Source organism: Diceros bicornis, chromosome 22 (assembly GCF_020826845.1).
Source record: "Diceros bicornis minor isolate mBicDic1 chromosome 22, mDicBic1.mat.cur, whole genome shotgun sequence".
NCBI classification, from domain to species: Eukaryota; Metazoa; Chordata; class Mammalia; order Perissodactyla; family Rhinocerotidae; genus Diceros; species Diceros bicornis.
This window is the reverse complement of record NC_080761.1, coordinates 49,086,985-49,663,700: the sequence shown is the minus strand read 5'-3', so window position 1 is coordinate 49,663,700 and position 576,716 is coordinate 49,086,985. Positions and strand designations below refer to the sequence as shown.

At 37.3% G+C, this 576,716-nt stretch overlaps 1 protein-coding gene and 1 long non-coding RNA gene across 3 annotated transcripts; one reads left to right on the top strand and one right to left on the bottom strand.

Annotated features, from left to right (window-relative positions):
- The first annotated feature begins 196,959 nt into the window (after positions 1 to 196,959).
- LINGO2 (leucine rich repeat and Ig domain containing 2) lies at positions 196,960 to 565,660 on the top strand. Of its 2 annotated transcripts, none has more exons than XR_009223485.1 (3): positions 196,960 to 196,989; positions 273,943 to 274,101; positions 279,261 to 280,588. XR_009223485.1 is itself a non-coding variant. In XM_058565933.1 (3 exons), the coding sequence occupies exon 3, from the start codon at positions 562,897 to 562,899 to the stop codon at positions 564,715 to 564,717; it is 1,821 nt and encodes a 606-aa protein (XP_058421916.1). In that variant the 5' UTR covers positions 196,960 to 196,989; positions 273,943 to 274,101; positions 562,862 to 562,896; the 3' UTR covers positions 564,718 to 565,660. The 2 variants fall into 2 exon arrangements, 1 of the variants encoding a protein (XP_058421916.1); XM_058565933.1 differs by lacking the exon at positions 279,261 to 280,588 and adding an exon at positions 562,862 to 565,660.
- LOC131420150 (uncharacterized) lies at positions 565,236 to 572,928 on the bottom strand. The gene is made up of 4 exons (XR_009223486.1): positions 572,855 to 572,928; positions 570,420 to 570,545; positions 568,790 to 568,891; positions 565,236 to 565,580 (listed from the first exon to the last, which is right to left on the bottom strand). It is a non-coding gene; the product is annotated as an uncharacterized LOC131420150 (long non-coding RNA).
- Between the last annotated feature and the right edge of the window lie 3,788 nt (positions 572,929 to 576,716).

Genomic DNA, 576,716 nt, shown 5'->3' with positions numbered 1-576,716 from the left:
CAGATCTGTACAATGGGACTTAGAGGCAGGTAAACAGTAGTGCTATGCATAGAACTCTCCGCATTGTTGGACAGTCGGCCCTGCCCAATACAGTAGCCACTGGTCACAAGTGGCTATTGAGGACTTGACATGTGGCTACTGCAGCAGAGGAACTGAATTTTTAATTTTGTCTAATTTAAATTTAATTTTAAATAGCCACACATGGCTAGTGGCAACTGTATTAGACAGTACTGGTTTATTAGTGGGAGCATAGGGCTTATGTTAGGAAAGGAGGGAAGAAAATTCTAGCAAAGCACATTGAAGCAATATTCTTTGGATTAAAGAATCTAAACATACATTTTCTGTGATAGCAGTGGTGGGAACAGAAGGGGCATAAATATTTTAAAGCAGAGTAGAGATGCAAACAAAATAGTGCTTTTCATAGATTCTTCTGGTTGTGGTATGAATGGCAAACTGGAGGAAGGTGAGGAGATAGGAAATCAGTTAGGAATTGGTAGCTATAATCTAGGATAGAAGTAGGAATGGTGCCGGTAAGCCTAGAGAGGTATCACATGTAAAATGGATTATCTATTTTCAGAAAGCTGACTGATTTTATCAAGAATTATCTCCTCCTCGATTCATCTTTTTTGCAGATCTAGATTTTCCTGTAATTTTCTGTATATAGCTCTAATCTTGGGGGACTGCCTATAGCAATTAATTTTTCAAAATGCAGAATATTTCAATAATGTAATTGTTGTCTTTTTTCTACATGCACACAACTATTGCTCTATGTGATATTAGAGAATTATTCTGTTATTTTACTTGTTATTTTACTCCTCCCCCCCAGTTCTTCTTCAGAGTTTCTGTGACAGTTACCCTGTGTTAAGTGCCTAAAATGAAGTTCTGAGTAGTCACAGCCTGTCCTAAAACAGCTGTCTGTCATTGCAATTGATTTAAACATCTCCGTGCAGGCACTGGTTCTGCTCATCAGTGCCTCTATTTATCTGTAGTGCGTGTCGTTGCATTCATAAACACTCGGGCCCCTGAGCATATTTTTCTTGGGTCACTGTCTGCTTAGGGTGGGGGGGTTCTAGCTATCTAGAAAACTTGTTGGCAGGGACACCACAAATTGGACAGGAAACAACTCAGGAGGTGGCTTGCTTGGCTCAACCACAGCGATTCTGGGCACTGAATTCATATCAGCAGCATGGTATGTTAGCCAGAATGTCTGATTGAGCATCATGGTCTCCACAAAGATATCGTTTCAGATGAGATTTCATGAGGACTCATGCCTGGCAATCTGAGCAGTCTTAAGAGTTCCAACAGGGAGACCACTCGTCAATTAAGAGAACATGAGGACAATCAGTTGCCAACATGTACATTTTTTCTCTTTCAAGGATTTGCTCTTTTGCATATTTGCATTTGCATAGAACTGCAGAAAACAAAGACAGTTAATTTGAGATTACATGTGTTTCTATTTTTGTGGTGCAAGCAAATTGGACTGCAGTTTTCCTTGCCAAAATTTGTCTTTAGAGGGGATTATTCTTTTATGGTCCTGAATAGCTTTTGGATTTAGGCATAAATAGAAAGGTTTATAATTCCTGGTGACTAAGTATAGAAACCCTCCCATTCTAGATTTGTTTTTCCAATTGAGAATGCTTTAAGCATCCTGTATTAAATTTCTGATATTCCCAGAGAGGAGATAGTATAGAAAATAAACAGTGATAAATCTGATTTTAATTCCTGACTCTCTCCCTTACTACTTATGGGATCTAGGTCAAAATATTTAACCTCACTGAGCCTTAGTTCCCTCATCTATAAAATGTGGATAAAAAGTTTTACATATAATGCCACTGTATTGTAATGACTAAATGTGGTAACTATTTGTAAAAATACAGCACAAGCTGATTTGCATCTGTCGTGCGCTAGGAATCTACAAGCCACTCTTAAAATATCTGATCTCTCAGCATAGTGGGAGGGGGAGGAATGAAAAATCTCCTTTATGACATCAAAAAGAGGCTCACCTCATTAGAAAGACACATTCTTTTGCAACTCTAACATTGTAAACCTTATAACCTCATGGGTAACCCTCTTAGCATGACACAGAAAAGCTTTGTGGAAATTTATCTTTCCATATCTCTGTGAAAGAAAGATACATTTTCTTGGTGAAATTTGATTAACGGGAACCAATTTCCTTCTTTTTTGAAAGTAAACGCATATTGCTTGTTTCCTCTTGAAGAATATTGAATTCTTGGAGAGCATTCCTTTTGACTTCATATTATGGGGGTTTAGAGATGGTTAGGCGGGAGTATTGTGAAATTTTGGGGGTCAGGAAAGCTTTAGCTGACTGAGAATAATTCACCGGAAGAGGAAATAAGAACAATGTCTTCTGATCTTTAATTATTACTGTTCACTACTTACATTTCCTCTGAAAAGAAAATTTTCTACCGTTTGAAAACCTTTATCACTAAGAAGACCAATCAGTTTGGCTTGGTTCTTTATCAGAGCATTTTGGCTCCCTGTTTAACACCCCATTTGATGTGTATCCTTTTTGCAGTCTGTGTAGACTGCCCATTGTATGGGATTATTTGCTAAGGTACCAGAAAAGTTCAAAGTAGCTATTGCAGATACCTCAAGGAAAAGGGATGAGGGTGACTTAATTAGTTTGCAGTAAAAAAAAAAAAAGGTGCCCTAAATAAATTCAGTGAGTGCAAATTGAAAGGTAGACAGCTAGAAGTCTCATTAAGTGCATATTAGCTTGTATTAGCAACTGCAAATCTGTCTGCAGTGTTTCGTTCTCACTGTGTGAAGGTATGTCTGCAGGATTATAAAGCCTAAATCCTTCACCCTCGTTGTCTATTAGAGATATATATGTATATGTTCTCAATTTATAAAACTGGTTACTGACGTATACCGTGCAAGTATTTTTCTGTAAACCAATTATAGGAACGTGGACAGAGTGCCTTAGTCAATTAAGAAAGCGATTAGCAGAGACTCCTCACCGCTTTATTATGTTTTCTACTATAAATGTTTATTCCATGGACTCCCTGTGTTACTCAGGTCCATATCTTGTAGTACCCAGAGCTATTTCTTTTAAAATGACTTAATAGTATTGAGTGATTTTTTTTTTTAATGATAATGATGCCCAACTTTTAGACCAGGCTGATGTCTTCAGAATTTGTGCTTATTTTCTATAGGCTGGTTGGGAGCTCTCAAGTGTGGATGAAAAATAGGGAGAGCAGCAGAGTCCACATGGTAAGAGAAAATTGTGTAGTGGGAGTTAGGAAAATATGAGTGTATCTATAGCTATAGTATCATGTATTCCTCTTTCTTTTTTTCCTCATTCTTCATTTTTATTTTAACCCAAGAGTTTGCTATTTCTTCTGGAAAGACACAGTACTATGGACTCTTTGAGGAAGGGTCAGGACTTCTTATTGTTCTCGTCCATTGTGGAATTCTCCACAGAACCGATGTGTCTAGGAAGAAGACTACCACACACAGTGTTTACAGTGACTCAACTTTTAGTTCTTTATTATCACATTCAAAAAAATACCTGTTAGACTCTGTATTAGTCAGGGTTCTCCAGAGAAACAGAAACAACAGAAGATATATCTGTATATTTATATATCTATGTCTAAATCTATCTATCGCTATCTATCCATCTATCTATCTTTCTATCTGTCTTTCTATCTATCCATCTATCTAACTATCTATCTATCTGTCTATCTATCTATCCATCCATATCTATCTATTGAGATAGAGAGATTTATTTTAAGGAATTAGCTCACATGATTATGGAGTCTGGCAACTCCAAAATCTTCAGGGTGGGCCAGCAGGATGAAGACCCAAGAAAGAGTTCATGCTGTAGTTCAAGTCCAAAGGCAGTCAGGCTAGAGAATTTCCTCTTGCTCAGGGAAGGTCAGTCTTTCTTTCTGTATAGGCTTTCAAGTGATTGGATGAGGCCCACCCTGGAGGGCAATCTGCTTTACCCAAAGTGCACTAGTTTAAATGTAAATCTCGTCCAAAAACATTCTCATAGAAACATTCAGAATAATGTTTGACTGAATATCTGAGCACCATGGCCCAGCCAAGTTGACACACAGAATTAACCATGACAGACCCTCAAAGATGAGGAAAAGGGAGAAAAGGCAAGGATAACTTCATCAGTAGTGGTGAGCATTTTTTTATTCCAACTACACCCAGATCATTGTATTTTTTTTCTAAATATGACTAGTCAACATAGTCTATGGAGACACAGGCAGAAAGATCCAAGGCAGTTTTGAGTAGAATGGTGCACATTGCTGGACAGGCCTTTCCCAGTCCTCCTCATTAGTCCTCTACTCTATGTACAGGTGTTGGAGAATAGAAGGAATGATATTATACTTTTTTTAAAACTGCTAAAAATAAGCCCTTGGATTATTCACAGTCTCTCCCCTATTCCAGCCTTGGAGTCAATTGAGATGCCTTAACCTTTTCTTGAAATGAAAAACACCCTGGAGATGCAAATATTTCCCCCAAACAACTTAGAAATACTTGCAAACAGAAAAGGACAATGTTGTACAGAGAAAAAAAATTAACAGAAAAATGGAAGAAAAGGGCACAGGACTGACATAAAAATTTTGTAACTAACAAAAGAAAGAGAATTTTGATTTCATTTCTTCTGTAAATTGTGTGCATTGGAAGGAGGCAGTTAAAGCTATTACACAGTGTTTAGTCAAGAAAATAGGTTCCGTTATTACACAGTCACATAGCAAAATAGTGGTCATGTCTTATAGGATCCTGGAACCTGACTTTGAAATAAGGTATGAGAAGTTATAAGACTTACAGACAAAAATAAAGCATGGATAATGACCCATTATGCATGTGGTACCACTGGAGGATACACAAAAAAAATGCCTGGCTCCTACTTGGAAGGGACATTCTACTGGACAAAATGGAACATATATCCACAGGCTGCAATTAGACAACACTCTGGGGTAAAGACCTGAGTCTTCAGGTTGGGACTTTGAGCCACAATTGAGAATTAAAAACTGAAAAACATAAAGTCCCTTGCTAAAGAATGTTGGTAAAACACGAGACCAAATACGGGCATCTTCTCCAATAAAGTGCTGACAGTGTCTAAGTGTTTACTTAATGACAGTTGTTAGAATTATTCTTATTGCAAAGTGAATATGTGTGCATCCTAAGGAAGTAAACAACTAGTGAATATTACCAACTCATATTTAACAGCAGTCAACTTGAACTATTCTTTCAAAAAATTAGAAATCGGTGCATAATTTTCTTAAGAGAGTTGGCAAATATATTCTTTACCTATTTCTTTAAATCTCTTTACTTTTGTAGCATTGTTTTCAATGCAAATCATCATTAAATGGGTTTTATTTCATTTCTGTGGGTGCCTTGATGAGGAATATCGCTTTCAGTGATGCAACAGGGGGCAGTACAGGGTGAAGACATATGGACCCACAAGGAAAAAGAGAAGAAGGAGGTCACAGCTGCAACATGTTCAAAGCTAGAAAATAGATTACTAAGATTTAGCTTTTTTTTTTTGTTTGCTTTTTGCTAAAGTGACAGACAGAGTAGAAAGGCAAGAAGCATCACAATTTTTTTTTTTTTTTTTGTGAGGAGATCAGCCCTGAGCTAACATCCGCCAATCCTCCTCTTTTTTTGCTGAGGAAGACGGCCCTGGGCTAACATCTGTGCCTATCTTCCTCCACTTTATATGGGACGCCACCACAGCATGGCTTACCAAGCAGTGCATCGGTGCGCGCCCGGGATCCGAACCAGCGAACCCCGGGCCGCCGCAGCGGAGCGCGCGCACTTAACTGCTTGCGCCACCGGGCCGGCCCCAGCATCACAATTTTTATCACAGTACTCCTCCTTCCTCCCGCAGAATTAAGGATCGGTCCCACCGACTACTTCTGGCAGTAGAGATAAAACAATGGCTAAAGACACAAAGTCTCTGGTTTAAAGTCTCTTTTGAAGAGCTAGGCTTCCTCGTGCTTTCCCTGTACTTCAAAGTTACGGCCACCGCTCCTCAGTCTCCCAGGTAGAAGAGAAGAGGTTTATTCCCTAGAGAGGATAAAATAGGTTCTCTGGCTGGAGGAGACCAGGACACAGAGGGAGAACACCAACCTGAAAGCAGAGATAAGCACACCAAGTGTTGAAACACCTCACCCTGCCTAACTCTCCCCCCACTAAGATCCCTGGCAGAACCCTATCAGCCAGATACCATCCAGACAGGAGAATGGAAGAATTCCCATCCAAGAGAAGAGACTAGAACCAAATCTACTTAATTACAGGGAAGACTGGGTCAACCAGACCCACTCTTAAATATTACCACAAACCCAATGTTATAAGATATTTGAAGAAGTCCTCTTATATCAGAGACCAAAACAAATAGAAAAAAATAACTTAGAGAAAGAGAAAAGATTATGCACAATAAGAAATCTTCAAGATAACTGTGATTAATATCCTCAAAGATACGAGAAAGGGTTTTACGTCCCTGAAACAAGAACAAAGAATTCTTTTAAATGTCGAAATTAAAATATGATAGTATAAGTGAAAAAGTCCAATAAAAAGTTTAGGGAATAAAGTTGATAAAGTATTTCAGAATGAAAAACAAAAAGTCAAAAATGGAAATTAGGAGAAGAAAAATAAAAGAGAATTAGAAAAACAGTAGAGAAGTTTCAACATTTTAAGAAATAGGTATGCCAGAAGTAGAAAACAGGAAATATAGGATAGTGAATCATCAAAGAAAAACATTTTGTGAAAAGTTCCCAGAATGGAAGGACACATTTTTCCATATTGAATAGACCCACCATGTTCCGAGTACCGTGGATGGAGATAGAAATGGAAATGGACTCCCATTAAGGAATATCAAGAAAAGGCAGTAATCTGGGAACAAAGGAGGTCTTCAAGCTTTCAGAGGGATCATTAATATGAAATAAAATAGAGAGAATAGCAATACTGGAATCTAGAAAACAATAGGACCAACTCGTGATGCTTCTGATGAGGAGATACAACCTGAAAGTCTATGCCCAATCATGTGTGAGAGCACCTGAAAGACTTTTGTCGCCCTTGCACTCATTTTCAGAAAGCTGCTGGAAGAAGTTCTCTCCTAAAATTAGGGAGTAAACCAAGAAAGAAGACAGACCCAGGAAACAGGGTATCTAATACAGAAGAAAGGAGGAGAGAATTACCACTCACAAGGTGATAGCTGAGGAGCTGGCTTAGACAGCACCCAGAGCCATTTGGAGCAGGATGACTTTTATGAGGAGGGATTTCTTTAACAAGACAATTTACAATTATTACATATTTAAATGTATTAATAAGAGTTATATACCGGTGGAGGTCAGGGGGCACTTGGTGGTTATTACTAGAAAACTAGGAAAAAAATGGCAGCACTAACAACACATTAAAAAAACTTTATGATAATAAGCTGAAAAAAGAAAAAGCACCAATATTTGCATAAAAAGAAGTGTAGCCATGATATCTGACATTTTCTCTGCTGTATATAGTGTTTACATCAATGTGGCAATGTAAACACAGAATATTGACCCAACTCATAATATGACATGATAAGAATGAGAAGATAAGAAGATAAGAAACCTCCATGTGTGTCAATACACAGTATTTAAATGCACCCCCCCCAAAAAAAAAATAAATCAAGAAGTAGCAATATGATCATATTATGGAGAGATTTACATACAAATACCAACAGAATCATGTAAAATATTCAAAAGTGGTTGCCTCTGGGAAGGAGGAAAAAATGTGTGGTGAGAGTGAACTCTGACTTTTGCATACAACTATATAACTTTTTAAACCATATACATATAATTTGGTAAAACTTAAAAATAATTTTAAACCATATTTTTATTTTAGAAAATTACGAATTAAAAATCACCAAAAATTGCATCTCTGTTAAACTACTTCTGATAATAGTTTGATTTGTTTCTTTCTAACTTAACATAGTTATACATATAGATAGATATGTAGATAATCATAAATATATATTTTATGTAAGTATAAAATATTATATAGAGTGACTTACAGATACAAGATCATTTATAGTTCTTATCAGGTCAGGGATCTTGCCCACTTTCCTATGGTATTCACCAGTTTTCATATATAAAATTCCAATGGAAATTTGGACCTATTTCAGGTATTCTAGTTTTATTTTATTAATCTGTTTAATGTTTAAAATATTAATATGGAACTTACTTTAATGATTATCTCTTTATATTGGGTTATATTTGGAAGAGAGGCTACTCAATCAATGGCTTTATTGCCTTTCTGTTAGTATGAAATATTTCTAACATACAGAAATGTATGGAGAGCACTATGTTGAACATTAATATACTCTGTACATTTAGAATAATTGCAAACCATTTTTAGATTCCTATGTATTCATCCTGGATCACGTTCCACTTCCTCTCTCTCAGGGGTAACTACCGATTTGGGTATTTATCACTTTCACGTATGTCTTTCAAGTTTTACTATATGAATATGTATTCTTAAACAATAGCATTAATTCATATTTTAAATTTGTATAATTTATGTCATACTGTATATATTTCTTAACCAGGAATCTTCTAAAACATTATTTTATATAGATCTCTCTTTATGTTTATACATGTAGCTTTAGTTCACTTATTTTTCACTGGTGTTTACTATTGCATTTTATGAAAACAAAAAAAAATTTCCATTTTTCTATTGATGGACATTTTTGTTTCTGATTTTAGCAGTGCTGCAATGATCATTTTTATAAATGTTTATTTTACATACTTACAAGAGTTTGTCTAGGTGTGGAAAGCTTTAATAGATATTGCCAGTTTTATGTGTAGAGAGGTTTTTCCAGTTTAAATTCCAACCAACATTGCATGACCCATTACTACATGTATTGGCCATTTGTTAACATCATACTTTGATATTTTCCTCTGATGTGGAATAGAATGTCACTTGTTTTAATTTTACTTTTCTGATTTCTAGTGATGTTTTACATTCTTTTAATATGTTTACTGACCATTCAGGTTACCTCTTCAGATGATTTTCTGTTATTAACTTTTGCACATTTCTCTTTTGAATTATGGGCCTTTTTCTTATTTTTAGGAGTTCTTCACATATTTTGAATACTAATTCTTTGTGTAGTTCATTTTCTGTAAATGCCTTCTCTCATTCTTTTTTTTTTTGCCAATTGTTTTTCTATCATGCCTTTTAAAGAATAGAAGTATTAATTTTTAATAAAGTCCAATTTATCAATCTTTTCCTTTATTACTCATCTTTTTTGTATGTTTTTAAAGAAATTTCGCTCTACCCCAAATCCATAAACATAATCTAAAATTATATAGTTTTGTGTGTCATTGTAAACTTGATGCTGATTTTTGTGTATGAGGCAGGTGTGAATCAAGTTTTGTTTTTTTCCCACATGGTCTCAGAATCATTGACTAGTCCCCAAAGAGCTTCTGTAATTTGTTCCCATATATACACAGGTCTATTTCTGGGATCTCTTTTCATTTTCTTGTATTCTATTTGAACAATCCGTACATGAATATCTTCTATATTGATTAGTATAGTTCTATAATAAGTCTCATTGCATCATTCCTTTAGGTAGGCAGACAAGCAGGGAGTAAGGAAGTAAACAGTCTCAGTATCTGTCACTATAGATGTGATGAGTCATACAACAGAATTCTGTTTAGCATTTAAAATGAATGAACTAAAACCACATATACTAACATGACTCAACCTCAGAAGTGTACTGTTGCGTGATAAAAACCAGTTGGTGCTGGATACTGTATGATAACATTTATGTAAATTTTAAACACACAACAATGAGATATAGTATTTATGGATACCTAGGTATGTGTGAAATATTCAAAAAATGGATGGGAATAGTAAACATCAATTTCAGGAATAGAGTTACCTCTGGAGAGGAAGGGTAATGGAATGGCTTATTATATCTGAAACTTGTTTTTTTTTTTGATGAGGAAGATTAGCCCTGAGCTAACATCCATTGCCAATCCTCCTCTTTTTGCTGAGGAAGATTAGCCCTGGGCTAACATCCATGCCCGTCTTCCTCTACTTTATACGTGGTACACCTGCCACAGCATGGCTTGATGAGCGGTGCGTTGGTCTGCGCCTGGGATCCAAACCTGCGAACCCCGGGCCGCCAAAGCGGAGCACATGAACTTAACCACTACCCCACCAGGCTGGCCCCCTATCTAAAACTTTTTAAGTTTTTTAAAAATGACATCTAAAAGAACTATGGCAAAAGGTTAACATTTTGTATTATAAAATATGGGTTATACCTGGATAGTAAAAACAGATGTTTATTATCTTCTGAACTTTTCTACATTTTTGGAATATTATCTCATTTATACAAAATAAATATGCAAACTGAATAAATGTATTTTAAAATGTAGTCAATATCCCTTGGGCGAAGATGTTGAAAGAAATGGCAACAACTCTACGTCTACACCTTGACAGTAATTTCCTTGGGTAGTTAGTTTGCTATAATATATGATCATGTTTTTTCTCTTAGCAGTGCAGATAATTAGATTATTCTTGAATCAGAATCCAATGTAATGTTCAGATGTCTTTTTAAATTATTATTCATAGTAACTGCATTCACTGTAGGAATTACCAGCTCAAAATCTTGTCTTAGGAATTTCCCTTCACACAGGAGTAGGTACCAATTGCCTTGTCTGTAGTGCATGACAATCCCCTGCCCAAAGCTGCTGATCAAAAGATGGACATCACATCAAATGTAAAATTCAGATTTGAGGGATAAAGAGACTTGGAATTTTTTTTTTTTTTTTGGTGAGGAAGATTGGGCCAGCGAAGTGGAGCATGAACTTAACCACTACGCAACCAGGCCAGCCCCGGGAATTTTTGAAACTCTGACAAGCTGACCACGGTTCTCTAAAGGAAAGTTTCATTGACATCTCTAGTGAGAACCTGGGGGGTGTCCACTTGCCTGCTTTTCCTATGGCTTACTTGGGTGGCTTTTCACTGTGTTCTGAAGTATACTCGACCCTCTTATAATAAATTTCCTGTTTGGCTGAAGGTGGCCAGAGTCTGATTTTGTTACTCTGGTAAGCAAAAGAACTGTAACATATGGATATAGAGTATTTTACTCAAATTTAGGTGACTACTTAGAAATTTACCAGCTCTCTTCCCCCAATTTTCTTCAAAGGCAATGTAGATAAATCCATTGATTTTGGCTCCATTTACTCACCATTCACTCTAGATATATTCAGCATTTAGTCTTTATCAGTTTTTTTTACTGCCTTTTCTGTGCCCTAAGCTCGGTTTCCACCCCCTTCTCTGTTTGTTTTAAGTAATATTCTATATTCTAGTCTTGAAACTGGATCTGTATAAATTCTTGTTGGTATTATATTTCATATCTTGCAGTCGTTTCTCTGTTTAATGGTAGGCTCTTAATTTCCATGTTTCATTTAAGGCAAATGAAAATAACATATGTTCCTTTTAAAAATAAAAGGCTTCTTATCCTTTCTTAAAGAAACCTAAGTTGTTTATATGGTTTGGTTTTGAAAGCAGTAATTTAGTGTTTCCATTAAGAGGGAAGTTGCTGTCTCTAGCTAATGGCAGTTTTGTTTCCTCCTGTTGATGGAATCTGATTTTGAAATTTATACCAGAGTTAGAGATGGAACATTCTAAAGGGTCTCTTCCCAAATTAAGTGTTTTTATTAAATGAAACTACTAAACTCCTCCGCATATAAATGTTTTGTAACTTTATCTACCAAAACTTGTGAAAGGGGAAGAAAGATAAGGAAGGTTGTAGAAGAGATATATGCCTGCTTTGTACCTTATTCAAACAGTGATTAATGAGGGAAAACACTTGATTTCATACATAAGCTAATTGTAAACTGGTTTATCGCTTACCTCCAGATTTTGGCAACAAAGAACGGAAAATGTAGAGAAAATGGAGGTGTGTTGAGTATCTGAGGATCACACTATTCATCTTTCCTTTTCTAGCAGGGCATCAGTTGGAGTTATTCAATGAATTGAATTTGCTCCATCAAATTTTCCCAATCATTTTTCCCTGAAGTTTTGAAATGCTTGATGGAGATTAGTGGGTAAGATTCTAAATGTGATTTAGGGTGAAGATAAAAGTCCTTGAGAGTTTGAACGCAGAGATTTGACCTCATTATCATCCTGGTTACCTAAATGAAGTGATCTACCAAAGCCATATTTATGCTCAATGAAAATGAATGGTCTGCAGGTCTTTTCCCTTTTCCCATTTCCCTTAGTTGATCAACATATTTTACTTTTGGTAAAGGGCAAATTGGTTCAGTTTGATGGATTAAAATTTCATTTTCATCATTCTATCTGCTTAACCTTAACAAATTATACAGACTTTAGTGCTTCAGTTTTCTTATCTGTAAAATGGGAACAATATTCGTTATAGTACTTATATAGATTTCTTATGAGGATAAAATTAGCTAATGTGAAAAATACTGAAAGTAATGGTGATTTATAATAAATACATAGCAGTAACTATGTTGGTTATGGTAATTAATATTATTTTTTTAATCAAATATATCTTCTTTTTTGGGCCCATAATTACCCATTAAGCAAGGAGTTCTCCACTTAACCCTTGACCAATTGCAGAAGTCCCCTATACTGAAGTCTGGATCTAGTATTTCCAATAGAAAACTATGTGGTATAATGTTGTATGGATTCTTTTTGAAATCAGACAGACACAATCTGAATTTTGGCTCCTCTGCTTTCTACCTAGTGGCACTGGGGAAGTTATTTATCTTCAATAAATCTCACTTGACCCGTCTGTAGAGTGTGAAGATTCTTGTAAGTATGCCTAGCACGGAGTAGGGAGGGCTTTGGCACATCTCTAAGTGTGTCCCTTTCTCATTCTGATAAAATTCAAATACTAGGGCTGGCATTTCAGAACCACCAAAACTTTTCTTTCCTTTTCCACGCTCTCCTTACTTTACTGCCCACTCCTCCCTACATATAATAAGGAAATGGTTTTTTGATATGGTGAAACCAGCCAACCTCTTCATTTTTACTCTAATTGGTTCTCTTCCCTTTGTGCCTGCCCACATTTTATACTGCCTCCATCCCAAGCCTACGATATTTCCTAGACTTATTTTTGCCTATCTATTGCTTTTGCATCCTTTCAGAAGTTGCAAATTGGGAACCCTCTGGCATATACGGTTTATTGGGCCAGTCCAATTTTTTTTAATTGAATGAGAATGCCTTTAGGTAAGGTGAGAAATCCACACTGCGCTGTAATAACCATTACTCCTTCACATATTTAGGTCTCCTGCCTGGCCCCTGAAGTCATTGGGTTTATCACTGGAACTCCTTCTCTTAATTAAAGCTAACAGAAATGAATCACTACCTTGTCTTCCTCCCCTCAATTCAATTAAAATCTTTATTGGCTCCTTTATACAATCTGACATATGGCAGAATAAGTGAGTTTACGGGTAAGATGGAATTGATTTTAATCTCTGCAGCTAATAATTGAATAACTTTTAACAAGACTCCCTTGCTCATCTATAAAATGTGGGAAGTAAATCTCATATGCAAATAACAATTCTTCCAGGATTGTTTTGAGAATGACATAAAAGAATATATGTAAAATAATCAACACAGTGCCTGATCCAAAGTAAGGAATCTGTGGATATTAATAACTCCTCTGAACCTGTTTTTTGTAATTTGACAGATGTGGGCATTGAGATTAGATAATTATCTACTTCCTTCCAGCTCAAAAATAGTAGGAAACTCATGGAATTCCCAATGTAATAGGTTTTTGTGTGTGTGTGTGTGAGGAAGATCAACGCTGGGCTAACATCCATGCTAATCCTCCTCTTTTTGCTGAAGAAGACCAGCTCTGAGCTAACATCTATTGCCAATCCTCCTCCTTTTTTTTCCCCAAAGCCCCAGTAGATAGTTGTATGTCATAGTTGCACATCCTTCTAGTTGCTGTATGTGGGACGCGGCCTCAGCATGGCCGGAGAAGCGGTGCGTCGGTGCGCACCCGGGATCCGAACCCGGGCCGCCAGTAGCAGAGCATGCGCACTTAATTGCTAAGCTACGGGGCCGGACCCCCAATGTTATAGTTTAAGTATTCTCTGTTTTCTTCTTGTAATATAATATAGCATAATATAATATAATATGACTTTTTGTTCCTGTGTAGTATATTTTTATAGGTACTCCGTGTATACTAGCTTATGACATTTCTAATGCCATACTGATACTGAAGTTTGCTACTCTTCTTGCTCTAACAGTTCCTGTCTTTTTTAAGGAGAGAAGAGGGAAAGAGAAAGGTACTAACATAGTGGGAGTGCCTGCTGTAGGCTCCCTGCTGGGTCCTTTGCAAACACAATCGACTCTTGTTGATGGAAGTACTCACTGATGGAGCACAGTGCCCTAGTAAAGGAGTGGGTGGTGATTGACTGCAGAGAGGGTACAGTGTCCCTGGAACATCAGTAGTGCGGTTTACAGAGAACAGTGCAGAGATAGTGTTAACTCAGTGCCAATTAAGTGGAAGTCACCAAAGAGAGCTGTCACTGCGTTAGATCTCAGATTTCCAGATACAGTCGTTTTTAATTTGTGAAGTTCCTGGATAACAGAGCAGGCAACTACACTTGATAAAAATAATCTTGTCAAAATCATGCCGTTATCATCAATTATTAAAATGTCTTTTGTTAGGATCATAATTGTCTGTTTTTATGATTAAACAAAAAAATCAAGATCATATCAAACGTAAGTGTGTCACCCTTCTCCCACATACTGATATATGAATGACCAGTTTGAAATTAGTGAAACAGTATCTATTTTTACATTATTGATTAAAAACAAGAAAATACATTTTATTAAAAATGAATGTTCTGTATTCTTTCAAGTATTTTTAATGGTTTATGTGCAAACTCATATAAAAAACACATAGACATACTAAATATGGAAAAATTAAGTAGGAGATTTTATATACTCATACATCTATATTTCTTGTCAGTACATTTTTGTCACTGTTTCTGGGTTAAAACTAAAAAAAATCCATAAAAATTCTGAGGCATTCCAAATATGAGTGTTGCTCAGTCCCGAGTGGCCTCAGCTCAGTAAATTATTCAGTGCTCCACATAAATGTGTCAAATTTATTCACAGGGCATAAATGAAGAGATCTAGTGCTTGATAATCCAGAATTGTCTTTTTAATAATGAATAAAATCTTTTAAAGACACTGCAAGAAGGATAACATGTAGCCCTTAAAACTTTCTCTTGTTTCCAGAGTTGTATTATTGTACATTAGATATAAAGAGATTTACAAGAATTTGGTTATAAGCTAAGTAAAACATAGGTTTAAATAGACTTTTATTGGACTGATCAAGCTGTAAGTGGGAAATTCAGAGGCTTATTAAGGCTGCCGAAGACACTTGGGGAACTTGGATACTTTTAAGTCTCATTTTCCCCTTCTGTCTTTATATGCAATTGTCATTTCTTAATATGATAAGTATATCATTTGGCCCATTATTTGTGTTTTAGAAGTTTCTGCTCTCTTCTCTCAATGATCATCTACTCTGGAACATTTGGCAAAGGACTTATTTTCTCATATTTGTCTCTGAAGCCCACTTCTCCCCTGGTACCTGCCTCCCGACTGCTGTGTTTTGTGCTCTGCTCTTGGTGTTTTCCCTCTGCTCCTTTCTGCCCTTTCCTAAACAGCACCCTCTTCTCTCAGACTCTGAAGCACAGGACTGTGGTGTGTAGGAGAGTTTAATGAAGCTTTAGGGATGTTCTCTAAGTGTGTGGTACCAGCACCATATCACCTACATCAGCATTGATGAGATGGAAACATGTTCATCCCAGAACCCATCCCTGCTCCCATGAACCAGCATCCATAAGGATCAGAGCTATAATCTGTATTTTCAATAAGAGCCTTAAATGATTCTTAATCACCCTAAAGGAAACTCTTCTGGGTTCATCAGTTGTGATGGGGGAAAGGATCAGCTATTAAAGTAGCAGACAATGTAAAAAACTTAAATTAGGCATCATTGTCCTGATGTTTTCTGTGTATCCATGGCCCAAGACTCCCTCAGGGGACCACTTTCTCTTTAGGCGTCTCTGGTAGACGTGGGGATGTGCTGCCCAGATTCTACTTCCAGGAAGGGCTTGCTGTCCAGCTGCAAGGAGAGCTATCAGCAGACAGCTTGCAGCTGCCAGGTCCTTCAGGCTCTACCTCAGCTGCAGAGGGCACTTGTTTCCCTTCCAGCACCTGGTCACTGAGTGAAGCGGGAATAGCCACTTCGGCCCATTGCAAGACAACCTTCACAGGCGATATCCACTCCAGAGTTCCCTGCCAGAGGCTTTGTTGCCAGAATTACAGTTTGTCTTCATCCCCTGCCTAATCCTGCTTCTTACTCTTCTTCTCACAGGTGTTGATTCCTAACAAACATCTTGCACCCCAAACTCTGTCTTAGCATCTTCTCCTAAAGAACCCAACCTGTTACAGCCTCTCCCCACAGTAATATTGTAGAAGCTTCCTCTCTCCTCTGGAAATAGCCTATCTCAGGTCTCTGGGCCTCTCTCAAACCACGAAGATATGTTTCAAATATTTCTCTTATTTTAGAATACACAAAGTTTCTCATTTTAACTGGAATCAAGATTCAGTTCTGGGGCTGACTTTCCATATTCCAGAAACCAATAGGTGTTCCTATTTTTCTAATACGGGCTTGACCGTCTTATTCCCTGCAATGATTTATGCTGTACCCCAAGGAGAGCAGTCAGTTTTGGTTTTAATGAACACATTTGGGCATTTTGTTTCAAAAAGGTGAGACCATTTTTGTTGCTTCACCAACTCTGATACTTTGTTTTTTGCATAATTAACGGACACGGCTTCCCAGACCTCTTAATAGTTCTGAAAACTAGATAACCGAATGTCTGAAATGTTCTTCTCTATCTGGAAAGTTGACTCAGTTATTTAAAAAATGCTCTTGTTTTTCTATCCATGATGTTATCTTGAGAATCTATTCTTCTGCCAGTGGATATTGTTCTGAAAATGGAGTTTCTGATTGATTCAGCCATCCTCATAAGGACGTCTTAATTTCACCAAAGCATGGAAACATGTGATAGAAAATGTGTCCTTTCTCCTCTGCAGAAGTGCTTGTTTTTAATCTCGCTGCTGAGCCAATGGTATTGTCTGTCTTGAAAGACGACACAGTTCATTTCAGTATTCTACGGTAAATTATCCTCCGCAGACATTCTGGACATTATCTTGGATAATGGAATGAAGTGGTTTTCTGTTGGGAAATTCACATAGTTTGAGTTATTTTTATCTTCCTACCACATTACATCAATATTAGCAACTACATTTTTATTATTCATTCTTTCTCATGTTGCCATTGTCTAGCAGACCTTTCTATTTAACCTTTATGAATGCTATCAGAAATATGTTCAAGTAATTTACTCTAACAGGTATATTGGTACGGACTTGGCTCTTAGGTAGGAAAATAAGGCCATTAAAGAAATAAAAGACTGCTTTTAACTGAAACATGAAAGAAACTAACGTTAATGAGGATTTGGAGCTCAGTCCAATAGGTTAAGTAGGTGTCCACTGGAGCAAGGCGCCAGCCTGTGACGCTGCAGTGATAAGATGCAAACACAGTGGAACACTTTACTATGACAAGCCAGATCTCATCTTGCCCGGATATGGATTGAACCCAGTTTTTAAAGTGGAAGCTCAGTGGCGTAATGAAAGCACCTACACGTTTTCATTACCTAAGTCCTAATGGCTGAGATCATTTCTTCATTAAAAAGATCTAAAACACTTACTGAGAGTGACAATGGCATGGGTATTGTTTCTCTACACTATGTGGAAGAAAAAGGCAAAGAGGACTGGAAAAGTGTACAAAAGGTGAGTTTATCATGGGTGTAGTCATATGTGATAGTTATAAGGAATAAGTTAAGAGTTGTGTGTTTTCAGTCTTAGCAAACTGTTTTTCCAGAGTTGTGCTATTTCTTTTGGATTTGGACTCTCCCCCACCACACACACACCATAACGCTAGCTTTCTGTCTAGAAACCCTTGCCAAATTTGGCAGCATCACTAGGTAAGAGAAAAAGATGAGGGGAAAAAAAAGAGCCAGGCCTGCTGTTGAAGTAGATTCAGCTAGTGGAGCCCGTGGGATCTCGGCTTGTTTACCAGCTGCTCCTACACTCTCTGCTGAACCTGGACGAATTTTACAGCTAGAGCTGAATTAACAATTCACGTGGCATGCTCGCCAGATGCTATTGAAGAACGTGGAGGAGAGAACGACATAATCACACTCAAAACAGAATGTGAAGATCACCTTGTCCTTTTAGCATCAGGGACTCAGCCAAACAAGATGACTGATTTCTCTATGCACCTCATGCCATTATTAAATAAGCACGAGAACACTAGCATGATATTACACAACAGTGTATTGGTATGAGTCACAGAACCTGTAATTTAGCAGTCACATTGTCTAGCTCAAACAGGTGGCACAGTCTGGCAGATGGCAGTGAGGATTTCTTTACAAGGTTCACAGTTTCTTGCAAATTGCTTGCTTTCTCTTTTCTCTTTCTAAAATTTATATGTGTGTGTGTGTGCACATATCTCATCATTTTCATACACGATTCATATTCGAAAGGTATGCTGTTTTATATTTTGAGGCTAAGTTGTTAATTATATATAGATTCAGAATTGTACTAACTCCCTGATAATTTTTTTCTATTAGCGTTTGTTCAACATTCACTTAACAAACATTTCTGAGTGCTTATGTGCCAGGTACTATTCTAGACCTTTAGGATATATTGATAAATATAACAGAAAAAAAAATCTACCACTGTGTAGCTTTCATACTAATAATAACCCACTTTATAAATATATTTTATTTAAAATCAATTTTATCTCAATTTAATATTGCTACATAACCTATTTTAGGTTGGTATTATCTGATATGTCTTTGTTTTAGATCTTTAATTTCAACTTTACTGAAGGAAATTTTATGTTAGTCATGTTTCTTATAAGCATATTAGAGCTTTTTAAAAAAAAATACAATTGGAAAATCTTTGACTTTAAACAGGGAAGTTTCATCCATTTACATTTTTTGAGACTAGTGATATATTTGTGTATATCCCCTTTAGTGTGTTCTTTCTTTATACTAAGCTTTCTTTGCTTCCTTTTAATTATTTTCTCATTCATTTTTATTAGTCGAGTTTTCTTTATAGTCCTTTATTCCCTCTATTAATTTGAAGTTATGTATTCTGTTTTTATTCTTTTAGTGATAATCTTACATTTAATGGCTTAATACTATCTTAACAAATACTGGTCTTAACCTTGTCTAATGTCAATGAATCTCGCTATTGTCCTCCTCCAAATACAAAGACCTTAGAATCTTTTAAATCTAGTCACCCCTCCCATCTTTCATGTCTCTATTTTGAATTTAAGCCCTCACACTTAGTCATTATTTTCAATGCTTTTTATGGTCAATACATTCACTTATTTATTTGTTTGTTATTATATTTTATACTCCACCATTTTCTTCTGAGTTAAATTCCATTTTCTTAAAGTACTTCTATCAGTACTTCTCTCAGTGAGATCAGTGAGTGGTCAATTCTCTCTGCCTTTGACTGAAAATGTTTATTTTTACCTCACTCTTGATTGAAAGTCCAATGGGATATTACAATTCTAGAATGACCGATATTTTCTCTCAACACATTAGCTGTGTACTTCCACTGTCCTCTTTATTGTGGTTAATTTTAAGATTGTTGTCAATATAGTAGTGTTATTTTTAGGAATTTTAGGGGTTTTGTCTTTTATGTTTAGTAAGTTGTTTTTTTTTTAAATGAAATGTTGAAGTATGGATTTCTTCTTTATTTAACACTTTTGATACTCATTGTACTGCTTCAAGATTCATGTCTTTCTTCAATTATGATTAATTTTCATTCACTTGCATTTTGAATATTGCCTCTCCCTCCTCTAGCTCCTCTAGTCTCTCTGTTCTGTTCTTATAGAATTACTACCATGCATATAGTATAACTTGTCATCACACCCTTCATATATTAGCTTCTGTTATTTTAAGTCTTTCTCTGAGCTGAATTCTGTTTAATTCTCTCAGTTGCATTTTTGGCTTACTAGATTTCTCTTCAGGTATGTCTAATTTGTCTTTCTTTTAAATTTAGCTTTAAAATTTTCTTTTAAATTTTACTTTAACACGTGTTGGTTTACTTTATCCAGCACTCCTCTATGTTTGTAGAAGGAAGTTGGTCTGAGAAACCTAGTTTACCACAGTGCTGGAGATTCACGACCATTTTTCTAATAAGTTAAATTAGTTTTTGGAAGGCTTCCAAAATAATCAAAATGATTTGGTATTCTAAAGATTAACAAATCAATATGTGGACAATTCTAATAAACGGGAAAAAGAAGAGAGGAGATCTGTGTATTTTGAAGGAAACTACTAGTTTACTAGGGTTAACGTAACAAAGTAGCACAAACTGGGTGGCTTAAATATTAGAAATATATTGTCTCACAGTTCTGGAGGCTAGAAATTCAAAATCAAGTTATCAGTAGAGTTGGTTCTTCTGAGGGCTTTGAGGGAGCGTCTGTTCCGTGTCTCTCTCCTAGCTTCTGGTAGCTTGCTGGCAATCTGTGGCATTCCTTGGCTTCTGTTCCTTCACCCCAATTTCTGCCTTCAACTTTACATGGCATTCTCCCTGTGTGCATGTCTGTGTCTAAATTTTCCCTTTTTATAAGGATATCATTCATGTTGGATTAGGGGCCCATCCTACTCCAGTGTGAACTCATCTTAACTAATTACATCTGCAGTGCCCCATTTCCAAATAACCTCACATTCATTGGTAACTGGGGTTAGGACTTCAAAATATAAATTTTGGGGGATACAAGTCAACTCATAGCACAGACACTATCAGAAAGAGGCAGCCTGATTTAGAGTCCGAGAGATCTCACTTTGAAGTCTGGCTCTGCCAATTACTGTCTTCCATGAATTCCTCTTTTTCATCATCTATAAAAAGGTGAAAATGATTATATTATGAGAATTAATTAATCTAATGTATATGAAGCACAATATTGTCTGCATGAATTACTTCCTCAGTGAATGGTACATATCACTGTCCTTTCTAACTGAGACGTGTGTCATAGTAGCCTGGTATCTCTTGAAGTTCTGCCTGCTCACATCAGACATCCTGGAAATTTATGGACTTACATGTGAAGAGAATAAGGAACATTTTAGCTGACTGGAGCAAAACGATGTGGTATATACCAGGGAAATTCAGAGATGGCTCACATTACTGAGTGATTATTGTATCCAATACAACACTCAGCTCTTTATGTGCATTACCTTTTCAGTCATCAACACTCCACTAAGGCAAAGAGGATGGTTACTTCCATTTTACAGATGAGGAAACTGAGACTCAAGTTAAGTAACTTTTCCCAATTTACACTGCCACTGAGAGTTGAAGAATGGATTTAAACTTCAGTCGGTTTGGCTCCAGAACCCATAATGTTATAATGGCTATAAAATGAGAAGACTGATTCTAAACCACATATAAGAATCAGCCTTGTTACCTCTGATGGTATTTCTATTACTTCTCACATTTCTATAGCTTCCTAAGATTTCTATATCACAATGGTTAGCACATCTGTACCAATCATTCAGCATTTTGTCCTAAAAGTTACATAGTAGTAGCAAGTGCCTTGTCTTGCTACTGTGGTACATGGTCTATTCAAATTCTGTCAGGTTGATTGCTTGTTGGTGGAATCTTGACTAGATTTTGACTTGGAGTTTACATTTATCACAGTTTTTCACTGAATTAGAACACACTGAATACATTCAGCAGTTAAGGCGATCTCAGTGAGCTCTGCAGTGACCCGTACAACTACCCTCTGTCTACCCATATTGCTTGGACATGATTTGCTTATTCAGGGTTCTCTCCAGCAACTGGCTTTGGGCAAGGAGAGATATTCACACATGCATTGGTGCTCAGCTGTACTAGATGTACAGTGGCAGCTGTATTTTTGAAATGACTTTACTTTCGCTTTGACTTAACTGGAAGATGCTGAAAATTACTTGGAGAAAATTGTGACTACACTTAAAATATTTTCTTGAAGAAACACAGTGTTTGTTTTTTGTAAGGAGTAAGAATCCCTATCGAGTGAATATCTGTGGGCTTTTGAGTTATTTGGGGGAAGGAAGGAATGAAAAGAATTCTAGTAAAAAGTAGGAATCATGTAAAATTGAATATCTTATCTCTAAAGTCTCGCCACCATACTTAGGCACAGACAGTTAACAGATCTGTTATTGGTAGTGTCTACCTTCAGCCTCTGGTGTCTGTTTTTTCAGAACAGAGTTCACTCCCTTACCTGAATTTTGTCTCTGGTCAAGAACACCCCAAACCTCGAATCTTGAGTGACCAGACAAAAAAAAATTGTCAAAATTGTCTTATTGTTAAAAACAAAAATAATAAAATTCTATCATATTCCTTGGCCAAGGAAGACCTCCTTTGTGCATGAGTCTCAGTCCAGCTCTCTTGCTTAGCTGAGGCTGGCAGTCATGTCTTCTATCCCCAAGAGCTTTAAAAACCCAGGACTAGATCCTTCCCTGATGGCTTAGTGATTAAAGGTTGGCACACTCTGCTTCAGCGGCCTGCGTTCGGTTCCCGGGCGTGGAACAACACCTCTCGTCTGTCAGTAGCCATGCTGTGGTGGTGGCTCACATAGAAGAACTAGAAGGACCTACAACTAGAATATACAACTATGTACTGGGGCTTTGGGGAGGAAAAGAAAAGAGAGAGAGAAAGATAAGCAACAGATGTTAGCTCAGGGCAAATCTTTCCCAGCAAAAAACAAAACAACAAAAACAGACCAAACCCCGCCCCCAGAACTAGTGTTCAGATCCTTCTCTGAAAGTTCAACAGATTATCATGATATCAGATCTTTCCTCTTCTGGATTTGACTTCTCTCTTTGTTGAGACACCTGAAGATGTTCCTTTGCTTCTGTTAAGTGCAGCTCTCTGGTTTAGCTCAGCGTGTGCATGTGTGCATGTGGACTCAGCATTACTCAGGATTTCTCTGTGTTTGTAGCAGAAAGCAAGTCTATTTGCAAAACATTTGCCCACCTTGCTGCTGAAGTCCTTGAACATTTTCTATGTTATGTACAACTTTTTATAAATAAAGAAACAGATATGGATTATTTTAAGGAGAATCAGGACGATATATATCAGACATCCTTTACTCAGCATCCCAAGAATGGCTTCTGGAATTTTACCCTCTCCCCGCAAATTGCATGCCATTTTGTTGTTTGTGTACATGAGTGCATTTTTCTAGGTAGGAAGTTCATGGTTTTTATCAGAATATTGATATAATCCATGACCCTGCAAAAATCTAAGAAATACTGAATATCATTTTGAAAATATGTTATTCTCCTTCAAATTACATCATGCCCATTGCCCATTTAAGTCAACATTCTCATAAGGCATGCTTTTCAAAGAGACTTAGTATTCCATTGTATGAATATGTTGAAATGCACATTAAAATTCCAAAATTGTTGGATTTTAGATTTTTTCTATGTTGACTATAATGAAAAATGCAATGAATATTTTTGAAAATAAATTCATGAGCCCATATCTAACCATTTCCCTATGGTAATTTCTTTGGAGTGTAATTTTTGGGTCAAATAGTGAAGTCATTGTTAAAGTTTTAGATATATTCTGCTGTTTTCTGTTACATTTATGCTTTTAAAAACTGTGTGTGTATACTAAGTTTTAATTTTACTTAATCCGTATAAAATAATGGAACTGCTTCTTAAAAATATTTTGACAAAACACCAGAATAATGTGCCATGAATAATAAGTAAAGCTTTAAATTCAGCTGCGTTGATGGTGCTACACAGCTGAGATTTAAGTGTATACAGATATTTTTCTGTAATAGTACGATGTTAATTCCTCTTCCTTTGCTCTAAGTTTCTATATTAAATTCAGTAGAATAATTTAATGGCTTTTTGTAATTTGCTAATTTTTCACTATGTAAGGGCTTTTAAGGGAAGCAAACATTATAATAAGAAAGCAGTATTGCATTGTATAAAAAATAAGACAAGAACTTAAGCCAGTTTTCTTAGAAAGAATATAAAATAAGAATGACAAGATTATGGAGTGTTAGTGAGAAATGGGAAAATTAAGGGAGAATTGCTGTAATACAAGGCATTGGTCAGCTGCCAAATAAGAGAAAGAAAAATCCCAGAGGGTACAGAAAATACTCCCAGGCATGACCCTAACATGTTTTTGGTAAAATCAGTGAACTGCTTCTAGTATCAAAGCAAGGAACTGTATAGTAGATTGAAAGCTTGGATCCAAGCCGTCTTCCCTCTCTGCATCCACACTCTTGTTGTGGCCTGTCACGGGAAGAGTGAGTTTTCCACCTCTTGACTTTGGCTTAGCCATGTGATTTGTTTGGCCAATGGTATGTAGATAAAAACCAGTCTCAAATCCAGCCTTTAAGAAACCTTGCATGTTTCCACTTTTCCTCTTGCGCCTCTGCCATCTCATGAAACAAACATAGCCCAGCCAGCCTACTAATTCTTGGGGCATGATGATAGACACACGGATGGGGAACATCTGGCCAACAGGCATCAGGAAGCAGAGCTGTCTCAATTATGCAGCCTGAAGCATAGATGCCCCAGCTGATTCGTATCACGGAAAGCAAAGTAGTACAGGAAAAACCTGGAATGCTGTGAACTGGATAGGGGCCTTCAACTGTGTTTGCCTCCACTAGTCAATGTTATTGATGTTCAATAGAATTAGTTGACAACATTAGAAAACTTGGAAGACGTCATGTAAAAATCCAATTTCTGGCTTCTCTTGAAAGGTTGAAAGCGACAGCAAAACTAGGAATGCTGTCCCTCAGTGCAACAGTTGGTTGGAGTTGAGTAGAAGCTACCTTCTCAAGACAGGGCCTGAACTCTCCAATTTACCCCAGCCTTCCCCTAGCACATCTCCCTCATTTAGTTTCTTTTTTAGAGGAACAGATATAATAATGTCTACTTTATATGGTTTTGTGGGAATGAAAATAGAATACCTATCCAAAATCCCTAGAGCAAAGTAGGTACTCATAACAGTATCCTTCATTTTTAGGTATTCAATTAATGGCAAGTTACTTAATAGTAGCAGTTTACATATATTTCTTGTGATATAAAATTTCCATCAATTAATATGCATCCTTTAAACTCTCTCTGAATTTCTGAATTGTGTTTGGGTACTCAGCCACCCAAGGGTCAAAAAGAGCAGAATGAGATTTCATGAAAATGGGGCAAGTTTTAATTGTGTACCCACCTAAGGTGTCTTCTTAACTAATTTAATAAGAAAGAAATAAATTGCTAATCATATTTTCACTTATATCAAGTGGTTCAGACCCCTCCACTAAGTTGAAAGAGCCTAAAGACAATAGGTCAGGTTTGTTTAGCATTTTATAGGTCACAGAGGAACTTCATGTTTATTATGTAATTTTATCTTAATATGGCATTCCAACATAGATATATAAACCTGAAAGAAATGATACAATTCTCAAACATAAAAAAATCACCACCATATTTAAGCTAATTTACTTGCACCCATTTATCAAATATTTCATGAACGTCTCCTAATTCAGCTACTGTTCTAGGTACTGGAAATATTAAAGTAAATATTATCTACCATTTACTAAACTCCCATTATATTACAGCTTTCTTTTATTTAAAAAAAAAGTCTCTCCTTCTCAACACAGCTTTCTTCAAAGTCATAATCTAGTGACAAAAGTGATATATACAGTCTGCAGTCACTTTCAAACCTAAGCACTGCCAGATACTACAGATAACACTTGTTGTAATTCATCAACCCAGATTTGAGAATCTTGACTCCATTAGGACTTCAATGCTGTATTTATGTCTGTATTTATCTCCCTTGTAAGACCACGGGTGTCATGAACAAGGTCCACGGTATTGCCTTGCCAAGGCTGACAAAGGGCAGGCCGGATGTCAGTCTATGGGAGGCACTAAACATCGTTAGAAATGTATGATGGAGGAGAAAATTATATTTACAAGAACTCTCAGGAAGAGAGTATATATGGTTAAAAGGAGTTCTTTGATGCCCAGTCCCCATCCTCCACAATGAGGGGCATACTAAATAGCCTTCCGATGTGGGCTGGTCTGGTCACCTTTCCTTTCTCTAGCTGAGTTCAGAGCTGAACTGTTGGGAGTTCTAGAGGAGGGTCGACTGTTGTCATTGGAGGTCCTCCTGCCTCTTCTTTCCCCTTGGAGAGCTTCACCCCTCCACCAAATGTTGAATAAATATGCAGTAATTACTTAAGGAATGTCAACTTGATGAAGTGTCCTCAATCCCAGTTGAGGTTCAAAGCCTTTGTTTTGTTTCCCGATGTAACAAATGAAAGTGGCTAAGTCCTCCTTTTTCCTGGAAAAAAGAAAAGTGGATTTAGGAAGAAAACTCTGAGGAGAAATCTTGTGAATCAGAAAACATCAACAACAAGAAGATTGTTTTGGGCCTTTCGACTCTCATGACTTCCTTTAGCTGAATGGGAAAAGGACTGAAGCAGACAGGCTCTTACTCCGATTTGCTGAAATCGAACCTCTTTCTCTTCCCTGATTTCCCTCCCCTCTCCAGTAGCCTGCAGTCATTTCTTCAAGACTTCGTTTCTAAAGGATTGGTAGGGTTAAACCCTGCGCCATGGGTGGAATTTGGACAGAGAGAAAGAGAGAGATTAAGTAGGGAAAATCTGTTCCACTTTCTTTCTTTTCCTCAGCTCAAGCTCTCTGAAAAGATATTCTCCTTACTTCTCAGATGAGAAAACACAGGTAGAAAACCTCTGTTAAAGATCATATGGCTTCTCCTTGTGTGAGAAATTAGAATGAGTCTCTGCCCTCCATTCAGTATCTTGCCACTTCTACTTGCCTCCTTTTTATAAATCTGAATGACTCTTGTTGGAACATTATTGGTTTGTAAAATAAGGTAAAAAGCTCTCATAAGAGTTTAAAAACCATTTTAATGATTTTAGATACGAATAACATGCTATTTTATTTGTTCAGCTGTAAGCCCATAATATTTTCCAAATAAAAATGAATAATTCAGTGCTTCTTAAAGTTTTGTATTGGAAATGGTCCAGGATTTTCACACACAAAGCTCTTTTTTCAATCTTGAGGACTAGAACTAAGTTTCCCTTATACCACCTTGCGAATTTCTAGAGCTGGCCCCCAGTGAATGGCAAAATCAGATTGTTTCTTTAGAAATGCTAATTTAAATATGGAGAATATATATTTAATTATGTCCTAATAGTAATTTGCTGATAATAATTTTTATATAAATATTTCTGACCTTATTTGTTATCTTTGTATTATGACTGAATCAAAGAAAACTATAGCTAAGATAATTCTTCCAACATGCAACTTCTCTTTATGCAAAAATCTAGAAGAGTATATGCAGATTTTCTTCTGCCTACATTTCAACAAGAATATGAAATCAGACAATGCAAATTGTTAGACACAATTAGAAAAAGAGGATACTGGTGTTTGGAAAACGGGAAAAAAATAGATAAAGTATAATGGAGGGTTAGAGTCTTAAAACTCAGAGGGCAAAAAGGGACAATGCAGGAAAGATAACCAGTGCTTTAGAACTAGAATTGCATGGGATGGAAGGGGTCAAGTTTGCTGTAAAAGATGCTGTGGGTATGCGCTTTGATAAGGCATTACTGTGAGGGGGGCTGATAATATATCATTTTGGATTTTGTGGAGAAGCCTTAAGAAGTATTTTCTCAGAAATGATCTTTTTCTTAATCATTTCAGTCATTATTAGAGTTGCCAGATAAAATAAAAGAAGTTCAGTTATATCCATTTCAGATAAACAATACATGTCTTATATATTACATGGGCCATACTTATCTAAAAACACTCATGTGAAATTTAACTTGGCATTCTGTATTTTTATTTGCTAAATCTGGCTACTCTAGTCACTGTGCATCTCTGAGAATATGGCAGGACTTAGCATATGGGGTTTATGAAGAATGGTATTAGAAAAAGGACAGGTACAGAAAACTGTACTTTTCAATATGTACTTGATATACAATAAAGTCTATATGTATATAAAAATTGAAATTTTGGAGAAGGGAAATCTTGAAAACTTTATCATGATCAGAAGATGGCAAAGGGAAATCAATAGTGAAGGTTTCAATACTACTAATTTAAGATGTATATGTCACTGATGTTGTCTTTATGTACTGTTATTGATTTTTATTTTAGTGATTGAAAACAATGTTAAGCCTTTTCACAGATCTATTCCTTTAATCCTATTTCCCCATGAAATCTTAAATCTCTCCAGGTTTCATTCTTTTCACACAGTAGTTTTGAGAAGGTGCTCTTTAAAGTTTGAAAGAAACAACAGTATAGTGTTAATTGGGTCAAATTGTACATGAGGCCTTTATGTTTACTCTAATAGGAAATGGGCAAATTAGCATATTAATGAAGACATCTCACTTTTTTTTGCAGGGGCAAAGGCATTCCAATTTTAGATGGTTTCTATTTGAGCAAAACTGTATTGGGCATTTTGTGTAAAATCTGGCAAGTGTAGTTACTGCCTGAGGGGTGATTTGCTCAAAATGGAATGGCAGATGTTTCATCGTGATATATTGCTATAATCTAAAATATTTTGCATTGTCCTCATCATCATCCTCATCACCATCATGTTGCTTTTAAACTTGTCTGGAGTTGTCTGCTCAAGAGCCATTGCTCACAATATTTCTCATCTGGGATGCCATCTTTACCAGCTTTCCCAGCCTGAATTCATCTTTCAATGGTCATTTCAAATGCTCCGTGGACCATTTTTCACTCCCCAAATCTCTAGGATCATTTCCTATTGATTCCTCCAGCACTAATTGTGAAGTGTTAGAAATGGAAAACACTGTGTCAAGTTTAATCCTCTTATTTTAAAGAGGCAGAAATTGGTGCCCAGAGAGATTAACGAACGGAGTCAAGATCAAACAAGTTAGTAGAAGAAGGGAAGAAGTAGGGTTTTGTTTTTTTTAAATGTCCTTTAAATTTAGAGCCCTTGTCTCTCTTCCATGCTGTTTCACTTCATCATATAAACTACTCATTTGAATTTATATTTATAGACTTGTAAACCTGGAAAGGACCTGGTATTCAGCCTTACAGTATTCATTAAATTTGTTTTTACGTTATTTGTCTAACCAACTAGGTTCAAGTTTTTTACAACAGACATTGTTTTTCAAACTCTTTTATATCTCCCAGAGCAGTAAACTGAGTAGCTAGAACAGGGGTGGTAAATAAATTTATTTGTAGTTGATTTTAATGGTTGCCTGAAGGGATAGTTAGGTAGGACTTTGAAGCCTCATTTTGAATTAAAGATGTCTAGCTCTACATCATTGGCCACTAAGAATGAATTAAGGGCTAAGGGACATAATCCGTTCAGTCATTAATGTGTGAAAAATAGTGTCTTAGACTCTTGACGTATTTCACATTTAAAATGCAAAGCCATTTAATTATGTGTAAACTGAGGCTTAAGTTGATAATACAACTAATATGTGGAAGAATATGATTTTAATCCTAGTCTCTCTAATGCTAAATTCCATTCTAGATAAATAAATGTTAATTAATAATCAAAATAGGCTTGCATTAATTACATCTTGTATTTACACTCTTTCCTGTAACTCCATGTGTGGTATTGGAGGGAGAATGGGTCATTACAACGTTTAATGTCTCCTTAGTTGCTGATGGACTCTACCTGGAGTTCCTGGAGGACAGAGGAAGCATGAGGAACTTTCAAAAACTATTCCTCTGGGGCCGGCCCCATGGCTTAGCGGTTGAGTGTGCACACTCCACTACTGGTGGCCCAGGTTCGGATCCCGGGCGTGCACTGACCCATTGCTTGTCAGGCCATGCTGAGGCAGCGTCCCACATACAGCAACTAGCAGGATGTGCAACTATGGCATACAACTATCTACTGGGGCTTTGGGGAGAAAAAGGGAAAAAAAAAAAAAAAGGAGGAGGATTGGCAATAGATGTTAGCTCAGGGCCGGTCTTGCTCAGCAAAAAGAGGAGGATTGGCATGGATGTTAGCTTAGGGCTGATCTTCCTCACAAAAAAAATAATAAAACTAAATTAAAAAAAAAAACAAAACTATTCCTTTGATTTAGAATTACTTTGAATGGTACTCAGGCTTTACCCAGAAAGAACGCCAGTGTACTGTTCCCGCTAATAATTGGAACAACACCTATCCTTAGTGATTGAGAGAAATTTAGTTGTATTTTAAAGCAAGCATTGATTTGTCTGAGAAAATAATGATTTCTTTTTCATGGTGAGACCAAAAAATATCAAATGACATAATAGATACATGATAGATAGATATACACTTTTGCCTTAAATAATAGATCGAGTGTTTGACATTATTTTTCTTAGCATTTAGCAGATAGTAGGACCAAATTTCAGTGTCTCTTGTGGAGTCATTTGTAATACAATTCAAAGACAATTTTGTAGTACAACCCCTGTAGCTACCTTGAATGCACAGACATCCTGGAGTGTTTTCACATTTCTAATACAAAGTGTAAGCGGTGTTCAATTAGAGAGCACGCCCCAGTAAAAAGATAAAAGTTTAGATCTGAATGAGTCTATTGACTCTACCATATCAAATTCCAGCTGAGAAAGAATTATACATTAGCCTGTGTAATAACTAAACTTGAATGTGTGGATTTTTATGTTGCTGCTGAGGATGTTATTATCATATTTTGTTTCTGAAAGTAGACCGTAGATCGTCTTCAGTAGATCACAGACAAGAAGTCAACTCCGAAAGATAGCTTCTGACCAACACTCCAGTTATAAATCACGGATTTCTTTACACTGCAAATCATCATGTGGCAATTTTTAAGTCAATCTGGCATTTAACAGAAAACCAAAGTAATTTTCTCAGAAGTCCAATGGAGCCTGTCTCTGTTGTGTTAAAATCCTAGCATCAGCATCTTACCCTAGGCTGAGCAGAGGAGAAGTTGTGTTTTCCCATAGAAATGAACTATCCCTTGCTGAAAGATTACCTGGAGAATCCATGACATCAGTCTGGAGAAGAAAGTAGTCCCAGAAATGAATTGGATGTTTTTCACTGATTTACTGATTAGTTTGGAGCTAATAAGCTGCAAATAACTATAGGAGGAAGGACTCATTTACTTAAACTCATTTACACTGAGATGTAAATGGCCCATATAAGACCTTATGTTTAAGCAGACATTCCCAATTTAGTCAACAACAAATAGTGGGCACTCATTCTGTTCTAGGTATTGTGCAGATACTAGAGATACTGTAACAAACACGACATAGGTCCTTGCCCTCTAGGAGGTCACAGATCAAGAGGAAGGAATGACAAGTAAGCAGATAAATACTTTTCCAAGTGATGGTGCTCTGATAGAGATAAGCATACAGTGTTAAGGGAGTCCAGAGCAAAGGCATGTAGCCCAGACGGGCAGTGAGGGGAACAGAGAAGGCTTCCTGGAGGATCTGCTCATGTTTATAGCCCAGTGACACTCAGAGAGACTAGGAATGCCCTTGGGCCTGAAGAAAGTGGAGCATGGGAAGAAAATGGTAAACGGAAGAGGAATGGGAGACAGAGTATTTCAATGAAACTTTGCAGAAGGCATGCGTGGTCAGGAAATAGTGGCTTCCTGAGGCCATGGCCCATATCTGCCTTCTTTGCCTCTGCCTCTCCTGAATTTCAGAGGATAGCTGGCACATAGTGGACAATGAATAAATATTTGTGGAATGAATAGTATAATGAAATGTTGATGAGTACAGATCTAAACAGAGGAAGAGAGGAGGTTATGGGCAGTGTAAGGAGCATTAGATGAGCAATCAAAGTCCTAGAATTTGGTCCCAGTCCTACAATTATTTAACATCATCAATGCTCCAAAGACCAAGTTTGCTCACCTGTACAATGAGAAGGTTGGACTGCATAATCTCTAAGATCCTTGATATCTGGAATGTATAGAATTATTCCACTTCTGTGAAAAAGGCAGGCTATTATTATTCTTCTAGAAAATTATTTGTGATTTGGAGTTAATTTGTTAACAATGTATCATTTTAATATAATATAATATTTAATATAATAAAAAAAGAAGGTGGTTTGTTCTTCAAACTACATTGTAGTGGGCACATATTTTGATTGCTCTCAGGAGACAAACATTCATTTTAAGTTTTAGGAAAGCTGCTATAACCTTTTAGAGTAATACGTAATTCATATCTAAGATACAATAACAAGCTCAGAGGTATTTATTACATTGTAAAACAAAAATGAGCCTAGTTGGAGAGGATAGGCAGGACACCTCAGATCCTGTCAGATGTGACTTTCAGCAGATGAAGCTGCCTGAGAATCTAGGAGTGTCTATACATAGTGGTAGGATACCATTTGGCCAAAGGGTCTGCTCTTAGAAACACAGAAATCCTCTGCCTATATTACCTTAGTATTATAGGAAGGCCCTAGAATTAATTGATATTTATCTAGAATGTCAATTTTGACAGAAGTGGACCCAGAAGGGCTAATAAGTAGTCTAAGGTTTGGCAACGGGAAGGTGGAAACTGCTCTGAGGACCTCGGCTATGCTGCTTTGCTCTTGTATGGCACTGGATGTTGCTATTGAGAAACTCAATGCCAGCCTGAATATTTCATCTACTGTAAAGTAGTTGATTTTTCTGGCTGGGTGCTCAAAGGATTCTTTCTTTATCTTTAAGGTCTAATAATTTTATTCAGATATGACTTCATGTTCCAAGTAACTTTTCTCCATAATATGATGTGCCTTTCCCATATCAATATTTTGAATTTCATCATTATAGTATTGATTTTGTTATTTTAACAGCTTTATTGGGATGTAATTGACATACCATAAAGTTCACCAGTATACAGTGGACAATTCAATGGCTTTTTAAAAAAATATATTTACAGAGTTCTGTAACTATTACCAAAATCTGAGTTTAGAAAATTTGATTATCCCAGAAAGAAACCTTGTACCCATTAGTAATCACTCGCATTTCTCCCTCACAAGTACCATTAATCTATTCTCTGTTTCTATACATTTGCTATTCTGGACATTTCACATAAATAGGATTACACAATATGTAGTCTTTTTGACTGGCTCCTTTCACTTAGCACAGTGTTTTCAAGGTTCATCCATGTTGAAGCATGTTATCAGTACCTTGATCCTGTTTATTACTGAATAATAATCCATTAAGTAGATATACTATATTTTGTTTATCCATTACTCAATTAATGAGATTTGGAGTTGTTTCTAGTTTTTGGCTATTAAGAACATTTATGTACAAGTTTTCTCATGGACGTATGCTTTCATTTGTCTGTCTGGATCATATGGCAAATCTTTGTTTAACATTTTGGGAAACTTCCAAGCTATTTTCCAAGGTGGCAGCACCATTGTACATTCCCACCAGCAATGATGGTTCTAATTTCTCCATATTCTTGCCAACACTTGTTTATGCCATCCAAGTGAATGTGAAGTGGCTTCTCGTCGCAGTTTTGATTTGCATTTATTCAATGACTAGTGATGTTGAGTGTCTTTCATGTGCTTATTAGGGAGTCATATATCTTTTTTGGAGAAATGTCAATTTATATCCTTTGACTATCTTTAAAAGTTACTTTGCCTATTTTTTACTTGGGTTATTTGTTGTCTTAGTATTGAATTGTAAGAGTTCTTTATTTATTCCAGATACAAGTCCATTATTAGATGTATGATTTGCAGATATAGTCTCCAAGTCTTTAGATTTTCTTTTGACTTTCTTGAAGGTGTCCTTTGAAGTAGAAAAATGTTTAGTTTTGATGAAATCTAGCTTATCAATATTTTCCTTTATCATGTCTGTTTTTGGTATTGTATTTAAGAAATCTTTGTCTAATCAAAGATCACAAACATATATTCATGTACATTTCTGGTAGTTTTATGTTTTATCTCTTGCATTTAGTTCTACAAACCATTTTGAATTCATTTTTCGTGTATGGTGTGAGGTAGGAGTCCAACTTCATTCTTTTGTGTATATCGAGTTGTCTCCTCACTGTGTGTTGAAAAGTCTATTCCTTCTTCCTTGAATTATCTTGGCCCCTTTGTTGAAAATCAATTGACCATAAACGTTAGGGCTGATATACGGAAGTCTCAATTTTATTCCATTGATCTCTATGTCTATCCTTATGATAGAACCATACTGTCCTGATTATTGTAGATTTATACTAAGTTTTGAAATCCAGAAACCTGTCAATTTTGTTCCCTTTTTTTTCAAGATTATTTTGATGTTCCAGGTCCCTTGTATTTCCATATGAAGTTTAGAATCTCTTATCAATTTTTCAAAAGAAAGAAAGGAAAGGAAGTGACAAGTTGGATTCTGATAGGGATTGTGTTGAATCTATAGACCAACAGAGAATCTGGGGAGAATTTGGGGAAAATTGCCATCTTAACAATATTCAGTTTCCAGTCCATAGAAATGTATTTTCATTTATTTAAACCTTCTTTAGTTTCTTCCAACAAAGTTTTGTAGTTTTCAGTGTATAAGTCTTGTACTTGTTTTGTTAAATTTATATATGTGTATTTATTTTCTTGATAATATTTTAAATGTGACTGTTTTCTTAACTTCATTTTTGGATTGTTCATTGCTAATTTATATAAATACAACTGATGTTTTTATATGGATCATGTGACTTCCAACTTTGTTGAACTCATATATTAATTTTAACAGAATTTTCTGTATACAAGATTATGTCATCTATAAATAGAGCTAGTTTTACTTCCTTCTTTTCAAACTAGATGTCTTTTATTTCTTGTTTTTGTCTAATTGTCCTGTAGAGAACAGAGAACCTCCAATACAATATAGAATAGATGTGGTGAAGTGAACATCCTTGTTTTGTTCCTGATTTTAGGAGAAAGCATTCAGTCTTTGGCTATTAAGTATGATGTGAGAAGTGGGCTTTTATTTTTTTTTAATTTTTATTTATTGCAGTAACATTGGTTTATAACATTGTATAAATTTCAGGTGTACATCATTATACTTCTATTTCTGCATAGATTACATCATGTTCACCACCCAAATACCAATCACAACCCATCACCACACACATGTGCCTAATTATCCCTTTTGCCCTCCCCCCTCCCCCCTTCCCCTCTGGTAACCACCAATCCAATCTCTGTCTCTATGTGTTTGTTTATTGTTGTTATTATCTACAATTTAATGAAGGAAATCATATGGTATTTGACTTTCTCCCTCTGACTTATTTCGCTTTGCATAATAGCCGAAATGTCCATCCATGTTGTCACAAATGGCTGGATTTCGTTGTTTCTTATGGCTGAGTAGTATTCCATTGTGTATATATACCGCATCTTCTTTATCCATTCGTCCCTTGATGGGCACTTAGGTTGCTTCCAAGTCTTGGCTATTGTGAATAACGCTGCAATGAACACAGGGGTGCATGTATCTTGATGCAATGGTGTTTTCAAGTTCTTTGGATAAATACCCAACAGTGGAATAGCTGGATCATATGGTAGTACTATCCTTGATTTTTTGAGGAATCTCCATACTGTTTTCCATAGTGGCTGCACCAGTTTGCACTCCCACCAGCAGTGTATGAGAGTTCCCTTCTCTCCACATCCTCTCCAACACATGTTGTTTCCTGTCTTGTTAATTATAGCCATTCTGACGGGCGTGAGGTGATATCTCATTGTAGTTTTGATTTGCATTTCCCTGATAGTTAATGATTTTGAACATCTTTTCATGTGTCTGTTGGCCATCTGTATATCTTCTTTGGAGAAATGTCTGTTCGGGTCTTTTGCCCGTTTTTTAATTGGATGTTAGTTTTTTTGTTGTTGAGATGCATGAGTTCTTTATATATTTTGGAGATTAAGCCCTTATCAGATGTATGGTTTGCAAATATCTTCTCCCAATTGTTAGGTTGTCTTCTCGTTTTGTTGATGGTTTCCTTTGCTGTGCAGAGGCTTTTCAGTTTGATGTAGTCCCATTTGTTTATTTTTTCTATTGTTTCTCTTGCCCGGTCAGACATGGTGCTTGAAAATATGTTGGTGAGACCGATGTCGAAGAGCGTACAGCCTATGTTTTCTTCTAGAAGTTTCATAGTTTCAGGTCTTACATTCAAGTCTTTAATGCATTTGGAGTTAATTTTTGTGTACGGTGTAAGGTAAGGGTCTACTTTCATTTTTTTGCATGTGGCTATCCAGTTTCCCCAACACCATTTGTTGAAGAGACTTTCTTTTCTCCATTGTATGTTCTTGGCTCCTTTGTCAAAGATTAGCTGTCCATAGATGTGTGGGTTTATTTCTGGGCTTTCAATTCTATTCCATTGATCTGTGTGTCTGTTTTTGTGCCAGTACCATGCTGTTTTGGTTACTATAGCTTTGTAGTATATTTTGAAATCAGGGAGTGTGATACCTCCAGCTTTCTTCTTTTTTCTCAGGATTCCTTTAGCTATTCGGGGTCTTTTGTTGTTCTATGTAAATTCTAGGATTCTTTGTTCTATTTCTGTGAAAAATGTTGTTGGAACTTTGATAGGGATTGCATTGAATCTATAGATTGCTTTAGGAAGTATGGACATCTTAACTATGTTAATTCTTCCGATCCAAGAGCACGGAATATCTTTCCATTTCTTTGTGTCTTCTTCAATTTCTTTCAGCAATGTTTTATAGTTTTCGGTGTACAGCTCTTTCACCTCTTTGGTTAAGTTTATTCCCAGGTATTTTATTCTTTTTGTTGCAATTGTAAATGGGATGGTATTCTTAATTTCTCTTTCTGCTACTTCATTGTTAGTGTACAGAAATGCAATTGATTTTTGTATGTTGATTTTGTATCCTGCGACTTTACCATATTCGTTTATTACTTCTAAAAGTTTTCTGGTGGATTCTTTAGGGTTTTCCATATATAAAATCATGTCATCTGCACATAGTGACAGCTTCACTTCTTCCTTTCCAATTTGGATCCTTTTTATTTCTTTCTCTTGCCTGATTGCTCTGGCTAGGACTTCTAGTACTATGTTAAATAGGAGTGGTGACAGTGGGCATCCTTGTCTGGTTCCTGTTCTTAGAGGGATAGCTTTCAGTTTTTCACCATTGACGATGATATTAGCTGTGGGTTTGTCAGATAGGGTCTTTTTTATGTTGAGGTACTTTCCTTCTATACCCCTTTTATTCAGAGTTTTTATAATAAATGGATGCTGTATCTTGTCAAATGCTTTCTCTGCATCTATTGAGATGATCATGTGATTTTTATTCTTCATTTTATTAATGTGGTGTATCACGTTGATTGATTTGCGAATGTTAAACCATCCCTGTATACCTCGAATAAATCCCACTTGATCATGGTGTATAATCTTTTTAACGTATTGTTGTATGCGATTTGCTAGTATTTTGTTGAGGATTTTTGCATCGATGTTCATCAGTGATATTGGCCTATAATTTTCTTTTTTTGTGTTGTCCTTGTCTGGTTTTGGTATCAGGGTAATTCTGGCTTCGTAGAATGAGTTAGGGAGCTTGCCCCCCTCCTCAATTTTTTGGAAGAGTTTGAGAAGGATAGGTATTAAGTCTTCTTTGAATGTTTGGTAGAATTCACCAGGGAAGCCGTCTGGTCCTGGACTTTTATTTTTGGGGAGGTTTTTGATGACTGTTTCTATCTCCTTACTGGTGATTGGTCTATTCAAATTCTCTACTTGTTCTTGATCCAGTTTTGGAAGGTTGTATGATTCTAGAAATTTATCCATTTCTTCCAGATTGTCGAATTGTTTGGCATATAGCTTTTCATAGTATTCTCTTATAATCTTTTGTATTTCTGAGGTGTCTGTTGTAACCTCTCCTCTTTCATTTCTGAGTTTACTTATTTGTGCCTTCTCTGTTTTTTTCTTGGTGAGTCTAGCTAAAGATTTGTCAATTTTTTTATCTTTTCAAAGAACCAGCTCTTGGTTTTATTAATTTTTTCTATTTTTTTTTTTGGTCTCTATTTCATTTATTTCTGCCCTGATTTTTATGATTTCCCTTCTTCTACTGATTTTGGGCTTTGTTTGTTCTTCTATTTCCAGTTCCTTTAGGTGCATTGTTAGATTGTTTATTTGAGATTTTTCTTGTTTATTGAGATACGCCTGTATTGCTATAAACTTCCCTCTTAGAACACTTTTGCTGTATCACATAAATTCTGGCATGTCGTATCTTCATTTTCATTTGTCCCCAGGTATTTTTTGATTTCTTCTTTGATTTCTTCATTGACCCAGTCATTGTTCAGTAGCATTTTGTTTAATCTCCACGTATTTGTGGCTTTTCTGATTTTCTTCCTATAGTTGATTTCTAGTTTCATACCGTTGTGGTCAGAAAAGATATTTGACATTATTTCAATCTTCTTAAATTTATGGAGACTTGTTTTGTGGCCTAATATGTGATCAATCCTGGAGAATGTTCCATGTGCATTTGAAAAGAATGTGTATTCTTCGGTTTTTGGATGGAATGCTCTGTATATATCTACTAGGTCCATCTGTTCTAGTGTGTCATTTAAGGCCCATGTTTCCTTATTGATCTTCTGTTTGGATGATCTATCCGTTGGTGTAAGTGGAGTGTTAAAGTCCCCTAGTATTACTGTGTTTCTGTCTATTTCTGTTTTTATGTCTGTTAATAATTGATTTATATATTTAGGTGCACCTACCTTGGGTGCGTATATGTTTACAAGGATATAACAAGTGTTATATCCTCTGTTCAATTGTTCCCTTGATCATTATGTAATGCCCTTCTTTGTCTCTTTTTACGGTTTTTGTTTTAAAGTCTATTTTGTCTGATATGAGTACTGCTACCCCAGCTTTCTTTTCATTGCAATTTGCGTGGAGTATCTTTGTCCATCCCTTCACTTTCAGTTTGTGAGTGTCTTTAGGTCTGAAGTTTGTCTCTTGTATGCAGCATATATGGGTCTTGTTTTTTTATCCATTCAGCCATTCTATGCCTTTTAATTGGAGCATTTAGCCCATTGACGTTTAAAGTAGCTATTGATAAGTATGTACTTACTGCCATTTTTTAACTTTTTTTTTCTCAGTGTTTTAGTAGTCCTTCTCTGTTCCTTTCTTCTTCTATACAGAATTGATGGTCTCTTTAGTTTGACCTCTGTCTGAAAGCTCTACTCTTTAACTCCCCTCCTCCCTCCTTTTATGTTTTTGATATCATATGTAACCTCAGTTTTATGCATTTGTATCCATTACGTTCTTATCATGGAAATAGATAATTTTTCCTATTTGTGGTCTTCTCTTTTTCCCTTAAATCAGTCCCTTTAACATTTCTTGCAGCACTGGTTTCTTGTTGACGAACTCCTTTAATTTTTGCTTGTCTGGGAAATTTTTGATCTCTCCTTCCATTTTGAATGATAACCTTGCTGGGTAGAGTATTCTTGGCTGTAAGTTTTTTCCATTTAGCACTTTAAATATATTGTGCCACTCTCTTCTAGCCTGTAAGGTTTCTGCTGAGAAGTCAGCTGATAGCCTTATGGAGCTTCCTTTGTATGTAACTTGACTTTCTCTTGTGGCTTTTAGGATTCTCTCTTTATCTTTAATTCTGGACATTTTGATTATGATGTGTCTTGGTGTGGGCCTCTTTGGGTTTATCTTGTTTGGGGCTCTCTGTGCTTCCTGTACCTGGATGTCTGTTTCCTTCCTTAGGTTAGTGAAGTTTTCATCTATTATTTCTTGAAATAGATTCTCTGCCCCCTTGTCTCGCTCTTCTCCTTCCAGGACACCTATAACACAGATGTTAGTGCACTTGATGTTGTCCCAGAGGTCCCTTAGACTGTTCTCACTCTTTTTAATTCTTTTCTCTTTTACCTGTTCAGCTTGGGTAATTTCTTCTAGTCTTTCGTCCAGCTCGCAGATCCGTTCTTCTGTATCCTCTACTCTGCTTTTGAGTCCCTCTAGTGAATTTTTCATTTCCAATATTGTATTCTTCATTTCTGATTGGTTCTTTTTTATGTCTTCCATTTCTTTGTTGACATTCTCACTGAGTTCATCTGTTCTTCTCCCCAGATCAGTGAGCATCCTTAACACTCTTAGTTTGAACTCTCTGTCAGGTAGGTTGCTCATTTCTGTTTCACTTAGTTCCTTTTCTGGGGTTTTTCCTGTTCCCTTACTTGGAATGTATTCCTTTGCCTCCTCATTTTGCCTCTTTCCCTGTGCTTGTGTCTACGTATTAGGTAGGTCAGCTACGTCCTGCTCTTGGATAGGTGACCTTATGTAAGTGATGGCTTAGGAGGCCTACAGTGTGCTTCCCTCAGTTCTCAATGTTCCAGGGGTGACCCCTATGTGGGCTACGTGTGCCCTTCTGTTGTGGCCTGTTTGCTTTCCCTGTAGGTGCCCAGGGAGGCCGAGTTATGCTCCTGGCCAGCTGTTGTAATGCTCAGCTGCTTGTAGTTGTTGTGGGCCCTTCAGTCTGTTTATCAGGTGTGGGGAGCCCCAGCACCGTTGGCTGCAAGTTCTAATGCCACATTTGTATTGCAGTATTTCTTTTAAGTGAGTAGGCCCCCAGTGTGGCAGGTTGTCAGGCTCAGGGCCTTACAATTGCTATAAGCCTCCAGCCTTTAGGTCTCTTGTCAGCTCTCTGAGGATTGCAGCTGGGTGGGGCTGGCCTCAGGCACAGGAGCACCCAATTGTTTCAGGCTTTGGAAGGTGGGGCAAACCCACTATGTGGGTCTTTGAGAAGCACAAGTCTTCTGCAGCTGACAAGCCCTGCAGCCCACAGGTCCACACACACAGTCAACGCAGTCCTGCCCCGTGTGAGCGCCCCGACCTCCCCAAGCGGACCCAGTCTCTCCACGGTGGGAGCCCCACACACTCCGCCACCACCCCACACTCTCCACCCGCTCCTTGTTCACACCCTGCCCCGCTCAAGTCGGCTCAGTTGCCAGGCTGCAGAGAATCCAGTCACCAATCTATGCAGGCCCACAAGTTGCCTGAGGGCTTGTTGTTGGGTGGGGCCAGACTCTAGGGTGGGCTGCCTGCCCTGGCTGAGCTGGATTACATTGGTGCTCTAGCGGGTGGGGCAGACCCTGGGCTAGCAGGCCCCAGGGAGCACTCCAATGGCGTCTGTGTCAGCCCGCCCACAGCAGGCCACAACAATGGCTGCCGCCAATGTCCCAGTCCCTGGAGAGGTCTCACCCCTCACTGAGATGCACTCAGGGCGTATTAGGTGAGTCTCTTTTCACCACAGCACTGTGCACCTTTCTTTCTGGTGATTTTAGGTTGCTTTCTGAAACCGGTGAGTTTGTGCGTGGGCCCTTTAGGAGCCAGTTTTAATTTCTTTGCGAACCAGCTTTTCTGGGGTTACTCCCCAATGTTTTAGTAGCAGGTAAAGTCAGATATTATGCCACTCGTCTGGATTGTGCTGGGTCCACAAAATGCCTGCAGCCGGGGCACTCCCCGGCTCAGGGCCCCACTTCTCCAGGGAGGCTGCGTACCTGTGGGCTGCTCTCGGGCAGCCATGAAGCTGCCGGCTTGTGAAGGCGGCGTTTTTCTCTCCAGAAGGGAGTTTCTGCCTCTTCCACCTCAATTAGGATTGTCCGTTGTTGCAGGAGTTCCTCTTATCCAGTTTTCAGTTCTGTCTCAGGGGTAATTTTTCCACGAGTAGTTGTAAATTGGCTGTGTCCGCGGGAGGAGGTGAGTTCAGAGTCTGCCTATGCTGCCATCTTGACTTCCTCCTCAATGATTCTAGATATGGGCTTTTTGTATATGCTCTGTGTCAAGTTGAAGAAGTTGCTTTCTGTATTAATCTGGGTTCTCCAGATAAACAGAACCAATAGCTGGATTCCCAGGACAGACGACAGTTTAGTTCCAATCCAAGTCAAAAGACTTGAAACTAGGAGAGTCAATGTTATAAGTTCCAGCCTGAGCCCAAGTCCAAAGCCAGGAGAAAATTGATGTTCCAGCTTGCAGATAGGCAGAGAGAAAGAATTCTTTCTTACTCAGCCTTTTATTCTATTCAGGCCTTCAGCAACAGATTAGATGAGGCCACATTGGAGAAGGCAACATGCTTTACTCAGTCAGCTGATCGAAATGTTCGCCTCATACAGAAACATTCATAAATAATGTTTAATCAAATATCTGAGTATCTTGTGGCTCAGCCAACTTGACATAAAATTAACCATCACAACTTTTATTCTTAATTTGTTGGATATTTTATATCATGAAACCATCACAATTTCTATTCCTAATTTGTTGGATATTTCTATCATTTGTTAGGTTTTTTTCAAGTGATTCCCCTGAATCTATTGAGAAGATCATATGGATTTTGTTCTTTATTCTATTAATATGGATTATTACAGTAATTGATTTTAAGCATCCTTTATTCCTGGATCTTTTATTCCTGGATTAATCCCTTGAATTTATCTTTAAGTATTTTTTTTCTATTTTTCTTATGTTCTTTTCAGATATTTAAATTATGGTTATGTTGGATTATTTTTGGTCTGTCTTGTTATATTTTTATTGCTTTTTATGCATTTCTTTCTGCTTCATTTGTTTAGTTTTTACATTTATATCCTCTATGTTTCTTACTCTGTTTCTTCTTGTGTCTTGTCTTTCAGTGGCTCCTTAGAATTTCTTCTCTTATTTTTTTCTGATTTTTCCCAGTTTCTTCTCCTCTCCTTTTGTCTGGCAGTCAGTACAGTTGTCTCTCTTGCTTATCCTTCTTCTTTCATAGCTGTATGTACTTCATATGGATGGAATGTTTGGTACAATTTTTGTGTGCTCTGTAGAAACATTTTTCCAATAAGAGGGTTTGTTTTTTGTTTTTTGTTTTTTTTTTCTTTGCTGATGAAGGTTCACCACGAGCTAATATCTATGCCAATCTTCTTCTATTTTGTCTGTGGGTCGCCACCATAGCATGGCTGACAAGTGACAAACTTGCGAACCCGGGCCACCGAAGCAGAGCACACCAAGCTTAACCACTAAGCCATGGGGCCAGGCCCCAAGGATCTTTTTAACCAGCAAAGAATTTGTGCTACTTTTTCCCACATTTTTTACTCTTATGGTAGTTTTGTATATTTGATTTGTGATCTTGAATATTCCTTTTGATTGTATATATTCTTTTTGTATAAATTAGATTTTCCCCTACCAGCTATTAGAAGAATGTTCCTTAGAAGAGTTGAATATTTCCATGTTTCTCTGCTTAATGACTCCCTCTTCAGTGCTAACCTGATGGACCATTTCTTTAAAACACTGTCTTTCTGTGTAATCCTAATTTATTTGCCTCTCAGAACCTACGAGTTCAAGAACGTTTTTACCAGTAGCTCTGCACACCACTGGTGGATTTGCTGTCCTTGCTACCAGGGAATAGAACACTTGCCTTTTATAAAGAGAAAATTTCTGAGATCTATCTCCCTTCATTTTCTCTAGCCATTTCCTATGCTTTCTTTCTTTGCTGCCTTGCAGTGATAGCTTTCCGTTTGATCTCAGTCCTTCACAAGGGGTTGCCACTTATGTAAGATCATCTCTTTCTGAAGTTGAATATTTGCTGTTTGTTTCTGAGATTTGCCACTACTTGATCCCTCCCACACTCCCCATTTTTCCTCACCTATTGTCATAGAGGTTTGGTTTATCTTAGTTGCTATAACAAATTGCTACAAACAGGATAACTTAAAAAACAGAAATTTATTTTCTGACAGCTTTGGAGGCTACAAGTCCAAAATGAAGGTGTTGACATGGCTATGCTCCCTTCAATGGATCTGGGAAGGATCCTACCTAACTGCTTTTAGCTTTTGGTGGTTGCCAGCAATCCTTGGCATTCCTTGGCTTGTGGCTGCATAATTTCCATCTCTGCCGTCATCTCCACGTGGCTGTCTTCCCTCTCTGTGTCCATGTCCAAATTTCCCTCTTCTTATTGGGACGTCAGTCATTAGACTAGGGCCCACTCTAACCCATTACGCTCTCAACTTGATTACATTTGCAAAGACCTTGTTTCCAAATAAGGTCACATTTATGGGTTCCAGGTTGAAGTGAATTTTTCGAGGATGCTATTCAACCCAGAACAATTGCATATGTCCCTGCTGACATGAAATTTGAGGATTCTAGTCTCTCTCTACAAGGTCAATGTTTATAATTTATGGGGATATTTTTTCCCACTTTATTAGTTATGCTGCAGTTTTCAGAAGGATAAATGGTAAAATGCATAACTAACTCTCTGCCACAGGCTTAACATATTCTTTCCTCAGATTGTGGCATATAATGCTCAATAGTGTTGAGTGGCTGTCAGATCACATCTATGGGGCCTCATGGATCTATTTATAGGCTTGGCATTCCAAATAGGAACCCTCTCTACACACAGTGAAGTTGGCCTCCTGGAACGTTCAACTAAAAGAGAATCCTTCATACCCTCACTACAATTTTGAGCAGTATGGAAGGAAGGCTAGCTTTCTAGATTGTCTACAGAATTTCAGAGCTGATGTTTCTAATGCCTTCTTAGTTATCAAGAATTACAGCATTTATTAGTCTCTTGTTTCGAATATCACAAGTAATTTTAAATTTAGATTATATTAAGACATGTCAAAAGAGCCTACAATGGAATGATATTACTATTGCAACAAATAATTCAGAAGATTAGTATTTTAGGCTCTACTAGGCATAATTCTCAAAAGAGGACAAGATCATTTATTTAGAAGGAATTTAAATGTAAGAATTTAAACACCACACACATCTAGCCATTGAGAATAGTGGAGCTGAAAATCCAAAATGCACAGGTAAACAGGGATCAGAGGGCGATATTGGTGCTATTGTATAGCATGTCTTCAGTGCCAACATTTTCTATATCATTGGTTGTTGTGTTCTTATTCTAGAGCAGGTAAAGGAGGTTTAATGGAAAAGTTGAAAAATGTTTTTCTCTCCATGATTCTGGTTACTAGATGTAAAAATATTCTATATACTACTTCTTTAGTATAGAAGCTGTTAGCTGATTGGTCTAATAAGGTTCCTGATCATTGGCGAAATGCAATAATTTATTAATTCCAAAAATATCTGTAGAGTGCCTCTTGGGTACTAGGCACTCTTCTAGATACTTGGGAAACAATGGTAAATAAGAGAAATCAAATGCCTACCCTCAGGAAACTTGCATTCTAGTAGGTGAGATAGACAAGTACAAGTCAACAATAAACATTAAAATATCGGGTAATTATTGATGCTTTAAAAAGGAAAGCAAAATTATTATGGTCTGAAGATCTAACACATAACATGGTGACTATAGTTGATAACACTGTATTATATAATTGAAATTTGCTAAGAGAGTAAAACTTGAATGTTCTCACTATATATATATATATATATATAGTGATGGGTATGTTAATTAACTAGATGTGAAGAATCCTTTCCCAATGTGTATGTATATCAGATTATCACGATGCACACTTTAAATATCTTACAATTTTATTTGTCAGTTATACCTCAATCAAGCTGAGAAAAAGAATTTCAAAGAAGTTGGGAAAAAAAAACAAAAGAAAACAAAGTAAGGACACTAAGAGTGACAGGAGATTATTTTAGTTAGGGTGGTTATAGAAGGCCTCTCTGAAAGGGTAATACTTAAATAGAGAATGAATGATGTGATAAAGTGAGCTGTGCAAAGATTTGGGAAAAGACCATTCCAAGTCCAGAGTACATTTCAAGGGATAATAAGAAGGCAAACGCTGCCAGAAAGAATTGAGTAATGGAGAGAATAGTGTCGATGATAGTTGTGAGGTATGTTAGGACTCCTAAGGCCATGATAAGTAGTTTGGGTTCATTTCAAGTGTGATGGAAAGCTCTTGGTTGGTTTTGAACAAGAATATGGTACATATGTGTGTTTATATACACACAATATGTTATATAATTTATATCGTGAATATTTATATGTTATATATTATAATGTACGTTGTGTGTGTTTGTATGTATCCATATCCATGGTACTAAATGAGATCACATAGGAGGTAATTATATAGATAGAGAAGGAAAAATGTCTGAGGAACACTGTGATGCTCCGACAATTAAAGTTCAAGAGAAAGTTGAAGACCCAGCCAAGGAAATTGAGAGCTCAGGTCATTAAGTTAGAGGGATAAGGAGAGTAGATTGTCCTAAAAAACAAGAGAAGAAAATGCATCAACAAGGAGAAAATGATCACTTGTGTCAAGCACCGCCAAGCTGAAAACTGAGAATTGACCATTAGATTTGGCAGGATGGATATTTTACTGGTGACTGCTGAGAAGTTTCCTGGGAGGATGAAAGCCTGATCAGAGTGGGCTAAAGGCAGAATGGGAGTATTCTGGGCAAGTTGACAAAGTCCATTTTGATACACTCTCTTGGTTCTTGTATATAGGAAAGTTAGATAAAATCTGAAAAGAGAAAGCAAACACATAGCTGGACTATAAAAAAACCAAAACCGTCCATGGACTAGAAAGGAAACAGAAAAAACAAAGTGGTGATTGAGGAACCACAGACATCTGACCAGAATTATGTGGAACAATCTGATGAAGACTTAAAAATGTGTATGCCTAGAATGCTTAAATGAAAATGAATTTTTCATTTAAAATATAAGAATCAGAAAATATTTAAAAGAATATTAAACAAACAACTAGAAAAATAAAATCAACAAGTAAGTATATAAAAAGACCTATCACGTATTTTGGAAATAGAATCTTAATAGCTACCAGCAAGAAAGGACAAATACCCTCAGAGTAATGGCAGCAGACTTATTGTGACCTCAGGTCTTTCACTAGTAGCATTAAACAAGAGAAAATAAAGGAACTATTTCTTTAATGGGCTTAGGGAAAGAAAATAACAGTTAGATAAAATAATTTACCCAGTTAAACAGTGTTATGAGATTAAGCCAAGAAAGTTATTTTCAAACAGATGATATTGAAGAGTTTAACGCTCAGACCTTTATTAAATGTTTTAACAGTATCCTAAAAATTATATATAATTGAGCAATGAACTAGATAATATAAAATAACAAGTGAGATTTGTCCTTGAGTGCCAAAAATGAATCAACATGGAAAATCTCTTAGCTGAACAAAGGGATAGAACCATATATCTTTTCAATATGTACAGAAAAAACATTCAATAAAATCCAACAACTATTCAGAACAAGTTCTTAACAAACTAGTAAATGAGAATTTCTTTACCTTATCTATAAAAGCCCTACATTATTATCATTAATAATAAAGCTTCAGAAACTCTCTTCAAGTGAGAACCAAAACAGACACCTGCCATTTCTGCTTCTATTCAATATTCTGCTGAAGATTCTAGCAAACGCAATAGGAAAACAGAGAGGAAGAGGTATAAGAATTATGAGGTTGAGGTAAAGCTACCTTTTTTCTTTTTATCTTTTTTGAGGAAGATTGGCCCTGAGCTAACATCTGTTGCCAATCTTCCTCTTTTTCTTGTTTCTCCCCAAAGCCCCAGCACATAGTTTATGTCCTAGTTGTAGGTCCTTCTAGTTCTTCTATGTGGGATGCCGCCTCAGCATGGCTTGATGAGCGGTGAGTAAGTCCGTGCCCAGGATCCGAACCGGCAAACCCCAAGCCACCGAAGCAGAACGCGTGAACTTAATCGCTGTGCTACTGGGCCGGCCCTCCTTTTTTTCCATATAATGTGATGTGTATCTTGAAAATCTAAAAGACTTTACAGACAAACTCTTAGGACTAATAGTAATAAAGAAAAATAAATAAAAATATTGTGGGATACAAAATCAAAATGTAAAAATCAATAGCATTTTTATACGTAACTTAAAAAACAACTGGAAAATGAACTGTGACCTAACCCTCACACCTTATACAAAAATAAATTCATAAAACATTATAAGACATAAAAAAAATAGGAGAAAATCTTTGGGATCTAAGGCTAGGCGAAAGTTCCTCAACCTGACACCAAAAGCATGTTGCATAAAAGGAAAACTTGACAAATTTGACCCCATCAAGATTAAAAACTATTGCTCTGCAAAAAGCCCACCCAAGGAGGATGAAAAGACAAGCTACAGACTTGGGTTATACATAGTTTTTCCTTCATGAAGATCTTAGGTGCTGTGAAGGATGTGTAATGCCAGTAACGTTTCTTATCTGTCAGTTCTCTCAGTCTACAACTTTGTTTATGGGGCTGTAACTTTTTGTAGCATCCTGAGTTTCCATAAACATGATTCAAAAGTTTGATGGTAGCAACCACAGCACCTGAGAAAGGAGTAATTTGTTAAGTAGAGCACAGAATGTTCTGCAAATGCTTTAACACCTTAGAAGCTATACATAGCTTGGCATTTCCAAAGAGGGGAGTCCCAGCTGAATAACCAGATATCAATGGCACTAATTCTTTATTTACCTTAACAACTTATTGAAGAGATGAAGAAAAAAGAAGAGAAAACTAAATGATCTTCTGACAATATTCTTTAAAAAGGCAAAATGTTTATAGGATTCGATAGTACAAGAAAAGTAGAAAGTGCAACATGAATTAAGCAAATGCAGGCAAACACTTCATTAATTAGAGGTGAAAAATAAGTGTGCACGTGCAAAATGATCTTCATATATTTTTTATTGAATGACAGAGAGGAACAGAAATTGGGCTGGGAATCAGGAAATCTGAGTTTTCTTCTTGAATTAACTGTTGGAAAGCCAGAATTAGTTCACTTGATCTCTCAAATTCATTTCCCCCTTTTTAAAATGGGGTGGCAGTCCTGGGATCACCTCTGAGATCCCTTCGGAGTCTGAACCGCTCTGAGGCCTTCCTGCTGGCTGTAGAGGTGAAATGACTCTGCCTCATGCATCATATTTTGGGACCCTATTGGTTATGCCAGTGACTCACTGCCCGGGGTAATACAGAGTGACACACAAATAAGATCCCGGAATCCAATTGGCTTTGCTTTTCTCATTTCCAGAGTGCTATGTTCTAACAAATTTAAAAGTTCTTCAATTTATAAATTCCACCCCTGAAGCCAAGTGAATCAAAGCACTTTTGGCATTTGAATCTCTGTACCTTGGGAGTGATTTATTGTGTTTGAATTTTCATTGTTTCTATTGGGGGAAATAGGCTGCTGGGTAGACTAAACATTTCCACAGTGTGAAAATATGCTCCAAGCAGCCTGAGCATGTGCCAAGAAGTTCTAATGTTGCTTGAAAATTATTATTGCTCCATTAAGGATCCCTGAATTTCTGAATAGTCAATGTAACCACGTGATTAATTTATACTTCCTCAACTTTAGATGACTGCTTTCCAAATGCTCTTTAATTTCAGTACATTTGCAAAATAATTAAAATGCAATTTACCAGGTTTCAAGAGTGTTTGCAATAGATGTTCATAAATGTTTCAGGTACCACTACTTTCTGGGTTTTTCCTAATAGCGTCTTCCTCCCCTCCAATCCTTTTAATTCAACACTTACCAGGTACAGCAATTCGCATAAATAAACATGTAAATTGATTGAAAGAAGTGATTAAATGGCATTCAGAGGTTAGTGCTCTAGCATTTATTTCCTAGAAAGGCTGTTAAACGTTTTCAATTAAAAAGAAAGAATGGGAACCTCGCAACTCTGAAATGAGGGTCTTTGAATTAGTGTTATATTAAAGATCTGACTCTCCTAGAAGGGGTAGTGGCTGTGGTGAGGGTGGAGGGTAAAGAGAAAGAATAGAGGGATTAGGTCACACCACTTAGATTCCTTTGTCTGTAGAAACGACCTTTCTATCTGATTAAGTGAAGGTGGATAAATGAAGAATCACAGTGTTTTTACTTACTTAGCTTAATCACCTTGAAAAATTGAGGTAGTTATTCTGCTTACCAGGCATGAAGGGCCTAAGTGATATTGGCCAGGTTGGTTCAACACCTTGAGAATCACACTGTACATATTGTCACAGATCCAGGCTGACAATGTATGCCCCTAACCTACTTACATTACTTTGAAATTACTCTGAATTGGCATTGTTACTAAAACTTGAGAAAGGAAAAAAATCACCTAGGAACAGGGCTTACTGTTTTTAATGTTTCCAAATATCTTCTAGAATCTGACAGAGAAAGATGATATCTATGTGTCATCTGATCCAGGCTCTAGACCTAACTGAGGACACATTTAAACCTGAGATCTTACTGCTGGGGATAGAATGCTTTTAATAACAGTGACAACCACAGCAGCAGTGTCAGTGACTACAACAAGTTAATGATGAGGGTGTCAAATATTCCTCAGTGGTTTTTATGCATTGTTTTCCTTTAATTCTTATTCATTTCTATGAAGTAGATACTATTATTATGCCACATGAGACTTGAGGAAGCAGCTTGCAAAACTGAGGTATCTTCCCCAGGGTCCCCTGGCTAAGAAGAAGTGGAGCCACGAGGAAGACACATCCAGGACTTGTGCCTTTGGAACCACTTTGACTCTGTCACTACCCAAGACTGGCTCAGTCAACAGGACGTTGTATCCCTTCTCTCTTATTTCCAAAACCATCAGTTGAAACTTAAATCTAGTTTCTGTTCTTTTCTCTGTGAAGATAGTAAAGTATCCCTGAAACATTTTGAAATGACCCTACTTATACAGAAGGGTACCCCTACTTAGGGGGAGAGAAAGTAAACATGAATTTTACTATACCTGCATTTGTAGAATTATATCCTTTTATAAACATTTGCATATTTTATCAATCTCTAATTTTTCTCAAAAATACTTTATTGGGGGCCAGCCCTATGGCCTAGTGGTTGAGCTAGGCACGTTCCACTTTGGCGGCCCAGGTTCAGTTCCTGGGTGCAGACCTACACCACTAGTCGGCAGCCATGCTGTGACAGCGACTCACATACAAAATAGAGGAAGATTGGCACAGATGTTAGCTCAGGGCGAATCTTACTCAGCAAAAACAACAACAACAAAACTTTATTGGTTATACCTTCCAAAATGTTTATAACGTGAATAACACACACATAAAGAAGAAAAATAGAGGGGCCGGCAGAGTGGCGCAACGGTTAAATGTGTGCACTCCACTGCTGGTGGCCCGGGTTTGGATCCCAGGCGCGCACTGATGCACCGCTTGTCAGGCCATGCTGTGGCGGCGTCCCATATAAAGTGGAGGAAGATGGACACGGATGTTAGCCCAAGGCTAGTCTTCTTCAGCAAAAAAACAGGAGGATTAGCATGGACGTTAGCTCAGGGCTGATCTTCCTCACAAAAAAGAAAAAGAAGAAGAAAAATAGACTATTTTCATGTAAATTTTATAGGAAAATTTTCTGAATTGTTTACAAAACAATGTTGGCAAAAGTGGAATCATCCAGCATTTTCATTTAGTGGTATCCAAATATTATAAGAAAAAAATTTTAGCAAGATGTCTCATTGCAGAACTCGAGTGACAGGGAAACAGAAACGGAAATATTTACTCAAATGTTTCTTTATATTTAATAAAAAACACAAATTATCTATAGTGAAAATGCATTTTCTGTAATTGTATCTTTTGCATGCATTTAAATATAAACAAGGAGATCATAGACATACCAGAAACTGAGACTACATGGGTGCACTCTGAAAAATCATGTGCTGTGCCATTCTTATAGGAAACACTGTGGAATTTAAGTATGTACTAAGTACATTTTAATTAAAAAAATATTTATCTTGAGACATTGTAACAATTGAAGTTGGAGTTGACCCACAGTAGTTATTGCATAAACACAAATTGATTGGTTCATTGATTGATTGGCAGACAAGATGGGAATACCTACACCTGCCCACTTTCATTTGACTATATGCAAGAAATAAAGTTTGCATACGGAAATGAAAACTAGAATATTTCACAAGTTACATATATTAATAACGATGTTTAGGAAATTCTTGCAGGGCCGGCCCCGTGGCTTAGCGGTTAAGTGCGTGCGCTTGCTACTGGCAGCCTGGGTTGGGATCCCGGGCGCGCACCGACGCACCGCTTGTCCGGCCATGCTGAGGCCACGTCCCACATACAGCAACTAGAAGGATGTGCAACTATGACATACAACTATCTCCTGGGGCTTTGGGGGGGAAAAAAAAAACGAGGAGGATTAGCAGTGGATGTTAGCTCAGAGCCAGTCTTCCTCAGCAAAAAGAGGAGGATTAGCGTGGATGTTAGCTCAGGGCTGATCTCCCTCACAAAAAAAAAGAAGAAATTCTTGCAGTGAATCCTGTCAATAACATGTCTCAATTTCCACAAATATATTTAACTATTTCACATTTCCAAGCCATAGTAAATAGTGGGGCACTTTAAAGTGTAGAGCTGTAAGATGCCTGAGGACAAGCATCTTCTCTCCATCACAGCGCAGGCTGAGCAAATGTCACTACATTAATATCAGTTATAATTGTGAAATGTTGCAATTATTGTGAACTGAGTTTAGAGCTATTTGTTTTATTTCTCTGCAAAAATACTTATGTTTTGTTAAAATATTAGAGTAACCAAAAACCTAGACTATGCATGTATTAGTCTGTTATGACTGTCGTAACAAAATACCACCGACTGGCTGGCTTAAACAACAGACATTTATTTTCTCTTAGTTCTTGATGATAGAAGTCCAAGATCAAGGTGCTGTCAGAGTTGGTTTCTGGTGAGGTCTCTCTTCCCGGCTTGTAGATGGCCACCTTCTCACTGTGTCCTCACAAGGCCTCTCCTCTGTACTCATGAGGGCAGAGAGAGATCTCTAGTGTCTCTTCCTTTTCTTACAAAGACACAAGTCCTATCAGATTAAGGCCCACCCTGATGACCTCATTTAACCTTTATGACCTGCTTATAGGCCCTGTCTACAAATATAGTCACATCAGAGGTTAAACTTTCAACATATGAATTTTGGGGGGAACACAATTCAGTCCATAACAACAGACAGGAAGCCATGTTTTCTCTTAAGCATCTTCAGTGGAGAAAATGGTAGTAAACCACTGACTTGGAGAATGTCCAGCCAGGAAAATATTTCAGGCAGCAATTCAAACGGTGGTCAACAGATCTTCAATCAAATAGCAGCAAACTTACAGAAGATACAGTAGTAGGAAGTAGTTGAAGCCATAAAGATTGTAGTAGAATTGCTGAATTTCATTATCTAAAATGCTTTTAGAAGGAGAGGGAACGTAAGACCTCGACTCCAGAGGTGGTAGCCTAATGGAAGTGCAGCCAGGGGAAATTAAGCTAGACTCAGCTTTTAGGATTGGTGTGCAAAGTGGAGTCTCACTCAGAGGAGCAAGCAAGAGCCTAAGGTAAAGATAGGGCCAGAGTGAGGCTGATTCAGACCCGAGCAGAGAGGTTCTAGGTGGGGGAAGTACAAGTCCAATGTCACAGACTCTGCCTGGTTCTTGGCACATGATTTCCTGTAGTTTACACAAAAACTCCCTAAAGTTATCATTTACATGCCACAGATGATGACATCTATGGGTAAGAAACCAACCGAAGGGCATATGTGTAGTAAATCAGCAAAGGTAGGGAGCAAACCTTGTTTTCCATCTAAGTTTCATGATTTTCTACTCTACAAATAGGGTTTCTATATTAAAGGCAAGCAGAAAGACATAGAATGTCTTACAAATACTCCCCCCTGCCCAAAGAAAAGTATTGAAATAATCATCAACCTTCTGCATACTAGTCAAATACAGGAGTATATATTCTGGAATCCAAGACAAAATTTAGGGGTGAATAAAAGCCTAGCTTTAGTAGTTACATAAATATAAGCGCAAAAAGGCAGGAAAATCACTCCACGTAAGAGCTAGACTTAAAAAAAATCCATTAGCAAAGAAATAGAGTAAAAAGGAAGAGAAAGAGAGAGGGCGAGCAAAATAAATAAAGAAGATAGGAAGGTAGGAAGAGCTTCAGATCTGTGGTTTCCTTAACTACTCAGTACTGTCTGAAGGTGACATCTTAATGTGCTGCCACAAGTCATCTGAGTAAAAGGTGGCTCAACAACGGAGCCCTACAGAATAGCACATGTAAATGAGCACTTAACAAATATTCTTTTCTGATGTTGATAATGATACAGTAAAGCGGCAATCTGCTGTCATACAAACAGATGTAATGAAATTCTTGGAATTTCAACAAATGCATGAAGCAGGAGACTAAAGTAACAGGAGGGGGAGTATATGTGTTGATAGCTTCATGTCAATACTATTTAGATTTGTCAATCAGTGCTTTAGCAAAGCCAAGGGTACTTTTGTAGATTCTAAATCATTTACAGGAATTGGAACGAGTCCAGACTATGCCGCATACATTTAACCTGTCTGCTAAGAAAAAACTGATCTTGAATACCTGTTATTTTTCTTTTCAAATATGACAAAATATATTATTGGAAAGGCTGGCTTTACAATGAACCCTTCACTGCCGTCCTAGCTTTAACCTAAGTCACAAAATAAAATACTTGAATAAAATTCTTTGGAAAAAATCAAAACCTACTTGTGTTACAGTTTTTCAACTCATTTTTTTCCTGATTATAACAGTATTAGAGGCTTTTTATACCCATTTTTAATTCAATTTATATAGTAAGTGAAAGCCTTTTGGATTCCCTCATTCTGGAAAAGTCACTGTCATCACTTGAATGTATACTTTCAGATGTTTTCCAAACAAATATTGACATATATAGGTGTGTATGAGTACCTGTATGTATTGTTGAAACAGAGCTTGAATCATGCCTTATACGTGGTCCTGAAACTTGACCTTTTCTTTATTAAGATATCTTGGCCATCTTTTACTGTCAGTACATGTTGTTAAACCTCATTTTTGGAGTGGGGGAAGATCAGGAATTCAATTTTGCACATGAAAGTCTGAGATGTCTATTTTCTTCCAAGTGGGATGTTGAGTAGGACATATAATCCTGGAGCTCTGGAGAGAGAACCACTGAGTCTGAATGCTTTGGGAATGGAAAGGGTTGAGTTCTTCATCACTCCAGTTCCCATTGCTATGGGAGTTTCTTACAACAGACTGGAGAATATGCCCAACCCTCCTGAAAGATTCGGCATAGATCAAGACTCTTGGATAGGAAAGGATAATTCCTTATTACAAAGAGTCAAGCTTTTTTTTTAAATAACTGCTCACTGTCCTCCAAAATGCAATAAGATTTATTCCTGATTCCTACTGAGCTATCTAGGACAAAGGGCCTCAGTCAGCCAGAGGTGCCATCCGTGGGGCATATCCTTTGAAATATCTCTTAAGGTCTTTGCTGCCTGCCTAGACTTTGATGCTCAAGATTCTTCAATTAGTAAGTGTGGAAACAAGATTAAAATCAAATTTAAGTTCTAAATCATATGAACTCCCCATTACACAGTGCTTTCTCTTTTCTTTGTAGCTCTTTTGAATTTTACAATGGTATAGGAAAATAAATAAAATAAATTGCCTAATGGCTCTAGAGAAGATAGTTTAATGAATCTGCTAGAGTTGGTTATCTCTGGGAGAAATAGTCTTGTAGCAATCAAAATATAATAAGAAATTCTTCTTATACTCTGAACTATCTATGTAACATAAACACTCAGACTACAATTACATTGCCTGGGAATGAGCCTTTTTACAGCTAGTAGTGTAAGCAAAGACTTTTTTTGTGTGCTATAAATGAGTGAATAGTTGTTTATAATGAGAGAAGAAAGACACTCAGAGTATGTATTATTTTGGTGTAAAAGTCCTCGATTAAAACTAGAAGAAAGTCACCGTTTCAATTTTAGGGCGTTGCTCTATTAATAATTCATTAGAACTCATTCTTACAATTGAACATGTTGAGTATAAGATAATATTCACATCTAACAAATGAAGAAACTTAGCCTCCAAGTTATGACTTGCCTAAAGTAGCTCTGTTAGTAAAGTGTGGAGCAGTTCAAACTGATCTTTAGTTTTCTTAGGTGTAAAATGGAAAATGATAATTACTCAGGATGGAGTATTGCTGTGATGATCACATATAACTGTACCATATAGATAAAACACCTTGAAATCTGTGTATTGTTACTCATATTTTATTGTTATTATTAATGAAGGGAGAAATTTATTCACTGGTCAGCACAAGTACTGAAGTTGAGTCGCTACCCCTAGAGACATAACAGGAAAAAAAAACAAAAAAAAACAGAAATATCCTTGCATAAAAATAATTCATTTTCAGTTAGAAGATAGAAGGAATACTATTTAGTTGATGTCACCAGTGATTTTGGATGGTGGTTAGTTGCAACAAATGACTATTTTCCCCTCTCCCAAAATCTGCCTCTTCCCTACTATTAACCTGAAGAAATAAGATTGGAAAATATATAGATCATTAACAAAAGGTGATACTTAATGCAAGAGTAAGTGAAATAGAAATCACAATGGGTCTATATATAAAGAATCTGAAAATTAGGTTAGGCCGATTTTCCCTAATATTAGGCTCAGAATTAGGGTTTACTATTGCAGATTGTATTTTGGTTGCTAAATGTAGCAATTGTTAGCCTAAGGTCAAAAAAGCAAACATTTTGTTCCCTGAGGGACAAAAAGCCCTCCATTTCTACCGAATATTCATTTAGAATTTAGAATTCTAATTTGACCTATTTCTAAAAAAATATATGAATTGGCTTATAACAAAAGTAAGACCTTCCAATTCAATGTGTCATTGGTCATGAATTAAGACCTTAACTAAGCAGATATTCATCTTACCAAAACCTAGACAAATGTTATAATTTTATAAACAATATCTAGCAAATTTGCTCATAGCTTTCTTAACTCCTGCTTGTCTAAACCCTTAAATATTGTCGATGAGATAAAACCAAAGCTGCTGAGGAACATTTTGCTGACTGTTTGCCTTTAGCGCTACCTGGAAGTCACTTCTCTGTTTTGAGAATCTCCTTTGTTCCACGAAAAATGTCTTATATTTTCCCCTTCAACTTATGCTCTCTAGATTGTTTACAGTAATCTTCTTTTTTAAACATCAGATAATTTGCTCCATATATATGGCCAAGTTATTACAGCTGTTTAATTTTTTAGCCAATACAGTGACTTCCTTTTGCTTCTTCTATCACTAAGCTGTTTTGTTTTTATTGAAGTCACATTGGCTTTTAATATTGTGTAAATTTCAGGTGTACATTATTATATTTCAGTTTCTGTATAGATTGCATTGTGCTCACCACCAATAGTCTAGTTTTTATCCATCACCATATACATGTGCCCGTTTACCCCTTTCACCCTTCCCTCACCCCCTTTTCCTCTGGTAACCACTAATCTGTTCTCCTTATCTATGAATTTGTTTGTTTATCTTCCAAATATGACTGAAATCATATGGTATTTTTCTTTCTCTGTCTGACTTATTTTGCTTAGCATAATACCCTCAAGGTCCATCCATGTTGTTGCAAATGGCATGAGTTTGTCTTTTTAAGACTGAATAGTATTCCATTGTATATATATACTCCACATCTTCTTTATCCATTCATCTGTTGATGGGTGCTTGTGTTGGTTTCACGTCTTGGCTATTGTGAATAATGCTGCAATGGACATAGGAGTGTATAAATCTTTCCTTGAAATGTTGACTTCATATTCTTTGGGTAAATGCTCAGTAGTGGAATAGCTGGATCATATGGTATTTCTATTTTTAGTTTTTTGAGAAATTTCCATACTGTTTTCCATAGTGGCTGTACCAGTTTGCATTCCCATCAGCAGTGTATGAGGGTTCCCTTCTCTCCACATCCTTTCTAACACTTATTTCTTGTCTTGTTAATTATGGCCATTCTGACAAGTGTGAGGTTATATCTCATTGTAGTTTTGATTTGCATTTCCCTAATAGTTAATGATGATGAACATCTTTTCATGTGCCTGTTGGCCATCTGTATATCTTCTGTGGAAAATGTCTCTTCATATCCTCTCCACATTTTTTGATTGGGTTGTTTTTTTTTTTTTGGTGGTGGTGAGTTGTGTGAGTTCTTTATATACGTTGGACACTAATCCCTTGTTGGATATATGGTTTGCAAATATTTTCTCCCAGTTGGTGGGTTGTCTTTTAATTTTGTTGATGGTTTCCTTTGCTTCACAGAAGTTATCTGATGTAGTCCCATTTGTTCATTTTTTCTTTTGTTTCCGTTGCCTGAGTAGACATGGTATTTGAAAAGATGCTGCTAAGACTGATGTCAAAGAGTGTACTGCCTGTATTTTCTTCTAAGAGTTTATTTTTTCATTATGATATTCTAAGTCCCTCTAAAATTGGCTCACACCTAGTTAGATAATTTGGTTTCTCATCTTTCCCTATCTTGCATCATTCACTCCAGTCATTGTGGTCTTCTGGGTGTCCTTTTATGCTCATGACATTGTCTCTACTTATAGTGGCTCCCTACATCCACCCATGACTCCCATCCCTGCCTTGACTCCTCTATGAAGCCCTTCCAATCTCACTTGAGCTTATACCACATCATTTTTCCATTGAGTACACCTACCTCTTTACTTCTTTCTCATTTCTCAATCTTATTTCCCAGCTAAGTTATAAGCTGATTTAGGATACTGATGACATATTTTTTTTCCTACAGTGACTATTTTTAGCATCTGGCACGTATTAGGTACATAACAAATATGTGAAAAATTATTTATATTTTATCCATTTTCATGATAGAACTAAATGCGTTTTCTTTTTCTTTTATTTTTTTCGGAAAAATGTAGTGGCAAAAAAATCTAGCAGCAAAAGAACAGTGAGCCTAGAAACAGATGAAAGAACGCTTTTCAAACAACCACATTAGGACTGTGCCAGTGTAAACATGGTACAGAGGGGCTTATTTTTTATCTTCCCAGTTTAGAAGCCTCATGTGTGCACTGGTTCCTTCTACACTTTTTTTGAAGTAGGCCTCTTGGCATTATGAAGTAGGCCTCTTGAAGCATTATGCCACACGATGTCTTATATACCATGACAAGTTGCATTTTCCTACTTATGTTACTATATTTTTAGACATAGCAATATAAGTCTATCTAAATTAAAAAATCTAGTGGAAATGGGAAAGCTAAATAGAAATTCAACACAATATTTTAAATGTTTAAAAGTACTACAGGCTAAATATGTAAGTATATGGGAAAGTATAGATAAGTGATGGAGGAAAGATTTCTTTTTACATTATTCTATTCTGAACCTTTTCTTAGCTTTTTGAAGTTGAGTCATTAAGAACATAAACTTTTTCTTAAAAATATATTTTGAAGTATAATTGTTAAAATCAGAATAAATTACTGGACTGGATGCACTATTATCCAGCCTTTGATGATAGTTTTTCTGTTGTATGGAACCTTAATCTCTTCTTCACTTTTGGAGTTTGGAATCTAGAGAGGCAGTAAGAGAATTCTGCAATAAATTTCAGAAAAATTCCCCAAATTATGTTCACACCCAACCCACCTTCTCTTGTTCTGCTTTTCCTAATGTCTTATTAGTGGTCAGTCTTTCTAATTTTCATCTCTATTTTTTTTTTTCCCTTTCTTTTTTCTTTCTGCTTCTACTGCCATCACAGTGTTCCCAGTAATTTCTCTCGCTTATGATTACATTCTGGTCTACACCTAGGGAAGGTGTGGCAGATGGGAGTTTTCTTATGGAACAATTTTATTGACTGTTTCTTAATCTATTCTTTACTAATACCAAATGATCACTGAATTCAAATCATAATGTCTAACGTTCAATTATCTTATATAAAAACAAATATTAATCCATTTTTCTATGACACTTAAGTTTCATTTTCTATGTAAAACAGACTTTTTAAAAATCCCAAATTTATTTACCGAACATTTTCTCCCATAAGCTCTGTTCTTATAAATGTGACAGCAATAAGGAATGAAGCCTTTTGACTTTAAGCAGACGTATAATATTCCATCACACCATCACCCTAGAAGCGATGCTAGATGGACCATTATACATGATTCCCTAAAGGTGTGTTTCACATGGAAACACCATCAATAGACTTTTTAAAAGCTATACCTCCTGCAATATGTTGATTTCAGGATTGTCCTCATCAATTATAGTGACATCTTTTAAATTAGCATTTTATGGAACTCTTAACTCTTTATGTACATTGAATTTATTTTTATAATGTATTTATGAACTTCTATGTTGATTGGCTCATTTTGAGACTTACTAAATTTGTAATTAGAGCTGCTTAGAAGTGACTCTAATGGACCCAAAGTAACACAGAAGGTGTTTCTTTCCATATTGGTTAACAATAATAGCCTGTTGTTTGAGTCAAATTTGTAAAAATTACACCTTAATATGCAAATCTATTTTTTCATTACTGATGCAGAGCAAAGAAAGCCAACAGAATAGCAAACACTAACATTTTGCCTCTAAGTGCTGGCGGACATAAAATAAATGAGGCATGGCTATTGATTGTCTATGGCCTGCATTATCTGCACAGGAACTATTAAGGAGGCTTTTCCATCTTCCTTTCATGCTTCATTTTCTCATACTGTCTAATGAAGAGCTTCACTTAAACTATAATGTGCTACTCTCCCAAAAGTACATTTTTATGGCACTAAAAAATAATAGTTGTGTATCAAGGACTGTTTTTACAGCTACATTTATTGGCTTGTTATACTGTATAAAATTATAAAATATTCTGGAGCTGAGTGGCATTATAAGTTTTTTTTAATTAATTTATGATTTTAAAGTTTATTTTGTCAGTCCAAACATGCTGAATAACAGATATCACTATATAGTCAGATAATTGTGATACTCTTCTAAGCCCTCTAAAAATATATGTTTTAGAATTTATGATTGTATATACCTTTAAGAAGGGTTTGTTGTGAGGTTCAAGAGATAAATAGGTGTAAAATGTATTTTCATTTTTGGACATATTGAGTTTAGCTAGGGTCCCTCTCAGAGGTTAATGAGTGAGCATTTGCATGGAAAACCTGGAATTTCATGAGGAAGATCTGGGCTGGAAATAATAGTGAGTCTTCAGTTGTTGAAAACAGAGGGATGAATGAGATCACCTGGGAAGATGGTGTGCCAGGAGAGAAGAAGTCAAAGGTAGCATGTTGAAAATATTGATATATAAGGAATGGAGAATAAAGGAGTATCTGTGAGACTGGGCTGTGAGAGAAGGATACAGAGCAGTGGAGGGTGATGTCACAGAAATCTAGGATGAAAATCCATGGAAAGGGAGTGTAAAATGCCACAGGAATGATTTTTTTTTTTTGATGCTTCTTTCATCTTGTACCTGGAAACCAAAGATAAGAATGTGTGTTATCGATGATCAACCTTTTCCTTCCCTCCTTCTTCTCTCTTCTCCTCTTTCTTCCCTTCCTCCCTTCTTCCTTTCTCTTTCTCTCTCTCTTTCTTCTTTCCTTCCTTCCTCCCTTCCTTCCTTTCTTTTTCTGTTTTTGCCAATTGACCAGAAAAATTGTATCTCACTTTAATTTGCATTTCCATGCTTACTCATAAGGTTGTATATTTATTGGCAATTTGCTTTTTTTCCTGTGGATTTCTATGCATTCTAAATCCATTACATTCTAAGCCTGTAGGGAAATGGACAAAAGATATGGATCATAAAACAGGATATTACCTATAAATTTCTGGTAAATAAGTGTATCAAGTATCTGTTAGTAAGATATCAACTGTATCTAGGTTTGGGTATGTGTGTTTCTTGGATATGCCTCTTACAAACACAACATAAGTAGACGGTGGATTTTCTTTTCTCTGTCTTTCCTCCCCCAAACTCTCTCTAGCTTATCATAGGGAAATTTATAGTCACATTCACATTTTGGTAATCAATGATATTTTTAGACTTACTTTTGGCACCTTAGCTTAGATTTTTCCTATTTGCTATGCTTCCTTTTAATTTCTCTTTTTCACCATTAGCTTTGTTGGATTAATGGTGTGTTTTTTGCTCTGTGCATTTATTGTTATTTGTTCACAATTTCTTCATACTATTTCCACTCTGTAGTGGTGGTGATTCTTAAGATTTTACTAAACTTTGAAAAGTTTTATTTTTCTACCAACATCTGGAATTAATTGGTATCTATATCCACCTTCAAACAAATCAAGAAACTCAGCATGCTTTCATTTACCTGCCCCTGCCTTATCCTCAGTTGAAATAAATAGTCCCTGATTGCTAACAATGTTGTATGATGCTTCAAATGTATTTTCATACAAATAGTGATGACAAATTTGCTCACCAATGTTGCTTGGATCTTACATATTTGTATATTTTGGAGTATTTTTTCATTTTGCTAGGATATATCCTTTACAAATTTTTTCAGTTGGTTAATAGAATATTATAAAATATCTTTATTTTGGTCTACTACTTACAGGGTGTTTCGCTGGCTATGAGATCAAGGTTTTTTAAGACATTGCACTATTACCTTCTATCTTCCACTGTAACTTTCGAAATATCATAAACTAACCTGATTCTCATTCCTTTCACTATAACCTGTGTTTTTTTTTTTCTTGTAGCTTTTTATAATTTGGTTTCTGAAATATGCCACATTTCTACTTTTCTTGTTCTTTCTACACAGTACTCAGTGATCCTCTTTCTGTTTGCAGTCATCATATTTTTTCCAATTTGGGGATCTTTTATTTCTTCTATTTTATTACAAAAAAAATTGCTCCTCATGATCTCTATAATACGCCTCTGGAAATTCTGTTAAATGAATGTTGGAACACTCTGCCTCTTAACTCTTCTGTTTTACTTTCATTTCTTTATTTTTTTGTAGTGCACTCTGAGAAAATGTCTTGTCTCAATCTTTCAACCAATTTGACTTCAGTTTATATCTAATCTTCTATTTAGCTCATTTAAAGAATTAACAGTCAATTATTTTTGTTTTCTTCAAAATTTATGTTTTAAAATTTGTTTTTATAAGTCTGATAGTATCTTTAACCTTTGAGAATCCTAATAAAAACTAATGGTATTGGTTTTCCTCAAATGTCTGAGGATTCATCTTTTTCTGACTATAGAGGAATGTAGGTTGTGATTACAGGGGCATGTGTTCAGTAGGAAGAAGGACAGGGTGTGTAATAAGAGGAGATCTGTTGGTAGTGGATTTTCCTGATGTGCAGGCCCCCATCTTCACCTGAATCCACAAGTTCCCTGAGGCACAACTCCACATCTCCAATCTTAGCTCCACCTCTGGTAGTCTTCCAAGTCAAAACATCCACATGATGGCTGCACTCAGGGTTTCATCCTGGGACTAAAAGAGTAAGGATGGTGTAAGAACAAAACCGGAAGAGGAGCAGAAGCTCCTGAGTGGTTAGAATTAGAGGGAGAGGATGCCACTTAAGGAGAAAAGCAATACCAAGAAAAGTCTCTGGTATTACAATTTACCTTCAAGTTTGGATCATTTTCATGTACTGTCGACACAGTCGACAGTGTGTCTAGAAAGAAGTTTCTAGAAGGTGACATACTTTATTTTACCTCTGTGGCTATGCAGCTATAGCATCCAGTGGGGACATACAGAAAGTTATACACTATTCGCTGATCAATCTAGAAAGGCTTCATGAAAGAGATAGGATTGTAGTAGAGAGACCTCTTACAAGCATTTGGGGAGATGTCCTGTCTGTACAGTGATGGCTCTTCAGTGAGAATGAGAGGAAAGAATGCCATTAGTTTAACATCTAATATGGCCATGTGCTGTGCTAGGTGCCTTTACATACAACATTTAATTTTTAGAAATGTATCCTCATCACTTTACATTTGAAGAAAACCAGGATTAGTAAAGTTAAGTAACTTATCCAAAGTCATTTAGCTGGTAAATGGTAAGTCTGGGTTTGAATCCATTAATGTCAAAATAAAACATAGATAGTTGTTACCAGGCATTTGAATTGAACTCTTGGTGATAGAACAAGATATTTGCTTCTCATTTACTTATGAGAAAAAGCTAAAGGAAACGTATTGATCATTGATTGGCAGGCTTCCCCAAGAACTGTGATCACCCAGGACTTTACCAGGTACATCCTTATATACGTATTGAATAATAAGATGAAAATTATACTCAAAATCCCCAGGTAGGACTGACTGAGATCTTCTTTCTTCTTCCTAATTTTCTATGTTCTACCTTGAGTGCCTTAGGAAATGGATAAGCCATCTGTCTTTCAACCCAAGGCTAGAAAATGGCATTCTCATTTCACCCTCTGCATTTCTTACGTGTGACTTAGAAAAGAAGGTGAAAATTATAGCAGTTGTAAAGTGTTGGAGGTGAACAAGCTTCTCTTCAAGATCTGGATAAGTGAGCCAAAGGTTACTTTCTTGTGAAATGTACATGCAAATATTATGGATACAGGTTAAGTGCACATAGTTTAGTTTTCTTTCTGAGATTTAAAGACAAAAAAAATGTCAAAAGTCGTTGAGTAAAAAACATGAGTCCTGGGACCCTTGGGTATTCCTCAATGTTTACCTTAATCTCTACCCCACAGGATAGTAGTCTTTGTATCCTATTGTTGTCATATACTTGTATGTTCTTATATCTCCCACATACTAGACATCTACTGATCAGGTTAGCCTAAATATCTATTAATATTCATTCTAAATTGAATACCCCATGAATCCATAATTCTAGGATTCAATAGATTTTTGTTATATATTTGTTGGTTGAGTGACTTTTCAAATAAGTCACATATAAACTATATTACTAACTTTACTTACTCTGAAACAGCAAGGGAAGTCTTCAAGAGGGGACAGAGAGTAGATACTACATTTATCAGTGTATCTCCAAAAATTTATGATCATATCTTCATTAGATGGCTGTAGTATGCTCCGCTGGATGCCTACCCAGTATGCATCCTCACTTGTCATCTTTACTAACAGAACCCCAGTATTGATTTTGGAAGCAATGTGTCAGCTATAAATACTTCCTTTCCTGGATCCCCTGACAATGAAAGGTGGCCATGTGTTGCATTCTGGTGAAAGAAATGTACGTGGAAATACTAACAAAAGGATTCTCTTCAAGAATAAAAAGGCAAAGTCTCCTAAATGGAAGCCCTTTGCCCTTCTCCCTTTGGTAATTCCCTTTCTGGCTGTCTGGAAATACAAATCATTGCCTGAAAATATAATAGGACCACAAACTAAGGACTATGGATCGGGAGGACAGGGGATTCTTGTGTCCTTAAAGGCATACATCTTTGAGTGTCTCAACCAACTCAGGAATTTGAGAAAAATAAGCCCCTCTCTGTTACAGTTGTTTGGGTTTTCTATTATTCACAGCTAAACCAATACAATGAGTTAATACTTATGTAAATTTATTGAACCAAACAAGCTACAATTATTTTTAGGATAATTATTCAATGTTGAAGTAGTTCACCACTTGTTTCTTTTAGGAGTCCTTTGCAGTTTAGCATTTATTTTCTTCTTCTCTCCAGGACAAGGGAGGGACTTTCCAAGCGTTTTGTAAGTAGCAATGTTTAACTGTCTCTCTAAGTGCTGGTTGGAATTCAGAGACAACTGACAATTAGGGATCTCTTTAGTTGAAGCCATACCATGCATCTTGTCCAATGGAGTGAATAATTAATAGCTGTCAGTATTTCAAGAATTAGTGGAACTTTGGAAGATACCCAAAATGATTTTTAAAGCTCTACTTTTAAAGCAAACAACAAAATTAGGCTTGACAGGACTATATGGTGTTTTATTGTAACCTGAAGCTATGTTATGTGGCTCCAGCTTGCCAATAGCATATCGTTCATTACAACTGTGACATTTATATTATACCCCTCCTTTGCAGTCATTTTCGCTTCTTTCTAAAAAAGTGCTCCAGGCTAGCACAAAGCTTTCGAGTTCTCAGCATATGAGTCAATGCTGTATGTTGTTGTTAATACTTTGTTTGACATAGTGAGTTTTCCCCTCAAGACAATAAAACTGGGAGCTGGATAGTTCAGACAGACTGATCAGACATTGTTCCCCTATCTCACTTATTCTCACTGGCACATGCAAGATACATTCAGCTCCATGTAGAAAATTCCTGTCCAAGCCTGTTTCCAGTAAGATTCATAGCAGAGAGAGCTGAAACTGAAATTTTGAAATCTGATGTAAAGTTGTTTTCAAAGACACCATTTGCAAACACTAAGTGCCCTCATACCATGATGCACGTGAGAAACTTCTCATAGAGCTTAGTACCAAAAAAACTCTCTCCTCCTGGTGATTGATATATTTGCTCATTTGCCAACAACAAACATAATGTGGCATTTTTCCTCCAGTTTCTCTTTTTGCTTTAGCTGTCAGGAGCCCCAAAGCCAAGATTTATGCCTAACCAAAAAAGTAATTTTACTCATAATATGGCTCTATTCTCTTTCTCTTATTATTGTAGTTCTAATCCCTCTTTAGATTTTGATTTTATTTATTTTATACAGAAGCCTGTTTTATAAACTGCCTAAATCCCCTTCAGAACAAAGTGGAGTATAAATCAATCATAATTAAAAGTGAATTATTGTTCTTCTAGCTGGTTTAGATAGATCGAAGTTGTCCAGGAATGGCATGGGCTTCTATTTGATTTTAAATGTTTGATCCAAATCTTTGATTTGATTTTAAAGTTAATACAAAAACATGGTTAAAATAACCAATTAAGTCCAATTAATTAATTAAGTCAAATAATTTAAAAGAGTGCATAATAAAAACTACTCTCCCATCCTGTGGCAGACAGAATATTGACACCCCCAAAATGCTCATCTCCTGATCTCCAGAACCTGTAAATGTTACCTCGTTTGCTAAAAGAGACTTTGTAGACATGACTCTGGATTTTGTGATAGGGACATTACCCTGTATTATATAGGTGGGCCCAATGTAATGACAAGGATCCTTTTTTTTTTTTTTCCAGTTTGTTTATTTTTTATTTTATTTATTTTTTGTGAGGAAGATCAGCCCTGAGCTAACATCCATGTCAATTCTCCTCTTTTTGCTGAGGAAGACAGGCCTTGAGCTAACATCTATTGCCAATCCTCCTCCTTTTTTACCCTTTTTCTCCCCAAAGCCCCAGTAGATAGTTGTATGTCTAGTTGCTGTATGTGGAACGCCGCCTCAGCATGGCCGGATAAGCAGTGCATCGGTGTGCTCCCGGGATCCAAACTTGGGTCGCCAGTAGCATAGCTTGTGCACTTAACCGCTAAGCCACGGGGCCCGCCGCCACAAGGATCCTTATAAGAGGAATGAGGGAAGATCAGACAAATGAGAAGAGAGTGTGACCATGGAAGCAGAGATTGGAGTAGTGTGGCTACAAGCTAAAGAATGCCAGCAATGTCTAGGAGCTCAAGGAGAAAAGGAATGGATTCTCCCCTGGAGCCTCTAGGAGGAAATAGCTCTGCCTGCACCTTAATTTTAGCTCTTTAAGACTAATTTCAGACTTCTTACCTCTAGAACTGTAGAGAATAAAGTTGTATTGTTTTAAGCCACCAAGTCTGTGGTAATTTGTTACACTGGCAAGAGGAAACCAATACACACCTCAATACCCCATCTTACTCCCCCCAAAATAACCACTGTTAAGAATTTCTCATGTATTCTTCAAGGAATTTTCTACACACTTACAACCATATCCATATCGTAAACAAATAGATCATACTCTGTGCATTGTTTTCTGTTTCCCTTAGATGGATTTGTATGTTTTATTTTCTTAGATTTGTAGTTACAAAAAATTTTACAATAAACTTTTCTTTTTATGTACATCTTTGAATATACATGAGAGGCAAATCTGTATCATGATTTTCTTGAAGTAGAATTATTAGATTATAGGTTATGAGCAATAACCTGGTAGCTTTGGTAGATCCTGAAAACTTATCCTTCAGAAAGTTTGAGCTAATGTATACAACCCCAGGATAGTCTGAGAATGTCATTTCTCCCCACCCTTGCAACACTATCAAGGTGTTAGTCTTTAAGATACAAGTTTTATATTAGCCGTAGATTGTGATTCTTCGCTTAGTCTAAGAGTATTTCTCTGTGTCTATTGCCTTATATATAAATAGACTGAATTAATTCCAGGTTACCTTTAGGGAATCTGTTTTGCTGGAAGGAGCACTGGGAAAGTGGTTTCTAATTCTGGCCTTCTCATTCATTGGATGTATGACTCTAGGCAAATTGCTTAACCCAGTTGCTCATAAACCTAACTTCCTATCAGATTTACCTGGGGAGCTTATAAAATGAACACTCCTAGTTCACCCACCTTTACTTCTTCAGAATTTCTTGGAGTGGAGACTGGAAAATTTGCTTTTTAACAAGTACTTGAGCTGCTTCTTATACAGCAGGTAAAAAGCAGCCTATGCACTGCGTTTGGGAACCACCTACTTACTTTTTCTAAGTCTGACTATTGTTTTCTTAAATTCCTGCAATATGAGCTTGTCTTCCTCTCAAGTTATAACAGGACTTGAGTGTTACTTATTCCCTTGGGTCTGCTCTCTATGTGGAATCTTTAACCATTTTACTGGGATGGGATTTGAAGGAAGCACACTCCATACACCTGTGGACCAACATCGATTTTTGCTGACTACTTTGATGTCAACACTGAATTCAGTACTTTTTTGCTCATTGAGTTTATTTTCATTCATTATCTTATTTGTGAATATTAGGGGTGCTGGAGGGATTTGCTCAATCCAGAAATGACCAAACATAGTGGGCCAATTACCCTTTTTCTCCTTGGGATTCTTGAGGGAGCTGAACATACAAAGGAACAATGTTAAATAGAAAAGTATATTTCACCTTATTATCAATTTTGGGTCCAGACACAAGATGACTTGGTAACCCTCTAACATACTCACCAAAATAGTGAAATTGTCCATTTCCTACGTATACCACACTTACTGATGCCCAAAGCACACAGTATTCTCAACTGGAAATCACTCTCTAAGACACACAAGCATTTCCGCTCCCACCGAGAGTCCGTTATGTTTGTACAAAAACTTTTTGATGTTAGTTGTTCTCAATACTGATGTTACATAATTTACTTAAACTTTCTATAAATTAATGAAATGTGTGTAGGAAAATAAAGAAACTCCAATTATTAAAACTAAGTTGAATGCTTTGGAAAACTATATAAATGCAAATTATTTTTTATTTGTTGATGATTTTTATTTATTGAAATGCGTATTCATTTCTCAACCATTGGGGAAAGAACTAAATCCATTTGTATAAATAAGTATTATCTGCTTATTGGAATACCAAGCTTTCTTTCTTACATAACCCACACCTATACACCTTTCCTAACCTCCCTAAACCTCAGTGTTATCAGCTGACTAATGTATTTAAAGGAAGAAATGCACAGCACAACGCAAGAAGCGATAGGAGAACAAAAGTCAGGACTATCTTCAAAAAGCGGGCCTTTCACCAGCTTAACCACAATGTTAAAAAAAGGATGAAGGAGTTATAGAAGAAAGCTACCCCGATAAAATATGACATCTTAAAGCACGATGGTCACAGTCATTTAAAAACATTGTCCAATCAGTATCCTAGAAACTGGCTCCAATTTCTGGTGGAAGATGGAGAAGTAGGGTGAGAATTCCTCTTCTCTACCATATACGCCTCATTAGAATGTAAGCTCTTTTGAGGATGGGGTGATTCCTTCTACGTCTTTGCACTCCCAACTTCCTTGAAGCCTGAGTCTCAATAAGCATTGGCGAAGCAAATACAAATGGAAATGAGGAAAAATAATTTTCCCTTTACCCGTCTGGGTTCTTGGCTGAGAGCCCTCTGTAACAAAAGACAGATTAAAAGAAGAAAAACAAACATGTATACCTCCTGTATACATGTGAAAGACCCAGGAAAACTGAGTAACTCCTTAAAATGGCCCAAGCCATCACCTTAAATACCATCTCCAGCCAAAGACAAAAGAAGATGTTAGGGGCAGTTACTCAGGTTATCAGGCAAAGCACAGTAAACAAGGGCGAGTTTGTTAGGCAGGTTTAAGTGGGTGCCTTCTCCACTGATAAGAGTTTCTAGAGATTTGGTCATCCTCTTCTTCCTGATACACAGAGGGAGACATGTCTCTTACAAAGGGTAACTGGGTTTTCAGAGCTTCTCCTGTGTCTGCTGTCTCCCAAAAATAATCAGCCCAAAATAATCAATATTTCAGAGAGGCATATTTTGGGGTTGTGTATTTTGCTCCCCTTCAAAAACAAAATAATTTATTTTAAAATATTTTGTAACTCATTCCTGTGTAACACCTCATTTGATTCTCACAACTATATGACGTAGATACTGTTTTTTTCTTATTTTGCAAGTTTGGTGATCTTGGCTTAGATAAGTCAAATAACTTGCTCCATATATAACCAATTAATGGTGGCGTTAAGATCCCAACTCAACATTTCACCCTGGAGCTGGTGTTTTAACCACTAAACCATATTGTGCTGCCTTAACTATCTTAGGGTATATCACTTTGGATGATCCCACTAAGGAGTTGAATCTGTTTACAATATCATTTAATTAGTAAGTAATAATTTTAATTCCTCAGAGGAGTGTCTCTTTACTAGAGTATTTAGGAAGTTTTCCCATTTATGTGCATTGACTCAGAATACTGAAAACCAAGTTTCTTGGAAACCAAATAGTATGGTTAGGCTCATAAAGAAACAGGAGCTGCCATCATGGGTCACACTACCCACCTACTTCAATACTCTTTTCAAGGAGTGCCATCAAAGAGTGACTTAAGACAGAATAAGGCATAAAATATGTAGCACAAAATAGCTCTAAATTTTTTAGTAATCCATTCCCAAGACTGAGATTTTAAAATATTCTTTAATTTATATATACTTTTAGTCGATGAAAATGGGTAGTTACATGACCGCACAAAATTGAGGTTCTCCTACCCAATGCACATAAACAAGCCAATTAATTTTGGCATCAGCTTTTGGGAGAGTAATCAGTTTTATTCTGTGAGATCAATCTGCAAGGAGACAGGGGATGTGCACCCTCAGATCTGTCTCCCTGATTCAGGATCTGGGTCAAAATTTAAGAGGTTAGGGAGAACAGACTGGATCATGGAAAGGCTGGTGGGACAGGTTTTGATTGGTGGGCTTCAAGCATTTATGGTCAGGTCTTAAACATTTCTGGTAAGGTGGAGAAGGAATTTTAACACCCGATCTTCCTGAATGATGGACCCCTTACTTCTGATAAGAGTCCGACTTGTAAGTTATGGTCACATTCTGGTCCTTTGGTTCCATGGGGAGGAGAATCTTTGGTTCTGTGGTCATTTCAGGTCAAGATTTCTTCTTCTGCACATGCTCTGGCTACGTGACTTTGCAAATTTCTGAAAAACAATTTCTTAATGACACTGTTGATAAGACAGTGTCAGTTGAACTCGTCCTGAAGGGCCTGCGGTTATAGTTATAGCAAATTTAACTCAGGCATTCCCTGTCTTCACGTTGACCTTGACCCCCGAGGATGAGAGACGGAGAGTTGTCTTACCAAAGCCCTTGCCCAGAAATCTTGGATAACATTGCATATCTTTAAACTCTCTTCTTGATGTCTTTTCAAGGTTCTAGAGACACTCCCAAATATTTATCAAATTTTAAAAAGCACAAAATCCTTAAGAATCCATACTCATGTTTCCGCACCTGTAATTCTCATCCTCGTGTCTCATGAAGCTTTTCACTACTCAAAATTATCCCTTTGGGAAAGGTAAAAGAAAGTTTTATCCTGGTGAAATGACTATCATTTGGCTTGCTAGGAAAAAATATGTACATATGCAAAATAGATGTCTGCAGAGCCATACTTGAGAGCATAAATTTCAGAGCATGCTTTTTAAGAAGTAGCTTTTTAAGAAGGCATAATAATTTTTTTCTTCTCTGCTTGGTTTTGTTCTTTTAATCTATACACTCTGAGTCGTGTTAACAGCTGAGAAGGCTCATCAAATAGTAAACCTGTGTTGATTGAGAACATCTTGGTAAATTAGGCTGAAAAAATATTCCATAATATCTCCCCCTAATTAATGAGTTTGGGTGAATGGCTGCACCAGCCATATTTAACGTTTATGCCACATCAGCAATAAATTAGGATGATGTCTGAATGCAGCTAACTGCATTCCCAGACCTGAGTTGTCATAGTACAGAAAAGATTAAGTTTTATGCTACTCTTTATATTAGTCTTTCTTGTGGGTGTATTATGGGTATTTGTTTACACTTTACTCAGTCTTCCACTGGGCAGTTTGATATTTCCCACACATTTTATGTGAGTTGAGAAGGAGCAGAGAGTGTTTCATGGGAGGATTGATTATATTGAATTAGCTCTCATAAATTTGGCTTTCAAATATTTTTAGACAAATTCTCTTAAAATTTTCAATATAAGAATTATCAATGCATATTACTCATACCCTATTTAGTGACTTCTAAAATAGTAATGTCAGGCTTGTTCAAATAGAATTGACTTATGCTAAACCACCCTATCTGCATTCCACATGGATAATACCTGATGGATAGAAATTGACAGTTGCTCTTTAATACACTCCCTAAATTGCAGTGATGGGAGAAGCATACCAAAAGAATATTTATCAAAAGATTTTAATGTTCTATGGACTCTTAGAAGATAGTCTGCTATAGGAAAGGCACAGAGGATAAAACCAAGCTAGTTTCCTGCACCAAAGGGACCAATGTCTGTCTCCACAATATTATCTGTTGAATTAGCAAGCAACTTTAACTTTGTTCGAGCTTTCTTCCATCCAAAGCAGAAATCTTCTTTTTCTTTCTATAGTTTACTATATGTACTGTTGACATTTCTGACGCTATTCCTCCCTCTTACAGTGATTTGATGCCACCTTCCTTTAGAACTGCTCCCACCTTCTCTGCTTGCCTCTGAGTATGTTGAATGGTTTCTCCCTTTGTCTCAACTAATTCAGTGCCCTTAATCCAGAGAGTACTAGCACCGTACAAAAGACAGTCTGCCTCTATGTTCTAACCCCTCAGGGAATGACCATAAACTCTATCTCCTTCCTATAGATTATGATTTTATTTTATTTTTATTCTTTTAGAAATTCCAGTTGGTGTTCTGTTCCTTGAAAGTTGGGGTTGTGTTTCATAAGTAAAAGGAGAGTCGGCCCAAGATGTTTTTGGGGCATCAAAGAACTAGTTGCTTGGAGGCCTAATATCGCCAGTGCACTGTTCAATATAAAAGGAGGAAATCTTTCCTGTGCATGAGGGAACACCCTTTGAAGAAAGGAAATCTAAGCAACAGGAAGCAATATACACACACACACACGCACACGTGCAGGTACATACATACTTATGAATGTATATGTATTTTCTTTTGGGAAAAGAAGAGTTTGGAAGAAATTTCCAGGTATAATTTCCTGATTGTAATAAATGTATCTTTTCTATAAATGACACAAAACAGTTCTAGTTTTTATCAAACTCAATTACTCAGTAAATATTTACTGAGCACCTATTACTTTGCATCAGCCTTTTGTGACACATAAATTGTTGGACACTCTCATGCTGGTAATGGGTCTACATTTACTTCGCTTGAGTGTAAGAGATTGGTACATAGAATCTTCCACTTTTCACCACTGTGCCTGTTTTCTTCAAGAAAATGATTGGGCTGAACAACCACTAGTTCTATCCTCAAGCAGCTTGTCAGCAACAAGACTCAACAGTTCAATTCTGCTGGATTCCTAAACAGGCATCAGAAGAATATCCTCAGCTCTCCTCACCCATATTAAATTGATGTCTTTTCAGACAAACTGGAATAGATTCTGAAAGCTTATGCCTTGCTCCTACCACAAAAGTTAGTCATTAAGAGCTGTGCCACTTGGCCCCATAATTAAAGTCGTGAAACCTCTGCTGTACCAGTTGATGGGGTTGCTGAGAATAATGATTTGACAGTAGCAGAACTTTTAGAATCATCCCCTCCAAAGCCAGTTGACAACAAGTTTATTTGGTTATTTACTTTTTGATATATATCTCTTGAATATATATTTCAGATCCTAAAAGTAGATGTCAGGTTCCCTCCTGTTCTCAGGTCTCCTCATATTTATACTTACAATGCTGCACAGCACCATAGGAGTTGTAAAACCTTGCGGCTGATTATTGTATTGTGTTAACTAAGCAGGTAGGATGTGGTGTGTACAGGGGGCTACCGACATCCTGTGTTTATCCACTGGTTACATGTTTCAGGGAGTTGCATGCAGTTGCTGCATAGTTTCTAGAGCAATAGAGGGCTCTTTAATCTAAAAGGTTGATCACTCTGACAAGTATGTAAATACTCCTTTCTTCCAGCTGTCAGAGTCCTATCTCATCAACTGCTCTGTCTCCTTCCATCTCCTTCATGAAGTGTTTTCCATCTTATTAGGTGAGGGTGATCTGTCCCTCCTCTGAATTTCATTATAATTTATTGTCATCTACATTTGACACTTATATTTTACTGCTTTGAAATGTACTATCTTGTCTGCCTAACTAGACTGTAAGTTCTTTAAGAGGAAGAGCTGCAATTATATTCCTTTGTATCATCCATATTGCCAAGCACCATGCTATGCTCATAGTATGCACAAAAATAAGTTGCTGGGTGAACTAACAAATGATCAGTAAATAGGAAAACTGTGGGAACTGGAGAAGCACTTTTCTTAGATTTATTGAAGATAAAACTATTTAAATCTGGGCTAAATTATAATCAAAGACAGGACTCCTGACAACCAAGAAATTTTGAAACATTGAAATCCCTTCCCAGGGAAAATTATAGTTTACATGGGCTCTTGGAGATCATCTAGTGAAAACTTTCCTTTGATGATTCTGTTAGTCAAGGCTCACTAGAGAAACAGAACCAGTACGATATATATATATAGAAAGAGATTTATTATAAGGAATTGGCTCACACAATTATGGAAGCTATAAGTCCCAAGATTTGCTTTCTGCAAGCTGGAGACCAAGGAAAGCCAGTGGTGTAGTTTGGTCTTGATCTGAAGGCCTGAGAACCAGGAGGGCCAAGGGCAGGAAGAGATCTATGTCACATCTCAAGCAATTAGGTAAGAAGGATTGAATACTTTCTTCCTCTGCCTTTTTGTTTTATTCAGGCTCTTAAGGGATTGGATGATGTCCACTCACATTGGGGAGGGCAAACCACTTTACTGAGTCCACTGACTCAAATGCTGATTTCATCAGAAATACCCTTACAGAAGACCCAGAAATAATGTTTAGCCAAATGTCTGGGCATCCTGTGATCTAGTCAAGTTGACACATGAGATCAACCATCACAATAATGAAGAAACTAAAACCCACAGATGTTAGTGACTTGTCCAAGGTTATTCAACTGCTCGAGGGGAGAATCATGACTTTCCCAGGTCTTTTCTCTGACAGATGTTTTTTCCATACCTCACAGAGAGTCCAATATTTTGGAGATTTAACAGATAATGCAGACAACCAATTACAGTGTTGCCTATGGGTTACAGACAACACACTACAGACAATGCTCCCTCTCAGACCCCACTCTGTAACACCAGTAGGCTTAGAGTTGAATTTTTGGTCTGTAAATATTCTAATGGCTGGTTCTTTCTCTGTCCACTTTGAGAAGTGGAAATTTTATTTAAGTCTAGGCCTCAGCACTCTTCACAAACCAGAGAAATTTACTATTTTTCTCAGGGTGTTCCATTTCTGCTAGAAGATTCAGAAATGTCATAGGATGTTCAATATATTTTAAAAAGAGACGCTGACAAATTGAAGTTCATCCAGAAGAAGGTGACCAGAATAGTGAAATGTCTAGAAACATGTCATATGAGGAACGTGTCTGTCATTTCGTGTTCAAGAAAATGGTGATGTTAAGTCTGAAAGATGCTCCATCTCCCTCCAGGGCGATGATAACTTCCTTCAATTATTTGAAGACCTGCCATGTGAAACTAGGATTCTATATTTTCTGAATAATTCTAAAGGGCAAAACTTGGACCAGCGTGTGACAGGTTCAAGAAAGCTGACTTCCACTGTATATAAACATACCTATCCAATAACTCAATACTTATCCAATAGTTCAACTCTCTTGTCGATGCCAATGGAGCTGTATTGTGGGCCCTTTGCCAACAAAAGCCAGTATCCCCATATTGAGTAGGAGATCACCTGGATGATTTGAATCACTTATGACTTGAAGATAGTGTGATTATCTGTCACCAAGCTACACCCAAATGGATGACAGCCAAACCTTGCTCAGCAATTCCCGCTCACCTCACTCAGGTGAATGAAGAACATTTTAGGAAAGATCATGCTATTAGAAGCCACTGCTGACACTGGAACCCCTGATTAATTGCCCAGGCTTTAGATAGAGTTAGATAGCCTGTTACCTAGAGGTGGTTCTTTCTTCTTCCCTAACTTACCAAAATCCAAAGCTTTTCCTATAGCAACAAAACAATTTATTTCTTTAGGAGGCTGTCTGCATTGATCTACATGAGGAAAAACAGGATATATCTAAAATAAATCCTTGCCCCCCCAATCATTTTAGATTAACAGTAGGTGTTAGGGGTGGCTTATATGAAACGGGTGTAATTTAATGAACTACAGCTTTGATAGTGTTAGAAAATGAATCAAACTCCAAAATGCGCCAGAGGTTTTAAAATAAATAACGTCATGTTTCAGTGTATTTGAAATAATGTTCGCAGCGAGGCAACTTGTGTAGTATGAATATTCTTTCACTTCTCACCTTGATTAGAATAGAAAGTACATATTTAACAGTTATTTTGAGGTCTGAATGTGACTCAAACTACCATTCCAGTTATAGTTTGTCTTTTATCTCTTTTTTTTATTTCACTAAAGCAGCAGTCAAAGCTCATATTTAGGTTTAATACAGATTTCATTGAGACACAGTTTCCATGATGGAACTCATTTGATTAGACCCTGCACTCAATACAAAACAGCAATTGCAGAGGGTCACACTGTGTCTTTCTAGCTGTCACACCAATATCTTGTTGAGTGCCGTCTGCAATGTCTCAGTTTCTTTATTTATCCTGGAACTCATTTAGTTTGATCCAAAAGCTATTTCCAAAATTCCTGAAGTACACAAAAAGCAATTTATCAACAGATAGTCCATTTTTTTGGAGATAGGAATATCACCAAGGTTCTCTCTGGTGTTGGAGATCTGGACTAATGGTGATAATATGTTTAAGGAGAAACAATCTTAATCTAAGAAAACTTGTTTTATATTAAATGAATCTACTTGTCCTAAACTTGTATAGCTAAAATGAGATTTGGATACTTTGCAACTTTTAGGTTTTGAAATGTAGAGCCAGAATTTGAAGCTGGTTAAATCTTCTTACGTAGTGTATCTGGAATGTAGGTGGCTACCACCAGATGACGGACTTATCGTGGAACAAAGTAGCATGGGCTAGGCAGGAAATCTTCCTTAAACTGTGACTGACTGATCTTCATAACCTCTGGTGGACCTGCAATCTCAATCCAACAACACTTCTCTACCTTCTCCAAAAAAAAAAAAAAAAAAGGAGGAATCCCTTTCTTTCTTTATTTCACACCTACTATACACAAGGCATTGAGCTGAATACAGTGACTGCAAAGATGAACTAAAATATGGCTCTGGCCCAGAAAGAGCTTATAAATGAACAAGAGAAATAGATGGAACATGAGTGACTTAAAAATGGCAGTAAATAGAAAATACTGTAAGAAAAGTACATTAATAACTTATACAGAGAAGGGAGAAGGCATTGAACTGAAGTTAACAGAGGGACTTAGCATTTGATCTGGGCTGTGGAAGATGATAAATATATGGAAATAAAGAGGCTAAGAAGAATACTCTTCTGAACAGAAATAAAGACACAAATCTGTATTCAGAAGAAGGAAAATAAAGTATTCAAAAAGTCGTCAATCGTGCAATTTGAGGGACAAATAAGTTTTGGGGGGTGTATGGGCTCTGGAGGTAGAAAATTCAGATCTGGTTTCTACTATTTATTGGCTTAACTAAATGCTTAGGGTAGTTACAACATCTCTGTGTTTCAATGGTCTCAATTCAAAATATGGATACAAATAATAATTATTGCACTGATTTATTCTGAGAATGAAATTACTCACGTTTGTGAAGATCTTTAGAGTTTGCAATGCACTTCTGCATTTGCACGTAGGAAGTGAGTCTGAAAAGGTAGATTAAAAACAGTTGGAGACTTTAAGCCCAAGCTAAGGAATTAGAAATAGGGCTCTATTCTCCTCCTTCTCCCCCCCGTATTCTATAGGGAATGGGCCACCTTTGAAACGTTTTGAAAGATGATTGACGGGACTCTAGCTTTGATTTAGAGCATTTAATCTGGTGAGATTGGTGAAGGACTTGGTGTAGGGAGAGGAGGCAAGGCTGTCGTTGTGGACGCAGATGACTCAGTTTAGAATCGGTGGCAGTAACAGAGGCAAGAGGAGGTGGGAGCCACAGCTACGGAGAGGCAGCAAAATCCTTTGTTTCTGCAGGAAAGACCACCTATCTACCCTCTTTCAAATTGTAGATTATAGAAGAACGTCAAGGCCTGAAATAAGAGTTTGGATACTAAAAAAATTAAAATAAAGTAAGGAAATTGGTTAGAAAGTGTGGAAACATTTTCAGAGTAGACTGAATAGAAAAGAGGCTGAAATCTAAGAAACCAGGTGGGAGGCGGTCAGATATTCCAGAAAGGCATTACCCTTGAGTATTAAATTCTTGGATTCTTCCTCCTGGCAATACTTTCCCTCTTAATATTGAACCATCTTCATCCCCTCCACACACACTTCTATATACAATTTATTTTTCTCTTTGCTCCTATCTGACATTTATCTAAACCATTGTTGTTTTTACCCTTAGACTTGAGTCCTGCACCAGAAATTTCCTAAATGTTTCCCCATCTGCTTTTGAAAAGAAATGTTTCTGAATAGGTGATGTGGAAAATTAACGAGAGTTAAGATGCCTTATATTGTGGAGCCATTTAATTCTTTCTTTTTAAAGAAGTGTTTGAAGAGAGTATTTGGAGATGCAGGCAAAGAAAATGACAGGTTAGCTCTCAGAAGTAATGAAGAAAATGAAAACTGGCCAGTTCTTGCTAAACGCCTTTCAGAAAGAAGCGATATTAACCTATTGGGCGGAGACTGTACTTTTCCTATGTTGTTAAAAGTTCTTGATTTGGTATTGAATCTAAATGAAACCATTACTAAACTACAATAATTATAATATCAACTCTGGACATTTAAGTGAACTTAATATGAAATCATGACAGCACATAATCTATCAAGCTAGATAAGAGAAATTTATTATTATAGAGGTTGAAATTTTGTTTCAGAAGCGCCCCTATTAAGTTTTTTCCTGAAATATAATACAGTTATGATTCCAAAAAATTCTCTTATATGCATATATATGTTTGTGTGTGTGTGTGTGTGTGTGTGTGTGTGTGTGTGTATGTTTCCAATAGTTAAGTAAGACATGCCTCAGTAATGGTACTCATAATGGACAAATGGTGATTGTAGGTATGACCAACGATGACTATTTCTTTAATAGAATTTGGAGAAATGCTTATGGAATATTTGCTATTTAGAAATTTGGCTGAAAATATCAGAAATAAGCATATTCTTGTTACATAGGTCCATCTTTCTTAAAAATTTATTTCTTTCAAGATCCATTTATTTTCCTTCTGTCATTTCAACAGTGGTGAAACATGTGCTTTTGGAAAGATCTTCATCAGTAATAATTCCAAGTAACATTTAGCAATGAAATGATCTTTTCTTAAATTTTGGAAACAAAGACTAGAATCGGTACTCTGTAGAATTTGCAGACTTTTCCTGTGCTTTTGCAAATAATTCTTATTTTGACAAATGCTTTTTTGTTTTGCTGAGGAAGAGTCACCTTGAGCTGACATCTGTTGCCAATCTTCCTCTTTTTTTTTTTGCTTGGGAAAATTAGCCCTGAGATAACATCTGTGCCAGTCTTCCTCTATTTTGTATGTGGGTCACCGCCACAGCATGGCTGACAAGTGGCATAGGTCCGCACCTGGGATCCAAACCCATGAACCCGAGCTGCTGAAGCAGAGCACCCTGAACTTAACCACTACACCACAGGGCCAGCCACCATAAATATTTTTTTAATAAACTACATAATATAGAGGTTGAGTCCTATGTTTTCTCTTGTAATACTATTGGCTGCCTAAAATATCTTCCATTAGGGGAAGATATTGACTTGATTCTTCAAAAAAAATATTAATCTTTTGGGCCAGTCCCCTGGCATAGTGTTTAAAGTTCCGTGTGCTCTACTTTAGCAGCCCAGGTTTGCGGGTTCAGATCCCAGGTGTGGACCTACACCATTCGTCAGCCATGCTGAGGCAGCGACCAATATACAAAACAGAGGAAGACTGGCAGAGATGTTAGCTCAGGGCTAATCTTCCTCAAGCAAAAAAAAAAAAAAAAGAGGAAGATTGGCAACAGATGTTAGTTAAGGGCAGATCTTCCTCATCAAAAAAAGTATTTAATTTTCCCTGATTATAAAAATAAGGTCTAGCATACCTGAATTTGAATCTCAGTTTTGCCACTTTTAAACCATATAATCTTGAACTAATTTCTTCACCTAGAAACTCAGCATATTAATAGCTTATTTTTTATTTTTTATGTATTTATTTATTTTTTTTGTGAGGAGATCAGCCCTGTGCTAACATCCGCCAATCCTCCTCTTTTTTTGCCGAGGAAGACGGCCCTGGGCTAACATCCGTGCCCATCCTCCTCCACTTTATATGGGACGCCGCCACAGCATGGCTTGCCAAAGCAGTGCGTCGGTGCGTGCCCGGGGTCCGAACCAGCGAACCCCGGGCCGCCGCAGCGGAGCGCGCGCACCCAACCACTTGCGCCACCGGGCCGGCCCCAATAGCTTATTTTTTAAAATGAGAATTAAAGGAATTAACACATGCAAAACATTAACACAGTGCCTGGTCATTAGTAAGTGCCTAAAAATTATAACAGTTATTATTAATATTAATTTTATAAATTTATGAATTAAATGAAACAATATCACATATATATGCTGATGAAATTATATCAACACACATACTTAGCATGGTGTATTGTGAGACTTAATAAATGGTAGCTAAAATTTTTAAGGTAAAAGATATTGAAAATACAGAAAAAGTACAGAAGAAAACAAAAGTTACCTAAAATCTTATTAGCCAGTGACAAAAAGCCAATATTTCATTTATTTTGTTATGTATTATTAAATTCAAGGCAGCCTGCACACGGTGACATCAAGATACACACTTATTTTCCAAGCAAGGAAAATCTTTATTCAAAATTATTGACAAATTACAAAATAAATAAGAGCAGAAGTATGTAAGATTTGCTGCTTATTTAGTATTGTTGATCTCACAGTAATGACACTTTTTTGAAAAAGGAAAATGTAAGTTTAAAACAATGTCATTTGTTATAGTTATAATAACATTTTTGCAAATGGAAAACACACACGCACACACACACTCCATGAATTATTCAAGTACCGTTTTGAAATCATCTGGAACTGCTGCCTATTGTCTGAATTCTTGTTACCCAACGTGTGGTCAACGGAACATCGTACCCTAAGCTTGTGATAAATACAGACTCTTGAGCCTTGCCCTAGACCCACTGAATCAAAAATCTGCAGTTTGGTTAATGTGCATATAAATACCATGTAACTCATAGAGACTTTAAATTTGAGAAGCAGCGTTTTAAACCAAACCATACACACACACACACAATCAATACAGAAACAAAGCTGAGTGAGGTTACACATATTGTAGCAGAAAAATTCATCTAGGGAAAAAAAATTGCTGCTACTTAAACTAATAGAATCTTTATAGGTTATTGTTTTGTGTGAATAAAACCAAAGTATATGCCCTGTAATAGAAACGCTGGGGCCTCCGTGGGCAAGCTTACTTTCATGCTGTTTGACAGTTACTAGTTTCCGTTTTGGCTTGTTATTGGTCAGAGCTATGGATAGGAGACAAAAGACGTAAGAGCCTCTAAATATTTGACCCTGACCTACGCATATTCACAAAAATTCATATGCAAATCCAAAATTAATAGTATATGTAAATCAGATATTGCTCACTAATGCCATGAGAGTGTTACAGTTGGGACACTTTGAGAAAATAATGTAAAATAATGCATACAGTTGTGGTCTTGACTGTACTTCTTGTTAAGAAAGAAAATCTATTCATTCATCCTTATATTCATTAATCAGAAATTTTTAAGTGCTACTTATTAGTAATTGGATTTCTGTCCACATAGATCCCACATTCCAGTGGGAAAGGGAGATAATAGACAATTAAACAAGTAAATTAAAAATATGATTGTAGGTTGTGATGAGAGGGTGAACACTTTGGGGTGTCAGGAAAAAGCTTGGAGAAAGTGACTTTTGAACTGAGACCTGAGGCATGAAAAGGATCCAATTGCAGAGCATTCCAGGCTTGATTTCCTGAAAAGCAAAGTCTTTAGGTGCTGAAGACCATGGCATATCAGGAGAAGAATGTGCGGGAGCCCAGTAGAAGTGAGGGAGCGCTGTATAACATAATATTTGAGAGGTAGACTATAGCCAGGTCATGTCAGAGCTTGTAGGTCAGAAAAAGATAACTAAATTTTATTCCAGTGCAATAGAAAGCCATCGAAGAATTTTAAGTAGGGTGGTAAAGTGATGATTTATGCTATAAAAAGTTCACCCTGGCCAGGGTGTGAGCAATGGATTGTAGAAGGGGTCATGAGTGGGATCAGTGGGTAGAAGGCTTTTCTGTATCTAGATGACAGATAATGGAGGCTTCAACTGGTGAAAGGAGAGCGATATGTGTTCAAACTACGTTTAGGGTACATAATCATCATGGCAAAGGACGTTACTAAGGAAGATCAACCTGTTTTTGGCTTGAATACAAAGCAGGGGTATCAATTTCCTAGGAAGTGGGGGAAGACCTAAGAAAGTACATGGGGAAAATCAAGAGTTCCAATCTGGATCAAGTTTGAAAGATATTATAAACCTTAGAGGAGAAGAGAATGGGCTCTGGCAAAGGTTCAAATCCTCCTCTATTGATTACTAGCAGTGGATCTTGAATAATTTACTTGAACTATGTGTCAGTTTTCTCATCTTTAAAAATAAGGAAGATAAATAGACCAACCTTACAGGGTTGTTGTAAATATTAAATTAGATAATTCCTATAGAATGATAAGAACAGTTCCTGACACATTGTAAGCAGCAAAATAACAATTATCACTACTATTATTGGTCACACAAGTAGCAATGTCAAGCAGAAATTCTGGCATACAAGTGTGAAGTTTTCTGGAAAGTGATTACCATTCTAATTATTTTAAGAAAGCATTTCACGTCATTACACTTATTTTGAGTTAATGAAAACTATGCTAGAATACCTTTTACTGTTTTTGTCAACTTATCTTTCTCTCTCTCCTTTATCCATCCCTCTTTTTGTGGATTGCAGAGGAGAGTTAAGGTGGAGTTGTGAAGTAGCTTAAGAAGGAAGAGTCATCAGGACAATGGAAAAGTTTTATTTTAATTCTAAAAAGAACATTCCATTTCCCCTTTTCAACTTTACAATTACTCCAAAAGTAGATTCAAGCTTTTAATTGATTGTATTTAAATTTTCCTGCCTAAGTAGATCACAACCATTTTCAATAATAGATTTTCAGATTTATCTAATAATTATTAAATACTGAAGCCACAAGGAGTAATCTGTGACTGCATGTTGACACATCGTCAAATTTTTAACCTTTGAAATGGCAGGTTTATTGACATAGCAAAAATACTTTCTCCTTCAGGTCTGTTTTCTCCTTCTCAGCAAACAATTATATTGTACAAAACACCACTTTGCCTTCTAGAGTTGAAGGTTGAAATCTTCAACTATGTGAATGTGTTTGAACATAGTTTCATTCATTCATCTATTTAATGAAAACGAAAGTAATGTAATGAATGCCTGGGTGGTAGATACTTTGTCATATTCTGAGAATTCCTAGATAAACATGACAAATATACTTGATTTCAAGATCCAAAACCCCAAACATGTGAAGTGGGTTAATCTCAATTGTGTTCCTTTAAAAGCTTTTATGGAACATGCTACGTAAATTTGAATTATTGTTGTTGTGGTCATTAATACGTGAAATCCTTGTATAGTCTTTTTATATATTTTTGTTGTTGTTGTTGGCAGCCTTTGATGCAGGGTTATGAGAAGGGGCTCAGAGAAGAACACTGACAGTGGCCACCACCAGCATGAGGAGCCCAACAAGTCAAACTGCCAAGTGGAAAAAGGTGACCCATGGGTATGTTTTCTATGTGTCATTAAATCTGTTGACATTGTTTTTATGCAAAGACCCTCACAGTTTACAAACAAAAATGAGAGCACTTCTAAAATGTAGCCTATGAAATTTATTCTCATTACTTAGAAGACATTAGGGAGGTGGTATTCGGCGGGAAAAGTCACCAATTCTGTTATAGACAGACATGGATTTAAAGTGGCTATATGACTTGAAGAAGTTGCCTTTCATTCAGTCTTACTTTCCTTATTTTCAAATGGAGATTATACTAGTTATCTTTCTGTTTTCCTAAGAATTATGTAAGAAATTGCATAGAAACAATCTAGTAGTTTCCTTAGCATAGAAAAAGAGCTTAAAGATGTGACTAATATTTATTGCATACCCTCCACGTGCCAAGTAATAAATACTAAATAATTTACTGCATTATTTTATTGAATTCTCACAAAAGCCCTTAAAAAGTTAGAAGCTATTATTACTCTCATTTTATAGATGAAGAAACTGTGCTGTTGAAAGATTATGTGACTTGCCTTTAAATCTCACCCTGCTCCCTGAGACAGTTGTTTGAGGGTAGCTCTGTCTGATGCCAGAGTTTCTATTCTGGTATTTATTCATAAAGTCAACAAACATTCATTGAGTGTCTAATAAATACCGAACTTCTTTTAGCTGAGATGCCACACTATTTCCCAAATGATTATTACTTAAAATATAATAGCTGTGTGTTTATATAAGGCCTTATAGTTTATAAATAATAAATGAATAAGTAGTTTTGCTTAGTATTCGCATATTCTCTGTGGAAGACAAGGTAGGGATCATTACTTATATTTTGAGTAATATATTGTTGAAAGATTTTCTCTAGACATGTTTTTTTTTCTCCTCTCTTTTCATTTTGTTTATTCTTTGAAAAGAGAAGTTAAGTTGTATTTAGAAGACTGGGCCTTGTCAGTTCCCAAGCAGTATGTGGACCTTGTATAATTCTAAGAAACAAAAGTGGATTTTGGCCAGCTGTGAAATGAAAATGAACTCATCTCCCCACTACATTGAAGGGGCCTGAAAATAAATGTTGCTTGTTCATTTCAAAAACTACCAAAGAAAATTGCAGCACTTTTGGTGCAAAGTAAAATGCACACTAAGTCAGCAATGAAAATTTACTTTGTAAGATGGTTTTGTGGCATTCTCAGTTCTATGAAATGGATCCAAATATTTACATATGCTATTTTATTAATAACTATTTTACCATCTGTGTCAAAGTAATATTGCACAGATGTTCAGGAATAACGTCGTTGTGAGTAAATATTAGAGAGAGATTGAATTTTTCTCTAAATGATGCTGATGGAGTGGTTTTTTATCACAGTTTAAGATGTCAGAAATAGTTGTCGTTGTTGTTGATTTAAAGTTCTACCAGCTTAACAGTGCTTGATGCAGCTTAAAATGGCTATAAGGGCACAGAGAAAGATGAAAATTTATGGCAACATTCAAAACTGAGATGTGCAGCCTATCTATTATAAGCTTTTGAGAAGACTCCGCATTGCTAAATTGAAATTCACAGTCTGCAGTAAAGCAAACCCACGGCCTTAACTAATATAGAGAGACTCTGTGCTCCTCACTGACTTTCTGCCCCCTGACTCAGATATCCAAGATTTGTATCACTCAGAAAGTTAAGCAGTCATACCTGGGCACCTCTCTTCAATCAATGCCTTTATATTTATATTAATTTGAAGATTTTCTCTCCTGCTTCCTCTGAAAAGGGCAGGGAGGAGTGAAGGACTTAGAGAAATGCATTGCATCCACGGAGAGAGAGAGACAGTCCCAACAGGCAGTGTAGATGTGGCGAGGATGGAGATAGAGTTAGTAGTACTGTGTGTGTGTGTGTGTGTGTGTGTGTGTGTGTGTGTGCGTGTGCAGTAGTCCATCAGATCAAGATCAGAGGACCGCAGAGTGGGGAGAAAAGATGATTCACCAACATTCGAGTGGAGTTGCTTTATTTGAATGCCTAATACTCATTGGAATTTGATCCCAAGGTTGTTCACAATCTACTTGTCAACTGTGAAGCCTAGATGCTTTCTGCTAAAAACCAAGTTATCAGTAGGACCAAGGGCTAAGGGTCAATCTTATGATTTGTTTGTTGAAAGTCACTACCCTTTAATAGATTTTATCACATTCTCAGATTAGTAAACAAACAATAGCAACAATGCCATGAAAGTCACACAGGATCTGGATAAGGATTACTTTAACATGGGAAATGAAAGCCTCAGTGGTAAAGCATATGTAGAACAATGAGTTAATACAGAAACCAAAAGAATATTTTAGAAACTTGTTTGTCATCAATATGCATTGATTGACTTAGCTGAAAGAGATTGAAAAAGTTGAAATGCAAAGGATTGAAAGGAAACAGAAAATTTAACAGAAGAAGTAAATCTGCCTTTGGAGGCAACAAATACTGTAATCAAATTTGTGGAAAGCAAACTGAACAACTCCTAGAATGCAGAGAACAAGGACAAACAATGTAAATGATGAGAGAAAAAAATGATCAATATGGAAAATAGAAATCAAACATGTAGGTAATTGTTAATGAAAAAAGAGAAAAAGAATAAATAAAAAGAAGCACTAATCAAAGAATCACAAGAGGAAAAAAATCTTGTTCAAGAAAGAAATGGAAAGGGTTTTTACCACTCCAGAATTTGTTTGCTAAGATCTGAAGTTTTTTTTTTTATATTGGATGGGAATTTCCTGTTATTTAAAAGTCAGGAAAATCTGGTGATAAACCAAGACAAAAGATTATTTTGGATCTGATAGCTTTTTGGTTTTCTTTTTAATGCTTCATGCTTCTAGACTATAGAATCTTGGTCTATTCAGATTTTCTTGTGTTCCTTAAACAATTTTGATAAATTGTGTTAACCCAGAAAAATTATCAATGCTGAGTAATGGTCTGTGTGTGAATGTATATATAGAAAAAAAAGACTTGAAGTCAATGCACCAGTGGAATAACAAAGTGACTTTTATTTTCCTATTTAAATCTCTTCTATTTTTTTGCACATAAAATAATCACTTATTATTGGTTAACTAAAGATTTTTATTGAAATATACTTAAGAATAGTGCACAAATCACAAATAGTAAGTGAACAGCTCAATAAATTGTCACAAAGTCCACCAACCTCTGTAATAACTATTCAGATTAGGAAATAGAATACAACCAACATAATTGAGAGTGCTTTTTTTTTCTCTCTAAGTCATAAATCCCAATCCCCATAAGGTGACCACTTTCCTGGATTCAAATACTAAGCATTATTTCATCTTAATGTTTTATACAAATGGAATAATAGAGTTTCTATTTATTTTGTTGTGTGGCCTCTTGGTCTCAATGTTATTTATGTGAGATTTCCATGTGTAGCAGTGATTTAATTTTCAGTGCTGTATACTATTCCATCCCCAGTTTGTGGCTCTTACATTCTTATATGTGTCTTTTGGGGCGTGTATGTGCACATTTCTGTTGGATGTACAATTGCTAATATGTGGCTTATATGTTCATTTTTAGCAGATACTGCTACTTTCCCTAAATGGTTGTCCTAATTTACATCCCTACTAGCAGAGTAGAAGAGTTCTAGTTGGTTCACATTTTTACCAACTCTTGGTAATTATTAGGGATTTTTATTTAACAGACTGGTGGATGTGTTGTAGTATCCCATTGTGGTTTTAATTAATATTTCCATGATGACTGATAAAGGTGGTATTGCTATCCCAGATCAACAATTCCCTAGGTACCCCCAAATTAAAAGGCAAATGGAGGGCCGACCCCATGGCTTAGCAGTTAAGTGCGCATGCTCCGCTGCTGGCAGCCGGGTTGGGATCCCGGGCGCGCACCGATGCACTGCTTCTCCAGCATGGCTGGAGGCCATGGAGGCCGCGTCCCACATACAGCAACTAGAAGGATGTGTAGCTATGACATACAACTATCTACTGGGGCTTTGGGGAAAAAAAAAGGAGGAGGATCGGCAATAGATGTTAGCTCAGAGCCGATCTTCCTCAGCAAAAAGAAGAGGATTAGCACGGATGTTAGCTCAGGGCTGATCTTCCTCACAAAAAAAAAAAAAAAGGCAAATGGAAATTTAGAGGAGATATTAAAAAAGGTGGTGACTTTATTAATCTCCACTGAATGAACATTCAGTCTAAAGGGACCTAAAATTCCCCTTTATGTAGGAAAATTAAAAATTATATAAGAACTTATATTATTAAACTTGTGCAAGCCTGGCAATCTCATTCAACTTAAAATTCAACTTATCAATTTTACTCAACTCTTACTTTCCCATTAGCTATTTAATGCATTGCAATCTATCCATTTTATCTTGTTTCATTGGGTACAAACCAATCTTGTGACAGTAGAATTACAGCTGAATGGTCATGATTAAAGTTTGTTGCATGAGAGTGATTACACACTCCATTTCTGTGTTGGGAAAACTAATTATTTGTCCAGCGATTTGAAACTAGGGCTGGCACATGGGCAATAGGCATGAAAATGATCCGGGAGGGCAGCATGATTTTGACAGAGGGTGTCGGGCTCTCACCCGTGCAGCAAGTGTGACAGGTCCATCACTTTCCCAGGCATTTTCTCTAGTGGGCTGTGTAATGGTTCATTTGCTTCCAGTACTATTAGTTTCCAAACAATGTGAGAGCTTGGCTGATATGCTATTGAGAAAATTTAGATGTATATAATTTGATATTATGTTTTCAAGTGGCATTTTTTAAAATGAAACCATATTATCAGAAATTAGCTAGATCAGATGGGTGGTTACCAGAGAAGAGAAGTAGGGGAATAGAATAAAGGGGGTCAAAGGGTACAAACTTCCAGTTTTAAGATAAATCAGTACTCGGGTTGTAATGTGCAACATGATGACTATAGTTAACACTACTGGATGGTATATTTGAAAGTTGTCAAGAGACTAGATCCTAAGAATTCTCATCACAAGGAAAAAATATATATATAAATATAGATCTGTATCTGTATGAGATGATGGATGTTAAGTAAACTTATTGTGGTAATCATTTCACAATGTATGTGAGTCAAGTCATTATGCTGTACACCTTAAACCTATACAGTGCTCTATGTCAATTATATCTCAGTAAAACTGGAGAAAAAAAAATTAGCTAGATCTGAATGCATTTTTTATTGTAATAAAACATACGCAATATAAAGTTTACCATTTTTACCATTTTAAATTTAAAGATTTTTAAGTGTACAGTTCTGTGGTAGTAAATACGTTCACATTGTTGTGCAACTGTCATCACCATTCATCTTCATAATTTTTCCATATGCCAACTTCAATCACATACAAACACTCTACTCCTTTATAGATTTACTCTCCCTTTATATATATAGACTGTACCCATTAACATAGATTTATAATTATTTTTTATGAATTTGTCTTTTAAATCCTATAGAAAATAGTGAAATTACAAACCAAAATTACAATAATACTGTTATTTATATTTGTCTGTATATTTACTTTTACCAGAGAACTTTATATTTTCACATGACTTTGTGTTACTGTAAAACATCTTTTCATTTCAATGTAAAGAACTCCCTTTAATATTTCTTGTAGGGAAAATCTAGCAGCAATGACCTCTCATAGCTTTTGTCTGTCTGGGAATATCTTAATTGTTTTCTCATTTTTAAGGATAGTGTTGCCAAATACAGAATTTAGGTTGACAGTTCTTTTTTTTTCTTTCAGCACTTTAAGTACATCATCCTACTGCTTTCTGGCCTGCAAAGTTCCTGCTGAGAAATGTGCTAATAATCTAATGGAATCCCTTGTATGTGATGCATTGTTTTTCTCTTGCTGCTTTCAAGAGTCTTTGTTTTGCACTTTTAACAATTTCATTATAATGTTTCTTAGTGTGGATCTCTTTAGGTTACCTCTTTGGAGTTCATTGAGCCTCTTGGATTTGTAGATCTATGTATTTCCTCAAATTTGGGAAGCATTCAGCCATTATTTTTTAACATAATCTCTTTGCCCCCTTCTCTCTCTCTTCTCCTTTTGAGACTTCCATGATGCGTATACTGGTCTTAGCACACTTATGTGTGTCCCATAAGTCCCATAGGCTCTGTACTTTTCTCCCCCAGCTCAATAATTTAAAATAACATCTTCCTGTTCACAGATTCTTTTTTCCATGTGTTTGAGCCTGCTGTTGAACCCAACTAGTGAATATTTAAATCCAGTTGTACTTTTCAGCTCCAGAATTTCTTTTTGGTTCTTTTTTATAATTTCTATCTCTTTTTTTATATTTTCATTCTGTTCATATGTCATTTTTCTAACTTCCTTGAGTTCTTTCTCCAAATTTTCCTTTAGCTCCTATAGCATATTTAAGACAGTTGTTTCAAAGTCTTGTCCAGTAAGTCTGATGCATGTATTTCTTCAGGGACAGTTTCTGTAGATTTATTTTGTCCCTTTTAATGGGCCATATTTCCATTTCTTTAAGTGCTTTCTGATCTTTTGTTGAAAATTGGGCATTTGGAAAAGCAGCCAATTCTCCCAGTCTTTACAGACTGGCTCCGTGCAGGGGAACACCATCACTAATAAGCCCAGTATAAAGGCTTAGGCCTTCTCAGGCCTTTTCTGGGCGTGTGTCCTGTCTGGACATTTGTGTATACTTTCTCCCCTTCACTAGCCCATCCACAATGTAGATCTTTGATTTGTTTCCAGAGCTCCCTCAAAGCTATCTTAGTTTACGTAATATTTCTGTGGGTGAATGAGAGCCTGAAGCTTCCTAGTTTACCATCTTACTGATGTCACTCACAGCTACTCTTAAAGTCTTAATTTTCCAAAGAGTCTTACTCGAGCTTCTTCTCAGTGCGTTAGATGTTCTGTTGTATTCTTCTGCCTGTTATCTCTTACCACCATGTTTCTATGGATTTGCAGTGCCCCTCCAGCTTTCACGTGCCTGCCACTGCTTTACATGGCTTCCAGCCTGAGATCAAAACTATGCTGCTCTTTCTCTGTCTGAGCTCCAAGTCATGTAAAACAGAAATCAGTTCCTTGTCAGTGCACAGAAAGGTTAGAACATTGCAAATATGTTCTACCCTGCTCTTTCTGGCCCAAGGAGAGAACTAGACATGGGCCACTTCCTCCTGATTGTGCAGCACTGCTCAGGAGAGAGAATGGGACAAGGGTAAGTAGAAACACCACAAAATTTCCTACTATTTTGAATATGTCTTTTCCTGATTGGACATTTGCTTGGTTGTTGTAGATCATTGACTAGTTTCCAGATCTCCTATAAAGTTATTTTAATCAATATATAGTTATTATTGTTGTTTTTTTCACTGCAGGGGAATAAGGGCTTGTAGCTTCCTAGTCCACCATCCTCCTGATGATATGTTTTTAATGATTTGCTCCAAATGCTCTTTGAATGTAATACAATATTGCCATTTCAAAGGAAAAGACTAATTTGCTACATGACTCGTCTTTGTATTATATGAGGCCAGTAAGAACTCTGTTGAATTAGCCTTTTTAAAAAAGGTTCCAGTAGATCAGCGAATTTCTACTCATTAAAAGAAATGTGTATATATATATATATATATATATATATATATAAAGTAAAGATATTATTTACTTAAATTTCATTCCAGTTTTCTAGTTTTAATCAGTACTTTGTTCAAACATGAAACAGTGTTATAACCTCACTTTTGGAGGAAAGAGTGCATGTTATGATGTTGAAGGAATTATGGTTTGTTTTGGATATGATTTCAGCATTGACATAGAAGAATTCCAATGACTGAAAAATATATTATAGACCTGTCATCATAGGGAAGGCAGAATCAGTAAGGTCTTCATGTCAACATTATCCCTACTACATTGTTTGCTACTGTAATGTATGATTGAAGGGGGAAAGAGCAGAGGTTAAAAGTCAACTAAGTTGAAGTTATTTTTGTTGATAGATCAAATCTACAAGATTATCCCCTAGATGTCATTTAGAGACTTCTTCCACAAACATGGCTTTCGAAACAAGAACACTTATAATTAGTTTTACGTAGAATGAACTGTATCTTTAACACATGCTTCAGAAACAAAAATCACTGGACATAATAGTCATGTAAAGCAAATGAAAATCATGTGTTAGCGGGAGTTATTAAAAAGAGAAAATTCAAATGGCCATTCATCCAAATAGCTAAAACATAAAACTTAGATTTATTTTATGTTAATCTGTGTATATTCTTCAAGAAAACTGAACATGGAAAAGCCCTTCTGATTTTATTATTATCATTTTCATGGTAGAAAAAAGAAAAAGAACTGTTATATTGTAAAATTGGAATAGAATTTATTCCAGTCACTCTAAAGCTTAGATTCTATGGTATATAGAATTTTTTTGCTTATTTAATTACAAGGAAAAAAAAAGATCTAAACACTGTGTTATGAAATCAGGGTTCATGACATAAACTGCTAGGATTGTGAGGTAAAATAAGTTTCCCTGGACAGAATGACACTTTCTTCCCAATCTTAAGTGTTAAGCAAATGTTTTATCTTGATGAATTCTGTGGAAAACCATAGCAAGGTATTGATCTGGAAAATTCATAGCAACATTCTTGATAATATATCACTGATGGATTCTCTCTTTATAGACGCATAATGTGAAGTACATTAAGATGAAAACAAGCTCGTTTCCTGTAACTTCAAATAAACAAAAAAATAATAATCTTTATTATGACAGGAAGGAGTGAATACAAGTTACTTTAAATTTATAAATTCCACTGAGATTTTTTTCCTGCCAAGTGCACTCAATTAAAATAGCTAACATACCAAATCATTAAACCACTATATATTTCCTTCATTTCATTTTTAATATTGAATTCTAAAACTCTCTGTTAGCTCATTTTGGCTTCCTCCCCTTCACTGAAGCTGTATCAAGTGTGTTTTTTGACACATCTACACACATGTAAGTACACACATGCACATATGTTTGTGCAAGTTAAAGTCCATGGTTTTTAATTTATGGAGATGACTTTTCTACAGACCGTTCTCTCCTAACTTCCAAGGCTAAATCCCTTCTATTTAATTCATGTAACTTGGTCCTTTGCTCTGTGGTAAAGAGAACTACTAATTTACTTATAATCCAGACTATCCGTAGGCAAAATTGGAAGATACGTGAGTGTTTTCCTCATTTTCACTTTTTATCCCTTTTTTCAATGTTCTTTTTGCCCTATAATCCAGTCTTTTGCTCTGCCCTCTCACACTCTTAATACATCAATTATATTTTAGGTGGCAGATAAAAAGAATTTGATAAATTACTTCACATTAAGTTGAAAGTAACTGTTAAGCTATACTTCATAATGACATTTTTCTTTAATAAGGAATATTGCATAGCTAGGCAAGGAATTATAGGCTCTCATGACAAAGACTAAAGGTAATATTTACTTGTCCTAAAATTTCTGTGATCATAAAATTTGTTATCTAAACCAGGAAATCCTTGATAGTGAAAAGGGCACTATTAATAATTGCAGGGGGATAACAGTGTAAACTAGAACTGTCCTTGGCAAACTAGAACATGTGGTCCCCAACCTAAAATGTCATCTTCTTACCCTAGGCTTCTTCCACAGTATCCAGCCCTTCATGTGGTTCCCACAATTTGCAGACATATGCTGTCTTGCAAAACTTAAGATCAAAGCAAACAGATGGTATCACTCATTGAGGTGTCCCTGAGATGGCTTAGAAATCCTAGGATAGGCAATTTTCCAATTTTTAGTACAGAATATACAGCCCTTTGGAAAAATGCATTGAACTTAATTTCTGCTCTTTTTTGCTCCTCACAACCAAATTACTCTGTGAATCCACATAAGTTCATTAAGCCTCCAATTCTTTGTCCATAGAGTGGTGGGGGGAGGTAATTAGAATAGAAGATAGCTAAAGAAATTTCCAGCTCTAATATTCTATCAATCTGAGCAAGAGTTATGATAAACTTTAATGCTTCCAATAAATAACAACACAAAATGCAAAAGTCATTTATATACAATTGATGGGAATTTTTAGACCAGTCTAATAATGGTTAAAGAGAAAGGTGACAGAAAGCTGCAATTGCATTTTTTGCCTATTTATTGTCTTTGTTCATGCACCATGTGTGCTTGATTTCTGTTAAAAGTGAGATGCTGTGGAAAACTCGGGTATACGATTTTTTGCTTAGAGCATGATGAATGTCAGTGCAACATGTGACCTCTTTTACTGATCATGAAATGAAAATAAGGGCATTAGTTTTTGTTTTGCTCATTCAAAAAACATTATTGAAACCATGTTATCTGTAATAATTCTGTTTTATTTATGCAGAAAGAATAATATCACTCTGGGGACCCTGGAATGATTTCTGACAATAATAATGGCAGCTATGTAGTTGTTCTCTCTTGGCGCATGCAGTAATGGTAGCGTTAGGTTCTCTGGGAGGTCCACTCAGTTTCTCTGATTCTATGATAAGAAGGTGGCATGGGTTAGGACTAAGGTTAAGCAAAGATAAATATAAACATAAGTATTAAGATTAAGGATAACTTTGGAAAAGAATGAACACAGGTTTCAGAAGCAGACTGATCAAACTTCATATCCCGGCTCCACCAGTATTGGCTCTGTAACCTTAGACCAAGTTACTTCTTCTCTTGAGCCTTAGTTTCTTCATATATGAAATGGACTGTTGACATCTCACTTGCAGAATGGTTGAGAAAATTAAATAAGTTGAATAAGTAGAGCTGTCGCAGTCACTGTAATGTCACGGACCTCATACCGTTTACTTTTTCTTGCCTGAGAATCTTGAACAAATACAATCAGGAATTGCTACTTCAACCACTTGGCTTTGGATCATGATGTTTTTGCTAATCCTTGTCTCTATCAGACTCTCATAAACTATCCCCACGCCCTCTCTCCCCTCCACCCCAAATGGAAACACTAGCAACACTGATTCAGAAGCTGTGCTGATGTCGCACCAGCTGATGCATCAGCTCACAGGAACTGACTATTTCAGGACACCATTGCCAAACATTTAATACCCGTTAGAGCAATTGTTTTGCACGCTTTAAGATTCCAATCTTCCTTTTTAGTATTTTTTTTTAGTTTTTAGTCATTCTAAATGAAGAAAAAAGGGTATGTGCACAGCCTAAGTCAGGAGAACTTTATTTGACACGAAACGTGTTACTGTCTTTGACAGAATAAATATAAATGTAAAATACCCTACAGGGCTGAGACACACCATTTTCCAGAAATCTCCCAAATAACCAATAGTGAGGATGAGTGTTTGGGGGGAGAACATTGAAGTTGTGGAGATTGCTTGTCTAGCACTTTAGGCTCCGACTGAGGCAGATCAAGAGTTGTCTTATTATTTCGATATTGTGTAATATGTTTCCAAATGCCCATCTGGAACATTATTTTGATTTGTATTCTTTTAGAATCAACTTCAATTTTCAGTACTATCTTCTATCATTTTATGTTGTTATAAAAGCGAATCAAATACTTGGGGCAGACTGTAGATTTCTCTTGGTGTTAGGGGGAATAAAAAGAAGACAGCCACGAGGAAGGAGAAATAGGAGTGGATTTGTGCTCACGTGTTTAGGATTATGTTGTAGTTGCAATGGTATCTAAGCACTTTTACCCTTTGGATTTTTTTTTTAATTCATTATACTTTAAATTAATTTTTAATAAAATTGAAGTTAAGACGAAAAGGGACAGGAGGGAGTTTGGAAGATGGCGGCATAGGAGGATCCTGAACTCACCTCCTCCCATGGATACAATAAAACTACAACTACCTGTGGAATAATTGCCTCTAAGAGAGATCTGGAAATTGGATAAGAAGAACCTCCACAACAAGGGACAACACAGGCAAGAGGCAGAGAAACACACCCATGGAGAAAATAAACACACCCTAGCTACAGCATTTCAGGGCCAACCAGGAGTGATCTCAATGGTACAGAGCTTTTCCCGGAGGCAGGAGTTTCAAGATCCATATTAGGCACCCCAGCCATTAGATCCAGTCAAGAGAAGTGAGATCTCGTAATACTTGGCTTTGCTGGCTGTAAAAAACAATAGGGAATAAACTCAGGAAAACTATAGAACTACAGAGAAAGAAAAACTTGCTTTTAAAGGGCTCATGAACAAACGTACTCAATCTGGAAACTAGCACAAAAACACCAGACAGAAAAGTGTACAGTCCATTTGTAAAGAAGACTCACTTACTAAGGTCAGAACGCATCCCAGAGAGGCAGGAGGTGGCTGGGCCCATCCCCCAGGAATGGAGACACTGGAAGCAGCCATTATTGTGACCTGGTTTGGTCATGCTGACACAGAGGTTGGCAAGCTCCTTTGGAATCTTCCCTCTAGCCTGATAGCGCAGGGGTCTACCCCACTCACTAGAGCACCCAAGGCAATCAACTGCAACCAGGCAGCAGGCAGCCCACCCCAGGGACTGGTACCACCCACGAGCAAGCCCACAGCAGCCCTGTGGACCTGCAGCAGCTGTGTAAACCTGCAACGGCCTTGTAGGCCTGTGGCAGACTTGTGCTGCCAGCCATCACAAACAACCACACAGGGAATCTGCCCCACTTTCCAAACCTGAAACAATTGTGCACTGCCATGCATGGGGCCTGCCCTGCCCATCAGCCAGTTCTTGCCAGAGGCCTGCCCCACCCAAAAACTAGCTGACAACAGCTGTACACATTACAGCAAACTCAACCTGAAGCCTGCCCCACCACCCACCCATCAAAATAGAGACAGCCTATACCACAGGGGACTGCACCAGGGGCCTGCAGCATTTGTATACCCTAGGACCTAGCAACTGGCCACACTGGGGGCCTGACTAGCTTACTAGAAAAACTACAGTAGTTGTGTGCTGCCAAAATGTCAGCAAGCCATGCCAGGGGCTTGCCTCACTCAATTAAGTATGCGTAGCAGCCACATGTGGCTGAGCCTCACAACCAGCCAGCCGGAGGGCCAACCTAGCCTACCCATATGCCTGCATCAATAGCAACCCTGCCACAACAGAAGGACACAGGCAACCCACATAGGGGACACACCTGGAGCATTTGGCATGAGTGACAAAAGGGGAGCAAGCTGTTGGGCCCCATAAGGCATCTCTTACATAAGGCCACATTTCCAGGTTTGGGAGATGGACTAATCTATCTAATACAAAGAAATAAACACAGAGAAGTAGGAAAAATGAGGAGACTAAGGAATATGTTCCAAATGAAGGAACTGGACAAATCCTCAGAAAAAGAGCTAAATGAAACAAGAAATAAACATACAAACTAATAGTCATAATTATGGTCACTGATCTGAGGAGAAGAATAGATGAACACAGCAAGAACTTCAACAAAGAATTAGAAAATATAAAAAAGAACAAATCAGAGCTGAAGAATACAATAATGGAAATGAAAAATTCACTAAAAGGAATCAACAGCAGAGTAGATGACACAGAAGAACATATCAGTGAGCTGGATGAAAGAGTGGAAGAAATCACTCAGGCTGAACAGAAAAAAGAATTAAAAAGAATGAGGACAGTTTAAGGGACCTCTGGGACAACATCAAGCTCACTACCATCCATATTATAGGTGTCCCAGAAAGAGAAAAGAGAAACAAAGAGACAGAGAACTTATTTCAAGAAATAATAGCTGTATACTTCCCTAACCTGGGGAAGGAAACAGACATCCAGGTATAGGAAGCACAGAGAGTACCAAACAAGATGAACCCAAAGAGGCCCACATGAAGACACATTATAATTAAAATGTTAAGAATTAAAGATAAAGAGAGAATCCTAAAACCTGCAAAAGAAAGGCAACACATTACATACAAAGGAAACACCATAAGGCTATGAGCCGACTTCTCAGCAGAAACCCTATAGGCTAGAAGGGAGTGGCACAATATATACAAAGTGCTGACAGGAAAAACCTACAGCCAAGAATACTCTACCTGGCAAGGTTATCATTCAGGATGGAAGAAGAGATAAAGAGCTTTCCAAACAAGCAAAAACTAAAGGAGTTCATCACCACTAAACTGGCCTTACCAGAAATGTTAAAGGGACTTAGTTAAGTGGAAAAGAAAAGGTCACAAATAGAAATAAAAAAATTATCAAAGAAAAGATATCAGTTGTAAAGGCAAATGTACAGTAAAGGTAGTGGATCAACCACCTATAAAGCTAGAGTGAAGGTCAAAATGCAGAAGTACTAAAATTATCTGTATTTTTGATGAGAACTTAAGGTATACACAAAAATAAAAGAAGTAAAATATGATGTCAAAAACATAAAATGTGGGGTGGCAGTAAAAGTGTAGGGCTTTAATAAATCAAACTTAGGAGACCATGAACATAATATAGATTGATATTTACATAGATTTTGTATATAAACCTTATGGTAATCACAAACCAAAAACATATAATAAATGCAGAAAAAGTAAAGAGATAAGAACCCAGAGATAATACTAAAGATAATACTAAAGAAATAATACTAAAGAAAGCCATCAAATCACAAGGGAAGAGAGTAAAAGAAGAATAAAGGAACAGAGAAGGACTACAAAAACAGCCAGAAAAAAATCAAAATGGCGATAAGTACATACTTATCAGTAGTTACTTTAAATGTAAATGGATTAAATGTTCCAATCAAAAGACATAGGGTAGCTGAATGGATAAAAAAAAAACGAGACTATATATATGCTGCATACAAGAGACACATTTCAGACCTAAAAACACTCACAAACTGAAAGTAAAGGGATGGAATAAGGTACGCCATGCAAATGAAAACAAAAAGAAAGCTGAGGTAACAATACTTATATCAGACAAAATAACCCTTAAAACAAAAACTGTAACAAGAGATGAAGAAGGGCATTATATAATGATACAGGGAACAATCAAACAGGAGGACATAAAACTTGTAAATATCTATACACCCAACATAGGAACACCTAAGTCCATAAAGCAAATATTAACAGAAACAAAAGGAGAAATTGATTATAACACAATAATAGTAGAAGATTTTAATACTCCACTTACATCAATGTTAGATCATCCAAACAGAAGATCAGTAAGGAAACATTGGCCTTAAATGACACATTTGACCAGATGGACTTAGTGGATATATACAGAGCATTCCATCCAAAAACCACAGAATACACATTCTTTTCGAATGCACGTGGAACATTCTCCAGGATAGATCACATAGGAGGCCACAAAACAAATCTCAATAAATTTAAGAAGATTGAAATAATACCAGGTGTCTTTTCTGACCACAGTGGTATGAAACTAGAAATTGACTACAAGAAGAAAACTGGAAAAGCCACAAATATGTGGAGAATAAACAAAATGCTACTAAACAACTATTAAGTCAACAAAGTAAAGAAAGGAGAAATAAGAAAATACTTGAAAACAAATGAAAATGAAAATACAGCATACCAAAATGTATGGGATACAGCAAAAGCAGTACTAAGAAAGAATTTTATATTAATACAGGACTACCTTAAAAAACAAGAAAATTTTCAAGTAAATAATCTAACAACACACATAAAGGAACTAGAAAAAGAAGAACAAATGAAGCTCGAAATCAGTAGAAGGAAGGAAATAAAAATCAGAGAAGAAATAAAAGAAATAAACACTAAAAAGACAATACAAAGGATCAGTGAAACTAAGAGCTAATTCTTTGAAAAGATGAAAATTGACAAACCTTTAGCTAGACTCACTAAGAAAGAAAGAGACAAGGCTCAAATAATTAAAATCAGAAACAAAAGAAGAAAAATTACAATGGACACCACAGAAATACAAAAGATTTTACTAGAATACTATGAAAAGCTATATGCTAATGAATTGGATAATCTAGAAGAAATGGATAAATTTTTAGAATCTTCCAAAACTTAATCGAGAAGAAATAGAGACTCTGAATAGACCAATCACTAGTAAGGAGATTGAAATAGTAATCAAAAACCTTCCAAAAAACAAAAGTCCAGGACCAGGTGACTTCCCTGGTGAATTCTACCAAATATTCAAAGAAGGTTTAATACTTATCCCTCTCAAACTCTTCCAAAAATTTAAAGAGGACAGGACACTTCCTAACTCATTCTATGAGGCCAACGTTACCCTGATACCAAAACCAGACAAGGACAACACAAAAATGAAAATTCTAGGTCAATATCACTGGTGAATATAGATGGAAAAATCCTCACCAAAATATTAGCAAATCAAATGCACCAATACATTAAAAGGATCATACACCATGATCAAGTGGGATTTATTCCAGAGATGCAAGGATGTTTCAACATCTGCAAATCGATCAAAGGAATAAACCACATTAACAAAATGGAGATGAAAAATCACATGATCATTTCAATAGATGCAGTGAAAGCATTTGACAAGATACACCATCAATTTATGATAAAAAAAACTCTGAATGAAATGGGTATAGATGCAAAGTACCTCGACATAATAAAGGCCCTATATGACAAACCCCAGCTAACATCATATTCAATGTTGAAAAGCTGAAAAACATCTCTCTAAGAGCAAGAACAAGATAAGAATGCCCACTTTTGCCCCTTTTATTTAACATAATACTGGAGGTCCTAGCCAGAGCACTCAGGCAAAATAAATAAATAAATAAAAGTTATCCAAATTGGAAAGGAAGAAGTAAAACTGTTATTTGCAGATGGCATGATCTTATATATAGAAAATCCTAAAGAATCTACAAAACAAGCTATTAGAAATAATAAATGAATACAGTAAAGTTGCAGGTTACAAAATCAACATACAAAAATCAATTGTGTCTCTATACACTAACAATGAACTAGCTGAAAGAGAAATCAAGAATATAATCCCATTTATAATCACAACAAAAAGAATAAAGTACGTACGAATAAATTTAACAAAAGAAGTGAAAGACTTGTACACTGAAAACTATAAGACATTATTGAAAGAAATCAAAGAGGACACAAAGAAATGGAAAGATATTCTGTGCCCATGGATTGGAAGAATTAACATAGTTAAAATGTCCATATTACCTAAAGCAATCTACAGATTCAGTGCAATCCCTGTCAAAATCTCAATGACATTTTTACAGAAATAGGACAAAGAATCCTAAAATTTATATGGAATAACAAAAGACTCTGAATAGCCAAAGCAATCCTGACAAAAAAGGACAAAGCTGGAGGTATCATACTCCCTGATTTCAAAATATACTACAAAGCTATAGTAATCCAAACAGTATGGTAACGGCACAAAAACAGACACACAGATCAATGGAACAGAATTAAAAGCCCAGAAATAAACCCACACATCTATGGACAGCTAGTGTTCGACAAAGGAACCAAGAACATACAAAAGAGAAAGGAAAGTCTCTTCAATAAATGGTGTTGGGAAAACTGGACTTGCAAAAAAATTAAAGTAGACCATTATCTCACAGCATACACAAAAATTAACTCAAAATGCATTAAAGACTTGAATATAAGACTTGAAACCATAAAATTCCTAGAAGAAATCATAGGCAGTATGCTCCTTGACCTTGTTCTTAGCAGTATCTTTTTGAATATCATGTCTCCTCAGGCAAGGGAAACAAAAGAAATTAAAAAAATGGTACTACGTCAAACTAAAATGTTTCTGCACATCAAAGGAAACCATCAACAAAATGAAAAGACAACTTAATAATTGGGAGAAGATATTTGCAAATCATATATCTGATAAGGTGTTAGTATCTAAAATACATAAAGAACTCATAGAACTCAACAACAACAAAAAACCCAATTAAAAAATGGACGTAGAATCTGAACAGATATTTTTCCAATTAAGATATACAGATGGCCAACAGGCACACAAAAAGACATTCAGCATCACTAAGTATTAGGGAAATGCACATTGAAACTACAAGGAGATATCACCTCATGCCTATCAGAATGGCTATTACTAAAAGGACAAAAAATAACAAGTGTTGGAGAAGATGTGGAGAAAAGAGAACCCATGTGCACTGCTGGTGAGAATGCAAACTGGTGATAATGCAGCCACTATGGAAAACAGTATGGAGATTCCTCAAAAAAATTAAGAATAGAACTACCATACGATCCAGCTGCTGAGTGTTTATCCAAAGAACATGAGAACACTGATTTGAAAAGATATCCACACCGCTATGTTCATTGCAACGTTATTCACACTAGCCAACACTTGGAAACAACGTAAATGCCCATCAACGGGTGAATGGATAAAGAGGATGTCAGATGGAGAAAGACAAATACTGTATGATTTCAGTCATATGTGGAAGATAAAAGAACAATAACAACAACAAACAAACACATAGACACAGAGAACAGAATGGTGGTTACCAGAGGGGAACGGAGGAGGGGAAAGGGTGAAAGGGGTAAAAGGGCACTTGTGTATGGTGTCTGATGGCAATTAGACTTTGCGTGGTGAACACGATGTAGTCTACACAGAGGTAGAAATATAATGATGTACACCTGAAATTGATATAATGTTATAAACCAATGTTACTGCAATTAAAAAAAATAATTTTTTTATTAAAAAGGAGGAAAAGAGACATGGGGCTCTAGACATTTTTAATCTGTCTGTATTATGATGTTGAGTTCTTGCTCGCTTACCTTTTCTTAACTTCCTCCCGATTGTCCTCCAGACTGGGAGAAACATATTACTGTGAGATACTATCTATCTTACCACTCTTCCCAAATACTTAAACACTAAAGGAATTAATTCCCAAAGGGAGAAGAAAAATTTCCTCTCATAAATGCACTATATTTAACTTTGTGTCTTTTCATTGAAAGAACAATTTTCTAACTACATGGCATGAAGATTTTCAGTTTCCCCATTTCTCCCATTACTATGTATTACATGAAGCTCTTTCTTTTGCTTTCTTTCCCCCTACTACACTCTATTCTTATGTATAATCCTAGTAGCATCCTTTATTTTTAGCAAGCAGCCTCTAATCCAGACATTAAAAATTGTGTAGACTGGGGGGCTGGCCCCATGGCCTAGTGGTTAATAGTTTGGTTCACTCTACTCCGGCAGCCTGGGTTCAGTTCCCAGGCATAGACCTACACCACCCATCAGCGGCCATGCTGGGGTGGCGACCTGCATACAAAAGATAGAGGAAGATTGGCACAGATGTTGGCTCAGGGTGAATCTTCCTTAGGAAAGTAAAAAAACTGTCTACACTGCAAGGCTGTGTTTTCAGTATTGAGAAATATGTTTAAGTTAGTATAAAGCTATATTTTTCTGAAAGTTCTCAGATAGTTTTACAAACACACCAATCTTCCACTTATCCATAGGTCATTTATTTTGCAACCTCAAGCACCATGAACATGACTGAAATCCTAAAAGAATTCTGAGATTTAAGAACAGATATCACATCTTGTGTGGGTTTTTGCATATAATATATTTGCTCTTATATTAGGTATAATTTCAACTGGTTCTGTTACCCGGTTTTCCAGACTACAGAGAATTAGAAAGAGGCAGAGAGTCTGTTTAAATCAGACGTACTGGCAATGTCAAAAAGAGACAGCTGACAGAAAAACAATGGATAAAGTAAAAGACACACTCAAATATACAAATCGGAAAATTTACAAAAATGAAATTATTGTGATATTGAAGTAAATCCCTTAGACATAGAAAAATAAATATATGTCCAGTTTATTATGTTTAAGAAAGACATGAATATGTGATATTGCTTTTAAAAATGAATTTTTGCATATCAGTTGCTAGGTTCTATTGGACATGTTGCTTCATGTTTATAAGTTCTCTTGTGTGACTTCAGAAGATATTTTCCTTGGTGGTAACAATATGCAAACATATTGTCTTCAATTCAAGTTGCAAAGCACATAAAGGAGTATTATGATAATAGTATAGAAACTTTAAGTTCTCTAAATATTCCTGGGTAACTCTCTTCTAAGAACGCCAGATGATCACGCATTCATTTGGTAAATACAATACTTCCTGAGAATCTTCTATGGACCAGGAACATTGTCTGATACTAAGAGGACAACTGTGAACAAGACGTTATTCCTAACCTGGAGGAGCAAAAGTCTATATATGACCCTGGGTTCACACTAATATTCATGCTCAATGTCCCTTTACCCACTTAAAAACATTAAATGAGGTAACATAGATGGAATTTTATGGCACATAGGCTCAATCAGTGTTTGTTTATATTGATTCAACTCACTGTTCCATTTATTTTTTTCAACAACCCAATGAGGCTAAAATTACCACCACTCTTATTGACCTTCAACATGTTACTAAACCTCTTGAGCTCAGATTCGTTAATGGTAAAATAAGTACATAAATACCTAATTCATGGGTATTGTGAAGAGTCAAGGAAAAAAAATTACATGTGAAATACATAGTACATAGTCTGTATTGAGTATTTCCCACTCTTCTCTTTTATTTATTTATTTTTGGTGAGGAAGATCGGCCCTGAGCTAACATCCGTTGCCAATCCTCCTCTTTTTGCTAAGGAAGATTGGCCCTGGGCTAACATCTGTGCCCATCTTCCTCTATTTTGTATATGGGATGCCACCACAGCATGGCTTGATGAGGGGTGTGTAGGTCTGCACCCGGGATCTGAACCTGCAAACCCCGGGCCGCTGAAATGGAGCACGCGAACTTAACCACTACACCACCGGCTGGCGCCCATCCTTTTCTTTTAAATGCATATTTCCAGAGGATCAGATGAAAGAGCCAGAACATCATGGTGAAATATGTTTTATTTGCCTTTTGGAGTTTAGTTATGTCATTATTCTCATAATTGAAGCATCATTTATTTTTTTGCATATTAATGCAAAATAATTTTGTTGTGTACTGTTGGGAGTGTTGGAATAGAACATATATTTAGTGGTGCCAGGATTTTATTTTATTTTATAGATGATTATTAAATAAATCCATGTTGTTGCATTGTAATTCTGTAATGCAGAATCATAATTCACCTTTGGGCTCCGTATCTTGTTAAGAACTTGCCCCTGTATCCAAAATCCCCTAAGGAGAGGTATGTTCCACTTTAGACTCTTCATGGCTTCTTTTGACTTTTGCTCTTCTCCAGTTTTTACAGTATCCAATTTTGGGGCAGAGTTCAAGATGAACCATGTGGTTAGTATATGCAGCCAGGGCAGACATTCAAGAGTGGGCAGTTGATTCAGGAAGGTTCAGGAGTAGGATGGAAGAGGTGAAGGTTTGTCTACGAAGAGATAGGCAAGCCTGGCCGTGGTCATCAAATAAGGACCCATTTACTGGCACATGGATTTTGGAGAGAAAACTTCAGGTCCTAAGAGGATTAGTGGGAATAAGACAGAGTTTTAGTCCCAAAGCTTCTTGAATTTTTGGTAATATTTCCAGATATGAAAAAGAGACTCAGATATATCAACAGTGATTCGCTTAATATAGCTAAAATACAGGGCATTCCTCATGATGAATAAGACAAGAATCTGTCACAGGACCAATAACAAGGCTGAAATGAAAACAATGGGAAATTTAATCAGCAAGTGGTTTTGGGGTTCTGAACACGTCTCACACTATATTAGGCACAGAGAGGTATGAAAATGTAGTAGAACATTGATTGAACCTTCAAGAAATTTATAATATAATTGCAGAAATATTATTCTTCATTATAGAGAAATACAATAAATTAAAAGAAAAAAGTTCAGAGAATTATTTGCGACAAATTGTTTGCTCCTGAGACATATGTCATTGAGTACATTATGTGAACTAAGGGTAAAAGAGCAACTTGTTCTGCATCTCTTAAAAGTAATCCTGCCAATTCATAAATTCACATCAAGTCAGTTTTCCCGATAGTTTTCTCCTTACATACTACAAACCTGAACAGCACTGAGAGAAATTGATAATTATAGTCTCCTTTGTAATTTGCCTTGTAAAATATTCTCATTACAATTCACTTTGTGGTACCCTGCCTGGATTGCTAATTCTTCTCAGTGAGAATGCTTTGGCTGAGATATGTTATTAATCAAAATTCATGCCTCCTAGCAACTTTTTCCCTGAGGGCAGTGACGACGCAAGAGAAAAGGAAGCCATTAATGTGAAATCTATATGCAATGTTGCTCTTTTTTTTCCCCTTGTGGGAAAGGTAGTTTTTATATTTCTGAAACTACTATTTACATTAAAACTTTCTTTGTGACTTGGTGACAATATTGAAGAGTTAAGATTGTGGTGTATAATTTAGTCTCATTAATATGTCTTAAGACTTTGCTGTGTGCTTTGCCAGCATTTCAGTCCTCTTTGAAAAACGTTTCTTTTATTTTGCTATCTGATGAGATGTGTAACTGGTCTTGGCAAGATAAAAGGTTCTGTGCTTATGCAAGAAGACTGGCATACACAGAGACCATGAGCAATTCTTTTAACTGTTGTGAGAGGTCAAGGTTTCCCCCTCATCTACCTAGCTTTATACATTTCCATGATACACTACTTGACTGTATTGCTTCTGGAATTAGCTTTGTGATGGGTCATGTTCACTTGAGATTTAAGTGGCTACTTAACAGCACTTAAGCAATTTCCAAGTAGTGCTCTCTCCTCATAGATAGTAGAAAATGGTTCTTGTTTCCACAGTTCTGGAAGCTTCCAAACTAAGGGAGTGGTGAGGAAAAGACAACATTTAGAGTAGAAAAAGTCAAATATTGTTTTGAATAGATACCCGTGAGGAATGAATGCAAGATGATTCATAACGTGTGTATGATAAGAGCAGTGATCCTTCATAATGGAAGAAGTTGTTTCCCCCAAAAGAATCTTTGATCCAAATCATTTCTTATATTTTTACAAATATCCATATGTTTATTTGTCCCACTTCTGCCATGCATATCAGAGAAAAGAATCTTCATGGGTCTCCAAGAGTGATAGTTTGGGATGGAGAAAGACGGCCCTGGTTCCAACGTGTACATCACTGGACAGTTTCTCACAAAACTTCTAAAACAGTTATTTGTCGGTACTCTGGAAAGTGAGCAGTCAGAATTGAGCAAACCTCTGACGCGAAAGGAGACTTCAGAAAGCCCGAATTCCTCTTTTGGTGTTCTCTCCAAATTTTTTATTTACTCCTTTTCCTCCTCATAAATGTCTACATGCATTTGGAAGAAATGACTACCAGGCCCCTGCAGTAGAAGACATGGGGAGGATGGAGACTCTTAGAAAAGTCTGGTGAAGTTATAAGTGAGGCAACCCACTATAGAAGTAACTCTTGGGTTAGAGGTAGAAGTAAAGGAATAAGTGAGGAGTCGAGTCAGCCTCTGTCATCACATTTGGGTTAAATCTTGATCTTAGCACTAACCAGCATGTGACTTCAACAAGTTATTTTAGTTTGCTCATCTGTAAAATAGCAATGATAATAGTACTTATCTTACTAAAGTTGATGTGGTAATTGACTAGCATAGTACTTGTAAAGCACTTAACACAGTACCTAGCATAAAATGAACACTCAAAAATTACTAGCCATTGTCACATGAATGAAATGCACTAACAAATGCTAGTTATTGTTTAAGAAACAAAAAGTCTGAGGATATAAATGAAAGCGAAGAAAGCACACGGGGAATGTGGAGTGGGGAAGTAAAAATATGCTGAGCTGAGTCTTTAAAGATGAATGTGTCCATCTCACATGTAAGGATACAGGGCCTTCCAGACACAGGGGTCAGCATGAGCAGAGAGAACAGCACAGGGGTAAAACTCCATGGTATGGTTAGGAAACTACAAAATGGTTAGTAATGCAGGAGTGTACTATGCAAGGCAGGGGAAGGTGGAAGATATGATTTCAGACCTAGGTAAAAGCTGTCTCATGAAGGCCGTAATATGTTATGTAAGGAGTTTATACTTGTCCCTATGGACAGTAGAATGCCACTGATGGCTTATAATCGTCAATCAATCATTGATGGTCGTAACATCGCCTAGTCTCCCAGACTGTTTTGATAGCAAAGGTTTAAATAATAAATATATTACTCTTGGTGTAGTCCTTTCTTAAAACTCTTTCATTGTGCTATTATTCCCGTTATTTTTATCCACTTTCGTGTTCATACCCATCTTTTTCCCTCCTAGGCTCCTGACTTTAACTGTATTCTGCACTCATGCAATAGTTTTGTGTGTCTTGTTGCTTGTCATTTAACAACAAACCTGTTTTGGATGCTTATTATGTATATGAGTATAACCTTCCTGCAAGCGCATGAGAGGAAGGGTGGATTTGTCCTCATTGTCATCACACAAGCATTTAGATAGGAAATCGTGCTAATATTCAAATTACTTTGTAAGTCAAGTTTTTATTATGAAATATATCAGATTTATATTAAAAAAATGTGTTCACTTGTACCAATAGTGTTTATCAGTCAGGAAAAAGATAGAACTACTTTAATGCTATACAACAGCAGACACACAATCTTTGTATTCTGGAAAAATTCTGAACTCAGAACAACTTTAAATGCTAATGTCTCTTGTCCCTAAACCAGTGCCTCCCACCCTGACTTTCCTGTAATTCATATTCTCTCTCTGAGGCAAGCGTGATGATTTCCTACAGGCCAAACAAAAGGGAAATTTAATTTTAAATTTCAGGAAATGGAAAAGCAACACAGAAAGTTAGTGAAGGGGTCTAAAAATATACTAGACACACCAAGGGATAAGAACAAAATGATTTTGGGAAATCCTTAGTGCTTGTTCTTAATTCTAACGGTTGCATTCTGAAATTCAACTAAGGAAGCTGAGAGGTATTGAAAAATGTTTCATGTTGTGTTCTAGCAGACAGTTATGTAGTGTTTTTTCATTCACTCATTCATCTAAAGCTCTTTCATCTGTATTAAAATTGTCCCAAAAGAAAAAAGAAGTTCCAGAAATGTTTGTGATCCTTTCTTTTGGGGGGAAAATCCATTTTCTATGATTTCTGTCAAGTGCAAAAACCTATTTAAAGGAATTAGCTGTGATAATTCACTGCTTTGAATTGATTCCTTTTGGGGTATTGCTTCCCACACTTCCATTTTATTTCATTCAGTTCAAGTGTCTTTATCTTGAAGTTTCATGATCAAAAATCTATAGAAAGTATATATATTGTATGTGTATCCTAAATACGAAAAATCTGTTTAAAATGCAACATTTGAGCTCGTACTTTTGTTACAGGCTTCCTCATCTCTACCCCGCCCTCTAATGTCCATCTTTTGCCTGCTCATTGATCTTTTAAATGCATTATTCTGCAGGGATTATGTCAGCCTTGTCAAAGTGGTGTTTGAGTTCACTGTTCGAAGGTGGCATATGTGTGTGTGCTTTTTCTCAGGGGGATGGGTAGCAGACACTGCTTAAAATTATGTACAAGAGTTGCAAAACAATTTTAGCAACATATCACAAAAGGAAATGGCAAACATAAGGGAAGGAAAATTGGCTTGCGTTTTATATACTGAGATTTATTGTTTGTGAATCTGGGAATCTGAGAGTTAATGAAGTGAACTAATAAGACTAATTGTGCATCCCACCGTGTGTGCTGTTCTGTCTCCTCTTTCAAAGGTTGGTCTCTCCTTTCAGTGACAATCTTACTACTCAAGACTGATTTTGACATGTTTTGTTAAAAGCTTATTTCCAAGCCCTTGGTCCATCTTAGTCTTTTCCTCTAATTGCACCAATCCAACCATGAATGCAGACAGACTGCAGGACAGCTGTAGCAACAATTAAAGGCATGGGTCAATATTCAGTATCTATGTGGTTCAGAAGAACCATCTGAAGGATAAAAAAAAAAAAAACGGCACCAATCAGAAAAACAACTCTAAAGGTACTGGCACTGAGCACAGAAATAAGAAGTTATTTAAATAACGTGCCATGGGCACTGAAAGTGGTTGCCAAAGAGAAGTTCCAAAAATATCTTGATCAATAGGAGCATCAATGAAATAGAGGGCTCCACACACATTTGGATGAATATAGTCCAATGTTAGCAAGAAATCTGGTATGATTTTCTAGAAATGTGAATTGGACCATTTTACTCTTTTAAAAAAAAAATTTCCAAGATTCCTCTATAATCTATATAGTGATTTTAAACTTTTATAAAGCAAATATGTCAAAAGAAAAAAAAGAGACAAACATGAAATTTCTTTATCTTGGAATTAAAAATGCATCTGAATTTTTCATTCACTTCACAATTTAAAAGACTCTATTCAAAATCTTACTATCAAGCAGAACAGATAGACCAAAAAATTGCATCATATTTCTCCTCTATATTTTAAAAGCACACTGATATTACTTCCAACATTCATCCATTCATCCATTTCACACATCCAAAAAATATTAATTGAATACCTACTGTACAGCACAAAATATTAAATGATGAAACTGTAAGTACCTCACTATATTTTATCTCTTTATATGAATAGCTCTCCCAATAAATTTTATTTATTGAGAGCAAAGACTCTTTATTATTCATTCTCATATCCCCCATAACTAGCATAGTGCTCAGAACATAGAAGCTGAGAAAATGTCGAATAAATAAAAATTTATTTTTATAAATTTTTTCATAAAAATTTATTTTTATTTATTTTAAATATTTATTTTAAAAAAATTTATTTTTATAAATGGTTGTTTATTAACAACCATTTACAAAAGTTTATGGAACATTATGCCATCCCCGGTGTTCTAGTGGTTAAGATTCGATGCTCTTACTGCCACGGCCCAGCTTCATTTCCTGGTCAAGGAACCACACCACCCATCCGTTAGTTGTCATACTGCGGCTGCTGCATGTTGCTGTGATGCTGAAAGCTCTGTCACCAGTATTTCAAATAACAGCAGGATCACTTGTGGTAGACAGGTTTCAGCAGGGCTGTCAGACTAAGATAGACTAGGAAGAAGGACCTGGCCACCCACTTCCGAAAAAATTGGCTGTGAAAATCCTGTGAATAGCAGCAGAACATTGTCTGATACAGTTCCAGAAGGTGAGCGGATGACGCAAAAAGACCCAGCGGTGTTCCGCTGTGCTGTACACAGGGTCGTTAGGAGTCAGAATCAACTCTATGGCACTAACAACAAACTATGGAAAACAGTACAGAGGTTCTATTTTTGAGTTTTTAAAGAATTACCATATGATCCAGAAATCCCATTCTGGGTATGTATCCAAAAGAAATGAAATCATTATCTTGAAGAGATATCTACACCCCAATGTTCATTGTGGCATTATTCACAATAGCTAAGACATGTAAACAACTTCTGTCCATTGACAGATGAATGGATAAAGAAAATGTGATATATATAAACATATAATATTATTCAGCCATAAATAAGAAGGAAATCCTGTCATTTGTGACAGGATTTGGATGAATCTTGAGGGTACTATGCTAAGTGAAATAAGTCAGACAGAGAAAGACAAATACTGTATGATCTCATATGTGAAATCTAAAGGAGAAACAGAGAATAGATTGATGGTTACGAGGGGCTGGGGAGTGGGAGAAGTGGGGATGTATTGGTCAAAGGGTACAAACTTTAGTTATAAGTTGAAAAAGTTCTGGGGATTTAATGGACTACGTGATAACTGTAGTTAACAATACTGTATTGTATTCTTGAAAGCTGCCAAGAGAGTAGATAGTAAAGGTTCTCATCACACCAGGGAAAAAAAAAAAAAAGGTAATTATGTGAGGTGAAGGATGTAACTAACTTTATTATGGTAATCATTTCACAAGATATACATGTGTCAAATCTTCATGTTGTACACCTTAAGCTTACACAATATTATATGTCAATTATATCTCATAAAGCTGGGAAAAATAGCATTCTTGGGTTAAATTAATTCTATAAGTACATTAATTAGATAGAAAAACCTGCATATGACAGGTTTTTAAACACTGATCAAGCTTCAGTGTTTAAAACCTATTGTTATTTGGGCCTTGTCTGAATCTCAGAATTAAACGGGAGTGAAGGAGGCTCTAATCTAATCTCATCTAACTTCCAAGTTACTGGCACTGCTCTAGATGTTTAGGAACAAGGATTATTATGCCTTCCCCCAAAGCTGCTCTAAATATTCTTCTCTCCAACTGAATAGTCCCTACTTTCTTTGGCTTTCTTTAAATCCAATATGATTTATTAAAAAGGCAACTTCTCATAACGCACTGATTCTCAAACTTGAATGAACCTAAGATTCACCTAGAAAGCTTGCTAGAATGCAGATTTATAGGACACAAAGCCAAAGATCTGATCAATAAGTCTTAGGTTTGACTTAGCAATCTGATTTTAAGGAACGACCTAATGAATCTGTTGCAGATGGTCCACAGATCCTATTTCAGAAACACTGCAGGAGAGAACGATTGACAGTCCAAGGAACAATGTCCAAAGAGTATAACAAGTTCAGATGTGTATCAGACAATCATGCAAAGAGGGAGTGTTAATCCAGAAGATAGACATAGCAATAAGGGAGTACAAGGATGGTGTAATGCATGAGTAATGTGGAATGGTGATCAGTGTGTCTAAGAATCCAAGAACAGCCCACCCTCCCTCCTTCAACCCAAGGACCAGAGCGTAAGGAAAAGAGATTCAGCCACAGCCAACTTTCTAAGATAGGCAGAAACTGTGGGATATTTCAGCCTGCTTTTGTAACTTAAAGTCCCATTGGATCGTGTAACTAGATCGTGTAGAAAAGATTACTTTTCTACAATCTCAGAATTGAGACTTTTCTCATTCAAATATGTAGCAAGGCTTTGACTTCCTCAAGCATATATGTTTGTAGCATATATATATTTGTATATATGATTGCCATTGCCCACAAGATAAGCTCTAGTTCCTTGATGTGCCATTTACAGCCCTTTACTAGTAATGGTATTTCTTTTCTTTGTTTTCTTTTTACTTCCCTTGATCTGCCCTACATTTGAGTCAGATAATTCACCGTTCCCAGACTCACTGCAGTTATTATTGTGTCCATACTTTTCTCATAATCTTCCTTCTATCTGGTATGCAATTTTTCCCACATGTCTAATCCTCCCAATCATTCAAGGCCTGGCCTAAATGCCACCTCCACCTGGAAGTCCTCTATTCTTCATGATCAGATGACTTTTCTATTATGGTTTCTCATTTCTATTATGGTTATCTGCATTCAGATCCTCTCCTTTTTGAAATTACAATTTCCTTGGAATCAAGAACTATGTTTTATTCCCTCCCCTTAGCATATAGGTTTATACATATGGTAAATATGCAATACATTTTTTAATGGATATCCTCTTCTGCATGCATTTTAGCTTATCAAAATACATGAGACTTGAAAATTAATAAGCAAAATGCTTTCTGACTCTATACATGTCTGTATGTGTATAAATAAAATCTAAAATTGCGTTGCAGCAGTTTTTAAATGATTTTTTTGTGGCTGCTGTTGTTTAACTTTTACTCCCAGTCACATCATTGACCATTAAAAGCTGTAGAGTCTTTTGTTATATATGTGTATATCACCATCTATCTACCAGGCAAGTCTTTACTATTTTGTATTTGTACAATTTTCCAATCCATGCAACATTTTAATGCTGTTTTTTGGTTTTTTGTTTTTTTTGTGTGTGTGAGGAGATCAGCCCTGTGCTAACATCCACTAATCCTCCTCTTTTTGCTGAGGAAGACTGGCCCTGGGCTAACATCCATTCCTCATCTTCCTCCACTTTATATGGAACACCGCCACAGCGTAGCTTGCCAAGAAGTGTGTCAGTGCACGTCCGGGATCTGAACCGGCGAACCCCGGGCCACCGCAGCGGAGCGTGGGCACTTAACCGCTTGCGCCACTGGGCCGGTCCCTTAATGCTGTTTTTAATTGTCCTTTATTCTATCCTTTCAAGATGTTTTTGGATCTTAATCAATTATGCCAGTAAATAGACTAGCCGTCTCACTCCTTGCTCCCACTCCCTCATTCTCTGGTCTGAATAACATGTTCATCGGAGAAGCTTAGCTTCTCTCTCTTTAAGCAATTCATTGATGAAAATGAACAGGACAGGAACAAGAAGACAGAACGCTCTTCTGATTGGCCTCATTTGAAATCAGCACATTATGAATCCTCCAATATAACCATAATCCTCCATCTTATCCACAAAGATGTCATGAGAGACATTTCACACTTACTGTAATCAACACCTATTCTCTTTATTTTTCCCAGTATGCCTGGTCCATCATGATAAAAAGAGGTGAGTTCCTACATTAATCAAGTAATTTAAAGCTCTATGTTATAAACCAGTTTACCATTTTTGACAATTTACACAGTTCTCTAATGCTAGCTATGCATTTATATTTTAATCAGTCCTCACATAGAAGGCCCTATAAATCCTTTCAGAATAGTGAAAGCTAATAGTTTTGATCTAATATGCTAGGTTTATATCAAATAAGCAACTTTCTTCAAGTGTTCAAAGTAATCATTTTGGTCTCTTTTGTCCATACTGTTAATAAGTATTACCTAAAAAAGTAAAAATAAATAATCTACCAAATTATCACAGGAATTAACAGATATTTAAAATTGTGTTTAAAAAAAACTATGAGACAATAGGACATCATGATCATGATGGCATGAGAGGATCCCTTTTTATCTCCCCTTCAATCTGCAGTGAGTAAAACACCCATAACAAAACAAAGGTTACTTTGCCCAAAACACCAGGACACTGGAGTGAGCCACACATCAGTACATATGAAGGTGAATTGGTTGGAGCACGTAGAGGAGGAGAAATGGGGGAACAGTGGATATGGTGGCCTGGACCCTGGACCCATGGCCATGGCAGCTGACCCAGCAGCCACCAACACCAGAGAACCCAGTGGGCAGCAGTGGAGGCACACATGTGACTCCAGCCAGCCTTGGCAGCACCTGTGGTCTTGGGGAGAGAAGCAGCAGAGGATCTCTGTGATCCTGGGTCCCTGATCACAGCTCAGAGCCTGGTAGCAGCAGTGGAGGCATGTGCAGGACTCCAACATCCCAACCATACTGGTGCCTGTGACCATAATTTAATGAACAACAGCAGAGGCAGTGCCCTTCGAACCTGGCTCCTTTCCCATGCTGCCTCTACCCCCTTCCCCACCATGGTGGTGAAGCTTCCAACCCAGGTGGTCCTGGACACAGTAGAGGCATCAGACATTTCTGTAGCCCCAGCTGCAAAGCCAGTGACCCCAGCAACACCAGCAACAGCAAAGCATCAGTGACCTACAGAGGCACAGACAGAGACAATGAGAGTACTGGTGACACCCCAAATATAGGCAGTGGAGGGTGGAAGATGCAGGTCCTCAAGTATAGCCAGAGGCAGCTCAGGTAAGAGAGACCAAAAACTAACACTATAGCACCATCGACAGAAAAACAAAAGAAAGGCCTCCAATCTCCCATCGGTTGAAAAGTTTGAGTCAAAACAAACAAAGCTATACCTAAATAAGAAAAGTACTTGCTATGACAAATGCACCAGCAGAGGTGCAACAAGCACCACAAAAAACCACAGTAACATGGCATCACAAAAAGAAAATAACAATTCTCCAGAAACCAAACATAAAGTCATGGAAGAGTGTGATCTGATAAAGAATTCAAAATAACTGTCTTGAAGAAACTCAACGAGCTACAAGGAAAGTCAGAAAGGCAGTTCAATGAGCTCAAGAATAATGTCAATGAATAGCAGGAATATTTTACCAAAGAGATGGAAACTCTAAAAAAGGACCAAACAGAAATTTTGGAGCTAAAGCTCAATAAATGAGATGAAGAATGCATTAGAAAATATTGGAAATAAAGCACACCATATGAAAGAGATAATTAGCAAGTTTGAAGATAAAAAAACCTAGAAGTGATGCAGGTAGATGTGGAGAGAGAACTAAGATTTTTTAAATGTAGAAATTCTACAAGAATTATCTGACTCCATTAGAAACAGCAACATAAGGATAATGGATATCCCTGAAGAAGAAGAGAGAAAGAAGGGAGCAGAGAGTGCATTTAGAGAAATAATAGCTGAGAACTTCCCAACCCTGGGGAAGGAACTGTATATACAAATCCATGAAGCTAACAGAATACCCAATTATCTCAACACAAAAAGATCTTCTCCAAGACACATGATAATAGAACTGTCCAAAGTCAATGACAAGGAAAGAATGTTAAAGGCAGCCAGGAGGAAAAAACAATAACCTACAAGGGAACTCCCATTAGGCTATTAGCAGATTTCTTAGCAGAAACTCTGCAGGCCAAGAGAGAGTGGAATGATATATTCAAAATATTGTACGATAAAAATTTTCAGTGAAGAATACTCTATCCAGCAAAGTTATCCTTCAGATATGAAGGAGAAATGAAGGCTTTCCCAGACAAAAAAAAGCTGAAGGAATTCATTGCCACTAGACCTGCCTTACATGACATGTTAGAAGGAGCTCTCCTACCTAAAAAGAAAAGGCAAAGGTATAGAAAGCTTAGAGCAAGGTGATAAATAGACAAACAGTATCAGAAAATTGCAACTACATACAAGAATATGCTAGTAAATAATTATAACATGAAGGTTAAAAGGAAAGGAAGCATTAAAAATGACTATAACCACTTCAATTTGGTAAAGAACTTGCAAGACAAAAAGGGATAATTTGTAACAACAAAAATATTGAAGGATAAGTGGAAAAGGATGGCACCTGCATAGGAAAATGGGGATAAGATGCTATCAGCAGAAAAAGAACTATCTTGTCTATGAGACCTTCTATACAATCCACATCGTAACCATAAAACCAAAATTCAGAGCAGAGACATAAAATGTAAAAAAAGAGGAAACTGAGAAACATATCACAGAAAACCACCAAACTGAAATGGCAGACAGAAACACAAGCAAAACGAAACTGTGGAAATATAGAGCAACCAGAAAACAAAAGATAAAATGGCAGTATTAAGTCCTCATATGTAAATAATCAAGAAATGGATAGTGGCTTAGCGGTTGGGTGCGCGCGCTCTGCTGCTGGCGGCCCGGGTTTGGAACCTGGGCATGCACCGACACACTGCTTCTCTGGCCATGCTGAGGCCGCGTCCTACATACAGCAACTAGAAGGATGTGCAGCTATGACATGCAACTATCTACTGGGGCTTTGGGGGGAAAAAATAAATAAATAAAATTATTAAAAAAAAAATGGATAAATTCTTAGAATCATACTACCTTCCAAAACAAATTCAAGCAGAAATAGAGAATCAAAATGTACTGATCACTACTAAGGAGATTGAAAGAGTAATCGAAAATCTCCCAAAAACCAAAAGTCCAGGACTTCTCTGGTGAATTCTGCTTAACATTCAAAGAAGATTTAATACTTATCCTTCTCAAACTCTTCCAAAAGATTGAAGAGAACAGGACAATTCCTAACTCACTTTACTAGGCCAACATTACCCTGATACCAAAACCAGATAAGGGTAACAAAAAAAAACAAAAGAAAATTACAGGCCAATAACACTGATGAACATAGATGCAAAAATCCTCAATAAAATATTAGCAAATTGAATACAACAATACATTGAAAGGATCATACACCATAATCAAGTTGGATTTATTCCAGGGTTGCAAGGATGGTTCAACATCTACAAATCAATCAATGTGATACACCACATTAACAAAATGAAGAATAAAAATCACGTGATCATCTCAATAGGTGCAGAGAAAGCATTTGACAAGATCTAGCTTTATTTATAATAAAACACTCAACAAAATGGTCATAGAAGGAAAGTACCTCAACATAATAAAAGCCGTATATGACAAACTCACAGCTAATGTCATACTCAATGGTGAAAAACAGAAAGCTATCCCTCTAAGAACAGGAACAAGACAAGGATGCCCACTCTCATCCTTCTTCTTCAACATAGTATTAGAAGTCCTAGCCAGAGCAATTAGACAAGAAAAAGAAGTAAAATGTATCCAAATTAGAAAGGAAGAAGTAAAACTGGCACTATTTGTGAATGACATGAATTTGTATATAGAAACTCCTAAAGAATCCACCAAAAAACTGTTAGATATAATAAACAAATAAGTTACAGTTGCAAGGTACAACATCAACTTACAAAAATCAGTTGTGTTTCTACACACTAACAATGAACTAGCAAAAAGAGAAATCAAGAATATAATCCCATTTACAATTGCAACAAAAAAGAATAAAATACCTAGGAATAAATTTATAACCAAGGAGGTGAAAGACCTGTACACTGAAAACTATAAGACATTGTTGAAAGAAATTAAAAAAGACACAAAGAAATGGAAAAATATTCCATGATCCTGGATTGGAAGAATTAACATAATTAAAATATCCATATTACCTAAAGCAATCTACAGATTCAATGAAATTCCTATCAAAATCCCAATGACATTTTTCATGGAAATAGAACAAAGAACCCTAAAATTTTTATGGAAAAACAAAAGACCCCAAACAGCCAAAGTAATCCTGAGACAAAAAGAACAAAGCTGGAGGTATTATACTCCCTGATTTCAAAGTATACCACAAAACTAGAATAATCAAAACAGCATGATATTGGCTGAAAAACAGACACACAGATCAATGGAATGAAACTGAGAGCCCAGAAATTAACCCACATGTTTATGGACAGCTAATTTTCAACAAAATAACTAAGAAAATTAACAGAGAAAGGCAAGTCTCTTCAATAAATGGTGTTGGGAAAACTGGACAGCCACACGTAAAAGAATGAAAGTAGATCACACACCATACACAAGAATTAACTCAAAATGGATTAACAACTTGAATGTGACCTGACACCATAAAACTCCTAGAAGAAAACATAGGCAGTATGCTTTTTGACATCTGTCTTAGCAATGTCTTTGAATCTGTCTCCTTAGGCAAGGGAAACAAAAGAAAAAATAAACAAATGGGACTACATCAAACTAAAAAATTTCTGCATATCAAAGGAAACCATCAACAAAATGAAAAGACAACCTACTGATTGGGAGAAGACATTTGCAAATCATATATTTGATAAGGGATTAATATCCAAAATATGTAAAGAACTCATACAACTCAACAACAACAAAAACACAAACAACTCAATTAAAAAATGGGCAGAGGATATGAACAGACATTTTTCCAAAGATGATATACAGCTGGTCAACAGGCACATGAAAAGATATTCAAGGTCACTAATTATTAGGAAAAAGCAAATCAAAACCACAATGAGATATCACCTCATGCTTGTCAGCATGGCTATCATTAAAAAGACGAGAAATAGCAAGTGTTGGAGAGGATGTGGAGAAAAGGGAACCCTCCATACACTGCTAGTGGGAATGTAAATTGATGCAGCCACTATGGAAAGCAGTATGGAGATTCCTCAGAATCTATGGTAGTTTTAAAATAGAACAGACTCAGCTGTTCCACTTCTGGGTATTTATCCAAAGAATACAAAAACACTAACTTGAAAAGATATAGACACCCCTTTGTGTATTGTATATTTACACTAGCTGTGTTTACAGTAGCTAAGTGTATTTACAGTACAGTAATATACAATTATAGTGTATTTACAGTAACTAAAACTTGGAAACAACCTAAGTGCCATTGACAGATGAATGGATATAGAAGATGTGGTATATATATATATATATACAGTAGATATAAAAAAGCCATAAAAAAAGATGAAATCTTGCCATTTGTGACAACATTGATGGACTTTGAGTGTATTATGCTGAGTGAAATAAGTCAGATGGAGAAAGACAAATACAGTATGATTTCACTCCCATGTGGAAGATAAAAAAATAAAATAAAACAAATGCAGAGATGCAGAGAACAGATTGTGGTTACTAGAGGGGAAGGGGGTGGGGAGAGGCCAAAAGCAGTAAAGGGGGACATTTGTACGATGACAGATGGAAATTAGACTTTTGGTGGTGAACACAATGTAGTGTATACAGAAGCTGAAATATAATGATGTAAACCTGAAATTTATATAATGTTATAAACCAATGTTACCTCTATACAAAAAAATAAAGGACATTATCATGAAAAAAAAGCTGTGAATTTAGAATGCCTGCTATGTGGAAGGCACTGTGCTCAGTTCCTTAGGCATGATATCTCATCAATCTTCATCACAATCTTGTGATATAAACATTATTATCAATATTATCCCATTTCACAGATGGGAACCTGGGATTCAGAGTTCCACTCATTTATTCAGAAGTTATTGATCAATTATTTGTTATGCATCTTGCACAGTTTGCCCTGTTTATATAGTCCTTTAATCCCATTGAATTTAGTTTTGATGGGAAGTGGAATTTCCATTAACTCACTAGAGAAATCCTAAGCAACTAATTAGAAAACAAATCAGTTGGTTGCAATTATGAAAAGTGCTACAGAAAAATCCCAAGGGGTATGAGATTATGTAGCAGAGAAACCTGATCTGGTCTAGGGGTCAGGAAAGGTTTCTGAGTCCTGAAGAATAAATGTCAGCTGGCAAGGAAAGGCTGGCAGTGGGATGGGCAAGGTGAGGGCAAATTATTCAAGGCAGAGAGAGGAACCTCTACAAAGGTCCTGAGATGGGAAAGGCGTCTGACACTTTTTAGAGAAATAAAAGGCAGCTAATGTGATCGCAGCGCAGAGAGTGAGAGGGGCATAGAGAGGAGACTTTGGATCATGCACGGCCTTCCTGCAGGTCACTTATTAATTTTAGATTTTAGCCTAAAGGTAATGGGAAGACAGAAGGCTTATTTGCTTATTTGTATTTTGTTTGTTTTAATTACGAGTGAGCTATAATCAGATTTCAACTGTAAAAAATATCATTCTGTCTGTTCCTTAGAGAATAGACTGGAAAACAGTAGAAGAGAATGAAGGAACACCAATTAGGAAGCTTTCGTGAGGGTGAAGAAGAAAGAAAACAGTGCCTTGGAGCAGGTAATGTCAAAACGGATAAAGACAAGTGAATGGAATCAAGAGAAGTGTAGGAAATAGAACTGGCAAGACTTAGTAATAGATTGAATGATGTGATGAGAAAAAAGGAAAAAGCCAAGACTTGTCCAACTGGGTGGATGTTAATTAAATAGTTACCCAAGGACAAACAGCTAATAAATGTTAGAGATTTGGACCTTGTTCAAAATTTGTACTCTTAACATTAGGCTTCTCTGCAACCCAGCTTAAAATGGTCAAGTGTTCCAATATTTGAAATTCTATGATATAAATTCTATGATATAAATCCTACAGTGTAAATGCTTGGACATGAGTGACAACAAACTAGAGAGACATGTGCAATGCGAAAGGGACTATGGAGCAAATTCGTGTTCTGTCATTCTGAATTCGCTGCGGTGACTCTTTAGAGTAGCTTCAAAATATAGGGTTCTTTCATTTTTGTTTCATTCCATAGCCTGGTGGTAGCAATAATAATCATAATGAAGGTATTCATGGTAAAATGAAAAATAAACATTCCCTTCCTAGGGAAGGGAATGAAAGAAAACCTTGGATGAAAGAAAACCTTTTCTCCCAAATCATAAAATCATATATTTTATGTGTAATTTTCTGTCTCATTCTGTCTTATTGAATAATACTAAAATTTTGACGTGTCTTCTCAAATACTATGTAACCGTTTGCATAGACCAGGGGAATTAATCACATCTGAGATCAGGTAGAATCTCTCCTTTTTTGAATGCAGATACCCTTAGTAATGTGAAGTAACATATAATAACCCACAATCATGGTCTTTTCCCTTCTGGGTTAAAAGATAATCATGAAAAGAATTATAGCCACATAATTTTGTCTTGAAAAATGTTGCCGCCAAGAAGTAACTTTGTCACTAGGCAGAATTGGATGCAATTTTTTTTCCCCTGTACATCCTTAAATTTTTGCTTAAGATTTGTTTCCAAAAATGTGTAATTTCAGCTTTCTTCCCCAGCTTTGAATATGGTTTCCTGTGCAGTGTATTATATTTTTTAGATGTAATTGCACATGGGCACTACACATTTTATTGAGATGAAACAAAGGGAGTAATAAAATATGTGTAATTATTTTAAATGTTTATAGAGCACCACAGATGGTGACATAGTTTTGTCTCCTTCACAAACCTACTACTGTGTACATAGTTATTTCTCCAGTTTATTCCTTTTCCAACAGGGGCAAATCAAAACGATGCCAGATTATGCCGTATCTGTGGAGAATGAGTTAATTCTGTGGCTTTAATTGCAATCCTCAATGTGGTCAGGATGAGGTGAAGGGACCATGAATCTCTATCCCTGGGGGAAGTTGGGCGGAACACGCCAAACATCTAGTGAGAAGTAATAAGTTGTTTTGCAGAACAGAAACCTCATCATCCCAATAGACAAGGGGCTCAGAACTGAGTGAATTGAGAACTAATGACAGGGTCTAAAAGAAAAGGCTAAGAAGTAGCATTTTAAGAACACATGTTATTATTAATAACATTGTCATGGTGGGGTGGTTGAGAGCACAGGCTCTGGACCCTGGCTTCTGGTGCCTTCACTCACTAGCTCCGTGACCTTGGCCAAGTTATTTAACTTAAATGAAGTAATCATAGAATTGTGGGGAGGCTTAAATGACATGACCCATAGAGCTTTCAGTACAGTGTCTGGTGCATGGTTGGCGCTGGAAAAATGTAAACTGTTATTATTGTTCCTCTAATGCACTTACCCAGCCAGATACCTCAATAAGCACAGTGATGGGCGCTTGGTAGAGGAAACAGAGCAGTTGGTGCAAGAGCGTACCTGCTCTTTCCTAATTCCCCATTTTGTCCCTTCTCTCCCATATACACACCCATTGTCTATTTGACTTGCTGCAATCTATTCTTTCCTCTTCTACTTGTGCACCCTCCATGGTCCTTGTAAAATTATACCTAAGGTAGTCCTTACTTTAAAGCTTATTGGTACATGCCTGTTGGGGTCTCACCTTTAGAAATACTCAGTTTGTAAAAAACAACATTGTTCAGGATAATAATTTTAATATCAAGTATATTAAAAGTATATACTATGTACTGAAGTTCCACCAAAGGAAACAAATTCTCTACCACAAGATTCATATGTCTTCATAATCATGAGATTATGATCTCAGCTAATGAAAAACCATGAATTGTAATGAGAATATATATAACTGACACAAGAATGCACATAAGCACCGATAGTGTTTAAGACCAAAAAGAAGTATACATGGGCCTGATTATTCAGCAGAGGACCCTGGATCTCCTGCAGTAATCTCTTGGTTGCCTTTGCAAGGAGAGTCTATGTTTAAAGAAAGGAAAGAATGTGAATGCATCTAATTGAAACATTTGCTACTTTGGCTAAAAAAACAGGGAGCTGATGTGGAGAAAAGGAAACCCTGGTGCACTGTTGGTGGGAACGTAAATTGGTATAGCCGCAATGGAAAACAGTATGGAGGTTCCTCAAAAACATGAAAATAGAACTACCATATGATCCAGCAATCCCACTTCTGGGCATATATCCAAAGGAAATGAAATCACTATCTCAAAGAGATTTCTGTGCTCCCATGTTCATTGCAGCATTATTCACATTAGCCAAGACATGGAAACAAGCTATGTGTCCATCAACAGATGAGTGAAGAAAATGTGAAATACAGTCATGTGCCACGTAATGTTTCAGTCAGTGATGGACCACATATATGATGGTGATCCCATAAGATTAGTACCATATAGCCTAGGTGTGTAGTAGGCTATACCATCTAGGTTTGTGTAAGTACTCTATGATGTTCACACAACAACAAAATTGCCTAATGATGCATTTCTCAGAATGTGTCCCCATCGTTAAGTGATATGTGACTGTATATCTATAATGGAATATTATTCAGCCATAAAAAAGGAGAAAATCCTGCCATTTGCACAATATACATGGACCTTGAGGGCATTATGTAAGTGAAATAAGTCAGACAGAGAAAGGCAAATACTGTATGATCTCACTCACATGTGGCATCTAAAAACATCGAACTCATAAAAACAAAGAGTAGATAGGTAGTTACCAGGGGCTGGGGGTGTGAGAAATGGAGAGATGCTGGTGTAAGGGTATAAATGTTTAGTTATACAATGAATAAGTTTCAAGGATCTAACATACAGCATGATGACTATAGTTACAAGTACTGTATTGTATACTTGAAAGCTGCTATGAGAGTAGATCTTAAATATTCTCACCACAACAACATCAACAAAAAAAAGAGCTAATTATGTGAGATGAAGGATGTGTTAACTACCCTTGTTGTGGTAAACATTTTGCAATATATACATGTGTCAATTATCACAGTTGTATACGTTAAACTTGCACAATATTATATGTCAATTATATCTCCATAAATCTGGAAACAATGACCACCACAAAACAGGGCACATAACACAGAGGAATAGATGGTAAACACTGAAGAAGTAAACAGGTAAACAGGAAAAAAGCAGATTACAAAGCAGATATAGAGCACTGACCTGTTTATTTACTTTTTAAATTATATGTACACTTTGCATAAAAAATTCCAGAAGCATATAAACCAAAAATTTAACAGTGGTTATGTCTTAATGGTAGGATGTGGGGGTGGTCATTCATTTATTTGTTTTTTGCAAACTCTTTTCCAATTATTCTACTATTCTTTTCCAATGTTCTTAAAGAAGAAATAAACAGAAATGCAAAGTAAGCTGACCAAATGACAATGAGTAGGTTCCATTTATTTTTATAATCTAACTGAACAATGTTTTTATTATGTTCAGGAAGTTCAGGAAATGTCTCAGAGATCCCAGGGAAAAGGAGAGAGCCTGTGGAATTCAAACAAGTCAAATAGAAAGAGATACACTCACAAAGGCATTGCCAGCGGCAGAAGAGCTTTTATAAAACATAATAAAATGGCCTAATCAATGTAAATTTTGAAGAGTATTCTCAATAGAAAGCAGTGGATGAAGTCAGGGGTGTCTGACTTCAAGGAAGTCAGAGACAATTAACACAATCGTAAACACAATAAGTTATAACAGTTTAATTTTTGTAGCCACAGACAGTTCTAGAGAGTTACTTGCTTACAATAAATCTCAAATAATGTGACTTGAATAATAAACGGTTCACTCATTTAATAAAAAATGAATACTCACTATCAGGGAAAATAAGTCAATGGGATAATATGTTCTTTCCTCCTTTGTTGCTAGAGAAGAGGAAGTTTAGGAAAAGCGTAGTAACTATTAATGTAAGATGAAAATGAAGAAAATCAATGTCCAAATACTTTATAAGATGTCAAGGTCCCTGTCCTGGGCAGTGTTTCTCAAAGGGTAGTGACCACTTGCATCGGAAATAACCTGGGAAATTTGAGCTCTGACCACCAAACCCTCTGGAGTCACAGAAGAATCTGCATTTTCAATAAGTGCCTAAGGTAAATTTGATGTTCACTGAAGTTTGAGAAAGTCTAATGTGAACAGTCCGGTAAAATCCATCAAAGATTAGCAAAATGATAGATTTCACATTTCTGTTTAAGCAAAGGCTTCTTTATTTAACTGAAAACTGTGTAATATGTAAACTTCTTGATGAGAAGAATGGGCTAATCAACCACAAAAAGGCCAATGAGTTGATAATGCTGTGGTGGTATACAGACACTTTTTGAGAAGTGCCTCTAGGTCATTTTCATTCAAATTGTTTTATATATTCTGAATTAATATGTGAACTGGGAAAACCTTAAAATACCTTGTTCTCGTTTGCATAACCGATAGAAATAAATTATTCTTGTTAATCACTGAGGCATATGTAGTATGTTTCAGCTGATTAATTTTGTTTTAATGTGATCCCTGTTTTTTCCTCCACTCCATAGAACAGTCATGGCTGAAACAGAAAAGCACTCTCTGAGATATTTATGTCCCTTTAGTTATTATATCCAAAGCTAAATTACTTCTATTTTCAGAGTTTTTGTTTTCTTGTTTCTTTCCTATGGTATTTTTAAAAGGCATAACTTCAACTTAAAAAACTCTGGAAGGTTTAAGAAGCCAAAATAATAATAAGAACTCATGAGACCAACAGTTTGAGAATATCAGAGGTAACCTGGGAGCCTCACAATTTAAGGATTTGTTTTTCTAGAGTGGGAATATTTCCAAATTCCTCTGAGGAGCTATACGACATTTCTCTAGAAGCACACTTTTAGAAATGTCCTTGTGTGTTATGTTGAAAGCATGCCTGTTACTTTATATAATCACACTATTCACACCTTTTTTGTATCTTTGAGTTATGAAATACAAAATAATCACTTAAGTATGCATATTTAATATTCCAGAAATTTCTTGAGCCTTCTATATCCCAGCTACGTCAGTTCACAAAATGCACATGCTCCTGAGTATGTTTTTGCTCTTTAAAAACAAAATAAAAAAAATTAGAGTTTTGAGGAAAACAAAGTGACACGTGTAAAAACAAGACATTAGTGGTATACGTTAGTCCTCTGAGGACTGTATCAGTCAGTATGGGCTTTGTTATGCCATGGTAACAAGTAGCACCAAATTTCAGTCTGAAAACAACTGAAATTTATTGCTTGCTGATTGCATATACCCATCAAGTTATACACAGTTCAGATCCTGGCTGTCAGAGAAGACACCGTCTGGAACGTTGCTTGGCCCCATGGTAGGGAGAAGGAGATAACAATATGAATGATACATTGGATCTTAAAGTTTCCTCCAAGAAGTGTCACATATCATTCCACAAAGCAAGTTACATGGCCATACCTAACCGTAATGGGCAGGGAAGGGCAATGACACTGTACATTGAGGAGAACCACAAATATTTGATGAACAGCGTTATGACCACCCCAAGGATCCTGGCTTACTGGGTGTTTGCACAATATTTTCCTTTCTTCTTACTTTTCCAGACATCAAAATTGTCTTTCATGGCTGGATTTCTGAAATGTAAGGCAAAGGTATTTGGTAACCTTCAATGGCATTAGTGAAGATTGATAAGCTTAAATCGTCATCATATTTGCTTATAGCTGGTTTGGGAGAGAAAAAGACTAGCTAGATGATATCATTTTGCAATAGTTGTAGAGGTCAATATAATGAGAGAGGTGATCATCATAAAAGCCCTAGGCCTTTGGTGGAAGAAGGAAAAGAGAAAACTAGATTACCGGAACCAAAGCCAATGTTTCCAACTTTATAATTTTGCCCAAGTTCCTAAATCACTTATCTTGCAATTCTTGTATGAAAAGAAAACTTTTTCATTTTATTAAATATATTTGGGAGAGGGAGAGGTAGCTAGCTCAACAGTGTTAGCAACGAAAACAAACTGTTACAAATGACATGAAGAAGAATGAATGAACGTTGTCTGACAGAGTTTACTATGCTGCATTGGCAAATTATGAAAGGGTCTTCTGTGCCAAAGATGTTATGTTTGTCCTTCACAACCCCTCTTCATCCTTCCCTACCTTTCTTTAGGCCTTGGAAGGCTGACATGTGTGGCTCCCTTGCCCTTTGGCTTTCTGAGTTTAGACAGTGGAGGCACCATCAAGAGATGAGAATGTGGGAGAAGGGTGAGGTTGGGATATTTAATCCCCAATTCATTCTCTGCTAGGTCTTCACGGGGTGGCTTTGTCTCTTTACTAAAGGCTACAGCTTCTATCAGGTGGCTCTGTCCATAGGGACAGGCTTTCAAGATCCCAATAATCATTCCTTAACCTTTCCCCTTTAGGTCTTGTGGTAGTAAGGACTTCCTGCTCTTACTAGCCTTGGGGTACTACAATAAGCCTTGTTTGTTTCTCACACCTCGTCGCATCTTTATAAATATTCTTCCTTACTCATGTCTTCCAAACAGACTCTCCCATCTGTTTCCTGCCAGAGATCTGACTGAGCCAGTCACTATCTCAGGGTGTTATGACACATGTTTAGACCAACTGCCAATAATCAAACCTATTAGGTTACAAAGGTCTTGGCAAAAACTAATCTCCATTAAGATTTCATATTCTTGGGGTCCCCAAAGTATTTACTATTATATGAAGAATGAATTTAAGTCCTGACTTTATCAAGTGAAAAAAAAAATGTTTGAAGTCCTTGCAATTACGTGTTGTTGCTACGGGAAATTTGTTCAAAAGCTTCTGAAATCCTGTAGAGTGAGCTATTTATTATGTTAAGAACAGAAAGAGAGACTAAGTATTAATAAAACTCCAAGCTGAGAACCTTGATAACTGCTCTTTACTGTGGATCATTGCTGACACACACAAACAGAAGCCCTAAGAATGAAATAAGTGGCAAGAATGTTAACCAACCTGTCAATCAATCAGTAAGTATTTACTCCTCTAAAACCTCACATGCTCCCAGCCCGCTATTTCTATTGATTATTCCAAGACTTTTCCAAGTTTTGTTCATTCTATTATCTTTTATCTTGATTTTTATTACTCTCTATTGATCCTATTGCACATAAATATTGCAGTATTACTTGGTCTTTTCTTGTATCGCTTTTCTCTCTAGTCTGATGCTCCCTTCTCCAAGGAGAGAGCTGTTTCATGCACAAAAGTGGAAAGTATATTCTTATTATAGCCCTATAAATCAGGAATGAAGATCAAGGGACAGATCAGCCTGTATTCCAGCAACCAGTCTCCATTGTTTTTCTTCCATTACATTCGCAGTCTACGTTAGGTTCATTAGTCCTTTGCAGAAATCTTAAAGTGAAAGGGAACGACAATTGGGCATCAAACTTCATGGTTGAGTTTATCAGAACTTTTGTGGGCAAATCCTATTTTATCCATTATTTCATTTAACATTTCTCTAGACTTAGAGTATGAGGCATCCAAGGTTTTGCTCGTTTAGGAGTTTTCTTGGCAGCAAAGCACAATAACCCTTCTTATGCATAATCATATCCCAAACATAGATATAATAGATGTGATTCTTAGGTTACACAGTTCTAAACTTTCTAGATCATCAGTTATGAAACATGTCAAAGTGACTTATGATAAACAAGAATTCAGTTACTTTACAATAAAAAAAAAAGTTTTCCCTTTATTCTATACCCTGTAGAATTTGGCCTCTAGTGCCTAACTCTTTTCTTTAGTGATTTCGTTTTAATATTTATGTGTTGAATGCTGACTCTATGTTCTTTACTATTAAAAAAAAACTACATGTGATATGCTCCTTTTTCCCAAAACTTACATCTGCCAAAGAAAAAAGTGGACATTTATAAAGGGGAATAAATTTTTAAAAGTTAGTGAAAGTGTGAGAAAAGAAAAATATAGAGGTTATATTGGCTCAAGAGAGAGCAAGGAAGGAGTTTTCTAAGCTATCCATAGAATGGTAAAATACATTTTTTGTAGGTTAGACCAATGGTATTTTTCCCCTTCTTTTTCTTTTGTACAGATCTTTATTCCTGATAGAACATTTCCATAGAAGGAAAAGGCCAATATATGTTTCAACAAGGACAGAAAAGAATGAGAGCAGAGAATAAAATAAATACGGGTTCCAATGATGAAGTAGAGAAGGAAGAAAAGAGAAACATTCATATCTGATTGTTTTAGCCTTCTCATTTGAGGAAAACATGATGACGGTTTTAGACCAGAAAGCAGAAGAGAACAAGGCACTTATGGAGAATGTTAAAATAGAAGACCTCCAGCCTGATGGACATCAAACATAGGAAAGAAAAAAATGGCATTTCTCAAGTCTCTAATCAAGATTTCTCTATTCACCTTTAGAAATATGTTTCAAATATGTTCCTTTTTTTCCATCAGCACAATCCTAGGCTTAATGAGCTCCATCTGATCTTGCTGGATCAGAAGACCTTAAGTAGAGAGGCCATTTTTTATTCATCTACTTTTCTGGATCAGCACGATACCTGACATATAGAAGATTTGCAAATGATATCTGTGCATGAGTAAGAAAGGAAAGAGCTTTAGAGACTAGTCTCCATAGCCAGTGGCCTAGATCTTCCCATTTATATAGACATGGAGGTGGTAGCTGGGATGGAAGGAGAGGGATTACTAGCTCGGATTTTTTTAATTTTAGGATACCTGTCTGCAAGATCACATATTATGTACTTACCCAACTCTGAAGTTTACAGTGATGCCTTTCCACCAAACCATCCCTCCTCTTACCTATGCCACCTCTTTGTAATCCACTACTTTTTCAGAGAGACGATAGCCATTTTGAATGCTAAAAAAGTTATGTTTAAGAATGCTAAATTGTTATGTCTAGTCTTTCTGACACCAGATTTTTTTCAAGGGAACCTAAGATTAGGACAAAATATGCGTATTCTTATTGGGTTATATAGTGCCATTTCCTACCTGTTCCAACTCTCTCTAGAAATTAAAACAAGACTTCGTACAACATTTTGTGTGAATGGAATTGTGATTAATCTTCAGTATATTTGGCTGACGATAAATTGAAAATAGAGTTAAGCTGAAGTTAACATCTCTTTTATCTGCAATTTTCTGTTATGGAAATTAATGAGAGTTAAATACAAACATAAGAATCCTTTGTCTTAAAAGTGTAATTAATATAGTCAAAGTGTATCTTATAACAACATTTTTCAATTCTAATTTTATGATTAATGTGATCATAAATGCAAAGAAAATGGAGACAGAGTTCAGGTCTGAAAGCCCTCAGACCGTTCTTTATTATTTCTGAAGCAGCAGTCAAATTAACTCATGTGAATAAATTTATTGTTTGTACATTTAAATTGCCACAAAATCAATCACAGTTAAGCTGAACTGGAAGCTCTTAGAATTGCCTCTCTGAGCAGTAACAGGGAAGGTTTTGCTTTATGATTCTTCCATAACCAGTTCCTTCTCTTTTTCTTGAAACTGCAGTTGGAAATTCTCCTATTTTATGTGGAATAGGAGTTATTTTATGAATTAAACTGATGTTGACTAGGAAAGAATAGTTTACTGAAATCCAGTACAACTTCAGCTCAAATAATGTTTTTTAGTGTCAAAGTGGCCTTTACTAAAATTCAGTAAGTAAGTTTCCAGAACTTATTATCTAACTAAATTATCTTCCCATAACTAAATTATCTTCCTCCTATTACTTATTTCTTTTAAAGAAGATGGCAAACCATTATATACCTTCTTTCTCATCATTAAAGGTCTACATCATATCTCATCTGTGTTACCTTCTGACTCTCCCAGGCAGAGCTAATCACCCCTTTCCTAGGACCCTACAGTATTTTGTATATTACACGCACATTACATTATGGTTATTTCACATTATAGTGAATTCACATTATATTATGGTTATTTGATTATATGCCTGGATATACATATGCTGGATTCTGAAAGCAGGGACCAGATTTTAGTCACTTATGTTTTCCCATCACCTACATGTTTAAGGAGAGAGAGAGGGAGTGTGGGAGTGAGTGAGACCTATACTTCCAAGGAAAAAAAATGTCAAGTATTTTGAAGCAAGGTACTAAAAATTTTTCCATTTTGCATTTGAGGAGAAATCAGCCTAAATTACAATTCACTTTGGATAAAACATTTAAGATAGCTCATTTAAGATAATTGAATTTCTGTTTATTGCATAAAACTGTATTTATAAATGTCAGTGTTTCAGCCATAGGGTCTTTTGGAAGAGTCGCAAAAAATAATGCAAGGAGCCTCCATGAACTGGGAGAATGAAGACAATTGGTCTTATTTTTTAACTTCAGAGATTCTTTTCCAGACCAAATAACAGTTGTTAAGCTACAAATTCTTTTTCTGTTAAATGTAATCAAGGGCCACATTGCTATAAATTCCATGTAATTTCACTCTTGGCTAAGACATTAAAATTGTGTTTATTTCTTCCAAACAATAGTTTTATAGGTTGGTCATTTCTAGTTGTTTAAGGGATTTAATTTATAATTTGCCTCTCATGGCTCTCACCTTCTCTTTCTCCCTCCCTGTCTTCTTCCTGTCTTCAATATTTACTGTGCAGACACTAGGCAGGTGACAGGGAAACTCAGAGAAATTAATTTTGGTTTCAACCCGGTTTAAGGGAAGATACTATATGTGGTAGGTCGACTGTTAGATGACTTGCAATGATTTCTGACTCTTAGTATTCATGCCCCTGTGTAATCTCTTCCCCTTAAGGGTGGGCTGAACTTATTGACTTGCTTCTAATAGATAGAATGTGACAGATGTGATGGGATGTCACTTCTGAGATTACATCGTTAAAAAGACTGTGTCTTCTGCCTTGGGATTTCTCTATTTTTCTTGGATCACTTGTACTGGGGTGAGTAAGTTGCCATGCTGTGAGAGGGTCAAAGGAGAGGCCCGTTGGTATGGCGAAGAACTGAAGTCCTCCGTCCAACGGTCTACAAGAAACTGAGGCCTGACGTCACCCACATGAATGAGCTTGGGAGTTGATCCTTCAGCTCCCATCAAGACTTGAAGTGACTACAGCCGTGGTTGACACCTTGACTGCAAGCTAATGAGAGACCTTGAGCTAGAACCATCAACTGAGCTGGTGCTAGGTTCCTGACATTAAAAAACTGTGAGAAAATAAACATTTGTTGTTTTAAGCTATAAAGTTTTAGGACAATTTTTTTGCTCAGAAATAGATCACAAATATGATATTGACTGTAAAAAAAAAAAAACATTTACTAAGACAGTATGCTAAAGTTCTCTTTGGGATAATATACGGAAACCAAAGTCAGATCTCTTTAGGATCTAGTGACATCAGAAGTCTTGTGAGTTCAAACGTGAAAGAGAAGGAGATTTTTTCTAGGAGAATGATGTTGAGATGAGAGGTAAATTATTCCATAAAAAAGAGAGTTGTGTGAACAGAGGCTCAAAGACGTGAAACAGTATGACTTATCAAGTAAACTGTAAGTACTTTGTCATCCTTCTGTACTATGCCAGAGCGTAGGAGGCAATCTGGAACATACATCTTGTATGCCATACTATTTAAGCTTGAATTTATCCGGTAGGTTCTGAGATGGTAAATTGAAAACACAGTTGGTGCTTTTCACCCACCTCATTCATATAGCTGGCACTCTGACCAGGGCTCTCTTTTGTCAAGCTTGCAAGCAACCTCAGAATCTTTTTCTACACTGTGCTTCGGGCAGCTGTTATGAATCAATCAACAGCATTGGAATGAAATACACGCATATGAGAATTTGAGAATTGCATCCAATTACCTAAATTTACACACACATACACATACATACACACACACACATTGTAGAAAATCTGTCTCTCTCTTCTCTTACCTTGAAGATTACTTACTCAGGGTCCTTCCTGGTGGGTTCTGGGAATCAGACATGTATATCTAACTCAATGTGAGCAATTTGAAGATATATCTAACTTATCTTTGTAGGTGCTTCAGGGGATTGCAAAAACCGTGATTCAATATATATTTGTTGAATTGAACTGCAAATCTCTTTACACTCTATCTAGACTATCCTCCATTTCTTGCTCTTCCTCCTCTTTTCTCCACTTCTCAACTTAAATGCATGAATCAGGTCCAATTGAACACCGTGGGCAGCATCTTTGGTAAGGTTAAGAAACCATAAAAGAACAGACTGAGAAATGAAAACATGGAGGTTCTTTAGTGGTGGTGGGAATAGTAATTAACTAGTTTTGTGTGTAAGAACTTGAAGACTATTTTCTACCACCAGTTTCTACTCTAAAGCTAAAGGATTCCTTGGGTTATTGCAAATTTCTAGTATTTCAGGGTTCTCAATTGAAAAAGGTGGGGGAGATTGGCCTATCAAACATTCCCATGTATTATCACTTATGCAGAGCTCCATATTATTAGTTTACTACTACATATTAAAGAATGGTTAAGAGGAGGTGGACCTCATGCACCAAAGAGAGAATAGAATTTCTTGATGCCACTTTTTCATCTAATTTATACCCAAGTGAATATCTTTAGAACTGACACATTGCCCTTAGACCATGGTGGGAAGAAGAAAGGCTTTGTTATTACTCTGTTACATTTTCCTCTAACATTTAAATCTCCTGTGAGGCATTGGGAAGAAAAAATGTCTAGAGTATACAATGTATTCTTAATGCACAGTGCCTCTACAATGTGTTCTGCAAGCTTGCAGGGCAGGATAATAGCAGAGTACTCTTTATTTCTGTCTCATTTTTCTTTAAACAAACAGATAACAGTGCTAAGCCAACATTAAAAACTTACTGAGCTGTTAGGGTGATTTATTAGAATAGTACTGTTTCCATTTTCCACTGCTATGATACAATTGTCAAAAAAGCATGTAAGTAAATAGTGTGCTTTATTTTCAACCAAAGTTATTTAACAAGTTAGACAGATAGGGCGAGATAAAGAATCATGTTCTCTCCAGCTACCCGTTTATATTGCTAGGATTGCCTTTTGATTTTAAGGAGAACAGAACAAAACTAGGGTGTACTAATAGTTTACTACTTAATGGTACTTTACAATCTCCCTCTTTGCAGGTGACATTCATTTCATTATTATACAGATGAGGGAACATGTCCTTGAAGAATTCAAGTAGATTGTCAAAAATCATTCATAAATGACAGAAGTGGTTTCAGATTCATGTCTGATTCCGAAGCTTGTGCTCCTTCTACTGTAGTGAATGGCAACAATATTTGAGTCCACCATGATCCTGATGAAAAGCAGAGTCAAGCTTAATAACAGCCTCTCCACTCTGATTAAAGCCAAATAAATCACCCATTTTTGAGTCAATTGAGGTTGATGACTGAAAATCCCACTGCATTGCCAAGTAGTTAAGGTCCAGTTGTTTTGATCAGATGACTTTATAAGTAATTAACCATTCTAATGAACCAGAGAATTGATTAGACATGAAAATAACCTACTTCTGGAAAATGAAAACACTGTCTAAAACAACGTCATAGTTTCGTTCCTCTAAGGAGAAGCCACTGTTCTGCTCTATCAACCAGAGGGTGAAGGTAGACAAGATCCCCATTCCTCCCTTACTTATTATTCACATTGTGATTTCCTTAAACACTTTTCATTTTTCTCAAAGATTGCCCAAAGAATCCTCTCAAATATCAGAAACCCTTGTTCCTGATCCTGAGATGAAATATAAAAACCAAATAGATGGCTGTTTTGTTTATTGTTCTGTGAAATTACATTATTAGGAGAGGCATCATTTTAAATTAGGAAGTGATGCATGGCTATAACTGGTTTCAACCCGTTACCTTTTTATGATTAAGGAACATTTTGCCATGTTGAAAAATCCTGGGGAAATGGTCGTGTATGTTTTATGCTGCTCCTGTCCTTGGTGTACCTGACTATATTACACACACAGAGTCAGTGTAAAGGAAACACAGACGTGCTATTGTTTGGGGGAATGCAGAATAAGATCTGGAATATATTTTCATGATACTTCTCTTGGACTGATTTGACATTCACTTAAAAATCTGTAAAATAGGGTCATGATATGCTTGGCAAGAAGGCAATTTTAGGATAGAAATTCAAAACCCAGCCTTTAAGAATGAGACAAACCTTTGCAAAATTCATCTCTTATCACTTATTAGTTGTAGGAATTTAAACAAATAACTTAACCTTTATAAACGAACAGTGTCAGTTTCCTCGGATGTACAATGAAGGTTGCCTCACTGGCTTATGGTGAGGATTAAGAGAATACACATCAAGTGCGAACTACAGAACGGATGCTCCGTAAATAATAGCAGCCATGTGTTGGGTGGTGAAGAGATCTTATTCATATACACCGGCCTACATACCTCTTAAGAAGTAACATGTATGCTGGCAGGTGGACCAAGTAACTTGTAAGAAACCCCTCAAGCTTCCCGTTATCCACCTACAGCAGAGCCCCTCAGTGGAAGGGAGTTCTTAATGAGTTTCTTATCTCCCCTGGACTACGTCTTCTAATATTTTAACATCTTCGTATCCTTTTGAGTAGCTAGCATACAGGAAGTACCCATGCATAATTTTTAAATAAAAGAGGAATAAATAAGAAAGGAAAAGAAGATTTCTTTGAAATCCAAAGCAGCTGAGAAATAAGGAACCAGAGAGCAGATTTCCTAAACTGCCTCTCGCGTGCTAAGTGCCAGTCTTCGTTTACTTATCACCATGTGTGAGAGATAAAAAGCCTGATGATAGGCAAGGCTATTCTTGACCCCGTCCCCTCCAGACAGAACATACTTTGACATATCACTGAAAGTCTTTGTTGCTTACTGTCGTTGGGCTGAATGACGGCAAGAGGCGGACTCTAAATTCCCTTGCTGATGTCCTTTGTCCCACAGTCCTAGGGTTGGGTAAACTGATGTTCTATTTTTTAGACCTGTCAACCAGGCAGCAATGTTCTCAGAGCTTTACTCAGTCTTTATTTAGCACTCATTGAGGTCCTACAACATGGCACACTCTGTGTTAAAACAATAGGTGTTCACTGTCAACTTCAGCTGTGATGAATTTCTTTCCCATTTCCTGTCATGCTCTATCACACCGCCAACCTTTACACATATATTTTTTCCGCCTATTCATCCTTCAAACCTCACATTAAATGTCGTTTCTTCCAAGAAGCCTTTCTTAAACCCTCTAATTTCAGATTAAGGGGTCTCCCTATTGGATCTCATAGCACTGTACAGTTGATCGTACATATGAAGTAAAACGGTAATCATATATAAGCTAGTCAGTGTTCCCAGCTAGGTACAATGGCTCTTGATGGTGGGAACCATGCTTTTTTATTCTTGTATTATCAGTCACTTTTGAATCATCAGTATAGTATCAATTAATATATATTTACTTATTTTATTTTATATTTTTTGTGAGGAAGATCAGCCCCATGCTAACATCTGCCAATCCTCCTCTTTTTTTTGCCGTGGAAGACTGGCCCTGGGCTAACATCTGTGCCCATCTTCCTCCTCTTTATATGGGACGCCGCCACAGCATGGTTTGCCAAGCGGTGCGTCGGTGCGCGCCCAGGACGCAAACCGGAGAACCCCGGGCCTCCGCAGCAGAGCGCGCGCTCTTAACCGCTTGTGCCACCGGGCTGGCCCCAAATATTTACTTATTGATGCTCAATAAATATTTGTTGAATAAATGAATGGGTCAATGAGATGAAAATTTAATGTTCTTGCCCTCTGACAGGAAATTAATATTGCAAAGAGAGAGAGAGAGATCTTTAAAAAGAAGATTATAGTAAGATATAGTAAGAGTTCTAATAAAAATTTGAACCTCATACTGTTAGGTCATAGAAGAAAGAAAGGAAGAAGAGGTAACATCTGAGCTGGATCTTGATTGTTAAAGAGGAGTTTGGCAAGTAGGTGATGGTCTGTGCTCTTCTTGATACTAACAAAAACAGAAACGCTCCAGGTGTGAAAGCAAGGAAAAGATGCTTGGTGCAATTTCCCTTCTTTCAAACACCCTCAGATTCTATCTGCTGAGCTTCATTCTGTTGGATGGACCCTAAACCTCCATTTGAGCCCTGTGCGTCTCAGGAGCAGCCTCTATACTCTCATCTTACAAACATGGTGAAGGATAAAAAAACATCATCACAATATACCTGTATATTTAAAATCTTCTATTGACAGTGCGTCCTCCAAACTAACAAACAAAACATTGTTTTGAGTTGTTTTTCTAGCGATGGGGTCGAGTTATGTTATTCCTTGCAAAATATTTCCCATCCTTTCCACCTTCCAAATTAACATGGTTGTAAATGTAACTTTGATTCACTAAACTTACAGTTTTATTTTAAAAATCAAGAAATAAGTTACTTGTTTTTCAGATATATGAGCTTAGTCCTGGTATTACAAATCCAGTGTATACTTCAAATTACAGTATTTTTTAATAATCTAGGCAGTTCCTTATCCTCCAGAAATATTGAATAAATAGACTTTATTCCTAGATTTCAAAACTGTCACCTACCTGATTTTTAGAATCCTTCATATACCACTGTAATTGGCCATCTGAATTTAATGAAGAATTCTGGTCACTTTCCAAAGTACAGTTTTAAAAATTGAATCCCTGAGTTGAAGCCAACTTTTTTAGGTATATTTTCTAGCTAGATAGATAGCTACTCATCAACTATTTTATGCAAATAAATAGTCACAAGTATCACATCTTTCAGGCCACATTATATGTGCATATATAGCCATATAAATATAGGCACTATTATTTGGGGTGGGGGGGACGTTATTTAGCCTTTTAAAAAAATGCTTATTGATATAATAAATTATTATTATTGTGTTGTAGTGTGTGTGCGTGTATTAATCTTCCATTTGACTTTCATAGTGGCGAAAAGAAGAATTCCCTTTTAAGTAGTTGATTTCAGTGATGCAGTTCAAAGTACCTTAAATGTGTTCAACTTCAAAATAAATGACTGTATCTCTTCTGAAGCAAAGCAAATTATAGTTATAGATGAATTTAATCTTGAAATGAAAATATGGCTAAAGTGGATCTCAAAAAAAAGCAGGCTGAATAGACATTTCAAAAAGAAAGTAATTTATCATCATTTAACAATAACAAAAAACCATAGTCAGACTCTAAAGAAATTGCTCTTTGAAAGAGTTCCCGTTTTGACTTCTCTGGACAGCTCTCATTTTGTGAAAATATATTTGATTAGCACAGGTTGTAGGCAGCTGGTGCACTGACTATTAAGGCATTACTCCTTAAAGAAGATTTCTTAGTAGATAAGATCTCTGATTTTATTGTTCTGAATCATTGAACACAATTTTCCTTTTGATTTTATTCTGACTAGAAAAAAGACTATTCCCCCCATTCCAAAAAATAAAAAAGACTATAGTTGAAAAGGTACAAACTTTCAGTTATAAAATAAATAAGTCATGGGGATGTAATGTACAGCATGGAGACTATAGTTAATAATATTGTATTGTATATTTAAAAGTTGCTGAGAGAGTAAATCTTAAAAGTTGTCATCACAAAAAAGAAATTTGTAACTATGTTTGGTGATGGACATTAACTAGACTTATTATAGTGATCATTTTGCAGTATATACAAGTATTGAATCATTAAGTTGTATACCTGAAACTAATATAGTGCTATATGTCAATTATACCTCAATAAAAAAAATACATCTAAGACATCCTAAACAAAAGGATAGGTTCCCAGAAAATACTGTATTGGCCTTATAGCTTATTTAAATCTATTAAAACTATTAAAAATCTATGAAAAAAAAATGAACTTCCTTAACATTATTTTAAAAAGACTAAATTTGGATATTACTCTTATTAATGTGTTGACATGGTGGGAATGTGAGAATGTTCCAAATCATAATAAAAGGAAAGAGACCTACAGCATAACACAGTGTTGAGAGCATGTGCAAGAGTTTCTTTCACATATAAAGCTCCATTTTTTTTTTCATTAAGATACAGAATATAAAAGCATTTAAAGAAAAGAAGCTGCCTACTACATGTGAAACATTAAATCTGTTATTTTCTCCTCACTACAGCTTTATAACTTAGGTATTATTATCTTTATTTTATAAAGCAAAAAATGGAGAAATTCATCCATTCGTTTAAGATCAGAGAACCAGTATGTGGTAGGAAGGATACAAATGAAGGTCTGCATAGTGCTAGGACCTGAACACTTAACCACTGCACCACACTGCCTCTTGTGTAATCCCCATCCTTACTTGTGGAACTCATTGCCATGAGAATAGGTAAATGTAGTGCCCGGTTTTACAAAGTGTGTACAAGAGAAATCTAGCCTGGGTGTAATAACTGGGATACTAGGTGAAATTTTGGTACAAAAATACAGTAATTAATTTGCTGTTACATGGATGTGCTAAAATGACATGGACTTAAGCGTCGGTTATTTATTGCTCTGTAAAATACTACTGCAAAATGTTGTGGCTTAAAAGCAAGTACTGTTAATTTAGTTCAGAACTCTACTGGGCAGTTGTTTGACCTTGACTGGGCTCTGCTGATCTTAGTGGGCCTGATCATATACGTGCTGTCAGTTGATGTGTTAAATAGGGGCTGACTGGTCCCAGGGGGCATCACTCTCTTGACTAACAATTGGCTGACTGTTGGCTGAGGGGCCTTAGTTCTCTTACACTTAAGTCTCTTCTCCAGCAGCCTAGCCTGGGCTTATTCTCATGGTGGCCACAATCCAAGAAACAAAGGGCTCTTGAGGTCTAGAGTCAGGAGTTGCAGAACTTCACTTCTTTCACCTTCTTTTAGATGAAGTAAGTTACAAGGCCAGCCCAGTTTCAATGGTGGGGAAAGACCTTGTGCCTCTTGGCGAGAGGAGCTGAAAAGTATTGTCGCCCTTTTTGGAATCTGCCATGGCTTATACGAAGTGATCCTACCAAGTGGCTTAGTTTCCATGTAAGTTAGTACGGCAGACAAAGTGGAAAAGAGGAAAGCAATTGATGGAAATTAGTGGCATGAGGCCATGATGCCAGCCTCACCACTACCACCAGAGATCTGGGACAGAGCGCCCCCCTCTGGCCAAGGCACTTTGTGATATTTCCAATGAAACGTTAACCTGAGAAATAGGGCAGTCAATGCACCTGCTTTTGAAATTAATACTTGGAAGACAGGAGAAAAAAAATACACTATGCTATTTCTGTGAATTATATCCTGAAAAGGAGCAGATAATTAGATATTCTACATCTTCTTTGCCCAACTCAAGAAGAACCAGTATAAAGCACTTAAATTTTGGTTGAGTGAAATTAGCCTCTAAAATAGATATCCCATGTTTATATAACACATCAAGTAGAAGAATATGAAGTATTGCCTAATTCAGCTTTCTTCACGTGACTGTTTTATAAATATGTGTAGTTATCATAAGAGTTTTTCCTTCTCAGAATTATCTTGGGGAACTTTAAACCACGCCTATAGTCATCCTGAGACTGTTCAGACAGATCTGAACAGAGTGTCAGCTAATTTAGAGACAGGTATTATCATTGATTGATTTAATTGTCAAAGATGCTTATAGAATTCTTTAAAGAAACCAAAAAGGGCATTCACTGATAGTTCAGTTTCATGGATTCAATTCCTTTTTTAAAAAATTTAGGCTATTGAGGATTAACTTGGATATTCTATTTCTTTTTTGGTATCTCAGAATAATTTGGAAAACATGGAGTCTGCTCTGACCTGCAGAGTTAGGATATTTTCTTAATATTGCAGGGTGCACTCCATTCCAAGCTCTACTCAGAAAGGGAAACTTTTACCGAGTTTTTTTAGATTCCTATATTATCTCCAAATTTTCTCTAAATTCTGCACTTTTCTATAACCAAAATAACCTTTACTCCATAGTAATCAGGAAAATTGGGGCAGAAGAAAAGATATATGGTATTTACCATGAGAAATCTTAAATTATAATTTGATGATGTATACCACCAACAACTATACCATCTTCAACCATTCTAAAATCTTTGATATACACTTAGCGTTTTTAGTTTTTCCCTAACATTCATACATCAAAATCTTAAGTCACAAAGAGTTTATTTACCAGATGGGAAAATCTAGTCCTCCTCTATATGGCCATAAAATAATGATGAACACAAGAAAAGATATTCCAAATCGGTTATCCATATATGTCACAATATAAGGCTATTTTACTTTGTGAAAATGCATGGGTTTGACACAGAGAAAAAGAGGAAAGGGGCGAGGGTACGGTTTCCTGAACTTTAGTAGAGTTCACACTTGTTCTCTTTGAATGTGGTTCATGTTTCCTTTATAGAGAACAATGGCACTATGGTTCAGTCCTGTGAGCCCTGGCCCCACAGTAATCCCTGCCCCTGTCCCAGGCACAGCGGCAAATGTAAAGAATCCTCTTGCTCTGCCTCGTTCTGTCTCCCTTGCAAACCATGACACACGTGTGCTAGGCACGGAGCAACATGTAGGAAAATGTAGTTGTATAACAGATGAAGCCAGGATTTATAGTGAGTTAAGTTTAAATTGAAAATTTTATAACCATAAAAGAATGTTCCTACCTTAACTATAAAATAGTGTTGCTAATTATCAAGAAAAAAATGTCACCTGATGCTTCCTAAAATTGACTTTGTAATTAAGAAGAGGCTTATTAGTCATTAGGCCTAAACAAGAAGTTTGACAGTTTTTAAAAATAAAATTATTTCTAAGGTCTTTGGCCACTCTCTGATGTATGTTTCCATATCACTATGTTGGGATATTTTGGGGTTGCAATTTTATTTGGGCAGTGAGATTTTCTTTGTGAGTTAATAAATATATTAACTATAAGAAGTTACATAGAAGAGCTCAGTTATACTTATATATTCCCCCATTTGAGGCCAAGCCCTTCTTAACTTTTGACTTATCATATCATTGCCAAACCTGCAAATGTGTCATTTGGCCTTGATGATTTTAGAATTTATTCTTTATATTCTAATTTTTCCACAGTGCAATTATTTTATAATTTTTTAACGACTTGCCTACTTGTTATATATTGATAGCTAGCTTACTTATTACTTTTTATGGTCCATTTCTTTTTCATTCCATATTTCAAAAAATTTTGGAAGGACTTTTATGTTTATATATAAAATTTGTATATATATATATATAGTTTTGTTCTCTTATAATATTGCTATTATTAGCAATATTGCAAATTTAGTTGCTTTAGAATAGAAATTTTAAAACAAACTATTTTCTGAATATAATTTTTAAATTGCTAAATTTCACTTTTTTTTTCTAAATTTGATTTATTTCAGAATTGTAAAATTGACAAGTGACGTTTGTTTCTCCATCCTTCTCCACATTTGAATCTTTGTTCTTTAAGGACATTGAGATATATTAATCAGGCTCATTCTATTTTAGATTCTGTGATTAGATACAGAATGACCTAATGGAGGCAGACTGGCCTACATATGAATCTTACCTTTCCAACAGCCTAGTTTAAGCAAATAACCCCTCTGTATATGTTTTCACATCTAATAAATGGTAACAGTAATACTAACTATAGATGGGAATTGCAAAAATGAAATAAGGTATGTGAAGTGTCTGTCACTCAGTAAATATTTAATAAACGTGTATTTCTGTTTTGTTTTTTTTTTTTTTTTGTGAGGAGATCAGCCCTGAGCTAACATCCGCCAATTCTCCTCTTTTTTTTTTTTTTTTTTTTGCTGAGGAAGACGGCCCTGGGCTAACATCTGTGCCTATCTTCCTCCACTTTATATGGGACGCCGCCACAGCATGGCTTACCAAGCAGTGCGTCGGTGCGTGCCCGGGATCCGAACCAGCGAACCCCGGGCCGCCGCAGCGGAGCGCGCGCACTTAACCGCTTGCGCCACCGGGCCGGCCCCGTATTTCTGTTTTTATATAGGATTTACTCTGTAAATGTTAAAAGATTGATTAAAATTAGAAAATGACTTATGTAATTCATCACATTTATAGATTGAAGGAGAAAATATATGTGAATACTTCGATTGTTACTAAGAAAGCGTTTGTTGAAATCAACAACATTTATTTCAAATTTAAAAAGATAATTTCTTTAACATGATGAAAAAGGCTATCTCAAACCAGTATTAAAAAATATATGAATGATGAAACAGTACGGACATTTCCTGTTACAATCAAAGACTCCTTTGTTATCAAGAAATTTCCATGACAATCAAGAGGTTATAGACTCTAATTGTTTACATTTATTAAATGCTTCCTATGTGCTAAGCACTGAATCTAAATGCTCTCTTTCAATCCCCTCATGTACTTCAGGAGAATAGATAATGTCTTCTCTCTCAGTTTACAGATGAGGAAAGGAGGAAAGTATGTCTTAGAGAGGTAAAATTAATTGCCTAACATTACATAGTTAATAAATGGCAGAGTTACAACTTAAGCTAGAGCCTTCTAATTTTAGGACCCAGTCTGTTAAATACTCAGTGCTCTCATACCCAACAGGGATGCTAAACCCATGCTCAGGGCACCAGCAAATTGTTGAAAAAAATTGATATTTACTAATTTAAAATAGCAGTCATCATGGGGGTAAAAAGTGGGAACTCTCTTAGACTTCCTTATAATTATGGTTTAGTATAGTTTTCAGGCCAGCCCTGGTGGTCTCGTGGTTAAGAGCCTCTCTCTCTGCTGTGGCCCAGGTTCATTTCTCGGTCAAGGAACCACACATCTCCGGTCTGCTGGTGTCATATCGTGGCAGCTGTGTGTTGCTATGATGCTGAAAGCTATGCCAGTGGTATTGCAAATACCAGCAGGGTCAGGCATAGTGGACAGATTTCAGTGGAGTTTCCAGACTAAGACAGACTAGGAAGAAGGACCTGGCCACTGGCTTCTGAAAAAATGGGCCATGAAAATCCTGTGAATAGCAGCAGAACATTATCTGATATATCACGAGACAGTGCTAAAAAACCAGGCAGAGTCGGCTCTGCTGTACACAGAGTCACTAGGAGTTGAGTTTGATGCCACTAACAACAAATAGTTTTCAGTGCTTCAAGTCTAACAGTCATAATTCTGTCCCCTTCCTCCTGCCTGAAGAGTTAACCGGTAGAATTATCTGATAAGATGACTACAGATTCATTTATGTGCTCATTCACAAACATCTGTTCAGAACTTACCTTGTGCTATATATTTTCTCCAGGATGAGGGATATAGTGATGAATACAGTTGAGTCTTTACTCTTAAGATGCTCACAGCTTAGTGGGTGAAACAAGAATGTAAACAACATACAGTATGATATGTGCAACAATGAGAAATCATACAAGGTACACAGGTTTCACACAGAGGCAATGATAGACTATCTGGAAGTGAGGGTATGGATTGGTTCTTTTTTTTTCTTGGTGAAGAAAACTAGCCCTGAGCTAACTTCTGCTGCCAATCCTCCTCTTTTTGCTGAGGAAGATTGGCCCTAGGCTAACACCCATGCCCATCTTCCTCTACTTTATATATGGGATGCTGCCACAATGTGGCTTGATAAGCAATGCGTAGGTCCACTCCAGGGATCCGAACCTGTGAACCCCAGGCTGCCAAAGCAGAGCACGCAAACTTAACCGCTATGCCACTGGGTCAGCCCCTGGATTGGTTCTTTTTAAGGAAATCTTGAAGGAGGTGACATTTGAGTAGGGTTTTTAGAGATCAATAAGAGTTCACTATGCAGAATGAAATAGCAGCCTGACATTTTTGTTCAGGAAACTATAAACCATTTGTTACATAAGTAAGGAAATTTTTTCTTACCTCATGGAATGAATCATCATCCCCTAATAATTATGTAATATATACATTTTTATATTATCAAACTGATCAAATGATCATTTTTCAGGCCAATACCACATTTCAAATATTATAATTCAATTCAAATAATTATCACTGACATCAAGAACAAATGAAACATGTTAAACCGCTTTTCTTTTATTCATTATGACATTTAACTGTAGCACCACATTTAAAATAAAACATGTTCTACCGTAATCAAATATAAATAATTAGATAACTAACTAAACAAATATACTTATCTTTAATATGTCTTGAATTGCCATTGAATATAATTATTGAATTTAAGATTTAGAAGGGATACAGAAAGATCACATGACTGATATCCTTGATTTTGGGTAGAGAAAAGCTTCCTAAAGGTCGTTCAACCAAGAAATAGGCAGAGGAACTTGAAGTCAAATCTTTCTCTTTCCCTTTTTTTTCTTCGATTTCTTCTTCCACAATGCCTAACCCTAGCTCTTATATTTAATAAAATTTAGGATTATAATATGCATGAATATTATACAAACATAACGCCACAAGAAAATGAGAATGCTTTTAAAAAATATATAACTAAAACTACAGCAATTTATCATTTTATGTTAACGAGGGAAGATTTAGCTAGCTACAAATGAAGTCGACACAGTCTATCATTGTAGAGATGACTTTCTGCTTATAAAATGTTTGCCACTAAACCTCTATACTTAGAGAGGCTCAGTGAGTGAAGAGGTAGCTCTACAGAGCACAGTGTGCAAGTGTGGTCTGTGGACCACTACATCAGAATCACCTGAGCAGATGCCTGACCTACCTTGGGCCACTTAATAATAACTTCCAAGATCAGAGCCTGAGAATTAGAATCTCTACAGAACCATTGGCGTGGATGGACCTTTTCTTTGCAATCTTTATTTACTTCAATGTGCTTTGTGTCAGCTATATGTAAATGTGTCCAGTTTCTGAGTATGTACAGTCTCACTTGGTGATGTCCCCATAAACTCAACTGGAAGTTACTCAGAGCCATGCAGGAGGATCTTGACAAAATTATCTCTATTCTTTCCTCTTTCAAATGTATTCATTCTTTCTTCAAGTTTCTTTGTACTTTAACTCTTCTCTTTATCTCACATTCCCTATTGTACCTTTCTGTTTGAAGCTACTGCGCCACTTACTATACATAATAAATAGTCATTAAATGGATGATGGTGGGGTGATGCTTCTCTAGAACCTTCCATTTCTTTTCTTTCTTTCTTTCTTTTTCCTTTTCGTCTGGTCCAGAAATAAACTGGTCCACTACCAACTCTTAGTCCTTCAAGTGGAACTAGAAAGAAGTACTAGTTTCTTTCTCAATTTTCTTGTTGCTCATCTTCAAGTTAATCTGAATATTCACTCTCCTCCATTTACTTTGATATCTCTTTTTATCAATTTCCCCCCTCTCCTACTTGGGAAAGAAAAAAGAAGTTGGAGAACAGAAAGAAAATGCATGAAAAATGTGAATGCCAGAAAGCTCTGCGTGTTGGTCATTTATCTATTTGTTAGATCAGTTTGAGAGTTTTAGATTTGAAATCTATAATTTAGAGTCAAAGCCTTAGGATACCAGCTATATTTTATTCATTGTTTTCCGTGGCATCAAACTCTAAAGTAGCTGAGCCAGATGTTGGCTCACTGGCATTGGTAAACCAACACCAAGTCCTGAAGACGTCAGTGAAGACTATGTGTTACAACTCTGTGAGTTTCATGACCATGAGAGTTAGACAGAAGACAATATAATTTGATTTTTTGTATTTTAAAATTTTCTTACTAATGATGAAATCCAAAGAAAAGGAAAGGTGTGGGAGCATTATGTCAGAAAATTTTTTTCTCTATCATTCTTGGAATCACTGAAATGGGATAGCATCTCATTTTTTGGTGGTCCTCCCTCTCCATTTAACTTTTCTTCCTTGCTTGAGATGAATAATAAGAAAGTGGAAGCATTTCTTCACCAAGTATGTAATTGTATGGATACATCTTTGCTATCCCCTCAACTAATATTCTTCACCCACTTAAGAATCTTACACAGATAACTTTATGCAGAGCAACCCTGTGGGAACATATTAATTCTTTTCTCTGCCATTGTTGATAACTTCCTTCTTAGTTCTAAGTTTATACCTGAATCTATAATTCATCTTTCCAGACCAATTCCAGGTTCCAGCTCTGTCTCATCTTGTGGTACACTGCACTATAATTATATTTTTATATTTACATCTCTCCCTGTGAGACTGGAAACTCTTTCAGACCAAGTTGGACACTTATTCATCTATATAGCCAAAGCTGAGGACCATGTTGGCTTTAAAAGTGTTGTCTTTTAATGGAATGGGACTGAACTCCATTGAACTACAGCCACTCCTAATAGAGCTTGGTTTAACCTACACCACTGACTTGAAATTTCCCTTGCTAACCATTCTGTGCCCTAGAAAATCAGGGACAATTTGACCTTGCCAGAGTCCTTCACAGACTAACCATTTTCCCAATTGACTTCTTTTATAAATTTTACATCAGTATGTAATTGAAACAGTCTGTTTATCTGAACCCTTTACTATATTGCAAGAAAAAATTTCTATCAGCAATGATGACTTTCCTACTAGTCCAGAGGCCCAGTTGCAACCTACACATTTATGGACTTGATACTTGCAGTCAATTGTGTACTTGCAAAGGACTGTGAGAGTATACAAATACATATATGTATGTCCGTGTATTTCTTTTATTAGTACAAAGAATTACATACATACATATAATTCCTTATCTCTGAAGGTATAGTAGGAAAATGTGTGCATTATATTTAAAAATACAAAAACTTTATGCTATTCAACATGCCTTTATCTTAACTTTCATAACTTAAATATAGTCTAATAAAAGCAACTTTTTAGACTGTGCAGCTCTCTGGGCAAAACAACTCCATTGCTCATTGCTTTCCAGATAGGTTCTGACCTTTTCTAAAATACTGACAGAGAAAGGATATCATGTCAAAATTTTTTCTTGACAGATATTTTGAGAGTCTCTCGTGTGGGATTTGGGGCTGCATGTGCTGGGCTAGAAGGCATCCACTCGTATTCGTCTGGAGCACTTTGTAATCTTGAGTTTCCCTATCTCTCTCAAAAAATAATTAATGCTTGACAAAAGGTAATATCTCTGGAAGCAAATTTAATTTAAAAATCTATTTTAAGTGATATTGAGGTGATGACACACTTTAGTAAATGGTAGATGTTCAAAATGTTCTGAGAGACAGGTTTTGTGTGTGTGTGTTAGCGTGTGTGTGTGAGTGCTTTAAATTCAGGAACAACCTCAAAGGAGAGAAACCATAACAATCCTGTTCTTTTTCAGGAATGCTGTTGATTATAATGAGAACTCCTGTCCAAGCTTATTAATCTAGCATCTTTTAATTAAAATGGATAATGCTGAGGTATATTTATTTAACAGAAAATGTTTAATTTTACTAAAAGAATGTAATTTTATGACTTTACTTGTGTGAACAGGGAAGCCAGATTGTTCATATATCTGCTGTAACTCTTCCTGTCACCTGAGAGCGCTGTGATAAGCGTTTTGCCTAGGATTTTGATAAACTCGTTATATAACATGAAAATCCTCAATATAGTCATGTGCCACATAATGACATTTGGTCGATTTTGGACTGCATATACCACAGTGGTCCCATAAGATTACAAGGGAGCTGAAAAATTCCTACCATTACTCAGGTATTTGTGGTGATGCTGGTGTAAACAAACCTTCAGGTCCTTCAGGAAGTATTCCAGAGGAAGGCCTTGTCAGCATAGGAGATGGCAGCTCCATGCGTGTTGTTGCCCCTGCAGACCTTCCAGTGGGAAAGGCTGTGGAGGTGGAAGACAGGGATATTGATGATCCTGACCCTGTGTGGGCCTACGCTAAGGCGTGTGTTTGTGTCTTAGTTTTTAACAAAATTTTAAAAAGTAAAAAAATTTAAAATACGGAAAAAACTTATAAAATAAGGATATAAAGAAAGAAAACATTTTTGTACAGCTGTACAATGTGTTTATGTTTTAAGCTGAGTCAAGTCAAAAAGTTAAAAACATTAAAAAGTTTATAAAATAAAAACGTTACAGTAAGCGAAGATTAATTACTATTGAAGAAAGGAAAATACCTTTTTATAAATTTACTGTAACCTAAGTTGCATAGTGTTGAGAAAGTCTGCAGTAGTGTACAGTGATGTCCAGGCCTCCACATTCACTCCCCAACACTCACTGACTCACCAGAGCAACTTCCAGTCCTGCAAGCTCCATTCCTGGTAAGTGCCCTCTACAGGTGTGCCATTTTTTATATTTTATACTGTTTTTGTACTGTATCCTTTCTATGTTTAAATATGTTTCGGTACACAAATACTTACCATTGTGTTACAATTGCCTACGGTATGCAGTACAGTAACATGCTGTACAGGTTTGTGGCCTAGGAGCAATAGGCTATACCACATAGCCTAAGAGTGCAGTACGCTATACCATCTAGGTCTGTGTAAGCACACACTGTGATGTTCACACAATGACAAAACCACCGATGATGCATTTCTCAGAACATATCCCTGTCGTTAAACGACACATGACTGTATTTAAAATCATTTTTTTTGATAAAGTAAAATCTATACAGATAAATGGAGCTAATTTTCTTCAAGCATTTGATTTAATGGGGTATTATCATATTCTGCAAAAATTGAAACCTGAACAATGTCTTAAACTATTGCTGATCTTTCTGACTGTAACAGAGGTCGCAACTACAGTTCGTGTGATTATACCAAAAAAGACAAGATTTTCGTTCATGCATTCATGTAACAATGATTTTTGGCACCTACTGTGTGCCAGCCACTGTATAGTAATGAGTAAAACAGACATGATTACAAGTCTCATGGAGCTTATTGTGTAATACTTGTTCTGTAAAGGACCAGACAGACAAATAATTAAAAATTGATTAAGGAGTTATAAAAAATGATATGAGGCAACATGGCCTGTGTAGCTAAGATTATGAGGAGATGGCATTTAAGCTGGGATCTGAAGAATGAGCAACCAGAGAATATTTCAGGGAAAAGGACAGCACTTTCAGAGACCCCGAACAGGAGAAAAGTTTGGAAGAGTGTTGGTGTGACAGGATGGTGAAATGAGATAGCAGACAGGGGCAGGGCCATTTCATACAGAGTATTGCAGGCCACGTAAAGGAGTCTGGGATTTATTGTCAATGTAATGGGATGCCATTGAAGGTTTTGGAAAGTGTTAACATCCAAATTTCATTTTAAATACATCACCCTGGCTGTTGTCCTCAAAAAAGTTTTTAGTATGTCAAAAGTGGAAACAAACAAGCTGGAGGCTAAAAGCAGAAGGAACTAGCATGTGAATTGATTTATATTCTAAATGCATTTTGAAGAATTTGCTGTTATGAGGGATTTGGGTGCGTATCTAGGTTTTCTTGTCTACTCCATGTTTATCTCTCTCTCTCCTATTATATATAGTGTTGTGCTATTGTCACTTAGCATAATTAATGACTAACCTCCTATGCCATTAAATAATTTTCTACAGCATCGTTTTTCAGACAAAATATTTCACTGTTGAGACACTTAACGTTTACGTAAACAGCCCCCTTATTTTTGAATTCTGGAGTTATTTCCAACGCTCTACTACTAATAAAAAACTTTTCAATAATTTTCTACTCACAAAATCTTAATGCATATTCTTAATGATTTCCTGAGGATATATTATTGGTATAAAATCATCACTGTATTGGAGACAAATATCCATCATTTCTGTGGCAAAAACCACAGAACAGTAAAGATGTGTGGAGAGCAGGCTGTCCACACAGCTTGGTTCACTCATTAATATGTGATGTATTGCCACACTTCAAGGGTGCCCCCCACTTTCCTCTCCCTCCACCCCCAACAGAAGATGATTCAAATTCAGCAGTCTAACAGACTATTACATGTCAGGGACTTTCAGAGTTATAAGCAAATAGTTAGAACTGCAAATATTAAGTCCACAATTAGGTACTAAGGTGCGCTTTCTCTAATCTCCTTATTCTAAACAAGCTCACGGTTTGGGAAAATGATTACCAAACACCAGCCTCTTCATTGCTGCAGTGGACTGAATGTGTCCCCCCAAAATCATATGTTGAAACTCTTATCCCCATGTGATCATCTTTGGAGGTGTGGTCTTTGGAGAGCTAATTAGGTCATGAGGGTGGAGCCCTCCTGAATGTAATTAGTGCCTTCATAAGAAGAGGCCAGGAGAGCTAAGATAGCCCTCTATAAACTGGGAAGAGGACGCTCACTAAGAACCTGACCATGTTGGCTCCCTGATCTCGGACTTCCAGCTTCCAGAATGGTGAGAAATAAGTGTTTTTTGTTTAAGCCACCTGCCACCCAGTCTGTGGTAAATTATTATAGAAGCCTGAACTGATGAAGACAATTGCCCTCTTCAGTAGATTTTCAAGGCAAGCAAGCACCTGGCGAGGGAAACTATTTTGAAACATCTCTATCTATATGTATGTGTGTTTAAATAAACACACACACATATATATTTTATATATATGAAATGTTTCAGCTTATCAGTAGTTTTATGAGTTTCCACCGGCCTCAATGGCTAGATCAAAATAAATAAGAGTAAGCTAGACAGTCTGCGGACCTTGGAAATAAGACAAAAAACCAGAAACTCTCTCCACCCCCAAAAAATATAGTTTTCAAAGTCTTATTACTTTTAATTTTGATAGCTGGAAGTCTAGAATAGGAAACCCTGGGGTGGAAAGCTTATGGAGTCTGTTCCCCTCACTTGTCAAAAATATTTCATGAAAAAAAGACAAGCTATGCCTTGCTTATGTACCACTCCGATTCAGTGCTAACATACGTCTTGGAGGAGGCAGTTTTGCGATTCACTTTATTAAGAAACACTTTCACTATTGGAATTGAAAAATTATTATTAAATTAATACTGATTAAATTACAATATTAATACTTACATTTTTAAAGCCTTTTTTCAAAACACCAGTCGTTTTGATCATCATAATGATCAACATTAGTGGCAGAATTCTGACTTCAAATGAATCTTATAATCAAGTATCAATTTATAACACAGACATAAGCTCAGCCTCTGCATAAAATGAAATAGGAAGGGGCCATCCCAGTTCCACCTGCATATATGTATATATAGCAACTGCCATCTCAAACCTACCCCCATCCCAGCCCACAGTCCTCAATTCTTAGTTGCTGAAGCATCCTGTTGAACCATTCAGCATAGTGGAGCACAGCTGGAAAACCACTGTGGCAATCTGTGCAGGCCAGATGACACTAATAGACTCCTTTCCATTTCCCTTCTCCACATGAGGAAAATCAAGCCCAGAGAGAGCAATAATTTGTCCATTGCCACAGAGCTACTGGGAGGGAAGATAAGGGGAAGAAGGGTTTATGCCTAATAGAGTTCTCTTTTCACTGTGTTTCAATTACATTTAAAAGTAACTACGTATATGCATTTTATGGGGAGAAAAGCAAGTAGCATAGAAGATGAATAAATACATAGCTGTGAAAACTTGGGCAAGTCACTTTTCCAACCATAAAATGAAGGCTTAAATTATAGATAAACCACAGCATATCTAAAATTAGATCATTCTTTATTTATCATTTTAAGAAAAAGACAAAAATGAATTAAAAGTTTATTGTGAAAGTTATATTTTTAAGGAAAATTTGAATTTTCTAATGTATACTTTTTATGTTATTTTCTCTTTTTTGCCTTCAAATTTTTTATGTATATTCTTAAAAAGCCAAGGAGCTGATTTCTTAATTTCCTTTTCAGATTGTTCATTATTAGTAAATAGAAATGGAACTGACTTTTGTGTGTTGACTTTGTATCCTGTTACTTTGCTGAATTCACATATTAGTTCTAACCATTTTTATTTTCGTGGAATCTTCAGGATTTTCTACATATAAGACTATATAGTCTGTGAACAGAGATAATTTTACTTCTTCCTTTCCAATTTGGATCTTTTTTTTTTTTTTTTGGTTCTTTTTCTTGTCTAATTGTTCTGGCTAGGACTTCAGTACTATGTTGAATAGCAGTGGCAAAAGTGGGTATCCTTGCCTTGTTCTTGATGTGAGAGGAAAAGCTTTAAGTCTGTCACTGTTGAGTATGGTGTTTGCTGCAGGTTTTTCACATACAGCCTTTATTATGTTGAGGTAGTTCTCCTATTCCAACTGTGTTGAGTGATTTTGTCATGAAAGGGTATTGAATTTGTCAAATGTTTTTTATGCATTAATTGAGATGATCATGCATTATTTTCCTTCATTCTGTCAATAGAGTTTATTACATTGATGGAATTTCATGTGTTGAACCATCCTTGAATTCCAGGAATAAATCCCACCTGATCATCATGTATACTCCTTTTAATATGCTGCTGAATTCAGTTTTCTTCAGGAATTTACATGGATTTTTATAACAGATATTAGTCTATAGTTTTCTTTTCTTGTAGTGTCTTTGTCTGGCTCTGGTGTCAGGGCAACACTGAATTCATAGAATGTGTTAAGATGTGTTCCCTTCTAAGATTGGTGTTAGTTATTCTTTAAATGTTTGGCAAAATTCACCAGTAAAGCCATCAAGTCTATGGCCTTTCTTTCTTGGGAGATTTCTGATTACTGATTAAGTAAAGAGTTTCATCTACAATAGCATCAAAAATAATAAAATACTTAAGAATCAACTTAACCAAGGAGGAAAAAGACTTGTACAATGAAAACAACAAAGAATTCTTGAAATAAATTAAAGATGTAAATAAATGTAAAGAAATCCCATTTTCATGGATTGGAAGAATTAAAATTGTGAAAATGTCAGTACTACCCAAAGTGATCAACAGATTCAGTGCAATCCCTATGAAAATTCCAACGGCATTTTTTGCAGAAATTTTAAAAATCCATCCTAAAATTCATATAGCATCTCAAGGGACTTAAAAGAGCCAAAACAGTCTTGAAAAAGAAGAACGAAGTTGGAAGATTCATATTTCCTGATTTCATACTCACTACAAACTATGGTAATCAAAACAATACAGCACTGGCATAAAGACAGACTAATATATACGAATGGAATAGAATAGAGACTCCAGAAATAACTCCTCATATATATATATGTCAAGTGATTTTTGACAAGGATGCTAAGGCCATTCAATAGGGAAAAGACAGTCTTTTCAACAAATGGCGCTGGGAAAACTGGATATCCACACACAAAAGAATGAAGCTGGACCCTTACCTAACACCATATACAAAAATAAACTCAAAATGGATCAAGAACCTAAATGTAAGATGAAAACGATAAAACTCTTAGAAGAAAATTTATGACAAAAGCTTTACAACATTGGATTTGGCAATGATTTCTTGGATATCACACTAAAGGCACAGGTAACATGAGAAAAAATAGACAAATTGGACTTCATGAGAATTTAAAAATTTTGTGAATCAAAAGCTATTATCAATAGAATAAACGGCAGCCCACAGAATAGGAGAAAATATTTGCAAATAATATCATACATATATGATAAGGGAATTCTATCCAGAATATATAGAGTACTCCTAAAACTCAACACCAAAAACAACCCAATTCAAAAGTGAGCAAAGAACTTGATAGGCATTTCTACAAAGAAGATATACAAATGGCTAATAAGCACAAGAAAAGATGCTCAACATCACTAATCACTAGGGAAACGAGAATCAAAACCATAGTGAGACACCACCTCACACCAATTAGGATGGCTACTATCAAAGAAACAAAATAACGAGTGTTGGTGAGGGTGTGGAGACATTGGAACCCTTGTGCACTGTTGTTGGCAATGTAAAATGGTACAGCTGCTGTGGAAAATATGACAGTTTCTTAAATAGTTAAAAATAGATTTACCATATAATCCAGCAATTCCACTTCTAAATATACACCCCAAAGTATTGAAAGTAGGGTCTTGAAGAGATATTTGTACACTCATGTTCATAGCATTATTCACAACAGCTAAAACACGGAAGAAACCCAAGTATCCATGAATAGATAAGCAAAATGTTGTATATACATACAGTGGAATATTATTCAGCTTTAAAAGGGAAGAAAAATCTGACATATGCTGCAACATGGATGAACCTTGAGGACATTATGCTAAGTAAAATAAGCCAGTCACAAAAAGACAAATACTGTATGATTCCATCTCTATGAAGTACTTAGAGTAGTCAAAATCAGAGACAGAAAATAGAATGGTGGTTGCCAGGGCTGGGGGGTGGGGGCAATAAGGAGTTATGTTTAATGGGTATAGGGTTTCACTTTTGCAAAATGAAAGAAATTCTGGAGATGGATGATGGGGATGCTTGCACAACAATATGAATGTACTTAATACCACTTAACTATATACTTGAAAATGGTATTGTGTACTTCAAAAATTTGCTAAGAGGGTAGATCGTATGTTAAGTCTTCTTGCCACACTCACATAATAATAATAAAGGGAGCAGGAGGAAACTTTGGGCGGTGACAGATATGTTTATGGTCTTGGTGCTGGTGATGGTTTCACAGGAATATACTTAACCCCAAACTCATTGAGTTGTTGTACATATTTAATATGTAGAGCTTTTTACATGTCAATCACATTTCAATAAAGTGGTTTAAAAAATGGTCAAGATGGTCAATTTTATGTTATGTGTATTTTACCACAATAAAAAATTGAAAAAAAAAATACCAATGAGATAATTCTTTTGCCCCTCTGGACCCTTGATAGATTTTGATATAAAGCCTGAAGAAGCAGCATGTAGTTCATTAAACATCATTTTTCTCAGGAGTGTCTGGTCTTTAAATAACTAATCTCAGCATGATTCTATATACCCCAGTTATAAAATTCATACATTTGTTTTTCTAGAATGTTCTCCCCTAACACCTGACTTATAATGATGTGTTGTCAAATTTAAAGGAAAAAAGAAAATTCCCGGAGATGAGCAGCTTGCGTTGAGAATATGTTTTTGCAACGAGCAGCCTTCAGAGGTGTGTGTCTGTGAACCCTTAGCAACTTCTTGAATCTCAGCCAGTTTTTGTTGTCATACATGTTGACCCCGAGGGGAAAACCATTTGTAAGAGAACCAGACCTTCTCTCATCAATTAATTACCGTGAAGCTGTGCACATTTCCCTCGTTTGCAAAAGTATTCAATGAAAAATGTTGAAATTGTTGCCCAACAATTGACTTTTCAAGTTCCTATCAGAAGAAAAATGATTGGAAGTTCAAGATATCAGAGAAAATTGTCAAGAGTTGTTGTTGCAATAAAAAGCAAAGTATACACCATGCACCTTCCATATTGTGTTGGCTGTTGAAAATTTTTCAAATACAGGTGCTAATCAAGAACACACTTTCTCTTACTATATTTTGTTGGTCTTCATCTTGGAAATAATGAGCCACTGGCAGTCATGAAGCAGCAGCATCACACGCTCATTAATGCCAGGGCTTAAGTCATAGGAAACCTCATGGGACTCTTAGCTCTGGCACTCACTTTTGTTTTGTTTTGTTTTGTTTTATTGTATGCTTGTTTTTCAGTTGAGCAAAAAATCTAAATAGCCTTTCAGCTGGTTTGGGGAGCATTCTTATCTTGATGCCCGTGCAGTCCTGTTAATGACGCTGAGCATTTTTATTTTAATACGAGAAGTGTCTTGTTATTTTTTAGCAGAAAACTCCCATGAAACAAACAACAGTTCAACTCTGACTGGTTCACGGGACTCCTAGCTTGCCTGGTTCGTAATTTAATTAGATACATGTTATAAAGTGAAATAGAGAATAAATTTTTAACAAGGCTGCATCAAATTTTAACCCCTTTTCTGTTCTGTATTCTTTCTTCCTTCCTTCTTTCCTTCCTCCCTCCTTCTCTCCTTCCTGCTGCTGCTCCTCTACCTCCTCCTCCTCTTGCTCGTCTTCCTTCCCTCTCTCTTTCGTAATAGCGAAATGCATGATTTTCATCTTCCTAGGCCTCAGCTTCGTCATCAGTGGACTGAAATTAATGGGCCAGAGGAAGTCTGACCTCCCTCCCACTCTGGCATGCAGTGACTGTGATTCTAGTGGCCGGTTCAGGACAAGGGTAGCAGCTGTATCAGCAAGCCCTACTGTTCATGTGTCCTGGGCACCCTGACTGTGTGGTCTTCTGTGCTCTGTTTCCCTTTACAATGTCTTTGAAAGACAACACACACACTTTCTTGCACATTTGTTGAGTCAGCTTTGAAAAAAGAAATCTGAATTTTAAGCCCTCTTAAAATCTGAATTCTATACATCAGAATCTCAACTGGGGAATATATTTAACCATTTAACACTATTCCAGAATGTCACGTCAGATTCAATAAAAGTGACTCACAAACACCACTATCAACAGCAAAGTTCAATATGAATTGTAAAATGGTATACATGTGCATGCTATCATAAGAAATGAGTGGGATGGGTCTGATTTCTTTGTTCAGAAAGGAAAGCTGAGCTTGGTATTAAATTATGTTGGCTTGCCTTTCTGACAAATGAGATGGCTAAACTCTATGTAAAAGTGTCATTTGAGTGAGAACTTGACGAGCAAATGATTTCATAGCAGAAGCACCGGAAATAATTCCCATCAGCAGCTGGACACACAACATGAACTTTTTCCACTTGTTCTCAGAGAGTCTTAATTTGCACACATGAGCCATGTTTCTGGAAAAATGCCTACATGATAATAATTTTGTTGACAGATGCCCAGTGGGAGTTAAGGTGATAGAGGAAGGGATTATTGGAAACCTGTCCTGGGTTCCTCATGTCATTCAGTAACATGGTGAAGATGACATCAAAGAAGATGAAATTCATTTCTAGTAATGTTTACAGAATCTTTTGGAGGACATGTTAGAAATTTAGGCACCGCCCACGAGGCAAATGTTCTAAATTCTTTATCCTTTATGAACTTCAAAGCTGTTCTCCTTTGTCATGCACAAGGGCTTTGGACTGTGGAACAAAAGAACATCTTCTTATTTGAGTGACTTTGAAAAAGTGGGGAAACATCCCTCAGTCTGACTTCTCTCATCTATAAACAAAAAGATAATCCCCTGGGGCCGGCCCCGTGGCTTAGCGGTTAAGTGGATTAAGTGCACGCGCTCCGCTACTGGCGGCCCGGGTTCTGATCCCAGACACGCACCGACGAACCGAACCGCTTCTTCGGCCGTGCTGAGGTGGCATCCCACACACAGCAACTAGAAGGATGTGCAACTATGACATACAACTATCTACTGGGGCTTTGGGGAGAAAAAGGGAAAAAAAGGAGGAGGATTGGCAATAGATGTCAGCTCAGGGCCAGTCTTCCTCAGCAAAAAGAGGAGGATTGGCATGGATGTTAGCTCAGGGCTAATCTTCCTCACACACACACAAACACACACACACACACAAAATAAATAAATAAATAAATAAAAGAATAATCCCCTGAGGGCTTTTCCAAATCTACCTGTCCATGTTCCAACCAATGATAACGATAATATTCAAGATTTTTTGAGTATTTCTTATTTGCCATACGCTGTACTAAGTGCTCTATAAAGATATCTCAAGTAAGCAACCATATAGAGGTGCATATTTATAATATTTTTTATAATATTACATAGGAAGCGACTAAAGATTGAGGGGGATAAATGGTGTATCCAAGGTCATCCCATGAGTTACTGACCAGATTTGAAGCCAGACTGTCCGCTGTCCAAGACAAGGGCTGGTCTTACCCAACAGTCACTCAGCACCGCCTCACTTTATAGACCACAGGACTGTTGAAAGATTGTAAGCAAGGCAGTGAGATAATCAGATTGCTCTTCTTTTCTATCTTTCTCCCTCTCCCTCTCTCCCTCTGTGTCTTCCATGACTCTACCAGTCAAGGGCTGGGCTGCCTGTACACTATTTGAAATGCACGTTTGTGCTGTTAGGATGCCTTGGCCAATGAAGAAGGCTTTATTAGAGTGAACTTTGTGGTCTGCTTGCTTCACAGGGGTTTATGAGTGAAACTCAGACACACACTTCTTTGGAAAATTACAGTGTTTCAATAAAGAGCAATGTAAGGAAAAGGCTGACAGTCGATTATAATGAAATTGAGCATCCTCTTAAAACAGAGCCACTCTCCGCTTCCTCTCTCCCGGCTTGCATGCTTCCTCTAGCACACATCGTTTCACACTTGCGCACTCGTTTTGCTACCTGCTGCAAATTAGCAGGAACCCTTAAGAAAATTTGCAAGTGTTGGCACCAAATCCAAGTGTTATTTCTCAAGTTGTTTGCTGTGCTGTGGCCTTAGAAACCTCTCCTCTGTGATGAGCAGCATTTCAGCACAGGGAACTAGGTGAACTGTGAAACCTGCCTCCTTGCCTTTAATTCCGGGTAGTTGTTTGCCCCCAAATAGAGGCATTCATGAAGGAGTAATAATGACCTGTGACTAGCATCCTTATGCACGGGTGCTTAGCCCTTTCTGCCCCGACTTGCCGAGTTATCAAGCAGTTGGTTATTCTATATCATAAGTGATTTGTTCTAGAACCTCACTGGAGCTCTGGCTCCATCTGACTTTTCTGTCATTTTTTTCCTCTTTACCTCATTTTTTTCGCCTTGTTTCTCTCTCCTCTCTTTCCTTTTTCCTTCCCTCCTTCTGTCCTTGCTTTTTCCCTTCTTTCTTTCCTATTTGTCTTTTCTTGATAGTATATACATCAATAGAAACCATCATAAATGCCTTTTAGAATAAAAATATGTATATACATATACATACACATATACACATGTCCCTAGAAACAAAAATGAGTAAGTATCATATCCTCTTACTTATAATACTTAGCCCCTGCAACTGGAGATTAATTGAGTAACCTGCACCCAGTATAGAGATGAAGAGACTAATTGAGATTGTTGCTGGTGATTATCCTGATTGCTTGGACTGTAGAACCATCATGAATACTACAAGCCAAGTTTTAGTAAAACAGTGTAGTTGGAAATTAATTATTTAACAGAGTTCTGGCCAGTCTGGTATCTTTCACCTGGACTGATGTTGGTGGGAAGAAAGGATTAAAATAGCTCCTCTGCAATGCCTTTTTATCTGAAAAAGCATGTTTATCCTAGGTCCATTCTTTAAGTTCTATGTTTAATTTGGACCTTAAAGAAGAAATAGAAAATAACAAGACAATTTGCTTGGGAAATGCTGCAGATAGCCTCATGTTTGTTGATAAATATCAAGATAAATCTTCTAAAGTATATAATAGTAAGAATCTGGATAAAGATAGAGTAGGGAGTGTTGTTTGCTTTTTTAATTGATTTGAAAATATGGCTTTATTGGTCAAAGGTGAGAAAATAGAGAATGCATACAGAGAATAACAAACTAATCGATCTGGCTGGAAATGACTGTAGATTAAGTACATTTGGCAATCATGGGAGGCAAAGTTGGCCAGGTAGGTAGTAGTCACATACCAGAAATCTTGAATGTAAATCAAAACCAATGGGCAATGGTACACCATTGAAATTTTGAAAACAAATAAAAAAGATAAAAAGAATTTTAATGCATTGCTACTGCCGAAGGAACTAGAGCCGTGGAAAATAGTTAGAAAGCTGTTGGCCTAATTAGGAATTAAAGTACCATGATGCTTTGCCACTAGCAGTCATTTAATAAATGCTTTGTGGCTGAATGATTCAAGGAATGGGCTAAGCTTTTATTTACACGTGGTTGGTGAAACAAAAAATGAAAAGAAGGAAGAAAGAGAGATCATATAACAAAATGAGGGAAACTTAAATATTGCTAGGGATGTTGGAAATGAGGAGAAGGTGTCTAAAATATCCTGAAGCCAATTGCTGAAAACCTGGTAGAAAGAGAAGTGTCTTGTATTCTAAAAACAATTGTCTCTAAAACTGTTTTCAATGGATAATTAAAACAAGCACAACAATGCAGTAATTCTTTTATTTTCACCCTTTTGTCTCTTAAATGTGTAAGTGTGTGTGTTTGTATTTCTGCTATGTGGTGAATGCTGCAAAGCTGGTAAAGACAGAGAGAAATCTAACAGATTTTCAATTCTTAAGAGAAAAACTTGTCAGACGAAGGAGCTGGTGAGCTTGGTACTAGAAATAATGAATTAAACTGAGTCAGTGACAGTGAGACCTGCAGGTGGAAGTGATGGGCCTGAACTCCCCTGAGGAAACAAGAGTGGAGACACAGCCTTGGGGTTAACTACATGGAAGTTTCAGGACGATTGCTCGTTTTGAAGGACCTAATTCTATTTCAATTAAGAGGACACACATTAATATAATGATGTTGAATATAATGTGGTGTTTTTAAAGCCCAAGGGAAAATGAAAAATAAAATAGCTTAAATTAAGTATGCAAGTTACTTTGATACACATTCATGTTCTTAGAAGGTTTTAAGCTCGCAGAATATACAAAAAACATCAGGGAACCTAATTGAGAGCTTCTGCATGAGTTTCCTAGGCAGGGATTTGTTTTGAAGTAGTATCTTTCTATACCTCCTAAATAGAAAGGCACATTCCTCCTCGTTGACTTAGATCTCTTTTAATCTAATCGAGAATTAAATCTCCTCTGACCTGCTCCATATGAAATTCCTCAGTTCAAAGGTTCATATGCCAAGTTGAAAGGTGTAGTCCTCTGGGAATTTTGCACTGAAAGAAGGGGCAGCTCAGCTTCTTCTTTTTAGCAGTTGTGTGCTTCCATACATTTCAACAGCTATTACTTCCTACTCCAGAGGTCACTGCAAGTCACTTATGGATGAAATGACCCAGCCTTGCCATATTTACAGTGGCAAAATGTCATTACACAAAGTGAGATTACAATGAAGAGTTGATTGTCAAAATTTAGCCTGAATGCAGGCACTCACATGATGCAAATGTCCCTGGAGTATTTCAGAGGAATCGGGTCTTTTGCAATTGCACATCCCGAGATGGCCACATTTAGCCTCTCAACAGCCAAGTTTGAAAGAGCTCAACAGGGTAGTGGTAATTGGTTCTCAAACTTATAATGTGTTCTTTTAAATATAGTTACATTCATTTTACCGTGCCAGACAAATGTAAAATAATCCATTACAGGAATTTGTTCCTGACATTTAGAATATCCTTTTCAGTAACACAGTTTAGAGGAAAAAATGTCTACGAGATGTCCAGTTTTGAAATATTTGAAACAGAGTACCAGTTAGGCTTCATAATTTTTTTTTTTAAAAAGGAAAAAAAGAAAATTAAGTTAAATAGGTGAGCTGATTCGTTTCCTTTAAATTCGTACCACAAATTGTTTGGAGAATATATTTATTCCTTTGTGAGACAAAAGAACAACATGTTGTTTCCTTGATACAAGAAATATTGGTAGGGCGAATAATTAAGCAATGAAGGAAAGTCTAGTTATTATTGTGGGATGAAAGAAAAAAGAAAGATACCGTGGAAAAAAGTAAACTGAGTAATATGAGTACATTTTTTTTAGAAATATGTTTGGCAAAGATTACAGATGTTTATCAGCAAAAAAAGTTATTCCTACATGAGTGTTGCCCACTTTCATTTGTTCTTTAAGGAGGAAAGACTTTGGTTTGTTGGGTCAGCTTCTGGGCTTTCCCGTTTTATAAAAAGAAAAACAAAAAATCTTGGTAAAGAGATAATCTTAGAGGTAACTAGAGAAAGCAGAGACACTAAATGCACCTCTATTATAAAGAGCTCGAGCGAGAAAAGAGCTCGTGCTCAGAAAAATATTCAATCTAATTTGAAAAGTCTTACCTTCACACTCCATGTGTGAATCACTGTGCCACGTGCTTAGAGGGTGTAACATCGAGTGGGACCCAGTTGCTGATCTGCCACAGGCTCACAATTTTATAAGCAGGAACCAGATCACTATTATACAAACTCTGCTACTTGCCCAAATTGACTAAGTTTCATGCGTATAGCTTTGGGAGTCCAGGAGAAGTCAAGGTCACTTTTTTTTTTTAAGGGAGGGATGGTTTTGGAATAATTCTTCAAAACAATGGCATTTTAGTTATTCTTTAAAGACAGAGTATGGCCTCATTAGGTTTAGAAGAGTTTAAATAGCATTTCAGGCAAAGACAACACCATCGTCATTACTGTATCAGTCAGAATCCTGGCAGGACAGAAGGCACTCAGATGATGTGCATCGCCACTTGTAGCTAGAAGGAGCGAGAAGAGTGAGCTGTCAGATCCTGCGGAGTAGCTGTAGTCTTAAGAGGGCTGCCTTACAGGAGCTGTGGCTTCTGACAGGGTAAGGCAACCTGTCACTCTGCAGGGTAGCAGGAAGGGAGCACCGGGAATAAATACCTCCAGGTCCCTCTCCTCCCCCTATTCCATCTCCTGCAGGAATCTCCCTTTGGCCTGATCCAAGCAGAAGCCTGAGGGAAAAGAGCTCATTGATTAAGCCCATGAATATTGGCCTCCTGGGCCACAGAGCCAATGAGGAAAGGAAGGAGCAGATCTGGAGAGGCAAAGGGGGATTATCCAGCACAGCCATCACCATCTTTATCATCACTAAAGTTAACAAATGTCAAAAGTCTCTTAGTGGTTGGTTCCCATGTGTTATCTCATTTATTTCTTACAGTAATCCTAGATAGGGTGTTGCCTTTATTTTATACACTAAGAATGTGAGGCATTGAAAAGGCAAAAAATTTGCCCTTCATCCCACAACTGCTAAGTGGTGGAGACCAAATATGAATTTTTGCCAAAGCCCTGCTTTTTCTGCTACACATTCTGCCTTTTCGGTGAAGGCTGGAAGCGTACAACATTTGGGAACTATCTTGCCAATATATTGCTGAAGCTTAGGGTACACCGAGAAAGAAGGGAGAATAAATGTACAGTTGGGACAGTGTTGGCTTTCATGGTACATGTAATATACCACTTTCAAGCAAGAGTGTTACCATCAGGTCTGTGCCTTATAAGACGCCCTGTATAAAGGTAATTCTGAACTAAACAGAGGTTATGGGTTGGAAGGGAGTGCTGAGGAAAGCAATGACCTAAAGGGAACTGGAAGCAGGAAGGAAGGGAGGGAGGAACACAGAGAGAAAGGAGGAGGGAACGGGGAGGGCAGGAAGAAGGAAGTTGAGAGATCTTCTGGTAGGACTGTTCATGACAAAAATTTGTAAAATCATCAATGATGATGATTTTTGTTGCACTTATCGCTTACTGTTTTTTGACTCCTTGATGAGGGCTTCAATACTCTTGAATCTCACTTTTGTTAATGTTTTATCGTCTATACTGCGTTATATTTATATACAGTATGAAGTTTTTCCTGTGACATTTCTTTTTTTCACATACTAACTTTTTTTTAAATAAAGAGGAGGGAAAGAAAGGATCGTTATGAGAGAAAATAGAATTTGGTCTTTGTTTTATAATGCTGATATCAAGTTTTATTTTTTCTTTAGTTGTATATACTCATAAAATGAGCATAAATGCTTATAATGCTCATAAAATGAGAAAATAGACAATGTGGGGGTCCCAGACTGCGTTATGACATTGACTATATCCCCGTAGGTGGGGTTTTAGAATAACTTAATGTTGCCCTAGTGAGGTCTTTGGTCCCTTACATACCAAAAAACTTCAGCCTTCCCATTCAACCCTCATCGCGTTTTTTCAGTCTAAAGAATATTTTGAAATCTTAATTTGTCACTACACGCCCTTGACATACAGATTTATAAAATATCCCAGTACTATATTCTGTGTTTTCATGTATCCACATTGTATATATGATTGTTAATAATGCACATACATTTCTATGTACTCGTCTTATCTGCAAGAGCAATCACCTTGATTTAATATCAATGAAAGAAATAAAAAGAGAAAAAATGATTTTAAAAGATCTCATCAGACCTTTCTTGAATATTAAAAAAGTAAAAGATGTACTGAATTATCCCTTTCACCCTCCTCCCTCCCCCCTTCCCCTCTAGTAACCACCAATCCAATCTCTGTCTCTATGTGTTTGTTTATTGTTGTTATTATCTACTACTTAATGAAGGAAATCATATGGTATTTGACCTTCTCCCTGAAATTTTTACAATGTTATAAACCAATGTTACTGCAATAAACAAAAAATTAAAAAAAAAAAAACACTGGAAATGGTAAATATGAGGATAAAAAAATAGTCAAAGATGACTTTCATATTATTTGCAGTTCTGCCTAACATTCAAACCTCATTCCACTTCTCTTGTCTTTCATCTTTTGTTTTCATTTTCCTACCCCTGTATAAAGTTTTAAGTTTTAGAAAGCCTACTTCATCCCTCATTAATTACTCTTTTCTCTTCACGCTTTTTCTTCCATTAGAAATAAATGAGGCCGGGACAGCCCGGTGGCTTAGCGGTTAAGTGCACGGTCTCCGCTACTGGTGGCCTGGGTTCGGATCCCGGGCGCGCACCAACGCACCGCTTCTCCCGCCATGCTGAGGCCGCGTCCCACATACAGCAACTAGAAGGATGTGCAACTATGACGTATAACTATCTACTGGGGCTTTGGGGAAAAAAAAAGAGGAGGATTGGCAATAGATGTTAGCTCAGAGCCAGTCTTCCTCAGCAAAAAGAGGAGGATTAGCATGGATGTTAGCTCAGGGCTGATCTTCCTCACAAAAAAAAATAAATAAATAAATAAATGATACCTTTAATAACTATTTGTTCAAGGTTTGAGATATCAAATACTATGCATAGAATGATGTTATTAACAAAAACTTACGCATATGTTATGTTTTACAGGACACTTTTAGATTCCTTAATCATATTGTTTTTAATTCTTCAACAACCCATTGTTTAAACCAGTGGTGTACTAGTTCATGTTTTACAACTGGCTCTTTTGGGTGGGAGGAGCCCTGGTTCATATTGTTTGCTAGTTTCAATGATATAAATACACCATCATGAAGCTACTGATGTAACATCACTAAAAATGGGGCTGGGAAGAGATGTTCATGATTGACTCCCACAAGCTGGGATAAGCCAGTTCCTACACACCACTGGGACTGAAATTCAGGAAAATTCATGAGTAGGTGTAAGCTCCCACAGAAGACAAAAGACAGAGCTGGCACTTGGATCAGGTCTTCTAACTCCAAATGAATTCCCTGCACAAAATAGGCTGTCATTCAAAGATATAATTGTATCTTAGCTTGGTCTTTCTGGTGCCAAAGGGTCACAATAGAACCATTCTGTTTTAGCTGCCCCCGTGGCATTCTACAGTCCGGCTGTGTTGTATCCATATGGATGGACCTGCCACTACTACTTGCTTCCAACAAAATAAGCCTGCAAAATTAAAGTGACCGCTTTTGTTGGGCCATTGACCATTTCTTCCAATTTTATAAACTAAGCTTTAATCCAAGTGTGATATTGGTTAAATCATTACTTATATTAATGACTCTTCAATAGATATCTTCAATATGTTCATAATAGAGATTACTTCTAAAATGTTCCCACTTCAAATGTATCTGAAATAGAATCTTAGAATTCTGGAAATAGAATGAACCTTAAGTGCCCTTAAGTCAAACTCCATAATTTAATACGATAATTAACAGAATTCCCCACTCTGCCTTCCTGGCAACTCCTCCTAATATTCCGTGCCAACTCCCATCAGAAACCTTACCTGACCATCTCAGGAAGCATTAATCCTTTAGTATTTCATAGTCCACTTTGGGGTGGAAATGGTATCACATAAAGTTGAAACGTGCATTTCTTTCATTACTCAGAGGCTGAGCGTTTATTCATGTTTTCTGGTCATTTGTATCTTTCTTCTTTAATCAATTTTTCTAATCATGTTTTTCCCCATGTTTCTATTTGTAGTTGTTTTCAACAGTTATGTGATTTTTTTCTTTAATTGACTGCATAATATTTCATAATATGTCTATAAGCCAGCCATAATTTATTTAATCAGTCCACCACTGTCAATATTTACATACTTTCCAGTTATTCACTTTCATAATTAATGGCATGTTAAAAAATTTGTGCACACATTTATTATTATTTCTTTAGGATAAATTCCTAGAACTTCACTTGCGTCAAATGTTTTATGAACATCTAAGGCTTTTGCTTTATGTTGCCTAGGTTTCCAGCAGAAAGGTTGGCCAGTTTATGTGTCTATCTTCTTGGGCTTCTCATTTTTGCAGGAGAATGCATATTTAGTCACTGTTTTGGGTCCAGTCTTGGAAAATTTGCTTTGGCAGAGGTTCTTCTTGAGTAGGATATCTGAATGAACTAATCCTGTTAATGATGAAGAAGGTAAGAAGATGCTGCCAAGCTCTCCAAAGCTTGAGCCAATGTCTTTGAATAATATAATTCCACTTCTCTTACAAAGGCAGAACTATTTCTCTGATTGCTACTTTGAATGCTGAACCATGACTGAAAGAATTGAGGTGGAATTAGAGTCTCCCTGAATTTTGTGCCTTAGGGAATTTGAATTTAAGAGAGAAGAGGATTGTTATAAGTAATACCACCATGATCTGATCATCAGAACATTGGAAGTGACAGTCATTGAGATACTTAACTTTTTAAATCTCCTAGATACCATTTGCTTGCCATCCTTCAAAAAAGAAATTTTCTAAATGAATAAAAATATGAAGAAAACCCAGGTTGTAGAAGCAAAAAATTATGCAAAGTGCATGCCCTCTCCTTAGGCCTTCTCTCCCTATCTGATCCTCACTCACTTTCTTACCTGCTCTAACAAATGGCAAGTTTCTGTTCATCTAACATGAATTTCTATTTCTTCTCAGCATGCTTCAAGGTTATACAATAGTCTGTTGGCCCCAGTTGCATATTTAAAACACTCCATTTTCTGTCTGCCTTTATAGTTTAACTCTTCTCTGAATAGATTTAATCCCTCTTAACAAATTACCTTATTTTACAGTTTAGCCAAACTATACCTAAGCCAATTCTTACTCCAAATCAAATTATATAAGCAAGATTTCTGGAAAATACAACCAAAAAAAGGGAATGCTACAGAAAGATTTATTCATAACAAGATTAAGAAAAGGATTTCTGCTACACTTGTGCTAGAAAGTAAAAAGAATGGATCTGGATGTTAAAATACTGTTATTGCTTTGTAACTAATAAAATCAACCCATTTATTAAACACCTTCCAAATCCAGATACTGAGCTAGATAACTTAGTCGCTGTGTATATCATCTATCTTGCAATAAACTATAGATTAAATAGTCTGATCTCCACATAATGTGGGCCATGCAAATAATCCCCTTCTAGCTCCTGGTCAGCATTTGTGGGTGATCACAACACTGACTGATCTTTTCTGTCTCAGCCCCCAACTCAGCATTTAGGGCAGCAGCATTCTTTTAACATGCAAATTTAACTCCACCAATAATTTTCTATCCTTCTCAATTCATAACTTTCATCACTCAATTTAAATGGCATTTATTAAAGCCTATTGGAGTGAATACATGTGTAACAGTACTACATGCTATGCAGGGCTACAAAGGTCATAGAGTTTGATGAGATGACAGCTTTCATGGGAACCATAAGGCAAATACACTTGAAACAGACATAGATAATAATAATAATAGCAAGCAGTTATTGAGTGATCTGCTAGGTGTCAGACAAAATTTAAAATGGTTCACATTTTTTTTCTATTTTTCAGAATAGGCTAACAGAGCAAGTATTCTATTTCCATTTTGTAGTAAGAGAGTGGAGGGTCAGAGAAATTAAGTGATACCTTCAAGTTCACCCAGCTGACAAGTAGCAGAGCCATGTGGAGCTGTAAACTTACTAGATCTTCTCACTCCTCATTGTGAAGGCCCATCCACATTATAGCACGCAAATTAAAATGTATTCCCATCTCACAATAAATATATTTTTTCCTATAAAAACTTTTTTTTTTTTTGTGAGGAAGATCAGCCCTGAGCTAACATCCATGCTAATCCTCCTCTTTTTGCTGAGGAAGACGGGCTCTGAGCTAACATCTATTGCCAATCCTCCTCCTTTTTTTTTCCCCCCAAAGCCCCAGTAGATAGTTGTATGTCATAGTTGCACATCCTTCTGGTTCCTGCACGTGGGACGTGGCCTCAGCATGGCTGGAGAAGCGGTGCGTTGGTGCGCGCCGGGGATCCAAACCCGGGCCGCCAGTAGTGGAGCACGCGCACTTAACTGCTAAGCCACGGGGCCAGTCCTATAAAAACTTTTAAAGATTTTTCAAGTCTATTTTTGAAATTTTTTAGTTACAGGATTCCACTCAATTTGTGATTGGCTGTAGTTTCCCAGGCATTTGGGGGCATACTTGGGAATTATTGCCAAATTTATTTTCAAATATAATAATTTTTTATGAATATGAAGTTCAACAATTATATAAGTCAGCATAATACATTTTGGAGACTTTGCATTAAATATTTACTACTTTCAATTTTTCATATTGGAGCCGATCTCTTTTTATTTTCTTTTTGGTCTTAAAACACCTTTTGCCCTTGGCACTTTGATTTTAGTTTCTATCAGAAGACATGACCCTGGAGCTGGGACTGGGAATACAACAAGTCAAAGTCTATACTTTTTATCTGTTCTGTTTCTTTGAGAAAAAAAGATTAAGGACAGCGTGAGCTAGCACATGTAGTACACACAGAGCATGTCTACGAGTGTTGAAGCTGATCTAGGTAACGGAATGTGTTATGTTACTATGGCTTACATTAGGTAGTGTCCTCCATATTATAGTCTTTACCACACAGATCTAAAGTTTTTATTTTTATACATCTTATCCTCCCAAGAAGATCTTGAAGGATGTGGATCCTATGCTACTTTTGCTGCCTCTTCCATAGAGTTAGTGTGAGTTACGCACATTATAAGGACTCCACCATGCCAAATGATAGAACTATTCTTAGAAAATTAAGTTAGGCTTGGGAGGAAGGAGGTACTGATGAGGATACTGGAGAGACAAACATTCCCGAGAAGAACATATAAACAAAGATAATGGGTTCAGGGCATTGTTCAAAATGTAGGATCTTTTATATATTCTTATTATGATAAGGTAAAGGATATGCTAGGTTAGGAAAATACTTGCAAAATCAGCTTGGGAGGATGGTGAATCAGTTTGGTTTTCCATCAAATATAAGTAAACCAAAGCGCTTTTCCTCTCTGATCTCACTTCCTACTCCTCTAGTCTCTGTGTCGCTGTGCTGTCTCCTCCCTAGGAAGCTGGCCAACTTGCCAGTCCTCGACACCTCAGGCATATTTCCATCTCAGAGCCTCTGCACTTGCTGGTCTGTTGCCTGAAACATTGTTCTCCCAGACAGTTACGTGGATGACCCTTTAATTTAGCCAGGACTACTCAAATGTCTCTTCCTACCTAAAATAGTCAACTCCAAATATAACACATAAAATATTAAATAAAATCATAACGTATCCTTATATCCTTACCAGACTATCTAGAATACTCAACTCCCATCCATCTCTATTTCCTGACTTGGACTTATTTTGCACATTATTCATGGAACATATAACTCAGACCTTTGTCATCGGATTAAATGAGTCAATACATGCAAAGTGCTTAGAACAGCTCTTGGCACCTGGTCGTTTCTACATAAGAGTCCGTTGAATGAATAGGCACTCTACCACATTTTGCAGAGAGGAAATGGAGTCTCAGAAGTGAAGTGCGATATACCTGGTTGGATGGGATCCTCAGTTTTCTGTTATGTAACTCAAGGCTCAATGTGAATGATGCTAGTTAACTGACCCTTTTCTTCAGTCTCCTACTGTCCAATGGACATTCCAATTTTTTTTAAACATTTTTCATGCTTTTTTTCTTTTATTTTTGAAAGAGATTGGCCCTGCGCTAACATCTGTTGCCAATCTTCCTCTTTTTTTACTTTTTCTCCCCAAAGCCCCAGTACATAGTTGTGTATCATAATTGTAGAGTTGTAACTCTTTTCTGTGGGATACTGCCTCAGCATGGCTTGATGAGCTATGAGTAGGTCTGTGCCCAGGATCCAAACCAGCCAAGCCTGGGCCACCGAAACAGAACATGTGAACTTAACCATTATGCCACCGGGCCAGCCCCCTGTACATCCCAATTTTTATTTTATTTTTTAACTGAGATAGATGGATAGGAATCAAGCAAGGCATATTTCTGACTTTATCAAACAAATCTAAATATTGAAGACCAAAGGGCTAAATTTAAAGTTTAATATTAATTTTATACATGCAAAGGGGAAAAGTTTGCTGAAGTTTCTACAGCCACTAATAACCAAGCTCAATAAGTGTTTTTCAGGCTTTTCCAAAAAGGTATCCATCATGCCAAAGGAGTGAACTTGCCTTATAGAGGCTTTGGCAATAGCAAAAATGGATGAACTGCAATCATAAAACGTATCTGAGTGCTAATGTTTTATCTTAAGAAGTTGTAAAATTTTGCATTCAACTTTATGCTGTATCTATGTGGGCTTTTTTTAAATGAGAAATCAACTTTTATTGCATTGAGTTCAGTATAACTTTGAGTTGATTTTTTTATTGCAGCCTAGTTTACCATAACAATAGAGAAATTAGTATCAGAAGTGGACTGTGCCGTAACATAAATCTTAAATATGTGTCATTTGTGTGTTTTATATATATATAAATAATACTCTAAGTTACTTACCACTGAATAAACTTGACATTCCAGGGCATGTGCCAGTTTTTATCTAATGACTTACTATATCTCCTGCCATACTTATGTACACCCAGGAGTTCAGGCTCCCCACTTTAAGTAGCAAGAAACTAAATTTTGTTTCACTTCTGGTATTGTAGAGATGGCTTTAATTCCATATATTTGCTTCAATACTTGAAATACTTTTGAAATATACTTTATGCAACAATATCCACCTTCTTGGCAATGAATACATGTTCTTTCTTTTAAACTTCTAATATATTGGCATTAAAAAAGAGAGAAAATGCCAATTTGAGAAAAGTAATATCAAATTAATAAAGTGACATTTTCCAAGACACCTCACATTGAATTTAATGGATGAAGTTTGTCATTAATAAAATTATTTGTATATTTGAATTTTGTTATCTTCTTTGTTTCTTATGAGCATACAATTGACCTGTTTTATTTTGTGATGATAGAGCTTACTTCAGAGGATGAAATGAAAGGGGTTTCATCTATATATTTCAAATGTGGACAGTTATTATTTGTGATCATGGGCTGCGACTGACTTGCCACAGAACCTTTATGAAGTACATGTTAATATTGTTTCCTATGTCAATGATTCTATGTGTTTTAATTTAAAAAGTCTGTTCTGTTTCCCAAGTGCCAAGATAGGTAGTTGTTTGACCTCTGATAATCTAATGAATGAGGTAGCAATGGCCTCATGCCAAATGGGAGTTAAATACAAAAAGATGGGGGGAGTTTAGTTCTTCTTCCTTATGGTGAAATTAGTACCTTCTCCACCTGTGTTCATTGTACTAAAGAAGGAAATGACAAGGGATTTAAGCTGAGAATTCTATTGTTAATTCTGCTCTTTCTTTTAGCTACATTGTACTCATTTGGAAAATGAAATGGATTATTTCCTTCACAGAGGATTTTCTTTCTTAATAAGAATCTATGTGTACAGCATTGGGTAATAAAAAAGAGCTCTAGGTACAGCTCAATACTAATAATTTTTTTCTTACTTGGTACCTCTATCTACCTCTATAAATCTTCTGAGAGATTTAGAAAACAAAAGACATTGAAGGAGGAAAGACGATATTAATTAGCTCTCTTGTATCTGCCGACCTTCTTAACTAAAGAAATATCTTGTTTCAAGAAGGCTATGATTTAGGGAAGATTATATTTACTGTAGGAAGAAAGGAAGGAAGGAAGAAAATGAGGCAGAAGGGAAAAGAGGGAGGCAGAAGGTAGGAAAGAAGAGGCAGAAGAGGGAGAGAAAACATTGGCGCCGAGGGCAGTGGGGAAAGAAGGAGGAGGCATTCCTCACTGTGATCTGACTCTGTATCAGTGACGGAGGAAGCAGTCCCCATATGATTTGTAAGCAGACGCTACGTTTCCTATTCCTGAGAGCATTCAGAATTAGAGAATACTGATAGGGAAGTCCTCAAAGGGAAAACGCCCAGCAGACTGTGGCTCATAGACGACGCAGAGCGAAACACTCCATTGGCAGGCAATTTTGCGATATATCAGATATGACTTTGATACCGACCCAGCAATTCTAAGGCTACTGGCTGGGCACCCTTTGGTGAATCAATTGGTATCTTAGTCTTGGTTCCTCCAGAGACTCTGATGCAAGGATTCTACTGTAGGGAACTTATTTGGGAGTTAATCCCAAAAATCATTGGGAGGGGAGTGGGGAGTGAGACAAGGAAAAGAAAAGGATGTAAAGTAAAGGATGTGACATCGACTAAATTAGCCCTCTTGGTAACTGGAGCTGAGTCCTGGTGGGAGACTCTGGCAGCCAGCATGGGAACTCTTTCGTCAGAGTTATCCCAACTAAGAGGCAAAGGATGTGTGTACACCAACTCCCGTTAGTCATTATTCAACGGTTGCTTGGGAGGGGGGAATAAGTGCCAATTCTCTGGCACTCTGGCCTGCTCTGCTACGCTGGGCACAGCAATCTCTAAAGAAAGCCATCGAGCAGAGAGATGGAGTTGCTAGAAGCTGGAAGTCAGGCTGATGTGTTCCACACGGTAAGGCTCCATGTCAGCATCTGACAATTGATCTTGCCTTGCATTCCACTCTATCGCTGTTTATCTGCCTCTGTTACAAACCACCACCCCTCCCACCTTAAGGACAAATGTTTGGTCATATTTTGTATTTCATTCTATTGTTGTTAACATGATCACCACCTCCTCTACCTTAAGGTTAAAATTTGAAGTTTTCATTGATTTGATAGTCAACAAAACACCAGATCTTGAGTCAGAAGATGTAGGCTCCAATCCTGGCTATTCAGTTTCCTAGCTTAGTAACCCACTGGCAGCCTCAATTTCTTTGTCTATGAAATGGGGATAATGTACTGTAAGGACTTAATGAGAGGATAGAAAGAAAGTGCTCTACCAAATATCAGTCTTCTTATCCTATATTCTAGAATGTGAGCTCCATGAGGGCAGTGTTTGTACTTTGTCCATTCCTGTGTCCCCAGAGCCTAGAAGCGTATTTGCCATTTAGAAGGGGCAGTACAGATATAAGAAATACTCACTAATGGAAGGTAAACACTGGAGTGGATAGTCTCGAGTTAGAATATTAGCACAGCTACTTGCTGGCTTCTTGATTTCAGGCAAGGTTTTAATCTAAGAGACTTTTTCTGGAGACTCATAGTCCAATATCTTTCTCACAAGGTTGTCTTAAGAATTAAGATTCGTTCTAATATATTCTCCCTCAACAACATCACAGTCTCACCCTTTGGGTAAGTATTACTTACACCTAGAGTTGAAAAAAATAATAACTTGTTAAACTACCCATTCAAATTCTAATAGTCAAATCCACATTTTCACCTTTGAATAGAGTTGCAATCATTCTATTGTATTGATATTCTGTTCTGAATTAATAGAAAATAACTCAATATAAAATTTTGTACTTGATTCCCAAATTTACATTTTTGGATCAGAACTTTGAATAATGAAAATTTATTAGATGACACATATCTGTGGCTACTTTTGAAATATTCTCAAATTAATACGTCAGGCACCTCATCTAATACCATGCATGTGATGGGAGTTTAAGGATAATTATGACAGTAATTGTAAAAACCCTATTCATTGAGCTCCTACTAGGTGGCAATCCCTATCTGGGCATTTTACAAACATTAAGTCATTTCACATCAATCATACAAGGTAACTGTGATTATTCTTATTTCAGAGATGAGCAAATTGAGGCATGAAGATGTTAATTAACTTAGCTGGGGTCACAGTTCTTGCCCATAGTAGGACAGAGATTTAACTCTGGTTTTTCTGACATCAAGCCCTATGCTTAATCCATCACACTAGCTGTTGTTTTCTCCTCTTAAGATAACGTACACCCTCACTTACAAACATTTATCTTTACATCATCCATATGAAGCTGGAACTAGTATTATCTCCACTCTATAAATGTGGAAATCACAGCTCAGGGTGGTTGCATGACTCCTCAGTGGACAACGAGTTGGTGAATAGCACAGATAGGAGCCAGGAGCCTCTGACTCCAAGGCCAGTCTTCTTTCTCTGAAATGTCTTGAATGTAGAGCATGACTTTCTCTCAAAGAGTAGCTCTCCTTCCCTCATACATATTGTCAACTGGATCTTAATTAAATGAGAAAATATCTTAATTGCCTAAAGATGATAATAGTTGAGGTGTTGTTTTATAGACACATAATAGTAGATTCAACATAAGTAGGGTCTCCTTATTAAGCATCCTTTTCTACCCTTAGAACCCAGTACAATGCAGTCCACCTGCCTGTAGTAAGTAACTAATAAATGTTGCATAAATGAATCAGCTATTTAATGGTGTATTCAAAAAATAATTATTGAGCACCTCTGTGTCAGGAAGGTGTCAGACATCAATTAAGAACATATCAGCCATAGATAAACATATGATTCCTAATTCTGGAAGTTTTCGAGTTTAGTGAGTAAGAGAGACATCAAACAAAAACACATGCACACTCACACACACACACATACTCACACACATACAAATAAACACATAATTACAAATGGTGAAAAGAACGATAAAGAGAAAGAACAGAGTGTGACAAGAGAGAGAAATAGGGCATTTAGATGAGGAAGACCTTTTTGAGGAAATAACTGCTACATAACAGAATAACAGATGACCCCCAGCCCCTAAGCAGGAATCCAGGCACTGGATTTTTTAATCCAAGATAATACCATCTACTTAAATGTGAGATCTAATTTCCAATGAGTTAAAACTAGGTCTATGCCAAAAGCATGAGGGAACTTTCTGAGGAGATGAAAATATCCTGTATCTTGATCAGTGTGGTATTTATCATGTGGATTTATAAATTTGTCACAGTTCATTGATTTTTACAGTTGAACTGTGTGAATTGTATTATGCATAAATTATACCAATATAAAGTTGATTTAAAAATAAAACTAGATTTCAGTTAATGAGTCAATAAGCAAGCAAATGAAAGATGAATTAGAATTATTCTGACAATTACCTGCCTCTGTGTTTTAGTGATTTCAAAGGCCTGAGAGTCACATGTTGTTGGATGAGCACCTGCATATAGATTACTTTTCCATCTGGAACAATAGTTCTTTCTGACTTGTCAAGTAGATCAGACATTTTTTAAACTAATGCTGCTAAGATAGAAGAGCAAAGAAGATAAAAGCTTTCTCGATGATGGGCTTGGATTTTTTTTCGTACTTTGGCTGCATTTGGAAGGTTTTTATAGCACAAATGAAGAATAACAAGAGCATCTCGATAACACCTTTTGTTTATAAAATTCTTAGTTCTGAAGAAACCAAATTGCTTTGCATTCATGTCTTCATTAAATCGTTTCTACCTGAGAGAAGTTAAATGTGTGTTGTCTGCATTTTACAGGGAGGAAACTATAGCACAGGAAGATTTAGGGGATGGTAAACTTATATATATATCAAGGTCTACCAGGGCCTGTGATCATAACCTCCTTTGTGAAGGTTTTTTTTTTTTTCTTTTTTTTGTAGGGTATTCAAAGGAAACATTTTTCTATTCTGTGTGCATATGATAACGTTTTAATCGCAGGAGAGCAATGGAAGCTGTTCATAAATACCAAAGCTGGAAATATCGGCTATTCTGTTTCTTTATTCCATACTTGATAGAATGATACATAAAATGACTTAACTAGATAATTATTAAATTATACAAGGCTTCAGGTTAAACATTCATTATGCGTGGATGTGAATTAAGATTTCACGGTAAAACGTTCTTCCATTGTTATTTGCCAAACAATTCAAAACCTGTTTGTGCTGAAAGAAATGGTTTAATTTCGCAGTCACCTGCTGGAGTTGAACAGTGGAGAAGCTATTTGCTCACAATGTGTGGCCGCATTGTACAATGTAAGGTAGAGGCTGTAGAAGCAGTGACCTGAGGTAGAAGACAGCCCAGGTATTTACTAGCCAGGCAATCTTGGGCCGTCATGAAGAGCTGTAAGGATTAGAGAAAGTGTATGCAAAATACTAACATATTGTCTGGCAGATAGTGGACACTCAGAAAAGCTGGTAACTATTATTAGTAAAATGGCTCATCAAGCTATAAAAAATTGGGTTTGATTTTAATAAAAATAGTAAACAGATTTCTTAGTTACAAGAGACATACATTTTTACAGACCACAAAAATATTTTTGATGTGATTTATCAAATTAACTCAGGGCAATTTAACAATGGTCCAAATCCTGACACAGAGAGACAGGAGAGGGTGAAATGTGGAACATGGTGCCGGAGATAGATTAAGACTTAATTTCCTCCAAATTCAGAAACGTATGGTGCCTTCTGTATGTAATTCAAAATGATGTGGGGCCACTGAGTCGCGAGCGGAAAAAGAATTTTCAGACACGAGCCGCTCGTTCTTGCACCTTTATTTTGTGTTCAGCATGGGGACAGGACCCATGGGCAGTAAAGAGCTGCATGGAAGCATCTGTGCAGGTCCATTATATATGATTTTTAGCTATTTTTATTACTCTAAAGAAATGTCAAAAGAGAAAGTATTAGGTGGTCTGGTTAGTCTCAAAGATTAGGGCATGGAGGCAGATGAATGAGATGTGTCCTTGCATTCCAAGGTACAGTCTGCCTCGAGGAACGTGTAGACAGTAGCTTAAAGTCATTGATCACCTCCCGAGGTAAATCCCTTCGCTCCCAGCCAGAGGCAATTGAGTAAGTAGGGGCAGAGGAGACTGAGTGGATTTCTCATGGCAATTGTAAAATGAGTCATAAACAAGGTTTCAACCACATCAAAAATAAAAATATTATTCAACTGCACAATAAAATCTTAGATTTCTGTTGAAGATAAGATAGTTACTAGATTTTCCAATTACAGTGCATTCATCACAATGAAGTTTTCTCTCTTTCTTTTTTTTTTTTTTTTTGGTGAAAAAGATTGGCCCTGAGCTCACATCTGTTGCCAACCTTCCTCTTTTTGCTTGAGGAAGATTGTCCTTGAGCTGATGTCTGTGCCAATCTTTCTCTATTTTGTATGTGGGACACCTCCATGGCATGGCTTGGTGAGCAGTGTGTAGGTCCACTCCCAGGATCTGAACCCTGGGCCGCCTAAGTGGAGCACACAAATTTAACAACTATGCCATGGGGCTGACCCCTTCTTTCTTTTTATTTTTGTGGGGAGCTAAGATGCTTGGTTTCCTCTTTCTCTAGGAAGATGACTAGGGTCCCTGGGAGGTGATGCGTCACTGAGTGGGGCTGCGTATAGAATCCCCTGGGAGATGGGGCAAAAGTTGGGGATGCTAATGTCTATAAGTCCCGGGTAAGTGGGTATGATGCCTCTGTGTCATGGTTGTCACGCCCAGGAATCTGGAAACCTAAAGGGCTGCACCTTTGTTTTAAGGTAAATTACCAATAGGCCATCTATACTCCAGGAAATAGCAAGAATAATTGCCTTCCTTGAATCTTGACACTGAGTAGAGAAAAATAATCCCTAAGAATTTTAGCAAGCATAAACAGGCCCTCATGTCTGATTTGCAGCCGGAATTCATTCTACTTGGGGGATCCAGACAAACCCTCAAGCCAAATGTTTAGTTTAAAGTTGCTGCAGCTTGATGAATCTTCTAAATGAGTGGCAAGAGAAAACGCAAATTATATTTGGGTGAATCCACATTTGGCTCAGGCATCAAAGAATTCCCACAGATAAAGCTTCAAGGAATATGAGCTTAGAGTCAAAAATCACAAAATACACAAGAAAATACCTTGAATGGCATGTTACAGATGAGAATCACGTTATCATCAACCTCATTAATTACTGGAGAGATACACATTAAAGTCAAGAGTGAGATATTAAGATTGGCAAAAATTAAAAGTCTTATAATATCAAGATTTGGCAAAGATATGAAACAAACAGAACTTTTAAAAGTCCGTGGTTCAGACAGATTTGGAAACCAATTTGGCATATCGTAGAAAAGTCGAGCAGCTGCATACCCCATTGTCAGCAATTCCAGTCCTAGCTATAAACCTAAGGGAAATGATCACTCATGTGTCCTAAGACTCCTGAGTGAGAAGAACATGCATGAATGTTAACAGCAGCAATGTCTACAACAGCAAAATGCTGGGAAAATCCCAAATGCCATTGACAGTGGAATAGAGGGAGAAAATGTGGTATGTTCACATAACGTAATACTACACAGCAATAAGAGAAAGAATAAACTACAGTTGCACAAAACGGCATGAATCTATCTTAGGGACATGACACAGAGAGACAAAAACAAGTCTAGTAGGATACTGCAAAGTAGGATATTATGTTTGGGATATTAACCAAAGTGGTAAAGCTATAAAGAACAGTGAGGGCATCATAAAACACTAAATTTGGTGAATGCAATCACATTTGGTGGGGGTGGGGGGGGAGGGGAGGATAGTAGCTGGTATCAGTGACAGATCTGGGAAGGCCTTAAAATAAGGGGATGTTCTGTTGCTTAACCCGGGTAATGTGTACACAGTGCTCATTATATTGTAATTCTTTATCCCTAACACAGTGTTTATAAACATCCTTACTGTATATCCAATACTTACTTAAAAACACAATTTATAAACTCTGTAGACTCAAAACTTGCCTGATAGCCTTCTTATTTCCATGTAAAATAGAAAAGCTTCATGTTTTCTTTTATCTTTGTTGAAATCAAAATAATTTCGTTAATAATTTTTTTCACATATTCAGGCTCACGAATTATTCTAAGAAACCCCTACCTTATAAAGAGACTATCTAGAATAGTTTGTTTTTAAAATTAGAAGCTACGTATTGAAGGATGTGTGACAGAAATTCTCATATACCACACAAGGCACTGCTCTGTTAATTGAGGTGACCAGCTATGATTGTTCCAGAGACTATTAGTGTTAACTATTTTTTTAGTTGAAGACATTTTATTGGTTGAAGATATTGTCATCTCTTAATTGAAATGACATTGACCAATAAAAAGTTTTCTTCAGCTTTAGAATTATCCATTGGCTTATATATTGATCTGATCTTCCTTCATAATTATTTAAATTATATTTTTTTCAATTGCTTTGAGTGAGAAGATATGTACAGTTTTAGGGAAATATGAAGCAGAAGAAAATGAAGTAAACACACACATGTCCCTCTTTTTCAGGCAGTTAGTGTCTTTTAGTAGCAAATGAAGATGCTATCTGAACTGGCCCTGCCATATGCACAGCAATGTCAAAATGCACAGCCAGATTCAGCAGGATAGACTTAGGCAGTCCTTGATGTCTATGAGAACATTGTGCGTCTTTTCCCTTTAAAAGAGAGCTACAACGTATCTGACAAAATCTTTGCTAAGAGGTGATCCTCAGGCAGGCAGAGGGATAGAAGTCACCATGTGTTATGTGCAAGATTTCCAATATTAAAGTTGGACTTGTAAGAAAAGACACTTCGTGTTTGTTGATATTCCTCTCAAAGGCAATTATCTGCTGTTATTATGTTTGAGTTCCCAAAACGCCTAGCACTGTAGTATTATATTAATGATGTTCTGTAAGATATATATTGAATTATATTATTTCATTAAAAATAAAGTCCACACTGTTGCCAAGGATATGCAGTTTCCATAATAAATCCAATCTGTCATCCCTTTTTTCTCCCTGAGTCCATTTTCTTTTGACTTCTCTGAATCTGGGGCTAAGCCTTGTTATAGCTACCCAGAAAAGTATGTTAATGAAACACATGAATATATATTTGTCTATGATCATATCCTGCTTTTTATGGAAAGAAACGCAATTCAGAGAGGATTTAGTACATTTGAGACTTCCAGGGCAAGATTATATTTTGAATATTTATCTTTTGTTCACTTCATTTCGTTCTGCTTCATAATTTTCCCTAAGCTGCACATGGCTTTTTCCCAGCCACAACACCTAATTCTCTTTGTCTAGGAAGAGGAAAACAGCATTATGAAGTATAACAGTATTCGTGCCTTCTCTACATTTCTTAATTCAGAGTAGAGGCAGGAAGTTGAATACAGCAATCCCTCCCCAATTCCAACCCTCGATGGTGAGTTCTTCTTATAAAAAATTCACCTCTGTGTGAATTTACTTCTGTCTAACTTTTCAACAGCTATCAGAGAGCTGACTCTAGTCTAGGTCAGCCAAGTGAATTTTAAATCACTTCAAATGAGGTTAATGACAATCTAGCGGGAACTTGGAGCTGGGAGTAGCCAATCAAGCGAAGCAAATGGCATAGGCATGGAGATTCTGAGCATTGAGTCTTTAAGAGATGGAAGGAAGGTAAGTCTTCCTTTAAAACTGGCCTTAAAAACACATTCTTGGGGTGACTGGGCACATGATGGATGGTAATTAGTCTTTGGGTGGTGAACATGATGTAACCTACACAGAAATCAAAATATAATGATGAACATCTGAAATTTATATAATGTTGTAAACCAGTGTTACCTCAATAAAATATAAATTAATTAATTTGGAAAAAAGAAGAAGAATGTCAAAAAAAAAAGAAAAAAAACATGTTCTTGCATGTGTTAAGTGCATGCCACTAGAGGACAGCCTCTCAGAATTTGAGGATATGCCTCTCTTGTTCACACTGGTACCCCGGTGCCTAACTCAGTGCCTCACATAGTAGCCATTTAGTAAATATTAATTGAATGAAAGAAGAATGAATAGGAGGAAATAGATCACTTCAAAGCAACAAGAATCAGAGTTACATCAGATTTTTCAGCTGCAACATCGGATGCTGGAGAACAGTGGTGTGCTGCTTTTAAAGTATTAGAAGCACTTAAGACCTAGAATTTGACATCCAGCTAATTGTTACTGAAATGTGAGGACATAGTATTCTTTATCATCCAAAGCCTCTGAAACTTTGCCAAAGACCTATACTTGGAAGAGTTTGGATAAAGTATTTAAATAAGAAAATAGGTAAATCTTAGAAGATGTTGCAGGAAATACATGGTGTTTTAAAAGTTATTTTATTTTTGTTAAAAACTATTGTTTTAAAAATAGCTAAGAGCAAAGAAAAAGAGAAAACATATCTAAACTAATACAAAATCAAAAGTCTAGAATGATAATACCGTGATAATACCAAAATTAAAAGTCTAGAATGATAATACAGGAGATGTGTTTGAGCAGTAGAATTCAATGGAGGTGATAATGTGCCAAAGTGTTTGTTTTAAAAAATAACGGAAAAAATAAAAGGAGAGGATTATCATTTTTTAAAGTATAGAAAAGAAGATCAAAGTGAAATAAATTAAAATGTAGAAGCAGATTCAAATATATCAATGACTACAACAAAATTACTAACTGAAAAACAAGCCTAAATGATTAAATACAACACCATTACTTTTATTAAGTTAAAAACATCACACACACACACATATATACACACACACCCCATACATACACACACATATATATTACATACAATATACATACACATATATATATATAAAAGGTGTATGTATATACCTTTTTATGTGAATGCTTATAGATGCAATAAAACTATGTAAATTGGAAAGGAAAGGAAATGATAAATGTGGAATTCAGAATGCTGGTTGCCTGAGGAGATGGGTTCATATGTTTGGGGTTAAGAAGAAGCATATTGTCAATTCCCTAGTTTTTGTTTTGACAGAGGGTTTGCTTATTGCATTATAAAAAATTACTAACTGTCTAAATACAGCTTTCAATTTTCTAACTACAGCTTACAATAAAAATCAGAAGTACAGTACTCTATCACTAATTTAATGTTTGTAAATTTCCACATATGTTATATTGTGTAATGTTTTATTAGAGTAAATACGAAAATATATAAAAGGGCTTTCATAGGTTTAATTCTGCCCTCAAGTCTTATGATCTTATTTTATATCTTAGCATAAGATCATAGATTTTTCTACCCCAAATTCTTTTACCACAAGAATTCTAGGCAAACCTTAACACTGCAGGTGAGGTGGAAGAAAATGCTTATACAAAACAGATGTATTTTCCAATTCAGAGCTTCCTTATATCCAAGTCCTTGTCTAATTAATTTCACACAATATTATCTGGTTAACTTGCTCCCTCTCTCTAAGCACCTCTGGGAATATATGAAATATTGTACAGATGCTCTTACAGAGAATTACATTACTAAGTGTCATTAGCATAACTCAACATCCAACATTAATTTAGTGGTTGGGGCTTGGAGGTGACAAACCCCTGTTTTCTTCCCTCACCTCCAAATTCCTGTCTATGTTAATGGCTTCATGTATTGGAGATTCTCTGTATGAACTGCCGCCTTCCTGGGTGGGCATCAGAAGCTTGACTTCCCACTCTCTGGAGTCTGCAGGCCTCCCCATTAGTCTCTACTGCTTTGAACATATTGACCTTTTTTTTTTGAAACCTTCTTCTAACAAGTCCACAGGTTTTCTTTCTAAGCCTTTCCTTACCATATGGTCATTTGTGGGAGTTTAAGGAAGAGAGGAGAAGGCATTCCAGGTGGAGAAAGGACTATATATAAAGACAAGAGGCAGAGCAGAAATCTAGGATCTTGTGCACAAAAGATTGGAGATTTGTAATATTTCAAATTTAGAAAGGAAAGGGTGAGTGCAGCCTGCAAGGTGGGCAGAGGCCACCCCATGAAGGGCCTCAAATGCGTGCTAGAGTGAATCACCTTCATCCTATAGGTAATGGGGCACACATGAAGGATTCTAACCAGGGGACTTGGTTCTGGATTGGGCTTGAGGAAGATCAGCACCATAGCAAAGTAGAAGACTCTGTCTCCACAGCTACCACCATTTACTGTAGGATTCCTATTCTTTTTGTCCTTTTGGTTCTAATTATCATAAATCTCCACAAATCTTGTTGGGGAAAAAGGTGTGAAAAAAGTCATGATAATATTTATTTGGTGATTCCAACGTATCAAGTGCTTTAATGGCAGCTTCTCATTTAATCCTCACAATAGTTCAATATTGATTACCATTTCCATTTTACAGATCAAAAAAGTGAGGCACAGTGGTCAAGTCACTGGTCAAAGACCACACAGCAAGTTGAAGAGCCATGTTGAGGCTGTCTGAAAACAGAGCAAGTATTATTAACCATATGCTTCAGTGTTTTCATTAAAATATACTACATGGCCTGTAGAACTTAATTACAATGTTCCTATGTGAGGGTTTCAGATATTACAGAGCTGCAGATTGCATGTGAATGAGCCCCATGAGGTTCAAGGCTTTGCTCTAAATATTGCTGGCATACAACGTAGGAAATATAAAGTGTATTTACTTGTTAATCAGCTAGCTCTCCTTGTGGATATTATTTTTCTCCTTAATATAAATGAACACCTATTAATGGTCCACAACGCATTGTAGGTAGTTAGCTAAACTCATTTGATACAAAATTTATTGATGTGATTGTTTTACAAACACATATCTAATGAGTTATTTCATGTGAATCTTTCCATGTGAATCATTCCATGCAAGAACATCTTTATCTGAATTCTAGACATGTGAGATGTTCTAATACTGCTTTCATATTTCGACGTCACAGGTGATAAATGCAACTAGTTGAGATAGCTTAATAATCAGAAATAGTATTAAAGAAGAAATGGAACTGATATTTATTTTGTGTAAAGAAGAAATGGAACTGATATTTATTTTGTGTCTAATAAATGCCAGGCACTATCTGTATAGTATCTCACTAATTCTCAAAACAAAACTTGAGGTAGGTATAATTATCCCCATTTTATAGATAAGGAAACTGAGGCTCAGAGAAGTTAAGGAACTTGCCTAATATTTCCCTATTAATAAGTAGTAGTGCTGGGATCCAACCTGGGCACATATGAATCCAAAGACTCTGCTCTTTCTGCTATAATGTATTCACTATAATCTGCTATCTACACTAAAAGTAGTCAGACATCTGTGGATATATAAACAGAAAAAAGAAAAATTAAAGATACAAAATTTTAATGATGGCCTGAGCCTATTGACCCACAGGGCAACATTCTATTGATTTGGCCAAAACTCTTCCCAAAATTTGCAGCTCTGGGCTTCTTTGTACAACAGGGTGATTAGGTTAGAAGTACAAAATAAATGGCCATCTGAGTGATTTCCTCAATTGTCAATATGTGATCAACTTTCTCCAGGCTAAATACTTCCATCAGACACAATTGGGAGACTGTGGGCAGAGGGTGAAGATTTCCTTTTAAAGCCACAATTGTAGTCTAAGAATAATGGGGGACTTTATGAATAGCTGACCTTCTTTGAAAAGATTGTTGGCTTTTTTCTTCTTGATGGTACCCATTCAGTATATTTTATATATATGCATGTAAACTCCAGCTCAAATAGAAAAGGACACATTTGAATTCCCCGCAAAAACAGTTATAATTATTTCCTAGACAGTGCCTGTAGATCTGCTACCTGCATCCATAGCCACACCCAGTTCCAAATTACATAATATATTAACAGCCTCAAACTCACCAACCAATGGAGCCTGGAATTATTCTTGCTGCCCTTGGTACCCAAATATCCACAGACTCACATTTTTTACCTAGTTCTACCATGTTAATCAAAACTTCACCGTGGAATTTCTAGTTGTTTGTTTCGCTCGGCAGTTTCCTTCCAAACTCGATGCAACACACTTCTCCGTTGTTGCTCTTTAACCGGGGCCCTGAAAAAGTTGATGGCTTCCTCTCTGAGAGTCCAAACACGATGCCAGGGATCTTGTTCTGAATAACACCACATTCTACCCAACAATGCTAGACTTCCTCGGGTATTGACTCAAACTGGAATAGAGTTGACCATATTCCTTTGGGCACTGTAGAGAAAGCTCTTGGCCCCAAGAAAGAAATACACACTCAGGGGCAGGCCCCAGTCACACCCAATCCCTGCTCCCTATTCTTCCTAAAGAGCCTGAGTTGCTGTGGATCCAACATGTCTCATTCATGTGAAATACGCATTCATTCCTGCCTCTCTCTTTCCATTCCATTTTTATTATTTCATGCTCCTCTTATTTTAAGCCTCTACTACAGCTATTCTATCATTCATCTCCAATCCATCTTACATATAGTTGTCAAACTGATCTTCCCAGAATTTCACTTTGTTTATACTACCCCTTTTTAAAAAGACTTTGTAGCTTCCTATTGTCTGAAATAACCTGAAAAATATTAACTATGACGTAGAATACCCTTCACAATACAGTTCTTCTGGTCTTTGCAGACGTACCTCCTCTGTACTTCCTCACTCCTACCCTACATGCTTATCCAACTTGACTGGTCTTTATTCTCTGATCACTCACCTTGACTCTTCTCCCTACCTGAAGGAACCCCACCTCCTACTTATCCATCTGTTTCTATTTACCAGTTTTTCAAGGCCTTTTCCTCCATGAACCTTCCCCTTTTAAAGAATCCCACAGTTAAAAGAAACTTTGAAGTCATGGAGTCCAAGAATTTATTTCATGATATACACATCTCTAAAATATCATCTATTAATGGTTTCCTAGTTTATATCTAGTAACAGGGAAATTGGTACACAGGCTAAGGTACAGACTGTCTTATCTATATATTGCCAGTGTCTGGTACATTTTAGAAACATTGTATATACTTGAAATATATTTGCTAAATGAATGAGTAAATAAATGAATGCATGATTGTTTACCTCTTAGGGCAGAAGTCAGCAAACTTTTTCTGTAAATGGTCATATAGTAAATATATTTGTGGGCTGTACAATCTCTGTCACAACTATTCAACTCCGCTATTATCGCAGGAAAGCAGACATAAACAACATATAAAAAAGCGTGGCTGGATTTGGCAACCTGTGGTTTGTCAGCTCCTGTCTTAAGGCAACACAAGCCATCTTGAGACAGCTTTTAGTATTCTTCCTCATGTTACTTCAAATCTCTCTAGCTAAAATTTTATGATACTTATTCAGATGTTCTAAAACAATGTGCATGCTTCCTCTGATCATGTTCAATTCCTTCAGCCATTCCGTGTGTTATTTTGAGTTTCTTCACTAACTTAACCTTTCTTCCAGATTGTGTTCCATTTGTTTATGGATCTCATAAAATCTGGTATCCAAAACAAAAAGTAACGCTCCATATTGACATGACAACTGACAAGTAAAGCAGGTTCATTTCCTACCTTCCTCTATATACCACAGGTGTAATAATAAAGCCTAAAATAGCATTAGTGGGGGGGGGAGACATATCACATTTCCTGTTAATTCATAAGTCATACTTAAAGCTCTATACTCTCGTCTAAACCCTTCTCTATTAAGTAGTGTTTTGAGGGAGAGAGAGAAGGGACCACATACAGAATCTCATATTTGTCATTATATTGTTTTCTTATTTTCTTTTAAAAGACTGAATGATACTAAGGACTATTTTAAAATTAATAAAACATCTATAATGATGCTCATCAAGTGCATGATGTTCCCTTTAGTTCATCACTCAATGATTCGCCATCTTTGTCCTATCCAGTCTATCTGTTTTATTTCATCTATTCACACATGCCCTCATGCACTCATTCTAAGATATTTATTGAGTGCTTACTATGCACCAGTTACTGTGCCAGGCATGGAGACCCAATAGTGAGAAAAGAGACACATTCCTCTTACATAGTGCATACAGTCTGCTTTGACACCAGCCCACGCAATGCGTTGTGCAATTCCTGAACGCTCAACACAAATTCCACATTTCTTGCTGTCCCACGTGATCTCTAAGATCTTTCTCACTTGTTCAAACATAATTCCATTGTAATCCAGTTTCCCATGTGTTCCCTGACATTTGGTTCTGGCTCATATTTATGATTCCATTTGTTTTTGTCTTTCCATTGAAGTCTTGTCTTTTTGAATATTCCTTTTGGTTTCCCTTCAGGGATGCTGGCTTGGAGTCACCCGACCAGCTGTCTCTGATCTGGACTACCTCAAGTTGCACTTCCTTCCTGTCCTAGCTTGCCTCTTGAGACCTAACTTTAACTCAAGTCAAGGAAGAATGTTGCCCAGAAGCAGATAAACAGTTGAAGACGGGGTATAGACTAAACCCTGGCCTCCAGATTCCCTGTCTAGTGTTTTTTTAACCACACTGTTCTGCATCTCCAGAGTGGTAGAAAAGCATGATTTCAAATTAGTTAACCTGGTCTACTTTTGCTAGCCCTGCTAATAGGACCAAACCAAACAAACAAAACAAATCTGCCTTTGCTGTCTTACAGGTGCCCCCTCTGCACTTCTTATAAACTGCCTTCTCATCTCCAAACCATTTCCCTGGCCCCATGCTGACACCTGTTCCTTCCAAATTTACCCTACAAATTATGACATTGCCCCAGCCCCTCTCTGTTATGTAATTTAAAATTAGAGAATTTTAAACATTTTTTTAAAAAATACATCCAAATATAATTCTTACAATATAATTTTCCACTCTGATAAGCACTAGACTGGAGAGACCTTTGTGTTACAAAGTGAACCCCACGCCTTTATATGTAAGTCTTTATGTGTTTGTTGGTCTGCTTTTTGGTATGTATCTTTGTGATGTTAAATGTAGTGAACCATGTCATTATCCATACTGACAGTGACTCAGCTACATCAGTTATGTGTGTCACAGGCAAAAATTGACTCTCTTCCCTGAATCTAAGAAAATTACTCACTCGAACCTGGGGAGCCATTAGCTGATGCCAGATGTACTGGCATTATAAGTCAAGGTAAGCTCCTTGCAAGTAGGTCATGTACTTCCTTTATCTCCCACAACCCTGGTTATAATGATGAGTGAACTGCTGTAAATCTATGTTGCTGTCATTCTGAACTTTGCAGGTTTACATGTTAATGACTTTGCTTAAGAATAATGAATGACTCCAGAATATATTAGAAGGCCCAACTGTGCAGTTCTACAGTCTTATCAATCATTAGGTGAATGATGGTCTAGTAAAGGTGGTTCTGGAAGTCTGGAAGAGTCCTCAGCCTAAAGTTCACTGAGTGGAGTATACTGTACAAAACTAACTAGTTCTTGGTGGAAAGTCCCATCCATTAACTTCATGCTTCATTTGAAGTGTTTCCTAGCTCCTTGCTTTGCTTTATTGACCGACATCTCCACTTGGGCTAGATAATGCAGCTTCTGTGGCGAGGTTCTTATCCCAGTCACCAAAATTGAAACCTTTTTCATCCTTCTGATGTTTTGAGAATTTCTCTGAAGTCTCCCATTTAAAATGGTGTAAATAACCTTTTGTCCACTAACTGAAGACAAGTAAAAGAAAACTAAAGCTAGTAGGCTCTTCCCTGATGTGTAACAATTGTTATCTGCCTCACTGTGGCCAGATTAGATACATTTCTTGGAATTCTCTTGTCTTGGTTTTCTGTCAGAGGAATTTTATCTAACATTTGTGTTTATTTATCAGGTTAAGCCTTTAATGCAGTACAGTGGTGGGATAATATGACTATACCAATGATGCCACATACATTTAAATAGAAGAGTATTATGATTTGATCCAGAATTAAGAGTTAGAAAATGAAATAAAGGAATTGGTAATGCAGAATTTCTTCAGGAACAGCATGAAGAGGTACAATGATTTCCAGACTTGAGACTACAGAGAGATGGCGACCACTGAGTTGTACTGTTCATTGGTTGTAAAATCCTAACTGCATTCTCTCAAAATTGCACAGAATTAGGTAACTTCTGTTTTCTGATTGTCATAACTGCCTTTAATAATATTTTACTGGACCGTAAATTGTTCTGACTACATTTCATGCCTGATAAAATCCTTACATTTATGGTAGAAAATGTAAGCCTTTGTTCTGTAACTAATCTTTTAAGTTTTCTGAAACAGAGAAGTCTTGAATTTTATTCCTAGAAAGTCTCATGATTAAAAGTATCATATTCTTCCTTGAAAATAGGCTAGCACGATTAGGGATTTTGGTAAAACTAACCTTGAAATTAGTGTTGAGATACATTTTATAGGAGTGTATATATATATATATATATATATACACACATACATATATATGTATGTACAGTAGTCCCCCCTTATCTGTGGTTTCACTTTCTGCAGTTTAAATTTCCTGTAGTCAACTGTGGTCTGAAAATATTAAATGGAAAATTCCTATGATATTGTGATTTATAAGAAATATCTATCTGGTCATTCAGATGACCAAAGTACATTTCTCATATATGTTTGGTATTTGTCCACAGTCCTTGGCTAACAGCTCCCAAAAACCTTTGGAATTTCTTAGGTGTTGAGAGTGATAAAAAGTGTCTTTTGTTATGTTAATGAGGTGACTTTTGGCCCTTACCCAAATTTGGGGGCTGGTTGCAGGAGAACCAGCTGTGTGATCAGAGGATTGGAACTTTCAGTTCTGATTTCCAGGGAGTGGAGGGGGGCTTGAGATTGAATCAATTGCCAACACGCAATGACTTAGTCAATCATAACTACACAGTGAAGCCTCCATAAAAACCCAAAAGGACAGCTGGTTAGCCCCCTTTTTCAGAGAGCTTCCACGTTGGGAAATCCACATGCCACGGTACTGGGACCCAGGCTCCATGAGGACAGAAGTTCCTTTGATCAGGACCTCGCCCTATGTATCTCTTCATCTGGCTATTGATTCATATACTTTAATATCTTCTGTAATAAATTGGTAATCTAGTGAGTAAACGGGTTTTCCTGAGTTCTGTGAGCTCTTCTAGCACATTAATCGAACCTGAGGAGGCGTCATTGGAAGCTCCAGTTTGTAGCTGGTCAGTCAGAAGCACAGACAACAACCTGGGCTTGTGGCTGGCATCTGAAGTGGAGGGCAGTATTGTGGGACCGAGTCCTTTACCTGCAGAATGTGGTGCTATCTCTGGGTAGATACTGTTAGAAATGAGTTGAATTCTCAGACACCCTGTTGGCATCCAAGAACTGCTTGTTGGTGTGGGGAAGCCTATACACACACACACGTTGGAATTGGGTCCAGGAACCTTTTGCAATTCCAGAAATAAACGATTCATAGTTTTAAACTGCACACAGTTCTTAGCAGTGTGATGAAATCTTGCACTGTCCCATTTTCTATCCCACCCAGAACATGAATCATCCCTTGGTCCAGCGGATCCTCACTGTACACACTACCTGATGGTTAGTCACTTAGTAGCCCTCTCGATTATCAGATGACTGTCACAGTATCATGGTGTTTGTGTTCAAGTAACCCTTACTTTACTTAATAAGAGCCCCAAAGTGCAAGAGTAGTGATGCTAGCAATTCGGATATGCCAAAGAGAAGCTGTAAAGTGGTTTCTTTAAATGAAAAAGTGAAAGTTCTTGAATTAATAAGGAAAGAAAAAACATCGTGTGCTGAGGTTCCTAAGATCTATGGTAACTTTTATTACAGCATATTGTTATAATTGTTCTACCATTGTTAATCTCTTGTTGTGCCTAATTTATAAATTAAACTTTATCATAGGTATGTGTGTATAGGGAAAAATATAGTACACAGTCATGCACTGCATAATGATGTTTCCATCAATGACAGACTGCATATGTGACAGTTGTCCCATAAGATTAGTACCATATAGCCTAGGTGTGTAGCAGGCTATACCACCTAAATTTGTATAAGTACTGTAGGAAAGGAAGAAGTTTTCCTCTATCCTTCTAGGTACTTCTGGCTAGTCTAAGAATTAAATTGACATGAGACAGATTAACAGGAAAAAAACAAACAAAAGTTTAATCACATGTATACATGGGAGAAACCCAGGAAAACCAAGTAACTCACCAAAACGCCTGAAACTCTCACTTTAAATATCATCCTCAGCTAAAGATAAAAGAAGATGTTAGGGGTGGGGAGAGTCAGGGACTTCAAAAAGAGGGAAGGCAATTCACAGGTAGGTGAAAAGGAGCAAACGTTTAGAAAACAAGTGTTTGGCCTCACAGAAACAGAAGAACACCAAGGAGAGCCCAACACACAGGCTTTACTAGGTTCCTGCTTGTCTGCCACCTAATTTGTGTTATGCTAAGGTGATAGCTCGCTTCCTGAGACAGGTGTTTTTATCTGAATTATTTTAGGCAGTTAAGGGGGAGGTAAAAAGAAAAACTTTGAGTCTTTTGTTTCTTAAAAATGATCAGCCTAGAATAATCCTCATGTTGAACAGACACATTTTGAGGTGGCAAATTTTGTTCCCCTTCAGTACCCTCTATGATGTTCACATAATGACAAAATCACCTAACGATGCATTTCTCAGAACATAGCCCATCATTAAGTCACGCATGACTGTATGTAAATTCAGTACAATCTGCAGTTTCATGCATCCACTGGGGGTCTTGGAATGTATACCCCACAGATAAGGGGGGGACTACTATATATATTTTAATAAATTGTTATAAGTTAGTGTGTGTGTGTGTGTGTGTACATATCTACTACGTTATCTTAGTCTGGATTTCAAGAGGTACAAGTACATAGTTGAATGTTCCAATGGCAGTATAACTGTGGATATTGCGTAACACTGAAGAGTACTTTGTGACTTACAGGCTTAAACATATCGTTATTGACTGTATTTATTGCCTAGACAAAAATATGTTGAAAATTAGAATAAACTGTTCTTTATAGGAGACAGGAAAATACAATGGATAGGACACAGTCTTCTCTGTATTCAGTTCTCAGCTCCATGTATTCCGAATTTCATAATCTTGCTTTAGGTCATTTTTCCTGAGAAACAGACTCTGAGATGGAGGTTTTTATGCAGGAATTTTGTTGAGGAGTGTACTTGGGATCAATATCATTATAGATGTCCCAAATAGAAAAAAGGGGCCTGGCTTTGTACCCCTATATTGATCAGTCATTGGATGTGAGCTGCCTGTGGGACAAGGCATAATCTTGAGTAAGGCGGTTCCCTTTGGTGGAAGGAGGACATTTCCCAGAGATGGAGTCAGCTGTGAGCCATCAGGAGCCAACACTTCAAGGCAGCTGGAGGATGAGTGCCTTGTCCTGAAGCTGATCTGGTGATGCCCTGCAGCATCTACTATATCCACCCCTTGTGACACTCGGCTCTTCTTGCTTCATGTAATAAGTTTGTTCCTTCTGGGAACAGTTTCTTCAGGATCCTAGTAGGTTGCCTTTTTTTATGAAACCTACAAGAGAAAGATTAGTGGGAACATAGCCCCTACCAGTGCAGCTGGTGTCAAGGCCACAACTGATACCTCTTGTCTCTCTATTGTCTTCTCTCTTCCACTACTCATTCTGCAGTTCCCTTATCCTCTGCCAGCACCTCTACTGATCTATGTGGCTTACCTTGTGGGTGGCACAGACCATTACTGAGGGGTCTGAACCTCTCCTTACCATCCCTTCTTAGGCCGTGACTGCTGCACTTGCCCTTTCATCATCAAAAATAGACAGGGAAGTACTAAGACAGGCTCCGTGGATACCAGAAATTCTTCCCTGACAGCAGCCCTACCTCCTCCTGATAATCAATTACCCCCGCCAGGATGGTGACTCCTGTCCCTGCCGCCAGTCTCCTGGCACGGGAGCCCAAATGATGTTTAAGACATATCTTCAAGTTTAAGGAGACTCCTAGTGTGTCAGCTCATGAAAGTATTCTCCTTCTGAAAACCAGTCTGAAGATCCACACAGCCTAAATTGGTGGGAACAGGAAGCACAAAGTCTCCACTTAGGCTGCTGGGAGTGAGGCTAAGTTCAGCCTCTCCTACTTCCTCTCCTTGGTTCCTAGACCCGTGTATCCTGTTTCTTGGGGATGTAATACCAAAGCATGGTCATTGATTTAGAGTATGTACTGCGTCCTTTAGACGGCACCCCTTTATTGCAGGATATCATCTCCAAGTTGGTGCTCCAGCTGCACCTTTAAAAGGCTGTTCTCTTGATCTGCCAGGCCTGCAGCTTGTGGGTCATGCGCCTGTATCGGAACAAGTGGACCCCATGATTGTGCACCCGCTGCTGAAGTCCAAAGTATTTCCACTGGTCTGAGGTGATATTATGCAGTGTTGTGTACTGATGTACCAAACACTCTATAGGCCCTTGGATAATGATCCTGAACAAGGCCCTGCAGACAGGGAACCAAACCCTTATTGGGAATTTATTTCAGTTCTAGTCAAAAATGAATCACTACTCCTTCTAAGGTGGAAGAGGTCCAATGTCACCATCAGCTTTCCATTAGGTGGCTGGTCTGAGGGTTGGTCTCCTTGGGGTTTAGTGCTGAAATTGAAGTTGAGCACTGGCTCCTGTTGGCTATCAGGTTGGACAACTCATCAACCTTTTAGTGTGTGGGAAAACAGAAATCTATATTGTGTGGCCCACATGAAACAGATGGGTTCCACTGAAAGAATGAAGGGTAGGTTATTCTAAGGCTTAAAACAGAAGTGTAGGGGCCGGCCCCGTGGCTTAGCGGTTAAGTGCACGCGCTCCGCTACTGGCAGCCTGGGTTCGGATACCGGGCGCACACCGACGCACCGCTTCTCCAGCCATGCTGAGTCCGCGTCCCACATATAGCAACTAGAAGGATGTGCAACTATGACATACAACTATCTACTGGGGCTTTGGGGAAAAAAAAAAGGAAGAGAACTGGCAATAGATGTTAGCTCGGAGCCAGTCTTCCTCAGCAAAAAGAGGAGGATTAGCATGGATGTTAGCTCAGGGCTGATCTTCCTCACAAAAAAAAAAAAAAAAAAAAAACAGAAGTGTAGGGGGAGAATGGAACTTCTTGGGCAGGATATTAGAAATATAGTAAAGCTGAGAGAAGGACCAAGATTGGATCCTGGAAGTTTCCAAGCTGCATTAGATGGTAAACCAGTGGCTAAAATGTAGTCTACTAAAAACTCACTAATTTATATTCTTTGTTCTTGCCTTTTTTAATTTCCTCTTTTGTTTGCCCTTAGTTTCTGAATTTCTTTTTAATCTTAGTTTCTTTTTGATAAAGGCTGGCCAATTTGTCTGGTCGAAAGAACAGAGGCCAATGTAGAAAATTGGGCAAATAAGTTACCTCAGTGAGCCTCACTTTCCTCATTTATAAAATTGAAGTAAAAAATACCTGCCTTGCAGATTATTATAGGATTTAAAAACATGTCTATAAAGTACTTGTACATGGTGGGTGCTCAATCATTGCTTATTAATATGGGAAACAATCCTAAGCGATCACTGCTGTTCAGCAGGAGAGGATAGGGCTTCCATCCTTGCTTGGGGCCCTGGTGGTAGAGACTGGGCATCCTGGAAGTAAGGCAGGCAGATGAGAGGAGGTAGCAGAGCCCCACTTCCCTTCTTGCCTACGGGCTCATCTAAGAAGATTTTTCAGTGATAGACCTGGATCTTGTTTGTTTTCTTGTTGAAAAAGTATAACTTTTGTTTTTATATTTGGGTGGCCTTGATTCTATCTTTTTACACTTTTAAAAATTTGTTTCCTGCTTACTAAAACAAAAAAATACAGGCTTTCTACAAACATTTCAAGTGCTGAGTGTTCATTTATCATGGGGGAAAAGTTCCTTCCTCAACCTGTTACTAAAAAATAAATACTTTAAGTATTTGGTATCTATTCCTCTAGGTTTTTTCCTATGCAAAGTCAGATGTCACATATACGTAAAAAAATATACATTTTAACAAAAGCAAGATCATATTATGCATACTGTTGCACAACTTGCTGTTTTAACTTAACAGTGTTTCAGGGACATTTTTCCAGGATAGTGTGAATTCATGCTTTTTAATAATTTTAGTGTCCTACTATATTCTATTATACCATAAAGTATTTGGTGGACATTTGGACATTAGGTTTTCACTATTTAAAACAATGCCACAGTGAATGCTCTTATGCTTCTAATATAAATTCTAGAAGCAGAACTGTTGGGTCAGAGGACATGAAAAATTTTAATTTTAATGAATAATGTCAATTGCCCTCCAAAAAGATGGCATCAAATTTCACTCTGAGTAGAGGTTTTATTTCATTCTCAGTGTTAATGGTATGAATTCCGTTATTAGGAGTAAGGGTCACAGCCAAGTGTCTTTCTGCCAGGAAGCAGAACACGCTGTGTAGGGACTAAGAAACACTGGTTTTGGAAAAGAGAGATTATGGTTGAATCAGTTCATCAAATGTGCACTGGTGCCAGTGAGTAAAACAGAGCTCATGAATAGATTTTCAAGTCGCACAGACTTGAGTTTTAAACCTTGATTCAATTATTTACTAGCTGTGTGATGTTAGGTAAATTACTCAATGTATCTGAGCCTTATAAAATTGGGATAATAATATCACTTACCTCATGGGGTTGGTATGTCGGTTAAATGATAAACATACGTAATTCACATATATCTGTATGTAATATACACAACGTTACATGCATGTCAGCCTGATTGTGTCAAGCCTGCCATATAGCAAATATTGAGTATTATTCTTATGCTTTTCCAGAATATATATCTGAGATCTCAACAGGATGTTTTATTTCAGTGTTTTTCTCTTACTTCCTCATTCCTCAAAGAGAACAATGACTAGAAAACATTGGTTGGGTAAATACTACATTATCATAATTACAATTTCCCTGAGAAAAGTGGCTTGCAGTTTGAATATTCAGCATCATAATTACAATTTCCATAAGGAATGTAGAACAGTTATTATAAACAACACAATAATCACTTGGTCCATAAGGGAGAACAGATTATTGGGAGGAGGGAGAAGCAGCAAAAGCCCGTGTTCTAATCGGCATTCAAGAGTAGAAATACTCAAAGAGTAGAAATACACAACCTGAGAATAAATTGTAATAGCCTCTTGAAATACTCTTGTATGAATTTATCGAAAAAAATCTTATCATTACGGCAAATTTCCATGGGTTGATTAAGTGTTGCCTATATATTATTTTCTTATATATAATTTAGTTTTATCATTTTTATTAAGCATCCCCTCTGTATCTCTACTCATTGTCATTTATAATTGCTATGCCTCCAAGAAATTTAAAAAAGCAAACTATCACAAAATACAAAAAGCACAAACTATTTAAGAAACAATTTAGAGAGAGAAAAAGTTTTATCAGAGTATTTCTCTCTCAACGGATAAATGTGTCTCCTTTGTCAAGGGAAAATGGGTAAAAGTTTTTTAAAAAATGTTCTTTTGACTGCTGTGTTGCCTTAATTGGCTTTCACTTAAATTTCCTTTTTTTTTCCTTTTTTATTTTTTCAGGTGAGATGAGCAAAAAAGTATGCAGCTTTCAAGGTTGATACTTTTCATGGTGTTTTAAAACCTCTTGTTAATATGAGACAGAGTATAAAAGAGGCAGAGCAAAATATATCCTTAGCTTTTCACAGATAGTAATTAGAGGACATTACATTTTAATGTTCTTCACTCATGGATGGAAAAGTACAACGTAGATTGTAACAGAATGCACTATAGCAATGCAACATAGTGTCAGATTCAATCTTTGGCAAATTTGTGAAATTGGAAATATTCAATATTTTTCCACTCCATCCACCCATCTATCCATCCACCCATCCATCCATTCATCATTCCTTCCACCATTCATATATTTTTCCGTGAATACTTATTACATTCATACTGTGTACAGGGCCCTGTCATCTGATTTCCCTCTATTCATACTTTGTTTGCCTGACCTTCACCGTATTTTCAATCCCAACCTTTTCCATCCCTTCTTGCTATCTCTTGACAATGAACCTTCACCTGTTTCACGGGTCTTCAATTTAACTTGCCATATCTGATAAATGAGCAGGATTTCCACAACATTGCTCAGCTAATATGTGTGTAGCGGTGTCTACTCCCAAATAATTGGAGCAAGGAGGAAATCATTAGTGTGACAATAAGGAAATGACTTCTCTCTGTAATAATGAACTGCATGATGTCTTTCACTATTGTGTAATATATATTACTATACGTAGACTACTATCGTATATATAATATAGTTACTAAGTTATAATACCCGTTACCCTACCTCAAAATTCTAGTATACAAGTCTTCTTTCCCTGTACCTGTTAAACAATCTTAAGACTTTCTGACCAGGAACAGATGTGTTACTACTATAAACTTTAAGATGAGCAAACATTCCAGACACACATGACATGGCTCTTTGAAAGAACGGCAGTGGTGGATTGAGGCGAACCTCATGGGGGGCAGGGACTGAACATGTTCTGCTGAGCAAGGGCTAGGAAATGGAAATTAATAGTAGAGTCCTCCTTACACTAACTTAAGATGCATAAATATTGTTTTAATATGGGGGGCTGTTTTATTGTTTCATTTTAATGAATATTAGTCTACTTTCTTTAAAAAGGCTTTCTCAATTTCCTTACTATCTTTGATTTCCCCTAACACATTTTTTAAACATACAGCCTTGAGGTCCTCAACAGAAAATTCTGCTACTAGAGGTGTTTTCAGAAACTTAGCTGTCATAATTGGGAAGGGAGTCCAGTGTCTGTCTGCCAATCTAATTTAATTTAACTAATCTAATCTAAAATAGTCTAAATTATCTCAGCCATCACACTGTTTAGTCATAATACTTATAGGCAGGCAGTGAGCAGTGGTTGAGAAGTTGGGCTCTAGAATCAGACTGCCTGAGTTTGCATCCTTTTTACCCGTGTACTATCTGTGTTTCTGGCAAGCTTATCAACATCTCTAATACTTGATTCTCTCAATTATAAAATGGGAGAAATAAGAGTATTTACCTCACAAAGTTGTTGAGGAATGCATGAGTTGTATTTACGGATCACTTTGGCATGTTGTAAGAATGTAGTACATGATAGTTGTCATCGTAATTGCTTTGCTATTATTGCTGTTATTGTAAAGCGTTATTACTAGGGGCAGGCAGCATCTTCACTTGTCTGAAATAAACTCTCATGGACTTGATCTTTAATGTATTACCATAGCAGACATATTCATTGTATGGTAAGATTTTGTTCCACGTGAAAATATAGATAATGTGGAATTGTCCACCAACTTGTGACATCTTCTTGCAGCAAACTGCGTCTACTTTTTTTTTCTAAATATAGGGTTTTGATAAATATCACCAAGGTGAGGGAAATAAGCAATTTGAGTGACTGCTGAAGGGAGGAGGAGAGAATCAGTGGTAGCAAGGAGGGAGTTGATGGAAGGAGAGGTTTGGTGCCAACTTTTAAATCTTGCTCAGACAGAAACTAGCATCGTCTGGGGCTTTGTGTGCAGAGTCCCTTCATCATGGCGATGTGAAGCCTGATAGGTGGAGGGGAGACTGCAGAGTGGTGGGAGACAGGAAACTTGCAGCAAAGGTTGGAAGTCATTCTTCCCCGGCAGTAAAAGTGATAGGAAAGCTGAAGGGCAGGACAAAGGGATGGAACTAGAGCCCCTGCCTCTTGGTGGGATTTGAGTGTGTTGTGTGTATAGATTGTCCGTGTGTCTCATAGTAGATGAGGAAGGCCAGCCCTCCCTCAGTTGAGACTGGCCAGTGACCTCAGACCAGGTCCCAACACGCAAAGGCCATCCAACAGCAGCTTCATGGTGCTGGAGCTCATGGTGAGCTCAAAGGGAAGGGGTCTGAGTGAAAAGATCCCGCTGACTTGAGACAACAGACACTCTGAAGTCCACTGGATTGATGGCATAAGGATGGGAGATTTGCCAACTTCGCACACAAGCCCCTAGATTCATTTTGACACGTGTTCTGGCAAGTATGTAAACATGTCAAACTTAGACTTTCTATAAGGAAAGAACCCTCTCTGATCCACTTGAGAAAATGACACTTCTAATTCAGTGTCATAGACATTGCCAGGGGTATCATATCCAAGTAAAACAAAATAGTACTAAAAATTCTTACTCTGGTCTCTCAGATAGCAAGATTCAAAACTGAATTTATATATAAGCATGCAGGGATGAAGGGTAGTACAGCTCTACAATGACAAGGGTTCTTATCTATAAAGATCTGAAACATCACTGGGTTGAGATGGAATTATAGTCTCCACGCTGGACTCCACAGATCAATGGTAAATCTGAATTATCTCCAATCCTGTGCAAGTACGGTGGTTAAGGAGAAATTAAAGAAAAAAATATTTGTGATGGCTCCAGACCTACCTCCAGAAAATACTTAAGTATTTGATCAAAGCAGCCCCCTTTTGAAGCTGCCTATGACACCCAGTCTATCCCTACAATACCCTATGGGCACTCTGCACTTACGTACGCTCTACATAGATGATTCTGATGGCTTGCATTAGCCACTGTAGATATGCTCCTGTCTCTCTCATGAAAGGGGATCACAGTTACAGATTTTTAGGTCTAAACAATACTTCAAATATTATTCATTTTAGTCTTCTTTCTTTATTTAAAAAAAATTTTTTTTTAAATAATAAATTCAGGCTCACAGAATTTAAGCAAACTGTCCTAAATCATGGAGTTATTGGTGGCAAAATAGGGACCACGGTCACATTGCTTAACTTCCTCCTTGCCACGGGCCATCCAGACTGCTCGGGAAAGAAGATAGGAAGGTCTTTGGTGTGAGATGGAAATTATTTAGGAAACACTGCATTCTACGCCCTCCTGTTGCCTGAATTGTTCTTTATCTCTTCTATTGTTAAGCACTTCTCAAACCATCTTACTGCCCTGACTATATCATGAGTTCCATAAGGATAGAGCTGATGGCTACTATTTCTTTGTATCTTTGCCATATTTATAAGGTTCTAAATAAATATTGTGCAGTTTATTTTGATTCTAAACCTTGTCAAGAACACTGAACCCCTACCTCTCTTCTGGCTTAGTGAGTTCTATTGATATTATTTGTAAAAGACTTAGAAAAAAAATCGAAATCACTGAAGATGACCAGAGAGCAGACAAATATAGTTGGGTTTTGGTTTTGGTTTTGGTTTTTTTTTTTTTTGCCAACTCTGCTATAGGATTAGAGAAATAATAAATATATCAAAAATCAACTCATTAAGGGCTGGCCTCAATGGCCTAGTGGTTAAAAGTTTGGCATACTCCGCTTTGGGGGCCTGGGTTTGGTTCACGGGCATGGAATGACACCACTCATCTGTCAGTGTCCATGCTGTGGTGGTAGCTCACATTAAAAAAAAAAAAAAAAGGGGGAAGATTGGCAGCAGATGTTAGTTCAGGGAGAATCTTTCTCAGCCAAAAAAAAAATCAACTCATTGAAATAGTATGTGCTTATATATGTGTATATTTTAGGATGTGAGTGAGGGGGAAGTAGTCATAAAGAAACATTTAAACAATTTCATTTAGCTGGGATAACTTGGGCTTAATGACTTGCAAACTAAACTATTAGAGGGACTGGCGAGGATAGAGAATGCCAGTTGAAAATCTGAATGTATGTTTGGGCAGATAGTAAGGAGGGTCCAGAGGCTAAATATTAAAAAGAATGGACTCAATTTTTTTAAATGCAGAAGAAAGGTTGCAAATAAGAAAACTAGTTTCCTTTTTATTACAGAACCTAAATTAATTTCCTTTTGTACTTCCTGTGTATTTGAAAATTGGATGTAGCTCTTATTTCCGTGTCAGAAGCTGTTTAATATTTTCACACTGGGAGCAATGTGTTTAGATTTGAGCCCCACAAATTGAGATGACTGTAAATAATCCGTTTTGCCCTGCTTCTATATAGAGTGTCATTCAAGGAAACACAGATTAAACAATGATTATAAATCAAAGAGAAATTCCAACGTTCGCTTGGGTCTTTCAAAGATCGTTTAAGGTGATCAAGTTTATAACTCACAGCAACCCTCTTCATAATTCCCTTTCTCCATCCATTAATTTATTCACACTCTGCAATGTTTCGAATCTTCTCACACATCAGAATATTAAACTCACCTTAAGCCCTAGTTCTTGCAGTTTCTGTAATATATATCTCTCTCTCCTTTTTCCAACATTTTATTATGTAGTTCAACCTAGTCTCTCCGCCTATAGTCTGCCCTCTGTTTCTCTCACCTCTCTGATTTTATTTTGGCACACTCTCCAGGTTTTCTGATGAGAGAAATTAAAAACTAAGGCAGATTGTAGAAATGCTAAGTGTTCTAGTGTTAGTAAATCTTGTCCCACCCATATGTATTCTGCATATGAATATATATACATATAAAGTACATGTACGCATATATACATGTACAGCAATGAGGATGGTGATGTACTCAAAATTATGCTGTTAGTAGAAGAGATAGGCAGAGGCAGCATGCATAGTAGACAGAGCAATGGATTCACTTCTAGTTGAATCAGGTGATTATTATTAGTATTATTACCATATTATTATAGCATTACCTGGTTTTTTAAACTATGAAGCTGTATTTTTTGTTGTTAGTGCCATCAAGTGGATTCCGACTCCTAGCAACCCTGTGTACAGCAGAGTGGAACCCTGCCTGGTCTTTTTGCACCATCTCGTCACCCTCTGGCGCTACGTCAGATGATGCTCCACTGCTATTCACAGGTTTTCGTGGCCAATTTTTTGGGAAGTGGGTGGCCGGGCCCTTCTTCCTAGTCTGTCTTAGTCTGGAAGCTCTGTTGAAACATGTCCACCATGAGTGGCCTGGTATTTGAAATCCTGGTGGCATAGCTTTCAGCATCACAGCAACACACAGCTGCCACAGTCTGACAACTGACCGACAGCTGGTGTGGTTCCCAGACTGGAAACAAACCCAGACCAAGGTGGTGAGAGCGCCAAATCTTAACCACTAGACACCCAGGGCTGGCCATGAAGCTGTATTACCTTGATAAAAATGAAAGCTAAATTTAAATGTATTTTTTTAATATAAACAATTTTGTAATTTACTCTAGCTTTAAATCCTGACCTTGCCACTTATCTTGGGAAAATCATTTCCTCTTTTATTGTTTTTTTTTTTCCTAGTTTGTTGGCTTATTGGGTTTTATTTCGATTTTCCTCATAAAGGAGCTAATTCAGGCGAATGATCCCAGCTTAATGTCTGACACAAAGCAGTGAGTCCTCCAACATTCATTTCCGTTTCCTTCTTGAAGGAGCTGAGAAATGTGTTAGCTGTTTTCAGATATCTGAAGTAGTCTCATGTGGAAGAGAGATGATTAAGCCTATGGTTCCAAGTGATGATATAAGAAACTAGAAGGCTCAAGGAGACATATCCAGCTCAATATATGGAGGAACGTTATTGTAAAACATGGCTGTCCCAAGGCACAGGTAACTTGTGAGTTCCTCCACGGTGGTTTTCCAAACACAGCCTAAGGATCATACAATAGGGTGAAATATAAAGGAAATGGTAGTGCTGGGAGGTCAACCAGGTAATGTTCTAGGTTCTTCTTTCCTATAGACTGGATGATACTGTGGTCCTGTTTCTACTCCAGAAATACAAAGACCACCAGGGAAGCAGTTTTCAGTTATTAATGTAGTAGCTGTAGAACTTCTAAGAGAAAGCAACAGGCTTTGACTGCTTTAAGCAGTAAGAAAAATGTAAAAAGTAGAATTACAGCAATCTTAGCCAAACTTGACCCCAGATTTAACATTGTGAGAAAGTACAAAGACCCCACAAACAGTCAGGGTGTAGTTCTAACATCTCGTTTGAAAGCAGTGCAGCTCTCCTGGGAAAGGACCGACTCAGGCTGGCTCTCACTACGAACTCCATGCTTTCCTGTCACACACAAGCAGACCCCGACTTGTATGTATCCTCTGCCCAGGAACACCCATCCTTTCTCTCCTCCCTCTGCCTCTAAGGCCTCTGGACTAGTCTCAAACTAGGTACATTTCCCATAGGCAAAAGAGAAACCAAAAAGACCTGTGACAGGTGGGAACTTTGTACCTCTTAGCTCTTGTCTTTATTCTTTAAATCTGAAAGAAAAGGTTAAATCTCCAAACAGGTGAAAAAGCGTACCCAAAACCACTCTTCACTTCCATTGGCCTCGTCTTCTCCCTCCCTTCCCCAGCGTGGCTTTCTCCCAGGTCCCTTCAATTGCCCTCCTTCTCCTCACCTGCTACCTCTGAAATCGACCCTCACCTAGTCTGCTGGAGCCCCTTTAGGGCAGGAGTGGGGCTCCAGGATCTTATATCACAGGATGTTGCAGATTTGCCTTCTGATAAAGGCCCTTCTTGTTTGTGATACAGCCTGTTTGAAGACAGGGACTGCCTCTGCAACAGATCCAGCTCTTAGCTTTTAGCCATATTTCTACTGGCCATCCAATACCTAGGCAATTAATTCCAGTTAATTAATTCCAATTAATTTTTCACAATCTGATCCAAGTGACACTTCCAATTTCCTGTCCTGATCTTCCCCTGCCAAGCTCCCTTGGTTCCAGCCACACTAAGCTCTTCACATTTTCTCTACTGAGAATGTCCTTCCCCCTTATCTCCTCTTTGGCACACACTGACCTTGTGAACTCAAATATCTCCTCCTCCTCTATGAGATCTTCTCACACTCTCCCATTCAGGCTTAGATAGGAATCCCTCTGTGTTTCCAGAACATTTAGCTCATACTTCTATCATAACACTTAACGTCTTGTGTTATGATTTATGTCTTTGTGAGTTCATCTTCCCTACTTGTTTTCTCAAATAAAAGCATCCTATTCTTTTTGGTATTCACAGTACCTAGCATAGTGTGTGAATCACAGCAAGAACCCAATAAATGTTATTTGAGTGAATAAAATAAATAAGTAAATGAATGAGAGTATCTACTATAGACTGTGCCTTTTTAAACAACTGATCTAGAAGATCAGTCGTTAAACAGAGAAAGCTTCAGTAGACATCTTGCACATCTGGACAATTGTAATGCAAAATATTTACTTAGGAGGCAAAGAGAGAGCCTCTTTTCCTGTGGAAATATAAAAGAATTTTTGTTTCAAGGAAAATTACATTGAAAAAAATAACTGTCTACAGTAGAAGAGACTAAGTTTATATCTTTGGGGACATTCTCTTGTCTTTTTATATTACAAGAGTGAACAAGATTTAAACCAAGCAGCCAGTGTGATGATGTCGCCAGACACCTAATAAAGAGGAAGATCAGAGAGTTGTGTAAAATGACAGGTACCTCAGCAGATTCCAGGTCTCAGCCATTAAACACAGAACAAAGTGATGCTGTTTCTGAGGACCACCAAAAGCGCTTGATGTCAGCTCCAGCAGCATGGTGCCATTTTGACTGTGGTGTTCATCTTACCTTGTATCCCAGTTAGAAAACAATATAGAGAAAAAATAACGCAAACAGCAGTAGATGGTGCTCAGAACAGAGAGACAGCATCTGAAACAAACCAAACTCTTGCAAAAAAGAATGAAAAATTATTTGTAGGCAATCCCTTACAACACGTCCTTTTCTCTCACAGAATAGACCATAACATCTAATCCTATGAAGCATCTCAAAGAGTCATCTTCAGCGAGAGTCCACATTGTACAGCTCACTATATATTTCAGTCTCTTGGGGAGCTTATAATTACTACTATTTTAAGATAGAAGAGAAGTGAAGTGGGTAATATTTCTCCTGGTGACTTGTGTGACCACCAGGGGTCATAGCCATCTTTACCCAAAGAGCAAATACAGAAAATACTTCACATTTTTGTACCTAATGAACATAATTACAACAAATATTTCCTCTTTTCAGCTTTCTTTACCAAAAAGGAAACTTCAAAACCATCTTCTATTTGGAGATAAAGGCAATGCTGGGAACATAGTGTGAATGTGGGCTGGAAGAGGAACACAAGGCAAAAAGACAAGCACAGGTTACACACAGAGAAGGGTCTGGGTTTGGAAGGGAAGAAAGGAGAGAAATATTTCTTAGCACTTATTGAGTGCTGAGCATTGTGCTAAGTGCTTCACAAAGAATAAATCATTGGATATCTTTGTCTAATGTGAATAATACAAAGTTGACAAAAATACCAGTGTATATAGTATAAAACATTATCATAGATCAAACTCTTCTTATCTATAAGGCATTAATATCTGTAGAAGAGTTTACCAGTTTACAGCAAAGAAACTCAAACAGTACATCATATAATGTTGGACTTAGTTTCAGGTCTTAGGCTCTCGAGTCAAATCCAGGAGTCCAAATTCTTTACAGGACAAGAGGCTGAGCTTACAAAAGGATGCAAAAACTCCCTAGCCTTCGATATATGTATATATAAAACACTGCCTCATATATTTCAATCACATGCTAATTTTCATATAATAAAATAATTAAAAGTGTTCATCTGCTTAAATCTACACAAAAATCATTGTCAACTTCAAAGATGTCTAATGAGCACAGAAGTCTCAGAAATTGATCATGAAGACAACAGTAGGAATTTTTTTTTTTTTGTGAGGAAGATCAGCCCTGAGCTAACATCTGCCAATGCTCCTCTTTTTGCTGAGGAAGACTGGCCCTGAGCTAAGATCCATGCCGATCTGCCTCCACTTTATATGGGACGCTGCCACAGCATGGCCTGACAAGAGGTGCGTCGGTAAGCGCCTAAGATCTGAACCCGGGCAGCCACCAGTGGAGCACGAGCACTTAACCGCTACGCCATGGGGCCGGCCCCAGTAGAAATTTTTTTAATGCACTTAATTTTTTAAGTTTGTCTGAAATAAAGGATTTTTTTCAAGTGAACATATCCATGTAGTCTTGTCTAACCAGCTAATGCTAGTGAATCCACTGATTGATGAGGATGATTAATTTGTGAGCCTGTCAAAGAACAAATAATAATAAAGCTCCTGTGTTCCACATTTTATAGCTGGTGGTACCATCTGAGTTTCTTCATATTTCTAAAGAAACCCAAACCTCTGTTAGTTAGTGTGCCTATGACCTGAAGACTTGTCATTGGGAGCCAAAGATAGTTAGAGATAGGTCCTGGTTTGGCTCAGATCACGTCACATCTCAACAGAGGTACTGTTGCCCCTTCCTGGCAAACGATTGCTGATTCAGCTTGGTTTTCTGGATTTCTCACATGCTGCTCCTCGTCTCCATTTCCTTACCCTTGCTTTACTTCTCCTTCCCAAAGGACTGTTGCTTATATGTCATGGTTATTTCACTCCTCATTTATGTGACAGTCAGCAGAGCACAGGCTCTAGAAATGAACTATCTGGGATTGAATCCCAGTTTTTTTACATACTGTGTATGTCCTTGGACAGGTTACTTAAAATCTCTAAACCTGAGTTTCCTTGTCCATAAAATGGGGGATACATCCTAAGAGTTTCATGAATCTTAGGATAATCTGTTCAACATGCTTGGAGTGCAGTAGCTCCTCAATTGGTGTTGTTACTATAATGATATGATTATGCTGGGATAGGTGGAAAGATGTGAAAGTGGTTTCCAAGCTTGTAGACTTTCTCTACACTTTGACCATATGTATAATCAGTTCCCTTGAATTCTGACTTAGAAAATAAAGATGCAACAGACATTTCTTCTTTTGCTCAGTTGCTGGGAGAATGAGAACCAAATTCATATTGTCAGAATAAAAAACTTTTCAAAACACTTTTATTTTATCTTAGCTGCGAGAGGAGTTAGACTCCAATTCAAAGCCAAGTGACTTTTCTTACAGGTTTAGTTCTTCTTCTTCTTCTATTGCTCAGTCTTCCTTCTTGGTTTATGATACAGTGTCCATTTGTATTTGACTTCTGTGTTCCCTCAAATGCTTTTGAAACAAAGCAATGAAATCCTTACTCAAGCCTCCAGATGTCCTAGCATTAACTTCTCTCTCTCTCCCTCCAATATAGAGCATGTAGGGGAATGATCGACTTAGTTTGTTCTATCCCCATTCCCTGTGGATCTTTTTAGAATTGCATATTCCGATGCCCAGCCCTAGAGATTCTATTCTGTAGATCAGGGTGGAGCCAGAAATCTATATTTTTTAAGCAAGTACTATTCACCCAAGAAATTCAGATTTAGGCGATACTCTACCATCTTTGGAGAAGCAATGGCCTGTATAACGTAGTGAGAAAGAGCTGGAAATGAGCCTAGTTTCTAAAGTAGACTCAATCACTGTGTGACCTTAGAAATTCACTCCACCTTTCTAAGAATCAGTTTCTTAATTTTTAAAAGATGTAAAAAATCTATGGATGTCTGTTCTGCCTAACACGAAAAGTCGCTATAAAAATGAAACGAAATAATGTGTGTAACAGGAAGAAAAAATATATTAAATAGTTAAAGGACCATCTAATTTCAAATTCTAGGACAGGACAATATGAATTTTTAGAGGCAGATAGCTTTTTTCGTTGAAAATCAAGGCCCTAGAGCTGTGACCTCTGCTCCAGATGGAGGAGATATAGGGGATCCAGGATAGTGTTAAATCGGGGGTCATGATTCATGAGGGGACTGTGAAATCAGGTTGGTGGTGGCTCCAGCATTTTTAAAAAGAGTAGAATAGATTGGAATGGAATGGAATGGAATGGCATAGAATAAAATAAGATAGGGTAGAATAGGACAAGACAGGACAGGACAAAACAGAATGGGGCAGGGCAGGACAGGATAGGATAAAATAGAATAGGATAAGACAGAATAGAAAATACCAGAGAACATTGCCTGTAGGAAGAAGAAATTTAAAATAAAGCGTCTAAGATTTAAGTCTAGTTGTTTTTGTGCTAGTATTCCCTCCCAGCTTGTATTTTGATCTGTGTTTGGAGGTCATACTTAGGAGTGAAGGAGGTGAGACAGTGGCCAGCAGAGGGGGCAAAGCAGGGCAGCAAACAGACAGCATCAGTGGGCGCGATTGTGTGAGGGCATCAGGAATACAGGGGGAAGGACAGGAGGATATATGCATCCCTCATGACCTCAGAAATCTTGTGGAAGGCACGCGACTTCTCAGATCACGTAGAAACGAGTTCTGGAGAGGTTTCATTAGAAGTTTTTTTTTAAAAGAATGATCCTAGAAAGCTGGAGGAGGTGGACACTTGGTTTGCGTATGCAAAGCTTTGTGAACCACAAAGCTCACGACAGAGGGAAGATTGTACTTTGCAGGAGCTACTCATTCCTCGATGCACCAGCTACTCTTTTATTCCCTAACTACCTCTACTGAAACCAAAGTGTAGGATTATAATGAAAGATAGACCCTTTCTCTGGCTGCCAGGTTAGACATCTGAAAGTAAGCCTCAAAATTCATGTTTTCCCATTTTAACAAAAATATTGCCCTACTTAGTAAGTAGGTATAGTTAAAATAAACTGTGTGCACTATTTAGTTGTTACATTAATGAACACCATTTTGTGAGCTCATATCATGGGCTAAGTAGGTTACAACTATTGTCTCTTACCTTCTAGAACCCTAGGAGAAAAGCGTTAGTGTACACGCTTTATAGATGATCTTACTAAATGTCAGAGAGATTAAATGTTTAACCTCAATCCACATTAGTAGCAAATGATAGCAGAATTCACACCCAGGTCTCTACAATCGTATGCTTGCAACTCAGATCTGAGGGTAAACTGATGCTTGTGGACTAGTCTTGGCAGGTCTTCTCCATACAGAGCATTGGCTCTAAGAGAGAAGCATAGCTGCCAAGTCAAATAATTAAGCTAAACAAAAATATTGTGCGTTACCGGGGCCAACCCGGTGGCGCAAGCGGTTAAGTGCGCGCGCTCTGCTGCGGCAGCCTGGGGTTCACCAGTTCGGATCCCGGCCGCGCACTGACGCACCGCTTGGCAAGCCATGCTATGGTGGCATCCCATACAAAGTGGAGGAGGATGGGCACGGATGTTAGCCCAGGGCCGGTCTTCCTCAGCAAAAAAAAGAGGAGGATTGGCAGATGTTAGCACAGGGCTGATCTTCCTGACAAAAAAAAAAAAATTGTGCATTACCACGTCAGCCTCTGCTAAAAAGGCTCAGTGTCTCAACATCTTTATTTTATAACTATATGCGTTGTGTATGTTGTGCCTTTTTTTCCTCTTTGGATTCTAAATGGCGCTTGGGGAAAAAAAGCAACCGCCTATTCTTTTCTCTTTTAAATAATAATTTTGTGGCATGCTCCATAAATCTATTTGCATTCTGTCACCCAAATGGTAGTGATTGAGATGAAAAGAGCATCGTGCTAAAAATGTATTTCTGATTGTACAAGGAATATAGTTAGATAATTAATTGTTTCATATATTTTTGTAATTTCAGAGCCAGTGTTAGGGCAAGTGGGTTGAGGGGAGTGGTGTTACTCTAGGATCAATGTTTTCTTTTTGTTCGTTTTGCATTTGGCAGTCAAGAAGGTTGATATTTTGTTTGCTTGTTTGTTTTATTTTATTTTATTTTTGAGGAAGATTGGCCCTGATCTAACATCTGTTGCCAATCTTCCTCTTTTTTTTTCTTTTTTTCTCCCCAAAGCCCCAGTACATAGTTGTATATCCTAGTTGTAGGTCCTTCTAGCTCTTCTATGTGGGACATCACCTCAACATGGCTTGATGAGCAGTGAGTAGGTCCGCATCCAGGATCTGAACCGGTGAACCCTGTGCCGCCGAAGTGGAACGGGGCAACTTAACAGCTATACCACCGGGCAGGCCCCAAGAAGGTTGATATTAACTTGATGCAGAATATATGGATGAAGGTATGGCTTGGAGAGAGTATAGTATCCTCTCGACAACGTATCCCCAGGATCTATTTGCTGTGTGCATCCTGTGAGGGTTGAGATGAAAGAATGAGGCAGCTGTGACTGGCTTTCAGAACTACGAGAATTGGGGAGACGTGTCCCCAGCTCTCCCCCACATTGCATGGCAGAAAGCAGTTTACTCCCCTCCTATCCAAAACCGTCAGAGGTGTAAGAGATGCCCTCCCTGCAGTCGATGCTTTTGGAAGCAGAGTTTTGGGTTAGGTAAAGGAAATAGACAACAGAATTGCTGATTTTCAAGGGCATCTGGCGCACGAAAATTTGCATTCTGTGATTCTCCTCCCTTTCCCTAGTGTCTCAGAACAATCTGGAATTAGCAAGCCTTGACAACGGCTAATGAGAATGAACAGACTCACACAGATTCCCCTTTCACAGGGAGTAGATTCAACCTTTAAAAGACGGGCAAATCAGCCCAAATAGCCTCTTCTTTGAATGAATAAAAAGATTTCCTAGCCTCCAGCAGTCGTGTGCTAAGAAGGGAGTCAGTAAAGAAGCTGAGCTGTAATAATGACAATAGGAGCTTAGACCCATAGAGTGTTCACTGTGAGCTCGACCCTGTGGCGTGGGTACCACCACTACCACCACCATCATCATCATCTTCTCCATTTTATAAATAAGGAAACTGAAGTGCAGAGAGATTACATTTTCTGCCTGTGGCCCACATACCTGCTCCAGGGATCATGAACTCAACTACTCTCCCTGTCTCCCAAGTCAGAGTAAGAACTGCAAGGTGCATTTTTGAATTCAAGGCTGCTTAGCTGAAGTGCTCTCATGCTAAAACCCATGGAAAAGGGCTAGGCTACATTTCCTCACATCTTGGGCACAGCATCTGGTGAACTCTTCTGTCCATTCATGACTCAGTTGACAAATAATGATTTAGAGTCTGCTATGAGCTAGGCACTGTCATATATGACAGGAGATATTGCTTGGTGGTTGAAGTGAACCCTGGAGGCAGGCTTCCAGGATTAAAATCCACTTCCTAGTGGTGACCCTGGAGAAGTGACTTAACTTCATGTGCCTCAATTTTCTCCCGTAAAATTGGAGATAAGAGTAATACCCTCCTCATAGGGTTGTTTCGGTGATAAAATGAGGTGATTAATGCAAATCAACTAAAATAGTGCCTGCCTGGAATAAAGTAAGAGCTTAATAATTTTTATTGTTATAGTTATTACTATGCTGTTTTTCAAGCTAAAACAGGGAAAATGGTTTTGATGTAGTTTTAATAGTCTAGATGGAGAGAGAAATGAATTGCTCTGAATTCTATCCTTTTTATGAAATTAGTTGAGATTTTTAAACATTAATAAAAATACCTACAAATTTTAAAGGTTTAATTAAGTTACCATTTTGTGTCCAAGGAATGCATGTACACTTCCTTAATATCTTAATTCATTTAATTAATTTATTAAATTGATAGCTAATATGTATTGATTCCCTCCGAGGTGTTGAGAACAGTGAATGTAAGACTCTCGCACAAAATGTGTAGAACCCTTGCTCCATGAGAAGTTCCCCTCTCTTTTCCACTTGGTGTCTTTTTAAAAACATTCATATGAAATTATAATTAGCATTGAACCTGTCTATAACTGATGCTGTAAAATACAAGAAAAATGATACCTCATTATGGATTGAAGTATCATTTACTACATTTCTGCAGTTCATTTGCTCATGGTAAAAAATATCATTATCTAAAGTAAAAATGTTGCCATGTGATTATCTATACCCCAATTCTTGCTTGTATTAAATGGTTATAACTGTTTATAGTCAAAAAGGTGTCTAACTTATAAAACACAACGAATTTAAGAGTATATTTTGGGGTGAATATCTGTCATATGGAGAAACCAACATCTCTATGATGAATGTTATGCACAATGTTTCTAACGCTGAATATTTTCTCTACTTCCAAATTAATCACAACATGTATCATATAATGAAATTATATCCCTGAAAAGAACAAAGAGTAGCTGTCCTTCTAGTAAAATATTGATTTTTTTTTTTTTTACTTTCCTTCTGTAGCTGAAAGACTTCTAGAGGTTTAACCAGTAAAAGGCTGTATTTTCCAACTGCCCCTATTTTACAGATGATTAATTTAAAGCCGATAGAATAAGCAAACTCAACTCACTTTGCAAGCTTGAAAGAGCCATACGTTGGAAGGCTTAATGTACTTCATCTGTTTTAACGACTAGTCATCCTGAGTGCCCACTAGGATCCCTGCTTCTGGACTAGATGAGAATAAATGAGATATTCTGTTTTGGAATGCATTAGTGCCATATTCTTTTAGGGAAATTGCATTGGAGCCTACATATATATATTTAAATGATTAATATACATTTTGACTTTGAAGTTAGCATATAGCACTTTTAAAATTCTTGGAGCAATTTTTACCCCTACTTCTCTATTTTTATTCCAAGAAATAATGTCATCACTCAGTGGAAGAGGAATTAAACTTATCCAGTGTTTCTCCAGAGGTTAGAATAGGATCCAACAGTAAGAGCTGCTGGCAGAAAGATTTCAGTGCAATAGGAGGATGGGCTTTCTGATCGTTACAGCTGTCTCTAAATATATTCTATCATTAGATAAGATCAGGAGTTGGAGACTTTTCTCACATAGCCCAAAATGTTGTAGTTTAAAACCCGATCAGGGAAATGCTCCAGCAATTTTTTTTTAATCTACCAAGGTGCTAAGCTATTCTAGTTTCTTTGTATTTCTATTTCTAAATTCTATTTTCTATTTCTCTTTATATTGTGTTTCTAAGTCAATTGCAAAATTGGCTTGATAATTTCCAAAATATTTGTTTACACAGTGATTGTTATCGCAGTAAGTTCGTAGGTCAAATTTGGAAATATTGAGTGTTTTTGTTGTTGTTGGAAATATTGAGTTTTCTAATGAATGGACATGGTGTGTCCTTCCTAACAAAAACTATCTAACAGTGGAGTAGTGACCACCTGTCATGGGAATTATTCAGGCAGAGACTGGGTGATTGTCACTGAGGAATGAGGTACAAAGGATAATGCGAGTGGTAGGACATTTGATTAAATGACTTCTAAATTTCCTTACAAGTCCAGAATTTTTCTTTTGATTGTGGAAGTTCTAGCCTAAAATTGTTTTCCATGAAGAAACAACTGCATAGTGTAGTGATTAAAAGCACCAATTTTATGACAAAACAGATAGACCTGGGATCTAGTCCTTGCCACCACCAACCAGCTGACTAAACATAAGGCACTTATCCAACGTTTTCACAAACAGTTTCTAAAGTTGCAAAAGAAGTACAATATTTAATAAGTGAGTGGTACAGGTTGAGTGCATTCATGTGAAAATATCTCATGTGTGGTAGGTGTTCATAATGTGAATTGGGTATGGGTCTCAAGACCTGAGAGGCCATGTCTTTCAAATGACCTAGAGAGAAATGATTGAGAAAAGAACCCTGGCTGGAACTAGGGAAACAACTATGATATTCAATGATTTGCTTAAACCTGTAATCTATAGTGTCATTGGACCACACTGATGCATATTTAGTTTATAATACCCGGAAACAAATACCTTTGGGACAGATGTAGGACAGTTAAGACACTTTAACAACCACATGGATGAGGGCTTTACGACTGATGTCTTTCTTTCAGAGATAATTCCATAATCTATCACTAGATCAATAGCTCTTTACACACGCTAGAAGTGATTAAACATCTAACTAAATGCTACAAACACCATTGTAATTTCCTGCAAATCTGCTTTCTACCTCATAACCTCTCAGTTCGTATTTATCACTCTCTGCCAGGCCAAATTCACCTGCCCAGTACAGGTTTTCTTGCACATTTGCATCGCATAATGGTACTCATGCTTGTGCAATAAATTAAAGCTCTGGCGATAGGTGTTTTCTCCGCATGCACACATACCCATACCTTGATGCAAGCCACGTTTCCCTAAGACTACAGTGTGCATATTACATGCTGAAACTACACAAGACCAATCTTTCTTAACCTAGGGTTTTGATCCTGCTCTGAGAACCCTCCTGAAGCCTGCTGGTTAGCATGCAGAACCAAGTTCTGGAGAAGCACACAGAGATCTCCGGGGACCTCCATCCATCTGGGGGGGAGATAGGTTCCAGCTACAATTTTGCCTACCCATCCTCACTGTTCTCTTCGAGAAACCTTTGTTACTTCAGAAGTGGAAATAGATGTATGTTTCGGCTGGTGTCTAACACATTTAGGCAGGGAATGCAAAAAATGTTTGGCAGTTCACTTTAGTGCCCAAATGTTATTTTGGAAAAGATAACTTTTCTAAAACAGCACACACCCATACACATACACACACAGAGATACATTTGGGGTCTGAGGTTTGTAATGAATCCTGGAGCGATGAGAAAAAAAAAATGGATGAAATATGAAGACAGGCAAGTACAATTGTTGGTGTCTATCCTTTAGACTGATGTGTTTAAGAGATCAGTATCCTCTGGGCTCAAGTTAGAAGGAATTTCTCTCTCTATAAGAGGGAGCTTCAGGATTTCTTGGGTAGGTCTGTTGCCACCATTGATAAGTGAGCACATTTCTTTTAGGATGTGAGTTAAATCATGGTAGGAGCTGCTGCATTCAAATGGCTCTAGTTTACAGCACACATTCAACATTGCAAAATAGGAAGCTGCTCGTTTCCGTTGGCATTTCATTTTCTCCATAATATCATTAGATTCTATTTGGCTGCTTTTAGCTGCTGACAACAACGTTCCTTGTATGGAATTTATTGTGAATTAGGAGATGATGGATGTGAAGTTGTATTAAAAGAGTTTTCAATGTGAATTTATATATGGTAGGACAAATTTTTTAAAAAGCAACTATAAGAAACTCTTACTGTTTGAAATGCATAAGTTGTTTTCTATTTGCTCAAACAAGGGGATACAATTTGTATGGCGTCATTTTATTTATTTGGGGATTATGGATGTTTCAAGTGACCAAAAAATACCTCACAAAAATATTGTTTTAAAAACTCCGGGCACCCTGTTTGTCTTGAGCAGGAGTTTGGGCATTTTACTGTACACGTTGCTGTTGAAGATTTCTGCATTTATGACTTGAAAGAATTTTAGAGTAAAATTGCATTTAGATTTCTGAAGTTTTAGAACTTCTAAAACGAATACACAATCACGTGGATATGTAATTTTAGAGCCATAGGTAGAATTTGTGAAATGTTTATGGGCCTATATCGTTTTTGCTTTATATTTCTTAAAGTAATAAATTAAACTTATTTGCATATTTACCATAAAATAAATCAAAAATCATAATAATGAATGTCAACATGGGACATCCTTTTATTTCCCAAACCTATTTGTATGAGCACTATCCCTCTTGAAAGAAAAGGCCTATATATTTGAAAAACACAATGATGCATCTTAATTTTAATTATAACTCTTATGAAGTGAACAATATATAGTATTTGCCCTTTCACGAAAAAGTTTTTTTTTGTTGGATTACAATCCCTGTTTATATTCTATACCTATAATCCTATGACTTATTCACCTAGAGCTTTCTTGTAAAATACTTGTGCTTTTGAGAAGAACATATTCCAACATGTTGAGGATCAGTGTCATACTTTACATCCAAATCCTTTTGATGGGATATTTCCATAAATGATAATGTTTAGCTACTTCAAGAGAGGAACAACATATAGCAGAAACATCCTCGAGCTGGGCAGAAGACTTCACACTTCTTAGTGGTAACACTCAGCACTCAGGACATTTGTAATTACTTGGTCAGTGTCTGTCTTCCCACTCAACCTTGGATACACATTGGAATTAATGCACACCTTTAACAAGACAACACTGATACCTGGGTGGCACTCTAGAAATTCTTATTTAATTAATCCCAGAGTGGGAGTCTGAAGATTGAGATTTTCAAAACCCAATAACCTATCTTATTTTAACATGTAACCAAGAAAACCATGCACTTGACTGTAAGTTCAATGACAGGAATGACCTTGTCTTCAGTGAATAGCGCAATGTCTGGCACAGAGTAGATATTGGATTGATGGATAGGTGGTTGGATGGATGGAGGGATGGATGAGCAGATGGATGAATGGGTAGGTGGGTGGTTCTGGAGAAGTTCTCTTAAATGTATAGATCTTAGTTTTTAGTATGTATATCAAGAAGGTTGACCTACATATCTCTTCCTTTCACTCAAATGACTTACCTGAGGGCCTATAGTAATGTGCCTATCTAATCACTATCTCCTAAATTGAAAGGGCCTTAATGGTAGCAACTAGAAATTTTTTAATACCCAATAAAGCCTGTAATAAAACAGTTTTTGCTGAATTAAATTAAGTTATGCATTTTACAATGTCCCTTGTAGAGATTTTCATTTTTTATTCTTTTAAATATAACCAAGGATTAACATGTTATATCCTGAAATATCTGTTTGCCCTTGGAAAACAATATGAAGCTTATATTTTACATATACAAAAGTTACTCTTTTAGTTTATGATAAAACAGAAATCTGTGGAAGGTGCTTTCAGTTATCCACATTATTTAGTGATAATTTTCTTTGTCTAAAGAACCTATCTTCTATCAGTCTTTTCCTTTGTCAAATAAATTATCATGTTTGACTGTGATTGTTGTCATGATACATTCATTATGGGAGGATTATTTATATGAAATCTGCTATTTTTGTTTAGAAAATATTCATTTTAACTAATTCTTCCCCATTGTCAACATGGAGCAATTGAAAAGTCTCAAGTGTCACAGAAGTATTCAAATTTTATGCTAAATGAACCATGTTCAAAAATTCATGTGGATAGGCCACATTAGTGATTTTATTATGATAGTAAGAGTCAAGAGGGCTTTGATTTGATGAAAGAGTATTGGACAAAACTCAAATCTCAGTTCAATGCAGCCCAGGGTTTCATTCAAGCCTTGTTTCCTGTTGAAAATCATCCTTCAAAATGCCCCTCATGTGATGGAACTTTAGAGGAATTAAATTTGAACATCTCAACACTATATAATTAATCATGATCAGGTTCAATTATAATTACTACTTGATCTAAGCTTGATAGTTTGATACTAGGCTACTGTGGGTTTCCCTATACTTGAACAGGTCATTCTGACTTACTAGCAGGTTAATCTGTACTAGTTAATGAGATTGGCTAGAGATTTCCAAACTTTTTAAGTTTATGATGCCCTTAGTGTCTCAGTAACAGGCCAAAAGAGATCTTTAACAGTTCCATTTACCAAATAGGCCCAAATAACTTGATAAGTTTTTATGTCCTAATAACTTGGTAGCTAGTTGAAAAAAATAATATCCATAAATTAAAAGAAAAAAATTAATTTCATTCTTAAAAAACTGCAATTACTTACCAAACAGATGTGTGTGCCTGTTGGGTACTGCTCAGCTTCTCAGACCTAAGAGTCATATTGGATGCTGTCATACTCATGTCCTGTTCCACACTGATTCTCAAGAGGTACTTGCTTTTTATCACATCAACCACTAGAAACCCAGCTTCATAAAGATAACACATCATCAAAAGGAATGAAGCAAAGTCTAATGTTGAGACTGTGAACTACCACTAGCTAATAATTTGTACAGTATTCAACAGGTGTCTTTTAATGCTGTATTTCCTCTGAAATTTTAAAATAATCCTCAGCACCTTTGTCAGTTTATTACAGTGCCCTGGGATGCACAGTTTGGGAATTGTGAAGGTAAACTATTTTCAGTCAGACTATATTCTGGAGTTAACTACATCAGAGGGTGGGCAATAAGATCTAAGGCAACAGGGATTGTAAACTTAATTGTTAAATCTTTGAGTCTTTATTAGCTGAAACCATCTGAATTAAAACTAGTATCTTTCTTTTTGAGAACAGATATTGGTGCCCCTTATTCATTTATATATCTTAAAATTGAATGGCCTTTTTTTCTGAGAATAAAGCTCAGTTCAAACAAATTTCATTCAATGCAGAAAAACACACAGGAAAGAATACGAATAATCTCTAATCACACCTTTTAGGAATAAACAGCAGCAATACTTGTGTGTGTATATATATCCAGACACTTTTTTTCCTAATCATAGATAAATGGACATAAACATTTTTCATTACTTGTTTTTACAAAAATGTTTTATATCATTTTACAGTCTGTTTTATTCACTTACTCGCATAAACTATATATTTTAAGTAGGTGTCCAAGTGTGTGTGTATATATATATACACACACACAAAAACCTACACACAAATATATATAGACTTGTATGTATATATGTATATGTATGTATATACATAATGTCTATATGTTTGTGTGTATATACATGTATATTGGATGTGTATATATACACATATACATACAACTCTCTATATATCTGTATATATACATAGATATATTTAGACTTGTAAATATGTATATATACATATATACATTAAAAACCTTAGTGGCTGCGTGGTCTTACAGTTTTTAGTTGTCCTATATTTTATTTAACCAATTTCAATTGTTGGACCCTTGAATTATTTTGAATTTTCCCTACCGCAACACACTAGGTAACAAAAGTCATTATAATCAAGCAGTTGTAGGATTATTTCCCTAGGAAACATTCTTAAAAGTCAAATTACTTTAAAGGATACATATATTACAAACTCTTTATATATTGTCAATTTTCTCCCAGAGAAGTTTTATAAATTTGGTTAACAGGTGGCTCCAATAATATTTATTAATAACTCAGTCTTTCCTCACTTGTTTGGAATATCACTTTTACCATATAATAAACTGTTTACATCCATTTAGTGAAGTCTTTGGATTTTGTATTCTTTTCTGTGAATCTCTTTGTCTATGGTGGCTTCAGTGCTGTGATTATTTAATTATTTTTCCTTTACAGCTGATTTCAATGTACGATAATGTAGGTCCATCTACTCCTCCAACTGATTTTATTACTATGTTCTTGACTAATCTCATCTGTTCTCATGTATTTGGTCTGTAAAGTCACCTTCCTCACCACCTCCACCCCTCATTACAATGCCTTTAGGATTTTAGGTGCAATTGAATAGCATTTATGGATTAATTTTGGAAGAGACATCTAAACAAATTTAGTGTTTGCTCATAGAGAGTTGTTATGTCTGTCCACTTATTTCCTTTGATATTTCTTACACATTAAAAAAATTTTTATATATCCTGCATATTTCTTAAGTTAAATAAAGCATTTATATTTTTTATTATGAATAGAATTTTTCAAATATATTTTCTTAATAATCTCTTGTTATAATTAATATATGGACAATTTATCTTGCTAATATTTCAGTATTTATACCTCTTATTTATCATAATTCTTATTGAATAATAAAACTAATACCAAGATTGCTTGTCTTATTCTGGAACGCATCTGGTATTTTATCATTATAAATACATCTGCAGTTGGTTTCAGATAAATACTTTTTCCATTTAATTAAATTTTCTTCTATTCATGTAATTGAAGTTTTTATATTTTATTACTTTTATGAAAGGATACTGAGCCTTTTCAACTGCTTTGGGAATATCAATAAAGATCATATTTCTTTGCCTTCTTAATATGAAGAATTACTAATGTAATAGATCATTTAAGAGGAACTGTCTTTGCATCCCTAGGATTAATCCTTTTAATTAATGTGTTATTCTTTTAATATATTCCTGGATTAGACTTGTTAATTTTCAATTAATGTTTTTGCACATATAATTCTAAATGGGGTTAGTCTTTTATTCTCTTTGTGTTTTATCATGATCAGATTTTGGTCCCTGACTTTATGTAATCTTCATAAAATGAATTGGGAAAGTCTACCTCTCTTTACGCTAGAGCAAAAGTTGGCAAATACAATACACAGGCCAACACTTGACCGTCACCTGTCTTTGTCAACAAAGTTGTATTGAAACACAGCCATGCCCATTGGATTGCGTATTGCCTATGCCTACTTTCATCCTATGACAGCAGTCGAGCAGTTGCAACAGAGGCTTTGTGGCCCTCAATGACACTAAATTTATTATCTGAGCTTTTGCAGAAAAAGTTTGCTCCCACCACTCTAAGATAATTAAAGTTGCCTAGGACTTCTTCATCCTCTGAAAGTTTTACAGAACTCATCTGAAAAATTAACTGGGCCTTTACCTAATTTTCTTGTGAGAGGATAGTATTTTGAGTCTTGTTCCTTTTTTGTAGTGTTTATTTATTTCTTTTATGTTTTAAGTGGAACTTCCTGACATTTTATAACTTAAAGTTTTCATGGCCAACACAATTTTCTAGATTTTAATATCAATTAGTAAAGATTAAATGTATGGTATTTTATTGTAGCTTCAAAATTTTCTAGTTTTATATTTTGCCTCTTTTTGAATGATGTGTGTTTAAATATTCTCTTTTTATTGTTGACCAGCATTATGGAGTTTTTCTATTTTATTGTCTTCTTAAAGAACCAATTGTTGGTATTTATGAAGTCTACTTTAGTCTATTTTATCTATGTGTAATCTATTTATATAATACTTTATTAATTCCTACTTCAATACATTTTAAAGTGTTTCATTGTCATTTTTTACTTTCTTAAGTATAATAAATGCTTGTTGAAGTATTCAAATTTTTCTTATTTAACCATAAAAATCATTTAAAGTTATATATTTTTTTCTTTGAGTACCACTTTGGCCAAATCCATTTTCATTATGGTTAATTTTTTAAAGAGTCATGTATTTTCATTTTGATATAATCATCCACATGAGAATTAATTAATAATTTTCAAAGTATTACTAATCATTTGGCTTTTTTGTTGTTACTACTATTAAATTTTATTTTATTATAAATTATTGATTTTTTAGGCCTAAATGTAATTATTTTCTAAATACGCTATTTACGTATGGGAAAAAGTGTATAATTATTGTTTATAGGGTCCAAGTTTCAGTATATAGTACTAAATCAAGCTTGTTAGATACTCTATATTCCTATATATATATATATATATATATATATATAAATGATCTATTTGACTTAAGACTCTATGTTAAACAATTCCCCATACAATTTTTAATTTTGTGTTTTTCTAGATATCTTCTATTTATTTATTTATTTTTTTTGTGGGGAAGATCAGCCCTGAGCTAACACTCATGCCAATCCTCCTCTTTTTGCTGATGAAGTCCGACCCTAAACTAACATCTATTGCCAATCCTCCTCCTTTTTTTCCCTTTTTTTCCCCAAAGCCCCAGTAGATAGTTGTATGTTATAGTTGCACATCCTTCTAGTTGCTGTATGCAGGACACCGCCCCAGCATGGCCGGACAAACAGTGCATCGGTGTGCGCCCCGGATCCAAACCCGGGCCACCAGTAGCGGAGCCCGCGTACATAACTGCTAAGCCTCGGGGCCGGACCTCTAGATACCTTTTAAATGGCTTTTTTTATGTGTTCCTGCCATGTGTGTCAAGGTCTATGATTTGATCTGTATTATCATTTATAAGTTTTAACAGAAGAATATAAAAATCTTAGTTGTGAGTTTCGTTTTCTGATATTAATATTGCTCACTTTTTACTTTGCGTTTGCCTAATATATACTTTCTGTATTTTTATTGTTATCCTTGTCAAAATATTAATTTGTTTTAGGTGTGAGTCTTGTTAATATTAAATAGCTAAAATTTTCTTTTGATCATAAACAATTTATTTGTCTTTTATAAGGGAAATTTAAGCCAGTCACCTATATTTGTGATAAATGATATTTTGATCTCATTCCTCTTATCTAATTTTGTGTCATCTGTTGTTATGACCTAGGATTTCCTTCTTCTCATGTTCTAACCTTTTCTATGATGATCAAGTGCTTTTGGTCTTCCATGGCCTTCAAATACTATCCTGTCAGTTCCATGACTTGGAGATTTTACATCTAATTCTATTCTATATACTACCACTTTTAAAAAGTTTAAAGATATGTTGGCGTATTCCTTTATCAATTTCCAGAACGAAAATGTACCAGTGGATTCTTCTTTGAGTAAGATGAATACTTTAGAAGTCAATACCTTCCTGTCTTCCCACTTATCATTGAAATAATCTGAAAGTTTTATTCTTTTTTTTTTTTGCATTATATATGTATTTCAGAAATTATGTCTTTGTATGTACATTAGGCTCAAACACCAGATTAGTAGTTGAATGTACAGGCTTCATGGATTTAACTACTATTTATTGTGTGCTTTCCATGTACCTGGCAGGGTAAGATTCTAATTATTATTGGTTTTGTTTTCCCATCACTATACATGGTATCTTCCCTTTCTTGAGCCTTTGCTCTCATTGACTGGTTGGCTAGAATACCTTTCCAAGTGGGTTTCATTCATTAATTCATCAGAAGGACTCCCAAGTAATACATAGTCTGAATGCTGCAGATCTGAAAATAAATGAAGATCTCAAATGAATCATACTTGTACTGGGTGTATACACACACACACATACACACACACACACACACACAGACAGTCATAATCCTTTCTCCTCAAATATCCGCAAACATTGGTCTACTATGTTCTGCAGAGGAGTTGAGAAGACTGGTTTCTATCTAATTCTATTTTCTTTTCAGGTAGTAATTTATACATTTTCCTCTGTAAGTGCTTGTAGGGTTTTTCTACATCTTTTAAATTTGAAATTTCACCATATCCGGGTAGAAGTCCTTTTGCATTGATTCTACCAGTTCTTGGTGTCCCTCTTTAACACTTTCCCCAAATCGGAGACAATGTTCCCATCTTTTAATTTACTATTGCATGTATAGTGGAGTTGCTTGATATAGTTTCCATGTATTTGATTATATTTCCTCATAATTTCTATCTTTAGTCTAGCTTCCCAGTTTTGCTTTCTGTTAATCCTTGATCTTATATTCTAATTCACTGATTCTATACTTTGGAAACTCCGAGTCTGCCGTAACTGCCTCTACTATGGTCTCTTTGTAATTATATGTAACGTGCTTTCATTTCTGTCATTGCTCTTAGATCCTTCCTGGTTAGTCCCAGCCTGTTATTGACTGTATGTGTTTCTATTTTTGTTTAGGTTTTACTATTTAGAGTGTTTAGAAAGTTCTCTCCTGCTTCCTGTAGCACCTCTATTTCACTGGGGAATATTTCTTCTTAGTTCTCATATGACCCACTTCTCTTGAACTACTGAGACTTTTCGTTTTCTGCGGTGACTTTTTTTTTGTGAGGAAGATCAGCCCTGAGCTAACATCCAATGGTAATCCTCCTTTTTTTTTTTGCTGAGGAAGATCAGCCCTGGACTAACATCCGTGCTCATCCTCCTCTACTTCATATGGGATGCTGCCACAGCGTGGGTTGACAAGCAGTGCATCAGTGTGCACCCAGAATCCAAACCTGAAATCCCTGGGCCGCCGAAGCAGACTGTGCACACTTAACCGCTGTGCCACCAGGCTGGCCCGCTACGGTGATTTTTCTGTCTACTCATCCCTACAGAGAGAAATCTAGGTCTTTCTTCAGCTATAAAAAGGAATCTGTCAAGAATTATTTAGGGTCACTGTTTCTGTCATTTTTTTGTTATAAATGTAGATACAATATTTAAATTTACTGCAAACTTGCTTTGACAGCCTAGAGGGGCCCAGTAGTTTACAGAGCTGGGGATAGTGCTATGGTAGGTGCAGGAGAATGATTTTCTCCCAGGAAAAATTTCTCTTAGAAAGTTTGAAAAATTTGAAATTTTCTTCCTTGGCTGAAAATTTCTGAAAATTTAACAGTTAAGCCAGAAATGCTTACTCCTCTGGATGTCTGATGGAGACATTTTTTTGTAATGTTTCCTGGGTAGTTTACCAGACAATTCTTACAACCTGTAGCCTGAGTGTTGGCTGTGAGCATCTCTGTGATTCCCAGCCCAGAGATAATGGCATTTGGTAGAAACCCCTTGTGTGTTCTACAGAAACAGTGGGAAGCAGTGGCCCAAACTCCCTCCACTTGTTTCTCCCCTGAACCATTTCTTGTCGAAGGCCTCAAGAATTAAGGTACATGAGTAAGACCCTGAACTAGTTTTCAGCAAGAATATGGATTGTTTTTCTATTATGTTGACTGAGTTGTGATAATGAGAAATTGGACAGAGTTTAGAATGGCCTAAATCTCAAACGTGAGTTTAAATTCTCATGTCAGTCCCAAGTGCTTATATCACTTTGCCTATAAATAGTTACAGATAAAAGACAACTTATGGGTCTTCAGCTTTGTTAATTTGCCAGAACTCTCAAAATTTTTACCTCAAAACTTTTTGTCAACCCTACTTTTTACAGTATTTCCAATACATGATAAGCAGAGCCAGAGCTCTGCAAACCAAGAAATGGAAGAGATGTGCATGTTTTTTATTTGTTTGTTTGAGGGTGTGTGTGTGTGTGTGTGTGTGTGTGTGTGTGTTCTATCTATTGGCAATTTATCCATACACTATGAGTAAAATATATTTAACTGCCATTATTACCATATAATGCCATATAAAACTTCATTACATGGCCTGTTACTCTGACTACACTGAATGGTATTCTGGATTTCCAAATAGATAATACTTCACTGTTTGACCTCATGCTTTCCTATTTCCTAAGTTCCTCTGTGGGAAACATTGATGGAAAGTGATTGTCACATGGTTCATAGAATGACCATATGGAAATTCTATGTTGTGATTAGAGCAGATCTTTAAATCCATTTTGCAGTCCCTTGGAAATCACCATTCACCCAGCAGAAGCCTTTTGCTGCCGTCAAACGTCTCCTGATAAAACTACTCACCTGGAACAAATGGAAGAATTTAATCACCAGGAGCAGCAAGACCAGATCTAGCTGGTTTTAGAGGATTTCTGTTCAAATGAGGAGAAAATGTTCACTCACTGAGGGTCTTCTTGCTGGCTGTCCCTTTTTCTAAAGGAGAAAAGCAAAGTATGTTTTAATCATGCAGAGTCATTTGCAAACAATACTAAATTATACTTAAACTACATTTATGAGTCCTACTCACACAACCTCATCCAGGACATGCTTTAATTAGTAACACTTTTTTCCCCTCTTATATAGTGCTTATCTGAGATTATTTTCTGATGGAAAAATCTCTGCAATATCATAGAATTGAACTCTAACATCTTACATGAGAAGAAGTCAAGAAGAGAGAGAGGAGGGGATTTCACCAAAGACTTAAAGCTAAAAAGCAGTCAAGAGGAGACCTGACAGCAGGTTCTAGATTCCAGTGCCGCCAACTGGGGTTGGGTCACTGCTGCATTGCTGAGACGAGAATTGTCCATCTTTGGTTGGGGTGGGCATGGGAGGGTGGGACTAGCACACAGGAATGAGATTTTCTTGTTTGCTTTATACATCTATGTAGGATTTGAGGCAACTTCCAGTACAAATACCTATTTGACAATGGGAATATGAACATTCAAAGATAAAAAAAGAAGTAAAGATATGGGTTAGAAGGCAAGGTTAAGCATGAACTGTGAAAGAGAACACAGACAGAGCCACCATGTGGAGAGCCATAGTGCTTTTGCAGATTTGAACTTGCACTTCCTTGAAATCCAGAAATGGGAGACTAGTCATTTTCCATAGTCAGCATTTTTTGGAGAGAAGGGAGTTAACAGACAGTTCCCCAGAAGAACTAGAGCTTTTCCTGACTATTAGTTTTAAGAAACATTTTTCCTTCCTTTTTGGGTAGTTGGAACTATGATGTAGAGAAGGCTTGCACCTTCCAGGAAACTCATTCAGTGTTCATCCTAATGATACTCTGTGAGGAAGAAGACAGGGAGGTAAACGTGTGATTAGTCACAGAGAATCTGTGGTTGGCAAAATCTTAAACGTGTTATTCCACTGTGGGTACATGGGCAAGTTCTGCCACTTACAAGATGGGATACTAAAGTTGACCCTCTTTTGTGAACTTCATGGTAGAGTGGAAAAAGCTAAGTATTTGTGGTTAGGAAGCCAGTCTGGGATACTTGTGCGTTGTATGAGACTTAGGGGAAGCAGCGCACGCTATATGGTTTGCACAATTGTTAAATACGGTTAAATTTTGAAAAGGTTTTCGTAAGCAGTAAAGCATTATACATCTCATAATTATTATCCTTTTAGGTATTGAATATTCTTTTCAGAAAATGTCAAATACTGTACAAGTCACGCCTTTTCTGAATGTGTTTATTGCCAACATTGTTTCTTTTTGTTGTACTTTTCTCCAATTGTTTTATTAGCTACCTTCCGTGGAGAATTGAGTCCTCATCGCTATGAAGTATATCTTTTCTTGGCTAATGTTCTGTCTGCACTGTGTTTTAGACATCACCATCACAGAGTTGTATTTCACAGAACAATATTATTGCAACAATAAAGAGTTGATTTAAATGAGTCTGAATAGCAAAATATAGCAGTAACACATGACTGAAATGATTGATAATATATATAGCAGTAACATATGACTGAAATAGCAGGTAACATATGAGATAGAAATAAATCTCTATCCGCTTTTACTAGATTGCTAAAATACCTTTTCTAGTTATCTCTGTTGTCAACATATTTTTAAAAAATGAAGTTACGGATTTTAGTTTTTTGTGCGTGTCATAGAGATGGATTTTAAAATGGCCCAGGCATATATATTGTATTGCTTGAAGATCTATCCCAGCTGAAAACTTGCTTTTTCTACTTATGTGAACTTTCTTTGTTCATTACACAATCTAGACAACAGCATGTAATGAGAAATTAGTCTTTGCTCTCCTTGGTTTTTTGTTTCATGATGTATTTTTCTTTAAGGACTCATTAGCTTGTTTTATTGCTATGCATTGTATTTGCCCTTTAAAGAGAACAGAAAAAGGCTGCGTTATGCTCTTGAACTTCTTGCTAGATTTTCTAAGAAAATAATGGCATGAAGGAATGATTCTGTTACTAAAATACCCTTGTGATTACTTCATCTATTACTGTGCTGAGTGACCTAGTAACAAATTTTTCTATTAAAATATTCTCACGATTTCATAGATTTTCTATAATGAGCATCAGAAGCTCCGGATTCTTCTTCATGCTCTAAAGATGAGTTGTTATTCCCTGGAGTACTTTTTTTTCTTTGAACTGTTTTGCACTGGTTAGAAATTAGCCAAATTCTTCTCAGTTACATCCACTACTTGAGTTTAAATAAACCAACAAAGGGGAGCCATTTACTAGGTCACTCTTGTTCCGAAAGTTTGTCAAGAATATGGCAAAAAAGATGCCCCTTACTCCTAGATTTCCTTTTCCCTCTCAATAGAATTCCAAAATAACCATTGTTCTATTTCTTTCAGTGTGATGTACGTTGGAATAATACTATTCAGACTTCAAACCAATTTTTGTGTATTTATAAATACTTGATACTCCATTCAGAGAGTGTATAATGTGTTTTCAAGTATTGTACATTTCACGAAGAGGATGTCCCGCTGAGCTATTTCCTGTTTTCTAAGGATAAAAACAGCTACCAAAACTGAGGGCTTATTAGATACCAGACATTCTGCTTGAGAGAGCTTTACATAATTTATCTGATTTAATCCTCACACTAACTATATGAGTTAGGAATTATCCATCTTATATCCATAAGGAAACTGAAACTGAGATAAATTACGTAGTTTCCCTGTGATCACAGAGTGAGTGCCAGAATCAACTTGATAACAGAATTTGTGCTCCTCACTAGCATTCTAGTCTGCTTGATGGTGAATCAATAGCGTGTCTATAGTATTTTACTGAGCTGCAGAGTTGCGGACCAGAGTTGCAGACCGTTTTTTGAAGCAGAATACAGCTAGGAAAGACGCTGACCAAAGGCAAGGGGCAATGCTGCCGGGCCATTAGAGGCATGGCAGAGCCTGTAGGCACCTGTGGCTAAAGAAGGGACAGGCGCAAAGGAAGGAGTTTAGGTACAGTGGCCCCAGTCAACAGAGTTGCCTGGTACCTTTCACTGCCTAAACAGAGCTTCCCACCTCTGACAAATAGGGAGATGAGGTTCTTGTAGTAGAGTCTCACCTTGTTCCAACCACTGCCTGGAAAGAACAAATAATATTTATTACCATTTTTCAGGTATGTACAGATTTTATTATAATAATTAAAATACAAATTTATTTTAAAGTATTACTAAATTCAGAGTTTTGTCTTTAAATATTTTCTCAGTTGATAGATGCTAAAATTACTATTTAATAAGTGTAATTAAAATTAAGTTCAGAAAATATGTAGACATTAAAATGTGTTCTCACACTAAAAAATGTTCAGAGCCATAGCACTACTGGACTTCCACGGTCCTGAACCCTTGCTGAGAGCTTACTATTTTGCCAGTCATTCAAATAAGCACTTCAAATGAACAATCTCATTTAACCTTATAATAATCTATGTGGTAAGTTCTACTATTATTCCATTTTTCAGATGTAGAAACTGAGCCTCAATTTCCAATTTCTAAATACTACCTGCCATAAATAGTTTTGTGGAGATTAAAATGGATAATAAATTTACAACAGCACAGACTACATCTAAGGCAATAATGCAACCAACTATTATTAGTAGTAGTTACAATAATAGTAGTGGTTTGTTATTAATATTAGTCCCATTGAAGTCACAATCCATTAATTTTATTTGTAAAATTTATTGATAATGTATAGTTTATCTATTCGAAAAAGGGATTAAGAAAGTTAGCAAAAGGTCATACAGGAACATCTTGTTATGTCTAGAAAGTAAACGGAATCTCCTTAGATTTTAACAAAAAACAAAAGACTTGAAAGGAGTTTCAAGCTTATAGAGTGTCATTTAGGTCATCCACAAGACTTGAGAGATACCTGTTTACTCCCATCTGGCATCATTTTAATGTTTCTTAGTTTTGTTTATTTGTGTATGTGTGTGTGTGGGGAGCTGTCAAAACTAAAGTCATGGGAATTGGTACAATGTAATTGAAATGTAGTACATGGAAAAGCGTTTCTGTATTAGATTAGTCAGCAATTAAAACATTATGAATCAGTATTAATCCAATTAACATGTTTTTACTGTTTCATGGGAGGTAAAGATTACAGTTACTGGATAACGGGCATTTACACATTTCAGAGTTATTGCACATAGAGGCAGAACAGAAAATAATATGGTTGTTGGACTTCAGTATTTTTTAAATGATCCTTTAATAACCACATTCAGTCACTAATAGCTACATACAGAACTGGAGTCTGCACTTGTCTTTTCAATGCCTTTTTTCTGAGGTAGTTTTAAATACATCTTCCATCCATAAAAAATTTGAAAGAAAAAAAATTACTCTGAATTTAGGATGAAGATATCTTTTAGTTTGCAACCTCTCAGAACTACCAGGCCTTTGCATCTTTTGTTCCACAGAACCCAGGAAAATGCTTTGATTAGGGTTGGTGTTCAATAAACATTTGGGAGAGAAAAAGAGAGGATGAATCAAGCCCAGATCCTACTAATTTAGTAGAATTACAAAGTGATTTGTTTTATTGTATTTTATTTTTAACTTCAAATTTTTATTTTAACTTAGAGAGTCATTTTTCCAGCTAAATCCTAGCATTTATCTTTAAATATTGATTTCTTTCCATTTTACAAAAGTAATACACTAGCATTGCAGAAAATTTGTAAAATACAGAAAAACACGATGACAGAAAATTTAAATAAATTGAATCATATTTTATTACATCAGAACAGTTGGCTATTTAAAGAATTCCTGATAGAAGTCATTCTGTGATTTGTGTGGTGAGCCCAAAATTGTCTTTGCGATATTTTTAAGTACATGATTTTCTTACTAAAGAAAAAAGTATGCTAGTGATATACTAGTAATAAGCAAAATATTTTAAATCTATTGCTATACAAAATTAGGTTTTGTAGACACAATTTGCACTGGTAATGGTTAAATAGTTTTCTCACAATCATGCTTCTGAACTCAGAAATAGGTGCATATGAATATACCCAACTGATTTTGACAAAGGTGCAAAAGTGGTTCAGTGTAGAAGAATCTCTTTAACAAATGGTGCTGGAACAATTAGTCACCTAAAATCCAAAAAAATGAAACTCAACCTAAAACTAATACATTGTAACAAAATATTAGCTCAAAAATGGATTATAGATCTAAATGTAAAATGTGAAACTATAAAACTTTTAGAAAAGAATGTAGAGAAAATCTTTGTGACCTAGAGTTAGGTAAAGATTTCTTAGACAAAACACCAAAAAAATGTCCAAAAAAGAAAAAATAGATAAATTGGACTTCATCAAAATTAAAAGCTTTTGATCTGTGAATGGTACTGTTATGAAGATAAAAGACAAGTCATTGACTGGGAGAACATATTTCCAAATCCTATAATCCGCAAAAGTCTTGTATCCATAAGATGTAAAGAACTCTCTAAACTCAAAAATAAGAAAACAAATAATCCAATTGAAAAATAGTCAAAAAACTTCGATATTTCACTTAAGAATATATATGAATGGCAAATAAGTACATGAAAAGATGTTCAACATCATTAGCCATTAGAGAAATGCAAACTAAAACCATGATGAGATGCATTATACATCTACTGGAACAGCTAAAATAAAAGATACTACCAAAATGTTATCAAGGAAGTAAAGATACTAGATTTCTCAAATAGTCCTGGCAGGTATGTAAACTGGTACAGCCACTCTGGAAATCAGTCTGGCAGTTTCTTTAAAAAAATGTAACTGTATAATTACCACAGCCAGCAAGGTACTCCTGGGCATTTATCTTACACAGAAAAAAACTTACATTAACACAAAAACCTGTATGAATGTTCAGAGCAGTTTTATTTGTAATTGCAAAAAACAGGAAACAATTCAAATGTCCTTCAATGGATGAATAGTTAAACTGTGGTACATCCATTCCAATAATTGTCAGCAAAAAAAAGGAACAAGCTATTGATACATGGAACAACTTGGATGGATCTTAAGGGCATTATACTGAGTAAAAAGAGCCAATATCAAAAAGTTGCATACTGTATGATCCTTGAAATGACACACTTATAGACATGGAGGTTGGGTAGGGGGTTGCCAGGGCAATGGGGAAAGGGAGGAAGGGATGAGTATGAAGGGGCAATGTGAAGGGGTTCCCTTGTGGTGATGGAACAGTTCTGTATATTCATTGCAGTGATGGTTACGAATCTGGACATGTGAAAAGTATCTCATAGAATTGTACACGAACACACTTAAAAAAATGAGTGCATGGCAAAAAAAAAAACCGATGACTTTTCTCTGCATCTCAGAGATCACAGACTTTTCTTTGGATCAAACGTGAATTTTCATTTGAGTTTTTTGTTTGGTACTTTTTTATATTTTTCACCTTCTTATCTGTTAGCATGTATTGTTTTTATAATCTAAAAAAAACCACTTAATGAGTATTTTTTAAGGGAAAAAAAGAACACGTTTCTCAAACTAGGGTAAGATTACAATTAAGGAAACCCCACGGCCGTGGCAGGCAGTAAGCAAATAGACAAGATAAGTACATTTTCCTGGAATATCTTGAAAATTGGGGGTAGTAGGTACGTGGGAGGAACTTTATTTTCACATTAAATAAGCATGAATATTTTGTGTAGTAGAATGCGAAATTCATGTATATTTTTGACACATAACAGATGATTACAAAGAAATGTCTTGCTTGAAGTAAGTGCCTTAGGGCTACACCCCCATATCTCTAGGGGTTTGTGCACTTCTCTCTGTGTTCATCCTTCTCTTAGATGAGAAAATGTAGGAAAGAAGGCACTCCTTTAGCACAAATATGCTTGGAACTTAACAATGCCTTAAATGCTAGACTTTCGTGCTTTCGATCTGCCATTTGGCATGTATTAGGAATGTGACACTAGCTCTGTGTCCTAGACCCCATGGTAAGTCCTCTGCCTCAGAAGTCCTCAAGAGCACAGACCAGAGTTAGTGACTAGCTAGAGAAAGAGGAGGATGATAAAAATAATAGTAATTGTAGCAGATATGGAGCTCATTCAGCCAACATGGATAGGTAAGAAATATCATATTTTTTTTATTATCTCTAAACTAGCTTCCACTCCTGGCCTTTAACTCTCTGGCATGGCAGGGAATTCTGGCTCAGTCATGCCTGGGCTTCGCTCACCAGCCCCACACCACGCCTGCTCTGCCTTTGTGCCCGAATTCCGGTGTTTTAAGTAGTGCACAGGCCTCAGGGAAGTCCTCTTTTCATAGCTAGCAGGATATTGTCAGGATGCCCACTGTCCGGATCCACAGATCCATTCAGGTTCCTGGCTGTGTGCTCCAGTACTTTGGGCATGGGAAGGGCAAGCTCAGCTCCTTGGGGAACATTAATCCATTCCCTTTGAGGTTCAAGACGTCTTCATGCTTCCAGAAAGCCAGGCATAAGACTCCACGGACAATTCTCATTCAATCACCGTACCTCCCAATCCTACCGGAGGCCCATTCCCTAAGAAAGACACTTACTTAAAATGTACTATAGTCATGCGCCACCTAACGACGTTTGAATCAACGACAGACCGCATACATGGCGGTGGTCCCATACACACCACTGGGTGTGTTGTAGGATAAATCATGTAGGTTTGTGTAAGAATGCTCTATGATGTTCCCACAGTGACAAAATCGCCTAACGACACATTTCTCAGAACTTATCCCCGTCGTTAAGCGACACATGACTATGTATCCCAGGCATTGTTGTAAGTGCCTTATCCCTAGCAACTCATTTCTCTTCACAAGAACTCTATGTGGTCAATACCATTATTATCCAATTTACTAGATGAGAAAGCAGGCACGGAGTTCAAGTATATAATTTTAACTAAATAAACTTATACTGTTTTATTGAACTCTATCTTATGACTATTTTTCCAATTACGTGCATTAACTGCTCTCCAACTGAAAAACGTACATTATATTTGGTTGAATAGTATTTATTTTATTGTTGATTTAGTTCACTAATTCTCCATCAAAAAAAAAATAGAAATATAGGTTGTAAAAATAGAGGTTGTTCATTCCTACTACCTTTTTCTTTTGCTTATGTATCTTATTTTCCTAAGAAGATTGCAGTTCTCAGATGATCCTCTTTCTTATGCTCCATTAAATGTCTTGCTGTACTTAAGATATGTACGTGTCCGCCACATCCCGCTGCCAGAGCAGCTACTTGGTGTCCAGACAAGGCTTCAGGGCAGAAGCAGCTCCTCTTTCTGCAACGAAGCAAATCCTAGAGCACAGGAGGAAGCCTATAATCGTATCTTCAAATCTGAAATATAAATCAACATTAAATAAACTCAATAATTTTGCTAATGTTACTGTGCTCCAATATTACGGTTCCTTTTCTTTTAGGAAACAGCTAGCCGACAAAATTATATAATAAGGTCATTTGTAAGCAATATTTTCATTTCCTTTGCTCTTTTCAAATGGATATAATGTTAGGTTTAATGCACTGAGAGGATGTCTGCTCACGTACACTGTTTAAATAATTTGGAGCGAAGATGATACCCTTTTAGACTGTCTTACATAGTATTTGTGTGGGTTTTGAAGAACTATGTATGCATAAACCAAAGGATACAGCAAGGCCCTGACGTGATTACATTTTCAAAGTTCATTAATAGTATCCTTAGAGTACATCACAGTCTTCAAACGCACACTTGAGAATTGGCTGGTTTTCAATTTAGTTTAATTTCCTGAATAGTAATGTACGTTTTTCATCTGATGTGCTTTGAAAACTAAGAGTGGGTTAGCATTGGATTCCATGGAAAAAGAGTCTCTTATCAGCTCCATCAAGTTGCCATTGTGACTTGACATCGCCAGGCAGCTCTCCTAAATGTCTTAGTATTTTACATTTGAATGTACCTTAGCCTCCCACCCAGATAAATTTCCTATAAAACTGCCCTTTAAAAGTCTCCGGTGTGTCCTTGGGGAATAGCTGAGTGACCTAGATTACCCTTACCCTGATAGGTCTTTTTAAAGAAACTTTGCAGCAGCTGGAGTTTTTTTCTATGGAATCAAGGGTTCTTCCTGTTTAATCACCTGTGTTTCGAAATGTTAAGTACATGCTTTCATTTGTTAAAACACAAAGACACGGGCGTGATGTTTGCCTAATTTAATAGCTCTTTTTGTTACATGACTCATGACTTGTTAGAAAGCTCACATTGTTATTTTTCCTATAGATGGGCCTCCACTTTCCACTGAATGATTTTTGAAGAGACCAGCTGGTCTGGTCAGTAAAACTGATCAGTAAAACCGCACACATTAAGGATAAACATCTCTGAGTCATAACATTTTCATTTTCTCATTGAAACAGCTAGCCTTAAGCTCCAGGGGTGAGGACATCTACCTGATTCCCATTTTATTCTTCTGATTATATTGAATCATCAGATCACAGATCTAGAAAACAAGTCAAGAGATCACTGAGTCAGCTCCTGCTCCCAGGCCAACGTGTGTCTTCACAATTCACTTCTTGTGGACTTTTCCTGGGCTAGAGTGTTACAGGTTTCCCTTAGAAACCTATTTAGGGATTTAAATATTCCTCCAGGCATGATCCAGTTCTTTATGACTAAACAAGTCTCTTGCTGCAATCAAAATCCCTTCTTTTTCTTCTGTTTTATTCTTTGGATGGGAGAAATCAGTCAGATTTTTACAAGAACATATGTCCATCTTGAGGTTGGCTGTTGCTAAACCTTTTCCCCATCCTTTTCCTTACAGTACTTAATTTTTATCCTATTTCAACAGGGCCAACTTAGATAGTACCACAGCAGGATGATTTGACAAGTGTGCTTGTAAGAGATTTCTACCACTGAAGATGTGTTCTGTTTTCACCTCCACAGAACCCCAGATGTGAGTCACAGGCCAGGTAGTTTGAGGAACAAGCTCAGTGTAGTGGCTTCAACTAGAAACTATAACCCAGGCAGGTGACAGCCTACTGGCCAGGTAACTGTGGGCAGGTCCTAAGGTCTAAATCTGTTTCCTCATTAACAAAACAAAGATGCTCTGTCTGATTCATTAGTTTATTTTAGGCAGTATTTTATTAACATTTCCAAAAGATAGTAGTATTATTTTTAAAGACTTTAATTTTTAGAGTAGTTTTAGGCTCACAGCAAAATTGGGGAAAAGGTATAGAAATTTCAAATATACTCCCTACCCCCACACATGCATAGCTTCCCTTATTATCAACATCTCCACCTGAGGGGTGGGTTTGTTACAACTGGTGAATCTACATTGACACATCATAACCACCCCAAGTCTATGGTTTACCTTAGGATTCACTCTTGATGTTGCACATTCTAGGGGTTTGGACAAATGTATAATGACATGTATCCATCATTGTGGTATCATACAGAGTAGTTTCACGGCCCTAAAGATCCTTTGTTCTCCACCTATTCATCCCTCCTCCCGCTCTCCCAACTCCTGGCAACCACTGATCGTTTTACTGTCTCCATAGTTTTGCCTTTTCCAGAATGTCATAGAATTGGAATCATACAGTATATAGCCTTTTCAGATTGGCATCTTTCACTTAGTAATATGCTTGTAAGTTTCCTGCATTCCTTTTTATTGCTTAGTAGCTCATTTCTTTTTAGCATTGAATAATATTCCATTGTCTGGATGTACTATAGTTTATCCATTCATCTACTGCAGGAATCTAGACTGCTTCCAAGTTTTGGCAAGTGTGAATAAGGCTGCTATAGCATTCATGTGCAGGTTTTTGTGTGACTTACTACTTTTTGAAGGAGAATACAGCAACCCCCCTTTATCCCCAGTTTCGCTTTCCATGATTTCAGTTACCTGTAGTCGACCACAGTCTGAAAATATTAAATGGCAAATTCCAGAAATAATTTGTAAGTTTTAAATTGCACAGCGTTCTGAGTAGCATGATAAAATCTCGCACCATCGTGGTCCATGCAGCCCTGGATGTGAGTCATCCCTTTGTCCAGTAGATCCTTGCTGTACACACCACCCCTCCGTTAGTCACTTAGTAGCCATCTCGGTTATCAGATCCACTGTCCAAGTACTGAGGCACTGCAGTGCTTGTGTTCAAGTAACCCTTATTTTACTTAATAATGGCCCCAAAGCCTAAGAGTAATGATGCTGGCAATTCAGAAATGCCAAAGAAGGGCCAGCCCAGTGGTGTAGCGTTTAAGTTCATGTGCTCCGCTTCGGCAGCCCAGGGATTGCTGGTTCAGATCCTGGGCGCAGACTTACACACTGCTCATCAAGCCATGCTCTGGCAGCGTCCCATATACAAAATAGAGAAAGATTGGCATAGATGTTAGCTCAGGGACAATCTTCCTCAAAAAAAAAGAGAAAGATTGGCAGCAGATGTTGGCTCAGGGACAATCTTCTTCACAAAAAAAAAAAAAGAAAGAAATGCCAAAGAGAAGCTGTAAAGGGCTTCCTTTAAGCGAAAAGGTGAAAGTTCTCAACTTGATAAGGAAAAAAAAAAAATTGTACACAGAGGTTGCTAAGATCTACGGTAACTTTTAGTACAGTATATTGTTATAATTGTTCCATTTTATTATAATTATTGTTGTTAATCTCTTACTGTGCCTAATTTATAAATTAAACTTTATCATCCCTATATATATATAGGAAAAAACATAGTATATATAGGATTCCGTACTATCTGTGGTTTCAGGCATCCACTGGGGGTCCTGGAACAGTATCCCCCTCGGATAAAAGGGGGACTAATGTATTTGAATTTGAAAGTACTTTGAAAATTGTAAAACCCAATTCAAATGTAAAGAATTTTTATTGAAGGAGAGGAAGGGGGTGAGCACTGAATTGAAGAGTTTATGTAGCCCCAGGGCAAGAACTAAAATCAGTGGCTGGAAGGTAGAGAGGCATGCAAATTTCAGGTAGGCTCAGACTAGGAGGGGGCTAACCAGTCACCTAGGGACAAAATTTAAGGAAGCCCTTACCTTGATCCTAGCATTATTTCAGGACATTGTAAAGAAAAATCGCTGTTTTGTTATGTTTAATTTTACCTCTACTCTTCCTAAATTGGTGTTCTATTGAAACTTGTTTCTCAAGGTGTTAACATTTGTACTTCAAACACAGTGTTGTGGTGAAAATATGATTGGAATGTACGTTAAGACCCCTTTCAGATATTTGAGTTCACATTAGTATATTACAAGCTCTGAGAAGGCCTACAATAATAAAATCTGCTTAATCTTACTTAATATGACAGCTTCCATTTCGTTTCTCAGCATTTTCAATTTTTCCTGAAACTGTAAATACTAACACTGAAAACCTGACCTGATTTAAAGAAAGAAAAGGTAGCTTGTCAGACAGTGTGGATCTGAATCCTATATTATTCCAATGTCAAGCAAGTAGTAGATTATTTAGTCAGTTATATTACCCAAGACTTATGTTAAAGATTTATTTTATTAGCCTTTATGGAAGATTGTTAAAATTGCAATATTCCTATAAATCATATCGATATAATTCTAAAAAGCCATTACATTTGGTGGCCCCTAAAATTTTAAGAAATATTCTATCAATGGTAAAACTCATATTATTGATATAAACACAAGTGTTGGGATAATTTTATATCTTGTTTTCTTCTAAAAAAACCTCTTTTGAAGAAGAGTAGTACCATAGTACTAACTCAGATTATATTTTGGAGTGACCCTATAAATCAACAACAATTATCTAAGTATTGCTTACTTTGTTTAGGGCTCTGTGCTTTTATCATATTCTAAAGCTGAAAGTAAAATGTCATTGTAGAGTCTTGAATGTTCAAAAATGTGTTAACAGAAGGTCTTCCAGAACTTTCCAGAAATAACTGTCTGTAGCAGTCTGTAGTGCTTACCATCACTCTTACTCTTGTGTTTACAAGGCAGTCCAGGTTTGCCATCTGCAACAAAAAAAGAAGAAACCCTCTACTTATCCCTGGGCCCTTGACAGAACAATTTGGGGAGCAGTGGGAGGGCAAAGCTAACTGAAGAAAAATACCCAGTTTAAGTCTTAAGCAGGGGCTAATAAGAGGAGGAGTAACCTAAAAAGAGATTGGAGATTAGAACAGGAGCCTACCAGATCTGGACGCTCCTTAAAAGATCTGTCTCATTTTTTGAATGAGGCAGACTGAATTATTAGAGTTCAGACGTAAAGCTTACCTAAATTGTTTTCTAGTCTCAAATTTGTTCTCAATATTGTAATGATTATTTAAATCTTGAACACCACTTGTCTTTGAAGGTGAAAGTGGGAGAAGAGCGTACTACAAAGCACCAGCGTAAAAGGGGATGGTAAGAGATGCTGTGAAGTCAGGGCTCAACTGTAGATCTGTCCACCCACCATGTCCAGGGTAGTGACAGAGGCAAAGTAATCAGCAATTCACAATGATAGATCCTATTTTGGCTAAATCATGTGTTTCAGAGCCATTCTTTGTTCATTCAATTATTCTTTTATTTTCTCATTATTGTAATAAAAATTTAGTGAGCACTTACAATGTACCAGGCACATCCCTAGAGACTGGGGATATGGAGATTAAAAAAAATGACTGTCTAATAATAATCTATCAATAGTGGCTCATCACTGGTGACAAATGTACTACATTAATATATGATGTTAATAATAATGGAAACTTGTGGAGGAGTCATGACAGGGTATTTGAGAATTCTCTCTGCTTTCTGCTCAATTTTCTTGTAAACCTAAAACTGCTCTGTTTTAGTTAGCCTGGGTTGCCATGACAAAATACCATAGACTAGGTGGCTTAAACAAAAGAAAATTCTCTCTCACAGTTCTGGAGTCTGGGAAGTCCAAGATCAAAGTGCTGACAAATAGGTTTCATTCTGAGATCTCTTCTCTTGGCTTATAGGTGGCTGTCATCTCACTGTGTGCTCACATGATAACCTCTTCTTTGTGGAGAGAGAGAGCAAGCTTTCTCATGTCTCATCCTATAAGGGCACTAATCCCATCACGAGGGCTCCACCCTCATGATGTTGTCTAACCCTAATCACCTCCCAAAGACCTCATCTCCAAATGCCATCACATGAGGAGATAGGGCTTCAACATACAAATTTAGAGGGGACACAATTCTATCCATAGCATGGTAAAAAAATAATAAAGTCTATTTTAAGAAACATGTAAAAATAAAAAAATATGACTATCTAGCAGAAGAGCTGAATACAGGAATAGATAATAATAACAGTGGGTGCTTTAATGAGCATATACACAAAATGTTACAAGACCACAGAAAAGAGATGTCTAATTCCAGAAAAGGTCATGCCTCTGTGAAGTCTTGAAGGACAAGCTAGAATTAGCCAGAAAAAGAATGTAGGGCCAGTAGTGGTGGCAGTGGTAAGGGGGGAGAAGGGAGGAGGGTGGGGAAGATAGCTATTCCAGACAGAGCAAATAGCAAGTGCAATGGTATAGAGCCATTGTGTGTACACTGGGATGGCCAGCTTGAGCCCAAGCTCTGATTCAAACACGTCTGTACATATGTGTTGTACCAGAAGTTAATTAACATGAGGATTTTGGATTGGACAGGAGTCAAGCTTTTGCATAGATGCCAGAAATAATGACGTGGCTGGAGAGAGAGACGATGATGTGTGCCCATACCTCAGCCCATGCCTTCAAGTCTGAAACCAGTGGGGAGAAGAGAGTCCAGTAAGAAGCAAAAGAGACTGTTTTCTAGAGAGTCTTTGTGAGAAGTAGGAAAATAAGGAACTCTGCTTTGTACCTTGGGGAAGAATTGTCGCAAGAGGAAGAGAGGGCCATCCTCTCTACTTTTGGACAGAACGAGAAAGACCTTATAGTTTAAATAAAACTGTAAGGAAATCTGGGCTCCTTTGGAAATTGGGGAGTTGGTTGCAGATTTGGGAGCACTTTATGTGACTTAGCAAGTGGCTGGAGCAAGGGGATATGGGAAAATATTCATGAGCATGACTGAGACACCAAAGAAATATTTGGGGAATGATTTTGTAAGGCATACAGCCTAGTGTTGGACAGATGGGAATGAGAGTCTGAGAAGTCTGAGTCAAAGCCATTAATTTTATTCTGTTAGTATTCACTAACTGGTGCAAATCAGGCTACTAGGTCAAAGAAGTAAGGAATTTTTATTAGATATTCTGTTTTGTCAAATGGCACCAGAGTTAATCCCAGTGGGACATTGCTCACCATCTTTTGTAGTCCAACCTGAAATCTTTCCATCCTTTGACTATAACCTACCTATCACTTAGTCACCTGATCAATGTATGGTATTGAGATATTCTTAGCTCACTAAAAAGATAATTGACAGAATCCTACAACTTATTTGAATTCACAAGGATTATATATGGTGTTTCTTATGTATATTGCATTAGTTCCTTAACAAAGAAAATTAAGTAATCTGGCATAATATGGTTTTCCTAATGTTGTGCTTAGTGGTTTAAGGTTCTTAATGATTTGTTTTAATGCCATTCCCAAGACTGAAATTAAGGTTAGCATTCTAAATTATTGCCATCACTATACGTTTTTTTTTTTTCATTTCCAAAGATGGCTTTTTGTTCTTTTCTAATCTCTCTAGAAATGCCTCCTGCCTTCCAAAGTTCTCAAAATAATAGCCAGCTCTTCAGCAATACAAATCACATATTCCACAAGGATGCTGAAGGCCTGTGGTTGGTTGTGAAAGCATCTCACATATTTCTTTTGTTATTTATTTAGTTTTGTCCTTGTTTCACGACTACCTCTCATCTAGTTACCAGAACACATTGGACTTTTCCATAATGATTGGTGTAAATGATGTCACTGACAGCCTTTTCCTTTCTTGATACTTTGTATTAATATCCATTCTCTACCTATCAAAAGGCAAGTAACAGCTTTCTTCAAACTTCCTCATTATGCTTACCTGAGGACTATTGTCTTGTTCCTGTTACACATCCTATGAATTACAAAGCCTTTTCTCAGTGATTTCCCCTGTATCTTCTATCTGATTTTCCTCTTTCTTCACAATTTTCCATTGTGGTTCTTCTTGCTCACATTTGTTGTGGTTCTCCTGGTGAGAGCTTTTAGATGCACATGTTCACAGAATCAGAAAGTTCTAAAGGAATGTCTAGGACCATGGCTGCTGAGAGTGTGTGTTGTACATTCACGTAACTCTTTCTATTTACAAGCGACTTCTGCATTGTCATCACGGCTTTGTAAGAAAGCTGCCGGTACATTTTATCAGATGAAACTAAAGTTAACCAATTATTTTATTGCAATACAAAGCCCATAGCTACCTATTATCAGTGTAGACTTACCACAGGATGACAGAAGCAAGAATGATTACTTCTGCTATTTTTGAAAAACAAACATAAAATTCTGGGAGAAAATTTGCCAGTATAACTGTAAAAGGAATTATGGCCTGTAATTATTAAACTCTGGGGCAAAGAATCCTCCATGCACAGGGCCTTCCTCCAAGGGAGAAGTGGTGTTGGACTATGTTCAGAAGGAGAAAAATGAGAGATTTTCCACCTTAGCTCACAACATGATCTTGAAAGAGCATTTCTGCTCAGGTTAGTGCCTTCCTCAGGCCTGACAGAACCACATGGCCTGAGCTTGATTCTTTCTGCTAACTTAACACTCATTCAGCTGTGGGTGGGAACGGAGGCAGCAGGCTAATGGGTGTGAAGAGTTGAATGAGGTCCTTAGCCTTCCCCTAGTGCCTTTCCTAGTAATGGCACCTATGTGCCCAGGTCCGAATGGTGCAATCAGCCTGCCATGATTACCAAATATGTTACATATTGGGCCAGTTCTCTCACGAGTATAATCCCCAAGGAATATTGAACCTTCCTAATATTTGTGGATCACAGAGGCTGTAATTTAAGATTAGAAAAATACTGTTGATGTCTTCTGTTCAATCATTTATTTTAAAAATGTTTATTGAGTATGTGTTAGGACGCTGTGCTAGGTTCTGAGGATAAAACAACAGTGAACAATTCAAATATGGTTCCTGATCTCATAGAACTTACGGTCTAAGGCAAGAACCAGGCCATAAACAGATGAACAACAAATAAAGTAATTACTAATTGTGGTGAAAGCTATATAAAAAGTGATATAGTGTGCACATTTTTGTAGATAAGAATGTCAAAGAAAGTAAGATTTAAGTGAACACACAAAGGAAGTGAAGACAGAAGGGGAGGATAGAAGAACAAGGTTAAAGGCTCTGAGGAAAGAAAAACATTGGTATTGCACTAGAACTAAATACTTTAACTGCAGCTTTATAGAAATATGTTGTATGTGTATATTGTCTAAGAAAAATTGCGTGGGATGGAGACAAATAGACAAGAATGAGTTTATTCTAGACTATTGCAATAGGGGAGAGAAATTGAACTTAACTCATGGAAACAAAAGGTAAGAAAATTTTTAAGCCCTGAGGTGAGTTGGTGGGAAAGCACTGGAGGATGTTAGGCAGCAGGTTGGTCAATAGATTAGGCCATATATTTTTACTAATTGGTGCTTGTTAGGCTCTGACCCTCCCACAGAGACTGAGAGATAGGCGCCCCAGCTCCATCTTTCTCAGTGATCGCATTTCAAAGGGATGACTCCCAGGTCCTTGAGAAAGACTTTCCAGGGTTGTAAAACTGAGAAGAGGCTGGGAGAAGTTCTATATCTCAAAGAGGAAGAGAAAGAATTTACAATTGCAAATTTTCTAAAGTAAATGCTCTAAAAAATGGGAGGTCAGGGGCCTCTAGTCAGGAAGAATTTTACTGTCTAAAGTTTAGTCAAGCTGAGGGGAATGGTAAGTCTGTCTTGGTAAGTACGAGAGAAAAGGAGAAACGGAGAGAGAAACAGAAACAGATAGAAAGAGTAGAGGAAGATTGAGAGAGAGAAAAACAGAGGCAGAAGAGGTAAGAGAGAGATTGAGAGAATATGTGTGAGAGAGATTGAAAGAGGACTGAGATAGAAGGGAGAGAGCAAGGGAAAGAAAAAGAGAGAGAGAGGGAGAGCACAGAGGAGAGATAGAATGTAGAAAGAGAGAAGAGAGACAGATTGAGAAAGAGGATGGGAGAGAGACTGGTGAAACTCAGCTCACCACTCCGTGGTCACGCTGTTACTAATGACTATACTTGGCTCTCTCCCCATTAAAAATCCCGTACTGAGTGGCCAGCCCCGTGGCTTAGCGGTTAAGTGCTCGCACTCTGCTGCTGGCGGCCCGCGTTTGGATCCCGGGCGCGCACCAACGCACCGCTTCTCTGGCCATGCGGAGGCCGCGTCCCACATACAACAACAAGAAGGATGTGCAGCTATGACATACAACTATCTACTGGGGCTTTGGGGGAAAAAAATAAATAAATAAAATTTAAAAAAAAATCTCGTACTGAAACCAGAGGCAGATTCAGGTTTTGTGGGGCCTGAAACTTATGAAATTTAGGGAGGAGCTATTCTTAAGTAAAGGGATGAGAAATTGCTAATACAAAACTAGAAATTGGGCCTTGACAGGGCCCCAGACCAGCAAGGGGCTGTGAATCCTAAGCTTTTTAATCATGGTTAATCCCCTTCTGACTCTAATTATTAGCCTCACTCGTCCAACACTTCACTTTTAGACAAATATTTTCCCACCATATCACACCAATGTTTTTGATTCTATAAATGCTTGTGACTTTCTATAGAATCTACAAAGAAAGGAAGATACTTACAAAAGCGATTGTAGCATTCAATTTTCTGGTTTGTTTCATTCACCTGTCTGCTTTCATCACCTATTAGTATTTTCAGGGTAGCTTTTATCCATATTTTTTAATGCCATGGATTATTTCTATCAGCTTCTTTACAAATAATGTATCTGATTATTCCCCGTCACCCTCTTATTCTGCTATATGGTGCTATTAGCCTTCTGTTTTTTAAAGCAGATAATGGTGATTAATTGTAACTGGTTACTGCCCTGTGTTGGGTGTCCTGCCTTCATTCTCTGAAAGCGTATTTGCTTTGATGCTTCTCTTCAATATTTACAGCTTATTTCAAGACTAGTTCAGGTCTTTTCGGCTTGCTTTTTATGTTCTTTTATCAGAGTGAATATAGTTATATCAAAAGACATGGAATTTGCCTAGACTGTGAGAGTTATAGGTGATCCTAGATAACATTAGGCCCTCTGATTTTAAATTGCAGTTTCCTTGAGGATGTTTCAGGAATTCCACAAAGTTTTCTTTACATAGATAACATGTAAAAACTATATTTTAGAGGGTGTGGTGATAGACAGCCCACTCTCTGAGTAGTATCATACACCAAATTTTAGCATGTTGGGGACGAATAATACATGAGCACATGCTTCCAGTTTAACTCCCTCTGGGACACAATGCAGTAAAGCTTTTCCTGTCCTATCTCCATTCCATGAGTATCCTGAGATTTCAAGACGGTCGGTTTTTAAAAGTTCACCATTTGCCACTGCATATGCATAAATCAGGATTTTCTCAACATATGCAACCAAAATAAGTTATTAAAATGTGTGTTTGTCAGGACAACCTTATTACCTTCACTGGTTGATTTCATAATAAGTAAATATTACATCTTTGAAATGTGCAATTTATTGAGGTTGTACATATGATTTTATTTAGAGGGAAAAAGAGATTCTGCTGCTAGAAAATTGGAAAATCATTTTTTTGTGCAGGACTCACCTCAAGCCACACAGCTAATGGTAGAGCAGCAATATATGCCAACATTTAAGATCTTGGCCTTGGATCCAGATAAACAGATCTGACTTTGAATTATGCCATATATAAATTTCTGACATGCAAATTTCTTACCTTTTATTAAATTCAGTGTCCTCTTCTACAAAATGGAAATAGTAGTGTCTATTACATAGGGTTATTGTGAGAATTATTTATCCAATAAATATATCCTGAGTGCCTACCATGTCTGGGAACTATCCAGTGTGCAGAAAGGTCTCCTACTCTCACAGATTTAGTTGGGGGAAACAAACAGACAGCAAATATATTTTTAAAGCAGTGAATAACAACAGTGTGATAAGATAGAAAGTTACTGGCTAATTTTAGGTTGGGTGATCAGGGAAGACCTCTCTGAGGAGAGGACATTTGTGTTGATGTCCAAACGACAAGAAAAACTCATCCATGAAAAGTAAAGGAAGATAAACATTCCAGGCAAATGGAACAGTAGATAGAGAGGCCCAAGACTAGGATGAGCCTGGTATGTCTAAAGAAGAGGAAAAGTACCAGTGTGTCTCAAGTTTAGTGTGTGAAGAGGGGAATACTACCAGACAAAATTGGAGAGGAGGCTTAGTAAGTTGAGGTAAGTAATTTGGGTTATTCTAAAGTAGAGTGGAAAGCTATTGGAATGATGTTATTTCATTTTATTTACAAAATAAATCTCACTGATGGATGTGTGAAGGATCATGCATTGTATTTAAGTGGTTTTTGTTTTCATTTCCCTCATCTAACATTCCATTCCTCATCCTAACATCAACTAGAATTCCTTTTGTGAAATTATCTCGTCTTTAGGGGAGGCAGTTGGGTGGGCCCTGATCTTCCCCCACTCCAAGACATTTCCTGAGATAAACTGAGCATATGCTTCCAATGTGCAATTTGAATATGAAGCAGATTGACGATGAAATTGAAAATGTTTGGTATCTGTTCATATTGAATGGACACTTCTTGTAGTTTCTACTCCCTGGCCCTGTTCACAGCTCTCACCTATTTTGAAATCTGCTTCTCCATCCCTCTCATTCAGTTAATAAATTTCTGATATATTTCCAATACATTCTCTTTAGCCAGTGACAGTTTCAGTTGCTTGCAACCAAAACCTTAACTAATATGGCATATAAATTCCCTAGCATATAGAACAACCTCCATAACTGTTACGATTAATGGTAGAACTGAACGTGAAGTCAGGCTTCCTAACTTTCTATCTTCATCAAACCAGCTTCTGTATATCTTTTAGGTAGTTTTGGCTTGGCTATTAGTTTTTTCTCCCTATAACGTACTAGACCTTTGGGGCTAAATTACCTGTAAAGTGTACTGTGACGACATGTTTGCCAAATGTTTCACTTCCCAAGCAAATATCCGCCTTCTTGATTCTTAAATTTCAGTGGGCAATGTGTTTGGGTATTTTCTCAGGACAGATATAAACAAACACGTGGAATAGTTTGTGTTCAACTCTTTGTTAAGCATTTCTTTAATCAAAGTGAGTGTTTCAGTTTGAGTGGGAGAAAGGTGTGCATGAGTACAATGCATGAATTTTTTATTATTAAAATTGTTTTAAAGCAACCTAAACTCATTTATCCTAAGAAATGTGATTAAATGAGCTATCTTTTATGCCTTGGATTGGCAACTGAAAGACAAAGTACATTCCATTATTGATGCTGTCCATCAGATCATACTGTAGTTCTGTGCTCTAAGAATCTGTTTGTTACTGGAAGCTAGCTAAAAATGCTCCCTGAGTTTCAACGTCCTGCCATGACGACACAGGGCTTCCTAACAAGAAAAAAACAGAAGGAGAACAGATGTGCGAGGGATTTGGCAGGTAAACAAACCCTATTCTCAGTCTGGATTGAGAGTTCTCTGTTGAATTGCGTCTTTGAGAAGAGATCTTTTGAAGGGAATGAAGCTGCCATTCACAGAGAGTGACCTGGCTCTCCTCATTAAACTATGCAATGTAGCACTGCCTCTGCCTTTTCCATTTGTCTGTCCCGTGCCAAAATTTACTTTCCTATATTACTGAATAGGGATTGTGATAGGCAGAATAATGACCTCACTCCCATCCCCCTAAAATGTCTACACTCTAATCCTCGGAACCTGTGAATATTTTACCTTACAGGGCAAAGAAACTTTGCAGATATGATTAAGATTACAAACCTTGAGATGGAGAGATTATCCTGGATTATCTGAGTCAGCCCAATCTAATCATATAAATCCTTAAAAGGGGAGAACTTTTCCCAACTGTAGTAAAGAGAGGGAGGAGATGGAAGAAGGAGGAGAGATTTGAAGCATGAGATGGACTCAATCCACCATTGCTGGCTTTAGGAGTGGAAGGGAAGGGGACCACAAGTCAAGGAATGTGGTTGGCCATCCCTATTAATTTTGAAATCTACATGGAAGCCACAGTTTTCCCATTACACATTATGTTATATGAAGTTTGAATTCATCTGTATCTCTTGACTCTTGCTTTAAATATTTCTTCCCCCTCTGTCTGTTGAGCAATTAATACTTTCTAGTCATTCCTAATAAATACAATTGATAAATTGTCACTCACCGTAAGGATTTTTAAATTGTTAACTGAAGGAACAAGTTTTAAGTTTCAATTCTAAGGCTGCTTCTGCTACTCACTGACCATGCGAATGTGGCAAGTAGCTGAACTTCTCTAAGCTTCAGGTTTTTTTTTTGTTTTTTTTTTTTGTGAGGAAGACCAGCCCTGAGCTAACATCTGATGCCAATCCTCCTCTTTTTTTGCTGAGGAAGACTGGCTCTGGGCTAACATCCATGCCCATCTTCCTCTACTTTATATGGGACCCTGCCATGGCGTGGCTTAGCAAGCGGTGCGTTGGTGCATGCCCGGATCCGAACTGGTGAACCCCGGGCCACCGCCGCGGAGCGTGCACACTTAACCGCTTGCACCACTGGGCCAGCCCCTAAGCTTCAGTTTTTAATTGGTAAAAGGTGCAAAATAATAAGGATTGTTATGAGGATTAAATGAAATAATGTTTTCTTGAGTGTTTGCTTGGAATGATGCCTGGCCTAGAGAAAGCATTCAAGAAATGATGGTTTGATCGTTATTATAATTTTTAATAATGTGAACATTTCCAAATGTGACTTTTTGTGACCTCATATTTTCAAACATTGGGATCTCTTTTGGGGGACACACCTGATAATTAAACACTATGTGACCATTAATGCTGGGCAGAATCCCATCAACAGAACAGTCAATCCTTTGCCCTTTGAAGTTTGTTGTCCTAAGAGACAATTTTAACTGTAGTTGTGGAAAAGCATGAGCTTTAGCTCCAGCCAAACAAATATCATATTCTACTGCTGATAGTTGCAAGTCCCATGACTTCGGCCTGCTGTTTAACCTCTTCAAACTTGGTAAAAATAATCTTCAACTCCCAAAGTTATTGTGAGACTTCTACCAAGACGAACACAATACACGCTTTGGAAACATTAATTTTCTCCTCTAAAAAAGAAATTTGGAGATCTAAACAACAATATGATACATGCTCATGAATAAATCAATAATGTAATAGAAATATGTATATAATCTGATGTTCATGCTAGCACCTGTTTTTCAAGTGCTAATTTGCAATCTAGTGTTCTCACTCAATTTATGGTGCCCTGGGAAGTAGGGAAATTAAAGAAATTCTTTCCTTTGCATTTCTTAGGTGTTTATGAGGGTAGAACTGCTTTGAGTCTTTGGTGTTCCAATTGTGAATCAAGTCAGTCCAGTTGTAGCCTGGTATTAACTCAGCGAACCTTGAAAGGACATGGGAATCCTGGTGGGATGAAGGGCCAGGTACCTGTTTCAACTCGATTCCTTTTTGTATTGCTGCAGCATATATGTATTACCTGCTGATGGCCTTTTGATGTGACTCACTGCACAGACATCTGAGAGAATGGCCATTCAAGCTACCTCTTTATCTCTTCTTGTTTTGATATGCTGAGTTCCAACAAAGGTTGGAGCTGGATTTGACTCAACTGAATTTCTGAGGCTGTAAAAGTTGGCCTATACTCGATGTGGCAGACAAGAGTGTGACTTAAATTAGCAGATTGGGAGCCTTTGAAAGTTAGTAACCGCTAACACAGCTAGATGTTCTTGTACTGTGTATGAATTAACACAATATTTCATCTCCACCATCAACCCACTTTTCTGTGAACAAGGAGAGCAGAAGAGGGAGGAGGAGGCAAATAAAATTAGTGCCTGTTGAAAATATCTCTTTTTCAAAAATTCTGTTTTTCTAAGTAATGAAATGGCAGTTCAATCCATTAAAATTTCAACCTTACGATATTCAAATTTCAAATTATGTTCCATACAACTCTCGTGGCCTACCTCGACCTTATTTCACCTAGAACACCTCTACTTTTAGCTGTTTTATGTATTTTACTTCCAATAATGATCTAAAAAGGTTTTACTCATAAAGTTACAAAATAACATGTTTAATCTAAGATAGAAACATTTTTTAGCCACTTTTATAAGGTTTTTACTCAAATCTTTTCTGGACGCTCTTGTTGACTCTTGTAAGACCTAAAACCCCTACAAGACAAGATCTGTGTCCTATTGATTTTGAATTCCCTCAAATTCTAACATAGAGCTTGCATACAATAGATGCTCAGTTTTTACGGAAATACATCTTGCCTTATCTGTTGTGCCCATCCATATGTATTTAATTGTGTACCCTTATCAAAATTAAAAAGTTTTTGTACTATTTTCAAAGTATATACATATAAAAATTATTGCTCTTGTAACTAACATTTATCAAGTGCTAATTATATACCAAGTACTGTATTAAATGTTTCATATATATTTGCTCACTTAAAGTTTATGGCAATCCAATAAAGTGAGAAATACTATTATTTATTATCATCTGTGTAGACAGATGAGGAACTTGAGGGAAAGCAAGGTTTAGAAACTTAGCCAACACTCACATAGGTAAGTGGTAAGTGACAGAGCCATTTTAAACTTTAAACTCAGTCTGGTCCTGGAACCTTTGCCCTTAACCGGTAAGCTACTCTGCATCTTTAGGAATCATTTGTCTTTATTATACCCTATAAAGAGAATTGTGTACTTTGAAGCTGATATCCATATTGTTATTCTAACAAATATACATAAAATAGAAATTAGAAAAGGATAAAATGAAAAATATAAATAAAGTTCTGGAATTTTCTTGCTTATCTCTAGTAGGCATTCTTGCACACCCTGGGGAGTGTCACACTCTATTTGGATAATATTGATGAGATGATATAAGCCAGTAAATAATCCAATCAATACTTGCTAAGCCTCTCTTATTATATTAACCATCCTATCTTCTTTTTATTAAAACCTAGGCAATATGAATATAATTTTTTTAAGTCATAAAAATAGTTTACATTCCTTAAGAAAAAAACAGCTGGCCAGCTAGAAAGCTTCCAGAAATAGAGGAGGAACAGGGAACAAGTTTAGAATGTAAATGTTTGTCCCATGGAAAGTCACACTGCCTCAGACCAAGGGTATGTTTCTGTCGATCTTTCTCTGTGTTGCCACTGGTTGTTTAGGGATTATTAGAATATCATGAAGTGTTCTATTATCCTAACATTTTTCCACATTTTAATCTTGCTATTGTTTTCTGCTGAGGTTCATAAATTCAGATTTTTAATGATATGACAGCCACAGAGCAATCAACTGGACTTGATTTTGTGATGATCATAAGGAAAAGCCCAGCTCAGATAAATTGCTTTGGGGAAACAATTTTTTCTTTTAGGATGTCAGTTTCTTTATCTGTAAAATAAACTCAGTGCCTTGAATATAGAAGGTACTTAATCACTTCTTGAAAAAGGGACAAGAGAAAAGTGGAAGGGAGAACTTAGAATATATGGTTAGGTTTCTTTATAGTTCTGAAATTCCAGGACTCTCAGATTTCTAAAACTTTGTTTTGTTTCAAGTCGGAAGATTTGGGGATTTGGTGATCAACTTTTTGCTCACGATAACCATGGATCTGGCTGCATTCAAGAGTAGAAGTCCATGCTACAATCGTATTATAGGACTTAACAAGATTGAAAGCCAGTTCTCACTGGTCACAGTGTTTGAAGTTCTCATGGTCTTCAGCACCTGAGTCTGTCTGTCCACACTTTATGGCCCTCTTCAAGCAAGAACCATTCACATGCACACACAAAGTACCATCAAGATGACTGATGGTATGGATAGGACTTCTAATTAATACTCATGGGCACTCCTTACATTCTTCTAGTTCTCAATTTGCGTAAGGGAAAGCATTTATTACTCAACACCGATTTCATTTAAAACCTTGAACTTGAGAAGCAACTTTCTTCAAAATAGAATTTGAGATAGAAAATGTTTGAAGGTGTTTCTGAGAGCACACAGACTCTCTGTCTGAGAGTCTCAGAATGGGCTGCCTTAAAGATGAAGATGGGAATGATCGACAGATTTCAATTTCTTCTAATCTTTACATGTGCAACTTCAGGAATTTGAATCCTACTTAAAAAAATGGATATTGTCAACCATTTCCAAAATTTAATGACCCCGTTAGAACTGAAGCTTAGCAAAAGCTTCCTTCGCGAAATATTGTCAACTGTCTTTTTGACTGAATAACCCTTCCATGAAGAACAAAAACCCTTTTACTGGGCCTTTTGGATCTTTTCCAAATTGTACCTATGACTTTATGTTTTTTGTTTCTTTTTTATTGAGGTGACATTGGTTTATAACATTATATAAATTTCAGTTGTACATCATTATATTTCTATTTCTGTGTAGATCATATCATGTTCACCACCCAAATACTAATTACCATCCATCACCATACACGTGTGCCTAATCACCCCTTTTGCCTCCCTACCTCCCCCCTTCTCCTCTGGTAACCACCAATCCAATGTCTCTATGTGTTTGTTTGTTGTTGGTTTTATCTTCTATTTATGAGATCATATGGTATTTGACTTTCTCCCTCTGACTTATTTTGCTTAGCATAATACTTTCGAGGTCCATCCATGGTGTCGCAAGTGGCAAGATTTCATCTTTTTTTTATGGCTGGGTAGTATTCCGTTGTGTATATATACCACTTCTTCTTTACCCATTTGTCCCTTGATGGGCAGCTAGGTTGCTTCCAAGTCTTGGCTATCGTGAATAATGCCACAATGAACATAGAGGTGCATGTATCTTTACACATTTGTGTTTTCATATTCTGTACCTGTGATTTTAAATGTGTAAACAGGAGCCCAGAGTCCCCCTTATTAAATATATACCTGACTATTTTGTGTGTGAAAAGCATCCTCTTGAAACGATTCAATTTCCTAGTTTAGTAGTTATGCTTCCAGATATAATTATGTATTAGCCAAGGATATAAATCCTCTCACTTGTAATTATGTGGTCTCGTTAGGAAACTGGTTGTGCAATAGGAAATCAGTGATTAAACTTTCACTCAGCAGAGTTTCTTCATTAGTCCTTGGAACAGGTGTCAGGATTAGTCTCTGTTGGTATTTTGCTTGGTGCCTGGACTATTAATCAGTTTGTATGAAAAATTGGGATGATATATTGTCTCTACCTTAAATCTTTTATAATTTGTGAGTTGTCATGGCATTTAATGTAATAGATAACTTCCTTTGGGTCATTAAAAGAAAGAAGGTCAGGTTTTCCTTTTTTCCTGACACAGCAGAGCTCTGATTAAGTATAAAGGCACAAGGTGATTTCTTCCATTGTGAGATCTATGGGATGAGAGTAATGTAAGTGATTAGATTGTTTCAAATGGAAACAGCAAATGCAGTAAACCACTTGTGAACTTATTTCGCAGTAGCACATGCTAATAAAACTATTCAAGTTTTCTCAGAACTATGGTAATTGTACTCTGTCTTGTGCAAAGACAGAAATACATTTTTGGTAGAAGGGAGAGGGACTTATTTGAACCCAACCTAATGATTTTGTAAATACTACCAAGTCCTCTAATCAGAATAAAACATTATAATACCACACGATACTCTATGCATATTAATATATTTATCCCTATAGTAATCTTCTTGCTCAACTACTCTTCAAGTTTACCATTAATTTCAAAATCTAATTCATAATCATTCACTTTAATTTTTTAAATTTTATTTTTTTTGCTCCTCAAAATTTCAATCCTTCAATTTCCATTAATCATTTCCCCCTTCCCTTGAACCACCCTCTATCCCCCTCTCCCTCCACCTCCTTCACTCCTTCTCATCTTTATTTACCTCATTCACAATTTAAAAATGAAAAATGTAGGCAAATTTGTTAAGAGCCTATGTCACAGTTTTATTTCAAAATCTGCAAGGGTAGAGGGCTAAGCTGGCCAATTGAAAAGTCTTCTTTCTCAAGTAAAGATTCTTTTAAAGTAAAACAATTAGATAATCATTGCTATCTGGATATAAGAAAAAAAGAATATCTAGATAAAGAATATTAGACATCTGACTAATAGACAATGAGTGGGTACTTAATTTCAGAAGACTTACTATTGTTAAAGTTTATTAGAAATTACTTAAGCATTTTATCAAGACTCTAAATTTCTTCCTAGAAGAAGGATGAGAGTTTCTCTGCTAAAGTAAGTTCTGTCCCTGAACAGATTTGGGACAATTTTTCTTTATTAATTACTATAGATAGAAGAGATTTATTTTCAAAGAGATTGTTAGATGAAATTTTATATTTACATTCCAAATGTTTTTTAAATCAGTTTTACTGAAATATAATTTACATCTAATAAGCTCTACATATTTAAAGTATACATTTTTTGTATGTTTTAACATGTATATACACTCATGAAACTGTCACCACAGTCAAGATAATGAACATATCCATCATCCTTAAAAGTTTTCTTGTATGTCTTTTTAATTTCTCCTTCTTACTTTCTCTCCCCATCGTAAGGCAAACACTGAACTGCTTTCTTTAACTATAATTAGTTTGAATTTTTATTTTCTAGAATTTTTTTATAAATGAATTCAAAGAGTTTGTACTTTTTTGGAAGGTGGGAGAGACTGGCTTCTTTCATTCAACATAATTATTTGTGATTCATCAATGTGTTGTGTGTAACAATAGTTCATTCCTTTTTATTGCAGAGTAGAATTCCATTATATGGTTATAACACTATTTATTCATTCACTTGATGGACATTTAAGTAGTCTCCAGTTGTTGGTCAAGAGCAAAAAAGCTGCTCTGAACAGCTGTGTACAAGTCTTTGCATGGGCATATGTTTCATTTCTTGTGAATAAATACCTAAAAGTTGAATGAGTAGATCATATAGTTGGTGTATGTTTAACTTTTTAAGAAACTTCAAGCTACTTTCCACTGGTTGCCAGGGAGTAGAGGGTGGGGGAAATAAGAAGAGGTTAGCAAAGGGGTACAAACTTTCAGTTGTAAGATAGATAAGATCTGAGGATCTAATGTATAACACGGTGATTATAGTTGATAGCACTGTATTGCATAAATGGCATTTGCTAAGAGAGTAGAACTTGAAATCTTCACGAAAAAGATGTAAATATGTGAGGTTAATTAACTCGATGAGGTTATGTGATGAACTATGTGAGATTAATTAACTCAACCTTTTCACAATGTATACATATATCAAATCATCATGTTGTGCACTTTAAATATATTATAATTTTGCCAATTATACCTCAATAAAGTTGTAAAAAAAGAAAAGGAACAAAATATTTGTACCATTTTACAATTTCAGCAGCATCGTGTGAGAGTTTGAGTTCCTCCTTAATCTTGCCAACACTTGGTATGGATAGCCAGCCTTTTAATTTTAGCTAATCCGATAGGTGTATAGTGGTATCTCAAGGTGTTTTTATCTGCCTTTACCTAAGTACTAATGATGTTAAGCATCGTTTCATGAGCTGGTTTGCCATCTATATAGCTTCTTTAGTGAGTGTCAATTATGATCTTTGGTTAGTGTCGATTAAAATCTTTTGCCCATTTCTCTTTTCAGTTCAGTTGTTTGTTTTCTTATATACTAGATATAAGTTCTTTATATAATTTGCAAACATGTCCTCCAGTTTATGGCTTGTTTTTTCATTCTCTTAACAGTGTCATTCACAAAGCAAAAAGATTTAAATTTCAATTAAATCTAATTTATCTTTTTTTTATGAATCATGCTTTTGGTGTAGTATTCAAGATATCTTCACCTAACCCTATAACGTAAAGGTTTTCTCCCATGTTTTCTTCAAGAAACTTTCTAGTTTTAGGTCTATCATCCTTGAGTGGATTTTTCTACATTTTTATGGTGTGAGGTAGGGATTAAAATTATTTTCCTTCTTTTTCTTTTTTGTATACAGATATCCAATTGTTCCAGAACCAGTTGTTGAAAAGACTTCTTTCTTCACTGTATCGTCTTTGTACCCTTGTTGAAAATCAATTATCCATCTATATGTGGATCCATTTCTGGACTCTCTTTCATTCCATTGATCTAGTTGTCTGTCTTGACACCAAATCACACGTCATAACTTGATAAATAGAACTTTTTAATAAGTTTTAAAATAAGACATCTTTGATCCTCCAACTTTGTGTTTAATTTTCAAAGATTTTTGGTTGGGGCTATTCTAGGTTCTTTGCATTTCTATATTAATTTTAGAGTCAGTCTGTAATTTCTATGAAAGAAAATGCTGCTGAAGTTGTGATTTTCTTAAATGGATAGATTAATCTGGGGGAAATTGATATCTTAACAATAATAAGTTTTCCTACCCATGAATACAGTATATCTCTACATTTATTTAGGTCATCTTTGATTTCTCTCACCAATGTTTTGTAGTCATTAATGCACAGATCTTGTACAACTTTTGTGCACGATTTATCCCCAAGGATTTCATGTAATTTTCTACTATTGTAAATGACATTGAGGGATTTTTTTTGTATATTTCCGTGTCTAATGTTTTACTGCTAGAATATAGAATTAAAATTAATGTTTATATGTAGTTCTTGTATTCTGCAACCGTGTTAAACTCACACATTAATTAGTTCTAGTACTTTTTGTGTGGCTTCCAGTGGATTTTCCACATAGACAATCATATTATCTGCAAATACAGTCTTACCTCATCCTTTCCACTTTGGATGCTTTTTATTTCTTACCTTATTGAACTGGCTAGAGCTTGCACTACAGTGTTGAATAGAAGTGGTGGGAACTAACATCCGTGCTTTTACCTGATCTTAGGGGGAAAGCAGTCTTTCACCATTAAGTATGTTAGCTATATGTTTTTGCAGTGTCCTATATCAATTGATGATATTACCTTCTATTCCTAGTCTACTCAAAGTATTTTTTATATCAGGAATGGATGTTGGATTTTGTCAACTGCTTTTTCTGTGTCTACTGAGATGATCATATGCTTTTTCTTTTTTAGTTTGTTACTGTAGTTATTATGGTTACATTGCTTTCCAAATGACAAACCAATTTTTTCCAGCTATTGATATATAATTGACATATAACATTGTATATGTTTAAGTCATACAATATGTTGATTTGATGCACTTATATATTGCAAAGTGATTACCCCATGGTATTAACTAACACCTCCATCACATCACATAGTTACTATTCCTTTTTTGTGATGAAAACATTTAAGATCTACTCTCTTAGCAACTTTCAAGTATATATTACAGTATTGTTAAATATAATCACAATGCTGTGCCTTAAATCCCCAGAACTTATTCATGTTCTAAATGGAAGTTCATACCCTTTGACCAATATCTCCCCATTTCCCTCAACCTCCAGTTTCTGTTAACCACCATTCTACTCTCTGTTTCTATGAGTTCAGATTTTTTAGATTCCAAATGTAAATTATATCAGACAGTACTTATCTTTGTCTGACCTATTTAACTTAGCATAATACCCTCAAGGTCTATCCATGGTGTCAAAATAGCAGGATTTCCTTCCTTCTCATGGCTGAATAATATTCCATTTTATGTATATATCATATATCGTATCTTCTTCATCCATTCGCTCATTGATAGACACTTAGGTTGTTTCCACAACATGGCTATTATGAATAATGCTTCGATGAACACGGGAGTGCAGATCTGTCTATGAGATCCTCATTTCAATTCCTTTCAATATACCCAGAAGTGGGATTGCTGGATCATATGGTAGTTCAGTTTTTAATTTTTTGAGAAACTTCCATAGTGTTTTCCATAGTGGCTGCAACAATTTACATTCCCACAAACAGTACACAAGGGTTACCTTTTTCCACCTCGTTGCCAACATTTGTTCTCTCTTATCTTTTTGATGATAGTCATTCTAACAGGGGTGAGATGACACCTCATTTTAATTTTGATTTGCGTTTTCCTGATGATTAGTGATGTTGAATATCTTTTCATGTACCTGTTTTCCATTTGTATATCTTTTTTAGATAAATATCTGTTCAATTCCTCTGCCCATTTTTTAATCAGATTTGTTGTTGTTGTTATTGAATTCTATGAGTTCTTTATTTATTTTGCATATTAACCTCTTATCAGATATATAGTTGGCAAATATTTTCTCCCATTTCACAGGTTGCATTTTCATTTGGTTGCTTGTTTCTTTTGCCATGCAGAAGCTGTTTAGTTTAATGTTGTCCCACTTACTGACTTTTGCTTTTGTTGCTTGTGCTTTTGATGTAACCTCCAAGAAATCATTACTAAGACCGATATCAAGGAGGTTTTCCTATGTTTTCTTCTAGGAGTTTTGTGGTTTCAAGTCTTATGTTTAAGTCTTTAATCCATTTCAAATTAATTTTTGTGAGTCGCGTAAGATAGGGATCCAATTTCATTTTTCTGCATGTGGTTGTCTGGTTTTCCCAGCACAATTTATGGAAGAGACTATCCTTTCCCTATTGAGTATTCTTGGCTCCCTTGTCAAATATTAGTTTACCATATATGTGTGGGTTTATTTCTGGGCTCTCAATTGTGTTCCATTGGCATATATGTCTGTTTTGATGCCAGAACCATACTGTTTTGATTACTATAGCTTTGTAGCATAGTTTGAAATTAGGAAGTGTGACATCTCCAGCTTTGTTCTTCTTTCTCAGGATTGCTTTGGCTGTTTTGATCTTTTGTGGCTCCATACAAATTTTAGCAACGCTTTTTTCTTTCTTTCTTTCTTTCTTTTTGTGAGGAAGATCAGCCCTGAGCTAACTCCATGCCAATCCTCCTCTTTTTTTTGCTGAGGAAGACAGGCCCTGAGCTAACATCCATGCCGATCTTCCTCCACTTTATGTGGGACGCTGCCACAGCATGGCCTGACAAGCGGTGTGTCAGTGTGCTCCTGGGATCCAAACCCAGGCTGCCAGCAGTGGAGTTCACGCACTTAACCACTATGCCACAGGGCAGGCCCCTTAGCAATGTTTTTTTTCTATTTCCGTGAAAAATCCCATTGCAATTTTCATAGAGATTGCATTGAATCTATAGACAGCTTTGGATAGTATGAACATTTTAACAATATTAATTTTTGAGATCCATGAACTTGGATATCTTTCCATTTATTTGTGTCTTCTTCAATTTCTTTCATCAAAGTCTTATAATTTTCAGTGTACAGAGCTTTGATCTCCTTGGTTAAATTTACTTCTAAGTATTTTATTGCTTTTGATGCTATTGTTAATGGGATTATTTTCTTTATTTCTTTTTCGGGTATTTTGTTGTTATCATATAGAATTTCAGGAATAAACTCCACTTGGTCATGATGCATTATATTTTTTGTAATACTTTGTTTTTCAGAGTAGTTTTACGTTCGCAGCAAAATTGAGCAGAAAGTACAGAGATTCTCCATATACCCCCTACCTCCACACATATATAGCCTCCCCCATTATCAATATCCCCCACTCATGTGATTCATTTGTTACAATTTATAAACCTTCGTTGACATATAATCACCCAAAGTCCATAGTTTACATTAGGTTTCACTCTTGGTGTTGTACATTCTATGGGTTTAGACAAATATGTGACGACATGTATCCATCATTATAGTATCATACAGCATAGTTTCACTGCCCTAAAAATCCTTTGTCCTCTGCCTATTCATTCCTCCCTTTCCTCAATACCTGGCAACCACTGATCTTTTTACTGTCTTTATAATTTCACCTTTTCCAGAATGGCATAGAGTTGGAATCATTCAGTATATAGCCTTTTCGGATTGGCTTCTCTCACTTAGTAATATGCATTTAAATTTCTTCCATGTCTTTTTATGGCTTAATAGGTCATTTCTTTTTAGGGCTGAATCATATTTCTCTTTAGTGCTGAATCATGTGCCATTATCTGGATGTGCGATAGTTTATTTATCTATTCACCCAATGAAAAGCATCTCTATTGTTTCCATATTTTGGAAAGTATGAATAAAGCTGCTATACATATATATCCACATGCAGGTTTTTGTGGGGACGTAAGTTTTCACTGCATTTGAGTAAATAACAAAGAGCACAACTTTTATATGAAGAAGGTGTTTAGTTTTGTGAGAAACTCCCAAACTACCTTCCAAAGTGACTATACCATTCTGCATTCCCACCACCAATTAATGAGAGTTTCTGTTGCTTCATATCCTCATTAGCATATGTATTATCTTTTTACATATCATTGGATTTGATTTGTTAAAATTTTGGATGTGAATTATACTGCCCAAAAAAGTTCTGCCCCTGATCAGGTTTGGGACAACTTTTCTTCTATTTATATTAGTTATTTCCTGTAATAGTTATTTCCTATCTTTTTTTTTTTTTTTTTAATTATGGGAATACCTCTGCTTTTTCTCACCCACATTTCTCTCCCTCTCCTCTTCCACATGATAACTCTAACTCTTTATTCCTTCCACTCAGCAATTATTGTATATTTATTACTTCCCTGGTACTGCCAATCTCAGTGACCTTTTGTAAGATGAACATTACGCAGAATCCTTGACATCAAGGATGTCATCCTTACAGTCTAGTGGGGAGAGATAGACACTTTTACAAATCATTTAGATTCAACCTGGTAATTCAGTATGACAGAGTACTTCAGGAATCCTTACCTTTAACCAAAGATGTAACCATGGAGCTAAGACCAGTTTGCCACATAAACAAAGCAAGGAAAGTTATCACAGTCAGAAAAAACAGCATATCAAAGGCCGATGAGCAAAAACCATCATGTTGTGTTTTGGAAATTACGGGGGGATGGTAAATGAAGAGCCCACAAAAGAAGACAGATTTCACAAAATAAAGGACACTATGTCATAGTCAAGGAATTTTAATTTTATCCTATTGGTGATGGCGGTCAGACATATTTCAGAAAACATTGGTTACAGGGGCCTGGAGTAGAGGCTGGAAAACCCCTTTGGAAGTTGTTTTAACAGTCTAAAGAACAAGGAGATGAATTCATAAGATATTTAAGAGAGTAGAGTAGAGTAAACATGACCTGGTGCTGATTGGTTATGGGTGTGGGGCAGAAGGAGGAATAAAAGATCATTTCCATTGTTTTGTGTGTTTTGTTGCTGTTGTTTTGTTTTTATTCTTACCTGTTTAGTTGGTTTCTGCATCTGTTGGATAGTACGCCATTCATTGATCTCAGAGAAAGTAAAAAGGAGGAGATGTTTTGTGAAGGGAGTTTAGTTTAATTAGGAATTGCCTGAGGTTGAAGTGCCTGCTTGATAGCAGGGGGCATGAAGCATAGGTGGCTAGAAGAAAAGGTCTGAAGCCCGGAAGGGATTAGACAGTCTGGAGTTACAGATTTGCGAGTCACAATTATGTCTGAGTTTGAAGAGTCCTTGAAGTGCATCAGATCCAACCACAAATATACCTGCTTCACACAGCTCGGAGATCTGAATGCACACCAAGTAAAGTTCGTACCTGAAGCAAAGAAATGCCATGTCCATTTGGATAAGATCAGAAAGATAAAACGTTAGACACTGCTGTATGGCAGGAGTCCTCAGCTGTCGGTAACTTGGATACAGATCTTTTGTGCAGAATGACAAATGCAGATAAGACTCAGAACTTCAGAGAGAAGAAATCTTGTTTGGATTATCAGTTATATAGAAATTGCTTTCCTCCTATTATGTAGGATCCAACAGCAAATAGACAGATAGAAAAAAGTATTTAGGAATTCATAACAGGCCCGGCCCGGTGGCATAGTTGTTAAGTTTGTGCACTCGGCTTCGGCGGCCCCGGGTTCGCAAGTTCAGATCCCGGGCGCAGACAGACGCACCGCTTGTCAAGCCATGCTGTGGTGGCGTCCCATATAAAGTGGAGGAAGATGGGCATGGATGTTAGCCCAGGGCCAATCTTCCTCAGCAAAAGAGGAGGATTGGCAATGGATATTAGCTCAGGGCTAATCTTCCTCACACACACGCACACAAAAAGTCATAATGTAGTTCCTTTGTATGAACTCAAAATGTGAAAGTGGTTTGTCATAGGGAGGATTATTTTTTGAACGAAACATTTCAGACAAACATAAAAATCTAAAGAGTAGGGAAATAGATCCCATGTATCCACCACTACCTAGTTTATTAACCTCTGGCGTTTTGTCATACTTGGTTCAGACCTTTTGTTTTTCATTTTTATTGCTTAAGAAATAAATTTTTATAGATAATGCTGAATATTCCTTTGCAATCCTTGATGCCTTCTGCCCCTGATGTGACCCAAATTTGCCATGTATCTCTCATGTCTATATTTTTTATATTTTTACTCTACATGCTTTGTTAAAATTATTGACGATATGTGTGGATGCATTTTTCGATTTTCTGTTCTTTTCAACTGATCTGTTTGTCTGTCATTGTATCAGTACTCCACTGTCTTAATTACTGTAGCTTTATAGGAAGCTTGAAGCCAAATGGTGTAAATTCTCTAATTCTATCCTTCATTTATTTTGGCTTGGTTGTTCTAGATCCTTTACATTTCCGTATAAATTGTAGATCAGGTTCACAATTTCTATTTTTTACAAAAGCCTTCTGGGATTATAATTGTATTATGTTGAATTTATAAATCAACTTAAAGAGACTTGATGTCTTAAAAATACTGTTTTGCAATTAGTAGACATGGTATATCTCTCTATTTATTTAGAATCTTTTTAATTTTTCTCAGCAATATTTTGTTGTTTTCAGTATAGAGGCATTGTAAGTTGCATTAGTTTTATATTGATGTTTTAAAAATTACCACAGATTTAATGGCTTAAAACAACATCCATTTATCATCTCACAGGTTCTGTAGTTCAGAAGTCAAGGCATGGTATAGTTGGGTTCTCTGCTTAGAATCTCACAAGACTGAAATCAAGGTGTCAGACATGTCTGAGATCTCCTCTGATCCCCAGAGTCCTTTTCTGAACTCACATGGCTGTTGGCAGAATTCATTTCCTTGCACTGTAGACCTCATGGAGGCTGTGCCTTCAAGGCCAGCAGGAAGGCGCTTCTCTGAAGCTTCACCTTCCTTTAAAGGCTCACCTGATTGCGTCAGGTCCACCCAGGATAATCTTCCTTTTGCTTAACTCAGTATCAGTGACCTAATCGTGAAAGTGCTAACCCAACATATTCACAGGTCTTTCCTACACTCAAAGGAAAGGGATAATATGGGATACGTACCCCAAAGGGCATAAACCATAGGGGCTGGATTAGAATTCTGCCTACTTACACCCATCTTTTGATGAATTTTAAAAAGTATTTTATCATTTTTTGGTGCTATAATAAATGTATTTTTAAAATTTTATTTTCCATTTGTTTACTTTCAATACAGAAAAACACAATTTATTTTTGTATGTTGACCTTAAATTCTGTGACTTTCCTAAGTTCGTTTATTAGTTCTAGCATTCTTCATAAGATTTTTTTTTTTTATTTTTTTGTTTATTGCAGTAACATTGGTTTATAACATTGTAAAAATTTCAGGTGTACATCATTGTACTTCTATTTCTGCATAGATTACATCATGTTCACCACCAAAATACTAATTACAACCCATCACCACACACATGTACCGAATTATCCCTTTCACCCTCCTCCCCCCCTCTTCCCCTCTGGTAACCACCAATCCAGTCTCTGTCCCTATGTGTTTGTTTATTGTTGTTATTATCTACTACTTAATGAAGGAAATCATACGGTATTTGACCTTCTCCCTCTGACTTATTTCACTTTGCATTATACCCTCAATGTCCATCCATGTTGTCACAAATGACTGGATTTCATCGTTTCTTATGGCTGAGTAGTATTCCATTTTGTATATATACCACATCTTCTTTATCCATTCGTCCCTTGATGGGCACTTAGGTTGCTTCCAAGTCTCGACTACTGTGAATAATGCTGCAATGAACACAAGGGTGCATGTATCTTTACAAATTGGTGTTTTCAAGTTCTTTGGATAAATACCCAACAGTGGAATAGCTGGATCATATGGTAGTTCTATCTTTGATTTTTTGAGGAATCTCCATACTGTTTTCCATAGTGGCTGGACCAGTTTGCACTCCCACCAGCAGTGTATGAGAGTTCCCTTCTCTCCACATCCTCTCCAACACATGTTGTTTGCTGTCTTGTTAATTACAGCCATTCTGACGGGCGTGAGGTGATATCTCATTGTAGTTTTGATTTGCATTTCCCTGATAGTTAGTTCATAAGATTTTATACATCATAAGATCATGTCACCTGAAAATAGAGATAGGTTACCTCTTCCCTTCTGATCTGTATGCCCTTGATTTCTTTTTCCTACATCATTGAACTAAGACCTCCAATATAATACTGAAGAGAAGGGGAAGAGGCAACATGCTTGACTTACCCTGGTCCTTGGGAGGAATGTCCAACATTTTACCTTTAGGATGATGTTAACTTTAGGTAGATGTCCTTCATAAGACTGAGGAAGGCCCATTTTATTCCTAATTTGCTGAGAGTTTTTATCATAAATTGGTGTCAAATTTTGTCAAATGATTTTTTTTCTGCATTAATTGAGATGACCACATGGTGAATTACATTCAAATGTTAAACTAAATTACTTTCTGGGGATAATCCCCAGTTTGTCATACTGTATTGTTCTCTTTTACATGTGGCTGGATTTGATTTGCTGATATTTTGTTAATGATTTTTGCATCTACATTTATGAGGGATATTAGTCTGTAATTTTCTTTTCTTATATCTTTGTTAGGTCTTGATACCAGAGTAGGTTTATCTTGAATTCAAAATGCCCTGGGAATTGTTTGTTCCTCTTTGAGTTTTTACAAGAATTTGTGGAAGAATGGTATTATATCTTCCTTCACTGTTTGATAGGCTCGCTAGTAAAACTGAGTCCAACGTTTTCTTTGTAGGAAGATTTTCGTTATTATGAATTCAAATCCTTTATTAGATGTAATCAACTCGATTAGTTGTGGTATACTTTTAAAGGAATTTTAAAATGTGTTTTATAAAGAATCTGTCCATTTAATCTGAATTGTCAAGTTATGATGTTATAAAGTTATTTACAATATCCCCTTATTATCCTTTTAATGTCTGTAAGATCTGTAGTCATATCCCTTCTTTTACTGCAGATGTTTTTAATTTCCATTTTCTGTTTTTATTACATTTTACTATGTATTTATCAATTTTATTTTTATTTTTCAAATTATATGTATTGTTTGTTTCTATTTCACTGAATCTGGCTTTTATCTTTATTTCCTTCCTTTTATTTGGGCTTAATTTGCTGTTTCTTTTCCTAGTTTCTTAGGGTGGAAACTTAAATCTTTGATTTAAGACTTTTCTTCTTTCCTAATACAAATTTTTAAAATTATCAGTATAATTTTAAGCATTGATTTAGCCACATCCCACACATTTTGATGCATCATATTTTCTTTACCATTCAATTCAGAATGTTTTCTTATATCCCAAAGAGTTGTAGCGCATGTCCATTCAGACTTCAGGGTCCCTCCCTCTGTGCATTCTTGCTTCTTAGGTACCTTGCCCTGTACATTTCAGTGTTCAATATCCTGGAGCCTCAATATCTGCCTCCTCAGATCAGTGTGTCACTATGTCCCTTCTCTGTGGCAGGATGATGTCCCCAGGCAGAAAGCCAGGCAATGGTGGGATGATCAGAGGCTCACCTCGACGTATTTCCTTTCTCTCAAACGTCACTATTCCGTACTGCCCATTCAGTGCCTGAAAACTGCTACCTTATTTATTTTTACCACTTTTATAGTTGTTTTTTGTGGCAGGGTAAGGCCGATACCAGTTACCTGATTTTTGAGCATTTACTCTGCTTCTAATTTTTTATTGTGGTAAATAATACCTAGGTGAACATCTTGTCCATGAATATTCTGCCATTCAGGACCTGCCTTGTCACCCAGTCTATTGAGCGCCTCCCCAGTCCTGTGTGTTGCTAACGTTACTATGTTTTACATTTGCCATAGCACATATTACTCTCTGAAATCATTTTATAGTTTACCATCTTCCTCCACTGGAAACTAAGCTCCAAGAAAGTAGGAACCTTATTTGTCTTGGTCTCTGTTGTAATGAAACAGAACCCAGCACATAGTGGTGTTAACGAATATTTGTTGAATGTGGTAAGGAATGAATGAATTAATAAGCTTTTTTTGGATTTTGGATTATTTCTCACTTGCCACAAGTGGGTCAAAAAATATAAACATTTTATTCAATCTTGAGACAATTTGACAGCTTACTTTTCAAAATTTTTATGCCAAATTCCTGTTAGTCTCGAGGAGCACAGAAATAGGGCATGCTATTAGGTACAACCACATTCAAAATGCGTGAGGTCAATAAGGAAAAGTTAACAGACAATGTAAGCTCTATGAGGTCTAGGCCAGTGTGTGTTTTATTTCCCATTTTCTCCCAGAACCTGGCACAGTGCCTGGAATACAGTAATAAAGCAGTGAATATTTTTTTGAGTAAATGAATGGTGATTGGGAATATGACTGGTCCCATTTCATTTCAAAAAACCTAGATTTTCAAAGTTGCAATCATTGTGTATCTGCTGAATAAGTCCTGGATAAGATGGAAAATTAAAGTATTATATATTAAAAAGAAATTCTAGTATTTGTTCTCAAAAAAGCCAGGAAAAGTAAGGCCTAGGAAAGCAGCAATTGGGTTACGATGGATCACACACCAGCCTGGATGCTGTCTTGGCCTTTGTGCCAATGACTGTGGGCTTCAGAACTGGACAAGTGTCAGCGACACGCATATCAATTGAATCTGCCGTTGTGTACTAGGTGCTCCCGTTCTAAAGGATTTATATGTATGTCTGTGAAACAAATCACTTGTAATTAAATGTATTTTTATTCTAAATTTGCTCTAGCTCTGCCATCATATCTGGAAGTCATTCTCAACCTTCAACTTAAAAACACTGATAAGTAAGACAATTAAGGCATTTGCTAAAATATCTGATTTGGAACTTACTAGATAAAGACTTTCATTTTTATTGGTAACTTTACTAGATGCATTATACTTCAATCACAGTTTCTCTATTCAAATTTTATTTTTCCTGTTTTCTTTCCTTTTCGTTGTTCTCTTTGACATGCTCCATGTTACTTTGGGTCAATCTCCTATCTGTGTCCTAGTAGATTTTCTATCAATTTTAAAAAGCAAATTTCTCTATCAGTCAGGATTTTTAGTTACAAGAATTAGAAAATGACTCTGGCTCCCTTAAGTGGAAAAAGAGTTTAGCAGAATGAGATTCAGGCCTCACAAAATAGGCATATAGATAGCAACAAGGAAGCTTGGGAGGCTAAGTGCTGGAAAAATAAAGGTCACATTGCAGGAAAACCTAGTGCTTTAGACACCACTGTTTTGAGTCTAACCTTAAAATATATATATATATATATTTATATACATATAATATATAATTTATTTAATATATCATATGATATTTATTGTATTATTTAAATATTGCATTGTTTATTAATATATATTTAGTTGTATTAATACATATATTATAATTTTTATATACTTTATATATTATATATGATATATATAATACATTTCATATATAATAAATATATATATATTTTAAATCTTTGTGTCATTCTCTCAAGCTTCCAAGTTTAGTTCATATTGGCTGCGTTTCAGTGACATCCAAGCCCCTCTCCTTCCCAGGCAGTAGTAGGAAGAAGGCTTTCCCTTCTCTTAAGATTATCCTTCTGTTAACAGTACAACATGCAATAATAATGCAATAATGCAAGCTCCATCCTACTTTCCTCATAAAAAGAGACCTAATAGGAAAAGGAGTCTGTTGGTTTTTGGACAGCACCCCCCACCCCCCCAAAACAAATCTTCACAAAAAGAAACAAAACACATTACGTTGTCTCTCTTATATTTTCTCTCTCTGTACCTGGTGTTGGGATAAAGTGAAATGTAGTGGTTAGAGGAGGGGAGGCATTAGAAATAGAACAGAAAAATGGTTGAATTGGTGGAAAAAGGCAAATTGATGGGACAAACAACATACAGAGCATTTATTATACCAGAAAATCACGGTCTATGCAATCAAGAAGTCAGGGGTTTAAATCCTACTTCTCCCTTGCAGCTCTTTGACCTTAGGCAAGCTATTTATCCTCCCCCACTCTAGGTCTTCTCAGCCACCCAGTGGGAAAAATAACATCTGTCTCCCAGGTTTGTTGTGAAAATTAAATGAGAACCTGTGTGTAAAGCAGCATGACACACTAATTCACAGTGGTTACTTGCCTAGTACTGGTTATTTTCCTAGCCCTTCTCTCCAGAACGGTCTCTAACTCCTGAAACACCCTACCACCACCAACCCTCTAAAAGGGGCTGCGAATCTCAGATATGCTAACTGCATCGCATCAGGAGGGTTATTGCTGTCAAACTCATGCTGTGTGTGGCACTGTTATTGCGGTGGTCTGTACAGAGATAGGAGTTTCTTCTTCATGAAAAGCAAGTCATGATGAGACCACCACACTTGCTCCCTTCATTTCTTGTTTCCCATTCTCGGTACAGTGCTCCCTTTCACCGAAGAGAGCTTGATTCCTCCTTTCTTATTATGACTAGTCTGTATTATTTGCAATATCTCCAGCTGTCCACAATTGTTTCTCGCTAACCTGCGGGAGTCTCTTCAGTGATCAAAAAATTTAAGCTATATTAAATGAAAGAGTGATGAAGATCATGTACATATTGAATATTAAAATAAGTTCCTAAATATTTGAAGGAAAAGTATTGATCATTCAAGGGAACTTCTCAATTTATGCAATTCATGAAAGAATCATTTTTCCAAAATAGGCTAATTTATTTGAAATTAAGAGAGAAATAAATTTTAAAAATTAAAAGTTGTGGGAAAGTATTGACAATTGTCAAAAATAGACTTCGTTCGAGAAGAGTGGTTCTTAAACATTAGTGTATCTATGTGTAATCTAGGGAACCATCATCAGCAGAATTCCCAATCTCACTCTAAAATGAGGATTTGTTAATTCCAGGGTGGCACCCAAGAATCCACAGTAATAAACACTGATAATTTTGATGAACTAGACCAGAGGGCTTTTTTCCCCCCACTAGAAAGATTTCTTGAAGAGAAGTTTTTACACACCATGGATTTTGCCATAACGTGGGGGAATGGGACCAACGTCTAAGCAGTAGTGGGTAAATAGTGGTAAAGCAGGATCTGAGGCTGCTTTAGCCAAGACCAAAACCAATTCACAAATGTGTTCTGTCTGGCAAAAATAGTGTTTAAAATGTTGTTTGTAAAGCCATTCAGCTAAGCCTGCTTTCTTCAGTTCACCGTTGGCTGGCCCTTTGACTCCTGGTTGTAGTTGACCAAGCTATGCTCACATTTAAACGACACAGCTGACCCTGAGGCATTTGTTTGTGAGCTCAGAGAGTTTAAAAGATGCCTCTCTAGACCAGGAAATTGAGAGTATGTGAGGTATTTAGGAGCTTCTTGGTGATGGTTAAATTTTGTTTGTAAGTTCTAACTTGACCAGGCCAAGCCAAGCTAGAGTCAAATTATGAACCATCTTTATACTCAAGGCTGACATATTCTGAAAGACTCAGTGCAGGTTGGATGCCTACCCTTCTTCTGTAACACATTGGTTTATTTCTCTGTCCACCCTGGTAGACTAAGAGCAATACCTGGGCAAGAACTGCGTCTTTGTACTTGCCTTGTCCTCAGAGCCCCGTACATTATATAGAACTTAATAGATGTCTAAATGGTCATTGAAATGAAAAGACAAAAAGGAAAGAGAAGAAGGGAGGATGGAAGGAAGAAAGGAAGAGAAGAAGACAATGGAGGAACGAACAGAAGGAGAAAAGAGGAAGGAAGGGAAGGGAGAAGGGAGAAAATAGGAAAGAAAGGGTGGAGGCAAGTTTCATTTGTGGAAGATTTGGGAATGTGACTAATTGGATCTCTCATTTTAAGAAAATGCAAACAGGAAGATGACGTTTCTAGATCATAATCAAATTCAGAACATCTTTGAGCAAAGATGGAAACATGGAGAATTGTTTGTATTTGAGTATCAGGCACTTGTTTCTCAGATATTGACAGAATTGCCCTAGATTTTGTTTTATGTCACTTAAGGGGTTTCCTGCTGGGTTTCTGAAATGAAAATATTACTTGAATTCTTGGAAGATTATTTTAAGCTTGTAATTACTACTAAAGTAGCTAGACATACCAAATGGGCATCAGCAAAATGCCAATGTGCTGTTTATATTTTAATCTAATCATAGGCTTTGTCACAATCTGTCAACACAGTCTTCTCTCTATGTCTGTATTTTTTCCATTGGAAAAAAAATTGCTTGAGAGACAGAAAGATGTCACCTGTTACTTTCAGAAAATTAAGATCATTTATACTTCAGTACATACTCAGAAATCCTGTTATTTTGTTTGTTGGCTTTGGTACGTTCTTTCTGTAACAAAACCTACCCAAAACATGGTTCTTTAAATTCAAGTGAATTGGATATCTATAAAGTTGTTTAGACACCATGCTAAGTAAGCTGAGTAAAAGAGTGGTGTATTAGAAAGACATCTTGGGTTTAGGTACTCAACCAGACCCTACTGTGATCTTAATGACCTCTGGTATGTCACTTCATTTCCCCGAGACTCAGATTTTCATCTGTATATTGAGCAAATCTCTCAAACTCAATTTATAAGAACTTAGAATTGACAGTACAGCACTATCCATTAACTGCATATTCCAGCTCCATTTTTCAAAGACTCTATGTCCTTGGGCAAGTAACTTAAAGTCTATGATCCTTATTTTCATCACGATAAAGTGGGCATTATCATAATACTTACTTCACATGGTTTTTGAGAAAATTAAAGGAGAAAGTACATATAAAACAGCAACTGGCACATAGAAGTAACATCGATTTTTTTGATGACCCCTGCCTGCTGAGAAATAATCTGTGACTTTAACCTCTGACTAAATGAAGAAAAAAAAATTTAGGAGCAATAATTTTATGACTAAAAATGGTGGCACCCTCCCTTTTCCAATGTCACAGATAAAAGGAAACAAATTTGAAATTTCTAAGGCAGAAAGTCTCATAACTTTGATGATTGATAACCTCCCTATTCCTGCTTTCTTGATGTTTATATTCTTGATGTTTGTCCTGGAAAATGAGTGACTCAGATATAAAGCTTGCAAAATGCACCAAGCAGTCACTTAACAAATGCACTGAGCTCACAGAATGCTGAGCATTCTCCTAGTTCTGTTGACTACCCAGAGGGCTACGCAACATGCCTCCATGGGGAAGACAAAGTACATCCTGGAGATAAAGTTTAAAGAGCAACATATCAACAAGTACAAATCAATAGTCTATAAAATGAGTGCCTAAGTGCTGAGGGGATCCTTTGGAAAGCTTTCTTCGAAGCAATATGATAAACTAAAAAGGTAGTAATGGTGTGCATAAAGAAAGGCAAAGAAGACCAAAATTCAATTACAGAGCACTTAAGGCCAGACCAAGAAACAAGAAAACATTTACGAATGTTTGAACTTCTACTTTTTTCAAATTTATTTTGGTCTTGCTTTGTTTTAAATTCATGTGCAGCAGTATTTTATCAATAGGTTCTGTATAACATGCCCCTATCTAGAACCTCTGAATATTGACAAAAATTCATTAGAAAAAAAATAGTTAACATTATTGAGGTATAATTTACATACAATAAAATGCAATCATTCAGAATTCATTTTTAAAAGAGTACAAGATTTCTCAAAAATAAGAATATCATTTATTTTAAAAGTCTTGTTTTCAGACAAAGTCATCTCAGTAATAAGCAGAGATGCAAAAAATATAAGATGAGAAAATAGAAGAAAATCCAACCATTTGGAAACCGTGTTGATTTTAGTAAAAATCACTTGATTTCTAAGAGTATTTTTAAAAGCATTATCTATACCTTTTGTTTTAATGTTCCTATTCAACAACATATTTGAAGAGAGAGAAGTGAAAATTTTAAGTGGTTTTTTTTCATTCTGAAAATTGGTATTAGAATAAAGTTTCAAACCAATGTCATGGAATTAGTACTTCCTATGAGCACCTCATGGAGTTCTCTTTGAGAAGGATACGTGCATTTAATTTTATATATCCTCTTTAAGAAAACAAGTGGAATGATAATACAAAAATTGTGTGAAGCAACTTGTATAAGAAGATAATGTTCGCCCCTCACCTACAAAAAAATCTGTTAATGTGTGATGTAAATCACACACGATTGTGTTGTAGTGCCTAATACACACATTCAGGAGGCACTGGTTCTATGTTGGATGCTAGAAATATTTACGTACTATCAGAACCTAATTGGTTGGATTTTTCTGAACCATTTTGACTCAGTCAGCTAAAGGGCTTATGGAGAAAGACTTAAGAGCAACACAAAACCGTCACATCCAGTAAAATTTTCACATGTGTCAACTGTGTGAATTGGTCATTTTTGTTTGTTTGTTTGTTTTTGGTTGAGGAAGATTCATCCTGAGCTAACATCTGTGCCAATCTTCCTCTATTTTGTATATGGGTCTCCACTACAGCATGGCTGAGTAGGTCCCCGTCTTGAATGTGAATCCCTGAACCCCAGGCTGCAGAAGTGGAGTGCGCTGAACTTAAACACAGCACCACGGGGCCGGCCCCTTGAGTTGCTCATTTTATATTGTAGCTTTGCCCTTGGCCTATAGTTCTATACTCACTGACAAACTTCATAAAAGGCCACGGTCTGGTCACCTAGTGCGTGGGGTGTAAAATAAGGCCAATTATTTTGATTCAGTCTACTATTGCTATCTTTCTTGGTTACAAATATATGTCAACAAATCAGAATAGAATAGATGGTAATCTTTTTCTATGGGGAGAATGTGTGTTTTCAGTTTGTATCTGAGCACATAATCCCATACCTGGCACAACTGAAGTGCTCAATTAAAATTTGTGGAATGAATAAATGGATTAATAGATAAATCAGTGATCAATGGTCAGTGGAAAACATCACTACTGAAAAAATAAAATACACAAAACCTATCACTTCAAAGAAGGGATCAATAGCATTGTTTCTGTATAAGGAAATAAAGTCATTTTAGAAAGCAAGAGTTTATGCCGATTTCCTTATTTTCACTCTTTTATAGTAAGTTGCGGAAGTAAAGTATGAGAAGTGACACTAGGGCATAGATGGGTGCTTCCAAAGCAAGTAGCTTCCCAAAATTCCTCACTTCAAAGTCAGTTTTGAAGCTGGGAGATTATGTTTACAAACACTTCTCTGTCGTTTGGTCCACCAGTATATGACCACTTCCAAAGTCTTGCATGGCCGCCAAGGGATGGAAAAGGATTACCACTCATGAAAATAGATTTTTTTTGTAAGAGAATTGATTTGATAATTTTCAGAGTATCCTCAAAGAAGTAAAATAATTTTTGACATGAGTAGAAACATTTTGCATCCAGATATTGACTAAGGTTTTAAGCTTAATGAATAGCTTGGATCAATAGATAAGAAAATTTTAGCCATTTGTGTGTGTGTGTGTGTGTGTGTGTGTGTGTGTGTGTGTATTTATATATGTCAGTAATAGCGCCAACGTAACATTCCAGTTTTGAATCACATAATGGTCATTTTGGGTCCAGGTACACACGTCTCTTTTTTTAAGGACTTTGAAGTGCTGCATTTTAGTCTGAGATATGTGCTCGACTTCACCCCCTTGCTATCTTACTATTCTTGCTGAAATAACACAATAGGCTATCTCACTATTGTGGCTTTTAACAAAGTCTCCACACTGACTTCTGGGAATACTTGAAGCTCTAATCACAGGTGCATGAGGATACATCATTTTGTGGCTTGTTAAAATCAGTTTTTGCACCTGTGTCCATGAATCTGCAGCACATAATCACTTACATGAGTCTCCCTACAGATTTAGAATGACCTCTCAGCCATTTCTGTTGGACTACTGAGAAAATAATAATAATAAATTTGGTTTTATATATGCACAACTAAATATGGTTGTTGCAGCTAAAAAAAATCTAATAGTTATTAAGAGCTACCCTGGGAAGACCAAGAAGCAAATCTATCCATTAGTATTTTTCTAAATTTCTATTGAACAAGGTTATTTGTGTGGCAACTATCAGTGCAATTAAAAGTTGTTGATTATGCATGGGTTTTTTCTCCTTGAATGGAAGTTAAACGTGCTTATGAAGTTTAAACACCATATTTACTCATATGAACACAAAGAGTCGAACCATTAAATATGTGGTACATTGCCCCCAGATTAGTTATCTAATTACTTTCTTGGACTCTGGTCATTCTTTTGTTACGGACTGGCTACAACGTGTTCGTATTGGTCATTGTACTATAGTCTGTATCTTGATAGGGATAATGGCTAATGGCAAATGCTGCTGAGTTTGCAGCACCTCACATATGCCCCTCAAAGGTGTTTCTCACACACTGTCCTATGGAGATGATGCAATTTCTATACTGGGCATGTTGACAGTGAAGCGTCAAAACTCACAAAGGAAATTGACCTTGATCTAAACCATCATGTGGATTTTCCTCTAGCTGCTGTTGAGTTTTGCCCAGTTACCCTGAGAGTATTATGAGTAGAGTTAGGAAAATACTCTGAGTACTCCAAATGGTCACCAGCATGAAGAAGAAGGGGTACACATTATAAAATGTGTGAGTTTTAATATCAATAATGTTTATTTATACTGACAGCTTAAATAGATCAATAATAACGTGAAGAGGAGCATGCCCTCTGCAAAAACACCTTCTGTAGCACATAAACTTCAGTCTTCTGGCTTTGACATTTATCAGCATCTTGAGAGCATTTATAGCCCCTCACACACTCTTTTATGATTTCTTTATTGATTACATAGTGATGCCTCCTGGACCTAGGACATGGTTCACTATTTTTCAATTAAAATGAAGAAATACCTTGTTCGTTGCAGGTTCATTTCAAGCAATTTGCTTGTGGGACTCTGAGAGATGCTGCTGCCCATGACGTGTTGGAATTATCATGATCAACTATCCAGTTTGGATTTCACCCAGTGGCCAAGAGCTTTGCATGGTAGACAGCAAGGGTTGGATTTTTAAAAAGAGTAAACCAGGTAAGATTTGAAGGAGACATCTGATCATTTATCATTTGCTCTAAGGGCTTTAGCGTGCTGCCAAGATGTATTGAATAATGTATAGCTTTTCTGTTTGTTTTCTAAGTCCACTGAACAGCTTCTTGAAGAATGGTGCTCCCTTGGATTCAGAAGACTGTATATAGTAATAATTGAGTCCATTTTTTTCTCAAGAGGAGAGAGGAGTTATTTTAAGATACACGCAAAGCAAACACAAGAATACTGTGGATGCTAGTTTAATGCAATAGCCCAAAATTGCAAGCTAAGGAGATTTCCTCCTTAAGTAACTACTGTGAACTATAATGAAATAAACAGTTGTACTTTTGAAGGTGCAGTAGGCAAACTGTTGCCTTTAAGCATTTATATTTTACACAATATAGAACTGTATCAATTCATAGCATATGATCTTATAAATACTGTATGTTTCAAGGTTACTCCAATTGAGAAAATTATACCATTATTCTGCCTTTTATTTCTTTGAAAGTATTTATCAGTCTAAACTGTGTTCATCTAAGTATTGTTTAAAATGGTGATACGACATACTCTATTATTATTGTGTCTCCTAGAATTTAAAGTATTATACTCTTATTCAAATACTCCTTTTTTCTACTTTTGTCTGTTGCATTCTGGAAACTCTTCTCAACTATTACCCACAGTTTGGTCGGATCTTCTTATCTTTCTCTTTAACTCTCTTCCTCCTCTCTAACATAATTTAAATTTGTTATCAACATTTACCTGGGGAAATCACAATTTTCATATTCTCAGACTTGAAAACCATCAAAGCTTTCACAACTTCTCTGAATTTTATACATCCAAAGCAAGATTTTCTTTAAGTTCAATTATAAAAACAGAAAATATAAGTAAAATTTATTAATTAAGAAAACAATGAAGGGAGACTATTCTAAGTCACTTGTCACTCTTTAAGTTTCTTACAAATCCAGGTTTTTTACTTTCTGAAAATAAAGTAAAGGGAACTCATTCAATAAATCATGTCTTAAGATAGTAATGGATGTAAATGAGAGCTGCTAAAATACTTGAAAATAATTGATTCTCTAAAGTTTAATAAATATTCCTTCCCAATCTCCTAATGACTTATTTGTCTATAAGACAATATCATGAGTGTACAAAACTCAAATTGTTGCAAATTTCAAATTTGTTTGAAATAGTATAGACAAACCAAGTCATGGCAGAAATCCTTAATTGATGAACTGAGTTAGTGGAAAATTGTTTGTCCTTTTAAGTGGCAAGTTGTGTTACTCACATGTAGAAGAGTTCTGCTAGTCTGTAAATAAAAGGAACATGGAAATACAGGATGCCTTTGTGGAATAAAGCTCAACCTAGTTCCATGCTTCACAGCATTAGTATCTAGCAAATAATTATAGCAAGAACGCTTCATGGTAAACTTTCATATTCTTAAGCTTTTAAGTCTTAATCTCTGAGTCCAAAACAAACTTCATCCTGATTACGTTTATTTCAATATTTTCAACAAAATTGGGTTGCCTGTTAAAACATCAGACTTAGAAAGAAGAAGACAGACAAAAAGAAGAGGGATAAAATTAAATCTATTGTGAAGGTAAATAATCTTGTGATAATGCAATTATTAGCAATGATTTATCTTGTCACAAAGGAAGAGGTCTCCTCTATTAGTGAGATAAATGTTTTTATTCTTTAGAATACTTTATCTTTCTGAACTGTGTGAGTCATCAATATAGGAAAAGTGTACAACAGGTACTTTTGATCCAAGTATTATAAAGAAATATAACTTCTCTTCTTTTCCCATAGTCTTTGGGAGTGAATCCTGTTGATTAGGATCTACAGAGAAAATACATTCCACCGTTCTGTATAAAAACATACAATTTAGAAGGGCCCTCTAGACATAAAAGATTTGACAGTGAATTCATCCATTTTCCCAGTTAAAGGTCAACTCTTTTAAAATGAACAGAAAATTTATACATTACAGTTTTATGGTTTATATTAGTTCTAAATTCATTTTTGTTCTTTGTTGTAAGAATGGTAGTTGCATTTTTTTATGGTGGTGCATGTTAGCTTCTCCATAAAGTTAAAAGAGTGTCAAGGCTTCCCAATTCCGTTTCTCAGAAGTTTATAACAGTGTCGTAAAAATTTGCCCTGCTCCTCAGCTTAAAAGCAATTTTTCTTTCTTAAAGCATTTTTAAAATAAAGGTTTGCCTAGCTCAGGATTGCATTACTGTATGCTTATCCGTAGAAGCAATATGAAGCTATAAAGACAGCAGATAAAAGATGAGATTTTTCAAAGCACTTCTGATAATAGCTTGCCCTGTATAATGGGATATGCAGTCTCCAAGGTGAGTTGTGAAAAACATTTAAGTAGCACCTATGTGTGCAATGTGTCCCTTACTCTCTGCTGAGAGCAATTGACATTCTCATCTGTGCAACTACTCTTATCCTGAGATCTCCAGAAAATAAAATCTTGAGAACTTAGTGAGGTAGCTGATTCCATCATGAAAAGTCTCCTATGATCTTAAATATTTTTTTCTACATATTTATTTACTCTCTAAATATTTTTTGCACGTCAACTGCATGTAAAGCAGTATGTGGCCAGAAACAAATTAGCAACCCTCCCTGCCCTGTCCTCAAGTAGTTCACACTCACAAAGTAGAACAGACGTGTGAATGGCTCACTCCAGGCAAAATGAACCAAAAATCTTGAGTGATACGTTTGAAGCAAAATTCTCCAGCCACTAAGATGAAGGACTGTTAAAACTGATAGGGGTATCAGAAGGTCTTTGAGGCTTACGAGGCGTTTCAGCTGCACGGCTAAAAAGAGGGGAGAATTTTCATTGATGGGAAATAGGTCAGAAGACATTCTAGACTCAGGGCACAGTCTGGCAAAGTCATCATGGTATAAAAATAAATGTTATGTTGGAGAATGGAAGACTTGACACTGGCGCGTAGGGAGGAATGTACGAAGAGGTTGGACATAGAGGTAGGGGCTGGACTGGAGGGTTTTTCATGCACAGCTATGGTGGTTAGAAGTATGACTGTGATGTAATCTAATCAATACTTTAAGAAAATGATTCTGGCGTAAGATGGGGGTGGGGGCGGGGAAGGTATGTGCAGAGAGAAAAGATAAACTAAAAACTTCAGTTCCATGAGTGCAGAAATGTTGTATGGCTTCTAGTCTGTTGTATCACCAGTGCCCAGAACAGCTCCTGCTCATCATTGATTCTATTAGTCTCTGTTAAATGCTAATTAAATGAACGTCTCTCAGCGATAATCAATATACTTCTATATTTGCAACTTTTTCCTTTTTTAGAAATGATTTGAAAATTTTTCATACAAAGGATGAAAAGAATTTAACTTGTTTTTCGTCACCTACACGGGTACACAGGCACACACACACACACACACACACTAAACTCTCTCCCAATATGTGCTTGAAATTAAACCTCAGATCCTGTTCCTGAAATTTATGCTTCAATTAAGATGGGGGCAGCTGCTCCCCTACTTTATGTCGCTTTTGAGACTTTTATCTCTCAGGCTCTATCCTTCCCTTCATCATTTTATCATCACATCAATCACTGAGTTTCGCTCCTCAGAAACGCAACGTGCATTGCAGGCACATTTTTATGGCTAGAAAGCAAACCTACCCTACTTGGCACAGATTGCTCACTTAAACCTAATTAAGTAATTCTGCTGAAAGTATCACGTCCTTTCCGTCACCATGCACATTTGGTCAAAATAATAGGGAACACTTTAAAGCTATGGAAAATAACTGGGGAAGGGAGCCTGAAGAAGACACAAAATGAATGGAACTGAACTTCAGCTTGACCTTCTCTGACACAATCCTCTAATGAGCTAGGGTGCATTAACACCTCGGCTACAGGAAATTCCTAACTTACAGCATCACTTTCTCTCCAATTATTTTATTGAAAATTACCATTTTCATAAGGCTCCCCAGCAGTACAACAGACTCGGTACATTTTATATGATTGAATCATCTGTTTTCAGCGAAGTTCCCTTATAGTCTGGGAAAAATCCAAGAATTTCTTTCTAAATATGAATACTTAAGGAAATGTACTTATGATTCACTAAGATGTGATATTCTTGAGACCGAGGTCTTTGTCTTTCTTCTCTAAGATCTTAATTCTAGAGCTATATACATAGTCAATAAACATATCTGATGAGTGAATGAATGAAAGAATATTAAAGCCTGTGCTTAAGATCAAAATTGCAACTTCTATATTTTCAACAGTAGGAAACATCTCTTTCTTGTTAATGGGGTCAATTGGTATTTGGATAATCCTGTCCATTGTTAGATCAAGGATGTCTTATCCTTTCATTTCAATACTTTTCTTATTTAGTAACAGATATTTTTAAATCACATAGTGATATATAATAGTACCCAAAGAAAAGAAGTATGGAGGATTTAATCTAAAATGAAGGAACAAAAAAAACAAAGAAAGGAAAACATTTATTAAATATCTCATTGCCTTTATAAATAAAGTGTGGTTCTCTTTCACAAGCAGTCACAAGTATTGAATTTTTTTTTTTTATAAATCTCAAATGCTTAGGAAAAAGAAGTGAGACTCTGGCTCATTCCATACTCTTGAGTGTGGACCTCTCCCGGTGGAAGTCACTGGAATGCCGCAATCCTAGCAAGTTACTATTTTGAGGAAGCAGTTTATAGCAAATGGTGGTTATAAATCTACTATCACATTTATAGATATTGGCTTTAAGTAAGGTCTGGGTTTGAATCCCAACTCACAGTTACAAGCTATGTGATCTTGGTCCAGTTTTTTATCATCTCAGAGCTTTGCTTCCCAATTAGTAACATGAAGATATTGGTAGTAGTCCCATGGTGCAATTGTGAGGATTAAATGAGATCATAGATATAAAACACTCAGCAGAATATCTGACACATTATATAAAAGATATTGCTCTAATTATATTATTATTATTATTATTGTCTATATATGTAGCAGTTCTACCTAGGAGTCCATTCGTTTCAGCCAAATGTCAGAATATTTTACCCTTGGTCCCCAGAAGTAAATGAGATGTGAAGTGCTTAGCAGGATACCTGACACCTCATAAGCACTGAATAAGTGTTAGTTGTTATGGTAGTTATTATTATTTAGTTATATAAGCATTTCTCTTTTTCAGGCTCTTCGAGGACATCTTGGTCTAACCTATTTACAGCAACAAGTTCCTTCTTAGGAGAATGACAGGTCTATGAGTTATGGTTAGACTTTGAGATAATGCTCTGTTTAACAATCTATTATGGGTCATATTATAATCAGATTGCTGGGTGCCTTGATATTGAGATAAATAGAATTTTCTTTATAACCAAAGATCACCAGAATACCTTTTCATACCAAATTATAGTTTTTAGAAAAAATAAAACACATAGAAAACTACTAAATGAAACATTAACATATATCTCAGAACAGCAAAAATCATCCTCTGTTGACATAATTCTCTAATTTGGAAATACTACTTTAACATACACTAATAGAGAATGTCTTTAGAGGTCCCTGACATTAATCAGCAATATATATAATTATGCCTCTAACCTTTTTTTTGTTACATGTATCTTACAAGAAAGACTGTTATTAATTTTGAAATGAAAATTTAGGATTAAAACTACATTTAGCATGGTAAAATAATACTTTAAAAATTAAGTGGCATGATTAATCTTACAACATGCCATTTAAAACCATACTAGGAGAAGAATGGGATTAAGTCAAAGACAATTCCATGAAATTCTGTCCAGTGCTTTGTAGACTATTAGTTTGGATGGCCCCAGTCTTTTCAGTAAAAGACGGAATCTAGATCATTAGCTGAAAAATGAGGGAAGACAGTGGAGACAAGAAAACTGCAGTGGGAGGAAAGGAATCAACCAGAGGTGAATAAAAGGATTCCAGGCTTTGGCGAAGGGCCTTATAGGGTTGGACTGAGGGTATCCGCAACAAGCCAGGACTGGAGAGCAGCTCGTCTTCCCTGGACAGCTCGCCGTTGCCCTCAGAGGGGCAGAGGAAGCCCAGGACGGAAAGGAAAGGAATTCAGAAATGCACTGTGGTTGGGGAAGTAGCACTGAAGGGATGGACTGTGGAGTTGGAGGAAAGTCAAGCAGAGTCATGCCAGGGGTTAACGGTTTGATAAAAATGTGTACAAGAGGTTTTAGACTGAAGGGTAGGAAATCCCTGAGTGAGCAAAGGGAACACTTCATTAGAAAGGATTTATTCATTCTGACGGTAAGATTTAGCAAGAAATTAAGATACTGCTGGAGACAAACAGTTTTTATTCAAGATGAAGAAACCGAGACACAGAAAAGTTAGTAATTTTTCCAGGCTGACACAGCCATATGTATCAGTGTGAGTTTCTCTCCCAAGATCTCCTCTTTATAAAAGCTGTTAAGTTTTCCATTATATTATTACCCTATTTTTCAGTTCTTAGAACTAACAATCCAATCCTTATGCCATTATACATGTGTGCACATTTGCTTATTATGTAATAAATTTTTATAATATTGTGTAATTTCCTTCTTGTTGCATGTATGTGTGTGTTGCTTTTCCATGAATTTGAAAGTAGATGAAAAGGTAGCACCCATAGTGTTTCTTTTTATGGGGAGCCCGTTACTATTAGTGTTATGATCGGCCCTGATTCTGAACAGATGTTTGCTGATGAGAATGTCAATAACAAACTGGTTTCTCCTTTTCAACAAAGAGAGCAAAACTTACGTACAAACTTCATATATAATTCTTGGTATAAATGTTGTATGTAAATTTATATACTCGTAATTTATTGAATATCTACATAAATGGCCAAACTAAAAATCATTTGAATAATATTTTACTTTTCATCTACATAGGATTTTCTTTCCCCTAACGGAAAGCACCAGAGTAATTTAACGGATTGTTTTCCAACATGAGTTCTATGGAACACTGGTCTGGAGGTGTATGTTTTGCGTACAAATGGTTTTGTAGCCAAATACATTTTGCTGGTGTGTTAATTTATGATAAGGACTGGCTCAGAAAGAAAGAGCTTAGGTTTGCCTGACACATGGGCCCCTCATTTCCTGAATAATTAGAGGATTGTTGGTAATCAGAGAAAGTGAATGGTTTTGAGCCATCTTTTCCCACAGATGACAATTCTGGTGTAAAGAACATAGGCCTTGACCAGATGCATTCTCATTCTCTTTTCTCCTTCTCTCTCTCTTCCTCTCTTTTTCCCTCTCCTCCTTCCCTCTCCTCCTCTTCCTCCTTCTTCTTTCTTATCCCTCCTTGTTTTTTTCTTCCTCTTCCTCCTACCTCTTCCCCACCCCCATACACACGTACTCTCCCCTCTTTTCTCTCTCCTCCCTAACATATGAACATGCTAACATTTTTTTCTTTAGACTTCTCTGTTTCGATCAAAACAGACCAGTATCTCCAGTAACATGTCCCTTCTCTAGATGTGTTACTACCATCAATGAGATTATAGTTTTCTTTTTCATCCAAGCAAAGTCTGGACACCATTCTCCCTCACTCTTTGGCTTTTAACCAGAGGGACATTGTAATTTTAGTGCAGCTCCTAGAGATAGAATTCCTTTTACTGGGGAATTACTTTTCAGAGGGTAACCTCACTTTCACACTCTTGGTGGTTCAATTCTATACACTGGCTATGCTTTACACATTCAAGATGCAACCTAATTATTAAGCCAAAGCCAGTGAATGTTAGGCTACATCATTAGCACAATCGTCAGGAGATTTTAGCTGAGAGTCTCTTCTGCAGTCTCCATTTCGGTCTGCTTTCACTTTCACATAGATTAAAGACAATCTCTACTCTTAAATATTAACTTTACCCTCAGGGAGCTTATGATGCCAACGACAAGCAGAGCAGATTTATAACATTATCAGAAAAGAAGAAAGGCGGTACCATAAGTGTCAGGTGGGAACTTGAGTAGATGACAAGAACCCCAGAGATTTAGAGGAATAAAAAGTCTTGCTGGGCTGGAAGCCTCAGGGAAGCTTCATAAAGGAGGTAGAGCAAGAGCTGAGCCTCAAAAAGAGTAAGAATTCTCTTTCTTTTTGAAAATGCTTTGCTGTAGTAGTCTTTTAATGTTTCCTTGTCTTCAGTTTTATCCTCCACCCTTTTTGCTGCAGCTAAAAGCAAATCTCAACATGTCATTCCCATACCTTGAGGATAAAGCCCTTATGTCTTAATGTATCATAGGAGGTTCTCCATGATCAAACCTCTTCTTATCTCTTGAGGCTCACACTTTCTAAGCATGCGTCTTATTTGTCCCCATTGCTGTTGCACACTGTTGATCATCCTCTGCCATGCATATCTGGCTAACTCTTATTTGTCCTTCTTGACCCGTTGAACATACTTCTACCATATGTGCTTCTCTCACTAGAATGTGAGTCCTCTAAGACAGGGACCAGCTCCTATTCATCTTTGTTTTCCCAGAACATTTGTATCTCATAGAGCTGGCCTGTGTAAATGAACATATGCCTTTTCTTCTCAATTACATCAAGACTAAGTCACATAATTCTTTGTGAATTTTGATGACTGCAAATCAAATCCCGTTCTCCTCTTTGCCTTTACTTCCCTGAAATGCCGTTATGGGATGGTTGAAAAGAACAGAAAGTTCTAGAATGTCTAGTAAAAATGTTGCGGGCTGGCAAATATGATGTAAATTATCAGGATTGAAAACAAAAATTCTATATCCAGCACTGGAAATATTGCAGATGGTATTGAAATGTGACTCAAAAATGTGATTTCATAAAAATGATGATATTTATATGAGCAATTCAAAGTGGGTTGAAAACTAATTCTGATAGAAAAGTTTTAAGAGTTTAAATGCCTTTTCATGATTCTGTGTTACTGGAGTTTAGCTAGGCTCCAAAGCTCAGTAAATTTCCTCCGGTATATCCTACTTGGATTAAACCATAATCAACATCACACATATGCCATCTCTGTCTAGACCTCTAATCTAAAAAGTCTTAAAGAAAATTAAAAATTAACTCCTCACAATGTTAGATATACCTCTGAACAAGTTTGTTCCCATCTTTCCATGACTTAAGTGCTCTTAAGGTCTTTGGATTTCAACATTCTTCTTCCCTGCCACATAATTTTCCTATCTGTGCAATGCAAGTAAGCAAGTATAATAAATAGAATCGCAAGTATTACAAAAAACAATCCATATGCAATAATCGAGGTACAAATGAGTACATTCTTTTAGTTACTGAGAGTTAGACTGTAAATAGTGAAAATGATACGTATTGTTATGAGTATGCAATAAATAGAACTAAAAGCATTGTGCATAGGTTTTTGTTTTGTTTTGTTTTGTTTTGTTTTGTTTTGGAGTGAGGAAGAATGGCCCTGAGCTAACATCTGCTGCCAATGTCCCTCTTTTTGCTTGAGGAAGATCGTCCTGAGCTAACATCTATGCCAGTCTTCCTCTATTTTGTACATAGGATGTTGCCACAGTATGGCTTGATGAGCTGGACTTTGGGAAGCCAAAGTGGAACGTGTGAACTCCACGACTACTCCACCAGGCCAGCCCCACACGTAGGTTTTTACAGCCGGTTGCTAGCAAATTTGAAGCACTGTAAGAGGCATCAAAGAATTTCCTAGCCCCAAATCCCAGCTTCTAGTAATTCTCAAATCCATACCTAATAGAAAGTCTCCTACCCTGTTCCTGAACATCTCCTGGACACAGTTGGTGCAAACTCAACTATCAAATCTCATCTTATATAAGCCAAGAGAGTACAGTTATTATAGTACAATGTCTAAGTTAACTTGTAATAATTTTTATTTCAAAAATGATGTTTGTTTCCTGGCATGAGTTTGCAGCAGAATGAAACCATGCTTCATCAGCAGAAAGCGTAGTGTTTTCTCAATCCAATCTTTCATCAAATATAATTCGTAATCAAGCCAGAACCTTCTGAGATACATGATTTGGAGACCTTCCAAAAAAAAAACTGTCCTGAAAGAGATGGTAAATTATAGTTTGATCTCATTTGTCCCAAATTCTGCACATAATTCACCCCTGAGTTATAGTTGTCTCACCCTTGTAAGATATGTCCCATAACTCATTCTAGTCAATATGATGCACTTACTACTAAAAGATTCATATCTTGGAAATAACTTGACTGTTTCAAACTGTGGGATCTAATTAATCAGAAGGTAATTGCACTAAGTACCTCTCTGGTTGCCAAGTCTAATCATATTCCACCCAGGTGAGTCTGTGGCTGGCCTCTGCGTCTGACACGCTTTGTGAGATTTAATCAAGGCCGTGATTTAAATGGAACTCTATGACTGGACATTGAAGTTCCCCCAAATGTTTGGGTTATAAAGATCAACAGCAAATTCAGCTTGCCTTTTCCACAAGGCATTTTATTTCTTGTTTAGAAATAGTGACAGATTCAAGCAAGCATTTTCCACATGCAGAACCCAGTAACTGTGGTTTGAAACTACCAGGAAGGCATTTATAATTTAAGTCTAGGAACAAGTCAGTCACAAATCATCATCATTAATACCAGATCTACAGAAGTGAATGTAAATAACTGCCAGATCTGCCTTCAAGTAGGATGAGTCTATTAATAACAGCGTGAACTTGTGATGTATTGGCTGTTGTCCACATCTGTATTTTTCTTCCTCACCATACTATAAACATCTTAAGGTTGAGCACTAGTTCTTTCCTATTGTAGTAATCTTTGCTCATAAAAAATAAAAAAAAAATGCCAGGGCTGGCCTGGTGGCATAGTGGTTAAGTTTGCATGCTCCGCTTGGGAGGCTCAGGGTTCGCGGGTTTGGCTCCTGGGTGCGGATCTATGTACCGCTCATCTAGCCATACTGTGGTGGCATCCCATGTACAAAATAGAGGAGATGGGCACAGATGTTAGCCCAGGGCCAATCTTCCCCAACAAAAAGAAAAAGATTGGCAACAGATCTTAGCTCACAGCCAATCTTCCTCACCAAAAAATAAAAAAAAAAACATTAAAAAAATAAAAAATAAATAAAAAAGCCTGGCACCTAATAGTCCCTTTCTTTTTACCCCCAAAGCCCTAGTAATAGTTGTATGTCATAGTTGCACATCCTTATATTTGCTGTATGTGGGGCACTGCCTCAGCATGGCCAGAGAAGCGGTGCATCGGTGGCGCGCCCGGGATCTGAACCCCGTCCGCCAGTAGCAGAGTGCATGCACTTAACTGCTAAGCCACAGGGCTGGCCCGTAATAGTCCCTTAATATGTATTTATGAATAAGTGAATTAATGAATTGATGAAAGGATGAGAATGCATATGACATTTTATTGCAGTCGAAATGTTTTAGTAGTCAATAGAGGCTTTTAATGGTGAAAAGAAAAGGATATGCACTTTCTTATTTACTTTAGAAATCAATTAGACTGAAAATTCAAATTTCAATATTACATTTAGAACATTGGAAGTAAAATTCTTTGCCAGTACTTTCAAATTACGTACTCTATTAATTTTAAAAAATAAAACTATTTTCCTACTGGCAAAGAGTGATATTTATAGTATGCTTTGGGTGTTTGTAAATTTCACCCTGTCCTGCCCATGCATCCACATTCACCTTACCTCCTTTACTTATTTTTTTTTGGCGGGGAGGAAGACTGGCCTTGAGCTAACATCTGTTGGCAATCCTCCTCTTTTTGCTGAGGAAGATTGGCCTTGGGCTAACAACCCTGCCCATCTTTCTCTACTTTATATGTGATGCCGCCACAGCATGGCTTGACAAGCGGTGCATCTGTCCATGCCCAGGATCTGAACCTGCGAACGCCGGGCCATAGAAGCGGAGTGCAGGAACTTAACAGCTATGCCACCAGACAGGCCCCACCTTACCTTCTTTCTTTGTAACTGTCCTCATGTTTAAAAAGAAATTAAAGCAGCTATTTTTCAGAGTTTGCTGCTCAGATCAGATGTTTTTGTATTTGAATGAAATTCTTCAAAAGGATGATTGCAAACAATGATAATGAATATTATATTGTGCCTGTTACTATTGTTATGAAAAAAAAGAAATAAGAGCCAGGGTTGTATGCAAGAAAATCATCACTGGATTTCACTATTCTAATCTGAGTCAATTCAAGGTCTGACTGCCCCAGAAAAGAATCGGGCATTGGCCAAGTGGCTTTTAGGGAAACATATATTTTGCAGTTGTGTGATAGAAAAGTCACTACAGAAAGCTGGGCACCTGCCTGGCACATTGCATTTACCCACTTACCATTGGTTGCCTAGGCAAGAAGAACAACCCATTCTTCGTTCTTTGTGAAATAGACAAGAGCACCAAGTATAGCATTTACTACAGGGTACATAAGGACCAGCCCCCATTCAGATCACCCTGATAGCTAAACAACTTCCGGGTGTTTTAGCTCCACTCTACCCTCCACAATGAAGAAGAGCAAAGGGATGTTGGCTTAATTGGAACTAAACTTCAAAGTAGCTCTAGTCAAAGGAAACCACACAAAGATGATCTTCAGGTGATCTAATAATTTCATCAGTAGTTCCCAGTGTTTATTTCTAAGAACCTAATTTCACAAGCTTCTAATATTCTTGGATTTCTTTGCATGTTTGTGTTCTCATGTTACCCTAAGTTTATATCTGTTATAGTCCATTAAAGCAATGAATTGTACTTGTGAACATACTTAACTCCTTTGTTAGACTGAGAGCTCCTTGTGGGCACTGGTGTAATTTATTTACATTGTAGTCCAGAGCCTAATGATGTGTTGAACACCTAGTAGCTCCCAATAAATGTTTGCTGAATTAATGAGAGCTTTCTGCAGACTATTTTTACATCCTCTTCAGATGCCCGTTCTTTTCCTGTCATCTACATCTTCAAATAACTTTGAAATTCTGTTTATTGCTCCATTTAACACTCCTTCAAGAAATTGCTCAGAAAAGATTCATTATATCTACTATGTCCTAACATAGTCCTTTGCTTCTCAGGGCTTGTTATACTCCTTCGTTGTTCTGAAGGGACTTATAATCTAGATGCAGAGACAAGACAAAACCACATTAAAGGCCAAATTACAAAATGGAGTAAATGATTAAAAGTAAAGTGAACACCATAAATGATATGAATATTGCATGTTCTAAGATTATGCCTAAGCTAGGTCCATTCAGGAGAGTCATGTCCTGGAAAACCTGAGGTTCTTTGGGAGCAGCTGCCAGAGTTGATGAGTTTGAAGGACTGGGGGGCCTCCTAGGAGAATACAATCTAAACGAAGAGAATCAGTAGACAAGTGTGATCCCATAAGTAAGTCTTAGTCATCAGAGGGGAGAGTTGATGGGATGAACTGCTTGAATTTGTCTCTGACATAACATTTCTTTTCACTACTGATTCATCTGAGAATTTTAGGGAGAATAAAAAACTGTGACATAGAACTGAAATTACTAAGATATTCATATTCAAGATTACTCTTATATCTATAAGACACTGGGCACAAAGTTTTTAACCTTTAATAGAAGATAACAAAAAGGGATGGAGACATTGTCTCCCACTTTGCCTCAGGAATATTGCCCAATTTGGGGAACTAGAGGGGGAGGTTAATCACTGGATAATATGATACCCAGACAAGTAGTGTGTGGAAGCATCACAGGTATCATGTAGAGGCAGTAGTACCTAGTGGAGGTAGCAGTGCCTACCTGAGATATCAGTGTTACTGACAAAGAGGGAAGGAGGAGCAGAAGAGTGGAGTAGTAGTTAGACATATTTTTGAGGCAGTAATGACTCCCTTTGGTGATACTTCAAAATACTTGGGTTAAGACTCAACAGAGGGTATTAGCAAGTGACAGGGTATATACATAATAGATATTCAGAGGAAGGTGATTTAACAGTGCAATCTGAAAAAGCTTCATGAAGCAGGAAGAACTGGATCTAGATCTATAAGGAGAGATGAAGGTAGTGGGGAGAGGTGGTGCTGAAAATGAAGATGAACACAGACAAAGAAGAAGTATTTGTAGTCTGTGTAGGAGACCATGAACATGGTCTGTGACTGACTGTAGCTCTGTGTACATTAACAGAGGGTGGTGAGAAACTGGATTAGAAATGGATATCAAGGCCAACATTAAAGAAGCCTGTAGCTACCTCACCTCAAAAATCCACAATAGCAGGCTCCTGAGATGAAGATTTTAGAATTTCTCAGAAAGTAAAATCCCCTTGACCTATAGACATGCAGTAAGCACTTTGCATATTTTATCTTTAATTTTCAAAAGCTCTAAGAGGAAGTGTTATGTTTATTTTCTATAAATCAAAATCAAGGTTCAGAGAGTTTAAGTAACTTGCCCAACATGACACAGTAACAGGTGAGCCAGGATTCCAGACCAGCTCTGTGTGGTTTCACACACCACCACAACATGTTGCTACACTTTTCTAATTTTGATCTGCTCAATTTTGATTGGATCTCAATAGGGTTAGGTCTGCCTTGAACCTTTCCCACCCTGTTTTATTTCCTTGGATAAAATAATGGTGATTCCATATTACATAAAGAGAGAAAAAATATTAATGGTGGATCTCTCACTTCTTGAAATTATTTCCTTTAATGATATTCACTTTACCTGATATTTTGTGAAGTCATTGGCCTTGAATTTTCATTTTTTCTCTTATTTCTGTGCGTTGCAATGAACCTACCAACGTCACATATATTGAGTGGTTTGCCTTGGCACGTTAATGCTATAGGAGATAATGTACCTAGCACTTTAACCAAAAACACATTCTTGTGCCTTCAGTGACCTAGAGGTAGAGTTTAAGAGTTAAAGGAGATAAAAAGGGAGAAAGGAAATAGGTTTTATAAAGGAGGATGAGGTAGGCAAAAGAAGTGTTGAAGATAGATGAGACTGAAATTAAAGAAGGCCATCATCAGGGTGAAGTGATTAAGCTTGACTTGGTATACTTAGAAAATGGACTTCGAGTAGACAAGACCAGCATTCTGGGCTGGAAAATGGACATGACTGGAGGCTAGAGATGAAGATACCCACACTGATAGGAAATCAATAAAGGCTTTCTGTACTGCTGAATGAGGAGGAACCTTCTATCAAAATACCTGTGAGCACCTAACTTAATTAGTTTCGAGGACCATGTTGAAGCTGCTATAAACACATTTGAGAATCGCCAAGGGCATAAACTACTGTTGTGATGACGCATCCTGAGGAAAGATCACAGTAGTCATTGGGAAATCTTGTTCCTGGAGTTGGTTGTAAGAAGCACCCTGCTGCGTTGGGTGTTGTTGAAGGGAGGCACCTATGAGGGAGCCAGCTACTCTGCTGCCACTTCTGACTGCTTTATGTAAAACTGATTTAACCGCACTTCATTTTACTGAATCAGTTTGATTTAGCGAGAACAGCCTACAAAGAAATCACATTTTAATAAAAATGTGTGTGAATTTGTCTTGGAGGGTTGAAATAATTGGTAGATAAATCCAATTTTAAGAGGTAAATGAAAGAAAATCTTCCATTTGCACAGTTCAGATAGCATTATGCATGATATGCTTTTCTCCTAATTTAAAATGGGGGAAATTATCCAAGTTATTTTTATGAACTTGGTGAAAAAATTAGTGTGCTATCAAGTAGATCTTGCTATCGGTTTAACTGAAACATTAGACATGCATTTTCAAATTTCCAGAAGAAAAAATAAATCAGCATAAATTGACCTTAGTTACTCTTTTAAATGTACTCTCAGAAATGGACCTTGGAATAATATAATAGAGATTTGTATAGGGTACAGTGGTGGAACAGAAGAGAGAAAGGCTGAAAATAAATTAGTATCTAGGAAACAATATTTTGATACTTATGGTGAGAACTAATTTTTTATGCTTTGGTCACTGAGGTAATATGGTAAGAATTCTAAAAATATACTCATAAATATCATCATCTGCAGTAAATATTAATTGAAACTCCATTTTAGCTTTCAAATATATCCATTCTCCCGATCTTCTCTGCTCCTGGATTGATGTCACGGCCTCTTAACTGTTCTCCATAGCTCTAGTCTGGACCCTGCTCAGTCTGTTTGCCGTCAAATAGGGCTTTGTATATGGAGGAAAGTGGAATTCCTCTTTTGTCCATTGCTCTCTAGGTAGGGAGATAATAGCTGTGCCTGGTGCATTTGCTAAGGAAATTAGTTCTAGCCCTGGTGTCTGACCTATGAGTCTAAACACCAGGGTGTCAGAAGAGCACAGGGCTCCTGTTGGGCTTACTGTATAAATAGCGATGCCAGGAACCACTCATTTAGGTGCAGCTACTGCTAGGGGATTAAGTCCCCGTATTGGTGTTTGCATTTCCTCCCCTCCCTGGACCTAGTGGGACCCTTGGTCACCCAAAATCATAGTAACAGCCCTAATCTCCTCTTATAGAGAAGGAGTTAATTAGATGAAATAGTAGGGAGCTAAGCAAAGTGTGCACAATATGGCAAAATTCAATCCGTGGCCCTCCTTCCTCTGATTGGTAGCTCAGAATCTTTTGTGCAGTCCTTCACTGACTTTCCTTGTTCCAGGGTATTTGGGAGTTTGGGGAATAGTGCTCACTATTAGGGGCTTGGTTACCAAAATACTAAGTGACCATTTTCCCTGAATGAAAGCTTCTGGATAGTTTTTGTGGCTTCCTTTTTCAATTGTGGTAAATTTTAGTTCTTTTCCATTTGTCTATACAAAAGGACCACTACGCTTTTTCCACTGGCAGGATTAGGTGGTAATTAAGACCATAAAAACAGTGCCAATAGGATCATGAAGAGCCTTATTTACTGGGGCCACATTCAAGAGCAAGATAACTAGGGGGTATGAAATAAACAGTCTTGTCTAAGGAGCAACGGGACGTGTTGTCAGCTCACTTGATAGTCAAGGACCAATTATACTGCTGTTAGGAACAAGCTGGTTTCCCTTTTAAAATAAAAGTCAGCCTGCAAATATTGAGCACCTACCATGTGAGAGGCATTCTAAGTTGTAGTGATGGTGAGGAACCAGAAGGATCAATCCTAATGATAAGGACTATAAGAATTTACATTCTAAAGGGGAGAGGCATGTAATTCATGATGTTCAAGGAAACTAATTTAAGTGACTCACAAAAAGGTTAAAGGCTTTATTCAGCTGATGTGCATCAGAAGCACTTGAAGAGGGGTACCTGTCCCTATGGTCTGGGTCAGGCCGCACTTTTCATCTTCAGCTGCTGTAATTCTTGCGATAGGAATGGTTGGAGGTTGTTTTTGTCGTTGGGCCTCTTGCTCAGGGTCATTGTTGTAAAACCGTCCACAACACTGTCAGAATGGTTGTTTTGAAAGCTGCTTCGATAAAGCTTGCCGTTTGTTGGTTAGTCAAGGTTCAGGGGCAGAAGTAGGGAAAAAGGGGATAAAAAAGGAAGAGAGGCAATTGTTGAAGGCTGTTATTCTCTTACAGAAAGTATACAAATAAATAAAATATCTTCAGGGTTTGTAAATCAAATGAGGAAAGTGAATTCAGGGAAATGTGGAAGAGAGTTGTTAGGGAGACCTCTCCAAGGAGGAGACACTCAAGTGGAAACCTGACTGTTGAGAAGGAGAAGGCCATATGATAATGTGGGAGATTTAGCAACTACAAATGCTTTGAAGCAGGAAGAAGCTTGGCATCTTCACAGAGAAGGAAAAACGAGGGAGATGGGTGAGACTAAGTTACAGCTAGAGAGTTCATAGACCATGCTTTGATATTTAGTGACATGGGGACAGAAGGAGACGTACGGAAGTGGGAAAGTTCATGTTTGACTGTTTTTAGCTGGCATCAGCCCTCATTGTGCTTGGCAGCTGTTCAGAGCAGACTGTGATGGAGTGTTTTGGGGTGGTGGTTCTCAAATGTCAACATGCTGAGAAATCATCTGGGCATTGTGTTAAAATGCAGATTCTAATTCAGAAGGCCTGAGAATGAACTTCCAGGTCATGTTGATGATACTGACAAAGAGCACCCTGTGTAGGATGGCTTCAGGGGCTTCTTTGGGGACCCCTCTCTGCTCTCCAACTCCCCCATAAGGCATCAGAATGAGAATAGCCATGTTTTCCTTTCTCTCTTCTTCACCATTCATTGTCCCACGGGAAGGCTTTTCCCTAGTTTATCTATGAGCCCACTTGAAACCACTGCTATCTCCTTAGAGGGCTGGTTCTTGGTAGATTTCCTACTCAAATTAAAAAATGGTAGAAGCTATTTAAATCACTTTCCCTCCAGGTGCCTTTAATTTAATATTTTGAAGTTATTCTATCATATGCTATTTACAAATTCTGTGTTGTCTCTGAGGGAGAATAATCATTGTTAAATCAAAAACTCCTGATTTTTCACTTCTTGTTTATTTACAGAGCTATGTTTTTCTTCATTGGGAATCCTTTAGACTGCAGAGTACCGACACTGAAAGTATTTGTCCCTCTATAAATATGAAGAATTCTTTCTAAATTATGCTAAATAATTTAAAACTAATTTCTTAGTGGGAAAAAAGTCATTTGTAAGTGCGTGTATATAAAGGTAGTAATTTGACTAAAACATTGCCTAAGCAAACGAGGAACAACAGGGAAAAATAAATTTCCCGTTTGTGGTTAATCAACTTAGAAGTCCTAAGTATTTTTTACTATTTTGCACAAATAGAGAGCAAGGGGGAAATGACTCTGGGTCAAGAGGACTATGTTGTCGAATTGCAGGAACATCACGTGAATGTATGGGCTGCTTAATAACTGATGATAGAGAACAATGTCCACGCTTCTAATGATTCTACCTTAATATTTTCCTTCATTTTTAGGAAAGTATATTGTTTAAGAGCAACAGGTATGAGATATTAATGGGCATAGGGTCTGCTCAGCTACCCACTACGCATGTTAACTTTGGCAAATTGGTTAGGCCCTTCTGAGTCTCAAATTCCTCATAAAAATCTGGATGATAGTAGTACCTCCTAAGGTTTGTAACAATTAAATAGGATATGCAAGTAAATTATAAGCATGGTGTCTGGTACACAGTCAGCTTTCAATAGATTTTAGGCATTAATATTAGTAGTATGATTACTAATTATTATTTTCCCAACAAGAACAAATCCAATTCAGGAAGAACTGGTTGGCAGAGCCTTCAAAACATATTCGTGATCTAAAGCTCATACCAGCTGCTAATTTGCTTGTTTATTTCATTTGATTTTCCTTAGCAGCACATAAGGGAGGTGGGTGGCAGAAGCTTAATTTATTTGTCCCTTTTTTTGAAAATGTGGGTTTTGGCTCTCGCACTATTTTGAGGCATGGCCTGGTGGTGGCATTGGGGATCTGCACACTTAGGGCGGTGGGAGGATTGTTAGCTCTCCTGGTGGCTCTAACGTGTCTCTTTTCCCAAATGATCATCCAAGGTGTTAGGTTGCCAGAGCTGCCAGCCAAAGGCCTCTCCTCCCACAGATCTGGAAGCACATGAAAAGAGCCATGACTCATGGGCTACAACTTTTTCAGCTGCTTGATAGAAGCACTGATAGGCTCAGCTCCCATGTTTTCATCACCCAACAGGCTGGCTGAAGGGGAAAGGGCTCTTTGGTGTTCAAATAAAGTGCTTCCTGAAGATAACTGAGAACAACTGAGAGAAACCGTGGAGAGGTTAGGACGATATTCCTGTTCCTTTGCTGAAGTCAGTGGACAGAATGGTCTGGGGTGACACCAGGGTATCTTCAGACCCTTAGAGGTATGGCATTTGAGGTACTTTCAAATCTTTCTTTACAAACTATCAGAGAGTTCCTGCTTTCCTGCATTTCTCCATTGTACTTTGCACATTTCTCTAGTAGCACTTAACTCATTGTGTTATCTTTTGTTGTGGTTGTTGTTATTGGCCTGCTTGTCTTCTGTGGACTGTGTGCTCTGTGAGGGCAAGTCCTCTGCCTTTTTAATCCTTGGATATCCAGCCCTGAGCTCAGTGCCCAGTAGACAAGAAGTGCTTATATTGCTGTTGTTGGTTACAAGGATGGGTAGATTGGTGAATGGGTGGGTAAACGGATGAGTGGCTACACTGATGAAATTGGGGAGAAGAAAATACTCCAGCACAGTGGATTGTGGTGCATCTGGAATCTCTTTGATTATCTGATGGATATTTGGTGGAAGGAATTATTGATTAAAAAGACAGTTCTAAATTTCAGAAAACTTACTTTACTGTCAAACTTAAGGTCATTATATTAAGCTTGAGAACAGCTGCTTTGTCCAGAAAACACCCAAATAATATTGGAGAGAATTTAGAATGAAAGAAGAAAGTGTCCTCAAAAGTATAAATCGATGTCTGTGACAGATGTGATATTTTAAATGAAAATTAAAACAAATTTAATTTATTTGAAGGTAAGATATATTGAATCTGTAGGAGATTTACATAGACAGAAAGCTTAACATTCCGTTGAGAAAAAATGATAGAAGTCCATCCATGCACTCATTGAAATAATGTTTATTAAAGACCTACTTTGTACTGGATACAATGGACCCAGAGACAAATTGATCCATGTCTCAGTCCTCTGGGGCTTCACGGTTAAATCAAGAAGTAGACATGTAAATAATTGTAGTAGTGGGAAAACAGAGGTATGATCATGGCACTATGAAAACACAAGAGATAGACATGTTTAACTGCACTCAGAAAAATCTAGAAAGAAGAAAAAGATGACATCTGAACTGGAACTTGAAGGATGTGTAGGAGTTTACCATGACAGAAGGGAAAAAGAAGTTGTGCATGTGCAGAGATAGAGGGGCTGGAAAAAGCAGGGTGCATTCTGGGAAGTGCAAATACTTTTGTATGACCACTACATTGGGCTGTGGATGAGGGAAGTGAGTAGTTGAGATCAGAATGACAAGTAGAGAACTTGTACAGCAAACTATGGGTTCAAAATTTATTCCTCCATGTAGATGATGGGTAACTGAAGAACCTAGTAATCGGTACTAATTGCTTTTCCAAATATTGGGGGGTAATACCTAAGACTGTATTGTAGTTCCACCTTGACAGGTGGAAAAATATGTGTTCAGTGATTATGTAGTCCTGACTTCATGTACTTTTAGCTCTTTTGGAAAAGGCAATTGATTAAAAACATAATAATGTGATTTAGCTTTATACCTTTGTGTCAAGTTGATAATTTTACAAATTAGAAAAACACCCCAGAAAAAAATATCACCATGATTTTATTTTAGACAACATGGAGGCTTCTTATACTCAAAATGGACTCATTGATAAGGTCAGGAACAAAATCTAGGACCTCTGGTATCCTGCACATTGACTTTCTTATGAGAGCATCCAGTTTGATACAGGCAATAACCTGCAGACCTAGAAGCGGATGTTTTATCTTCTTAGCTGTGTCATGCAAACTCTGTTCTAGGGTGTCACCAAGTTCTCCGGCATGACTTTGAGTATGGGTCTTATAAGATTTTCCATTCCTTACCTCAGATAACTCAACAGATTTTTTTTTTTTGTAGTTTATTTTAAATTTTTATTTATCTTTAGCCAAAGAAATGTTTAACGAGACTTCTTCTTCTTGAAAATCAGTTTACCCAATTCTGTCAATGCGTTAGAGGAATCACTGTAGAAAATCAAGAACACATCTTTGAAAGCTGCCTGCATTTGTTTGTTATTTGTTTGACCTATATTTTTAGAGTCTCTGTATGCAGAGCAGGATGTGTTTGTATGTGCCTGGGGGGTGTGACACACAACACTAATATTGGCAAATACTAACATTGTGGATACGGTACACCCCCCCTTACCCACAGTTTTGCTTTTTGCATTTCGGTTACCCACAGTCAACCACAATCAGAAAATATTAAATGAAAAATTCCAGAAATAAACAATTCGCAAGTTTTAAATTGCTTGCTGTTCTGAGTAGTGTGATAAAATCTCAGATCATCCTGCTCCATCCCACCCGGGATGTGAATCATCCCTTTGTCCGGTGGATCCACCCTGTACATGCTACCCACCTGTTAGTCACTTAGTCTTGGTTATCAGATCGACTGTCACAACATCACTGTGCTTGTGATCCAATAACCCTTATTTTACTTAATAATGACCCCAAAGCGCAACAGTAGTGATGCTGGCAATTCGGATGTGCCCAAGAGAAGCTGTAAAGTACTTCCTTTAAATGAAAAGGTGAAAGTTCTCAACTTAATAAGGAAAGAAAAAAATTGTATACTGAAGTTGCAAAGATCTCCGGTAACTTTTTTACAGTATATTGTTATAATTGTTTTATTATTAGTTATGGCTGTTAATCTCTTACTGTGCCGAATCTATAAATTGAACTTTATCATAGATATGTATGCGTAGGAAAAAACATAGTCTATATAGGGTTTGGTAGTTTCAGGCATCGCTGGGGGTCTTGGAATGAATCCCTGCGGATAATGGGGGGGGGGGCTACTGTACTGCACTGTAAGGCATTAGTCTAAGTGCTTTTTATAATATTAACACACTTAGTCTTTGTCTATATAGTGGATGCCTTTTAAAATCCCCATTTTATAGATGAGAAAAACGAGGCTCAGAGAGATTAATAAGTAAATCGCTCAGATCATAAGCCAGGAAATGGAGGAGCCAAGAACTGACCTTGTGTTATCTGGGTCTAGAGCCTGTGCTTCTGGACACTGTGTTGGACTCCTGGAGTCCACAATGGGAGGAGAGGTCATGTAGCTGTATGGGAACTACCTCAAAATAGAGTAGGAAGAGGGTAGATGTCTGAGGTGACCGTGAAGGGCTCATCAAAGAGGAGACACTGAAGCTAGGCCTAAAGCACTGGTGGAATTTTGTCAGGCGGGGGCCACGATGCCACTGCAGGCTGGGGATGGCCATCGGCAAAGGCAGTGAGGAGGAGGAGCTCAGAGTTGAAGGACAACCCATGAAGCAGTTCGTCAGGAGTGGAGTGGAGAGTGGGTGTAAAGGGGAGGACAGTTGTTAGAAGGAAGTTGTAGCAAATTCTAGAGAAACTTAAAGCCCAGATAGAAGAGTTTGAAATTCATACTGCATGTGAAGGCTTGTGATTACAAGTTTTATTTAATTCATTAATTTATTCAAGCAAAGGAGTAAAATGAGGACGGCTGAATCAGGCAGCTATATGCAGGATTGATTAGATGGAGAATGGGAAAGATTTGAAAGGAGAAAAAGATTAGTATTCTAATGGATTCAAACACTTCAAGAAAAACTAGAAAAACAAAATTTAAAAAGAACAGAGACTTCTGAAGTATCTTAACTCTGAAATAAAAACTGAAACAATCTGGAACTTTGCTCTAGCAGAAAAGCTATAGTTATGAAGGTAATGTCTTGCCCACTCTACAGAAACAGGAGTTTTTGCACCATCTGGAAATCTGGAAGAAGAATCCATTTTTTAGTTCCTTGCTGCACTCTGAAGACGTGAGCAACACAGTTCTTTACCTTTTCCTCTGTACTTTGGTGACAGGTTTGCCCAAGATAGAGGTACAGAGGGGCACAGTTAGTACATTATTTTCAGTTGCTCGTGTCTGTCCTGTGGTGTGGAATTATGATATACGTGCTACTTTGAGGTGGGCATTAATAATGGTCAGAGCTTACTCAGGGTACAAGGGACCAGGAGTGACTGAGCAGGGAGAAGATTTGCAGGCAGGAACAGACATTCTCACCTAAGTCACTGTAGTTTCTGAAGAGGCATGAAGCGAGGTTCTGAACCTAATTTGGGTTTCAGCTTTCTGGTCAGACTGCCTGTGCATCATGAGGCCACAGACATCCAGATATCAAGAAAAGAGAAGAGAGAACCCATGAGATGGACACCCAAAGAGACCTCTGAGGTAGAGAAGCGAAAAGGCAAACGTCTGTTTTATTTTAATTGGACTTGAAACTGTAGGGCTTCTAACCAAGTGTACATCTTCTAGGAAGCTGAGTTTTGAGAGAGATCTGGGAGATTTCAGGTTAGCTCTGGAAACAGCGGGATCTGTGTGGCCTTTTCTTTCTGTTAGATGACTCACAATTCATTGCATCAGAGAGAATGGCAGGAAAGCTCATCTGGACGTTGTAACATTTTTGAGGTAATCCTCTAGGTCAAGTTTATTCTTTGTGAAACTTTACTGTTCAAGTGATGTGCTGCATTTAAATGACAGCCTCCTTACAATGCCCCAAAGTCAATGGTTCTTTGGGGGTATTTCATCAAATGGAGCCTTTTGGGTGATCTTGGTGCCCCATTTCACTCAAGAGGAAGCCTTAACAAGCTAGAATTTAGGAAGCATCTTGAAATGATACATAAATGGTGATTATGTTAAAGAAAAAACAGACTGAGTTTGTATTATTAAACTATATCCAGTTTTAAAAGTATTATTAAATTATTCAAATATGAGAATATAAGCTGATGAGGGAAGAATGACTGCATACGTCTGCATCTTCAAGTCCATTCTGATCATCTCAGATGCTGAGCCCCTCTTTCCACTTTGAATGTGGCTCTGGGTTCAGTCAGTGGGTAAAGAACAAGATTGTCAGTGGGCCTAGCAGGCTAAAGCCTTTAAGCTTAGCCAGAGGGTACTGCCAGCTGTGAGTTAGTTCAGGTGCTCCAAGAGAGGTGCTAATAAGATGAGGGCTTTGGTTTGGGTCTGTCTACGCATTTTACTTTTTTCTTTTGCCTTTTTTTAAACTTTTTATAACTCTTTATTTTGAAATAATCCTAAACATACAGAAAAGTTGCAAGAATAGTACAAAGAGTCCCATATCCTCTTTATCTAGAATCAATCATTGTCAACATTTTACCACATTTGCTTTATAATTCTCTATGTATCACATATTTTTTCCAGAACCATTTGAGAGTAGGCTGCATAATTCATGCCCTTTCACCCTTTCATTACTTCAGTGTGTATTTCCGAAAAGCAGGAGTATTCTCTCCCACAAATTAAGGGTGATCCTTTAATCTACAGTCTGTATTGAATTTGCCAACTGTCCCAATCATATTATTTATGGGGATAAATAAAAAAGTTTAGGATCGTGTATTTCATTTACCGTATTAGGACTTTGGCTAACAGGAGAGGCTACAGGGAGACAATTTTCAGATAATATCTGGAAAGGGGCCGTGGAAGAGTCTGATTTATTGAGTGCCTTTTTATTCTCAGAAGACGTATGCCTGTGAAGTAGTCTTTCAGTCAGGGTTCACCAGAGAAAGAAAACAAATAGGATATATTTATCCTATAGAATACATATATATTATATATTAATATACAATTAATAATATGTTATATATTAATATATTATATAGATATGTGTTATATATAATATATGGTAATGATGGTAACAATTCAGATATTGTGAGCACAATGGAAATGTCATGAACTTTCTTAGAAACTTGTGATGTCACTATTCCTGGAGAGATTTAAGCATGATTGGGAAAAAGAATAAGATGGAATTTATCTTTGTCTAGAAGATTTTAAAATCCCTTCCAATTCATATATATCTATATATATATATGGTATTTATATATATATATATATATATATATGATATTTATATATAGACAGACAGAGAGAGAGAGAGGAAAGATGAATAAACAATGCGACCAGACAAAGTTCAAAACCACTATGACAGGCCAGCAGGCTGGAAAGGTTGCCAGGAGCTGAGAGTGTAGTGTTGAGTCTGAAGTCTGTAGGGCAGGCCAGGAGGCTTGAAACTCAGCAGGAGTTGACACTTCAATCCTGAGACACAATTTCTTCTTCACCAGGAAGCCTCAGTTTTTGCTCTTACAGACTTCCAACTGCTTGGTTGAGGCTCATCCACATTATTGAGGGTAATCTACTTCAAGTCAACAGACTGTAGATGTTAAGCCACTTCTACAAAATACCTTCACAGCAACTAGTTTAGTGTTTAAATAACTGGCCTAACCAAGTTAACACAGAAAACTATCAGAGGTAGAGATCACTTCCCACATTTCACACATGAGGAGTCTAAGACTTAGCACGACTGTTTTTACTAAGGACCCTCATTGTGCATGGCTGAACCAGAATACAAACCCAGTGTGTCCCGCTCCAAAAACCTGTGCTTCCTCCATAGCACCCCTACTGCCCATCTTCAGCATGGGATAATTCAGGAAGTGCTAACTTTCCAGTCACTGATGGTATGCAAATATAACCTGAATGACCAGCTAGCAAGAACGTTCCAGAAATGATTCAAGCCTTAAAATAAAGGTTGCACTAGGATTTTTAAGTTTCATTTGCCTTTAGGACGCTATAGTAAGTTTTTTTAAATGTGTTTTTGGGTTGTTGTTTTTCTCTTATGGGAATATAACATTTTTACGCACAGATACCTTCACGTTCACTTGGTACCTCCAATCAGAATAGACAGGTAAATTGCACCCCGATTTTTTCCCCCTACATTATTTATACTTTTCAAAACAGCATTTCAAACTAGTGCTACTCTTTGGCAGATCTGTTAAGAGATCGTGGAGAAAATATGAGACTTTAGAGAAAAGCTGTACTGTTCAAAATCAATTGTAAATGACTTTTACTTAAATATAAACTTTATATACCCAAATGAACCATTTGTATCCTTATACTTTAATTCCAAGGATGATTTCATGGCTCATTTTTTTTTTTCTTTTTTTACTTCTCAGTAGAGCTGTAAATCAGAGCCCATGGTTTATTTTCAAAATTATCCTCAACATTAGAAAAAGCTTCCTCCCTTGTAAGGCATTTTAATTAATAAATAATAATCATGGAAGTAATATTCACTAAGCATTATTAGGTGTCAAGTACTTTGCTAAGTGATTTATAAGCATTGTGTTAATTATTCCTCATAACAACCCAAAGAAATAAGTCCTTTTACTGCATCTATTTTAAGAATAAAGAAGAGAAAAAAGAGCAGGCACAGAAAGAAGAAATAATCCTAAAAGTAAGATCCTATCCAGACGATGTGCAGGTGGATACTTTGCTTTCTACTTTTTGCTTGGTTTCTTAACATAAGTGAATTTATTTTATATATAATTCAAATTGTCCTTTAAAAATTTGAGTGTTCATATTCTACAGATGATGGAGCAAAATAATTAAGCACCTTGTCCACAATCCCCAACAAGACGGTGACCAAATTAGAAAATCAATTTATGGCCTTTTAACACCAAGTCCAAAGTTTGCCCGTTAGAGTACAACGTCTTCTAATAATAAAACCCACTGTTATGGCAGCTTAACATATGAAATTTTCCACTGCTTAGCAAATATTAATTTTCTATATTGCAGTCTGTAATTACCATCGCTGGGCAATTGCCTAGTTCTTTGCTTGAGTAACATGTTGTCACCTAATTTTAAGACAGGTTATTTTTTCTCTAGGGGTGTTTTTCACCTGGTAAGGAATAAAAGGCAACTCTTTAGTCTCATTTGAAATCTAAAGGAGTCTTATTAGGAACATGGAAAGGACTATTTTTTCAGATTTCACTATAGTGAGATTTTGTGGATACAAATCTTCTATGTAGATGAGGCAAGTCCTGATGAATTCAAATCCAGGGATAGAGGTCATGACTCAAATATTATTGTAAATATGATGGAAATGCCATGATCTTTCTTAGTAACTTGTGATGTCACTATTCCTGGTAGGATGTAAGCAGGGCTAGGGAAAAAAGAGTAAAATGGAATTTATCTTTGCCTAAATTTTAACATCCCTTCTAATTCAGATACTTTTTAATTCTGTTAGTCTTCATTTTTATGTAATATACAGGACTCCTTTTATTACGCTTGTCATTGTGAACGAGTATAATTCCTATTTTGTAAGTTACTATGTTACGTAAGGATTGAATGGTATGAAATTGTTGCTGTTTTTACAGAATAATCTAATCTTATGTAGTTCTAGAACTACACATAATGAAACATTAAACAAAGAATGCCAGTGATAAAGCAGTCAGTTCTAGGGTATCTTGTTGCATATTTACTTGTATGATACTCATACTGGTACATTAAATCCTTAAACACCTAGACCTAGGATTTCTGATGGTGCCACAAGGGATGTTACTAAATTTTGCTTAAGTAGCATTCAGTGTGGAAGTCATTCCGATACCGCTGAACACCCAGTTGGTTTATAAAACCCCAGCCATCAACTGCATTGCAGAGAAAGCAAAATATGTAACTGAGGGAGAAGCTACCCTAAGACAAGGCAACAGTTCCTTTTAGTGTATTCATTAGAGGAGAGAAACTCAAGAAATAAATCCACCTATGCCAGAGCTCGTAGGAACAGAGCTAGCGAGAGAGAAAGAACTCTCTGGTGCAGATTTGTTTGAATATATGTTTCTACCACCAAGAACTAAACCTGTGTGCCTCTCTCAGGTCCACACACTAATATGAGGGAACACAACTAGTAAGGACAACAAAGCATTGCAGCCTTCAAAGGGTCTGTCTCACAGGACTGAATGTCCCTGTTCAACTGTGATAAGACACTATTCTTAACATGGATCTGAGTGTCTTAGACAGAGAGGCTAAGAAATCTCTGAAGGTAGTATTAAAAATTCTAATTCAGTCACCATTCTGATGCAGGTCAGGATAGGGTTTGGAATGACATGGAACAGAGAAAAGCTTTAGCAGATGATACAGAGAAGATTTCCAGAACAGAGTTACTTCCCTTAGGCAGTTCAGCCTAAGTGTTTCACCAATTCCCAAGTGGAAAAAAAAAAAAAACATTAAAAGTTACCATCTGATCCACTCTGAATAGTATATGTGGTCTTTGTATGTATGGTTATGCATACGTTCACTCTTTAGGACAATTAACATATTCACTATTTGCTGGGAGTATCACCATCCACTCTCTGAGCTTATGGAGTCTGAAATTTTTTCAGGTCAGGACCATCCCACATCTAGTATAAGTGTGGGGACCCACTGCTCATTCTTTCTTTCTTTTTTTTTTTTTTTAAGACATTTTATTTGTTTTTTGTCAAGTCACATTTTGCATTTTTCTTTTTTTGTGTGTGTGAGGAAGATCGGCCCTGAGCTAACATCTGCCAATCTTCCTCTTTTGGCTGAGGAAGACTGGCCCTGGGCTAACATCCATGCCCATCTTCCTCCACTTAAATGGGACGCTGCCACAGCATGGCTTGCCAAGCGGTGCACCGGTGCGCGCCCGGGATCCCAACCTGAGAACCCTGGGCCGCCGCAGCAGAGAGCGCACACTTAACCGCTTGCGCCACGGGGCTGGCCCCCCACTGCTCATTCTTGCTCTTACACGCGCCTGGGGCTTCTTAAAAATGTGGTACCCACAGGAGACGATATTTCTGACATCCTGCTAAAATTTGTGGAAAAGATAGTCATCATTTTGGCTGGGTTGTCAATTTGTGAGATGTTAGTTACTGGTGCAGATGGAAGGGTCAGCTGGCCAAGGCTTTGGAATTAAGAAAGGGAGAGTCTTGGTCTAATCAGGGCTGGTGGTTGCTACACATCGACTGAGCTACCGTGTGGCTTCTGGACCTTTAGATAATACCTCCTTTGGTGCTCTTTTTGAGTTTCATTCACTAGTCTTTCCCCTCTTAAACAATTCCCCTTGGACTTTAAGGGCCAATTTATATCCTCTCCCACCCCATCTACCTCAGCTAGTCTCCTTTTAACCTGAGGAAAAGGCTTTTCTTTTTGTTTCCTTCAGTGAGTCAGTCTCTCTCTCTCTCTCTTCCCTTTTCTCTCCTCTCTCCCTCCCCCGTCCCTTCCTCCTCTCTGAAAAACCTTCTTCTGCTCCCCAGTAGACCTTATATGGCTCACAAATCCAGATTCCAAAATATTAGCAAGCCAAATTATCATTCCTTCTCTTATAGGGCTGGGAGAAGTTCGTCTTCAAACCTTTCCGGGAGGTGAAGGAAAATATTTCCATGACCTTCTTCCAGTGCATAGAAAAAGAAGAAAAAGAAAATAATTAGGCTTTCAATTACAAAAGCCTGAATGTATATATCCTACCACAATCATATATTTGAGTATAAGCTAATCTCAGCTAATTCTTACTTTATTCGAATTAAGTCCCAAGTTTAGGAAACTCTGTGGGTATTATAAAGGAGAAATTGTGTATATTCTAACCGGCAGATTCTGTCAGGATTCTGGTACCAAGACTAGAGGAATCTGGTAAGCAGCGCTCCTTACAGAATAACACTTGAATAAAGCCTTTCTCATTGGGGTGTGCTGCGCACTGTACACACATGCAGACTAATTCAGGAAAGGGTAAAAATTTTGAATAATAAAAACAAAACCCACACACATTTACCTAAAAGACAAATACAGACGATATGGGACCAATCCTCTTGTGGTTTTCTTGTCTTAAAAATTGAAGGTCTTAACTTATGAAATATTCACTACATTGTTTGAAAAGTCAAAACCATGCATGCCTAGGCTTCCGGGCTTCAGAAGAAAAAGCATTTCCTCTCAGATATGACTTATACACGTTGTATAAGCTTTGGTGTGGTTGGCAAGTCAGTGAACACACAGATGAGAAGAGGAAAAATAATACCCCAATGACTGTCAGAAGTTCCGTATTGTAGTTCACAGCTTTTGTTGGGCTGTGGAATTCAGATTTATATCTAAACCTCTCTGAAAAAGCTCTCTGGTGAGATAGTTATTAATCTCAACACACTGGGAAAAAAATTCCTGGAAGATATTTTTTGTGAAGCATACATAAGAAGCCTAAATTGAACAGAATATTAAAGAAAGAGTAGCAAAATTCTAGTGGTCTTAGGGGTTGTGTGTGTGTGTGTATGTGTGTATTTTCAATAATTTTTAGGCAGGCGCATTTTTCTATAGTGATATTTTAATATACTTATATGGCAATAAGGTGTCTAATTTAATTTTAGATATATTTATTTCAGTAGCTCTACATTTGTTCCTGAGTCCTCATCCTTGGAAAAATTAAAGGAAGAGTCATAGAGGTGGTTCCTTTCTAAGAATGGAAGACAGATATTTTTCTCCTTTCTTATAACCCTTAGTTAGAAATATATTTTTCAGGAAGCATTTTTACTCCAGTGAACATAGCAGCCTTATTCAATTTTTATAGCCTTTGTATTTGTGAAGTGCTTTAAAATGAGCTTGATTAAACATATGCTCCATCATCTAAGAAAAAATCAATACAGGGCATCATTCTCACTTGACAGATAACATAGATGCATCATCATAAGGGTGTATTTATTAGCAAAGAGGTTAGTTGCCTTTTCAAGTTGGTCTTCCAAGTCAATGGAAGACAAGGGAATAACACTTGTTATTCTGCAGCTTCTAGTGTATTGCCTAGGTTGCTTAGCTATGTGTCTGCTTTTTTGCATTAATCAACAACACCATAATCGTCAGGAATAACAATTGCACATCAATAATTCATCCTCCAGTGTAAATAGATAAAAGGCTTAATGTTACATGGGCTCTAGTATCTAGAGAAGGAAAGGTCATTAAATGATGTATTAGAACAACCATGATAACAGACCAACAAATTAAACCCAACAGGAGAGATCAGCTTTTGTGGGATAAACCTAATAAAATCGTGTGGTTTATTGATGTTGCTCCTCTACTGGGCAGAAATAGCTCTAGGGTAAGATATAAAGACAATAAATAAGCATGTGGATCAGAAAGAGCTGCTGAAATACACGTAGAGATCAAGGTAGCGCAAAGTAAAGCTTTAAGTACAAATTTCAATAGATCCATCATTGCCAAATATTATCTCACCTTTGGAATTATTTTCTGTTGCTGAATTATTAAGAAACCAAGATTTTTTTTTTCTAAACTCTGAATCAGAGACTTCTGGTAGTCATAACTTTAGTGAGTCTCTGGGAGGTCATTTTCACTAAAGACATCTTTTAAATCATACAGGGTTCTTTCTCCTTTAATGACCACTCTCCTGCAGACTAGAATGGTCTTCTGTCTTGATGAATTCTTTTAAAAGACCAGTGGATATATAAATGTGTAAACATATGACCGATATTGACAAAATGGTAGATTAAAAAGGTCTTTAAAGATTTTGTTTTATATTAAATGTGCGTTGAGTCTAATAAGTCTAAGACAGGCTCTATGTTATTTTGACATTTAAGATCAAAATGAATTCTACTTTCAGGCTTCCAAACCAAGAAACTTTACAAAGATAATGACAGACATTTTCCATAAATGTACTAATTTCAGAATTTATTTTAGAGCAAAAAAAAACAACCTAGAAGTCTGACATGGGAATTGATTACATGAAAAATAATGCTTTTGCATGATGGAATAATATGCCAATAGCAATTATGTTTATGAATAATTTTAATGACCCAGGAAGATACTCCTCACAATATATTAAGTAAAAAAAGATAAAACAAAAATTATGCACAGCAGAATATTTTATACCTTACTATTTTCTATATAAAGTATCTAAAAATTCTGGGAGGAAATATACCAAAACACCAAAACTTTTTAAAGACTTTATGTGAAAATTTTGTTTTATTTTTACACTTTTCTGTATGTTCCAAATTTTCTACAATAAGAATAAAATGTTTTCCTAACCAGCCTAAAAGAATTAAGATTTTTACTTTATTATTATCATTTTAATGACTTATTTCAGTTTCTCAAGCATGCCAAGCTTGTTCTTTGGTGCTTGTAGTTCTTTTTGTCTGGAATGTTCTTTTCCTTTTCTTGTGGCTGGCTGCTTTATATCATTTTACATCTATGCTCAAACATCACTTTCTCAGTGAAACTTTCCGAAAGTACCCTATGGAGTGTACTGTGCTCCCTTCATTCTTATCCCATTACCCTGCATCATTTTTTTTTTTTTTTTGGCTCTACCTGAAATTCTATTATTAACCTATTATTTAATCTAATTATTTGTTTAGTTTCTATTGCATTAGTAAACAAATCTTTGAGGGCAGCAGAAAACTTGCCTGTCTTGTTTAATTTTAAGTCCCCAGGTCCTAGAACCCTATCTGGCATAAAGGAGGCACCAGATTCACATTTGTAAAATAAAAAGAGATGCTCTTAAAAAATAAATTAAAACTTCACAGTGTGTATATAATAGCTGTCAGGTGTACTGAGAAGAAAGGAACTGACGTGAACCTACTATGTTTTGGCAATTGGTAGGGTGAAATACATTTTACTTTTGAAGGAAAATATGAGCATAAGAAACTTAAAATAGAAAAACAAGGGATGAGGATAACATAAAATGAATACCAAGAAGTCCTATTCAGATATGGAGTTGGGTCACAAATCTGTCTCTAAGTCAGTGGTCCATATCTTTTTGTATTGGGTTATAGACCCCTTTGAAGATCTAATAAAAGATCTGAAACATTCCCTCAGAAAAGTACTCATGAATATCTGGTCATGTACCTGAACTTTTTTTCATGGTTTCTGTAGATTCACAGACCACCCTAAGGGTACAAGGATTACACAATAAAAGCAACTGCTCCATCCTATCTGGCAAACATAAATTGTCAAGTTTGGGATCCATTGAGTTAAAAATCTTCCTCAAGAAGTTGAGATTATGTCTAAGGAAAGAGCACGAGTCCCACTTTAGCTTTGCATAGAGAAAGCACATTGTATGTCACATTTAGTTATTCTTATCTCCAGACTAGAAAATGGAGTTGCAAAGTTGAGGAACTTCCAAATTGGGAAGGAGCGTAGAATTTCACGTGAAGCAAAGTCAAAGATGAATGTTAGTCCCACTGCAGCAGGTCAAAAGTTTCCTGGGGGAGTTGGTATCTGAGCTATATCTTGAAGAATAGTCATAATAATAAAACAATAGTGTTTGTCAAGTGCATTCCAAATACTAGGCACTCTACAAACTGCTTTACATACATGACATTTCTAAAATCCTCACAATAATCCTAATTTATAGGAAAAGTAACTGAGAATTAGAAAAGTTCAGTAACTTGCCCCAGGATATTAAATTGACAAGTGCTAGAGCAGGGCTTCAATTCGAGGAAGTCTAGCTCAGTCTTTCTTTGCGATTGTAGAGCATAGTTCTCCAGGAGGGTGATCTGAATCACTAGAGAAGAGGGGGAGGACGTTCCCAGTGAGTGGATGCTGTAACACCTGTACAGATGTTACTAGAAGTCTAGAAATAGTTAAGTAATTTTGAGTGCTAAGAACAAGACAAAAAACAATTTCCTTGGGCTGTACCTAAATCTATTTTCACAAATATTTTGACATAAAATTGAGAGGAAGAAGTATCATCTTCCAAGATAAGGAATGGAAGGACTCATAAATGAGGAACTCCAGTACATTTAGATTTGACATGAATTTATGTATTAGATCAGGTGTTCCTATTGGTTGCTTGTAAAATGGTTGTTTGAGTGACAGCCTTCAAGGAACTTTATCTTCCAGCCAAAAGTAAAATCGTCTTTCAGTAAAAGGATAGATTTCTTAGCACCTTTATAAATAAATTAAAAGATGGATATGACGGAAGTGAACCCTCTCATGGGATTTAAAGTGCCTCTAAAAGCTATCATTTGCTACGAACTATAAGATTTTTCTTCATTGAGTGTCATGATGATGTATTCTTTGCACTGGATGTGAAATAAATACATGTATGTCTATCTCATCTAGGCAGATAAATCAAGTGCCTTAAAAGTAATCTTTTTATTCTAGAGAACTGGATAGAGTATACGAAGAAATAGTTGAGAGGGAGTAGTTAGGGGCAACATTTGTGCACTTTTTAGTTACTTTTTAATGCCATTTCATTGCCATATTCCAATAATACCGTGGAAACAGCACCTAAATAGAAATGTTCTTTCATATATTCTGATAAATTTTAGAAATAATAATATCATTATTAATATTAATTATAGCTAAAATTTACTAAGCAACTATTATGTACTGGGAAGTATGCCACGCACTTGAATGTATCATAATTTAATTTACACAATTATGCTCTGAGGTTAGCCTTTTATGATCCCTATTTAACAAAGGAGGGAACTGAGACCTGAGACCAGGAGGGGCTGTCAGATCTCCCAGGGTACGTGGGTAAAGTGGAGGGGGTGGCATTTGGCCCCAAGTAAGACTGGGATTTTAGCGCCTGCCATCTTAATCAATCTTGTCATTTGAATTTGAGAAGACTTTCTTCATTTAACATTTATTTAATTTCCAGGAGGAACTAGTAAAACATGGTGACAAAAATGCAATGCAAGTTAAGAGGAATCGTTCAGCTTACTGCAGAAAATACCTCAGAATGTATTTACCTATTGATTGAGTGAAGGAAATAAGAATGTTCCCTTGCTCACCTACTATGACAGATTACCATAAATTCTAAAATAATTGGTATGCATCAGTCTTTGTTTTTAATTTCCACAAGGTCAAGGGTCACGCCTTCCATTTCTTCTGTGATGTCTCATTGTATTCAGTACGGTGCCCTGCAGAGTTAAGTGGTCAAAAATGCTTGTTGACAGATTTTCTCATTGGACACCTGTCAATATCCTACAGCGTGCTTTTAAGGTGTAATGAAACCGTAATCTCGTAAAAAGAAACGTGCATCTGTTCTACTTCCCCATGAAAATCAATATGTGTATTACAAGGACTTGAAAACATCCATTAATTTTTCTCTGCTTTATTTTTTCCACCTGTTTATTGAGGAAAATAATAACTGTATTTTTTTAGCCAGTTGAGACGTGAGGAAGTTCAGTTTGATAATTGCTCTGAAAATTCTTACTTATTGCTTACCTTTCATTTCAACAGGTAGCTTATAAAATTTGTATTCTTTAAATGCTAGCTTCTTTTGTTTATTTATTTTGAACATGGGGAAATTGAGGCTATCTGTTAAATTTACTCTGTAAATTAATGCCCTATCTATTCTATGATTTGGGTGTGTTCATGATGGCCTCCATATAGCCATAATTAAATACCCGGATTCCCTCACCTTGCGATGTTACTACTCACGATATAACTCTAGCTCTCTCTTGTTAATTTCCTCACTGGTATAAAGTAGGAGTTGAAGGAGATCATTTCTAAGCTTCTTATAGAGTAATATTTTCTGATACTATTATATTGTGTGTTGTGTATATAGTAAATATAGTATATATTTTCACTGATTAACCTGATTTGACTGGATTTTGTCTTAAAATATGACTCATGATTCAAGATCAGAGTAATGTTGGCTTAGAATGGTGTTGGGGAGGAAAAATTTCTCCTCTACTCTTCTAAATTCTTCTGGCTGGTCTAATAATTGAATTGACATGAGACAGATTAACAGGAGAAAATCAAAGAAAAGTTTAATGACATGTATACTTCCTGTACACATGGGAGAGCCCCAGGAAAACTTTGTATCTCCCCAAAATGGCCAAAGCCACCACCTTAAATACCATCTCCAGCTAAAGGTAAAAGAAGATGTTGGGGGATGGGGGGGGTCAGTTATTGGAGGTTGCCAGGAAAGGTTGTGATGCAGATTTAAGTCTCTGCCTTCTCCATTGATAACAGTTTCCAGAGATAAAATCATCCCTCTCTTCCTGGTACAGTGAGGGAGACACCCTTACAAATGGTGATTTCCCTGACAAATGTACATGTCTTTTACAAAGAGTAACTTCTACTTGGTTCTCAGAGTTTCTCCCATGTCTGCTGTTTATTAAAAATAAACAGCCTGAAATAATCCTTGTGCCAAAGACACATATCTTGGGTTGACAAGTTCTGCTCCCCTATAGTGGAAACTTGGTCTGCTGAATTCTCTCAACTATGGTTCCTATTTTTAAATAATTTACATATTCATTTGTGAATTTGGGCATTATGCTTAGGGGTGCAATTTAGTATGTCCTAAGGACAATTTAAAAGTGGTATGCCATCTTCGGAGTAAGCTGTTACAGTATGGTTTGTTTTAAAATTTGTTCACTATGATTTCTTAACCTTCATTCCATCTATGTAAAAATCTCTGTGTAAACCATTTCAAATGTTCTGTAGGAACATAAAAAAATCTATTTAAGAAATATTCATTATAAATGTTGGTGCTTGTTCTGAAAATTATCTATTTCCAAAGCATACAAAATTACATGATCTCAGAATTTTAGAGTGGAAGGAAACTTGCAGATCATCTAACTCCACATTTTACAGAAAATAGAGAAACTGAGGCTCAACGAGATTGTGTTGTCCAGGGTCACATGGCTATTTAGTGACAGAACTTGTATAAAAATCAAGATCTTCTAACTCTCTCTTTAATATTTCTTCCTTCTACTTCCCCAATGAGAATAAGTCCAGATACACAATCTTGCCCATCATTTCTATGCATATTTTGCAGCTCTGTTGTTTGGTATATGCACATTTAGGATTGCTGTATTTCTTGAAGAATTGACCCTTTTATAATTATATAATGTCCTTCTCTGTCTCTGAGTTTTTTAAAATTCTGAACTTTACATGTTATTAATATATATTAATATTATGTATTATGTTACATTACATTATATTATATATTACACATAAATATATAGTATCTTAATATATGTCAATATATTAATATGGCCACTTTTGCTTTCTTTTAAACTCTTGGGGAGATATAATTAAAAATAAAATCTCCTGCCAACTCAGAAAACTTCTTCACAAAGGTAGAAGGGAAAGAAAACAATTTCATCACTGAATAATCATTAAACCAGAATGTGATATGCATCACAGGCAATCCCATAAAGAGATAGCAAAGATAGAAAGAAATCTCACCCTTGTGTATAGCCAGGCAGATATAATCCCATTACGCACATGTTTTCAGGATAAATGATAACTAATCTTCAAGTAAGAGGACTTAACATTTGTCACACACAGTTCATCCTAAACTTACCTGGTAACTAGGGTGACAATCTATGTTTACTAACTGCCTTTATCCAAATGAAAATTAAACTATCTTTAGGACAAGAGGTAGTTTTACAACTACCCAAGAAATTTAGTCTCCTACCACGGAAACTGGGAGATAGGGGCAATGTCTTCTCTGATGATTACACTTCAAAGAGGTGACTCCCAGTTTCCTGTGAAAAAATATTTCTGGGTTTTCAAACTGGCAAGAGGCTTATTTAGTTTTAGAAAGGTTTACATACATCTGGAAGGGGAAGAGAAAGAAATCACAATTACAAATTTTTAAAGTAAATGCTCCAAGAAAAGAGAGGGGGGAGGAAAAGTATCTTTCCCTTTTTGCACCAGGGAAAATTCAATTTTTTCTTTTTTAAATTTGTATTTACCATTATGGAAAGGGAGAGGGCACCCCATTACTGCAGGTGGAGCTGAAATCCAGGTTCCACACTTGGCCTTTGATGACACCTGAGGGGGGAGCTCCTCATTACTGCTGAACGGAGTGGGAGTTCTTGCTCCCCGCTCAGCCTCCACTGACACGGTGGTGGGCGTGGCCTCGTCACCAGTGGGTACTGGTGAAAGTCCTGACTCTCCACGAGTGCTCCTCTGACACCCCCCTCCACGGGGAGCAGGAGGGGTACCTCATTACTGACAGGTGGGAGTGGAAGTGCAGACTCCCCATGTGACCTCAGCTGGCACCTCATTGCTGACTGGCAGGGATGAAAATCTCAGCTCCCTACTTGACCTGCTCTGACACTACCCTGTGAGGGTGTTGGGGTGCCTTATTGTCGCCTCTCAAGGGTGGAAGCCTTGCCTCCCCACTAGCCTTTGCTGGCATGAGTGGAGGTGGGGCCACAGCGTTTCCTGTGGTGTTTGGCTAAGTAGAGCAGTTATTTTCTACAAGTTTCTTGCCTTGCGAAGCTGCCCCTTTCCTGGTCTTTTTTCTAGAGAGCAGACTATAGGGGGACTTTTTCAGTCTGCCCCTGTTTGAGTTTCTGTGTTGCTGGCGTCTTCAACTCCAAGTCTGAGATATATGAGATTAAAAAGAAAACGCAGAGAACTCACCATGGGGTTAAATTCCCCAGCTAGTCACCCTGCTTTCCACGTTTCAGGGTCTTCTTTTTGCTTTCGATATACTCTACAAGGTTTTAGTTGGACTTGGCAGGAGAAATAGGGAAAAATGCATTCATGTCATCTTCCCTGAAGCGGAAGTCATTCTGCATATTTTGCAAATAGTGACATGGAGGTCATTTGCATAATGAGAACTCAAAAGGATGTTACTAATGTCCTTGCCTAACCACTAAATTGTAAGGTCCGTGAGGACAGGCAACTTCAGTTTTTTGGTGTTGGTGAAAAAATTGTCCTTATAATCAGGTTTTTCGTGTCTGAGGATGAATGTTGAAGTGAAGGACAATAGTCACGGCACCCAAATATTACCTCTCCCATCAGAATATTTGTAGCACATTTGTTGAAATCTTAAGATAATTGTTTGATCAAAGAAAAAGTGGCCCCTTTCTGTTTGATTAAAATTGGCTATTCCTTCTATTACGACAAGGAAGAATTTAATAGGATTTCTTTTTTAAAACATAAGTTAATAGTAATAATAGGGGAAGAATTTTTACTTCTGACTAAAAGAATGATAACTCACTTTTTGCTTTAATGAGAACAGTAAGTAAAAATAATTATTCATGCATGCTTGCCATCTCATTTAGCATTGATATAAAATTCTCTCCAATAAAACTCAAGTGGTTTTTTTTTTGCAAGGTTGGACTTTAGGAGGTTTATTATTTCCATTACGCTGTGGAATTTGATTATTCAATCAACCTACTTCAATCCAGAAAAATCTCTTATGGCCTATTAATTTAAGGAATCTTCTTTGTAAAGCACATGATTGTAAAATGAAAAAAAAAAAAAAAAGAAGAAAGCTTATCTTTATTGTTTTCCTTCCCTCTACTTTTATTCTTTGTTTTAAATAATTCTTGTTGCAATTCACTTGCCATAAGCTCATTAAACACATTTTTAGCCATGGTTATTCTAGAAACTTGAATAATAAAAATTAATATTCTGGATCCAAACTCAATTACTGGCCTGAGCATATCAAATATACTAAACTTCCTTTTCAGCATAAAAAGTAAATTTTCACCAGAAGAAAAGTACATTTCTAGGTTTAATTACTCTAGAGGGTTTTGGGTAAAACTTTAAGATTTTCCTATGATTAAAATAGCCATATAAACCATAGTGAATTTAGAAATAGACATGTTGTACGTTGAAAAAGCAGTTCCCGAAGTAAAATATACTCTGCTTCTTATTTTTCCTAAAAAATATCTTCCCGCAAATAATGTAAGTAAATATGTGACATGTTTGGGGTTGGGTGAGAGGAGGTATTCTAAATGACAACATAGTCTAGTTGCTCTAGAAGGCTTACTGTTTGGCTATTCCTTTCATAGATGACTTAGATTAATGACGATCTCCCAGCTTGGGATTGCAAAAGTTCATTGAGGCCTGCTCTCTAATTCTAGTTTGTTTATAAAAATTGCTATTTTTCAACACCAGCATGGCTAAATGAGAAACCTACCTTCACTTATTGAATCAACACAGGAACTTTTAATAAGCACTAAGTGGAAATGACCCTGCAGATCAAACTCACGCTCACTCCACTACTCTATAATGACATATATCTTTTCATTTTTCTTTCTTAATCAAGTCAGGCTTGTATATATGTGTAGATTACACGACTTCCCATAGGATTTTATGTTTGTTGTTTGGGGGTGCCATTTTCCGCTCCCAAATATCTCCATAATGGCAATGACATCATGCCAGATATACCTAAGATTCTAATAATTTGACTTAAGCCTGTAATGGCCTTTGTAATATCAAATTTTTTTCAAGTAGGAAGTGGGCGATATGTGTAGCTGCCCAAACTCATTGTAGCTCAATTTTGTTCAATTATTTAGGTCATCTATCATTTTTTACAAGGGATGAGGCAGAGGACAAAGATATTAGGATAATATATATGTTGTTTATGTGAATGGAGATGTGACATGCATATATTTTAAATATCATACTGCCTCTTTTATGAGAAGTATAAGTCTTTAATTTATTCTCTTGATTATGGAATCATAAAAGACTAAAGAGATCATTCCAGATTTGGATGACCCTGGAGATTTCCCATTGAAATAGGTGACTAGTTATTAATATTCACAGCAGTGGAATCGACACAGGTTTCTTTCCAACTAACATTGCTTTTCAGCCTTTTTCCATGCTGAGTTCCATGGAAAAGATGCTATAGAAAAGAGAAACAACTTTATAAAATCATCTATTAGCATAGGGGATGAATTTGAGAATGTAAGGATGAGGCGTGTATTAAATGTATTGTTTACTTTTCTTTAAATATAAAGATTAAATATTAACATTGAAAATATTAGAGAAATGAATAAGGATAAAGGATAGTAAATATATAAGTAATAAGCATATAAGTATATAAGTAAAGCATGAGAAACATCCTTTTGGTAAGATGCCTAGCAATCAGAATAGTTTTGGTCTTTTCATCATAAGTATGCTGAGTGTCTTCTACTAAAACTGAGTGTCTTGATGGTCTCATCTGTAAAATGGAGATAATGACTCCTTTTCCTTACTTACCTTACAGAATATGGTGAGGGATAATAGGACTTTTCAAGGAGCCTCTCAAGAACCATTAAATAAGTATGGGTTGTACTATGACTACGTGGGAATCTGTCCTTTGAAACCCATTAAGAAAGAGAGTGTTAGATGTCTTAGAACTCCGTATAATATCTAATGCTGGTTTCCAAATGTATAAGATGGCTGGAGACACTAACCTTATTTTCCTTTTAATTTTAGAAGTTGGGATAATTACTAAATTTCAGATTTCTCTCTTCCTTTCAATAAAAATATTTGAAGTTTCTTTAATATGTCAGAATCCTTTAGTATTTATAATTTTTAAATACTAATAGAAAAACTAATTTTCCCACATCACTCTTCTAAAAGTTCAAATTTACTTGGAAATGGGTTACAGTGAATGACTTATCTACAGGGAAAAACTCTCTCTCCTGTATATACTGCTTTAAGCATATATTCTTTCTTTCTTTTTTTTTTTTTTGGTGAGGAAGACTAGCCCTGAGCTAACATCCGACGCCAATCCTCTTCTTTTTTTGATGAGGAAGACTGGCCCTGGGCTAACATCCATGCCCATCTTCCTCTGCTTTATATGGAACGCCACCACAGCATGGCTTCATAAGTGGTGTATCAGTGCACGCCCAGGATCCGAACTCACGAACCCTGGGCCGACGTAGCGGAGTGCATGCACTTAACCACTGTGCTGTCTGGCTGCCCCTAAGCATATATTCTGAACTCCATCAACTTACAGGCCCCCTTTACCCTCCAATTCAATAATATCCCTGCATATTTTTGCTGTTTTTCTTTGGGCACGGACCTGGTATCCTTCCTTTTCTCTAAGGCTAACCTCTTGATCTCATTGTTCTCTATCCTCAAACTTTCCACTGTTAAACCCTGATCTGTTTTTCCAACTAGATATTCAGCTCTTCACGTTATGTGTTTTCACTGCCTTACGTAATAGGAATTCAAGAAATGTGCTTAATAAATAATGGCCATAGTTGAAATTGTTTACTTGTCAGAAAAGCATGATTTGTTTCAATAGCTAAGTTGCTTTGTCATCTTTTTTATTTGTTAGTCTAAACCTACAAACCATTAAAAACAAGCAAGAAAATATGATGGGAAAAATTTTGATGTCAAAATGTATAAAACATACTTAAGGTTAACTGTAGCAAGAAATATGGGAAATGTTATGGAGAAAAAATGAACTACAGGAAGATGGAAATAAATGGGTATGCAAATCCATTTCCTATAGGGGAAGATAAAATTTTACAAATTTCCAAATTAATTTGTATATTTATTGCAATTCAATTAAAATCTCAATAAATATTGTGGTTTTCAACAATATAAAATGAAAATTTATTAATAATAAAAATTGGGTGGTAATATTCAATATATTTTAAATTAGTAAGATGGGAATTTGCCCTACCAAATATCAGATCACATTATAAAGCTACAGTAATTGAAACGTAAGATATTGGATTAAGAAAGATGTTAGGCCTCAGAAACAGACATGATAGAATTATTTCATGTAGGATAAAAATGACATCTGTTCTCTTTCTCATTCTAGTTTTAGAAATCTGTCTATATTCTTAATTTTTGACTGGCTTTCCTAGTGGAGTTTACCTGTTTTATTTTTTTTTTTTCAAAGTTTGAGTTCTTGAATTCATTTATCAATTGAACTCTTTTTCACATTGTAATTAATTGGTTTCTGTGTGTATAAAATATATATAATTTTCTTCATCCATTCTTTCATTGAATTTATTGAATAATTTTTTTCTAAATTCTCCAATATAAAGCTTAGTTTCTGTTGTTCCTTTTATTATGTTATCTAATAAAGTAAGCTTTTAAAACTATAAATGTGACATTATGAAGATATTTGGTTATACCTCATAAATTTTTCTATAAAATGTTTTAAGTGTTTTCACATCTAATACAAGCTGCAATTGTGCAGCTGTAGTTTTAATTTTCTCTTTAAACCCAAGAGAGTTGAGAAGGGATTTTAGTTTGTTAGTTTGTTTGTTGGAATTCTTGTTATTAATTTTTTTTATTGCTTTAGGTCAGATCACTGGTTTGTACAAGGTGTTCTTTTGGGCAACTAAATTAAATTATTTTTATTTTGCAGTAGACTCTATTATCAGTTTTTGTTAATGGACTGTGGACACATGAAAAGAGGATGAATTGTCTATTAGGATGGCACATAGTTCAATGTTTGTTTCGTCAATCTCATTGAAATTCCTGTGACCTCATTTTTCATTTTTTACTTGGTCTACAAAAAAACTGAGAAAGAATGTCTTAAATTTTCCTACTAATGATATATTTCTGTTGATTATCATTGTGTTTTTTTACAGTTTTGTTGTGTACACTTTGTTACTAAGTTATTCAGTTACAAGTTGTGTTTCATGTTTATTCATGTATACTTTCTTTTTTCTGTTTACTATTTGCTTTATTTTCTGTCTAAAATTAATCCTGCCACTCCTAGCATTTTTGTTGTTCTTCATCATCTTTGCTTCTCTGATATTTGTTCCTAATTTTATTTTAAGTGATTCTCTTCTAAACCAAATTTATTAGGGTTTTCTTTTCTTTTTTCCTTCTAAAGGTGTCAGAGACTTTTTTTAGGAAATTTAACACATATTTATTGTTATAAACCACTATTATTTGCTTTATTTTCAACACTTTGGAAGTATATATTCTGTTTAAACTTCTCTCTTTAACTTTTTCTTTTAAAAACTACCTTTTTAATAAAATAAGAACAAAATGGTATCTTTTAATTGTGCTATAGGGTAAGAGGAGTAATTTTGCATACTTTTACTTCCCCATCCTTTTCTTTGTATATATGTATGTTCGGAATTCAAAAATATTTTTAAATTATTGTTTTAAAACCCTGTTATATTTTAAGAATAATCTTTGACGCTTAGGCTTAGTTCTGTAAACACATCTTCAGCTATTTTTAGATTTAACTTGATAAGTTGGTGGTTTTGATATTTATCACAAATCATCTTATAATGTATCTCCACATTCTTTAGAATAAATTCTCAAACTACTTGAATATATATTCAAACAGTATTTCAAAGAATGGCATATAGATGTAATATTTCCTGAAGTTTTGCTGTAAGTATGAATATTGCTATATTGCTCGCTTGTTAATAGAAACAATAACTTTTGAGCATGAAGTTTGAATCCCAACATTTTCCCCTGAGGAATTAGAGATACTTAAACCAAAAGAAGAAATATCTGTGTGAGGTAAGGTCATGATATTGTTGTGTGCAAAAGGGATCAGAGTTAGTCTGTGTAATTCCACAGGGCAAAACTAAGATCAAAGAGTAAAAGCTGTATAGAAAGTTGGCTGCATAAATAGTTGATCTCTTTAGCACTTAGAGCTTTCTCAAGATGGAGTCAGCTGTCTTACATAGTCACAAAACAGAGCACAAGTATTCCTGCATTGATTTTGTGCCCACCTGTCAAGATATTGTGCCCAGGGAGTTTATACTAGATTATTTTAGGTGTAGGGAACTTCTCTGTAGGTAGGTCCCTGACTCCAAAAATAAAAAAAATCATCCCTTTTTACAAGGCCAATATGTTACGAAGCTGTAGTTAGATGGAATCATTAAGATGAGACTTTATATAAACTGAGCATTTTGGGCCGGCCCCGTGGCACAGCGGTTGGGTGTGCGTGCGCTCCGCTGCTGGCGGCCCGGGTTCAGATCCTGGGTGCGCACTGATGCACCACTTGTAGGGCCATGCTGTGGCGGCATCCTATATAAAGTGGAGGAAGATGGGCGCGGATGTTAGCCCAGGGCCAGTCTTCCTCAGCAAAAAGAGGAGGATTGGCATGGATGTTAGCTCAGAGCTGATCTTCCTCACACACAAAAAAAACAAAAAACTGAGCACTGGTTTGTTGATTCATTAATTTACTTACTTATTTTTGTGTAATGATAAAGCCCTGATTACTTTGGGTAATTAATAAATAGCCTATTATCCATCGGACTATCACAGGCTTTTGCTACATGATGGAAGGGGAAACTTGCATTTCAGGAATTCTGTAGATGCTGTGGCTCCTTGGCTGCCCTCTTTCCTGAGCCTCCGTTTGAATGCCAGATGGATGGTAAGCTAAGCATCCATGTTGCTCACATTGGAATCCCCAAAAGGATTGTAACCAAAGCAAAAGCCCTCTGGTGGAAGATCTGTTTGCAACTCCATTACATAATATGTGACTGTTAACTGGAGGGATTCTAAACAGTTCTTTCAGGAGCCATTTTATGCCTTTTTTTTTTTTTTTTTTTTTTTTTTTTTGTGAGGAGATCAGCCCTGAGCTAACATCCGCCAATCCTCCTCTTTTTTTTTTTTTTTTTGCTGAGGAAGACGGCCCTGGGCTAACATCGGTGCCCATCTTCCTCCACTTTATATGGGACGCCGCCACAGCATGGCCTACCAAGCAGCGCGTCGGTGCGCGCCCGGGATCCGAACCAGCGAACCCCGGGCCGCCGCAGCGGAGCGCGTGCACTTAACCGCTTGCGCCACCGGGCCGGTCCCTTATGCCTTTTTTTTTAATTGCTGAGTTTCAAATGTTACTTGGGTGTGTAGTCTAAATATTTAATGTTTAATGTAGAAGAAAAGAGAACACTGCTTTTATTGTTAAAGAACATATACCAACCACATAGAGGAAAGAATAGAACAAGACTACAGATTCTGCGTTTCCGTTTTAGAGAACCGTTAACTAAATGTGCGATGCGCCCTTCTCACTTTTAAATGTGAGAAAAATTATAGCTGGCCCAGATGGCACAAAAGAACCTAGAGGAAAATAGCAAAGAGAAGTTGAACTTCTGTTATCCTTTCCTTGAGCCCTGTTCTATCTACCCTACACAGGAGGGGGACCACAGTGAAGGAGGACCAAAAGCTTATTAGTGTTTAAAAATACCTTGGTGACCTCAGAGGATTTCTGGATTTTAGTTCTTGTTCTGCCAACTCTTGCTGGGTTTGTGTACATTATCAGAGCTTTGAATTCCTTATCTGAAAATTTAAGGGGATATACTGTATAATAATAATAGCTATTGATATATTGAGTGCTAACTATGTGCCAAGCATGGTGCAAAGCACTTTACATGTATTATTTCATTTAATCTTCACGACAACCCAATGGGTTAGAGATTTACCCCAACTGATACTACGATTAAAACCTCAGCATGCCTAAGAGCAAACCTATATACCTGAAAACAGTATAAATCTTAAAAACCCTATCTAGTTCTAAAATTTTATGAGAAATTGGCTTGGTACTTACTCACGTTGAACTGTACTTTAAATTTCCTGTTTCTGATGAAAACCACTGATGAGCCAACCACACTGTTCCTGGATAACTTGGCATCCTTTCACACCTGGAAGGGCCTTTGGTCTAACCTCTTCCATCACTCTTCTTTTTGTGACAAATTGGCTTTTTTCTTGAATTAACAAATTTCCATTCTCACAGCATTTAGACCTATCACTAGATTGTCTTGGTGTTATAGTTAGAAATAAATATTTTAGCCATTCTCATCAACTTTATAACATTTTATCAAATTGCTAGAAAAGTCCTGCTCATATTTTGATTGTGATTGCATTTAATATATACAGTGATTTGAGGAAATTTGAAATCAGCAAATATTCTTTAAATATTCAGTCTTACCACCCAGAAACATGGTATAGTCCTATAATTATGGTTTTTTAAATATTCTCCAATAATATTTTATGTCCTTCAGTAATAACATTGTAGTTCTAACACGTTTCTTGTGAAATTAATTTGTAGGTATTTCATTTTTTTCTTGCTATTCTCTTTCTCATTTATTGGCCCCTTTTCCTGCTCCTCTCCCTGCCCCATCAAATATGGACATTCAAAAACTTTCTTCTTTTGGTTTCTTATACTCTGGTTATGCTGTCTCATCTGTCCCAGAGATTACAACTAAGGCCTGTATGTAGGTGACTTCCACATTTATTCACTGACTCAGTCTATGTCTGTAATTACCTGTGGCCTTCTCTACCAGACATCATTAGCACTCAAAATATCCAGAACCAAACTCATTATTTTGTTTCTGAGGATAAATTCATACATTGCACTTCGATATTTTGGTTAATGGCGTTACAGTGTGCATCCAAATTCAAAACATTAGAGCCAGCTTTGTCTTCTCTCTCTCTCTCTCTTTCCATATCAGTCTATAGCCAGGTCTTTAAACTTTAAGTTCTACGAAGTTTCCAGCATCCATCCCTCTGTCTCCATTTCTGTACCACTACCATAGTTTACACTCTCCTCGACTCTTGTCTGGATTATTGCATTGGCCTTTAAACCAGTCTTCTTCCTTCCATCTTCTTTTCTTCCATCCCAACTAGCCTGATAACCATCTTATTATTCTTTCTATGACACAGCATTGGTTCAGTGTCTCTTCTCTTCAGGACCCTTCAGAGGTCTACAGTGGCTGCTTGCTTAGCTGAGTACAAGTTCCTCAATTTAGAAGGCAAGATCTTCTTAATCCTGTTTCCCTTCCATTCTTCTTTTCAGATGAGTCTCCTCTTCAAGCCATTACCCTATCATGCAATTGGACTATTCCTATTCTCTAGAAATATCTGATAATTTCATCTCACTGCCCAACTTGGTCGTCTTCCAGCTGATCCCCAGAGAACCTTCTAGCCCACCTCCACCTGGTGAATCCTAGCTTCTTTCAAACTGAAGGTTATCTCCCTCTCCTTATATCTTAATTTTGAAAACTTATCTTGGTTTGACTTGAATATAATGCTGTTTATATACTTGACTGTTCTCCATTTCTAGATTTTTCAGCTCTTTAAATGCAGAGATGGATCTTATTCATCTCTCATTCTACTCAATGTTTTGTGCACATTTAGAGTCTTCTAAATATTTATTAAACCAAATTAAGTAGGCCCAATTATCATAGGAATTGCCTGTGGTCCACACTAAGAAGCAAATGCCTTATTTTGATTGGATTCAGAAAGTGACTTGGTTAAAATGAAACCCGAGGTAATGCTGGTTTCTTCATTTTGTCCTTACCTAACTCAAGTTTTAATTTAAGATGAGCAGCTGAGAACCTCTGATTACAAAATCCTGCATGTCAATGGGTTTCTTATAGTTAAAATGAATTATTTGTTAGAAATCCATCATTGCACCTAGGTATTTGACTCAAAAGCTGTGATTTATGACTTAGACTGGAATTTTATAGGAACAATGTCATATAATACCTGAAAACACCATTTATTTTCATGCACTATTTAAATTGCACTTATATCAAGTTACAGCAATATTTAAAAAGTAATGTTCAGTGCTTCTTTACATTTGCCACATTTTTTATCAGAGTAGAATTGAATTGAAAATTACTGAATGGGAAACATTTCTGCCCAAAAACGTTACTATTGAATAATTAATCAAATGAGAAACATGTTCAGGTATATATTTTTGTCTTTGTCCTGTGAATTTCATTTTTATTTTTAAAATGAATGTATTCACGCCCCTGAATTTTCCCTTTTGAAGTGAGATTCATAACATATCTCAAAACTAAACCCATAGCACATTTTACAAAAGGTAATATAGATACAATTTTCTGATGAATGCTGTGAGGGCTATTTTTCCAAAATGGATTTAGACTGGAATATTCAGAGATGAAAGTGCCTTAGCTAAGATATTTATTTACTCTGATGGAAATCCAAACAAGGCCTTAGTATATTGCATAGGAAAGAAACAACCACACATCTTAAAATTGTTGATAACCAGGTACATTAGTGAATGTGAAATAAAGTTGAGACACTCAAATTACCTCCTGACTCTGTAAGAATGATCAGGGATCTATAAAAATGATAGCATTTCTTTGTCTTTTTTATGTTGTAAGAGGGAAGCATTGAATATCTTATTTTCATCTTTTGTCCAGAAATAGTTGCAATTCACATTGTCTGTATTTTTAATTCAGACAAATAATTGAAAAGTTTAATATCTCCCTTTATTACTAGTAATTTTTAGCATTGTGTGATTATTTCTTACATGATGATGAACCATGGAATAATATGCTTTCTTTATGGAGGGTGGTTCTGATCCCTACACCTCCACCTACCTCCAATTAGGAGTAGCAAATGTGTTTTGATACAGAATTTTTGTTTGTTTGTTTCGTTTTTTTTTTTTTTTCCCTTGGTCTTTTTCCTTTGGGATGGCATTACACTTGTTTGTTTTGCAATAGAGGTACAAGTTTGCCGTGGAATCAGTGGCATGCTCACCTCCATTTCCCTGGAGACCAATTGTAGGCATTTATGAGGTGTCTGATGGTGATTTTATAGGTCAGAACACTAGGATTTAGGTACTTTGTAGAATGGAACAATCTAAACCAGCCCAAATGGGAACTGAACTTAAAACCAACAAAACCGAATGGGTGAGTTGACAATAAAGGGATCCTTTTCCTAGTTGATTTGAAAAGTCTGAAAAATTCAGCTCTATTTAAGCCATACTCAGAGCCTTTAGTCAAAAAACATTTCTGAGTCTTACTCCAAATAACACTACTTTAACAAAGATCCATAGCAGTATTGTATTAACTCATTTGAACCTATTTAGATGAGTGCCAACTGTGTGCTACTGGAGTCCAAGACTCCCCTTTCTTGTGGAATTTACTTCTGCATGATAAGAGACATAAAAAACAAGGTGATTTCAATCAGTTAACCTGTTCTGAAAAGCAGTATTACATTTTTTACAAAAGGATTCCATAGTTAAATAAGTTTGGAAAATGCCGTGTTAAACAAAATTCAACCAGTTTTTTTTTACTACGGGACTACTTAGAATTAATATTTTAATCTTCATCATGAATCTCTAAGAGGGAAATGTAGTATGTAGCACTGCACAATCTTATTAACCTGTGAAAACTTCTTTGCACGTACTCTGTAGCAGCTCCAGTGTTCTGTAGAACACACTTTGTAGAATGCTTGTCTACAACACACATGAGTAACTCTGAAAAGTATAAATATAAAAATTCACAACAAGAAAAGCCACATCTATAGACTATTTTTCATGATAGCTTTTTGAAGAAAGTTAAACTGATTTGCCAAAGCAGAACCTTAACATAATCTTGATAAAAATTCTGTGACAGGCATTCTGTAGGAAAATTATAATTTAAGGAATATGTATTCACATTGCCTCCAACAAGAGAAATAAATATATTGACAACTTGACAGCGATAATATGAAATTTTACTTGGCATTATTTTTCCTATTTATGAGACCTTAAAAAAGAACCTGTAAAATAAAGAATAAGGCAAGCATACCTATCATTTTGAAATATAAAGGATTGTAACTAAACCAGGAGCCCCAAGTTAAATATCCATTCTTCATACAGGCTAAAGAAAGAGAAAGTATGGAGAAAGCAGCCAATACTTCTGAGTATTAAGCTTCTTGAAAGCAGAGACTATTTCTTTCTGGTTCCCTTCTATATGCCCAGGGCCTACAAGGGTGCCTGGTGCATAAAGTCATCCATAGATATTTCTTAACTACTTCAGTGGGATTTGGAGATTTATCAGGGGATAATTAATAGGATGGGGCCACTAAAGCATCAGTAGCCATTGGATCAAGTCATCTAGACTCTGCAAAAGTCAATCCAGCTATAGATGCTACCTGAGAAATCTGATGGTCTGCCTGGCTGAGATGACATCCAAAGGGGTAAGTGATTAGAACTTTTGGCAAATGGTCACCAGTGAAGAAAAGTTTCAGATTGTTCAAGCTAATGTGCAAAGTGTGGTAAAAGAAAACTTGAAATAAGTTAACAATCAGAAGTGGAAGCCCTATCCTTGTGGCTGTAATGACAAATGGCCTACCTGTGATGGGATGGCGGCTCAAGGAAGGACTTCAGCCTCCAGGAGAGGAAGAGTGAAATATTAGCATATCAGGATCTCATGTTCCTCACCCAACGGCCAAGGCAGAGTTCCAGTTATAGGATGTAGGGTTGTGGCAAGGGATATAGAGTTGTGAAATGACACAAATGTCCAAGAGGCCATGCCTATTCATCTCTGTTCTTCATGGAGGAGAACAGGTGACTATTCCATTTCAGAACAGGCTTGGTTTTGGTGACCTGGCTAGAGCTGATTTTCAGGCTGAGAAGCAGACTGGCCCTGATGGTTGGATGAGTGTTAGATTGAGTCACTGGAAGATGTGGTGCACTTTGTAAGTGCGTACTTAACTAGCTTAGAGATTCCATTTTTCTTTGAATAGACTCTACCCACATTTATATAACTGAAGAAACTGAACTGGAAATTCAAGATTAAATTCTTATCTTTAGCCAGAATCCTGACTCTAGTCTTTAGATCTAGATGTGTGTATCTGTAACTCTACTGTCACCTCTATCTCTTTCCAAATTGGATGTTATGCTTAGTCTGTATCTTAGACCATTTTAAGAATAGATCTTCTTTTTCCAAGTTATTTCATTAGAATGTGTAAGTCACTTATCACCTCAATTTTCAAATTAGGTAATTATCCTATTTTTTTCACCTGGGTACCTTATTTCTAGTAACAAAAAGAGTATCACAAAATCACATATCCCATCTTCCTGTGGACACACTTTTTTTTTCTTGTTGATCTTATACATTAAAAGCAGTTCCTCTTTCATGTAGTCATGGATCTTCTCAATAACTGAGAGCCGAAATGTTCAAGGGGGTCTTTTGGACCAAGATCCACTATAAATCAGCAAATATCTTTTATAGGACTCAAAATTGAAAGCTATTTTGGACCTAAAGGCAATAAAGGAGACAATATAAACTACAGTTTGGGAAAATAAGGACATTAGAAGAAGAAAAATATAAAGAAAATATTTCAATAAAAATTGTTCCAAGACTCCATTTTAAAATAGTGACTTTTCTATGGTGGTATCTGCTCAGACAGAGGAAAAATGTGAAAAGTATTCTGTGCAAAAGAGTATGAACTAAACTGCTGTGTTTGGAAAATGTGCACAAACTTATCAAATCTTTTTTTTCCTTTTACCCTTGATTTCATTTGTCTTTCTTTTCACAACTTGAAAACCTCTTTTAAAATTCCCTAATACTATATTGCCCCAGAGAGGCCTAGAAATTATTTCATTCATGTTTGATGTTTGTTAATTTAAAGGCTAAGTTACCTAATCAATTTTACTGAGATTTCTTATTTCAGAAGTTCATTTTCAATAAGGTATTATGGTTTTAAAAGAATTATATAAAAACAATATACCACCCAATCCATTTATATTTTATATAATATATATACACATACACACACAGTAGATATATATTATATATACTACATATGTTATTATAAATTTAGTGGCAACATCAGCACCAATGATTTGTGTAATTATATTAATAAATGACTATTTGGCCCTTCTTATTAATCTAAAACGAGTGTATTGCAGTTTTTTTAATACTGCTTTCTGTCTAAACTATCTATAAAATGCAAAGAATATTTGCATAAAAATTGAAATTCTCATGTGCATAAGAGAATAAAGTATAAAATATCATCTGAATACCTCCAAATATCTTTTTTTCTTTCATATTATGGGAAATTTCTCATTTATTGATCCATTTATTAGAATAAATGGTGTGTTATTTTGAACGTGGCAAACCATAAAATGCAGTGACTTCAATAATGATCATAAATGAGCCATTTGAGTCTAAAAAGTATTGCTGGAGTGGAAGTCCTTATTGTATTTTAATTTAAAAAATTCCAAAAGATAATATACTGTAGTCTATAAATGCTAAAAAATGAATATTTAAATATGTATGCAGGTATAATTTTTTGTTTTGCATTCTGAATCCAGATACTTATTCTTCCTCTGCCATTTCTGGTCAGTAGAAGTTCATCTGTAGGGATGTTTATGTAGTCAACACAGCAATCAGATTGAAGAAAGACATTTTACAATGCAATCCCCTCTACAATTGTCTGAAATGATGCATATCTAAGCAAATTATGTCACATATTCTTTTTTCTTCCTTTATTTCATTTAACTACTTGATAACACTTCTCTACTAACTACCCGTCCTTCTAGAATAATGGAAATAATATGCTGATGACAATAGAAATCCCCAGCAAAACTCCAAATTTTGTTTTTAAAGGTCTGAAATGTCATCCTGATAAAAAATGTCATCTGCAGAATCCTGAATTAGAAAAGCCATCCATGGGTTGTGGACTACGGGGCCACATTATTTATTTTGACTGTTATGGATGTAATAAATCACTCCAAAATAATGTTGACATTTATGCATTCCGCTAACATGGCATTTTAACAGCCTGCACTGTATATTGCTGCTTGAGTTAAGGATTTGCTATCACATTTTCCAGCTTAGTTCTCCCAATCTTAACACAGCAGACAGTGGTACTGTCAACTGCAGAAGTGCCAGGAGAGAAAAAGATGGATGATGTATTCATTTTTATGGGCGATTTTAAACTCCATGCCATTGACCACATTTCTCTGAGTGGCTTTCATAGCTCACAGTGTTTGCTTCTTTCCTCTTTATTCGGGATCCGTGAAGCCTTTTTTGCTATAGGTATGGATCTCAGTGTGATTTAATCCTGCTTCTCTGCCCACCGACAGGTGCACAGAATGCATTAGCAACAAAGATATCATAATTGAAATCAATACCGTGACTTTGAAGAGTGTTTCTACGATGAGTTCTGGTCTTGTGTATTTTATATGCTGTCATAACCATGTTGATGTAATGGATTAGACACGTCCATCAATTCAGTTCACACACACACACATGCACAACGCTTGACTAACATTTCTTTCCTACTAAATTTATCGTTTAGCTCTTTGGTCTGCCAGTTGTTTGATTAGACTGAACCATTCAATACATAAAAGGAAAAGATGCACTTGTTCTTCCAGGTCAAAAACGTGGTTCAAGCATTACAATGAAAGTTTTTTGCTTTAATTATAAAGGTTCTAATTCACATGTACAGATGAGCATACATTTCAATTTACGGCTGCTGTTTGCATATTTTTCCCTCCTCTAATCCTTTTTGACTTTTGAAACCTTCATGGTCATCATCGACTGCCCTTATTTTCCTACAGTAATTCATTAGGTGAGCTTTTTCCAGCATTTTGCCCTTCTACCGCGTCCTGATCCCTCAAGCACAAATGTTGAAGTCTTGCAGACGTGGGATGAAGTGGAGTGATGACCTCTCTCTGGCTTATTTTCCTGTATGAAATGTGTGTACGAATTCTAAAGGAGCCAGGCAACCCACCTCTGAAAATGTGTTCCATCTTAGAAGTATCTTCTTCAGCTAACAAACTGGCCCTGGTAGTGGAAGACGAGCAATAGCAGCCACACTTAGGACATCTGCCTCTCTTGCAGCCAAGCAACCATGAAGAGAATTAGGACATTTCCTGTAGAAGCAAGAGAATCTTTGCTTTTAAAATTCTCCATATCATTAAAAGCATTTAAAGTAGGGATGTGCAGAACATGCTATTCGATCTTTCTGGGTTCACATTTAAACTCTGGTTTTCAGAGTCTTAGAATGTACCCTTACTGTGTGGTTATAATTAAACTACATTTTACAGTAAAGTTGGGAAAATAAGTTGATTTGTCTCCATTTTGAGACTAGTATCTTTTCCAGTGTGGCACCAGATTGGCAAAACAGTGTGGAATGTATGCACACCATTGGCCCTACTCTCAGAGAATGAAATTTCACTTATATGTAGACAATTATGACCTACATCTTTTATGATTATTTTACATATTCAATAGCTATATTAGTACCTGCCATCATTTTCTTAGTGTTTCCCAAAGGTCCAATTCTAGGATTACACCTCCGTGGGGTCCCAGTTTGGGTTGATGGGATAAGAAACGAAGAAATGGGCCAGACAGACCTATAGTACTACTTTGATATCGTCATTCAGACAGAGTTGGAAGAATTCCCAGAGGGACAGTTCTGAAATACACTTTAACATTTTTATCTGGACAAAATGGAACTCAATAGTTGAGATGAAACAAATTTTCTTTGGGGAGATAGCAGAATCCTTTAGTATATTTTCAAGTGTAGACAAGACTTTCTAGTTTGATGCAACATTCTTGGATAAATGATTGGACATGACTGCCTTGAATATCTGCAAGACTTCAACAACTGACAGCTGTCAAGACAGTAGATATCCATACAAAGGGAATGTCACAGTCCAATAGCAATTTTTATTCCATTGATTTTAAGCATGCAAATATAAAGGAATCCTTAATAGAAAAGTGTCTTTTCTATTTACTACCAAAGATTCCAACCTACTTTTTAAAAAGCTTCTGTTAAGTTCTTGCTCTCTCTAACCTAACAATAAAATTGTATACTCCTATCTAATATCTCAAAGTTTTGTTAAAATTAGGAAAATTTTTTTTCCTTTTGTTTAATTTCTTTATATCTTCTGAATATAAATGTCAAACAGAATCTTCTGTCTCTCATAAGCACATTTTAAGTGTATACCTAACAGTAAAGCTATGTCCATTGCTTTTAAATATAGACATTGAAGGCTGAACTAGGGAATATTGCATACTTAGAATGTAATTGATAATGCAAAATGGAAGCTAGAGAGTAGCTGGTTTTCCATTAAACAAATTCACCCTACTGTGTTGATGGTAAGATCTTAAAAACCATTTTCCAGAGGTCAATGAATCCAATACTATGTGGGTAATAAATAAAAACATACAATATTTAAAATAAATATTTAACTCTAGGAGATATTTATAATATTTTTTGATTCCCAGAGATATTTATTTTTATTATTTGATAAGTGACTACTTATAATCTGAGGTAATAATTTTACCTTTATCGACAAACAGAAAAGAAGAAGATAAATGTTTGTTACACAAATAGCCTCTACTTCCTTTAAATGGAAAAAAAAAAAAAATCAGGACCCAGGAACAAAGAATGTATATTTCTCAAGTCACTCTTCTATTACTAGTTGTTCATAGATCCTCATGAAACCAGGCAGAAGAAAGGCATGCTGATTCATTTCAGTTTTTGTGCTTATCTGTTTATTTTCCTGAAATTGTTTGATCACTCTGGCTTTTCAGTTTCCTTCTGTGTATGACTGTATGGACTATTTCTGAAGATTGGCTCGATATAGCAGACTGCCATCTCTCCTGCCTTGTTAAATTTCCTCTAGAAAAACACAGAGGTTCTTAAATAACTATACTCCCTTCCTTCTTTATTGAAGCTTCTCCAATAACTGAACTCTCTAGGAACTTTCAAATAATGAGGATGACTAATGTTTATGCAGTTTCACAGGCCTGTATGTGTTTTGGAGTGTCCAGGATTAGAATCTGTTGAAGTGAGTAAGTAATAACATAGGAATGTATCTGCTTTGCTTTGCTTAAGAATGTGATTGCACAGGACAAAGCTTTGCATGCAGCATCAGACTCAGGGTGACCATAAAGGAAAAATATTACGGGATGAATTTTAGGTCTCTATATTGTATTTATATAATTGTGAGTATATGTGTGTGTGTGTATGTGTGTGTTAGGATCTAATACAAGAGTTTTCTATTTAAGTGCTTTCTCTTCTATGACAAAGGATTGTCATAGAAGAACCCAAGACTATTAGAAATTCGGAAACATGGAAATAACTGGGTCTTGAGTTTAGTACAACCAAGTCAATGTGATTTACTCATGGCATAAAGAACATGAGTTGTTTCTGTCTTTAAAGGGTGAAGGAAATTCATTCAGGATTTCTGTTTGTTTGCATTAAAATGGCTTTAGAGGGGCCGGCCCAGTGGCACAATGGTTAAGTTCACGTGTTGTGTTCCGCTTCAGCAGCCCAAGGTTCGCCGGTTCAGATCCTGGGACCAGAGATAGTCACTGCTCATCAAGCCTTGGTGAGGCGGCTTCCCACACAGAGCAACTAGAAGGACCTACAGCTGGGATATACAATTACGTACTGGGGGCTTTGAGGGGCAAAAAAAAAAAAGAGCTTAGGGCCAGTCTTCCTCAAACCAAAAAAAAAGAATACATGTTTGCTAATCAACTGACCTTAAGATAGGTTTAAAAAGGAACATGACTTTAGAGTAAGTTAACTGGAGGTTCTTTTGAATTATTTAATATGCTTATAGCCCTAAAGCTAAGATAAGTTGGTGGAATTTTTTATTTTTGTGTGAGTAGTTTCACAGCTTGTCTTCCCATGATTATAAGCCTGGGAGGGTGAATCTGTTTTCTCATCTGTTGAAGTAAAATATAAAATACACTGAGAAAGTTGCTCATTTCCTGAAATACTTCCAGTAACTGGTTAACCACGCCATACCATTACCTCATTCTACCATACTCCTGAGATCTTCTAGAACTGTTCTGATTTCCTGTAAATGTACTCTTTCCACATGCGAAAGTTATTAACTGTATACTTATACTTTAAATTCCTCCAAGACAGAGATCTTTTATCTTTTTATCTTAGCTTAATGTTGACCCAGAATTCAAAATGTTTTTATTAAGTTGGACTATTACTAAAGATGATTTGATTTTTATATTTTCATTAAGATAAATCCACAAGTCAGGAAAGAAAAATTCTTTTTAAGACCATCAGACAATAGATCCGGATTTTTATTTCAGAAAATATGGCCACGATAACCAGAGAGTGCCAACAGGGTAATAAGACCAGTTGCGGTATGAACAGCAATTCCAGAAGAAACTAAAGCTAGGAGCTATTGGAAAGAGTTCTTAAGATTTATGTGCTCAGGACAGATGAATCCGATCAACAGAGCAAGACAGAAAGAATGATAGAATGATATGTATGATGAATCTAACAGAATATTTCCAACACCAAACCCAGGAACACATATAGCAGGTGTTCAATATATGTTTGATGTATGAAAATCTCTGATGGATTAAAATTAAAGCCAATATAATAATAAAATATTTAGAAGGTGGATAAATAAGATCCATGAGAGGGTGCTTAAAAAAAAAATCAGGATAGAGCATGGAGGTTGGCAGCCCAATTTCATAACTGCTTTCAAGATTATGTAAGCTTATTACAGAGATTTTTGTGCTGTGATTAGGAAGAAAAATGTCATATGGAACACATGCGTTTATCTCTACTCCCTCTTGAAACTTCATTAATTTGGCTCTACAGAAACAAACCTAAAAAGGACAAAGAGAAGCAAAGAGGAGATGACAGCAGAGAAGTGATATGATAAAATGATGGGAAGTGAAAAGTAGATGGCCAAGTGCTAAGGACTTGGCAGAGCAGAGGAATAGGAAGCCTAATACCTGCAGAGGGTGAAGCAAGTGTGAAATGGGCTGATTAAAGCTGTAGACTACCCAAATGCTCAAATATATACACGTCCTGTGCCTATGAGGACATGAGTGAGTGATGAGACTGAACACTGGACTATCCTTTGAAAGTTTGTATAAAACACAGTTAGAAGCCCAGAACTCTTCAGTCAACCAAAAGAGACAGGAGCTTTATTCTCTATAGAAATTAAATTAGGACGGCTTTCCAAAAAAACAGGTAAACAATAAAGGGAAGGGTAGGGACCATCTTGAACACAAGGAATGAGAATTAACCCTGAATCTCCCCTAACCCCACACTCAACTCTTTTCCCCCAGTCAGCTCCTACTAGAACTTTGCAATAAGGCTTATAATTCCAGTCTCCTCTTACCTCCTCCTTGTTCTGGAGAAATGGGCACAATAAATAAAGAAGATGCACTGCAAGATGTATCATCATAAAATACTTTAAATGGGTTTAACAAAATATTATTTGTATTAACATACTAAGAGTTGCATACGATCCCTCCTGGGGAGCAGTTGGAGTAAAGGACTATTATTTTTGGCCCTAAGGCTTGTAGTGATTTTTAAAGTCAAACTGAAAATGCTAAACATAAAAGTCTCTGTTAATTGCATTTGGAATATAAATTGGCAATCGTATAATTATAAACTCTACATGTTCTCAGGAACAACTGTAAGCATTCTTACATTAGTTTTAACAAAATGTAAACCAGCCACAAAATAAGACACTGATCCAATACTGGTGTAAAGGGAGCTACATTCTGAGATGAGCTTGGAAACTAGGTTCGATTGGTAACATTTCCTTATGCCAAAAAGCAGACTTCAAATTGCCAATCTACTTATCCATACATGCATGGAAACATTACCTGGGCCCCATGAGAACATATGGAACAGCCAAGTTTCACCGAAAAAAGAGAAAACCCTCAAGTTTCTCCTTCAGTTCTTAAAATATTGGCAGACACTGAAAGTCTATTTTTGGAATTAAACATAGCTAATTATTTTTAGGCATGGCACCAAAAGCTTTTTTCTTTAGATTCAGCAGTTTCCAAAATTGGTTTCTGTACTTTTCTCTTGGGCCCCATAGTTCATACTCCAGAGCTGAGAAACACACATAAACTTCAAATATTAGCTTTTAATGAAACAGGATGGGGGTGGAGAAAGAGAAAAATGAGTTCGAGTGGAGGAGACCTTTTTTTGGTGTTAGATACTGCAAGTGAGAGGATAGAGTTTTTTCCTCCTAATGAGGAGTTTATTGGTCACTTATATATTTTATTTTCATGACAAATGCCTCCTCAACATACAAAATCAAGGAGGTCTCTAAGAAAGGGATAAAATTTGAGGAAAGATTTTTAAAAGCATTAATTAGCTTGTCTGAAATCTTTATAAATTCTTTCCAATTTATATAAAGTAACTAAAAATTATGAACTTGGTATTTTAAGAATCCTAAATGATATTAAATACTCTTAATCTTCTTAACAGGCTGTGATTACTCCAACTGACTATGTTTACAGTGGGAAATTGGAAAATGTACTGCATTTGATGTGAATTTCAGTGCTAACCTGAAAGTACCTTTCTTTGAATAGTATTTATTTACAGGTGATCATATTAAAAAGGGCTGTATTTAGATAGAGTGAAAAATTATCATAGCAGTGTCATCAATAATACCAAATACATAATGCATGGGACATAAATCAGACTCTGTGATTAAACATTTAATTTTCTATGGTGTGACTTTTAAGACTGTTTCATATCTTTATCAGTTGAAAATTAGGGAAGTCGGAGAAATATTGTTTATTTATCTGTACCCCAAAAGTAACACATAATGTGTCTGAAGTTGATTTCCTACAGTCTAAAATGGAATCACATAGTTTAAATCACATTTGTTTAAACTAGTAAACTAGTAAATAGAATATTCCTTACAAGAAAGCTTTAAGAGACATTGCATTACATAGCATTACATCCTAGTTACTGAGTGCTCAAAATGTGATGTCCAAGGTAGAGAAGGCTGCCATCTTCAAATAGTTAACATCCTAGTTAGAGATGACAGAAAACCAAAGAGGTAATAGGTTAAATAGGTTACTATTAGGTGGTGATGACTGTCACGAAGGAATAAATGTGAAGATAATGATATGACCAAGAGGGATGAGTTGAGATAGACCAGGTAAGGCATCTCTGTAGATGTGAAACTTGAGTTCAGATCTGAAGACAGGAGGATCCGGATGTGAACAACTGGGAAAGGAATTCCAGGAAAAGAATCAGCAAAACACAGGCACATGTCAGACAAGGAAACATTCAGGCGAGAAATGGTCATTCCTGACTCTCCAAATGTGATCATCAAGTTATGTCGACATGGTTTTGAAATGCAAATGTTTCTGAATGTCTGTTAGTGAGTTAAATTGTCTAACTGTGGTATAAACCCCAGAAGACAGAGTCTTAGTCATTTCTGTGTCCCCCAGTCCCTAGAACAGAGTCTGGTATAGATTTGTGATTTGGAACTCAACACATACTGTTCAATTGACAGGAACAGTCACATATCAAGACTGTTCTTTGTAATTCAGCAGCAATATCCTTTCACAAAATTGTACAGAGGACCAGTCTAACGGGCCCCTTCCACGTGTGGCTGTTACCTGGTTTTGACACTGACATAAAGGCTCAAAACTCAGATTAAAAAAAAAAAAAGTTCTCTTTATTAAAATGAGCCCCAGTCAATCAGATAACTAATGGGAGGATTCTGTTCATGGAAGCTAGACTCACCTCTCCCCTGAAACGGTTCTTAAAAATTTCTAATGACTCACCTTGGGCGAGTTCCAATGGTCTCTCCCCTGTTTTCAGGTGAAAGAGGCAGTTCCATGGCATAATTTACAGAGGCGCCTGCTAATACCATGTGGGGGAAAAAAAAAAGAGTTAACATTAAATACACAAATTCTCCTGAGAAGAGTTCCATTTTAAGCAAGCATCTAATCTAAATAATACTTTGATGAAGAAAACCTTAATCCAGGTTCTAGAACTGAGGGATGGTCGTTCAGTGTCACTCTCATGAACTGGCCACGTGGAACATGTGCCTAGGAGGTGGCTTTGGCACATGACTGTGTAAGGAGAGATGTAGCTAAGAACTAACTGAAAGCATGACCAGAATAAGTAACCACGGAACTATAGTGGAAAAGATGATACAAAAACAAAGAAAAAGTATATTAATACGGTTGGAGAAAGAGCATCACCATTTCACAATTTCTCTGGGTAGGTCCTTTTGTTACAGCACAAATGTAAAAATGATAAGCATTATCTATTTAGATAACTAATAATTAACCCTTTCCACAAAGGATTCCACAAAAGATTCAAAATCACTCACACGGAATACACAAAATATGGTGTGTGTGTGTGTGTGTGTGTGTGTTTCTGTGAGTGACATACATATGTGTATATACATGTATAAAGGGAGGTACATATAAAGATACAGACATCGAACATAAATACATATATAGATACAGATATGAATGAGGTCTAGAAAAAATACAACTAAGTGACAAATAGTTGCCACGGTGACATTGTAACCTGGCTTTGAATATTCTGGAAGCCAATATGAAAGAGTGTTCCATGGAACACCAGCTCCTCATGACATTCAATGAATAAAAATGTTTGGTGTCAAATAGTTTTGAAAAGGCTGCATTTACTCTGCGACGTTTTTTGGAAACTCAGAGTGTACATCAGACTAGTAAGGGCTCCGATGAACCACAGGAAAAAATAATGTGTATTTGTTTTAGCCCATTGTTTCCCAAACATATTGATCGTGTCATCCATTTTTGTTTGTCTGCTCTTTTCACCCATTATATCCCCATGAACTAGTGTTCCACTGAACACCCCGTGATCCAGAGGCTTAGCGCTGTTCGCTTTCAGGAAGTTCATAACAAGTGTTGTGTTCTAATTATATCATTTTGTGATGTAGATGTATTTATTTCATTTATCCCATTAGCGCTAATACCTTGTAAGATGCGGAATTCTTCTAGATTTTGTTTATCGATGATTTTATTATCTTATTTTATAGTATATATTCCCTGTAAGTCCATTCACATTCTTTATGGAAACCTTTGATGAAGTATTAACTGATCAAGCAATGTTTATCACAATTCAGCCATGAATCTTTGATATTCAGAGTCCTTCACATATCATTCCAGGCTCCTCACCCTTCATCTCCCTCACTGCCTACCCCTCCTGTTTCCCCTCCTCAGAGCCTAAGACAGAAGGAAGACCCCTCTTTGCAACAGCCTGTAAGAGGAGGGACTGCTATTACTGTCATGCTCCAGTGGTTGGAGTCCATCTTCATGCTGCCCAAGCCAAATAGGGGCTTCCTCCCTTGACTCAACACATTCTCTCCAGGGAGTTTATCACAAGAATATGATACTTACCAACAATATCACAGCATTGCTTAGAAGAGTGAACATTAGAAGTAAAATAAAGTCCCCTCACAATGATTAAATGAATTATGGTACCTGAATACATTGACATACTATGCTGTCATTTAAAATCATCTTTTATGAGAATACTCAGTGTCGCATAATTTTTTTCACTGCATGTTATTGTGTAAAATATAACCTCAATCATTACATGTAGAAAGCTAGACATTTTGTTGTAATTTGAAGGATGGAATTATTTCCTGCTTTTTGTTTCTCTAATTATCTATAAATTTACTTACTGTTCCATTATTTATTGTGCACCTACTAGATCCGAATACTGCGATGTGTACTAAGGTTATAGCAGTGAACAAAACAAAGCCCCCTGATCACAGAATTTACATTCTACTACACAATACACATGCATGATTTTGTGCAATAAAAAATAACCTAAGAATTATTTTTAATGAGTTTTCCCATCCTCTGTATCTTGGACGTTTAGGTAGAAAATATTTGTCTGAATGTCTATTACTGCGGACATTCCAAGAATATTATCTTGTGCCATGACCCAAACTTAAGATAGAGAGTGATAGCTAGCATTTATCAAGCATTTACTTTGAAGCAGGCACTTTCTTTATGTTTCTGCCAATTCAGATGATCCATATTTTATATTTGCGAAAATAGAGGCTCACAAAAGTCAGTTTACTTGTCCAAGGTTATGCACTAATGAATGATGAAGTCACAGTAGCAGGGTTTTCTGCATTGAAAATTCCTCTTGTGTTTTGTTCTTTTCTAAACAATATATATGACTCAAAAGGAAATGATCGTGCAAAGTGTTTCTTGCGGAAAAAGCCAGAAGAATATCGCAACCACCTCCAGGAGAGAATCACCACTCTAAAAATTAGTAAGTAGGCTTTTGCTTCCTAGTCTTTTCAGTGGTTTCCAAAGAGTGGTTAGCTGATAACCTCTTAGATCAAAATTTCAAGTGTATTTGTTAAAAATACAGTCTGCTGGTTGCCGTCTCAGACCTACTGAGTCAAACTTTCGAAAAGGGTATTATAGATTAAATTGTGTCCTCCCCAAAATTCACATGTTGAAGTTCTGGCCCCCAGTACCTCAGAATGTGATCTTACTTAGAGAGAGGGTCGTTGCAGATGTAATTAGTCAAGCTAAGATGTAGTCATAGTGGAGCAGGGTGGACCTCTGATCTAACATGAGTGGTGTCCTTATAAAAAGGGAAATTTGGACACAGACACACACACAGGAAGAATTCCATGTGAAAATGAAGACAGATAGCTACAAGCCAAAGAATGCCAGAGATTGCCAGCAAAGCAGCAGAAGCTAGGAGGGAGGCATGGAACAGATTCTCTCTCACAGCGCCCAGAAGGAAGCAACCCTGCCAACACCTTGATTTCAGACTTCTAGCCTCCGAAATCGTAAGACAATAAATTTCTGTGTTTTAAGCCGTTCTCTTCATGGTACTTTGTTACAGCAGCCCTAGCAAACCGATATATAGGGGATGCTTGCTTTAAATAATGCAAGCATCCTGGGTGATTCTGATGAACACTGAAATCTGAGAACCAATGACCTAGAATCAACTCATGAGATAGAGCAGAGACCAGCAGGTGTAGCAGTAACGGCCAGAGCAGTGGGCACATTTATTTTAAGGCCTTCTCTTAAGGTAGTAGGGGCATTTTAAAAGGAGGAGGAAGAGGAACAGGAGGAGAGGAGGAGAGAGGGAGAAGGGAAGGGGCCGTGGAGGGAGGAGGCACTAAATATCAAAGGGCAACTGAGCTCAAGTGGCACAATGTCCTCCTTAGGAAAGGAAAAAAGACAACAGAGACATCAGAATCTCAAAGATTGCAGTATGATTTTGAATTAAGGAGGCAATGGGGAAAAAAAACCCAACCTTGAATATTTCAGTCCAGTAGTTAAAGCTGGTAACCAGGGCAGCGTTCTTGCACAGTGATTTATCTATTTAATTAAAAAAAATCATTTATCTGTAGAATCACCTTAGTATTTAAATATATAGAAATTGACCCATTGTTTTTAACCAATGTTTTTGAATAGCTTTCACTTTATTTTCTAACATTTTACCATGGGAATTTTAAAATGCCGTTATTATTCTGCATGTGGAAATTTGTAGTAAAAAGTAGATGTCTGACGGGTCCTTATTTACTTATGTATCACTCTGTTCTTTCTATATTAAATAGATCTATTGCAATGAAAATATCCAACTTCACAAAACAACTAAACTTACAAGCAGATTTTTATCAGGAACATCTTGCACAATGTGAGTCATACCTTTACAGAAAGTATATTCTGACTAAATACTGAATTTTTTAAATTAATTGTTTTTGAAGCCATATGTAAAGTTTGATTTTTCCTTAAGAAAACTGTCTCTGCTTTGGGAAAATCATTACTCTAACTTTCATGACCTAGTTCTCTTTTATACAATGAGGATGCTACCCCAGATAAAGCCTGTGTGACTCATCTTAGAAACTGAAGTCTTATTTCTTCTCCCACATTTGGATGCCTTTTTTTTTCCTTTCTGGAAGGAATAAAATGATAAAACTGGAAGGAAGTTTGAGAAGTCATTAAGGCCAACTCACACCTAGACACTAACTTTTTGCTTAAATAACTCTAAAGGGAAAGTTACCTATCTTAGTTACTATTTTGTAGTTTAAAACCATTATTGGCAGGAATTACATTAGCTTAAATACTTATTGCATCATATATCTCTTAACAGCTCTGTTGCTTGTGCACTAGAACTCCTTTTCTCTTTTAAAAATGCCCGTTGAGAGAGCTTTTTGTTGCCATTGTTGTTGCTTGTTTGTTTTCTAATTAGATTTCATTTTAAACAGAAAGTCCCTCTTTTTTCTCAAATGAAGTTTAACTGATATTTAAATTGGATTTCAGCTCATAGAAAGTAACTGTAAGGTCTTTATTTGGTTATCTTTGTGACCTGTAGTTTTGGAAGTCATAACTACATTATTATTATCATTATTATTATTATTATTGTTATTATCTATGGTAAACATTTTGGGAAACTGATCTTTTCATGTATTGTTCATGTATTATATACTAAATACAGTATTCTAGTATTGGATTCACTAGGATGATATACTTCTTTTTATTATTGGTAGAATGTCAGTTTGAGAACAGGAAATTTATTAGGCATTTGTTAATTCAGATTAGCAGAGATAGATATTGACTGGGAGAGAGGCATTCATTTAAACTGTGAGAATCAAGGTGAATTACTTCAAAATGAAGAAAGTAGCCCATAATCTTCCAAACTACTGAGCATATTGGAAAAAAATAACCCTCAAATTTAATGAAATGTATGTCTTCATCACAAAGCATTTATTAATTACCTATTATGTGCCAGGCAATGTGCTACAGTAGGCAGTGGGAATAAAGATAAGTAACAATCTAGAGAGAAGTCAAATAAACAAGTAGAAGGTTGCAATGCGTGTCATAAGAGCTATGGTATGTGTATGCACAGGGGTAGTGTTCTAATGAAACTGGGCTTCACAGAGAAACAGGATTCTAGGTGGCGACCTTCTTCAAACCATACATGGAAAAGAAATTATCTAGGAAATCTTTATAATATTCTGAGCAAATCTTTCAATAAAGTCTTTACTTTAATTACGACAAAGAAAATTGCCAAACTTTCACATCTTTCAGTAGAAGCTTAGCCGGGAGCGCTTGTCAGGAAATCCTTAGAGACAGCAACAGATGAAACATTTAAGGTCCATTTTGACTCTGAGATCCTATGAATCCATGAGATTGTATAGCGACATGATGACAAACTTGTCCTAAACTTTACTGAGCTGGACATTGGAAACGCACTAAATGATAGGGGCATCATTTTTCCTTTTTTTAAAACTTTCTTTTTCCTTTTCTTTTTTTTTTTTTTTGAGGAAGATTGGCCCTGAGGTGACATTTGTTACCAATCTTCCTCTTTTTTCTCCCCAAAGCCCCAGTACATAGTTGTATATCCTAGTTGTAGGTCCTTCTAATTCTTCTATGTGGGATGCTGTCTCAGCATGGCTTGAAGAGCAGTAAGTCAGTCCACACCAAGGATCTGAACCAGCGAACCTGTGCTACCAAAATGGAACAAGAGAACTTAACCACTACGCCACTGGGCCAGCCCCATTATTTTCCTTAACTACTGTCTTCCAACATTATATAGTGTCTGCTTGACAGTCTTCCTCAAAAAAAAAAAAAAAAAAAAACAAGAAACTAAAGAATATAATGGAAAAAAATAATGATTATTTTTAGTGGTGGTTGAGACCTCTTAGCAGCTGAAAGTTCCTCAAGATATTTCCATTTTAAAGATGCACTTGGCATATTAAAAAAAGAAAGAAGAAATGGCAAAATGAGTTGAAAATGGAAATATTTTCTCTATTTTTGCATAGGTACTCATGTACCTAGTAAAAAGTTTGAAAAGCAAAAATGTATGGTTAGTGAAAAGTAAATTCACTCCTGTCTTCATTACCACTCTTCCTTAGAAGCAACCTCTGTTTCCAGTTTCTTGTATATCCATCCAAAGATAATTTATGCATATTCAAGCATGTGGTATAAGTAGATACGTGCACATTTACACATAATACAGATGGTAAAATACTATAAACACCATTCTGTAACATGCTTTCAGAGATCTTTTCATATTTGTATACATAGATCTCACACATATTTTTAATAAAACATTCTAATTTACTATGAGACCCCTATGGATGGATATTTAGACTTTTTCCCAATATTTCTCTATGTTGTTCTTCAAATATATATCTGTAATAAACTCCTTAGAAGTAAAATGCTTGAGTCAGAGAATATGTAAAGTAATTTTGATAACTATGCCAAATTACTATCCCAAAGTTTTAACCAAATTTCCCTCCCATTTACACAATATGTCTACCAACATTTTTATCAGCATGGTGTATTATTAAACTTTTCCCATTTTCCGCAATGTGGTAGGCAAAAAATGGTATCTCACTTTGGTTTTTCTTGGCCTTTCTCTTATAACAAATAAGGATGATCAGTAGCCTTTTGTGTTTTCTTTTATGTAAATTGTCTGTTTCTTGTTGATGTGGGATAGCTCTTTATGGTAATAAGCCTTTTGTGGTACGAATTCCAAATATGCTTTTTTCTGGTTTGCCATTTGTCTTTTGACTTCATAATATTTATGCCATGCAAATATCCCTGAATATTTATACATTAAATTTATACATTGTTTTCTTTTGGTAGTTTCAAAGTGTTTTATAATATGTAGAAAAACTTTTGCAACTCTAAGATTCTTAAAGAATTCACCCAGATTTCCTTCCAGTTCTTACTACTTTTATTCTTGTAAACTTTTGATCCATGTGGAATTTATTGATAAAATTTATTGATAACAAGTGTGAGATAGAAATCCAACTTTATTATTTTTCTAGATTAGTATTGACTAATAGCATTTTATTGAACAATCCATGCTGTTCCTATTGATTTGAAATGTCATCTTTATTATATTCACTGTATTATATACTAAATTTCATTTCCAGTTTTTTTAGTCTATTCTAATAATCTGTACTACACTCTTTTAGTTATTTTAGCTTTATAACATGTTTTAATATCTTGTAGACTAGCTTCTCTTAGTTATTTTGTTCTTTTTCCTCAGAATTTTACCAGAAATCCTTGCTTAGATTTTTCTATGTAAATTTTACATTTAACCTATCTAGATTTTTTTTAAAAAAAGGAATCTATGGATATTTTTATTAATATTCCATCAGTTTTTTAGATTAGAGGAATTGATATCCTTGTAATGTTGAATCTTCCTATCTAAGAAAATGGCACAATTTTGTATTTATTTAAATCTTCTTTTTGTTTCTTAGTCATTCATAAGAATTTAATCATTTAAATTCTTCATATTTTTTGGTCAAACTTATTCTTAGATATTATAACTTTTAGTTTTCATAGTAAGTGGAGTCTTTTCCTCTGATTTTCTTTGTAAATGACTATTGTTTGTATATATAAAGTCAATTTGTTCCAGTATGCTAATTTTGAGCAACTATCTTACAAAATTCTCTTCTCTCTTTTTATAGTTTTAATTGATTCTCTGGGCTCTTCTAGCCTTACAAACATAGGTCTAGAAATCCTGATAATTTCACCATTTATTTTCAAACGTCTATAACTCTTAATTTCTTTCTCTTTTCTAGTTGCTTAGACTAATACCATTGTAGCAATATTAAATATTTATGATGACAAAAAATATCTTTGCCTTAATTTTCAATTTAATGTAAATGTCTTATTTTTAAGTATAATGATATGTGTATGTTTGTGTGCATTTCACTATCTTGAGGAAGTATCCATACTTTCCATTTTATCAAGAGATTTTTTTCAAAAGGATGTTGATAGTATTTATATATTTATCACCGTATATATTACCAATGGAAATAATCAAATGACTTTTATATTTATTTATTAATATGGTCAATTGTATAAATATATTTATTTATATTGAAGTATTCTTGTATTTCTAGAATAAGCCACAGTTTCCATGGATTATTATTGCTTTATTATACTGTTGGATTTGATTTGCTAATAATTTATTTGGGAGTTTAGCATTGATACATATAAGTGAGCATGGTGTGTAGTTTTGTATATGTGCAAATTTTTACCATAAAATTACCCCCACCCCCCAAAAAAAGAGAGATGTGAAATCTTTCTTTTCTGTGCAGCAGTTTAAAAAGAACTGGACCTTTCTGTTCCTGAAAATGGTAGAATTCCTCCTATAAAATCATCTTTGCTATAAACCATTTATTTATTTATAAATAAATAAACAGTTTATTCGTTTATGTTTTGGAGGGGAGAAAGGTTCGCAGAAGTTGTTTGAGATCATTTCTGTCTACAATAATTTATATATTCTAGTAACATTATTTTCTTGGAAAATAATCTATTTTATCCAAGCTCTCAAATTTATGTGTATAGAGTTGAGAAAAGCAATCTTTTCAGTGTCTTTCAGTATCCTTTTTCTGTTATTATTTTTCCATTATCATTTCGTGTCTTTCATATAATTTTAAAAATTTTTCTGCACTATATTAGTTAATGGTTTACATATTTTGTTGCTGACAGTATTGTTATCCAAAGACCTACTTCTTAAATTTGTTTACTAGTTCCATAATATATTAAGATGGGCAAAAATAAACAAGGATACAGATGACCTAATTAACATTATTATTTAAGGTAGGTCTAATTGATAACTATTAAGTTTCGTGTATTTTTCTGTCAACTCTGTTTTAGCTGCCCATACATTTGTTGTTTAGTATTTTCACTATTATTTTCTAAATGTTTTGTCATTCTGACTTTGATTTGTATTCTGTACCAAAAGTTATTTAAGAGAGTATGTTTTTCCCCTTATTTTTTGAAGGTAAATATTTGTGTTATTCTGTTTACTTTTCTCTGGTCTTATTAATAATTCCTACTTTGTTTGTTTTGGTCTACTTGTTCTGCTAAGCACAGAAAGAGGTGAATTAAATATCCTATTTTTAATAAGTTTCCATTAATTACTTCATATATTTTCTTTAATTTTGCTTTATGAACATCAATGCTATATCATTTGGTGCATAGATATGAGTAATTGTTAGGTCTCTGTGGATTGTACCTTCATCACAATAAGGTCTTTTTCTTGTCTGACCCTTTTTGCTTTGAATTAAGCCTTGTTTAAAAATGCTTTGTAGTTATTTGCATTGGCAGGTATGTTTTACTCCTTCTTTTCTTTCCATAATTTCTGTGTCACTTTGTTTTACATACATTTCTCAGATATCTTTTAGTTGGAGTTTTCTTTTTTATTGAATTTGAGAGCTTTTCCTTCCAACTAGTGAATTTAGCCACTTTTTGTTAGGACAGATAGGTTGGTCTTTATTCTGTTCTTATGAGAGAAATATGATGAAGGGATTGAGAGAATGTACTCTGGAATCAGACTTCTGTCTTTAAATCCCAGCTCAACAATCAATTAGCTGTGGAGCCTTTGGCAATTTACTTTACCTCTTGCCTCAATTCCCTTATCTATAAAATGGGGTACTACTGATATCTTTCTTAGAATTATTATGAGCATTAATTAGGTTAATATTTGCAAAGGATTTAGAAAAGTGCTTGGCACATAGAGTTTACTACATTATTATCTTTTAGTGTGTAATTCATAGTCGATAGTCAGTTTATTTTGTTATGTATTTCTTCTGATAATGTAGTAGGTTTGACAGATTGTATTTTCCAAAGATGGGCACAACAATGTCTCCCATTCCATATGTTCTTTTTGCAATTTGACTTTGACAATCCCTTTTGGAAAGATGGGGTCTGTGTCTCCTCCCTTTGAAACTGGATTGGTCTTTGTCTTCCTTGACCAATAAATTAAGGTAGAAGAGAAGATATATGATTTCCAAAGCAAAGTCATAAAAATTCCATGCACTTCCACTTTACTACGTGAGATGTTCACTCTGGAAAAAGGCAGCTGACGTATAATCGGTCTGATTGCACTGAGACTACCATGCTGTCATGAAAACCAAACTAGCTTATAGAGACCACTTAGAGCGAATGAGATGCCTAGACAGCTCCTAGTTGCTCTAGCCCTTGGTTGTTCCGGTTCCAGCCACCGCATGACTGGAATACCATAAGGAATCCCGAATCAGATCTGCTGAAAGTCTTTTCGAAATACCCCACCCACAGAACAGATGAGAGATAATAAAAGGATTGTTGCTGTTGTAAGCCAATGAGTTTCGAGATAATTTGTTATACAACAACAGCTAACCAGAACACATGGTTTGTATTTTGGTTCTAGTGATTATATTTATATCAATAACTTTACATAATACTTTTAATTTTATATTTCGTAAGAAAACATCTATTGGCTTCCTTATGAGTTGATGAAATTAGTATATTTCCACTTTCTCCCTTACTTTACTGTCCCGTTATAGTATATAGATATTTTTACTTAGTGCTTGCTTTTACACCTTTCAAACTCCTTAAATTTTTCTTATTTGATATTTCCTTAAATATTTCTTAACCCTGATTATACCACTTACAAAGGAATCAAATTATAATTTATATTTTCTTGCTAAATCATGGTTCTTTAGCAGCCTGCTTGTTATGCATATATGTTTTATTAATACACTACCTCACTGCTGAAAATAGTTGAAAAGTAGAGATCTCTTAAGTCATTTTCAACAATAACATAGCAGTGCCTAATTAAAATGCATTTTGAGTCTCTATCACTCAAGTTATCTTTTATCTCCATACATATTTTTTAACATTTAAGAAATCACAGGAGACATTAATTTCACTTTCATACATTTCAAATAACTTAGTTAAGAAAATTGTGAGACACGTGTGAGTTTGAACGAGAAATTTCTAATTAATCGTATTCTTCATTAAAATAACATGGCAAATGAAGGGCAGCCTTGGTAAATGTGAATCTAACTGCTATATCTAAAAATGAATGGGACTACCATGAGGAAAAGCATTGGGGTTGAAACTATATTTATAATAATATCATTAGTTGTAGCATGAAAAAATATTTCACAAACCATTTGAACGCTCAGCATAAATTTTTGAGAACATCAGGGTAATCTATCTTTGTGTCTTGATTCTTCTAGGAATAAATTAAATTTTTACTATGTCAGTAACCATCAAATGTGAACCGTTTAGTAGTATATATTATGACATACTAGTTAGATTCTTCAGTCTCCCCAATTATCTCTTGCCTTTAATGTTTCTAATACTCAACGGGTACTGTTGGAATTGTTTTTTCTTGCGTCCCCTGGGAAAGAAGCAGCAGCTTCAAAGACAAAATTTTAACATAGAAAAATGTATTTTCAAAAATATTCAGCCCAAATCATATATCAAATACGTGTATTTATGTAAACACTGTGTCAAAAGAGAACCCAGGTTGGCCACACTGATAAACTGATTAATCAGAAATAAAACCAGTAGTGTGCATAAACATTTAGTTCGTTAAAAATTTATAACACATAGATTCTTGCAATGATAACATTTAAAAGTACATAGAAACATACTGGCTTTCGATTAAGTCATCTATACTAAGCAGAGACATGTCACCACCAGAGCTAGGCCAGGGGATTATGGCAAACCATAATCAGAGACCAAAAAAAAAAAAAAAAGAAAAGGGAAGGCCAGGAGACCTCAAGGAAATAGGCAGGAATTATGATCACTGATAAGCCAGGGGTCATGTAGTCAAATATCTAGGTAGACACGGCACCAGTGATTTGGAATTTATTCTGGGGAAGGTTGCTTATGCTAAAAACTTGTTTATTAACTAAATAATTATTTCAGTGTACATTTTCTGGGTTCCTATTTTATGCACTTGGGAAATACGAAAAACCACCAAAATACTAGCTCTGTTTATATATATATATATATACAGTCATGCTCTGCATAATGACATTTCGGCCAATGAGGGACCACATAGACAATGGTGGTCCCATAAGATTGGTACCATATAGCCTAGGTGTGTAGCAGGCTATACCATCTACATTTGTGTAAGTACACTCTATGATGTTCGCACAATGATGAAATCATCTAACGACACATTTCTCAGAACATATCCCCATCGTTAAGTGACACATGGCTGTATATGTATATACATATATAGATGCATACACACATATCTGTGTGAGTATACATGTATGAGTGTACATGCATATACATATATATATAAATACACATGCACATACATTTGGCAGACGACTTCTACGTTTTAGACTTGATCGGTGGGAAAATGGTGTTGCTATTTATTAGGATGGGGAAGAATGAGGAAGAGGCAATAAGAGTTTAGGTTTGGTCGTATTAAATCTGAGATTCCTTTTAGATATACTTATTTAGATATCAAGTAGGCAGTTGGATATACAAATCTAATGCTCAGTAGAGAGGCCAAGGATGGATATGAAAATCTGGGAGTCATCAGCATATAGATGGTACATAAAGCCCAAGGACTAGTGGAGATAACTAGACAGAAAAGAGAACGTGCCCTAGGACCTGCACTTGGGCAACATTTAGTGGTAAAATAGGGGATGAAGACCCAGAACAATAGATTGGAAAGTAGTCAGTGAGTCAGAGGAAAATCACGTCATTGCAATTTTATGAATCAGAAGATGTCTCAAGAAAGAGAGAGTGGTTAGATCTTTAGATGCTGCTGAAAGGTCAAGGAAGATGATGATGGAGACACCATTGGATCTGTCATTGAGGTTATTGGTGACATTTATTCATCCCATGTACTTTTCCTGAGCTTATATCATTTTCCTGACATTGGGCATGTATGTAATAGATGCTCATTAAATATTTGTGGAGAGGAAGAAAGGAAAAGAGGGAGGGAGGCAGGGAAGGAAGGAGAGAAGGAGAGAGGAAGGAGAAAAAGAAGGAAGGGACAGCGGGATAAATAAAGTGATAATGATAAATTGTATTCTTCTTGCCTCAACAAAAACTAATACTTGATTTTGTGAGATGTTGGTTAGGGAACAAAATCACAGGCAGCAGGCATAGGATTGGGGCTCTTAGCAGCAGATATAAGGGACCTCAGTCTACCTTTATGAACTATATATAATGGGGTCGTTGTATGCAGATCTCCTATAAATAGTCAAACGTCCAGGAAAAGGTGGAAGTCTGCAACCTTGATTGTAGAACACCTCCTTCCTTCACCATTATACTCAGGAGTTATTTCATTCATTTCTCTATTTTTACACAGGGATGTCTCCTTGGCAGTTCGCCCAGCCTTGCGCGCCTAAAGCAAGTTTCGCCACAGACCTTTCTCACGCTTTCTCTTAGACTCTGTTCAGGGGGCTGTGATTTGGGATTGGCCAGTTATTTTTAAAGAAATTAAGAAACAAAGACTGAGCAGACGCTTTGACGCTTAAGACACGCTGCCTTCAAAATGCTAATTGGCACCTGCCCGGCAAAGAGCATGAGAATTCAGTTTCTCCACTTATGCAGATCATTTATCTCGCAGTGCAAAACAGCGAGAGAGCAGACAGCTGTTTTGTACATTAGTTATTAAATTCTCATAGTGCTTTAAGATCGTTCTATTTTTATTGAGATGTTTCTTCAGCACAGGTATATGTTATGTTAATTCGGCCTAGTTGTGGTTTGTCCTTCCCAACTCCCCCTGATGAGGACCTTACCTCGTACCTGCACAGTGAATAAATTGAAACCTACAAATACCAGCAATTTGGATTTCCTGTGATGCAGTCATTTGTGTTTGTTTTTGTGTTTTGCATATTGGGGAGGTTATGGAGCCTCACAAGATTCTGCACAAGCTATGGATTTCCTCCCTAGAAGAAGGCAGATGTATCACAAATTGTACAATTTGGGGGAGTATATCAACTCCGTTTATAGACAGATCAGCTCAGAAATTCTGAAGGTATGGCAAGCCAACCTGGCATCAGAATCACTATGGACCTGAAGAGACTATTGAAAACATGGTTTCTTTGACCATACTGAATCAGAATTTCTACTTTTGTTAAAGGTTTGAAAACCTTGTAATAGTACAATCTGAGTAACCCCATCTAGGGGTTCCTGGACCCTGGATTAAGAGGTCTAGTTAACTGCACCCTCTGTAAGTGTCCTAAATAAGTCTCTAAGTAAACAGTAGAACTATTGTTTAACCTAATTCCTTTTCTTTGTCTCTTCACTCTCTCCTTTCCCCATCACTACCTCCCACTCCTTATACACACACCACATCAGTGCACATGTACACACGCGTGCGCACACACACACACACCCCCCAGAGTGGCTGCCTTGATCATAAGAGCTTCAAGCTTTCTCTTCTCCATGGAATATCAGGCACTGGTTGAAGCACTGAAAATTTAATCATCTTTTAAATCTTTCTTCTTTCCCTCCTGATTCATATTTAAAAAATGATCACTGCCCTGTCTGTCTTTCACTTCTGAGTGGCTTGGGAAGACGTGTAGGAGTAACTTCAGGAACTTGTTCTGAACCTGCAGGACAGCCTGTACCTAACGCCAAAATTGGCCTCATGTGAACTTTCTAGTACAAGGCCTTTAATCTTTGCCATGATTCTCTTCTTAACTGATACAAACTTTTAGACCCATCTTCTATTTTTTTTTCTTTTCCTATCCTCCCCTCCCAATCTTAAGCAGTTGCTTAAGATATGGTTTTTGCTTATGGGCAACTAAGGATAGATTGTGTTCCAAAATCAGTTTGAAAGTCCTTTGTTTTGAACTTGGAGCATATTGTGTCATGATAATCATACATAAATGATAGTGGTGCCATTCCAGCCTAGAAGGCCTCTTTGACCCGTCACAATGGGTCATTAGTTCTTGATTCTGGAAATAGGGAACCATGTGCTATAGATATGGTGATCACTTCTGCATTTTCCTTGCCTTGTCCCCATATTCCAAACATTGCTCTTTGAAACCATCACAATGTCTGGGAAATTCCTGTCGTCTTTCTGACTGCCTCTTACATCTAAACGTAGTAGAAAAAAATCACTCATCCCAATTTTTGGTTACAGAGGAGAAGATAGTAAATTTTTCTTTCCTGAAGTAGAGCTTTCCTCAGGCAAAATTACAAGAAAGATAGTAGTCTCAGATCTCTTCCCGCTGCCCCCGTCACCTCTGCCGTTGGAGTACCTCTACTTTAGAAGGTGGTGGTAAGAGAACGTGGCCATTCATAAAAGGGGCTGTTTATAAATTTGATGTTGGCAAGTCAGGATGTGCTGCACCTGAGAAGAAAACAGTTTAGCTTGTTAAAAAACAGGCTGTGTTTTGTTTGTTATCACAAGAAACTATCTGAACTGCTAAAGAAACAGGTAGTCAAATGTAATGTTCACTCACACAGAAGGCGAAGACCTGAATGAGTAAGTAAAAATTAACTATGTGTTAGGCTGGGGACAGCTCTTTGAAAAGCCCTTCAGCCTTTTAGTTCCACGCAAAGGTTTTGAGCTGTGGACAGCAGAAGAAATGATGTGGCCTAAAGAAAGGCCAAGTAAAAACGTTTAGAGTCCAAAGCAAATAGCAGAGAAAAATTAAAAAGGATTAATGAACCTATTCTAAAGAGCAACTAATTACAAGCTTGGATAGCTGAGACCAGAAGCTATGAAAGTGTCTTAGGTGACTAGTACAAGGAAGCGAGATAAAGAAGCAAATCATAGTTTGGAATTATAAGGCAATTACCGAGTACTTAGGGGTTTTGGTGATTTAAATTTTTTTTCTAGTTTTAGCATAAAATTAAATCACAAATTTAGACTATGGAAAAACCTTAGAGATCATGCTATCATATATGTGTTAAGAAGTGATTGATTATGCACCATTGTCTAAATTAGTAAATATACATATAACACAAAAGATATATTACTCTTTCCTTCTCTCTTTAACTGTAAACATTTATGCCTACCCCAAATCTTGACTATGAACTCTAGACTTGAAATAAGCATTGCAAACTTAAAATGTCAGAAATTGGCCTTCTGATATTCACCCCTAAATTTGCATCTCCTGCAGTCTCTCTCTTCTTGTTTAGTGGCAATTCCCTTCATCCTGTAGTACAAGCCCAAAACTTTGGATTCATCTTAGAATGCTCTCTTTATCTTCTATCCGTCAGGAAATTCTGATGACTCTATCTTTAAAATATACCCACATCTGCCTCCATTGTGTTGATCCTGATCTCAGCCACCAAGAAGTATTTCCTGAAAGATTGCTGTAGTCTTCTAACTGGTCTACCTGTGTCTACCATTGAGTCTGTCAATCTGTTCTCAATGCAGCAGACAGAGGGATCCCGTTGAACACATGTGAGATCATGTCATTGCTCTGCTCCAAATCTCCAATAACTCCATATCTTACTCCAAGTAAAAGGCAAAAACAAAGTCACAAAAGCCTATAAAGTTCTGATGATTTTATCCCAGCCATTTCTCCAAGCTCATCTGCTACTTATGCTCATCCTGTCCAACACCCTGGCCCCTTTGCTGTTTGTCGAACATGCCAGGGCAGCTCCCACCTCAGGGCCTTTGCACCTGTGTTTCCTCTACCTGGAACTCTTTTCTCCCCAGATATCTGCATGGCTCCATCTCTGGCGTTTTTCAATTATTTACTCATTTAAATATTCCTGGACCACCCTATATAAAATTACAATTCCAAACCTCCCAGCCACCCCCAACACTCCCTACTCACTTTCCATGCTATATTTTTTTCCATAGAACCTATCTCTATATAACCTATTATATATTTTTCTTGTTTATTTTGTTCATTATGTGTCTTGTCCATCCTGAACATAAGCTTCTTGGAAACAGAGATTTTTTTCCTCTTTTTTTCACTGCTGAATCCCCAGAACCTAAAGCAGTACCTGGCACACAGCAGGCCTTCAAACGTCTTTGCTGAGTGAAGCATATCTCCCATCTGTGATTATATTAACCTAAGCGGACACTGAAACAGTAGCTCTACTTGTTGTACCTCATAGCACCACAGAGTAAGATAAGAGCCTCTATGGACTTGCCTTGCATATCCTAGGAGCCTCTGTCCATTGAAAGAAATACCCATTTGCGTAAGAGTCTCCCTCTCTCCAGACTTCTCCAATCTGTCTATTAGATGAGGTCAAGGCAAGCACAGACACCAGGAGGGATGAGAATGACTGGGTGAAGGGTAGATAAAACGAAGATGCTCAGACTCTCTTCTGGCAGTCCTGTGATCCAGCATCTCAGACACAGTAAAGTCATTTTTAGTCCTTCCATCCCTCTAGAAGAAGCACAAAAGAAGTCTGAGCCTGCTCGTGTTTGTGTGGGCCCCATGGATCCAACCTGAGAACAGAATCTGGTATCCAGAGATAGCCTGGAAAGAAGGAGATGCATTTGTGAACCCCAGGGAGATGGACGGGTATCAGATGTGCTTCTGTCAAATGTCAAATCGTACAATAAGGTCAAGAAGGCAAGGACGTGAAGCTCGATCCACGACAGTATGATGGGGCCAGGAATCAGAGGGTGAAAGGCGGTTTTAGCCAGATAAGTGGAGGATGGGAGAAGACAGGTGGGTGAGGACAAGTCCCAAAGATTCCAGCATCTGTGAGGATAAGTCTCTGTCCTCTGGTTTTATCAAATCCACCTAGATAAGATCAGCTAGTGATCAAAACTTGGGCTTCCTGATGCAGATAGCCTTTTATCCCCTTTATATCTCAAAATATAGTATTAGACATGACTCATTTAAGTAATTTGTCTGATTATAAAATATAAAAACTCAGATTCCTGACCACTTCTTAGAATAGCTGATTCAGAACAATGTCTAAAAAGTGTTTTTAAAAGTCTTCCAGATAATTGTCATGGACTATAAAGTCATAGGAGTGTCTTTAGCCATCAAAGCTTCAGATGTGATTTTAAAAAAATCTGTGAGTTGGAAGAAGTGCTCGGAATTATATTATGGCAGTCCAGTTTCCTAAACTGTACCCCAATCTTCTCATGAATGCTAAGAGTGAGGAGTGGGGATGAAAACTTTCTAGGACAAACACGTTTGGACAAAAATTGTTTAAATGGCATTACTATATGGCTTCTCAGAGCCGTTTATGACTCGTACTTATTGTGACATACCATGGAGGGAATAAAATAGGCAACATTTTACACACTTATTTTTTACAATTATACCATTTAATCAAGGAGAGTTATGCAGAATGAGTATTCTAGGAAACACATTTGAGTAACACTGGCATAGTGTTATGGTATTCACAAGACAGAATTTATTACAATTGTAAAGGCATGTAAGGATATTTCTAACGTTTTGCATTGTGTATAACATTGAAAATATTAAAATTTACATGATTAGACATTATTGCTTACCCTTTATTGTTCACATACTGGTGAATTTTGATTGAATGTGTTGTTGCAACAAAATTTATTTACCTTAAAAGGAGATCCAGAAGAGGGCAAGGCTTAGACCAAAGGAATAACTTTTAAAAGATGCTATTTTGGGCGCTGGTACCTAGGATGGGTGCTGGTTCAGAGTGGTTGGGTCTTCCTGACAGGTCTCAAAGCAATCACCTACTTCATCTACCCATAAATCCAGCTCTGATCTTGTCTCCCCAAAGTTTTGGAAAGAGTTTATTTGTTTTAATTTCTCCTGTCTTTCGTCAGCCACCACATCATTAGTGTGCTCTCCAGAGGATGAAGAATTTGCACATGTGTGTTTGCCTCCCGGGTCGGACAAGGCAGCAGATGTTTTCTGTGCTATGTGTAGGGGCACAGTTATTTTAGGCTTTTCCATTTTGCTTTCTTTCTGAAAGTTTGATGTTAGAGTTTTCTGTTGTTTTTGACTTTCTCTTTTAAGAATAAATTTCCATATACTTTCTAAATTATGTCTCCAACCTGTCTCTCTTTACCTTTCTCTGTCTTTCTGTCTGTCTCTCTCTCTCTCACTCCCTTTGTCCTTCATTTAGATAAACTGAACTGTGAAGTTCAGTTTCAAAAGTAAAATTACTTAGGCATAGTGCAGCCTTAGGCAAAACAGTGTAATAGTAGAAGTGGTAGCAGAAAACTGTGGGCTTTAGTGTCAGACTAGCTCTGCCTCGTCCTATCACTGTTGGCTGTGTTCCCTCCAGCAAATTACTTAAGAGCTACGGGTACTACGCCACAGGGCGGTGCGTAACTTGTGGGAGTATAGATAGCATTATTGAAACAGCACGTGTGAAAGGGCCTGGAATCTTCTTTTCTTTCCCTGCTACCTCCTTTTTTCTCATTAATACTCCCTACAGGAGACCTCTCCCTCCTGATTACCCTCCTGGGTCCCCCAGAACCTCCCCACACATGTTCTGAAGAGCCACTTCATGGTAGCCCTTGCTGATCTTGTTCCTTAATCCAGGAACAGGATGGCCCATAAGCTTCCTCTAAAGCACCAGCTCCAAAAGATTAGTAATGGCTGCCTGGAGAGCTGTACTGAGAAAACCTGAGAAGTGAGTAGGAGCATCATGATTGGTTGGTAATGTCTGTCTTTTGCATGAGAAGGAAGTTGCAACATATGAACCTGCCAATCCTACTCCAAATCTGTTTCTTGTCTTTCCTTTCCCAACCACATTTCACTATGCTGACTCATCTTCTTGGGGTCTTGCTGTGGGCTTCCAAAACAGCATAATTTTACATAAGCTGATTCCCAAAAAGATATCAGTTTTGGCTGATGGTACCTTGTATAATTCCTCACAGGGACACTTACATGTTTACAAGCTAGATCTAACTCTAATGGTGGAATTCCAAGCAATATCCTTGTAGCAGTTTTCTCTAGTCACATTATGCAACTCTCATCATCTGCTATAAGGTCTCTGTGCACCGCAACTATTCGACTCTGCCGTTGCTGCATGAAAGCAATCATAGACACTAAGTAAATGAATGAATGTGGCTGTGTTCCAATAAAACTTTATTTACAGAAACATGCTGTGTGCTAGATTTCACCCACTCATTGTAGCTGCTGACACCTGCATAAAAGCTCCATTTCTGCGCATGCTAACTCGCCAATGATTCTGAACACTGGGACACAAGAATTGGCCCTGCCGCTGACACTCAGAGAAATCTGAACAGGCCTTATGTTCTGTGACTTTCAATGAACTGTAAACAGGGCTTGGTCCTTGCTGTCAATTTGAAAACTTTTCATTGGCTTCACAAAATTACCATGCCAGTGGCTCTCAAACTTGAATATACATCAGAATCCTCTGGAGGGCTTATTACCCACAAACTGCTGGCCCCATCACCAGCATTTCTAATTCAGTAGGTCTGGGATGGGGCCTGAGAATTTACATTTCTAATGATTTTCCAGGGAATGTGAATGCTGCTGGTCTGGGCATCACACTTCGAAAGCCACTGGCCTAAGCCATACCTTTTGCCTAGAAAATCTGAGACGCTCAATAATGAGACAATGGAACAACAGTGGAATCATTCAAGCAACAATGGAATTGGTTAATCCTTAAAACCCTGCTCATAGAAAACTTCTTGCGCAACATTTCTACTTGATCAACACATCAATATGTGTCTCCTATAGGCAATTTAGGTCCTATTGCAGGTAGCCCAGAAAGTATAACCTGAAACAAATAGGGTGTGCTGGTTGGTGGTAAGAGCTGTGGCTCAAAGGACCGCAAGACCAGCATGCTTTCCATGCTGGCTGTCTTCCTCCAGGTCCATCCACCTCTGCTGGCCAGCGGCCCGTTGTTATTACCTTAGCCTCCGGAGAGGAGATTTAGGGGAATGAGTCTCTACCTGAATCTAATAAAAATCCAACAGTAGATTTCCTCATATATTAATATAATCTCAAGCTCCCTAGTGATTTTTTTCCACAAAAGTACAGGAGACTACACTGGCATACAGCTACCAATTTGACTGACACCCTTAACCAGATTAGTGAACAATCTATTGTTTATCCCTCCTTATGCAAATAGTGCACATCTGTGTGTGTGTGTGTGTGTGTGTGTGTGTGTGTGTGTGTGTGATATATGTGACACTCCTAGGGTTCTCTTTCTTGGGGAAGGAAAGAAAGAAAAGTAGGTATTGAATAAGTGGAATTGACAACTATCTGTTTCCTCCAAAAATCTTCTTCTCACCAGCCATTGCTAGAATTCTATCCCTTGAACCATCTTGTTTTATCTGGAAAAGCTGACCTTTAAGCTGTGAGCCATGATTCACGCCCGAGTGAGGATAAAGAGAAGATGGAACGGGAGGGACAACACACGGAGAGAGCATGAGGGGAGGTGAAGAGAACAGAATAGGGAGGGGAAGCCAAGGACCTGGCCTGTTTCTGCCTTTTACCTAAGAGTAACCCCAGTGATAAATATGCCAACGCTAAACAGAAGGTAGAATTTGTAAATGCTTTTCACACACAGGTAGCTTTATACATACACATAATAGATACTTGGAAATTTCCTTTAAAATCCACAGAATAGAAAACCACACACTAATTCATAGGACAGATGCTCCAGCAAAGTGCTGCTGAGGTCCTTATCTCTGAAGATACACCTGGCCACATAGCCAGCCACCAAAAGGAAGTTTACCTGAGGGAGTTGGCACGTGGAATGGAGGCAGCCCAGTGGTGGCTGATCAAACAGACTCTGTCTTGCCTTTTCAGTGCTTTTCCTACCTTGAAGTGCTGTCTATAGTTTATAGAAACATTATCTGTTTTTACTCCTCTATCCACAATGAAGCACCAGAAGATAGCTCCTTGCCGAAGGTCATGTAGTGAGTGGCAGATCAGTGATAGGGACAGAAAATGCAGATATGAGGGATAATGTTGTTACAGACTTTTGAGGCTGTGATTACCTAATTTGTGCTTATAATAGTACATTCAAAGAAGAAAATAGCTGATTTACTTCAAAGGTTTATTGTAGGAGTTATTTGATTTTTTTTTTGTAAGTTAATATACTGAAGAGTTCTAGCCATGAATGCCTATCTAATAGGCACTCTTAGAATCCACATTTTCCCTAGTAAGGAAAAAAGTAAGAAAGAGAAAACAAAATGAGTAAGACATTGTAAACCTAGGATTCTGTATGTTTCTGCAAGCGATTATTAAAGGGAAAATACTATATATTTGTTTCATGATATAAAAGAAAATGAGTTAAAACTGAATGCTTCCACAGACACAGTAGTCCAGCTCTAAGAGATTTTATTGACTGTGCTATAAATCCTTTCAAGTATCAGTTTCCAATAAAATATGGGAGGATCTTTAAATAAGTGGTGCTAGCAGACACCAATTCCATGTATTAACGAAAAAAAAATTTAACACTTGCTCCAAGCTGCTATTCAATTCATTTTAGTGGGCTTTATTATGTCTTCAAAAACTATATTATCCTTTTAATCTCAATTTATCTCTTTTCAAATCTATTTGGCTGATGTTAAAGGTGAAAATTGATATAGCCCAATGGAGCATGGATTCAGAAAAATTGAAAGTGGAGTGTGTATCATTTCCAACTTAGAAAGAAGCTAATAGAAGTTATTTTGCTGCACTAGACTATTCTCTTGACTCCTCTTTCCCAGCGGAAATTTTCTTGGATCGGGGCCTCTCTGGCTATCAATAATAATGTCAATGATACGCATTTGACTAGAATCAATTATATTGTAATTGCTAGAATAAAAACACAAGAATCCAGCTATGAAAAGAGCACATTTAGAGAAGAAAAACCACAGTCTAAAGGGAACATAACTTTCAGTGTCAACTTTAACTTGTGAAGATGGAGAGCAAAATGTTCTCTGAACATTGAGAAGATCATTTCCTGTTATCACCAAAGCTTTGTACATGTTCCTTTTCTGGTTATCAAATCTTATTTCTGTAATGAATATTAATGCTTGTAGCACTTTAAAACCAAAACACCTCTGGTGTCTAAGATCCTTTATTCATATTTAATATTTAGCAAGTTTTGCAGGATCATCTATTGCCATTTTGTTATATGCATATTTCACTCATATGAAGCATTTCGTCCTCCAAGTTCAATAAGACTGTAAGCTGTGGTTTCAGATTTCCTCTCACTATGTGTAAGAGCCCAGGCATTTTAATATAATGTGTACACTGTCTTCTCTGAGCTGTAATTTAAGTTTTATCACAACACTGTGGGAGCTGCTAGTGTCTGCAGCTTGATTTCACCCCGGGGTTTATGCCCTGAAGTGTCAGGCAGAGAGACAAGGCTGTGCCAGTCAGTTTCAGCGTGTTCAAGCCCAGGGAGCAAGGCAGAGATAAAGTGATGGAAGGCTGATAGCTGACGATGATTTACAAATGGGCTTCGTAGCTCCCAGGACTTCAAGATCTGTCCAGAGGGCAGGAAAAAGAAGAAATATCTCTATTTGCATAGTTTCTTGCATGACTTCAAAACACCTGCTGGAGATTGAGAGGTTTAAAACAGATGCCCCTTTTAAAGAAGAAGAATGGAAAAGCAAACAGGAAGCAGTTGACTATAGAATAGTGAATTCTTGGCCTTGTGACCTATGACAGGTAATAGTGCATGAGGAAGACCTCCAAGTCACCCACTGTTTGGGCTCAAGTTTCCTTGTCTATAAAGTGGGGATGCTACTGAAACTTACTTTGTAGAGTTTTTGTAAGAATGAGATGAAATGCCCAGCAGGGTGCCTGGTCCCTTGTGGTTCTGAATCCATTCTCTATATTGCTCTGATTCTTTTATTCCCACCACAGTAAATCATAACAATATTTATCAGACATTTAATATATTTCAAGCACTATTCCAAGCTTTACATTCATCATCATATGTAATCCACAAAAGAAGCCAATGAAGTAGGTATTTTTATTTCCATTTAACAGAGGAAGATGCTAAGGCTCAGAGAGGCACACAAAGGTTAGTAGTGTATTGGAGATTTGGACGTACACCTATTAACCCAGGGGTTCCTGAAGCATCTGACTTTGGGAAACTAGAGGGCACAAATTCTGATTCCCATAGGCGTCTTGGGAGTGGCTGGGCTGCAGAGTGAAACATCTTTTAGAACTTTGCCAGTTCCAATTCAGAACCTTTTTGTAACCCTCATTTCAACAAGCTAGTTATACTCAAAGTCTTCTGGCCTGTTTCTATTCATATGTGTACTCAAAGACCCCATCCTTTACAAAGGTTGTCTATAATTTTGTCTAAATACACAACACACTAGGAATATCCTATCAGAATATAGTAGACGGAACCCTTCATGTTGAAATAAGAAATGTATGTTCTCTAGCTATGTCCCCATTCTTCCATAATAACATTTGCATTTGTACAGCCCCTAAATTTTAAGGGATGCCTAAGACTTGGTAAATACTATCTCAACCAAATCAGAATGCAGGAGGCTTAACAAGTAGGTAAGTATTATAGTGCTAATTTTATAGGAAAAGTAACCAAGATGAGGTCAGAACCATATCTTAAGTCATATGTGTAGGGAACTGTAAGGAGAGACTGACAATGATATTCTTGATTTTAAATGATTGAAAAGCATATATGAAGCACAGGCTACCGACACCAAGTTCAGGAATGAAGACTCCATGTGTTTTTGTTTTCTGTAAAAGCACCGAGAGCTGCAAACAATTGTCTACATTGAGCCATCAGTCAAGAAGTATTTATGGTGAGTCTTTGGTAACGCTGAGCAGGTCCTAAATATTCTTGAGCTTTAATTTCCTCATCTGCAATATGGAAATAATAAAAATATCTGCCTCATTGGGTTGTTATAAGGGTTAAGTGAAAGAATGAATGTGAAAGCGTTTTGTAAACACTAAGCTGTTACACAAATGTCAGATATTTTATTAAATTCAGACAATTAAACCTTTATTGAGCATAATCTACTCGATGATAGGGATTCAAAGACTAAAATATAGGTTATTTTACCCCCAAGGATATAACTATCTAATAGAGAAAATATGTATCTTACCTAAACAATTAAAATTCAGTGTGAAAAGCACTATTACAGATGTATAGACAAAGCACTCTAGTGCTGTAGAAATAAAGTCACAATTAATTCAGGGCAAAGAGGCCATTCGATAGAAAAATTTCAGGTGAGGGTGATATATTGAGCTTTCTGTGAAAGTTGTGATAGAAGTTTTTCATGAAGAAAATATTCTAGGTAAGGACATCCTAGATGGAAGGGACTGTGTGAGCATCAATACAAAAGCCCAACACAGTCTCTTGGGGCTGGATTGTCAAAGGTATATGAGAAACTAGGAGGAGATGAATTTAAAAGAGACATTTGAAGGTTGTGTGTAAAGACTTTTGAATGCAATTCTTAAGAGTTAGAGTTTTATCTTGAATACTATGAGATGCCATGGAAATATTTTCAGCAGGGAAGCGACACATATCTTTTTTTGTTTATTTTGGAAGAGAGGTAAGAGTGAAGGTGCTGTCATCCCTGCCTTTAAGATATTTATCTTCGGACTGAAGAGGTCATATCAATATATACATGGGCATGTTGGCTCCCTTACCTTCACTAGCAGGACCAAAACTCAGGCTGAGATCAGAGCAGGAGCTTTATCCAATATAGCCTAGAGTTATTGGAGCTAATACAGGCCAGCTATAGATCAAATACCTAAGGGTACTAGAGAGGTTCTAGAACAAACATCTTAACAAGAGTGAACTAGACCTGGAATCTTCCTTATCTTGCAAACCAGGTATAACTAACTCAGCGTTTGCCGTAATGGCTAACCACATGTGGTCCAGAAGTACATTCCTGGATTGGGGTCCCATGAGACTGTTCCTGAACAAGGGTCATATCTCATAGTCATTACATTCTGGAACAGAAATAATAACAAAATTCCTACGACAGTGAGGAGCCACTCATGAGGTTACTAATGTTTCATTGAAGACATTATATTGGATTGTCTGAATCACAGAGATGTTAAAACTACATTTCTGAGAACCTCCATCTCCTATGGTTCCGTGTCAATGTCTGCCGATGAGAGGAACGTGTGAGAACTTTGGAAAGAAGAAGAGAATGAGAAGCCAGTCTTCTCTGGAAGGAGTTGCAATTAGACACACTGGCAGGTATAGAGTTTGAAGTGGCTCCCAGGTGAGCATCGTGAAGATCATCTATATTAGCCTACAGACTGAGATAGCTGGTGGGTGCCTCCGGAGGTTCTTGAGGTTCACAGTGGCTTCTGGGTGACCTACTGAGAACCATAGTCTTTGTTGCTGCATGTTGTGATTTTGGGTGACCATTTCCTTCAACTTTGGTTTTTTGGCCCTTCTAATAATTATGTAAGCCTCTAGTTCCTTGTGTTAAAACCTGCTGTACATGGAATGCATAGAGTGGATTGACTTCTTCTCAATAAACATTGACTGACGCAGGTGTGGCCAGTCACCCTCACACAATACTTGGCTGGTAGAAAACAAGCTGCTAATATGTATCAGTGATATATATATACATCCTCTGACCGAGAAATCCTGCTTCTAAGGATTCAGACCAAAGATATAATGAAAAAATGTGTGCAAAGATGTATGTGCAAAATTATTTGCCCCACATTAATAAATTGTTTCTTTGTGTCCAGTGCTGTGCTAACTTCTGGGGACAAAGTAGATGAATAAGACTCATTTGCTGCCCTCATGGATCTCAAAGACCAGTTGGATATAATTTACTCCTCTTCAGGGCTAATCAACCGTGCTTAGCTTCAGAGCCCACCACTATCAAACATCAAGCTACCTTATCCAGTCTTACATCTCACTCTTTCCTAGTCCTCACTTTGCCCAGTTCTAGTCAGTTCATTCACTGTCCTCATGTCTTCATCTCTGCTTCCACACTCTCCCTCATCCTGTTCCCCTGCCTGGAATTTCATCTTTGCCCCTCACCTATCTGAAGCGTGTAAATATCAACAAAATCAGTCTACGCCTCAAGAGATCCATGAAGTCTTATCTGATGACCATAGTTCATACTCACATCCCTTTTTCTCTGGTATCTTACTGCACTTATATTCAATATCACATCATTGTTCTCATTTTGTTTTGTGTCTGCTTTGTCTCCTTGACTGGATTATAGATTCCTCTATGGTAGAACTATGATTTATATGGTGCTTCTAGAATTGACACAAGACTCTGGGACCACTAGGGAACACCTAAGAGAATATTTTTCTTAATCTTTGTCTTTTTAAAAAATAATTTTTAAAACATTAGGATACATTTGGATTTACCAAAAAGTTGCAAGATAGTACAGAGATTTCCCATACACTCATCAAGCAATTTCAGTCTCCCCTAATGATGTTAGTTACCATGGTACATTTGCCAAAACTGAGAACCAACATTGGTTCATTACTGTTAACCAAACTCTAGCCTATTTTCCACCAGTTTTTTCATTAATGTCCTTTTCTGTTCAAAAATCAAATCCAGAATTATGTTTTTGCCTTTATGGTTTGAAAATAAGACTGTAAGTTATAGTTAGATCATCCTAATGACCACATTATAACAAAGTCTTGGTACTCGGTTTTGATGACCATGTTTACAATAATGCCAAATAATACTAATTTTATTGCCCCAGACTAATGAATAGAGGACAGAAAGTTACTGAATAGGAAAATGAAGCATTATCGCTAAGTAAATGCCAAATGATGTCGCTGCCTCAGCAATGGCTGCACAGAAATTTAAATAGAGAAAAGAAGTCAGAAAATTGAATTCTTTATTAATTGTACAAGCTTTTATTGAGCACTTGTCATGTGCAGGCATCATACACGGAGGATAACAAAATGGACAAGACATCTCTCTCTCTCCTCTTGCTGTCTCTCACTCTCTCTATCTCTGTCTCTATCTCTTACTCTCACTGTCTCTCTTTCTCTCTGAGCTTACGTTACATAAGACTTAACAATGTATGCATGTCAGAAAGCAAAAGAAACTTGCCTAGCAATGACTTCCATGTTGTAGTTACAAATGTTAGTTTTGCTTTTGAAAAAGAATTATTGTTAGCTATACTTAATTTAGTTAATTCTAATTTTATTGGATTTTTAGTCTTATTTGCATTTAATTTTTATTTTTCTTTTATAGTTGTATAAGGACTTTAAGCATTAATAATTTACATCTGGCTAAGTAATAGTATAAATTGACATAATTCAAGTTAATTCAGATTGCATATTAATATTTCTTACTCAAAATAGATCCTGAATTTGAAAAATATTATTTAATGCATCATATATATTCTTCATGTGGAATAGTTAAGAATTGGGCATACTCTATGCTCAATAAAACCTTTTATATTGCTAAAAATAGCAAGAAAGATAATAGGACAATTAGCAAATTCATGGTTTCTACTTGGTTTTCCATTTCAAAGGCTACTATTTGGAGGTCTTCTGCTTTGTTTAGCTATTACTATAGAAGTTTGAATGACATGACAAGACAAACGATTGCTTTATCAGAATCCCCAGTTGGCCACTCATATGGACAGAACATTATAAACATTACTTTCATAAATTCGTCCTAGTCTAGGGTCTTGCTCTCCATTTTGCTGGCCTGGGAATCTGATTCATAAGTACATAAAGACTAGGAGTGAGGGTGCTCTCTTTCCCTCTCTCTCTCTCATGTGTGGAACAGTCTCTCATCATAACAAACTATAGTTGATTTGTAATCAGAAGTTTGCTTTGGAGTACCTGGAACCAGATCCAAAAGAATTTGTTATGTGATTCAAATGTCCAGTGACATCAGGCTTAGGTAGCCTGAGATGCTTGTTTCCATGAACACACATCTACACATCTACTGTCAGAACCAGCAGGACTGAAGCCTTGGGGAAGGCACCCCTTCTCCTAGAGGCAGTTTGGAAGGGCACTACTACACTTTGCCTCTGTGACAGTCATTTTTCTCTTTCTGTCATTGGCCAACCTATCCTCCTCTCACCTTTGCTGACTGGCACATTTTGTCATTAAATACGTTCATCCATTCAATAAGCTTCATTATAGATTACAAGCCATTCTTTAAAGTTCTTTCATTGAAGGATTAATTTCATAAACATTTATTGAGTACCTTTCATGGAGCAGAGACTGGTGAGTAATAGATATGGTTTCTACTCTCACAGAGTTTATGGTGTACTAGGACATACAAATAAATGTTCAAGTGATCACCAGGCAGTGTGATGTGTGTTGTGATGGGAGTATAGGATGCAAAGAGAGAAGTTAACAGAAGCACATAATAATAGATTTGAATCAGAGTCATCTCCCCATATGAGCATATTGTCTAAATTGAAATATGAAAGTTGAGCAATAACTAATTTGAAAAAGAGCATATACTTATGTGGAGAGTGTGTGTGTGTGTGTGTGTGTGTGTGTGTGTGTGTGTGTGTGTCAGAGAGAAAGGGAGAGAGAGAGATTTGGGAGGAAGAAGGAACAGCAGGTACAAAGTCTCATGAGCGAGTGGCATTTTGTAAACTGAAAACAAGTAATTTCACAAAGAGCTGTTCTGACCCATTATGTGTTGATTTCATAGTTTACTTCTCCATCTTCAAGAAGGGAACATTTCTTTTATTGCACATTTACAATTAATGCAGAAATGAAGGCTTGTAATTCTGAGTGGGTTCACATTTTAGAAATGTCGCAGCTCACACCAAGCAGCTGTCACCCTCACTAAGCCAAATCCTCTACCGAGCAAGCCGACTTTGGAATAGCTTAACAGAAACACGGTATGTGCATTTTTTCATTGTTCTGTTCCCATGCAGCAAGCCAGCCTTAGTCAGCCCTTGCTTAGTGCATCCACATTGATACCTTAAGCAAGTATCTATTTTACCATCTGTTATTTTAAGAGAAAAGATCTCAACTTTTTATAGTATGGATTTCTCCAATTTGGATATAATTTCTCTTAGCTTGATAGACTGTAAAGAATTAATAAAATCTTTAAGCAGAGTTTGCAGTAAACAGCCACTGCTAATACTGTGTTCATATTTTAGCCATTGAAAAAGTAGATGGATAGGGAAGTTAAGGTTTTCTGACTTTAAATGAATAATTTACACCCCCAAAAGATACAGGAAATTACCAGTAGCTAAACCAGGTCAAACATTTCAGGTATATATATGTGTCTGAATATATATGTCGGACTCTTAATATATACATACTAGGCTAAATAAATTAATTGAAAACATTTCCTCACTAATTATACACACAGTAAAACTGAAACATTCTGATTATCATCCCGTGGTTAAAAGGCCTGTGTGGCAGAACACCTGTATTGTATCCCGTTTCTAGATCTGGACTGACGGGTCGTGGTTTCTCTATAGAGAATATTTACCGAAAGTTCAAATGGATGGTGGTCCCATCCCCATTGTGACAGCCTCTCCCTTGGAAATGTACCTTTTCTTTACCTGGTGGTAGATGAGTTGCTTGCCTTTCGGTCTCCCAGTTTCCGTATATAACGCAGAAATTTGGTTCTATCCCTTTAAGCGTCCATAAAAAGAAGAGTTTTTTCTTTGATTATTTTTCTCCTGTTATATCTCACTTTCCAATTTTCCACTCCCCTAGAGTTTGGCTATCTGCCTCAAAGTATCAAGTCCTGAAGTATAAGAGAGAAAACAGCAGATATAAATGCATTTTAAGGAGAGTGATCTGTCAGGTCTTTTTGGAATCGAAGGTGAAGAAATGTGGGGAAAATAAACCAGAGATTTAGGCAGAGTATTATTAGATGATTAATTGTTGTTTTCCACCTTTATTTCACTGATAAGCTCCAGTAATCCTAAAGCATCTCATTTTTATCTAGGAAAAAAAAAGACATTTGAAATCTTTAAGCTGTCTTTAAAACTACCATCAAAGAGAGTATTTTGAGGGGGTAACTGCCTCTGCTGAATTAGAGCCTTCAGAATACACAATTTAAAAACAGTTGAGCACCTAGGGGCTGAATCTGATAGCCACAGTCAAACAGAATAATTTCAACAAGTTTGTAATTACATATCCTGGACTCCGGGAAGCTGGCATCCCCACCCCCACCCCCCATCCCCCAGTTACTCCAGTCTGTGAATGCTGGAGAGATGAGTTGTGCATGCATATAAGCAATAGGCAAGAGGCAAAAGGCGATATTTCAACTAGTATTCTTTTCCTTAATGTTCATTTGTAGAAGATGAAACAGCAAGAGATTTCTGTCAAAGACAAAAATATGGAGTTGGAGCTAGAAGAAAGAGCTTTCGGAACCAATATTTTCTTAAAAGAAAATCATGCCTGAAGACAATGAATTAAAGCCAGACCATCCATTCTCAGCACTGTGAACTCAGAGCTCCTTTCTCCATCCTTCCCTGAAAGTTTCCCTTCAAAGCTCCTTTTTTGTATGTAAACTTATGGGTTTGATTACAGATTTACTATTCAAGGATTAATGTGTTTTTAATCACAGAAATATCCAACATGTAAGTTAAGATTACCCCAGTGTTGAAGTGTTTAAAATGAAGACAATGGGGCTTCCTACTTTGTAGGGTTCTTGTATGGACTCAGTGAGACAATGCATGGAAAGTGCTTAGCATAGTGCCTGGTGAGTCCTCAATTATGTCAGACAGAGCAGCAGCTGCTGCTGCAGTGGTGGTAGATGCTGCTTTTATTGTATTTCAGCCACAAGGGCTTCACAGGATCCAGAGGTCCGTTTCTTTGGTCACAGGACGATGTTGGAATTGGAAGGGGGAAAAAATGACAACAATTTACATATTTGGATAGCATGCAAATCCTATTGTCCTGGGTTTGGGGACTTCTGTCCATGCCCTGAAGTTGCTTTTTCTTTTCAGTATTCCTGGGTGCCCTGCAAGCCTCTCAGCCTCTGTGGTGCCTGCAACAATCACTCTCCACAATTTATTGGGGTTTTAACATTGGTGGAGGATATTCCAGGAACAACCTCCACCCTGCTCAAGCCTGGCTCTAATTAGAAATCTTCTGGTGGAAAGGAGCAGGAATTTTAAAGCTAGAGTTAATAAGGATTAAGGAGATTGTGATGAAGGATTTCCTAATACTCTACTTCCTTCTGCAAGTTTGTTCCATTCTCATCCATGCAGATGGAGTTTTCCTGTTTCTTCATAGTCTCTGCTCCCACCCCTCTCTCCAATTTCAGGTTGTCCTTAGTTTTGGTTTACTGTGGTTATTATGGCCCTGCTTCTATAAGAACTTTCAATTTATTGTTGCACAGCTAATAATAGTGTCTTAATAACGAAATACCAAATCTGGGGAAGATAAAGCTGATTGGCCCATCTTAGACTGAGTGTCTACCCACTAGTCCAAAAGCTGTTGTGGGATGGGGATGATGGTGTCCGTAGTCATCTGTCTAGGCAGTGTAATGGCCTCCCAAAGAATTCCATGTCCTAATCCCCAAAATCTCTGAATATGTTACCTTATATAGCAAAAGGGACTTTTCAGATTTCATTAAAATAAGGATCTTGAGATATAACGATTACCCTGGATTATCCAGGGTGGATCACTATAATCACGAGGGTGCTTATAAGGGAAAGAGGGAGGCAAGAAAGTCAGAGTCAGAGAAGAAGATGTGATGATGAAAACAGAGTTTGGAGTGGTGTGGGTCCATGAGCCAAGGAATGCAGGAAGCCTCTTGAAGCTGGAAAAGTCAAGGAAACAGATTCTCCCATAAAGCCTCTAGAAAGAATGCAGCCCTGAGTCTCATTTTAGACTTTTGATCTCCCAAACTGTAACAGAATAAATTTGTGTCATTTTAAGCCACTAAATTTGTGGCAGTTTGTTACAGCAGCACCAGGAAGCTAATACACCACCCTTTTTGGAAGTAAGAGCAGTTGCTAGAGGACATTATTGCCAGCCACCCTCCTCTATAATCTTAAGACCTTGGAGAAATCCAAAGTAGCTTCTAAATGTTTAGGGACCTCTTGCCTTACATTTTCTAGCTTTTTTTCTGCCTCTGAGTAGGCTGAACGAATAGCCACTAGGTTCTTACATCTCAGTAGCAGCTGTCTTTGTTTCCTGAGGGTAATAACAACAACTTTGTGGGAATGTTTTTTAATTTAAATAATATATATATGTAAAGTTACTTATTACAATGTCTGGCACAGAGTAAATGCCAGTTATTATGAACCCTACCAATAAGATGTGAAATCTTAACGGTTGTCACTGAGACAAGCGACTAGACTGAATGACGTCTAAAGGCCGTATACTTCTTGCACATCTTTCATGGCTCAAATATTTTCTTATGTATCACTCATTTAGGCTTCACAACAACACGATAGGGTGTATCATCTCCATCTTATAGATGAGAAAACTGAGTCTCAGAGAAAGTAAATAACTTGCCCGTGAGTGGGAAAACCAGAGCTAGAATTCAAATGCAGGTCATTTGGCCTTAACAGTAAGTCTCTTTCTAGGTCATTGTGCAGACTCTCTCAGTGCAGCAAACCACCAGTCTCTAGAGCACTGCCCTCATTTCTAATGCGTGATACTTTAAAAGGTAATAATTAATGGATAAGAAAAAGCTGAGAAACACTTTAACATGAAAGCACTGAGTGTGTGAACATTGTCAAATATTCAGTAAGCATGCATATCGCTATGGACTGAATTGTATCCCCCTAAAATTCATATGTTGAAGCCCTAACCACTAGTGTGGCTGTATTTCGAGATAAGGCCTGTGAGGAAGTGATAAAGGTTAAATGAGGTCATAAGGGTGGCTCCCTAATCTGATAGGGCTGGTGCCCGTATAAGAAAGAGAAGAGACACCAAAGTTCTCTCTCTTTCTTTACCATGTGAGGGTGCAGAGAGAGGGCAGCTGACTACTAGCCAGGAAGAGAGTCCTCACCAGAAACCAAATCAGCCTGCATCTTCATCTTGGATTTCCCAGCCTACTGAACTGTGAGAAAATAAATTTCTGTTAAGTCCCCCAGTATATGGTATTTTGTTATGGTGGCCTGAGCAGACTAAGACACATATCCAATAGTCACATCTCCTCTCTTCCTCTTGGTACAGTCATTCTGGTTTTCTTTTCAACTCCAGCTATTTCAATGCGTGTTCCTATAAATATGAAACACTGTTCTTCATTTCATGTCTAACACACATGCATTCATTCCACCAACATTTTTTGAGAGTAGAACTTGTGTTGCATGATGGAGATGCAAAATCAGGAAGGACAGACCACAAGTATTATGGTGGGGCTTCTGGCATAAAAATGTAGGACATATGTGTGTGTGCATGTGTATGCATACGCCTGTGTGTGTGTATACATGTACACATGTGTGAGATGCATGAGCAAGACATGAAGAGAAAAAAGATAAAAGGATGATGAAAGCGGCAGAGTTAGCATTATAGATTGAACAGAATACAACAATGTCTGTTTACTCCCGTGTTAAGGAAAACACAATGCTCTTGGGTGAAGCCAGAGGAAGGAAAGGAACAAGGGCTTTAGAAAAGACAAGAAGAAGAAAGGTCCTTAAAGATGTCTTCTGCTCTTCCAGATCGTTTCCGTCTTAGACTAACACCTGGTAACTTAGCTGGCTCCTACAAAAGATACTTCCACTCTCTGGTGCTTCAGATGGTTAATACAACAGAACCAGAGTCCTTCTCCAATTCTGCTGCTTAGCCTTCAAGCCCCGAGAGTGAACAGTGATAATTCTAGGAGCAGTGCAGATTTGTGGGTACTTTAAGGAGAACAGGTAGAAAGGTTCAGCTATGGAATTTTTGTGGGAGTTAATCTTAACTTTGCAAATCGCATATTTGACCACTGGAAGGCATTAAAGGATTTTTCGTTCCTTCTTTCTTGAACTACAGATTCTTGCTTCTGTCCTGGGAAAGGCCATGCATTGACTGTCACCAAACTTTCCAAACCTGTCTCCTTCTTTCTATCCTTAATACCACTATCTAGGCTTAGTCCATCATCACCTAATGCCAAGATAACTATTGCCAACATCCACATTCCAATCATTCTCTCCAACATAACAGACGTGATCTTGTGACTCCCTGAGTAAAAAGTCACTTCAGTGACTTTCCCTTGCACTCTGCATGAAGTCCAGTGTCTTCAGAGTGTCATAAAAGACCCTGAAAGCTTCAGCAGTACTGAAATATTTACAGTTCTCAGAAGGTGGCAAGCTCTGCCTTATCACTGATTCTTTGCACATGCTATCCTCTCTGCCTAGAAAGAACTTCTTCCTGTTTCTTTGCCTGAGTGCCCCTACATTCAAGTCTTTACTTAGCTACTAACCCTTCCAGATAGCCTTCCTTAATTCCACAGAGGAGGAAACTCCTATGTACTGGAAAGAGCACCCAGAACTCGCATCACTTTGGATTGGGATTGTCTGTTTACTTATTTCCTATCACTAGAAAGTAGGTGCTGAAGGCAGGGACTGTGTATGGGTCATTGTTCATTGTTCATCTGCCATCAGTGTTCATTATGTTCACCCCAACCAACCTCTTTTCTGTGCCTCAAATATATGTCAAACCTTCTGCTAGCTCACTTATTCATTCATTCATCTAACCATTCATTCAAAAACACATATAGAATACCAAGTATTTGTCTGGAACTATTCCAGGTACTGAACACTTAGCAGTGAACACAACAGAAAGTAATTCTTGCCCTCATGGAGCTTCCATTGTTGTGGGGCTGAGGCAGATAATGAACACAAGCAATAATGAAAATTTAGAAGATATAGATAACATAGGGAATGCTTATGGGTGGAGAGAGGTGCAATCTTAAATAAGGTGACCAGTGCAGGTCTCATTGAAAAGACAACATTTGAGCAGAGCATAGGAGAGAGCTAGACTTAACAGATATTTGGGGGAAAAAAGTAATCGAGACAGGAAGAAATGCAGGTGCAAAGTTCAAGCTATTATTTTTCTCATCTAGTAAATAAGTAAGCAAAATAAACAAAAACAACTCATTTTTTACCCTCCTCTCCCTTCCAGCTACCATTTCACTTTTCAATTCTGGCTCCCATTCTGTATACAGTCTATGTCCTCAGCTATGTATTATATACATTTATTTATTTGCCTCTTGTCTGTCCCCGTAGTAAGTTGCAAGCTTCATAGAGACAGAGATTTTGTCCATTTTATTCACTACTATATCACCAGAACCCAGAATAGTGCCTCAATGTATAATAGGCATTTGATAAATATTTTTTAAATTGATAAATTAGTGAATAATATGTTTTGAAAGAATAAATGAGGTAGAATTCCCTGTGCTTACTGACATATAATTGTTAAATATATTTTTTTCTGGTTTTGGTTCTATCAAGTCTTAACTTCTGAAAGGCTCATTTGGCTTCCACTATATTTAAAATACAGTAAAAATGAATCTTTTCTGCAAAAAAAATTGACTCAACTTTTCTCACCAGCTTTTCTTATTTTAAAGAATATTTTAATGTTAGCAAAAAAAAATCAGAGTATAGATAACGGCTTGAGTTTGGTCAGGTAGTCTTTTTTGTTCTATGTGCTGCTGTCCCAACTCTATGGGACAGTGAGCTGAATGGTTAAAATATACAAATTAAAAATAAAAAGAAAATAATAAAGCTCTTTTACTCTTTAAAAAATAGTTACAAAATGTTTAGTGCATACATCAGTCAGAGAAGTGTTTTTTGTGGGGTTTTTCGTGGATACAGGTATATGATTCATTTGTAAATGGACAAGATGTGTCTGAAGGATAAGATGTCTGAAGGGATTCTGGGTGGAAAACCACACATGGTTATTCTAGAGTTCTTTGTGAGGACACCTCCCACTATGTGGAGATGGAGCTGACAACTTTGTTTATTGATTATTTATATTGTCCCAAGTGCAGTACATGTGTGTTCTGATTGCTTTGTATTAGTGTAATTTAGTCTCACAAATCTTTAGGCCTTGCCCCAACCATTCATATAATCACTTATACATACCTCCAGAGCAGTACGTGTTATATATGTGTTCCATATACATGGCTCTGCCGGTGTGTGACTTGGCCATATTGGAGACTATTTATAGCCACTCAGAATCAAGTCAGTGCCTTTGAAAAGCAGGCTATTAGCAATGCAAATTAAGAATAAATGAAACAATGGTGTGCCTATTATAAGCTACTTGAGCTACTTAACACATGAAGTGCATACTCTTTTTTTTTTAATTTAAAATAATTTTTTCCAGCTTTTTTGAGATATAATGGCCATATAACATTGTATAAATTTAAGGCGTACAATATAATAATTTGTTATACATATATATTGTGAAATGATTACCACAATAAGGTTAGGCAACACATCCATCACCTCACATAGTTACCTTTTCTGTGTATGTGCATGGTGGGATTTTTAAGATCTACTCTCTTAGCACAATACAGTATTGTAAACTATAGTCACCATGCTGTACATTACATCTCCAGAACTTATTCCTTTATTCATCTTATAACTGGAAGATTGTATCCTTTGACCAACATCTTTCCATTTTCCCCAACCCCCAGCCCTTGGCAACCACCAATATATTCTGTTTCTATGAGACTGTCTTTCTTAGATTCATTTATAAGTGAGATCATACAGTATTTTTCTTTCTCTGTCTGACTTATTTCGCTTAGCACAATCTCCTCCAGGTTCATCCACGTTGCTGCAGATAGCAAGATTTCCTTCTTTTTAAGGTTGAATATTCCATTGTGTGTGTGTGCATGTGTGTGTGTGCGTGTGTGTGTGTGTGTGTGTGTGTGTATAGACACCACATTCTTTATTCACCCATTGATGGACACTTAGGTTGTTTCTATGCCTTGGCTATTATAAATAATGCTGCAATGAGCCAATAAACATGGGAGTGCAGATATCTCTTTGAGATTCCGATTTCAATTTCTTTAGATATATATCCAGGAGTGGGATTGCTGGATCATATGGTAGTTCTCTTTAATTTATGGAGGAATCTCCATACTGTTTTCCATAATGGCTGTATCAATTGGAGGCATCCCGCCCCCCCACTTCCTGATTTCAAACTGTGTTACAAAGCTATAGTAATCAAAACAGTATGGTACTGGCATAAAAACATACACATAGGCCAATGGAACAGAATGAAGAGCCATAATATATACGCATATACACGCATATACAGTCAACTAATATTTGACAAAGGAGGCAAGAATACTCAATGGGGAAAGGATAGTCTTCAATATATGGTGTTGGGAAAACTGGATAGTCATGCAAAAGAATGAAACTAGACCCCTATCTTACACCACTCACAAAAATTAACTCAAAATAGAGTAAAGACTTAAATGTAAGACCTAAAACCATAAAACTTTTACAAGAAAAGATACGGAAAAAGCTCCTTGACATTGGTCTGAGCAATGATTATTTGGATATGACATCAAAAGCACAAACAACAGAAACAAAAATAAACAAATGGGACTACACCAAGTTAAAAAGCTTCTGCACAGCAAAAGGAATGATCAATAAAATGAAAAGGCAACCTACGGAATGGGAGAACATATTTGCAAACCATATATCGAATATGAGGTAATATCCAAAATGTATAATTCATACAACTCAACAGCAAAAAAACCACAAATAATCCAATTGAAAAATGGGCAAAGGAGCTGAACAGACATTTTTCCAAAGAAGACATACAAATGGCCAACAGGTACATGAAAAGGTGCTCAGCATCACTCATCATCAGGGAAATGCAAATCAAAACCAGATGAGATATGACCTCACACCTGTTAGAATGGCTATCATCAAAAAGATAAGAGATAACAAATGTTGTTGAGGATGTGGAGCAAAAGCATCCCATGTCGGTGGGAGGTGGGTAGTCTTAAGATTAGAGAACTTGACTCTAGAGATTGGAGGGAAAAGGAAACAATTTTTTCTAGTTTCTAGGTTATTTTTCTAAAGAGGCCTCCAATTACTATTTCCCACTACCTCAGATGTGCATAGAAGGTGTTCAGTCATACTACACTTATTAAGACTTCATGATTCTGGAGAGAAAGCACATTTCCTGCTCCTGTTTTACAAGCAAAATAAAATCTAATCTATTAAGCAAAAAAAAAACTCTTTGGCTAATGGACCTTAAATTTCCAGGAGCATATCTGGCTTTAAGCTCAGCCTTTGTCTGGGCACAAATGATGTAATCAAGATACTCCCTCCTCAAACCTACAGCACATGGGATTCCCCTCCAGAGGGCAAGAAGGAGAGCTCTTTCCCAGAAGTTCAAGCATAAGTCTGACAGAATCAAGTCACTGTAGCCAGAGAAACGCTATGCTCAGGAGCTGATATGGGTTAAGCATGGCCCCCAGGAGAAAATAGGGAATAGTTACCAAAAAGGGCTGAAGGTTTGCTGGCTGGCAAAACCACCTCCTCACTCCTACAAAGACGCTTCCCAATGTGTAGGGAAGAAGATGACTACTATGCCCAAGCTAATTGTTTGCAAACTTGGCTTCCTATTAGAATAGCCTGGGATGCTTTTTAAACCATGGGATGCCAATTTCAGCAACTTCTGCTTCAGTCATTATGGAGTAAGCTAGAACCAGACTTATTCTCTCACCATAATCAACTAGGAAACTGGACAAATATTTAACAAAACTGTTTTCAAAAATTGGCAGTCAGAGAAAGACTATGCTCCCTTAGAGAAGGGGAACAAGCCAGATAAGTCTTGTTACCACCCAGAATTTATGCCTAGAGGAATTTTACAGATCATGGTGCAGAGATGGGGATCCCTAGCAGAGCAGGACGGTCATAAGGTCTTAAGAAGTTGAGTTGATGGGAATGAGAGGTTGAGGAAGCTGAGGTGTCTGGAATTTGCAGCACACAGAACTGGAGAGGAAGGAGCTGTATTGAGAAAAAGCTCCAAGAATCTGCATATACATTCCCTCGAGTCTTTTCCTGAATGATAAACCATATACACATAGGTTGAGATTCCACAGGCTGGAAAAAGCCAACTAGGAAGCCTTGTTCTTAACAGTTCCCAGAGTCACAAAGAATTGGGAGAAGTTTGAGTTCTGGCTGGAAAGAGATGAGAGTCTTCATTAACTGTCTGTGGCATTCAGTAGGGACTCCAAAAGAGTGACACTTGAGTAGGTAATTAAAGTACTGCAGAGTAGTAGGAGGAGAAGAAATAGCAGTTGTTCTTAATTGAGACAGGACTGATAGAATCCAAAAGCCCATTTTTTTCCCCAAGATATGAGCACCCAACTTGAGAATATGGGAGAAAAAAAATAAAATATTATTGATAATACTATTGATTAGAGAAAAATCCATACATATTTGTGCAGTGTCAAATTTTACAGTCCTGGAAAGTGACACTTCTTCTATTTTCTAAATTTAAAAACAAAATTCTTCTGCATTCAATTTGTATACTCCCCTTCCTGCCCCCTCCCCGATATCAACAAAGTATAATCTTTTTCTTCCTTTACTTTCTTTCATAAATGCCATAAAGTCTTCCTGAGCATCGTTCTAACACAAAACAAAAAAGATCATCCCTCTTCTGAGCCATTTTATTTGAATGTCCCATGGCTTCCAAGCCTTCATGAGCACATATGAGACTGTTTCAGTATCATGAAGTCATAGGTGTGCACAATAATCATATTTCTTAATCACTGTGAGACAGTTATTGCACTAAGGCCCATGTGTGCCCTATCTCATGTAACCTTAACAACAAACACATGGGATGGGAACTCTTATTAATCCTCCTTCTCTACTGAGGAAAGTGAGGCTTAGAGAACTGGTAGGTAGCAAAGCTAAGAGTTACACAAAAGCAATCTCACTCCAGAAAACAAGTTCTTCAGCTCCACTACAGACATCTTGTTTTTGGTCTCTTCTTGATTAGAGGTTCCTTGTAGACAAAGGCTGTGTCTTTTTCATCTGCGTACGCGCTGCACCTGGCATAGTGTTTTGTTTGTAGTTGGTTATTGGCAGACATTTGTTGAATGAATAAATACATGCCTGCATGAAAATTATAAGTAGCTTTTGAAAGATGATACTGTTATGAGTCACACCTAGGTATAAGCAATGCCTACAGGGTAGGAGGTATATTATTGATGTATTCAGTGGTTTTGTGTCTGTAAACAACAGTTTTGTTGAATTGCTTTTGATTTTTTTTAGATCCTATTCTCTTTGCTCTGTGTTCCCATTGTACTAGGATTTTGAAGCAAAATATACTTTTTTGACACATAAAGTAGATTATGTTTTCAGAGCCAGAAAAATTAGTGATCAATATTCTAATCATTAAGTATGAAATTTCTTTACTGGAGTAAGTTTTGGTAAATTGAGAGATGGAAAATAACTAAAGTCATTGAAAAGGAGCCTCTCTCAGCTTCTCTAGAGGGAAAAATGCCAGTTCAAAAGGAATAAGGAAAAAAAGGAAAGCAATTACAGTCAAAACCACAAGCTTTACAGGCTCAATGAGTTTTTATTTCAGAGTTCATTTTATTGCACTTATTTTTCCTTCCTTTAAGGCTAAACATGAATGGGGAACGGCATGGTAATAATGAATTTGAGATTGCAAATTTTTTTGGTTAAGCTACTATATGATTTGAACAGAGAAAACCAGGCATCTTTTGTGTAAAAGCTGGGAGTGAGTAGCAGAAGGAAAGCAATGAATGATCCCACATCCTTTTTGTACCTTGCATCCCTCCACAGTCGACTCCTTAACCCCAAACTTCAGGCTCTGGATCTCCCAGCATGTGCCTCGAGTCTCTGCAGTGAAGAGCAGTGAAATAACAATTTAGTGTACCATTAACAAAGGTTTAACAGGAAAGAGACCAATAAAACACCATTGATCCACTTCTGGTTTGAACAAATATACAATGAACCATAAAAAACATTGTTCTTTAGAGGAATTGTAAATTTTATGACTCTGCACTTGACCTTATTTTATATTATTTTATTTATTTATTTTTTTTGTGAGGAAGGTCAGACCTGAGCTAACATCCGATGCCAATCCTCCTCTTTTTTTGCTGAGGAAGATTGGCCCTGAGCTAACATCCATGCCCATCTTCCTCTACTTTATATGGGATGCCACCATAGTGTGGCTTGACAAGTGGTGCGTCAGTGTGTGCCTGGGATCTGAACCTGCGAACCCTGGGCAGCCAAAGCAGAGCATGCACACTTAACCACTAAGCCACCGGGCCAGCCCTGACCTTATTTTAGAAGTCTGGGTTTGCACTTAAAGCATCTTTTTCAAAATTAGAAAAACTAACAATGAAAAACTAGTTTTCTAAGAAATTAACTCGGAGTAAGAAGATCCCAACTTGGGAGTTGCCCAGAGATGAGTTTGGTGCTTACTGCATCCAAGAGCTCCAGTGACTGGAGGTAAAGCTTTCCCAAGGGTCCTGTGGGAGTCATACTCAGGTTGAAAAGCCAAAATTGTTAGTGGAGGAGAAATATCCAGTAATTCAGTGTGATGAGTGGGAGCCCTCTATCAGTACACAAGGCAAGAGATAGAGAACAAAAGAGATATGGAACTGATCAGGAGAGTGCAAGCAGATTGAGGGAGCAGTTCAAGGCCTGGGGCTGGAACCATCTGGCAAGATGCCAAGAGCTTGCCCTGATGATGTATTGCCAGCCACATGTATGGGAGAGGACCAGCCAGCTCAAGTGCATAAAGTAGTCCAAACACATTGCGTATGTCTCCTCCGTTGATAACCTGATGTCAAGGTAGCCTTTACTTTCTTTGCACTCTCAAGACATTTATTGGTAATGCTCCAATGTAATTCAATATTTTTCATCTTTGACCATAGAATGGCTCTAGAGATATATAACCTGGCTCCAAATCTCAGCTTCCACACTTTTTGGCTGTGTATCCTCAGACAAATTGCTTAATGTCTCTATATGTCTGTATTTTCATCTCTAAAATGGAGATAATATAAGTTTCCAGATCTCCTAACATTTTTAAGAAAAGTTAATGAGTAATAAATGAAAAATTCTTAGAATAGTTTATGGCAAATAGTAGAATTAAAAAGTTATATTTTATTAATATATTCATTATCATATATTTTACTATAGTGTCTAGTACAGTGCCTGACACATTGTCAGTGATCTGTAAATATCCAGTGAATCAGTAAATAAAAGATCAAGAATACTAAATTTGGAAAGCACCTGCAGAGGTCAAAATAGTCATCTCCAGTTCAGATGAAAATGAACAGTATACATAGGCACCAGCCTCTTCTTAAAAATTGTCAGTCCAATCTGGTCATTCCAATCTGTGATAGGGCTAGTGGAATATGATTTCATTTTTTATTACATTTAAGCAAAGAATAATTTCCAACATTCAGAGAAAATTTATTTTCTGATTAATTTGACATTTTTGCCTTTAGATAAAAATATGGGCAGAATCATTACCTGAACAAATGCAAGCTGACCTACATACTTGCATCTTGATCAATATTACAAGCCAGGGCCAAAAGACATCTTAATTCTGGGCTGCTCTGGAACCATTCTTGGTTACATCAGGAAGTCAAATCAGTCAAACAATTGTTAACAGTTTTAATGAAGTCTAGTGAATTGTAAATAGGCAAGTTGGAGCCCTTTAGGCAGAAAATTGGACTGTAGGTATGTGGTGTGTGTGGAGGTGATTGTTGACTCTGTAGTCCACAAAGAAGGAAAAGTAACTTGGCATTATGATCTGTACTCTTGGTATTGTTGGTGGATCTTTGAACGTGTATAATTTTATTTATTTACTTTGTGTGTGTGTGTGTGTGTGTGTGTGTGTGTGAGGAAGACTGGCTCTGAGCTAACACCCATTGCCAATCCTTCTCTATTTTGTATATGGGATGCCACCACAGCATGGCTTGATGAGTGGTGCGTCGGTCTGTGCCGGGGGTCCAAACCTGCGAACCCCGGGCCACCAAAGTGCAACGTGCAAACTTAACCACTATGCCACCAGACTGGCCCCTACTTATTTATTTACTTTTGTCTTTGCTTAAGAACAAGTAAAAAGTCATTGAAAGAAGCAGCATATGGTACCTTCACATGGTACCTTCGCACATTACTCTTAAGCCTTGTGGTTCAATTCTCCTATATCTTCCCATCTGAATTCTACAGGTTATTTTGAGTGCATTTAAAATTTTCTGTCCTTTGGAAATTTTTAAACCATTGGATTATTTCAAATATCTTTATGGTATATTTAAAAAGGACAGGAAGACTTCATGTTTACATCACATTAATTTCAGGTTATCATTAAGGATCTACTCATTATCAACCTCTTAGTGTGATGTTACTTCAGTAGTTCACACTCAAAGTCTCCCTTACCTTCGACTGTTCCCTCTTTCTCAGCTCCCACATAACCCCAGATTCTATTGACGCTTCCTTTTCAATGTCTCTCAAATCGAGAAGTAACTAACTCTTTTGTGTGGAATATTTATAATAGACTCATAAAATGATTTATGCCTCTGGTTTCCTGCTCCTCTGATTGACTTTTCACACTCCTGCTAGAACTGTCTTCTAAAACACAAATATGAATATAACCTTCTCCAGCTTTAAAATTCCTAATTTATCGCTGTTGCTAAAAGGATAAAATCTAAACATCTCAGCCTTTATTTAGAGTGTTTCAGCACTTGGCTTCTCCCAAGTGAAAGCCACTCCCCCCATTTCATTCTCACCAGTGTTTAACAGTACACTCAAAAAGATGTTCTCCCATACCTCCATGTCAGTCTTCACTATGCCATCCCATATTTTTATTGGGCTAACATGCAGGAACAATCATATCTAAGTTAAGCCCCATGTAAGTAATAAATTCTATGGCCACATACTGGGCTCTTAGAACCCCACCAAGACTGCCACCATCGAGCCATCTCCAGAATAGAGATTAGCGAACAAGGAGATATAAATAATGCAGAAAAAATATAAAATGTCTTCCTGAAAGGCAATTTTTAATCCATAGTAAAGGAATGTTTACATTTCATATTAAAATAAGCAGTGTAGTAGAATTGTTCTTGCTGTCTGATCTCCCTAGTATTTCTTCCTTCAGTAGGGAAAAGCTTATTCCTTTACTGAAGCCATAGTACACCGTATTTCTGCCTCCTTAGCTCCATTTGGTTGATCTAGTGTGTATCTGACCCAAGCCAGGTGAATCAGTCTTTTCTTGTGATTTTTCAACCAGACTCTGGTGTGAAAGACTATCACCTTCATGTCAAAGATAAAAGACACGAGATATGAGAACTAGCAGTTGTGTGAGTAAGCAGGCTTAAAAGGTTGAATCTTTATTGGTCTCACAGAGAGCAGAGATGAGCTGTGGGGGCTAGACAGCAAGAGAAGGGAAGGAACAGACTTAATGTTATTCAAGTCCCTAGAAAAATGGCCCCTGAGTCGTTCTTGCTCTCCCTGCATTTGTGTCAAGATTCCTTTTTCGCCTGAAGTAGTTTGGTATCAGTTTCTGTCATTTGTAACCAAAATCGTGTGGGCAAAACCTGGGTATATTATGGAATTTGATTCAAACTGAGTTTTAATTCAATCAATCTTGAGTTTTTAGGATGTAAGATAAAACTCCGAAGGAATCCTGAATTCACAGCAGACCACTCAGTTCTTCCTGGATCTCTCAGAATATGACTCCCACTTTACTATTAGGGATATTTTTTATTGTTGTTACTGTTTTTGGAGCATATTTTTTTCCAACTTTATTGAGGTATACTTGACAAATAAAAATTGTATGTATTTAAGGCTTACAAGGTGATGTTTTGATATACATATACATTGTGAAATGATTGCCACAATCAAGCTAATTAACATATCCACACCTCACATATTTACAGTTTCGTGTGTGTGTGTGTGTGTGTGTGTGTGTGTGTGTGGTGAGAACACTTGAGACCAACTCTCTTAGCAAATTTCTCAGTATATAATGCAGTGTTATTAACTAAAGTCACTGTACTGTACATAGATCTCCAGGACTTATTCATCTTGCATAACTGAACCTTTGTACCCTTCTACCAACATCTCTGCATCTCTCCCACCCTCCCTGCCCCTGGCAAGCGCCATTCTACTCTCTGCTTTTATGAGTTCAACATTTTAGATTCCACATATAAGTGAGATCATGCAGAATTTGTGCTTCCGTGTCTGGCTTATTTCACTTAGCATAATCTCCTCCAGGTTCATTTATGTTGTTGCCGATGGCAAGATCTCCTTCTTTTTTAAGGCTGAATAATATTTCACTGTGTATGTGTGTGTGATACATATATTATATATAAAATCACACTATATATAATATATTTTTTATTATATTTTCTTTTTCCTTATCCATTCATCCATTGATGGACACTTAGGTTGTTTCCATATCTTAGCTGTTGTGAATACGCTGCAATGAACATGGGAGTGCAGATATGCCTTGAGATTCTGATTTCATTTCCTTTAGATACGTATCCAGAAGTGGGATTGATGGATCACATAGCAGTTCCATTTCTAATTTTTGAGGAATCTTGCTAGCGTTTGCTATCTTTTGTCATTTTGATAATGCCATTTTAACATATTTTAGTGAAATATTTTGAGGAATGCTTTTTTATGACACTTGGGGAAAATTGTCAATACTTCTTGCTGGCCAGTGATGAACTGGAAAGAGTAGATTGTTAGTATTATTAAATAAATTAGAAAATGCTGAGTGAGTTTTTACAGAGAGGGAATGAAATGATGAAAATAGCTGGTGATGAAAAGTTCTGAAGTTTAATTTGGTAATATTCTCACAGAATCTAAGACATGAGATCATTGGTGTCTGAATTCTGCATCCTACTGGATAATGTAAGTTAAAAATCTGTGCTAGCTAGTTCCTATTATACGTGACTCCTTCTCATTCGATTTGCAATATAAATGGAGACAGGAAATTGTAATAATTGATTTCCTTTCTAGCTTTAGAAGGATCACTCGATTTCTGTCTCTAATTTTTTTCATCAACAAAAATGAAGCTAATACTGTCTCTTACATTATACTAGTACTAAATAATTTTTAATGAGTTTTTATTTAAAATATGTACCTCTTTCACATGGTTTCAAATGAAAAATCATTATAGTTCCACTTATATCTTTTTTACTTTAATTGGCAAAATGACTGTGGAAAACAATATTAAAGTTCCTTGCCAACAATTTTTTTCTTCTTAATTGTATTCTTAGCATCATTCATCCAAATATCTTTCTTACTTATTGTAAGCCTGTTTTTTTTTTGTTTGTTTGTTTTTTTCAAGGGTCCTGGGGGCCTAAGGCACAAATGACTTTCCTTGAGAAATCTTACTGACCATTAGTTTTCATAAATAAGAACAAAGTTATATTTATACTACTTAAAGCCTGTTAGAATTATTTCACTCTGTAAAAGTATCACGTGTTTATTTTATTGTCTGAATCTTGCCCTCCATGTCCTTCAGCATTTGGCTGGAAAATTGGTCTAGCTGTTGAGGCAACAGGTGAGATTCTGTGGGGCCCAGGGCTGACTGGGAAAGTCCCCACCTGAAAACACTGGGGAAATCAAAATTGGAAGAGTAAGTAACGTCAAACACTGTTCAGGGACATGGATGTCAAAAATACTAGGAAGGGAACCAAGAAGATAGTGAAATCCTGGTGGACCAGAGAGACTAATAAATCAGGATATGGACCCAAAAGCCAGCAATCGGTGTGGTTTCTGACACTCATTTCATTCATTCATTCATCGAGTAACTATCGTTTGATATTACCAGGCATTGTTTTAGGCATTGAAGATAAAATAATGCACAAAATGGGAACAAGTTACCCCTCTTTAGAAGCTATCCTTAAATATTCAGTGAATAAATGAATGGGTATAGAAGAATGAATAAATTAAAAATGCACATCGGCAGAGTATCAAGTCACTGCAGAGAAAATTACTGCAAGCCAGAGTCCTCAATGTCCATCCATGTTGTCACAAATGGCTGGATTTCATCGTTTCTTATGGCTGAGTAGTATTTCATTGTGTATATATACCACATCTTCTTTATCCATTCGTCCCTTGATGGGCACTTAGGTTGCTTCCAAGTCTTGGCTATTGTGAATAACGCTGCAATGAACACAGGGGTGCACGTACCTTTACAAATTGGTGTTTTCAAGTTCTTTGGATAAATACCCAACAGTGGAATAGCTGGATCATATGGTAGTTCTATCCTTGATTTTTTAATGCAAAGTGAAATAAGTCAGAGAGAGAAGGTCAAATACCGTATGATTTCCTTCATTAAGTAGTAGATAATAACAACAATAAGCAAACACATAGGGACAGAGATTGGATTGGTGGTTACCAGAGGGGAAGGGGGGAGGGAGGAGGGTGAAAGGGATAATTTGTTGCATGTGTGTGGTGATGGGTTGTAATTAGTATTTTGGTGGTGAACATGATGTAATCTATGCAGAAATAGAAGTACAATGATGTACACCTGAAATTTTTACAATGTTATAAACCAATGTTACTTCAATAAACAAAAAATTAAAAAAAAAAAAAAAAAGTCAGAGTCCTCTCTCAAGATATCACACAAGATGAGATTATTTCTATTGGAGTCCAATAGACTTCAGCCAATGCAAGCAATATACTCACATGCTCAGTTCAGCAGATCTTCCCTGACTCCTAGAACATTAAACAATGATCCTATTAACCTTAATGTTCTAGAGTCACTAATTTCTTTTCACAGTTGCTATAGATTCCATTCTGTAAGGTGGCACATTCCCAGGGAACTGTATTCCCCGACCACTGGGAAGTCACAGTATCATGGCAGCAGTCATTGGAACCAGGATCTCACGTTCAATGAGTCTGGGTTAGGAGCTCCCCATCTGTTACCTCTGTTGAACAGACATCTGTCTTCTTTTTATAGCTAAAAAAGAATCTCAGTTACCCCATACCTATGGGTAATAGGTTACCTTATAAGAGAGGGCAAAGGAGCTATATTCAATTATGGCAAATCTTCTTAGTTACCCGAAGCTTATTGGAAACAATTTTTATTATCTTTATTTAGCTAAGCAATCTTGAGAGCAGGAAACGCCATTTGGTTCTTTGTTGATCAGACTTCCAAGTAATCTCAGGAAATCCCAGAAGGCTGTAAAGAAATTTAAAAGTTCATTTGTATTTTTAAACTAATCATTTTTTTCCTAATGTTCAGGTATGAAAATCAACAAAATTTAATATCAGAAAAATGGTCCATAAATCAATCTAAGAAAAAAGGAAATCGGCACAGATGCCCATTAAACCTCGCTTGAAACAAAGAATTAATTTTGTGGCCAAGGAGACTTTTACTTAAAATATGCCATAACATAATTTCAGCATTTTAATTCTCTGTGGATTCATCTCAAACATTTATAAATCTTATGGGGAAATATTGTGCAGATCACTTTTTAAAATAATTCACAAAACAAAATATTTTATTTACAATCCAGCTAACAAAGTAAGAAAGTATTTGCAATCACCATGAATACATGCATGAAGCAATTTGTTATCCCCTCAAATCAAGCATGAGAATGATGAGTTGTCTGAAAACTTAGCAAGTATTCAAGTCTGTCCGTGCACGTCTCTGTACAACTTTCTTTTTGCTTTGTTTTATTGTTCTGCTCTTATTGTCCTCTTTGCTCTGATCTTTTTATTAATTTGTACACCATTCTATCATATTTATACTTTGCAAGCAAAATAAAGGAACGAGGAATACTCTAAATAAATAAAGGCATGTTTCTCCAGCTAGGCCTTTACAGATGGAAGTGAAAATCGGAACTAGCCAATTCCTCTTCAATCTGTACTTTGTGAAGGACAGTTTCTTAGCTGTATTGTAACTGCACAGTCAGATTTTTCCCCTGTGAAACTCAGCCTTGGGGCACCCTTGGGAATTGCACAGGCGCTCTAGGTGGCAATGGCAGTTAGAAGGGCAATCCCCTCTTGTCTCTGCCTAGGATGGCCTTTCTCTGTCACCTCCAGAAATATCCTCATACAAGCCTCCCTCCCACCCACGACCTTGTCTATTACACATGTCCCGCTGAGCTCTGAGGTACTTTTAATCGAATTTTGAAAGAGAGAAGGAGGAGACAAGCTGAAGGAAAGACATGTGAGACGCTGAGGAAGGAAATGGCTGAGGAGAGGTGAAGCCTGCTTCCCTTGTGTTCCAGAATCCCTAACCGACTTTAAGATCTCTCCTTTCTCTAATCTTCGTTTAAACCTTTTCTCTTACCCGAGAACTCTTCATTAGCACTTCAGAGGTTTTTGCTTGTAATATAAAGGTCTCCTTTGAGGAAATTCCTGTTGATAAACTTGGCAGGAGTGTGGGACACTTCATTAGGTTTTCCATTAAGTATCTGCAGAATGTAAGAAAACCACTGTGTTAATAAACTACTACAATTTTCGAAAAGAGACAACCTGAGTTGCTGGAGTTCACAGAGGTGCAGTCTTTCTGTTCCTGAGCTTTTCAGTCTCATAAACTTAATTTTTTCATTTGCTCCCAGAGTAATAAGACTCTGAGGGTAGTAAGGGTCGCAATAACTAAGCATACTCCCGGCGGTTAGTAAACTAACAAACCCAATGCATTTGTTTACAATGTAGGTGGCCACCTTCAAAGAGCTTGAATGTTTGTTATCTAGGCCAGTATCTTGGCCGAGTGCTTGGGAAACCAACTGTATAACCAGGAGGTTGCTGGGTGAGCACAGGATTATGGCAAGGACAGGGATAGGGAGTAACTGGACAATTATTGATGCAGTATATACGCTAGGAGAAAAGAACACACAGTTTGGAATCACTGTAACTTTAATTTAAAGTTTTTTGTTCCTCTAAGAAATTCTTTAAGCTATCTGAGCTCTAGTTTTCTCATCTAAAAAAATGTAAACAAGAATACATGCCTAATAGAGTTGTGAAATTTAAATAAGATAATGCATATAACACAGTCTAATGTTTGATTCATAGAAAGTTCTCGGTAAGTTACAATATTAGCTAGCATTATCATTATCATCATCGTTATTATTATAATTTATCCCAGTAGCCTAAAGATACATCCTTGCTACATTAAAGAGTTCATTTTTTTTTTTTTTAGTGGTTGGTATGCCCTAGTCCACCTGATGCCATGACTCTTCTCTGGATATTGTTGGCTAAATACTAATAATTTTATACCTATCTAATCTCCATTTTTCTACTTTAGCAGTTTGCAGTTTAGCAATTCTTTTCCTTTATGGCATCACAGAAAAACTTATAGTAACTTATGTTTTGATCTACCTGAGATTTGAGAGACATGTTATTTTTCACTGAAAAAGTTAAACCTCTCTGACTTTCATTTGCAGAATTGGGATAAAAATGCCTGTGTGATAAGATGGGTGTGGATATTTTATGATTGAATGAGAGAACATATTTAAAAATGCCTAGCACGTTGCCTGGTACATAGTAGGTTCTTTAACAATGCTGATTGGATCTACTGCATATTTAAAACCCATTTGGGGCTGGCCCCGTGGCATAGAGGTTAAGTGTGCACACTCCATTGCTGGCGGCCCAGGTTCGGATCCGGGCGTGCACTGGCACACCTCTTGTCAGGCCATGCTGTGGTGGAGTCCCACATAAATTGGAGGAAGATGGGCACAGATGTTAGCTCAGGGCCAGTCTTCCTTGGCAAAAAGAGGAGGATTGGCATGGATGTTAGCTCAGGGCTGATCTTCCTCGCAAATAAATAAATAAATAAAAATCATTCGTTGGAGTGGTTATTGTCACTGAATTATTTGAGTCCTCTTAGTTTCTGTTGAAGGGAGTAGCATTTTTCTACTCCGGCGTTGTCTCCGGTTTAGGGAGCATATTCTGTACTTTGAAGCCACCATGTCTGATATTATTCTTCTCCTCAATATGTAGTTAAGAGGTACATAAGAGGAAATGGGAAAAACCCTCTAGTCCCAGAAAGCAAGAATAGAATCCCCAAAACTTAAAGAAGGGATTCAAAGCAGTAGTGGTTAGTCATCTGGACGTACTACCATGTATCACTATTTCCTCAAATCCAGAGCTGATTTTGTCTTAATTATAAGGAGTTACATCCATCAGCATGTAATTTAATATTTATTCTGCCATTTCAATGGAGCATATTTTACAGAAAAAATTCACTTCCACAAACATATATTGTGCATATCCTGTATGCAAAAGTTTCAAGCACAGAGTAGCATAATCAATTTTGTGTTTTAAAATGATCATTCTGACTATTGTGTAGAGACTGAAGGAGAAAGCAGGAGTAGACATAAGGAAAGAAGACTTGTTAGGATTGCATGCAAAGAGAAAACGGAGAGCTTGAATGAGAACATACAGGAGCGTCTGATAGGCATAACCCTTCAGGACTGATCCTTTCATTTAGCCTGTGGTTTCTCAGAGACCTGGCTTCCACTACTTCTGGATTCCTGGCTATGTCCCAGGTTGTTGAATTTGCTGGAAATCTAAGCGCAGGGCAATTGGCTTCATATAGTAAATTGATTGTATTATCAAGATAAACTTGTTTCCCCAAAGGTGGAAACCATTACGTGTCAATGGCTTACATATTTTTCTTATTTTTTGCTTTAATGAATCTTAATGCTCTCAGAGAAATTGTCTACAAATAAATAAACCACCAATAAATAAAGTACAAATAATGAGAATTTCTGACTGGAATTCACAGGGGAGAATTAAAATCCAGTAGCAGTTGCAATATACAATATTTTTCGCTTCTGCCTTCTCACGGCTAGGGATTCAGTGATTGAAAAATAAAGCAAATTATTTCTAAAACTTCTGCTAAGAGTAAGAAATGAAACAGGTTCAGTGTTAGTTTTTTTTTTTTCCCAATTTTCTTCATTAGAGAAAAACTGTCTTTCTTTCCAACCTGATATTGTGTTCTTCCTTGTAATCCAATATTAGGGCATTATTAGGAGGGAATTGTTATCTCTGTAAATGTAGTTGGAACACATATTGAAAGTCCATAGGTGTTTGAAAAGGGAAACTGCAAAGTGGAAATTCATAACCTTTGATTAAAAATTGAACAGTATCATTCATTAGAACACAAAGGATTTCTTTTCATTATGGAAACACAGGTTTTTAATACAGGTAGAAAGTAATTTTCATGCCCAGAAATACAATACTCTGTGAATAAAGCCTCATTTCCCCATAACAGGAAAATAATATACAATCTTTCCTGTGTCTTTACAAATAAAACCCGCTCACAGTCATGTATCCAAGCAGACCAAACAATACAGAAATGGAAATACCATAGTTTTCCTTGGAATTTCTTTACATTTGAATCAGCGTGTGTTCATCTTTGATTTATAAGGTTTACAAATTGAAATTTGGCCCCACAGGGAGGGGAGTGAGCTTTATTTTGAGTAGAAAAACACTACCTTAATAGTTTGACCCAGTCTCAATTTTTCTTTATGGGTGAAAAAATATTACAAGTAAACAAATTGTCATGGTAATAAATACAGACGCTGTAGTTATATTTTAGAGATGGAAATTTGGATTTCCCCATCCAACCCGCTGTCTCCCTCTTTTCCTTCTCCTCCACCCAAAAAGATACTGTCTCTCCAACTAGAGGCACTGGCTATTTAGTGATATTTGTCTCAACACCAGCAATAGAACAGAGTAATTAAAGCAAGTTCCAGTCTTAATTCTCCATTTGTGGGTCCTTTACTCTTTCTAAACATTACTCTTCCCATCTTTAAGATGCAAATAATAATATGAGAATTAAATGAATGTGTACGTGAAAGTGCTTGGTAAACCTCAATTCATGAAGTTGAAGTAAGTCTTGTCTGAATCAAATTTACTTTCTTTACTGAGAATTCCTTATCCATACTCTTCTTTTTTCCCCTCCCTGGATATAAAATCACTCTGTCTCTACTGTAGTATCCCACTGCCTAATTATTAATTTAATCACAACAAATTTAACTTTAGGTGACACCAAATAGCATAGCTCCAGCATAAGAAATAGAGGAATGTTCTCTTCATATATCTGTCTTTTAATCACAAATAATTGCATGTTTATTACTAAAAATGTGAAAATCATAGAAATTGACAAATTAGAAAGTGAAAATCTCTTGTGAAGTAAAGACCATTGGGCTACGTTTAAGGAGATATACTTTTTATAGATACATGATTTTACGTTTCATGTTATTTCACAATTTACTTTTGGCGTATAACAGTACGTTGTTCATTCAACATGAAAACATTTATTGAACATCAATAAGTGCCAGGTAATATTCTAGCCTCTGGGTTATAGCAAAAAATAATCTAGACAAGGTTTCTACGTATTAGAAGTATTACTATTTTCACACATAGAAGCCTATCCCCACATATATATAGATACTCTGTAATGTATACGTGCAACCCTCACAAAGGATCATTCAGGCTGTTTCCAATGCTTCACAATTAGGAGGAAAAATGGGGTAACAGAATTCTCAGTATGTACATCTTTCTGCAAAGAATATTTTATGCAAATGTTCACTAAGTGAAATTACTAGGTCAAAATTATTAATATTTCTTATTTTATTAGACATTGCCAAATTGCCTTTTAGGAAGTTATGCTAATTTAAACTCCCAGAAACAATAAATGTCTTATCATATGACCCAGACATTTTGTTTCTCTGATAAATGAACAGTGAGCTCTCTGATTAAATTTTCATAAGCTTATTAATAATTTTGAGCATTGTCTGTTATCATTATCCTTTCCTCATTGATATTTGGAATTTTATATATTATGGAAATTAGTCCTTAGGTTTCTAGTTATATTGAAATTATTTTCTTCCAAAGTTGTTACCTGACAGTTTATGTTGTTTAAGATAAATTAATAGATGATTTTGATTATTTAAATTTATCAGTGTTTTTATGACTTTCAGATTTTGTCATATTTCAAGGATTTCCTACCCCCAAGTTACATCCACTTATGTTTTCTCCTAGTACTTTTGTATTTTCATATTTTACATTTACATATTTGATTCACTCTGAATTTTCAGTAAGGAATGAAGTAAGACTCTAGCTTTGCATGTTTCGAAGAACTTCCTGTTGTCCCATTGACATTTAGTTAATAGCTGACTATTTTTCTACTAATTTAAAGTGTCCTTTTTACACACATTAAATTCCCATATATACTTGGGTTTATTTTGAAGTTCTCACTTTTATTCCACTGATCTATTCTTTGGCCAGTACCATACTTAATAGGGATTAATCACTATACGTCTCCTATTTGGTGGGTTTATTAACCCCTCATTACACTTAAGATTCATCTTTACATTATTGTGTATTTATTCACCTAAATCAATTCTAAAATAATTTTGTTGGTATTTTTATCTGAGGGCAGCATTTCATTTATAGATTAATGTAGAGAACATTGATATCTTTACAACATTGAATCACCCGGTTAAAGAACAAAATATGTCCATCTATTCAAGTCTGCATTAGTTTATAATTTCTACAAACTCTATATTTCTTATTAAGTTCATTCTCAAGAATTTTTATGGTTTTATTGCCATGGTAAGTGGGGTTTTTTCATTAAATTTTCTTATGATTCATTGTTTAGAATATAAAAAATAGTTAATAGGTTCTGTTACTAAATTCAAACTTATTTCATTGTTTTGGGTTTTCTAGTTGTAATAATCATTTCAACTTCAAATGATTATATGATTCAAATTTTAGTATTTTCTTCTTTATTTAAATAGTCACAGTACTATTGTCTAACTATATTTGTCAGCACATCCGGAATAGTATTAAATAGCACTGGTGATAAAAGATAATCTTAAATTGGTCTCAACTTTATCTGCAGTGCTTTTAGAATATTACCATTAAGTCTAAACCTCATATTGATCTTTCATATTTTATATGTATATTTAGTGTGTGTAGGTGTATGTGTGCATGTATAATATAAATTAATGTTTAGTTAATAAAGTATTATATAATCCTCATTTATTAAAGATTTTTATTAGGAAAGAATGATGGAGTTTATCAAATGCCTCTTATGCATCAATTAAAGGGATCATACGATCTTTCTCCATTGATCTATTCCAATAGTCAGTTGCAATTATTGATAAACTAATACTGAAACATCTTTGCTTTTCCAGAATAAACCAAACTTGGTCATGATGAGTTATTCTCACAATATACTGCTGGGTTTTATTTAGAGTTTTTTTTCATTGATCATAGTAAGTGAAATTAGTGTAGAGTTTTCTCATTTGGGTGTGTTTGCTTTCTCAGGATTTGGTATAAATGTTACTCTGGCTTTGTAAAATATTTAGGAATCTTCCTTCATTTTGCTCTATTTTGAAATATCATAAATATCACAGGAATCATGTGATCCTTTAAGGATATAATAATTTAATTTTGAAACTAAGTTTGGCATTACTTCAGGAAGTAGCTCTTTGACAAAATTCTTAATATCTTCAATGATTATTGACCTGTTAAGGATTTTTATCACTTCTTAAGTCAATTTTGGTAGTTTGTTTTCCTAGAAAATCAATCATTTTATCATCTAGGTTTTCAAACATTTAATTTCCTTTATAGCTGCAATTCTTTCCCCTTTATCAAACCACAATCAGTATTTGTACTATGTCTTTGCTAGGTTAGCCTAGCTAGTGATTATTTATTTTATTAGTTTCTCTTAAAACACAAACTCTAGAGTTTTTATTCCTAACGTTAATTTTTTGCTTATAATTTTTGCTCTTCTTTCCCTCTTTTCCATCATGTCTTTGGTAGAGAGCGTCTCTTACCTTCTACCTGACACTAGGTGAGAAGCAGGAAAAGTCCAGGAGTTCTTGTTGTTTTAGTAGAGCTGCAATTTTATCCATATTGAAGCAAATAGATTCTTAGAGGTAATTTTCTAGAGATTATTCTGATCTTCCTGACTACTCCAGCCTCACCAAAAGGATATCACCAGTGAACGTTTTCAGAATTTCAGTCACACCTTCTCACCAATTCTCCTGCTTTCTTGATGTCTAGAGTCTTCTTTTAGTTTGGCCTTAACCTGACATTTCTAGGGGTGAATAAAATATAGGCATAGAAAACAGAAAAGAATCACCAGGAATATAATAATAATTTGATTTTACTTACATGGCTTTTCTGAAAATCAAATATCCCTGTCATTTTGTAGAGAAGACTTAATTTCCCTTTTCTGTAAGTCTTACTAGCTGTGTGACCGTGGACAAATCATTTAACTTCTTTATACCTCAATTTCCTCATGTGTAAATTGTAAATAATCATAGTATCTACTGCATAAGTTATTAAGAGGATCAAGTGAATTAGATGAGTTGGTATGTTAAAGTGTTTAAAAGAGTGCCTAGCACATGCTGGTGTGGAGGGAGTACCATTCATGTGTTCATTTCAGAAAGTGTTGAGATCACTGGGATGGTAGGAGGGTAGGAAGATTATGTAGGAATTGTCTGTCGTTGGCTCTTCTCCTTCCCAATTCTGACACATCCTGAAAGCAGAGATTGTTGGGGAAAGGGGCCCAGCGATAGCAACCACTCTGTTGACTATTCAGGCAGTTTAAGACTGACTGCTCTCTCTTGACGGGTGGGCGGCTACTTCTGAAGCAGGCTGATTGTGGTATAGCTGTTAGTTCATAACCAATGAGGGATGTGTGCTCCTGTTGTGATTGGAGCTATACAAGGGGCTGAGTGTGAAAAGACTTTCTCTCAAGATTCTACGGAAAAATAAAAAGTGGAACTTATTAAATCATTTCTGACAGTGCTGTACAACTTTGTCCCCTCCCATATGTCTGCTCAACAAAGACAAGAAGATCGGGGCTAACCTCAGCACAGAACAAATAAGGCAAAGGAGCTCAGGCCCAGATAGCTTGGGATAGGGCCTTATTGAGAGGAACTCTGATCAAGGACTCTTGGAATATTGACCCCGGGAGAGAATAAAGTAGTTTCTGCCACTTTTGCTGAAGCTATTTGTAGGAGGAAAAAAAGAGGGGTGGGGAGGAAGAACTTCTTAAATTTAAAACTATATAAAAAATGTTTAAGGAATGCATGAGACTGGGAACTTCAAAACCCTCTGTTCAAGTTTCACATTTGGCGAGGTAAGAGATAGGGAGAATTTGTGGGGGAGGAGGAAGAAAGGAAATTAACACATGGTTTGCTCAAATATGAAGCAGATGTTTTCCAAGTGTTCACAATAGGTCAGAGGCACGACTCAGAACTGAATTAGAGTACAGACACCAGGTTCTGACTGTAATTATAAATCAAAATTATTCTTTAAAAAGAGATGATAATGTGGCGGTCTTGAGAAAGCAATTTGATGTTCTTAGAAAGTACTGTATAAACATATTATAGGCTACTGCAGACTCTGCAGCATTGAATAATTGCTTAAAATACCCAAAGTGTGCAGATAAATCCATAGTACCTCGTAGTTTAGACTATAAATTATCTAGTGTATCAAAAATTCCCTGAAATTATTACTGCATTGTCTCTCTCAGCCCTCATCTCCTTCCCAACCCACCCCAATATTCTCTAGTAATTATTGGGGTTTCTCATATCGCCTCCTCTAGGAACCACGTAAGAACAGAACGTTTCTTTCGTGGCCTAATAATCTTGCTTCTGAGAACACTGTAACAATACAAGGAAAGATAGTGGAAGGAGAAGAGGAGGTGCTATGTTGTCCTGCTCGAGTGTCCCCTTCATGACCTGACAGCTCCCCGCACTCATTTCTGCCTCTACTCTTCACCGTGTTTGTTTATTTTAGTGGGTTGAATACCTGGGTATTGAAATCTCACCTTTCAAAGGTTTCTATTGCAAAATATCCTCCTCACTGGAATAAATTAGCTACAAGAGTCCATCTACTTTTTAACTGTGATTCGACTCAAGCCCACACTGATATTGTTCCTTTTTACATTCTAATTGTACTTCTTCAATCCCCAAATGCTTTATCGTATACTGTCTTGCATAAGCTTCAATTTGTCTTCTTACTCATGTTTGACAAACCAGACTGTAAACCCTTGTAGGCAGGAGTCTCATCTTTCATTTTTGTTGTTTGGTCTTACTACTTCCTTTTACCCAATCCCCATCCTTCAGGACTTAGCAGAGGCTTAAACATAGAGTCAGCAGGCTTTAGGCCATTCTTGGGGAACTGAACTGAATATACACCCCAGCAGATCAATGCTACCACTTATTGTCCCAATTTCCCCAAAACTGAAATTGACTCTTTGAAAAAGCTTATATGTTGAAACTCTTATTCCTGGAATTATAGATGTTGTTACACTAAATCCTGGAACCATAAGAATTGCAACAGTGTTTTGTAAAACTTCCTATTCTCAAACTTCTCCCCTGGAAGATTCTGTTTCAGCGAGTTGGTAGAGATCTTGGGATTTTGTACCTTTAACAAGCATCCCAGGGGATTCTGGTTTGTAGCCAAGTTTGATAAACGCTGTACCAGGCAAACAAGCCTATATCTGGGAAGTCCTGAAAATAAATGTATTTTTCTCATTTAAAATAATATATGCCATTCACCCCCAGTCTCAAAGGAAATAGTAGACATTTTTGTAACACAAGAACTTTATGCAATTATTAAAGGACTTTAAAGATCAGTTAATTTTCAGAGGGTTGTAAACTAATTTTATTTTTTTATGTCTTTCTATCCATACATCCATCTGTCTATCCATCTCCACCCATTCATCTGTCTGCCTACCTACTTACCTATTATCTACAGCCTATATATTTATTATTAACCTCGTTAATTTAAGGTGTTCTTGCACAAATAGTTTATCCTTTCTAAGTTAAACATATGCTACAGCCAGCAGTCACAACCAAAATTATTATAAAAACTAATTTGACCCAGAAGGTTTAAGAATTGCCTCCTATTTCACTGAGTTTTTTTCTTTGGATTGACATTATTTCTCAGGGATTTGAATTGTTTGTTGCCTTTTCTCACGAGTAATTTAAGTAATCTAATAGGTAGTTCTTGTGAATAGAAATACTTGCCTGCTGTTGACTCTAAAGCTCCATTTTCATCACCAGGCCTTCTATTTACGTGATTTTGTTCTGTGCTAAATACCTCCTCTCTTCCCTTGATGTTTATCTTTTATACGTAAAACTAAATAGAAAACCTCCTTCTTCCTAGTCATTAATCAATCCGTATTGAAAATGTTGAGCAATTTCATTTACTAGTTCATCTCTCTATTTTCTGAACCCATTGAAGCCTATTTGCTCATTTGCCTGTTCCTTCCAATTTATTTTACTGCTCAGATCCTCTGCTACTTGAAGCTGAAGAGACGTGATTTTATTAGACTCCACAAAAGAGATTATCAACTTCAAGATGTGAAATGTCTGTGCAAAGCCAAAATAGCACTTGTCCTTTCTCCGTCTTAAGTGTTTGGCTGGCTCTTCATTTTCCAGTCATTAGAACCTACATTTGAGTGACCGGTTTTGCTATCTTTCTCTCTCTAGCACTTTGAATTTACGTTGCTTTAAATATTCCATTGGGGCACAAAGCTAAAGGAGTTAATGTAGATACCCAGTTTGGAATTTTCCCCAAATTTACTGTTTGTTGTTGCAGTTGGAGAAAATGAGAGTGATTTCCCAGTAGGATTCACCTGCCACTCAGTTAGAGCCTCCTCCAAGTGGGATCTGCACAAATAGCTAATCGAGAGTCTCACCCTGAGCTTTGTAGTTCCAGAAATTCAGTTTTTGCCAATGCATCTGGAATTGATCAGCTGGAAATCTACCTGAATAGATTTTCAGTAACAAAACTCCATGTAAACTAGATAGAAAGTTATATATCCATAATGAAAGTTAACACTGCCAAGTGAACTACAATTCTTAGATCACCTGGTCAGCACACCCACTCCATTTAGAAAGTCCAGAATGAAAAAGCAAAGTAAAAGTTTACTTGACATGCAGAGAACCAGATCAATGGAATTATTGGTGATCTAAAGGGCTAGTGTCCTTAACCTATCAGACGGAATCGTCAATACTTTTGAATATTTCTACCAAGCAAAACAAAATCCTCAGGATGGGATGGTCAGAGAATTCTCCTTAAGTTAATGCTAGCCATTCACTGATAAATCGAGATTCCCTTTACTCCATTTTATTAACCTAATCTTTCTTCAGGCATGTAAATACTATCGATAAGGTATTTGCTTTCTTTGACGTTAATCATCTTATCTACTATTTTCTGACCCAGACTCTTTGAAATATATTATGTTTTTTAATCCTGAACAAAAAATTTTATGAAGTTTTTGGAGAAAAGTGGGGTCAGAAAGGTTAAGTAATTTACCCAATGCCACACAGCTTGTAGCAAGGATTCAAACCCAGATCTATCAATAAAACTCATGACTAGTTAAATAGACTTTCTCTATTTAAAATACTGTAAGGAAACACTACACATATCTGATTTCATGTGTTGGCTTTATTCCTTTCACTCTTAGAGGGTAAACTTATTAGGGATTTCTGGAAACACCTTATCATTAGCCATATATGTTAATAATGTATGGTATGTAACTTTAATTGCCATAGAGGAAGAAAGTAATCCTCAATCAGTTTCAAAGGAAACAACAATTGGTCTTTGTGTAATATGCAAGAAAAAGAAGAAAGATGGGCAACAAAGGCACTTTTTATTAGTAATCCATCCGTGAAATCCTTTTGGGTTTCATGGCAACCTGGAAATGTGCTAAAGAATCGTGTCTATTTTTCTCTTAGAATTTTCCAATAGGCTACCTGGTTAACAATTCTAGCTAAGGATTGTGCTTGACAATGAAATACCATTACATGCATAGATTAACATGAGGAGATTGGAATGTATTCCATGGTATAATCAAGTCTGCAGAAGTTAGTAATACACATCAAGGCAAAATGACTCTTGGATCACTTAAAGTATTACATAATGAAGTACTATGGTTTGGAGTGAACATTTATTTTTTTATGTGGATTTTCCCAAGCATTGCAAGACACTGAGCATCCCTAGCTCCTGGCTATTAAATGCCACTAGCATCCTCCATTCTTGTGACAACCAATGTCCTTGTACCACATTTGAAAATCCCCCTCCTGTGGTTGGCAGTTCTGCCCCTAGTTGACACCGCTGAAAGGAAGCAGGAGTATAGTTAGTAAAGAGCACATTTCTAAAAATTCTAAAGTGAGGCCTAGGCCCATAATTTCAAAAATATTAGTAAATGAAGGCCTGTTCTATTTCCCAACTCCAGCTAATATCATGACAGAGATAAGTTAACCTTTCTCTAATGAGCTAACAAGAACTTTCTTTTCTCATCCATGTTGAATAGCTGAGGCAATGTTCTGCCTTAGGGTACTCAGCCAAATATTAATTTGAACATTACTAGTTTGGACTCAAGATCATATATTTCCAGTATGAACTCTAATTTTGTATTGTTCATGGTTAATGATTACATTAAGTACGTTATGGAACTTAAAAAAAATTAGCAAAGAACATTTTTCATTTATTTAAGAAAAAAATCTTGATTTTTCTGCCATGTGCAAGTCTTATAGCAGGCATTAGAGATACATACATGATTAAGAATTGTCCTGTCCCTGTGGACCTTACAACTTAGTAAGGAAGGCAGAATAGTCACCAAATAATTACCAGACAGTTTGCTAAGTAGTATAGAAAGTGTATGTACAAAGTGCTGGGGGAAAATCAGGAAGTGGTGGTAACTCTGTCTGTAGGGTTTGAGAAAACATCAAAGAAGACACTTAGTTTGAGTTTGGTTTTGAAGTCTGAGTAGAAGTTTGCCAGATAAAAAATGGCTTGCAGTGGGCAAGAATTTTACGGGCAAAGGCAGAGGGTATTAAACAGCCATAGTTCAGTGTAGACGAAATAGGAAGAAATGGCAGGAATTAATTTGCACACTTTAAGTCACTCTATCATATGCATTATTCATATCTGGTGCCCTCAGTAAACACCTCTGAGTTTGTGTTACAGATTAAACTTTTCACGTTTTGGAAATTTGGAAGGGAAAAGTATTTCTGATTGCCAATGCTCAGATTATCCTGGGCTCACGAAGGCTCTATGTCTACAGAGAAATTAAGAACAACTCAGAAGTTTTATTTTCTTCTGTCTTGTGATGTATGCTAGTTTTGAAGTCCAACTTTTTAGGTCTTTAAGTTTTTTTTTTTTTTTTAGATGGAACATTAAGATTTTGTTTCACTTGAGCGACCAAGGTTACCTTGGTATTGTTGTATGTATCTGCAGGCACACCATTCTTGCTTAAAAATAATATGTACTTCAAAGACATTTCAAGAAATTTAAGAAAAGTGCTTGTAAGGTGAATTGAACAGTATGGCATAAATATTTTCAATTAATAATCATGAAGCCAAATGTTATTCAAGTCCATTAATAAATGAGTTCAGTAGTCCTTTTGGATGACTCAGAATGACCCAATTTTGCCTTTTTTCCTCCCAAAATGAAAACATAGATTTCTCTATGCTTATACTTGTAGTGTTTATTGTGTTTTTCTTTTTTTTTTTTTTAGTTTTCAGATGCTTTTCTTAATTTCCAATACACACATCTCAATGTATTTTGTAAGGAATTTCTGTAAACCTTTCTGGCAGCAAAATTCCTTTACATTTTAAATTAAATCTCACAGTAGGAAGAAACAAATTCAATGAAAAGAGCCAAGTAAAGAATCTAAGCATTTCTATTGTTAACCATGGAAAACGCTTCACTTGCTGCCCTTTAATTAAAATCTACATGCCTCTTATCAGTTTTGCTTTCTGCATTTGTGCCCCAGTGAATATCCAGTAATGTAGCTGATATACTGGGCTGGTGTCATAAATGGATGAATAGGAAAAAGGAATAAATTAAAAAGGATATATTCCATTCACATAACTTAAGGAGAACTTATTCCATATGCATATATACCTACCGTGTGTGTATATATTATATAAATAGCAGTGTGTGTAACCTGCTTCTTAACCAGCTGCAGAAAGCTGTTGGAAGCTAAGGTTTCTTTCGCCAAGAGCAAATTGTCAATGGCCAAGGTTATGATTTTGGTGACTTTTTTAGTAATAACTGAGAGGCCAATATCGTCATTGCTAAGTTCCAAACCTTGCATCGCTGAGTTGCCCAATTGAGGCTCTCACTCTTCAGTGGTGGATAATGATGCACTCAGCAGGGCTGCTCTAAGTTTTTTGATACTTAACTAACCTGAAAAATAGCTTCAGGCATGATTGAACAGACCACTCCCTCCTAGAATCCAGGCCTTTTTAAGAATCATGGATAGTGACGGGACAAACTTTCAGAGAAAATGACCATTAGAGGAGAAATATCCCAACCTTTTCTTGGACAAATCACGGTTCTTACACATTGGAAATGGGGTCCATACTTTTCTCATCTTCCTTGTCTCTTGATTTTTCATTTGTGAAATGTAGGGGAAGACTTTGCTTTTTGGAATTCCAATCATTTGCAGATTTCATTGATTTATATTCATTAAAAGTGACCGTGAATGTATTAGTTTTTATAAATTTTTTAGGGTTATTCTAACAACTCATATGCTTGTTAGTATTAGCATCATTAACATTTTATATGCTGTTCTTAAAAGAGGCTCATGGACATGAGTACTACTATGAAAGGAAGTGGAATAAAGTCCATGATTATTTTAATGAGTCACTAAAACACGCCTGCTTTTCAAAGCAAGGCTGTAATTCTTTAATCAAAGACAGGGGGCAATGAAAGAAAATTACATTATCTCACTACATCACTCAATATGAAAAATAACCTTATGAAAAAAATGCATCAATTCTGTATTTGATAAGATGAGTAGAATTAAAGTTTTTAATTCCCAGCTCTGTCATTGACTGCTTGTATCGGAAAGGCAAGTTTCTTTGTCTCTCATATACTAGACATGTAGACAAAGCACAGTTTATAATCTTCAGCTATGTCTTTTAATACAGACTGGGCTTCCTAAATTATAGCAGATGTTATTGAAGTAAAAGCAAAAGAAAAAACATCAGGAGAATCCAGGGAGAGACACTGAACAGGGTTCTAGCTTAACTGATGATTGGTTTGCATTTAATCTTTGGAGAAATTCTCTGAAGTCAGATGGTGAAGACCAAGGGTCTTGTGTCAAATGGAGCTGGCATCAGACCTCAGTCACTGGTTACTTTGATTTTAGGTGTTAAAGTGATCTTGAGCAAGTTTTCTGAGGCTTGTTTTCTTTATCTGTAAAATGGAGATGATAACTACATTCTAGGGTTTTTATAATGATAAACTTGATAATGTATATAAAGCATTTAGTAGAAGAGTTTGGCACTCAGTAGCTAATAGTAGCTACATATCTTAAAAGAATTTCATTTCTAACTATTTCCCGGAAGTCTGTAATTCATGAAATGAACAGAAAAATACTCTCACATTTGAGTTTCTTGTGTTGAGCCTGTCTAATTATCCAGGTGTGAGTGATTTATTTTGCATAAATTCTCTGGAACCTCTTCCTCTTACCTCATGGAACCCAAGATATACCACAATATATTTTAAAGTAAAGGAATAATATCAATTTTATCATTAAAGTTTCATTATATCTACTTTATCCCTATTTAAATGATAAAAATCTTAAAAAGTCGTACGTCCACAGTCATAAAAAACTAACTTTTCACTTATAATAAGAGCAAATGAGCAAATAAGACTTTAGAAGAATACTTTTTTATCAAACGTCTATTGGCTTTTTTATGTTAAAAAATTCCAATGAAGATACCAATAAAAATATTTCTTTTTTTTTTTATGTAGAAGAATAATTTTAATAATCTAACAAATTGAAATTTTTTTTTTTTTTTTGGTTACCAGAAAATAAATTTTTATTTGTTTATTGCAGTAACATTGGTTTATAACATTGCAAAAATTTCAGGTGTACATCATTGTACTTCTATTTCTGCATGGACTACATCATGTTCACCACCAAAATACTAATTACAACCCATCACCACACACATGTACCGAATTATCCCTTTCACCCTCCTCCCTCCCCCCTTCCCCTCTGGTAACCACCAATCCAATCTCTGTCCCTATGTGTTTGTTTATTGTTGTTATTATCTACTACTTAATGAAGGAAATCATACAGTATTTGGCCTTCTCCCTCTGACTTATTTCACTTTGCATTATACCCTCAATGTCTGTCCATGTTGTCACAAATGGCTGGATTTCGTCATTTCTTATGGCTGAGTAGTATTCCATTGTGTATATATACCACAGCTTCTTTATCCATTCGTCCCTTGATGGGCACTTAGGTTGCTTCCAAGTCTTGGCTATCGTGAATAAGGCTGCAATGAACACAGGGGTGCATGTACCTTTGCAATTGGTGTTTTCAAGTTCTTTGGATAAATACCCAACAGTGGAATAGCTGGATCATATGGTAGTTCTATCGTTGATTTTTTGAGAAATCTCCATACTGTTTTCCATAGTGGCTGCACCAGTTTGCACTCCCACCAGCAGTGTATGAGAGTTCCCTTCTCTCCACATCCTCTCCAACATATGTTGTTTCCTGTCTTGTTAATTATAGCCATTCTGACGGGCGTGAGGTGATATCTCATTGTAGTTTTGATTTGCATTTCCCTGATAGTTAGTGATTTTGAACATCTTTTCATGTGTCTGTTGGCCATCTGTATATCTTCTTTGGAGAAATGTCTGTTCAGGTCTTTTGCCCATTTTTTAATTGGGTTGTTAGTTTTTTTGTTGTTGAGATGCATGAGTTCTTTATATATTTTGGAGATTAAGCCCTTATCAGATGTATGGTTTGCAAATATCTTCTCCCAATTGTTAGGTTGTCTTTTCGTTTTCTTGATGGTTTCCTTTGCTGTGCAGAAGCTTTTTAGTTTGATGTAGTCCCATTTGTTTATTTTTTCTATTGTTTCTCTTGCCCGGTCAGATGTGGTGTTTGAAAAGATGTTGCTAAGACCGATGTCGAAGAGCGTACTGCCTATGTTTTCTTCCAGAAGTTTCACAGTTTCAGGTCTTACATTCAAGTCTTTAATCCATTTGGAGTTAATTTTTGTGTATGGTGTAAGGTAAGGATCTACTTTCATTTTTTTGCATATGGCTATCCAGTTTTCCCAACACCATTTGTTGAAGAGACTTTCTTTTCCCCATTGTATGTTCTTGGCTCTTTTGTCAAAGATTAGCTGTCCATAGATGTGTGGGTTTATTTTTGGGCTTTTGATTCTATTCCATTGATCTGTGTGTCTGTTTTTGTGCCAGTACCATGCTGTTTTGGTTACTATAGCTTTGTAGTATATTTTGAAATCAGGGAGTGTGATACCTCCAGCTTTGTTCTTTTTTCTCAGGATTCCTTTAGCTATTCGGGGTCTTTTGTTGTTCCATATGAATTTTAGGATTCTTTGTTCTATTTCTGTGAAAAATGTTGTTGGAACTTTGATAGGGATTGCATGGAATCTATAGATGGCTTTAGGAAGTATGGACATCTTAACTATGTTAATTCTTCCAATCCAAGAGCACGGAATATCTTTCCATTTCTTTGTGTCTTCTTCAATTTCTTTCAGAAATGTTTTATAGTTTTCGGTGTACAGATCTTTCACCTCTTTGGTTAAGTTTATTCCTAGGTATTTTATTCTTTTTGTTGCAATTGTAAATGGGATGGTATTCTTAATTTCTCTTTCTGCTACTTCGTTGTTAGTGTACAGAAATGCAACTGATTTTTGTATGTTGATTTTGTAAATCATGAAAAAGTATATGCTCCAGCCTAAATTATACCAGGAAACTTCTAGAACTGTGGTCCTTTCAAACCCGATATTTCAGATCTTAAATATGAGTGAGAAGGACGCAAGAACAATAATAAACCAACTTGCCGAGAAGAAAGTCATAGAGGTTGATTCTGAAGGCCTGGTTTTAATTAAATTTCTATGAGAGCAGAGTTGCTGGGGAGATGTACAGGGCCACTTTAACTGTTAAGCACTTTTTCCCCCAAAAAATCTTTAACACTAAAAAAAATTTATATATGTTTAATTAGATATTACAACTGACACTCAACTTGTATACAATTCTATTAAATTTGATTAAATGTGTTAAATGTGTGTATTAGTCAGGGTTCTGTAGAGAAGCAGAATCAATAAAAGACAGAGATTTATTATACATAGGCTTATATATATAAAATAAGTAACTTATTATAAAGAGTTGGCTTATGCAATTATGGAGACTGAGAAGTCCCAAGGTCTGCAGCAGGCAAGCTGGAGACCCAGGAGAGTCAACGGTGTAGTTCCAGTAGTTCCAGTCTTGAGTCCAAAGCCCTGAGAAGCAAAAAGGCCACTGAGATAAGTTTAGTCAGAATTCAAGGCAGAAGGCAGAACAATGTCCCATCTCAAAGACAATCAGGCAGACAGTGAATTCTCTCTTACTCAGCTTTTTTGTTCTATTCCGCCCTTCGAGGAATGGGATGAGGCCCATCCCCATCGGGAAGGGCAACCTGCTCTATTCAATCTGCTGATTCAAATGTTAATCTCATCAGAAACACCCTCACAGAGACACCCATAATAATGTTTAACCAAATATCTGGGCACCCTGGGGCCCAATCAAGTTGACAGAAAAATTAACCATCACAAGTCCACCCCTTATCATTTAACATCCATATACATCTCCTTAAACCATACTTAGTCTCCAAACAGAGACAATAATAAGGTCGTAATTCTGCCTAACATCATATAACTATCCTGCATACAACCGAAACCACACTAACCACTTTTCCAGAAGAGGAGATCAAGTCTTTGTGTGATTTTTTTTTTTTACTCTTCTCTTTGATATCTCATAACTTAAATACTATAATATAAAATTAACAACACTTAAATAGTATGATATGCATGTTATGTTACATGATAAGGGAATAAGAGAGAGAAGAAAACAGATTTTATACACACACACATGTTCATAACAAAATAAGGAGGAAGACATCGTGGCAATCATGGTCCATGTTTCTGTGACTGGTCATGTGGTCATAGCTGGTATTTATAACTACCTTCCTCTACTACTTATTCTGTATTCTCTTTGCCTTCAGACAGCACCTCAGCTGGTCGTGGGTTCTTTCCCTGGTGGGATGACCCAAATCTTCACTCCAGAAGGGTCTGGGCCATTTGTAGTCCTGCATGGATTGGGTTGTTCTAATTTTCCATTTGCCTTAATCACAGGGCATGCTAATACTGAGAGACACCCTAAGGGATCTCCTGTATACCAGACCTGATTTTCTTTACCTCCATTGTGGAGTAGTAGTCCAATTTCCCCCTGGGACTCAGGATCAATCACTCCAGCCACCACAGTAACTCCCTTCTTTGCTTGTTGATTAAGAGGCATGAGGAGTCCAAAGTTGCCAGCCACAGTCTTAACTTCCAGTTCAATGGAATCATTATAATATCTCCTGGTGAAAGCATTTCTCCTCTTGGAACTAAGACTTCTAGGCCAGCAAGGCATAAGGTCACAAGAACATGAAGGAAAAATTTTTCTAGTGGGTCACTAGGGATAATAGTCAGTAGTGCCACTCCTGTTTCTACGTCTCGATTCCTGGACCCATGAATTCTGACTATGGGAGAAACAGCACCACGTATTGGACACTAACTCAGAGCCTACACAGCATTCTAGAGAACCTTGCGCCGGCCCTGAAAGGTATTGCCAGCTAGCTGGCACTGTTATTGAGTCTTCAAAAGGCCATTCCACTATTCTATCAAGCTATCTGCTCCAGGACGGTGGAAAACATGGTGAGACCAGTGAATTCTGAGAACAGGCTCATTGCTATACTTCTTTTGCTGTGAAGTGAGTTCCTTGACCAGAAGCAATTCTGTGTAGAATATTATGACGGTGGATAAGCATTCTGTAAGTCTACAGATGATAGTTTTGGCAGAAGCATAGCATGCAGAGAAGGCAAATCTGATCCAGAGTGTCTGTGCCAGTAGGAAAAAAAGGCTGCCCCTTCCATGATGGAAGTGGTAATCAACCTGCCACCAGATAGCTGGATGATTACCCTGGGAAATGGTGCCATATTGGGGACTCAGTGTTGGTCTCTGCTGCTGGTAGATTGTGCGCTCAGCGGTGGCCATAGCCAAGTCAGTCCTGGTGAGTGGAAGTCCTTGTTGCTGAGCCCATGCATAACCTCCATCCCTGCCACCATGGCCACATTGTTCATGAGCCCATTGGGTGCTGACAGGAATGGCTGGGGAAAGCGGCTGATAGTATCCACAGAACAGGTCATCCTACCCACTTGATTGTTAAAATCCTCCTCTGCTGAGATCATTCTTTGGTGAGTGTTCACATGGGACACAAATATCTTCATGTGTTTTGCCCATTCAGAGAAGTCTATCCACATACCTCTTCCTCAAATTTCCTTGTCACCAATTTTCCAACTGTGTTCCTTTCAAGTCCCTGACCATCCAGCCAAACCATTGGCCACAGCCCGTGAATCACTATATAATTGCACAACTTGCCATTTCTCCTTCCAAGCGAAGTGAACAACCAGGGCTCAAAATTCTGTCTACTGGGAGGATTTCCCTTCACCACTGTCCTCCAGGGATGTCCCAGAAAGGGCTGTAGCACTACAACTGTCCACTTTTGGGTTGTGCTTTCATATTGTGCAGAACCATCTGTAAACCAGGCCCAAGACTTCTCTTCCTCTGATCTTAGAGAACTCACCATAAGGCCCTAGGTGCAGGCTGGGAGAGAGAAGGTAGTGTAGCGAGAGTGGGAACCATGGGCATTTGGGCCCTTCTTTACGTAACTTACCTGTGCATTCAGGGCCTCCTTGGGCCTGATCATGTATATACGACTTCTATTTGATAACAAAATGTTGCTGTGCACACCCAACTTTATGGCTGGGTGGGTCAGATAACACGCAGTTCATGAAGGGCAGCTCAGGTTGCATGATAACGTAGTGGCTCATGGTTAAGCGTTCAGTTTCTATTAAGGCCTAGTAGCAGCCCAAGACCTGTTTCTGGAAAGGAGAGTAGTTTTCTGCAGAGGATTGCAGGGCTTTGTTACAAAATCCTAAGGGCCTGCACTGTGATTAACCTACAGAGGCCTGTCAAAGTCTCCAAACAGCACCCCTATCTGCCACTGACACTTCAAGAACCTCTGGATCTGCTGAAGCGTATGGACAGAGTGGCAGAGCAGCTTGCAGAGCAGCCTGGACCTATCGTAGAGCCTTCTCCTGTTCTAGGCCCCGCTTATAACTAGCAGCTTTTGGGGGTCACTTGGTAAATGGGCCAGAGAAACACACTGAAATGAGGAATATATTGCCTCTAAAATCTCAAGAGGCCCACCAGGTGTTGTGCCTCTTTTTTGGTTGTAGGAGGGGCCAGATGCAACAACTTATCCTTCAGCTTAGAAGGGATATCTTGATATGCCCCACACCACTAGATCCCTAGAAATTTCACAGAGATAGAAGGCCCCTGAATTTTTATCACCTTTATTTCCCACCCACTGACACACAAATGTCTTACCAATAAGTCTAGAGTAGTTGCTATTTCTTGCTCACTAGATCCAATCTGCATGTCGTCAACATAATGGACCAACATAATATCTTGTGGACAGGATACCTGTGAAATAAATTACAACACATGTCTAGAGAGTTGATCTATCCTTGACATAAGATAGTGAAATTGTATTGCTGGCCTTGCCAACTGAAACCAAACTGCTTCTGCTGGGCCTTTGCATTTGCCAGATCAATAGTTACATACCAGGTACCAGGGGATGTGTTAATTTGCTCAAGCAATGAAATCACCTCTGGTACAGCAGAGCTATAGTTGGAGTCACCCCCTGGTTAAGTTTATGATAATCCATTTTACAAGGTTCATCACTTTGGATCTTGTAATTTTACTGCCATTTTACAAGGTCTGTCTTCTGCACAGACCAAATAGGAGAGTTGAATGGGGATGTGATGAGAATCACCACTCCTACATCCTTCAAGTCCTTGATGGCAGCACTAATCTCTGAAATGCTTCCAGAAATATGATATTGCTTTTGGTTTACTATTTTCTTATGTAAAGTTACTTCTAGTGGCATCTACTTGCCCTTTCCTACCATAGTAGCCTCACTCCACAGGTCAGGGAACAAATATGAGGGTTCTGCCAGCTGTTAACTATGTCTGTTCCAATTATGCATTCTAGAACTTGGGAAATAACCACAGAATGGTTTTGGGGACCCACTGGGCCCACTGTGAGATGGACCTAAGCTAAAATTCCATTAATCTCCTGACTTCCATAAGCCCCTACTCTAGACTAGTGGACCATAGTGACATTTTGGGTCTCCTGGAATTAGTGTCAGTTTAGAGCCAGTGTCCAGTAGTCCCCAAAACGTCTGATTATTTCCTTTTCCCCAGTGCACAATTACCTTGGCAAAGGACTGTAAGTCCCTTTGGGGAAGGCTGAGAGAAAGCTTGACAGTATAAATTTTGGACAGAGTACTGGGATCCGTCATCAAGGGGACCTCCCCTCCCTTCATTCAAGGAGTTCTGGCTCAGTTCTTGGAATTGATTGAGGAGCCAGGATTCTCTGTTCTTATGATTCAGGTTAGACTTCTGTTCACTTGACCTAGAACTTTTCTGCTTATACAGATCGAGTAAGAATTTAGTGGGCTTTCTCTCTATTTCACTTCTAGGAACACCATGACCAAGTAGCCAACGCTACAGGTCTGGATTGCTGCTTTCACTTTGCTGTCCATGTGGTAACTATATCCACCTTGCTTTTGGCCGTTGAGTGCTACTACTTGGCCCCTGCCCCCAGGATTCAATTACTACCATTGCATTTAAGTTTCCCAATTCGTGACTGTAGTTTCCACTCTCAGTGAAAGTTTTCACTGTTCTCCACTGACCTACAGAGAATAGTGATCACAGAGCTCTTCAAAAATGCCAGGGCTCTGCTCACAAACTTGTATCTCACAGTAGTGGTAAAAGGTATGTCTTCTGGACCCTCGCAATGTGGATGAGTAAGTTTTAAATGACAGATCCACTCTAACATCCCAATCTCCATAAGCCTTGAATCCCTCCCTCTACATTAAACCAAGGCAAGTGTGGCATTACTAATTCACTCACGGTGGGCCATTTTTTGGTCCATGTTTCAGCTAACCAACCAAATTGTCAGAGCCTGTCCTAACTCCCTAAACGGCAACATTAAATACAGAACCTCTGCTTAATGAGCTCATATCAGTAAATGCAGCCTGATCCAACTTTATGTTCTTTCCACCTTTATCTCACAAGCTAATATCCATTCCCATACATGTTCCTCAGATTTCTGTCTTAATAAATTAGAAAACTCAAATAGTCCTTTCGGAGTGTAGAGTACCTCCTCATGGGTCACACTTTGAACCTCACCTTTAGGGGCTTGCTGGGACTTGAACCTAGTTTTAGGTCTAGAAGCAAAATTGGGTGGTAGATGTGGGTCCTGAGGGGAATCAGCAACATTTTGCATGGCAACTGCCTCAGGGGAGGCCATTACAGTTTGCTCAGGCAATGCAGAATTAATCCCATTAGATGGGAGTGGAGAGGTTGCTACCCATGGGGTTGGGAGGCCACTTCTACTGGATGTGAGGAGGCCACTTCCACTGGGGATAGGAAGGTCTCTTTCACTGGCAAAGAAGATTCATCAGAATTTAGGGGCTAAATTTCCCCTTCATCAGGGTCTTCCCACGTGTCCCAGTTCCAACCTACAGAATCCCATTCTTTAACAATCAATGCTTAACATTAACAGTAGACACTGCAAGACTGGAAGCTCAACTTGCCTTGTAATTCAGCCAGGCACAGGGTGAGGTTCTGCTTTTGATTTTCAACAAGCTAGCCCTGTGGCTGCAGAAAATAAGGGTCTCCTTAAAGGCATACATAGAAGGTGTCAGGCCATTTGTGCTCAGTGTATCAATCCCTGAGCTCATCCTTTTCTCTCACCACTTTGTCCAATGACATTAGGAACAACCAGCTAATCTCATTATGTTCTTCAGTTTTCTAAAAGTGTGCAAAAGTATCATATACACAGTAACTCAGTACCTTGATTCTTATGAGTGGTTGGTTAGGAGTATCCAATGGAGATATTTTGCATACCCCATTCCCAGACCATGCCATGGACTATCAGTTCTCTCTTTACTACTGGAAATAGTCATCACCATCTTTAAATCTAATCTGATTAGAGAGCCAATTCCAGAAACCCAGAACCAATTCAGAAAACACATTCTTAATGTTCAGTTCCTCTAGAACCACTCTCAGTACCAAAATCTATATTAGTCATCATTCTCCAGATAAACAGAAACAATGGAATGATGGATGGATAGATGAATGGATGGATGGATGGATAGATATGGATGGATGGATAGATAGATTGTTTTAGATAAATAGATAGATTTAGATGGATAGATAGATATACAGATAAAATTAATGATATGATTACTATCTTGATAAATCAAGGTATGTAAAGAGCTGAAGTTTGTTACATGATTTTGGTGAAGTCTATCAAAGTGACATACTAGATGTAAGTACTAGCACATTAGAACCAGAAGAAACCCTAGAAGTGAGTTATTTTTCCTTCCGCTGGTCATCAGACTTTATCAAGTGCTGACTATGTGCTAGGTGCTGGACTATACAGGCCTCTATTCTTGGGGCACCTACATTTCTGTGAAGAGAGAAAAACAATATCTAAGTAAACAATATAATTAATGAGATAATTGTGGTTGTGATAAGGGCTATGAAGGAAATAGGATGATGGAAGAGAGAATCACTAGTAAATACATTAGATGTCAGTGAGGGGATGGAGGAAAGGCCTTTTATGATAATAAGTTGTGACTTAGCTGTGGGAAGTTCTGAGGAAACAACAATATAAATAAAAGGAGATCAATGTGGCTGAGTGAGGGGGAGGAATAAGACTTGAAATTCGTAAGAGAGTGGGAGCCAGTAATGCAAGATAGACCATGGTACAGATTTTGAATTTCATTCTAAAATTCATCAGTGGCCTTTGGAGGGTTTGGGGAATTGGTAGTGACGTGGTATGATTTCCCTTTTTGTTGTGAATTTTATTTTTGAGTAGATAAGAGCCACAGAGTTCACAAATAAAACAATAGACAGTTGTGTTTTGTTCTCTTTCCTCATTTCTGTTCTCTGAGTCCACTTCTTTGTTTTCCATCATGTCTATTCTCCCAGGTGCTCCCTTTGATCTTGGCTTGTTTCTTTAATGATTTTATTTTTACTTCCTTGAAAAATTTCTCAAATTCTCTCTCGAATTCTACCAGCTCACGTTTCATCTCTCCTCATTGTCCAAACATCTCTTCCTTGAGTTCTTATATTTCTTCTTTAGAGTCTTCTTTCATGACAATCACTTCATATACTTATTAAAGTCTGTGGTGAAATGTTTGATTACAAGTTTTATATGTTCCATTGTGGGTTTTTTAGAGATTTTTCATCCATTGGTATGTTTTGCTGCTTCTTACAACCTTTTTCATACAGTATCTTTATAGCCATGCCATTACTATTTTGTTCCTTGTTGTTGAATGGATAAGATTTTACTAATCAGCTATTTGCAAGAAGATCCTGGTTGGTGGTGTAGGTGGTGTAGGTAGTCTTCTAGGCTTTGCAGTTCAAGGGCTCCCTCCTCTTCTTCCCAGATTTAGACTCCTTTTTGTAGGGACCCTCTGAATTTATCTGGGTAGCCAGCTTTCTTTTTGCTCTCAAAGCCTAAGTTATCCAGTAGTTTCTGCTGCCAGCTCTGCATGCCCTTGTCCCTGTTCCTTCACCAGACACAGTCATGAAAGGAAACATCCTCACGGTCCAAGGCAGTCTTCAATTGCAGGATGGTTTTGGTGGCATTGTCTTTGATAGGCCACTACTGTTAGACACATCACTTTGGTGACTGCTCTCTAATGGCAGCCTCCTTAGAACTTAGTCTTATTAATTGCATCTCCAGCGTCAACTTGAGCTTTTGTATATTTCTCACGCTTAGGGAGTGTATCTGTGTTGTACTTTTGGAATCTGCTACCTCTGGATCTCCAGGCACTTTCTACTCGGTTGCCTATCCTTCCAGGTGGCTCTGCCAGGTCTCAGCAGCATTTCATAGTGCTAACATATCATTTGGAGTTGTAGCTTCTCTCTGTCTCCTAATATTTCTGGAAATGGAAATTGAGCAATTTTTGTTTTTATGTATACTTGTTTGTTTCTTTGTTCTTCTCATACTTAATGGATTCCAGGAGGAGTGAGGAGTTGTTCTTAGATTAAACTATAGCCATATAACAGATCTATAACCATGTTCATATTGATTTCTTTCCCTCTCCTTTTTTTAAAATAATGAACATTGTGGCCGCTAGATGAAAAATGGATTGTGGGAGACAAGAGTAGAAATAAGGAGAAGAATTTGAAATGACATCCGTAGTTCAGGCTACAATAGTTGTGGCTAAGACTACAGCACGGTAGAGCAGATGATAAGTACGTGGATTTGAACTATACTTCAAAGATAGAGTGGATAAGACTTGGAGATTTGGAGTGGTGTGTAAGAGAGAAAAAATAATCCAAAAAGTGTTCTATCTCTTTAGATTTTTGGGAATAGGATGGATGGTGGTGCTAGTTATTGAGAGTTGTTTTTGGACATGCCATTTTAGTATGTTGGATAATATTGTAAGATATCTAAGAAGAAATGTCAAATCTGGAACTGAAGTGATGGTTCTGGACTGGAGATTTAAATTTGGGTGTCAATAAACTACAGATGACATTTAAAACATGAAATTTGCTGAAATCATTTTTGGAGAGGGTTTAATGAATATAAAGTTCCCAATACCAAACCCTAAATACTAAAATTTAAAAATGAGGTAAAGTGGAGGAGCCAACAAAGGAGATTGAGGCGTTGAGGGAGACAGAAAATCTCATTTCACTTAAAAAGGAATCTGAGTTCTATGACCCATGCCTCCAAGCTGTCCATCAGTGTTCTCTGAGCTTGTCTCTGAACATACTGCCCTTCAGCTCAGTGATCTAAGATAATCAATACTTCAGAAATTCAATCTTAGTATACAGATTTACCTAGCAATTAATATTTTTAATACCTTACTTTCTAAAATTAAATCTGTCTGTTGTTAACTTCAATTTCATATCTTTAGTCCAGATCTTTTCTCAGAGCTCATATGTCATCCTTCTAATTGACAGCTCTACTCAAATGTCTAACAGGATTTCAAACATGTATTTCCATAATTATAGATATAGATCAGACATTTAATATGGAAAATAGGTAATTATTTTCTAGTTTTTGATGATAAACCATAGTAATAGATCCTCTCCCATATTTAAATATATAATACATCATAGTTGCATAATATGTAATATACTGTTAATATATCTGGTACTTCCTTAATAATATACACATTCAAGAAATAACATAATTCAAACTTTCATATCCCTTTTTTGTTCTTTTATCTTCTTAACCTCTTCAAAGTTTACTTGTGAAGAGGACAATCGTAGCTTTCTTGAGAAATTTTGTTCAAATAATCCTCTTCTTAATAAATGTCAGCTGCTGTGTGGTTTGATATAATCAGGCAGATGCCTATTTCTGCCTTCCTCTGTATTTTGACATTTAAGTTGCTTATTCTTAGGGTATTTACATTTAAAAAAAAATGTATGGACTAAAAGTCTTCCCACAGCTCAGTGAGTCTTCTTCGTGAATGTGGAGATTACCTTTTGACGGACAGGAGTGTCCGCTCGCATTGATGTGATGGCTCATTTTGGAACAAGTGTCTGCTGTTGCTCTTCACATAAGTGACCATTGAAGTAAACAGGTCCAGGTCAACTTTGTTTCCCCCTTGAAAAGTGTATCATCCAAAGGAAGGTCATGATATGCTCTGGGATCTTAATGACACAAAGCATGTTCCACTTCATGGAGCAACAAACTTAACCTTAGTCTTTTCAGTGAGTCAAAATATGAAAACCAAAAGTGTCTGTAGTTTTATTACATTTAAAAAATCTGATTTATTAAAATGATGGGCTTTGACATAAAGGAGTAAAAATATATAAAGCAGTTACTAGATAATTTATTTTAAGTTGTACTTGAGCATTTTTATCTGTCAAACCATGTAACCTCAGGAAATTTAAAGAACTGGCCATAGAAATGAAAGTTGTCTAGGTGAAGTATCTGAAACGGTTATTACTCTGACAGCCATAACCCATGGCATCTACCTTCTTGCCTTAAAAAGTCTCTTCCCATCTTTTGATGGGAAGATATAATAGGGTTGAGGGAAATCACATTAATTAGGCTATGTGAAAGGTTTTTTAAAACATTATTCCATTTTATCCTCCAATAGCTCTACAAATTGATAAAATAGATATAACTCAATTTATATATTTCTAGCCCTTCTAGTCTATAAAAATTTAGAGATGGTTTTCAATAATTGAATCAATGTCATAAACTAGAAGGGAAAATCAGGATCAGTGGAAACATAGATGGCATAAGGTATGAGAGGTGTGTTATATGTGCATAGGCAAGCTTTATATGTCTGTGAATTTCCTAAAATAAGTTACTAACATTAGGCTGCATATTTAACTTTGAACTTTTTGGCACTTGGTATAATTATATGTCTTTTACAATGAAAGAGACTGAAGTCCAGAGAAGTTACTTAATTTGCCCAAGGTCACAGTGGTAGATGGTAGAGCTGAATGGTAGAGCTGAGATCTGATCTTGGATTTCAAGCCTCGATCCCCTAAATCTATGCTCTTTCTATCATACTGTGCTGAGGACTTTTCATCCTTTTTTAAACTCATGTTTTCATCCTAGGTATATCTTTCCTTCCTTCTTCAACCCCCTATTTTCCCCTAAAATGCAAATTTCCCTCAAAGCCCCTTGGAGGTGTGATGCATTGACAATTATGTTGCCTTTGATTCTTTCCAGTTGAAGGACTCATCCCCTAAATGGTGGGTCAGCAACCTGCTATTATTGGAATCTGTGAGTTAGAATGTATTAAAGGCTCTCCAGCATCTGATTATCATGAGGATAAAACCAATATACATGAAACCATTGTAGAACAATTACCAGCTGAACTCTATTATTTATGCTTCTATAATCCACCTGCAATTTACCTTCTCCGCCTTAGATCCTCCTTGTTCCCTACAGTATATTCAGTTCATAAAATATTTATTAAGCGTATACTTATTATGCTAGGCATTTTGGGGAGATAAAAAAGATGAGTGAGATACAGTCTTTACTTTTAAGGAGGTGAAGTCTATTGCCAGTGATAAGCCAAGCACAAGAGTATAAAGTGGAATAAGTTAAGTGACATAAAAGAAATAAAAAATGCAGTGGGAATTTCAGGGAAGAATATGTCCATCTGATTAAGAAGACCCCAAAAAGCTTTATGATTAAGAGAACCCCAAAAAGCTTTATGAACCAAATGGGTACTTTCTCTAGGCCTTGAACAGTGTTGACAAAACACATGACATTTGTACCATCACTCCCCAAATCACACCTTGGTCGACATCACTAATCAATCATGGAATTTCTTTTTTTTTTTCCTGAAGCTGAAATTGACTTTAAAATCTTCTCCTACACATTAATCCCAAGAAACCCTGTCAATTTATCAAAGTTGGCAACAGAGAACGAACTTATTTGCATTTTTAATCTTCATGATGAGGAGATATGGAGGAGGATGGGGGGAGTGAGAGGATAGTAGAAGATAAGGAAGAAACATCAGCAAAGGCAGAGATGGGAAAGCATAGACATCTTTGGGGAATTCCAAATATACTAGGTTGGCTGTTGTGCAGGCTGTGTATGGAGAGTGAGAACTGAAACAAGTATAGATGTGAGGCCTTATTTTGGAAGGCCCCAAATGGCTGCATAGGGATAGAAATGCATAAACTTCCTCCTGAAGCCAAACTGGACTACTTCTCGGAATCTAAAGTTTTTCCATCTACACATTTGGCACAGCATATGTGCCAAGAGGAACAATGTGTTACTTTGCTAAATTATCCCAAAATCTGGCCAAACTGACCTTTAACTCCTTCACCTTTTAACTTTCATACTATGGCACAAACTATTATTTATGAATAACTTTTATGATGTGCTTTCTGATACTGTTGGTTATGTCAGCATGTGTATGCGGCCTGTTTCTCCAGCTAGATTGCAAATTCCTGGGGGCAGGACAATGTCCTATTTTTACAGATACTTCTGACAGAGATTAAATGATTGTTGGTGGGTACCCGGTGAAAGAGTCACAAAAATGAGTTTAGATCAGGAAGAGAAAGAATTTCAAGTTTAGCGAATCTGGCACTGCCTCCCAACACACCCCCTCCACATGAAAGCTCAAATACCTTCTACCATCTCACAGCCAGAGGGAGAGTCGAATATCAGACTGATTGGTGGCTGACCTTCTTGCATTCGAAAGTAACACAGTCATAGCAGAACAAATACAGTTGAATCAGAAAATAAGCAGCAAGTTTCAAAAACGTGATGAAGAGTCTTAAGATCTATTTTAGAGGGTCTGGAGTTCATACTAGCAGTTAAAATTGAGGCACAGCTCTAAATCTACAAAAGTCCCCTATTGCACATGGGAATCAATGTCCGAATTGACAAAATCCCCAAGAGTTTACCTGAAGATCAATAAATATATTTATGGGACCCTGAAACATGTGAAGGAATCTGAAGAGGTTACTCTGTGACTTCTTGTCTTTTAGGGGGAAAAAAGGCAACTACGATAGAAGTCCATTGGAAAATAAGTTATGATACCACAAACATTCATATGTTCTAGGTCAAATCAAAGATCTGTCTAGAGATATTTCTCATTCTGTAAAAAGAAAAGCCTATTTTTCTCCTATCTGCTTTTCCTTATTTTCTAAGTATTGTGACTGTTTTCAATTTTAGAAACCAAAAATAAACTTAATATAAAAAAGGCTTATGACTGGGTTATTTTTTTTCAATCACCAGAAATGTCTGTACATCTAATATCTGTACATTTGGTCAATGAAAATTTCCAAATTTGCAATTGGACCACTATTAAAAACTAATTCACTTTTTAATTTTTTTTTCTTTTTCCCCACATTGCATTAGTTCAGGCAATTGAGGAGTCATATCTATTTACTTACCGGAGGACAGGTCAAGTGAGTGTAGGAAGAGTCAGGAAAAGGATCCTAGATCCATTCACCTAGAGAGCATCTGGCCTATTCTGGGGACTGACTGGAGAGAGATGATATAGGCTGTTCCAAGAGTCTGACTGTGAGTCTACACTTGGGAATCTCTCTTTAGTGGATGAGTGTTCAGACACCATGCCAGAAGTCAGGAAACCAAGAAGAGTGAGGCAGGGTCCCAAGCTTCTTGGGAACAATAGGAGCACGCAGTTACATAATAGAACAAGACCCGAACATGAAGAACAAAGGGAACTGTGTCGTCCGGTTTGTCTTGTGGATACTGAGAGCTGGACCTTTCCGGAGTTCACTGTCGGCACTGGCCCAGCCCCAGGTCAGTAGTAGAGAGGGTAAGTCCAAGAGACCAATAGTCAGCTTTGGAGCGCCACATTCCAGGAAGAATAAATTGCTGTTAAAAAGCCCTGGCCCAACTTTGGCTGAGACTTTATAAATATTTTCTCCTAAAGCCTGGTCTGGTCTTAGAACGATGTACTATAATAAGTAGGGAACTAATGAAAACAGAGGCAGAGGAAATTAGATGGAGCTGATATCTATCTCCTAACACATAAGAGAAGGGCTAAGAAGTTTGAGTTTTTCGTACCTATTTGGTGTTTTATGACAAATTTTAATTTGGCCACAGCAATGATCACTAATGCCAACTAGTTCTATTTCAAGTTATGTTCTCTTCACCAAGAGAAGCTATAGTTTTTGGAGAGCCCTTACTGAGGATTCAGGAAACCTTGGTCCTGGTGTCTATTCTGTCACTCACCAGCTGGTCTCTTTGTACAAGTCACTTTCCCTCTCTGGACCTTTCTTTATCTGTGAATTAAAGGCATTGAGCTAGATCATCTCCATGAGTATTTTTTCATCTATCATCCTACAACTCTATTAAGCTGGCCTGACATCTGAGCAGAACCTTCCAGAACATTTACTAGTGCACTGCCTACTTGGATTCTACATTTGGAGATTTTGGACAGTAGAAATCTGATTAGTTATTTCAAGTGGAGACTCTTAATGAAAAAGCCATATGACTGAATTTCCTTCTTGGCTTTTGAAGAATCATACTGTTTTCATTTCTTTTTTTTTTTTTTTTTTGTGAGGAGATCAGCCCTGAGCTAACATCCGCCAATCCTCCTCTTTTTTTTGCTGAGGAAGACGGCCCTGGGCTAACATCGGTGCCTATCTTCCTCCACTTTATATGGGACGCCGCCACAGCATGGCTTACCAAGCAGTGCGTCGGTGCGCGCCCGGGATCCGAACCAGCGAACCCCGGGCCGCCGCAGCGGAGTGCACGCACTTAACCGCTTGCGCCACCGGGCCGGCCCCCTGTCTTCATTTCTTTCCACCTTATTGTCTGATCTAGGTTTCTTCACTCTCTTCCAGTCTAGCATTCTTTCTTTAGCTTCCTAATTTATCACCTCTAATTTTGGTTCATAGCGACAGGAGCATGAGCAATACATAATAATAACAGTAACACACACACGTGGACATGGACATGCACTCGTATACAACAAGAGCTCCATGCATTAGACATCATTGTTCCCATTTTGTCAATATAAGTCAGAGAGGTAAGGGAACTTTCTAAGGTCATATAGTCAGTGGCAAGCCACTACTCCACCTCAGGTCTTTCTGGCACAAAACTCTGCGCTAAATCTGAAAAATCATAGTAAAAAGTGGCATCAAGTGTATAGATGGCCATTTCATTTCCATTCCAGGGAATTGCTCTTAGATATGGTGAAGAACATAGGAAGAGCCCACCCTAGAGAGAGGACTCTTCACATGCCAGGCTTTGCATTCCCTATTCTTAGATGTCTTGTCTGATCCTACATGAAGTATCCTCTGTCTCCCAACTCTGTGTCTGTGGCATTCCGACCAGGAAGTACTCTTTTGTGCACTGTCTATATCTAGTTTCCAACAAAAGTTCTTTAGATAGTATACAGTCCAGCTTTTGCAAATCAAGCACTACAGGTTTCAGTTCTAAAAGTAGAACACTCATCACATCTACTTGTTTCATCTGGCCAGATTCAGATCTCAGTGACAAGAAAGTCCAGGCAATATAGCTCAGGAATTAAGAGTGAGACTCTGGAATCTGACAGCGTGGTTGTGATCCTGGATCTACAACTTCCTAGCTGCCAAGTACTTATCATCTCTATACCTCACTCTCTTCACCTGTAAACAGGGATTAAAGATAGCTCCTCACAGGGTTGTTGTGAGGATAAATGCCTTAAAACAGAGCCAGGCACTACGTAATTACTCAATGCACTTTTGCTTAAAATAACAAGAACCCTTAGAATTGTTGAATTGTTTTCTTGCACTGACACATGCTGAGCACCGCTTTGACTCCGCCAAATGTTTCCTTACTGAATTAACAGTTAAGGAAGTATGAATAACCAGGGAAGCCAGCACCAGACACTAGAAATACCAAGGATTTTGGAATCTTTTTCAGTTATCTATTGTTGCATAACAAACCTCTTCAAAACTTAGTGGCTTGGAACAACAGTGTCCGTTTTTTGCCCATAATGCGTCAATTGGGGCAGGGCTTGATGGGAATGGCTCCTCTCCACTTCATGTAGTCTTGGCTGTGGCAGCTTGACTGGGGCCAGCGCAATCTCTCATCTTCCAGGGCCTCTGTCTTCAACAGTGTAGCCGAACTTTACAGTCGCTGTCTTCCAAGAGTGAAAGCAGATACTACAAGGCCTCTTAAGGCCTGGGCTCCAAAGTCCCAGAACATCACTTATGCTATATTCTGTTGGCCAAAGCTGTCACAAAATCATCCCAGATTCAAGGGAAGGGACACTAGTCTCCACTTCTTGACGGGAGCAGTGGCACGTACACACAGTGGAGGAAGGGATTGCTAGTGGCCATCTTTGTACACAGAATCAGACACAACTGAGCTCCTATTTAATTTCTTCCACCTGAGACCTAAGGGACCTCTGTGAGTCTCAATTTCCTCATCTTTAAAACAGCTCATTTTGAGATGGTGAGGACTAATATGTGACACATGAAAAGTGTCTAACACAATGCTCCATTCATAGGAAATGCTAAGTACATATTTACCTCCTTTTCCTTCGAACAAAGTAAAGGTAGAGTGTTCTTGCTCTAAAGGAGAGTCATCTTATTGCTCACTGCTGAGCTGCTCCAGCTGAAGAGCTATTAACCATATGAACAAATTTTTTTCTTTTTTTGTGAGGAAGATCAACCCTGAGCTAACATCCATGCCAATCCTCCTCTTTTTGCAGTGAACAAATTTAACACCTGAAAAAAAAGAGTGCCACTGCCATGATTTTTGATTTGTCACTTATATTTGAACTTGATGCCTGTTTGCTCTGTCTGTGGTTGTTAATGCATATGGCAAGACTCTGCCAATTGAGAGTCAAAAGTCTCTAATTGTCTGACTGCCTGTTTCTTTGAGGCACCTGCAGGGTACCCCAAAGTGAACTTAATCTCTGTCTGTTAGCCTGTATTTTAAGTCAAACCATCTCAAACATATAATTTATATTTGGGAATATCATGCAGCAGTTTTCCCACGGATGTGGTAATAAAGGGACAGAAATATGACTTCATTTAAGGAGATTCACTATAAAATAAGTCCCATAAACAACTCTTGATGCGTTATCTCAGTCTTGGTGATCAGTCAGGAGAGTTTTTTGTTCTCCTTCTAGCCATCAGTTTTTGGCTGTATTATTCTGATTGAACCTCCTCCAAATACCCTGACAGATGGGATTATTCAGCAGTTATTCTAGGTTTCATATTTTTATGATGGCCACAGCCCATAAAATATAGATGTCTGGAATTTTGAACCTTTAGAAATGAATTCTTATTGTAACACACTTTTCTAAAATACAGCACAGAATGTATTACCTACTTTGGCTACAAAACTGACATGGAGGAATTAATATCACAGACTATCTCAGAGGAGAGAAATTTTCTGGCTTTTCATCAAAATTTTTCTTTTTGACATTATAGAACTGCTTAATATTTAAGGCTCTTCATGTCAGTCAGCCATGCTGAGATTAATTTGAATGATTTGACTTTGAGATCCTATTGGTATGGAGCACAGGTGCAATTTGGGGGGTACTCAATTTTCACTGGAGAGTGTTTGTCACAAATGACGGGATAAGGATGCTGGGAATTAGAGACATTTGGGGAATGTAAAACCCATACCTCTGGAATTGGACTTGGAAGTAACTGCTCTGTTCTCAGTGATTGATGAGCCTTAGGCATGACTATAGTCTTTCATTAATGTCACCATTTAGTTTCATTGGTTCATCCCACACTCTCTTTGTTTCCACAAAAAAGAAGGTCACTCAATTTCTTCTCTCAGATTTTTTTTCTTATTTCCCTTGTGTTCCGGGCTTGGAAATCTAAGTGCACTTTAATGATCTGGAACTGAAACCTCTTCTATCCCCGGGATGAGACTCTGAGAAAGTCCTGTAGTCACCAGCATATGTTTATAAGGTTGGGTCTAATTTGGCTCTGGAAAAATACTAGGGGAACCATTACAACCCAGCTTCAGCATTTGGGGAGACATTTCTACCACACTCTTATTTCCAGAGTGCCACTAAAATATTCAACAAGTAAATGCACTAAAAGAAGTTTTTATATGTGTTCCATTTGAGCTGTTCTGTGTATCATACCCTCTGAAGCAAATACAGTTGTAAGTATATACTACTGAAGTAAATATATGTCTCAGATCAATAGTTATCTTTAATTATGGAAGAAATCTCATGCCCCTTATTTCCCTTTAAACCAATGGATTGTTATGCTTCTTGGGCTTTAGAAAAGTCTTAAGAAATTTATTGCCTCAGTTTCCCCTTGGTATTGAAAAGCTTAAATAGCCCAAAAGCCCATGCAAGCACACACTTTTCTTCCTCCTACTCCTTCCACTGTTTTTGCTGCAGGAGTTTGTATTTTCTGGCTCCAAAGTTCTGGGTGTTCTACCAGAAGCACAATTCCCTCTGACACTAAGAGATTTGAAACGGCATTCAGGAGACCCCCGTGGCTGCCAACCTTGCTTTTACGTGAGAGTCTATCTCATCATATGTTTAGTGTGAATAATATACAGTCCTCTGTTTTATGACACACGTCATCATCTTTTGAGCCGTCATTCCTTATAGTACTGCTAGTATTATTTATATTTATTCACTATGAATTGCTTGAATTGAATGAAAAGCCATGGCAAGGACCAGAGAAGAAAGGCATCAACTTTCCTTTGTTTCCGTTTTTTTTTTTCCTGCATTTTCTGCACCTCCTTCTAACAGCTGCTCTGTGTCCCAGCACATGGCTAATGAGTGTTAGCAGCTGCCTCCGTAGTGATCCCATTTCTCAGATAGGCAATGGGGTATTACCAATGAGGCCTATATTTAAACTCACTAGGGGAAAGAAGGTTGAGCTCTGTTTACTCAGAGGTAAGTAAAAAATCATATCTGGACCATATGTGTGAAACTATTCAAAAAAGAAGGAAAGAACAAGATAAATATAGTTCGTCCCTTAGGTCCGTTCTTGTTGTCTTTTAATAGAAGTGTGCAGATGGTATAACATGCACCATTATAGATGTAATATGTCTTGTGCTCAAGAAAAACTTCCTTTCTCTGCAACTGTTTGATTTTGACATTAGCAGTGATGGTAAACAATTGAAGTGCAATCTTCTATTTCTGTACAAAGAAGTAGACTACTTTTCCCAAAGTCTTAGATTTTGTTCCCAAACTTCAATGCATAATTTTAACAGGTTAACTTCAAACATAGTTCTTAGAGTAATGGGGTGGAATCATATTCTGGAATCCGGATGGGATTAGAATTGTCAACTGTGGCCAAAGTTAAAGGTTACCAAGCCATATAGAATCCTTAAAACTATTACCAAGCAAATGCTTCGGGGAATAGGCCGCTTGTCCTTAAAGCTATGCCTTGAGAGAATCCACAGTAATATGCCAGCTCCAAATGACATCTCCATCTTAGCGGGGATTCTATTTCTATTCCCCAAAATAGACTAAGACAAGGCTTATCTCATAAGATATCCTGTAACATTATTGTGTTTTTTTCCATGTCAAGAATTGAAAATTTTTTTTAAATGTCAATTTTGGGGAATTGAAGGTTACTTGTCACTCTTTTATAGAAGGGCTCACATTTTGTTTAATTTCTGTCAGTCAAAAGATCAATTACAAAAGCCTTTTGAGTACCAAGTGTGTGCTAGACTCCATACTCTGTGCCATGAGGACTACACAGGCGAGTATACTCTTGAATGATGATAGGTCCCCTCTATCTGGAAAAGCTATCCTTCACGCCTGAAAATGCAGCTTTGAGAAGCAGTGCAGCTGAGAGGAGAGAGAGAGAGGAAGAAGGCATTGCGGACCAGGTAGACTTGTGGAATCGATGCTGGAATCATACATAGATTGCCCACACATTTCACGTAGCCAAGTAAATCTAAGGGTTGTTTTTTTTTTTTTTTCTCCCCAGCTTTATTGAGGTATAATTGACAAATAAAGTTGTAAAAAGATATTTAAAGTGTACATCGTGGTGATTTGATATACGTATATATTGTGAAAGGATTCCCGCCTTCTAGTTAACACATCCATCACCTCACATATTTATCTTTTTCTGTTTTGGGTGAGAATATTTAAGTTCTACTTTCTTAGCAAATTTCAATTATACAATATAGTGGTATCAACTATAATCACTCTGTTTTACATTAGATCCTCAGACCTTATTCATCTTATAGCTTAAAGTCTGTATCTATTTACCAACCTCTCCCTATTTCCCCCACCTGCCAGCCCCTGGCAACCACTTTTCTGCTCTCTGTTTCTATAAGTTTGACTTTTTTTTTTAGATTCTAGACATAAGTGCAGGATTTCCTTCTTTCTCATGGCTAGATAACATTCCACTCTGAATAATATTCCATTCCGTTCACCATCTTCTTTATCCATTCATCCGTTGATAGACACTTAGGTTGTTTCCATGTCTTGGCTATTGTGAATAATGCTGAAATATAAATATAAGTTTATAGTCCATTTTTTAGGTGTTTTCTTCTCCGTATTTTGTTAATTAAATTGATTTTCTTTCTGAAACCTGAATATGATTCTAGGAGATCACTGCCTTAAATCTAGAAGAAATATTACTATTCTTAGTTTTAGTTTTAAAAAATCTGTGAATTCTGAAGTGGTCCCCTTCCTCTAGTCAGCATTAGTCAAGCCTCTTCAACTGTTTGCTTCAACTTTGGTCCAACAAGAAATAGATGAGCACAAGAATGAGAAGAAAATACTAACAAGTAACTTAGTGTTTTTCAAATGTTGAAAATTTGGTTCAAAGACTGAAAAAAAAAAAACATTACAAGAATAGAAAGGAAATTCTTTACATACCATACATATATTCATATATTCTGAGAGACTAGATATGTCTAATTGTAGTATCAGAAAATAGGCACCAGTAAGCACGTATTCTACTCAGCCCCTTCCCAACAAATGCCACAGAAGCAAAGCATGACAATAGTCAGAAATGTAATAGAGCTCTCAAAAGTACATGAAATAAGCCACATAAATTACAAAACATAGCCCGTGGTTTTGTTAATACTGTGATGGTGGTGTGGAAATGGAAACATCAAGGAAAAGGCTAAGTCAGCATCATTTGGGGTCGGCTTGCTTATTGCTCCCAGAAAGTCCAGAAGGAGGAATGATTGCACAGCGCTCACAGTGAAACCCATAGAGCCCCTCTTCTGTAGGTTGGTGGGAAAATAAGGGTTTAGGAAGCAAACATATCTGGTTCTAATTCCATCTGGGCCTCTGTGACTCTCGACAGGTTAGAGAAACTTTCTGATTCTGTTTTCTCATAGACAAAACAATAATGCTGAAATCAATTTTACAAGATGTGACTTTGGTGAGATTTTGTATTCATCTGGCACATAGCGGACACTAAAAACTTATTTTCCTTCTCCTAATCCCTGTGTTTATATATATAGCTCCGTCTTACTATAAGTTCTAAACACATTTTAATAATACCTAAAAAAATTGTACTGCTAATAATATCACATAGCTCGTGTCTATCTTTCCTAAAAATTACTTTTAATGGCTTTTCAAACTAGTTATCTATCTCCAAAGCTGGACACTAAGAAAACACATACTACTGAGTGTTTTGTTTTAAGCTTCCTTATATACCATCTCAAGACACTTGAAGATGTGGAAGTTAGGAAATTAAGTAAAGAGAAGTATCATTTGCTAGTTTTGTGAAGGCCCAGAATTATGTCCTCTCCCAGCTCTGATTTTTTGAGGTAAGTCGATACATCCTGTCCCATGTATAAAATGAGGATGATGGGCTTTATTTTTGGCAATGTTGTGAATTTTTTAATTCTTAGGAATTTAAAAGAACAATAAAAAAAGCATTTTACAAAATATTTATTTTTAACAGCAGGAAGACTGTATATATAATTCAGCAGTTCTGAAGTCTTTTTGCTTATTTTTACTGATTCGTATTCTAGTGGTGTAATGACAAGAAATTGTATTTTTTAAGCGCCCAGTTTTTCTTTATTCACTAGTCTTTAGGAGAGCTTTTTTTCCCTTAAATAAAACTATCTTCTCAAAGATATATTTCATAAATCTTTGAGTATTTCTCTGAGGAACACTCTTGTAAGCGACACATTTTAGACTCTATTGTCCTATTGTCTTTTGTGGCTCTCTGCCAAGAGACCCAGCTGATTTCATTTAGATTGCCTATCTACTGGCTGCAGGAGCTCCAAACACAAAAAAGACCAGGTCCTTTTGTTTTCCTGAAGGTTCCAGGGGAGTGCTACCAAGTCCAACAAATAAAACAGAATGCAGAAAGAAGTAAGGATAATCAAAGACAAAGGATTTAAACTTTGAGGAGGTTAAATTCCTTTTTAAGAGCAAAAAAGAACAAAAGTCCTAAAAGAGTGTGTTTGGGTTGTGCCTCCATCACGTGGATGAAATAAAACCAAAGACATTTACGAGTATTTAAAAGCTACGTTCAGTTTAGTTACAGCTAAGTAAATTTGTCAAAGAATCTATGTACCGCTGGAAAAAAGCCCCCTCACTGAGAGGTACATATACACACTGTCTTCATAGTATTTTTCTCCATTTTTCTTTTCCCTTTATTCTTATTTCTTTCTAGGATTTTTTTTTTTTTTTTTTTTTTTTGCCATGAATTTCCAGTCTAGATTTTACTTTGGCCAGAAGACCCAAAAATTGTCTATTAATGTATCTAAAATATAATTTTGAGAGAAATAAAACAAATAAAAGATCCATTGAAACAGACAGATTCTAGATAAATTGATGTAGAACAGATCCTTTTGAGTAGGATGATGCAAGGGTTTATTTTTCTAAATCCAGGCAGATTTGCTTCTTAGTTTTTCTTCTATTCCACAGAAAATACTCACTGTTGTGAGCCTTAAACAATACCTCACAAACACACATCCATAGAGCTCTCTTGTCTGGGCAAGAAGAACCTGGTAAATTGAAACAGTAGGCTTTTCCCTGTAAGCTGGTTGGAGCTGTCAGAAGAATAATTATGTGTTGTTTCCATTGGAATTGAACAAGGACCTACACTCATTACTAATTTTTTTCCACTTTGATCTAAAATTGCCATGAACGATAATCACTATATTGCTGCATCCACTGAAAATCAAATTGTTATGTGGTCGAGCATTTGAATCCAGGGAGGTGACGAGAAGGACAGACGGGAGGCCTTACAGTTTGATTTTAAATTGTGGGCCCCAAGAGAAGATCCTTTAACAATGAAAATCTCCAACAAATTCAGTGTTACCAAGTTTTTTCCCTCTCAGTAGCCCGTTTTCTTTGGCATTCAGCCATTAGAAATTAAGACCCAGTTTCCTTGGAAACAATAATGGTGCACAGGTCTTCACAAGAGCTCCCTCATTCAGATGGTTATCTATACAAATAAAGTTCCACAAAGAGATTGCCTCAGAAGAAAAGAAGAAAAGAAAGACCGTTCCCATCTATTGTGACAGGCGTTAAGGTATTATTCACAGTACCTCCAGTTGGACAATGTGTTTTTGTGATGAACTGAATTACCTTAGATTGGTTTTCCACATCTTTTTGTGGTTGGGATAGCAGCCTAGGCTTCTATAGTCTATTTAGTTCCCCCCTCAATTCCATTAGCATCAAACCTGTTTCTTTCCAGTTTATTTTAGGGGAAATTTACTTGTTAAGTTGCCATATTACCCTTTAAGGGGCCACTCCCAACTGAAATTTAAGTATAGCTCAAAACTTTCAAAATTAAGCTGTAGTTTTGATTTGTTCCACCTTCTCCCATCTTCTCCACAATGTGTATATGGGAAGAAAGGACATACATATTTTAACCTGTGGTCTGACTTGTAAAATAAATGAATCAAAGTTGTACTGTTTCAAATTCGACTAGAAATCTGGAGGGTTTCTTGTTGGTTTTCCATGGTGCATTTACCTGTATTTCTAAGGGCAAAAGTAATAGAGATGATTGGCTTTAAATTTTGCTAGAGACAGATTGAGAAGTATATTTTAGACTTTTAATTAATCAACTCTCCTATAATGTTTGCCAGAAAAAGAGAGCCAGACTACACATCAACAGTCCTCTAAAATTAATAAATCTGGAGGAGGAGTAACTCACATCATCTTAGTAGGAAGAATTAGATATCAGGCACAAGGTATGATAAAACTAAGAAAAGTTACCATTCATTGAGTGTTTCCTCTGTGCAAGCCACAGTGCAAAATACTTTACTTAGATACCTTATTTAATCATCACCACATTCACATAAATTATATATTATTTATTATTATTATTGTTTTGTCCATTTTAAAAACAAAGAAATAGAGACTCAGATTATATGAACCAACCCTGGGTTACACATGTATTAAGTAGTAAAGCAATGATTCAATTCCAGGCAGTCTAGTTCCAGAACCTATGTTTTTAATTACTTTATTATGAGTAAGTATCACATTTTGAAGTGATTTTTCAGTACAGAAATGAGATTTTTTAGTGAACCTATCCAAATTCCTTCTAGTTTCCCTTTTGAGAATGAGACCAGCTAGTGATTGTAGCTTATGGACACAAAGAATCTAACATGAACCAACCTACACATAGTTTGAACCCCTCACCCCAGCCTTTTCAACATGGGTGTCTGATTCCCTAAGCCAACAACACAAGACTGCATGTTGTACAGACAATTGCTAATGCACGCACATTGGAATTCTAAGACAGGTCCAAGTGGACTGAATGATAATGAACCGGGAATTGTGACTTTATCCTATAGGGTTTTTCAATTAATCCTTTCCATTCATTCTATAGGAATGAATTCCAAGGATTCAACTTAGTCAGTTCTAGGAATTCAAATTTGTTCAGTCAAATTATTTCTAAGTTCATAATGTGTGTAAAGCCTTAGGCTTATGGGCATACCAAGATGGCCCAAATATTGATCTGACATTCAACGGTTGACTTAGAGCTTTTGAATGGCATAGAATATAAGGTGAAAAGAACTGGGGTAGAAATAAGGACATCAGGATGCCAAGTCTATCTCTGCTACTAGCTACCTAAATGAGCTTGTATTATCACTATTGCACTCAGTTTTCTCATCTATAAAATGAAGTTTATCACCAACAGCCTCTGATTCTAGCTTCCTAAGATTCAGAGTGTTTTAGACTGGGAGCCCTGACAACTTCATCCGGTTTGTTGGTTGCTGTCCTAGGTTCTGAAATCTTTTGACCCACCTGTGCTTCCTTTTCAAGACTCAGATTTTGCCAGAATTTATTCAAAGCATGTTCTTCCATTATCACAGACTCGGAAGAAATGAGCCTCTTTTTAAAAGCACTATTTTTTACTCCGTTTCCCAAAGTAAAATGTTTTAACCAAGATTTCCTTGAACTCAGCCTGGTAAAGATTCAAGAACGAAGGGCAAATTATACGATTAATTTCAAAGCCCTCACCATAAATATGTAACATCAAGTCCTACATAAGATGTAATATCCTTCAGAATTTTTTGCCTTGGGTCAGTAAACAGAAGAAGGTGTTTTTACCATTAAGATTTCAGACTCATGGCAAGGACCATTTCTATCTTGCAATATATTTATTACATATTTGTAATAAATAAGAACATATTTGTATTTTGTCCTCTATTAGATGTATATGCCATATGTTAGCAAGAACCTTGTGTGATGCTTTTTAGTAAATCTCCTCCAAAATTAGCACAAAAGTAATTATCACTTGTTGAGCATACAGTTAATTTTTATAGTAATATTGAATATATATACACCTAGATATGTGTCCTGCAATCAGAACTTATCCCTATTTTGTTCTTCTGTGAAAATTATCTGTCAGTTACTAAGCCTTCCAAAAATCACAACAAACCATCTTCTCATCATGCCTAGTCTCAAGCTCTCTGATTCCTCGTATCCACCTTCCTTCTACTTGCCATCCCTAAAATTGGATAGTTTATTGAATATGTTCTTGTGCTGTTAGCACTGCCGTATCTTCATTCAACTAATATTATGCTTATTATTTAATTTTTGATTAAAAAAATAAAGTTTCTAGAAATATAGAGACAACTTGATATTCTGTATTATATGGCATCCAAGTAGGTTCAAATCAATCTAAATAAAATCTGCTATTCATTTAGAGATGTAAGACATGCAGTATTTTCCTGTCAGTTCTCCACACTCAATCCACACTCCTGCATTCCCTGGACTCTTTCATGCTTTGTGCTTTTATTCTTGAAGTTCTCATTTCTTGTTATTGTTATACTCTTCAGCCTGGTCTTATTAATAAACACATTCATGCTGTAAAATGTGGCTTAACTGTCACCTTCATATATCATGACTTTCCAGAAATTATTTATCCCTCTCCCACATATGCCTCTAACATTCCCTGTATATCTCTTTGAAGCATTCTTTCCTATTCTTTTTATTGAAGTATAATTGACATACAATATTCTATTAGCTTTGGCTGTACATTATAGTGATTTGACATTTATATACGTTACGAAATGATCACCACGATGTCTAGTTACCATCTGTTATCATACAAAGTTATTACAGTATTATTGGCTATATTCCCTATGCTGTGTGTTAAATCCCCATGACTTATTTATTTTATAACTGGAAGTTTGTACCTCTTCATCTCCTTCACCTATTTTGCCCACTCCAACCCCTGCCACTAGTTTGTTTCCTGTATCTATGAGTCTGTTTGTTTTGTTGGAGTCTGCTCCTAGCTTTAATAATGGAAGATAACCACACTTCTTTGAACAAGTAATATAGGTGAACCCCTTTACATGTTATCTTATTAAATTATATTGATTGCACTACAGTTATCTTTTTCAGTCGCCCTGTTTCTAGGAGACTTTAAGCTCCTTGAGGAAAGGGATAGCAAATATTTGCTGAACGAATAAATGAATAATTAGAAGGACAATTACTCAGAACTAGCCACATTCACTCCAATTATTTCCTTCCTAATATATGATTATAAGTTAATAAGACAGCTGGTCAGAGTTAAAAGTTCCCTAGAGCCATTTTTCTCCGTGCAATTCTAGTAAGTTCACGTAAGTAAGGAGAAATTCATGATCACAGCCTCTTTTTTTTTTTTTTCCATTTTTTTATAGCATGGAGTAGTAGACAAAGCACAGACTTAAGTCTTAAATAGACTTGGGATGGCTTTGAGGCTGATCTCCAGCACTTTGTTAGTCCTTGCTGTGACTCAGTTTCCTTGTCTACAAAATATGGGTAAAATATTTATCTCACAGCGTTGATGTATTAAATGGGAAAATCCAACGACATGTTCAGAATGGTGCTTGACACTTAATAAGTATTCAAGGACTATTAGTTTTCATCCTTTGAGACCTTCATTGCCAGGAACTAATAGGCTCAGTGTGCATTCTGCACTATTTATTATCCTTTTTATTCCTAACAAATCTAATAGGAAAAGTAACCTGGGCAGCACCAAGAGGCCTCTGGCTCAGAAAGTCACAGTCCTGAGGGGGAGTCTAATGCTTCTTTCTCTTCCTTCTCTCCTTGCTGGGTTTGATGTTACTCTCAGACATTTCTAAGTGAGATGAAAGTGCCATGGAGTGCGTATGAAGGATCAATGGCCAGTGTAAGGTGAAAAGCATTTTCCACTGCACTCTCCTTACATGGGAGTGTACCAGAGCATTAAATCGTGGCATCAGGTGTGACATGCTGTTTAATAGTTCTAGCACACTCGGCTGCCTGAAGACACTTCAAAGGTAATTTTATCTGAGGAGAGAGAGTTGACTTACACCCCTTTCCTCCAGTCTTTTCATAAGGGAAAGACCCTAATTACAACTTTAAAAGGACCTCAGAGTCTGTGTTTCCTTTCAGAGACGGCATTTGGTATTGAGTCACTGGGTATTGTAGCTGTGAGAGAGCTTTCAGGATCGAGTGCAAAGGGAAGGCTCATTCAGGGGAAGCTCTGAGGCCCATCTCTACACCCATTTGAACAAGGTTCTGGCAGTGCCACTGCTTTTTGCTCGCATTTGTGTCTGAGCATCAATGAACCTGCACTGCTGTTATTATCATGTCCGTGTTCCTTTTAGGACAATTCTTATAGACTACACTTTAGGTCCTTCAATTCCATGTCCTGAGACATGAAGTGGGTCTCTAAATGAATGCCTTTTTCTTAGAAAGGATAAGTGTAGGGGATGTTTCAGTAGCTCTGAATTTTAGGCTTCGGTGACCTATTTTTAAAAGTGGTCAAGCATATGGGATGTTTTATACCTAAAAGAAACAAACAAACAAACAAAAAAAACTCACACACTGCCCCTAGAAATGAAGCATGAATAAGGCCAAGCAACCCAGCCTACTAAAGTTTACATCTGAAAACGTATCGGTGAATTAGCCCTGCTCCTCCTTGCTTTGTGTTCTATGTGGCTAGGAGAAGGTTTAGCCTTTTAATTTACTACTAAGAAATACTCTGTCCTATAACTATCAGGAGTAAACGAGTAATTATTAGAAGTAAAGCAGTAGGAATTATTGAAACAAATAGATGAGTTGGGAGATGGCTCAGAAATACGCAATTTAGAGGTAGTCATAGATTTTCATATGTAGATGAAACCTTAAAGAGTTACTAACCCAACCCCATGATTTACAGAGTTTCAAAAAATTGAAATACAAAGTTAAGTAACTTTCTCAAAGTTGTGATATATTCCAAAATATGAAAGTTGATTTGATAACACTGAAGAAAAATTATTAAAATGAAGGTTTTAAAAATCATTAAAAGTATTTTTGTACCTTTTATACACTAAGAACTGTAACAGGTGCTAGGGATATAATATTGAACAAAAAATATGTAATTACTGCCCTCCTGGAGATCTGACAATTGGTTTAAAAATACCAAACAATCATACAAATAAGTGTAGAGACAAAATTGTGGTAAGTGCTGTATGCGAGAAGTGCATGGTGGCATGAGAACATACAACAGAGGAATGAAGTGAGATCTGAAAAACCACAAAGTGGCAGAAGAATTAACCAGGAGGAGGAATTAAGAATGGAGGAGAGGTGCATGGAGAATTCCAGATAAAGAAACACTATAGAAACTTCATGAGAAGGCTCCGACTCTTCTGCTTGTGTAGTGAGGAGGTGGAAAGTGAGAGGTGGAAAGAGATGCTGATGGAAAAAGCAAGTAAGACTAGAGCAATGAGTTGGGAATGTGTACATCACTCTACAGCCATGTAGCCTCTACAGTAATTTCTAGCTCAGAAGTGAAAAGAAATAAGTTGTCCACCTCCTCAGACTTTTTCACTTGGGTTGTGGCGGGGGGCAGTGCCCGGTGGGCCAGGAGAGAAGGCAATTTAAAAATTTGAAATTTGTAGTAAGAGCAATTGTCTGCCTTAAATAGTTCCTGTCTTTTTGTCCAACTTGGAAAAAAGTAAGACAAATTTTCTAAAGATTCTTTTAAAACGGCATTGGCTTACCTCTTCTCTCAGTCTGCTTGAGTTGCTATAACAAAGTACCACAGGCTGAACTCCTAGAAACAGAGAGTAGACTGGTGATTACCGGGGACTGGGAGGTGGAAGAAATGGAGAGATGTGGTACAGGGTACAAACTTCCAGTAATAAGACAAAGAAATCCTGGGGATCAAGTGTACAGCATGGTGATTATGGTTAATAATATTGTATTATATATGTGAAAGTTGCTAAGAGAGTAGATCTTAAATGTTCTCACTACAGAAAAGGCAATTATGTGACATGATGAAGGTGTTTGCTAAAGCTATGGTGGTCTGATATTGTGATTTATAATAAAAAATATATATTTAGTCTTTGTCCCTATTTCTGGCACAGACCGCCTAAAACCCTTGGAATTTCCCGTGATGAGAGTGATAAAGGTGCCTTTCGTTAATGAGGTTAGTGAGATGACTTTTAGAAAGCGCTAGAGGGTTGGAACTTTTAGTTCCCCCCACCCCCAAACTCTGGAGAAGGGAGAGGGGGTTTGAGATTGAGTTCAGTCACCAATGGTCAATGGTTTATTCAATCATGCCTGTAGCCTAATGAGGCCTCCATAAAAACCCAAATGAACAGGATTTGGAGAGCTTCCAGGTTCGTGAGCACATTGAGATGCAAGGAGAATGGCGCATCTGGAGAGGGCGTGGCAGCACCGTGTCCTTTCCCCACACCTTGCCCTGTGCATCTCTTCCATCTGGCTATTCCTCATCTATATCTTTTATAATAAACCTGCTCTCTAGTAAGTAAAATGTTTCCCTGAATTCTGTGAACTGCTCTAGCAAATTAATTGAACCCAAGGCAGGGAAGGGTTGTTGGAACTTCCAATCTACAGCCTATTGGTCAGAAGCACAGGTGACAACCTGGACTTTGACCAGCACCTGAAGTGGAGGGAGGGGGCAGCCTGTGGGACTGAGCCCTTGACCTGTGGGATCGGACACTATTTCCAGATAGATAGTGTCAGAATTGAGTTGAATTGTCAGACACCCAGCTGTGTCTGAGAATTGCTTGGTGTGGGAAAACCCCTCCACACGCTGGTATTGGTACTAGAATCATTGTAGGTGGTAATCATTTTGCAATATATAAGTGGATCAAATCAACAGGTTGTACACCTTAAACTTGCACAATGTTACATGTCAATTATATCTCAATAAATCTAGGAAAAAAATACCATAGACTGGGTGACTTTATTTTTATAAATTTATGAGAAATTTATTTTCTCAGTTACGGAGGCTAGAATTCCACGATCAAGCTTCCAGCCTCACATAGCCTTTCCTCAGTTTGTGGACCTAGGGGAGAAACAGATTTTTCTTCTTCTTCTTACAAGACAACCAATCCTATTGGATTAGGGCCCCATCTCTATCACCTCAATTAATTTTTTTTTTAATTTTTTGTTTATTGCAGTAACATTGGTTTATGACATTGTAAAAATTTCAGGTGTACATCATTGTACTTCTATTTCTGCATAGATTACATCATGTTCACCACCAAAATACTAATTACAACCCATCACCACACAAATGTACCGAATTATCCCTTTCACCCTCCTCCCTCCTCCCTCCCCACTTCCCCTCTGGTAACCACCAATCCAATCTCTGTCCCTATGTGTTTGTTTATTTAATTTTAATAACCTTCTAAAGGCCTGTCTCCAAATATAGTCACATTAGGGTTTAGGGCTTCAACATATGAATTGTCGCGGTGGGGGGGGGCGGGAGTCCACAATTCAGCCCATAACACCTCTCTTCATTTTTTACTGCATTTAATCATGCTATTGAATTCTCTGGGTAGCAGTTATCACTACTTGATATTTTTCTTGTTCATTTATTTGTCTCTTTGGTTTTCATTGTTATTGTTTATCTCCCCACACTAGAACTAAGCTTCCTTAGAACACTATTTTGTCTTGTTCATCAAGATACTCTCTGAGCCTAGAATAGTGCCTGGCATAAACAGGGCACTAGAGAATATTCGCTGAATGAGGAAAAGAGCTTATATTTTATGAGAGCTGCACTGGAGAGCACATTTTCTGAGGACTTCCTAATAATGTGACTTCTTATCAGTACAAGAGAAACTACCCCCTGGTGTTTCAGAACAGTTCTTATGAGGGAAAACAGAAGTGGAATATTTTTGTCTTCAGCTGTACATGCCTATTCTCACCTTCTCTCTAGATATCCATTACTGCATACCCAGAGAATAAAGTGTGCCAATCTGGCTTCCTAACTCTAATTGCAATCAGGTTGGAATGATGAGTGATTCTGGGTCCCCATGCCTCAGAGGATGTGCATATGGCACGTTGAGCAATATCTCAATGGAGATGTTTTCAGTTGTATAGTGAGCCCGGCAGTTAAAATTTCTTATTAGCACACTGATTTGTGAGGAAGGGGGTGGGAAGGAATCCCACTTTTTGTTTTTACTATAGTTCATCTTGTAATTATGAAGAACAAATTTCTAGAATGAAAATAGAACTTCTCTTTCATTTCTTTTGAATGAGAAATATTCATCAGACTGACGTTACTAAAGGAGAAAAAGGATCAATATTAGCAAGGATGAATCAGAGCTAAATTATGGTAAATACAAAAAGAAATATACAATCTTTCTGGAAAGAAAGAAAACAGACAGAAGCAGAATGATTGACATTATTTTCACCACAACAATGAAGAGGCTAGAATGTTCCGTCTTGTAACAGTGGCATTATAATTGGAAAAAAAATAATGTAAATGAAATGTTCCTTAGAGGTAGTGCCCTGAGTGGGCTCTACATTGGGAGGTCTGGAGAAGGAATTTGGATGAGGTTTGTGCCTCAAACCAAAAATGAGGTCATGAGAGGGAGAATTTGAATTATTTACAATGAAGTTAATTTTAATCTCTGTGCTAGAGGGTGGCTCTGAGAAACGCAGAGCCGGTTGCTGATCAGTTTGTCATCTTTGCTTCTCAGTATTGCTGGCTGTTGGCTCTGGGGGCATGAGGGCAACTAGACCATGTGTCTCATCATCGAGCAGGCTAATCTGGGCTTGTTTACATGGGGGCTCAGAGTTTTAAGAGATTGAACAGATGCAGGCAAAACTTCTTCGGGCCCAGGTTGAGAAGTGGCACAGCCTCACTTCTGTTATAGTCCATTGGCCAAAACAAGCCACGGGTCAACAAAATTCAAGAGATGGAGATATAGACTCTGCCTCTTGAGAGGACCTGCAAAGAATTGTGACCATTTTTGTCATCTGCCACAGTACCTATAAATAAAAATTCTGGTGCATTCTTCTTTCCTTTTTCCCTTAATTATGCTTTTCAACAGTCCATAAAAATTCAAGGAATGTTATGTTGTACCATTATAGGTCACATACCTTCATTTTCAAGCATCTTAAGCTAACAGAAATCTGTACCAAGAATTCTTTCTGAACTCATAGCTAATATAAATTTGAAAGAGTGATAGTGGCATAGATGTAAGTGCATTTTAAACTGAACCCAGTAAAAAAGTGTAGTAAGGCAAACCAAGGAACATCTGAATTCTCTATGGATATTTTGGAGTTAACATTCCAGCTTGGCTTCTCAAGCAGAGGATCTCAGAATAATCACTCTGAAACACGCTGCTTTTACAGTTCCCCAGTTGCCAAATCTTAGTTCTTTGGTAAATACCAGACTACCAGGCCTCCATGGAAAGATGTCACTTAATTTGTCCTCTGTCCCATTTTTAAAATAGTCATAGTAGCTACAAGCTATTGTGAAGAAAAGCTTGGAAAACATGCTAGTGAACATTTTTTTCATACATATGAGTGATAAGAAGGGATCAAAGTTGTATGCCTCTTTATGGTTGGAGATTCCCAATCTGTCACTGAGGCTGTGGGTTTTAAGCATCTGTCAAATCTGAATTGAGCTTATTTTTAAGCTGCTCAATTAAAAAAAAATAACCCCTTTGCCTTCCCAGCTGCAGTCTCTCATACTAATCCTTGTTTTGAAACTAATTAAACACGTACAGCATATTTGAAATAAAATTACTGATCTGTTTGCCCTCTTTTCCCATCTGTAATATCTTGCAAATGTTCTCTTGCTTGAGGCAAGTTTAAGATTTAGAAAATAAAGATCTCTTAAATGAATTCATCTTTTACCACATTCCTGGCAGCTAGAGATCCCCTTCTCTGGTTTGTGTTTTTCAATCAGAATTAATACTTGAATTGAAAATATTGTTTTTTCCACACCCTTCCACACTGACAGTTTCCCACAAGGCTGTTTTGATCCATCATTCAAGCACATATACTGTTTAAAATTGAAAGCTGCCTTTTCCCTCAGTCCCACCAGAAATATTTTACAGAAAAAAATATACCCTTTCCCAGGGCTGTTCTAAGCTGATTTTAATTGACTGCTCCAGCCCAGGGACAGACCAAAACAGTTGGGATTCCAGCAGGGTCTCTGTGGCAGCCCACTACCGCATTCAAAACACTCAGTGGGAGGGATCAAGGTGAGTTGGAGGCAAAGCTGATGGCAAATTGGAAGGGAGAGGCTTATATTTGTCACACGGGTCTACAGTGGCATGTTCACCAGGGTTTATATTCCTGGTGCATACTCCTAAATGTCAAAATAAATTATCCCATAGAAAACAAGGGAGTTATCAAGGTTGACTGTTCTTGGCTTCCTGACTCTTTGCAAACTCTTTCTCTTCCAAGACTAAATTTGTCATTAGTTCAGTTCTGATGGCAGAGCAATGTAACCTGTGCTTGGCTTTTAGCAGTGCATGCTGATAAGGTAGCATCACTGAGAAATTCAGCATATACAGGAGTAACCAAGACACACTGCTGTTGAAATAGCTTAATTCTCCCAGAGACAAATATTTCCTTGTCAGTGGGCATTCTTGCAACAACTACCCAGGAGATTTAATTGAAAAGCTTAAAACACATAGAAGCAGTGGGAGAAATCCCGAGGAATTTAGGAATGATGAAAAAGTTTAATCTTTGTCAATGAAAAGTTGTTCTAATTTACTCTTCACACTGTGAGGTATTAGGCTGTGCAGCATTTACAATAGCAAGCAATTAGAAGTCTTTTTTTCCCCTTAGCAATAGCCATGATGTGACCTAGTTAAAATCATGTTTATAGTTTATTTTGAAGTGCTGTCTTACTTTAATCTTGCAGACTAACATTTGTTTTCTCTGTTAGTAGAAAGGCATAGCCTTTAGCAAATTCGGGACTTATTACTCAAAAGCTGAAACCTATGGCTCTATACTCAAGATTTGCGTATAGACAATGACATAGTCAAGGTCTAACAATAGAGAGAATTAGTCCAGCGGTGGAGAGGGAGAACACTACTGGTGCTGGATTGGGGAGGGAGCCAGTATGTATTAAAAACTAGCATCATTGTACTGCTCTCTGTTCTTGTCTCACAGCCTTAGTTTACAATGCCTCCAGTAACTTCTTTTTATCCTTTCTTTAAAAAAAAAAGTCATATGAACATATTATACCCAGCCCCCAAATTTTTTAAATTGTAGAAGGTGTTCAAGGTGGGCAGGTGTTCCCTCAGATTCCTCTCTCTTCCGCCCCCAACTACATGTCTTCACTCGTTCGTATATTGACTGACGCAATGCCTCTCTAAAATAGGCTGTCAAAATGTAATTTTCAGGTGTGGGAAGAGACAGCAAATCCCAAAGCAGAAATTAGAGTAAACAAAATCACAAGCAAAGCCCAATCCCAGTAGAGACTTCAATCCTAGAAGTAAGATATTGAAGAAGTTTATGAGATGGAAGTTGAATCAACTCAATAAAGACAAAACAGGGGCAAGTGGAGGATGAGAGTTGACCTTCCTTGAGATGAAGAAGGAACTTCACCTCAATGTCTATGGGGTCCTTTTGCTTCAGTCCTATATTGGTGAGGAGCCATTAATGGCTGCAAACAAGCCTGAACAGCAGTGTTGGCTGACGAGTCTTGTCTTCTTCTGAATACCGAATACTGTGTTAATTTTCTTTTTGAGACTCAAACGTGACTGCATTTTATATCCTTATGAAAGAGTGAGCTTTTAATTCCTCATTCAGCACATATTCATTTCTCTGCAATTCACACAACATTGTTCAAACCTTTATGACAGCGTTTACCACACTACACTCTGGTTTATCTATTTACTGTTCCCTCTGCCTGCCCCCACTAAACCGGGAGTTAGCTGTTTGAAAGCAGGGAGCATTGCATTTTCTTTGCCTATCTAGTGTCTAACACACACTAAGAGCCCATTGTAAGAGTCTCTTGCTGCTCTAGACTGGGTGGTCCAGCTGGCAATATAGTGGGAGAGGCTCTCCTAAGTCACTCTTTACTGATTTTATTCATTCCCTCATTTCTCAAATAATTTTTGAACTCCTAATGTGTTTTAGGTACATTGCTAGGTGTGAAGCAGATGACGGTAAGACAGTCCTTGCCCCTTGGAATTTACAATCAAATGGAAACAAGTTGTTCCGCACAGAATATTTTGAATTAAATTGTGTTAAATGCTAAAAGGAGAGGTACATGGAGCTATATGGGCAGGAAATACAGTAGATTCTGGGGATGAGAACATGTTCTTTGTAGAAGTGATAGTTGGGGTCATACTTGAAGAATGTGCTGCAGTTTGGCCTAGTGAGGAAAGAGTGAAAGAACATTCCAGATAGAGGGGACAGCAAGAGAAAAGGACATAAGTTGGACAAGAAGGGAAGAGGGGCTAGACCATAGTGACTTTGGGGGAGACAGTTGGAAGATGAAGTCAGAGAAGGTTTGCTAGGACCAGATGATTTCTGGCCTCAAAATCTACCTTGTCAACACGAGTCAGTATCCTAAGAGCATAGTTAGGGTTTTAAGAGTATTAAATAAGAGATTACTAGGATCACATTTGTATTTTTAAGATCATTCTAGCTTTAACATGGAGAGTGGAACAAAAATAAATGTGAGGTGATGGGAGGGTATTTTGAGGGTCCAGAAGGGATAGATTTGTGTCTTGCCCAGGGTAGCAGCAGTTAAGATGGAGACAATGGACAGCATCAAAACACACCGATGGGCTATGTCAGCAAGACTCATTCATTTGTAGGAAGGATTATATTCAGGAAGTAGAAGACAGGATAAAGCCTAGGTTTCTTCTATTCTTTATGCACACAGTATTTAAGCCTCCCTCATGGAATGAACACTATGCTGAAACTCAACCAATAAAACAAGAAAGGGCAGATAGATTACACAAATATTTTTCAAAAGTAAAAGTATTTTAGAGCCAGCCCTGCTGGCCTAGTGGTTAAAGTTCAGCACACTCCACTTCAGTGGCCTGGGTTCGGTACCCAGGCATGGAACCACTACACTCATCTGTCAGTAGCCATGGTATGATGGCGTCTCACATTGAAGAACTAGAAGGACTTACAACTAGACTATACAACTATGTTCTGGGGCTTTGGGGAGGGAAAAAAAAGAGAGAGAGAAAGATAGGAACATTGGCAAGAGATGTTAATTCAAGGCGAATCTTTCCCAGCAAAAAGAAAAAAGCACTTGCTACAAATGGCAAGAAAGAAAATTGACAATAAAAGGTTTTAAAAAAGACTTTTGGTTTATTGACACATGGTTGTAATGATTCAAATGGCATTTTAAAACCATTACTAGATGCTTTGTCCCACAGATATTCTTAGTCTCAGAACATATGATGGGACTTAGGCTTTTGCATTGTAGGGGTAACTAGATACCAAAAACTCGCCTGGAGGAGTCCTTGGATATTCTGTCACTCTAGCCAGTAATGCTGTTGTTATTGCCATTGCCCTGCCTAGTGCATATGGTCTTTCTATGGTTTGAGCATAATGTTTTGAATTTAAAGGCAATGTCACCTACAGTTTCTAGGGTTTGTTTTAATTTTGGATGCCTACTAGCACCATTGCAGCATGAAGTACATTCCAAAGCCAGCCTAGAAGATTACCCTTAACCTAAAGCTACATAAAATAGTCATCCCCTCCTGTCCGTAATACAAACATGCTCACTGTTTCCTCTCAGCACAGCAGCATCTCATTCTCAAAACATTCTATATTCCAAATGAGCTACAGGCTCTTGTCCACCTGGGTGCAAGCTTTGGCTGCTCCATTTGCTGTGTCTCATTTAATATTCTTACCTTCTTGTGAACTCTAGATGTCTTATAATGCATAACATCTACCAATTGGTACTCTAAATATCCCCATATGGAACTAGGAATTCCTGACTTTTTCAATCCATATGAGCCTTTGCCGGTGACCAGCGTCCCCGCTTAAAAATACTAAAATTACACGCAGGCCATCTAGCATACAGAGGAAAGGAGAAAGATCCATACTCTAAAGATATGACTACGCTATATCAGGAAAGGTTAGGTGCTAAGAAGTATGTAATGCGACACAAAGGCGCTATACAAAGAGACAAAAGGGAGCTAAATGCAAGCCACACCAGTGGGGCAGGTTAAAGAAAGGAACAGTGACAAAGAAATATGGAATGTTACAGATTTTTAAAAATGTTTTTAGAACAAATGAAGCCAAGGTCGTTGGGCAAGGCCTGTCTGTAGACATTCCTTAAACTAGGTGTCCAGTATACCTCACCCCTTTCCTGTCAGCTCCCCCCATTTTTAAGCCTACCTTTATGTCATTTACCACCTACTTGCGGCAGGAAAACAACCTTGGTGCTGAGGTTGATAACTGAGTAGTTGACGGAAGGAGGATTTTCTTTATACCTAATGCTAATTGAGTTGTAAAGATAGAATATTTTATTTGTTTGGGCCCCGTTGGAGAGTGAATGTATTCTTATGCTAATGTATGTATTTTTCTTTAATGGCTTTTGTAGGTCACACTGATGGTGTTACTCTGTCTTCCAGGAGCAATAAGATATTTAATTTCTTTCAAAAATCTAAATGGAAAATTTCCAGAGTTCAGACATAACGTAAATGTTAAACTTTTAATTGTAGGTTTCTAATTAGCTTGTTATTAAATTTTTAAAATATCATATTATCAGTTTAGATATTTCTGATTGTCTTCTAATTACTTCTGAAATGGATTTTATGCAATTAGTGTCCACCTATGTCCCCTCTCCATTCCTGCTAAGAGGCCACCTAGGGTGCCTTGTGCTTCTAAGCAACCTTAATTTAACTGAAAGGACTTCTGCTATTGCTCTCTTATAGGAACTTCACAATTAACTTTGAGGGTCTGATAGAATGGGAGAAGAGTCTGGTACAGGGGAGTCCTGCATTTCAGCATGGTTTCATCTCAAATGTTGTTAATGAAAGACATGAAAATTGAACACTAGTCTGATGTGCAGCTTATTAAGTATATTAGGATGCTCAACGGAAAAAAAATATTCACCTTGAGCACACATAGGACCCTTCCCATAGGTTACTATATGCATAGGGTCTTTGCAATATTATCAGAAGAACAGATTTTCCTAGTCTAAAACATATAGATGGAATGAAAAGTTTATTTATTCTCTCTCTCTTTGTTGATTCATCATGCAAAATATAGCTTGATAGATCTTTATCAAATTTAGAGGATATGTTCAAGATGTCTTTCTTATAATATAAACTGTGGTATACACTGAATTTGGAAGATCCTAGAGTTGTGGAGGTGGGGGAGGTATCCTGCAGAGATATAGACAAACTACTTCCTGTTACATCCCGTAGCTTGCTAAAATGTGAGCAACAGCAGGGGTATATTCATTTGGCAACAGCTAACATTCTTTCCAGCATCTTATCTAGATAGTCTTTCTAATTAAGTTACTCTCCCTCCATTGGCAGTCAATTTATGTATCTTATAGCCATTTTTTTCCCTAAATAGGTCATATCCATTATTCCAAATTCTGTGAAAATAATTCCAGTTCTCAGGAGATATTTCACAATAATTATAAATAACATTTGGCCATTTCTCCTTTTCAGAGAGCTCTTTGTTCAAATCACACTTGTTGAGTGTCTACCGTGTGCCAGGTCCTCTGCTGGGTACCAGATCCAAGATGTGTTGGAGGATTCAGAATTTGTAATAAATGTGGCAAGTGACATAATAGAGTTACCTTCCTCAAGCATGTACCTTCATTTTAAGCTCCTAAAGAGTGGCTCTGGCCTGATCTCCAAAGTTATGCATGGTTGTAGATGGTTGAATAAAAAATGTTTATTTTCTGAGAAAGGCACTCACATTTCAAGATCTTCCCAGGATGCAGTTAGCAGCTCTTGCTTTCTCGTGCCTCAGTCTGTCAACACTGATGCTCCTGGTTGAGAGTGTAAAAACGATGCTCTAATGGCCAGGGATTATTTATGCTAGCAGCACACCGCATTTTCAGACTAGAAGCTAGGGCTTTTAAAATGCCATTTTCCAGGAACAAAAGGGTTTCTTGAGGGTTGAAAAGTGTCATAATGTGACTGACATTAATATTTAATTGGAAAAATATTAAAAGTTTTGACAAAGGTGACAGTTGAAGGAAACTGATATTTAATGAGTACTTACTCTGTGTCAATTCTCGCAATAAATACAGTCTGGGAATGCCTTCTTTTAAGTCTCACGATGACCCTAAGATGTTGGTATGCTGAAAGTAAGTTACATTGCAGTGTCATAGCCTGCCTCGCCTGAACGCCCATCTTTGTCATTATCAGAACAAAGAAACCTTTGCTTCTTGTCGGAGATAGCCACTAATGCTCCCGGTAATGACCAGGAATTTTTTCCATAGAGGTGTCTGCAGCACTATGACAAGGAAATGAGTCCTTTCATTCTGGAAGAAAATGTACTGTATAAATTGCCTCTTACATGCCCATCTCGTAGGCAGCAGAGTCTTAAAACTAGTCTCATATAAAGGTAGAGCCCCAGCCCCTTTGCACCCTAGCTAGGGTAACTAGCAGAGAGATGAAGAGCACGTGCTTGGAGGTCTGACAATGTGGGTTTAAATCTTACCTCTACCACTTGCTAACCCTGTGACCTGGGCAAGTTACTTAGCCTCTCTGGCTTCAGTTATCCCTGCCATGAAATGGAAATGGTGATAGCCCTTAACTTGTAAGGTTGTGATAAGAATTAAAAGCACATAAAGCACTTAGTCCAGTGTCTGGTGCATGATAAGGGCTCAATAAACTATTTTTATGACCCTACGTTATAAAATGTTCACCATCATTAAAGGATGTGACATTCTTGTTATTGTTCACACAAATAAGGAAAGAAGCTGTTTGGTTTTGGACAGTGAAAACAGCCTTCCACTTCTTTCAGGTTGGATCTTCATCCCATGCGAAGGGCTCCATTTCTGTGGTCCTCACTATGTTGCACACTCTGTTTGTCAATACACAGAGGACTTAGACTAGAGCTGTGCCAAGACTTCATTTGTGGACCCCAAGGTGGGAGGTGCGGAGTGGACAGAGGACACCAGAACCAGATGGAATACTGATTACTACAGTGTTTGTAAAGATAGAACTTGGCTTTAAAGTTTGGCTTTTATCAGGGTAGCTTGACAGTGAAGGCCAGAATCTAAAGAGCATAGCAGTCTCAGCTAGATCTGAATGTGCATCCTAGAGCAGGTCTGGTGTGTTGCGTAGAATGTATCTGAACTTCAGGCATCATCACTCTTGCCATTTATTTAACCCTTAGTTGTACTAGGCCCTTTTATATGTGTGCGTGTTTTATATATATACATACACATATTTTTTTTTAAAAGAAAATTTTCTACAATTTACCGATCAAGTGGGCTTTTATTCAGCAATTCATGAGCTGGGCAGCATTCATTCTAGCAGATAGAAAGGAGCTCCAAAGAGCTGTACAAGGCAAAAGATATTTATAGACCAAAGCAAGAAGGAACAAGGAAGTCACACCTAGGCACTCTAATTGGTGAAAGCAGGACTACTTTCCTTATAGGGAGTAAAGGGAAGTCTTGGAGCCAAGTTGGGTAACTTGTGCTATGTAGGCAAGCACTAATTGGTTGGCCTAGGCCTTTCTTTTCTGGGAGAACCAATGTAGAAACTTAGTTAAGTTCTGGTTTGCTGACATGGGCCCTAGCCTGGATACTTCAACTATATATTTACATTAACGGTTGGGAATTCAAAGGGTTTCTCCCACTGGTGTTAAAGTCTTATCCTTACTAGCAATGGAGGAAATTGGGGCATATTGAAGGCTGGCAGCTATGGGCTGGGCCACTCATGTCACAGGTCTGGAAACATGAACCAATGAGATACCCTTTTAGATGGAATAATCTCGGCAACAAGATAAGGGCCCTCATTGTACTTGGTTCAAAGCTGCTGGCAAGGGCATGGGAGTGAGTGGGGGGAAGGAGACAGAGATGCATTTTGGATTCTCTTGGCATGGTACTAGGTCTGAATGCTGAACACTACATATAAGGATCTATTCCATGGATCTAATCCAGGAAAAGATTACCCAGATAGGACCAAGATTGAAAGGACAATGGAAGAGTCTCACTCTGATTGACAGGTAACCTTTCAAACTTACGGAACCCAAAACAAAAATAATTTTCTCATAAATATAATCCACTTATATTTCTGCTTAGAAATGCTTCTTTTTTTCCTCAATAGAAATGTTCATAAAAGCAATCATTGGAACAAATATTAATAAAACACATAACGTTTTAAAAGTGCCTTGTTTTCATGATGCACAATTTATGTCTTGTTGCAGTAACACTGCATAACAAACAACCCCCAAACTAAGAGGTTTAAAACAACAGCTAGCTATTATTGTTTATGAGTCTGTGGGTCATCCGGGCAGTTCTGATGATCTGACCTGAGCTCAGTTAATCTCGGTTTATCTCTGGGCCTCGTATGCATCTGTAGTCAGCTGGCTGATGGACTGGGAGCTAACTGGTCTGGATGGCATCAGCTTAAACAAATTGGCTCTCCTGCACATAGTCTCTTGTTCTCCAGAAGGCTAGCCTGGACTTGTTCGCGTGGCAGAAGTCCAAGAGAGACTGAGCAGAATTACACAAGGCCATGTGAGGCCTGGGCTTGAAACTAGCGCGTTGTCACTTCACTACACTGTGTTTGCTAAAGAAAGTCATGAAGGCAGCCCCAATCCAGAGGATGGGAAAATAGACTCTTTTAATGGAAAGAACTTCAAAGTCATATTGCAAGTGCCATAGATACAGGGAGAGAAAGAATTGGAGCCATTTTTGCAATCAATCCAGCACACTTGCTATGTGAGTGTTCCCTGTGCTGAAGGGAACTTCAGTAAGATTGTAGCCTGGAGGTAGAGGTTATGAAACAGAATACGGTGACTCCACTATAGTCTCACAGGTATGTGGCCAAGTTGAAAGTTGGGTTTTTGCTCTCCCAGTCATCCAGGATTTGCTGCATTGTGCATACCATTTGGGATATATTTTTTTCTTTAAAAAAATTACCATCAAGCTCACTTTTGACATATATAAACTCAGAATTTTTAACTTGGAGATAAAGTATGCCTGAACGAGCTTTAAAGTCTCTCTAGCTTTTTTTGGCAGGAGAAATGAGATTGAGCCCTCATGGAGCTCCACTGGCGTGTATTGGAACATCCATGAATGTATTCTTTGGGGAAGGAAAAACTGAAATTTAAAGTTAGTTATATGGGCTGCCTATCTTGTAAAGGTTGTGCCTCAGAACTCATGGCTTTGAGTGGAGAGCAATGGAATGCAGGCTTCTATTCTTTCTAGTTTCCGAGTTTTAGCCTCTTTTTTTGAATCTGAACAAGTATCATCATTTCATTCTGAATATAGTGCGGCATTTCTCCAGAGGTTTTTTTTGTTCCTGGCTCAGAAACATCGGTGCACATACACACACAGATATTTTCTTTTATTTAAAAATATTTCTTTTCAGATAAGGTAATATATGCTTGTGGCATGACAGAAAAAGTTTTCGGTGAAAAGTAAGTTTCCCTCACGCTGCTATCCTGCAGCCCCTTGTCCAGATGTAACTGGGATATATTCTTCCAGAGCTGTCCTATGTATATGTAAGAAGATGCAAAAATTTTTACATAGCTGTTTACATCTCTTATTTTGATATAAATATGAATTATTACACATACACATTGTTCTTTTGTTTCACTTAATAATTTGTCTTGGTGATTTCCTCATCTCAGTATGTAGAGATGCCTCATTTTACTTACAAACACTTATCATTTTTTAAAGTATCCTGCGGACCAGGAAAACATCTCCCAGGTCCTCTTACTTTGTCCCTCTTTGCCTGTTGGCCACATGCTTTTCTTGGGATTGCCATTTCCAACTTGGGGACTTTATTTGTCCCAGATGGGTCCTGCTGTCTTGATCATTCTCACAAGGTAACAAGGTAGCCATCCTTCTTTCCATGTCCTACTTCCTGGGAAAGCTGGAACATTTCCCACGGCCCAGGGGTGATTTCCCTTCGCTTTCCCAGCGAGGCCTGAGACTGACCAGCACTGGTTCCAGTAACGCAAGGATCAGTTCCCTTGGACAATCTTGCATCTCAGTTCCTCACCCAGCAGTGTTTCTTACTTGTTTATTGATACATGAGAAATACATTTCATCAGTGCCAAACAATTAATCTTACTCTGCTAGCTTGTTCAGGTTAAAGCCAGATGGTGACAGCTCTAGTGCCTCACAGGCCCTGAGAAAAGACACCAAGATACAGGAAAGACCCATTAAAGATTGATATGGCAAAGCCATACCTGGTCCATTCTTGTGTATGCCAAAGGTTGTGAAGATACCTGGAATGGGTCAGTTAGAAGATGCCTTTCTTCTCCTATTGTCCCCGCGTTCCGGGAATTGCAGATAAAACAAGACTTTCCAGAGTATGACCATTATATCTCAATGCAATCAAATTTATGTTTGGTAAGCATTTTATTGTAAAATACAGTACAATGATTATGAGCATGAACTTCAGGGTCAGCTAGACTCTGTGTGACCTTGGGCAAGTTATTTAACCTCTCTCAGTCTCTGAGTCCTCATCTGTAAAATGAAATTGATAATACTTCATGGCTCCAGGGCTATTTTGAAGATTAAATTTGATATGTTGTATAAAACGCTCACAGTGTCTGATATAGCAGTCAATGGTAGCTATAACCTTGAACTAGGGGCCAGTCTCCAGCTCTTACAAAAGATCCTCTCATCCCTTCATCCTCCAGGAGCCCTCAGCTATTTCAAATCCATCCCAGTCTCTGGCTTTCTCCATTCCAAAGGGAATTATTTATACAGAGTCTCTGGCCCACGGACCTCAGCAATGCCCAGCAATGCTGGATGAAACATCAACTATGCCCAAGGCAATGTCTTTGGTATTACACAACTAATCAGAAGAGTTTTATTTTGTTTTACCTTTATGAGGATAAATACCATAGTATAAATGAAAAGAATTTGGCATCAGAGGGTTTAGTTTCCAGTTCTTCCACTTACTACTGTGTAACATGGGGCAAAAGGAGCCTTAGTTTTCTCATATGTTAATGGGGAATAAGAACACCTACCTCATAGAATTTTAACAAAATATCTTGGTTAATTTGAGCAATTAAATAAAATAAGATCGATAAGTACTTAGCTACTTACATACTACCTTCCTGTTAACTGATGATTTCCTTCCTTCACTTCAGCAAGTGTGAATGATACTATACAGTTATTTCCTTGGAATGGAGATATATCCTATTTGTTTGATTACAAACATTTTACTAATCTTCTACCCTCCCATCTTGAGTTGTCATGTGAGGGCTCAGCATGTGAAGGTGTATAATAGATGCTGAATGAATGATACTTTTAAATTCTTTGTAAAAGCGAAAGAACACAAAGAGTTTAATTAGAATGATTCTGGTTGTCTTTTTTAGAAAAATGTAAAACCCCAAACCAGACTATAACAAATTCTTTAAGACAGGATGCTGTGAGGGCTGCATGTGTAGCCATTCTCTTCCCTACTCTTGCTTTTCAGAATGCACCAATTCTCTTTGAATTAATATTTCATCAGATTGTACTCTAAGGTCCAAGAAGGTCTAGGAAGATATGCATAACACAGTAAAATGACAGCATAATCACTATTAGTTAATTAAAAAGTGGATCCTAATCTTGATGTGACACACAATGTACAATTACTCTTATTATATGAATTGTCCAACACGTGTGCCATCTTAACTGTTCTTTGTTCCCTTCTCACTTTGACTTATACAGGGTCAATTCCAGATTTTGCTGTTATTGTAGTTAACACTTCTCAAACAAAAGTAGTCAGTATTGATTAATGAATATATCTGATGGTCTTCTCAAGGTTAGACATTCGTTAGACTTGGTGTATATGCTTTAGACTTGGTGTATATGCTCTTAATGTGACATCAATATCCAAAGTTGAGAAAGCGAAAAACACCTCAAATTGATCAAATATTTACTCCGTGCCAGGCATTGTGCCTGACATTTCACATGTAGTATTTTGTTTAATCTTCACGGTGGCCAACTCTAACCTGGAACTATAAAGAGAAGGAGATTCTAGGAAGTGTAATTCCTGGCTTTCCCTCTGTGATGCAAAGGAGATTTTAGAATGGGGTGGCATATATGCCAATTCAGTAACAGATAGTCCCTAGTCGTCAACCTGTTACGAGGAGGAAATGGCACCTTTTCTCACAACCTTACCACCCCGAAGGAGAGCCGTTTCATAATTAGAATAAAAGCATCTTATGGAAGTAGGTTCTCACCACTACCCAGTGGCACAGCCATGTGAGAAGACTGACCCCTCCTTGGAGCAACCAGGCCTGGTCTACAGAGTCAGAGAGAGCTGAGAAGCTGAGACCAAGGCTGGGGATCACAGAGCTCCACAGGACTATCTTGGGGCAAGCACTCAGACTTCGTGCCTACTGGGATGTCCTTGTGCTCACCAAGAGTGTACCCTGTGGGGAATCTTGTTCACAGACATGATGTTTAGCAAAGCATGTGTGTCGAGAGCGTAGTCCTACACTTGGAGGTAGGCACTGAAACCTGGGAGGTGCTTTCAATTTAGTGGGGAAGCAGGCAAGGAAGGAAAGAGTTACAATGTCATGGGTCAGTAGTAAGATAGAGGTAAGCCCCTGGTGCTATGGGATCCCCCAAGTACAGCTGGAGATGGGGACAATATGTGACAGGTGTGAGTCATTACGATGATGCCAGAGGGAAAATTGGAACCCACTAACTCAGGCCTTATAAGTCTGTACAGTTACTAAAAGGGCTTCTAGAATTTTGGCTCTGATTTACCTGACTGTAGGATAATGAGATGGCAGGACAATCTAGACAAAGAAGAAGTTGTAAGAGTCAGAAAAATCCAGCGTGAGAGAAACAGATCCAGAGAAGGAGGGAGGGAAAGAGAGACAGAGATAAAAAGAGAGAAGAAAGGAGAACATTCCCTTTCTTCAACTGGGATGTTCCCCATTGTGAAGTGGATAATAGAACTCAGTTTCAAGAAATTAAATAATAAAACTCAGATTAGAGAAACTAAATAATAGAGGCCTCGAAAGCCCAGTTTAAAGCTTTCCACAGCTATATTATTTGCCTATTTAACTACTGCCAATTTCAAAATGTTTCATTGTAAAGCTCTACGCAAATACTGTGCCCATGTTTTTTTAGCTAGAAGCCATACTCACTTTGTAAGAATGAAAAAGTTTTATTAAGATACAGATTTGACCCTAAATCAGACAATCAATAGCAAAATTTTAAAAATATGACACTTCATGATCATATTGAAGGTTTAGTGCTGTGTTTGGGTGCAAACTGGTTACTGTAGTTGTTGTGATATGACATCATGTTCCATCACCAATTTGAGATGACGTCTTTCGAAATCAGCACTTGAAGGTGATAGTCCTAAAATTTCACCCATCTTGATAAGGTTTCAAAAGGTGATTTTCTATTTTATTCTCGTTTGATGTGCTTCAAAAACCAAGGTGACATAGGAGCACCCACACCTATTTCTGGCAGGAAGGCATACCTCAACAAAATGAAATTAGTAAATCAGAAGTTGAGTGTGTGATACCACATGTCAGGCATAAAGATCACATCTAATTAAGAGGGTTTCCCTGATCACGAAGTCCAGTGTGTAATCAGAAAGCCGTACCTTAATTGATACTTAACTCCTGTCAAATTCTATTTGCATGGAAATAATGAAGATATTCCCTTAGTGTTTTCACTGTATATTGAGTCTGTATCATTGCTTATATTTGCATTAGCTACTTTTGCACGACATAAAAAGAAAAAGGACGCTTACTTTAGGAAAAATAATGCCACCATTCAAAAAGAATCTGTTCTGCACTACACACTCAGCCAAGCCATTTTCATGCATTACTTCATTTAATCTTTATAATACCTCTAAGATAGAGGGATTTCATTTCCCATTGTACAGAGGAGGAAACTGATGTTCAGCTCCATTAAGTAACTCAGCCAAGGTCACACAGCTAGTAAGTAGCAGAGCTAAGATTCAAAACAACTCTCTCCATCTATATAGCCCATTCACTATTCAGAATGCCACAAAAACTTTCTGAGTTTTGTATTTTATGTTACCATAAATTGTAATTGAATAAAATACTCTTCTTTTTAAATTCTGAATGTTACAATTGGGCCCAAATAAACATTCCCATTACATGCCACCATAAAAGCCGTAGCCAACTCTAAAATTCAGGCACATTTTTTTTCTTTTATTTCCCTTTTGAGGATTTTGGCAGTGGTTCATCATAAGAGATGATTTCTTCCAAATAATTTTTTGTATTAGCTAGATGTAAATAAAATGTCAATGTCAAAAAAATTCCTCTACAGCAATGAATCTCAACAAGAGATGATTTGCCTCTCCTCCCCTCTGGGGACATTTGGCAATGTCTGGAGACATTTTGAGTTGTCATAACTGCAAAAGTGCAATTCCATCTGGTGGGCAGAGGCCAGGGATGCTGTTGAACATTCTACAATGCTAGAATAGGCTATACAACAAAGAATTATCCAGCCCAAAACGTGAATAGAGCTGAGGTTGAGGAACTTGCTTTATGGTGTCATTCTCAATTAGTGAACCCTCTAGGAAGGACGTTCTGGACTCAAATTAATGAAAGTGCGACTTGTCTTCTGTTCCTGGCTGCCCTCCCCTGCCACATACAATCTATTCCACTTGCTATCATCCAGCCACTGATGCCTTTTCAATTTCAGAGGTCCAAAGTTTTCTTCATGGCCTTCTCCCATTAAAGCTAAAAGTATCTGCCATCAGTCATATTTCTTGATTGATTAACACTACACTCTTGTTGAAACCTAAGTACCCGCACATGAAACGGTTCTTCACTAATTCCAGAATCATTCATTGAACAAATGTTTGAGTGTCTACTATGTGCCATGCTCTGTTCTAGGCTTTAGAGATGCAGTGGTAGCAATTACAGACAGGATCCCATTACTGCATGTGATCTTATGGAAGGATATAGGCAATAAAGAAATAAACAAGGTAATTGTCATATAGTGATGCTTGCTTTGAAGACAGTCAAATAAGATGTTTTGATAGTAATGGGGAGAGGTAGGAGCAGTCCTCATTGAGGAGGCAACATCTGAACTAAGATACAAATGACAAGAAGAAAGCAACCATTTGAAAATCTGGGATTGGAGAATTCAAGACAAAGGGACCAGAAAAATCCACAGTCTCTAAAGCAGAGATGAGTTTGGCATGTTGGAAGAATAGAGAGAAAGCCAGTGTAGTTGGATTCTAGTGAATAGGTGAGAGAGTGAGAGGAAAAGAGACTGGAAAAATGACGGCAGGCCAGATGAAGTAGGGGCTCCTAGGCCATGGTAGAAATGTAGATATTCTTTTTATTGCAATGAAAAGCCATTAGACGATTTTAAACAGGGACATGAAAAAATCTGTCATGAGAAGGTGACTTTGGCTACTGTTTGGAGACTGTATTATGGGAGGCACAAGTGGAAGTGGGGAGACATGTGAAAGATGTTGGAAATAATGGGAGATGTTGTGGCTTAGACTATGGTGTAGCAATGCGCATGGACAGACTTGTTATCAGGAGTTGTTTCGGAGGTAGAGATGACAGGCTTGATAATGACTGGCATGTAAGAGGAAGGCATATCAAAGGTGATACCTGGATTCTGACTTGAGCGACTGGGTGGAGGATGATGCTATTTACTGAGATGTAGCACACAAGTGAAGATGTCGAGGATTCAGAGTGTGTGAATCTGGAGATCAGCGAGGAGATCAGAGACGAAGATGTAAATTTGGATGTTGTCATCATACAAATTGCATTTAAAACCTGAAACTGGAGTCCAGCCCCGTGGCTTAGCTGTTAAGTGTGCACGCTCCAAGACTGGCGGCCTCGGGTTCGGATCCCAGGTGCGCACCGATGCACCACTTATCTGGCCATGCTGAGGCCGTGTCCCATATACAGCAACTAGAAGGATGTGCAACTATGACATACAACTATCTACTGGGGCCTTGGGGAGAAAAAGGGAAAAAAAGGAGGAGGATTATCAACAGATGTTAGTTCAGGGCCCGTCTTCCTCAGCAAAAAGAGGGGGATTGGTGTGGATGTTAGCTCAGGGCTGATCTTCCTCACACACACACACACACACAAAAAAACCTGGAACTGAATGAGATCACCTGAGAAGTGTATATTCATACAGAAAAGAGACTTATGAAGAAACTTGGGAGCAATCCAACCTCCAGGAGTTGACATCTATCCTCTGTAAAAAGAATTGCAAGTATCAACGAGTAGATAAGAGGTATTATGTACAGCAGAGGAGATCTGAAAAAATTATTATGCTGACTTGTTGTGCTCTAAACCAAAACAAAAGTGTGTGTGTGTATGTGGAGAGAGAGAACACAAGTTTTAAAATCATAAAGTAGTATTATAAATGTTAAGGTAGCATTATTAGTTCTTTTACAGTAACTGACAAGAAAAGTACAGGAAACCTGAAATAAAAGAAATAAAAAATAGCCCCAATGCCTTTGGAGAGGTTAACTTGTGCTGACCGCGTCCTTCCTGGGGTCTTTTTGATACAGGCTTTGCTTTTTATCCTCACCTTCTCACGTTGAATACACTCTCCTCAAACCCTGGTGTTTTTACCTGCTAAGTTGTGCAATTTTATTCACTAAGACGTGCTTCTATTCAAGTGTTAGACTTACCAATTATCTGTACTAAATTTCTTCTTTCTAGGCTATTGAGATTTTTTTGAAATCTGATTCTGCTATTATATGTATTAGTATTATTTCCAGTTTCTTATTACCTGCAAATTTAAGCAATATGTCTTAACCGAAGTCTTACTAGAAATGTTGGTCAGATGAGGGCCAAGGACCTGAAGGGCTTCACCAGGGATCTTCCTCCGTTAGATACCACAGCTCGCTTCAGATACCATCAATTGTGCAACCCCCAAATTGTAAAAGCATTGAACCCATATTTTCACCGTTATCTCCATTTTTTTTTTTTTTTTTACAAACTATCTATCTGAAATATGCTCCCACTCTGTCTTATAAGCTTTCACTTGTAAAAGAGGCTAGAGATTCTACCCCCAAATCAGGCAAGGTCAGTATGACATAAGTCGTTATTAGGAAATATATGGCAGCTCCCAGGATTGCCATTTTTTTCCTAATTGATCACAAATCTCTTTTTAATAGAGTCTATTTTAAAATCATATTCAGAAGTGTCTTTAAGTTCACTAAGGTTTTTTGAAAAGATATTGTCCCAATCAGTCCTTCAGTGTCTATTCTTCTCCCCACATTCATCAAATATTACCAACAGCAGCTCCGTGAGCTAACCTTCAGTTCTATCCAGGAAGGAGACACCCACTTCCTGACAGTTACCTCGCCTTGTTTGGGCTTCAGTATCCTCTTACTAACGCACGTCTCTCTCTTAAATCCTACCACCCTTCCCATTGACAGAGATGATGGACTCAATGTAAGGAATAAAGGAGTTAAGTTTTTTCTCTGTCAATATATCACCAGCATATTTTCGGGCAAGAGCCGGGTTTGTTTGTTTTATTTGTTAAGCTTTAAGTTTTAAAAATATATGTACTTTTAACCTTATATTTTTATATTTTTGCAATTATTATTGCTTAACAATAATATATGTGGCAGATAGATTACAACCACATCATTCTCTAGAGTTGAGGCCTAATCATCAAATCAGGCCTGTTCTTTTCCTTCGAAGGAGCAGTAGGATAGGTTCATTTTGACAAAGGAAAGTAGCTGAAATTTGAGCATGAGTTTATCCTCAGATTGAGGATCGTTTTATCCTTTTATTCTTTTTTCTTTTTATTTTCTTCTTTCTTTGTTTTTTGCAATGATATCAAAGAATTAAGTGAAGCCTTTTAAAATTTTCTGGGTAACATTGGATGAGTTTTGGCTATTAGTTTTTACAACACTTTTACTCAATTTAGCTAGCACTTTAATGAAAAAACTTTTCCCCAATGGTGATTAAATAGCACATCTGTGTTGTGATTCTTTCATAGCCTAAGAGTTTTTATTTTCCCTCTCTGTGAATGGCTTTGATCCATTTTATTAGATAAGAACATGGGTCTCCAGAACATAAAATTTTTTAATAAATATTTTTAATAAATGCATCCGAGTGAATAAATAGAGCTAATAAAATGTGACAAATACAAAACATACTTACATACAAATTTATAAGCTGTCTAACTCCTAGTCTTTGCTATAGGATAGTATACAAAATGTGAACACATTTTAGGAAGGTCCGATTGAGCAGCTGAAAATATATTTCCTGTGATTTTTTGGAAATGAATTATCTTACTCAGTGCCCTCCATCCCTTTATTGTGCCTTACTCAACTCTTCTTTCCTATCGCACATCTTGAGATGTTTGAGTTGTGGGCTGAATATTCACCCCTTCACTCCATAAGCAAGTAGTGAGTGTATACCATTCGGTGGGAATACATCTTGTTGTTCCCTTGACTGTCAGTGTTCTTGTGGTTTCAGACATTTTCTGGCTGTATGTCTACATCGCCAAAATGTTTTTGTCTTAGAGTCACTTACAGTAGCGCTCTATGGGATAGAAACCTCTGAGCTGTGCAGTCAAACTTTATTCAGTCATGTGAAAAATGTTAGTGAAAAGTATCCCTAATCACTACTGTCACTACACACTTCCCATTTCAAACTTTACTACACAACTTCCAGCGTCTTTTGTTGGAGACCTAAACAAGCGATGAAAGAACAAGCCTTAGAATTTCAAAGATGAACCCCTTGGTTTAGCTCCTAAAAGCAGCCAAAGGGAGAAAATAGCTCACTAAAAGCATCTGCAATGAGTTTTTACAGGTAACTTTTCAACAGCAATTGTGGAATCCAGAAGATGGTGGAATGCATCTTTAGTGTGCTCCAAAAGACAGCTGTCAGCCTAAAATTTGAAACCCAGTGGAACTGTTTTCAAAAACCAGAGTAAAATAAATTCAATCTTGGAAAATTTTTAAAAAGTTTGCCAACAAAGACCTTCATTTGGAAAGAATATATTTCAGAAATAAATAATTTATACCAGAGGAAAATCTGGGATGAAAAAAGGAAAGTGAGCAAACAAAATGACATATATGTCGGTGGCTTTAAGCCAATATCTTTTGAAAAACAAGCAAACATAATAATATCTAGTTTGTAGGACTAAAAATGAAAAGAAAAAAACTTAGATAAAATATTGAAAAGCAGCATAATATAAACCAGGAGAGGGTCAGAATTAAAGTACTGTAAGATCTCTTTACTGTTTGGGGAGAGGTTAAAGATACTAATTAACTTTAGACTTTATTAAGTATGCATGTTCACATTTTGATAGTATCAACAAACAGAAAGGAATTAGTGTATATAAATATCAAACCACTAGTGGGAAAAAATGGAATGAGAAAAAAATCCAATCACTCAGATGCATTTCCAATTAAAATCCCAATATAATTGTAAATATATACAGAAAAGCAAAGGATCAGGAAAAGCCAATTCATGAAGAGGAAAATATGGGGTTAATTGTGGTACCAGATATCAAACTGATTAAAAAACATTAGTAATTAAGACATGACACACGGATGCAGGAATAGACAATTAGACCATAGAAGAATAAGACAGACATAACGTTGCAGATCACTAGGGGGGATATGAGCCATTCAGTAGATATTAGTGGAACAATCGTTAATCTGTATGGAAAAAAAAACACACCTGGATATTTCCCTCAAACTAACACATACCACAAAAAGCAGAAGTCATAAAGGAAAAATTAACATATTTGACTACATTAAAATTGTAAACTATTCATATCAAAATATATTTTAAAAATGAGAAGAGCAGCCACAAAATGGAAGAAGATATTTATAACATGTTAAGCCAAAAAGGAATTAGTAGCCATGATATATAAAGCACTTCTTCAAATCAAGAAGAAAAAGACAAGCTACTTAAAGAAAAATACATAAAGGCAGAAGAAAACAGGCGTTTCATAGAAAAGAAAAGTCAACATTCCAATAAATAGAGGAAAAGATATTCACTCTTATTTTTAATCAAGGAAAGGCAAATTAATACCATCATGAGATACTGTTATACCCACCAAATTGGACAATTTTTTAAAGTAGAATAATAACAGGTTTTGATGAGGCTGTGGAAAGGAGAACTTTCACACATTTCTGGTGGGTGTGTGAATTATCCAGTAGGTTACTGGTGGGCATATTTAATGACCCAGCAATTCTTTTCCCAGATATGCAACCTAGAAAAAGTCCTACATATATACAACAGAATAAATGTGTAGCATTGATCGTAACTATAAAAACCGGAAATAACACAAATGTCCATCAACAGGATAATGAATAAATAAATTTTGGTTCCATGACTACTAAATAGTGGTAAAATGAAGGAAATACAACTTACATCAACATGAATCTCATAAACATAATGTTGAGCAGAAAAAAAATGTTGTGGAATAATACATATGTTGTGATACTCCTTATACAAAATTTTAAAATATGCAAAACTAAACAATATTTCAGGCTACATACATATGCATTATAACAATGAAGAAATGCCACAGAATGATAAAAAGTTCTGAATACAGATGACCTCTGAGGGGAAGAGAAGGGAAGGGCCTCACAAGAGGCTTCAGTGAGAGATGAAACACCCTATTTCTTAGTGTGGGTATCACTTTAGTACTTTTCATACATTTTATACATGTTATAAATATAATATATTTCCATGATATACTACACATCATGGAAGTCATTATAAATTATATTTATAACATGTAATTACATGCTATAACATGAATAACATATAATATCATAAGTATAAAATATTCTATAATTTAAAAAATAAGAAATAAAATTCCATAATTTAAAAGAATAAAAAGTAGGTTAAATTGCCCATTTCCCACCCTTGTCACTTATCCTAATGATAAAATAAAAGCATCAAAATAAAATGAATGCATGACTAATCTTCCTTCAGTTAAAGTTTATTAAAGTCAACAGCATTAATGTTTTCACTAAAATAGATTCTAAAATATGCCAGAAAAAAATCAGCATATAATACATACAACTATCACTAATTAATGCACATGTCTGGCCACTAGTAAGGCACTAATCTCTCCAGGCTTCAATTTCATCATCTGTCAGGTGAGATGCTCAAATCAACAGATTTCTAAGAAACTTCTTACAGTAAGTTTCTAGGTACCAGTCTGGTGTGTAACTTGAATGCTCTCTCCAGTAGGCAGGAGCACACATTTCAATCTGTGGTATTCTGGAAGGCAGAAGGCATGTCTTTCATTGCTGTACCTGCAGTGACCATATGGTAGATGGTCAAATAAATGTGAGAGGAATAAACGATTTTGGCATTATGTGCTAGTGAAGGCGGGGCGTGCTAAAATCTCATCATATCCTGGAAGTCATTATAAAACAAAATTAGGTGGTTTTACACCACCATTTCAGAGATCATGGATAATAAAATATCCAAAAGATGGAAAAAACGTCAACTTTAGGGTACACATTTTTCACATTTTGTCTTCTCTGAAATCAAGGTGGGTCTTGCAATAGATGTCACTTTTTCAACTGTTATCAGCCGGGCAGCAGTTGCGATGCAGCTATCATTGCCTGATTATAAACAGACTTACACTATGATTCCTGGTGGCATAATACACAATAGAATTCCTTGATGCTTCAGTCCACAAATCTTTTAAGAATGAGTCCTACTAATCTTCTCTGAAAAGCTTCTAGTGACATATTCTGTTACGATCAAGAAAACCCAGCTTCAAAAGTAGTAAAATAGGTATACTAGTATTTTAGAAGAAAATCTTGGAGACGACATAGAGCATCCATTTAAGAAAAATCTCCATCAAAAAAATGTTTTGGATGGCACAGAGAACAAGATTGATTGGAAAAACAGAGACAGAGAAATCTGAGTTGCCATATAATTCACAAGAGTTGGACTCTAAATGTGAATAGACTTAGGAAAATCTTGACCACTGCATGTAGCTTATATTTTCTCTCTATATAAACAAGAGTATATATTTTAAAACCGGTTCCCCTATCACTGGCCTAGTCACTGACACTATCAAAACTTAAAGGGTTAATTCCCATTGTTAAATTTTAGTTATGGAAACTGGGGGCCAGGAGAGGGCAGCAAAGAACTAACCTGAAGGGTTTTGTTTTGTTATAACTATACAAAGGGCTCTTGATAGTTTATGAAGCTCTTTCATATATATGAACTTATGGCATCTCCACAGCAAAACGGGGGTTGGGGGGACAGTTATTTCCATCCTCATTTAACAGACAAGGAAACTGAGACTTGGAGAAATTAAGCGACTAGTTTGAGGTGGTCCAGTTAAGGGGTGGCCCTTGATGAACTCAAGAGGAGAGTTGGACTTATGCGCATTCTTCTCCTTCAAATGCTGGTGGAAACCTTTGAAAAGCCCAGTGGATGATCAGGAGGAGAATTGGAGATGGGTTCTGTTGAGATCCAGGTCAGCCCAGGACCAGGGTATGTGGTGAAGATGACATGAATCAGGATGAAGATGTGAAATCAGAAGTCAAACCAAAGACCAAGATCTTACATAAATACCAAACCAGTCCATGATCACCAAAGAGCAGAAGACAGGTCTGAACTGAATTCAGACGTGGGCCACAGAGGAAAGCCCAGAGAGCATGTTGTGCTACCAGAGTGCCTGAGAGCTCCGTGAGTGCTGGTTGGGTCTCAGTCCCTGCCCTTTCTGGTCTTTGAGTGGCTTAGCCTCTGATATATTGAAAGGGAGAACAGCTACTGGCCCCTTGGCAATAACGTTTGAGCGAGACGCCGAGGTATTTTGTCCTGGTAAAGTTACAGATGAGATGAACAAAAGACATTTGCTATGTTCTACCTCACTTCCTAGCAATTAAAAAGAAAAAAAAAATCCAGAAGGAGAGTTTCTGCTTCGTTTACCAAGTGGTTATTTTCTAAAAGCTCAAGTCAAGAAATGGAATATTTTGACGCCCTACTGGGAAGGTGTATATGATTCTTGATTCCAAAGAAATTGCACTAAACCTTTTGGCCTGATAGGTGTAGTGTAGGTGAAGGATTACTTTGTGTTGTCAGGATTCATTTCTTTACTGAGCAGTCACTTCCCAAAGTAAGCTATGTGGTTGAGATTTTGAAGGCTTTTGTTTCCGCTGAAACACAGAGATGAGGAATGTTCTGTAGCAGATGAGCGCAAAGTCTACTTAATACTCTCCTACATGGCCACCTCTCGGGAACACCCCTGAGAGGAAGGTTGAAAGGTATACCTACAGCAGTGTTTTCTTAGGGAAGATGGGTCTCAGAATGCACAATAGAGAAATAGAGTTTCTAGGCAAATTGCACATACTAAAAATGTCAATAAATACGAATGTTAAACTAGTCCTCTTCCCAGAAATCACACAAATAGGAAAATGGAAGGATTCGGCATTCTTTATTCCTCATTTGGAATAAATCATGCTTTGTGCTGGGGGAATGGAAGAGAGGCTATTTGTAGATAAGTACTGACGTGTAGGAGGATGATGAAGATAGGATTGGTATTGCTTGTTCCAACAAAATCTGTGCTTCACCCAGACCATTACATGCACATTTTCTGAGGACTTAAGCAGTGTATAGTAAGATACAAATACACTGAGAGCTGAAAGGTTCAAACTCACACAGTCATTTTATTAATGATCTGTCTTTGACTCTCTTTTTGTTTCACTCTAGGATAACAAATACGAAATATATTTTTTTAATCTATTTTCATATCTAGATTTGCATTTGTTCCCGGAGTGAAGAGAACGCAGCACAGAAAGAGCTCAAGCTTTAGAGTCAGATGGACCTGGATGTATAACATATATTCAGTTTTTATCACTATTTGGTTGATTTTGGGCAAGGTACATGATATCTTTGAGCCTTAATTTCCTTCTCTATTGAGTAGAGATACAAATAGTCACATTGTAGTATTTCTAAGGGAATTGAATACATATATATTCTCTGTTTGGTCTTGAGGTTAAAGGCGTTAGCCAATCTGTTCTTCCCATGGTAGCCCCCATAGACACACCTGAGTTTTCTCTTCCCTTCTCGGGAGGCCATTCATAGCATTTCTGCCCTTGGAGTTACCCTTTGCTAATATGATCAACACTGAGCACTGACTGTATGCCAGTAAAAGAGACAAAACCCTTTTCCCCAGGGAACTGACAGTCTAGTAGACCCTTTATTATCTCTTTCTCTTTCTTGCTTACATCTTCATTCCACTTATCCTCCAAACTTCCTCAAGGGTTTCCCCTTCTGTGAAAATTTTTCTGAGAATTTCTACCAAGAACAGTCTGTGTGTCCTTTGAAATTCTGTGGCATTGTCCTGCCTTTGCTGCTTAGATGGCTTTTTATCTTTTGCTTCCCTGTCCTGTAGGGTTTTTTGCACATGTTCTTCCAAATTGCAAGTTTCTGGAGGATAAAAGATCTAGAATATAAGCTTCAGAAGGGCAGCATGATCGAGGGTGTTTTATTCACTGTGTATCCCCAGTAACTATAGTGGGCAAATGGCAGCTTATCTATAAATATTTTGCATGAATGAATGAATGAATGAATGATCATCTTTATATCTCTCACATTACTTTGTTGTGTTGTATATGAAGAATTGGATTTGCACTCGAAAGTCCTAGATTTAAAACCAAGCTCAAAAGTTCACTTTTCCTCTCTGAGACTCAGCTTCCTAATATATAAGATGAAAATAAGAATTTTGCTTTACTTATATTACAGTTACTATTGAAGATCAAATAATTGTGATGGATATGGAAAAGAATTCCTTTGTGCACTGCTAAATGAGTAAAAGATGTTACAACTAAGCCCGTAATGATTACTGTTGAATGAGCGAATGCATGCGTTATAGACTGAATGTTTGTGTCCCCCCCCAAATTCATATGTTGAGGCACTAACCCCCAAAGAGATGGTATTTGGAGATGGGGCCTCTGGGAGGTCATTGAAGTTAGATGAGGTCATGAAAGTGGAGCCTTCCAGATGGGATTGGGCTCTTATAAGAAGAGACATGAGAGAGACAGAGCTCCCGCTGCCCCAATCCACCTCGTGTGGGGCACAAAGAAGTCATGTGAGCACACAGTGAGAGGGTAGCACGAGAGAAAAGGGCTCAGAATGAATCTACCTTGCTGGCACCTTGATCTTAGACTTCCCAGCCTCCAGAACTGTGATAAATTTCTGTTGTTTAAGCCACCCAGTCTATAGTATTTTGTTATGGCAGCCTGAGCTAAAACAGCATGTATACGTAAATGAATGAGTGAGAAGGAAAAAATATGATTCCATGAAGTCTGAGCAACTTAAGGGATTCAATCAAGAGGTAAATAAAGGCACTTGAGTGGGGACAGAGGCTTCAGTCATTCCAGAGAATTAATTGATGCTTAAAGGCACTGTGCTATAACTTTGCTGAGTATATTTCCAGAGATCAGCTTTACTCCTAAGTCAAGGACACAATGGAAAGAAATCAACTGTGTATTAAGAGACTGAGATCTCAGTGGGGGTCTGTGGGCAAGTCACTTTAACTCTCCGATCTTCTATTGCCTTATCTATGAAACGAAGATTAGAATACCCAACATATCCATCTCCTGGCATTATTGTGATGATCAAAGAAATTTATGTGTTGATAAATGGCGTATAAATTATTAATTGCTGACAAAATGGGAGATACCATCAATAGTAGCATGCCATAAAAGGCTCATGGCTTGTGCCACATCCATTGCTTCTCAAAATTAACTTTCTTACCCAAGATGTACTTAGGATCCAGAAACTCCTAGCATCCTGGAATTTATTGAGAGTATTAACTTTTTAATCCACAACAATCCTATGAGCCATGTTTTACAGGGAAGAAACTATGCTATAGAGGTAAAGTTAATTGTCCACAGCTTGCCGATGGCACAACTAGGTTCCCAATACATGTTCAATAATTCCAGATATGAAACTCTTTCCATTAAAGCACAAAGATCTGAGCTCTTTTGTTTTCAAATATAATAATTTTTATTTTTAATGAGGCTTATTTTCCCTTATTATTACATTCAATCCAGAAAAGGTAATATCTGAGACTTTATGAAATTTTCTATTTCCTTATTTAGGTTTTGGTAAATGTGCAATATTCTTATTGGCAACTTATTTTCAAGGTGCAATTTAACTATGGGTCCTTGGAGATCAGATTGGCAGGGCACTTAGGTTACTGATATTTAATTTTTTTTAATCTTTTTTCAAAGATTTTTAAATGGCCTGTTACTATAAAAATGTTTTGTGCCTGTAAATAAAAAAGATGTGTGATCCTGCATATTTTCAAATTTTGAGTGCTGGCATAAAATAAGAGAACTGAGGTTCATGTTCCATATCTGCAGATATGACTTATTAAGCAAATAATAAGATGGGTAGAGAGGTCTAAATTATATTTAAATCTCTGGAGAAAGGATGGTGATGAGGTGTAGAATCTTAAAATAGGCTTTTGAATATAGCCTGTAACTAGGCACATGGTAGAAGTGAAGAAGAAATTGCTTCACTAAGCACCATTATTCTGAAGAATAGTAAGAACAGCAAGCAAAGACATTGATGACCTCAGAGAAACATGAATAACACATTATGGCTCAGATTATATTGACAGCCTAGCCTGACTCCCAGGAATTTAGAGCAAATTTGGTATTTAGAAGCCAGATGGGTTTCTTTAAGACCCCTTCTATTTTTTAAAGATCTTGTTAGGTCAGCCTTGGAGGAGGAACAGAAGATATTCTTTTTCTGGAGTGAAATAAATTTTTCTCCCTCTAAATCTTATTCAATGACAGTTCCATAAGAGAAGACTAAGCCCAGGAGTTTGAGTGTAGTGTGGAAAGGGACCTGATTCCATCCTCAGGAGTATTCCTACTCTCTGAGCTAAGGTTTCTGCCTAGGAAGCCCCCAAGGGGCTGAGGTCATGATACATTTTCAGGACCACAAGGAGCCCAGCTGAGAAGTTTTGCTCTAAGCATGAGATCATGGCCTCTTACTGTGATTGCCATGGTGCCACCCTGGAACATGGATTTAAATAATCACGCTAAACAGGCAAATAAAAGCCAGGATCTCAGTATTCCTTTGACCAAATGAAACATTTGGCAACCATTGACGTTTTCCAAGCATTGTTCTCTCCTGCTGATCACAAATATATAAAGAATATGATATATGCCAGCTGCTCTGACAATCAAAATCACGGAGAAAACTCAGGCTGTCCCCGTGGTACCAAGTCAGTAGGTATCATTCGCTTAAAGATGGGATAAATGAAGGCAACAGGGCGCTGGTTCTGCCACAGTGAAGACTTCCAGGGGCTTTGAATGGATCAGACCGATGCATCCTTGTACAGAACACACCTCTCTGATGCGCTGTTTGGGACATGGCAGGAGCCACAGAAGATCCTCTTTGGCTAGATTTTTTTTTTTTTTTTTAATGAGGAACACTAGCCCTGAGTTAACATCCGATGCCAATCCTCCTCTTTTTGCTGAGGAAGATTGGCCCTGGGCTAACATCTGTGCCCATCTTCCTCTACTTTATATGGGACACCGCCACAGCACGGCTTGGCAAGCGGTGCATCTGTGCGCGCCTGGGATCTGAACCAGCGAACCCCAGGCCCCTGAAGAGGAGCATGGCGCACATAACTGCTGCACTATGAAGCCAGCCCCTTTTTGGTTAGATTTTATCTTTGGAGTGTTGTGAAGATCTGTATCAGAACATTATCTGCATGTATGTGTACGTGTGTGCGCATATGCACAACTGAGTCAGAGCTCTTTCCTGTACGTGTGAACAACTGAATGTTGCTGTGTTTAATTTGTGAGCTGCAGCCAAAATGTTCCTTTTCATCAGAATCAAAGTTTGTCATCACCATCACCATCGCCAACAATTACTGAGCCTTTTACATGGAGATAAAGGTAGGTGCTATTAGCCCCATTTTATAGGTGAGGAAACTATGGTTTAGGGAGGTTAAATAAGTTTTAAAGTTCATGTAGCAAAATTTTGGCAAAGTCAATATTCAGAATCAGAGTCTGTGGCTCCAAAGGCACCATGTTTTACCATCACAGCACGTTACATCCAATCCATCCCCACCCCTACCCGCTGCAAGACTTAAAATCGGAGAATTAATAGAGTTTTGTCGTTTAGTAACCAATATCTTGAATCGAACCATCTTAGACTTTTAGAAGATGTATATTTTTAAAATATTATAAAAATATAAATATATTTTAGGTCATAAAAATATGTTGTATATACTGTTAAAGGTAATAAGGACCCAACCACAATATATCCAATGTAAATCATTGCCCTTTTTACCACACAACGCTTAAATATGCACTTTTGGATGACTGCTGCCCACCCCCACCCCTCCATTCACAGTCACCTTTTTTGAGGTCATTCATATATTCATTCAACAAGTGTTTTGGGAAGCATCTGCTTTGTACCAGACACTGCTCTATGGGCTGGAGATTCAAAACAAATACAAGTCTCATTAGAGTACAGGATAAAAATGTGATTATTAAAAATTGATCTTGAATAAGTGGTTGGTTTATTTTTTTATTTATAAGAGTCTAGAAAAGCCAACAGTTTTCTGTCTCCCTGTCTCACTCTAAACTACACCCACAATTGCTGTGCATGTCCCACAAGCAAGGCATTATGCTAGGTTCTGTGGACCTATCAGAGAGAAGAACACGTCTGGCCCTCAAGTAGCAAAAGCAAGCATGTTGTGATTCCAAGAATTTGGATATTTTTTTAAGACTCTTTCTAGGACTCATTCTCCATAATATATCCATTAATGCCTTAGTAAATCACTATTTAATATGTGTGTTTTCCAGGTGTAAGTTTTCTATGGTGTAAGTCTTCAGGGATCAGTTCTTTCCACTTGCAGTGCCTGCCTAGCAAGATCTGATGCAAAAACCATTCCTCCAACATGCCAATTGGCAAAGGCACGGGGTTAGGTTTTGTTCAGGCAAACAGCTTAGCCCTCTAAGGGTTAATTAGGATGCGAGCCCCTTTCAGGGCCTGGAATTGTTTACTTCAATGGTTTTCATGCAAACTGCCATGTTTCACTGGGGTACTAATTGTGCCTGATGGACCCATTATTTTGTAATCAGAGCAGTTCCTTGGCTAGCTCTCCCGGGGTTAATTAAATGGATGAGGTAGTGCCCCGGATATTACTAGCAGACAGGACCACTTGAATTTCTCACCAACCGTATTGGACAAAGTCCTGTTACTATGAGCAATCGGATTTCTCAGCACCAGTGGTGCCGTTCACAGTCGGAGTTTATCAGGTCACTGTACCAAGACAAGCCTCTCTGATCCATCAATGCAGTCCTGCCTGGCTTGGCCCCGTTTCTGCTCACAGAGGACTTGTGCCAGTGGACTCTGGAATCTGCACCTGTCATAGGAAGCCCTGTTTGCTGCAGAAGATGATTCCTGCCCCGGGTTAAATGTGTACACTTCATTGAAATGGTGCCTTCAAGCAGAAGGCACTTAAAGGTTAGGAAATCGGCCATCTACCTTGAAACACACTGTACTAAACACAGCAAGAGACCACAATGATTGGTAAGATGATTAGACATTTCTCTGATATTGTTCTGCCACTGCTGCTGCTGATGTGGCTGGCCTTGTAATCTGCCACTACTTTCTGCCTCGTTTCGTTATTTTTCCCCTACTGAATTTCTAGCTCAAGACTCTTTGTGTAAAATGATCGCACATTATTTTTGTCTTATGTTATTTTTTCTATTTTGCAACAAGCCCACTGGGATTTAATAACCAGGAGAGAGTATTGTGTCTTGAGGTGTGAGTGCGGAGAACAGTAAATTCTAGAGCTCAAATATCTAAGCCCTTCTGCATTTGGGACCATTGCAGAAAGCAGCAAATGAAGAAAGAGCGATTTTTTTACATGAGGCTTTGTACTCAAACCCACAATATCAAATAGAAGTGAAGCATTTCTGTTGCATGTAGAAATATCTGAACTATAATCATACGTGACTTAGGAGAATGGTCTTGGAGAAGTAGAAATCATTTTTTATGGAGTTAGCTCTTGCATAGAGTCTTCATATCAGAAGGACTGTGGTTATTTGAGGGTAGAAAATGTAACATGATGAAAAGTGCACATGATGGAGTATGCAGACCTAAATTCAATTCTTATTTCTTCCTTGTATGGGTTGTGTGATTTGGGGCAATTCACTTTACTTCTCTGAGTCTCAATTTCCTTATCTTTAAAAGGGGGATAATAATACTGACCTACTTTCTGCCACAGGATTTTGTAAAAGTCAAACATACATATATTACATGGTTCAATGAATATCATGTGAATGAAAGACTCACTGGATTAACCAAAAAAATGTTCCAGAAAAATGTTCCAGAGGTCTTAAGCATTTACAATCATATGTAAGGCTTAAAAACAAAAGAATTTGTAGTGATGGATGACATTTTATTACATTCTTCCATTTCTGCATACACAAACAAAAAAGTATGAATTGTTCCTAGCTATGTTCTGCAACTTCTGGATTGTTCCAGAAACTAACCTGATACTGAGGTCTTTTTGCTTTGGTTCTGTGATTTCCTTCTTCCAGAGCAAAAAAAAAGGTCAGAGTAAAGTTGTTACATCCTTCTGAAGCAGGGTAGAATTTTGCAGTGCAGGATAAGGAGTAAACGTGGTACTAAAATATCTTTGGTATGTGAAATATCTAGAATAGGCAAATCTATAGAGACAGAAAGAAGATTAGTGGTTGCCTATGGCTGTGGGTGAGGGGAGGCAGAAGGAGAATGACTGCTAATAAGTCCAGAATTTTGGGGGAAATTGATGAAAACGTGGTTATGGTTGCACAACCCTATGAATACCCTGAAAACCATTGAACTGTACATTTTAAATAGGTGGGTTGTATTATATGTAAATTTTTTCTCAATAAAGTGATTCATAAAAAGGACCTTTAGAAATTTTATATATATATAATGTTTTATGTAAATATTAGGGCAAACAGTGCTAGAACTAGATAGATATTGATGGATATATGGCTCTGAAATGGAAAATAGTGATTTCTTAGTGAAATGTTCTAACAGGAAAAGAGGAAGAGAGCAGAAGTTAGTCACCAATCCTATGGCAATGTAGAGCAGTGTTTCCGAAGCTGACGCTACTTCCTTATCTTGCTTCTCTTTTCCAATCTTGGGTTCTTTTTTCCATCTGTTTCTGTGATGTTTAAATATCTGGTCTCTATCAAGCCTGTCCCTCTGGTAAGTTCAGACAAAGCATTGATCCTAAAGACTTTCTGGCAGTGAGACAGACTACCTTTCATAGCCGAACCATCCCATTTACTCCCACTGCTTAAGGAATCTATATAATATACTAATAATGATATGTATAATAATAATATGATATATATTATTATATTAGTATATATTGATAAAATTATTATATATGTACATTTGTTACATACCTAAGAAAAAATATAAATTTTTAATATAGATTAGATTAAATTGAAATTAGCCAAATTTTTAATGTTTTAGAAATTTCAGTGTTTGTATCCCATCATCAACTAATCTCAGCTAATCTATTATATTTATAAGAGTAGATTTTCTATTATATTTATGAGTAGATTGAATACTTTAAGGTTTCTTGGTAAATTTGGAATTTTGAGGGTTTTTTTTCCTAATTAGACTGTTACTGTGATTACTTTATAAATTGGCTGAAAGTTTATACTAGGAGTTAGAAGAAAGTCAATTCTGCAATTTTCTTGTAGTTCATTTGCACCTGTATAATTTGCATTTTTGCTTTATCTTCAAACTGTGCTTTGCTTGCAGTGAATTTTTTAAAGCTGTTTGCCTACTTTGTGACATTTGTTTAGCTTAAGCTCTGTAACAGAAACTATAAATTTACTTAAGCAACTGCAGTACATTCAAAAACAAGGAGTGAATTAAGTCACCACTTTTATACCTACATATGGTAGCACCTCCTCTCTTGCCTAAAAATACCTTGGGTACCTTTTGCAATATAGACCATATATGGATGACAATGAGTATGTTATATATCCATACAGATTAAAGTTTTTCTCAATTAGAAAATATATATATATAAGTTCTGTGTTCTTTTGAGCATGGCAGTGATTACATTTCACCCCCACACCCCCACCAGTAGGGAGAGCATCCCATTTTGGAGTCTACTGGAATAGATTTTAGTGATGATGGCATCAAATATTTTGACCCATTAAGCCTTTTACTATCAACTAACCACTGGAGTTATTCATTAACAAAGCATAAGCAGCTAAGAGGGATGACTTTTCAATTGGCACAGCCACTTCTTGAGAACTCACTAAACGTCAGGCATTGTGTTTGTCTCTAGAGATATAAAAATGATCAAATCATGTGTTTTGTTTCAAAGTAGCTCAAAGTTTAGTAGGGGAACCAATATATAAAAAGAGTGATGGGGCCGGCCCCGTGGCCTGGCGATTAAGTGAGCGTGCTCTGCTACTGGCAGCCCGGGTTCAGATCCCGGCACGCACCAACGTGCCACTTGTCCGGCCATGCTGAGGCAGCGTCCCACATACAGCAACTAGAATGATGTGCAACTATGACATACAACTATCTACTGGGGCTTTGGGGAGAAAAAGGGGAAGAAAAGGAGGAGGATTGGCAATAGATGTTAGCTCAGGGCTGATCTTCCTCACACACACACAAAAAAAAGAATGATGGCACAGTGTGATATGTGCTATGATGTAACAATGCACAGGAGTAAAGAGGACAATAGGGAAGGTGGCGATGATTCAGCTGATTTTTGAAGAATAAGGAGTTAACTACACTGTAAGAGAAGGGTAGCCTAGGCAGAGAGAAGATCCTATTTGATTTTCACCACAACCTGTGAAGTAACAGGCTTACACAGCGGTTAGTAAGTAGAAGAGCTGGTATTCACATCCGCGTCTTCTTGATCCTCCTCCACGCTGCCTTGTAAAATGCATAAAGAAGAGTGATGTCTTCTTTACTTGGACAGTTCTTTTAAGATGCTTTAGTGACTGGCAAGCATTGTATACAAGGCCCATTTAAATGATATAGACTAGAATTTCCCAAAGTGTATCTCGCAGAACACCAGTCCCTGAAAACGTTTGGTGGCAAATGGTTCCGTGGTTAAATAAACTTCATAAAGGGTGACAGGCCAGCCCTGGTGGCCTAGTGGTTAAGTTCGGCATACTCTGCTTCAGCAGCCCCGATTTGGTTCCCAGGCTTGGACCTACACCACTTGTCTGTCAGTGACCATGCTGTGATGGCAGCTCACATACAAAAAGAGAAAGACTTGCAGCAGATGTTAGCTTATGGTGAATCTTTCTCAGCAAAAAAAAAAAAAACAAGGCTAAATACTCTGTTTCTCTCTGTAGATTTACAACACACATTAACATAAATAGAGTTCTGAGAAGTGCCGCAGTTAAAAAAAAAAAACAAACTTTGCTTAACTTAGTGGTTCTGAAATGAGTTAGGCATGGAATATATTTCAGCACAAATAAATTGGAATACCTTGGAAAAAATTAGTGCAGCCAATATCTTGGACAGACAAGGACAAATTGGTTTAAGTTACTGTGAATTTTTTGGTAATGGATTCTCAGTTATCCCACTCATTAGGGTAAAAGCTGCAACTTCAAAATGAGAATAATGAACATTATATCATCATGTAGATTTTTATTTTATTTCGTAGTCATGTCAAAGATACCATGACACTTCATTGTAAAAGAAATGCCATCACCTAAGCTTCTCTCTATATAGCTCAGGATTCTTTGGCGTTGCAAGCGGCAAAAATACAACTCAAATAAGATTAAGCCATAGGCCCTGCTTCTTCTGCTCCGTACACCAATAGAATGTCTGGTGGCAGCACCAAGGTCATTCTTAGAGCTGCAGATCTCCAAGTGCATTTTCCTTGATAGCTCCTGCCATGGGCTGAGTGGCTCGAGCTAATCACCGTGCTAGGAGGGGAGTCAAGTCTGGGTCACGTGCAAATCACTGGGGCATCCCCAGAATGTTGGGAGGGGCGGAGGGGGGGAGGCAATCAGATGAACCACATGAACTCGGCGTATTTATTAAAAAATGTGGGAGGGTGATTTTCCCATAGGAAGAGTGCTGAGACAGGATACAAACACACACTCTTAACATTTGCCATATACCCACTCTCAAACCAATACAGGTTCTGACCACATAGTCTAAGCAAGACTTACTCTTACTTTTTATAAATAAAATTACATCCATAGGCTTCAAGTAGGACTAAAGAAAGCTATTTAAATTTTTAGGAGAAACAGAATTTTGAGTATATATCTTTTTAAACAAATAATTGAATTTAAGTAACATAGCAGATGGTTAACAAAGGAGAATTGCCTGAATTTTTTTCTGTCATGAAAACCTAACAAACTCAAAAGCAAGCCTACTTTTTTATGCAAGTTCATGATACAGATGAAAAATTATGAGAAAATATATTGAAGCCCTAACATTCCAATAGAGAGTCCAGTTCAATGTGGAAGCCACAAAAGGACTTCACAATTTACTAATGTTGGGCCTTATTCTTCTGCTTTCGTAAATTCTTATGCTTGATGCACATAGTCTTGCTGCAAATGCCCTTATACCCAACAGAGATGCAATATTGAGTGTGACCGAAGCGGCCAGTAACTACAATGGCCTGGCCGTCCAGAGTCCATGGCTGGGACTAATTCATCCCCCACGTTGGGGAGTGTGAGGGTGGGGGAGTCCCACCCCCACATCACACTTATGCACAGCTCTATGACGTCAGCAAGTCCACATGCGGGATTTTGTTTCTGCCAGCTGGCCTTCAACCTGTTTCCTCTCTACAGAGAGTGCTGGGTCAGTGAGAGAAAGTGGACTAGGATTCCCCTGTATAAGGGGTGTCTGTAATGAGTACATACACATTTTTGAGTAGTAGCATTGGCTAGTGAAGGAGACGAAGTTTCCACCAAACAAGCAGATGGGTCAGACATTGCCCATAGCTCCAAAAGTCCAGATATCTGTGAGGGATTTTGTCCATAGAGGGCCTTTGGACACATCTCATGAACACTCTCAGCCTGGTGTACTGGAAAGAGTCTTTTGAGTGTGATCAGCCTTGGCTTGAATCACATGATTTTATGACCCCAGATAAGTAACTCTGAGATTCATTTTTCTCATCTCTACAATGGAGACTAAGACATTCATTGAACATAAACTTATTAAGCACTTGCATTGTGAAACATATCGAGCTAAGTGCTAGAGATACAGGAGTACATGTAGTAGAGCCTCAACAACTGGGAACTGATATTAAGCACAGATTATATAATACTCGGCCTTCCTTTGTCTCCCATGGCTATTTTTAGTAATTGTTTTTACTTTACTGAGTATCTGATCTGTAGCTAGCTGTAAAAAAAAAAAGTGATTAATAACAATAATAAAGCAAGAACCATAGTGCTGCAAGAGCTCATGGTCTAGCTGAGAAGACATAATCAGCTCTGAGAATAGAGTGGCTTGGATTCTTTCTTGCCTTTAGCATTTACATCCCTGTTCTTTAAATATACCAATATCCGATTCCAGTATAGACCAATTGAATCAGGATCTCAACGTGAGACCTGCATATCAGTTTACTTTATAATTCTCCAGGTAATCCTAATTTGCAGACAGAATCAAGAACCATTAGTCTAATAGTTTGCAACCCCTGAGACGGGCCGCAATGCCTTGACTGTGAACACTACCTGAACGGCAGCAAACTGCGATATCCCGGCAAAGAACCCAGAACTTAGTGTCGTCAGGTAAGCCCTTAGACTCTTTGAACTTGGTATTAGTACTTCTTTAAAAGTTTTACCAGATTCAGTTTCTATACTATTAATTTTTACATAAATCTAGATAAATAAATACCATATATTAAGTTGTAGACAATTAAAATTTCTTTAGAAAATATATGCTCACAAAATTAATGGTTGCCCTGAAGTCATTTATCATCTTGCTTCTCCTTAATGTTCCAGTTTGGTGTTTCTGGATCCTCTCCTTGCACCCTGAGATCCAGCCGTACTAAAGCGCCACTAGCTCCCCAGAGGTCGCCAGGTTCTCTCTCCGTCCCTTTGCCTGTGTTGTTGCTGCTGCCTGAACCACCCTCTCCACCTCCCTGTCATCTAATTCAATCTCCAGGACTCAGTATCCATGTCATTTGCTCTGCCAAATCTCTCCTGACCCCACATCGAGAGCCCTCCTGTGCTCCCATTACACCTTACATTTCCCCTCTCTATGGCTTATCACATGGTCTTGACTATTTTTTGCTCTGTATTCCTCTCTGGACTAGAAGTTTCATGAGGACAGGAAGCATACCTGTATTAGTCACCACTTTATCCCCATTTTCTACAGATCACCAAGCATATAGTAGATGCTCAATAAATATATGTTGACTTGAATTTATTTGGATACAGATTTTTATTTATGCACATACACAATAGGTGAAGTGCGGTATCAATTATCTAGCTCCTGCAAGCCCAAATAACTTTCACATAAAATTTCCAAATAATTGGTATTTTCCTGGGAGGAACCCCTTTCATGCCAAATTTCATGAATTTGAGGACTAATAGAAATCTCTTCTCTCCCGCTTACGTTTGACCTCCTTGGGATTTAATTCATCATCTGTAATTTTGAGACCCTTCCTGTCAGATAGCATGGCAATGAATAGCATGGGGTCTTTCTAGCTCTGAGAGCTGTGATTTCTCAGTCTCATCCTTGAGGACGATGCCACGAGTTCACATAAGAGATTCATGTATAAAATTAGGCATCTGCTCTTGCAAGTGGTAAATGACTTCCTGGACTGCATTGTGCCCTCTCTGACAGATGGTGCTGGAGCCAGTCCTGGAGTATCTCTGGGAAATAACGTGCTCACTCATGAGAAACAGTAAGTCCCAGAATTATGTTGTTTAGCTTCTTGGAAGCCCCCAAATTCCCCACAGTGGATACTGCCTCCTATGCATGAGGTGTGAGCAATGTGCTTTGTGTTGAAGCGGAAAAAATGTTGTTCAAGTGATAGCCTAATAAACTAGTCGTTATTTCTAATTGCTGGTATTAGCACTTTAAATTTCTATTCTCCAGGATTATTGTTGTTTTCATTACTAAGCAGCTCTCAAACTTGCAACACTTTCCTACTTTGTCAAAGATCAAGTTGCCATAAGAATATATTTGGGCTTTTTTAGAATTCATAATTCTGTTGCTCAATTCACTACAGAGAACTGCGTGCTTCTTTAATGAATTAAAATTTAAATCTGGAACACCGGCTGGGCCCAATTCACCCACCGCTGATTCAAAGCTCCTTAGCATATCAAAGTGATAAGAGCACAGAGCAAGAGACAACCAGAACCATATAATGAGAGCTAGGACACATGGATTCTGAGGCAATGCCTACAGTGCCAAGGGCAATTGTAATTTTGAATATTCTATACTTATTTTTATTAGGTACAAGAAATTCCAAAACTTGACTGTGCAAACTCTGTGTCCCAGACTCTCTTGCATATTCTTAGACAGACTGTGTATCCTTTTTTTTTTTAAAGATTTTATTTATTTATTTTTTCCCCAAAGCCCCAGTAGGTAGTTGTATGTCATAGCTGCACATCCTTCTAGTTGCTATATGTGGGACGCGGCTCGCTGAGGCCAGAGAAGCGGTGCATCGGTGCACGCCCGGGATCCGAACCCGGGCCGCCAGCAGCGGAGCATGCGCACTTAACTGCTAAGCCACGGGGCCGGCCCTGTATCCTTTTTTTTTTTATTTCGGTTCTATGAAAGATATATCTTTATTCTTGATCAGATCCTTGCTTAATTCCATCACCTTGCTAATTCTTCAAATTCCACTGATGCTGAGTGATTGAAAAGAAGAAGGATGATAGAGAAGAAAAGTGGTGCTTTGGAATTTGAAAGAGTATAGTTGGAATCCAGCTATAAAACTAGGCAAGGTTTGAAATCTTATCAAGCCTCCCTTTCAGGTTTATTGTGAAGATTGAATGAGATCATAAATGAAGCTTGAGTGAGATCATTGGGATGTAATCAGCCCCAAGAGGCAGAGATTTATATCTCTTTTGTTTCCTGCTATATCTCTAGTACCTAGATTAGTGCCTAATACATAGTATTCACTTAATAAATACATTTGGGATAAATGAATATCATTTATACAAAATATGAGCCATAGTACTTGGTGCATAGGACTATTCAGTAAATGGAAGTTGCTAGGATTGTTTCCAGAATTAATGGGAGACAGGAAAATCTCCTCAGTAGGCAAGGTTTAATTAAAGATGTGGAATGCTGCAGAGAATCACTTTGAAAATAGATTAACTTTTCTGCAAGAGACTGAAGATTTGTCATAGCTTTTATGAACTTGTCCCAATGTGTTTGAGTGTACCCCTTCGTATGTGCTCAGTCTGGAGAAAACAAAATCTACGCTGGCTGATTGTGCTGGAGTTATAACAGCACACATGGTGTCTGTTTCTATGATACGATGGGGTGTGGCTCACCTAACTGTCACAGCCAGGACTCGTCTGAAATGATGCTTTTCACACAGCGTTATATGTAGGAAAATAAAAACATGGAGAAAATCTTGGAGAAAGGGATTAGCTAAAAACAGAACTTTGTTTCATCCTTCTTATATTTCTTCTACACTTGTTACTGATATGATAGCATACAAATGTTCAAATTTGGTGATTTTAGATGAAGGAGGAAAGGGTAATACAACGAACATAAAATGCCCTTCATCTAAAGTCACCAAATTTGAACATTTTTCCACATTCGCACATGTGCTTACTCCATGTATATTTCTATCTATATATATGAAATATTTAAATATTTTAAATAGCATGAATATTTGTAAATAAGTTACATACATCATGACATGTTACCCCAACTATTTAACTATTCTAGCATCTATGTCTGAATACTAGAGCTCTTTTCTACGTAACCTCAATAGCATTAATACATATAAGGCATTTAATAATGAGATGATACTATTGTTTTGTTTATGGTCCATACTCAAATTTTCCCAATTATCATAGTCATGTCCTTTTACCTGTTATTCTGGCATGGGAGGTGTTAGTATCCAATCAATGATCACACATTGCATTTAGTTGTCATGCATCTTTTTTTTTCTTTTTGTGAGGAAGATCGACCCTGAGCTAACATCTGACAATCTTCCTTTTTTGCTGAGGAAGACTGGCCCTGGGCTAACATCCATGCCCATCTTCCTCTACTTTATATGGGAGGCCGCCACAGCATGGCTTGACAAGTGGTGCATCGGTGCTCACCCGGGATCCAATCCGGCAAACCCCGGGCTGCCGCAGCAGAGCGCATGCACTTAACCACTTGCGCCACCAGGCCAGCCATCACTGTCATGCCTCTTTAGTCCTTTAACATTGAACTGTCTCTCAATTTTTTTTTGATCTTTCATAATATTAATACTTTTGAAGAGTCAGATTGTCTTGTAGAATGTACCCTAATTGAGATTTGTCTAATTATTTCCTCGCAATTAAATATTAAATGGTTTTTATTAAGAATCCAGATAGGTGACTTTATATAACCAGACTGTATTTTATTGGTTTATTTTTATCACCTTCCCTACCAGCATGTAAGCTCCTGACAGAGGGGGGCCATGTCTTATTCATCTCTGTAACCTCGGAACTCGGCATAGTGCCTGGCACGTGTGGGTACCCAATAACTCACTGTCTTCTCCCCAGGCTATTCCTTCTGTTCATTTATCATTCTAGTTGCCACACTACCATCCACTCAACCACCCACAACTAGAAAGCTAGTTATGCTTGACACTGCACTTTTTCTCCCACCTCTAAATAATCACAAAACCCTACCTGTTACCTGCTGAATATTTCTCCAACCATTCCCTCATTTCCATTCCTATTTCAGGCCTTCAACTACTTCTCCAGAACTGTTAGAGCAGCCTACAAACTGAACTTTTTTTTTTTTTAAAGATTTTATTTATTTATTTTTCCCCCCAAAGCCCCAGTAGACAGTTGTATGTCATAGCTGCACATCCTTCTAGTCGCTGTATGTGGGACGCGGCCTCAGCGTGGCCGGAGAAGCGGTGTGTCAGTGCGCGCCCGGGATCCGAACCCGGGCCGCCAGTAGCGGAGCGCACGCTCTTAACCGCTAAGCCACGGGGCCGGCCCCAAACTGAACTTCTTACTGCTAGTCTTGGCCCCATCAAGTCCAACTGCAAGCCAGTTGTCAGAGTGACCCATTTAAAAAGCAAACCCGATGATGTTGCTTTCCTGATTAAAAACCTTCAGAAGCTGCAATGATTTACAGGATGGAGTCCAGGCTCTTTAGCCTGATAAAGAAGCCCCCCATAAGCTGATTGTCTCCTACCCCCTGTCCCATTCTGCCTTGTACTTTTCTTTCCAGTAACATTGAGACCCTTGAAATAGCATTAGTAGCCTTCATTTGTTGAAGGCTGGCCACATGTCTGGCATGATAGTGCTTCCTTTATGTATATGATCTCATTTAATCCTTACATCAAGTTGTGAAGTAGATGGAATTATTAGCATTTATAAAATGCAAATTATTAGCATTTATAAAATGCAAATCAGGAAATGATTTGCATTACCCAGCTAATAAGTGGTAGAACCAGGACTCAAACATGAACCTGAAGCCCTTCCCTTTTCCATACTGCCAAGGTTGTCTCTACTTCCCATGCTATTTCTTACCTTCATGCCTACTCTCTGCATGTAACACCTTTCCCACAACCACGTCTCCTTGTTGCCTGGCTAACTCTACTAGTCCTGTAAAACTCAGATCTAGTATCTTTTATTATCTCTTGTGGTGGATTGGGTACGTCCTTGGTACTTTTAAAATATCTAATATAACTCTAGTGCTGTACTTACCTTATAGTTTAATGATCACTTTATACGTCTATATGTCTGTCTTTCTCACTAGACCCCCAGGACTGAGGCCATATTATGTTCTTCTTATATATCCAGAGTAGAATCAGAGACAACTCAGTAAACATTGGCTGGGTGAGTGTCTGGATCATGAGAGCCACAGAGCTCTTGATACCGCCATGTTGCCTATTGCTGACTTAGATAAAGACTTTGTATACACTTATCAAGTTTTCAGACAAATTTTCAGTCAAAAGAGATAACTAAGTTGTATGACATAAATAGAATTAAAAACTATCTTAATTTATACTAGCAACAGAATATAAAACTTGTAAAGAATAATGGTTAAATAAATAATGATTTAAAAATTAACATAGTCCTCCTCTAATACTATTAGTACTTTTTGCGTTTTGTATTTTACATACATACACATTCAGTTTGTTACACTCAGGAGAGAATACATCCTACATGTATGTAAAATGCAAAAAGAAAAACGCATGTATGTTGCTATTTTCATTGATTATAGTGTTTTAGACATTTCTATATGTTCTTTGTGATTATCATTTTAATTATTGTATAATATTTCACTGAGTTGCTTTTATTAAATCTATTCCTCTAATCTTGGACATTTATGCTTTATTCAGTCTTTTGGAATAATAGATAGCTATTCTGTGCATCCATTTTTGTTTCTGTTGAATTATATCATTAGGAGAAATTCTAGAGGCTAAAATTACCAGATCAGAGTATATACATCTCTATTATTCTTAATATATTGCTTTCCAAAAGGGGTATATCAATTTAAATGATCACTATAAATAAATGAAAATAAGATTCCTTAAACTTTGACCAGCAATAGGTACAATCTTTTAAATTTGTTAGCTACTTTAATAGGTGATTAAAAGTATCTCCAGGCTCCATCAAGGATGGTCTTTTCCCTTGTGTTTCTTTATTATTGACATTTTTCTACGTAATTTTTGTGTTCATGTCATGGCTTATTAGTTTTCTAGGTCCTTGAGGTTTTCCCTCTGAATTTGAATGAACTCTTCATATATTACAAATGTTAATTTGTCTGACGTTTTCAGTACAATATTTTTCTCAGTCAGTTGTTATATAAAAAAATTTATTTTACATCATTTTTCACTTACAGAGGCCTTCAATGTCTGCCTATTCAGTTGTGGCAACATGTCCCTTTGAGTTTCTTCTATGGATTCTTGTGCAAGGTGCAGCTCTAATGCTTTGGTTTTCTAAATTGTCATATTGTATCTTGATACAACTACTTATTTAAGCCTTCTTTGCCCCTTTATTTGGGAAAACTGATAACTTTTCACATATGTTTTGGGTTTATTTTTAATTTTTCCACTCTTTCCTGTTGGTGTGGCTTTCTGTGTCTGTGTCAGTACAACATCATTTCAAGTTCTCATACTTTTTTATAAGTTTAATGTCTGACATGACTAAATTTCCTTCTCATTTCTTCTTTTCAGATTGTCTCTTCTAGTTTCATCTTTTCTCACATTTTTCATGCAAATTTTCTGGAATTCTAAAAAATCATATTGCCATTTTGATTCAAATTGTACTAAATCTGTAAATTTCCTTGGGGTGAGCAGATAGATTTATAATTTTTAGTCTCACTGAGCCAAAAATTATACCTGTCTATTTATTTTAATTTTTTAAAAAACTTCCAATAAGTGTTTGTAGGTTTCTGTAGAAAGCTTTTGCTCTTATCTCGTACAGTATAAACCTTAGTGCTTTAGGTTGCTTTTAATAAAATAATAATAGCTAACATTTACTATGCATGTAATATGCAGCAGACATTATGCTAAGTGTTTTTCATTGTTATCTAGTAAAAGACCTCTGTAAGGTGGCTACAGTTGTCACCGTAATGCCTATGAGGAAACTGAGGTTTAGATTGGTCACATAATTTGTCCAAGGCCACGTGGATGTTAAACAATAGAGCTGTGATTTGTACCCAGGACTGGCTGACTTTAAAGGCCATGTTCTTAACCACCATCCTATATTTAGTAAATTGGAATTACGAGCTATTAACATAATGAAATTTAGCCAGAATAAAAGCAAAATTCTTGTACTAAGGTTAATATTTCAAATGGATCAGAAGAGAAAGGCCATATCTGTTCAGTTGTTTAGTAGATCTTTTATACAGTATCAGCTAATAAAGTGACATGATTGCTTTAAACAAAGCAAAGAAATCCACTTCCGTGTTGATATATGATGTCAGTTTATGGAAGGGGATAGTACCAGTGGATCAACATCAAGAATGCTGTGTTCTGGGGCCGGCCCAGTGGCATAGTGGTTAATTTTGTGCGCTCCACTTCAGCAGCCCAGGGTTTGTAGGTTTGGATCCTGGGCGCGGACCTACGCACCGCTTATCAAGTAATGCTGTGGCAGGCATCCCACATATAAAGTGGAGGAAGATGGGCACAGATGTTAACCCAGGGCCAATCTTCCTCAGCAAAAAAGAGGAGGATTGGCATCAGATGTTAGCTCAGGGCTAATCTTCCTCACCAAAAAAAAAAAGAATGCTGTGTTCTCATCTCCACATTTTAAGAGTGGCTTTTATAATGGGGAGCTTCATCAAGGGATGATAACATGATAAATAAAGAGGAATTATGTAGAATAAATGATTGAAAGAATTTCCAACTTGGTTAAAGGTAGACATCTGAAGGGCTGTTGTGAGCAAGAGGGAATAGATATGTAGTGAACAGAAGTTTCAAGGAGACAGATCTTGGCTCCAATAAATTCTTGAAGAATTAGCCTGTCCAACAGTGAAACTGACTCCCTCACAATTTAGTGAGTATCTCATCCTTTGAAGTATTTGAGTAGAGACCAAAGGTTACAGAGAAGGGATTCTTAAGTTGCAAAGAAAGTTCATCTACATTAGTGGTTTTTAATGTGCAGGTCCAAGGCCAGTAGCATCAGCCAGAAACCACGGTTGTTAGAACTATAAATCAGTGGACCCCATCCCCGAATACTGAGTCAGAAACTGAGACAGAGCAGCAATCTGTGTTTTAAGAAGCCATCCAGATGATCCTGATGCACCCTAAAGTTTGAGAAATACTAACCTAGATAAACTCTGATGTCCCATTACAACTCTAAAGTTTAACTCTTCTATTTGCCATACAGTACACTTTTATATCAATCAATACGGTATCAATTGTATATTGCATCTAAGGGAAGTTAATTGTTGAAATAACAAAGGGAGCTCATTATAAAGTGGTTTCCTCCAATAGAAGACTTCATGATGTCAACTCTGAGACAGTGTTTCCACTGAACTCCAGGTATCCCAATAAATTCTCGGAGCTTTCCAATACATACACACCGAGCTGTGTCCACCAGTGAAGGCATGAATCACCCTCAATATATGTCTAATTTTTTTTCAAAGGATAGATGAGTAAGTGAAAAAAAACTCAGGTTATCATCCCAATTTGACTCTTTCTTTTTCATCATCAAACTGAATTGAAATCCCCAGAGGTATGTTGGAATAGATGGGAAGAACTTTACATTTAATTTCTTATAGCTAGGACACAATAGATGCAGAATCCCCCTTGTCACTTACCATCCATTTCTCCCACCATGCTGTGAGTTCCTTTGGTGTTGGGGCCATGTTTCATCCATCTTTATATCTTCCATGATGCCCAGTGCAGGGCCTATGAAGCGTTAGTGCTCAAACATTGCTCATTAAATGTTATGTATTTAATGTGATAAATTCTCTGGGTTTGAAAATGTTTTTTATATGAAATCAAAGTATTATGATTAAATAAAACAAAGACGACTAGAACCCTAAGCTGCCCAAAACAAACAAAACCACTATTTACATTTTAGAGCAGTGACTTTCCATTTTTTCTCCAATTTTCTAAAGCTTTCCTCTCCATGATTATGGTCAAAATCTGCATAAAATTTTGAGTTCTTCTTTTTCCCTTTATCATTGTGTATTAGGGAATCAAATTACATGATACACTCACATGTGCAAAAAGACTACAGCTTTTTAAATTGCTAGAGCTAACTTGATCCTTCTCATCAGCCTAGTAGGTAATGATCTTTCTCATCAACTTTAGCTTGACAGTTAATGATACTTTAGCCTTTTACAGCTAAACAATCTGTGTTTGTGAAATAGTCGATAAAGTTCAACCGTCTCTTTCAGGGCTGGGTTAAATAATCCCTTGGATGACTGAGCTTATTACAGATAGATGCTCAATGTTGCAGATTTTCTTCCCTCCCTCTAATCCCTTACAAGATGGCAGCTGGGTGGGGATTTTTTGGAAGGTTGGGGGCAGGCAGGTAAATGGCTTCTGTGAGGTCATGGTGATGGGGAAACAGGTCTCAAGTTTTTACCCTTTATTCCAATGCCTGGCTTCTGCTGGTTCACTGGCCTTCTCAGAGGCCCCACATCCACTCTCCTGAGCCCACTGAGCCATTGCGGCCCCAGAATGCACATGCAGGATTTGGAGGGAGCTGGGGGACCTGTTTTCTGCTCATCTAGCTAGCCATCTTCATCAACCAGTTTTACACCATCTCTGCTACACTACTTTGGGTATGGTCCTGAGTTGAAGGTGAGATCTTCCAAAGAGAGCAAAGGAAACAGCCCTGTGTTTCCAGATTTCTCTTCAACCTGTGGATAAGTCTCCCCACCCCTTAACACACCTGTCTTAGAGGAGAAGTCAAGACACCTGAGCTTTCCACCGAGTTCTCCTAATTCTTCTCCCTTCTAATTTGGACTCTCCCCTGTGTTAGCATGGATGGAATGGTTCTTTCCTCTTTCTGCCTGGCTAGAACTACCATACCATACTGTTTATCCGTGGTTTCTGTGCACTTAAAAAACCAAACCAAACCAAACAGAAAACACTTTTATCAGGTCAAACTCTTGATATGAAGAAAGGGGAACTTTGAAATTTAGAAACCCTTGCTGTCACTCCACAACCTGGCTTTCAGGTTGTCTATGTTCTTAGGGAAGTCTGTTTTGAGACTCCAAGCTGATCCATGAAGCCATAATGTCTGAGGCAGTACCCATTCTCTCCTTCCCTGGGGCAATAACCTCATTGCTCAGCTGCGACCTAACACGATTTGAAAGAAAAATAAAATATGTCCATTTGAAATTTCTAAGTATTATGCATTTTAAAATTACATCAAAAAACACCCCTGCATGCTCTGGAGTTATGTACTGAGCACTGTGATAGGAGACCTATGTACTTTAACTTATTTAATCCTTAAGTTTATTTAATGTTTTATTCTCATTTTACAAATGAAACATTGAGGCTCAAAAGTAACTTTCCCTGGGTTTCACAAAAAGGGCATTTTTTCAACATGGTGCCCAATATTTAACCAAGTGCATGCACCACTGTTTATTTAACCATTACTCCATATTTGGACATTTAAGTCACCTCAGGTTATTTTAAAGGCAGATTTACAACTCCTACTACAAGGACCTGGTGCTTAGAATTCAAAGGCTACTTCAAATCAAATGGAGGAAAACTCATAGATTAAAAGAAAACTAAAAGATATATCAACGACAATTGCAATGCAATGACCTTAGTTGAATCTTAATTCAAACACAACATAAAAAAAAAAATCAGTTGGGAAAATCTGAACATTGATTAAATGGATATTTGAGGATAATAAGGAATTATTTATTTTGTAGGTATCTCGGCTTTTAAAGAGTTCTTAGAGATATATACTGAATTGTTACAGATGAAATCATGTTGGGATTGTTTCAATCTAATACAAAGGTGGAGAGTTGGGTAGGAGTGGGAGGGGTAGATGGAACAAAATTGGCCGTAATTTGATCATTGTTGAAGCTGGGTGATGGGTACACGGGGTTCACTATCCCATTCTTTTGTATATGTTTGAAACTTTCCATAAAATGGATGTTTTTAAAAATGGGGTAACAACTAGAATAGCATTCCTATGCTATCTGAATTTTGAGCAAGGAAGTATTCTTTTGCTAATATTATTAAGCAAACATGTATTTGCATGATTTTGGTTCAGTTCCCCATCCCCTGACCCCTCACCCTCAACCACATTCCTTTTACATACTATATATATCCCTGACAAATTCCTTTTGGGTTAGCCTTGTCAGATGAAAATTCTTCCTCCACGTGGAGTAAAGAGAGGTAGTCGATGCTCTTGAGTGATGTGTGTGTGTATTGAGGGCACACGATTAACGCAGCTGGTGAGCACCATGGTTCTGTGAAATAGGCCTTGCAGAGCCTTGTTATCCCACTTTGTGCTGCAGTTTTATCATGTTTCTGAGGAAGTGTTTCCCCTGCCAGGAAGGAAGGAAATTTGAAAATAAGTGCCAGCTTCAAATGCCCAGGAGGCACACACTGACATCTCCCACTTGTCTGGTTGGTGAAACCAGGCTGTCCTGCAGAGTGTCTCATTAACACCAGGGGCTTGGCCAGGCAGGGTGCCCCATTTTGAGCATGCGTGCTATCTGGGCACAGTTTTTACTCGATCCATGAACTGTACTAAAGTCACATTGCATTAGACCCCCAAAGTGTATTTGTTTTCTGTAGAAATGCTTACAGCATCTCTCTCCTCACTCCTCCCTATGCTACTGAACCAGGTATCTGGCAATTCCAGCTCCACTGACAGGAGAGGCGGCAACATTTCACTCATTACTCTTCCCCTCTCAATATTATTCAGAATTGTCATTCATATAATTATTAACATTTGTTAAAGGGAAGAAGGAGGAAAGGGGGCAAAGGTAACACATATGGGGGAGAGGGAGAGCAAAGAATGTAAGATATTGTTCATTGCAGAATATGAATGAAGCAAGTACATTGTTGTCTCGAGATTCTAGTGGGAGTCTGAAATGGAGACAAAACGCTGAAAAATAGATTAAGGATGTGAATTTTTTCATAAGGCACACAATGAAATTTAATGTATAGGAAAAAAATTCCCTTGAATTTCATAGCTTCCTTTTATACTCTGTTCGAGCTAATGCCGGGATTCAGGATGAAAGATGGTGGTCTTTCGTTATGTCACTTTCTCTCCTATAGTTTCTCTACAAAATTCAAAAGAAACCAGGAGCATGCCATTAAAAGTATTCCCACGACAGTCAGTCTAAGACATATCTCATCATCCAACTCCCGGGATATACCAGCTACTTCTCCATATCTTTTTCTCCCAAAACCCTATTGTTGGCCTTGTCAGTTTTATACAGGTTGACAATTCAATGTGGAGCGCATTGATTTCTGCAGACACAAGCAAGAGGGGAAAAGTTGTAGGTGGTGTTGGTAGTAGAGATTAACAGGTATTAATGGGGTAAATTTTCTGCTGTAGTTCTTTCAAGGACAGCCATTATCAGGAAATGCTTCAGAGTTTTAAACTGAAAGCAAACGGAAGAAAAGGAAGTATGAAATATGCAGAGCCTGACTTATTTGTATACTCCATTTTTACCAGCCTTGGTCAGAAACTAACTAACTAACTTACCAGTAAGAACCTGGATGGTTCACACATTTTATTTAATTAAATCCTTAGAAGCATGTAGAGACGTAAATTTAGTCTCTCTATTTTACATATAAGAAAACTGAAAATTTAGAGACGTTCAGTAACTTACCTCAAATCATACAGTTAGGAAGTCGCAGAGTAAACTTCTAAACTGGCCTTGTCTGAATCCAGCATCTGTTTTCTTTCTACTGCGCCTCGTTGACTCTGTTACTGCAAAGGAGATAGTGCTGAAGGAGTTCATGGGCTTTGGAAGAATACATGCTGTTTGTTTTTTTTTTTTTCCTGGTGAGGAAGATTGGCCCTGAGCTAACATCTGTGCCCATCTTCCTCTATTTTGTATATGGGACACTGCTATAATATGGCTTTGTGAGCAGCACGTAGGTCCATGCCCAGGATCCGAACCCGCGAACCCCAGGTCGCTGAAGTGGAGGGCATGAGCTTAACCACTACGGCACCAGGCCGGCCCCAAAGAGAAATCTTTTTACTTTTGGTTGATGCCTATGTCTATACTCCTTACTCCAGACATTAGGAAGCTGTAAACTTTCCCAAATTACAATAATTATGACTACTTGTATAAGGCAAGGTGTCATCGTAAAGCAAAAAAATACATAGATTATAATCTGTCATTCTCTGTGGGGCCCTGAGCAAATGTCTAAATTCTCTGGGCCCAAATCATCTCAGCCAAATATAACTTGATTAGATCAAGTCTAAGTTATCTTTTTCTTCTGTGATTCTCTTTTCTTAGTGGATGGATTGTAAATCTCGGTAAATCAGAACGGCAACTTTAAAAATCTGAGTGCCCAGTTGGGTTGGATTAAAAAAATCCTCTTCTTAAATTGACTTTCCATTTTAGCCTCTCTCTTTCTCTCTCTCTTTATGCATATGTATGTACGTGTATGTCACACACACACACATGCACACACACAGACACCTGGCATACCCCACACCCTACACAATTAGCATTATTACTTTTACTCAAGGAAGGGCAATTCAGAGTAGGTTCCATACACAAAGCACATCGAAAAAGAGTGGTCCAGGCAGTTCAGTTATTCAGTACAGTTTGAACATTAAGACAACAGCCCTTCATCCATCCCACTGTCCTCCATCACCCTTTGTGAACTCATGGAGGGTTGTTGATCTGGACCCAAGTCCAGAATTCTGGCTGCTTTGGAATGAGCCTGCAGTGGCCTCCTCCACCTCCAAACTCTGAGGAAACAATTAATGAGGTGCAGTAAAAACAAATAAATGTTACATTCAGATACAGCAGGCCTTGGATAGCTTTTGAGAGCACATTTTTCAGCCATCCACAGTGGTAACTTTTGGCTTTTCACTGTATTTAGACTCTGGGTGCTATGGAGGAAATGTTACCAGCGGTGCTGTGGCATCATTACCCCTAGTGAGAAAGTGAGACTCTTAGCTTGATGAAGTCTTCCTGCCACAGATACTGTCAGCACGTGACTGTCTTTCCTGCCAATGGAAAACTTCTCTAGGGCAGGGTGTACTGTAGACATCCTTTATTGCTCCAGCCCCAGCTCAGCGCCTGACATGCAGTGGGCAGTACATCAAGAAAATAGCAACATGTAATTTGTAGTTGAAGAAAACATGAATTTTGGAGCCAGGCATCCCTGGTTTCAATGTTCTGGTTCTGCTAATTAGCCTGTGTGTTTGGGGAAAAGTCAGTTAAATTCTCTGAGCCTCATTTCCTTATCAGTAAAATGGGATTAATAAAACTTCCTTGGAATGTTATATAAGGTTTGGAGACAGTGTAGACACAGCTGCTATTGAATAGTGGGCACGCAACGGGTGGCAGTCAACATCGGCAGTATTTGAGGCCGGCAGCACTAAAGAAGTGTTGGAACAACCCCGAATGATGATAAGGAGCTGGATTATAAACCATCACGTCAATAGAGAAGGAAACTGCCATGAACTTATGAAGAAGAAAGAATTTTCTCATTTAAAATACAAAGAAAATAGTTTTAACAATTAAGAGTCACTGTCTTGTAAGGTAGTGAGATTCCTGCCAAAAAGAAGAAAAGACTTCAAGCTGTCTTAGAAAAACTGCTTCCAGTTGGGAAGAAAGTTACACTGGAGCATTGCTGGGAGACTTCCAATTCAGCAGTTTCTGAAATCCAGATTCATTGTTGGGAGCGAAGGCTTCCCGGTCAAACCGTGAGCCATACTGTTCAAGACAAGTTATTCATAATTTGCCTTTGCTGCAATTGCATAAATTCTTTGGGGGGCATTGAAGAGACTACAACTAACTTTTAATGAATCAAGCAGTTTTGCTAACATCAACAAAAAAATAATAAGAAAGAAAGCAAAACATAGTTTGTAAGGAAGGGAGTGATAATCATTCAACATTTGATTCACTCTCTAAACACAGTGAATGTAGCCACACGGTTTTGAAAAATCTCCCAGGACCAAAATACAATAGCTCACCTTATCTCGTGCTGACCAGTATGTGGGCTCAGGCTTGGTGTACGTTTCAATCAAGTTCCCATTTTTGGGGAGTGTGGCAAATGTGTGAAGAGGAGCAAATTCAGCCCATGTGTGACCCCATGGAGCTGACGTTCCAGCAGGACACACAAGGTAGCGGGTCAGACAGGCGTGCTTTCTAGAGGAAAGATGACAGAACCGGACATCCTCGTGAGCGCCACCAACAGATGAGTGGGGCACTGGTATTTGTGTCTATCAAGGAACAAAATTTTAATTAGGAGACTATTGAAAGACTAAATTATAATTTCTGGTCCAGTGACATCAGAAATTGAGACTTGGCATGACTAAGTTAGCCCTCACTCACTCAGAGAGTCTACACCATAAAGTCACAAATACTCTCATCCCTGCGTCTTCTGGGATGAACAGCAGGTCTGCCCAATGTGAGGTTGTTTACACACAGGGCCCTAAAGACTTATATGTACTCAATGGACTCATGAGAGGTCCCACTTTTATGGTGCCCTACTCATCCTTTTACACACACACACACCCTCACACACACATACCCCTCCTATACTTCAAGATAGCCTCGATGGCACTTCCTCTGGTAAGCTTTCTTTTATTTCCCCTCTCCCTCCCCACCTTTGTGTTTCTTTTATAAATTAGAATGTGTATACAGTAATGTGTTTTCTTGCATTTTGCCCAAATGAAAATCTTGGCTTCTCTTGGCACTTAAATTTTTCGTGTAGAACTTTAAAAACTTTTCTTAATGATATAGAGAAATCTATTGATCTTTCTCTTCATTAGCCTAATTTCTTGAAATTAAGGGCACAGCCTTATTCTTTTGAGAAGCATTTATAGAAAATTATACGTCATGAATCTCCAGTTTGTAGAGCCCCACAGGCAGCCCGTACTTGTTTTCAATTCTGTGAAGTGGAGAAACAATTATTAATATATAGAAGTCCTCTTCCCCTGGCCTACTAAAAGGATTCTGGCTTTGCCCTAAATTTCTTCCCCTGCCCCACCCTCTGAGGATGATCTTTCCATGCCAAGCTCTTTCTTTGGGATTTCATGGTACAGATTCAAGAAGAATAGTGGCCCAGGAGAAGGAAATTCAGAAGGTTCACTGGGAAGAGATTTAGAGAGAAATGCTAGGGAGCAAGCAACCATAGTGTCTAAGGGGAGTGAACACAGAAAACAAATAAGAATTTAATATATTGCTGGGGTTTGTCACTATCCTTCATAGGTTTTGAAAAATACAAGCAAAAAACCTGTGTTTTTTGAAAATACATTTTGTTTGTTGGAAGGTTTTTCTGTGATCTCAACACTGCTCTGGACTACATGTATTATAATTTTGTAAGCAATGCTTTTAAAATTTATGAATATGAGCATGTGCACGTCTCTACGATTTTCTATAATATATGTTCTCAATCCTTCAGATACTTGGTTTCCCACATCCTTTCCTTTTTCTCATCAGAAGCCCCTCTGGTCTCATAGTGGTTTCCTTTTCCCCAGCCACTTAATGAACAGTTACTTAAATGAACTGTGATATACGTCTGTCCTGGCATGCTCTCAAATTAAATTCATTATAAATGTTGCGTTGCTTAGGCTAACATGCCTCTTATCATCCCAGAAAATGAAATTACAGGCTCATTTTTCAGAAGTAGCTAAGAAGAGCCTACACTCATAAATGTTCTCATTGTTGAGGTAGTGTCACCTGGTGGTTAAGAGCTCATCTCTGACACCCATCCTCATGGTTCATTCTTAGTTCAGCTACTATTATCTGTGTAATCTTGGGAAAGTTACTTGACCTCGCTATGCCTCAGTGTCCTCACCTAAAGGGAGAATATTAATAATGCTAACCTCATGGGGTTGTAGTGACACTGTAAATGAGTTAGTTCATGTAAAGAATTCATAGAGTAGCTGACACCTAACATGGTAATTGTCCCTAAATAAGAGGTACTTTAAGAGGTCATCTGACAGATACTGCATGAAAAGTTGGTAAAACTGAAGGCGACCGTATTTGGTGATCCATATTTGAGTTCCCGGTTCTGATTTATCCATGCACTCATTCAGTGGTGATTCACCCAGCCCCTGCCATGGCAGTTCTGGTATTATGCCAGCAATCATGGCACAAAGATGACTAAGACAAAGTCGTTGCCCACAAGAGTTCACAGACTATAAAGGGAATCAACACATAAACTAATTAAAATGCAGTGGGAAAGTACAGGATTTCAAAAGGCCTATAACGTACAAAGCCGGAGCAAAAGAAGGAGTAAATCAAACTGTCCGGGCTTGGGAAGACTTCCTAAAGGAGATGAAAGATTAGCTGAGTTGTTGAGGGTGAATAGGCACCCGCCAGGCAAACAAGCGGAAGAAATCAATTCCAGGCAAAGTAAATAGTGTACGAATTTATGAAGTAGCAAGCAATTTAGTCTTACTGGAATATAGAGTTTGAGTCAAGGAATGGCAATAGACGGTGCCAGAACCGTGGATAGGAGCCACACAGGCCTTGTGGGCCCTGCTAAGAAGACAGATCTAAGTCAGAGACGGCTGCTGTTTGTTGCATATCTGTGTCTATGTAACTAAGGCTCCAACTCAGAGTTGCCGCCCTACCCTGAGCAGACACAGTTATGACCAGGTGGGTGTTTGATTCCACCCATACTCATGTTTTCCTACATAAGCACCATTTGACTGGAGTGCTGGAGTTTGGAACCTTGGAAAGAAGAATTCATCCAGAACAAGCAAAGCGGCAACATGGATGAATTACACACGGATGTATCAAGATGTGTGCAGAGGCCCTGATATAACTGATTGCAATGACCATTACACTTTTCTCATTTAAACACCAATTCCTCATTTAGAGGGATTGGTAGTTTTCAAATTTCCAGGTCCAAGTTTTCTTTAGGAGCTCTTGTTCAGACTAAACTAGTCATCACTTTCTGTCTAGAAATACTCCGGCTGCTCACCTTTCTTCCGCATGTTTTAACTAAGCTGCTAACAAGCCTCTTCCCCAACTTGCCTTTCGTCTGACACGCACATCCCTTTGCACTTGCCCGTTCATGATATTTCAGTACATCGCTGAAGGGGGACCGCGTCCCTCCACCTAATGAAGTACTTGGGAGGCATCTTGGTTTAGTTTAACATACTCTTCCTCCAACTGATGTTCTTCGCAAAGCAGCCCGTTTTTATGGACACTTTTCTAAGGAAAACCATTTTTCACCAGATTATGGCCTTCATCGATTATGAACTCTGCCCTCTAGACAGAGGAAAACCCTCAGCCATAGGTCTACTAGAACTCGACTGACAACTTCAATCTTTCTAGTTTTCCTGACAACCATGGTTGACTAACCAGGAGCCCCAGTAAAGGATCTGGCTACCCAGCTAAAGTTAGTCCTACCCTAGATGTTCCATGCCTCCAGTCTGTTCTCGTGGCCCTTCTCCTTTCCCATGAGCTGGAGAACTCATGGATCGTTTTGCTTTTGGTAAAAAGGAAAAACTAATTAGCTAATTGCTGATAAGAAGATCACCTGCCTCAGAACAGCACATCATTTCTACGTGTTCTTTGCCTGTTTTCCCTTCTCAAAACGTCCATTTCTGCCTACAAATGGTCAGCACAAAGCAAAATCATCCTGTTTAGTATGTGATGTGTTGGCTTCTATTATAATTGCTGCCTCACCTATGGAAACTCCTTTGGGGCTCATTTAAATTCTTTAACTCTTTCCTGACATTCTGCAGAGAGGTTTCCTAAGTCTCAAAGCACTTTATTAAGTAAATAAACTAGATTCCCATCTTTGGCACTGTGCCAACAATAATCAATTTTCAAAATTGTGGGATAGGTATTGAATGACTACATCAGATCAACTACCAGATGAATCAGTATTAAATTAGTATTGTATATGCATGTATTATTTAGTTTCTGCTGTTTCCATTTCCTCCTTATTTAAATAATGATTTCAAAGCAAGAGTATGTATAAAAGTTAATAACAATAAGCTTTTACATTCATATAGACTCTTCTAACCAATAATAAGTACAATACATTTGCAATATGTATACCCCCACTGATATGTCAGCTCTATATGTTTGAAAGATTGATTTCACTTCAATTTTAAAGCCTTAAGACAGTCTTAGAATTTTAATAATGAATGTTATCCCTGAAATACATGTAGTTATTAAGGAGAAAGTCAACAAGATACTTAAAATAAATGCTACAACTGAAGACAGACCTGTATAACATTTATTAATTGTATTAATGTGTAATGGATAACATGTGTGGCTAATTAACAAATTATGTTGAATTTAACAGAAATTCCACTATTCCAGTTCATAGTTACTAAGACTGGATTCTATTATATACTGTGGCACACCAGAAACAGTATTATAATTGTCTGAGGTAGTCATATTAACTGTGAAAGCCCTTCATAAATGAGACACTGACCTTGAAATTATTTATCGAATTGTGTTGAGAAAGGCATTGATACCCACAGTGGGAACACAGGTTCTGAATTCAAAATAATGTCATTTAAAATATGTCCTATAAGGAAATTTATTGCTTGATCCGTTTTTCCTATACAAATCCCTGTGAAGCATAAATCATCAAACAGAGAAAGAACACGTATCAACGGAGCACCAGTGTGCTAACAAGAACTAGGAAATAAAAGCAACCTCAGACCATGGTACAAAAAGACCCTGGGGGGTGAATTTTCTAGAGTGCTGGTGCTTCAAGCTAATATATAATTTTTGCTTCTTTAGAAAATATTTGAATATCGAAACAAGCACATTAGTTAAGGAGTTGCGTCGATGTGTGTTCTGTGTGTTGCAATAGCTGTGGGATGGGAAAGAACTCCAATGATAGATGCACTTCACCTGCCTAGTGCTCATAGCTAGCCACCCACCTGTACACTCAAAATCTGCAACTAATACTTATTATCAGTTCCTGCCTGATCCACCTGAAATGGGAGTCTGGCACTGCTGCTGAAGACTGGATCCAAAACAAGTAAGAGGAAAAAAAATGGTCTCTGAAGAAAAGACAGTAATGATTAGCTTAAATATTGTTTTTGAACTCATAAGAGAAAAAATGATGGGTCATTGGCTATCATCCTGAGAATTTGTTCCAGAGGACAAATCCTTATTCTTCAAGCCAGAATGGGATGAATTCTCATAGTTTGTCCTACAGTGAAGAGATACTATCATTGTTTTCTAGGTTGACTCGCGAAGCCCTATCCTTCAAGTATTGCACATGAGGATACTCGAGTTCTCTGTGAGTTGCTACAATTCTAGATGTCTGGAATACAAAGAGAAGCCAGGCTGAGCTTTCCTAACTAGGATATATGTAAAACCTCCAACTAGTTAACTGCCTGGAATGTGCACATTTTGGGAAATTGACAGAAAATGCTCCCTAGCAAGAGCGCTAAGTGAAATGAGCTTCTGGGGAAACATTCTAAGTAGGAACAGGATCCCAAAGCAGAATTTCCACAGGAAAGAAAATGAATAATCAGCTTTCTTCTGCCCTTCACAGCTGCCTCTCTCCCTATTCAATAACCAGCAAAGGAGCTGTGTTGTTACAAGAGGTGCGCTGGGGAGCAGAGTAGCAGCTGGTGTGCAGGCAGCTGAACGCCCTGGCAAGCCCCGGCCCCAGGAAACCAACACCTCCCAGGTTTAAGGTAGATCCAAAGGGGGAGATGAAGCTGATTCACTTAGGAGGAGCCTCCTAGACTGCGGGGAGGGCCTGAGACCTCCAGAGCAAATGAAGCTTTGCTAAGGCATCTCTTAGAAGACCCACAGAAGTTCGTAAAAATGAATTTCTCCTTCTTTGAGAAAGTGATGTTTGAAGTTGTGTTTACAAGAATAGAACCACAAGGGCCCAGAGGGAAGTGATGGACTGGAGCAGGGGTTGAAATCATTATCTGCCAAACAAATGCCCTTCAAGGGCACTAAACATGTGACGTGGGCCAAATTCACTCCAAGCTCTAACTAACTGAACTCAGCAAAGTCTTCTGCTCTCTTCCTAATAAATTTAGCTGTTGATCCTTGTTATTTCTTAATACTATTGCACATTTCACAGATGACAAGCTCATTAAGAAAACTTTTTAATCCTAGGTGGAATGGGAAAACTTCAAAAATTTTAAGGTAATTATTGGGATTTTGCCAATATTAAAATAATCAATTCTGAAAATATAAAAACTAGGAGAAAAAATGATTCTGTAATTAAATTACATCATTGATACTTTGATGTATTTACTTTCCAGAAGCCTTTTTAAATTATAACATGGCAACATATCCCCCTACTGTTATGCCTCTCCCTACCGCTAACTGAAGCTGCCTGCCCAGATTTCATTATGGCAGAGCGTTGACCAGTGCAGATGGGCAAAAACCTCTCCTAAGAAGAAATCCTAATAAGAGTGCCTCCAACACTCCCTCATTTCGGAAGGCACTGAGTCTTGCCCCATCTCCAACTTTCCATCATCACCGAGATTCTTTCAACTACAAGAATTTAATATAGTCCTGAGGACATGTTAGGAATTCAATGAGCATTTGTTAAAAGGAATTCACAAACATCTATTTAGTGTAACACACTGAGATGGGCCCAGTGGACATGGTCAAAGGGAATGGAAGACACATCTATCCTCACATACACAGCTGACACAACATAAATAACTAAAGAGATTATGGAAGCAAATGCAGAATGGTACAGACTTTGTATTATCAGTTGCAATAGTACTGGCGTCTGTTGTTGCTGTTTTCTAGTTTTCTAGCACATTATTCATCTCAGTTGGGACCTGCAGGAATTCTGTTTGGATAAATAATCAGAGAAAGGACACAGCTAACAAGGGTGCTTTCTCCTATAATTTTCAGGCTCAAATCACTTTCTCAGACAAGAGAAGCCTGGCAGAAGACCTCATTTGAAAATCTCTTTTGCTGCACTCGGTACCCTTGCCATCACTGACACCACTGAGTGGATCTGTTATGACTCAGCTAAACCAAAGGAGAACTTGTGGATGGCACAGTGTTTATCATTATGTCATAGGAGCTCGTAGAGTGTTTCTGGCAAGATCTGCCTATGTCAATGTATGTTCAATAGTGGGTTATGGGTTCTCATTCCAGGATTCCAAGTTCTTATTCCTGGATACCAGGTCTGTCACCAACTACTGTTCTATGACCTTGGGCAGGTTGCTTGGCCACCCTGCGTCTCAGTGTTTTCAGCTGTGAAAGGGGTTAAGAAAATCCATTATACCTGCCTCAGCAAGCTACTTTAAGGACTGAATGCGAGTGCCTGAAGGCAGAGAGTAGAAGGTATAACTACCTGACTCTGTAGTTATAACTAAATCCACAAAGAGTCGAATGCCTGGAATCATGAGGTGTGAACGTTTAGTTATATGAATCATATTTAATTGTTGACAAGAGCAGCATCTCCCTCTGCTTCCTCGGAGGGAGCCTTTCTATGGTCAGCATTCCTGCAGTCCTGGAGGCTGAAGGGGGGGCCAGGCAGTGAGATAGAGGGCAGTGTGTGCACTTTCATCATATAAATAGGGCAACGAACACCTCCTCAAATGGAGTACCAAGAGAAAACAGCCTGCACCTGCCCTGGGTTTTATCATGTGTCCCCCCCCCCCCCGAAGAATTGGATTAAACCCTGTGTGGAATTGTGAATACACGTACTCATGACAGGACAGCAGAGCAATCTGTTTTCAAAGGCCAAAGCTGTTTTCTCCCCCAGCTCTGCAGTTTTTCTCTCCTCTCTTCATCCCAGTGAGGCTATTTTCATTATTTCGAGTCAGCAGCCTGCCGGTAACAAAGGTACCCAGCTGTTCTCTGAGTTCTAATCTCCAAACAACTTTTAATAGGCACTGCCTGCCTTCCACGCAGTTGGCTGCCACAATAACGCAGCAGATTGCAGATATTTTAAGGAGGATTCTGAGGATTATGGTGAAGTGTGGTTTTGCCCCACAGTTTAAGAATAGAATTGCTAATATCTCCGTTTAATGGTTTGTTTTCCGTTGATAGATGAATGTGTGTTCCGGCCAGCTTGCTGCAAAACAGTACGGCAAGGGAGTGGGCACTCCGACCAGCCTGGACAGATAGTAACCATAGCTAACACCCACAGAGCACGTTATAGTTATCTCAACTAATCCCACCCCAACAACAGCACTGTGAGGCACATATCTCGTTGTGCCCATTTTATAGATGGGGAAACCGAGTTTTTGAGAGGCTAAGGAACTAAGGCCACCTAGCAAGTCCATGGCAGACCCCAAGTTCCAATAAGAACAGTCTGACTCTGTCAAAATCCATCCCCTTCTATTGAAGTGAGTAGAAGCATACACAGACTACTCAATTTATGCAAAACAAAACAAACAAAGCAAAACATGGTGGGATGGTCCCATTTTATTTAGTGAGTGTCTCCAACACAAACCCACCACTGATATTTTCAATATATCAGAGACATCACATTCTCTATATGGTCTCAGTTTCTAGAAAGAGTTATTGCTTCTTCCATTTAAAAGGCTTATTTATATCCAAGAAAAAGCTTGGATATGGGGAGAACTTGACCTAACATTATAAAGCCTCATTAAACTAGACTCCATTAATTATTATTATAGAATCAAACATCAGAGTGGAAAAGTATGGAAGTGATTGTATGGCTTAAATCCTTGTTCTAGGGAATCCTTTCTCTCTCTTTCTCTAAGTGCAGTGTGGCACGGGGGAGTATAGGAGCTTGTCAAAGATGTACCAGCGAATACAGGGTTCTGAATTTCTGCTAATCAGGACAGGAGGGTGGGCTGAAGTTTAGCTTTCTACTGACTGAGACGGTAATGTTTGCTAAGCAAATTAACAGAGTAAACACACTTGCAATAGAATATTTAAGCTGCTTAAGGGAATAAATTGCTTTCAAGCATCCATTCACATGCAAATGATTGATATACTAATTATAAGTCATTCTTATCTTTTCATTAAAGCCTGCTCCCTAAGGACCTCTATTAGGTACAAATTTATTAAGTCACTGTTCCTGAACATGTAGAACAGCATCTCCAGCTTGAAAAAACAAACTATTTTAATATAGATTTTTCATTGGTTCAGACAGGCATCTGGCCCTCCTACCCCCAAACCCAAATTAAATATTTCACCAAGAAACATGTATTGAGTGCATCCTACATACATGCTAGGCACTGTTAGAGACTGGCAATCCAAAGGCGGGTAAAATATAATTCTTGTTTGGAAAAGGCCCCTGGAAGTTTAGTGCTATTCTTCCTTCTCTGATTCACAAGTTTTCTATTCATGAATGTTTAAGACTCCATGGGCAGCACTGGGGTGAGGAGGGAGGATTAAAGGTCACCAGATGATATCTAACGTCGTCTGAATAATGTGACTCCAGATTAATCTGCACTGTGTAGACCAAATAGATTTGTCAACCACCATGTAAATATATTGTCACACATCAAGCAATTGAATTTTAATTTCCATGGTTAGTATTGCAGTTGAATATGAAGTAGACTCGGTAGCTTTTAAAGGAAAAGGAAGGGCCTAATTTTGAAGGATAGTGGTGTCTTGTCTGGTAGTCTTTGGGGACTGAAGGGATCCTGTGGCAGTTTTCCAGTTCTATGAATCTATAGCCTTTTAAGCACCAAATTGAGTTTTATGCTATCCATTCTGAATTGAAATCTTTTTCAATGGAGAAAGGACACTTGTATGCATTGTTGAACAGCATTTACTGACTTCTTCTATCCTCTTGGTTGTTCAGCCCAAAAGCCTGGGCATTGGTCTCGAGTCCTTTCTTCTTCTCACTCTGCATATCAGGTCTCCCTCAATATATATCCAGAATCTGACCACTTCTTGCCTTTACTTCCACATGCTGGTGCAAGCCACATCATCTTTCATCAAGAGTTTTTCAGTAGCCTTCTAAATCTCTCTGTTGCTGCCCTTGCCTCCTTAGGATCTCTTGTGATCCTTAACAATTGTTAAGACATGTCAATGGTTTGGCATCAAATGCCAGGTCAAATGGCTGATGGAGACTCACATGGTTTGCCTCATCTCACTGACCCGTCTCCTCCTGCTGTCCCTCTTGCTCTGGCTGCCTCCTTGCTGTTTCTCACAGATGCAGGCACGCCTCCATCTTGGGGCCTTTGTATCTGCTGTTCCTTTTGTCGGGAATGCTCTTCCTCTAGACACCACCACAGCTGCTGCCTCACTCCCTTCAAGTGTTCGCTCAAATGTCATTTCACAATGAGGCCTTCCTTAGCCTGCTTATTAAAACTGCTGCCTCCCCTCCTGGCACTCCCTTCCCTCCTCCTCTGCTTTATTTTTTCCAGGGTACTTAGCATGGACGGACAGACTCTCTATGTGTCTTAGTTATGTTGATTCCCTCCCACACACACCAGAATGTAAGCAAAGCAAGGGCAGGGATCTTCGTGTCTTTTGTTCACTGCAGGATTCCCAGGGCCTCTAAGAGTGCCTAGCACATAGTAGGCATTTACTAAAAGCCTGTGTAATTAATAAGCCTATGAATTGAGGCGTGTCATTACTCACCCCTAGTTGAGACCCTGCCTGCACCCCAAGATGTACATATCAGAGTCTCTGCAGGCATGGAGGAACATACAGTTTGAAACAAAGTAACGCAATGGCCCATTGCTTTGATTTGTTTCCATGTTTTCAAAAGAGAACAGAGTTTATAATGTTTCCGAAATAGTAACTAAATGACTTCACAGTGTCATTTTGAATCCATGTCTGCCTTTTACAGATTTTCTATTTCTGCCATCATTAATGGTATCACCTTCTCAAACTACATTCTGGTTTGTTGTTTATAATGTATGGTTGGGTCATAACATGTTAAAATTTTGCCTCAGTATTAATTAGCTTCAGAGAAAAAGGTGTAAGCAGCTCACTCCCTCAGACTGAAGTGACAGTGTTTTACTGCAGGGTCACTGTGATACCAGGACCCTGCACAGCCACTTAGCGTCTGCTGTTAAGATACTTCATGCACATTGGCTACTCAATGCTGTCTTTATTTCCTGTTTCCAAGCCATTTTATATGTTAGTGATTGCCGGAGAAGGAAGTGTCTCTGGGCCCTTTTGTTTCATCTTGGGTGCAATAGGAAACTTTTTATATTTCTCAGGAGTTTTGTAAGACTTTTTCTAAACTAATTCCTTAAATACAATGAGTCTATTCATTTAGGGTGTTATACTTACTAGTCAACATGTAAATGTCAAAGGTATTGATTAATTAAAATTCAACATTATTTGATAAAAGGAAATTAAAAAATAAATATGCACGTGGTTTTATACTTTTCTATCTCAGAATCTCAGAAATGGCCTCACTTAGGGAAGGTGTTTTCTCATTTCCCGGTTTGTGGTGAACATGAGTCATTCGTGCCCAAGTTCACACCTCCACTACTACTCCTTCTCATAATTTTTGGCTTTACCTGCAACTTCAGTGACAGCGGTTACAGCTGAAGTATAAGGAAGATCTTACAGGTCAGAATCCCTTCTCCTTAGAGATCAGGTTTACTTCTGTCTTCTGATCTCTGGTGGCCTTGCATCATCCTCTCTGATTTCTGGGATTCCAGATTCATTTTCTTGTGCTCATCACTTGAGATTTATACTCTCCTTCACTAGAAGACTTGCTACTTCTCTAGAGACTTTGGAACTATTGTGCCTGTAAGCTTTGGTCTCTGACCTACAACATTGATCCAACCAACAGGAAATACTCTCCAAGTCATGTAATTGCACATTAATAATTAATAATAATAAATACAATTTGTTGAATAATGTCTCCCTGCCAGGAACTGTTCTAATAGTTTCCCACACATTATTGCATTTGATCCTCACTGTACCCCTTGAAATTTATCCTGAATCTCTAAAACAGCTAACAATTCCCATTAGCTGTGATGAAACTGATGTGAAACCTATATAGGCATGCATACGTGTATGTGTGAAAAGAAAAGGTTTGTTTAGACAACAGGAAAAATATGTTTCTCTTTTTAAGTAGCAAAATAACCATTCAGAGAAGTTTTAAAAGAAACAAAAATCTAGATAACAATCTACTACCTATTTACTAATTATTATAAGCTTTGAATATCTCAGTATATGCTTTTTAAATTTACCTTTTATTATTACCCATCTCAGGTCACTTTTCCTATCTCCTGACATCTTCTCTTTCATCTTATTTTTGACTGTTCTGTGTGTTATGAGTGTGGTTCCTTTCATAGCTCCTCCTGCTGCTGGCATTCTGAGTGCTAAATTTCCCCACTGCCTCTCAATTTTGAACTGGCTTAACCATATCTCCTGCCAAGTGGATCAATAAGCCTTACATCTTCTCTCTCCTTTCTGTCTTCCGAGTAGCTCTGAGGAGCACCCTGCCTGTTTTTAATTTACACCTTAGTGATTCTCAGTGTGTTGGCACAGATCAAAGGCAGTAGAAGAGTTGGAATGCTTGTTAAAATTCAGATTCCTGGATCCCACTCTCAAGAAATGATGATTCGGTGGGTCTGACCTTGCATTTTTACAATAGTCTCATGATAGTAATATGCAATAATGTTTGAAAATCACTCTTCTAGTTGGAAAAGTCTTATCATTTGACTCTTCAAGGGGTCTTACTTTTTGGAAAATCATCAAACGAAGGAAGAATTAAACAGATTTCTTCACAAGGAGAAAGACAGAATGCTGGAGTTTCTCTACGTAGAGGGCCTTTCATACATTTACTCTCATCTAAGCCTGCTAGTCCTATTTCTGAAAGCTTCTGTGAGCCTCCTTAGTAAGCATCTAATAAGTCCTTGTCTATGCAGTGTTTGATGGTTGCCTGGGGCCTGCTGCACCAAGATTAAATTGGTCCCATAGGCCCAGAAGAGGTAAATTTTGAAGTATTACAAATATGTGCTGAGTATGTACATCTGTATATATATATATACCTGTATATATATATATGTTTTACATATAAATGTTCCTGTACAGATGTTAGGTTCAATGATCATATTATGTATATCAATATAGTCCTCTGTGGGTGTTATGTATATACATTTGTGTATGAGCAAGTATAGTATATATAGAAACCCAAATCCTACTTCTACCTTTTATATTTTAAATGTCCATAATAACCTATCAACTCATCATGATATAACTCTGTTGCTATGGCAGGCAGAAGAGCTTGACAAGCTGAGAAAGTGGAAGTTGAGAATGGAGGAAGCGTAGATTTTGTATGGCTGCAATGTACCTGCCTGGTGGTTGAAAGGCTCTGTTAAGAACCTACCCACCCAAGCCTTCCAATTTCCTTCAAGTGTAACTTCTTCAGCATGTTTTCTATATGACCCTAAACTCAGCCTCAGAATCATCCTTAAAACAGTGGCCAAGGAGGTCAGTACCAGAAGACCAGATATAGCATGGGTGATGAAAACATTTTGGAGAGAAAAAAGACAAACACTATTTTCTTTTTCTTTGAACTCTTGATGCTTAGCACAGTTTCTAACACCTAGGTACTCAATAAATAACTATTAAAAAAGTGAATGGTTAAAGACAACTTTATTTGTGAATAATTTTATGACTTTTAAGTTTGATTTCCTCTTTAGGGTATTACCCACCCCTCCAATACAGATTTTGGGGCCTACCCTGGACATAAATGGTATTCCATCTTGGATATGTTGAGGCCAGTATTTATAGTAGCTATATTCTTAATCCAAGAAGATCACTATCAATTCTTGTCTCCTGAACACACAGAAAACAGCTCAAGGACAGGAACACGATGATGCCTCTCATCCACCAAGGAGGTGCCATGTGCTTGTTACTGTGCCAAGTACTTTATACACACACTTCACATTTAATCCTGGCAGAAACTTTGTGAAATAGTATTTTCACCATTTTAAAGATGAGGAACAGAACACAGACAGGTTGAGTGACTCTCCCAAGGCCACAGAGCTCAGAAAGTGGTGGAACGTGGGTTGTCCAACTCCATCTAATGTCCTAGACTCTCACTTTATGTGCTGTATCCCATCTGTGCTGGATTCCCCAGTATCTGTCTCAGCTCCCTACTCATAATAGGCACTCAGCAAATTATTTTTTGTGATTATGTGTAGCTCAATAAATTGGAATAGATAGATTCTTGGTACTAGAGGTAATTTTAGGCAACATTTGGGCTACCCCTCAGTTAGTATAGCAGCTGGTAAGATTATGAACTCCTACAGCCAAATTCCTGGGTTTGAATCCTTGAGCCACCACTTGTGAGACCTTGGACATATTACTTAACTTCTCTGTGCCTCAATTTCCTTATCTGTAAAATGGAGATGCTTGTTGTAAGAATTAATTAAATTGGTTTGTGTAAAGTGATTAGAAGAAATCTGGCATAGCATAATCCCAGTTAAGTGTTTTCTAGAATTTTTATTATTGTGCAGAAGGGAAAATCTAGTGTTCAGTGACTTTTCTGTTCGGTAATGTTTTATGATACAACAATGATGGGTCAAGTTTGTGTTAGATAGACAAGACCAGCATGGTGCTTGTCCCTCTGCAGCTGACAGCCTGTCAGGAAAGATGGACAAGTAGGTGAGTGCAATAAGCTATGAGGAGTCTCATGTTGAATTGGAGGGAGGTGGGCAATGCACATAGCAGGAGGTCCAGGCTGTGAAGAGCCTTGAATGCTGATATCTCCAGCAAGATTTTAGATAAGAGCATGGCATGGTCATAATGGTCTCTGAGGCACTTAAAACTGGCAGTAAAGTAAATGAGGGATTCAAGGGGCAGACAATGGGGGCCAAGAAAATGATTAGGATGTGGTTATAGTAAAAATGTAAGGTTATAATGTCCCCATCTAGAAATATAGCAGAAAGGAAGGAACGTAGAGGTATAGGGGATACTGTAAAGGAAAAAGCAAAAGGATTTATTAACTAATGAGGAAGAAAATATAAGGGATTGCTTAAGGACTTCCAGTTGGTTAGTTGCAGCGATGTATCCAGGATGCAAATCTTCTGACTGGGTGCCCAAGGTCAGAATACACTCGTGGAAGGGCTCCCCAATATTGTGTGGTTCTCAAAGTGTATTCCAGCACCGTCTGGGAACTCATTAGAAATGCAAATTCTTGGGCCAGCAATCTGTGCTTTAACCAGCTGCCCAGGTGGTTCCATGGCCCAAAATGTTTGAGAACCACTGCTCTACTTCATTCACTCATATAGCAGCTGATACCCTGGGAGGAGACATCTGTGCATCAGAGGCCAGGCCCCTTAAGGAGCTTAGCATATAGCGGAAGGACGCAAACATCAAAAATTTCAAATACTCAAAAATTGACAGAAGCAAAAATGTGCATGAGCACATTGAACAGGAGGACTTAAACTTGCCGGAATAAATAGGCAAAGGTCCCTGAAGAATGGCATTTACCATGAATTTTGCAGTGAAAGCAAGAGTTTCTCAGGCGAAACCACGCAGTTGTGGACAAGTGAAAGAAGACCTCCGTAGCTGGAGCACAATAAGGAAAGGCAACAGGAGGCCTGATGAGGATGAAGCATCGGCAGAGGCCTCATCATGCAGGCCCCTTGGCCTTCATCCCATGTGAAATGGAAAAGCCATTGAGGGGTTTTGAGGAGAGGATCAGGTTGATGAGATTTGCATTTTTAAAAGACTGCTCTGGCTCTACTTGTGTAGATTATACTGAATACCACTGTAATCTACACTAGCATAAAGTCAGCCATCCTTAGCAGTGCCCTGACACCCACAGAAGTGTCCGGGTTGTCTGCCTTCGGGATGGGAGGCCCAGCCCTGACACCTCCCTTCATATCTGTGTGCTTTCTGACCTAAAATTCTCCTGGCTAGTTCAAACGCAGTTACTAAATTTGACTTTTAAGCTGGCCTCCTACCATTAAAACCACCAAGAGTTTCAGTTTAATTTCCCTTTCATGCCCGTTCACACCTTGACTCCTTTCGAGAAAAACCAACGATTGATACTGATAATAAGCTCATTTTATGCTTTGGAAGGAAAAAAAATGCTCGGCTGAATTCACCATTAAATACACTCCTCTCATGATGAAGTCTACATTTAAGTCAGGCTTCTATTAGCTGAGAAAAGAGTGTCCACTGAGGTATGAAATGTTTATTGTAGCTAGTTCCTGCAAGTGCTGCCAAGAGAGACAGAGCATTTTCAATGGCCGAAAACTGCAATGCACAGGACATGAATTATGTATGCCTATCTCTTTAAAACACATCAGCATAAATTATCCCACAGGGCAGACTGCGGCAATTGGGGCCCCCTGAAAGAAATATTTTGTCTTGGTCTTCTCGGCCTCAGAAACTTTGGGATGTGAAAGTAGTGACTGAATAAAATTCCAAATCACAACCTTCAATGTTTGAGGGGAAAAGGGGGTAGGAATGAGCAGTGATCTGCATTTCAGAGCATCATCTGTCAAGGTACCAGTAATCAACACGTGATTATTATTCTCATCAGCCCAAAGCATGAAAGTAAATTGAGGGAAAAAAATCTTCACATTATGTGGAATGATTGCTGCCTTTGAGCCATAATAAACAATGATCTTGCCCTAGCACTAGGCAGCAAAACAAACAAGGCTGCCTGCTGCCGGTGCAGTGCCAGAATGGTTACCAGACTCTACAGCCACCAACCCCTCTCCTCTAGTAAGGGCCTGATTTAATTATCAGGGTGGGGAAAATGCAGCTCAAATCCCTCTCTTAGATGCAACCTTTGCCTCCACATTAGGAAAGTTGGCTGCCTTGTACAAGCCCCCTGTCCTGAACTCAAGTTCACATTCACCACTTGGCTCCCCAGAGCAATGAGGGTCTTCATTATGAGGCCATGACGGTGGAACACGGGGACACACTTGTTGCTTTCATGTGTTAATTGTCAACCAGATTCCAGGCAGTCAAAAGGCAGCAGGAAACAATAAAGATGAAGCAATTGCCAAGGGAGACTGACCTCCCCAGAGAGTGAGGCTGGAAATTGGTGAAAGGACTCTCTGCTGGGGGTCCTGTTCCATCAAAATCCTTAGCAGGGAAGAGAAATTGGTCTGAATGTACCCCACAAACTGGGCTGGGAAGAGCCACTGGATAGCTTCATGGCTATAATGACGACTTAAGGCTTGGCTGTCCCTTATCCCAACCTGCAAAGCAGGGTCCACTGTCAGCCCACAGGGCATCTTTGTACAAGTTAAATGCCGTCCCTTGTTGCCTCCAAGGCTGGATGCCCTTGTGTAGACCACAACCTTTCACAACTGTGGGCTGCAGCTCTGAAAACACTTAAATGTTTAAAATCGTAGTTTTGCTCACAGGTATCACCAAGTATACATAAATATAAAAAGATGTCACTTCTGGTTTCAGTTCCAACATTTAAAGAGCTTAAAAGTGGTCACTCTTGTTCTTACAACTAGAAAAAGCTGAACAAACTGAAAATCAATGACTTCTCTTGGACTCCTCAGAAAACTGAGGATGCAGGGCAAACTGCCACACTGAAATCTGGAGAGACAGGTTGTCTTAGTCAGTTGGGGCTGCTATAACAAAATGTCATAGACTGAGTGGCTTGAACAACAAACGTTTATTTCTCACAATTCTGGAGACTGGAAAGTCTAAGATCAAGGTGCTGGCAGATTTGGTATCTGGTCAGAGCCCACTTATTGGTTTGCTGATGGTCGCCTTCTTGGTGTATCCTCACGTGGTGGAGAGAGAGCTCTAGTCTCTTCCTCTTCTTATAAGGACACTAATCCCATCATAGGAACTTCACCTTCATGATTGTATCTAAACCTATTGACCTCTCAAAGGCCCACCTCCTAATACAATCACATTGGGGGGTAGAGCTTCCACATATGAATTTTAGCCGAACACATTCAGTCCATAACACAGGTAAATCTGAAGAGTCACAGCTGAGATTTGCTATCCTGGAAAGAAGCTTCTGGAGCCACAAACTGTAGGAAAATTTAAATGGAATTGCTGAAGATAGAGTGCGGACTAGCTAAAGATTGAGAAATTCCTGGGGGCCACAGTCTTGGGGGGACCTCCATACTTTTGTGGGTTTTACCTCCAGAAACTTTGCCAGGTTCTCACAGTGGAGACCAAGAAAGCTCTCCTCTTGGCTCTGGCAGGGGAGAGGAAGAGTAACCCTTGTGAAATATGCCCAGAGCATTCTCCATAACAAATGTCAACTCTCCAGAGAAAAAAGACATCACAAACAGAGCCTTATTCCACTAGGGGAAAGCACATTTCTCTGACTCTAGCACCCTCCAGTTTTCTTGTTTCACCTGGGAGGTAAGGAAGCTAAGAAATACAAGTGAAGGTCATGGCCAAGGAACATAGGCCCACTAAAAGACTGAGATTAGTTCATAAGATTATAGAACACTTCCCCTCCCCACACCTTACCACCATACCAAGAGCGGTCCAGGATAGTTACAGTGGATTACAGCTAAAAGAATTGCAAGGTGTAGACTCTATTTAAGGAGGAGGCAAAACCAAGGATGCTAGAGGAATTTGAAGCCTCTTATACCTACAAGTCTAGTAAACATCAAAAATAATCCACCTTCTAGCCAGATAAAGATTAAACTTATAGGTAAATATTTATTTACCTCAGTTCCTCTTACCTGATAAATCATATCCCTCTTTCAAAAAAAAATTAGAAGGCATGCATGCTAAAACTCAAGAAAAAACAGTCTGAAGAAACAAAGCAAGCATCAGAAGCAGACTCAGCTATGACACAGATTTGGGCATTAGATGGGGAATTTAAAATAAATACGTTAAAGGCTCTAATGGAAAATGTAGAAAACATGCAAAAATAGGTAGCTCATGTAAACGGAGAAATGGAAACTTTAAGAATCAAAAGGAAATGATATGAATCAAACAACAAAAATGAAGAATGCCTTTGATGGGCTCATTAGCAGACTAAACATAGCCAAAGAAAGAATCAATGAACTAGAAGACATGAAGGTCATAATATATAACTTTTTAAACAAAACTTTTGTTTTGGTAGTCATAGAGATGAATAGTTTATGGAAGAAAATTTAGAAAGTATAGACAAGCACAAAGAATAAATTAGGAATTTGTCATGACTTTGCTACTCCAGGATTAACCCCGTTAAATTTTTATGATTCTAACCACTTTTTCATTTAGTACTTCTTTTGTGCTCATAGATTAAATACATCTGATTATAATATTTGTCACTTATAATATTCCTTGTCATTACCTTGAGTTTGTTTAGTTGGTGAGTTTTGTATTTCCCCCAAGTAACATGAAGGACCAGATTAAGGTTCTATTTTTTATTTCCTTTCTTCCGTAGTTCTGTGCCAATGCTCCCTAGCCATAGTGAGCTTTTAGTGTATGTTTGCTAATCCACTGCCGAATAATGGGAAAAAAATTCCCCTCGGTCCCATAAGTTGGAAACTGGTATTTCTCAATATAAGCATCTGACTCTGATTGGAAATGTCATATTTGTTAGATAGAGATCATGTTCTCTTTTCTATTCCCAGATAACACATCTAAGAATTAAGCTGTTCTTTCAGAATGTGAAGTAGCCTAGGGGATAAGAGGGTTTGCTATTCATGTTGTCCCTCAGATGGTCTGATGTAAATGTTTGGCAGTGGTGAGAACTTCATCAGAAACCTTGGGGATAATGCCAGGCCTCTGCTCAGAGTGCTCCCTAAGTCCCTGCCGTTGTTTCTACTGCCAGGTTTTAATGTAATTTTAGGTCCCATTTGGAACCTAAAGCAAATACCCTGAAGTTACCATTCATAGATATTAGCCAGAATGCAGGGGGAAAGGAAAATTTGAGTCAGGAGATGTAGGTCTCTGGTTACAAAATTAAGATCAAATGCTGCTTCCCAAGGAAGCCTTTTTGAACTTCAGAAGAGATACATTCCCCTGAAATATCTCTGATGTATCTTTTCTGTGAGTCCTTTTTACTTTTCCCTCAAAATAGTTATCATAGTTTCTAACTAAATATTTGTGTGATTATTTGACCTCTTCTTTTGTTAAGTCAGAGTCCAATTCACTCACCACTGAATCCCAAACATTCAGCACAGTCTATCTTGCATAGTTGTGTCCAATACATATTGGTTGAATGAACCACTCAGTGAATGAATAACTCAGAGCTCAAGATTTTTCCACATGTCATCTCTCATCCTAACATTAGTCTAGGTTAAGTTGGGATCATTATCTCAGTGATGGTTCCTCTTAAGTGTAGAAAAGGGACAAAGAGAGCTCCAGTTTTGAGATTATTGTTGTTTCCCAAATTGCATATTCTGACTTAGTCTGTTTATTAAAAGCAGGACTACTCTATTTGGTATCTCTGCCTTTTCTTGGAAGTGATCTCTGATTCTTTCCAAGACCTGTTTTCCTAATATAATGAGGGCTTTGAAAATGGCCAACATCACAAGTAATCACAATAAGTAATACTTATTGATATAAATTTGCCAGACAATCTTAAACACCTAGAATTTTAGAAATAAAGGAAAGAGCAGTGGTCCACTCTTTTTTTTTTTTTTAATTTTTTGTTTATTGCAGTAACATTGGTTTATAACATTGTAAAAATTTCAGGTGTACATCATTATACTTCTATTTCTGCATAGATTACATCATGTTCACCACCAAAATACTAATTACAACCCATCACCACACACATGTACCGAATTACCCTTTCACCCTCCTCCCTCCCACCTTCCCCTCTGGTTACCACCAATCCAATCTCTGTCCCTATGTGTTTGTTTATTGTTATTATCTACTACTTAATGAAGGAAATCATACGGTATTTGACCTTCTCCCTCTGACTTATTTCACTTTGCATTATACCCTCAATGTCCATCCATGTTGTCACAAATGGCTGGATTTCATCGTTTCTTATGGCTGAGTAGTATTTCATTGTGTATATATACCACATCTTCTTTATCCATTCGTCCCTTGAAGGGCACTTAGGTTGCTTCCAAGTCTTGGCTATTGTGAATAACGCTGCAATGAACACAGGGGTGCATGTACCTTTGCAAATTGGTGTTTTCAAGTTCTTTGGATAAATACCCAACAGTGGAATAGCTGGATCATACGGTAGTTCTATCCTTGATTTTTTGAGAAACCTCCATACTGTTTTCCATAGCGGCTGCACCAGTTTGCATTCCCACCAGCAGTGTATGAGAGTTCCCTTCTCTCCACATCCTCTCCAACACATGTTGTTTCCTGTCTTGTTAATTATAGCCATTCTGACGGGCGTGAGGTGATATCTCATTGTAGTTTTGATTTGTATTTCCCTGATAGTTAGTGATTTTGAACATCTTTTCATGTGTCTGTTGGCCATCTGTATATCTTCTTTGGAGAAATGTCTGTTCAGGTCTTTTGCCCATTTTTTAATTGGGTTGTTAGCTTTTTTGTTGTTGAGATGCATGAGTTCTTTATATATTTTGGAGATTAAGCCCTTATCAGATGTATGGTTTGCAAATATCTTCTCCCAATTGTTAGGCTGTCTTTTTGTTTTGTTGATGATTTCCTTTGCTGTGCAGAAGCTTTTTAGTTTGATGTAGTCCCATTTGTTTAATTTTTCTATTGTTTCTCTTGCCCTGTCAGACATGGTGTTTGAAAAGATGTTGCTAAGACTGATGTCAAAGAGCGTACTGCCTATGTTTTCTTCTAGAAGTTTCATAGTTTCAGGTCTTACATTCAAGTCTTTAATCCATTTGGAGTTAATTTTTGTGTATGGTGTAAGGTAAGGGTCTACTTTCATTTTTTTGCATGTGGCTATCCAGTTTTCCCAACACCATTTGTTGAACCTTGAAATTTTTTCATTAATGTTTTGCTACTTATGGACTTGGCAGTAAAAATTCTAATTTAAACTTTTCGCTACATTATCGTCCCACTATGTACTTACTCTATGCATTTTAATAATTAAAAGTTTTAATAATTCTCCATTAAAAAATTGTGGATTCCGGGGCCAGCCCGGTGGCGCAAGCGGTTAAGTGCATACTCCGCTGTGGCGGCCCGGGGTTCGCCGGTTCGGATCCCGGGCGCTCACTGATGCACCGCTTGGCAAGCCATGCTGTGGCGGCGTCCCATATAAAGTGGAGGAAGATGGGCACGGATGTTAGCCCAGGGCCAGTCTTCCTCAGCAAAAAGAGGAGGATTGGCAGATGTTAGCTCAGGGCTGATCCTCCTCACAAAAAAAAAAAAAAAAAAATTGTGGATTCCAATTCTGCACATAGTTCTATGAATATGAACACATAGAACAAATACCTAGCTTCTTATAACCACAATCACAGACAGAATGATCTCATCAGGACCCTTTGAAGCCAGGTCCTCTCAACAGATATAATTACCATGTGACCCAACAATCCAATTTCTAGGAATGTGCTCTAGAGAAATGAAAACTTACATCCACATAAAAACTAGTACATGAATATTTGTAGCAGCATTGTTCATAATCATCAGGAATTTAAAAAATAAAATATTACCATAAACTAAATGTTACCTTTGTTATATTCTATTTCTTTTCTATCCCAGCATAAAACCATTAACTTGCATGTCAGTTGGAAGCTGCTTACTATTTCTCATAGTCCCAGCATTTGCTAATAGTAGGATGGTTAGGAGTGCCATTAAATTGATCTAATTCAAGGCGCCTGAATGCGGTTAGCTAATATTCTGATATTCTTCTGTGCTCTAGTCTAGGTGCCTGCACATGTACGAAGGGGCCTAATGGATCTGTGGCAGGAATTATCAAAACACTAAGTAGCACTTGTATCAAGAGACTATTATGCAATTATAATTAAAAACCATTAGTCACTGGAATTTTTGTCACTTTTCCCAGCTTTGGTGAGTGTTCTTTATTTTCTTCTAGCTCAGTAGGCTAATTCTAAAAAATCATTTAATTTTCCAAATGCTCAAGAACACCAGCTGTGTTCATGTGTTTCCAAGAATGATTTAATAAAGACTTTAGATTAATTTGCTATAATTTCTGGGTGTTAACAACATCCTACACAGTAGCAGTAAGAAGGCTGTACATGCTAGAGATGATTACTGACATGTGGGCTTGCAAGATGTCAAGGCACGAAGAACTTCACTGCAAAAATACCAGAGCAGAATACAAGAGCATGTTCCTTTTCACCTTAGCAACGTAGCTAGTTTTGGTTCTTTCTAGGAATTGAAGAAAGAATTGAAAAGAAAATAAGGGCAATGAATGCCCCATTCTTTAACTAGAAATATCCTTATATCTAACAATCAGAAGATTAGTTAAAACCCTATCACGAATCAATTTGCAGTGCTAAGAGGATGAATAAAGGATCTCGAACTTATTGATTTCTGACTCCAAGTGAAAATCTGGGTACTGAAAAGAAGAATCACAAGCCCCTTCTTGGTGGAAAGCCTCCACTTCCTATTAGCAAGCTAGAACCCACCATAAAAGGCACAGCCTTCAAACTGCACTGCCAAGGTAGACATTAAAAAACTAACGATAGAGCTATTGTCTGCCTCTGCTCACCCTCTACTCATCTTTTCCACTTTACTCTGGCCATACTCTATTTGATGGTTGTTAAAAATACTGATAAAAGGATCAAGCCAAATGTCTGCAGGATGTTTGGATGATTGATTAATTGATTGGTTGCTTGGTTGATGGATTGATTCCTGAATGACTAGGTTAGAGGAAGGAGTGACCACACTAGTTAAACAACATAGAGCTTTCCCTGAGAATAACAGATGATCAGATTAGCTCGACCTTGGTGCTTCTTTCTCACACCACCCCTATTATAAATTCCAGTCATCAGGAAGGTGGGGAGCCTTTCTCCTGACTTAGGCTTGGGGCAGGAGGAAAAGGAAAATAAAAGTGAAAAGTCAAAAAAAAAGGAGGAGGAGGATCAGCATCAGAAGGTAGAAATAGGGAAAACTATATGTCAAATGTCTTATCTGTCACCACTGTGAAAACATGATTGTGACTAGCGACCCAGTGCCCAGAAAGGATACCCAAGGTATCCTATGCTAAAATATAATTGCAACATTGTATAGCTTTAAAATCTGTAAAGCAGTAGTTCTCAACACACTAACCCTGGACCAGCAACATCAACATTACCTGAGAACTTGTTAGAAAAGCAAATTCTCCAGCAGGTCCCACTACATACGTATGCAATCAGAATCAGGGTGGAGCCCAGGAATCTGTGTTTTAACAGTCCTGACAGATGATTCTAATGCTTTCCAAAGACTGAGAATCACAGAAAAACAACAGAAACTTAGAAAAGATGGTGTTTCTTTTAATAGTCAATTTTAGATTGACAGCTTTTGAATGGAGATATTGTAAATGGGAAGAAAAGAAAGTAGGCTTCTTGGAGATAATACTGGATGTTGCCCAGGGAAGTGGTAACTATGAGCAAAAGATCATCTTGGGAAAGCTGTGAACTCTAACAAAAATCACGTTGGTCTGGGGCCAGCCTAGTGGCACAAGCGGTTAAGTGGGCGCGCTCCACTGCAGCGGCCCGGTGTTCGCCGGTTCGGATCCCGGGTGCACACTAACGGCACTGCTTGACAGGCCATGCTGTGGCGGTGTCCCATATAAAGTAGAGGAAGATGGGCACAGATGTTAGCCCAGGGCCAGTCTTCCTCAGCAAAAAAGAGAAGTATTGGCATTGGATGTTAGCTCAGGGCTGGTCCTCCTCACACAAAAAAATAATAATAATAATGCTGGTCTGGCCATTGAAGAAGGCCCTGTGGAGTTAAGTGGCTCAGACACACAGTCTAGAGGGGTTGGTGAGGGCAAAGCTGGGTGACAACAAGGGGGGCTGTTGCCTTGGAGAGATTCTTTCATGAGCATGTGTTCAGGCTAAGTCATGGGAGACTCTGTGATCAGCATCACAGTCCCTTCACTGCCCCTGAATGGACCTTGGTAAGGGCAGTAGAGAAGGCTAGAAACTAGAAGACCTTGACTTCGACTAACAAATCCTACGTTTTGTTTTTTTACCCTTGAATGGTAAATCAAAAGAAACCCATAACCTTTTTGGTCACACCTGGAAAGCAAGGTAAGCCAGCATTTTTAAAGTGTCCATCTTCTCAGGAGTAGAGCAGGCATAAAGTCAACTTGAGACCAACTCCTATCCACCTTCACACCATCCACAAGAATGAACTCACATATATGTGAGCTCACACATGCAACTCAAAATTGCCCGTTCCCTCCACTCTTTCCCCCACCACGACCCAAAAGACAGAGAAGGAAATGTGCCTTATTTTCCACCGCGATAAAGGGAATCCAACTCCCTTTAGTGAGGTTCTGACGCAACTCATGTGGGAAAAAAGGGGGATTGTATAGACACGAGGCTGGTTTAAAAGAAAATAATCACCAAGTTCCACTGGGCCCTAGAAGAAGAAATACATTTCACGATCCTCTAATCAAAAGAGTGACAGTGTGACTATCCTTCAGAGGCTTGGAGCTGGCAGGTGAGACCCACATTCCCCAGGACGCGAAGGGCAGTTGTTGGTGCACAGCAGCTGCCTTGGATCCAAGTTCGTGCTCTGTCCGTCTTTTTGGCTGTCCACCACAGGAGGCAGCCTCTGCATCAGGCCACTTCTCTTGATGCGAATAACATCAGGCATGCTTAGCGTGACGCTTCCTCATAGTTTGTGACTACAGGTAGAGTATTTAATCTCTCCTGCAAGATGACAATGTACAGACCTCAGCAATTCCTATGGTCATGAAGCTTCCAACTCAGATATGAAGTAAAATTCCATCAGTTCTATTGCAAAAGAATAGAAAAGTGACCTATATCACCTCACCCATCTGCCTGACCTTCTACTATTAAATCACCAGAAATTTGTGTGTGTGGCACACTTTAGTCAAGATTTGGAGGAGTAGAGAGGGATTTATATCCCATAAATGCAAACTTCCTCCTGTTCTTAAAAGCTTTCCATCTGTCCATCCATGTTCCCGAGTCAGGGATTCTTATTCTTTGCCCTGTACCCCCTATACTCCCAAATTCCTGCTCCTCTCCAATGCAGAACCATTTATACAGTATCTGATTCCTTTCCTGCAAAGACTCACGCCTTTAGGGCCTCACCTTCTACTCGTAAAGGACCTATAAAGGATTTTTTCTAAACAAATATATTACCCTCCATCAGAAGAATTCTGATGCCAGCAGTTGATTTTTTTTTTTATGCAACAAAATTCCAGCCTCTGTTCCTCACTGCTGATCTGAAAATCAATTTGACGTGATTCCTTACTTTTGACTTTATTCCTTATTCCCTTGCATCCTTGCCTACTCACACTCCCAATCCTCAGACCAGTTGACTAATTTGATGTCCCTGATCCTCTCCCAGCTCTTCCTGGAAGCACAGGTGACACCTGCTTCAGCGCTAAAACCCCATGTTGGTAGGCGGTGGACACTATAATGTTAAGGTTGAAAGGCGTCTTTGAGGCCGTTTAGATTGCTTTTAAGCAGTGTTCTGTGGAACGCCATGGAGCCCACAGTGTTCTTGACTGCCAGAGGATGCTGCAGGGGCCAACTCAGGAGTAAAGCGGCCTTAGTGGGAACCTCCACCCCCATTTGAACCAGGGAAACTAGGCTTTTCTCTGCTTTATACATTGAGCTTCCATGTAAGATTTTATTCAAAAAAAAGTTTTATAATGCTTGAAAAACAACCACCTGATATAATATTGGTGAGGAAACTGAGAGCCAGAGGAGTGAAGTCTCAGTGTCCAGGTTACAAACTGTTAGGGCTGCATCGGGTTGACTCAATGCTCTTAAAATTCAGACAAACTACCTCCCTACAAATACTTAACTTTTTCTGAAATTAGAACAATTTTATGCCCCAAGTTTGAATATATATATATTTTTACGTGTACAATTCAATGATTTTTAGAATATTCACAAAAATGTGCATTCATCACCACAATCGATTTTAAAACATTTTTATCACCCTAAAAAGAAACCCTGTACCCTTTGGCTAACCCTGTACCCTTTGGGTATCTCCCCCATACCTCAGCCGCTGGCAACCACAAGTCTACTTCCTGCCACTGTGGACATTTTGCATAAACGGAATCATGCAATAAGTAGTCTTTTGTGACTGATTTCTTTCACTTTGCATAATATTTACAAGGTTTATCCATGTTGTCATATGTATCATTATTTCATCTCTTTTTATTACCAAAAAATACTTTGTGTAGACACACTACATTTAATTGATTCCTTCATCAGTTGATGGACATTTGGGTAGTTTCCACTCTTAGCCTATTATGAATAACGGTACTATGGCTATTCACGTACAGGTTTTTGTGTGGCTATACAGTGTCATTTCTCTTGGGTATATATCTAGGAAAGGAATTTCTGGGTTGTATGGTAAATCGATGTTACCACAGTAACTTTTGAGGTACTGCCAAACTGTTTTCCAAAGAAGCTGCCCTGTTTTATGTTCCCACCAACGATGTATGAGGGTTCCCCTGTCTACACATCATAGTCAACACTTTGATTGTTGTCCTTGTTATTACGGCCATCCTAGTGGGTGTGAAGTGGTATTTCACTGTGGTTTTGGTTTGCCTTTCCTGATGGCTCATAATGTTGAACATCCTTTCATATACTTAGTGGTCCTTTTTGTATCTTCTTTGGAGAAGTATCTATTCAAATCCTTTGCCCTTTTTTTTTTTTTTTTTGGTGAGGAAGATTAGCCCTGAGCTAACATCCATGCCAATCCTCCTCTTTTTGCTGAGGAAGATGGGCCCTGAGCTAACATCCATGCCCATCTTCTTCCACTTTATGTGGGACTCCACCACAGCATGGTCTGACGAGCAGTGCATTGGTGCGCGCCCGGGATCCGAACCCAGGCCGCCAGTAGCGGAGCGCACACACTTAACTGCTATGCCACAGGGCCGGCCCCTGCCCATTGTTTAATTAGGCTATTTATCTTTTCATTACTGAGTTATAAGAGTTCTTTATATAGTCTAGATTAAAGTCTCTTGTTAGATATGTATGATTTACAAATGTTTCCTCCTCTTCTTCTGGTTGCCTATTCACTTTTTTCATGGTATTTTTCGTAGCACAAAAGTTTTTCATTTTGCTGGAGTCTAGTTCATCCTTTTTTTCTTCACCTATGCTTTTGGTGTTATATCTAAGAAGGCTTTACCTAACCCAATATCATGCCAATTTACTCCTATGTTTTCTTCTAAGAGTTTTATAGTTTTAGCTCTTACACTTAGGTTTATGATCCATTTTGAGTTAATTTTTGCATATACTGTGAAGTAGGGGTCCTACCTTATTCTTTTGTTTTGTTTTGTTTGTCTTTTAAATGGTACAGCCTCTTTTATTTTTCTTTTTTTGAGGAAGATTGGCCATGAGCTAACATCTGTTGCCCGTCTTCCTCTTTTTCTTTTTTCTCCCCAAAGCCCCAGTACATATTTGTATATCCTAGTTGTAGGTCCTTCTAGTTCTTCTATGTGGGACGCCACCTCAGCATGGCTCAATGAATGGTGAGTAGGTCTGTGCCCAGGATCCAAACTAGCGAACCCCAGGCTGCTGAAGCGGAACAGGCGAACTTAGCCATTATGCCACCAGGCCGGCCCCCAACTTTATTCTTTTGTATATCAATATCTAGTTGTCCCAGGATCATTTATTGAAAAAAACTATTGTTTCCCCTTTGAATTATCTTGGCACTTTATCAAAAATCGATAGCTATAAATGCAAGGATTTATCTTTGGACTCTCAATTCTATTCCATTGGTCTAAATGTCTATCCTTATATTAGTACCACAATGTTTTGACTGCTCTTACTTTGTAGTAAGTTTTGAAATCAAGAAGTGGAAGTCTTCTAACTTTTTTCTTCTTTTTTAAGATTGTTTTTGTTACCTGTATCTCTTGTAATTCCATAGGAATTTTAAGATCAGCTTTTCCATTTCTGCAAAGAAGGCAGCTGGGATTTTGATAGGGATTGTATTAAATCTATAAATTACTTTGGAAAGTACTGCCATCTTAACAATATTAAATCTTTCAAATCATGAATACAGAGTATCTTCCCATTTATTTAGGTCTTCTTTTATTTCTTTCAATAATGTCCTATTGTTTAGCATTTCTTTTGTTAAAAGTACTCCTAAGTATTTTAGTTACCTTGACACTACTTGGAATTGTTTTCGTAATTTCATTTCCAGATTGTTCATTGCTAATGCATATAAATACAACTGATATTTATATATTTATATCAATAGTGTATCCTGAATCCTTGCTGAACACATTTATTAGTTCAATAATTTTTTAGTGGATTCCTTTGGATTTTCTATATACAAGATCATATCATTGACAAAGAAAGATAGTTTTACTTATTCCTTTACAATCTGGATGCCTTTTATTTCTTTTTCTTGCCTAATTGCCCTGGGTAGAGACTCCAGTACAATGTTTAAAAGAAGTAGTGAGAGTAGAATTATACTTAGCTTTGATATATTTACTGTGATTTGGGAGGGGGATAGCTGTGCCTTCCTGATTATATTTGGATAGGTTATGTTATTTATTACACACATTGTTTATCATATGTGTATAAGATAGATATATGTATATTTTGTAAGAGCAGACAAATTATAGTTACAGAGTATATAAGAACCAGAATGCTGAGAAATATCATAAGGGAATTAGGTCAAACTTTAGTCTTTTCCATCAGTTTGCAACTCAATAAAATAATCTTTGAGCTTCCCTCTACTTTGTTGTTTTTCACAGAAAGCCTGTCCACCTTTGCAGGCCTCTCCTGAGAGTGGGGTGGAATAATTCATCTGACAGATGTTATAAGCTAGGAACAGTATTAGAGTGTATAATGAAAGTTCCTGATTTCAACAAAAATGGTCATTCAGTAAACATGCCTTGAGCATCTGCACTGCCCACTCTCTGTGGAAGATGCTGCATGAACGTTACCATAGGCAGAGAATAAACCTATCTGCTGAAACTTTTGGTTATGAGGCTGTTTGTGAGTGGCACTACGATACGATGGAAAGAGACCAAACCAGGAGCCAGAACACCTGGTCCATAATCTTGACGTCTTTACTTTGACCAAGTCGCTTGAATGTTCTCATCAGTAGAGAAATTGGTGTAGTTGTCCATCCAACTGTCAGAGGGTCGTTATGAAAATAAAACCTGACAATACTTAGGAAGCCATTTGTTGTTCTGCAACTCTCAGGTATGGCTGTTTCATTTGTACAGACTCTTAATAGGTAGGAGTTACTTTGTTGAAAGTTAGCTGTAAAAATGATAGAAATCATTTCCTTTATACTTTTTCCAACATTTTATTCTAGTCATAATGGCATCTAGTGATTGAGAGAGGGTCCACCAAGGGCACTACACTTCAACTCTCAATAGAGCCATTTCAGTGCTCCAGAAATAAAGATAAGTGGAGTTATCTTTTTGGAGAGAAAATAATTAAAAAGATACTTTCACAGCCAAGTTTATTGCTCATTTTTGGAGTGGTAATCTGAAGGCTCTTTTTGGTACTGGACAGTTTCTTTTCTTTTGTCATACATGGCTCTGTCTTTTGCCTTTTCTGCCTCCCTCTTCTATCAATGCAATTATTTTCAAATCTTCCAGACAGCATTCTCTTAGGTTTCAGTTATTATCCTGCATATCACCCTTTCCTGTGTTTTAGGCCTCGTTGTGATGCAGACTGTAAGGCCCTGGACAAGTGAACTCTAGATTTTACTTCTTTCTTAAGTTAAGGAATTGGCTAGATGAGCTGCCTGTGAGCTCTTTTTCTATCTGAGATCCTTTCTATCTATGACTCTGTTATTCTACACATCAGAAGTGATTTTGTTTAAAAAAAAGTTCTTGGTTTTAAAAAAGAATTTTTTAAAAAACTAGCAGACTAGTGAAATACAAGTTTGCTATAAGTCACAAGAGAGCAGATGTCTTGTCTTTTTGTTCCTTTCAGCGTTCTGAGTGCTTAGTCCAGTCCCTAACATGTATAATAAATAATTGTAGCATGAAGGAGTGAGTGAATGAACGAACTAGCTCAGTATATGTGGATTAGCTGCTCCCTAAATTTGTTCAATCATAAATATTTCGTGGGCATTGCTGTTCAGTTTTAGTGGAAGGCATTTCTGAGACATGGAACCATGGAGGTGGACTGCAAAGAATCATTTTAACATTCCTTGATCTGCTAGTTAGCTCCTGAACTGGCTGATTCCTTGAAATTTTCATTTCAGACAGAATGCCCTTGAGAAAGAACACACAGTAGGAAGTGTTCCCAAATAGAGTTTTCATCTTTCCTTGAGAAATCACTGTAGACATATTGGGGCAAAAGATACTGTGGTTAAAAGGGTTTGTTAGAATTAATATGCATCATATCAAGTTCATGATTAAAATTGCATCCCACGGACAACTTGGATTTCCTAATAGAAAAAAAAATCTTGCTGAGTCCCTGGAGTTGAGCTTGTGTTCTATTTTTTATAGCTCTGATCTAATGCAAGCCATTTTATACAGTTCTATAAATTTTCCATCTTGCTCTCAATGGCGGAATACAAGTTGTATAAATTATTTCAATCCCAAATCATTTCTAAAAGCAATCTCTTCACCATTCCTCCTTCTCAGAGCCCCTCTCTATTTTGATCTCTGGTAAGGATTTTTTTTTTTAATCTTAGGTAAGGATTTCTTCCTTTTAATCCTCAGAAGGCCCATGTTTTCTGTGGCTTTTTTCCCCCACTTAAAATTGACTTTGTGATTGTGTTTTCTTTTCGCATTCAGAGTTACTTGGTTTGATTGATAAATATTTGCAAGAAATATAATCTCCCCTTATGCTTTTCTCTTCCTTTTTTTCTCCCAGAAGAAGCTTTGCATGAGTAGCAAAGCTCTCGTGATAACGCTGGAAATAAATCTTAATGTCTTTGCCCTGCGATAGGCCTAGACCTTATCAGTCTTCTTTTTGCCCAGTGATAATTGCTTATCAGTACATATAGGCCTATTCATATGATTCTGATGCCACTGGGGTTTACATCTCTAGGAAGATAGACAGGAAGTGCAGTCCACTGAATCCGTTCTTAATAGCTTTAATAGAAACCAGACAAAGAAGGAATACTGAGCCAGGTTGACTATCTCAAAATGCTAAGGACATCGATGCATTTTTGGATGTTTTCTCATGAAGCTTTTTATCCTCTGCTCTGACTTGGCTGCCCTGGAGAGATGAGGATTTGCCAAATGCATTCCTGTCAAAACTACAAACAAGATAAGAGATTACATATTAAAAATACATCCAGACTCGCTGCCATTTTACTTCCCCCAGCAGCTGAAAGGAATCTCGGGGAGAAATCACCCAAACATAACACACTCAAAATACACAGGCCTACAGTCCAACAGGACACTTGGGAGCAGCCACATTCTTTGAAAAGAAAATATTGAACATTCTACATACAAAATAAGTACGTAAAAGTACACCAAAATAAGTACACCAAATTGAGGCATTAGACCCCAAACGTCCTGGGATGTGTAAAGAATTAGAAATAAACTATGGGGAAGAAGGGAGATGGGAAACAGAACTGGTAAGAGAAAGGGAGGGAGAAAGAGGAAAAATAGGGACCCAAGGAAAATTTTGGAATCCTATCTCATTTGTCCTGACATCATCTCAGAGGAGTTGGGAAGCACAGATATGACTATCCCCTCACCAGATCAGGGGAAAAAAACATGGTAACCAAATCACCTAAAGTTAAAATGGCTACACATGTTCTAAATTTCTAAAATGTTCTATGGTGGACACAGAACATTCTGGAACAGTGGAAAATGTCTGACATGACTATTTGACTGAGGAACACAGAATTTGTATGACCTCAGGTGATCACACCTTCTGGGAAGTAAAAAGTTTACCCAGGTGAGAGTCATGTGCTACTGGGAAAACTGGTTCAATTTTTCCCTTTTTTCGGGGGAGGGACACAACAGTAACCTGCCACTTTCAGAAACGCTGCCTATTTGTGTGCACCGTGGAAATTTCCTCTTGCTGAACAGAGGCAGCCTAACTGCACATGTCTAAAAGAAAGCCTCTCATATTCATGACTAATCAATATTATTGGGCTTCTTGAGGGTTTTAGAAATTATATAAGATAAAAACACAAACCTACTTCTGGAAGGAACTCCTCTTGTGTACATATCTGCTACCCAGACACAGAGGTATTGCTGTAGCAAGTTTAATTTCACAGAGATCTCCCCAAATATTTCTACCCCCACCCATGCCCCTACTTCAAACCATCACCCATTTGGTGTCCTTTTCTCATCCTGCAAGATCAGATCTCTCACCTGTCTTCAAAACTCAGCTCAAATTCTGCTTTCTCTTGGATTTCAGTAACTTGTTCAGCCGCCTTTTTTGAATATGCACTATGGACTACAGACTGTGCCAAACTCTGGGGATAAAATAATAGAGAAATGGACCCAGCCCCTGCTCTCATAGTCACTACAGACTGGGAGGGAAAGGCATATTAATAAGATAGCCATACAAATATATAATTACAGACTGGGATAGGTGTTCGGAGGGAGCCAGTCCTCTGAGAGAACACAGCAGGGGTACGTGATCTAATTTGGAATTCTTTTCTGACCCGGATATTATACAATGTACACTCTTCATACAGTAAATGAATGTGCACAAACTCAAACTAATTTTAAACAAAGTGATAAAATATAAAAGATCACGTGGTCTAGATCCTCCTGGAGTCAGAAATCAGTTAACTGATTTAATCCATGACTGAAATGGAAAATTACTCAAGGTAATAGATTTTCAGATTCTGGTGTGTATATTCCATCAACACAGTTGCATGGTAAATGCCCTAAATGACTCAACTAACAGTGTCAGAACTTAGGTTGCAAATTGGCTTAGATTTATCAGGAAGACATGTCCCCTGGTTACTGGTTATTTTGATTCTAAGATCAATTCAGTTCAATGAAGTTGTATTGAGCATATACTATATGGACAACACTGTTCCGAGGGAAATAAAGTGAATCAGACAAAAGTCCCTACCTTTAAGGAACTAATAGTCTGTTGTCTACTAACAAATGTGTTAAATTTAAATAATACACTTTAATTTATTCTGTCTGGTATTTTAAATTAAAGTGTGTAAAAAACCGCAAAGAGTTCAAGAACCTATCATAGGAAGTGATTAATTCCTATTAAAGAGGATTAGGTAAATACTTCATTTTTAAAAGACAATGCACTGTATCAAAAAGCTAGGTTAATAAAGAGCTAATGACCCTAATGTTCCGAGACAGATATCATACAAGTTGTCTTTCTCATAGTAAAGGCTAATTCAGTTATTTCATTGACCTTAAAAAGAAAATATTGCTTTTGGGTTAAATTATCCATTCGATGGATTCAAATTCACCCTTTTCCAGATGGCTAATTTTAAAAAATACTTTGAAACCAGCAACATTTGCATTTCCTCCAAGTTTGTATACAGTAGTGTTCAAAAGATAGAGAAACTTGGTTCCAACCCAGATGACTAGTTTTCATGTGCTTACATCTCTCCGTGTCCTTTGGCTTTGTTTACCCTGACCAAGAGACTAGGGAGTGACATAGACAAATGCTTCCCATATGCAAAATGATCAAAATAGAAAGCAAAGTTACATCACACATCATGATTTCAACTATTTTAAAAATATATAAGGACATAAACACAGATTGAACGGGAATATAGACAAATGGAAACAGTTATACTACAAAGATAAGAATTATTTTTTTTACCTTTTTGAAAAATTTTTTTTAATATTATTATAGTGGTTTTAACAGTAGAAAAATAAATGAATTGGCACAAGTAGAAAGTCTGTTTCTGCTTTCTCAGTTGTAGTGCTTTCTAATTTAGAACCACTTGCTAATGGATGAATTTTAAATGTGAGTAGAAATTTGAATCCAAAATGCTGTTGAAGATTAGGGAAAAATAGTGAATTTCTCTCTAGTTAGTGATTCTAAACACACACACACACATACACACACATGCGCACATATATTCAAGTTGAAACAAGTTGAAGTATGAAAGAGAAGGAAAAAGAAATGGAGTGAAGAAAGGGGAAAGAGTATTTGTATCTATTGAGCTCTGACTGTGTGATTCACTGTGGATAAAAACAACACTGGTAGATAAAGCCACCTACACTGCGTGCTCCCAGGACCCATCCATCTATGTTCATGGGTGGTTCACGTCGGTGGTGCTCACATTGTGATATTCAGTCTGATTAATGGGGCAAGCTGTGCCCCGACTCAGCTCTGAGTCTGGCGGAACATTAAGTGTCCTATCCCAAAATGTATGAAAGTTTTGCCTCAGCGCAACAATCAAGCTTTTATAAAACTTGATTGTCAGATTAAACTCTAATATTCAACCCACTACGATCACGGGGCAGCAAGTTTTCCTCGTATCTGTATAACTTCCAATGTATTAATTATCAACGTTTTTGTAACTTCTTATCATCACTTGGAGTTGGTCTTAGAATGCTACAGAAGTTGTAAACATTCTTTTGGTACCTCACTCTTTTCTTTTTTCCAACTAGATTGTAAGCCTCTTGTAGACAATTATTCAGTTTCTGCTTCTTTTGAACTTAAGAGGAACTAGTAATACATAAGATCCACTTGTCCATTCCTTTTTCTTCCTGTCTCCTGCTTCCTTTCCTGTGCTAGAGACTTCCTCTGCTTTAAATAATTCTTTTCCAAATGGTCCTGCCATTTTTCCCTGTACATATCTCCAAGAGAGTTTCAATAAGATAAGAAAAGCATTCGACTGGAGAAGAAGAGTCCTAATATTTAGTCATGTGTCTGCCACTAAGCAGCAATGTATGTGACATTGGGGGGATATTTTGCAACATTTTCAGGCCTTGGTTTTCTTATCTGAGAATTGAAGGTGGTAAACCAGTTGAGCTCTAAGGTTCTTCTTGTTCTGCTATTCTATAATTGGTGACTGTCTCTAAGACACCTTCTGACTTAGAAATTCTATGAGTCTTTGGCTCTGTCTGATCAGCAGCTGTTCAAGACTGCTCTGTGGGGCCCTGGGGTTGCGTGGAGGTGCCTTGGGGGCTACTGTGGCATGGGGAATATGAGGAATGGGGACCAAGCAGACTGCTTCAATCAGAACAGCTCGCTTTGATCTATTTTAGATATCGGTCTTCTCAAATAAGATTTTGTTTAAAGAAAGGATTGTATGATTTTTTAAAGAAGTTTTGAAAACCTCTGTACTAGATTAAGAAACTTCCTTTAAAATTAGGTAAAGATATGCGGATGGTGATTATGGATCCTAAACAGATGATGTCTAGAACTAAAGAAAGATTGAATTGCTATGTAACAATCAGTGAATCTAAAATATTTTATAAAAGTAATTTGGAATTGTCTGGAAAGGAATATCAACTTTAGTCACTGTTCAACCAGAAATTAAGCTGACATGTCAGAAGAAGGAGACTAAGCAAGTGGGAATCTGTGTTTTTTATTAATTTTAGCTATTGCACAGTGCAAGGACTCCCAACTGAGAGTCTAGATAAAGTTTTCACCAGGCTACCAAGAAGAATAATTATGAGAATAGATAGCAGTTGTTTTCTTTTATGTGTGCTTTCTTGGAAAACAAAAAAGACTTGTCAACTTTACGGTAGTTTCCCCACTTTTTAAAATTCTACAAGTCTATGAAGTCCAAAAATGTCAGCAGGATTGCTCTACAGCACTTAGCCCAGTGTGAGATATTCAGGTGGTGCTCAATAAATGCTCATCTGGTTGAATAGGGTGTCAAGAATGCAGAGGTTATATTCTAGTAAATAAAGTTAGCCATTTGATAAGCACAGAACCACGTAAAAGTCCTGTGTCTAAAGAAAGGATTTTCCACAATATCTTTATTAAAAGAATTCAATCAAACCCCATTGACTCAGATTTTTAAAATTTATAATGAAAGAGCCAGAAGGAAAATAACATCCCATCTTCCTTCTCTTTTTCTTCCTCTTTTTTCTCTTCCTTCTATCACACCTCTTAATACCACTCTTTGGCTCCGTGAGAAATGGAGTCTGTTTTCTGAAGGCTGTTTAGTAAAGCTAACCATCCTTTATAATGCTATTTCAGTTAGAAACATATTGCAAGTTAGAAGAAATGGCGTACAAGTTGATTTAGGAATAGTGCCATTCTGTAACTTGAGCCCTGCTCCTACCTCTCAGATTTTCATGTGATCCCCTCCACAGCGCTTCTTCGGGGAATGTGTGATACTCAGGTTCTCTTTGACTCATGTCTGGTCTTTTCATTGAGTTCATCCTGTTAAGTATCTAAAATCAATATCACATCATTGTCGCATATCTGAGAAAGAGGTTTAGAAAACAACCCAATCCACTCAAAAGCTCATTTCAAGTGCCATAACAACAATAATTTGACATCATGTATAGAGGATCTAATATTGAGCGAGAGGAGAATTTTGTCATTTAAAAGCCATTCTGCCCTCTAACTATTTACGTACAATTTCCATTATATCTATGTTAAATAAAATGAGAATTCCCAAGTCCTAGAAATCAGCATCTACCTTTCTCTCTCAAGCTATAACATTCCTTGGGACAGTCTGTCTCTTATTGGACTGAGAAAAAAATATTATCACGTACATTGACTTCCCTAACATTTCTAAGAAAGACTTCTGGCAGAGCATTCCAGAAGCCTGAGTGGCAGTCTGTCAGGGAGACATCAGAGGAAACAAGTCAGCCACCATAAATGTATTGCCTCCAGGGCAGAAAGCCCAGTGAGTATCCCTCATATAAGAGGTATCACACTCCCACATAGATATTCGTGCACATGTGAGTGCACGCACACACACATACACACACTCTTACGATTAGACACTATGCTTAAGTTGAGGAATTTATGAAGGAATAAGTTTCTACCTACCATGGTCTTCTGAGCTTGGTGTAGTTTCTATTTATCTAGTGTGACATAACAAATGATCCCAAAATGTAGTGGCTTAAAATAATAATTGATTCTTATCTCTCATGCACTGCTGGATATTGGCTTCAGCTGGGTACTACTTGCTTGGGTTCCCAGACACCTACAGTCACATGGTGGCTGAGACTGGAGTCATCTGAAGGCTCCCTCACTGGTGCCTGGGCTAGAATGGCTGGAAATGATCAGGGCTGGTCAGGCATCTCTACGTGACTCTTCTTCACATGGCTAGCTTGGGATTACCCACAGCATGGTGGTCTAAGGTCAATGGGGCTTCTTACACAGCAGTTGGCATCTCCAAAGTGAGCATTCCAAAAGACATGGGTGGAAGCTGAAAGACTAGGAATGACCTCACCTCAGAAGTTACATGGCACCACTTCTCTGTGTTCTGTTGGTCAAAGTAGTCATAGGCCAGCCCAAATTCAAGAGGCAAGAGCAATAGACCTTACCTTTCGAGGGCAGAATGGCCTTGTGTACAGGCAAAAAAGGAATTGATGGCTGTCATCTTGGAGACAAGCTATCACAGCAGGTATCAAGTAAAGTTTATTATAGAAAACTAACACATTATCATTTCAAAAATAGTGATAAAATCGTAGACTGATGTCCACTTCAGCAAAAGAGCTTTTCCGGAAACTCATTTAGAATAAATACCTTAGAAGTTTACACTTTGAAAGAGGTATCAGCTTCTCCACTGAACACAGTTTAGGAATGAATAACTTGCTTGGTGGCTAGAAAATGCCTGCGTTAAAGTGGTATCCAGCGTGCTTTAGAACCATTAGATCTCAGAGAGAGAACAAACTACTGGCTTATTGGTAGTTTTCGGATAAAGCAAACAGATATATTTAGCAAGTATATCTTCATTGTGGTTAACCCCAAGATGGCTTCATTTCAGCCTGGTACATAGGGCAAACTCATAAAAGCATATTGCCTGGCACATAGTGAGTGCACAATAAAAATTAGCTCTACATATTCAATTAAATTATAGAGAATCATAGTCTGAGCAGAAACACTACTTACCGATCCATTAGTAAAATGACTTTATGTTTTATCCTGGAGCCTGAGACTCAGCAAGGGGAAGGAATCTGCCCCAGGTCACACAGCTTTTAGGAACAGAGCCAGATTGGAATTCATGTGGACTCAAACTGTCTCACTTACTACAGAAAGAATCACATCTCAAAGTGCTTAATGATCTAGCGATTTTACCTCAAAATAAATGCCATTATATTTCACTTGGAGTTTTGCTGAATTCTGCAGAGAACAGCTTGACTATCAATTAACAAGTACACACATATCTTGTCTCTCACATCTGCCAGATGGGTGCAAATGTGGATAATTAGCTCTGACCTTGAGTAGCCTACATGGTTCACCCTGTTACAGATGTTGCAGAAAGTTGTCCTGTGCTTTGATTAAATTTGGTATAAAACCAGCAAGAACCATTACATGTCAGAAGTAACTGATGGTTTTGCAAGGAATCTTGCTGAATGTGTGTATATGAATATTAAATTCCTCTTTAGGAGATTAAAAACTCAATTTGACATATCCCTACCCAAGAGGTTCTTTGAAACCTGTGTCAACTAAAGCTGAAAATAATAGACATGTATGTGTGTGTTGTGAAAGTATAAATCAATCTTTTAAAAAAATAAGCATTTAATTAGCTCTTTATATGTTTTTAGCCCTATGCTAGGTACTCGGGGTAAGTGGTAAAAGATAAAATTACCTCCCTTTAAGGAATTTACAACTAAGTATAGTGGTGAAGACTAGTACACATAAATATTTAGACACGAAGAAATGATTAGTTACTAACCTATGCTTAAAGAGGCAGGAGCTAAAAGGAAAAAAAAATCATCCATTTAGGATTTGCTATTGACAGGAAAGATTTCATGGGAGGAGTGAAGCGTGATACGGACTTTTAATGATAAACAGGATGTGAACAAGAAGAAGTCCGAGTTAATATTTCTACATTGTTCATGAGGAACCAAGGATAAGACTAAAATTGATCCACAATCCAACCTCAATATACTACTGTTACCAAAAAAGAAAAGCTATTTCTTATCCTAGGATACATGTGAAATGGCAAAAGGAAAGAGGAAAAAAACCACCAAAATATAATGTATGATAGTTAAAAGAATCCTAAATTCACCTGTACTTCAAACATTAACCTTACCTCCAGAAAACTGGACAAATATTAGTCATCCATAAATTTAGCATATCAGTCAGGAAATCTTTTGCATTAACCATGGTCAAGTGATTAATGCCTTTTATACAGAGAATTATTGATCCTACAATTGGCTTCCTGTCTAATGACAATACATTCCAGTTAATATAAGGAAAAAATAGTTCCCACGTGGCCTTTATGGTGGCATAGAGATTGATCCACACATCAACTTCAAGTGCCTACTATAGGAAGTCTGTCACTTTGCTTCTGTGTCTCCTCTTCTAGAGGCGAGATCCATTTTACAGAGTGGTGCTTCACACAAGGCTCCATTTCCTTAGTTAATGTTTCCTCATCAAATTTTCATTTATTACAAAAATTAAAGAGAAACAGAAAAACCAACCAGAAATCCACTGCTTTAACCAATCAATTTCATCTTCCATCACTGCCTTCTAATGCTTGTCCATATGCACATATAATGTGTTCATAGCACTAATCCAATTTTATTTGTTCTTTTCCACTTTATATCATTGAACTCTTTTCTAGGTGCTATACAACCTTCTATAATCACTAGTTTCCTGGCTGTGTTGATCCCACCCTCTTCTCTTCTCCTTTAGCACACTATTCTGACCTCTATTATAATATTTACAGTGTTGTAGTGTTACTTTAATTTATCTTTGCCTCTTTTCCGTATCTCTTAGACTGTTTCCACCAAGAGACCGTTTCCTTTGCCTCTGCTACAGCAGTTTGCATAGGGTATGGCACACAGACTCAATAAATAATTGTTGAATAAATTAATGAAAGTGCATACATTACTTTGAGCTAATATATCATAATTTATGCAGCCATTGTTTCTATGGCTGAGCTGTAAATGGTTTCCTATTTTTTCACCTATCTATAGCCCCTTTTGGGATTAATATTCAAATGGTAGAAAACATAAGGATTTGAGAAGGTATATAAAGTGAGAGCATGGTCAGTCACAGGTTAGGGCAAAGGGTTGGAAGGGTGTTTTCAGTCAAATTTCATCAGACTAATGGTGAGTTATTTGGGGCCACAGCCAACTGTTATCATTCTCGCCTTTACCAGTAACTTGACAAAAGCAGAAAAGTAATAGAAATCAATCTTGTTACCCACGGTGGGAATTTCTCATGATCAGGATGTGGTTTACCAGGAGGTTTCAGTGAAAATGAGTGTATGATTTTGATGACAACTGGAATCTTGTGGAAATTGATAGACAGGTGAAAGAAGATAGGGAACAAAGACACACTTTAAAAATGGAAGACAGCTCAGCTGATTAGTGGCAGGAACTGAAACACATATTTTAATACAACTGCCCATTCCCCACAAAATAATGTCAATACCTAACAGGAGTTCCTTTGACATAAAGAAAATACTATGTGGTCCTCAATTTTTGTTCAAAAATGCCCTACTCTCCATAGGAGTCCTATGAGGCGGGAAAAATGGCTAGTGACAATGTCTGCCAAATGTGAAGCTATGTAGTCCCAATGTTTACGTAGTCAATATTTTAGTTGCATTCCTAGGTGTTCGAAGTTGCCCTTCACGTTGTCTGCTCCCCCCTTTCTGTCTATATCCTATTCATGGGCAACCAACTCCAATGTTCTAAAAATAAGGATGCTTCGACACCTGGCGTCTGCTTTCCCTTGAGAGAACCGTGCTAATTACGGTTGCCGGTAAAGAAGCGCGAGTGAAGCTCTGAACTATCTTTGTTTTGATTTATCATCTGAGCTTGAGGGCTTATGGGGTAACCTTGGAGGTCAGCTAGTCCATTTGCTTGTTCCGAGGTAAAAAGATCAAAGCCACAAGTGAATCATCCCAGAGAGAAAAATTACCCTCTGTCTAAGCATTTCAGAGACAGCTGTAGACACCCTCAGCAACTCACCTCAATGTGGAGAAACCCTTCTATTTATTTGTTTGTTTGTTGGTTGGTTGCACTTAACCAAATTCGTTATGTAGTGCTGTGAGTACCTGAATATAAGTACTTTGAGAAAGAAAAACAGAGCTTAGAATAATCAGTAGAGTTTGTATCATTTTTCCTTGATTTTTGATGCTTTGTTGGCTCCTCTGTGTAGTTGTACCTGGGATGGCCCTGACCTGCGCGATTGTATTTAGCAGGAAGTAAAAAAAATGGATGCCAGACAGTAGAGGTAGTGTGTGATGCTTGTTTCCATGACACCGCAAATGTCTTATTCCCGCAAAGCACTTGAGGCCTCTGTCAGAGATGACGTAGTGTATGAGTGGTTAAGCACACAGACTCTATGTCAGACAGACTTGAGCTTTAATTCTGACTCTCCTACTTATTAGCTTTGTAACATTGGTCAACTTACTCAAAGACTGCATACTTTCATCTCCTCATCTATGAAATGGGGATATTATTATTCCTTCTCACAGGATTGCTGTAAAGACTCATTGTGATAATATACATAAAGTGCTTAGCCTAGTGCCTGGAACACAGTAAATGGTAGTTATTACGAGTTTTTCTTTTTATAAATGTCCTTGCTTCTAACTTTTTAAATTGGCTGCTTTGTACAGTCACGTATCACTTAACAACAGGGATACATTCTGAGAAATTCGTCGTTAGGAAATTTCATTGTTGTGCCTGTTTGTACTTACACAAACCTAGATGGTAGGGCCTACTGCACACTTAGGCTATATGGTACTAATTTTATGGGAGCACTGTCATATATATGGTCTGCCATTGACTGAAACGTTGTTATGTAGCGCATGACTGTTTATATATATTGGCTGGAAGCTTCAGTGGATGAAGTTCTCTATTGAAGTAAAAGAAATAGAGATATTGATGCCATTGTAGTGGTGCTTTGCAGAGGAACTGAAGCCCAGTGACATTTACAAACTATACTCAATGTACTGAAAAACATAGGCCATTGTGTCTGTCCTCCATCTGTTTACATTATGGCCATCATATATATACACTATCGTCAGTCATAAACAAAAATTTACTGGTCAGAAACTAGTAGAAGCATAGAGGCATTAGACGTGATTCCTGACTTTAAGGAATACTCATTCTACTAGGTTTAATCATGTTGAATTGTCATTCTTGTAAATCAAAATGGTAGAATATTAGCAATTTTATAAGATTCAACCTAATTATTGGACAATGTATATGACCAGTAAAAATAGAAGGAAGTGTGTGCTACTTGCTAAATGAGAGTTATTGACAATTCACTCATGGGAATGACTACTATATGCTGGAGCCATCCAGGTGGATTTATGCAGAAATGGGGCTTGACTGAGACCTCTAAAGCAGGGACTCCTTCTCATTCTGCATCTCCTCTTCTCTTTCATTCTGTTGAGCTTTCCTAACACTGGTAACAACATAGAAGCAACAGGTTTAGGAGAAAAACAATAGACTTGAAGTCATAAAACCTGGGTTCAAATCCCTGCCCCACTCAACCCCCCTCTTTCTTGTATGAACTTGGTCAAGTGATTTTACCATTTTAGGTCTCTATTTCCTCATCTGGCCTAAATTAGAAAAATATCAGTGTTATTGGGGTGAGAACTAAATGAGACAATGTACATGAAAGTGTGCAGTACAGTGCTTGACTCATAGCTATGTGTGTCGTTTTGTTCTGGTCATGGGTCTTTGGTTCCAGCCACACATAATGATGATGCAATTGCTGCATAAATGATGATGATGCTGGCCTTCTGGAATGACTTTATGTTTTCCCAAAGCATTTTACCCCCCAGTGCCTGCCAGAGCCTTCCATTTATGGTGTAGTTCCTACTATAGATCCTGTATACACACAAACACACACACACACACACGAGTTCAGTCTGTCACTCGTTCCACAAGTACTTATTGAAAACACACTGTATACTTCGAGGATGAGGCAATGGGCAGCATAAAGTCCCCATCTGAATGGAGCTTACCTTCCATTGGGAAACTAGGCAACCAAAAATGAACAAATAAACATATAATACAATTCCAAGGAGTGAGAGAGGCTTTGAACAACAATAAATCAGTGTGAGAGGAAAGGTTAAGTGAACCGTGATTGGAGTTCTGAACTTAGTGATGGAGCAAGTCATGCAAAGATCTGGGAAAGACCTTTCCAGGCAGAAGGAAGAGAGACAGCAAATGTCTTCAGGTGGGAAAGATCTGGCAAGTTTCAAAAATATCAATAAAGCTAGTGTAGCTACAGAAGAGGGAAATAGGGAAGAGAATAGGGAAATGGCAATATAAATCTTGTAAACCTGGTAAAAAAAAAAAAAAAGTAAGAATTTCTTATGTGTACTCGGAAACAATAAGCGTGAAGAGTTGGGGAAGAATGCCCTGATTGCTCTGGATACTGCATGGAAATTAGAAGTGCTAGTTGGCGAGCCACTGTGGAGGAAGGAGATGAAGAGGTTACTACAGTGACCTAGGCAAGAGATGATATGGCTTGAACTAGGGTGGTAGTGGTGGAAGTAGTAAGATATAGTGTCTCAATTTTTGTTTTTTTAAGATAGAGCAATCAATCCCATTGGTGATGAATTGGATGAGGGGGATAAGAGAAAGAGAGGAATCAAGGATAGCTCTTGATTTTTGCCCTGAGCAACTGGGTGCTTGGTGGTCTATTTACAGAGTTGGGAAGAGTTGGGGAAAAGCAGATTTTGGGGGAGGTCAGTTGGGTTTGGGGAGGTTTTTTTGGATATTCAAAGAGTCATAAATGAAGCTGGGTACCTCATTCCATTGTAAGTGGAACTTTATAGCTCCACATGGTTTTACGGAATCTTTCCAAGACCATAGTCTGAGCAACAGACAATATCACTCATGTAAAGCCAGGTGCTGGCCTACACATGTGCTCCCACTTCTCCCATGGCTGGACGATATTTTTGGCATTCAAAGTAAACAATTTCAATGCATATATCTTGTTTATTTAATATAATGGTGATTTATTGCTGGCTATTATCTCAGCTGTTTGGGGCATGGTACTTACAAACCTGAAGTTGAAGCTCTAATCCATACTTAAACCAATTAGGTTTTAAAGATAGAAACTGGTTCCTGACCACAGATATATTCAGCCACGTTGAAAATGTTTATCTTCAGATTAAAAACTAGTAACTACTTATTAAAAAGTTCTAGCATGACAAAAGTTTGACTCATTATAAAAGTCATCCCATTTTATCCTCATAAATACACTTTCAGGTGAGTTTTTGAACTCTATTTTATTGATTAGGAGACTGAGATATAGAAAAGTTAATAATTACCACAGGTTCACAAAAAAAAGTTGATCATAAGTGAGATTGAGTGGAAAAGTGGGAATTGCTACTCCCCACCCCCATTCTGTAGAAAATAGCCCCAAGAGCAGGTCTTCCTGACTCTGAGTTGAGAAAATGATCTAGAGTCCTTATCATCTTGGACGGTGGTAGAACATTCCAGAAAAGATGCCACAATTTTTCTACCATTGTACATATCTCACCATCCTTTGGCTTCTTTCACCATAGTCTTAAAAAATCATCTTGTCACATATTACCTTTAAAATATTGATTTTAGAATAGTGATTCTACATTATTTGGAGAATAGTTTTAGAACTTTTGAGGAGAAAGTGCTCGAGGGGGAAGCTCTCCTTGTTCTTTCAGCCATGGTCTGCTTGCACTACCCTCCTCTCTAAGTCAGGCCCGCATTCCCTTTCTTTCCTTTGCATACTTGTGCTAGGGCAGAGAAGCCCTCAGCCTTTCTGGCCCATCATAGGCCCTCAGTAAATATTGTTGAATGAATGAATGCTGCCAGGAAGTCCCCACTCCTTAACATTCTGGTTAAATTGTGCCCAAATACCCAGTAGATAGCCTGAGAGTATTAAACTCACTCCCATAACAGCTGTGAATGCCTTACGTCCTCAGGCTTCCCCCTGCCTCTCCACCTACTTCCATGGGTGGGTGACTTCAAAAGTACTCTGCCCCTTTGCCCCAGTCAATCATTTCTTTGTTTTTAGTGGGTTTTTTCCTCTTTCTTTCTCCTCCTTTCTTGTTTTTTTTGGAGGATGCACTAAAGATAGTGTGTGGGGGGGATGCAGGGGAAGGATGTTACTAAGAGATGTCAGACCAGGCAGCAGGCTATCTTCTACTGTCTTTTCCTGCTGTCTTCTCTTGCTATTTCCTCTCTCCCTTCCCCTCTCCCGAAGTCAGTTCCACTCCAAGGTTTGTACATAATAATTCTGCCCAACCAGATTCTTCCGTATCTCACCGTTTACACCAGCAAAATACTTTCCTCCAAAATGCAATTCTCTCTCTAAGAGGAATTCCTGAGAATAACATTGTCTCTCCTCTGTTATAACTTGTGAAAATTTCCCCAGTGGGAAGAAGTCTCTCAAACTAGGGAGGGAATTGAAAATTCTCAGCTGCAGTCAGTCAGAATGACAAAAGAACCTGTTCCATTTGGTTTTTACCATCAAACTCTCAACATTGCAATTTTCACCTCCCCACCATGTTTGCACTTGATGTCTCATATACCTTTCTTCCACTCTGTTTACTGGAATATTCAAGGAGGTGTTGAGAAATTATAAGGAGATTTTGCATATACAGACCACTATTTTCTCTCAGTCAATAGAATAATAGTAATAATAATAAAAATCTTGAGTAATAAGAATAATAAACACTAATTGAGAACCACAAATGTTTACCACCTACTATCCACTTTAAATTGTGCTAAACTTTTTCTCATGTTTTATCAATTAATACCAATAATACTCCTGAGAGTTGGATATTATCATCCTCAGTTTACAAATAAGGAAACAAAGACTCAGGAAGTTGGTTAATTAATTCATTAATATACCAAAAGAGGCACAGCTAACTGTTTAGGCTAGGATTCAAGTCAAGGACTTCCAGAATCTAATTGCACTGTCTTCTCTGTATATGAGAAAAAGAGGGAAAAACTAGGGGTATCCTAACTTTTTATGTTGAGTGCATACTGTGAACGGTATGCCTGATGCCTTGCTATGGAGCTGCTAAGTTTTTTTAAGAGGAAAGTAGCATCACACTTATTTATTTATTTATTTATTTTTCCAGCTTATTGAGGTATAATTGGTATACAAATAACTGCACATAATTAATGTATACTATTTGGTGAGTTTGGACATACGTAATATATGATACCATCACCACAGTCCAGGTGATAAACATTCCTATCACCTCCAAAAGTTTTCTTCTCTCCTTTCGTTTTTTTGTTTGATTTGTAGTAAGAACACTTAACATAAGATCTATCCTCTTAACAAATTTTTAAGTACACAATACCTTATTGTTAACTATGAGTGCAATCTTGTACAGCAGATCTCTGGAACTTACTCATGCTGTATAACTGTAAATTTTGAAATACTATTTTGACTGACTAAAATTATCACACTTTCACATCAAAGCAGATTTAGAACCCAACAGAAGTGGGAGAGAAAATAAGTACATGTTGTATATACATGATGCACATAGCTGATGTGTTATGACAGTCCTCTTGAGAAGTGAGAAGGTGCTGGTAGACATGCCCTTTCTCCTCATTCAGAAATAAGAATGTCATAACAGTTCTGTTGTCTCGTTTCCATGTATTTATATCCCACCTAAACTGTCAACTAAAATAATTCCGAGTCAAAAGAGGCGCATGGGCCTAATTTCTTCTTTTAAACAGAAATGCTAACTTCAGTTTAACCTGTCCCTCTAAAATGCCATTGTTTACCGCTTTTATCTTACAATTAAATATGCTATTCTCTTCTCCTCCCCAACATCTACGGTGACACTTACAACTTGGGCACCTCATTTAAACTCTCTAAGTTGTTCTCCTTTTGTAAAATGGGAATAATGCTAATAGCACCACATAGGGCATTGCGAGGATTTTAAAAATAATAAAGGATGAATATAAACTAGTTGGCACATAGTAGATCTCAGTAAATGCCAGTCTCCACACCCTACTCTGCTTCTAGAATGTAACATTTTAAAGGGCAAGAGCTAGCTATGACCTCTACTTCAGAGCTAGAAGCACAGAAAGTGGACTAAATATTATGCTGATTTTGTCAGTGCCCAATAGTAGAATTCCATCTCCTTAGCCCAGAAAAGAGCAGTGCTCTTTCTATATTCCTCCCAGACCTTAACCCAGAGCCTAAAGTTCGGGTTTATTGACTGTTTGTTTCAACCACCAGGTGGCATGACAATGGAATGATAGACTGTGGGTGTGTTTCCTTCCATCTCGGAGATTTGAAGGAAGTGTGGAAGCAGGTATTTGTACTTAACAAAACAAGTGTTCAGAAGATCCAATTCCATTTCCTCTGGTAGATTTCAGCCAGTTGTGCTCCAGCTCATTGCTCACCTATTAAAGCCTGCTTGGCTCTCACATCCAAGATGCACTGGGAAGGTCCACAGGCAGCCTTCCACTGCTAATAAGATGAAGCCACTGGTTGTTGTAAGACTCGTAAGCCTGTGACTCTCATAGATCAATTTCAGAGCAATATTGTGTATAAGCGAACACAGTCTCAGTAACTAAGAATGATTTTAAAACAACTCAAACCAGCATTACTCTATATTATGAAGGGGACAGGAAATCCCCCAGCAATAAATTTTAAAATCCCTGTTTGAGTTCTTCCCAATCCACTGCCCCACGCAATACAGCCCCCCTTCTCAAACCCATGGAAACTCCATGGGTCCTTGTTTTCCTCCTTGTGCCTCTCTACCCTTTTCTATCATTTCTTCATTGCACAGCCCAGGAACTGTCCAAGGTTATACCCATCTTGGAGGGGAAGATGGGGAAGGCTCTGATGTAGACTTTGCCAGAAATCTCTAGTGCATAGGCAGAGAAAAAAAATCTGGGAAAACTCAAAAATTAATCACTTATAATTCTTTATAAATTGGATAAAAATCTTTTGTCAGATATGTTTTGTAAAAATATATCCAGTCTGTGCCTTATCTTTTTTTTTAACTATATCTTTCAAAGAACGATAATTTTTAATCTTGGAGGAAAGAAATGATCAGGCAATAAAAAGCAAACGCCAGCAGAGTGTGAAAAAAATTAATCACCGTATCTTGGCATACTGTAGCCAAACTTAAGTAAATGCAACAAACTGTGCTGCAAATTGCAAAAGGGAATAATGAGATCTAGTCATGGAAAGCACTGAATTGGAAGTGTGAAGTTTTCCTTCCAATCCTTCTTGTGCCACCAATTAGCTATATGAACTTGAAAAGGTGACTTCACCTCTCTAATTCTTCACTTGCTCCCTTTTATTGATATGAAACCAAGGCTTTTCTTAGTATAATGGAATGACTGACATAAGGTCCCATAGGAAGACAAGAACCATGTCTTTATGTGCTTTTGTATCTCTGGTACCAACATGACAGGGCCTGGCACAGAGTAAGCACTCAATGACTTTCAGATGGATGCAAGACTTGTTCCTGGGTTTTCTGAATCCACAGCCAATACCCTGTGGCCTGTCCCACTTGGGATCTCATTTCCTCACTGCTCCACTTTTCCATTAAGATCCCACTTAGTTCAAATGATTGACATGTACTTCTAGTCTATGCACTTATGGTACAGAATACCAGTCTTCACCAGTTTCGTTGTTCTGATGACATCTCTACTATTAACTAATACTTTTTGAGTTAGCATTTGGATTTATAGAGCCTCTAAGTTGCATGCATTTTTTATAACTAGATGGCAAAATTTCTACCACTTGCTCTAAAACTATTCCCCTCTTTCTCTGAGACATGAAGTGATGTATATACATTTATTGTTAGCATAATGATTTATGACGATATCTCAAGGATATCCAAGGAGAGCTTGGATGTATTCAATTAGAAATTGTTATTTTTAAGTGTTGTGTGTTTTTGTGTGTCCAGTACATTGTGGGATGGTAGGAAAGACACAGTGTGTGTTGTATGCTGCCTCCACAACTGATTGATGACATGTATATAGCACTGTACAGGTTACAGACACCCTTATTTCCTGATTAACTCCTCTCAACTATCATGAGGGCTTGGTATTGTTATTAACCACAGTTCACAGATAAGATGCTGCGGCTGAGCACCATTTAAGTGACTTGCCCAAGATCACAAAGCTGGGTCTCAGCTCACATGTAGGTTCTCTGCTTTCAGAACAAGTCTTCAGCTCGGATAGCACAGTAGTTAAGGGCACAGCCTCTTTACCCAGATTGCTCAGTATTAACATCCCAATTTTGCTACTTATTTGCTGTGTGAGCGAAATAAGACAAATCACTTAACCTTTTTGTGCCTCAGTTTCCCATTCTCAAAATGGGAAGAAAATAGAACCTACCACATAGCGTTGTTAGGAGAATTGAGTTAATGCATGTAACATTCTTAGAACAGAACAGGCAGGTAAAAGCACTTCATATATGTTAATTTGTGTATGTGTGCATGTGCCTGTGTATGTGCGTTCATTTGCATGCCTTGTGTGTTTTCACGAGACTGAACTGATTCTCACATTTCTGGAAATCTCTCACGTTAGCTCCTCAAGTACATTTTATTTCCTTGAGACGAAAGAGCCGATTCCTGGCGGCGGCCCGATTATAAATTATGTGTCGTGTATTTATGAGGAGGTTGTGAGTGTGCTTCAGACCATCCATGTGGGAACAGGGTCCCAACGTGCAGAAGAGGAACAGAAACAAAACTCTGACCTCTAATGTAATCTTCACTCAGACGCTTCTCAGATAAAATCGCTACGCTTCAGGAGCTGATTGCCACAGTAACCCCGCAGCCCACAGAACATAATGCAAGCTGCAATTTAAAATTTCACACGGGAAGGAAAAGTTACAGTTTTCAGAGAGAGTCTGTAGATCAAACACAAGACAAGAACTAAGTGTCTGCCCAGTGTATCAAGCACGGAAGCAGGTACTGTGGCTTGAGTTCTTTCCGCGTCAATTTTATTGATTAAACCTCGAACCATCTAACGTGGTGCGTGTTGCCTGGATGTCTAAAACTAGCCTTTGAACAAAGGGAGGAGACTCAATCTAAACAGTCAGGAAGCAGAAATGCTGTTCCAAATACTGTTGTATGTGCTTTATAGCTGCTAAAAACCAAGGGACCGAACTGAGTCTCAAAAGGTTTTAGGGTTACATGTGCCAAATTCTATCACTTGACTTGGAGGTGCCGCATTTGACTTGCTAGCCCTTCGCTAATCTAGATGGACATGAAGCTCCGCTCTCTGAAGGGGCAGGAGCAGCGGCCCGAGGGCCCTTCCGGGTGGGGTAAGACAGCTCCAAGTCTTACTGGTCTGGGTGCATTTCCTTGTCAGCCTCATCATTTATCCTTTCTCATCATCTTCGTTCAAATAATGAGTGCTACAAAACAACCCTCATTCTGCCTCTGGGAGACAGTATAGGGTTGCAGAAATAATGTGAACTTCAGGGTCAGAGGAAACCAAGTCAGTTTGAGTCCATGTTTTGCTTTTTATTACCATTTGTGGTAAAGGGCAAGTTGCTTAGCCTCTCTCTGCCTCAATTTCCTTATCTGTAAATGGAGATAGAAATATTATGTTACAATGTTGTTAGGAGGATTCAGTGAGATATCATATGGGAATTGTTGGACATGTATTGGGTACTTAAATGTTAGTTCAGAGAGAGAAACAGAAGGCAGTAGTATTAATTGGCTTTTAAGGAACTTCTGGAAAAATACAGATGGGTGTCTGACTTGTTAATAAAATTTTAATTTGACTGAGATCAATGAAAAGCCCCATGTGTTGACTACAAATACATACTTATCAGCAATCCCAAGGAAAACCACTCAGGGTTATCTCCTTTCATTAAAGAGCAATATAAATATTGATCAACTCTCCTAATTGACCTGTGGTTTGCTTTCATACATTAAACTTCTGTTCTGCACAGAAGGCACAAATTTTCCAATTACCTTTAGTTCATAATTCATTATGTCACATTAGAAGCTAAACGTGAACACAGAGTCCTCATCAAGAGAAATCACCACTTGAAGAGCACTTCTCCTAGTGCCTTCTTATCCCCCCACACTGTCCGAGCCTCCTCACAGATGACCTGTGCAGGGCGAAGGGAATATCTTCACCCATCTGAGGTAGGCCAACACATTACATCTGAAATCAAAGCAACCGCATGACAGGGGCAACAAGCGACCCCCTCACTCAGGACCAGAACTGAACAGCACACCAGATAATGAAAAAGGAATATTAAGCTTGATGACACAAGGAGGGCTGGAAAAATGCCAAGGCAAACATCTGTTGTTTCATAAAGATGGCTAAAGGCATGCTAATCATCTTGTTAATGGTGGTAAAACATTAAAGATATTTCCTTCAAAGGCAATGGCAATACATTCTGTCTCTTGGACTTAGAAGCAAAATAATAATAATGTGTAATACTGAATGCCCAGAATCCCGGACAATGTGCCTCCAATGGCTATATCTTGCCATGTCTTTCTGGAAACCTGAGTGCCTCAGACTTCACCTGCAAAATGGATTATTAATAAAAGATTTTCTTGCTAGTTCATTGCCAGGGAAATGAATGAATGAATGGCACTTGGCCTCCTGCAAATGTGAGGGCATTATAGAGCCATGTCTTTCTCCACCTCTGTTTCAGACTGGCTTCATTACTACCCATTGTTTTGTTTCTCCTGCCTAAACAGCAATCTTTCCTTTGCACATCTGCCTCTCAGGATCAAGACCAAATTCTCCCCACCCAGTGAAGTACAAGCTAAAGTGCTCCGAATAGGGGATTTTGGAAACAGGCACTATGTCCCTCGAGCCTGTTCTCTTTAGATGTCAATACAAGGTGGACTGCAATCCAGCCTCCTGAATTAGTGAGAGATGAGGATTACCCCCATGAGACATGACTCCTCCTCTTAGGAACCACACTTTTATGGACAGAAAACAACACTGGTTTTCATTTACATTAAGGGTTTGGTTTGCTTCATTCTGAGAAAGAGCTGGTTTTAATTTTTTCCTTTGTAAGACTTTGTCCTTTAATAGCATGTGATAATAGAAGTTCTCCACTGATTATAAGAGGAAATCTTTCATTTTATTATCATCATTAATATCAAAGCATCACAGTAGAACACTCCTCCAAATTTTTGTGGCATTGCAGAGATAAGCTGGAGAGGAAGTAAACGTAAGATTCTGCTTTACATAAAGATTATATATTATCGTACTGCTATTTTATTTTCCTTTTTCATATAGATTACTAACAGGAGGAGAATATAAAACAAAATTCACTAAATAATTCAAAAATTACTTAGTTGGTACAATAATTTAAAAATAGATATTTACACATAAAGCTGTTAATCCCAAAGGCCACCCAATTTAACTCCTTGAGGTCATGTATGAAAAACAGACAGGCCAAGTGGGGGGCCCCAAGACCCCCGAGTGAAGCAGGGAGCAGTACACTAACCCCAGGTCTTTCCACCTCCCTGCGTTTCCTTCTCACTTGTGTTAAACTCATAGGAAACTGAAATAGGAGATAGAGCTTAGTGACTGAGGAACAGTAAAATGGAAGGAAGGATGCAAATCCTGGCATGAGAGTTGTCTCTAACCTTGCACTGTTAAGCCATCTGATCCTGGTTCCTGGTGAGTCCACACACTCAGCCTCAGAATTCATCTCAACCCAGGGCTTCAGGTAGCCATTTGCATGGATTAGAGTTGTTACACAATGGGAAGCATATTTCCTATTTCTGGTTTAGTAGTTAAGTGCATGGAGTTCAGAATAGGATTGACTGGTGTTCACATTCCAGCTCCTCCACTTACTAGCTCTGTGACCTTGAACAAGTGACTTAACTTCTCTGAGCCTTGGGTTCTTCTGCAAAATAGAGGGGGTGTTTTCTTCTTGTGGTTGTTAGATGATGTGTAAAGTGCTTAGCACAGTGTACACCAAACAGTAAGCTCTCCATCCATGATATTATTAGTCCAAAAGAAGCAACCACTTTTCTGCATTTTCCGTTTTTCAACTTTGCAGCATTAGGTTTAGTAAAATGGATATGGAAAGAGATTTATAGAGCTACCTGATGGTGTCTCAGGCCCTGGTGCTGGATTCTGTATTAAAGATGATTGTAAATAAGTCTAAGAGAGACTCCATTTAGAAATAAAATCCAGCTGTTAGGACTTGTTTGGTCCATTTTCAGCCACGTGCTCCATGTCCCTCCAAGACATTTGATGCATTGAATTGCAGTTCAGCTAAAGATGGCTCGTTTGGAGTCTAAAGAAGCCTGAAAAGTTTTTAGAATTCAGGATGGAATCAATGCCAGAGCTGAATCTGGAGATGAAGTGCTCTTATGCCCCATCCCAGGAACAAAAGGTGCAGGGACAAATGATACCCACAGTGGACCCGGGGCAGAGAGGCCCTTTTATCAGACGTCCTTTCCAGAGACACTGTCCAGGAAGAGCGAGCTAACAGCAGTCAAGAACACTTTCAACTGAACCAAAAATGATGTTTTCATCGATACCCACTGAGGCTTGTTTGCAGAGCCCGAATCTGGGGCAAACAGCTTGCCACACCTCTTAATGCCTCATCTCAGCACTTACTTAATTTCAGATCTATTTCTTTCCTATTAAAAATAAAAAACAGTTGTTGTCAGTCTTTGGCATGAATTGTTCTCTGGACAGCATTGTGTCAACATGAGATTGTCAGACAGTTGTATTGGATAGTGACATCTTCAGCCTCGCGTGTGACAGGGGACACAGTTCAGATAATCACTTTAAATATGTCACTAACACAGTAGCAAAATATTTTAAAAGTATAGACTGATAGGGCTGCTGCTGTTTGTCATATTCACACTTTTTTTTTTTTTTTTTTTTTGGTGAGGAAGATCAGCCCCAAGCTAACATCCATGCTAATCCTCCTCTTTTTGCTGAGGAAGACCAGATCTGAGCTAACATCTATTGCCAATTCTCCTCCTCTTTTTTTCTTTCCCCAAAGCCACAGTAGATAGTTGTATGTCGTAGTTGCACATCCTTCTAGTTGCTGAATGTGGGACGCAGCGTCAGTACGGCCGGAGAAGCGGTGTTTTGGTGGGCGCCCGGGATCTGAACCTGGGCCGCCAGTAGCAGAGCGTGCGCACTTAACCGCTAAGCCATGGGGCCGGCCCTCACACGTTTTTATTTCCAAGAAAATGTGTTCTCTGAGGATATGTAGTCAGGAGCTCTCCCTAGAATATTATCATTTGTAATAGATGCTCCTGAATAGTTTATTTTTATTTATACTAGTAGCTGGGGAGTCATGGTAAGCTGGGGAAGGGCAAAAGCAAAAGACAATTTTCTATTGAGGACATAAGGGTAAGCCACAGAAAAAATGGTTGGGCGCCCTTCACGTTCCTATCTCCAGAAGCGATGAATTAGTCATCCAGAAGGGTGTGAATATTCCCAGCAGCTGAAGCTTCCCCGGTTGTCTGGAAGGTTTAATTCTCGGGTCCTCACCATTAGGAGCGACTGTGAAACGCCTCCTCCTGTCTTTGTCTCTATGATGTGATTGTGAGCATCATTTCCCCCTCTGGTCTTCCACTTTTTGAAACAGAAAAAATGTAGACAAAGTACAAATTTAACGTGATGCCTAGAGTCTATTTCCATGAATGTTGCATAATTATTGAAAGATACCATCTCACGTATTTTCAGGTGTTTGCTTCCAATTCATTTTGTTTCCATTTACATAAAATGTCGATTGGTGCAGGAGTCTTTGTGGCTGTCTTAGTGAAGTCTTCTCTCGGGATTTCTCACAGAGATTTATGTGCTTGGAACCAAAATTAGGTAAAAAAATATACAGAAGGTTCTGCAAAATATCATGGGAGTGGTCCAGCTCATGGTACATTCCTGTCACACAAATAATTATTTTCCAGCAAGGCTGACTTCTGGCCCATCATCTACTCATCTGGGAACTGTATACAGGGTACCACATGTAAATGTGTACCTTCATACAACTGAATAAATCTCCTTCCTACAACGTAATCTCTTAGAAAAGTGAAAGTAAAATTTTTGGATAGTCTTTTAGAAAGAAGATGCCGTATAGTGCTGTGGATAAAATTACAGGTGACAGAGCCAGACCTGTCACTAGCATGTGACACCGTGTACTTTTTTTTTTTTTTTTTGGTGAGGAAGATTAGCCCTGAGCTAACATCCGTGCCCATCTTCCTCTACTTTACATGGGATGCTGCTGCAACATGGCTTGACAAGCGGTGCATCTGTCTGCGCCCGGGATCCGAACCTGCAAACCCCGGGCCATTGAAGCAGAGCACATGAACTTACCCACTACTCCACTGGGCCGGCCCCCTCAAGTACATTTCTTGAGGGCTCTGAGAACCAGTTGTCTCATCTGTCAAATGGGGATATCAGCAGGACGTTCTTCATAGAGTTGCAAGGAGTCAATGAGATGATACAGAAAGAACCCTGCGCAGTGTCTGGCGTTAGATTATAGCTATTATTTTATTATTAGGGGTTTTTCTTAATTCAGGCCATTTGGTCTCGAAATCTATTCTATGGAAACACAAACTCTGGACCTGCTTAAGCAGAAAGGAGCAGTTGAATAAGTTGTGATGCAACAATTCTGTTGCAAAGAAGAGAGGAGGGGACTCTGCTTCAAAACTGGAGAAGAATTGAATGTCTTTTGAGAACAAGTCCCCCTTCCTTCCCAGAAGGCTGACTTTCAGGCAGAGGTATTGAGGACAGCGTCCTGTGTGGGGAGGCCACGCAGCTCTTCGCATAATGCTCAAACTCAGATGCCAGCTTCACCTGCTGTGACAGAAGGGCAGGGCAGCAGGCTGTGCGCCAGGAAGAAAGAGCACCTTACTGTACTGTTTCCTTTCGTAGCTCCAGCCATCACTTCACTTACTTCCCTCTTACGTTTGGGCAGGTTCACACGTGGCAATTTTATGGCCTGTGGGAAGCTAATTAATAATAATTCGGATAGAGTGAATTCTTTTCTTTTGGCAAGGGCATTGTAGATCAATTTAAGTTGAATGTGTCCCGGTCTGCTGGAATAATAAACTCTTTCATAGTATTAGAGATACTATAAAATCCACATACTTTGTACAACCTGAATGGGATTAAAGACAGGCAATTAATCTCCTCTGTGTTTTCTTATTGGGGAAATAGATTTTTATACATAGTTTTGAACAGTTTTTAAATTATTTAGAAACTCGTGTCTCATTTGCTGTATAAGAGGTTTCTGTCCCAACTACACTCAAAGTGTTATTAAAATGTCATGAATGTGCAGTCAATCTACCAAAGCCAGATTTAACTACATTTATATTAACTTCCCACTTTAGAAATGGTGTCAGATCTAGTCCCATTTGACCCAGTGATGCAAGTAGGACTGTTACTAATGTTGCCATTTGATAAATAAGGAAAGGGAGAGACGGAAAATTAAGGGTCCGGTTAGTTACTCAGTTAGTGGCAGGGCCAGATTAGAACCCAAGTATCCCACTTCACTGTCTCAGTAATATCCCACCATACGTAAAGGCTTTCCAAGTGATGCCAGCCATAATGCCTTTCATCTAGCCACATATGGAGATGTCTCCTCCTTTCTGTTGGCCCAGTGAAGAGAGAAAATCAGCAAAATAAAACTCCCAGCACAGCTGGAAATTGGTTATGGTGGGAGTATTTACACTATGAAATTAGCAATGGGTACATTTCTGCCTCTGTGCCATCACGATAACCAAGGCAACTGCATAGGGATTCTGGAAATCTATTACAAGGATTCTGATTTGGCAGGTTCTATTCTGGGTTCTGATTTAGTATGCTTTGGGTAAAACCCACAGATCTGTATTGTTTAAATATATAATATATATTTAATTTATAATATATAATAATACATAATACAATAATTATAATATCTATTAATTTAAATATTTAAAAAGTTTTAAATTGTATATCATTCAAAGGGGACAAGAGGAGATATAATAAAATTTTTCTCTCCCACCTCTGCCTCTCATCTACCCAGTTCCCTCCCCTGGAAGTAATCAATATTATCTCTGTATTCTTCCAGGCCTATTTTATTGACATACAGGTGAAGACATATTTAAGTATTTCTCGTATTTTACACAAATGTGGATCATTTTCAACAAGCTCTACAGGTGATTCTGGTACAAGTAATCTTCAGATGATTGGTCAACTCTTTTTGAAAGAATATTGACTCTTCTAGAACATAGGAATTCCCAGTGGTAATGTCAGACAGTAGTTCTCCAACTTGAGCGTGCATCAGATTTACCTGCAGGGCTTGTGAAAACACAGGTTGGTGGCCCCCATGCCTTTTGGTGAGGAAGATCAGCCCTGAGCTAGCATCTGTGCCCATCTTCCTCTATTTTGTATACGGGACACTGCCACAGCATGGCTTGATGAGCAGTGCGTAAGTCTGTTCCTGGGATCAAACCTGCAAACCCTGGGCTGACGGAGCAGAACGCACAAACTTAACCGCTACGGGGCGCCTCTGGGCCCCTGCTCTGAGAGGAACTGATCTAATGCAATATTTATTAAGCTCTACACTTTCAGCTTAAGTTAATTGCCTTCCTGAAATACATCATCAGTAGCCATAAAAACAGCACTATGTGGTCCTTACTGGGTTGCAGGCCCTGTCCTAAGCACTTGACATATATTAACTCATTTAAGCCTGCAACAATTCTATGAGACAGACACTTTCATTATCCCATTTTACAGAGGGAAATTGAGGGAGACAGGTTAAGCAACTTCCACAACTTCATTCATTCGGGTGCTAAGGGGTAGAGCCGGTCTGACTCAGAACCCACTGGCCTAACCATCAGGCTGCACTGCCTTCTAGTCCTCAAAATGAGGCCTAATAGACACTTGCTTTCAAATCATCCACACCAAACATGATGAAGAGCGTCTCTCACTACATAGCTCCCAAATGTGAAAATGTAGTAACACAAAAGGTAAATTAAATATGCACATTGTTAACAGAAGGAATTTTCATTTTAAGGTACGCAAACAAAATTCTTTTTATTTTCTCCTATAATGGATTTGAGAAATTTTCAATTTACTTGCAGCTCTTCAGAAACAATTAGTTTTGTAAAATGAGGCATTCCAGTATTTTGTACCCAATAACAAATTTTTAAAAATGCAATGGGGGCCAGGCCCGGTGGCCTACTGGTTAAGTTTGTCATGCTGTGCTGCAGCGGCCTGGGTTCAGTTCCCTGGCGTGGACCTACACCAATCATCAGTGGCCGTGCTGTGGCAGTCCAAATACAAAATAGAGGAAGATTGGTACCAGATGTTATCTCAGGGCAAATCTTCCTCAGCAAAAAAAAAAAAAAACATACAACGGATTTGTTACCACATTGATCACAAAGTTTATATATAAAATTATATATGATATATAAAATACTGCCCTAGTTTATATATATGGAGCTATTTAATTCAAAGCATAGGGTCCAGTTACTGCGTGTGTTGCATCCAACTTGTACTAGCTTTGCAAGAGTCAATTGTTAATTTTTCACAAATTTTATAAATGTTCTGATATCATGTTGTCAGCTAAAAATTGGCTGTGGTGGGAGTATTTACACCACGGAAATCAGCAAAATATAGAAAATAGGGGTTTTTTAATTTGGAAAACTATCTGTTAAACATTTACCAGCATACCACTATGCCAGTAGATCATGTACCCCAAACCAAACACACACATTTTCCTTACTAGGGACATTTAAAAAGAAAGAAATTTTAAACAGGATATTACTCAGACTGGCACATTAAATAGAATGTTAATCACAGTATTGACTTCTTAACTTTAATCACTGAATTCTTGCCAGTAACCGAAACTGTGGATTAGCACACAGAATTGATCTCTCATCTCTTTGCTATTAAGTATCTAAATAACTATTTCTGTAGTCCAAGTCCCTAAGGCTAAACAAATGATGAGGAAAAAGTGCCCTCCAGTCCTCAGTCTGATGGTCCTAGAATGCAAATCAGAAGTCTAGATTTTTAATACATCCTCTGGCAAGAAAAGGAACAATGTGGAGTGTGTCTGAGGCAGGTTTGATAAATTAGCATAGTGTTCCTAAATCTCCTGTCTGATTCTTGTAGCAAGTGTTTCCCAAAATCAAGTAGCATTTTGGAATTTTCTGGCATTAAATAGGCTTGGAATTCCCTGAACATTGAGAGTGAAATTATTCAAATGTTTGCCCTATTGACCCTTTCTTTCCCTAAAGTGATAAGCAAGAAACTATCTCTTTACTCACCTTAGTGATGGCTGCAGATTCAGCTTTTGAGTAATTTAAATGTGTTCAGTGATAGTCTAATTACCTATTGCCTGTTTGTTAAATCCAACTATTGATGGTCAAAAATGCCATTCAGTACACAGAAGAGCACTTTTACCCTGGGAACTTTAGAGCTATGATAATCCCTGAATAGAGGTGTGCGATACCATGCGGCAGTCAACACAGTCATGGTGACCACCATTGCGTGGATGGTGTTGCAAGTTTTTCAAGGGCTTTCACATTATCCAATAGCACCCACAGGCCTTGATGACTTAATAGGAAGGTGGATCTGCCTCGTGTTTTCACACATGGCTATCGTTCTACAAAACTACACCGACCCCGGGCACTCAAAAGTCACCCAAAGCTTTCTCTGAAGACCTGTTATGACTCCTAATAAAAGAGTGCAGAGAAATAAAAGATCTTCAATTGGAGCCATTTTCCTCCATCCCAGGAAGAGGGAAGAGCGACCCCGATGGGGGTGTCATTGAGGATTACAACTCAGGCAGCCTGGGACCTGAATCCCCATCATGGCAGCCTGGGACCTTCAGCCTCTCAGGTCCAGAAGGTACAAAGTCAACCCTCTCATCTGGAATACCCAGAAATTTCTACTTGCATAAAAAAGACAGTAAAGCCTTTTATTCTTCAAATTGGCCTCACTGGTGAAAAGATCTAGGATTGGTGGTGGTGGTGGTGGTGGTGAGCCAAGTTCAGGTCACAAGGTGTCCATCCCTGTACAGGTCAGTGTTGTCCCAGAGCCTGTGGTGTGGAGCAGTGGCTTGTTCATGACAGGCAGAGGTTGTTAGAGGATTTTTAGGAGGAGTTTTGAGAGGATAGAGAGAGGAGGACTGAAATGAGAGGGGAAACTTTCCCTTGTTAAAAAAACTTCCTTCCAGAAAGTCTCTTTCTTGTTACAGGTTTCTCAAATGTTGCTGTTCTCTTCAGACAATTTTATCTAATTAACATCTATTTTTCACTTCTTTATGCAGTAATCAGTATTCAATTACCAGAACCCAGCTGCTGATGCTAACAAGTACTGAAAAATCAAATTCATACCATAAATCCTTAAATGCCCTCACCATCTCCTAAAGCAAGACAAAGGAGCTTGATTCCTCGACTGCTCCCTCTCTTTTACCTACATACCTTCACTCTCTTTTTATAAATCCTTTTGTGACTTCGGGTCCATTCCAGGACCCGTTATTGAAGGCCATAGGGAGAGGGTCAAAGAAAAGAATAAAACCAAATATGGACACTAACACAGAAGTTTCCATCTAAGGATGGTAAGAGACTTAAATATTTACATATTCTAATATTTTTTATTTGGTTTTAAGGACTCAAACTAATTTTGAAGAGCATTTTATCTAAAGTTAATATTCATGTGTCTATTTGATACAGAGAATTTTATCCTCCAGAGGAAAAATGTGATCCTCAGTCTGCACATTCTTTAAGTGTTAGCTTTATAATAGATCTGGTCATTGAAATACTTCCCTAAAGGCCTTATAAACAAACTTGACTTATGCTTAATTAAGTGGCTAATTATTTTGATAATAATGATTAATTTTTAAAAGGTCAAATTTCTAATTCTGTCAAATTATTTCTCATGTGCAGTATGTACCATTTATAACACATTTTATAATAAGAGGCGAAGAAGGGAAGGGAAAGTAGGTGGAATAGGAAAGATGGAGGGAGGGAGGACAAAAGAAAGAAAGAGAAGAAAGGAAAATTAAGAGAGGGAAGGAAGAGAAAAGATAGATTGTGACTTTTTAGATGATTGATGTGAAAAATAGAGTTTACATAATTGTAGAACTTGAGGTGTGACTTTGCTATTTTAAGTAAAAAAAAGAAGAGAACCAAGATTTGCTAAGGGCTTCCTATGCGCCGACCACTTTAACTCATTTAAAAATTGCAACAAATTGTTGAAAGATACAGATACTATCCTTTACACTAGGAACGGGCTCCCTGACTTCACGTGCCATAATAACACAGTTATCACCAGTTGCAAGATCAGAAATTGGAGACAGCCATGATTGTCCAAAACTTCCTAGTCCCTTCCCATGTTATCTATTCTCATGATTGTGTCTGTTTCCATGGCATACCATGATGTCTATGATTTCTTGATCATTGGTTGCTGATTCCAAGTCTCTGAGCATGAACTCAGCCCCCAGTTATAACATTGTTGATATGAAGAGAGCACAGTCCACTGTACAAGAGTTCTCATGCTAGAGTTCAGGACAAGGATTGAGAGTCAAAGGAAGCATATTTCCTCAGGGGTTAATAGAATTCGTGAGCATCACTATTCCCACAGCAAAATGGAACACAAAAATCAATGTTGTTTACTTAGGGTTAAAATGCAAGCTCCTTACTGTTACAGTCCTCCAGCTGTAAAGATAGCAAAGCTCCTCAAAGGCAGGAGAATCTGCTCAATTCTAGCCCCAGACCTCTTACTTGATCTTAGACAATTTCTTTCTTAAAGCTGGATTAATCAATGAAAATAAAAAAATATATATATTTTCCTTCAGATTTACATTGAAAGTACTCTATTAGTTTTGAGATCAGCATCAAAGAGAAGAGTTATGACAGAACCCCTGAACCTAAGGCAAACACCAGCCTATGACCATCAGGAGGGAATCTACATGCCCCTGGGATAGTGGCTATATATCCTCCTTTGCCTGTAGAGTCCATGTTTCTCACCTGCTGCCCAGCGTTATCACGAGTAGTGCCCCTACCCTTTCACAGAAGTGTCCCAGTTTGGGTGGTATATTCTCCATTCACTCTACCTATAGGAAACCTAGATGACCAGAGAGGACACAAATGTACCTGCCTCCCACCTTGCCACGCTGAGAACAGCAATATTAATTCAACAATAAGACCTTGGTAAAGCTAAGGCCAATAAATTACATAATAAATGCTGCTTATGTAACTTATAAAATACGTTGAGAGAGAGCAGTTCTTTGTTTCTCTGCTATGGCAGATCTATATTTTTGCAAAGATGGACAGAGGAAGCACAGCTAGGCTGTGGAGTCAATGGGAGACATGCGTTAGAACTCTACCCTGGCATCTACCACGTGGATGGCCTTGATCTAGCTGCTCAGCTGTCCCTAAGCCTCAACTGCATATTCTTTTCTATTCTGCATATTCTAAGGGGATAGGAATGATACCGCCTACCACTCAGGGTTGTCTTTACTAGAGTAACTAGTGCTTTAGAGCCAGAAAGTCCTTAGTTTAAATCCCACTTTTACTACCTCTTTGCTGCATGACCTTGTACGAGTAAATTTAACCCAGCAACTCAGTTTCCCCCTCTATAAAAAGTGGTAACAAGAACAGTTCCTATTTCAGAGGAGCTTGTTTCTAGGACTGAATAATATAATGCATATAAGGGGAAGATACTTAAGGTCTATAAATAATTTGCACCAGAAATTGTTAGTTAATATTACCTTTTTTCTGGCCACCCATTATTAGGTACTAATAGGCCTCGTTTAAATCACAGTTTTCTTATCTGAAAACCAAACTAAGATTTCACCTGGTTTTAAGGACTCAAGTAAAGTTTTCATATAAACATAACCTATGAATTATACTCACACAGTGACGGAATTAAAACCTCAAATGACATTGTTTTCCATAAAATGAAGTTAGAATTTGTAGAATTCATTTCTTTATGTAGGCCATTTTATACTCTCTCTGAGCTTTTTCACACTTTATGATTTTTCATCTTCATTTTTAGTCATTAAAATCTGTTTGCTGAGCCATTCATTGGTTTTCTTTCCATTAATTTATCCAGATAAGGATAATTAGCATGTATATTGCATGAAGGTAAACAAAATATTTAATATAATGTAATTCCCTATGATTCGGAAATGTTTACCAAAATACAAATAAACTGGCAAATATATATAAGCTTCCCTAGTATGTGTGTGTGTGTGTGTCTATATATATATACTATGTATATATAATGCGTGTGTGTATATATCTATAGTGTGTGTATATACATATATATATATGTGTGTATCATATACATGTGTGTATATATATATGTATATGTGTATATATGTGTGTGTATATATATATGTGTGTGTGTGTGTGTGTGTGTGTGTGTATATATATATATATATATATATATATATATATATACAATCTCCAAGGAGACGCACAGGTACCAACTCAAACTCACATACACGCACGTGTACATGTATAAATAAATTAAAGTTCTCAGCCCAAGGTATATATTTTCAACAGAAAGAAATAAACCAAGAAATCAATTAAGATGTGACTTCTCTGTTCCCTTATTAGAAATAACTCAAATGAAAGACAGAAGAATATTCATTAATACTGTATCTGTAGCGATTGATGTCAAGCAATAAGATGAAAAGGGATGCCCAAAACTGCACTGAGACGAGAGAGTGTCAGAGGCGGAAGATGGGATTGATAGCATGTTGAGAGCGTAGACAGAGGGCTTGAGTGCAAGTCCCCTTTCCAGCATCTGTTAGATATTTGACTCTAAGAAATTATCTTTTCTGTCTGATTGCTCCTACAGAACTCTGACAAATGAAATATCAGAAGTGAAAAGCCCGTTGCATAAGTCTTTAATGTATTTCCCAAAGGGTGGAATGCATTCCAGTGTGGTACTCTGATTTTAGGAGGTACAAAATATTTAGTAACCCTGAATTAATGAGGATGAAGTTATTCCCTTTTAACTTTACTGTCAATCCTCTGATTACAACAAGGGGAAAGACTCAGTTATAGCACCTCTCTCACCCTGGCCATTTTCCCAAATGTTGATTATAATGTGATTCCAGTTTGGTAAAATGATATTAATATCATTAATTTGTTTACTGGACAGAGTTTCCCTGCTAGACTATTAATTGTTTGAGAACAGAACTGCATATACTCATCTCTATGTCCCCAGCTCTGCCTCGCACATAGACGGTACCTAGTATGTGTTAGTATTGAGTTGAATATACTTTCTTCTTTGACAGTTTCCCACTCTTTTTTGGAGGGAATTCAAGCAATTATTTGACAGACATTAGTTGCTAAAATAAGGAAAAGTCCCTAAATATCTACTAAAGTTAGAGGAAATATCTGTGACAAATGTCTTGGGATATAAAAATTACATGCTTTTGCTTAACTTTTTTGCTGTATAGCTTTAAAAAAAAAAAGCTGCATTTGCCTTCATTTTCTCATCTAGAAAGTAGCTAGAAAAATGATAAAATTCCTATCACCTATGAATCTAATGATCAGTGAGTATGAATTAAGAATAGGCACATAAATGGGAATTTTAGATGCAATTGTCTCTCTGGCAAAGATGGTTACATCAATAAGTACCAAAGTTGAACCTCAATGTGGCAAGATACAATTCTGTTTGTTTCTCTAATGTGTAAAAAAAAAAAACCCATCTGAATGCAAAATTGAATCAGTGATATTGTAGATAGATGATAGATAAACTAGTTTTCCAGATGGCTAAATCCTTTCTGGAATAACTTATAAATAAACAAATAGAAGCTTAAGTATATCCATACATACTAGATTAATACTTAATATCAATTTATATTTATTTTGGCAGAGAATGGCTAGCTACTTGCCAAACCTACCTTCTCTTCCTCATAGGCATGTAGCTAAACTACGTTTCCCAGCCTCCCATGCAGTTAGGTGTACCCACATGACTGAGTTATGGCTCATGAAATATGAGCAGAAATTATGAATGCTATTGTCAGGTCTGGTTCATGAAAACCTCTTACCCATAATCCTCTTTGTCTTTCTCCATATGGAATGGGAGGGACTTCAATTATCTAGAAAAGTGTAGAGCCACAAAATATATAGGCATAAGTTCCTCAGTGTTTTCATGGAGCAGAACTAATAAACTACTGGTTAAGCCACTGAGATTTCAGGGTTTATCTGTTACAAAAACTGGGAGAAATTTATACTTGTTTATTTCCAGAGTGGTTCAGATGGGATTTAGGACAGCTATCTTGTTTGAACAGCTTTAAACAAGAAAGAAGCTAAAATGTCCAGTTGCCTTCAGCACCAACTAATTAAAACCAGCTAATCTCCAGAGAGATTCTCCTTCATTCATGAATACCCACACTTCAAAGAGTCCAGTTTTTCATAAAACAATAGATAAAATTCAAGAATCTGAAGGGGAAACTACTTAACAGAATTCTCCTCCATTAGATCTTATTTTCCCGAGTAAAATTTAATAATCTTATGAAAGAGAAGTAGTGGTCCTAGGTGGTCACACATGTGATAGAGATTGGCCTGAGTGGATCTTGAGGAGTGAGCAATTACCACAGAAAGGCAGCCAACATTTTTTTGACTTCAAAGTGAGGCACATATTACATAGCTTTTCCTGACTCTGTCTTCAGAGGGATTTGAGAAACTTATTAGTAAGAATTTTTGCCCAGGGTTCTGATTACCTCAGTTTTCTCATTTGTAATATAAGATACTTAACAGACCTTAATATCTACCTTAATAGACCAATCCAGGGCCTCTAGCTTGCCTACCCTGGAGGTGATGATTTACACCCGGAAAGGTTTTACTCCCTTCCATTGAGAGTTTATATGTCTACGAGACATCATTTGCAATATTTCACTTTCTCTAAAGAAGAATAATAATAATAGCTAGCATGGATGGAGCTCTGACTTTATATACACAATCACATTCATTCTCACAATAACCCAGTGGGATAGTTACTATTATTCCCACTTTAGATGTAAGAAAACTGAGAATGCGAGGGTTAATATATAAACACACTTTTATTCTTGCATATCTCTGCTCTTAGCCATTACCTTATACTACCTTACAGATGTGGAGCACTGCATATTGCATTGTGAGGCCAACTACCATTTAATAATATTAATTTCAAAGAGGCATAGCTCAAAGTTAGACAAAAACCACTTTCATCTTTCAAAGGTTTAAGTAGAATAGGCATATTCTGTATGTCCAAGTATTTCTATGTAGGCCAAAAGGAGACTCAGAACTGTAGGAGAAGAGCAAATAATTTACATTTCAAAGAGATCAAAATAAACACAAAAACATAGGGCTCTCCACTTTCAGGAAAGATTAAACAGAAACTATTAATTAATGACTTAGGACAAGCTTTTCTAATTGTTTACTAGTCACTTGAATACAAAATGAACTCATGTTTGAAACAGATACAGTCCAGTAGGAAGCTGATTCAGAACCACAAAAAAAGATATCACAGGATAGCCCATAGGGAAGATGAGGAAATTTTTTGTTTTTTCTCTATTTTTAAAAGGAAGCATTACTATAATAAAATCTGGGTTTTTTTGTAAGAGTTATAGTTGCTATCTATTTGAGATGAGTTGTATTTAGTGATAATGTATGAGAAAGGATGGAAGAAGTACAGGGAAAAGGTTAAGAACTCTGCCTTTGAAGTCAAAAAATCCTGCATAGAAATATTGGCTCCATTACTAACCAGGGCTATAGAACCTTAGGCAAATGATTCAACAAGCAAGAAGGGTGCTTCCCCCATCTGAAGTCAAGAGATAAGTGCTTCAATAGGATTTGTGGAATCCTTCATAGTCTTCCACCATAGCTAAGGGCACATTATGACTTCTGTCTGACTTCTTCCTGGGAAATCTCGAGAACAAATATTAGACTAGATAGTCTCTTTGGGGGCAGAGTAAAGGAAGTTGCTGCTGTATTGGAATTGTTCTACATTGACAGGGTTTTTCTGGGCAAATGAGTTTTCCCCATGCCAAATGAGGGCAACATGCGTGAGAGAGCCAGTACGAGGGTTGTTTTAGGTCCTTTCAATAATGCCACCTGGGAGGGTACTGGGGCCTCAGCCAATACTAGTTACAGGTGAATGTTCCTAGGGACTGTGGAATGACTACTCAACAAATCAGAGTAGAGATTTGCTATCCAGATCAAGGGAACTACCAATGAGATATCCCTTGATTGTGGGTCCCAAAGAGCTCTAGAAATTGCCACACAAAAGGAATCATTTTTAAAATCTGCCAGTCCTGAACAATACTAAGTTATCTATGACAATTCCAGTTAAATAAGATCTTCCCTGGTTTCCTTACCTCTCCTGAGTAAATTATAAAAGGACAATAGAGGAAAAAAATTGAGATGCTCTCTGACTACATTCATGAGTCCTGCTTGTTCAATTTTCTACTTGTATGACCATTTTATATCAATTTCATTGCGTGAAATCATATTAACAGCTAATTTTCATACAAATAGAATCTCTTATTATGTATATAGGCTTCAAACCAAATGATCATTCCAAGCATCTAACAGTCTCTAAACAAATAACTAGAGATCAAAATGTTATCTTCAGTTATTATAGAATTGGTAATTTGCATATGCTTAATTGAGATGTATCTACAATGGTGGGTAACTGTTTACCTACCTGCATGAGCCACTGAGTAATTTTATCATTACATTTGTAATTTTTGTTTAAAAATATTATCTTAAAATATAAAACACATTGGATGCTCTCCAAATCTGGCTGTCATGTTGGGTTTGCATTTCCCCTTGAATGTTCTTGAAGTTGAGCCTTAATATTGAGAGTTCCCACTTCCTCCTTATCAGAAATGAATAGAGAGAAAAAGGTAAAAATACAAGGCTTTGGAGGGTAATTGGAGATCACTTAGAAGGATAAATTTTATTCTATAGAAAGACAATCCAAATCCAATGTTTCCTGCCAGGTTGGGGACTCAGGGGTTCAATCTCAAGTTTGCTTGGGTACTTTAAAGAACTTAGGTAACCCTGGTGAGTTTCAAGACTTGCTCACACTAAAATTGATTTCTCTTAGTTTTCAAATGTTTTACACAACTTTCACAACTCCTCAGTATCTGATTTTGGCACAGACCAGTATTTCTAAATTTACAGTTTTAGATACCTAGAAGTTATAACCGCAGATGTATTTTGGACAACTTTATTCATTAAATCCTTTACTTTCTTTTCTTTCCCACCTCACCTCTCTCATCACCCACCTCTCTCCATTTGGGAAATAGCTTTACTGAAAAAGAAACCAAAAGAACCACCCTATCATTAGCTAGTGTGAAGGTTTAAAGAGATTTCTGTGCTATCCATTTATTGTTTTGTGCCCTTGTTCATTGCCAGTCAGAGAACTAAATTAATCACAGAATTCCCAGGCTAAGCAATTTATCATTACCTTATCATCCATCAAAGCAGCCGCTTCTCTTCTAAAATTTCTTTTTGAACAACATACAGCAACCATCATCTCTTTCCTTTCTTACTTGTATTTTTAAAAATTATGGCTGTCTGAGACTCTCCATTTCTCTGTCTCCATTCTGCCAATCTCTTTTTTCTCCTTATCACTGTATCATCTGTTTGAGGACCTCCTTCTCCAGTATTCTATTCTGTCCTCAGAGGAAATCCTTCTTTCTTTGGCATGCTTTCTGTCCTGTTGGATACTGTTTCAACAAACCAAAGTATTATCCTATAAAAATTATAATAAAGACAGCCATTATTATGTGCTAAGTATCTTATATACATGACCTTTAATCCTCACATTTCTTCTGCTTTATTATCACAAATTAACAGAGGAGGTGATGAGAATCATAGAAGTTAATCAGCCTACCCACGTCCCACAGCTAACAAATGTCAAACTCAGAATTGGAGCCAGGTATTTCTGAGTCCAAATTTTTGCTATTTCTATTCTTCCACATTGCTTCTTTAAGTCCACTTCCTGATGTTTTTGTTTGTGTTTCCTACACTAATAGAATGAGCTGTAAAATAAATACCCAGCACACAAAAAGCATAAGTATGAAAATATCCAACTTCACACACTAAGTTTAAAAAGATAGTAATCATTGTGCCTAAAAATCCCTTTGATCAGAATTAATGGAAAGGCCCTAGTCAGCTCCCTACAGATTTTAGTTTCTCGCTTTATTCTTAATGAAACGAAGTTCATCTTGTCAAACCTTGGTTACAGTAGGACATTACAAGAAAGCTTTGATTGCAAGACTTCTGCTAACAGTGAAAGCTAACTGGAGTCAGCAGCGTGCCCTTCTAGACTAAAACTGAGAGATATTTGTAACGAGAATAATAAAGCACAACCTTCCTACACAGTTTCCAAACTACATCAAAGAACTGCGATGAGAAATGGCCCAAAATTAACTACTTCTGCCTAGCTGAAAGACAGTAGTAGAATGGGAGAAGTATTCCAGATCTGAAGGAAGCTTGTCGGCTGCCTGCTTGCTGAGGGCTTATCCATCCTTCTTTGTGATGGTCCTTCACTTTGACTGGAACGAAAGTAACCAATTTTTAAGAAAAAAAAATACTAGATACTATCCACATTAGTTGAGCTCCTTTCTGGTTAAGCTGCAGCCATGATTGAATTAGGTACTGTCATTTCCAGGTTAGACACACTCAGAGCCAGATTAAGGGATCTAAGCAATAAAATAACTTTTCCCTAAACCATTACTGAAATAAATCAGAAATAGGATGTCAGTTATCTCCTTATCTAATTGGTGATATGTAGATTGAACATACTCCGCCAGAGAAGACTGTATTTCCCAGTGGAATTTATAAAACACAATAACTCACTCTTTACCATCAATTCAAAATAAATTGAAAAGTATGGAGTGTGTAATAAAACTTTTAGTTTGAACATAAAGAGTCACATAATTGTAGAAAATACATTTTCCCTGCCCTACCAAAGAAATACTAAAAAGTACTTGAAAAATATTATTTCCAAGGGGTAGAAAGGGGTAGAAAATCATTAATCTGCCCAGGGAACCCACACACCTTGGCCCAGTGATGGACACATTTGAGGGAACCAAGAATTCCTCATCCTGTTACTACTCTTAAGCTTGTCAGCTCAGTGAATGACACCAGGTCCCATCTATTAACAAAGGGCTGGGAATCATCTGTGCCTCTTCTCCTATGCCCCTCACAACCCATCCATAACTATTGCATATCTATTCTGCTTCAAAATACTTCTTGAATTTATTTATCCAAACCTACACCTATGACCCTGATGGTGACCACTTTTTTTCTGGCTTGAATTAATGCAACAGCTTCCTGAGTTTCCAGCTTCAAGTTTTTCCCTCCTGTAAATCTATTTTTCATGCTGCAGTCAGATTAATCTTCCCCAAATGTAAATCGGATAGTATCACTCTTCTGCATAAAACACTTTAATAGCTTGCCATTGCCCTCAGGATAAAGTGCAAACAGCTTATCACAGTTTACAAGATCCTGGTAAATCATTCCCCTAATTACCTCTTCAGCCTCTTCTCTTTCTCTGCTGTTTTTGCTCTAACCTCTCTGGACTACATTAATTCCCCAATCACTGAGAGTTCTCCATTGTTTCCACGCCTTTGCACACATTGCTCTCTTTGCCTAGAACTCTCTACACCTCTCTGCACCAAGGACTGTGGGGGGAGGGGGTTGTAAATGGAACTATTCTGCCGCAAGCCTACTATATATTTTACCTGAAGCAATTTGATAATAACTAAATAGACTGTGATAAATTAAAGATGTATACTGTAATCTCTAGAACAACAAATAAAAATAATGTCAATAAATATATATAGAAAGTCAAAAGAAGAAATTGCAATACTAAAAACTAATTGATTAAACAGAATAAGACAAGAAAGGAACAAAAAAATTCAAGCAACAAATAACAAAATGGCATCCCTAAATGCAATCGTATTAGTAATTATATGTGGTTTAAAAGGACAAAGCAATCTAACAAAAGGCAGATTGCAGAGATCATCAGACTGAATCAAAAGCAAGAACTAGCCACATGCCGTCTATAAGAGAAGCTCTTTACAAAGACACAAATATGTTGAAAGTAAAAGGATGGAAATACCATGAAAACTTTAAGTTTAAAAAAACTAGAGTGGCTATGTTAATCATTCAAAATGACTTGAAGACAAGGAATATTACTAGAGACAAAGATGGACTATTTCTAATAATAAAAGGTGAACCCAAAATAAAGAGTCAAAATGAGAGGCAGAGAGGCATTTATTTTGGAATCAAAGCATTGCAATTGGAGGTCACAGATTCAGGTAGCAACCCGAATAGCGTCCCACTAGGGAGAAAAGGGCAGGGGCTTTTAAAGGTAAAAGAGGGAGGTTTGCATTACAAAGAATGTTAATGGGAATTGTCCCGCAGAAAGCTAATCTCGGGTAAACATAATTGATTGTTAAAACTGTAGCTAGAGGGAGGCAAAAGTCCTTCGCTGTGATGAGCTGCAGGTTCCTTGTAGCGTTATTCAGTTCAAAAGTTCACGTTCTACCCGATGAGAATGTGCATAAGACCCATTTCCTTAATGGCTTCCAGCTGCATTTTAAAGCTCTTAGACATAAGTGACCTGTTTTGTTTCATGTTTCACAAGATCAATACATCAGAAATTGAACATGCACTTAATATCAGAGCTTCAAAATACATGAAACAAAAATCTATAACACTTAGGGATATATAGACAAATTTACATTCATAGCTGGAGATTTTAACAGACATCTCTCAGTAATTGACAGAATAACTTTGAAAATAACTAAGATTGGAAAATCTGAATCACACAATCAACCACATTAACCTTAACGACTTTTACAGACCACTACACCCAATACCAGCAAATGCACATTTTTTTCAAGTGCACATGAAATAGTCACCAAGATTGATCATATGCTGGTCCATAAAACAATGTCAGGAGATCTCAAAAGACTGAAATTTTACAGAGTCTGTTCTCTGATCACAACAGAATTATATTAGAAATAAAAAAAACAATAAGACTCTAGAAAAGACCTAAATACTTGGAAATAAGCTAACTCAATCCTAAACCATCCATGAGTCAAAAATGAAGCACACAATAAATTAGAAAATTGTTTTGACTAAATGATTATTTTTTAAATGTATATTAAAATCTGTGCAATGCGGTTAAGCAATGAATGGGGGATATTTGTAGTTTTAAAAGCTTCTATTAGAGAAGAAAGGTCCAAAATCAATGTTCTAAGTTTCCACCTTAAGAAGATAAAAAAAATAAAAAGAGCAAACTGAACCCAGATGAACCTGTACCAAACATCTACGTACATTAGTTAAATTATTTCCTTATGATACATTTCTAGAAAAAAAAAGGATTCATAAGATCTACCCTCTTTTTGGAAGTGCTGGATATGTTTATGGCATAGATTGTCAATCTGACAGGCAAAAATAATATATCTCTGTTGTTTAATTTGCATTTCTTTGCTTACTAGTGAAGTTGGTCATCTTTTTATATATTTATTAGCTGCTTTTAGTTTTTATTATATTCATTGTCTAATTTTCTATTAACATTCACCTCTTTTCCTTATTGATTGATAAGAGCTATTTATTTAGTACTATCTTTAATCCTTTATCTATTATACGGGTCTAATATATTCTCCAGTTTAGCAATTGCCTGTGTGTGTGTGTGTGTGTGTGTGTGTGTGTATGTTGTTTACTTTCTTGTTATACTATTATTTTTTAAATGCATACAATCAAATAATCATTCTTTTCTTTCATGGTTTCTAGCTTTATTCACAGAAAATGCTTCTCAACTCTAATTATGAAGTTATTGAACTTTCTTCTAGTACATAATTTTTTCTTGCATTCTAATTCTTAATTCATCTGGAACTTATTTTATTGAAACAAGTAAAGTTGATGTACAACTTTCCCCACTAAATATCTACCCAATCATTTATATTTTTCTAACTGAATTAAAATGCCACCTTTCGCATATGCTGACTTTTCAAATGTATTTAGATATAATTCCTTACTCTCTGTTTCATTGAATGTATATTTTTGTTTATCATGCTGTTTTATTATTACAGTTTTGCAACTTATGTTTAAATATCTTGTAGGGTAAGTCTGTTTTCTAATGTTTCTGATTATTCACACATTTATGTTCTTCCAAATAAACCTCAGAATTAACTTTTCAAATCCAAAAATACTATCTTTGTAATACATGTATTTATTGATAAAGAATTAATATCTTTAATAATATTGAATCTTTCTATTAAAATACGTGATATATTCCTCTTTTTAGTAAGTTCCGTTTTGTTTCCTCAGTGGGGCTGAATAGTTCATATTAGTTTTGTGTATTTCTTGTTAAGTTTATTCTAAGGAATTTGATTTTTTTTTTTCAGAGATGCTGTGACTGGAATCATTTTTTACAATAATATTTTTTTTAACTTTTATACATATAAGAAAATATTTTTATTTTGTAACATAGTTTACTTATTCTCCTATTTGTTCTACTAATTTTTTGGTTGATTTCCTTTGGTTTTCAAGACAGACATTAATTTGATCTACAAACAATGATAGTTTTGCCACGTGTTTTCCAACAATTTTAACACTTCTGCTCCCATATAATTGATTTTGCTGGCACTTTCTGAGTCTTTGCCTTGTTTCTACATTTTGGGGGCATTTTTCTAGTGATTAACCATTACATTTGATCCTAGTTGTTTCTTTACGGATAGATTTGTTTAGATGTAGATAGATACAGCAATGCATATAAACATATGCAAACCCTGTGATTAGAGAACTGTACTGTTATGCTAATTGTTCTTTTACAATTAGAGCGAATATTGAAGTTTATCAAATACTGTTTCTTTAATCTAAAAGTACTGTTTTAAACTACTTAACCTTGTGTAAAATAGGGTGTTTGTGGATGAAGCGTACCCCTGGGGATCTCAGGTTGAGAGGCACAGCTCAACAGCACACCTCTTGCTATTCAATTGAGCAGTAAATTCAATGTCTGCTTAACTATCTACATTTAAAACATACTCATTTCCGATCTCATTTGATACCTATTTATTTTCAGTTTACAAGTTCACTGGGTTTGAATTTGAATATGAAAGAAAGTTCACTTGTTATTTAAAAACACTTTTTTCTTAAAATTAGGATTCTTCTCACTCTTCCACATTTAACCTAAAATCTTAATGAAAGCATTTTTATCATCATGGCCATTATGGTACCTTGATTCTGCCTCATCCCTATGATAAACACAAAGCATACAAGAAGATTTTGAGGATCTTTTTGTTTACCTCAAAAAAGAAAATTCTTTCATAAATCAAAATTTACTGCTTTCCAAAAGAGGTATACTTGCTAACTGAAATTTCTTTTTTTTAAATAAAAAATTTATATATGAAGGAAAAATGTTCCAACCTCTTGCGTTGAATGTAAATTTGTTTTGTCCTGTGAACCTCGGGGTCTGATGTTGAATGAAGCTTCTATTAACTTCATTTTGAACGAGAGGATGGTGTCCCAAACATTAGAGACACAGACATTGATTCAAACTGGATAGGTTTGCTCTTAGTCTTTGACCTCTGCTTCTGTTATGTGAGTTCAAAATAGAGCCTTTTGTGAAATGTATGCTGTTTCGCCTCACAGTCTGCCAGACACTGTATTTGTCACTTTATAGTTGTCAAATACTGAAATTGTGTTAACTCTAGGAAGCTACTGTTATCATACCCATTATCTCCATCTACAGCCAAGAAAACTGAAGTGCAGAGAGGGAAAGTAACTAATCCAACTCATCCAAGATCGCGTGGCTAATAATGGCAACTCTCAGGTTTAAGACCAAATCTGTATGCTTCCAAATCCAGGGTCCTTTTCATTGTACTTTCTGTCTTATTTTTGTCCCTTTACCTAGCTATGTCCTAGCTCAACTTCTCTTCCTTCCCTTCTTTTGGCTCTTCTCCTGCAGGCTCGTGACCAAGGTGTAGACCAAGAGGCAGAGTCATGCTTCACACGGCCATATCATGTTGGCAGCCATTCCTGGGTCTGGCTGTGGTGTTAATCTTCATGGGATCCACCATTGGCTGCCCTGCTCGCTGCGAGTGCTCTGCCCAGAACAAATCTGTTAGTTGCCACAGAAGGCGGTTGATTGCCATCCCAGAGGGCATTCCTATTGAGACCAAAATTTTGGACCTCAGCAAGAATAGACTGAAAAGCGTCAATCCTGAAGAATTCATATCATATCCTCTGCTGGAGGAGATAGATTTGAGTGACAACATCATTGCCAATGTGGAGCCAGGAGCATTTAACAATCTCTTTAACCTACGTTCCCTCCGCCTAAAAGGCAATCGCTTGAAGTTGGTCCCATTGGGGGTATTCACAGGGCTATCCAACCTCACCAAGCTTGACATTAGTGAGAATAAGATTGTCATTTTACTGGACTACATGTTCCAGGATCTGCATAACCTGAAGTCTCTGGAAGTGGGGGACAATGATTTGGTTTATATATCACACAGGGCCTTCAGTGGGCTGCTTAGCTTGGAGCAACTCACCCTGGAGAAATGCAACCTAACAGCAGTACCAACAGAAGCCCTCTCCCACCTCCGCAGCCTCATCAGCCTGCATCTGAAGCATCTCAATATCAACAATATGCCCGTGTATGCCTTTAAAAGGTTGTTCCACCTGAAACACCTAGAGATTGACTATTGGCCTTTATTGGATACCATGCCTGCCAATAGCCTATATGGTCTCAACCTCACATCCCTCTCGATCACCAATACCAATCTGTCCACTGTACCCTTCCTTGCCTTTAAACACCTGGTCTATCTGACCCACCTTAATCTCTCCTACAATCCCATCAGCACTATTGAAGCAGGCATGTTCTCTGACCTGATCCGCCTTCAGGAGCTTCATATAGTGGGGGCCCAGCTCCGCACCATTGAGCCTCACTCCTTCCAAGGGCTCCGCTTCCTTCGCGTGCTCAACGTGTCTCAGAACCTACTGGAAACTTTGGAAGAAAATGTATTTTCTTCCCCTAGGGCTTTGGAGGTCCTGAGCATTAACAACAACCCCCTGGCCTGTGACTGCCGCCTCCTCTGGATCCTGCAGCGGCATCCTACTCTGCAGTTCGGTGGCCAGCAGCCCATGTGTGCTGGCCCAGACACCATTCGTGAGAGGTCATTCAAGGACTTCCATAGCACTGCCCTTTCTTTTTACTTTACCTGCAAAAAACCCAGAATCCGTGAAAAGAAGTTGCAACATCTGCTAGTGGATGAAGGGCAGACGGTCCAGCTAGAATGCAACGCTGATGGAGACCCTCAGCCTGTGATTTCCTGGGTGACCCCTCGAAGACGTTTTATCACCACCAAGTCCAATGGAAGAGCCACTGTGTTGGGTGATGGCACCTTGGAAATTCGCTTTGCCCAGGATCAAGACAGTGGGATGTATGTTTGCATCGCTAGCAATGCTGCTGGGAACGACACCTTCACAGCCTCCTTAACTGTAAAAGGATTCACTTCAGACCGCTTCCTTTATGCGAACAGGACCCCTATGTACATGACCGACTCCAATGACACCATTTCCAATGGCACCAATGCCAACACTTTTTCCCTGGACCTTAAAACAATACTGGTGTCTACAGCCATGGGTTGTTTCACATTCCTGGGAGTGGTTTTATTTTGTTTTCTCCTCCTTTTTGTGTGGAGCCGAGGGAAAGGCAAGCACAAAAACAGCATTGACCTTGAGTATGTGCCCCGAAAAAACAATGGTGCTGTTGTGGAAGGGGAGGTGGCTGGACCCAGGCGGTTCAACATGAAAATGATTTGAGGGTCTACCACTCACATTATTGTTTCTGTGTCATTGTTGGTACAGTAAGACAGCCGGCACAGTAAATTACTAGATTAAAAGGCAGCTTAGTGCAGCTGCCCCTGTGTCAAAGCAGGGTCCACGAAAGCAGGAGGACATCTTATGGAGACTCTCCACCTAAAGGCAGGCAGGCACGTGTCAGAGCCCTTCACACAGTGGGATACTAATTGTTTGCATTGCAAATATTGGCATTCTGGGGATCTCAGTAATGAACCTGAACCTTTGGCTCATGCTCACGGAGAGTTATTCAACATTTTCTACCACTGCAAAAACAAAAGAAAAAATAAAAAGGAAGAACCTACAATGTAGGATTTACATATTAAAAAGACACATTTGTCTAAAACATATTCTACAGTAAAATTTGTATCTATGATTACCATTTGTTAAAGCCTTGCATCATACCATATTGTTGGTTCAACACCACAAAGAAATCAATATATTCTTTACTCTTTTTTTCTTTTTGGAAACATATATGCTGTATATGTTTTAAAGCAATATGAATGAGAGGTTATGCTTTTAGTTACTCACCACTATAGATCCACGTGTGTTTTCACCTTCCTTTACATACAGATAACCTGAGACTAGATCCCTGGAGTTCTGGGCGGAGATATGTTGAAAGATGCGTTTGTCTGATGTAGGATGCCGAGAAACAGGACCCAAGGCAAAACTGCTCAACTGTGTTGACTTCTGTTACTATAAATAAAGGCATGTGCCTAGTTTTGATACAGAATGGAATATTTTTTATACTTGTAACATCACACTGGACCAGTTTACTGTAACAAAGCCCTTGGTTTCTCCAGAAGGTGGTGTACCACTAGTTGTACCTGTAAAATGCAAGGTAGGTGTTAAAAATGAAAGTGATCCGTTTAACCGCAACTTGATTTAACTTGCGTCAGTTGCTACTAATGGGTTAATTAAAAAATGGAAGAGGATGTAACTGTTATATATACTCATAGGGTAATATTCACCTCGCAGCTGAGATCAAGAATTCAGATGTTCAAAAGCTCTTTGGATAAGGAGTTCCTCTCTGATGCCAACACAAACCAGGGTGATCCACACATACATAGTGTTAATCCAACTAAAGATCTGTTAAAACGTGGTCGCTGTCTGAAGGCTGGATTGCTACCAGTCAAAGGAAACACCTGGCTACTGCCACTCTGACGTTGTCTATTTAAATACCGTACGCACAGTATTACCTTGAATGGGCAACTTCAGAGTTTCTCCCAGCTTCCTTACCAAGTAGATATTGGCTTTTATTTTGAAAATTACCTTGTGTAGACAAGAGGAATCCGTCTTGTTTTCAAAGAAGTGAGGAAAAACAAGGGAGATTGATTAAAAAGCACTTGCTGATTTGTTTTTCTCTACTGAGGAAAAACTAAGATTATACCCCTATAAATATGTTAAATTGTGCTGACACTTTTACTCCTCTGACCCAAGGATATTTGTCAATTCTGTTTGTATTAATGATTGTTACTGAAAGCTAAAACATGATAGTTTTTTAAAAAGATGGCATCATGCCATACCACCAGTGATCTAGTTCAAATGAGACATAATTCCATTTGGCTAAATTCCATTCCATTTGTCGAGTGAAAGGCTTTCAAAGCATATTTTCGTATGACCTGACAAAGAATTGACTATAGAGTGTATTTATGAAGTGTGGTATATTTAATCAGCACAGGTCAGAGGGGAAATGTCTATAATTGGCACATTTTGAGAGGGACCTGAAAATGAGCCCCCTTTTGGAGAGCATGTGAGATGGAGTAGAAGGTCTCTGGGGTTTGTTTCTTGACATATCACATTAGAGGTTTGACTTTCAAAAGCATGGCTTTTTTTTTTTTTAAGTATTTGAAATTTTGAGAACTTCAGTAAAATGAAATTGACTCCAATAAAAAAGAGACAGTTCCAGAAATTGTTTTGCCAATTGGGTAACAGCATAGTTAAACCCATTTCTCCCTTAATAAAGTGTGGAAAATGAGATAGAAAGATTGAAGAATTGCCTGTTTGAGTCATTTTTTATTTGACTTTCCTAATGATTATCAGAGATCTTTTAGAAATTCATTTCCTAGTTGTGGGAATTACCTTATTTACGTCTAACAATACAAATCAAGATCTGCTGTAAATTTTGTCACATTTCCAACGTGTGTGCAAATGGAATTGGGTCTTTCAAATTTAAAAAAGAAGAAAGTTAAAGGGGAGAGATATTAGAGATAGTGTTGCAACATTAATAGAAAATACTGTATTTTGCAACATTGTATGGAGAAGAACTTAATTGTCCAGCAACAACATCAACAACAAAAATAAGAGAAATAGGGAGCAATTAATAAAAAGGCATTGTGATTCTAACTGCTATTTTCTGTGAAAATAAAAGTTGACTAACAACGCTTAGCCAAATGAAAGTGGCTTAAAGTTAACCCATCCATGAAAAGATTTAGTGAAAAGATTTAGTGATTATTCCATTGGAAGAAGAGAGATTGCACTCTCAGGGGGGTTTCCATACTCTGATCCGTGGAACAATAGTTATCTAAAATATTAATAAGCATTCTTCCAAAAAAAGAGTCCCAAAAAAAGACTAATAAATTGGGAAAATGCTGCATTCTGTAACCACCTCTTGGAGGTTGAAAATCTATATGAGCCTAAAAAATCCTCTGAATAGTCCTGTAAACGAGAATTCTGCTTAATATTGTTTACCTTGAGATTTCTCTAATTTATTTGAGCCTGAAGCACTTCTTTTTATGATGTAATTGTTAACATCTTGAAAAACTAGAGTTCTGTAGAACCCAGTTCGGTCAATACTGGACTAAAGTAGTACTCTTCAGAAGTATTCCTAAACCCAATGTTTCTAATAAGAGTAAAATTATTACTTGAATTGGGCTCCAATAGATTGTAAAAACTATACCACCTGCATAAGTGATCTGATCATAAAAATATATTGGCCAGATAATCCTAGGAGAATCTGCTACTTTCTCCCTGAAGCATCTTAATAACGGATTTACAGGTAATTGAATGGCTACTTAATTTTCTACATTCTCACTATTGGTACAGATCTTGGGTTCCTTTTTATATCTGCAAAGCTCTGATCTTGGGTCCATTGATTGTAGCTCTGGGGCTCCAGCATCAAGTTTCACAAAGAGAATTTTCGCTATGGCTTCAGATTACCTCTTGGTTAAGATCAAACTAGACCATGGTAGAGAATAACAGTTTAGAGCACCATGGGCCAAATTTTCCCCTTAGTAGTCCTCTCTGAATTGTCTTCTTCCCAAAGGATTTTTCTCAAGGTATCCTACAATGAAATACAGTTGGTTTGGCTCAGCATTTAGTTCTGGATTGACCAGTTCTCTGAATACGTATATCAAGCATTTTTGGAGAAGTATTTATTCCCTCTAGGCATTAAATCTATAGAAGGAAAAATTCCCTAACTGGAGCTCTAATGGTCTGAGAGAATTGATCCAGGTCCTCAAATGTCTGAAATACCTGTTATTAGAGTATGGTAACTCATCCAATGATTTGGCCTAATGTGTTCCTGGCAAGGGATATCTACTTTTCCAAATTCTCACATTACTCACTTTTTTTAAATCTCTTTCCATTTTCGTTGCATTTATAATTCTGAGCTTTGCAAATATTCTCAAAGTTTGAAAATGTAAACCAAGAATTGCCAAGATTGGTACTTCCTAGTTCCTGAAAACATTTGTCAGAACTCTAATTTTGCTCAAGTTTCTCAGAAGTTTTGCTTATCACCAACAACGCCCCAGTAGTACAAAGGCATTCTGGATGGGCCCTACAGTGTTTAAGGTGGATTTGTTTTTCATTGCTCTGTCAAATATTCTGTTCTCCTCAGTTCTCAGAGGAGCCCAGAAGTTACAATCTTCTATGACTTTTTAAAAAAGGATTATTTAAATCTTATCTGCATTAAAGTTTGACTTTTGTCATTTTCCATGACTCAAGTAGGAACAAATATATTCATACATTAGAAAGTGCAAAAGAGAGGATGTGATCTTGAAAAAAGTTAAGTAGAGCCCCATGTAAATTAACTTACCCTTCCAGGGTCTCCCTTCATCTCTATGTCAAGAAATTTGTTCTAACTTCAGGGACTGTACTCAGAAGCTGTTCAACAACAAGGACTATGTCTTGAGGCTTTCTAGGAAAGAAAAAAATTCATCATTTTCAGCTTAGAAGGCTAAGACCTGACAGAAAGATACATCAAGTGTTTAAAGAAAGGTTGGAGGGAGAATCTTGGATCCATTTTAATCCTATTTCCTTTATTACTCATTTTTATAGTTACCTTCTAACTGAAGAAGGAATCAAAGATTATGCTCTTCTTTAACTTTCATCAGTGTCTTTTTTATCCCTATTCCTTATGTCCTGGTCACCTTTTTAGCTCACATGTGCTATTCCAAGTAGATTCTGCAAATTGTGAACCTAGTAACAAAACTTTTGAAGCCAAAGCTATTCATTCTACTCAGTACTTAAATAAAGATTTATCATCTTTATTACTGGAGTTAGATCCTAGAAACATTCCTCATTACACTAGTGCATCATGTACCTGGTTATTTCCATTGACTTTCTACCATTGGCTTTGAGAACTTCATCCTTTCTGCTAAAATCCTTGATATTTTCTGATTGAGGAGTTTTGGAGTTATTCTGCCTTTGTGTGTGGAAAGCCTTGAGGAATGAAATACTATCTCACCTGTTAATTTCAGAATTGCATGCTGTGGTTAGACAACAGAGGATGTTCCCTGGTACTTTGGCAAACACTTGACAGGAATCTCTCAGTTACTCTCCCCTTAACTCCTTCAAAAGCCGTTCCCAAGAGAGCCTGCTCATTCTCACTCTGGTATAAGTAGGACCATGGGGAAAGGACACCTTCAACACCTAAGTCTATGAGCTCAAAATGATGGCTGATTTGCATGACCTTTAGCTATGTTACCTAACAAAAACTGGGTCTAGGGGCCATAAGCCTAGACTTCCTAAATTTTGCCAAGTAAACTATGTTTTAAATCAACAATTAATGGCAGGTCTTCGAATCTAAAGTTGGTTTGTCTGTTTTGGGAGCAGTAAATGTAGCTGTATATTTTCTCAAAAAATGTTGGAGAATGGACACTGCTTATCTTGTGGGAGATTTTCAACAGACTGCCTAGGACAAAATGTTTGCAGCAAAAAGAAAAAAAAAGACACGATTAAGAAGTTTGCAAAAGATTTGTTTTTCTAAAACAGGCCTGGAGCTGATGTTCCTCTTTCATATGGGAATCTGTTCAAGAAAAGCTTGCGTGTGCCCCAAATTGCCCCTTTCCAGTTTGCCAAGGTCTTTAATATCTCCCATCCCCGCCTCCATCTCCCTGGAGAACCTCCTGAATGGGAAGGAGGAAAAGAGCCGGGACTACAAACTCCCCTGAGAGAGCCCACAGAGAGAGGAAAGCTTTGGTATGCCCTCACATTCCTGCCCCTTTTCCTGACACCACAATGGAAATGATCCCTCATTCTGCCTTACTCACCACGGTCACCTCCCAGCTGTTGTCATACCTCATCAATGAATGCTCTCTCCAGGGATAAGTCTTCTTTCATCGGTACTCAGAAATTCTTGGGTAATTGTGAAACTGGAAATCGCTTTAAAAAAAAAAAACACCCTCCAGCCTATCTCACATACCACTTTAAAAGTAAAGACTTACCATTCATATCATCACAAGCTGACAGCAATCCGCAGGTTGAGTGATTCCGATTTTTTTTCTCTCTCTCTCTTCTAGAAGCAGGTGGGTTGATATAATGCCAGCCTTAAATAGAAGCTTTATTTATACCTTTAGCAGAATGAGAAAGGAGCTGGCATAATCAAGAGAGCACTGCATATTTTAAGGACGGTTTTACCTTTACTGTGCAAAATAGCCATTAGAAGACAACAAAAATGCAAATTTACATTCTACTAAATTGCTTAACCATATTAATTCCCATAGAGTTCAAAAGATAACGTTCCATACTGAAAATGGGTCTGAGTCAAAGATTTTGTGCCTATTTCTACAGGGACAAAAAAAAAAAAATGTCAGAAATTTGGTTGCCATGTTAACTTTTTTCATTTTGTTGCACACTTCCTATTCTAAATTGCTTTAATATCTTTAATCTCCACTACAATATGATCAATACAGTCTACAATACCACATAATCAACAAATAATGATTAAGCAGGAGATTAATTCAGACTTGCCAAAAAAATTCTCCCAGTCTTTATAACAATGTGTGTCCAGCCACACACTGATTCATATACATATCTATGTGATAACAAGAGATAGGAATTGAGTCATGAACAAACTTTGTTTAGAGGCTATTTGGAAAAAACCACGCTCTTTTCCTCCTATTACAAAATCAGGTGTACCACACACACATGGGTTGCTTGATATGCAAGTCAATTGTCTTACGTCTTTTCCATATGGTATGGAATGCCTCAAATCATAACTAACTTAAAAGCTATTGTTTATATATACATATATAAATATGTGAGGTAATGTGGTTTGATTTTTTTATGTGTTTAAAATGTAACTGTTTTAAAAGTTGATAATCTTGAGCAGGAGGGGGAAAAAAAAGAAACAATGTGTGTCTGTGTTTTTCTTTAATGTGTTTTATCAAAATCTTATTCTGGGATAGCCCATGATTGGAAGCTACTAACCAACAACCTACAAAACTTTTTAAAAACCGCCTGATAGCTTGTTTTTGTTCTCAAAAATTAGTGTTAATGAAAAAAGTATCTTGATTTAGATTTGTGTCTCATTGACTATTATTGATTTATTGTTGTAGGCATGTTTTTTTTTAACATGTAAAAACAAGTTAACTTATTTTATTAACATGTAAAATAAGTTAAGAAAACATGTTTTCCGTACTGATATAAAGGGCTTAAGCATCTAACACCTCAGTTAAATCCACTGGGGTATTCTTAAGAAAGGAAATGTAATAAAAGATGATTGGAGTCATATATCAGAAAATATTTCCTTATTGAAAGAGGTAGGTTATATGAGCCTTACAGGGAACATGAGGTTGCTTAAATACCTTTAGCACTGTTATTAGATCAAATAATCTGCAAATAACCTCCAGTCAGAGAAGAAGCAGGTCCAATGGAATCTGATTTTAATGCCAAGGTGGGTGGAGATCACTCAGAGAAATCAGAAGCTAGGCTATTAGGTTCTTCCTACGCAAAATTACCAAGGGGCCTTGGTCTGACCTGTGGATATCTAAATCTAGGTAATATCAACCACATTATAAAGATATTCTACTTTAGTGAAGATAAATCCTGTATCCCTTGCAGAAGTATGTCAAATTCATTTGAATTGGTTACGTGAGCAAGTAATGGGCATGACTTTAGGCATGAGATATACTTGAGCAAGAACTGAAGGGTTCAGCAAGCCATACAGACGACAACATCATCTATCAATGATTCAAGACATCGTGTAAGATAGGAAGGCACAAAAAATTAAAAAGAGAAAAATATTTTCTCTCATCTTCAGACAAATTGGTAACAAGGGGAAGAGAAGTTGGTCTAGTGTTAAAGAGGAAAAGAATTGAAAATGTAAAAACTATGTTTGTGCGATCTTTCTGCTGAGAGTGGAGGTGCTCTCCTTATCTTTGGTACCTAAGGGAATGGGCTTTAGGGAGATGTGCTCAGGGAGCTGTCACCTTATGGTACTGTCTTCACCCCCTGTAACTTGTTAGCTGTCTTTCAGTAAAGAGGGAGTAAGTGGAGAAGGAAGCACAAAGCTGACAGGAACGGTACCTGGAAGGCATATTGATAAATGACAAGACAGCTGGGGATTCACCTCCAGGCAGCAGCAAATACTCAAAATTCTGAGACTGCTAGCAAGAAATTCACGAAGGCCCCCTTTGCTATTCTTTAATTGCAAAATGAAGAGCTTGCCACCAGAGAGGGATTTTCTTCTCCTCAAAGATTTTCTTGTAATGTCAGAGCCACTTGGTTAAGAGTCACATCTCTGACAGCGGGCTTTCATTTTATACCACTAAACTAGCATGACTGGAACAAAGATTTTCCACAAACACGGTTCTGAATGTGTTGGGTATATACCTCTGCCAACGAATTTATCACAAGTTAGGTTGTCCAGTAAACTCACTGATCAGGGAGAAGATGGTTCCAATACTTCAAGACTTGTCCTTAAACAATGGGAAGAAGATAACATAATGAAGTCAAATTTTTAAATGAAAGCTAAACCTACTTTTAACTCAGCATCCTGGCTTCTGGCTCTGTACTTATAAAGACATTCTGGCCATGTGCTATTTCATAAATTTAGAAACCCATCATACTTTTGTGTTTCTGGGGAGTTTCTTCCTCTCATTTTCCTCAGTCATGAGCATACTGCTCCAACTAGTTGGCCATTAATGTTTCTGTGTCATTTGATAGAGTTGAAATAAAAATTATGAGTTCCAACCTACTCCCTTTAAGACAGATAAGTTTATTATACAACCCAATATTCTTTTCCTAATTACCTCACTGTCAGACCTAAAACCTAGGAAGTGAAAATTAATGTGGAATAAGGCTAAGTTAAGGAGGAAATTGAGAAACCTTAATGGGATTCCTGAAGGGAAATCCAGCTGGGAATTCTGCCATTGATTGGTGGAAAACCTGAAAACAATGGCTTCTAGGGCTTGTCTCTCTGGTGCCTTTCATCAACTCTTATAAACAACTAAATGCAAAAATTATGACCCTCTATCAAAAAATTTGGATTGAGAAGGAAATCGCTTGGTATAGCTATGGAGGCATTGTTTCCTTCCATAATACTCTTAACTGGATAAATCAGAATATTGGGACATGTCAAATCTCTCTAAATATTCTTCTCTCTAAATGTATTTTAATGCCAGATATACACACACATACATACATACATATTACTAAGAACCATCTGGAGAAAGATAAGGAAAAAGAAAAGGCAGATGGAAAATATGTGGCTTCTCTGAGGATTCTCACTCTTCTGTTGGTAATAAGGAATACTAAGAACAGAACACAATCACTAAGCAGTCAGGGTATGAGAGATGAAAACTGAAGGAGAGTCTCCACAAAAAGCAACATCCTACTAAATAGATTACCTCTTTGCTCGAAAGGCTTAAATCTCATATGTGACTGCAAAAGTTAGATTTACATTGAATATATTGAATAATTTTGTTCATTGTCATATTGGGAGATAAATCTATTTACCAGATCCCCCTCTAAGACAAAGGTAACATTTATATGAACCTTTCTAACTGCAGCATCACTAGTCATATTATTCCTAAGCAGAAGAGATCAAGCATGCTAGTACCATAGTACAGAGGCAGTTCACTACATTTAATCTATTCCTTTAGCCACGGGCTATTAGCTGGAAGTACAAAAGACTAATAGGTTACATCTATTATATATATTCACAGCTCTCATGAGAGTTAGATAAACACTTCTTTAAACACACACACAAATCCATACCATGGTGTCTAGAGCTTCTTTAAGCCTCACTGTGTATCATTTCAAACATCTTACTGGAAATTAATTCACCGAGCACAGAACAAATGTGCAATGCAAAGAGATTACCAAGTCAGTTCCACTATCATGATTTACATAAGCTCTTCTATTTTAGCAGCACCCGGAGAATCTGGTTGCCTCTACGTCAGTGGTCTCAAGAGCCTTCCATGGCACTGAATAAGAAAGTTGCTCGTATTAATGCAGGGCTGGTTTCAATACATGGCAACTGTGTTCTGTACTGAGTCTTCTGGAGTGAAAAAATGGGTTCACAGAAACAGAAAGTAACTAAAAAGTGCAGCCTGGCTGGTGAGTCAAGAGAAGAGTGGTTCATTGTCTTAGTTCGATGTATCTTCAAAATAGCATTTTATAAGAACTGGAGAGCACCAGTTTTCCGATTGAATGGCCATGAGAAGATAGGTATGTACAAGAGAATTTCATCTGAAGGAAAATGCATAGTGTTTATGTATGGGGCACTGTCTCTAATATTGATCTTCATGTTTGGGTTCCAAACCGCTAAATACACAAACTCTATATTAAAAGTCACTTTAAGTGTCTGTGTATTTATATGCTTTTAAATGCTGCCAGTATTAGCTCAAATACATACCCACAGAAAATTCAGGAATCTACTTAACTCTTTCCTTCCTATCCTTGATTAGAAATTGGAAATCAGATTTCTCCAGCTTTTTGTTTTAAAATATGTAGAAAATTGGATTTTCTGTTTTCCAAGCACAAACTCTTTTCATTTATTCATGCACTCATTCAACTATTTAATCATACAACATCTACTGAGTATCCATTTTCATAGTAACTCAACAGCACATCAATAAAGTCGTTATCAAACTGTGGTCCAAACTTTAATCCTGCATTTCTCCACATTAATTTCTTTGGCTTCCTTGTTGATCACAACGTGTTTCTCATTCTATCATCCAAATCATGTGGTTTAGAGATGGGCCTTACTGTCCAGCTGGCCAGGCATTAATCTGGCTTTAAGGACCTACCTGCTTTAATGATCTACTCTCAGGGAGTCAGAATAGTTAAGTACTAAAAAGATCTGGAGGAAAAGTTCCCAGGGCTCTGTCACTGGATTCATGTTTCTTTATGGGCAAGCTACTTAACATCTCTGCATCTCCATCTCTTGAAATGACCGTAACACTAGCTACCTCACAAGGGTGCTGTGAGGCTTACCATGAAAGCAAGAGGGAATGGTATGTAGAATGGGGGGGCTTATTACAAAGGTGCTACAGGATTTAGAGTGGCTGGATGAAGTCATTGAGTATGAGCCCCTCTCCCCCTGGGTGTGCCAGGTCTACCAGGATATGTCTACTCCTGTTTACAACTAGAATCTAAAATGGCATTGACCGTCAGTTGGCTTGGTTTATCTTTAATATGACCTCTATATGACCTCTACAAGACTCATCACAAACCCCCCTCTCTTTGAGATACTGGCTTGCAAAAATTATTAAACTAATTTTAACAAAGCATAATAAAATTATTCACTTCCAGGTGCTGGGGGTGGGGGAAGAATTACTTATTTCAATATGAAACAAGAGTTTGAATGGATATCATCAAGGGGATGCATTGTATTGGAGAAATTTATTGCCTAGGGCTTTCTGTTGTTTTCAGTCTGATTCCCTAGCTTTCTGTACCATTGTTTTAGCATACATCCCTTTTTCCCTTTTCTTGGAAGGGAAGCTATAATCCTCCTCATTTCACGATGATTCTTTTCACGCAGTCTGTTTTGCTCAAAGGACAAACTCTTTTCAACAACAATTGTAATTATTTTCTTAGAGGGCCATTTTTAATTGCCATATTGTTTAGCTAAGCCCTATTGTCTTGCTGTCCTTCAAAACTGTCAGTTGCTTTAAAATACAGGGGCGGGAGCGGGGAGCTGATAAGCACATTGTTGTAATTGATTTGTATGTTTGAATTGTCTTATCAGAAAACAAGGTTATGAATTTCATCTGTTGAGACACAAAAATAAAATACTTTCCTAAAAAAATTGTATTTGGTTTTTGGATGTTCTAAAACAGCATTTATTCTTCTCTTATTTTATTAATGTTTGATTAATAGTGTTGCATTACTAATCATATATTATAATAGAAGCTTAGCGTTCTTCTACATTCATTGGTATAACTCAATTTTTTATCACATATACTTGGGAAACAAAAAAATAAAATTGTTTAAGATTCAGAATTGAAAGAAATCAAGAAAAGCCAATTCTGAGGGATCTGTAATTCAAGGCTGACCATGGAATTACATATGACAGATGAGTGTGAAGAAATAGGCTTTCCAAGGTATATGGTAACAGGACCTCTTTTTTTGTCCCACCCCCGCCCCAGCACAAAATGTCACTGCAAGTGATGAGAAATGACCAGGAGATGTTATTTCCATCAATCAGGAAACTTTAAGAAATGAGATGAAAATAATTGAACCTGATTTAAAAAAATCTCTGGGCCAAGATTCTGCCATAGTAATTTAGAGAAATT

Excerpts from the sequence above, each read along its gene's own strand:
- LINGO2 (XM_058565933.1), top strand. The coding sequence starts at position 562,897 with ATGCTTCACACGGCCATATCATGTTGGCAGCCATTCCTGGGTCTGGCT.